The sequence below is a fragment of the Anolis sagrei genome, chromosome 7 (assembly GCF_037176765.1).
Source record: "Anolis sagrei isolate rAnoSag1 chromosome 7, rAnoSag1.mat, whole genome shotgun sequence".
NCBI classification, from domain to species: domain Eukaryota; kingdom Metazoa; phylum Chordata; class Lepidosauria; order Squamata; family Dactyloidae; genus Anolis; species Anolis sagrei.
This window is the reverse complement of record NC_090027.1, coordinates 42,258,165-42,783,029: the sequence shown is the minus strand read 5'-3', so window position 1 is coordinate 42,783,029 and position 524,865 is coordinate 42,258,165. Positions and strand designations below refer to the sequence as shown.

General features: G+C 45.4%; 12 protein-coding genes across 12 annotated transcripts; 4 read left to right on the top strand and 8 right to left on the bottom strand.

The window, feature by feature from the left end:
- Positions 1-5,677: 5,677 nt before the first annotated feature.
- On the bottom strand, positions 5,678-11,847 carry LOC132782794 (indolethylamine N-methyltransferase-like). The gene is made up of 3 exons (XM_060787724.2): positions 11,659-11,847; positions 8,946-9,153; positions 5,678-6,505 (listed from the first exon to the last, which is right to left on the bottom strand). Exons 1-3 carry the CDS (start codon positions 11,837-11,839, stop codon positions 6,076-6,078), a joined length of 819 nt encoding a protein of 272 aa, XP_060643707.2. The 5' UTR covers positions 11,840-11,847; the 3' UTR covers positions 5,678-6,075.
- Positions 11,848-17,239: 5,392 nt separating this feature from the next.
- On the bottom strand, positions 17,240-22,623 carry LOC132782697 (nicotinamide N-methyltransferase-like). The gene is made up of 3 exons (XM_060787580.2): positions 22,406-22,623; positions 20,027-20,234; positions 17,240-19,027 (listed from the first exon to the last, which is right to left on the bottom strand). The coding sequence occupies exons 1-3, from the start codon at positions 22,560-22,562 to the stop codon at positions 18,595-18,597; spliced, it is 798 nt and encodes a 265-aa protein (XP_060643563.2). The 5' UTR covers positions 22,563-22,623; the 3' UTR covers positions 17,240-18,594.
- A 4,810-nt stretch (positions 22,624-27,433) lies between these two features.
- LOC132782513 (nicotinamide N-methyltransferase-like) lies at positions 27,434-33,236 on the bottom strand. Its single transcript, XM_060787337.2, has 3 exons — positions 32,970-33,236; positions 31,127-31,334; positions 27,434-28,462 (listed from the first exon to the last, which is right to left on the bottom strand). Exons 1-3 carry the CDS (start codon positions 33,124-33,126, stop codon positions 28,030-28,032), a joined length of 798 nt encoding a protein of 265 aa, XP_060643320.2. The 5' UTR covers positions 33,127-33,236; the 3' UTR covers positions 27,434-28,029.
- Positions 33,237-40,155: 6,919 nt separating this feature from the next.
- Positions 40,156-42,797, top strand: LOC132782399 (nicotinamide N-methyltransferase-like). The gene is made up of 3 exons (XM_067470817.1): positions 40,156-40,412; positions 41,042-41,249; positions 41,770-42,797. Exons 1-3 carry the CDS (start codon positions 40,256-40,258, stop codon positions 42,191-42,193), a joined length of 789 nt encoding a protein of 262 aa, XP_067326918.1. The 5' UTR covers positions 40,156-40,255; the 3' UTR covers positions 42,194-42,797.
- Positions 42,798-44,809: 2,012 nt separating this feature from the next.
- LOC132782453 (nicotinamide N-methyltransferase-like) lies at positions 44,810-48,528 on the top strand. Its single transcript, XM_060787266.2, has 3 exons — positions 44,810-45,039; positions 46,276-46,483; positions 46,979-48,528. Exons 1-3 carry the CDS (start codon positions 44,883-44,885, stop codon positions 47,409-47,411), a joined length of 798 nt encoding a protein of 265 aa, XP_060643249.2. The 5' UTR covers positions 44,810-44,882; the 3' UTR covers positions 47,412-48,528.
- A 9,198-nt stretch (positions 48,529-57,726) lies between these two features.
- Positions 57,727-65,972, top strand: LOC132782593 (indolethylamine N-methyltransferase-like). Its single transcript, XM_060787424.2, has 3 exons — positions 57,727-57,929; positions 59,448-59,655; positions 65,000-65,972. The coding sequence occupies exons 1-3, from the start codon at positions 57,779-57,781 to the stop codon at positions 65,421-65,423; spliced, it is 783 nt and encodes a 260-aa protein (XP_060643407.2). The 5' UTR covers positions 57,727-57,778; the 3' UTR covers positions 65,424-65,972.
- Positions 65,973-68,804: 2,832 nt separating this feature from the next.
- On the bottom strand, positions 68,805-76,547 carry LOC132782476 (nicotinamide N-methyltransferase-like). The gene is made up of 3 exons (XM_060787299.2): positions 76,299-76,547; positions 71,127-71,334; positions 68,805-69,418 (listed from the first exon to the last, which is right to left on the bottom strand). The coding sequence occupies exons 1-3, from the start codon at positions 76,441-76,443 to the stop codon at positions 68,983-68,985; spliced, it is 789 nt and encodes a 262-aa protein (XP_060643282.2). The 5' UTR covers positions 76,444-76,547; the 3' UTR covers positions 68,805-68,982.
- A 2,012-nt stretch (positions 76,548-78,559) lies between these two features.
- Positions 78,560-83,330, bottom strand: LOC132782666 (nicotinamide N-methyltransferase-like). Its single transcript, XM_060787543.2, has 3 exons — positions 83,033-83,330; positions 81,219-81,426; positions 78,560-79,370 (listed from the first exon to the last, which is right to left on the bottom strand). The coding sequence occupies exons 1-3, from the start codon at positions 83,175-83,177 to the stop codon at positions 78,935-78,937; spliced, it is 789 nt and encodes a 262-aa protein (XP_060643526.2). The 5' UTR covers positions 83,178-83,330; the 3' UTR covers positions 78,560-78,934.
- Positions 83,331-88,344: 5,014 nt separating this feature from the next.
- Positions 88,345-98,783, bottom strand: LOC132782661 (NXPE family member 4-like). Its single transcript, XM_067470815.1, has 6 exons — positions 98,683-98,783; positions 95,174-95,270; positions 94,383-95,079; positions 92,903-92,964; positions 92,473-92,691; positions 88,345-89,739 (listed from the first exon to the last, which is right to left on the bottom strand). Exons 1-6 carry the CDS (start codon positions 98,776-98,778, stop codon positions 89,204-89,206), a joined length of 1,707 nt encoding a protein of 568 aa, XP_067326916.1. The 5' UTR covers positions 98,779-98,783; the 3' UTR covers positions 88,345-89,203.
- Positions 98,784-124,389: 25,606 nt separating this feature from the next.
- Positions 124,390-133,848, bottom strand: LOC132782620 (NXPE family member 4-like). Its single transcript, XM_060787461.2, has 4 exons — positions 133,184-133,848; positions 130,673-130,728; positions 128,009-128,227; positions 124,390-124,925 (listed from the first exon to the last, which is right to left on the bottom strand). Exons 1-4 carry the CDS (start codon positions 133,825-133,827, stop codon positions 124,390-124,392), a joined length of 1,455 nt encoding a protein of 484 aa, XP_060643444.2. The 5' UTR covers positions 133,828-133,848.
- A 51,294-nt stretch (positions 133,849-185,142) lies between these two features.
- On the top strand, positions 185,143-427,622 carry ZBTB16 (zinc finger and BTB domain containing 16). The gene is made up of 7 exons (XM_060787438.2): positions 185,143-185,365; positions 193,757-195,019; positions 285,344-285,441; positions 339,595-339,681; positions 406,255-406,425; positions 422,925-423,092; positions 425,614-427,622. Exons 2-7 carry the CDS (start codon positions 193,836-193,838, stop codon positions 425,841-425,843), a joined length of 1,938 nt encoding a protein of 645 aa, XP_060643421.2. The 5' UTR covers positions 185,143-185,365; positions 193,757-193,835; the 3' UTR covers positions 425,844-427,622.
- Positions 427,623-459,139: 31,517 nt separating this feature from the next.
- On the bottom strand, positions 459,140-488,613 carry LOC132782435 (5-hydroxytryptamine receptor 3A-like). Its single transcript, XM_060787234.2, has 9 exons — positions 488,229-488,613; positions 476,993-477,159; positions 472,422-472,466; positions 469,136-469,245; positions 464,808-464,977; positions 464,151-464,311; positions 461,786-461,996; positions 461,370-461,603; positions 459,140-459,762 (listed from the first exon to the last, which is right to left on the bottom strand). Exons 1-9 carry the CDS (start codon positions 488,293-488,295, stop codon positions 459,473-459,475), a joined length of 1,455 nt encoding a protein of 484 aa, XP_060643217.2. The 5' UTR covers positions 488,296-488,613; the 3' UTR covers positions 459,140-459,472.
- Between the last annotated feature and the right edge of the window lie 36,252 nt (positions 488,614-524,865).

Genomic DNA, 524,865 nt, shown 5'->3' with positions numbered 1-524,865 from the left:
GGCTCTTCGGCTTTGAAATGGAGATGAGCACCACACCCCAGAGTCAGACATGACTGGACTTAATGTCAGGAGACAACCTTTACCTTTAACCTAATCGAATGCCTGTTCGAACAGCCAGCTCTTCACTTTCCTCCAAAATGCCAATAGAGAGGGGGCCGATCTGATATCTGTAGGAAGGGCATTCCACAGCTGAGGGGCCACCACTGAGAAGACCCTGTCTCTCGTTCCCACCAGGCGCGCCTGTGATGCAGGCGGGACTGAGAACAGGGCCTCCCCAGATGATCTTAATGTCCTATAATGACCCTTCCTCTGGGATCATGTGCCTGCATTCAAGGAATCGCAAAGAGGGAGGCAGAGAACAGAGAAACTCATGGAGAAAAAGAACATTTGGGTACATTGTGGGCTCAGAGATACCATGGAGGGAGAATTCACAGGGAAAGAGGTTTCGAGCAAAGCTTTGGTACGAAAAACCATTTAAAGATGTATTTGTCTTTCGAGTCTAGTGACTTCCTGAACTGCAGTACTGCATTTGCTACCATCCTGGACAAACTCCACAAGGCATTTGGCCATGGTGAGTATTGGTTGATGGCCTCGCTCCCAACTTTGGTGCAGGGTTTTGTTTGGAACTGATCAGATTTTATGCCAATGCCGGGAATGCTTTCTTCCCAGTCCTGGGTTGGGATCAAAGTGGGAGGAATGGCAAGATGAATGTCAAGGGCCCAAGGGGTGGAAATGTGGGACAGGCCTGGACAGTGGGCTCTGCCAGAGTGGGCTTCAAAAGAGGAGAGCAACCACGGCCATCAGAAGCTGTGGGATCCACCATCATAGAATCATAGAGTTGGAGGAGTCCTCATGGGCCATCCAGTCCAACCCCATTCTTCCAAGAAGCAGGAAAATCACATTCAAAGCACCACTGACAGATGGTCATTCAGCCTCTGCTTAAAAGCCTCCAAACCAGTTAGGACATTAAGATCGTCTGGGGAGGCCCTGCTCTCGATCTCGCCGGCTTCACAAGCATGCCTGGCGGGGATGAGAGACAAGGCCTTCTCAGTGGTGGCCCCTCGGCTGTGGAACGCCCTTCCTGCAGATATTAGATTGACCCCCTCCTTGCTGGCATTCTGGAGGAAAGTAAAGACCTGGATGTTTGAACAGGCATTCGACTAAGCAGTGTGATTGATTGACTGATTATCGGAATACGGAATAATGGATAATGAGTTTGGATTCTGATTTCATTGACGAGACCTGATGAATTTGTTATATTGATGTACTGATGTATTGATGCTGATGTTTAATGATTTGTGATGCTATTGCTTTTAAATGCCTAATGATTTTGTATTGTGTATACCTAAACTGTTGTAAACCGCTCTGAGTCGCCTAAAGGCTGAGAAGAGCGGTACACAAATAAAGTAAAGAAAGAAAGAAAGAAAGAAAGAAAGAAAGAAAGAAGGAAGGAAGGAAGGAGCCAACACCACACTTTTGGAACAGAGAGAGTTCCACTGCTGAACAGCTCTCCTTACAAATCCACAATGTTCAGACAGTGGGCTCTGCCAGAGTGAGCTTCAAGGAGGGATAGCCAAAACGTCCATCAGAAGCTGACGGATCCAGCATCAGATTGCGGCTTTTGCAAAGTGCCAACAAGGAGACACCTCCCTAATTTGTGAGCAACAACAGCAATGGTGGGTCGAGAGCTACACAAAAAAGTTTCTGCTTTTTTATTTCCAAAGAAACTTGGGTCAGGGGAGGGCACCAGAATTCATGCCAGGGATGAATTAAATTCCTGTTTATTGTTAGTTACCATGAAGTTGTTTCTGACTTACGGTGACCCCAAGTGACCCAATCATGGGGTTTCATGGGGCTGAGGGTTTGTGGTTCACCCAAGGCCACTCAACGCTTTTCCATGGTTGAGTGAGAAACCCATTACTATGAGGAAATTTGTGAAAACTGTGGAGATTTTAAAGATTATTTGCAATTCAAGACTTATTCTGCACAGAGTCCACAGAAAATAACCTTTCCTTTCTGACTAAATATTAGTATCATGTCTTTGCAGAGAGAAATAAGTTGTTTCCAGGACAAAACAAGTCCATGAGAATTTTGCGTGAAATGAGTCCTGAGCAGCGAATATTGTATTCAACTCTGGGTTCTTCTTATCAAGCTTCTCAGCAGCCGAGAAACACTTTTGAAAAAATTTAAAAGTATTTCCACATATTCTTCCCTTTTCTAAGTCACATCCAATCACAATCCATTTCCCAGAATGAATCGTTTTTGAAAAATTGTTTTTAATTCAAATATTTGCTCTTTTGACAGCTCACAAATGATGCCCCCAAATCTATAGAATGGATGTATTTTCCAAAAGATCAAGAGCTACTTGAAAGAGCTAATTGAAGATAGATAGACAGATAGATAGATAGATAGATAGATAGATAGATAGATAGATAGATGAAAACACACACTTCTGTATCCCATAACCTGAAATCTGCTTTCCCTTCCTCTGTGATATGGCTTTTCTAATTGTTACAATTTCCAAAACCCCCAAGACAACATAGCCATTGGTATATTCTAAGAATTGTTGTCTCCAAAAAGCAATTGTTAGTATCGACTCCTATATCGATGGTCAGTGAATCCCTTCCAGGTTTTGGATAGTTTTAATGGAGCTCTCCAAGGTTCTGGAGTTACCAAGAAATAGGCTTCAGCACCAAGGATGTCTCCTTAGAACCCAGATTAAAACCTTGACTTAGTTCACCAGCTCACATGGGAGACCCACACCACCTTGGCACCAGGCCCGTAACCGGGGGGGGGGGGCTTGAGGGTCTTCAGCCCCCCCCCCCCAATTATCAGTGTGTCCGTGAGAAGGCCTTACTGGTACATTATTTAAACTGTTATGTTTATTCATCTCATGATCTGATCACCATGCTCAATATATCCCATATGCATGGGGGTATTGGGATAATGATACAAAAGGTTTGCTAGGTAGATCCTGAGCCCCCCCCCAATCAAACTCAGCGCCCCGAATCAAACTCAGCCCCTCAAAATCAAACTCAGCCGCCACCCCCAATCAAAATCCTGGCTGCGGGCCTGCTTGGCACTACCTGATATTTGCTTCTGACAGAGATCTGAAGAATTGGTTTCATTTATGGTTTACATTTGGTCAACTGCGTTCCTTTTTCACTAACTCACTAGGTCTCATTGGGCTTCTGGGCCACTAGGAACAATGTGCAGTTGACACCAAATTGGGAGGGAGAGCCAATACTCCAGAGGACAGGAGCAGGATTCAAAACGATCTTGGCAGATTAGAGAGATGATTGGCCAAAACTAACAAAATGAAGTTCAACAGGGACAAATGCAAGATACTCCACTTAGGCAGAAAAAAACGAAATGCAAAGATACAGAATGGGGGACGATGAGGCCTGGCTCGAGAGCAGTATGTGTGAAAAAGATCTTGGAGTCCTCATGGACAACAAGTTAATCATGAGCCAACAATGTGATGTGGCGGCAAAAAAAGCCAATGGGATTTTAGCCTGTATCAATAGGAGCCTAGTGTCTAGATCTAGGGAAGTCCTGCTCCCCATGCTCTATTCCACTTTGGTTAGACCACACCTGGAATATTGTGTCCAATTCTGGGCACCACAATTCAAGAGAGATATTGACAAGCTGGAATGTGTCCAGAGGAGGGCGACTAAAATGATCAAGGGTCTGGAGAACAAGCCCTATGAGGAGCGGCTTAGGGAACTGGGCATGTTTAGCCTGAAGAAGAGAAGGCTGAGAGGAGATATGATAGCCATGTATAAATATGTGAGAGGAAGCCACAGGGAGGAGGAGGGAGCAAGCTTGTTTTCTGCTTTTTTTGGAGACTAGGACATGTTCAGATAGAATCTCCTCTCTTGTAGTTTGAAGCCATTGTTTCGCGTCCTAGTCTCCAGGGATGCAGACTCCCTATTATCCAACATTTTTGCTTGTCCAACATTCTGCAGGCCTGTCTATGTTGGATAAGCGAGACTCTACTGTATCAGCCAACATGGAATACACGTACAGTATGTATCTCAGAAGCATAAGTGGAAGAACATAACAGACATAAAAACCTGGCACGGCCTAAGCATAGGATCCTAATACTAAAGGTCAATGACAAATTTCCTCTTTTTTAACCAGACAAGAACATTCTGAGTATTTTTTTTTCTTCCTGGTTTTCTACTGCAAGCACATATTGTACTTGCAGTGTTGTGCTTTGCTTTATGCTGATGCAAAATATTCCTATTGGAAAAACCTCAGGGCAGCAACAGCTCCTTGTTCTTGGATGACCAAAGGTAGCACCAAGCAAAGATGGGAACCAAGGGTGCAAGGTGAGCCTCCCAATGCCATGTTTTCATCTCTTGTTGCATCCTCAGTGACTTTTGAGTTGGTTTTTTTTTGGGGGGGGGGGGGCAAATTGTATTTTCAGGGATTTCAAATGGAGGGTTTTAAGCAACATTGAATTGTGATTCATGGCCGGAATCACTGGGTTGTTGTAGGTTTTTTTCAGGCTATATGGCCATGGTCTAGAGGCATTTTCTCCTGACGTTTCGCCTGCATCTACGGCAAGCACCCTCAGAGGTAGTGAGGTCTGTTGGAAGGCACTCCCAAGCAATCAAATGCTAATCAAGGTGATCAGTTAAAACATTCACACCTAGCTCCAGCAGACAAGAGTCCTTTGTTCCACTCTGGTCATTCCACAAATATATAAATCCTTCTTCCTAGTTCCAACAGACCTCACTACCTTTGAGGGTGCAGGCAAAACGTCAGGAGAGAATGCCTTTAGAACATGGCCATATAGCCTGAAAAAAACCTACAACAACCCAACCTTGTATTAGTGAAATATGAGCCTCGTTGCCTAATAAATGCAGCAGCAACCAGTGGTTTGTGAGAAATAGAATTGGTTATCCCTTAATATGAATGGACTGGGATCAGAGAAGAGTTAGCCTTCAGGGTGGCAAAACCATGAAGGAGAGATGAACAAAAATGGTTTGGTGTAACACCTTTGTGGACCTCAATCTTAATTTGTATTGCAAGCTGCTTTAGGTCCCATTTGAGCAAAAGAAGGGATGTAAATCAAATCAAAATAAAAGCTCAGAATCCCAACTTTCCATGTTAGCTTTGGGAGAGGAAGGATTCTGGGAGTAGTATTCCCCAAAAGCTGACATTTACAAACTTTCTCCAATTGTGTGGGTCAGATTTAGCTGTCACCACCTTGAAGTGTGAGAATGTGTCTTATCCTTTCAGGATTCCCTCAAAGGGTCACTCCTTCACTTTCCCAATGGCCACCTAGGCTTTGTTGCACTTTTGGGCTACCAGAAACAAAAAACCCTTGGCATCACTCAGTGCTGCTGGAAAATCCACGTTGAGGTTTTCAAAGCGTACAATATCAAAACCGGCCTCTTTCACAGCCACTTTGACCATTTCTGGAGTCAAGCAAAGGTCGGTGAACTTGCTTTGCCCAGCCATGTAGAAGGTGGCTCCCATTGGTATTACAAAGATCAGGTGGCCTCCAGGTTTGACCATGGAAGTGAAGTTCTTCAGGGCCGAGCGATAAGCAGGAACATCTTTGGAAGCTGCTTCCAGGCAACAAGTGGAAAGGACGCAATCAGCCGGAGGGACCACCAAAGGATCGAAAGGATTGGCCAAAGTCACGTCGCATTTCAGGACTTGCTTGATGGTCCTCCGGAGCTTCTCCTCCTTTTCCAGCCAGGTCTCCTTGCAAGGAATGAATGGGGGAATTTGGGACAGAACTAGCCATGTTGTCCGCAGCTAACAAAAAACAATGGTTCACCTTTAATAGTAATGAATCAGGGAAGCAAAAACTACAAAGTGGCAACTAACAAAAAGACTTGATGTAAAGCTTTTGTGGACTTCAACATGGATTTACAATGCAAATCAAAACAAAGGTCCATCATCCCCACTATCCATGTCATCTGGGAGGGGGAAAACAGTGGAAGTTGTTGTGCCCAAATGCTGGTGTTTACAAGCTTTGACTGTTTCAGTGACACTCTCAAATACCACTTTTGCCTTAGGAATCCATTAAAGGACAATTATGGAAATGATGGCCAGCTAGGCTTCTTGATGCTTTTGGGCTACTAGGAAGCCCACATTCTGGCCATTAGCATAGGTCATTGGCATATTGAAGTTGAGGATGTCAAAGTGCACAGTATCAAACCTGGCTTCTTTGATGGCCTCTTTGACCATCTCTGGTGTCAAGTAAATGCAAGAGAACTTGTGTGGCCCAACCATGTAGTAGGTTCCTCCAAGAGCCATCACTAAGACAAGGTGGCCCCCAGATTTGACCAAGGAACCTATCTTCCTTATGCCTGAACGGTAAGTATGAAGATCTTTGGAAGCCACTTCCAGGCAGTAAGTGGAGAGGACGCAGTCAGCCGGTGGGACCACCAAAGGATTGAAAGGGTTGGCCAGGTTCATGTCACATGGCAGAACTTGCTTGATGGTCCTCCTGAGCTTCTCCTCCTTTTCCATCCACCTCTCCCTGCAAGGAATGAAAGGGGAAAATTGGCACGGGACAATCATGGGAAAACCCTTCCTTTCCAAAGCTTGAAAGCAATGTGTTATTTATTTGTTTATTTATTTACTATATTTCTTCTCATCCTGAAGGGAACTCAGAGTAGCTTACAGCTACAGACAAGATAATGATTGTGCAGCACTTGAAAGTTGGGATTTTGCACAACACAAAATGTTCTGTCAGGAAATGCTTGCCATTTTGGTCAAAGATGACGGTGCTGTAGGGATTATGAGTGACATTCACTTGAATGGTTCAGTAAGTACCATTCAGGTAATGGATTAACCACAAGAAATGAGCCAACAGTCCCTCAACAGCCCCAAGGTCACAGTATGGTGTGGTGTATAACAGTGGGAATGATCTCTCTGTATGTTTTTGAAGAGGAGGTCATTACTGTGACAGTGATGTCCGTGTGCTACATTTCAATGTTACATGACTTTGTCCATCCCAGTATGATAAGATGTGGACTACTTGAAGGAATATGATTTGAACGGGATAGTGTGGAACAGCGCACACATGGCAACTCTGGTATCATTCCATATCAGGCATATGGCAAACCTGGCATCTATCCATTCCATTCCATTCTATTCCAGTCCAGGCATATAGCAACCCTGGCATATGTCCCATTGCATTGCATTCCAGGCCAGTCCAGTCTAGTCCATTCCATTCCATTCCATTCCATTCCATTCCATTCCAGGCATGTGGCAACCCTGGCATCTATCCATCCCATATCAGGCAACTCGGGCATCTATCCATTCCATTCCATTCCATTCCAGTCCAGTCCATTCCAGTCCAGTCCAGTCCAGTCCAAGCCTATGGAAACTCCATTCCATATGAGGCATATGGCAACTCAAGCATCTATCTATTCCATTCCAGTTCAGTCCAGTCCAGTCCAATCCAGACATATGGTAACCCTGGCATCTATCTATTCAATTCCATTCTATATCAGGCATATGGCAACCCTGGCATCTATTCCATCCCATCCCATTCCAGGGCAATCCATTCCATTCCATTCCATTCCAGGCATATGGCAACTCTGGTATCTATCCATTCTATTCCATATCTCTGCCTCCTTTCTCTCCATATAGGATAAATGCTAAAACTAAGGGCTTCTTCACATCCATCATTGGAATCATCCAGTATCGTGATAGATTGCGGTGGTTGAGGTGGTGCCCATCCAGGAAGCATGGGGACTTATTGCCCCATGCCCTGCACCGTCCCGCCCCTCTACCTTATCACAAGGGAGAAGCCTCGGTAAGCCTGCTCAACCCACCTTTCCAAATGGAAAGACAGGGAAACTCCCATTGACCACTGGTGGCAGTTTTTTTTGAGAGAACTTCCCCATGAAGCTACCAAGAAAAACTTCTTCAGGGTGTGGTAGGAGCCATTGGGCTCTGTGGCAGAACTGGTAATCAATTCCCAAGGGTTGGAAGCCTATCAAGGCATCCCTTGCTCTATAGATTGGAGATGAAATTCGTTTTAGATAAAAGAGCCTGAGGTGAGTTAGAGGCATTCTTTAGTGAACCAACTGATAACTAAACATTGCAGGCTTGTCCAGATAAAGATTCCAGATTTTGCATCTTTGAGCTTAAGGGGGAAAAGAGAAGCCTAAAGCAGTGGTTCCAAACCTTTTTTTGACCAGGGACCACTTTGACCGAGGACCATTTGACCCGGGACCACTTGACCAGGGGCCACTTGACCAGAAACTTCTTTGACCAGGGACTTCTTTGACTGGGGACCACTTGACCAGCGGTCACTTTACCAGGGACCACTTTGACCAGGGACCACTTTAACTGGGGACCTCTTTGACCGGGGACCACTTTGACCACTCGCTTTCATTGCTGCATGGTTTCAAGGCAATAATGTAGTAATGGTGAGGTCATGAACCATATTTTCATTCTTGTGGACCACTGATGGTCCCTGGACCACATATTGGGAAGTGTGATAACCCTGCATAAAGTCATTTTACTTTGTGTGTTCAGTCTTGTTGTGACATGAGAAGACACTATTCTTTCGAAACAGAGTAAACAGCCTGAAGACATTCTTCTGGGCTACAAGAGTCAGATCAGTGCTATTCAAGTGGAGTTGGGCAATTCTGGGAGCTGGAGTCCAAAGAAGTAACATTTCCAACCTCTGTTGGAATGCTGCTTGCAAAAGTAATGATGGACACATGGTGTCTCATTGTCATGGATGGAGGAACACATTTGGCAGGGCTTTCTAGGAGTAAGACGTTCCTTCCACTGAGACATGTATCTACAAGGTTGGACATTCCTTGGTGATGATATCACCAGTCTGGCTGATCCTAGGCAGCATTGCCAATGGTGGGGCATGCTGGGAACTGGAATCCAAAAACTCCCTGGTGAACCACAAGCTTCCCTTTCCTTTGATTAATGAAGCTATCTCTCTGTACCTGTTCCCCTCAATCTGGCAGACATATTTCACCATCGGAGTCCAGTTGAAGGCCTTCGGATCCTTCCTCAGCCATTTCTGCATCTCCTCCCGGTTCTTCTCAACTAAATCACTGGCAATGATCTCCTTGAAGGATTCACAGGCGGAGAGGAGCTGGTAGATGGAGGGACCGCTTCCAATGTCGATCAGGGTGTCTCCTCGGATGCCACCTGGGGTTGAGAAACACTGTGAGAATTCCCTGTCTCTTTGGATGAACTCTCCACTTCCTCCACTTTCTCACCCCTGACCCACACCATTTGGATGATGGTCTCTTTTGGACCAACCCATTCAATCTCTTTGGCATGAGGTAGGACTGGGATTATTAGCTCCTGGTTCTTTAATATGGATGGACAGCGGTCTTCCCAGAAGCAAAGTCCCACAATTCACTCTTTACTTTCAACACCCCACTTCCTCTCTTTCTTTCTGGTCTTTTGTATACATTTTAATTGTGGTATAATAAGAAAAATAAACACATGACATTTAAAATTCAACAGTTGAGATACACCTATTATTTAATCCAGCCCCACCCCCTCCCCATTCTTACACATGAACCTTGTGACACCACACCATATGGAATGAGGATCTAACAAAACTCTTTCCTTACCATTGCATTACTAAATTCCTTATGTGGCTATTTCAAAATCTATTTTTGTCTTCTTTTTTAAGTACTTTTTAAAGCATTGTGTCTAGATCTAAGGAAGTCCTGCTCCCCATGCTCTATTCCGCTTTGGTTAGACCACACCTGGAATATTGTGTCCAATTCTGGGCACCACAATTCAAGAGAGATATTGACTCTAAGCTGGAATGTGTCCAGAGGAGGGCGACTAAGATGATCAAGGGTCTGGAGAACAAGCCCTATGAGGAGTGGATTAAAGAGCTGGGCATGTTTAGCCTGAAGAAGAGAAGGCTGAGAGGAGATATGACAGCCATGTATAAATATGTGAGAGGAAGCCACAGGGTGGAGGGAGCAAGCTTGTTTTCTGCTTCCTTGGATACTAGGACACGAAACAATGGCTTCAAACTACAAGAGAGGAGATTCCATCTGAACATGAGGAAGAACTTCCTGACTGTGAGAGCCGTTCAGCAGTGGAACTCTCTGCCCCAGAGTGTGGTGGAGGCTCCTTCTTTGGAAGCTTTTAAACAGAGGCTGGATGGCCCTCTGTCAGGGGTGCTTTGAATGCAATATTCCTGCTTCTTGGCAGAATGGGGTTGGACTGGATGGCCCATGAGGTCTGTTCCCACTCTATGATTCTATGATTCTACCCAAAGGCAAGTCTCCCTTTTCTCACAATCTCTTCATCGTTTCTTTGGGATCAAACCTTTGGTGGGAACAAGGGACAGGGTCTTCTGAGTGGTGGCTGCTTGGCTATGGAGGTCGCTCTTCAGTGATATTAGATCAGCCCCTTCCCTCCTGACCTTCAGAAAGAGGGCAAAAATGTGACTTTGGGATCAAACCTTTGGTGGGAAGGAGAGACAGGGCCTTCTGAGTGGTGGCTGCGTGGCTATGGAAGTCCCTCTTCAATGATATTAGATCAGCCCCTTCCCTCCTGAGCTTCAGAAAGAGGGTGAAAATGTGGCTTTGGGATCAAGCCTTTGCTGGGAACGAGAGACAGGGACTTCTGAGTGGTGGCCCTTGGCTGTGGAACTCTGTCTCCAATGATATTAGATCAGCCCCTTCCCTCCTGATCTTCAGAAAAAGGGTGAAAATGTGGCTTTGGGATCAAGCCTTTGGTGGGAACGAGAGACAGGGATTCCTGAGTGGAACTCCATCTCCAATTATATTAGATCAGCCCCTTCGCTCCTGACCTTCAGAAAGAGGGTGAAAATGTGGCTTTGGGATCAAGCCTTTGCTGGGAACGAGAGACAGGGACTCCTGAGTGGTGGCCCTTGGCTGTGGAACTCCATCTTCAATTATATTAGATCAGCCCCTTCCCTCTTGACCTTCAGAAAGGGGGTGAAAATGTGGCTTTGGGATCAAGGCTTTGGTGGGAAGGAGAGACAGGGTCTTCTGAGTGGGATCAAACCTTTGGTGAATAATCCAGTGCAATCGATGGACTTGGAATTATGTGTAATGATTACCGGAATTGCCTAGACTATGATTGTGGATAACATGGCTTATAATTGTAATGTTTTAAATGTTTTGATGTTTTCTAATCTGGTTTTTAACTTTTCAATTGAAATGTATATTTAATTGTATATTGGATGTATATTGTTTTGAAGGCATTGAATTATTGCCTATACTATAGGGTCGAGAAAAGCAGGATATAAATATAGTAAATTAATAAAATAATTTTACAAAGGTCCACTGTTGGAGCTCAGTCAAAGTTTCTCCAAAGGCAAGAGATTCATCCCTTCCTCATTTTGATGAAATGCTGGGCTAAACCTAATGTGATTCCAGCTCCAGCTAGTCAACTCTTGACTCTTGCTAGTCAACCCTGAAATGCACCCTTTTGCTTTCAATGGACCTACTCAAAGGTAATACCAACATTAGATTTAGCCTCCATCCTCCTTTTGATTATTTGCATCTCATCCTCCTCCTCCACAGCACCATCCTTTGCTACCCTGGGTTGAGATGATGGCAAGGCTGAGCTACACCAGTTGAACTGACCATAACACTCACCAACCCAATGCAAATGCCACCCTGAGATAGTCTCAAGAAGCCCGGTCACACTCACCATGTGCAAATGTCTTGTGGAGATGCTCCAGAATGAAGCGCAGCCTCTCATCATTTCCTGGAGAGATTCCCAGGCCAAAGTTCTTGTACATATTGAAATACCCTTTGGGATCGAAATTCAGATGGTACGTCTCTTTCCCAGTGAAATCCCCTTCCATGGTGCCTTGGCGCCTGCAAAGCATCAAGTGGACTTTGGCTCATAGTTTGCCACTTTAGTGGGTTCATCCTTTTATACGGTTTCATAATTTTATGGCTTTGGCTGCCATATGCTTTGTTTCACAATATCTGGGGAGGAGAGTTCTTATGTAACCTTATTTCATGTGAGGGTTACATAAGGATGGTCCTCCCAAGAGCCTGGAGATCTGATCAATTATCCCACAAAACCCATAAATGTATTCCCTTTTCCAAGAAGGAAACTCTTGTTGAGTTGAACAATCATGGGGGACATTGTGTGCCAATGGGAGGACTTCTCAGAACAATAACAAACACACCCTACTTTGAAGATGTACCTCGAAGGTTGCTCACTTGAACATTATGCCTCACCTTTGGACCAGGCTGTGCCCAGAAGATCTTTGTGTTCTTGATTTCGGTTGGGCAACTTACAATGTCCTGAAATGTTGTTTGTTTGTGGGAACACAGCTACATTTCCCAGATGGAGAGGGATGCATTTTACTGTGACATAATGGCCCCTCCTCTGGGATCATGTTCCTGAATTCAGGGAATTGCAAAGAGGGAGGTAGAGAACAGAGAAACTAACAGAGCAAAAGAACATTTGGGTACATTTGGGCTCAGAGGTACCGTGGAAGGAGAAAGAGGTTTACGAGCAAAGCTTCGGTCCAAAAAACGATTTAAAGATATATTTGTCTTTCAAGTCTGGCAAGTTCCTGAACTGTGGTACTGCATTTGAATCCCCACCATGAAATAAAGAGTCAGACACAAGAAAATGGATCTAAAGGGCTATTTTCTGACCTTTTTATTGAAAGAACTTGTAATAAGCTGTAGAGGGAAAATCTGTAAAAATGCAAAATAGAAATCCTGGCTGAATGACCACCAAGTGAGCCCAGTCTCTGGGCCAGGTGTCACTCCCTCTGACCACCTCCAAGGACAAGTGTGCACCAAGGATCCCGAGGAGGGCCAAGCAAAATTCTTTGTCTGCACCTCTCGGCCGATCATAGTTGGAAGGCCATCATGTGGGCACTCCCTCCCAAACCTCAGAGTTTTTCAAGAGTGAGAACCCTCCATCCAGCCCCAAGGGGAGCTCCCATTTTATGAAAACTTATGGGGACTTTTGTGGGAGTCCACTCTTCACCCCCTAAGGCAGGGGTGCCACGGTGCCTATCATAACAATTTAGCCTTTAACATGCCTTGGAAACTTATTAATACTCAGGGAAACCTATTTAAATGACACCACCTCAAAGCCAATTACCACACCCATCTGAAACAGTATGGGGTAGGTGAAAAAAACCCCAATGCAAACTTGGGGGGAAAAAATTCCTACCCGGCCCATGTGCGGCCAGTCTATACTCACACTGTCATTAGGCCCGTCGCAAACTAGGTTTCTGCTGGAGAAATCCTTGCTAGCAAGTCCCTGACGTCATGAGCCTGCGCCTCTCTCCCCGCCCCTTTCTCCGCCCCTTTCTCTTTGCGAGCGTGGTTTTTCCTTTGCTAGGGCAGCATTGCCCGCATTTTCTCTCAGTTAAATTCAGCCAACTGAGAGAAAATGCGGGCAATGCTGCCCTAGCAAAGGAAAAACCACGCTCGCATGGAGAAAGGGGCAGAGAAAGGGGCGGGGAGAGAGGCGGAGTCTCGTGACGTCAGGGACATGCTAGCAAGGTTTTCTCTCGCAGGAACAGAGTTTGCGACGGCTCTTAGGGAGGGAGGGAGGGAGGGTGGGTCACACCGTCAAAGGGAAACTGAAAGAGAGGAACAGAGCAGCCTCACCCAACTTGCTGCTCTGCCCCTTCATAGAATCATAGAATCAAAGAGTTGGAAGAGACCTCCTGGGCCATCCAGTCCAACCCCCTGCCAAGAAGCAGGAATATTGCATTCAAATCACCCCTGACAGATGGCCATCCAGCCTCTGTTTCAAAGCTTCCAAGAAGGAGCCTCCACCACACTCCGGGGCAGAGAGTTCCACTGCTGAACGGCTCTCACAGTCAGGAAGTTCTTCCTCATGTTCAGATGGAATCTCCTCTCTTGTAGTTTGAAGCCATTGTTCCGCGTCCTAGTCTCCAGGGAAGCAGAAAACAAGCTTGCTCCCTCCTCCCTGTGGCTTCCTCTCACATATTTATTCATGGCTATCATATCTCCTCTCAGCCTTCTCTTCTTTAGGCTAAACATGCCCAGTTTCTTAAGCCGCTCCTCATAGGGCTTGTTCTCCAGACCCTTTATCATTTTAGTCGCTCTCCTCTGGACACATTCCAGCTTCTCAATATCTCTCTTGAATTGTGGTGCCCAGAAATGGACACAATATTCCAGGTGTGGTTCAACCAAAGCAGAATAGAGCATGGGGAGCATGACTTCCCTAGATCTAGATACTATGCTCCTTTTGATGCAGGCCAAAATCCCATTGGCTTTTTTTGCCACCAGATCACATTGTTGGCTCATGTTTAACTTGTTGTCCACGAGGACTCCAAGATCTTTTTCACATGTCCTGCTCTCAAGCCAGGCACCCCCATTCTGTATCTTTGCATTTCGTTTTTTCTGCCAAAGTGGAGTATCTTGCATTTGTCACTGTTGAACTTCATTTTGTGAGTTTTGGCCCATCCTCTCTCTAATCTGTCAAGATAGTTTTTGAATCCTGCTCCTGTCTTCTGGCGTCTTGGCTCTCCCTCCCAATTTGGTGTCGTCTGCAAACTTGATGATCCTGCCTTCTAACCCTTCATCTAAATCATTAATAAAGATGTTGAACAGGACTGGGAAAACTAGCTAGCCCAAACCAAGTCTGCCTCCTTCATGGGATAATTCAAAATGCCCTCCCGCATCTTAAGCTTTTCTTGGCTGCAGGTGGGGCTTGTTATCATCCTGGACAAGCTCCAAAAGGCATTTGGCCATGGTGAGTATTGGTCAACGGCCTCACTCCCAACTTTGGTGCAGGGTTTTGTTTGGAACTGATCGGATTTTATGCCAATGCCGGGAATGCTTCCTTCCCCGTCCTGGGGTGGGATCGAAGTAGGAGGAATTGCAAAATGAATGTCAAGGGCCCAAGGGGTGGAAATGTGGGACAGGCCTGGAAAATGGACTCTGCCAAAGTGAGCTTCAAGGGAGGAGAGCCACCGCATCCATCAGAAGCTGTGGGATCCATCATCATAGAATCGTAGAGTTGAAAGAGACCTCATGGGCCATCCAGTCCAACCCCATTCTGCCAAGAAGCAGGAAAATCACATTCAAAGCACCACTGACAGATGGTCCTCCAGCCTCTGCTTAAAAGCCTCCAAAGAAGGAGCCAACACCACACTTTGGAGCAGAGAGAACAGCTGAACAGCTCTCCTTACAAATCCACAATGTTCAGATTGTGGATTTTGCAAACGATGGATACACCTCCCTAATTTGGCAGCAACAGCAGCAATGGTGGGTTGAGGGATGCACCAAAGAGTGCCCACTTTTTATCATAGAATCCTAGAGTTGGAGGAGACCTCATGGGCCATCCAGTCCAACTCCATTCTGCCAGGAAACAGGAAAATCACATTCAAAGCACCACTGACAGATGGTCCTCCAGCCTCTGCTTAAAAGCCTCCAAAGAAGGGGCCAACATCACACTTTTGGAGCAGAGAGAGAGTTCCTCTGCTGAACAGCTCTCCTTACAAATCCACAATGTTCAGATTGTGGATTCTGCAAACGATGGAAACATCTCCCTAATTTGGCAGCAACAGCAGCAATGGTGGGTTGAGGGATGCACCAAAGAGTGCCCACTTTTTATTACCAAACAAGGTCAGGGGAGAGCACCAGAATGCATGCCATGGAGCTTAAATCCCAAGTTGTTGTTTATTGCCATGAAGTTGTTTTTGACCTATGGTGAACCTAAGTGACCCAACTATGGGGTTTCATGGGGCCAAGGGTTTGTGGTTCACCCAAGGTCATGCAATGCTTTTTAATGGCTTAGTGAGGAATCCATTACTATGATAAAGTTTCTGAAAACTGTGGAGTTGTTCACATAATTATTCCTCCAGCTCTGGAAAACCTCCCGGAGTTCAATTCCCTCAAGCAAGGAGTGAGGAATGTGATCCCACTTCCAAGACTCCAGGGCTGGATGTCGCAATGCCACAGAATGGCCCAGCTCTGTAATCTATTAAGGTCATTTTGAATTTGGATCCTGTCCTCTGGAGTATTGGCTCTTCCTCCCAATTAGTCTGCCATGACCTCTTATTTATTTCTTCATTTTATTGTAATTGTATAATGGGCTTGGCCTCATGTAAGCCACCCCGAGTCCCCTTTGTGGAGATGGTGGCGGGGTATAAATAAAAATTATTATTATTAGGTTCTTGTGGGGTTTTTTGGGCTATAGGGCCATGTTCTAGAGGCATTTCTCCTGACGTTTCTCCTGCATCTATGGCAAGCATCCTCAGAGGTAGTGAGGTCTGTTGGAATTAGGACAATGGGTTTATATATCTGTGGAATGGCTGGGGTGGGGCAAGGAGCTCTTCCCTGCTGCAGTTAGGTGTGGATGTTTCAGCTGATCACCTTCATTAGCATTTGAAGGCTTGCCTGAGCCTGGGAAAATCTCTTGCTGGGAGGTGTTAAGATGTGCCTGGTTGTTTCCTCTCTGCTGTTTTGCTGTTGTAATTTTAGAGTTTTTTAATACTGGTAGCCAGATTTTGTTCATTTTCATGGTCTCTTCCTTTCTGTTGAAATTGTCCACATGCTTGTGGATTTCAATGGCTTCCCAGGCTCAGGCAGGCCTTCTAATGCTAATGAAGGTGATCAGCTAAACATTTACACCTAACTCCAGGAGGGAAGAGCTCCTTGCCCCACCCCAGCCATCCCACAGAGAGATCAACCCATTGTCCTATTTCCTACAGACCTCACTACCTCTGAGGATGCTTGCCATAGGTGCAGGCGAAACGTCAGGAGAAATGCCTCTAGAACATGGCTCTATAGCCTGAAAAAACCCACAAGAACCTAGTGATTCCAGCCATGAAAGCCTTCGACAATACATTATTATTATTATTATTATTATTATTATTATTATTTAGAAATCTATGTTGATTTTTAATGATCACAGCATTGTTTTGCACAGAATATAGCATTTCCTGAGTAAATATTAGTATCATGCCTCTGCAGAGAAAAAAATATGTTGTTTTCAGAGCAAAACAAGCCTATGAGAATTTTGCGTGATATGAGTCCTGAATATTGTATTCAACTTTGGGTTCTTCTTATCAAGCTTCTCAGCAGCTGAGAAAAACTTTTGAAAGCCTTCTTTGAATATGTCCACATATTCTTCCCATTCTTAAGTCACATCCAGTCACAGTTCATTTCCCACAATAAATATTTCTGCAAAATTGCTTTTAATTCAAATATTTGCTCTTTTGACAGATCACAAATGATGTGCCCAAATGTATAGAATGTGTGTATTTTTGAAAAGACCAAGAAGGCATCTTTAACATTACATGCTTGCAAGAGCTAACTGAAGATAGAGAGATCAATAGATAGATGCCAACACACACAGACACATATTCCTTAACCTGAAATCTGTTTTCCTGTCCCCCTTGATATGGTTTTGGAAAATGGTTACTTTTCTAAGTGTTACAATTCCCAGAACCCCCAAGTCAACATAGCCATTGGTGTTTTCTAAAAATTGTCATCTCCAAAAAACAATTGGTAGTATCGACTCCCGTAATGGTGGTCAGTGAATCCCTTCCAGGTTTTGGATAGTTTTAATGGAGCTCTCCAAGGTTCTGGGGTTACTTAGGAATGAGCTTCAGCACCAGGGAGGCCTCATTAAAATGCAGATTAAAACCTTGACTTGATTCACCAACTCACAGACATGGGAGACCTAAGCCTCCTTGGTAATACCTGATATTTGCTTCTTTTTTTGGAAAGTTTTAAAATTATATATACATACATAGCAACATTCAATCTTCAAAATTCAACAATCAAAATACAAGTATTTTCCCCCCATCCCATCCCATCCCATCCCATCCCATCACCTTCCCATTCCCTTCTAAGAATCTCTACTCTTGACTTCTCAGTACATAATACAACGATACAGGAATACTATTGAATATATTTGATGCTTTTGAACTATAGTGTTGGAGGAAAGTTCTGAGAGTGCCTTGGACTGCGAGAAGATCCAACCAGTCCATCCTCCAGGAAAGAAAGCCCGACTGCTCATTGGAGGGAAGGAGACTAGAGACAAAGTTGAAGTCCTTTGGCCACATCCTGAGGAGACAGCAAAGCCTAGAGAAGGGAATGATGCTGGGGAAAGTGGAAGGCAAAAGGAAGAGGGGCCGACCAAGGGCAAGATGGATGGCATCCTTGAAGTGACTGGACTGACCTTGAGGGAGCTGGGGGTGGTGACGGCCGACAGGGAGCTCTGGCGTGGGCTGGTCCGTGAGGTCACAAAGAGTCAGAGATGACTGAACGAATGAACAACAACAACATATTTATACCTCAGTATGTTTGAATATTTAATCATTTTCCCCTGGTTACCATCCTATTCATAACCATCTGTCTAAGGTTGTCAAAGGTATTCATTTTGTTTTCTTTATCACCTGATTTTTGCTTCTGACACAGACCTGAAGAACGGGCTTCACTTATGGCAGTGGTTCTCAATCTGTGTGTTCCCAGGTGTTTTGGCCTACAACTCCCAGAGATCCCAGCAATTTTCCCAGCTGTTAGGATTTCTGGGAGTTGAAGGCCAAAACATCTGGGGATCCACAGGTTGAGAACCACTGACTTATGGCTTACATTTGGTCAGCTGCTTTCCTTTTTCACTAACTCACTGGGTCTCATGGGGCTTCTGGGCCACTAGGAACAATGTGCCTTTGACATCTGAGATAGGCAACATAATACCATGCAGGTGGACCTCAGAGGACACAATATCAAAGCCAGCCCCTTTCAGAACATCTCTAATCACTTCTGGTGTCAGGTAAAGGGAGGAGAACTTGTGTGGTCCCACCATGTAGAAGGTTTCTTCAAGAGCTACGGCCAAGATGAGGTGTCCCCCAGGTTTGACCAAGGAGCCCACATTCTTCATGGCTGAACGGTAAGTGTCGAGATCTTTACAAGCTGCTTCTATGCAGTAAGTGGAGAGGACACCGTCAGCCGGATGGACCTCCACCGGGTCAAAAGGGTTGGCCAAAGTCACGTCACATTTCAGGACTTGCTTGATGGCCTTCCTGAGCTTCTCCTCCTTTTCCACCCACTTCTCCCTGCAGGGAATGAAAGAGGGAGATTGTTGCAATCAAGTAGGAATCTTTTAAGTTTGCAATTAATTCATGAGTAGATGCAAAGTTATTTGCAATATCAGGAGGGAGGTAAACATAATGAACTTGCACCTGAGACATAATTTTGAGGAGAGAGGCAACAAAGGTCAAGAATGCTGCAAAATTTGTTCTGTTTTTTCATAAACTGGAAGCAGCTAAAGCTAAAGGAATTCATTGCTTTTTGAAGGGAGTGAAGGGAGCATAATGAACTCAAGCCAATATGATGTATAGATTTGAGTGTTCTTCTCAGTCTCTAGGAGTCGAGAGTTCAACTTGGTCACAGTTGCCAGTTTGTGGACCTTGGGCCAGTCTTACCCCCTCAGTCTCTGAAGAAGATATGGGTTACATCCTGTATAGACTACTGCAACACTCTCTACGTGGGGTTGCCTATGAAGACTGCCCAGAAGCTGCAACTAGTCCAAAGTTTGGCAGCCAGGCTATTAACAGGAGCGGGGTACAGGGAGCGTATAACTCCTCAATTAGCTTCTGAGCACTATTCAAAGTGCTGGTTTTAACCTACAAAACCTTATATGGTTCCGGCCCAGTTTATAATGGCGGAGACTGGCAATTGCCTAAAGTTATTGACCACATATGCAGACTGAGTTGGACAGGATTTTATCTTGATGAACTGGCATTTTATGTATTTTAGTCTGTACGTATTTTAATGTATTGTTTATGTACGATGTTTTAGATTGTATTGTTAGCATTGAACCCTTGCTGTTAGCCGGTCTGAGTCCCTCTGTGAAGGTAGAGAAGACAGGCATACAAAAGTTTTAAATAAATAAATATATAAATAAGACCATGGCAAACTTTGGGGAAGTTTGGGTGTCGAATTAAGACTGGACCTGTGTGCCAAACAATGATACATTAATCTTTTGAGGACCACAAACTCTAAGCTAAAACAATACACAACAAGCATCAGATGCCACCTCCATCTCTCCATACCTGTCTCCCTCCAGCTGGCAAACATATTTCAACACCGGAGCCCAGTCGAAAGTTTCCGGATCTTTTTTCAGCCACTTCTTCATCTCCTCTCGGTTCTGCTCAAGGAAATCACTGACGATGATCTCTTTGAAGGACTCACAGGCGGAGAGGAGATGGTGGATGGAGGGACCGCTGCCAATATCAATCAAGGTGTCTCCTCGGATGCCATCTGTGTTTCAAAGGAACCATGAAATTGCCCTTTCTCTTGATCCTGGATGCTTTATTCTATATCCACATCCTTGCTGATTTCCCATGCTGATGGGGATGATGGGACTGCCTGCCCATTCCATCGGAAGGATGGGTTCTATTTGGGGGATGTTAATGTTCCACTTTCACCTGTGGAATCACTATAACTCCCCCCTCCCATTTCGTTTGCACAGGGATCATGAGTTGGATGCCAGTGTCATTTAATAGTTTGTATCTTAAGTTTAATACTTGAAAACCAGGGTGACCTTGGGTGAGTTACAGACTCTCAGCCCCAGAAACCCTCAGGATAGGGGCCACCGAGGGTCACTATACATCAGAAACAACTTGAAGGCACACAGAGGCAGCCCTAGGTAATTTTCAATGGTAAGCAAACAGTATTTTGGCACCCCCCCCCCCACCAATCATTGATATATATTTTCTGTTTGTCGTGGGAGTTCTGTGTGCCATATTTGGTTCAATTCCATCATTGGTGGAGTTCAGAATGCTCTTTGATTATAGGTGAACTATACATCCCAGTAACTACACTTGCCGCACTTGCTCCCTTGCCTGGCCCGCTTTGGGTCCAGAGGCGTGCCTGAAGACCCCGGCGTGTGCACCAAAAGTCACCTCTTCTCCTGACTTTCTCCTCAGCCATTGGGACCAAGAGAGAGAGAGAGAGAGAGAGAGAGAGAGAGAGGTGGAAATGCCCACCTTTCCTGAAGGTAGGCGCAAAAACAAAGGAGGGAGTGGAGGTGGGAGATACATCCAGCCGGAGGGGCTCTCTCTCCCCCCCCCTCTCTCTCTCTTTGTCCCAATGGCTGAAGAGAAAATCAGGAGAAGAGGCGACTTTTGGTGCGCACACTGGGGTCTTCAGGCACGCCTCCGGACCCAAAGCGGGCCAGGCGTGGCGGCTCCGCCCTTTGGCTCACCCGCGGATTGGGGAGAGGAGAGGAGGCGGGTGGAGCCGGTCATGGGATCCGGTCATGGGGAAGGGATCGAACGCAGAGAACAATTGAGAGCCGGCTCTGCTCGCGCACCCGGTGGTCAGGTGGAGCAGGAACGAGAGGGGCTAGGCAGGACTCAAGGGCCCGGCCCCTTTGTGAAGAGGATTGCCCGGCAGCGAGGCAAGAAAGCCGAGGCTCCCCCCGGACTGCTAGGGCTGTTGTGAGCTGAGGGGGCACTCCTCAAGTAACGGTCGAGGGGCATTTACAGAGGCGCCTCTGCACCCCTGGCAAAAAAAAAGTGTTCTGTGACCGCTTACTTCGCGTAATGGAGGAACCGCCCCTGACCTAACAACCCTCCTGTGTTTGTGTGACACCATTGTTGTTGTTGCTGCCAATTGATGTTTAGGTTTATTTAGGCACTGCTTTTTCTCTTCCCAAAGGACCTTACATTAAAAGTATTTCAATACAACCTAAAAGGGGGGGGGGGTATCATTATCCACTGCACTTTGCATAAGCCACAATCCAATGCTAGAGCCTTCTGATGGAACAGATGAATCCTAGAATCAAAGAGTTGAAAGAGACCTCCTGGGCCATCATCCAGTCCAACCCCATTCTGCCAAGAAGCAGGAATATTGCATACAAATCACCCCTGACAGATGGCCATCCAGCCTGTTTAAAAGCTTCCAAAGAAAGAGCCTCCACCACACTCTGGGGCAGAGAGTTCCACTGCTGAATGGTTCTCACAATCAGGCAGTTCTTCCTCATGTTCAGATGGAATCGCCTTTCTTGTAGTTTGAAGCTATTGCTCCATTGTGTCCTAGTCTCCAGGGAAGCAGAACACAAACTTTCTCCCTCCTCCTCCCTGTGGCTTCCTCTCACATATTTATCCATGGCTATCATATCTCCTCTCATCCTTCTCTTCTTCGGGCTAAACATGCCCAGCTCCTTAAGCCGTTCCTCATAGGGCTAGTTCTCCAGACACTTGATTATTTTGGTCACCCTCTTTCTCTGGACACATTCCAGCTTGTCAATATCTCTCCCTCTTTGAAGCCACTTTTCTAGGCTGGTAGATCCCCTTTTCTAGGCTGGCCCCACATTTCCATCCCTTGGCCTCCTGTCCCCACTTCATCCCTCCCTGAACGGAGATACCTGCATTGGTATGAAATCCAATCTGTTGCAAACAACAGGGAGACAGTCCAGCCAGACTCACCTTTCATGAATACCTTGTGGAGCTTGTCCAGAATGATAGCGAATGCAGTTCCGCAATTCAGAGAGTCACCAGATTCAAAAGAGAAATACATGTTTAAATAATTTTTGGGGCAGAATTTCTGCTCGTAAACTTCTTTCCCTGTGAATTCTCCTGCCATGATGCCTCTGAGCCCACAATATACTCCAATGCCCTTCTGCTCCTGTAGCCTCTTGGTTCACAGCCACTGGATTCAGGCACATGATCCAAGAGGAGGGGCCGGTATCTAAATGGGAACTGTGTTCCTCCAGCTCTGGAAAACCACCCGGAGCTGCATTCCCTCAAACAAGGAGTCAGGAATGTGATCCCACTCCCAAGACTCTGGGGTGGGATGTTGCAATGTCACAGAATGGCTCAGCTCTGTCATCAATTAAGGTCACTTAGAATTCTGATTCTGACCTCCGGTGTTTTAGCTCTCACCTCCAATTTGGTGTCATCTGCAAGCCGGATAACTTATTTACTTACTTACTAGCACCCGCTCTAAAACTTCATCCAGGTCATTGATAAAGATGTTGTTCTGTGTTATGAATGATTCTATTGTAATTTCATATAGTTTGCTGTATTCTCGTGGTTTATATTTTATGTAATTTATTATGCTGTTGTTTGTGTTTTGTTTTCATTCACTGTATTATGTTGTATTATGCGGAGCCCCCGGTGGTGCAGTGGGTTAAAGCACTGAACTGCTGAGCTTGTTGATCGAAAGGTCGCAGGTTTGATTCCGGGGAGTGGCGTGAGCTTCCGCTGTCAGCCCTAGCTTCTGCTAACCTAGCAGTTCGAAAACATGCAAATGTGAGTAGATCAATAGGTACCGCTTCGGTGGGAAGGTAACGGCACTCCATGCAGTCATGCCGGCCACATGACCTTGGAAGTGTCTACGGACAACGCCGGCTCTTCGGCTTAGAAATGGAGATGAGCACCACACCCCAGAGTCAAACATGACTGGACTTAATGTCAGGGGACTACCTTTACCTTTACTATTATGTTGTCGGGCTTTGCCTCATGTGAGCCGCCTCGAGTCCCCATTGGGGAGATGGTGGCAGGGTACAAATAAAGATGATGATTTATTTATTTATTTATTTATTTATCATGTCATCAGCAACCAAACAGTTGTATTTCATTTTTAACAAACAAACAAACAAACAGACAGACAAAACACAGAATTTGCAAGCTTGGTAGTTGATTAAATGCCCTTTGACCAGTCTCTGGCCCCTTGGAGAGCCTCTGGTGTTGCTGCAAGAAGGTCCTCCATTGTGCATGTGGCAGGGCTCAGGCTGCATTGCAGCAGGTGGTCAGTGGTTTGCTCTTCTCCACACTCGCATGTCGTGGACTCCACTTTGTGGCCCCATTTCTTCAGGTTAGATTTGCATCTCGTGGTGCCAGAGCTCAGTCTGTTCAGCGCCTTCCAAGTCTCCCAGTTTACTGTCTGCCCAGGGGGGAGTCTCCCATTTGGTATCAGGTTCTGGGTTTGAGCCTGCCACTTTTGGACTCTCACTTGCTGGGGTGTTCCAGCAAGTGTCTCTGTAGATCTTAGAAAACTATTTCTTGATTTAAGTCATTGACGTGCTGGCTGATACCCAAACAGGGGATGAGCTGGAGATGTCTCTGCCTTGGTTCTTTCACTATTGGCTGCTACTTCCCAGTGGATGTCAGGTGCTGCAATACCGGCTAAGCAGTGTAATTTCTCCAGTGGTGTAGGGCGCATGCACCCCGTGATAATGTCTCATTAAGAGCCACACCCACTGTTTTAGCGTGGTGAGATGTGTTTCACACTGGGCATGCATACTCAGCAGCAGAGTAGCATAGCGCAAGGGCAGATGTCTTCACTGTGTCTGGTTGTGATCCCCAGGTTGTGCCAGTCAGCTTCCGTATGATATTGTTTCTAGCGCCCACTTTTTGCTTGATGTTCAGGCAGTGCTTCTCGTAGGTCAGAGCATGGTTCAGGGTGACTCCCAGGTATTTGGGTGTGCTGCAATGCTCCAGTGGGATTCCTTCCTACCCAGGTAATAGTCCTCAGAGCTCGGGATGCTTGTCTGTTCTTAAGGTGAAAGGCACATGTCTGTGTTTTAGATGGGTTGGGGATCAGCTGGTTTTCCCTGTAGTAGGCAGTAAGAGCACCTAGAGCTTTGGAGAGCTTCTGTTCTACCATCTCAAAGCTCCCTGCTTGAGCAGTGATGATGATGATGATGATGATTGAACAAAACTGGGCTCAGGATGAATCCTCTTCATGGCACTCCACTTGTCACTTCTTTCCAGGTTGAAGTGGAACCCTTGGAGAGAACCACCCTTTGCTTTTGGTCGCTTAACCTATTCCAGATCCACCTAATTACTATTGCCAACATTGGAGTAGTTTGCTTGCAAGAAGGTCATTGGGGACCTTGTTGAAGGCCTTGCTAATATCAAGATATGCCCCATCCAGAGATAAGATTAGTCTGGCATGACTTTGTTTTTGAGACACCTATGTTGACTTTTAGTGATCAAAGCAATCCTTTCTAAGTGATTGCAGACTGCTTCCTGAATGATCTTCCCTGGTCTTGATAGCAGGCTGACTGGATAGTCATTGTTTGGGACTGCCCTTTGTTCCCTGCCAGAAAAAGATTTCAGCTCATAATTCTTACTCCAAAGTTTGTGAGTTACCTAATTTCCTTCTTGATGGAAGTAGTGAATGATTGGCCATCTTTCAGGAGTGCTCTCATTGTAATTTCTTGCATGGCACAGAGTCTCTTCCAGCTCTCGGAGTCTATATATTTTCTCATTGCTGTGAGAAAGTTTTTGAAAGACCTCATGATCTTTGAGGATGCCTGCCACAGATGCAGGAGAAACATCAGGAGAGAATGCTTCTGAAACATGGCCAGATAGCCCAAAAAACCCTACAACAATCGAGTGATATTGGTCATGAAAGCCTTTGACAATACAGTTTTTGAAAACTGTAGTTTTTGGGGATTCTTCACGATTCAAGACTTATTCTGCACATAATCCACATGTGTTTGTTTTGCACAGAAAATAGCATTTCCTTTCTGGATAAATTTCTGCCAACCTAGCAGTTCGGAAACATGCAAATGTGAGTAGATCAATAGGTACCGCTCCGGTGGGAAGGAAACGGCACTCCATGCAGTCATGCCAATGGCCACATGACCTTGGAAGTGTCTACGAACAACACCGGCTCTTCTACTTAGAAATGGAGATGAGCACCACACCCCAGAGTCGGACACGACTGGACTTCATATCAGGGTATAACCTTTACCTTTTTTTCTGGCTAAATATCAGTATCATGTCCTTGCAGAGAAAAAAAATTGTTTTCAAGGCAAAGCAAGTCCCTGAGAATTTTGCGGGGTATGAGCCCTGAGCAACGAATATTGTATTCACCTCTGGGCTCATCTTATTGGGCGTCTCAGCAGCTGAGAAACACCTTTGAAAGCTTTCTTTGAATATTTCCACACATTATTCCCATTCCTAAGTCACATCTAATCACAGTTCATTTCCCACAATGACTTTTTTTTTTGCAAAATTGCTTTTAATTCAAATATTTGCTCTTTTTGCAAATCACAAATGATGCCCCCAAATCTATTGAATGTGTGTATTTTCCAAAAGACCAAGAAGGCATCTTTAACATTACATGCTTGCAAGAGCTAACAGAAGATAGATAGTAGGCTTGGGTAACCACGGAAAAATTTGGTTCTAAACCCGTTTCGTTTTTAGGGGGCCCTTGCATTTCGTTTTTTTAAAGAATTCTGAAATTTTCCTTTAAAAATGTTCGAAATATATGAAATTTTGTAAAATTACGAATCGATTCGTTAATGGCGGACGCGATTGCGCAATATGCTAAAAAACCCTCCAAATGGGACAGGGGGAACTTCTGAAGCTTCCCTCTCCCTCTGTTGTTGACTGTTGGTGTGATAATTTATTTTTTTATCACTGATAAAACAAACAACAACTATAAAACTTGCCCCAGACATACATAAATAATTACGAAACAATTTTGAAACAATTTCGAAACAATCTTGAAACAATTACGAAACAATACAAAATAAATTGAAAAAATTGTTTCAATTTTTAATTACTCCTCACAGTAGTCCTGCATGGCTCAATATTGGATCGTAAGCTAATTTAAATATGAATTAATAACGAATTACGAAATTAACGAACGAAATCGCCCAAGCCTAATAGATAGATAGATACGAGAGTGAGTGAGAGAGAGATGACAACACACACAAACATATATTCCATGACCTGAAATCTGTTTTCGTGTCCCCCTTGATATGGTTTTGGAAAATGGTTACTTTTCTAAGTGTTACAATTCCCAGAACCCCCAAGACAACATAGCCATTGGTATTTTCTAAAAATTGTTGCCTCCAAAAAACAATTGTTACTATTGACTCCCATATCGATGGTCAGTGAATCCCTTCCAGGTTTTGGATAGTTTTAATGGAGCTCTCCAAGGTTCTGGAGTTACCTAGAAATAGGCTTCAGCACCAGGGAGGCCTCATTAAAATGCAGATTAAAACCTTGACTTGATTTACCAACTCATAGACATGGTAATACCTGATATTTGCTTCTTTTTTGGAAAGTTTTAAAATTATATATACATACATAGTATTGCATCCCAGTTCAAGAAACGAGACCATAAGATTAAATCCACCACACTGGACTGTAGGAAAAGCAATCCTTGTTTATTGATGAAAAATTGGTTACAAAAGAAAGGTAAATGCAGAGTCAAAAAGCCACAGAAAAACACAGCAGTCAGTAGTATCTCTGAACTTGAGCAAAACTTCAAAAGCCACAAAACAATAACCAGGAGTCTGTTAGCCTTTTACTAACCATGAACTTGGAAACTAGAAGCCTCTGGGATTACTGGCCATGGAACACAGGAATTCTGCCAAGGCACAGCCACAGTCCCAAACGTTGCTTGATCTAAAGAGGCACCCGGCAGGAGGCCTCTTAAACCAAAGAAGCTATTCTTTGAAACGCCCCTTGACTTTGAAGCCTCGGCCTGTCTCTCCTGTAAACGATGTGACCTTCGTAGAAACTGGGAAATATTTCTGTCTCTAACTATCTGTTCTCTTCGGTCTTCATTAGAAACCCCAGGTGGAGAGATATCACGGCTAACTTCCAAAACATTTTTCTCCAGCTGTTGGGTTTCATTTTCATCTCCGCTGACCTCTGCATCAACAACAGATTCCACATTGTCAGGGTCAGGGAGAGCTTGCTCAGTTGGAAAAACTATCAGAGAATCCAGTTCACACAGATCAGGATCAGGCTGAACTCCAACACATAGCAACATTCAATCTTCGAAATTCAACAATCAAAATACAAGTATTTTCCCCCTATCCCATCACATCACCTTCCCATTCCCTTCCAAGAATCTCTATCCTTGACTTCTCAAGATACAGGGATACTATTGAATATATTTATACCTCAGTATGTTTGAGTATTTAATTATTTTCCCATCCTATTCATAACCATCTGTCTAAAGTTCTCAAAAGTATTCATTTTGTTTTCTTCATCACCTGATATTTGCTTCTGGCACAGACCTGAAGAATGGGCTACGTTTATGGCTTACATTTGGTCAGCTGCTTTCCTTCTTCACTAACTCACTGGGTCTCCTGGGGCTTCTGGGCCACTAGGAACAATGTGCTTTTGGAATCTGAGATAGACAAGTGAATATCATGCAGGTGGACCTCAGAGGACACAGTATCAAAGCCAGCCCCTTTCAGAACATCTCTAACCACTTCTGGTGTCAGGTAAAGGGAGGAGAACTTGTGTGGTCCCACCATGTAGAAGGTTTCTTCAAGAGCCACCACCAAGATGAGGTGTCCCCCAGGTTTGACCAAAGAGCCCACATTCTTCATGGCCGAATGGTAAGTGTCGAGATCTTTACAAGCTGCTTCTATGCAGTAAGTGGAGAGGACACCGTCAGCTGGATGGATCTCCACCGGGTCAAGAGGGTTGGCCAAAGTTACGTCACATTTCAGAACTTGCTTGATGGCCTTCCTGAGCTTCTCCTCTTTTTCCATCCACTTCTCCCTGCAGGGAATGAAAGAGGGAGATTGTTCCAAGCATGAAGGAAACTTCTAAGTTTGGAAGCAATGCACAAGATGATTCACGGTTATTTGCAATACCAGGAGGGAGGTAAACATAATGAACTTGCACCTGAGACATAATTTTGAGGAGAGAGGTAACAAAGGTCAAGAATGCTGCAAAATTTGTTGTGCTTTTTCATAAACTGGAAGTAGCATGTTAAAGCTAAAGCAATTCATTGCTTTTTGAAGGGAGTGAAGGGAGCATAATGAACTCAAGTCAATATGATGTATAGCTTTGAGTGTTCTTCCGAGTATCTAGGAGTCAAGAGTTCAATTTGGTCACAGAAGCCTATTTGTGGACCTTGGGCCAGTCTTCCTCCCTCAGTCTCTGAAGAAGATACGGGTTACATCCCGTATAGACTACTGCAACACTCTCTACGTGGGCCTATGAAGACTGCCCAGAAACTGCAACTAGTCCAACGCTTGGCAGCCAGGCTACTAACAGGAGTGGGGTACAGGGAGCGTACAACTCCTCTGTTACGCCATCTCCACTGGCTGCCAATTAGCTTCTGAGCACAATTCAAAGTGCTGGTTTTAACCTACAAAACCCTATATGGTTCCAGCCCAGTTTACCTATCGGAATGTACTCTCCCTTATGAACCATCAAGGTTGTTAAGATCTTCTGAAGGAGCCCTGCTGTCAGTCCCACCACCCTCGTAATCGCATCTGATGGGGACGAGAGACAGGGCCTTTTCTGTGGTGGCCCCCCAGCTATGGGACTCTTTCCCGACTGAGATCAGATCTGCCCCCTCCCTCCTGACCTTCAGGAAGCTAGTGAAATCCTGGCTATGGAACCAGGCATTCCCGAAATGATGGCGGAGACTGGCAATTGCCTAAAGTTATCGACCACATAACCTCTGTGCCAGAAGGGACAGAGAGTTTCATCTATGCTGATGATTGTGCCATTACTGCTCAAGCAGGGAGCTTTGAGATGGTACAACAGAAGCTTTCCGAAGCTCTAGGTGTTCTTACTGCTCTTACTACCTATTAAAGGGAAAACCAGCTGATCCCTAATCCATCTAAAACACAGACATGTGCCTTTCACCTTAAGAACAGACAAGCATCCCGAGCTCTGAGGATTATTACCTGGGAAGTAACCCACTGGAGCATTGCAGCGCACCCAAATACCTGGGAGTCACTCTGGACCATTCTCTGACCTACAAGAAGCACTGCCTGAACATCAAACTAGAAACAATATCATACAAAAGCTGACTGGCACAACCTGGGGATCACAACCAGATACAGTGAAGACATCTGGCCTTGCGCTGTGCTACTCTGCTGCTGAGTACGCATGCCCAGTGTGGAACACATCTCACCACACTAAAACAGTGGATGTGGCTCTTAATGAGACATGCCGCATTATCATGGGGTGCCTGCGCCCTACACCACTGGAGAAATCACACTGCTTAACCGGTATCGCACCACCTGACATCCGCCGGGAAGTAGCAGCCAATAGTGAAAGGACCAAGGCAGAGACATCTCCAGCTCATCCCTTGTTTGGGTATCAGCCAGCACGTCAACAACTTAAATCTAGACATAGTTTTCTAAGATCTACAAAGACACTCACTGGAACACCTCAGCAAGAGAGAGTCCAAAATTGGCAGGTTCAAACCCAGAACCTCAACCAATGGCTGATACCAAATGAGAGACTCCCCCCTGGGCACTCAGAGGACTGGACGACTTGGAAGGCGCTGAACAGACTGCGCTCTGGCACCACGAGATGCAGAACCAACTTTCAGAAATGGGGCCACACAGTGGAATCCACGACATGCGAGTGTGGAGAGGAGCAAACCACTGACCACCTGCTGCGATGCAACCTGAGCCCTGCCACATGCACCAGGGAGGACCTCCTTGCAGCAACACCAGAGGCACTCCAAGGGGCCAGAGACTGGTCAAAGGACATTTAATCCACTACCACACTCACAAATTTTGTATTTGTCTGTCTGTTTGCTTTGTTCTGTTAAAAATGTAATATAATTGACTGTTTGTCCTGACACGACAAATAAATAAATAAATCGACCACATATGCAGACTGAGTTGGACATGATTTTATCTTGATGAACTGGATTTTTGTGTATTTTAGTCTATATGTATTTTAATTTATTGTTGATGTACGATGTTTTAGATTGTATTGTTAGCATTGAACCCTTGCTGTTAGCCAGTCTGAGTCCCTCTACGGAGGTAGAGAAGACCGGGATACAAAAGTTATAAATAAATAAATAAGTGTATTGTTGAAGGCTTTCATGGCCGGAATCACTGGGTTGTTGTAGGTTTTTTTGGGCTATATGACCATGGTCTAGAGGCATTTTCTCCTGACGTTTTGCCTGCATCTATGGCAAGCATCCTCACTACCTCTGCGGATACTTGCCATAGATGCAGGTGAAACGTCAGGAGAGAATGCCTCTAGACCATGGTCATATAGCCCGAAAAAAACCCTACAACAACCCAGTAAATAAATAAGACCATGGCAAACTTTGGGGAAGTTTGGGTGTTGGATTAAGACTGGACCTGTGTGCCAAACAATGACGCATTAACCTTTTGAGGACCACAAACTCTCAACTAAAACGAGACACAGCAGGCATCAGATGCCACCTCCATCTCTCCATACCTGTCTCCCTCCAGCTGGCAAACATATTTCAACACCGGGGCCCAGTCGAATGTTTCCGGATCTTTTTTCAGCCACTTCTTCATCTCTGCTCGGTTCTGCTCAAGGAAATCACTGACGATGATCTCTTTGAAGGACTCACAGGCGGAGAGGAGTTGGTGGATGGAGGGACCGCTGCCAATATCGATCAAGGTGTCTCCTCGGATGCCACCTGTGTTTCAAAGAAACCACGAAATTGCCCTTTCTCTTGATCCTGGATGCTTTATTCTGTATCCACATCCTTGCTGATTTCCCATGCTGATGGGGATGATGGGACTGCCTGCCCATTCCATCGGAAGGGTGGGCTCTGTTTGCGGATGTTAACCTTCTACTTTCACCTATGGGATCGCTATAACTCCCCCCTCCCATTTCGTTTGCCCAGGGATAATGAGTTAGATGCCAGTGTCATTTAATATTTTGTATCTTAGCTTAATACTTGTAAACCTGGGTGACCTTGGGTGAGTTACAGACTCTCATCCCCAGAAACCCCCAGGATAGGGGCCACCGAGGGTCACCATACATCACAAACAACTTGAAGGGACATAACAACCCTCCTGTGTTTGACTCAGACCATTGCTGTTGTTCTTTCCAATTGATGTTTATGTTTATTTAGGCACTGCTTTTTCTCTTCCCAGAGGACCTTACATGAAAAGCATTTCAATACAACGTAAAAAGGGGGGGAGGGTACCATTATCCACGGCACTTTGCAGAAGCCACAATCCAAAGCTAGACCCTTCTGATGGAATAGATGAATCATAGAATCAAAGAGTTGGAAGAGACCTCCTGGGCCATCCAGTCCAACACAAAACAATCTATGTGTAATGTCAAAATATAATGTCAAAAGAGCATATAGTATGCTATTTAACAAAATCCCGAGTACATAGCTCAATTCAGTGGCCCAAAACAAAATCAAAAGGAGCAACCGCTCTCAAATGTAACAATTCCAGGTCTGAACAAGGGTACCACTGTATATAGGCTACAGGGATACATACAATGAGACAAATCATACACAAAGTAAGCATAGAGTCATGAGGCAATATGTATACTGAAGTCAATAATGAAGATGGAGCACCACTCTCAAAAATCTTCATAGAATAAATCCAAATCAAGTCCAGTGAAAATGGAGCACTGCTTCTCATAATACGTCTCTGTAGGAAAAGTCCAAATGGTATTCAACAGGGGTGCCCGGGTATTTTTGTACCCTGTAGTACATTCACACTGCAAGCAGAGTCACTTTTTGTAAATGCTATCTGGCATGATATAAGAGTCTAGAGTTGCTGATTACTTCAACTCCTGAAGAAGGGGATCTCTTTCCCCGAAACAGGGTACAAAAATACCCGGGCACCCCTGTTGAATACCATTTGGACTTTTCCTACAGAGACTTATTATGAGAAGCAGTGCTCCATTTTCACTGGGTTCATTCCATCCTAGTCTCCAAGGAAGCAGAACACAAGCTTGCTCCCTCCTCCCTGTGGCTTCCTCTCACATATTTATACATGGCTATCATATCTCCTCTCATCCTTCTCTTCTTCAGGCTAAACATGCCCAGCTCCTTAAACCGCTCCTCATAGGGCTTGTTCTCCAGACCCTTGATCATTTTGGTCGCCCTCCTCTGGACACATTCCAGCTTGTCAATCTCTCTCCCTCTTTGAAGCCAGCTTTGGTAGATCCCCTTTTCTAGGCTGGCCCCACATTTCCATCCCTTGGCCTCCTTTCCCCACTTCATCCCTCCCTGAACGGAGATACCTGCATTGGTACGAAATCCAATCTGTTGCAAACAACAGGGAGACAGTCCAGCCAGACTCACCTTTAGCGAATGCCTTGTGGAGCTTGTCCAGAATGATAGCGAATACAGTTCCACAGTTCAGAGAGTCACCAGATTCAAAAGATAGATACGTGTTTAAATAATTTTTGGGGCAGAATTTCTGCTTGTAAACTTCTTTCCCTGTGAATTCTCCTGCCATGATGCCTCTGAGCCCACAATATACTCAAATGCCCTTCTGCTCCTGTAGCCTCTTGGTTCACAGCCCCTCCCTTTGCGATCGCCTGGATTTAAGCACACGATCCCAGAGGAGGGGCCGGGATCTAAATGGGAACTGTATTCCTTCAGCTCTGGAAACCCACCCGGAACTGCATTCCCTCAAGCAAGGAGTCAGGAATGTGACCCCTTTCCCAAGACTCTGGGGTGGGATGTTGCAATGCCACAGAATGGCCCAGCTCTGTCATCTATTAAGGTCATTTAGAATTCTGATTCTGTGTGTTAGCTCTCACCTCCAATTTGGTGTCATCTGCAAGCCTGATCACTTACTTACTTACTTACTAGCACGCCCTCCAAAACTTCATCCAGGTCATTGAGAAAGATGTTGTTCTGTGTTACGAATGATTTTATGTAATTTTATATTGTTTGCTGCATTCTTGTGGTTTATGTATTATGTAATTTATTATGCTGTCATTTGTGTTTTGATTTCATTTACTGTATTATGTTGTCGCCTCGAGTCCCCATTGGGGAGAGGGTGGCAGGGTACAAATAAAGATGATGATGATGATGATCATAGAATCATAGAATCAAAGAGTTGGAAGAGACCTCATGGGCCATCATCCAGTCCAACCCCATTCAGCCAAGAAGCAGGAATATTGCATTCAAATCACCCCTGACAAATGGCCATCCAGCCTCTGCTTAAAAGCTTCCAAAGAAGGAGCCTCCACCACACTCTGGGGCAGAGAGTTCCACTACTGAACGGCTCTCACAGTCAGGAAGTTCTTCCTCATGTTCAGGTGGAATCTCCTCTCTTGTAGTTTGAAGCCATTGTTCCATTGCGTCCTAGTCTCCAGGGAAGCAGAAAACAAGCTTGCTCCCTCCTCCCTGTGGCTTCCTCTCACATATTTATACATGGCTGATACATGATGATGATGATTGAACAAAACCGGGCTCAGGATGACTCCTCTACATGGCACTCCACTTGTCACTTCTTTCCAGGTTGAAGTGGAACCCTTGGAGAGAACCACCCTTTGGGTTTGGTCGCTTAATCTATTCCAGATCCATCTAATTACTATTACAAAGTATTGTCGAAGGCTTTCATGGCTGGAATCACTGGGTTATTGTAGGTTTTTCCGGGCTATATGGCCATGTTCTAGAGGCATTTTCTCCTGACGTTTCGCCTGCATCTATGGCAAGCATCTTCACTACCTCTGAGGATGCTTGCCATAGATGCAGGTGAAACGTCAGGAGAGAATGCCTCTAGAACATGGCCTACAACAACCCTACAATTACAAACTACTGTTACAAACATTGGACTAGTTTGCTTGCAAGAAGGTCATTGGGGACCTTGTTGAAGGCCTTGCTAATATCAAGATATGCCCTATCCAGAGATAAGATTAGTCTGGTGTGACTTTGTTTTTGAGACACTTATGTTGACTTTTAGTGATCAAAGCAATCCTTTCTAAGTGATTGCAGACTGCTTCCTGCATGATCTTCTCCGGAATCTTCCCTGGTCTTGATAGCAGGCTGACTGGATAGTCATTGTTTGGGTCCTCCTTTTGTTCCCTGCCAGAAAAAGATTTCAGCTCATAATTCTTACTCCAAAGTTTGTGAGTTTCCTCATTTCCTAATTTCCTTCTTGATGGAAGTAGTGAATGACTGGCCATCTTTCAGGAGTGCTCTCATTGCAATTTCTTGCATGGCACAGAATCGGGCTGGATGGCCTTAGAGTCTCTTCCGGCTCTTGATGTCTATATATTTTCGCATTGCTGTGAGAAAGTTTTTGAAAGACTTCACAATTTTTGAGGATGCCTGCCACAGATGCAGGCGAAACATCAGGAGAGAATGCTTCTGGAACATGGCCAGATAGCCCAAAAAAACCTACAACAATCCAGTGATATTTTATTTATTTATTATTTATTTATTAGTACACTTGTATACCGCTAATATCTCAGCCTAAATCGGCGACTCATTGCGGTTTACAACATTTAAAAACAACAATATTCAGATTAAAAATATAAAACACATACATATACAATACACAGTATTGGGCCACCAATACAGACCAATGCATCTCTTAATTAAAATCATAATCCAATTTCGTTGTCTGTGATTGCCAGTCCATGATCAGAAACTTCATCGCATCGGATTAGCCGAATGCCTGTTCAAACATCCATGTCTTCAGTTTTTTTCGAAATACCATCAGCGAGGAGGCTGATCTTATCTCTACAGGGAGGGCATTCCAAAGCTGCGGGGCCACCACAGAAAAGGCCCTGTCTCTCGTTCCCGCCAGCCGCACCTGTGAAGAAGGCGGGATGGAGAGAAGGGCCTCTCCCGAAGATCTTAGGGTCCTGGTGGGCTGATAGGCCGAGATACGTTCGGATAGATATGTAGGGCCAGAACCGTTTAGGGCTTTAAAGGCCAATGCCAGCATTTTGAATTGGGCCCGGTAGCTAATCGGCAGCCAGTGGAGCTGGTACAGCAGGGGAGTTGTATGCTCCCTGCGCCCTGCTCCTGTTAACACCATGGCTGCCGCCCGTTGGACTAGTTGGAGCTTCCGAGCCGTCTTCAAAGGCAACCCCACGTAGAGAGCGTTGCAGTAGTCAAGGCGGGATGTAACCAGAGCGTGGACTACCATGGCCAAGTCAGACTTCCCAAGGTACGGTCGCAGTTGGCGCACGAGTCTTAACTGTGCGAATGCTCCCCTGGTCACCGCCGAAACCTGGGGATCCAGGCTCAGCTATGAGTCCAGGATCACACCCAAACTGCGAACCTGTGTCTTCAGGGGGAGTGCGACCCCGTCTAACACAGGCTGTAACCCTATACCCTGTTCGGCCCTGCGACTGACCAGGAGTACCTCTGTCTTGTCTGGATTCAGTTTCAATTTGTTCGCCCCCATCCAGACCGTCACAGCAGCCAAGCACCGGTTCAGGACTTCGACAGCCTCCTTAGTAGCAGGTGGGAAGGAGTGACAGAGCTGGACATCATCTGCGTACAGATGACACCGCACCCCGAAACTCCGGATGATCTCGCCCAGCGGCTTCATGTAGATGTTGAACAACATGGGGGACAGTATTGAACCCTGAGGAACCCCACAAGACAACGGTTGTGGGGTAGAACAGGAGTCCCCCAGTAACACCTTCTGAGACCGACCCTCGAGGAATGACCAGAGCCACTGCAAAGCAGTACCTCCGAGACCCATCCCCGCGAGGCGTCCCAGAAGGATACCGTGGTCGACGGTATCGAAGGCCGCTGAGAGGTCGAGTAGCACCAACAGGGACACACTCCCCCTGTCGAGCTCCCGACGGAGATCATCCACTAAGGCGACCAAGGCTGTCTCGGTACCATGCCCCGGCCTAAAGCCAGACTGTGCCGGGTCTAGATAATCCGTGTCTACCAAGAATGCCTGGAGTTGTGAGGCCACCACACGTTCCATGACTTTGCCCAAAAAGGGGAGATTGGAAACAGGCCGATAGTTGACAAATTGAGTGGGGTCCAGTGATGGTTTCTTCAACAGCGGTTTTATCACAGCTTGCTTTAAGCTGGCTGGAATTTTGCCCTCCCAAAGGGAGGCATTAACCACCACCTTAACCCACTCGGCCAATCCCCCTCTGGCCTCCTTTAGAAGCCAGGATGGGCAGGGGTCTAGGATGCATGTGGTAGCTCTCATTCCTCCAAGCACCTTGTCCACATCCTCGGTTTGAACCAATTGAAATGAATCCATCAAAATTGGACAAGCAGATGCTCGTGTTACATCCTCAGAGACTGCCGTTAATATGGTGTCCAGTCCAGAGCGGATCAAAGCGACTTTGTCTGCAAAGAACTGAGCAAAGGCTTCACAGTGAGCTGCCGAGTCATCAGGGCACCCATCCTGAATGGTGGGTTTTAACAGGCCTCTGACAACTTGGAACAGTTCAGCAGGACGGTTCTTTGCAGACGCAATAGTGGCCGCAAAGAAAGTTTTCTTTGCGGCTCTTATTGCCGCGGCATATGACCTTAAAAAGGACACAAACCGTGTTCGATTTGGCTCGCTCGGATCCGAACACCACACGCCCTCTAGTTCCCTCTTCTTTCGCTTCAACGCTGCCAGCTCCTCAGTGAACCAAGGGGCTGGTTTAGCTCGGCTACTTGAGAGGGGACATTCTGGAGCGATCATGTCTATTGCCCTAGTCATCTCCCCATTCCAGAGAGCGACCAGGGCATCAACAGGATCACCAACCGAGGTGGCGGGGAATTCCCCAAGAGCCGTCAGGAATCCCTCCGGATCCATAAGCCTCCTGGGGCGGACCAATTTAATAGGTCCTCCACCTCTGCGGAGGTTAGGGGGTGCAGTAAGTCTAAAACTGACCAGGTGGTGGTCGGTCCATGGCAATGGAGAGATGGATAACTCCTCAACACCGTCACCTTTCTCCCATCCCTGACAGAAAACCAAGTCCAATGTATGTCCAGCACTGTGGGTGGGGCCAGATACTTGTTGGGACAGCCCCATGGTCGCCATGGTAGACATGAAGTCCTGAGCCGCTCCCGTTAGGGCAGCCTCGGCATGGACATTGAAGTCCCCCAGCACAAGCAGCCGTTGGGACTCCAATGCCAGGTCCGAGACCACCCCCGCTAGCTCAGGTAGGGAGACTGTAGTGCAGCGAGGTGGGCGGTACACTAACAGAATCCCTAATCTGTCCCGGTCACCCACCCTCAGGTGGACGCATTCAAAATTTGTTGACTGCGGGATGGGGGCCCTGGTCAGAGGAATAGAATCTCTATAGACTACTGCAACCCCGCCTCCCCGCCCTCCGGATCTCGGTTGGTGCTGCACAGAGAACCCAGGTGGACAAAGCTGGGTCAAATTTACACCTCCCGCTTCGTCCAGCCAGGTCTCTGTGATGCACGCCAGATCTGCCCGTTCATCCAGGATTAAATCCTGGATGAAAGTTGTTTTACCATTGACAGATCTGGTGTTCAACAGCACCACTTTCAATCCAGAGGGACCGCCATCCTGGTTACGCCAACTTACCGTATCAGGAGATACGGTAAGTTGGTATTGGCCATGAAAGCCTTTGACAATACAATTTTTGAAAACTGTGTAGTTTTTGGAGATTCTTCACAATTCAAGACTTATTCTGCACAAAATCCACATGTGTTTGTTTCGCACAGAAAATACCATTTCCTTTCTGGATACATTTCTGCCAACCTAGCAGTTCGGAAACATGCAAATGTGAGTAGATCAATAGGTACCGCTCCGGTGGGAAGGAAACGGTGCTCCATGCAGTCATGCCAATGGCCACATGACCTTGGAAGTGTCTACGAACAACACCGGCTCTTCTGCTTAGAAATGGAGATGAACACCACACCCCAGAGTCGGACACGACTGGACTTCATATCAGGGTATAACCTTTACCTTTTTTCTGGCTAAATATCAGTATCATGTCCTCGCAGAGAGAAATAAAAAGTTGCTTTCAAGGCAAAACAAGTCCATGAGAATTTTGCGGGAAATGAGTCCTGAGCAACGAATGTTGTATTCACCTCTGGGCTCATCTTATTGGGCTTCTCGGCAGCTGAGAAACACCTTTGAAAGCTTTCTTTGAATATTTCCACACATTATTCCCATTCCTAAGTCACATCCAATCACAGTTCATTTCCCACAATCAATATAGTTTTTGCAAAATTGTTTTTAATTCAAATATTTGCTCTTTTTACAGATGACACCACTCTGATGGCCGAAAGCGAGGAGGAGCTGAGGAGCCTTCTAATCAAGGTGAAAGAAGAAAGTGCAAAAGCCAAGTTGCAGCTAAACATAAAAAAACCAAGATGATGGCAACAAGAATGATTGACACCTGGAAAATAGAGGGAGAAAACGTGGAGGCCGTGACAGACTTTGTATTTCTAGGTGCAAAGATGAGTGCAGATGCAGACTGTGGCCAGGAAATCAGAAGACGCTTCCTTCTTGGGAGGAGAGCAACGTCCAGTCTCGATCAAATAGTAAAGAGTAGAGACATCACACTGGCAACCAAGTTCCATTGCCTAGTCAAAGCCATGGTATTCCCTGTAGTCACCTACGGATGTGAGAGCTGGACCTTAGGGAAGGCTGAGCCAAGGAAGAGAGATGCTTTTGAGCTGTGGTGCTGGAGGAAAGTGCTGACAGTGCCTTGGACTGCGAGAAGATCCAACCAGTCCATCCTCCAGGAAATAAAGCCCAACTGCTCATTGGAGGGAAGGAGACTAGAGGGAAAGTGGAAGTCCTTTGGCCACATCATGAGGAGACAGCCAAGCCTAGAGAAGGGAATGATGCTGGGGAAAGTGGAAGGCAAAAGGAAGAGGGGCCGACCAAGGGCAAGATGGATGGATGGCATCCTTGAAGCGACAGGACTGACCTTGAGGGAGCTGGGGGTGGTGACGGCCGACAGGGAGCTCTGGCGTGGGCTGGTCCATGAGGTCACAAAGAGTCGGAGACGACTGAACGAATGAACAACAACACAGATCACAAATTATGCCCTCAAATCTATTGAATAGGTGTATTTTCCAAAAGACCAAGAAGGCATTTTTTATATCAGGCATGGACAAACTTTGGCTCTCCAGGTGTTTTGGACTTCAACTCCCACAATTCAACTCCCACAACCCTTTCGACCCGGGGGAGGTACATCCGGCCGACTGTGTCCTCTCCACTTACTGTCCTGAAAACAACATTTCTTTTTGCAAATATATGATTCCAATATTTGGCCAGAAAGGAAACACTATTTTCAATGCAAAACAATACTGTGATCACTACAAGTCAACACAAATTTCCAAAAGAACAAGTCATGCCAGACTAATTGGGAGGGAGAGCTAATACTCCAGAGGACAGGATCCGAATTCAAAGTGACCTTAATAGATTTCAGAGCTGGACCATTCTGTGGCATTGCAATATCCAGTTCTCGGAGACTTGGGAGTTCGATCACATTTCTCACTCCTTGTTTGAGGGAATGCAGCTCTTGGTGGTTTTCCAGAGCTGGAAGAATACAGTTCCTGTTTACATACAAGCCCCTCCTCTGAATACAGGCAATCACAAAGGGAGTGGCTGTTAACCAAGAAGCTACAGGAGCAAAAAAAGCATTTGTGTACATTGTGGGCTCAGAGGAATCATGGAAGGAGAATTCACGGGGAAAGAGGTTTACAAGCAAAAATTCTGTCCACAAAATTATTTAAACACGTATCTATCTTTTGAGTCCGAAGACTCATTGAATTACGGAAATGCATTCACTACCGTTCTGGACAAGCTCCACAAGGCATTCACGAAAGGTGAGTTTTGCAGGACTGTCTTCCTGTTGTTTGCAACAGATTGGGTTTCATACCAATGCGGCTAATGCTGTCCCCGTTTAGGAAGGGGTCAAGTGAGGACAGGAGTTCAAGGGATGGAAATGTGGGGTCAGCCTAGAAAAGGGGATCTATCAAAGCTAGCTTCAGAGTGGGAGAGTAATCCGTTCCATTAATATTATGAGTGTGCAATTCGGAAAATATTTGTCACATTTTGGGTCGGTTCTCATTCTGTTTTCAATGTGCATTTTGGCCAAATTAGTGTCCCTAAGTGACCCCTGTCCTGGGGGTTTCTGGGGCTGTGAGTCTGTAACTCACCCAAGGTCTCCCGGGGGGCAATTAAATCCTGATTTACAAGTATTAAACTAAGATGCACACTATTAAATGACACTGGGATCTAACTCCTCAGCCCTGTGCAAACCAACTGGGAGGGGGGAATTATAGTGATTCCACAAGTGAAAGTAGAAGGTTAACATCCTCCAAATAGGGCCCACCCACCCAATAGAATGGACAAGCAATCAACTATCAGAAGAGAATTGAGCAAGCATGTGGATATAGAAGAAGTCGTCAAGGATTAAGAGAAAGGGCAATTTCATGGTTCCTTTGAAACACAGATGGAATCCGAGGAGACACCTTGATCGATATTGGCAGCGGTCCGTCCATCCACCATCTCCTCTCTGCCTGTGAGTCCTTCAAAGAGATCATCGTCAGTGATTTCCTTGAGCAGAACCGAGAAGAGGTGAAGAAGTGGCTGAAAAAGGATAGCGAAACTTTCGACTGGGCTCCGGTGTTGAAGTATGTTTGTCAGCTGGAGGGGGACAGGTATGGAGAGATGGAGGTGGTGTCTGATGACTGTTGTGTATTGTTTTAGCTGAGAGTTTGTGATCCTCAAAAGATTAATGTGTCGTTGTTTGGCACACAGTTCCCATCTTAATCCAACACCCACACTTCCCCAAAGTTTGCCATGGTCTTCTTCAGAGACGGAGAGAGTAAGAATGGCCCAAGGTCCACAGATAGGCTTCTGTGACCAAGTTGAACCCTTGTCGCCTAGAAACTGAGAATAACATTCAAATCTATATATCATATTGGCTTGAGTTCATTATGCCCCCTTCATTCCTACTTTAGCTTTAACATGCTGCTTCCAGTTTATGAGAAAGCACAGCAATTTTTTCAGTATTCTTGACTTTTGTTGCCTCTCTCCTCAAAATTATGTCTCAGGTGCAAGTTCATTATGTTTACCTCCCTTCTAAAATTGCAAATAACTGCATCTTCTCATGCATTGCTTCCAAATTTAGAAGATTCCTACATTATTGCAACAATCTCCCCCTTTCATTCCTTGCAGGGAAAGGTGGATGGAAAAGGAGGAAAAGCTCAGGAAGGCCATCAAGCAAGTCCTGAAGTGTGACGTGACTTTGGCCAACCCTTTTGACCCCGTGGTGGTCCATCCAGCTGACTGTGTCCTCTCCACTTACTGCATAGAAGCAGCTTGTAAAGATCTCTCCATTTACCGTTCAGCCATGAAGAACTTGTTCTCCTTGGTCAAACCTGGGGGACGCCTCATCTTGGTGGTGGCTCTTGGAGCAACCTTCTACATGGTGGGGCCAAACAAGTTCTCCTCCCTTTACCTGACACCAGAAGTGGTTAGAGATGTTCTGAAAGGGGCTGGCTTTGATTCTGTGTCCTCCGAGGTTGTTGGGTTTACTTTCCCCCCAGGCATTTGTGATGCATATGACTCACTATTTGTAGTGGCCCGGAAGCCCAACTAAACCCAGTGAGTTAATGAAAAAGGATTGAAACTTATCATAGAAAAGCCACAAAGGATGACCATTCTCCAGGTCTTTGATCTCTAGATTAGAAACACACAAACATGTAGACCACGCCATGACAAAATAACTCTATGTTTTAACCCAGATCCTATAGGAGCTATCCAAGGTGCTGAACTCTATTCCCAAATAGCCCCCGTACCTTGGAGAGCTACATTCAAACAATCCAAAACCTGGAAGGAATTCACTGACCACATACCTGGGAGTCGATAGTAACAATCGCTTTTTGGAGGCGTCAGTTCTTAGAATATACCAACGGCTGTGTTATCTTGGGGGTTCTGGTATTTGTAGCACTTAAGAAGTTAAAGGTTTTCCAAAACCATATCAAGGGGGACAGGAAAGCAGATTTCAGGTTATGGGATATATATGTGTGTGTTAGCATCTATATATCTATCTGTCTGTCTATCTTCAGTTAGCTCTTGCAAGCATGTGATGTGAAAGGTGCCTTCTTGATCTTTTGGCAAATTTATCCATTCTATAGATGTGGGGGCATCATTTGTGATCTGTCAAAAGAGCAAATATTTGAATTAAAAACAATTTTGCAAAAGAGATACATCGTGGGAAGTGAACTGTGACAGGATGTGACTTAGGAATGGGAAGAATATGTGGAAAACTTCAAAGAAAGATTTCAAAAGTGTTTCTCAGCTGCCGAGAAGCCCAACAAGAAGAACCCAGAGCTGACTACAATATCACACAATGACTCATATCACACAAAATTCTCATGGATTTGTTTTCTACCGAGAACAACATTTTTTCTCCTTGTAAAGATATGATACCAATATTTGGCCAGAAAGGAAATATTATTTTTCATGTCAAACAATGCTGTTATCATCATCTATATATATATAAATGCTCTGTGCATAATGAGTACCTTAAAAACAAAAGAACCAATGAACGGAATCACACCAAATTTGGCAACAAAACATCTCACAACACAAGGACTGACCATTACTCAAAAAATTATGATTTTGTCATTTGGGAGTTGTAGTTGCTGGGATTTATAGTTCACCTACAATCAAAGAGCATTCTGAACTCCATCAATGATGGAATTGAACCAAACTTGGCACACAGGACACCCATGCCCAACAGAAAATAATGGAAGGGTTTAGTGGGCATTGACCTTGAGTTTGGGAGTTATAGTTCACCTACATCCAGAGAGCACTGTGGATTCAAACAATGATGGATCTGCACCAAACTTGGCACAAGCACTCAATACGCCCAAATATGAACACAGATGGATTTTGCGGGGAAATAGACCTTGACATTTGGGAGTTGTAGTCATTGGGATTCACAGTTCGCCTACAATCAAAGAGCATTCTGAACCCCACGAATGACAGAATCGGGGCAAACTTCCCACACAGAACCCTCATGAGCAACAGAAAATACTTAAGGCCATCCAGTCCAACTCCCTTCAGCAGAGCAAGAAAACATAATCAAAGCCCTCCTGACAGAGAGCCATCCAGCCAGAGATATAGATGGGTATATATATGATTCACACACACACACACACACACACACACGCACACACATGACAGATATAGTATCATAGATTTGAAAGGGACCCCTAAAGAGGGACAATTATATGTTGCATGTTCCAGAGTAGGCAAACCAGACATTCTCCACATCAACACTGACAAAGAAATACCATTTACCCATAAGCATAAACAAATTACATATATCAGAAAGCAACCCTTTCTCTTTATTTTTCAGATTACTAGACTGGGCCACAGTAACGCATGGCTGGGGACAGCAGTAGTTACAAGTAAACATAGATTTCTAAAATACAAGTAATGCCAGATAGGGAGGAGGGAGCAAGCTTGTTTTCTGCTTCCTTGGAGACTAGGACGTGGAACAATGGCTTCAAACTACAAGAGAGGAGATTCCATCTGAACACAAGGAAGACTGTGAGAGCCGTTCAGCAGTGGAACTCTCTGCCCCGGAGTGTGGTGGAGGCTCCTTCTTTGGAAGCTTTGAAACAGAGGCTGGGTGGCCATCTGTCAGGGGTGATTTGAAGGCAATATTCCTGCTTCTTGGCAGAATGGGGTTGGACTGGATGGCCCATGAGGTCTCTTCCAACTCTTTGATTCTATGATTCTATGACTAATTGGGAGGGAGAGCTAATACTCCAGAGGACAGGTTCAGAATTAAAAATGGCCTTAATTGATTACAGAGCTGGGCTATTCTGTGCCATCGGGTGTCTTGGGAATGGGATCATATTCCTGACTGTATTGTCAAAGACTTTCATGGCCAGAATCACCGGGTTGTTGGAGGTTTTTGGGCTGTATGGCCATGCTCTAGAAGCATTCTCTCCTGACGTTTCACCTGCATCTATGGCAGGCATCCTCAGAGGTTGTGAGGCTTTGACTCTTTGTTTGAGGGAATGCAGCTGGGCCATTCTGTGGCATTGCAACATCCAGCCCCAAAGTCTTGAGAGTGGGATCACATTCCTGACTCCTTGCTTGAGGGAAGGCAGCTCCAGGAGGTTTTCCGGAGCTGGAGGAACACAGTTCCCATTTAGATACCGGCCCCTCCTCTTGGATCATGTGCTTAAATACAGGCAATCGCAAAGGGAGTGGCTGTGAGGCTTCAGGAGCAGAAGGGCATTGGAGTATATTGTGGGCTCAGAGGCATCATGGCAGGAGAATTCACGGGGAAAGAAGTTTACGAGCAGAAATTCTGCCCCAAAAATTATTTAAACATGTATCTATCTTTCGAGTCTGGTGACTCTCTGAACAGCGGAACTGCATTTGCTACCATTCTGGACAAGCTTCACAAGGCATTCGCAAAGGGTGAGTTTTGAGGCACTGTCTCCCTGTTGCTTGCAGCAAATTGGATTTCATACCAATGTAGCTAATGCTGTCCCATTTAGGGAGGGGTGAAGTGTGGACAGGAGCCCAAGGGATGGAAATGTGGGGCCGGCCTAGAAAAGGGGATCTACCAAATCCAGTTTCAAAGGGGGGAGAGTCATCTGTTCCATCAGAAGTGGGTAATGGGACTCCCTCCCCTTTTAGGTTATATTGAAATGCTTTTAATTTAGGTTATATTGAAATGCTTTTAGGTCCTTTGGGAAGAGAAAAAGCATTGTCTAAGTAAACATAAACATCAATTGGCATCAACAACACCAATGGTCTCAGTCAAACAGAGGAGGGTTGTTATGTGCCTTCAAGTTGATTCTGATCTATGGTGAGCCTCAGTGACCCCTATCCTGGGGGTTTCTGGGGATGAGAGTCTGTAGCTCACCCAAGGTCACCCAGTGGGCAATTATTGAAGTATTAAACTAAGATGCAAATGACACTGGCATCCAACTCATTATCCCTGTGCAGGGGCAGCTCAACCATTACGCAAAGTAAGCATTCACAGTATAGTTGATTTTGCCCAGAGGCGCTCTTGAGGTGCTCTTGCGGGAAAATAGACCTTGACATATGCGAGTTGTAGCTCCTGGGATGTATAGTTCACCTACAATCAAAAAGCATTCTGAACTCCACCAATGATGGAATTGAACCAAATATGGCACACAGAACTCCCACGACATACAGAAAATATAGATCAGTGATTAGTTGGGGGGGGGGGGCACCAAAATACTATTTGCTTACCGTTGAAAATTACCTAGGGCTGCCTCTGTCCCTGTGCAAACAAACTGGGACGGGGGAAATTATAGCAGTTCCACAGGTTAAAGTGGAAGGTTAACACCCCCCAAATAGAGCCCACCCTCCTAATGGAATGGACAAGCAATTCTGTCATCCCACTTACTTACTTACTTACTTACTTAGGCGATCCCTCATTGTCCGAGTAAGATAATCCTCCAGGGTGGGTCCATAGGTGACTGTGGAGCCCTATTCTTGATCTGCATCTTCTCCTGTAGTGAGGGCATTGGTTTCCAGGTGGAAGGTGGTCCCGTCAGGGTTGGCTTGACGTGCCTTCCTCCGTCATCCCCCATCAGCATGAGAAATGAGCAAGCATGTGGATATAGAAAAAGGTGTCAAGGATCAAGAGGAGGGCAATTCCATTGTTTCTTTGAAACTCAGATGGCATCCGAGGAGACACCTTGATCGATATTGGCAGCGGTCCCTCCATCCACCAGCTCCTCTCTGCCTGCGAGTCCTTCAAAGAGATCATCGTCAGTGATTTCCTTGAGCAGAACCGAGAGGAGATGAAGAAGTGGCTGAAAAAAGATCCGGAAACTTTCAACTGGGCCCCGGTGTTGAAATATGTTTGCCAGCTGGAGGGAGACAGGTATGGAGAGATGGAGGTGGCATCTGATGCCTGCTGTGTATCGTTTTAGCTGAGAGTTTGTGATCCTCAAAAGATTATTGCGTCATTGTTTGGCACACAGTTCCCATCTTAATCCAACACCCACACTTCCCCAAAGTTTGCCATGGTCTTCTTCAGAGACTGAGAGAGTAAGACTGGCCAAAGGTCCACAGATAGTCTTCTGTGACCAAGTTGAACCCTTGACTCCTAAAGACTGAGAATAACATTCAAATCTATACATCATATTGGCTTGAGTTCATTATGCTTCCTTCATTCCTACCCTTCCAATTTAATGGAAATCAGGACAAAGTTTGTACCATTCACAACCTTTGTTGCCTCTTTCCTTAAAATTATGTCTCAGGTCTAAGTTCATTATGTTTTCCTCTCTTGTGATATTACAAATCTTCTCACTAATTAATTCTAAACTTAGAAGATTCCTTCATGATTGGAACAATCTCCCCCTTTCATTCCCTACAGGGAGAAGTGGATGGAAAAGGAGGAGAAGCTCAGGAAAGCCATCAAGCAAGTCCTGAAGTGTGACGTGACTATGGCTAACCCTTTTGACCCGGTGCAGGTGGATCCAGCCGACTGTGTCCTCTCCACTTACTGTGCAGAAGGAGCTTGTGGAGATCTTCCTTCCTATCAGTCAGCCATGAAGAACGTGGGCTCCTTGGTCAAACCTGGAGGACACCTCATCTTGGTGGTGGCTCTTGAAGAAACCTTTTACATGGTGGGGCCACACAAGTTCTCTTGCCTTTACCTGACACCAGAAATGGTTGAGGATGTTCTGAAAGGGGCTGGCTTTGATGTTGTGTCCTCTGAGGTTCTTGTCTTTGATTATCCGGCTGCCATCACTGATGCCAAGGCCACATTGTTCCTAGTGGCCCAAAAGCCCAAGGAATCCCAGTGAGTTTGTGAAAAAGGAAAGTGACTCATCATAGAGTCATAGAGCTGGAAGAGACCACAGGGGTCATCCAGTTCAACCCCTTCCATGCAAGAATAGCACCATCAAAGGCCCCCTCCCTGGACATATGGCCATCCAGCCTCTGTTTATAAGCCTCTAAAGAAGGAGTATCCACTGGAATCAGAGGCAAAGAGTTCCGCTGTTGACTAGCTCTTCTTTCAGTCAGTAAGTTCTTCCTCATGTTCAGGTGGAATCTCCTTTTCTGTCGTTTGAACCCATGGCTTTGTTCTTCTCCAGACCATCAGACACAAGCTTCATCATGACATCCTTTCACAAACTTAAACATGGTGATTATGTCACCTCCCACCTTTCTCTTCAGGAGGCTAAACAGACCCAGCTCTTTAAGCCACCCCTCATACTGATTACTCGTGGTCTCCAGACCATTGATCATTTCAGTCATCCTCCTCTGGACATCTTCCAGCTTAAATTGTGATGCCCATAATTGATAACAGGGTTACTATTCCAGGTAGTCTAACCAAAGCAGAAGATGGGAGAAGCATGACTTCCCTTGATCTAGACCAGTGGTTCTCAACCTGGGGTCTCCAGATGTTTTTGGCCTACAACTCCCAGAAATCCCAGCCGGTTTACCAGCTGTTAGGATTTCTGGGAGTTGAAGGCCAAAAACATCTGGGGACCCAGGTTGAGAACCACTGATCTAGACATTAGACTCCTTTTGATGCAGTTGAAAATCCCATTGGCTTTTTTAGCTGCTGCATCACATTGTTGGCTTATGTTCAACTTGTTCTCCACGAAGACTCCAAGATCTCATTCCCATGTTCTGTTACTGAGCCAGGCATCACCCATTCTATATCTTTGCATTTTATTTTATTTTTTTGCTTAAGTGTTGTATCTTGCATTTGTCCTTGTTGAAATTCATCCGTATCCTACATTTGTCCTTAATGAAATATGTTACTTTTGGTCATTCAGTTCTTATCCATGGAGGTCATTTTGGATCCTGATCCTGTCTTCTGGAGTATTAGTTATCCCTCCCAATATTGTCCCATCTGCAAACTTGATCAGCCTGCCCTCTAAACCAGCATTTCTCAACCTGGGGGTTGGGACCCCTGGGGGGGTTGCAAGGGGGTGTCAGAGGGGTCACCAAAGACCATCAGAAAACACGGTATTTTCTATTGGTCGTGGTGGTTCTCCATGGGAAGTTTGGCCCAATTCTATCGTTGGTGGGGTTCAGAGTGCTCTTTGATTGGAGGTGAGCTATACATCCCAGCAATGACAACTCTCAAATGTCAAGGTTTATTTTCCCCAAACTCCACCAGTGTTCATGTTTGGGCATGTGGAGTCTTCATGCCAAGTTTGGTCCAGATCCATCATTGTTTGAGTCCACAGTGCTGTCCGGATGTAGGTGAACTACAACTACAATGCCAAAACTCAAGGTCAATGCCCACCAAACCCTTCCATTATTTTCCGTTGGTCATGGGAGTTCTGTGTGCCAAGTTTGCTTCACTTCCATCATTGGTGGAGTTCGGAATGCTCTTTGATTGTAGGGGAACTATAATAGTAGAATGGGCCAAATTGCCCACACAGAATCCCATGACCATCAGAAAATACTGTGTTTTCTGATGGTCTTTGGTGACCCCTCTAACACCCCCTCACAATCCCCCCAGTGGTCCCAACCCCCAGGTTGAGAAATGCTGGTATAACCTATTGCTCCAGAGTTTAGTGACTCTGCTTGCTTTGGGATCCAAGGTATTGGAACACTTTTAAATAATCATATGGGGGGGGGGGGGGCACCATATTGTCGACCTTCTTTCCTTCCTTCCTTCCTTCCTTCCTTCCTTCCTTCTCTCCTTCCCTCCCCCCATTCCTTCATTCTTTCGTTCTTTTGTTCTTAACCTGGAGTGACCCAAGAAAGAAGGTTGTCTTCAATTTCACCCAGAACTATTCCTCCTTTGGCATCCCTTTAATAGTTATGATTCTCCCCTCCCCGTGAGGCCAGATGCTTGTGATCACAGATGCTTGGAGCAAGATATTTAGCAATACTCATTAGGACACTGTGTTATACATAAGCTTTAACAAATTTCTAAGAAAAAAATATAGGCTTGGGGATTTCTAGTAAACTACATAACAGTTCCCCACCTCTTTATCTCAGTCTTGTTCCTAACTAAATATTTTGTGCCTTCTAGAAAATAATGGAGAAAGGCAGGGAGTTTCAGAAAAACATCTACTTCTGCTTCATTGACTATTCTAAAGCCTTTGACTGTGTGGATCATAATAAATTGTGGCAAGTTCTTGGTGGGATGGGCATCCCAAGCCCCCTTCCCTCTCTCCTGAGGAATCTGTACAAGGACCAAGTAGCAACAGTCAGAACTGACCACGGAACAGGAGACTGGTTCAAGATTGGGAAAGGCGTACGGCAAGGCTGCATCCTCTCACCCAACCTTTTTAACTTGTATGCAGAACACATCATGCGAGGATGTGCGGGGCTTGAGGAATGCAAAGCTGGGGTGAAAATTGCTGGAAGAAACATTAACAACCTCAGATATGCAGATGACACCACTCTGATGGCCGAAAGCGAGGAGGAGCTGAGGAACCTTCTAATCAAGGTGAAAAAAGAAAGCGCAAAAGCCGGGTTGCAGCTAAACGTCAAAAAAACCAAGATTATGGCAACAAGAATGATTGACAACTGGAAAATAGAGGGAGAAACCGTGGAGGCCGTGACACACTTTGTATTTCTAGGTGCAAAGATTACTGCAGATGCGGACTGTGGCCAGGAAATCAGAAGACGCTTCCTTCTTGGGAGGAGAGCAATGTCCAGTCTCGATAAAATAGTGAAGAGTAGAGACATCAGACTGGCAACAAAGATCCGCCTAGTCAAAGCCATGGTATTCCCTGTAGCCACCTACGGATGTGAGAGCTGGACCTTAGGGAAGGCTGAGCGAAGGAAGATCGATGCTTTTGAGCTGTGGTGTTGGAGGAAAGTGCTGAGAGTGCCTTGGACTGCGAGAAGATCCAACCAGTCCATCCTCCAGGAAATAAAGCCCGACTGCTCACTGGAGGGAAAGATACTAGAGACAAAGCTGAAGTCCTTTGGCCACATCATGAGGAGACAGGAAAGCCTAGAGAAGACAATTATGCTGGGGAAAGTGGAAGGCAAAAGGAAGAGGGGCCGACCAAGGGCAAGATGGATGGATGGCATCCTTGAAGTGACTGGACTGACCTTGAGGGAGCTGGGGGTGGTAACGGCCGACAGGGAGCTCTGGCGTAGGCTGGTCCATGAGGTCACGAAGAGTCGGAGACGACTGAACGAATGAACAACAACAAAGAAAATAATAATCTTTGTGAATATTTTATTTCTCCTATACATACGTCATGAATAACTTTTCAATTACTTCAAAGCATAGGTTTTTGACTGCAATTTTCATCCAGGCTCCATCTCAGTTTCACGGCAGATGTTCATGATTGGTGTTAGCCTCGCGTTGACTTCCTTCTTAACATTGTAAACATTTCTCTTATCACTGTCACAGTTCTTATCACAGCTTACTTTTCAGTTCTCATTAGCAGGTTTTAATTACAGTCCTAGCGAGTAGATAGTTAGTCATTGCAGGCCTTAATATTTTAGAACGCTGTCTTCAAAATTATTAGCTTTCATTCATTCGTCTTTCATGCTTCCATTCAAACCATACATCATATTAAATCCACAGTTATCAAATCTGCATATTAAAGTTCTTATGACACATACATATATTATATGTACAACAGTCTCTCTCTCTTTCCTATCAATGTATAAGTCGCTGATAAGGCTGAAAAAGGCGGTATAGTAAATAAATAGTAAATCTATATAAATAAAAATGTAATGTTTGTTTGTGGGATTAACAGAACTCAAAAACCACTGGATGAATTGACACCAAATATGGACACAAGACACCTAACAACCCAATGTATGTCCTTCACTCAAAAAATTATGATTTTGTCATTTAGGAGTTGTAGTTGCTGGGATTTATAGTTCACCTACAATCACAGAGCATTCTGAATCCCACTAACGATGGAATTGAACCAAACTTGGCACACAGTTCTCCCATGGCCAACAGAAAATACTGGAAAGGTTTGGTGGGCATTGACCTTGAGTTTTGGAGTTGTAGTTCACCTACATCCAGAGAGCACTGTGGACCCAAGCAATAATGGATCTGGACCAAACTTGGCATGGATCCTCAGTGTGCCCAAATGTGAACACTGGTGGAGTTTGGGGAAAATAGAATCTTGAGATTTGGGAGTTGTAGATGCTGGGATTTGTAGTTCACTTACAATCAAAGAGCATTCTGAACCCCAATAACAGTAGAATGGGCCAAATTTCCCACACGGGATCCCATGACAAACAGAAAATACTGTGTTTTCTAATGGTCTTTGGTGACCCCTCTAACACCCCCTCACAATCCCCCCAGTGGTCCCGACCCCCAGGTTGAGAAATGCTGGTATAAACTATTGCTCCAGTGTGCCCAAATGTGAACAATGGTGGAGTGTGGGGAAAATAGAATCTTGAGATTTGGGAGTTGTAGATGCTGGGATTTGTAGTTCACTTACAATCACAGAGCATTCTGAACTCCACCAACGATAGAATTGGGCCAAAGCCGCCCATACAGAACCCCCATGTGGGCCACAGCAACGTGTGGCAGGGGACTGCTAGTAAATAATAAATAAGGCAGAAAGGCTGCATCATGTTTAAGATTCTGGAAGAGATAGTAAAGGTTGTCCCCTGGCATTAAGTCCATTCGTGTCTGACTCTGGGGTGTGGTGCTCATCTCCATTTCTAAGCCGAAGAGCCGTTGTTGTCCGTAGATACCTCCAAGGTCATGTGGCTGGCATGACTGCATGGAGCGCCGTTACTTTCCCTCCGGAGCAGTACCTATTGATCTACACACATTTGCATGTTTTCGAACTGCTAGGTTGGCAGAAGCTAGGACTGACAGCGGAAGCTCATGCTGCTCCCCGGAATCGAACCTGCGACCTTTAGGTCAACAATCTCAGCAGCTCAGCGCTTTAACCCACTGCACCACCGGGGTATATATAGTATACTAACTGTCCCCTGCCACGCATTGCTGTGGCCCAGTGTGTTGATCTGGAAAATAAAGGGAATGAGAAAGTGTTGGTTTCTAATATATGTAATTTCTTTATGGTTGTGGGTAAACAGTATTTCTTGCTGTTTGTCAGTGTTGATGTGGAGAGTGTCTGGTTTGCCCACCCTGTAACATGCAACATATCATTGTCCTTCTTTAAGGGTCCCTTTCAAATCTATGATACCATATCTCTGTGTGTGTGAATCGTATCTATCTATCTATCTATCTATCTATCTATCTATCTATCTATCCATCCATCCATCTATCTATATCTATGGCTGGGATGGCTCTTTGTCAGGAGGACTTCATTTACGTTTTCTTGCCCTGATGGCCTTAAGTATTTTCTGTTGGTCAAGGGAGTTCTGTGTGGGAAGTCTGCCATGATTCTGTCATTCGTGGGGTTCAGAATGCCCTTTGATTGTAGGTGAAGTGTGAATCCCAGTGACTACAACTCCCAAATGTTTCCCCCAAACTCCATCTGTGTTCATAGTTGGCATATTGAGTGCTTGTGCCAAGTTTGGTCCAGATCCATCATTGTTTGAGTCCACAGTGCTCTCTGGATGTAGGTGAACTACAACTCCCAAACTCAAGGTCAATGCCCACCAAACCCTTCCAGTGAACTTGGGGTATGAGGCATTAGAAGGCCAAATTTGGTGAGATTTGGTCCAGTAGTTTTTCCGTTTTTGAACCACTAAGGACGACGTTTACCTTTATATATATATAGATATGTAACACTTGTATGTAGTATTAGGTATATCTTCTTGATCTTTTGGAAAATATATCCATTCTGTAGAATTTGGAGCATAGCTCGTGATCTGTAATGAAAGCAAATATTTGAATTAAAAGCATTTTTGCATAAAATGTGCCAGAGTCCATTCTCAGAAGTTACAGACTTAAGCCATGTGTAAACAAGGATATGACCCATGGATTTGTTTTGTGCTTTTCAGTGAAACTATGAGCAAGTCATTGTCCTAATACTGGTGAGATTGGGAGTGAACTCGACTGGCAAAAGGTCTTCAATGCAGGTGGGAAAATTCCTTGTAGGAACATAGCTATGGGTGGATGTGACCTCAGAATGCAAGAACAATATTTTAAAACATTTAGAGAATAATATCAGAAAGTGTTTCCTGAATGTTGAGGAACTCTCATGAGAAGAACCTGGAACTGGCTAAAATATTCCCTGTTCAGGACTCACATTATGCAAAACTCATATATACATGGTTGACACAGAGGACAGTATGCTTCTCTGCCAAAATATGAAAGTAATTTCGGTGCATGAAAAGCCATACCCTGATGAGGCAAAAAGTTGCTAATATCTGTGCAAAACAAACTTGTCAGAATTTTGCGCAAAATTAGTCTCAAATTGCGAATTGTCACAATGAACTACAATTTTCAAAGAATGCTTTTACTTCTCAAGCTGAGCCCAAACCGAACGTTTGATCACATACAGGAGACTCTCAGTAAACTGGAACTCAAGCAACTGGAAGAAAAAAATAATCAAATAAATAATATATAATTGAATCAAAAAGTTGTTTCTATAATAAAATTGTTTTATGTTAAGTTACTATTGTGTTTACTGGACTTAACTTGTCTTTAATTGCTATATTCAGATATATAGTTTATGGGATGGTACAGTATGAGGTATTGTATTAGTCAAGCCAATGGGATTTTGGCCTGCATCAATAGGCACATAGTGTCTAGATCTAGGGAAGTCATGCTCCCCATGCTCTATTCCGCTTTGGTTAGACCACACCTGGAATATTGTGTCCAATTCTGGGCGCCACAATTCAAAAGAGATATTGACAAGCTGGAATGTGTCCAGAGGAGGGCGACTAAAATAATCAAGGGCCTGGAGAACAAGCCCTATGAGGAGCGGCTTAAGGAGCTGGGCATGTTTAGTCTGAAGAAGAGAAGGCTGAGAGGAGACATGATAGCCATGTATAAATATGTGAGAGGAAGCTACAGGGAGGAGGAGGGAGCAAGCTTCCTTTCTGCTTCCCTGGAGACTAGGACACAATGGAACAATGGCTTCAAACTACAAGAGAGGAGATTCCATCTGAACATGAGGAAGAACTTCCTGACTGTGAGAGCTGTTCAGCAGTGGAACTCTCTGTCCCATAGTGTGGTGCAGGCTCCTTCTTTGGAAGCTTTTAAACAGAGGCTGGATGGCCATCTGTCAGGGGTGATTTGAATGCAATATTCCTGCTTCTTGGCAGAATGGGGGTGGACTGGATGGCCCAGGAGGTCTCTTCCAATTTTTTGGTTCTATGATTCTATGATTCTAAGTCTATTTTTCATAGCAACTCTCAAGCAACAAGAAAGTACATTTATCCAGCAACTACCAATCCCTATGGGTGACCTTTTCCTGCAGATTCTACTATTTTACAATTTGAATTCATTTCAATGGTTTCTCACAAAGATTTGGCACAGATTTGACAAAAGAAGGCAAAAAAGGCAACTTGAAAAAATGTATCCTCACAACTTCTGAGGATGCCTGCCATAGATGTGGGTGAAACATCAGGAGAGAATGCTTCTGGAACATGGCCAGACAGTCTGGAAAACTCACAGCAACCCAGTCATTCCAGACACAAAAGCCTTCGACAACATACTATATCTTCCTTTCAAAGAATCCTGTGAAGCTAAAAAACATACATAGGTTCTTGTGGGTTTTTTTCAGGCTATAGAGCCATGTTCTAGAGGCATTTCTCCTGACATTTCGCCTGCATCTATGGCAAGCATCCTCAGAGGTAGTGAGGTCTGTTGGAACTAGGAAAAATGGGTTTATATATCTGTGGAATGACCAGGGTGGGGCAAAGAGCTCTTCCCTGCTGCAGTTAGGTGTGAATGTTTCAGCTGATCACCCTCATTAGCATTTCAAGGCCTGCCTGAGCCTGGGAAAATCTCTTGCTGGGAGGTGTTAATCTGTGCCTGGTTGTTTCCTCTCTGTTGTTTTGCTGTAGTAATTTTAGAAGTCAGCCATAGCAGAGCACCTGATGAACCAGCCTGGACACAGCATGTTATTTGAGAACACAGAAATGCTGGACCACACCAACAAACACCATGTCAGACTACACAGGGAAGCCATTGAAATCCACAAGCATGTGGACAATTTCAACAGAAAGGAAGAGACCATGAAAATGAACAAAATCTGGCTACCAGTATTAAAAAAAACCTCTAAAATTACTACAGCGAAACAACAGAGAGGAAACAACCAGGCACAGATTAACACCTCCCAGCAAGAGATTTTCCCAGGCTCAGGCAGGCCTTCAAATGCTAATGAGGGTGGTCAGTTGAAACATTCACACCTAACTGCAGCAGGGAAGAGCTCTTTGCCCCACCCCAGCCATTCCACAGATATATAAACCCATTGTCCTAATTCCAACAGACCTCACTACCTCTGAGGATGCTTGCCATAGATGCAGGCGAAACCTCAGGAGAAATGCCTCTAGAACATGGCCCTATACCCCGAAAAAACCCCCACAAGGACCTAGTGATTCCAGCCATGAAAGCCTTCGACAATACAAAAAACATACAAACAATCATGGGATCTTAGATGGAAAAAGAATAGCAAGCACTCCATACTCTGAGGATTTAACTTTGGCCTTTTTCCCTTGACTTTATGCCCAGACTGTGGGCCTAGTTATGTCTTGGTGGTCAGTGTTTCATTTCTGAGGGATTTTGCAATAAAAACCTGATTCCAGTGCATTGCAACATCCAGTCCTGCTGCCAAGGGGCTGGGACCACATTCCTGACTCCTTTGTTGAGCGAATGTAGCAACAGAGTGGTTTTCCAGATATGGATAAATATATATTTATCGTTACATAACCGCCCCTCCTCTGGGATCATATGTCTGGAATTGGGCAACTGCAACTGCCTTGAGTATGAACAGAGACGCTACAAAGGCCAGAAATAATTTGGGGACATTGCAGGCTCAGCGACTCATTGCAGGCTCAGGAAAGGAGATTCCACCTGAACATTCGGAAGAACTTCCTGACTCTAAGAAGAACTGTTCAACAGTGGAACTCTCTGCCTTGGAGTTCGGTAGAGACTCCTTCCTTGGAGGCTTTGAAACAGAGGCTGCATGGCCATCTGTCGGGGGTGCTTTGATTGTGCTTTTCTTGCAGGAAGGGAGAAAGGGGTTGGACTGTGTGGGGACTTTTCTGTCTCTAGGATTCTAGGATTCTGTGATTCTTGATCTTTTGGGAAATGTATGCATTCTGTAGAATTTTTGGCATCACTTGTGATTTGTAATAAGAGCTAGCATTTGAATTAAAAATCACCTCTCAACAAAAGTTTGCTCTAGGCACTGCCAAGCATTATATGCTAATCAAGGTGGTCAGTTGAAACATTCACACCTAGCTCCAGCAGACAAGAGTCCTTTGTCCCACCCTGGACATAATTCCACAGATAGATAAACCCATTTTTCCTAGTTCCAACAGACCTCACTACCTCTGAGGATGCTTGCCATTGATGCACGCAAAATGTCAGGAGAGAATGCCTCTAGACCATGGCCATATAGCCTGAAAAAACTGCAACAACCCAGAATTAAAAATAGTTTTACAGAAAAGGCAAGATTCCTTGTGGGAAAGGAGCTATGGGTGGATTTCAGCTAGGAATGGGAGGGATATGTGAAAACATAATATACTTTAATAATGGCACTCATCAACCAGAGGTTCCCAGAAGACATCACAGCTCTGTTTCACCATGGCCTCACCACCAGCTACTTTCAGTGGGACAATGAGTTCTATGAACAGAAAGATGGAGTAGCTATGGGGAGCCCTCTCAGCCCGGTCATAGCTAACTTCTACATGGAACACTTTGAAAAAGAAGCCCTGGAGACAGAAACCAAAAAGCCCACGAGATGGTTCAGAGGTGTGGATGACACCTTCACCATGATTCTATGATTGTATGAAATGGTAGAAACAGTAGGAACGATTTTCTTGCACATGTCTAATAACTGGATCCAAAGTCTGGGCAGAATGTTTAGAGTTTAGTTCTTAGAATAAGGTGCACCCCTTACTATTTTCAAACCTAAGAGGCCTGCCATTGATTCATTCCATATATCATGGTCATTTGGCCATTCAAGAGTTACTTAAATATAACTCTCTCTATATATATATTACACAACAGCCCCTCGTCTGGGATCATGTGTCTCAAACTGGGCAATTGCAAAGGAGGCGGATATAATTTAAGGCACTGCAGCAACCAGATCTCATTTGAGTACGTTGCAGGCTCAGAGGCACCATGGGGGAGAAGCTCAGAGAAGGTCTAAAGCAGAATTTCGTTGCCAAGGATTACTTAACGACATACGTGTCTGTTGGGTCTGGTGGCCCTCCAACCTGTGGCACGATCTACGCTTCTGCTGTGGACAAGCTTCACAAGACATTCAGTAAAGGTGAGTCTCTCCATAGTGGTGGACTATCCTCCAGATTGGTCTCCGTGTGTTCTTTGCAACCCCAAGGCAACCTTACCTTGAGGATTTCTGGATCTGAGATTATGTGACTCACCTAAGGTCACTCAATGGTTTTCCGTGGATCAACAGGGAATCAGGTCCTGGTCCCCAGAGACCTAGTCCAAGCTGCAAGATCTTACATCACTCTGGCTCTTAATTCCTTCACCAAGGAAGGAAAGGTGGTTTATTAATTACCGTGTCAGGAGCAACCAGACATTTGTATTACATTTTTAACAAAACAAACAAACAGACAAAAACACAAAGTTTGCAAGCTTGGTAGTTGATTAAATGTCCTTTGACCAGTATCTGGCCACTTGGAGTGCCTCTGGTGTTGCCGCAAGAAGGTCCTCCATCGTGCATGTGGCGGGGCTCAGGTTGCATTGCAGCAGGTGGTCAGTGGTTTGCTCTTCTCCGCACTCGCATGTCGTGGATTCCACTTTGTGGCCCCATTTCTTAAGGTTTGCTCTGCATCTTGTGGTGCCAGAGTGCGGTCTGTTCAGCACCTTCCAAGTCGCCCAGTCTTCTGTGTACCCAGGGAGGAGTCTCTCATTTGGTATCAGGTTCTGGGTTTGAGCCTGCCACTTTTGGACTCTCGCTTGCTGAGGTGTTCCAGCGAGTGTCTCTGTAGATCTTAGAAAACTATTTCTTGATTTAAGTCGTTGACGTGCTGGCTGATACCCAAACAGGGGATGAGTTGGAGATGTCTCTGCCTTGGTCCTTTCACTATTGGCTGCTACTTCCCGGTGGATGTCAGGTGGTGCAATACCGGCTAGACAGTGTAATTTCTTCAGTGGTGTAGGGCGCAGACACCCCGTGATAATGCGTCATGTCTCATTAGGAGCCACATCCACTGTTTTAGCATGGTGAGATGTGTTCTACACTGGATATACATACTCAGCAGCAGAGTAGCATAGCGCAAGGGCAGATGTCTTCACTGTGTCTGGTTGTGATCCCCAGGTTGTGCCAGTCAGCTTTCATATGATATTGTTTCTAGCACCCACTTTTTGCTTGATATTCAGGCAGTGCTTCTTGTAGGTCAGAGCACAGTCCAGAGTGACTCCCAGGTATTTGGGTGCACTGCAAGGAAAGGGCGTGAAATTGGCTGAAGAGTGGTAGAGATTCAACAGTGGAAGGTGGGAGATAGGCTTAACATCCCCCAGATGGTGCTCGCCTTCCAGATGGGATAGACAGGCAGAACTGTCTCCCTCAATCAGGCATGAATCCCAATCTGAGGTAAAGTTGGGATATAAAGAAACACATTGATGGATGGAAGATGCCCTTTGGGGATGGCTCTCATGGAATTTGGTACACGGCAAGAGCACGAAGTTCATTTGATGCCCATTGTATGTCAAATAGACATAGTCAAAAGAGCACTGACCAGGGGATAGATGGAGGACTTGAGGAGGGAAAAGGGTACCAGCGACAAGAGATGGGGGATTTCATGGTTTCTTTGAAATCTAGGTGGCATCCGAGGGGACACCCTGATTGACATTGGAAGTGGTCCTACCATCTACCAACATGTGTCCGCCTGCGAATATTTCAAAGAGATCATCGCCAGCGATTTCCTCGAGCAGAACCGGGAGGAGATTAAGAAGTGGCTGAACAAGGATCCGGATGCATATGACTGGTCCCTGGTACTGCAATATGTCTGCGAGCTGGAAGGAGACAGGTATATGGAGAAAGAGGGGGCATCTGATGGGAGCATTTACTATTTTAGCAACAGCTGTGAATATTGACGCAAAGCAACTCTCCTATTTGCTGCATTTGCTTTCCCAGGTTAGTTTGCTCACCCCTTTGCTTTGGATGCCCAAACTCTACCATATTTTTTTCAACTGTAATAGTCAACCCCCCCCCTTTTTTTTTTTTGAAAAAAAGAAGAGTTGGACTATTACATGAGGCAAAAACGTTTGTTCGAAAACAGTCACTTTTAAATAATAATAATAATAATAATAATAATAATAATAATATACTTTGGGTTGTTGTATGTTTTTCTGGGCTATATGGCCATGTTCTAGAGCAGGGGTTCTCAACCTTCCTAATGGCGTGACCCCTTAATACAGTCCCCCATGTTGTGGTGACCCCCAACCATAATATTGTTTTCGTTGCTACTTCATAACAGTCATTTTACTACTGTTATAAATCATAATGTAAATATCTGATATGCAGGATGCATTTTCATTCACTGGACCAAACTGGGCACAAATACCCAATACACCCAAATGTGAATGCTAGTGGGGTTGGGAGAGGATTGATTTTGTAATTTGGGATTTGTAGTTGCTGGGATTTATAGTTCACTTATAATCAAAGAGCACTCTGAACTCCACCAGCGATGGATTTGAACCAAACTTGGCTCCCATGACCAATGGAAAATACTGGAAGGGTTTGGTGGGCATTGACCTTGAGTTTGGCAGTTGTAGTTCACCTACATCCAGAGAGCACTGTGGACTCATGCAATGGTGGATCTGGACCAAACTTGGCATGGATACTCAATATGCCCAAATGTAAAGACTGGTGGAGTCTGTGGAAAATAGATCTTGACATTTGGGAGTTGTAGTTGCTGGGATTTATAGTTCATTACAATCAGAGAACATTCTGAACTCCACCAACAATAGAATTGGCTCAAACTTCCCACATGGAATCCCCATGACCATCGGAAAATACTGTGTTTTCTTATGGTCTTTGGTGACCCCTCTGACACCCCTTCGCGACCCCCTCAGGGGTCCCAACCCCCAGGTTGAGAAACACTGTTCTAGAGGCATTTTCTCCTGACGTTTCGCCTGCATCTATGGCAAGCATCCTCAGAGGTAGTGAGGTAGACCTGAGGATGCTTGCCATAGATGCAGGCGAAACATCAGGAGAAAATGCCTCTAGAACATAGCCATATAGTCAGGAAAAACCTACAACAACCCAGTGATTCCTGCCATGAAAGCCTTTGACAATATACACTTTATTTATATTCCACCTTATCTTCCTGAGAAGACTCAGAGCAGATTACAGAATTCACATATGGGAAACATTCAATTCCGTTATACAATGAACAAAGACAGACAATACATAGACAGAGGCAAAGGCTTCCCTCTTTTTCATTTCCGGCATCTGGAGGCTGTGCTCGACTCCAGCCACAGGGAGGTGCTGTTGTTTCATTTTACACACTGAGGAGCCTGTTGTCCGTGGACGCCTTCCTGATTGAATAACTGGCATGTCTTCGTAGGTGCCTTTTACCTCCCCAGAAAAGCAGTACCTATTGATCTACTCACATTGTTGTTGTTCATTCATTCAGTCATTTCTCAACTCTTCGTGACCTCATGGACCAGCCCACGCCAGAGCTCCCTGTCGGCTGTCACCGCCCCCAGCTCCTTCAGAGTCAAGCCAGTCACTTCAAGGATACCACCCATTCATTTTGCCCTTGGTTGCCCCTTCTTCCTTCTTATTTATTTATTTAATTTATTATTATTTACTTTGCTTATAGACCGCTGTTCTCAGCCCGGGGGCGACTCACAGCGGTGTACAACATAGGAAGAACAAGGTTCAAATTTCAAGACATAATATAAAATAATCCACAATCCAGCATTAAACAAAAAACATCATCATCAAAAACATCATCATTACTACGAAAGCCATTCCGCGTCGTCTCATCGTCCAAACCACAATCCAGTATCATTTTCTGTTGTTCCATTCCTATCGTCATTACCAATCATTGCACTTCTTGTTCGAATGCCTTCTTGAACAACCAAATTTTTAATTTCCTGCGGAATATCATCAGGGAAGGAGCCAGTCTGATGTCCACGGGAAGGGTGTTCCACAGCCGAGGAGCCACCACCGAGAAGGCCCTATCTCTCGTCCCTGCCAGCCGTGCTTGTGAAGCAGGCGGGATCCAGAGCAGGGCCTCCCCGGAAGATCTCAAAGTCCTGGTGGGCTCGTAGGTCGAGATGTGGTTGGAAAGGTATCTTAGGCCGGAACCGTTTAGAGCTTTATAGGCCAACGCCAGCACCTTGAATTGAGCCTGGTACAACAAGGGGGTTGTTTTCCTTCCATTTCCCCCAGTCTTCTCTAATCTTTCCTTTCTTCTCATGATGTGGCCAAAGTACTTCATCTTTGCCTCTACTCACATTACTGTTTTCAAACTGCTAGGTAGACAGAAGCTAGATCTGATGGTGGGAGCTCACCCTGACCTGTGGCTTTGAACTGCCAACCTTCTGGTCTGCAAGATTTTCTGCAGCTAGCAGTTTAACCCACTGTGCTACCACGGCCCCACAACAATGTTGAAAACTACTTGAGAACATATATAAGACTGTCCAAAAAGGCCAACTCACTTTTGTACTCACTCACTGAGATGCCCATCCATCTGCTTGAAGTGACATTTCCAGAAGGGAGTGAACAGCGGATGGGTGGGTGTCTAAGTGAGTATGTGGGTGGGTGAGAACCCACCCAAGCAGCCTTCCTGGAAGGGAGTGGGCAGTAGATGGATGGGCGTCTGAGTGAGTGAGTGAATGTGTGTGTGTGGGCAGGTGGGTCTTGGGTGGGTAAGGCAGATGGGTAGGCAAATGGGCTCCTTCTTTGGAGGCTTTTAAGCAGAGTCTGGATGGCCATCTGTCAGGGGTGCTTTGAATGCAATTTTCCTGCTTCTGGACAGAATGGGGTTGGACTGGATGCCCACGGGATCTCTCCCAACTTTAGGATTCTATAACTCTATGAATGAGTGAAGCAGGCAGGTGGGTCTTTGGGCAGGCGAGCAGATGGGCAGGCGAATGGGCTTTTATAGCGGGGAGGCTGCTTACTGATAAATCAAGGATGCTCCTATTATGCGAGGAATGTGTGGAACTCCCTTCCCAGTGAAATCAGATCAGTTTCCTCCCTCCTGACCTTTAGAAAGAAACTAAAAACTGGTTGTGAGACCAAGCTTTCAGAGAGTAATTGTAACAGGATTGGAATGGCTCCTGGATTATGGTTTCTGTTCTTGTGTGGTTTTAATAGTTAGTCTTAATGTATTTAGTGTATTGATTTTTAATTTTCACTTATTTTAATGTACATGTACAGTAGAAAGTATTTGTATGTTATGTGTACGTGGCATTGAATTATTGCCAATTTGGAGGCCGCTCAGGACCCAAAAATGGGAGTGTGTCTATTATGTAATGGCAACTATTATGCAATGAAATACCATTTTTCGAAATGTCCATCACACATTTACTAGAATGCTAACAATTTCACAACTGAAGGCAAATTTCATTGGGGAAGGGCAGAATTATTGGTTGGGCAACTTTCTCATGTTGCCTTCCTTTTGGATATTATCCACACCTTGACTGCCAGTCTAAGTGAGATCTCAGGAATAGACCTCGGGAACAAAAAAAAGTAACTCCTTCAAGATTTAGTCTGAAAGGATATCTGCGTAACCTTTATCTCCAGCCTTTGAACCTGGCTATTCCGTGATGGTCAATATTTGTATCCTTGTTTGTGGCCACGCATTTGGCAGCATCCTGAAAGGTCAAATTTTGGCACAAGAACCAGATTCTGTGACATTGTTGTCTTAAGATTAGGGTCACATTTCTGATGCCCTGTTTGAAGGAAGGCAGACACAGAAGAGTTTGCAGACATGAAGGAATGTTTTGATATAATGGCCCAACCTGTGGGATCATGCACCTGGAATCAGGCAATCGCCATGGGAGTGGATACGATCAGAGAAGCTACACGGGCCAAAGAACATTTGGATACATTATGAGATCAAAGGCCCATGACATTTTCCTCCCTCTTCCCTTTTAGCATTGCAAAGACCTTATTTACTTAGGCGATCCCTCATAGTCCAAGGATGATGTTCCTCCAAGTGTAGTGTCCTGGCGGTGGGTCCATAGGTGATTGTGGAGACCTATTCTTGATCTGCATCTTCTCCCGCAGTGAGGGCATCGGTTTCCAGGTGGAAGGCAGTCCTGGTCGGAGTTGGCTTGATGCACCTTCCTCTTGGGACATTTCTCTCTTTCACCCTCCATTCATGCCTCTCAAATTCTACAGCACTGCTGGTCACAGCTGACCTCCAGCTGGAGCACTCAAGGGCCAGGGCTTCCCAGTTCTCGGTGTCTATGCCACAGTTTTTAAGGTTGGCTTTGGGCCCATCTTTAAATCTCTTTTCCTGCCTGCCAACATTCTGTTTTCCGTTCTTGAGTTCAGAATAGAGCAACTGCTTTGGGAGATGGTGGTCGGGCATCCAGACAACGTGAGCAGTCCAGAGGAGTTGATGGCGGAGGACCATTGCTTCAATGCTGGTGGTCTTTGCTTCTTCCAGCATGCTGACATTTCCCCGCCTGTCTTCCCAAGAGATTTGCAGGATTTTCCGGAGGCAGCGCTGATGGAATCGTTCCAGGAGTTGCATGTGACGTCTGTAGTCTATCCACGTCTCGCAAGCGCATGTGAAGTCTGTAGTCTATCCACGTCTCGCAAGTTGGGAGGACAATAGCTTTACAAAAAAGCACCTTCTTATCCCTATGGTTCTCCCGGTCCTCAAACACTCTCTGCTTCAATAGAAAATATGCTGCACTCGCAGAGCTCAGGCGGTGTTGTATTTCGGTGTCGATGTTGACTTTGGTGGAGAGGTGGCTGCCAAGGTAGCGGAAATGGTCAACTTTTTCTAATGTTACACCAATAAGTTGTATTTCTGGCATTGGAGAGGGATTGGCTGATGACTGCTGGAAGAGCACTTTGGTTTTCCCAATGTTTAATGACAGGCTGAGCTTCTTTTATGCTTCTGCGAAGGTGTTTAGAGTGGGTTGTAGGTCTTCTTCTGAATGCGCACAGACGACGTTGTCATCAGCATAGTGGAGTTCTATAACAGTTGTTGTTGTAACCTTGGTTTTGGCTTTCAGTATCCTGAGGTTAAATAGCTTGCCACCCATTCATGCAAAGGTTAAATATCTTGATTGCCATCCATGCAAAGAACCCTATTCCATCTTTAACATATGCATTCCAAACTTTTGACATTCCTGCATGCTTGCTTTGTTCCAATCTCACTTTTTCGTTCCTTGTAGGGAGAAGTGGAGGGAAAGGGAAGAGAAGCTCAGGAAGACCATCAAGCAAGTCCTTCTGTGTGATGCCACCCTGACCAACCCTTTCGACCCGCTGGTGATCCCGCCAGCCGATTGCCTCCTCTCCACTTTCGCGCTGGAAGTGGCTTGCAAGGACCATTCTGTCTACCGCTCAGTTGTGAAGAATCTGGGTGCTTTGGTCAAACCTGGGGGTCACCTCATTTTTGCTGTGACTCTTGGAGTCAGCTTCTGGATGGTTGGCCCATGCAAGTTTGATTGCCTTGCCCTGACACCCGAGGTAGTTGAAGGTTCTGTGAAAGAGGCTGGCTTTGAAGTTCTGTCATGTGAGAGCCTTGGCCTTACTTTCCCCCCAGAAATCTGTGATGCATATGATGCACTATTTATAGTGGCCCGGAAGCCCAATTAAACCCAGTGAGTTAATGAGATAGAAACTCACCATAGAAAAGCCACAAAAAATGCCCATTCTCTTTGATCTCTAGATTAGAAACACACAAACAGGTAGACCAAGCCATGCCAAAGTAACTGGTGGATCCCATGTCTATGGAATGGGAACCAACTCTAGGTTTTAACCCAGATCCTAAAGGAACTATCCAAGGTACTGAACTCTATTCCTAAAATAGCCCCAGTACCTTGGAGAGCTCCTTTATAACCAGTCTAAACCTGGAAGGATTCACCCCTCTTTTGAATGGAAACCACAAGCCACACGTTAGTGTCAATTGCTATTTTGGGCACTACAACTCTCATAGTATGCCAGTGCTATGATGACTTGGGGAGTCAAGATATTGAAGCCTTTCTAAATGTAACACATTCCCAAAAACCATGTCAAGAGGGAGAAGAAAGCCCATTTCCTTTACCCAGAATGTCTGAAGAAGAAATCAAGCTCAACTCAAGCAACTACCACCCCATCAAAGAAATATTTGAAATAAAAATCAAAATAAAATCACAGAGCTGTTTAGTTATGTTTGTCTTTATTGATCCTAAATTGCTTTTAATTACTGTATTTTAATATTAATATCAAGTCACTATAGAGTTTAAGGTATGGTAAAATATGAGGCATAGTAGTACTTACGGCTATTTTTAAGAGTAACTCTCAAGCAACCCAAAAGTACAGTTATCCAGCATTTATGCTTAGATAAAAGTGAAATCAAATCCAATCTTTATTATGGTCACAGACTAGCATTTTTCATAGATGAGCATAAAAGTCTAATAAATTATTATTTCTAGAACAGTTCCTAGTTGTCGAAGGCTTTCATGTCCAGAATCACTGGGTTGCTGTGAGTTTTCCCAGCTGCCTGGCCATGTTCCAGAAGCATTCTCTCCTGACGTTTCACCCACATCTATGGCAGGCATCCTCAGAGGTTATGAGGTCTGTTGGATACTAGGAAACTAGGAAACCCCCTCCTCTGGGATCATGTGTCTCAAATTAGGCAATTGGGAAGGGGGAGGGTATGAATTGAGACGCTACATAAGACATAAGTCATTTGTGTACATTACAGGCTCAAAGGCACCATGGAGGGGGAATTCACTGGGAAAGATGCTTATAAACCCTCTTAGTTGGTGAAATCCTGCTTGGAGGGATTATGTGACCCTCTGTTGAAGATTATAAACAGCACCCTTGAGCAAGGAGTTTTTCCAGAGGGTTTAAAAGAGGCGGTGGTCTCTCCCCTTTTGAAAAAAACCAGACTTAGATTGTTCGGTTCCCTCCAGTTACCGCCCAGTTTCGAATCTCTCATTCCTGGGCAAGGTGATGGAGAGGGCAGCAGCGGAGCAGTTGCAGCAATTCCTAGACGACACAGCCAGACTAGATCCCTTCCAGTCCAGCTTCTGTGCGGGACACGGGACAGAGACTGTGCTGGTCTCCATCATGGATCTCCTTCGATGCCAGCTTGACCAGGGCGGGTCAGCGCTGCTTGTGTTATTGGATCTCACAGCAGCATTTGACACAGTCGACCACCATCTTTTGACCCACCGCCTTGCTGCTGTTGGAGTCAGGGGGGCAGCTTTAAATTGGCTGTCCTCCTTTCTTCACAACCGTGGACAGCGAGTGGAGAGGGGAGGCCTGGTCTCTGAGAGGTACCCTCTCTCTCTCTTGTGGGGTTCCTCAGGGGGCCATTCTCTCCCCTCTCTTGTTTAACATCTATATGCGACCACTTGCTCAGCTGGTTCGAGGTTTTGGGCTGGAGTGTGACCAGTACGCTGATGACACTCAGCTGGTGCTGAAGATGGAAGGCCGACCGGACTCTGTACCTGACTGTTTCCATCAGTGGCTCGGGGCCGTGACTGGATGGCCGCGTGCCAGCAGGTTGAGGGTGAATCCAGCAAAGACGGAGATCCTATGGCTGGGGACATCCAGCTGCCTACCCTGGATGGCGAGGCGCCATGCCCGTCATCATTGGTCAAGAGCCTGGGAGTCCTTTTGGACCCTCTGCTGATGATGGAAGCCCAAGTCTCCGCTGTGAGCAGAACCGCCTTCTTTCCCCTGCGGCAGGCTAGACGGCTGGCCCCCTCCCTGTCCAGGGACGACCTCGCTATGGTGATCCAGGCCATGGTCATCTCAAGACTGGACTCCTGTAACGCCCTCTACATTGGCCTTCCTCTGTCGGTGATCCGGAAGCTCAAGTTGGTACAAAATGCAGCTGCTCGGCTTCTTGAGGGAATTCCGATGAGATGCCACATCACCCCAATCTTACTACAGCTGCATTGGTTACCAATTGAGCACTGGATCACTTTCAAAGGGATAGTACTCACCTTTAAGGCCTTGCATGGTCTGGGGCCGATGTACCCGAGGGACCGCCTCACCCCCTACCAACCCCAAAGATCCCTCCATTCTGAGGACCAAGATTTGTTGGAAATTCTCAATGTCAAGACCTTGTGTCTAACAGCAACCTAACGCAGAGCCTTTACAGCAGTGGCACCATCACTCTGGAATACTGAAGACTTTCCGCAGGGCATGTAAGACATATCTGTTTCGACAGACCTTTGATCTTTGATATTGCTGTTTTTAAATTGTTTTAAATTGTTTTTAAATTGTGTTAGATTTTAGCCTATTCTTGTAAGCCGCTCCGAGCCCCAGGGGAGTGGCCGCATATAATTTCGAATAATAAATAAACAAATAAACAGAAATTCTTGACCAAAGATTATCTTTTGGAAAATGTATACATTCTGAAGAATTTGGGTTATGTTTTGATCTGCTTAAAGAACATATATTTAAATTAAAATGCCTAAGTATTAGGGCTGGGCGGTTTCGTTTCGTTAATTCGTAATTCGTTAAAAAATTCGTTAATTTTTCAATTACAAAACGATAACAAACCAGTCTGGAGCAATTTTTTTAAAAAACGAATTTTTAAATCATTTCGTAAATGTTTTGTATTTCGTTATTGTATTCGTTTGGTTATCGTTTTGAGGTCGTTTTGTTATTATTTCCGCATGTCTGGGGCAAGTTTTATAGTTGTTTTTGGTTTTCTAAGGGTTTTTATAGTTGTTTTTGGTTTAATTAAGCTTCAGAAGTTCCCCCTGTCCCATTTGGAGGTTTTTTAGCGTATTGCGCGGTCGCGTCCGCCATTAACGAATCGATTCGTTATTGTTTCGGAAATCGATTCGTTATTGTTTTGTAATTTTTTCACATTTACGAAATTTCGTAAATATCGAACTTTTTTAAAGGAAAATTTTGTAATTATTTTAAATAATGAAACCCCCAAAAACGAATCGATTTTAGAAACAATTTTTTCCGTTGTTACCCAGGCCTACTAAGTATCTATGAAGAAATGATGCATGTTTGGCAACATAATGGAACATCATAAGAAAAAGTTTATTATATCTTCTTTCCTCAACAGTTCTGCGAAATAGGTTGCCCGTGTTCAGCCAAATGATCATGGGATACATTAGGAATCAATGGCAGACTACTTGGAATGAAAAAGAATAACAAGCATAGGGTATTCATGGCTCTTCTATACTATCTGATGGCCTTAGGCCTCCTTCACTTTCTGAGCTATGATGAAATACAATGCAGCAAAATCACACAAATCCATCGTCATTTTATCAATCCTGGGTTGTGTTTTGAACTGGATAATGGTAAAGCCATTTTCCGCGAGGGCTTCCCTCTGGAATTTCTCCGTCAGGAACAAGATGGAGAACTTCCGGGAGCCCACCATGAGGAAAGTGGTCTCCGCAAGCCCACTGAGCACCAAATGGCCTCCAGGTTTCAGCAAGGAGCTAACGTTGCTCAAAGCAGCCCTGTAGCTGGCCTGGTCTTTGCAGGCGGATTCCAGGCATTCGGTGGAGAGGACACAGTCCACTGGGGGCAAACGGAGGGGGGCCATTGGGTTCTGGAGGGTGACGTCACACTTCAGGACCTGCTGGATGGCTCTTCGAAGCTTGGCCTCCTTCTCGGACCACTTGGCTCTGTAAGAAAGGGAGGGAAAAGAAACCAAGGAATTGCATGGAATCTAAAATCTCCTATCAAGTGGCCAATAGCCCTCAAGTCTCCCATGAAATGACCTAGCGCAGTGGTTCTCAACCTTCCAAATGCTGCAACCTCTTAATGTAGTTCCTCATGTTGTGGTGACCTCCAACCACAACATTATTTTTGTTGCCACTTCATAATTGTAATTTTGCTAATGTTATGAATCAGATATCTGATATGTAGGATGTATTTTCATTCACTGGACCAAGTTTGGCACAAATACCCAATACTGATGGGGTTGGAGCGGGGATTGATTTTGTCATTTGGGAGTTGTAGTTGCTGGGATTTATGGTTCCTTTAAATTAAAAGAGCATTCTGAACTCCACCAACGATGCAATTGAACCAGACTTGGCACACATAACTCTCATGACCAACAGAAAACAGTGGAAGGGTTTGGTGGGCTGTAGTTTGGGAGCTATAGTTCACCTACATCGAGAGAGCACTGTGAACTCAAACAATGATGTATCTGGACTAAACATGGCATGAATACTCAATATGCCGAAATGTAAACACTGGTAGAGTTTAGGAAAAACTAGACCTTGACACTTGGGAGTTGTAGTTGCTGGAATTTATAGTTCACCTGCAATCAAAGAGTATTCTGAAGCCCACCAATGATACAATTTGGCCAAACTTCCCACACAGAACCCCTATGACCAATAGAATATACTGTGTTTTCTGATAGTCTTTGGCAACCCCTCTGACACCCCCTCATGACCCCCCCAGGGGTCCCGACCCCCAGGTTGAGAAACACTGACCTAGAGTCTTTCCAAAAGTCCTTGGGTTGGGATGGGAATGTTCTTCTCATACAACTTAACCTTTGCTTCCAGCCTGTGGACCAGGCAATGCCACAAAGCTCAATGTTTATGTCCTTATTTACTGTTATGCATTTGACGCTCACCTAAAATGGACCGGGCCATGCCTCGAACTTGGAATGACTTTCCAATGTGCACAGAGTACACATTGTGCTAAATGGGCCTGGAATTTCAGATGCAGACAATGCCTGCATTCAAAGGCTCTCCAGAGCTCACAGAAAAGGCCAAAGAAAACATCATGAATGACAAGCCATGGAAAAGAACGATATATGGTTCTGTTGCTCATGAAGATGCAGAGTTAGTGTGAGGTTTTTTTGTACAGACAGACTTTGGGAAGGCAGATTCAGCCCCTAGAATCTTCAAGTAGGTTTAGGAAAGCATCTCTGGAAAACCTCTGCCAATAGTCAATGTATGGAGTAGATGGTGTACACAATGACTAAGCCTCCTGTATCCATGGGGAATACATTCCCAACCAGACTATGGCTATGTGAAACCACAGATATGACCAAGTGTCATTGAGTTACCTCATTTCAGGTCCCAGCATACCAAAGGAGAACCCAGAGCTTCCTAGGGAAGTATCCTCACATTCCCTCAGCTCTCTGTGTCCCTTCCTTCTCTGGTTCTTGGTCTATCATGATCTCTTGCTTTTTGTCAGCCAGCCTCTGGCTTCCACCCATTAGCCCTATATAAGCTGGCCCTTCTCTTTCCTCACATCAAGTTGTACTTCCCATTGTATCCCATCACCTACGTTCCATTAACCTCAATACATATGTATGACCTTCAAAAAGCCCAGTAGATGACAAGATTATCTTAAGGTAGGAAGCTGTTCCCTTACCTTTTTCCCTCCAGCTCACATACATACATCCCTATAGAACTCCAGTCAAAAGCTCCGGGTTCATTCTTCCGCCATTTTTCTATTTCCTGGAGGTTTTGGTCAAGGTAGTCAGAGGCAATGATGTTCTCAAAGGACTCACAAGCTGACATGAATTGGTAGATGCAGGGGCCACTGCCTAGATCGATCAAAGTGTCTCCTTTCAGGAAATCTGGAAGAAAAAGGGAGAAAGAGTCAATTGGATGGGGAACCAGGAACATGATCAACGGGAAGAGTCAACTGGAAGGGGAACCAGAAACATGGTCAACTGGAAGAGTCAACTGGAAGCGGAACCAGAAACATGGTCAACTGGAAGAGTCAACTGGATGGGGAACCAGAAACATGGTCAACTGGAAGAGTCAACTGGAAGAGGAACCAGGAATATGGTCAATGGGAAGTCAACTGGAAGGGGAACCAGAAACATGGTCAACAGGCAGAGTCAACTGGAAGGGAACCAGGAACATGGTCAACAGGAAGAGTCAACTGGAAGGGGAACCAGAAACATGGTCAACGGGAAGAGTCAACTGGAAGGGGAACCAGGAACATGGTCAACTGGAAGAGTCAACTGGATGGGGAACCAGGAACATGGTCAACGGAAAGTCAACTGGAAGGGGAACCAGGTACATGGTCAACGGGAAGAGTCAACTGGAAGGGGAACCACGAACATGGTCAACGGGAAGAGTCAACTGGAAGGGGAACCAGGAACCAGGAACATAGGGCTTCATAAACATAATGTCATGCAGACAGGGTTGGAAGGATAGACCCCAGAAAGGATTCTTGAGGCTTTACTTTGCTCAAGGAGGATAGCAGTCAGTGACATAACATATTTCTGAGCCATGTTTAGTTGAATCAGTGGATGCAGAACCGACCTATACATAAGGCGATTCTATCAGTATGCTTCATACCTAATGAAATTCTGCTTCTCTTCAATGTGCTACCATGTGCCCTTCCCTCCATTTTCATCCTTTCCAAGAGACTGCTCCCAACATGGAATGTGTCTACATGGCAGAATTGATGTGCTCACTCCATGTTAAGAGTTAAGGCTTTTCTTCACTTTCATTGCCATGGCTCTATGCTAGGGAACCCTGGGAGTTGTGGTTTTCCAAGGTCTTCTCTGCCAAGAAGTGCTGCTGCCTCACCAAACTACATTGCCCAGGATGCCATAATACTGAGTGATTGTAGCCAAAGCTCCTGAGCTCTGCGAGTGCAGCATTCTTCTGAATGAAGCAGAGATTGTTTGAAGACCGGGACATCTGTAGGGATACCCAAGGTGCTTGTTTATTAAGCTATTGTCCTCCCAACCCTGCTATACGCCTGTGAAACGTGGACTGTCTACAGACGTCATACGCAACTCCTGGAATGATTCCATCAGCATTGCCTCTGAAAAATCCTGCAAATCTCTTGGGAAGATAGGCAGAAAAATGTCAGTGTGCTGGAAGAAGGAAAGACCACCAGAATTGAAGCGATGGCCCTCCACCATTAATTCCGCTGGACTGAAGGCCATATTGTCCGGATGGCTGACCACCATCTCCCAAAGCAGTTACTATACTCCAAACTTAAGATGGAAAACGGAATGTTGGTGGACAGGAAAATAGATTTAAAGATGGGCTCAAAGCTCAAAAACTCTGGCATAGACACCGAAAACTGGCCCTTGAGTGCTCTAACTGGAGGTCAGCTGTGACCAGCAGTGCTGCAGAATTTGAATAGGCACCAATGGAGGGCAAAAGGGAGAAACATGCCAAGAGGAAAGCGCATCAAGCCAACCCAACTGGGACCACATTCCACATGGAAACCGATGTCCCCACCGTGGGAGAAAATGCAGGTCAAGAATAGGGCTTCACAGCCACCTACGAACCCACCACGAAGACACCACATCTGGAAGGCAATCTTCCTCGAGCTATGAGGAATTGCCTAAATAAGTAAGGTTTTGTAGTATAGATTAGGCATGGGCGAACTTGGGCCCTCCAGGTGTTTTGGACTTCAACTCCCACAATTCCTAACAGCCGGTAGGCTGTTAGGAATTGTGGGAGTTGAAGTCCAAAACACCTGGAGGGCCCAAGTTTGCCCGTACCTGTCATAGATACACCCATGGCTGTTCTGTTCCCAGATGGGACTCAAGGGTGTCCCTTGACCTGCTGATCCCAAAGGTCCAATGACAGTCCCCCAGACCCCATAAAGACCATGTGCCAAGGGGAACTTTTCAGTCCAAGGCGCTTGTCTCTTGTGTGCAGAGGTGGCCCTAGGTAATTTTCAACAGTAAGCAAACAGTATTTTGGCGCCCCCCCCCCCCCAATCAATCATTGATATATATTTTCTGTTTGTCGTGGGAGTTCTGTGTGCCATATTTGGTTCAATTCCATCATTGGTGGAGTTCAGAATGCTCTTTGATTGTAGGTGAACTATACATCCCAGCAACTACACTTGCCGCACTTGCTCCCTTGCCTGGCCCGCTTTGGGTCCGGAGGCGTGCCTGTAGACCCTGGCGTGTGCACCAAAAGTCACCTCTTCTCCTGACTTTCTCCTCAGCCATTGGGACCGAGAGAGAGAGAGAAAGAGACAGAGGTGGAGATGCCCACCTTTCCTGAAGGTAGGCGCAAAAACAAAGGAGGGAGCGGAGGTGGGAGATACCTTCAGCTGGAGGGGCTCTCTCTCTCTCTCTTGGTCCCAATGGCTGAAGAGAAAGTCAGGAGAAGAGGCGACTTTTGGTGTGCACGCTGGGGTCTTCAGACACACCTCTGGGCCTGAAGTGGGCCAGGCACGGCGGCTCCGCCCCTTGGCCCACCCACAGATTGGGGAGAGGAGAGGAGGCAAGTGGAGCGCCGGGGGATCAGGAAAGGGAGCCAGTCATAGGGAAGGGATCGAACGCGGAGAACGATTGAGCGCCGGCTCTGCTCGCGCACCCAGTGGCCAGGTGGAGCAGGAACGAGAGGGGCTAGGTGAGGCTCAAGGGCCCGGCCCCTTTGGGAAGAGGATCGCCCGGCAGCGAGGCAAGAAAGCCGAAGCTCCCCCCAGACTGCTAAGGCTGTTGTGAGCTGAGGGGGCGCTCCTCAAGTGGTGGTCCAGGGGCATTTACAGAGGTGCCTCTGCGCCCCTGGCAAAAAAAGTGTTCTATGACCGCTTACTTCGCGTAATGGATGAGCCGCCCCTGCTTGTGTGAGAGCTTTGGCTCAGCTCCACCTTCTCATCTTGGAGAGGTGCCTGGAATCTTTCCCATCCCTTGACTCTGCTTGTTCTTTGCCCCCTGTCTGGGTTGATAGACTCCTCCTCCTCCTCCATGATCCCAGATCTTTGCAAATTTGGGAGTTTGCTTGCTTGTTTTCAAACAAAATGTCACGGTATGATTTTATTTCCAGGAACTCCCATTTAAAGAAGGAGGAGAAGGAGAGAAAGAATAAGGAAAAGAAGAGAGATTATGCAAAATCTTTTTGGTAAGGGCCAGTGTGAAAGCACTCTTTCTCGTCGTGCAAATGGGCAGAGACTCTCTACACTAGAACGAATGCATTTTGGCACCACTTTACCTGCCAAAGCTCAAATCTTGGGAGTTGTAGCTTTCCCAGGAAAGTCATGCTACCCCTCTGTTCTGCCTTGGTTAGACCACACCTGGAATACTGTGTCCAATTCTGGGCACCACAATTGAAGAGAGATATTGACAAGCTGGAATGTGTCCAGAGGAAGGTGACTAAAATGCTCAAGGATCTGGAGAACAAGCCCTATGAGGAGCGGCTGAAAGACATGTTTAGCCTGAAGAAGAGAAGGCTGAGAGGATACATGGTAGCCATGTATAAGTATGTGAGAAGAAGTCATAGAGAGGAGGGAGCAAGCTTGTTTTCTGATGCCCCGGAGACTAGGACGCAATGGAACAATGGCTTCAAACTACAAGAGAGGAGATTCCATCTGATCATGAGGAAGAACTTCCTGACTGTGAGAGCCGTTCAGCAGTGGAACTCTCTGCCCCAGAGTGTGTTAGTGGCTCCTTCTTTGGAAGCTTTTAAACAGAGGCTGGATGGCCATTTGTCTGATTTGAATGCAATATTCCTGCTTCTTGGCAGAATGGGGTTGGACTGGATAGCCCAGGGGGTCTCTTCCAACTCTCTGATTCTATGATTCTGATTCTACAAGAAAGGAGATTCCATCTGAATATTGGTAAGAACTTCCTGACTGTGAGAGCCGTTCAGCAGTGGAACTCTCTGCCCTGGAGTGTGGTAGACGCTCCTTCTTTGGAAGCTTTTAAACAGAGGCTGGATGGCCATCTATTAGGGGTGCTTTGAATGCAATATTCCTGCTTCTTGGCAGAATGGGGTTGGACTGGATGGCCCATGAAGTCTCTTCCAACTCTTATTATTATTATTATTATTATTATTATTATTATTATCTTTATTTGTACCCTGCTACCATCTCCCCAAGGGACTCAGTGCGGCTTACATGAGGCCGAGCCCAACACAACAACAAAAGCAATAAAACATCAATTCAAGCAATTAAAAACATAGGCAATAGAAAACAACATTATCATAAAAGCAACACATAGTTAAAACAGTGGGGAGGCCAAATGTAGAGTTAAAATTGGAAATAATGCTGAGCCATGAACAAGAGGTGATACTAGTGTTTGTGGAGGGCATGCAAGCAGACTCAGGGAAATGTAAAGTGCTTTGGGATTCAGTTATTCCGGGAAGGCACACTGGAACAACCACGTCTTCAAGCTCCTCCTGAAGACTGTCTGATGTCTTTAGGAGTGAGTTCCAGAATCGAGGGGCCACCACCGAAAAGGCCCTCTCCCTCGTCCCCACCAAACGCACCTGTGATGCTGGTGGGATCGAGAGCAGGGCCTCTCTGGAAGATCGAAGAGATCGTGTGGGTTCGTATACAGAGATGCGATCACATAGGTAGGCGGGTCCCAAACCGTTCAAGGCTTTATAGGTAAGAACCTGAACCTTGAACCTGAACCTAGGATTCTACCAGATGTTTACCCTTCCTTGCTAAGGAATGCCTCTCCAAACTGCAGCTCCTGGCATTCCCTAGCGTTGAGCCCTAGCATTGAAAGTGGTGTCAAACTGCATTCATTCTACACCGAGCGGAAGACAGGTTAATTTCCACCCGAAAGATCTCCCAGAGGGTTGCCGCACGATGGGAAGATCCTACCTGGAGTGAAGGTCTTGCAAAAGCATTCCAGGTAAAAGGTAACGGCTTCGTTTCCCAAACTGTCGCTTCCCAAATCGAAATATTCCAGATAGGCCTGAGGGTCGAATTCTTTCTGGTAAACCTCTCCACTGGTGAATTCTTCCATGGTGTTTTCAGCGTTCCTGGGCAGCGGATGTGTTGTTTCCCTGCGCTGGGCCTCTAGTTCCTCATGCCTCTTTGAGGACAGTTCTTGGCAGCGAAATCTTCACTGGTTAGCTACAGCCCAGTAACCCTTTCCTCATTGGAGGAGCCGTAGATAAGATCTGCTCAAAGGTTAGTTTCTGCCTCTGATGTTCGGCCTCTCCAGATGCATGGTATGTGCAAAACAGAACAAGTTTGGCCACTCACTGTGTTTTTAATGGTGAAAAATGCTGGGATTTACCTTTAAGCAAAATCAAACTGATACACATAGCCAAGGGGAGAGTTTAGGGGTTTACTCATGAATTGTCGCTGGCTGACCAAATCTCCATGCCAAGTCTATGAGAAGCAAAAATTAGAGTCCCTCCAGAACTGCAAGCACTATCTCAACCAATTCACACTATAGCAATGTATTAAAAACCACAACCACCACTCACAAAGAGCTTTCTATATGCTGATGACCTTGGCCTAACAACACAAGCAAAAGACTTTGAAACAGTTGAAATCCAACTTACTAATGTCTTGAAAGATCTCTCCAGCTACTGCAAAGATCAGCACCTGAAGCCTAACCCTGCCAAGACACAAGTGTGTGCCTTCCACCTACGTAACCATGAAGCCAACAGGGAATTGAAAGTCACCTGGGAAGGACAAGAGGTTGAACATTGTTTTCATCCTAAATACGAGGGGTATTTTTTAAGTAAGGTCCGTTTTGTTCTAGACACTAGTAGTTCACACGCATACCGCAACGAGCGCATGCGTCGTGTACTGGCATGCCTCGGGAACAACTGTGCTCAGTTTCCACTCTGTAGCTCACCTGTACGGTTCTGTTCTGTGCTTTAAAAATGTTTAAGACTCTCAACTCACCCTCCACATGTGAGGTTCGCTCAGTGATACGGTTTTGGTCAGCAAGGAACCTTCCTGCTGCAGAAATTCATCGACAGATTTGTGAAGTGTACGGTGAGACTGTGATGAGTGAAAGCAAAGTGCGTAAGTGGGTACGACAATTCAAAGATGGCCGTGACAACGTCCATGATGAGGACCGCTCCGGTCGCCCTTCTTTTTGCTCTTGTTGTGAACCGTGTTGAGTCACCTACGGGCTGAGAAACTGCGATATACAAGCAAAGTAAATAAATGAATAAATAAATAAAGCTAGGACTGACAGCAGAAGCTCACGCTGCTCCCCGGAATCGAACCTGCGACCTTTCGATCAACAAGCTCAGCAACTCAGTGCTTTAACCCACTGCGCCAAACTAGGGACGGCTAGTTTGTAATAAAAGTGAATACTGTATTTGAATTAAAGCCTAGAATTAGCCTAAAATTAAAGCCCATTGAGGTAAGGTATTGCAAATATTTGCCAAAATAATGGAATTTAGGCAACTTCTATTGTTATTCCTCAAAGACTTTATGTCGTGACCCACAACACTTTATTGTATTTCCTTTTCCCATCAACACTGAGAAGTAGGTTGTATCTGGATAACATGGCATATATTACATACATACAAGATTTATTACGTTCAATCGCCAACATCAAAAAAATGTACAAATGTCAGGATAGGCACATATACATTTGGGTATTAGGAAATAATGTCAGTATTGAATAAGATAGTTAAAATGGTATTAAACATTTAGATTAGGCCTGGGCGGTTTCGTTTCGTTAATTCGTAATTCGTTAATAATTCGTTAATTTTTTCAATTACAAAACGATAACGAACCATTCTGGAGCAATCATTAAAAAAAACGAATTTTTAAACACGTTTTGTAAATGCTTCATATTTCGTTATTGTATTCGTTTCGTTATTGTTCTGAGGTCGTTTCGTTATTATTTCCGCATGTCTGGGCCAGTTTTATGGTTTAATTAGTGAAAAAAAATTATAATATCACACCAACAGTCAAGAACAGAGGGAGAGGGAAGCTTCAGAAGTTTTTGGAGGTTTTTTAGCGTATTTCGCGGTCGCGTCCGCCATTAACGAATCGATTCGTTATTGTTTCGGAAATCGATTCGTTAATGTTTTGTAATTTTTTTCACATTTACGAAATTTCGTAAATAACGAACTTTTTAAAAGGAAAATTTTGTAATTATTTTAAATAACGAAACGCAAAAACCCCCAAAAAACGAATCAATTTTAGAAACAAATTTTTCCGTTGTTACCCAGGCCTAACATATACATTTGGGTATTAGGAAATAATGTCATAGCAAAGTTAAAAACTCAGTATCGAATAAGATAGTTAACATGGTATTAAACATTTAGATGCTAAAATGACAATGTTAAAACTGAAATAAATATTAAAACTTTCTAAGACTGTGACAGCATCTTGTGCCGACAAGCTATTGCTGCTGCACAGAAGCGAGCAACATGGGATCCATTGTGAATCAGAGGCAGACTATGTGGAATGAAAAAGGATAAGAAACACGGCCTACTTTGAGGATATTCATGTGTCTTCCAAACTTTTTGATGGCCTTAGGCCTCCGTCCCTTTCTGGGCTACAATGAAATAAAATTCAGTTAAATCACACAAATCCAGCATCCCTTTATCCACTCGGGATTTTGTTTTGAACTGGACAATGTTAAAACCGCTTGCTGGGAGGGCTTCCTTCAGGAACTCCTCTGTTAGAAACAAGCTGGAGAACTTCCAGGTGCCCACCATATAGAAGGTGGTCTCCAAAACCCCACAAAGAACCAAATGGCCTCCAGGTTTCAGCAAGGAGCTGATGTTGCTCAAAGCGGCCCTGTAGCTGGCTTGGTCTTTGCAGGCGGCCTCCAGGCATTCGGTGGAGAGGACGCAGTCCGCTGGGGGCAAGTGGAGTGGAGCCATTGGGTTCTGGAGGTTGACGTCGCACTTCAGGACCCGTTGGATGGCCCTTCGGAGCTTGGCCTCCTTCTCGGGCCACTTAGTTCTGCAAGAAAGGGACAGAAGGGAAACCAAGGAATTATATGGAGTGTCAGATCTCCTATCAAATGGCCAATAGCTCTCAAGTCTCCAATCAAGTGACCAAGACTCCACAAGTCTCCTGTCAAGAGGCCAAGAACCCTCAAATCTCCTATGAAATGGACAAAAATCTTCAAGTCTCCAATCAAGTGGCCAAGAACCCTCAAGTCTCCAGTCAAGAGGCCAAGAACCCTCAAGTCTTCTATCAAATGGACACTAAACTTCAAGCCTCCAATCAAGTGGCAAAGAACCCTCTAGTCTCCTATCAAATGGACAAGAACCCTCAAGTCTCCAATCAAGATGCCTCATGTATCCAAACAAGTGACTAAGAATCCTCAAGTCTCCAATCAGGTAGCCAAGAACCCTCAAGTCCCCAATAAAGTCCTAAAAACCCTTAGGTCTCCTATCAAGCAGCCAAGAACCCTCGAGTCTCCAGTTAAGAAGCCAAGAACCCCCAAGTCTCCTGTCAAGAGGTCAAGAACCCTCAAATCTCCTATGAAATGGACACAAATTTCAAGTCTCCAATCAAGTGACCAAGAACCCACAAGTCTCCAATCAAGAGGCCAAGAACCCCCAAGTATTCTATCAAATGGACACTAAACTTCAAGCCTCCAATCAAGAGGCAAAGAACCCTCTAGTCTCCTATCAAATGGACAAGAACCCTCAAGTCTCCAATCAAGAGGCCAAGAAGCCTCAAATTTCTGATCAAGTGGCCAAGAACATGCTAGTCTCCTATCAAATGGATAAGAAGCCTCAAGTCTCCAATCAAGTGGCCAAGAACTCTCAAGTCTCCAATCAAGTGGCCAAGAACCCTCAAGTCTCCAATCAAGTGACCAATATCCACTGTCAAGACACTGTCAAGTCACCAATAGGTCTCACGCCTCCTATCAAATGGTCACAATCCCTACCAAAGCCCTTAGGCTCAATATAAAGAAGTCTGGATGGAAATGTTCTTCTCACACAAGATGATCTTTGCTTCCAGGCTATGGACCAGGCAATGCCGCAAGTTCAATGTTTATGTCCCTCTTTCCTGTTGTGCATTTGACACTGTCCTAGAATGGACTGGGTGATGGCACAAACATGGAATGACTCCAGTTTGCACAGAGTATGCATTGTGCTAATTGTGCCTGGAATTTTACATGCAGACAATGCTCACATTCAAAGGCTCTCCATGGCTCACAGAAAAGGTTGAAGAAAATATTGTGATTGACGAACCATGGAAAGAACGATAGATGTTTCTGTTCCTCATGCAGCTGCATATGTAGCATGAGCTTTGAGTACAGACAGACTTTGGGAAGGCGGGAGGCCTCGGCTTCAGTCCATAGAATCGCTAAATAGGCTTAGGAAAGTACCTCTGGAAAATTTCTGTCAATTTTGACAATATGGACTAGATGGTCTAAGGAAGACCTGTGTCTGCATGGGGGGTATATTCCCATCCAGACCACAGTTACGTGAAACCACAGATATGGCCATGCACAATTGAATGGAGGAGCTAAAGATTCCTAGAGAGGTGTCCTCTCATTTTTCCTTCTCTGATACTTGGTCAGCTCTGTCCTTTTGCTTTTCATCAGCCAGCCTCTGACCCCAACGTATTAGCCCTATATCAGCTGACCTTTCCCCTTCCTCGCATTCAGTTGTACTTCATGAACATTTCCTCATACCCCATCATCCACACATCCCATTGACCCAAAAGGTAATACATATTTATGGATTTCAGGAATCCGAATGAGTGGTGAAGTCTATAGGTAGGAAGTTGACAAAGAGCAATAGCAATTGGGGGGTGGGGATGGGTTTGCTTTCTGGAGTGTCCCCATACCTTTTCCCCTCCAGCTCGCATACATAAATCCCCACAGGGCTCCAATCAAAAGCTCCAGGTTCGTTCTTCCGCCATTTTTCTATTTCCTGGACGTTTTGGTCAAGGTAGTCAGAGGCAATGATGGTCTCAAAGGACTCGCAGGCCGACATGAGTTGGTAGATGGTGGGGCCACTGCCTATATCGATCAAGGTGTCTCCTCTCAGGGAACCTAGAAGCAAAAAAGAAGTGGAGGAAGAGTGGAGGGTCTTCATCAACTAGGAACCCAAAAAACATTTGGTCCGGTAGAACCAGGGACAAAGAGCTTCACAAATTTAGTGTCCTGCAGACAGAGTTGTAAGAAGGAGAACATGAGTGGTTTGCTTCAGGAGGGGAGACATCAATCATAGGGCTGGGCTTGGCACAGCAGGATAAACCGCTGTGCTGCAGAAAAATCCTGCCAACCGGAAGGTCAATAGTTTGAGCATGGGTTGGGATTGAACACTTGCCGTTAGCCCTAGCTCACCTGCCCACCTAGCAGGCCGTAAACAGAAATGCGAGTAGAGAAAAATAGGTATCGCTATCGTAACGGGAAGGTAATAAAGGCACCATTAAGGACATCGATCAGAGGAGTGTTCCTTGGCAGTATGTAATCGGCAATGAATATTTGTCATATGTATCTTCTGTAAAGCCATTCAGAATCCCCTTTGGGGTGAAAGGGGTGGGGTACAAAGTGAGCCCTGGTGAAAGTGAGCCCTGGTCAAGTGAGCCCTGGTGAAAGTGGGCCCTCATCAAATGGTCCCTGAACAAGGTGGTCCCTGCTCAAAGTGAGCCTTGGGGAAAATGAGCCTTGGTCAAGTGGGCCCTGGTCAAAGTAGGCCCTGGTCAAGTGGGCCCTGGTCAAAGGACAGCCTGGTCAAGTGAGCCCTGGTCAAAGTGGCCCCTGGTCAAGTGGGCCTGGGCCAAATGGGCCCTGGTCAAGAGGGCCCTGGTAAAAGTGAGCCCTGGTCAAAGAGAGCCCTGGTCAAGTGGGCCCTGGTCAAAGTGACCCCTGGTCAAGTGGGCCCTGGTCAAAGGACAGCCTGGTCAAGTGAGCCCTGGTCAAAGTGGCCCCTGGTCAAGTGGGCCTGGGCCAAATGGGCCCTGGTCAAAAGGACCCTGGTAAAAGTGAGCCCTGGTCAAAGAGAGCCCTGGTCAAGTGGGCCCTGGTCAAAGTGACCCCTGGTCAAGTGGGCCCTGGTCAAAGGACACCCTGGTCAAGTGAGCCCTGGTCAAAGTAGGCCCTGGTCAAGTGGGCCCTCATAAAAAAAGGCTTGGGACCGCTGTCTTAAATGTATGATCATGTTCCTTACCCTCCCTCTGCTTCTTTCCAAGTGACTTGCTCCTCAGTCAACAACATTCTGCTCCCAAGATGGTGTGCATCTACACTGCAGAACTAATGCACTTTCTCCACTTACTACCGGCTGTTAGGAATTGTGGGAGTTGAAGTCCAAAACACCTGGAGGGGCGAAGTTTGCCCATGCCCGCTGAACAGTGTGGAAGCCCTCCTTGCCTTTATACAGATGAGCAGAGACTCTCCACACTGCTGAATGAATGCATTTTGGCACCACTTTAATTGCCATGTCTCCGTGCTTTGAAAGCATAGGAGCTGTCGTTTTACGAGGCCTTTCCCTGCCAAAGAGTGTTGGCGCCTATACAACTCCTAGGATGTCATAGCATTGAGCCCTAGCAGTGAAAGGGGTGTCAGATTGCATTCATTCTACATTGAGAGGAAGACAGAGTAATTTGCAGCCCAAGGGTCACCTGAAGATGGTCACTACTCACTGGAAAGATCCTACCTGAAGCGAAAGTCTGGCAAAGGCATTCCAGGTAATAGGTGATGGACTCGTCCCCCAAAGTGTGACTTCCAAACTTGAAATATTCCAGATAGGCCTGAGGGTTGAACTCCTTCTGGTAAACGTCCCCGCCAGTGAATTCGTCCATGGTGTTTTCAGCTTTTCTGGAAAGCGAATGTGTCGTTTCCCTGCTCCAGGCCTCTTGTTCCCAATGCCTCTTTCAACTCACTCCTTGGCAGCTGAATCTCTGTGGACTGGCTTCAGGCCAGTAACCCTTTCCTCAGTTGAGAAAACCAGCTCAAAGGTTGGCATCTCCTTCCAATGTCCGGTTTCTTGGGATAAATGACATTTGCAAAACATATCCAGTCTGGTCACGCACAGCCCTCAGTGGCACAGGGGGTTAAACCTGTATGCCGACAGGACTGAAGACCAACAGGTCACAAGCTTGAATCCGGGAAGAGCACGGATGAGCTCCCTTTCTCAGCTCCAGCTCCCCATGTGGGGACATGAGAGAAGCCTCCCACAAGGATGATAAAACATCAAAACATTCGGGCAACGTCCCCCGAGCAACGCCCTTGCAGACAACCAATTCTCTCACACCAGAAGCGACTTGCAGTTTCTCAAGTCGCTCCTGACATGACAAAAAACAAACAAACTCACAGTGGTTTTAAAAGTGAACATTCAGGGGGTTTATCTCTTATTAAAATGGAAAATATACATTAGGACAGTAAAATTTGGATTTATACTGACCATATAATGCAAATCTCTTGGGAAGACAGGCAGACAAATATCAGCATGCTGGAAGAAACAAAGACCACCAGCATTGAAGCGATATGCTCCTATGCCATCAACTCTGCTGGACCAAATGTCAGGTTGTCCGAATGCCCAAACACCGTCTCCCAAAGCAGTTATTTTACTCCCAAATCAAAAATGGAAAACCTAGTGTTGGTGGATTGAAAGATGTGCTTAAAGCCAACCTCAAAAACTGTGCCATAGACATGGAGAACTGGGAAGCCCTGGCCCTTGAGTGCTCTAACTGGAGGTCAGCTGTGACCAGCAGTAGTGCGGAATTTGAAGAGGCATGAATGGAGGGCAAGAGAGAGAAATATGCCAAGAGGAAGAAGACGCACCAAGCCAACCTCAACCGGGGCCGCCTTCCATCTGGAAACCAATGTCCTCACTGTGGGAGAACATGCAGATCAAGAATAGGACTCCATGGCCACCTATGGACCCATTGCCAAGACACCACACCTGGAAGACAATCATCCTCAAGCTTCCCATATTTCATATAGAGACACATACATAAGGTTCAGGGGAGATACATAAGGGATAATGAAGCAAAAGGAATTTTATATACATCATCCCACCCACCAGAGTCCAAAGGAGAGAGAGTTCATAATCATGAAATCATATCATCCCGCAATCATGGAGTTCGGGACAAAGTTCCAAAAAGTTGTCAAAAGTTCTTAAAAGTTGAAGGAAGTTGATAAAAGTTGTAAAGTCCAAGAGAGGCAAGTTGGAAAAGGTGTCCCTGAGTCCACGGAGTTCTTATGAACCAGTGGCCAGCGTTAGAGATCAAGATCCACTGAAAGGACTACAGATCCCTCTGCTCCAAGGACCAAGGCGGCCCACTGACATCTTGAGGATCCTATGGGTTGACCGCAACAGTTTCCCAAGATCAGCAGGTTCCTTGGACATCCACAAAATTGTGGCAAAGAGGCAACGTCTTTGGAAAACAGCTGGGCTCCAGGTTGGGGTTTCAGAGACAAAAAAGGTTATTCTCAGGGCGGAGGGGGCAGCAGAGCAAAACTGAGATAGCCATTAGTCTTAGAATTCCCCCAGGAGAAGAATGACACAACTTTTGAAGTGATCCATGGACTTGCGGATACGGGCTCCCGAGGTGGTTTCCGTATCCGCGGTTTAAGGGAACGCCGTTTCGGCCTCCCCGGGACGCGAAAATCGCATCCCAGGAGGGCCAGCAGGCATCTGCAGCCCGGGAGAAGAAAGGTTTATGAAAAGAGAGGTTTGAGGCAATGAAAAGACACAAAGTAACACTATGGGGAGGAAAAAGGTTACAATTAATTGATACTTTTATTGGGGGGATTAGTTACAATGTTAGGAAGGGGGGGGGAAGCGAAGTAATGAGAAGGCCTCTGAGTTGCAGCTGCTGCTGTGTCCACGTTCATGCAGGTTGGCCCAAGCGTGGCAATGGAGAGTTGAGGAACTCCCTGCTGCAAGTCAGATCAGCTTGAAGGCAGGGAGTTCCAGGATCGGCCTCATCCGGACTCCTCAGGTGAAGCGTATGGATGGCCCTCCAGATATTGACCGCCCATTGGACAAAGAGATGGACGGGGGAGAGGCGGAAGTCCTGGCCCACCAAAATGATCACCACCGTGTCTTGGTTGCCAGCCATGCTGTTGATGTCACTTGTGATGTAGCTGTGGTTCTTCATTGTGTAGCCATACTTGCCAACGTAAGGGTGACTTCTAGACAAACCCATGGCCAGCAGTTTCTGAAGCTTTCCTTTTGGGTGGATGTCTAGAAATCAAAGTGGTATTCGGGGAAACAGGAACAGAGACTGTTAGAAGTGAGAAAGTATTAACACTCGCTCGTATATAGAGCCATTTGGGACAGAGGGAACCCTGTGGTGCAAAACTTATCTTGATTTCATGTAGCTCTGCTGCCACCCACCTGTCATATGACTCTCTGCAACTGAGACTCCATCCACATTTTTTTCTGAACAAAGTTCAGCCCAGATTAAAGACTGAAAGACACTTATTTGGTGCACAGAAAGGATTCTGGGTGTCTTGCACAGATGTGCAGCATAATTCCTTTTAACCCATTTTATTTGTTTTAGTAAAGAAAAGGAGGAGGATAAGGAGAAGGATAAGGACCAGGAGTAGAAACAGGAACAGGAGCAGGAGAAGGACCAGGAGTAGAAGCAGGAGAAGGAGAAGGAGAGGATGAAGGAGACGAAGAAGATATCAAGGAGGAGAAGGAGGAGAAGGAGAAGAAGGGGAAGGAGAAGGAGCAAGAGAAGGAGGAGAATCATAGAATCATAGATTCATAGAATCATAGAATCAAAGAGTTGGAAGAGACCTCATGGGCCATCCAGTCCAACCCCATTCTGCCAAGAAGCAGGAATATTGCATTCAAATCACCCCTGACAGATGGCCATCCAGCCTCTGTTTCAAAGCTTCCAAAGAAGGAGCCTCCACAACACTCCGGGGCAGAGAGTTCCACTGCTGAACGGCTCTCTCACAGTCAGGAAGTTCTTCCTCATGTTCAGATGGAATCTCCTCTCTTGTAGTTTGAAGCCATTGTTTCGTGTCCTAGTCTCCAGGGAAGCAGAAAACAAGCTTGCTCTCTCCTCCCTGTGGCTTCCTCTCACATATTTATACATGACTATCATATTTCCTCTCAGCCTTCTCTTCTTCAGGCTAAACATGCCCAGCTCCTTAAGCTGCTCCTCATAGGGCTTGTTCTCCAGATCCTTGATCAGGAGAAGGAGCAGGAGCAGGAGGAAAAGGAGCAGGAAGAAGAAGCAGGAGAAGGATTGTGGCGCAGCTGGCTGAGTGTCAGCTGCATTAAGATCACTCTGACCAAAAGGTCATGAGTTCGAAGCCAGCCCGGGCTGGAGTGGGTGTCCAGCCATTGTGTAGCCCGTTGTCGACCTTTGCAACCCGAAAGACAGTTGCATCTGTCAAGTAGGAAAATAAGGGACCACCTTGTGTGGGAGGCTAAATTTAACTAATTTATGAGGCCATAAAGAAAGAAGACTCCGGGGAATGTGGAATGCGGAAGAACTTCATCGGTGTCGTTGATGGACGATGAAAAGCAGCAGCTCCCCTGGCGGCCAGAAAAAAAAAAGAAGTTAAATAGCCTTTGTCTGTTAAATGTTGTTTGTCAAACTGGCATTGAATGTTTGCCATATATGTGTTTACTGTAATCCGCCCTGAGTCCCCTGCGGGGTGAGAAGGGCGGAATATAAGAACTGTAAATAAATAAATAAATAAATAAATAAATAAATAAGGAGCAACAGCAAGAGGAGTTGGAGGAGGAGCAACAGCAGGAGAAGGAGCAGGAGAAGCAGGAGAAGAAGGATCAGGAGAAGGAACAGGAGAAGGAGGAGGATCAGGAGCAGGAGAAAAAGCAGGAGAAGGAGCAGGAGAAGGAGCAGGAGAAGGAGGTGGAGCAGGAGAAGAAGCAGGAGAAGGAGCAAGCAGGAGAAGGAGCAAGAGCAGCAGGAGAAGGATCAGGAGAAGGAGCAGGAGGAGGAGGAGGAGCAGGAGAGGGGGAAGAAGTAGAAACAGGAGCAGGAGAAGGAGCAGGAGCAAGAGGAGGAGGAGGAGGAGAAGGAGCAACAGCAGAAGAAGGAGCAGGAGCAGGAGAAGGATGGCCTTCCAACTATCATCGGCCGAGAGGTGCAGCCAAAGAATTTTGGTTGGCCTTCGGGATCCTTGGTGCACGCATGTCCTTGGAGGTGGACAGAGGGAGTGACACCCGGCCGAGGGACTAGGCTCACTAGGTGGCCATTCACTCATGAGTTAACAACAACAACAACAACAACTTTAGTCTTATATCCTGCGTCCATCTCCCCGAAAGGACTCGGGGTGGCTTATATGGTGACCAAGCCCAATATAAACAAAGGTTACAAAGTAACACAATTAAAAACAGTAAAATTTATTAAAACAGTAAAACCAATAAAAGCAGAAACCAAACATCAAACAACCAGTAGCTGAGAAAACTGGGCATGTGCAGATTTGAGAAGAAAGGGGCAGGACAAGGGCTTGTGCAAATGCAAACTGTAGGGCCAGGGCTGGGAATAAAGTGCTAGAGATCCAACCAAAAGATTAGGGATAGGCAAACTTAATCAGTAGCTAGACCATTATTCATTGGAACATCCACATTGGAACATCCACGTCTTCAAGTCTTTCTGGAAGACCAACAGCTCCGACCATCAGGAAGTACTTCCTAGTGTTTAAGTGGGATCTCTTTTCTGGTTGTTTGAATCCATGGCTCCATTGTATCCCGGTCTCTAGAACAGCAGGAAACAAGGTTTCCCCTTCCTCAATGTGAACGAACTCATTTGGGAATATTTAAATAGGGCTCTCGTGTCCCCTTTTGCTCAGCCTTTTTTTCTCCAGACTAAACATACACAGGGTTGTTGTAGGTTTTTCCGGGCTATATGGCCATGTTCTGGAGGCAATTTTTCTCCTGACGTTTCGCCTGCATCTATGGCAAGCATCCTCAGAGGTAGTGAGGTCTGTTGGAAGTAGGAATATGGGTTTATATATCTGTGGAATGACCAGGGTGAGACAAAGGACTTTTGTCTGCTGGGGCTCGATGTGAATGTTTCAGCTGATCACCTTGATTAGCATTCAATGGCTTGGAAGTGCCTGGGGGGAATCTTTTGTTGAGAGTGATTTTATGTGCCTGTTTGTTTCCCCTCTGTTGTTTTGCTGTTGTAATTTTTGAGTTTTTTTAATACTGGTAGCCAGATTTTGTTCATTTTCATGGTTTCTCTGTGTAGTCTGACATGGTGGTTGTGAGAGCAGAGCACCTGATGAACCAACCTGGACACAGCATATTATTTGAGAACACAGAAGTGCTGGACCACTCTCACAACCACCATGTCAGACTACACAGAGAAGCCATTGAAATCCACAAAAAGCATGTGGACAATTTCAACAGAAAGGAGGAAACCATGAAAATGAACAAAATCTGGCTACCAGTATTAAAAAACTCAAAAATTACAACAGCAAAACAACAGAGGGGAAACAAACAGGCACATAAAATCACTCTCAACAAAAGATTCCCCCCAGGCACTTCCAAGCCATTGAATGCTAATCAAGGTGATCAGCTGAAACATTCACACCTAGCCCCAGCAGACAAGAGTCCTTTGTCTCACCCTGGTCATCATTCCACAGATATATAAACCCATTTTTCCTACTTCCAACAGACCTCACTACCTCTGAGGATGCTTGCCATAGATGCAGGAGAAACATCAGGAGAAAAATTGCCTCCAGAACATGGCCATATAGCCCGGAAAAACCTACAACAACCCAGTGATTCCAGCCATGAAAGCCTTCGACAATACATTAAACATACACAGCACCCTAAGTTTTCCTCAGAGGGGTTCAAGGCTTCCAGACCTAGAATCCCTCTGAGGTCTTAACATACATAATTCAAAAACATAAGAATCTCACTCCAGACCACAGAATCCGGAGGGTGAACTTTCTGAGTGTTGTACGCAACTGTCATGTCCCAGGCGTCAATGAAACCCACATTGAGATCTTGGAAAAGTTCTTTTGTGGCAAGGTTTTGGACGTAGCCATGGAAGTCGCTAAGCTTCTCCTGGTCGCCGTCCATCTCCCGGGTGTTCTCTCCCTTGATGAGGACCCTGGTGCCTGGGCTCCTCAGGAGTAAGCGCTGGATGGCTCGGCGGACATTGATGGCTCTTTGGATGAAGAGCTCCAGGGGGAAGGGGCGGAAGTGCTGGCCCAAGGAAATGACAAGCGCCGTGTCTCTGTCCCCAGCAATGGTGTCCATATCCCGAGCGATATAGGAGTGATCCTTGATGGAGTACTCACTGGTTCCAATGTAAGGGTGCCCGTGTTTTTTCCACTGGATCAGAATGTTCTTGGCAGTGTCGACAGCAATTAATTTCTGTGGCCTTCCACTATTATGGATATTAAGATAGACAAGGCCTAATGGAGAAGAGAAGAAAATTGAATTAGGTTTTCACCATCTAATCATAGCAACCTCTCAGGGAACCTTATGGTTTCAGGAACGCTGGCTGAGAAACCTTGGATTGTACGAGGAGTATTTTTTAAGTAAGGTCCGTTTTGTTGTAGACACTAGGCCTGGGTAACAACGGAAAATTTTGTTTCTAAAATCGATTCATTTTTTGGGGTTTTTTGCGTTTCGTTATTTAAAATAATTACAAAATTTTCCTTTTAAAAAGTTCGATATTTACGAAATTTCGTAAATGTGAAAAAAATTACAAAACATTAACGAATCGATTTCTGAAACAATAACGAATCGATTCGTTAATGGCGGACGCAACCGCGAAATACGCTAAAAAACCTCCAAAAACTTCTGAAGCTTCCCTCTCCCTCTGTTGTTGACTGTTGGTGTGATATTATAATTTTTTTTCACTAATTAAACAAAAAACTTGCCCCAGACATGCGGAAATAATAACGAAACGACCTCAGAACAATAACGAAACGAATACAATAACAAAATACGAAGCATTTACAAAACGTGTTTAAAAATTCGTTTTTTAAAAATTGCTCCAGAATGGTTCGTTATCGTTTTGTAATTGAAAAAATTAACGAATTATTAACGAATTACGAATTAACGAAACGAAACCACCCAGCCCTAGTAGACACTAGTCGTTCGCGTGCATACCGCAAGGAGTGCGTGCGTCGTGTACCGGCATGCCTCGGGAACAACTGTGCTCAGTTTCCGCTCTGTAGCTCACCTCCACGCTTCTGTTTATTTATTTATTTATTTACTTATTTACTTTATTTGTATACCGCACTATCTCAGCCCGCAGGCGACTCAGTGCGGTTTACAACAGGTCAATATACAAAGTGCACAGCATTAGCAGTAACATTTAAACAATAACTGAAGCAACGAAAACAATACAACAATACATCAGTAAATCAACATGACATCAATACATCCATATAACTAATCCAACACGTCTCATCAGTAAAGTCATAATCCAATCTCCTCGTCCATTATTCCAAGTTCCAAATTCCAAGTTCCAAACTCAGTCAATTGATTGCACTACTTAATTGAACGCCTGTTCAAAGAGCCAGGTCTTCACTCTTCTCCTGAACGCCAGCAGGGAGGGGGCCGATCTAACGTCTGCGGGAAGGGCGTTCCACAGCCGAGGGGCCACCACTGAGAAGGCCCTGTCTCTGGCGGGATCGAGAACAGGGACTCCCCGGACGATCTTAATGTCCTAACTGGTTCATAGGGGGTGATGCGTTCGGACAGATAGGTCGGGCCAGAACCGTTTAGGGCTTTAAAGGCTAAAGCCAGCACTTTGAATTGTGCCCGGTGGCACAATTGTTCTGTGCTTTAAAAATGTTTAAGACTATCAACTCACCCTCCACATGTGAGGTTCACTCAGTGATACGGTTTTGGTCAGCAAGGAACCTGCCTGCTGCAGAAATTCATCGACAGATTTGTGAAGTGTACGGTGACACTGTTCTGAGGGAAAGCAAAGTGCGTAAGTGGGTACGACAATTCAAAGATGGCCATGACAAGGTCCATGGTGAGGACCGCTCCGGTCACCCTTCTTTGATTACAGACAATTTGGTGGCTTCAGTTGAAGCGAGGATTCGTGAGAACAGGCGCTTCACAATAACAGGTCTCTCAAACGAATTTCCTGACGTGTCGGGATCAGTGCTTTACAACACTGTTTCTGAACACCTAAAGTTTAGGAAACTGTGCTCCCGTTGGGTCCCGAAACTCCTAACAGAGGACCACAAAAACTTAAGATTTGAGTGTGCGATCAAATCAAATTGTCTGTAATCAAAGAAGGGCGACCAGAGCGGTCCTCATCATGGACGTTGTCACGGCCATCTTTGAATTGTCGTACTCACTTACGCACTTTGCTTTCACTCATCACAGTCTCACCGTACACTTCACAAATCTGTTGATGGATTTCTGCAGCAGGCAGGTTCCTTGCTGACAAAAACCGTATCACTGAGCGAACCTCACATGCGGAGGGTGAGTTGAGAGTCTTAAACATTTTTAAAGCACAGAACAGAACCGTACAGGTGAGCTACAGAGTGGAAACTGAGCACAGTTGTTCCTGAGGCATGCCGGTACACGACGCACGCGCTCGTTGCGGTATGCGTGCGAACTACAACAGTGTCTACAACAAAATGGACCTTACTTAAAAAAATACTCCTTGTACTAAATCATAGAATCAAAGAGTTGGAAGAGACCTCATGGGCCATCCAGTCCAACCCCATTCTGCCAAGAAGCAGGAATATTGCATTCAAATCACCCCTGACAGATGGCCATCCAGCCTCTGCTTAAAAGCTTCCAAGGAAGGAGGCTCCACCACACTCCGTGGCAGAGAGTTCCACTGCTGAACAGCTCTCACAGTCAGGAAGTTCTTCCTCATGTTCAGATGGAATCTCCTCTCTTGTAGTTTGAAGCCATTGTTCCGCGTCCTAGTCTGCAAGGAAGCAGAAAACAAGCTTGCTCCCTCCTCCCTGTGGCTTCCTCTCACATATTTATACATGGCTATCATATCTCCTCTCAGCCTTCTCTTCTTCCGGCTAAACATGCCCAGTTCCCTAAGCCGCTCCTCTTAGGGCTTGTTCTCCAGACCCTTGATCATTTTAGTCGCCCTCCTCTGGACACATTCCAGCTTGTCAATATCTCAGGAAACAATGACCAAATAGAGAACCTACTGGTCAATCTTTTCTTGAGGTTCTCCATCCATTGGCGCACAGTTGAGTCTCCCATGAAATAGACCAGCTTGCCTTTCAAGCACGCCTGAATCTGCTCCAAAGTGTTGAAAGGGGACATGTTGCAAAAGAGAGGATACCACTGGTTTTGCCACAGGAAGCCACTGGGAAATTGGGGGCTCATCCCAAACTGACATTTCTCACTTGCCTTGGTCTGGTTCCCTGGAAAAAGGAAGCAAGGGTGAATAGGCTGAAAAGGGACTGCAGGAGGTCATAAAGGCCCTCACTGACAAAGAAGGTGTCTGTAGCCACCATCAGAATCCCAAAGCCCTCAGAAGCAAAGACTAGGACGTATACAACACCCCAGGAAAGAAAGAATGTCTATTGTTCATACAAATCCAGAGATCATCCAACATCAGGAAATGCCACTCACCTCCACATTGTAGCACATGAATTTCCTCAAACATGTGAGGGATCTCAACTCCAACGTTGGACCTTCAAGAAAAAGGAGAATGGCTATGGGGTGAAAGAAAGGATCAGGAACCCAACAAGAGCACTTTCATTAAAACCCAACCCTTGGGATTGCATGAGCCTATTTGGGAAATGGTGTTGACTTGAGTATATCTTGGCCAGCGCTGCCTCTGGAAAATCCTGAAAATCTCTTGGGAAGACATGCGGACAAATGTCAGCTTGCTGGAAGAAGCAAAGACCACCAGCATTGAAGCAATGGTCCTCCACCATCAACTCCACTGGACCAGCCACATTGTCCGGATGCCCGACCACCGTCTCCCAAAGCAGTTGCTCTACTCCGAACTCAAGAAAGGAAAATGGAATGTTGGTGGACAGGAAAAGAGATTTAAAGATGGGCTCAAAGCCAACCTTAAAATCTCTGGCATAGACACTGAGAACTGGGAAGCCCTGACCCTTGAGAGCTCCAGCTGGTGATCAGCTGTGACCAGCAGTGCTGCAGAATTTGAAGAGGCACGAATGGAGGGTGAAAGAGAGAAACGTGCCAAGAGGAAGGCGCATCAAGCCAACCCCAACCGAGACTGCCTTCCCCCTGGAAACCAATGCCCTCACTGCGGGAGAAGATGCGGATCAAGAATAGGGCTCCACAGTCACCTACGGACCCACAAGAATATTGTCTGAAGATCCCAGCGTGCGCACCAAAAGTCACCTCTTCTCTTGACTTTCTCTTCAGCCATTGGGACCAAGAGAGAGAGAGAGAGAGGTGGAGATGCCCACCTTTCCTGAAGGTAGGCGCAAAAACAAAGGAGGGAGCGGAGGTGGGAGATACCTCCAGCCAGAGGGGCTCTCTCTCTCTCTCTCTCTCTTGGTCCCAATGGCTGAAGAGAAAGTCAAGAGAAGAGGTGACTTTTGGTGCGCACGCTGGGGTCTTCAGACACGCCTCTGGACCCGAAGCGGGCCAGACGCGGTGGCTCCGCCCCTTGGCCCACCCGTGGATTGGGTAGAGGAGAGGAAGTGGGTGGAGTGCCGGGGGATCGGGAAAGGGAGCCGGTCATGGGGAAGGGATCGAACGCAGAGAACGAATGAGCAGCGGTTCTGCTTGCATACCCGGTGGCCAGGTGGAGCGGGAACGAGAGGGGCTAGGCGAGGCTCAAGGGCCCGGCCCCTTTGGGAAGAGGATCGCCCGGCAGTGAGGCAAGAAAGCCGAGGCTCCCCCCGGACTGCTAGGGCTGTTGTGAGCTGAGGGGGTGCTCCTCAAGTGGCGGTCGAGGGGCATTTACAGAGGAGCCTCTGCAAAAAAAAGTGTTCTGCGACCGCTTACTTTGCGTAATGGAAGAGCCGCCCCTGGCCACAGCAATGCATGGCGGGTACAGCTAGTATTAAAATAAAATATTGACTGAATTGATTACTAAAAATCAACAAGTTGATTATTAAAAAGTAAATACCTCTCCAAAAGACTCCGTTCCAAGTCTGTGAGATAGGAGATGGGTTTATCGTAGGATTTCAGTTGCACTAAAGCTGCACATGGGACATGCTTTGGTTTGAGGCAGAAGAAGGCTTCTTGGTCACGCTCATCTAGATACTCGCACAGTTCTGCTTTTCTGGTCATGTTAAATCCACATTCAGCAGTGACTTCAGATGTTCCATTCAAAAATTTTCCTGTGAAAGCAATTTTGTTGTAGCCTTTCTTCCTCGCTGCCCAGAGGGCGGAAACGCCTTCACTGGGGTGGATGAGCAAGAGGGAGACTCTGGTGTCCCCCTCCCAAAATAAGGTGAAATTGACCAGGAATGTCCCGTTCCCAAAGTCTGTGATGTTCCCAGACGCTCCAGCCTTGAGGCTCGAGGAATAGATCCTTGCTCTCAAGAAGTCTCCTCCATGTTTCTTCCTGTTTCCTGAACGATCGTACAAATCCAGCTGCACCATCAAGTCTTCTCCGACACAGTAAGAGTCCTTTGGGTTCAAGATGGTGGCTCTGCTGTTCTTAGCACTGGTGGTCTTATTAATATCACTAAAAGTCACATGGGGCATCAACTGGTCCAGCTTTGCCAGGATTTCTTCTCTTTCTGTCTTCTTTTTTATCCACCCCATTCTGATCTGGTTCAAGAGTCCATCTTGCAGGGGAAAATATCCACTACTGCCATCTTTGATTAAAAGGGTTTGAAAGAGATTATTTTAAAGAGAAAAAAAACCCCAACAACATGCAATCTAATGCAATTTGTTACCTGAAATACATACCTGAAACAGAGACTGGTTTGGTCTTGAAGCTTTGGGAGCACTTATGTATGTCTACAGCTTGCTGCTCAGTTGCTGCTTGACTTGTGATCCTTCCCATCTGGGACAAAGAGTGATGACATAATGACAAGGAAAGAGCATGACTCAATGGGGGGACCTATTGCCTTTCCCTGCATTGTCCCAGGTTCCAACCCTTGGCTGGTCATTTGTGTACACAAATGACCAGCCACTGCCAGAAGGAACAGAGAGTTTCATCTATGCTGATGATCGTGCCATTCCCGCTCAAGCAGGGAGCTTTGAGATGGTTAAACAGAAGCTCTCTGAAGCTCTAGGTGCTCTTACTGCCTATTACAGGGAAAACCAACTGATCCCTAATCCATCTAAAACACAGACATGTGCTTTTCACCTTAAGAACAGACAAGCATCCCAAGCTCTGAGGATTATTACCTGGGAAGGAATCCCACTGGAGCATTGCAGCGCACCCAAATACCTGGGAGGAGTCACTCTGGACCGTGCCCTGACCTACAAGAAGCACTGCCTGAACATCAAGCAAAAGGTGGGTGCTAGAAACAATATCATATGAAAGCTGACTGGCAAAACCTGGGGATCACAACCAGACACAGTGAAGACATCTGCCCTTGCTGCTCTGCTGCTGAGTACGCATACCCAGTGTGGAACACATCTCACCACGCTAAAACAGTGGGTGTGGCTCTTAATGAGACATGCAGCATTATCACGGGGTGTCTGTGCCCTACACCACTGTAGAAGTGACACTGCTTAGCCAGTATTGCACCACCTGACATCCGCCGGGAAGTTGCAGCCAATAGTGAAAGGACCAAGGCAGAGACATCTCCAGCTCATCCCTTGTTTGGGTATCAGCCAGCACATCAACGACTTAAATCTAGAAATAGTTTTCTTAGATCTACAGAGACACTCGCTGGAACACCCCAGCAAGCGAGAGTCCAAAAGTGGCAGGCTCAAACCCAGCACCACAATACATGGGTGATACCAGATGAGAGACTCCCCCCTGGGCACACAGAAGACTGGGCGGCTTGGAAGGCCCTGAACAGACTGCGCTCTGGCACCACGAGATGCGGAGCCACTCTTAAGAAATGGAGCCACAAAGTGGAATCCTCAACATGCGAGTGTGGAGAAGAGCAAACCACTGACCACCTGCTGCAATGCAACCTGAGCCCTGCCACATGCACAAGGGAGGACCTTCTTATAGTAACACCAGAGGCACTCCAAGTGGCCAGAGACTGGTCAAAGGACATTTAATCAACTACCAAGCTTGCAAACTTTGTGTTTTGTTTTATTTGTTTTCTTTGTTTGTTAAAAAATGCAATACAACTGTTTGGTTTGCTCCTGACACGATAAATAAATAAATATGAGGTCACAGAGTCAGAGGTGACTGAACGAATAAACAAGGGAATAGGAACTAGGGAAGACCAAGAGCTGAGTGTTCCTAGCAGAACTTGGAAGAGCTATATTTTGAGTTGTAACTTCCAGGATCCCCAAGCACAAGTCATTGTGGTTAGAGGATGGTGGGAGATGGGACCTGGTGTGGTATGGAGGAACTTCATACCACACAGTTCCGTTGTCATTGACCGATTACTACCTGGTCAGGAAGTCCTCTAGGACTTCAAATCTCTGCAGGGGTGGGAGACGGATTAAGATGTTTCGCCCCAAGAGGCTTATGGATTCGGATGGATTCCTAATGGCTTTTGGGGATTTTCCTGTCACCTTGGCATGAGTTTCTTTCAAAGTTCTGGCTGACGTCTGGAATGGGGAAATGTCTAAGGTGGTGGACACAAAGCCTCCTGAGTGTCCCTTCTTATGGAGTGGAGCCAAACTGGTTTTCCAAGGTGTTGGTGGTGAGGAAGCAATTGGGATGGGACTGGAGGGATGTACCCAGAAGGTGGTGCTGGGAAATTCCTCTTCAAACCCCTGACCATTGTCCTGTGGGATTCCTCAGGGCTCTGTCTTGTCCCTCATCATGCTGTTCAACATATACGAGGGGTATTTTTTAAGTAAGGTCCGTTTTGTTGTAAACACTAGTAGTTTGTGCGCATATTTTATTTATTTATTTATTTATAGCTTTTATCTTCCGCCCTTCTCACCCCGCAGGGATTACAGTGTACACATATATGGCAAACATTCAATGCTAATTTTTGACATACAAACATATACAGACATACACAGAGGATATTTAACTTTTTCTGGCCGCCGGGGAGCTGTCGCTTTCATCGTCCATCTGCGATGCTGATGAAGCACTTCCGCATTCCCCGCATGCTTCCCCGCTGGAATGCTTTGCTGGAATCTTCTTTATGGCCTCATAAATCAGTTAATTTAGCTTCCCCACACATTAAGGTGGTACCTAATTTTCCTACTTGACAGATGCAACTGTCTTTTGGGTTGCAAAGGTCGACAACAGGCTACATATAATTGGTTGGAAACCCACTCCAACCTGGGCTGGCTTCGAACTCATGACCTTTTAGTCAGAGGTCATGAGTTCGAAGTTCTTAATGCAGCTGACACTCAGTCTGCTGCGCCACAATCCTGGTGCAACGAGTGCGTGCGTCGTGTACCGGCATGCCTGGGGAACAACTGTGCTCAGTTTCCGCTCTGTAGCTCACCTGTATGGTTCTGTTCTGTGCTTTAAAAATGTTTAAGACTATCAACTCACCTGCCGCATGTGAGGTTCACTCAGTGATACGGTTTTTGTCAGCAAGGAACCTGCCTGCTGCAGAAATCCATCGACAGATTTGTGAAGTGTACGGTGATACTGTTATGAGTGAAAGCAAAGTGCGTAAGTGGGTACGACAATTCAAAGATGGCCGTGACAACGTCCATGGTGAGGACCGCTCCGGTCGCCCTTCTTTGATTACAGACGATTTGGTGGCTTCAGTTGAAGCAAGGATTCGTGAGAACAGGCGTTTCACAATAACAGGTCTCTCAAACGAATTTCCCGCCGTGTCGAGATCAGTGATACAGTTTTTGTCAGCAAGGAACCTGCCTGCTGCAGAAATTCATCGACAGATTTGTGAAGTGTACGGTGAGACTGTTATGAGTGAAAGCAAAGTGCGTAAGTGGGTACGACAATTCAAAGATGGCCGTGACAACGTCCATGATGAGGACCGCTCCGGTCGCCCTTCTTTGATTACAGACGATTTGATGGCTTCAGTTGAAGCGAGGATTCGTGAAGAGGGCATTTTAAAATTGGTTCAGAGGTATGATAAGTGTTTGAACAAACTTGGCAACTATGTCAAAAAAATAGAGTGAAGCATGTACTTTCTGAAAATAAATTTACTTGTTTGAAATAAACTTTCGTTGTGTACTTATGTTCAAACGGACCTTACTTAAAAAATACCCCTCGTACATGAAACTGCTGAGAGAGGTCAGTTGGAGTTTTGGAGTTCAGTGCCACCTATATGTGGATGACACCCAACTCTACTATTCCTTCTCACCTAAAGCCATGATGTTGTTATTGCCAACAGGGCATGGATTCCTACCTTGTAGCTGTTTCTGTATGGAATGTAGATGATGCCCATGGCTCCAACAAGAACAAAGACTATGAAAAGATGCTTCCAATTGGACATGGTAGGCATCAAAGCACCCAAAGCATCTCTCTGAAAACAAAACAAAACAAAACAGAGAGTCCAAAAGCATTCAGAATTTCCCTGCCAGTGGTTTTAATTGCAGTGGTTTTAACATCCAAGGTTGGGTGTTTTGGTATTTGTAATCCAAAGACAACCTTCCCAAAGGTTCTTGTGGGTTTTTTCGGGCTATAGAGCCATGTTCCAGAGGCATTTCTCCTGACGTTTCGCCTGCATCTATGGCAAGCATCCTCAGAGGTGTGAGGTCTGTTGGAAGTAGGAAAAATGGGTTTATATATCTGTGGAATGGCCACTGATCGCATAGGGAAGCTGATGAGGAAACACAACATACAAACAATCTACAAACCCACCAAGAAAATCCAACAAATGCTACGTTCAGCAAAGGACAAGAGGGATCCTCTCACCTCTGCAGGAGTCTACCATTGTATACCATGCAGCTGTGGACAAGTCTACAGAGGGACCACCAAACGCAGCATTGCCCAGACACGCATCAAGGAACATGAAAGGCACTGCAGACTACTTCAACCAGAGAAGTCAGCCATAGCAGAGCACCTGATGAACCAGCCTGGACACAGCATATTATTTGAGAACACAGAAATGCTGGACCACACCAACAACCACCATGTCAGACTACACAGAGAAGCCATTGAAATCCACAAGCATGTGGACAATTTCAACAGAAAGGAAGAGACCATGAAAATGAACAAAATCTGGCTACCAGTATTAAAAAACTCTAAAATTATAACAGCTAAACAACAGAGAGGAAACAACCAGGCACAGATTAACACCTCCCAGCAACAGATTTTCCCAGGCTCAGGCAAGCCTTCAAATGCAATGAAGGTGATCAGCTAAACATTCACACCTAACTGCAGCAGGGAAGAGCTCCTTGCCCCACCCCAGCCATTCCACAGATATATAAACCCATTTTTCCTACTTCCAACAGACCTCACACCTCTGAGGATGCTTGCCATAGATGCAGGCGAAACGTCAGGAGAAATGCCTCTAGAACATGGCTCTATAGCCCGAAAAAACCCACAAGAACCTAGTGATTCCAGCCATGAAAGCCTTCGACAATACAACCTTCCCAAAGCTTAGGACATGAAATGGGGTTGAAAGAAGCCAAACCATATATCAGAACATTTGCTTGTGCTCTGAAGTGGTGATGCAAGTGCAAGCTAAGAAAGGAACATTTCCCTCGGTGATCTTCTCAAAAGGAAATAATTACCACCTTCTTTTGGATCCATTTGTTGGGTCTGTTATTGATGGACATTCCTCGAATTTGGCCACTGCTTTCTGCGGTCACAAGATGTTCTCCAAGGAAGCTGCAATTCCAAAAATATGGGAATCACCAACCTTTATAATAATAATAATAATAATAATAATAATAATAATAATCCTTTATTTATACCCCGCTTCCATCTCCCGAAGGACTCGGTGCGGCTTACAAGAGGTCGAGCCCAAATACATCAGTAAAAACAGCAACAACAGCAATACAGGCAATACATAAACTCATAAACAAAGCAATAAACAGTAACAATAACACCACGACGCATTAAAAACCTATGACAGGGCCAAATGTAATAATAATTATTTTTTAGCTGGGCATGACAAGGTGACATATAACTAGGGTAGGTATTTGGAGAGAGAGGGAGCAAGCAGACAATCCTAGATCATTAGTAAAGTGCGATTAGGGACATGTTGCTTAGGGTTGCCTTATTCCGGGAAGGCACACTGGAACAACCACGTTTTCAGGCTCCTCTTAAAGACTGCCAGAGTTGGGGCATGCCTAATGTCCTTGGGGAGCGAGTTCCAGAGTCGAGGGGCCACCACCGAGAAGGCCCTGTCCCTCGTCCCCACCAATCGCGCTTGCGATGAAGATGGGATCGTGAGTAGGGTCTCTCCAGATGATCGAAGGGATCGTGTAGGTTCGTACACAGAGATGCGGTCACGCAGGTAGGTGGGTCCCAAACTGTTTAGGGCTTTGTAGGTAAGCACCTGCACCTTGAATTGGGACCGGAAAATGAACAGCAGCCAGTGGAGCTCCTTGAACAGGAGGGTTGACCTCTCCCTGTTAGGAGCACCAGTTAACAACCTGGCCACCGCCCATTGGACCAGTTGAAATTTCCGGGCTGTTTTCAATGGTAGCCCCATGTAGAGTGCATTACAGTAATCCAATCTGGAGGTGACTAAGGCATGGACCACCCTGGCCAGATCCGCCTTCACGAGGTACGATCACAGTTGGTGCATGAGTCTTAGTTGTGTGAAGGCCCTCCCAGCTACCGCTGACGCCTGAGCTTCAAGCGTAAGTGATGAGTCCAGGAGGACACCCAGACTGCGGACCTGTGACTTCAGGGGAAATGCAACCCCATCCAACACAGGTTGCCACCCTATACCCCGATCTGGTTTACGATCGACCAAGAGGACCTCTGTATTGTTGGGATTAATCTTCAGCTTGTTCGTCCTCATCCAGATAGACACAGCGGCCAGGCACTCGTCCAGCACCCGAGGGGCTTCCTCGGAGTTAGGTGGAAAGGAGTAGTAGAGTTCATGGTCATTTGTGCCCTCTCTCCATTTCCTGACCTTGGTATGGGGCACATCAAACTGTGCATCAAGCTTACTTCAGATCTACCAACCAATCCATCAATCAATTGGCTTGATTACCTGCAAATATTTTGATCCTCCAGGTCTCCTGCTTCCATCTACAACTGTCCTTTTGAACCCTTCTTTTCCCCACTACTTTCACAGATTATTGAGTACAGATTCTTTGCTCTTGGAAGATGCCCTGTGTTCTTCTCTAACCAGGAAGCCAAGCGATTCTGTAGATAAGGATCAGCTCCGTCTCAGTAAAAATAAATATCATCCATCCAATCATCATGCAGAAAAAACAGAGCAAAGGAAAGATAGTTTTGGTTTTGCAGGGGTCACGTGGATTAGAAAAATGCTGGAAAGTCCAAAAAACCCCCAGTCCAGAAAAATGCTAGATGTTCCCTAAATGTAGTGTCAAGTCTTTGGGACATAAAAGCAGCCATGGCTTTCAGAGCCTTCATTCACTTTTCCCAATGAGGACGAGGGATAGAGAGACTCTCTTTTCCTGGAACCCAGATCAGATAAGTGGATTCGCAGCAATCTTTAGCCACTAGGCATTCAAATCAAATCAAATCAAATCATTTATTTCGGTCATTGACCAGCACAGGAAATAGAGTCACATTTTCATACAAACTTGTTATGTTTGGTACATTAAAAATATAAATATAACTACTGAAGCTGGGGTGAAAATGGCTGGAAGAAACATTGACAACCTCAGATATGCAGATGACACCATTCTGATGGCCGAAAGCGAGGAGGAGCTGAGGAGCCTTCTCATCAAGGTGAAAGAAGAAAGCGCAAAAGCCGGGTTGCAGCTAAACATCAAAAACACCAAGATTATGGCAACAAGAATGATTGACAACAGAGAAATAGAGGGAGAAAATGTGGAGGCCGTGACAGACTTTGTATTTCTAGGCGCAAAGATGAGTGCAGATGCAGACTGTGGCCAGGACATCAGAAGACGCTTCCTTCTTGGGAGGAGAGCAATGTCCAGTCTCGATAAAATAGTGAAGAGTAGAGACATCACACTGGCAACCAAGATCCATTGCCTAGTCAAAGCCATGGTCTTCCCCATAGTAGTAACCTACGGATGTGAGAGCTGGACCTTCGGGAAGGCTGAGCCAAGGAAGAGAGATGCTTTTGAACTGTGGTGCTGGAGGAAAGTTCTGAGAGTGCCTTGGACTATGAGAAGATCCAACCAATCCATCCTCCAGGAAATAAAGCCCGACTGCTCATTGGAGGGAAGGATACTAGAGACAAAGTGGAAGTACTCTACTACTCTTTTCCACCTAATTCCAAGGAGGCCTCTCGGGTGCTGGACGAGTGCTTGGCCGCTGTGTCGATCTGGATGAAGAGGAACAAGCTGAAGATCAATCCCGACAAGACAGAGGTCCTCCTGGTCGATCGCAAACCGGATCGGGGTATAGGGTGGCAACCTGTGCTAGACGGGGTTACACTCCCCTTGAAAGCACAGGTCCGCAGTTTGGGAGTCCTCTTGGACTCATCGCTCACGCTTGAGGCTCAGGCGTCGGCGGTGTCCGGGAGGGCTTTTGCACAATTGAGACTCATGCGCCAACTGCGACCGTACCTCGCGAAGGCTGATCTGGCCGGGGTGGTCCATGCCTTAGTCACCTCTAGAGTGGATTACTGTAATGCGCTCTACGTGGGGCTGCCCCTGAAAACGGCTCGGAAATTCCAACTGGTCCAACGGGCAGCAGCCAGGATGCTAACTGGGGCTCCTTACAGAGAGAGGTCAACCCTCCTGTTCAAGGAGCTCCACTGGCTGCCATTTATTTTCCGAGCCCAATTCAAGGTGCAGGTGCTTACCTACAAAGCCCTAAACGGTTTGGGACCTGCCTACCTGAGTGACCGCATCTCCATTTATGAACCCACACGCTCACTTCGATCATCTGGTGAGGCCCTACTCGTGATTCCGCTTGCGTCACAAGCGCGACTGGTGGGGACACGAGACAGGGCCTTCTCAGTGGTGGCCCCCCGACTCTGGAACACCCTCCCAGATCTTAGACAGGCCCCTACATTGGCAGTCTTTAGAAAGAACTTGAAGACTTGGCTGTTCTGATGTGCCTTTCCAGAATAGGAAATCTCCATTAACAAATCCTCGAAGCACTTTAGTAGAACTAAGATGATTGCACACCGCACACTGCACTTGCCCTATAATCCTCGTATACCTCCTGCCACATCAGCACTTTTAATCTTGTACCCACTACTCTGGCCCGGCCCAGTTTTATTGTTTTATTGTTTTGATATGTTGTTCATTGCATGTCGTTATATTGCTTTAACTGTCTTTAATTTTGCTTTGGTGTTATATTGTTTATGTTGTGTTTTGTGGCCTTGGCCTTTGTAAGCCGCATCGAGTCCTTCGGGAGATGCTAGCGGGGTACAAATAAAGTTAATAATAATAATAATAATAATAATAATAATAATAAGTACTTTGGCCACATCATGAGGAGACAGCAAAGCCTGGAGAAGACAATTATGCTGGGAAAGTGGAAGGCAAAAGGAAGAGGGGCCGACCAAGGGCAAGGTGGGTGGATGGCATCCTTGAAGTGACTGGACTGACCTTGAAGGAGCTGGGGGTGGTGACGGCCGACAGGGAGTTCTGGCGAGGGCTGGTCCATGAGGTCACAAAGAGTCGGAGATGACTGAACGAATGAACAACAACAACAAAATTGTCCTGAATGGCCTGGGTGCTTGTCTATCAGAGGTAATATAAGCCTGGCATGGAGATCCCTGTAGAACGGGCACTGGAGGAGCACATGTTCTATTGTTTCTCCATGACCCGAGTCACAGGGGCAGAGTCTCTCTGGGAAAGGGATCTTCCGGTAGCGGCCTTCCTTCGAGTACAGCTGATGGGAGAGCGTGGCATCGAGCCAGCGTGAAAGCCCTTCGATGAATGGGAACCTCTAAGTTGGTTAAATATGCCATAGGGGAGGCAAGGTATCTGCTGTCTTCATTGATAAGGAAGGTTGGAACTGAGGCCAGATCTAGTTGACACTCTGTGTCTGTGATACGTTGTTTAATAAGTGCTTTGGCTTGATTGTAATCTATAGCGAGTAGTAGACCTGGAGAAAATCCCAGTGAGGAGATTTTGGATGCTACCGCCTGCTTCCATGTGGATTGGAAGTCATCCTCCATGGTTAGTAGGGCAAAACCAAAGGGTGCACGGGATAGTCTGAGCCAGAGGTTGAGCATGGCCACCCACACCCTGGCCTCCACTCTCATCAAGCCCGTCTCTAGTCGCAGGGTGGCATTAGAAACGCATTGAGGGACCTGCAAGGCCGATCTCAGGAACTTTGACTGAACCAGCTCTAATGGGGCAAAACTGGGGAAGGAGCCCAGCTGAGCACCATACAAGAGTTGGGCTAATGACTTGGCTTCAAACAGCTTGAGCGCTGCCGGTGTGAAGTGGCCTACTCTTGTCCTAAGATATTAAAGAATGGCAATTGATCTCCCCTGCGCGGTGTTGGATACTTGCAGGGCCGTAGCCAGAAAATTTTTTTCAGGGTGGGGTTTGAAATTTTCAGCGGGGGTTGAATTTTTTGCGGGGGGGGGGGGGTTGAAATTTTTGTGGTGGGAGGTTGAAATTTTCACGGGGGGGGGGTTGAAATTTTCACAGGGGGTTGAAATTTTTGCAGGGGGGGTTGAAATTTTTGCAGGGGGGGGGTTGAAATTTTTACCAGGGGGTTTGAAATTCTCACAGGGGGTTGAAATTTTCACGGGGGGGGGGGGGTTGAAATTCTCACAGGGGGTTGAAATTTTCACGGGGGGGGGGGGGTTGAAACCTGCCTCCTAGCTCACACTGAAGTGAAGAGCAAAGCAGGGAGCAGAGCAGCCTTCAATAGCCTGCAGCTCCGCCCCTGTCAACCACCTCCACCAAGTCTGGCCTCCTTAATGAGAGCATTCAACACACACACACCCAACTTGGTTGCTTCACTACATCGGCTATTGCTGCAAGTAATGACAGTGTGAATAAATTGTCAATATTTGCTTGAGATAGTGCTTGCAGTTCTGGAGGGACTCGAAATTTTTTGTATCTCATAGACTTAGCATGGGATTTGGTTAACCAGTTAAAATTCATGAGTAAACCAGTTTTTTTAAAAAAAATCTGAAACATTTCGGGGGGGGGGGGGGTGTTGAACCCCTAACCCTCCCCCCCTCGCTACAGGCCTGGATACTTGATCCCCATGAGCTCTTCTGCTACCATTAGATTGGAAAACTACACCTAGATATTTGAAGGATGTCGCTTGTTCAATTTTATGGCCATCTATGCTCCAAGAGTAAGTCCTGGGCCTATTAGCGAAAGCCATGATTTTGGTTTTATTGTAATTAAGTTGGAGCTGATCTAGGCATTCTTTCAGTTTGCATTTCAGGCAGGCAGTTGCATCTCTTTCCACGAACAAGACATCCAGCTCTCACTGTTGCCGCGGTTTGACTTCAAGACATTACTGCTCTATGGTGATCCCAAGGGGAACCTTCTTGAGAAGATTGGTTCAGAGCGGGCTTGCCTTTGCATCCCTCTGAGGCTGAGAGTGTGTGACTTGTCTAAAGGTACCCAGAGTGGGTTTCCCAGGCCAAGTGAGGATTCAAAACCTGGCCTCTAGCATTATAGTCTCATGCTCCAACTACTACACCACATTGGCTCTCAAAACATGTCAATTCTGCATTGTGTAATAGGTCTGAGGGTGGGGTGCCTCCAAGTTAAAACACTAAAACAAGAACAGCCACTGAAATCTATATAAATAAAAATGTCATGTTCGTTTGTGGGATTAACAGAACTCAAAAACCACTGGATGAATTGACACCAAATTTGGACACAAGACACCTAACAACCCAATGTATGTCCTTCACTCAAAAAGATTGATTTTGTCATTTGGGAGTTGTAGTTCTTGGGATGTATACTTCACCTACAATCAAAGAGCATTCTGAACCCCACCAACGATGGAATTGAACCAAACTTGGCCCACAGTTCTCCCATGACCAACAGAAAATACTGGAAGGTTTGGTGGGCAGTGTCCTTTGGTTTTGGAGTTGTAGTTCACCTACATCCAGAGATCACTGTGGACTCAAACAATGATGGATCTGGACCAAACTCTACAAGAATACTGGCTACCAGTATTAAAAAACTCTAAAATTACAACAGCAAAACAGCAGAGAGGAAACAACCAGGCACATCTTAACACCTCTCAACAAAAGATTTTCAAAGGCTCAGCCAGGCAATCAAATGCTAATGAAGGTGGTCAGTTGAAACATTCACACCTAGCTCCAGCAGAGAAGAGCTCTTTGCCCTACCCCAGTCATTCCACAGATATATAAACCCATTGTCCTATTTCCAACAGACCTCACTACCTCTGAGGATGCTTGCCATAGATGCAGGCGAAACGTCAGGAGAAATGCCTCTAGAACATGGCCCTATAGCCCGAAAAAAAACCCCACAAGAATCTATAAGAATACTCAATATGCCCAAATGTGAACACTGGTGGAGTTCGGGGAAAATAGAATCTTGACATTTGGGAGTTGTAGTTACTGGGATTTATAGTTTACCTACAATCACAGAGCATTCTGAACCCCACCAATGATAGAATTGGGCCAAACCTCCCACACAGAACCCGCATGTGGGCCACAGCAACACATGGTGGGGGACGGCTAGTAAGACTAATAATCCCTAAAATATGTACAGACAAGGTTAACTATTAAGACAAGGCCTTCAATTAAGTGCTATGCTTTGGAATGACCACCGGAATGGACTATGACTACGAGACTGATTATGACCCAAACAAGACGAAGCGGATTTTTAGCTTAATTAGCTTTATGTTAGTAAGATGTGTGTTATGTCCCTGAATTTACTGTAATTGTTGTCTTTATGTTCTATGTTCTGTACACCGCCACGAGTCGCCTTCGGGCTGAGAGTGGCGGTTAACAAATGCAAATAATAAATAAATAAATAAACTATGGGCCTAATATCGGTAGCAAAGAAAGGGTCTTAATACAGAGCCACATCTTTCCCTTGGCATCTCCAGTGGTGGCACCAAACGGGCTTCATTGGGAGCCATGGCTGAGAAAGCACCCCACTATTTCTCTCCGCAAAGGAGTCTCAAAATGGCTAGGAGAAACCCTCTTCTACCTTCTCCCATTTGCTGCTTTCGCCATCCCCAGCTGCTCCAAATAAAAGTTTCATCCAAGGTGTCAGTTGTTGCGGTTTATTAGTCTATACCAGTAGTTCTCAACCTTCCTAATGCCGCGACCCCTTAGGACAGGTCCTCATGTGGTGGTGACCCCCAACCATAACGTTATTTTCGTTGCTACTTCATAATTGTAATTTTGCTACTGTTATGAATTGTAATGTAAATATCTGATATGCAGGAGGTATTTTCAGTCACTGGACCAAATTTGGCACAAATACTCGATACGCCCAAAATTTGAATCCTGGTGGGGTTGGGGGTGATTGATTTTGTCATTTGGTAATCCTGGAGTTGCTGGGATTTATAGTTCACCTTAAATCAAAGAGCCTTCTGAACTCCATCAATGATGGAACTGAATCAAACATGGCACACAGAATTCCCATGACCAAGAGAAAACACTGGGAAGGTATGGTGGACATTGACCTTGAGTTTTTGGAGTTGTAGTTCACCTATATCCAGACTGTGGACACAAACAATAATGGATCTGGATCAAACTTGGCACAAGTACTCAATATGCCCAAATGAGAACACTGGTAGAGTTTGGAGATAATAGACCTTGCCATTTGGGAGTTGTAGTTGTTGGGATTTATAGTTCACCCACAATGAAATAGCATTCTGAACCCCACCAATGATAGAATTGGACCAAACTTTCCACACAGAATCCGCATGACCAACAGAAAATACTATGTATTGTCGAAGGCTTTCATGGCCGGGATCACTGGGTTGTTGTAGGTTTTTCCGGGCTATATGGCCATGTTCTGGAGGCAATTTTTTTCCTGACGTTTCGCCTGCATCTATGGCAAGCATCCTCAGAGGTAGTGAGGTCTGTTGGAAGTAGGAAGAATGGGTTTATATATCTGTGGAATGACCAGGGTGGGACAAAGGACTCTTGTCTGCTGGAGCTAGGTGTGAATGTTTCAGCTGATCACCTTGATTTGCATTCAATGGTCTGGAAGCGCCTGGGGGGATCTCTTGTTGAGAGTGAATTGATGTGCCTGATTGTTTACTCTCTGTTGTTTTGCTGTAGTAATTTTTGAGTTTTTTAATACTGGTAGCCAGAATTTGTTCATCTTCATGGTTTCCTCCTTTCTGTTGAAATTGTCCACATGCATGTGGATTTCAATGGCTTCTCTGTGTAGTCTGACATGGTGGTTGTGAGAGTGGTCCAGCACTTCTGTGTTCTCAAACAATCAGGCACATCAATTCACTCTCAACAAGAGATTCCCCCCAGGCGCTTCCAGGCCATTGAATGCAAATCAAGGTGATCAGCTGAAACATTACCCTGGTCATTCCACAGATATATAAACCCATTTTTCCTACTTCCAACAGACCTCACAACCTCTGAGGATGCTTGCCATAGATGCAGGCGAAACGTCAGGAGAAAAATTGCCTCTAGAACATGGCCATATAGCCCGGAAAAACCTACAACAACCCAGAAAATACTATGTTTTCTGATGGCCTTTGGTGACCCCTCTGACACACCCCACCCCCCGTGACCCCCACAGGGGTCCCAACCCCCAGGTTGAGAAACACTGGTCTATACGGAAGCTACCCAGCAGTCTTCCCAGCTCCAGCCCTTAAGTTGAATCACACAGAGTAGAAGGAAAAAAATAACTTTTACTCTTGAGTAGTCAAATATGCAGCTTTACAAAAAAAACACCAGCCTTGGAAATATACTTAGTCCATTTCAGCAAAATGACTTACAAAATCCAATGCGTTAAATTCATGCATTATCTGCTTCTTCCTTGGTAAATAGTCAGCAATTCTTGTCGTGTAGTCCCATCCGGTCTCTGATCATCTGATCAGACCCCCGTCCCTCTCACACAGCATCTCACTCACTGAACACAACAAGAAAGATTTCACCTGATATACACTAATCAGGGAGTGGCTCACACTTAATTGCTTCAGTGCCCAGGTGTTCTTCCTCAACACACACCCACATATGTGAGAGGAAGCCACAGGGAGGAGGAGGAGGGAGCAAGCTTGTTTTCTGCTTCCCTGGAGACTAGGACGCAATGGAACAATGGCTTCAAACTACAAGAGAGGAGATTCCATCTGAACACGAGGAAGAACTTCCTGACTGTGAGAGCCGTTCAGCAGTGGAACTCTCTGCCCCAGAGTGTTGTGGAGGCTCCTTCTTTGGAGGCTTTTAAGCAGAGGCTGGATGGCCATCTGTCAGGGGTGATTTGAATGCAATATTCCTGCTTCTTGGCAGAATGGGGTTGGACTGGATGGCCCAGGAGGTCTCTTCCAACTCTTTGATTCTAGGATTCTATGATTCTATTGTCAGTGGATGATGGGTTTATGTATCATCCTAGAAGGGTCAGTGTTTCTCAACCGCAAGCGGGGTTCAGAGGGGTCACCAAAGATCATCAGAAAACATATATTTCTGATGGTCTTAGGCAGGCCCATAGCGAGGGGGGGGGGTTAGGGGTTCAACCCCCCCTCCCCCCGGAAATGTTTCAGATTTTGTTTAAAAAACCTGGTTTACTCATGAATTTTAACTGGTTAACCCAATCCCCATGCTGCTAAGTCTATGAGATGCAAAAAATCATGAGTCCCTCCAGAACTGCAAGCACTATCTCAAGCAAATATTGACAATTTATTCACACTGTCATGACTTGCAGCAATAGCCGATGTAGTTGTTCTGGTACAGCTGTACCAGGAGCTCCAACTTGATTTGCTTTGTATTAAATGTTTGCTTGCAGTCCTAGGTTTCAGGGACTCTGCAGATAGGTGGCTTCTTTGGTTGCAGTCATAGGGCAAGTCACCTGTCCATCATTGCTAAGTTTTGGTTCCGCCCCTTGCTCAGGGCAATTGGGAAGGGAAGGGAGCCATTTTTAGTTAGTCTCAGCAAGGTAAGCTTATGTATAGGATGTGTGCAAGCTTCCCCTGTACAAAAGCTTCAACCCTTAAGACCTTCCGGGGGAGAAAGGTCTTAAGAGTCTCCAAAAAATTTCCAGGAAAACAGCCCTAAAGACCAAATAACTCCAGCTGGAGGACATCTACTGCCTTGCTGGTAGGTCCACTCGGCGTTCGAGACGCAGTTCGACCCGGTAGCGGAGCCCACATCAGTAAGGGTTAGATTACAGTCAGCCTGGGAGAAGTTAAAAAGGGGATTTTCCTTTAAAGAAGAAGTTATTGAAGACAGTTGCCTGTCCTTCGTGGGCAAGATTAGGAATTCACCAGTTGCCTAAAAGCTTGGAATCATTTGCTTAACTTTCTGAAGACAAGAGAAGTTTCTGTTTGATTGTTCATTAATAAAAGACTTTGTTGTGCTTCTCAAGCCATCTAAAGACTGTTTGTGGTGGAAACCTCTGAGAACTTCTCTTTAGGCCCCCTGGCTTCCCGCTGGGCAAAGGTTGCACATCCTGTTCTAAAGACAATTATTTACAGGCCCAGTGCACGACAGAACAGTAGTGAAGCAACTAAGTTGGGGGGGGGGGTGTGTTGAATGCTCTCATTAAGGAGGCCAGACTTGGTGGAGGTGGTTGACAAGGGCGGAGCTGCAGGCTATGGAAGGCTGCTCTGCCCCCTGCTGTGCTCTTTGCTTCAGCCTGAGCTAGGAGGCAGGTTTCAACCCCCCACCCCCGTGAAATTTTCAACCCCCCACCCCCGAAATTTCAACCCCTCCCGAATTTTTTTTCTGGCTACGGCCCTGGTCTTAGGAACCTCTTTGGTAGAGCAGGCTGACGATCTCTCCACCGATCCTTCTCTTCCTTTTTGGAAACAAAGCCTTCCTCCTGCTGTGATTGGCCAGCCTCTCAGCTAAGGGGAGGGCTGTTTCTGAGACTCCAAGCAGGGAGGGGAGAGCAGGCGTGCTCAGCACATGGTAGCGTGGTGCATATGTGCGGGCAAGGGAGAGCGTGCAAGGTTGGAGGTGCTCCTCGGGCTTCTCTCTCAAGGAGACCCCACTAAAAGCAGCTCGATATCAGAGGGAGGTTCGTGCCAGCGAGTATCTTCAAGGCATGGGAGTTCTGTTTGGGAAGTTTGGCCCAATTCTATCATTGGTGGGGTTCAGATTCTCTTTGATTGTAGGTGAACTGTAAATCCCAGCAACTACAACTCCCAAATGTCTATTTCCCCCAAACCCCACCAGCGTTCACATTTGGGCATATTGAGTATCTGAGCCATGTTCGGTTCAGATCCATCATTATTTGAGTCCACAGTGCTCTCTGGATGTAGCTGAACTACAACTCCAAAACTCAAGGTCAGTGCCCACCAAACCCTTCCAATATTTTATGTTGGACTTGGGAGTTCTGTTTGGGAAGTTTGGCCCAATTCTATCATTGGTGAGGTTCAGATTCTCTTTGATTGTAGGTGAACTGTAAATCCCAGCAACTACAACTTCCAAATGTCTATTTTCCCAAACCCCACCAGTGTTCACATTTGGGCATATTGAGTATTCATGCCAAGTTTGCTCCAGATCCATCATTTTTTGAGTCCACAGTGCTCTTTGGATGTAGGTGAACTACAACTCCAAAACTTAAGGTCAGTGCCCACCAAACCCTTCCAATATTTTCTGTTGGACTTGGGAGTTCTGTGTGCCAAGTTTGGTGCAATTCCATCATTGGTGGGGTTCAGAATGCTCTTTGATTGTAGGTGAACTGTAAATCCCAGCAACTACAACTCCCAAAGGTCTATTTCCCCTAAACCCCACCAGTTTTCACATTTGGGCATATTGAGTATCTGAACCGAGTTCGGTTCAGATCCATCATTATTTGAGTCCACAGTGTTCTTTGGATGTAGGTGAACTACAACTCCAAAACCTAAGGTCAGTGCCCACCAAACCCTTCCAGTATTTTCTGTTAGACTTGGGAGTTCTGTGTGCCAAGTTTGGCGCAATTCCATCGTTGGTGGGGTTCAGAGTGGTCTTTGATTGTAGGTGAACTATAAATCCCAGCAACTACATATCCCAAATGGCAAAATCAATCCCACCCAACTACACCAGTATTCAAATGTGGGTGAATCGGGTATTTGTGCCAAATTTGGTCCAGGGAATGAAAATACATTCTGCAGATCAGATATTTACATTGCGATTCAGTTCCATTGCTGGTGGAGTTCAGAGTGCTCTTTGATTGTAGGTGAACTATAAATCCCAGCCACTACATCTCCCAAATGTCAAAATCAACCCCCCCCCCCCCAACTCCAGCAGTATTCAAAGGTGGGCGTATTGGGTATTTGTGCCAAATTTGGGCCACGGAAAGAAAATACATTCTGCAGATCAGATATTTACATTAAGATTCATAACAGAAGCAAAATTACAGTTATGACGTAGCAACGAAAATAATTTTATGTTTGGGGGTCATCACAACATGAGGAAGTGTATTAAGAAGTTGTGGCATTAGGAAGGTTGAGAAACACTGCTCTCGGTCATCACTTGGAGAGTCCAGAAATTTCCCTTAGTCTCCAAAATACTCAATGAGGTCTCAGTCTCACAACTAGAACAAATGGGACAGTTTTCGGACTTGTTTGCTGAGGTCAGGATTGTAGGCTTGTGATTTTTGGAAATGTCCTGCAAGAAGGGTTTGAAATCCCTTGCGTTGAGCCACATTGAAACAGCCTTGCAGGATCGGAAGGCAACGTTTTTACACAAATAACACACACATACAGATGACAAATATGTCTCCCTCCCCTCTCTGACTCCAAATGTGTTTGCTCTGAAAAGAATGGAACTGGAACAAAACTTTTTCGGTAGTTTCATGTCACGGAAATGAGGAGCTCAACCACAGAGACGCCCTTCTGACTCTGAGCGATAAGTGAATGTGCGTACAAAGGGAAACCCGCTGACTATTTTCAGCTCCAGCCTCTGAGTTTTGGCTTTGGCATTTGAATAACTTTTGGAAGAAAGCGAATGTAGATAAAACAGTCCTTTTTTGAACTGCAGTTTCCAGAGTCCTCCAGCCTTCGGGGGATTCTTGTCCAAAAATAGCATGTTTACAAACCAAATTGATGGACGTGAGCTATGAAATTGTGGAGCAAAGTTACGCTGATATTTTTCATAGCTGGAAGTGACTCCCAGGACCATCTGTGAAGGGAAACACAACCCAAGCCCCCTCGACAGATGCCCATCTACCCCCTGTTTTAAACCCCCTAGAGATGGAGCACACTGTTAAACTGCTCTTACCACCAGGAACTTCTTGCTAATGCATATGAGAAGCTCGGCCTCTCATTGAATATCGAGAAAACCAAAGTGCTGTTCCAACAGTCACCAGCCTGTCCCTCTGCAATGCCAGAATTACAGCTTAATGGTGCAACATTAGAAAATGTGGACCATTTCCACTCCCTTGGCAACCACCTCTCCACCAAAGTCAACATTGACACTGAAATAAAACACCGCCTGACAGGCCCGTAGCCAGGATTTCGTTTCGGAGGGGGGGGGGGGCTGAATTTTTTTCAGGGGGGTTTCGGGGGGGGGGGGCTGAGTCTGAGTGAAAGAGGGTCTACCCTAGCAAACCTTTTGTATCATTACCCCAATACGCCATTGCATATGGGATATATTGAGTATGGTGATCAGATCATGATATGAATAAACATAACAGTTTAAGTAATGCAGCAGTAAGGCCTTTTCACGAACCACCATGAGAATTTCGGGGGGGGGGGGGGCTGGAGCCTCCCCCCCCCCCCCCCCCGCTACATGCCTGCAGCCTGAGCTCTGCGAGTGCAGCCTTTTTCTGAATGAAGCAGAGAGTGTTTGAGGACCGGGACATCCATAGGGAGCCCAAGGTGCTTGTTTATAAGCCTATTGTCCTCCCAACCCTGCTCTATGTCTGCAAGACGTGGACTGTCTACAGATGTCACATGCAACTCCTGGAACAATTCCATCAGCACTGCCTCTGTAAAATCCTGCAAATCTCTTGGGAAGACAAGCGGGGAAATGTCAGCATGCTGGAAGAAGCAAAGACCACCAGCATTGAAGGGATGGTCCTCCGCCATCAACTCCGCTGGACCAGCCACGTTGTCTGGATGCCCGACCACCGTCTCCCAAAGCAGTTGCTCTACTCTGAACTCAGGAATGGAAAACGGAATGTTGGAGGACAGGAAAAGACACTTAAAGATGGGTTCAAAGCCAACATTAAAATCTCTCGCATAGACACTGAGAACTGGGAAGCCCTGGCCCTTGAGTGCTCCAGCTGGAGGTCAGCTGTGAGGCATGAATAGAGGGCGAAAGAGAGAAACGTGACAAGAGGAAGAAGGCGCGCCAAGCCAACCCCGACTGGGACCGCCTTCTACCTGGAAACGGATGCCCTCACTGCGGGAGACGATGCAGATCAAGAATAGGGCTCCACAGCCATCTACGGACCCACCTCCAGTACACCGATCTTCGAAGACAATCCTACCCGGACTACAGGGGATCGCCTAAGTAAGTAAGTAAGTATGTAAGTAATTCCTTTTCCTATAGTTTGACTCAATTGCCCTGTGGTGTCCTGGCCAGAAAGCAAGCTGGCTTCCTCCTTAGTATGGCATTTTTTCAAATGACTTTCACATCCTCTCTGAACTTTCTCTTCTCCAAATTAAACATCCCAAGCTTTCTAAGCCACTCCTCCTAGGGCTTGACTTCTGGACCTTTGACCATTTTGGTCATCCTTCTCTGGAGATGTTGCAGCTTGCCAACATATCCTATTTGGCAGAATTAGACAATGGGTTCAGAGGCCCATTGTGACCCCAAACATCACCTCTTGCACAACTCTGGGTTAAAGCATGGAAACCACCCTATAAGTTATAGCACTGCAGCAAGTTAAAATGGCATTGGTGTAGCTGGAGGTTTAATTAGATGAATGACACAGCAGAAGATCTATCTATCTATCTATCTATCTATCTATCTATCTATCTATCTATCTATCTAATCTTCTGCTGTGTTATTCATCTAAATAAACCTCCAGCTGCACCAATGCCATATATGTTGTTGTTCATTCGTTCAGTCGTCTCCGACTCTTCGTGACCTCACGGACCAGCCCACGCCAGAGCTCCCTGTCGGCCGTCACCACCCCCAGCTCCTTCAAGGTCAGTCCAGTCACTTCAAAGATGCCATCCATCCATCTTGCCCTTGGTCGGCCCCTCTTCCTTTTGCCTTCCACTTTCCCCAGCATCATTGTCTTCTCTAGGCTTTGCTGTCTCCTCATGATGTGGCCAAAGGACTTCAGCTTTGTCTCTAGTCTCCTTCCCTCCAATGAGCAGTCGGGCTTTATTTCCTGGAGGATGGACTGGTTGGATCTTCTCGCAGTCCAAGGCACTCTCAGCACTTTCCTCCAACACCACAGCTCAAAAGCATCTCTCTTCCTTCGCTCAGCCTTCCCGAAGGTCCAGCTCTCACATCCGTAGGTGACTACAGGGAAGACCATGGCTTGGACTATGGATCTTTGTTGCCAGTGTGATGTCTTTACTCTTTACTATTTTATCGAGATTGGACATTGCTCTCCTCCCAAGAAGTAAGCGTCTAATGCCATATATATATCTTCCTAAATTGCAACACATTTGAGTGAGGAGATCAACCACACTTCCTTTCTGAAAAACCCCCGCAGAAGTGGCTGGGAAAGTCCGTTCTCCTCTTTGCCTTTTGAGATCTTTAACAAAAAATGAACCAAATCCCATGGAGTTATTCCAAATCCAACCAAAGCAGAATAGATTGAGATTATGATTTGTCTTGATCTCATGGATGAAGCCTAGAAACCTAGAATGGATTCATCAAAAACAAGTCATGCCAGACTCATCTGATCTCTTTTTTCGATAGTTACAAGCTGGGTATGAAGTCAATGGGAACTTTTGGAGGGCCGACTCCAAGGGGGTTGTTGTTGTTCATTCGTTCAGTCGTCTCCGACTCTTCGTGACCTCATGGACCAGCCTACGCCAGAGCTCCCTGTCGGCCGTCACCACCCTCAGCTCCCTCAAGGTCAGTCCAGTCACTTCAAGGATGCCATCCATCCATCTTGCCCTAGGCCGGCCCCTCTTCCTTTTGCCTTCCACTTTCCCCAGCACAATTGTCTTCTCTAGGCTTTCCTGTCTCCTCATGATGTGGCCAAAGTACTTCAACTTTGTCTCTAGTATCTTTCCCTCCAGTGAGCAGTCGGGCTTTATTTCCTGGAGGATGGACTGGTTGGATCTTCTCGCAGTCCAAGGCACTCTCAGCACTTTCCTCCAACACCACAGCTCAAAAGCAAGGGGGTAGATGTGGGGAATGCCATGGATGTAGCGTATCTGGATTTCAGTAAGGCCTTCGATAAGATCCCCCATGAGCTTCTGGCAAGGAAACTAGTCCAATGTGGGCGAGGCAAGACTACGGTGAGGTGGATCTGGAATTGGTTAAGTGGACGAACCCAGAGGGTGATTCTCCCCAAGGCTTCCTCCTCTTCATCCTGGAAAGAAGGGACAAGTGGAGTGCCAGAAGCAGGGTTCCGTCCTGGGCCCGGTCCTGATGAGGATCTTTATTAATGGCTTAGATGAAGGCTCAGAAGGCTGGATCAGGTCTGCAGTTGGACAGGGTTGCATTCCCCCTGAAGTCTCAGATCCGCAGTTGGACGGGGTTGCATTCCCCCTGAAGTCTCGGGTCTACAGTTTGGATATCCTCCTGGATTCATAACTTACATTTGAGGCTCAGGTGTCAGCGGTGGCCGTGAGGGCCTTTGCACAATTAAGACTTGTGCGCCAACTGCGACCATACCTCATGAAGGCGGATCTGGCCAGGGTGGTCCATGCCTTAGTCACCTCCAGACTGGACTACTGTCATGCACTCTACGTGGGACTGCCCTTGAAAACGCCTCGGAAATTTCAGATGGTCCAACGGGCGGCAACCAGGTTGTTAACCGGGGCTCCTTAAAGGGAGCGGTCAACCCTCCTGTTTTAGGCTGCCATTCATTTTCCGGACCCAATTCAAGGTCCAGGTGCTTACCTACAAAAAAAATACGAAAGCTGACTGGCACAACCTGGGGATCCCAACCAGACACAGTGAAGACATCTGCCCTTGCGCTATGCTACTCTGCTGCTGAGTATGCATGCCCAGTGTGGAACACATCTTACTGGAGGGGACGGGGTTTTAAAAAGGGAATTTTCAGAGATCTTCCCAATGCCCATAATTCATGATTTACTGCCATATTGGCCTATTTCTGCAGTAGGCCTGTGTTTACAGAAAATGCTGATTGTTTAAGAAAGATAAGAACAGATAAGGTACAGTCCTGGTCAGAGAACAATGGACTATAGTTATGTTATAGCTGTGCCATTGTTAGGATCCCACGTGTGCTATAATGTCAATCAAGATCATAAACAACTAATTAACAACTGTATAGCTAGCTTAGACCAATGAAATGATTTGTCTTTGGGAACCAATGAAAATGTATATTCCATTTAGTATAAAAACTCTGCAGCCCCATTGGGAGTTGCGACAAACGCTTTGATTGCATCCCTGTATGCTTGTTTGTCGTTATTGCTATGGCCACGCAATAATAAATAGTTTTTTGCAGTTTAAAAGACTCAACTTTTGTGGTGTCCATCCTTGCCCTCCTTATTGGAAAGGGTGCTTCTGCCTTTTTGGGAAATATTCTGGTTTCGTTGCCCCTATATCACCACACTAAAACAGTGGACGTGGCTCTTAATGAGACATGCCGCATTATCACAGGGTGTCTGTGCCTTACACCACTGGAGAAATTACACTGCTTAGCCGGTATTGCACCACCTGACATCTGCCGGGAAGTAGCAGCCGGTAGTGAAAGGACCAAGGCAGAGACATCTCCAGCTCATCCCCTGTTTGGGTATCAGCCAGCACGTCAACGACTTAAATCAAGACATAGTTTTCTTAGATCTACAGAGACATTCACTGGAACACCCCAGCAAGCGAGAGTCCAAAAGTGGCAGGCTCAAACCCAGAACCTCAACCAATAGCTGATACCAGATGAGAGACTCCCCCCCTGGGCACACAGAGGACTGGGCGACTTGGAAGGCGCTGAACAGACTGAACACCACGAGATGCAGAGCCAACCTCAAGAAATGGGGCCACAAAGTGGAATCCTCGACATGCGAGTGCGGAGAAGAGCAAACCACTGACCACCTGCTGCAATGCACCCTGAGCCCTGCCACATGATGCACAAGGGAGGACCTTCTTGCGGCAACACCAGAGGCACTCCAAGGGGCCAGAGACTGCTCAAAGGACATTTAATCCACTACCAAGCTTGCAAATTTTGTATTTTTGTCTGTTTGTTTGTTTTGTTCTGTTAGAAATGTAATATAATTGACTGGTTGCCCTGACACGACAAATAATATCCTGGGGGTGGGGGGTGGGGGGGGGGCTAACTGCCTGTTTGCTGCTCTAATTCTACCCTCGCTATTTTCCACACTTTCTGCCCCACAAACATTGATAGGACAGCCATCATTGATTTTGGGCCTAAGCACGTGGCCTAGAGAAAGCCTGCCTGGTAGTGTGGCAGCCATTATGTTTGCTTGGCAAGGTGGCCATTTTGTTTTGGGCCTAATCCCTGAAAAGCAGGGACCCTCTTTGTTAGTAGGGTGGCCATTTTGTGGTCTCTTTATGGAAGCCTGACCTTCTGGTAGCCAATTTGTTTCATCATTTCATCATGGACCGCATCTCCTTATATGAACCCACACGTTCCCTTCGATCATCTGGAGAGGCCCTGCTCAGGATCCCACCTGCGTTGCAAGCGCGTTTGGTGGGGACGAGGGACAGGGCCTTCTCTGTGGTGGCCCCCCGACTCTGGAACTCTCTCCCCAAAGACATCAGACAAACCCCAACGTTGGCAGTCTTTAGGAAGAGCCTGAAGACCTGGCTGTTCCAGTGTGCCTTTCCAGATTAGGAAACTCCTGGCATCATGTCCCAAATGCACTTTGTTAGAGACTAGGATTGTCTGCACTTTGCATCTACTTCCAAAAAACCTCTACATACTTCCTGTAAAGTTCAGTACATTTGGCCCGGCCTTTTAGATTTTAAATGCATCATGTGTCATTGTTTTTAGTGTTTTATTGTCCTTGCTTGATGTTTTATTATTTGCTTATGAGTTTTACTGTTATATTTGTATATTGTTGTTTGTTGCGGCCTTGGCCATTGTAAGACGCATCGAGTCCTTCGGGAGATTTTGCAGGGTATAAATAAAGATAATAATAATAATAATAATAATAATAATAATTACTATTTATTTATTTATTCACTAGCCGTCCCCTGCCATGCCTTGCTGTGACCCACTCTGGTGGTCATGGGGATTCTGTGTGGGAGTTTTGGCCCGATTCTATCGTTGGTGGGGTTCAGAATGCTCTTTGATTGTAGGTAAACTACAAATCCCAGCAACTACAACTCCCAAATGTCAAGATTCTATTTCCCCCAAACTCCACCAGTGTTCACACTTGGGCATATTGAGTATTTGTGTAGAGTTTGGTCCAGATCCATCATTGTTTGAGTCCACAGTGATCTCTGGATGTAGGTGAACTACAACTCCAAAACCAAAGGACACTGCCCACCAAACCCTTCCAGTATTTTCTGTTGGTCATGGGTGAACTGTGTGCCAAGTTTGGTTCAATTCCATCGTTGGTGGGGTTCAGAATGTTCTTTGATTGTAGGCGAACTATAAATCCCAGAAACTACAACTCCCAAATGTCAAGATTCTATTTTCCCCAAACTCCACCAGTGTTCACATTTGGGCATATTGAGTATTCGTGTAAAGTTTGGTCCAGATCCATCATTGTTTGAGTCCACAGTGATCTCTGGATGTAGGTGAACTACAACTCCAAAACCAAAAGACAATGCTCACCAAACCCTTCCATTATTTTCTGTTGGTCATGGGAGAACTGTGTGCCAAGTTTGGCCCTTTGTGGGGTTCAGAATGTTCTTTGATTGTAGGCGAACTATAAATCCCAGCAACTACAACTCCCAAATTACAAAATCATTGGGTTGTTAGGTGTCTTGTGTCCAAATTTGGTGTCAATTCCCCCAGTGGTTTTTGAGTTCTGTTAATCCCACAAACGAACATGACATGTATTTATATATATATATTTAGGAATATATATATATATATATATATATATATATATATTCCTAAATTGCAACACATTTGAGTGAGGAGATCAACCACACTTCCTTCCTGAAAAAGCCCCACCAAAGCGGCCGGGAAAGTTCATTCTCCTCTCTGCCTTTTGAGACCTTTAACCCAAAATGAACCCAATCCCATTGTGCCCAGAGCAAGGGAGGAAACCATCTCACTTCCAGTTCAACTGGAGAATATCTGTTTTTGCTTTCCAGTCCAAGGAGAAAGAGCTGTGTCTTTTAACTCCAAATTACATGGGTTGTTGTAGGTTTTTCTGGGCTATATGGCCATGTTCTAGAGGCATTTTCTCCTGACATTTCGCCTGCATCTATGGCAAGCATCCTCAGAGGTAGTGAGGTCTGTTGGAACTAGGAAAGTGGGTTTATATATCTGTGGAATGACCAGGGTGGGACTAGCGGAAGTCATTTCGGAACCATTGGCAACCATCTTTGAGAGTTCTTGGAGAACGGGAGAAGTTCCAGCAGATTGGAGGAGGGCCAATGTGGTCCCAATCTTCAAGAAGGGAAAAAAGGACGACCCAAACAATGACCGATGTCCGGTCAGCCTCACGTCGATACCGGGCAAGATTCTGGAAAAGATTGTTAAGGAAGCGGTCTGCAAACACTTAGAAACAAATGCAGTCATCGCTAATAGTCAACATGGATTTATCAAAAACAAGTCATGCCAGACTAATCTGATCTCTTTCTTCGATAGAGCTACAAGCTGGGTAGATGCGGGGAATGCCGTGGATGTAGCGTACCTGGATTTCAGTAAGGCCTTCTTGGACAAGGTCCCCCATGACCTTCTGGCAAGGAAACTAGTCCAATGTGGGCTAGGCAAAACTATGGTGAGGTGGATCTGGAATTGGTTAAATGGACGAACACAGAGAGTGCTCACTAATGCTTCCTCTTCATCTTGGAAGGAAGTGACGAGTGGAGTGCCGCAGGGTTCCGTCCTGGGCCCGGTCCTGTTCAACATCTTTATTAATGACTTAGATGAAGGGCTAGAAGGCAGGATCATCAAGTTTGCAGACGACACCAAATTGGGAGGGATAGCCAATAGTCCAGAGGACAGGAGCAGGATTCAAAACGATCTTGACAGATTAGAGAGATGGGCCAAAACTAACAAAATGAAGTTCAACAGTGACAAATGCAAGATACTCCACTTTGGCAGAAAAAATGAAATGCAAAGATACAGAATGGGGGATGATGAGGCCTGGCTCGAGAGCAGTACGTGTGAAAAAGATCTTGGAGTCCTCGTGGACAACAAGTTAAACATGAGCCAACAATGTGATGTGGCGGCAAAAAAAGCCAATGGGATTTTGGCCTGCATCAAGAGGAGCCTAGTGTCTAGATCTAAGGAAGTAATGCTACCCCTCTATTCTGCTTTGGTTAGACCACACCTGGAATATTGTGTCCAATTCTGGGCGCCACAATTCAAGAGAGATATTGACAAGCTGGAATGTGTCCAGAGGAGGGCGACTAAAATGATCAAGGGTCTGGAGAACAAGCCCTATGAGGACTGGCTTAAGGAGCTGGGCATGTTTAGCCTGAAGAAGAGAAGGCTGAGAGGAGATATGATAGCCATGTATAAATATGTGAGAGGAAGCCACAGGGAGGAGGAGGGAGCAAGCTTGTTTTCTGCTTCCTTGGAGACTAGGACGCAATGGAGCAATGGCTTCAAACTACAAGAGAGGAGATTCCATCTGAACATGAGGAAGAACTTCCTGACTGTGAGAGCCGTTCAGCAGTGGAACTCTCTGCCCCGGAGTGTGGTGGAGGCTCCTTCTTTGGAAGCTTTTAAGCAGAGGCTGGATGGCCATTTGTCAGGGGTGATTTGAATGCAATATTCCTGCTTCTTGGCAGAATGGGGTTGGACTGGATGGCCCATGAGGTCTCTTCCAACTCTTTGATTCTATGATTCTATGATTCTAGCTCCAGCAGACAAGAGTCCTTTGTCCCACCCTGGTCATTCCACAGATATGTAAACCCTTTTTCCTAGTTCCAACAGACCTCACTACCTCTGAGGATGCTTACCATATATGCAGGCGAAACGTCAGGAGAGAATGCCTCTAGAACATGGCCAAATAGCCCGAAAAAACCTACAACAACCCAGTGATTCCAGCCATGAAAGCCTTCGACAATACACTTGATATCCATACCCATCAATGAGGAGGACTGTCGTACCACCAAACATTGCCTTCATCAGTCATGCAAGCAAAATGGGTTTTTATAGCAAAGACTTTTAGCATTGATACAGTGATCAATGCTAGATGACCAAAACGAACCCAGAAAACGAAGGAGAAATACAATCTTTTCAGTCCCAGCTCTTCAACAGATCTTCAAAAGACAAGCATCCCGAGCTCTGAGGATTATTACCTGGGAAGGAATCCCACGGGAGCATTGCAGCACACCCAAATACCTGTGAGTCACTCTGGACCGTGCTCTGACCTACAAGAAGCACTGCCTGAACATCAAGCAAAAAGTGGGTGCTAGAAATAATATCATACGAAAGCTGACTGGCACAACCTGGGGATCACAACCAGACACAGTGAAGACATCTGCCCTTGCGCTGTGCTACTCTGCTGCTGAGTATACATATCCAGTGTGGAACACATCTCACCACGATGTGGCTCTTAAAGAGACACGCTGCATTATTACGGGGTGTCTGCGCCCTACACCACTGGAGAAATTACACTGCTTAGCCAGTATTGCACCACCTGACATCTGCCGGGAAGTAGTAGCCAATAGTGAAACGACCAAGGCAGAGACATCTCCAGCTCATCCCTTGTTTGGGTATCAGCCAGCACATCAACGACTTAAATCAAGACATAGTTTTCTTAGATCTACAGAGACACTCGCTGGAACACCTCAGCAAGTGAGAGTCCAAAAGTGGCAGGCTCAAACTCAGAACCTCAATCCATGGCTGATACCAAATGAGAGACTCCCCCCTGGGCACACAGAAGACTGGGCGACTTGGAAGGCGCTGAACAGACTGCGCTCTGTCACCACGAGATGCAGAGCCAACCTCAAGAAATGGGGCCACAAAGTGGAATCCTCGACATGCGAGTGCGGAGAAGAGCAAACCACTGACCACCTGCTGCAATGCAGCCTGAGCCCTGCCACATGCACAATGGAGGACCTTCTTATAGTAACACCAGAGGCACTCCAAGTGGCCAGATACTGGTCAAACGACAATTAATGAACTACCAAGCTTGCAAACTTTGTGGTTTGTTTGTTTGTTTGTTTGTTAAAAATGCAATACAACTGTTTGGTTTGCTCCTGACACGATAAATAAAAATAAACAGATCTGGGTTGTTGTAGGTTTTTCCGGGCTATATGGCCATGTTCTAGAGGCATTCTCTCCTGACGTTTCGCCTGCATCTATGGCAAGCATCCTCAGAGGTCGTGAGGTCTGTTGGAACTAGGAAAAAGGGTTTATATATCTGTGGAAGGACCAGGGTGGGACAAAGGACTCTTGTCTGCTGGAGCTAAGGGTGAATGTTTCAACTGACCACCTAATGGCCTGGGGGAATCTTTTGTTGAGAGGTGATTTGATGTGCCTGATTGTTTACTCTCTGTTGTTTTGCTGTTGTAATTTTTGAGTTTTTTTAATACTGGTAGCCAGATTTTGTTCCTCTAGAATGCCTCTAGAACATGTCCATATAGCCCGGAAAAACCTACAACAACCCTGTGATTCCGGCCATGAAAGCCTTCGACAATACAATAAACAGATCATTTTGGTGTGTACGATCCTTGGCCTTTCTTCAACTGAAGTATTCACTTTGTGTTAACGGCCTAACATATATAATTTAAAAACATTATAATTTCATTCCAAACCACGTTATCCGGTGGGTGGACGTTGTTCGTGGCGTAAGCAACAGTCATGTCCCACGCATCGACAAAAGCGACGTCAAGATCCCGAAAAATGTATTTCATGGCAAGGTTTTGGGCGTAGCCATGGAAGTTGCTGAATCTCTCCTGGTCGATGTCCAAGTCCCGGGTGTTCTCCCCCTTGATGAGGACCCGGGTGCCTGGGCTCCTCAGGAGTAAGCGCTGGATGGCTCGGCGGACGTTGACAACCCTTCGGATGAAGATCTCCATGGGGAAGGGGCGGAAGTGCTGGCCCAAGGTAAAGACTATTGCCGTGTCTTTGTCCCCAGCGATGCTGTCGATATCCCGACTGACGTAGGAGAAGTCCTTGAGTGTGTACTCCGTGAAGCCGATGTAAGGGTGCCCGTGTTTTTTCCACTGAATCTGAATGTTTTTGACATTGTCAACAGCAATGAATTTCAGTATCCTTCCAGTTAAGTGGAGATCGAGATAGGCAAGGCCTAATGGGGAATAAATTAGATTGTTTTTATTTTGAATTGTTTCCTGGCAAATAGTTTGTGGGGATTATCATATATACACAGTATTTTCTGCTGGTCATGGGAGTTCTGTGTGGGAAGTCTGGCCCAATTCTATTGTTGGCGGGGTTCAGAATGCTCTCTGATTGTAGGTGAACTATAAATCCCAGCAATTACAACTCCCAAATGTCAAGGTCTATTTTCCCCAAACTCCCACCATGTTCACCTTTGGGCTTATTGAATATTCGAGCCAAGTTTAGTCCAGATCTATCATTGTTTGAGTCCACAGTGCTTTCTGGAGATAGGCGAACTACAACTCTCAAGGCCAATGCTCACCTAACTCTTTCATTATTTTTTGCTGGTCATGGGCGTTCTGTGTGCCAAGTTTGGGTCAATTCCATCTCTGGTGGAGTTCAGAATGTTCTTTGATTGTAGGTGAACTATAAATCCCAGCAACTACAACTCCCAAGGTCCAGAGAATGAAAATACATCCTGCCTATCAGATATTTACATGACAATTCATAACAGTAGCAAAATTCCAGTTATGAAGTAGCAATGAAAATAATTTTAGGGTTGGGGGTCATCACAACATGAGGAACTATATAAAAGGGTCACGGCGTTAGGAAGGTTGAGAAGCACTGCTCCAGGCAGTATGTGGGAGAGAGGGTGGTCTAGAAATAAAGTATTATTATTACTAGGTTCTTGTGGGTTTTTTTGGGCTATAGGACCATGTTCTAGAGGCATTTCTCCTGACGTTTTGCCTGCATCTATGGCAAGCATCCTCAGAGGTGAGGTCTGTTGGAAATAGGACAATGGGTTTATATATTATTTGAGAACACAGAAATGCTGGACCACTCTCACAACCACCATGTCAGGATACACAGAGAAGCCATTGAAATCCACAAGCATGTGGACAATTTCAACAGAAAGGAAGAGACCATGAAAATGAACAAAATCTGGCTACCAGTATTAAAAAACTCTAAAATTACAACAGCAAAAACAGCAGAGAAGAAACAACAGGCACAGCTTAACACCTCTCAACAGGAGATTTTCCCAGGCTCAGGCAGGCCTTCAAATGCTAATGAAGGTTGAAACATTCACACCTAGCTCTAGCAAGGAAGAGCTCTTTGCCCCACCCCAGCGATTCCACAGATATATAAACCCATTGTCCTATTTCCAACAGACCTCACTACCTCTAAGGATGCTTGCCATAGATGCAGGCGAAATGTCAGGAGAAATGCCTCTAGAACATGGCCCTATAGCCCGAAAAACCCCACAAGAACCTAGTGATTCCAGCCATGAAAGCCTTCGACAATATATTATTATTACTATTATTATTCTGCAGCTGTGCAATTGCACAGTTTTAATACTTTTTGCACGGCTGTAATTGCATAACTGCAACCCAACACAGCAGCACAATGGTACAATTAAGTCAATTTTTAAAATTAGAAAAAAAATGGAGACTGGAGTAAAAATAATGTGATTTCTATACCCTACGATGTCCTTTTTGTCTGGACACCAGAACTGGAGTAACTTCAGAATATTTGGAGATATGGAAAAAGGAGAAGAGGAGAACCATTCCCACTCAACTACATGTCGGTCAGGATACTAGACTGAATGAATCAACACTCTAGAAATAATAAGTTGAAAACAAGCAATATACAGCCATTAATTGCGTCCAATTCTGGGCACCACAATTGAAGAGAGATATTGACAAGTTGGAATGTGTCCAGAGGAGGGCAACTAAAATGGTCAAGGGTCTGGTGAACAAGCCCTATGAGGAGCGGCTTAAAGAGCTGGGCATGTTTAGCCTGAAGAAGAGAAGGCTGAGAGGAGATATGATAGCCATGTATAAATACGTGAGAGGAAGCCACAGGGAGGAGGGAGCAAGCTTGCAATTGAAGAGAGATATTGACATGCTGGAGAGTGTCCAGAGGGGGGCGACTAAAATGATCAAGGGTCTGGTGAACAAGCCCTATGAGGAGCGGCTTAAAGAGCTGGGAATGTTTAGCCTGAAGAAGAGAAGGCTGAGAGGAGACATGATGACAGCCATGTATAAATATGCGAGGGGAAGTCATAGTGAGGAGGGAGCAAGCTTGCAATTGAAGAGAGATATTGACATGCTGGAGAGTGTCCAGAGGGGGGCGACTAAAATGATCAAGGGTCTGGTGAACAAGCCCTATGAGGAGCGGCTTAAAGAGCTGGGCATGTTTAGCCTGAAGAAGAGAAAACTGAGAGGAGACATGATAGCCATGTATAAATATGCGAGGGGAAGACAGAGAGAGGAGGGAGCAAGCTTGTTTTCTATTGTCCTGGAGACTAGGATGCAGAACAATGGCTTCAAACTATTTATTTATTATTTATTTAAAATATTGATATTATGCCCTTCTCACCCCGAAGGGAACCCAGGGTGGAGCACAGCATATATACGGCAAACATTCAATGCCAGGACACAAATTCTTATATACATACATAAACATTAAAAACATTATATGCTAATCAGGGTGGTCAGTTGACACCTTCACACCTAGCTCCAGCAGACAAGAGTCCTTTGTCCCTGGTCATTCCACAGATATATAAACCCTTTTTCTTAGTTCCAACAGACCTCACTACCTCTGAGGATGCTTGCCATAGATGCAGGCGAAACGTCAGGAGAGAATGCCTCTAGAACATGGCCATACAGCCCGGAAAAAAACCCTACAACAACCCATTAAAAACATTTATCAAAATATTAAAATACACTATTTAAAACCATCCTAGTCATCCGTGTCAAATCTAATCGGCCTGGTCATCTTTCCCATTGCTGCTTTATTGACCTGTCCCGAAAGGTTGTTCCCACAACCAAGTTTTGACCATCCTTCTAAAGGACAGGAGGGAGGGGGCTGACCTGATCTCTCCAGGAAGGGAGTTCCATAGCCGGGGAGCCATCACCGAGAAGGCCCTGTCTCTGTGATTGTGACAATGGCGGGATGGAAAGCAGGGCCTCCCTGGAGGATCTTAATCTCCATAGGCAGAGATGTGTTCAGACAGGTAATTTATTTATATAGATGAACAAGTACAGAACTTACTGGGCACTTTCATTTTGAAGTTCTCCAACCATTGGCGCATAGTTGAGTCTCCCATGAAATAGACTAGCTTGCCTTTCAAGCACGTCTCAATCTGCTCCAAAGTATTGAAAGGGGACACGTTGCAGAAGAGAGGATGCCACTGGTTTTGCCACACAAAGCCACTGGGAAATGGGAAGCTCATCCCAAACTGACATTTCTGACTTGCCTTGGTCGGGTTGCCTGGAAAAAGGAAGCAAGAGTCCATGGGAAGAGAGAGAACCGTATGAATACCAGGTCTTACTATAAAAGATGTCTTCAACCATCAATAAGAGTCTTAAAAACTCCAGAAGGTGTTAAGAAGTCCAACAAAACCAACACAGACACATGCATCAAGGTGACCAAAGCCATTTCACAATGAGAGCTCAGAACACAAATGGTGGCTTTCTCTTCTCCAAGGGTGATATGTATACAAAGCATCCCTACATGGCAATTTATTTATTATTATGTATTTATTTACAACATTTATATATGCCACCCTTCTCAACCCAAAGGGGACTCAGAGTGGCTTACAAGATATATATATATAAAGGTAAAGGTAGTCCCCTGAGATTAAGTCCAGTCATGCCTGACTCTAGGGTGTGGTGCTCATCTCCATTTCTAAGCCGAAGAGCCAGCGTTGTCCGTAGACACCTCCAAGGTCATGTGGCCGGCATGACTGCATGGAGTGCTGTTATTGTATGATATATATATATATATATATACATACAATATATTATACATTATTAAATGTATTATTAAATACATTATTATACATTATAATATATTAAATATATTATTAAATGTATTAAATGTTTTATTAAATGTATTATTAGGTAAAGGTAAAGGTTGTCCCATGACATTAAGTCCAGTCATGTCTGACTCTAGGGTGTGGTGCTCATGTCCATTTCTAAGCCGAAGAGCCAGCATTGTCCATAGACACCTCCAAGGTCATGTGGCCAGCATGACTGCATGGAGCGCTGTTACCTTTCCGCCGGAGCAGTACCTATTCATCTACTCACATTTGCATGTTTTCGAACTGCTAGGTTGGCAGAAGCTAGGGCTGACAGTGGAAGTTCACACCGCTCCCCGGAATCGAACCTGTGACCTTTCGGTCAACAAGCTCAGCAGCTCAGCGCTTTAACCCACTGCGCCACCGGAGGCTCCATTATATTATTTTATGATATTATTAGCATAATAATAATAATAATAATAATAATAATAGCATAATACAATGTCAGTCTTAATTATTACTATATTGTATTATACAATTATATGGAATATTATTAGTCATATTACATGTAATATAAATCTATTACATGTAATATATATATATATAAATTCAAAGTGCTGGCTTTAGCCTATAAAGCCCTAAACCAGTGGTTCTCAACCTGGGGTCCCCAGATGTTTTTGGCCTACAACTCCTGGAAATCCCTGCCAGTTTACAAGCTGTTAGGCTTTCTGGGAGTTGAAGGCTAAAAACATCTGGGGACCCCAGGTTGAGAACCACTGCCCTAAACGGTTCTGTCCCAACTTACCTGTCCGAATGTATCTCCCCTTACAAACCACTGAGGACTTTCAGATCATCTGGGGAGGCCCTGCTCTCGGTCCCGCCTTCGTCACAAGCATGTTTAGCGGGAACGAGAGGCAGAGCCTTCTCAGTGGTGGCCCCTTGGCTATGGAACGCCCTCCCTAGGGAAATCAGATCTGCTCCCTCCCTCTTGATGTTTCGGAGGCAAGTTACAACCTGGCTATTCGAGCAAGCTAATATAGGAAACTGAATGACCTGACAATGGAATTGGACAATGCTTGAGAATAATGCTGCTGGTGGCGCAGTGAGTTAAAGCACTGAGCTGTTGAGCTTGTTGATCGAAAGGTCGCAGGTTCGATTCCGGGGAGCGGTGTGAGCTTCCGCTGTCAGCCCTAGCTTCTGCCAACCTAGCAGTTCGAAAACATGCAAATGTGAGTAGATCAATAGGTACCGCTCTGGCGGGAAGGTAACGGCGCTCCATGCAATCATGCCAGTGGCCACATGACCTTGGAGGTGTCTACGGACAACGCTGGCTCTTCGGCTTAGAAATGGAGATGAGCACCACACCCCAGAGTCAGACATGACTGGACTTAATGTCAGGGGACTACCTTTACCTTTACCTTTTTTGAGAATAATGAGACGCTGATAATGTTGCTTTCATTGCTTTTGCGATGTCTTAGACTGTTTAATGTTTTTTATCTATATTGTGTTTTATGTATACTGATTTGTTGGAAACTGCCTTGGCTGAGAAAGGCGGTATACAAATAGAGTAAATAAAAAAATAAAAAAATATAATTATAATATCATATTATTATTATTATTATTATTATTAGTAGTAGTAGTAGTAGTATTATATTGCATTACATTATAATATTATAAATATTATATTTATATACAATATATTATATTATATTACATATTATTATATTATTAACATTGCACAGGAGACAAGGTGGAACTGCCCCCCTCCCCTCACTTATTTAGCTTCACAATTAAAGCTTATTCACAAAGCTAATTAAAACTCTTGTCTTTTCAAGTAAATATGGCATTTGTCTTGCTGGTTTGAGGGCTTGCCACACAAGTTGTAGCCAAAATGAGGAAGTCCAACTCACCCCCACATTGTGCCACATGAATTTCCCCAATCACATGAGGAATCTCCACTCCAAGATTGGACCTTCAAGAGAAAGACAAATAGGGTGAAAGAGTAGACCAGGACACACTAAGAGTGAAGAGGATGACATGTTGTAAGTATGAATGGTATAAGAATGATGTTTTATGAAAGCTAAAAAGGAAGATTGAGACAGGTGGGATGCGGGAATTATTGGAGGATTTGAGAAGAAGATCTAAGCTAGTGGTCCATGGACCACCAATGGTCCACAAGAATGAAAATATGGTTCACGGCCTCACCATTACGACACTGTTGCCTTGAAACCATGTGGCAACGAGAGCAACTGGTCTCGCGAAACCCTCTTCTAGTGCCAAGGCAACGGAGATGTCGGAAGGGGAGAGGCTGATACCCACAAAAGGTTACTACTACCACATCAGCTCTAGATGATTAAATATGGTTTTCTGTGGGCGAGCAGATGGTGACCCTGGGATGGCATATGTTCTGTATCAGAAACTAGAGCTGGTGTGGTCTATTCAATACAATTTTCTAAATCAGCATCCCAAATAACCAAACTGAATCTAAAGTTGACCAAACAGTGCTCTCTGGATGTAGGTGAACTACAACTCCCAAACTCTAGGTCAGTGTTTCTCAACCTGTGGGTCGGGACCCCTGGGAGGGTCATGAGGGGGTGTCAGAGGGGTCGCCAAAAAGCATCAGAAAGCACAGTATTATCTGTTGGTCATGGGGGTTCTGTGTGGGAAGTTTGGCCCAATTCTATCATTGGTGGGGTTCAGAAAACTACAAATCCCAGCAACTACAACTCTCCAATGTCAAAGCCTAGTTTCCTCAAACTCCACCAGTGTTCACATTTGGGCATATTGAGTATTTGTGCCATGTTTGCTCCAGATCCATCATTGTTTGAGTCCACAGTGCTTTTTGGATGTAGGTGAACTACAACTCCAGGTCAGTGCCCACCAAACCTTTCCAGTATTTTCTGTTGGTTATGGAGTTCTGTGATCCAAGTTTGGTTTGATACCATCATTGGTGGAATACAGAATGCTCTCTGATTTTAGGGGAACTATCAATCCCAGCAACTACAACTCCCCAGTGACAAAATTGAACCCCCCCCCCCAACCTCACTAGTATTCAAATGTGGGAGTATTGGGTATTTGTGCCAAATTTGGTCCAGTGAATGAAAATACACCCTGCATATTAGATATTTACATTCTGCTTCATAACAGTAGCAAAATTATAGTTGTGAAGTAGCAACAAAAATAATGTTATGGTTGGGGGTCACAACAACATGAGGGACTGTATTCAGGGGTCGCAGCATTAGAAAGGTTGAGAACCACTGCTCTAGGTCAATGCCCACCAAACCCTTCTAGTGTTTTCGGTTGGTCATGGGAGTCCTACCTGCCAAGTTTGGTTCAATTCCATCATTGGTGGAGTTCAAAATGCTCTTTGATTGCAGGTGAACTATAAATCCCAGCAACTACAACTCTCAAATGACAAACTCAATTTTTTGAGTGAAGGACATACATTGGATTGTTAGGTGTCTTGTGTCCAAATTTGGTGTCAATTCGTCCAGTGGTTTTTGAGTTCTGTTAATCCCACAAACGAATGTTACATTTTTATTTATATATAGATTTTACACCCAAGAGAAGGAAGACAGATGAAAACTACTGACAAATTGTATTGTCGAAGGCTTTCATGGCTGGAATCACTAGGTTCTTGTGGGTTTTTTCGGGCTATAGGGCCATGTTCTAGAGGCATTTTTCCTGACGTTTCGCCTGCATCTATGGCAAGCATCCTCAGAGGTAGTGAGGTCTGTTGGAATTAGGACAATGGGTTTATATATCTGTGGAAGGACCAGGGTGGGACAAAGGACTCTTGTCTGCTGGAGCTAGGTGTGAATGTTTCAACTGACCACCTTCATTAGCATTTGAAGGCCTGGCTGAGCCTGGGAAAATCTTATGTTGAGAGGTGTTAAGATGTGCCTGGTTGTTTCCTCTCTGCTGTTTTGCTGTTGTAATTTTAGAGTTTTTTTTTAATACTGGTAGCCAGATTTTGTTCATTTTCATCCACAAGCATGTGGACAATCTCAACAGAAAGGAAGAGACCATGAAAATGAACAAAATCTGGCTACCAGTATTAAAAAACTCTAAAATTACAACAGGAAAACAGCAGAGAGGAAACAACCAGGCACATCTTAACACCTCTCAACATAAGATTTTCCCAGGCTCAGCCAGGCTTTCAAATGCTAATGAAGGTGGTCAGTTGAAACATTCACACCTAGCTCCAGCAGAGAAGAGCTTTTTGCCCCACCCCAGCCATTCCACAGATATATAAACTCATTGTCCTAATTCCAACAGACCTAATTCCAACAGACCTCACTACCTCTGAAGATGCTTGCCATAGATGCAGGCGAAACGTCAGGAGAAATGCCTCCAGAACATGGCCCTATAGCCTGGAAAAACCCACAGGAACCTACTGACAGATTAGAAGGTAGAAAAGCAAGTACCTCTCGAAAAGACTCTTCTCCAAGACTGAGAGATAGGAGATGGGGTTGTTGTAGGGTCTCAGGCGAACTATAGCATCACATGGGACATGCTTTGGCTTGAGGCAGAAGAAGGCTTCTTGGTCGCGCTCATCTAGATACTCGCACAGTTCTGCGTTTCTGCTCAGGTGAAATCCACATTCAGCGGTGGCTTCAGATGTTCCATTCAAAAACTTACCCATGAAAGCAATTTTGTCAGAGCCTTTTTTCCTCGCTGCCCAAAGAGCAGAAACGCCTTCACTGGGGTGGATGAGCAAGAGGGAGACTCTGGCGTTCCCCTCCCAAAATAAGCTGAAATTGACCAGGTATGTCCCGTTTCCAAAGTCTTTGATGTTCCCAGACGCTCCGGCCTTGAGGCTCGAGGAATAGATCCTTGCTCTCAAGAAGTCTCCTCCATACTTCTTCCTATTTCCCGAGCGATCGTACAAATCCAGCTGCACCACCAAGTCTTCTCCAACGCAGTAAGAGTCCTTTGGGTTCAAGACGGTGGCTCTGCTGTTCTTAGCACTGGTGGTCGTACTAATATCACTAAAAGTCACATGGGGCATCAACTGGTCCAGCTTGGCCAGGATTTCTTCTATTTCCTGATTCCTTTTTGCGATCTCCATTTCAGACCGGCTTGGGATCACATTTTTGAGGGGTAAATTTCTGCTCCTTCCATCTTCAACTGAAGGATTTTTTATTTCAAATAAAGAGAGAGAGAGCAAACAATCCAAACGTTTTGAAATTAATCCAAGCAACAGTTAGAACCCAGTCAAAGTACAGTAGTCTTGCCTATACAACATCAACAGGATGGCAGAACATTGGATGAACCTTCTATAATGTAACCACGCTCTGGTTACATCCCACTTAGACTACTGCAACGCTTTCTACGTGGTGCTGCCCTTGAAGACTGCTCGGAAGCTTCAAATGGTCCAATGCTCGGCAGCCAGGTTGCTAACAGGAGCGGCACTCAGGGAGCACACCACTCCTTTGCTGCGCCAGCTCCACTGGCTGCCAATCTGCTACCGGGCACAATTCAAGGTGCTGGCTTTAGCCTATAAAGCCCTAAACGGTTCCGGCCCTACTTACCTCTCCGAACGCATCTCCACCTATGAACCGACTAGGACATTAAGATCGTCTGGGGAGGCCCTGCTCTCGGTCCTGCCCACATCACAGGCGCGTTTGGTGGGGATGAGGGACAGGGCCTTCTCGGTGGTGGCCCCTCGGCTGTGGAACGCCCTACCTGTAGACATCAGACAGGCCCCTTCGCTGCTGGCATTCCGGAGGAAGGTGAAGACTTGACTTTACAAACAAGCGTTTGGCTAAATAGTGCAATGGAATACAGGAAGATGGTACAACCGAACATAGGAAATGGTATAAAGGATTATGATTACGGATTCTGATTTTGATTTATTGCTGAGGCGCTACGATTATGATAATGATTGTTTTTTTGATCTTGTATGCCATGTATAATGTGTTTTAATTGCCTTTTTGATATTGTTGTGATAACTTGTATTATGTAAACTGCTTTGAGTCGCCATTTCGGCTGAGAAAAGTGGTATAGAAGTAAAGCAAATAAATAAATAAATAATAATAATAATAATAATAATAATAATCTTTATTTATAACCTGCTACCATCTCCCCAAAGGGGACTTGGTGCGGCTAAGCCCAAAATAATACAACATAATAAACATACAGTAACAAAATACACCATAACAAAATATAAAATAACAAAATCAACAATATAAAACAGCATATTGGAACCAGACACTGAGGGCGGGCCAAATGTGTGCGGTAAAATGTTAAAAAAGTTTAAACCCTGGGTGAGATAGGGATAAGAGTGCATTTGTAGGAAAGGAGCCCAACAGGGAGGAACCATGGGATTTAGCCATTTTAAGGGTGGGGGGGGGGGGGAGATGCTTTATTCTGAGGGCAGCTGTAGACTAAGACAACCAGATGGGCTGAATGGTCATTCTCCAAAAGCGCAACAGAAGAGCCAGGTTTTTAGGTCTTTCTTAAAACCAGCTAGGGTGGGGGCTTGCCTGATCTCCCTAGGCAGCGAATTCCAAAAGTGGGGGGCCACAGCAGAAAAGGCCCTCTCCCTGGTTCCCATAAGAGGAGTCTGTGATAGAGGAAGGGGCAAGAGAAGGGCCTCTTCAGTGGTTTGAAGAGATCGTGCAGGTTTGTGGAAGGAGATCTGGTCACAAAGGTAGGTGGGTCCCAAACCGTTCAGGGCTTTGTAGGTAATAACCTGCACCTCGAATTGGGACCGGAAAATGAACGGCAGCCAGTGGAGCTCCTTAAACAGGAGGGTTGACCGCTCTCTGTACTTCGCCCCAGTTAGAAGTCTGGCTGCCGAGCGTTGGACTAATTGAAGTTTCCAGGCCGTCTTCAAGGGCAGCCCCATGTAGAGTGCATTGCAATAGTTCAGTCTAGAGGGAACTAAGGTGTGGACCACCATGGTCAAGTCAGGTTTCGTGAGGTATGGTCGCAGCTGGTGCACGAGTTTTAATTGTGCAAAGGCCCTCCCGGCCACCGCTGACACCTGCTCATCAAGCGTCAGGGCTGAGTCCAGGAGGACCCCAAACTGCGGACCTGCACCTTCAGGGGGAGTGCGACCCCATCCAGCTCAGGTTGCCACCCAATACCCCGGTCAGGCATTCGACTGACCTGGAGGACCTCTGTCTTGTCGGGATTAATCTTCAGCTTAAATTCTAGGAATTTAAGATCATCTGGGGAGGCCCTGCCCTTGATCCCACCTGCCTCACAAGCATGTCTGGCTAATTTAACTAATTTACAATGCCATAAAACACTCCAGCAGCATGCAAAAGCATGAGGAAGTACTCCATCGATGTCACAAGTGGATAGTGAAGCGACAGCTCCCCCGGTGGCCGGAATTCGAAGCATACCCTCATGAAGCTGGAAAATTAAATAGCCTCTGTGTGTCTGTCTATTTATTTATTTATTTATTTAGACAATTTCTACCCCGCTCTTCTCACCCCTGAGGGGGGACTCAGGGCGGCTAACACAGGCAACTATTCAATGCCAACAGTATCAAAACAACAATATAAAACAGCAATATAAAATCCATCTATATATGTTGTGTGTCTATGGCATTGAATGTTTGCCATGTACATGTGCATTGTGATCCGTCCTGAGTCCCTTGAGGGGTGAGAAGGGCAAAATAGAAATACTGTAAATAAATAAATAAAAATAAATGTTGTGTTTCCTCCCATTAATTACCCAAAGTAATGCCACTGCCTAGTGCCATTGTGAAAATTATGAATCTCTTACCCGTTTCTGTGGCAATTTGCTCCTTTTCAGCTTGCCCCATGCGATATCTGAAGATGCTGACCTTGAACACGCAAGGAAAAATGGATAATTGTAAGGAAAGGCCACAATTCAATGGTGGAGCATGCAAGAGGCTCATAGGCTCCTCAAAGTTCTCAGGAAAGATCAACCATATGGAAAACCATTGCCAGTTCAGAACTACAGGATTTAGGACCTTTAGGACATTGTTCACATTTCATAGCAAGTATGGGGCGAAGCCTCAAGGACGGTGGTTCTCAACCTTCCTAATGCCGTGTCCCCTGAATACAGTCCCTCATGTTGTGGTGACCCCCAACCATAACATTGTTTTCGTTGCGGCTTCATAACAGTCATTTTACTACTGTTATAAATCATAATGTAAATATCGGATATGCAAGATGTATTTTCATTCACTGGACAAAACTGGGCACAAACACCCAATGCACCCACATGTAAATGCTAGTGGGGTTGGGGGAGAATTGATTTTGTCATTTGGGAGTTGTAGTTGCTGGGATTTATAGTTCACCTATAATCAAAGAGCATTCTGAACTCCACCAGCGATGGATTTGAACCTAATTTGCCACGCAGAACTCCCATGACCAATGGAAAACACCGAAAGGGTTTGGTGGGTATTGACCTCGAGTTTGGGAGTTGCTGTTCACCTATATCCAGAGAGCACTGTGGACTCATGCAATGGTGGATCTGGACCAAACTTGGCACAAATACTCAATATGCGCAAATGTGAACACTGGTGGAGCCTGGGGAAAATAGACCTTTACTTTTGAGCATTGTAGTTGGTGGGATGTATAGTTCATTACAATCAAAGAACATTCTGAACTCCACCAACGATAAAATTGGCTCAAACTTCCTACATGGAATCCCCATGACCATCAGAAAAAACTGTGTTTTCTGATGGTCTTTGGCAACCCCTTTGACACCCCTTTGCGGCCTGCTCAGGGGTCCCGACCCCCAGGTTGAAAAACACTGCTCAAGGAGTTCCCAGACTCTGGCCTTCCAGCTATTTTAGACATCCAGATGTTTTGGACCTTCCTTGACCATTGGCCAATCTAGGTGAGAATTTTGGGAATTTGAGTCTGAAAAATCTGGAGAATAGCATGTGAATCTCCTAACCACCTACAGCTAAGACAGAGATGTCTCATCCCTGCACTTGTTGGGAATCAGCCTATGTTTGTGTTCCAAGATCATGCTGCTTCTGATGTGGGAAATGATGGGGCCGAGGCCGAGGCTGAGTTGCAAGATGGAGGTGGTTTGGTCAATGATTTTCATACAGACAATGACAGAGAGACCCCAGTGCAAAGGGCAGTTTCTCATGAGAATATTCCTGCTGGGCCTAGGGATGATGGTTTACTCCCTCTTTCTGTGAGCTCTCAAGATTTGGGTTTGGAAAACAATCTGAAATTTTAATGAGCAGCCAGATAGGGAGTTGAAGAATAGGCGGCTGGAGATCAGCCAGGATCGACAGCAAACTCAGTGTTTACGTCGCTCTGAAAGGCTTTGTCTGATAAGGGGCAAGTGTGGGGGAAAGCAAAACCAGTTTCTGGGATTTGGGATATAAGGTTTGCTTCAAGAGAAAACCTGTTAGATCAGGCATCATTTGGAAATCAAGTTCTTGTGCCATGGAAATCCTGTTCAAGGGGTCTTGTTCCTGTGAAGATTTTCAGCCTTTTGGGTTGTTTTTGCATCCTGTTGATTTCTGTCTGGATAAACATTGTCTTGGATAGCTTTTATATCTCGTGTGCACATTGCTTTGTGTTGCTGCATTTTATTGACTTATTACTTTTTGGAACCTTCTTATTTTTCTTAGAAGCATTTATTTCTACTGGCTATTTTACTAAGCTTCAATAAAATAAGATTTGTTTCTTCACTCATCATGTGGTGTGTTTTAAAGTCAGAGGACTTTTTCCTGACCTGGAGTGCAACACAACTATCTACAGCTGTCCACATTGCTTCCCACACCGCCATTACCTGCTGTGTTTTTCACTTTTATTACCAGTAGAAGGTGTAGATTTCTACCTTGGATTCCTCTCTGTATAGACCATAGCCAAGGAGGAGGAGGACTCCAAGCAGAAGGAGCAGGAAGGCTAGTTTCCTCTGGGCAGGAGGAGGTGCCAGGGACATCATGGTCAAGACCTATGGAAGAGATCGGATTTTGGCACTGCCCCGGTGAAAGACACCAGGATAAACAAATGTCACCATTGTTGTGTGTCTTCAAGTCATGTCCAACTTATGGTGACCCTGAGATGAGGACTTTCTCACCAGTTAACATACAATTTAATCATTACAGTGAAATTATAAATACATTCATTCTCTTATTTACTTTCTTATTTATGCTATCTTTGGCTTGGCCAAACACTTCCATGGCTGATGAGGGTGAGTGCCTTTGGATTAAAGAACACTTACTTCAGAGTAGACATGTGTACTCTGAGCTTCAACATCCCCTCCACATAGTGATAATTCCTCCTCCCTCCCTCCCTTTCTCTCCATCTCTCTTCCTTTCCTTTCCTCCTCCTTCTTTTCCTCCCTCCTTTTTCCGTTCCTTCTTTTCCTCTTTCCTTCCTTCTTCTCTTTCTCATTCTCCTTAATTCTCTTTCCTTTCCCTCCCTCCCCTCCTTCTTTCCTTTCCTCCCTCATTTCCTCCTCCCTCTACTTCCTTTCCTTCCATTCTTCTCCTCCCTCATTTCTTACTTCCCTCCTTCTTTCCTTTCCTTCCTTTCTTCTTTCCTTCCTTTCTTCCTTTCCTCCCTCACTTCCTCCCTCCTCCCTTCCTCTCTGTCTCTTTTCCTTTCCTTCCCTCCTTCCTTCCGTTCTTCCTCCTTTTTTTCCATTCCTTCCTTTCCTCTCTCCCTCCTTCTTTCCTTTGTTCCCTCCCCCTTCTTTCCTTTCCTCCTTCACTCCTCCCTCTTCTTCCTTTCCCTCCATTCATCTCCCCCCTCCTTTCTTACTTCCCTCCTTCTTTCCTTTCCTTCCTTTCCTCTCTTTTTTCTTCTCTCCTTTCCTTTCCTTCTTTCCTTCCCTCCTTTTGTCCTTTTATTCCTCCTCCTTCCTTCTTTCCTTCCTTTCCTCCCTTCTTTCCATCCCTCCTCCTTTCCTTTCCGTCCTTCCTTCCCTCTTTCCTGCCTTTCTTTCTTTCTTTCTTTCCTCCTCCTTTTCCTCCCTCTCTCCCTTTCTCTTCATCTCTTTTCCTTTCCTTTCCTTTCCTTTCCTTTCCTTCCTTCCTTCCTTTCTTTCTTTCTTTCCACAAAGCCTCCTTAGTTAGGAAGATATGAGGAAAAACATGAAACCATTTCTGCCAAGTCAACCCTTCAAGACATTAAAGGGCTTTTGGAGGGGTCGGATCCTTTTCTAAGGCCCTTTCCACACAGCTGAATAAAATCCCACATGATCTTGTGGGATATTGTGGGATTTTCTGCCTTGATATTCTGGGTTATATGGCTCTGTGGAAGGGCCTAAGACAAATCCGCCCTCAACCAATCCACCCTTTACTCACCCAAGACATTTTCATGGGTTGCTTTCTGAACTTCTGTGTTCTCTGTGCTTTTTCCCTCCTTTTGATCTTGCCAGATTATTTTCCTCGTTGTCTGCAAGGAGAAGCACGCTGAAAGTCTTCCCAACAACAGCAGTATTTACCCAAGAAGTAGGCTGGGCCGAGGAAGCACATTAAATCATTTATTTTAAAACTTTTATTGTGGTCCACTGAACACATTACAAATGTTTAAAAAAGAGTATCTAAGAACAGTTTTAGTCCATCCTCCTAGATATATAGGACTGGGACCAGGTAGAGAAGGGAGAAATAATAGGTTGCATCTACTCTGTTGAATTAATGCACTTTGAAACCTCTTTAATGGCTATGGCCCAATGCAATGAAATCCTGGGGTGAGATACCACCAATCTTTAGGAGAGATGGTAAAAGACTTTGTCAAACTACGAAGTGGTGTCTAACTTCATTAATTTAGAGGTGTAAATGCACCTAAAAAGTATTTTTCTGCAAATTATTTACGCTAAAATGCTTAGCGTAAATATAATGTATGCTGTCATTGAGCACAAATCATTAACCCATCGCATGAATGAGGTGCAGGCATGCCTCATTTCATTTGCAAGAAGGAAATGGAAACAGAGCTCCAGTCCCAATCTAGGAGTGGTTATGTACATAGAACAGGTCATTATGCCCGCTGCAGGGACAATTTAGACTTTTTACGCCTGTTTTTCAGTTAGACATGCTTATAAAAAAGTAACAGTGGAAGCAGATCACACCTCTTTTTATGGGATCTTGTATTCAACCTGCAAGACTTCCCTTTGGAACTTGTTCAACCTGCCACAAAAGTCACTGTTGTCTTTTGTGATGGCTTGCACTAGATGGTGCTAAAGGATAAGCTCTGATTGGAGTATATTTGAAACAGCTAGAAAGCAAACTGTAGCAGGTCGGCTGATGTCCAAGTGGCAGGTAGAGATGACAAACCGGCCCTGGGATTTCAGGTATAGTTGTGGTGGGACCCATACCTAAAAGAAAAGTGTGTCCAGATTCCCTTTGGTTGTAGACTTGACTCACTTGCAAAGGCTACTTATTTAGAGACCAAGAAAAGAGCCCAATCTGACACTGAAGGACATTAAGAAAAGTTCTTCCAGGTCAAGCAATAGCTTCTAGAAGTCCTCCAAAACAATGGCTGGGCATTTGGTAACCTAACACCAGAGAACATTAAGGAAACATCTTTTAGATCAAGCAATAGCTTCTGGAAGTCCTCTAAAGCAGTGGTCCCCAGATGTTTTTGGCCTTCAACTCCCAGAAATCCTAACAGCTAGTAAACTGACTGGGATTTCTGGGAGTTGTAGGCCAAAAACATCTGGGGACTCCAGGTTGAGAACCACTGCTCTAAAGCAATAGATGATGATCTGGCACCAAAGGACATTCAAAAATGTTCTCCCAGGTCAAGCAATAGCTTCCAGAAGTCCTCCAAAACAATGGCTGGGAAAGTGGCGATTTAACACTAGAGAAAACTAAGGAAACATCTTTTAGATCAAACAATAGCTTCCAGAAGTCCTCTAATACAATAGATGGACAAGTGGTGATCTGGCACCAAGGGACATTCAGGAAAGTTCTCCTAAATCAAACAATAGATTCTGGAAGTCCTTCCAAAGCAATGGCTGGACAAGTGGTGACCTGACATCAGAGGACATCAAGGAAACATCTTTTAGATCAAGCAACAGCTTCCAGAAGTCCTCTAAAGCAATAGATGGACAAGTTGTGATCTGGCACCAAGTCAAGCAATAGCTTCTGGAAATCCTTCCAAAGCAATGGCTGGACAAGTGGTGACTTGTCACCAGAGGACATTAAGGAAAGTTCTCCCAGGTCAATCCTCAGAAGTTCTCCAAAGCAATGGCTAGACAATGAGCTACCAAGTGATTGTAGTTCTCCAAACACTTTTTTTGGGAAAATGGAATGTAAGTCAAGTCAGTTTGCCAAGCAATCCTATATATTAGGGTCAGAAACATCTTGCTGAACTGCAGCTCCAACCTTTCTGCATACCACTTGCCATCTGAACCTCCAACCATTCCTTTGGGCCATTCTAAATCCTTCCCATCTTTCTAAAACTCGACTGGAAAATGGCGGGATATGAAAGAACAACAACAACAACAGGATTTTGGACTCAGACTCCATCATCCAGAATCCCCAAGAGACTTTGTGTCCACTGGTCGTGTTTGCAGAAGAGGAGTTTCTTGTTGTTGTTGTTCATTTGTTCAGTTGTCTCTGACTCTTCATGACCTCATGGACCAGCCCACGCCAGAGCTCCCTGTCGGCCGTCACCACCCCCAGCTCCTTCAAGGTCAGTCCAGTCACTTCAAGAATGCCATCCATCCATCTTGCCCTTGGTCGGCCCCTCTTCCTTAGTTCCTTAGTTCCCACAAAGTAATCTTTCCAAGCTCTGGTCCAAACCAAAGCTAAGTTATGCGATGTGGTTGGGAGAAACCACCTTCTGCATCTTAGCTGAAGTGCAGAAGAATTAAATGTGGTCTTGAGTTATTAATACTCATAAAGTGTAGCTAAAAGTTTCTTTAAAATCCATCGTTTTCCATTAATTTCACCTTGGGGAGAAAGAGGAGGCGAGCGGCTCCCGAGTCGAGTATTCATGCTTCACTCGCTAAAAAAATAAAATGAGACAATGGAGCTTTTAAGGGCTGAAATCCACTTTATTTTCTCTCGAATTCTTCCTCGGGGATTTGACAAAAGCCTGTGGGTATCTAATGATAGGACCTGGCGGAGAGCTGCGTGCATCCCTTTACTGTTTGCAGCGAGATACCAACGGCATCTTTTTTTAAAAACGGAAGACTAAGTTGGAAATTCAAGTACTGGGCAACAATACCGAAAAATGCCAAAGATGTAATGTGTAATTCAAGTGGTGGGCCCCATGGATGTGATGCATTTCAGTAAACATAGTCATGCACATTAAAAAATAAATACATCTAAACTAAAGTTGCCGGCACTGAATTTGTAGCCTGTCTATTTTTTGTCTCCACGATTTAGCTTTTCAAAGAGGAGAAGGAGAGAAAAAAAAAGAGATCAAGAAGAAAAAGAGAAGAAGTGAGGGTGGAGGAGGAGGAAAGGAAAAAGGAAGAGGAGGAGAAAAGGAAGAGAATGAGGAAGAAGAGTATAAAGGTTGGAAGGAGGAGCAGGAGAGAAAGAAGAAAAGGTAGAAGAGGAAAAGAAGTTATTGTTGTTGTTGTTGTTATTATTATTATTGACACAAAAGCACAGTATGTCACAGCAAATGGGATCTATATGCTGGATTTCATATCACAAAATCACAAGTCGAACCCTTCCCAAGCGTCTAGGACTATATGATGTATTTTTGAATGATGCGCGCAGATCCAAGTCAGGTGGCCTTTTGCAGTTGACAGATCGTGATTTTGTTGATGTTTATTGTTTCCAAATGCCGGCTGAGATCTTTTGGCACGACAGAGAGAACGTACGCAGGGCCTCAGAAGTTGTGGGCCTGAGTGTTGGTGAGGACCCAGGCATTGTTATGTGTGTGAAGGCCTCTATATAATAATAATAATAATAATAATAATAATAATAATAATAATAATAATGGGTTGTTCTAGGTTTTTTTGGGGCTATATGGCCATGTTCTAGAGGCATTCTCTCCTGACGTTTCGCCTGCATCTATGGCAAGCATCCTCAGAGGTAGTGAGGTTCTAGAGGCATTCTCTCCTGACGTTTCGCCTGCATCTATGGCAAGCATCCTCAGAGGTAGTGAGGTTCTAGAGGCATTCTCTCCTGACGTTTCGCCTGCATCTATGGCAAGCATGCTCAGAGGTTGTGAGGTCTGTTGGAACTAGGAAAAAGGGTTTATATATCTGTGGAATGACCAGGGTGGGACAAAGGACTCTTGTCTGTTGGAGCAAGGGGTGAGTGTTTCAACTGACCACCTTGATTAGCATATAATGGCCTGACAGTGCCTGGAGCAAACTTCAGGACATCTAATCACCTCTCAACAGAAGTTTGCTCCAGGCACTGTCAGGCCATTATATGCTAATCAAGGTGGCCAGCTGAAACATAAATAAATAAATAAATGAGGAAAGATTTCATTGCACAACCATAAAGTCAAGTGCGTCTAAGGACATTTTGTCCAAAGAGTGCTCAGGGAGAATCTTTCATTCAATCACTGAAGGCACATTGGAATAAACCAGGTTTTCAAATTCCTCCTGAAGATTGCCAGGGTGGGGGCTTGTCTAATGTCTCTGGGAAGTGAGTTCCAGAGCCGGGGGGCCACCGCAGAGAAGGCCCTCTCTCTCGTCCCTGCAAGTCACACTTGCGATGCGGGCGGGAGCGAAAGAAGTGTATGACCCTTCCCTGCCAGTGTCCCTGGCCCCTTCCACACCGCTGAACAAAATCATAGGATCATAGAACCAAAGAATTGGAAGAGACCTGCTGTGCCATCATCCAGTCCAACCCCATTCTGCCAAGAAGCAGGAATACTGCATTCAAATCACCCCCGACAGATGGCCATCCAGCCTCTGTTTAAAAGCTTCCAAAGAAGGAGTCTCCACCACACTTCGGGGCAGAGAGTTCCACTGCTGAACGGCTCTCACAGTCAGGAAGTTCTTAGAATCATAGAATCCTAGAGTTGGAAGAGACCTCCTGGGCCATCCAGTCCAACCCCATTCAGCCAAGAAGCAGGAATATTGCATTCAAATCACCCCTGACAGATGGCCATCCAGCCTCTGTTTAAAAGCTTCCAAAGAAGGAGCCTCCACCACACTCCGGGGCAGAGAGTTCCACTGCTGAACGGCTCTCACAGTCAGGAAGTTCTTCCTCGTGTTCAGATGGAATCTCCTCTCTTGTAGTTTGAAGCCATTGTTCCATTGCGTCCTAGTCTCCAGGGAAGCAGAAAACAAGCTTGCTCCCTCCTCCCTGTGGCTCCCTCTCACATATTTATACATGGCTATCATATCTCCTCTCAGCCTTCTCTTCTTCAGGCTAAACATGCCCAGCTCCTTAAGCCACTCCTCATAGGGCTTGTTCTCCAGACCCTTGATCATTTAGTCAGCCTCCCTATGACATATTCCCTTCTCATATTTATACATGGCCCTCATCATATCTCCTCTCAGCCTTCTCTTCTTCAGGCTAAACATGCCCAGCTCCTTAAGCCGCTCCTCATAGGGCTTGTTCTCCAGACCCTTGATCGTTTTTAGTCGCCCTTTCTCTGGACACATTCCAGCTTAGAGTCAATATCTCTCTTGAATTGTGGTGCCCAGAATTGGACACAATATTCCAGGTAAAGTGGTCTAACCAAATAAATTCCCTCGCCACAAAGGAAGGAAACCCCAGAACGTAAAGGTCCCCTTTCATCCCATTTCTGTCCAAAAGAAGCACATCTTTAGGTGTGTGTATGTCGCCCTGCATTTCAAAAAGCAGTGTGTTTCCCTTCCCTCCTCCCTGGTGCTCATTTCTCCCAACTTACCAGAGCCTTCAACTGAAGTAGGCCCGAAGCCTTTGCCTCTCTTCCTCCTCCTCCTCCTTGGGGGATCCAAGGGGGGCTTTGGGGCAGGAACCCCCTTCCCTCCCCTGCCCAAAGGCTTCTTTCGCTCTTCCAAAGGAGTGGCTGGGAAGGAAGGAAGGAAGGAAGAAAGGCTTTCGGCCTGGTCGGAGGAGTCTTCTCCTGGTAAGTCAGGTATGGGCAAACCCAGGCCCGTGGACCAGGTGTGCCCCCTTGGCCTCTTTTCTCAGGCCCTCCTCTCTTACTCCATCATCCTCTCCTATCCTTCCTTCTCTCTTTACTTCCTCCTTCCTTCCCTCTCTTCCTTACCATCCTCTTTCCCCCTTTCCCCTTCCTTCCCTTCCAGCCTTTCGTACTTCCTTCCTTCGCTCTTTCCTTCCTCCTTCCCTCTTTCTCCTTCCTTCCCTTTTGTCTTTCCTTCCTTCTTCTTTCCCTCCCTCTTTCCCCCTCCTTCCATTCCCTTCCACCCTTTCTTCCTTCCTTCCTTCCTTCCTTCCTTCCTTCCTTCCCTCCTTCTCTCTTTCCTTTCTCATTTTCCCACTCCCTCCCTTCCCTTCCAGCCTTTCATCATTCCTTCCTTCGCTCTTTCCTTCCTCCTTCCCTCTTTCTCCTTCCTTCCTTCCCTTTTGTCTTTCCTTCCTTCTCATTTCCCTCCCTCTTTCCCCCTCCTTCCATTCCCTTCCACCCTTCTTCCTTCCTTCTTTCCTTTCTCATTCCTCCCCTCCCTCCCTTACCTCCCTCTTTCTCCCTCTTCCATTCCTTCCCTTCCAGCCTTTCATCATTCCTTCCTTCCCTCTTTCCTGTCTCCTACCTTTTTCTCCTTCCTTCCTTCCTTCCTTCCTTCCTTCCTTCCTTCCTTCCTTCCCTTTTGTCTTTCCTTCCTTCTCTTTTCTCTCCCTCTTCCTCCCTCCATTCTCTTCCACCCTTTCATCCCTCCTTCCTTCTCTCTTTCCTTCCTCCTTCCCTTCCCCCCTTCCTCCATTTCTTCCTTCTCTTTTTCCTTCCTCCTTCACTTCCTCCCTTCCATCCACCCTTCCTCCATTTCTTCCTTCTCTTTTTCCTTCCTACTTCCTTTTGTCTTTCCTTCCTTCTCTCTTCTTCCTCCCTCCCTTCCCTTCCTCCCTCTTTCCGCCTCCCTCCATTCCCTTCCACCCTTCCTTCCTTCCTTCTCTCTTTCCTTCCTCCTTCCCTCTCTCCCTTACCTCCCTCTTTCTCCCTCTCCCCTTCCTTCCCTTCCAGCCTTTTGTCCTTCCTTTCTTCTTTTCCTCTTTCCTCCCTCCTTCCCTCTTCCTCCTTCCTTCCTTCCCTTTTGTCTTTCCTTCCTTCTCCTTTCCCTCCCTCTTTCTCCCTCCCTCCATTCTCTTCCACCCTTTCATCCCTCCTTCCTTCTCTCTCTCCTTCCTCCTTCCCTTTTCTCTTTCCATCCGTCCCTTCCCCCCTTTCATCCTTCCTTCCCTTGTCTTTCCTTCCTTCTGTCTTCTTCCTTCCTCCCTTCCCTTCCTCCCTTTTCCCCCCTCCCTCCATTCCCTTCCACCCTTCCTTCCTTCTCTCTTTCCTTCCTTCCTCCTTCCCTCCCTCCCTTACCTCCCTCTTTCTCCCTCTCCCCTTCCTTCCTTTCCAGCCTTTCGTCCTTCCTTCATAATTAAAAACAAGTCCAGGAATCGATGGAAAGTAAGTGATGATATGCATGTCGTTTTGGACAATAATATTAACCCCAGGAGTACTCTCAATTCATGTTATCATTAGGTTTAACAAATATATAAAAAGCTTTAATGAAAGTTTATTTTTAGATTACCACAGTTTATTATTCTTGAACCTAGTGGTCCCTGCTAACAACAACAACAACAACAACAACAACAACAACAACAACAACAAATCAAAGTAGTCTCTAATCAAGAAAAGGTTGGGAACTACTAATATAAAATGACCATTGCATTTCAGATACAGTGTTCTGTCTGGCTTTGCTTCCCTCCTCTCCTCTCATCCTCCTGAGGCATTACTGTTTTTCAAATCCGTCTCTGCAGTAACAATAAACTAATAGTTCACTCTCCAGAGATGGGGTTTTTACTACGGCACAGAAGGAACCTTTTACCCACTCTGTTTCCAATCCCCCTTTTCTCCCTTTTATTCCTAGTTTTCAGGAGTATAAAACTTTACCACATTTGCTGCAAACCTCCCTACTTTGCTGTGGTGTTTACGACTCCCACAGCAGATATCGCTTACACAAAAACTAGCGTTTCGTCTCTCAAGTGGCTCGGAGCAGTTTTGTGCAGAGAACCACGCACATAAATTCTTCTGCCAGTCATATCATATCTCAGGGTTTGTAAGATCTAGGCAATGGAAGATGCTGGGAAAGAACTGGAAAAGGAAAGTCAATTAATGGATACTAGGTAAGTGTTGGGGCTCAGCAGCAAGACTCAGGGGATGAAGGGGATGATGGGTTTCTGTGTGCAATCGAAGTGATTTGGAGGCCTTAGAGCAGAGAGAAGTGCTGGAGACGGGTTGTTTGGGATTCCAATGTCCATTCGGTTTCTCATGGAAATCGGCCTTCAGAAGAAGATTCAGGAGATGGGGAGGTTTCCCGTGATATCAGATTAGGCCTCTGCATGGAGGGAGTGAAGGATAGATTAATTCGGCATTCAGAAAGACTCCATGAGAAATCCTAGAAATGCAGGTGGCAAAGGGATGACCTCATGGCGTCTTAAATTAAGTGTTGTTTACTTGGTGTCTCCAGAGCAGACAGTGTTGCCATAGAATCAAGTTCCTGTTCTCATGGAAATTGGCCTTCAGAAGATGATCCAGCAGATGGGGAGGTTTCCCGTGATATCAGATTAGACCTTTGCATGGAGGGAGTGCAGGATAGATTAATTCGGCATTCAGAAAGACTCCGTGAGAAATCCTTGAAATGCAGGTGGCAAAGAGATGACCTCTTAAATTAAGTGTTGTTTACTTGGTGTCTCCAGAGCAGACAGTGTTGCCATAGAATCAAGTTCCTGTTCTCATGGAAATCGGCCTTCAGAAGAAGATTCAGCAGATGAGGAGGTTTCCCGTGATATCAGATTAGGCCTCTGCATAGAGGGAGTGAAGGATAGATTAATTCGGCATTCAGAAAGACTCAGTGAGAAATCCTTGAAATGCAGGTGACAAAGGGATGACCTCATGGCGTTTTAAATTAAGTGTTGTTTATTTATTTATTTACAGCATTTATATTCCGCCCTTCTCACCCCGCAGGGGACTCAGGGCAGATTACAATGTACACATATATGGCAAACATTCAATGCCAATTACACATACAACATACATAGATATACACATATAACTTTTTCTGGCTGCCAGGGGAGCTGTCGCTTTCATTGTCCATCTGCGACACTGATGAAGTACTTCCGCATTCCCCGCATACTTTGCTGGAGTGCTTTTTGCTGGAGTCTTTTTATGGCCTCATAAATTAGTTAATTAGCCTCCCCACACATAGGTGGTACCTAATTTTCCTGCTTGACAGATGCAACTGTCTTTTGGGTTGCAAAGGTTGACAACAAGCTACACAAAATTGGCCAGAAGCTCACTCCGACCTGGGCTGATCTTAATTCAGCTGACACTCATCCAGCTGCATCACAATCACGGTTTGCTTGGTGTCTCCAGAGCAGACAGTGTTGCCAGCTCTCAAGTTCATGAATCAAGTCTTCTGTGTTTACCTATGTTCCTATTAGAGTTTTGCCTCAGAAAAGTTCCTGTTTTCATGCTTATGGATTTACAAGAAAGGAGATTCTATGTGAACATGAGGAAGAACTTCCTGACTGTGAGAACCGTTCAGCAGTGGAACTCTTTGCCCCGGAGGGAGTGTGGTGGAGGCTCCTTCTTTGGAAGCTTTTAAGCAGAGGCTGGATGGCCATCTGTCAGGGGTGATTTGAATGCAATATTCCTGCTTCTTGGCAGAATGGGGTTGGACTGGATGATGGCCCAGGAGGCCTCTTCCAACTCTTTGATTCTATGATTCTATGATTCTATGATTATGCTTATGCTCTTGACTTTCTGGATTTCATGTACCTTGCTATTTTGGACTTTTGATCTTTGTATATATGGAGTACTGCTATTTCATCGTTCCCTTTCCACTGCTTTCTGTAAATAAACTGCTGTAGTTAGTTACTATTGGACTCTGTGTGGTGCTTAGGGCTGGGCAACCACGGAAAAATTTGTTTCTAAACTCAATTCGTTTTTTGGGTTTTTTTGCGTTTCGATTTTTAAAAGAATTCCGAAATTTTCCTTTAAAAAAGTTCGATATTTACGAAATTTCGGAAATTACGAAACAATTACGAATCGATTCGTTAATGGCGGACGCGACCGCGCAATACGCTAAAAAACCTCCAAATGGGACAGGGGGAACTTCTGAAGCTTCCCTCTCCCTCTGTTGTTGACTGTTGGTTTGATATTTATAATTTTTTTTCACTGATTAAACAAACAACAACTGTAAAACTTGCCCCAGACATGCGGAAATAATAACGAAACGATTTCGAAACAATAACGAAACGAATACGAAACGAATATGAAACAATTACGAAACGAATTGAAAAATTCGTTTTGATTTTTAGTTGCTCCTGAATGGTTCGTTATCGCTTCGTTATCAAAAAAAATAACGAATGTTTAACGAATTACGAAATTACGAAACGAAACCGCCCAGCCCTAGTGGTGCTGGTTGACAAGGTATTCCAAGGCTTGAGTGCAACACTAGGGTTGACTGGTCTCTGGGTGCTGCCCAAGAGCTGACAAAACTGCTCTACTTTGCTGGGCATAGACCCCATACTGGGCCACCCTAAGACCGTCCTACCACTAAGCTTGGAAGCTGAGCCCAATGGTGGGACAACATTGGACTGGCAAAACTATGCAGTTGAGCCTGCTCATGAATAATCCATCAGAAGAGCCCTAAATGATCCAGCACTAATGGTAAGTCAGCCGCTGTTGCAGAGCCCTCCCAGGAATAATTAAACACTGACTGCAATCTATCCCTTCACATTTACTGGGAAATAAGTGATACTGAACAATGTAAGCATTCACGAAGCCTGTGAGAGTCTTCACATTGAAGGACATTGCCTATCTCCGACTGATAGGCAACGTCTGCTGATGATAGCCAATTAAAACCAGTTTTGGCCTTCTTGTCTATGAGCGTCTAGTGGGCAGGTAAATTGCAGGGTAACCAGAAGTGGAGAATATTTATATTTTTGGCATGTGGGGTGACTATAAACCAGGCATGGGCAAACTTTGGCCCTTCAAGTGTTTTGGACTTCAACTCCCACAATTCTTAACAGCCAGTCATTCCTGCTATAAAGTCCTAAATGGTTCTGGCCCAGTTTATCTATCCAAATGCACCTTTCCCTATGAATTCTCTAGGACATTGGTTCTCAACCTGTGGGTCCCCAGGTGTTTTGGCCTACAACTCCCAGAAGTCCCAGCCAGTTTACCAGCTGTTGGGATTTCAGGGAGTTGAAAGCCAAAACACCTGGGGACCCACAGGTTGAGAACCACTGCTCTAGAAGGTTGAGATCATCTGGGGAAGCCCTGCTCTCGCTCCTGCCTGCTTCACAGGCACGTCTGGCGGGATCAAGAGACAGGGCCTTCTCTGTGGTAGTCCCTTGGCTGTGGAACTTCCTGCCTAGGGATATTAGATCGGCCCCCTCCCTCCTGACCTTTAGGAAAAGAGTGAAAACTGGCTCTTTGAGCAAGCGTTTGGAACTTCAGCATGACCGGATAAACTCAAACTGGAATATGAACAAGTAACGGCGATGATGTGGGAAACGGTTGAGGAATTGAACAAGAAGACATAGTTTTATAATTTCTGTTTGTATTGCTTTTGTGGTTTTAAAATGTATTATGATGTGATTTTTGCTTGCTTTTAACCAATGTATGTATTTTTATATGGCATCTAATTGTTGCTGATTGTACGCCGCCCTGAGTCGCCTTTGGGCTGTAATGGGCGGGATAAAAGTGATGTAAATAAATAAATAAATAAATAAAATAAGCTTTAGACACTTATTTCTGTCCATTGCGAGCTATTCAGAGTCAGAATTGTCATTTGTGCCAATTCTTTTGGCACAATGTGTAACTGTGTAGAGAGTGTGTCCTCAAGTCACTGGGTTTTCTTAGGCAAGGCATCCTCAGAGGGGTTCTTAACAGCCCTTCCTCTGAAAGAAAGAAACCATGAAAATGAACAAAATCTGGCTACCAGTATTAAAAAACTCAAAAATTACAACAGCAAAACAACAGAGGGGAAACAAAGAGGCACATAAAATCACTCTCAACAAAAGATTCCCCCCAGGCACTTCCAAGCCATTGAATGCTAATCAAGGTGATCAGCTGTAACATTCACACTTAGCCCCAGCAGACAAAAATCCTTTGTCCCACCCTGGTCATTCCACAGATATATAAACCCATTTTTCCTACTTCCAACAGACCTCACTACCTCTGAGGATGCTTGCCATTGATGCAGGCGAAACGTCAGGAGAAAAATTGCCTCCAGAACATGGCCATATAGCCCGGAAAAACCTACAACAACCCAGAGCTTGGGGTTCTTTGGAAGTCCTTCCAGGCTTTCCCATGTGCCAAATTTACTGGGACAATTGCATTTCCAGACGCAACTGGAGAATGTGCAGGACCTGCCCCCTAGTATCAGATCCCTGTCCTTGAAATCTCAGGGAATGGGATGCTGCTGACCTAGCCACTTTTGCCACAAGTTGGGATGAGCAAAGCCAGGAAGAGGGCAACCTCTTTTCCCTTCCCTTGTGCATGCATTCAGGGATATAAATGTTTGGGTTGCCATTTTTTTTGGGTTGTTGTAGGTTTTTCCGGGCTATATGGCCATGTTCTAGAGGCATTTTCTCCTGACGTTTTGCCTGCATCTATGGCAAGCATCCTCAGAGGTAGTGAGGTCTATATATTGTCGAAAGCTTTCATGGCTGGAATCACTAGGTTCTTGTGGGTTTTTTTCGGGCTATAAGGCCATGTTCTAGAGGCATTTCTCCTGACGTTTCGCCTGCATCTATGGCAAGCATCCTCAGAGGTAGTGAGGTCTGTTGGAACTAGGAAAATGGGTTTATATATCTGTGGAATGACCAGGGTAGGACAAAGGACTCTTGTCTGCTGCAGCTAGGTGTGAATATTTCAACTGACCACCTTGATTAGCATTTAATGGCTTGGAAGTGCCTGGGGGAATCTTTTGTTGAGAGTGATTTGACGTCCCATATTGTTTACTCTCTGTTGTTTTGCTGTTGTAATTTTTGAGTTTTTTAATACTGGTAGCCAGATTTTGTTCATTTTCATGGTTTCTTCCTTTCTGTTGAAATTGTCCACATGCTTGTGGATTTCAATGGCTTCTCTGTGTAGTCTGACATGGTGGTTGTTGGTGTGGTCCAGCATTTCTGTGTTCTCAAATAGTATGCTGTGTCCAGGCTGGTTCATCAGGTGCTCTGCTATGGCTGACTTCTCTGGTTGAAATAGTCTGCAGTGCCTTTCATGTTTCTTTGGTTTTAACCATGCTAAGAAAGCCCATAGAGTGCTACCTCACTACTTTGTGGTTCGCTTTACGCGGACTCAATGTTTTGCGGATTTTTAAAATAATTATTAGTGTAAAATATTTACATTACAATGGGCCCCAGAAAGGGAGGCTGGTGTGCAGTCCCTCACGTCCAGTTGCTTTTTTCTTTTCTTTTTTTGCTCATTCCTTTGGTGGCTCGGGCTGTGAACGGACGTGCTTTGTCCTGCAAGTTCTAGGCAGAGATGCCATCCCAACAATACCCAGGCCTGCCTTCCTGGCCTCCGCGGACCCCGGCAGAGCAACGGCCTGAGGTGCGGTGGGGCTCTGGAGGCAGGTAAGGAAGCGCGAGGGTTAGACTGCGCATGGAAATGGTTTATGGACAAGCTTAATGGAGACTACAATTACAGAACTCGACGGGACGACGGCCACTAGACTGGGTCCCTTTTTAATAGACTAGGACGTGGAACAATGGCTTCAAACTACAAGAGAGGAGACTCCATCTGAACATGAGGAAGAACTTCCTGACTGTGAGAACCGTTCAGCAGTGGAACTCTCTGCCCTGGAGTGTGATGGAGGCTCCTTCTTTGGAAGCTTTTAAACAGATGCTGGATGGCCATCTGTCAGGGGTGATTTGAATGCAATATTTCTGCTTCATGGCAGGGGGTTGAACTGGATGGCCCATGAGGTCTCTTCCAACTCTTTGATTCTATGATTCTATGTGTGCTTCTTATACATCTGCTAAAATAATGTATAAATATTACAATAAATATGGTGTCCTTACTTCACAGGTTTTCACTTATCACGGGTGGTCTTGGAACGTAACCCCTGTGATAAGTGAGGGAACCCTGTATCCTTTCTTTGCAAGCCAAGTCTCTTTTACTCCTTATCTAATATTTGTCACCAACTCAACGGTGTTGAGTGTGGCATTCAAAGAGCTGTATTCCCTCCCCACAAAAAAAGAGAAAGTTCTCACTTTACCCATAGTTTGGAAAGTAGAGTGGGGAATGAGCTTTTGGGACTTCCAGTCCCATTCAGCCAAGTCTTTGATGGGAACATCTATTTTCTTTTCAGCCCTTTGGGCATGAGGACTTGGACACCCTCCCATGGCTGCCAATGTCCTTCCTTTGCAAAGTGTGCTGCTCAGCGGACATGTTCCAAAGACATTCTTCATTTACAGTGTTTACAGCAGAGTATTGAGTTATAAGGCTGTGCTCATCCAACTGTGCGAGGAGTAAGAACAGGTTGCACACCTACCTTTTCACTTAAAGCCTCCTGACACGGCCTTCTGGAAGGCGTCTCAACACGCTCTCGGCTTTGTTTACCAAGAGCCAGCTTCACTTCCCTCTCGCTTGGCAGAAGAAGTCAATACAAATTCCTACGGCTGCCTGATCCCAGGATAGAGCTGTTCACCTTGTTGCAACACAACTGGAGTCCTGAAAGCTGGGCAGCACTCTGACTCTCCCGTTTCTCTCCCACACACGATGGAAAGACGTTGGCACAATGACGGAGCGTTCACCAAGTGGAACGGGGATCCAGAAGAAAGAAGGAAGCACCCAGTCCATGAAGAGTTTCCTCCAGTTTGATCTAGATTGAGGGATGTCACAGTTCCATTCTATTCTGCTCTGGTCAGACCTCACCTGAAGTAACACTGTGTTCTCTTTGGGGCACCACAATTCGAAAAGATGGACAAAATAATAGACTCGTAGAAACATGGAGTAGAAATTCAGAGCGGATTACAGTACATATAAGGCAAACAACACATACAATACACATATAGGTGATGGAAATAGCAACCTTCCAAGCCTCCACTAACTGTTTGTTAATGTATATACAATTGTTAGCCTGCATTCTCTGGTTGCTTCTGGAGAATGCAGGCTAACAATTGTATATAGTGGGTGCTAGAAACAACATCATACGAAAGCTGACTGGCACAACCTGGGGATCACAACCAGACACAGTGAAGACATCTGCCCTTGCGCTATGCTACTCTGCTGCTGAGTATGCATGCCCAGTGTGGAACACATCTCACTACACTAAAACAGTGGATGTGGCTCTTAATGAGACATGCCGCATTATCACAGGTTGTCTGCGCCCCACACCACTGGAGAAATTACCCTGCTTAGCCGGTATTGCACCACCTGACATCCGCTGGGAAGTAGCAGTCAATAGTGAAAGGACCAAGGCAGAAACATCTCCAGCTCATCCCCTGTTTGGGTATCAGCCAGCACGTCAATGACTTAAATCAAGACATAGTTTTCTAAGATCTACAGAGACACTCGCTGGAACACCCCAGCAAGTGAAAGTCCAAAAGTGGCAGGCCCAAACCCAGCACCTCAATCCATGGCTGATACCAGATGAGAGACTCCCCCCTGGGCACACAGAAGACTGGGAGACTTGGAAGGCACTGAACAGACTGCGCTCTGGCACCACGAGATGCAGAGCCAATCTTAAGAAATGGGGCTACAGGATGGAATCCTCGGCATGCGAGTGCGGAAAAGAACAAACCACTGACCACCTGCTGCAATGCACCCTGAGCCGTGCCACATGCACAATGGAGGACCTTCTTGTGGCAACATCAGAGGCACTCCAAGTGGCCAGATACTGCTCAAAGGACATTTAACCAACTACCAAGTTGCAAAATCTGTGTGTTTTTTTTCTTTTTCTTTTTAATCTGTGTGTTTGTTTTGTTCTGTTAGAATTGTAACACAATGGTATGGTTGCTGATGACACGATAAATAAATAAAGCCTGCATTCTATGTGTATGTTGATTTGCCAGATTGACTTACCTCTTTGATGTGGGAGGAGTTATAGATGTGATTGTATTTAGAAAGAAATTAAAAACGTGGAGGTGGGACCAGGACTTTGGGTAATATTGCAGACTTGACGATCATAATGACAACAATGGTACCGAGACAGCCCTTGGTCGCCTTAGTGGATGATCTTCGCCGGGAACTGGACAGGGGGAGTGTGTCCTTGTTGGTTCTGCTGGACCTCTCATCGGCCTTTGATACCGTCAACCATGGTATCCTCCTGGGACACCTCGCAGGAATGGGCCTCGGGGGTACTGCTTTGCAGTGGCTCCAGTCCTTCCTCGAGGGTCGCTCCCAAAGTTGTTGCTAGGGGAGTCCTGCTCAACTCCGTGGCCTTTGTTCTGTGGGGTCCCGCAAGGTTCAGTACTGTCCCCTATGTTGTTTAACATATACATGAAGCTGTTAGGAGAGATCATCCGGAGTTTCGGAGTCCGATGTCATCTGTACGCAGATGATGTCCAACTCTGTCACTCCTTCCCACCTGCTACTAAGGAGGCTGTCCAGGTCCTGAACTGGTGCTTGGCCGCTGTGACGGTCTGGATGAGGGCGAACAAATTGAAATTGAATCCAGACAAGACAGAGGTACTCCTGGTCAGTCGCAAGGCCGAACAGGGTATAGGGTTACAGCCTGTGTTGGATGGGGTTAAACTCCCCCTGAAGACATGGGTTCGCAGCTTGGGTGTGATCCTGGACTCATTGCTGAGCCTGGAATATCAGGTCTCAGCGGTGACCAGGGGAGCATTTGCATAGTTAAAACTTGTGCGCCAGCTGCGCCCGTACCTTGGGAAGTCTGACTTGGCCACGGTAGTCCACGCTCTGGTTACATCCCATATAGACTACTGCAACACTCTCTACGTGGGGTTGCCTTTGAAGACTGCCCAGAAGCTTCAACTAGTCCAACTATTGGCAGCCAGGTTGTTAACAGGAGCGATGCTCAGGGAGCATACAACCCCCTTGTTGCGCCAGCTCCACTGGCTGCCAATTTGTTACCGGGCCCAATTCAAAGTGCTGGCTTTGGCCTATAAAGCCCTAAGCGGTTCTGGCCCAACTTACCTGAACGTATCCGAACGTATCTCCCCTTACGAACCACTGAGGACTTTAAGATCATCTGGGGAGGCCCTGCTCTCAGTCCCGCCTTCGTCACAAGCACGTTTGGAGAGGACGAGAGACAGGGCCTTCTCAGTGGTGGCCCCTCAGCTATGGAATGCCCTCCCCAGGGAAATCAGATCTGCTCCCTCCCTCTTGACATTTCGGAGGCAAGTTAAAACGTGGCTATTCGAGCAAGCGTTTACAAATACAGAGTAGCTAATATAGGAAATCGAGTGACCTGACCATGGAATTGGACAATGCTTGAGAATAATGAGATGCTGATGATGTTGCTTTTATTGTCTTTATGATATTTTATACTGTTAATGTTTTTTTTATCTATTATGTTTTCTGTATACTGATTTGTTGGAAACCGCCTTGAGTCACCAATTGGCTGAGAAGGGCGGTATAAAAATACAGTAAATAAATAACTAATAATTAAGCGGCTGAGGTGGGAGGGGAAAGGAAGGGGACTGAGGCTGTTAGGAATTGTGGGAGTTGAAGTCCAAAGCACTTGGAGAGCCCAACTTGGCCCATGCCTGTTCTAAACTTTGGAGTATACAAGATCCAGGGTTATGGGGTGAGATGTGGGGAGAAGACACCCCTCTCTGGAAATTGCCTTGCTGCAAATATGAACCGTTCTGGCAAATGGGGTCCCAGGAAGATAAAACTCCAGCAGCCGGGATGTTGCCCAATGATCTTGCACAGATGGTGGAGAGATAAATGGTGCCGTCTTTTTACTGGAGAGCTTGAGCCATAATTCGCACCAGACATTTATTAGGCGCACTCTTCTCCCTCCCTCCCTCCTTCCTTCCTTCCTTCCCTCCATCCCTGCTTTTTCGTGCACTTTTCTCTCTCTGCAGAAAGAGAGAGAGAGGTAGGAAGTGGGACCCCGCGATAATAGCGTGGCCCCGCACTTTGGCCCCTCTCCATTTCTCTCCTCCATTTCTCTCCGGCGGCAATTTATAGGTCGGTTTGATGCTCGAAGAGCTGGGCCTGTTTGGGTAATATGTATTCTCTGTAAGTATTCCCTGCTGTGGCGAATCCTAAGAGAACTCCATCAAATAATTATCTCTCCCCTCCGCCTTTTTTTTTTTTATTCACAGCCTTTTCACTTGATCTGCATCGCTATAAAATATTTCAATGGTCGCTCCCTCCTCCCTCTTGCAACGGCTCTGTCGTTGCGCATAGCCTCCCTCTGATTGTAAAGAGTATTTATGTGCAATGTTAAACCCACCCAATGCCATCCTTTATCTTGGCTCTTTCGGCCCGGCGATGCTTCAGCCGATGTGAGGCCTTCTTGGCTGTCTTCCATCTCAGCGGCAATGCTCAGCATGCTTAGCGCATGGGCATCACACATCTGGCTTCACAAACACCCGAGTCCCAAGTTTGTACTATTTTGGGGAGTGAAAAGGGATTACAGCAGTGTTTTTCAAGCTGAGGGTTGGCACCATTGGGGGGGGGGGCACAAGGGGTTTCAGAGGGTTCACCAAAGACCACTATTTATCTATCTGTCTATCTATCTATCTATCTGTCTATCTCTATCTATCTATCTATCTATCATCTATCTATCTATCGTGTCATCAGCAACCATACCATTGTATTACATTTCTAACAGAACAAAACAAACACAGAGATTTTTTTAAAAAATCACACACAGATTTTGCAAACTTGGCAGTTGGTTAAATGTCCTTTGACCAGTATCTGGCCCATTGGAGTGCCTCTGGTGTTGCCGCAAGAAGGTCCTCCATTGTGCATGTGGCAGGGCACAGGGTGCATTGCAGCAGGTGGTCAGTGGTTTGCTCTTCTCCACACTCGCATGCCGTGGATTCCACCCTGTAGCCCCGTTTCTTAAGGTTGGCTCTGCATTTCGTGGTGCCAGAGCACAGTCTGTTCAGCGCCTTCCAAGTCGCCCAGTCTTCTGTGAGCCCAGGAGGGAGTCTCTCATTTGGTATCACCCACGGATTGAGGTGCTGGGTTTGGGCCTGCCACTTTTGGACTCTCGCTTGCTGAGGTGTTCCAGCGAGTGTCTCTGCAGATCTAAGAAAACTATGTCTTGATTTAAGTCATTGACGTGCTGGCTGATACCCAAACAAGGGATGAGCTGGAGATGTCTCTGCCTTGTCCTTTCACTATTGGCTGCTACTTCCCGGCAGATATCGGGTGGTGCAATACCGGCTAAGCAGTGTAATTTCTCCAGTGGTGTGGGGCGCAGACACCCTGTGATAATGTGGCATGTCTCATTAAGAGCCACATCTACTGTTTTAGTGTGGTGAGATGTGTTCCACACTGGGCATGCGTACTCAGCAGCAGAGTAGCATAGCGCAAGGGCAGATGTCTTCACTGTGTCTGGTTGTGATCCCCAGGTTGTGCCAGTCAGCTTTCGTATGATGTTGTTTCTAGCGCCCACTTTTTGCTTGATGTTCAGGCAAGGCTTCTTGTGGGTCAGAGCACGGTCTGGTATTTCTGGTATTTCTGGTGGTTTTAGGAAGGCTGAAGATCTCTCCGCCTGTCTTTCTCTTAATTTTTGGAAATCCTCCCACCAAAAGCCCTCCTCCGCTGTGATTGGAGGAACAGTCCTCCACGGGGAGAGCTGTTTCTGAGATTCCAAGTGGGGAGGGGAGAGCAGGTGTGCTTGGTGCATGGCAGTGTGGTGTGCATGTGTGGGTGAGGGAGAGTGTGCAAAGCTGGAGGGAGGCTCACGCGAGTGAGTCCCTTCAATGTGTGGGGGTTCTGTGTGGGAAGTTTGGCCCTATTCTACTGTTGGTGTGGTTCAGAATACTCTTTGATTATAGGTGAACTATAAATCCCAGCAACTACAACTCCCAAATGTCAAGGCCTATTTCCCCCCAAACTCCAACAGTGTTCATATTTGGACATATTGAGTATTCATGCCAAGTTTGGTCCAGATCCATCATTGTTTGAGTCCACAGTGCTCTCTGGATGGAGATGAACTACAACTCCAAAACTCAAGGTCAATGCTCACCAAACCCTTCCAGTATTTTCTGTTGGTCATGGGAATTCTGTGTGCCAAGTTTGGTTCATTTCCATTGTTGGGAGTTCAGAATGCTCTTTGATTGTAGGTGGACTATAAATCCCAGCAACTACAACTTTCAAATGTCAAGGCCTATTTCCCCCCAAAGTCCACCAGTGTTCACATTTGGGCATATTGAGTATTCGTGCCAAGTTTGGTCCAGATCCATCATTGTTAGAGTCCACAGTGATCTCCGGATGGAGATGAACTACAACTCCAAAATTCAAGGTCAATGTCCATCAAACCCTTCCAGTATTTTCTGTTGGTCATGGGAGTTCTGTGTGCCAAGTTTGGTTCAATTCCATTGTTGGAGTTCAGAATGCTCTTTGATTGTAGGTGAACTATAAATCCCAGCAACCACAACTTCCAAATTGTATTTTCTGCAAACTCCAACAGTATTCACATTTGGGCATATTGAGTATTCGTGCCAAGTTTGGTCCAGATCCATCATTGTTTGAGTCCACAGTGCTCTCTGTATGGAGGCGAACTATAACTTCAAAACTCAAGATCAATGCCCATCAAACACTTCCAGTATTTTCTGTTGGTTATGGGAGTTCTGTGTGCTAAGTTTGGTTCAATTCCAGTGTTGGTGGGGTTCAGAATGCTCTTTGATTGTAGATGAACTATAAATCCCAGCAACTACAGCTCTCAAATGACAAAGTCAACCCCTTCCCAACCCTATCAGTATTCAAATTTGGGTGTATTGGTTATTTGAGCCAAATTTGGTCCAGTGAATGGAAATGCATCCTGCATATCAGATATTTACTTGACGATTCATAACAGTAGCAAAATTACAGTTATGAGGTAGCAACGGAAATAATGTTATGGTTGGTGGTCACCACAACATGAGGAACTGTATTCAGGGGCCGCGGAATTAGGGAGACTGAGAGACACTGGGTTACACTTATATTTTCACGAATGTTTTCATCCCATAGTTTGTTGGTGGTACCTGTTGTCAGGTCAGGACTATCCAAGGTCCAAAAATCTGAAATTTTAGGACCATCCTTTGTGATGTTGCGAGGTGGGACCCTCACAAAGGAAGGTCTAAATTGAGTCCATTGTGATGTGATGACATACTTTTCAACTGTTGACTAATTCAGTCTACTCAAGTTGAAAGTAACCAACAGGACGCCAACTTCTAGAGATGTCATTGAGGAGCATACACTAGAAGTATCAACCACCACTGAATTTGAACAGAGATAAATGTAAGGTACTACATTTAAGCAGGGAGAATGGAAATGGACAAATAATGGACACCAGGAATAAAAGCAACACCTGTAAAAAGGACATAGAGGTCTTAGTAGACCATAAGCTGAACACAATTCAACAGTAGCCTAAAAAGCCAATGCGATTCTGGTGCGTATCAAGAGACATATGATGCCCAGATTGAGGGAAGTTAGTGCTGCCCGTATGTTCAGCTTTGGTCAGATCTCACCTGGAGTAATGTTGTGCCTATTTATGAGCATTGCAATTCAAGAGAAATATTAAACAGCTGGAAAATGTCCATAGAAAAGTGACCAAGATGGTCAAAATCCTAGAAACCAAGTTTTGTGAGGAACAACAAGAGAGTTAAAGAAGATGGAGAAGATGGACCAAGGTTGCGTTCTTCTGATCCGGAGGCCCAAAAATGTACCGCAGGGTTCAAATTACAAGAAAAGGGATTCCACTGAAGCATTAGGAAGATTTTTTAAATAGATTGTCTCAGAGGGTTGTGGACTTTCCACCTTTCAAAGCTTGGATGGGCATCTGGGCATCTTTCAGGGGCGCTGTGTTTGTGTCTTCCCGAATAGTAGGAAGGGTTGGGTCTACATGGCCCTTGAAGACCCTTCCAATGCTGAGATTTGGAGATCTTTCAGCAAAGCTTGGATGGGCATCTGGGCATCTTTCGGGGATGCTGTGCTTGTGCCTTCCTGAATGGCAGGAAGGGTTGGGTCTACATGGCCCTTGAAGTCCCTTCCAATGCTGAGATTTTGGATGACTTTCAACAAAGCTTGGATAGGCATCGGGGGGAATGGAAATCGCATCTTTCAGGGATGTCATGTTTGTGTCCTCCTGAATGGCAGGAAGGGTTGGGTCTACACGGCCCTTGAGGTCCCTTCGAATGCTGATATATGGAGGTCTTTCAACAAAGCTTGGATAAGCATCTGGACATCTTTCGGGGATGCTGTGTTTGTGCCTTCCTGAATGGCAGGAAGGGTTGGGTCTACATGGCCCTTGAAGTCCCTTCCAATGCTGAGATTTTGGATGACTTTCAACAAAGCTTGGATAGGCATCGGGGGGAATGGAAATGGCATCTTTCAGGGATGCTGTGTTTGTGTCCTCCTGAATGGAAGGGTTGGATCTACATGGCCCTTGAAGTCTCTTCCAATGTTGAGATTTTGGAGGTCTTTCAACAAAGCTTGGATGGGCATCTGGGCATCTTTTGGGGATGCTGTGTTTGTGTCCTCCTGAATGGCAGGAAGGGTTGGGTCTACATGGCCCTTGAAGTCCCTTCCAATGTTGAGATTTTGGAGGTCTTTCAACAAAGCTTGGATGGGCATCTGGGCATTGTTTGGGGATGCTGTGTGTGTGTGTGTCTTCCTGAATGGCGGGAAGGGTTGGGTCTACATGGCAAATGAGGTCCCTTTGAATGCTGAGATTTGGAAGTCTTTCAACAAAGCTTGGATGGGCATCTGAGCATCTTTCAGGGATGCTATGTTTGTGTCTTCCAGAATGGCATGAAGGTTTGGGTCTACATAGTCCTTGAAGTCCCTTCCAGTGCTGAGATTCTATCACTCCAACCAGTCATTGAAGCCACCTTTTGCCACCAGAACAGAAGAACATCACTTGCTTTGGCGACTTGTCTTTGAGTCTGAGGTTGAGATTTGTGGGGCGATGAAATAAACACCCAATTCACCCCTGCGGAGAAGGCTCTAGCAAAGGGTTAACCGTGTGTATAAAATGGATTGCAATTTTTTAGTGATTCAGTATAATCACAGCCTAGCAGCAGGTTGCTTTTCCAGCAGGAGGGTTTGGAATTATTTTCTGGAGTTTGCAATATAGAACTTAAATTAAGCCTCAGAAGTCAGGGGAGCGCCGGCGCATCCCTGATGTGGTGCTAAATTCTCAGCGGCGCGGGGCTTTTGTGTTAAAGCCTTTCGCTGGCAATTAGGTTCATTAACTATCACAATACTTTATTTATGGCTCCGCGTGCCATATGGTTCCCCAGCTAAAGAATGGCACCCGCTCTAGCGCAGACCATTTGGCGTCATAAAAATGTGAACAAATAACGTTGCAGCGCTCTCTTGCTCTGGGGTTTGGGGGTGGGGGCGGGGGAAGAGTCAAAAGGGCTCCCCAGGTTGGGGGTCAGGATCAAGGGGAAAGCAGAGGGAGACATTTCCCCACTTCTTTTCCATCTTCTTCTAAGGAGGACTCAGAGAGCTTCTCCAATGGGTGGGCAACAGTAGTAGGTGACTATAATGGACCTAAATATCCCAAAGGCAAGATGGATGGATGGATGGCATCCTTGAAGTGACTGGACTGACCTTGAAGGAGTTGGGGGTGGTGATGGCCAACAGGGAGCTCTGGCGTGGGCTGGTCCATGAGGTCACGAAGAGTTGGAGACAACTGAACAAATGAACAACAACATCCCAAAGGCACCAATGGTTTGAAGACTTTGGCAAGGTCAAGGGCCACCAAAATGGTTTCAGACATCACATAGGACCTCAACTCCACACTCTGACCATCCTAAGAGTAGTGGATGACTCCCTTCCTTGCCAGCTCCTTTTGTGGCCTACCCAAGTTGGTCTCCACGAGTACATCGTCTGCAATTGCAGCATTTTAGAATGAAGCAGACTGAGACATTTGTAGGGATATCAAGATGCTTAGAATCATAGAATCATAGAGTTGGAATCATCCCGTCCAACCACTGCCAAGAAGCAGGAAAATCACATTCAAAGCATCCCTGACAGATGGCCATCCAGCTTTGAAATTAAAAGCCTCCAAAGAAGGAACCTCCACCACACTCCGGGGCAGAGAGTTCCACTGCTGAACAGCTCTCACAGGAAGTTCTTCCTCATGTTTAGGTGGAATCTTCTTTCCTGTAGTTTGAAGCCATTGCTCCGCATCCTAGTCTCTAGGGCAGCAAAAAACAAGCTTGCTCCCTTCTCCTATGACTTCTCCTCACATATTTATACATGGCCCTCATCATGTCTCCTCTCAGCCTTCTCTTCTTCAGGATAAACATACCCAGCTCTTTAATCTGCTCCTCATAGGGCTTGTTCTCCAGAACTTTGATCATTTTAGTCGCCCTCCTCTGGACACATTCCAGCTTGTCAATATCTCCCTTCAATTGTGGCGCTTGTTTATAAAGCTGTTGCCCTTTCAAGTTTATTGTATGAAACATGGATCCTTTGCAACCATCACTCTTGACTTCTGGAATGAGTCCTTCAGTGTTGCCTTCAAAAAATCTTGCAAATCTCTTGGGAAGAAGACAGTTGGATGAACATTAGCATCCTGGAAGAAGAAGCAAAGATCACCAGCACTGAAGTGATGATCCTTCACCATCCATTTTGCTGGACCAAATGCCACGTTGTCTCCCAAAATAGTTACTTTACTCTCAGCGCAACGGAATGTCAGTGGACAGCAAAAGAGAACTGAAGGTCAGCTGTGATCAAGAGTGCTGTGGATTTTGAAGAGGACAAATAGAGGGTGGAAGGGATGAACAGGCAATGAGGAAGAAAACCCTTGTCAGGACTGCCTTCTATCTGGAAATCTATGCTCACATTGTGATAGACGGAAACAGAAGAATGGCCTGCCTCAGGGGAGCGTGCTCGCTCCATCCATGTTCAACATCTACACAAATGACCAGCCACTGCCAGAAGGGACAGAGAGTTTCATCTATGCTGATGATCGTGCCATTACCACTCAAGCAGGGAGCTTTGAGATGGTTGAACAGAAGCTCTCCGAAGCTCTAGGTGCTCTTACTGCCTACTACAGGGAAAACCAGCTGATCCCTAATCCATCTAAAACACAGACATGTGCCTTTCACCTTAAGAACAGACAAGCATCCCAAGCTCTGAGGATTATCTGGGAAGGAATCCCACTGGAGCATTGCAGCACACCCAAATACCTTGGAGTCACTTTGGACCATTCTCTGACCTACAAGAAGCACTGCCTGAACATCAAACAAAAAGTGGGCGCTAGAAATAATATCATACGAAAGCTGATTGGCACAACCTGGGGATCACAAGCAGATACAGTGAAGACATCTGCCCTTGCGCTATGCTACTCTGCTGCTGAGTTCGCATGCCCGGTGTGGAACACATCTCACTACACTAAAACAGTGGATGTGGCTCTTAATGAGACATGCCGCATTATCACAGGGTGTCTGCGCCCTACACCACTGGAGAAATTACACTGCTTAGCCAGTATTGCACCACCTGACATCCGCCGGGAAGTAGCGGCCAATAGTGAAAGGACCAAGGCAGAGACATCTCCAGCTCATCCCTTGTTTGGGTATCAGCCAGCACGTCACTGACTTAAATCAAGACATAGTTTTCTTAGATCTACAGAGACACTCGCTGGAACACCTCAGCAAGCGAGAGTTCAAAAGTGGCAGGCTCAAACCCAGCACCTCAATCCGTGGGTGATACCAGATGAGAGACTCCCCCCTGGGCACACAGAAGACGGGGCGACTTGGAAGGCGCTGAACAGACTGCGCTCTGGCACCACGAGATGCAGAGCCAATCTTAAGAAATAGGGCTACAGGGTGGAATCCATGGCATGCGAGTGCAGAGAAGAGCCAACCACTGACCCCCTGCTGCAATGCACCCTGAGCCCAGCCACATGCACGATGGAGGACCTTCTTGCGGCAACACCAGAGGCACTCCAAGTGGCCAGATACTGGTCAAAGGACATTTAATCAGCTACCAAGTTTGCAAAATTTGTGTTTTTTGTGTTTTTTTTTAATCTGTTTGTTTGTTTTGTTCTGTTAGAAATGTAACACAATGTTCTGGTTGCGGATGACACGATAAATAAATAAATTGGAATAGACCATAATATGGATCCAGAAGAGAAGACACTTATAGACCCACCGCCAAGACTCTGCTTCTGGAAGACAATCAAACTAGTCCACAGGTGATAGCCTATGATGTGTGCATTAAAGGTTTGGTCATCAAAAAGGTGTTCTATTCTTTGGTGTATAACCCAAAGAAGCCCTTGAGCAGTGGTTCTCAACCTGGGGTCCCCAGATGTTTTTGGCCTACAACTCCCAGAAATCCCAGCCAGTTTGCCAGCTGTTAGGATTTCTGGGAGTTGAAGGCCAAAAACATCTGGGGACCCCAGGTTGAGAACCACTGCCCTTGAGGAAGCCAGGAGAAGGAAGTCTCCATGCCCCAAAGAGGTTGACCATCAAACGTAACATGTGGTCCTCCTAAGTTCTCCAGAGGGACCACTAGAGGTCAGCAATGGCCGTGTTGAAGGGAGCCTCAGAGAGCAAGAAGCACAGTCCTGATCCTGGCGAGGTCTCACACTCCAGAATGTTTCTCTTTGTTCTGTGCCTAATTTGGCATTTGGAAACTACAGGTTTCTTCGCCTTGGCAAAGAGCCTCATGTGCAACTAGAGCTTTAGGCAGGAGTCCAAAAGGAATGGAGGGAAATGAGCTGCTGTTGCTTTTTTGGGGGTAAAGCTGGGTTTAAAAATAAAAGGACCCGTCCTTCCACTTCCCTTCGAGTTTAAAAATAAGCAGCTGTTGGAAAGTCAAAACAGTTCCATTTGCAAAAAGGGGGCAGAAGCAAGAAGTATAGGGCCCATCCTGGGGTTTAAAGGCATGAACCAAGGTCAATTGAGATCACAGCAACAGAAGCCAACTGGGGGATGACCCAGGCTGGGTTTATTTATTATTTATTTATCTAGAACTTTTATATACCGGTCTTCTCACCTCCAGCGAAGGACTCAGGCCGGTTTACAGCAAGGAATTCATACACAATAGTTTAAAAACATCACATCCAATAATACACTAATATAAACACATTAAAGTACTATCATATAATTATATAAGGCCAAATCGTTAACATAAAATCACTATTCATCCCTATTCATCCCCATCCGTCCGCATGGTGAAGAGTTATTGCTTCACTCATCAAATGCCAAATTCCAGAGCCAGGTTTTGACCAACTTTCTAAAGGTCAGGAGGGAAGGGGCAGTTCTAATCTCCAATGGCAGAGAGTTCCAGAGCCGAGGCGCCACCACCGAGAAGGCCCTGTCCCTCGTCCCCACCAAACGTGATTGCGAGGGTGGTGGGACTGAGAGCAGGGCCCCTCCAGACAGGCATGTAGCTGAGGGGGGGGGGGGCTTGAGGGGCTTCAGCCCCCCCCCCGAAATTCTCAAGGTGGTTCGCGAAAAGGCCTTACTGGTGCATTATTTAAACTGTTATGTTTATTCATATCATGATCTGATCACCATACTCAATATATCCCATATGCATGGGGGTATTGGGGTAACGATACAAAAGGTTTGCTAGGCTACACCCTCTTTCACTCAGACTCAGCCCCCCCCCCCCCCCGAAATTCAGCCCCCCCCCGAAATCCCCCTGAAAATCCCCCCCCCCCCCCGAAACGAAATCCTGGCTACGGGCCTGCCTCCAGACGATCTTAACAACCTTGATGGTTCATAGGGGAGAATCCGTTCGGACAGGTAAACTGGGCCGGAGTCGTTTAGGGATTTAAAGGTCAACACCAGCACTTTGAATTGTGCTCGGAAGCTAATTGGCAGCCAGTGACGCTGACGCAGCAGAGGAGTAGTATGCTCCCTGTACCCCGCTCCTGTTAGTAATTTGGCCGCTGCACGTTGGACTGGTTGCAGCTTCTGGGCAGTCTTCAGAGGCAACCCCACATAGAGAGTATTGCAGTAGTCTATACAGGATGTAACCAGAGCATGGACCACTGTGGCCAAGTCAGACTTCCCAAGGTACGGGCACAGTTGGTGCACAAGCTTTGATTGTGCAAAAGCTCCCCTGACCACCGCCGAAACCTGGGGTTCCAGGCTCAGAGATGAGTCCAGGATCGATCCCAAACTGCGAACCTGCACCTTCAGGGTTGCGTTCCTTCCATTCATCCCTCCATCTTTCTGGCTGCCACCTTAAATGGGTGGAAGGAGTTGCTCAGTGGCACCATGTGCTGGTGCGGCTGTACCAGGAGCTCCAACTTCTTTTCCTTTCTATTGAGTGTTTGCATGTATTCCAAAGTTCCATGCGTTTTGCAATAAGGTGGCTTCTCTTGGGTTGCAATCATAGGGCCAATGACCCATCAATTATCAATATGTTCTTTCGTTCCGCCCCTTTTTCTGGGCTAAGGAGGGAAAAAGGGGACCTCTAGTTCAGTTCACACAGAGAAGCCTTTTGTACAGGACGTGAATCAGTTCCACCTGTAGAAAGCTTCGTCTTTTACAGCTTTGCTGGGGGGATCCAGTTCCACAACTCTACAGAGAACTACAGCAGTGTTTCTCAACCTGGGGTTTGGGGCCCTTGGAGGGGTCACGAGGGGGTGTCAGAGGGGTCACCAAAGACCATCAGAAAACACAGTATTTCCTGTTGGTCATGGGGTTTCTGTGTGGGAAGTTTGGCCCAGTTCTGTCACTGGTGGGGTTCAGAATGCTCTTTGATTGTAGGTGAACTATACATTCCAGTAACTACAACTGACAAGTGTCAATGTCTATCTTCCCCAAACTCCACCACTGTTCACATTTGGGCATATTGAGAATCCATGCCAAGTTTGGTTCAGATCCATCATTGTTTAAGTCCACAATGCCCTACCTGGATGTAGGTGAACTACAACTCCCAAACTCAAGGTCCCACCAAAGTGTTTCCTGTTGGTCATGGGAGTTCTGTGTGCCAAGTTTGGTTCAAATCCATCATTGGTGGAGTTCAAAAGGCTCTTTGATTGTAGGTGAACTATAAATCCCAGCAACTACAACTCCCCAATGACAAAATCAATCCCCCCCCCCCTAAACCCCACTAGTATTCAAACTTGGGTGTACTGAGTATTTGTGCCAAATTAGGTCGAGTAAATGAAAATACATCAGATATTTACATTACAATTGATATCAGTAGCAAAATGACAGTTATGAAGTAGCAATTAAAATGATTTTATGGTTGGGGGGTCACCACAACAGGAGGAACTCTATTAAGGGGTCGTGGCAATAGGAAGGTTGAGAACCACTGAACTACAGCATAGCCTTTGTTGGGGAATTTAGTTCCACAGCTCTACAGCGAGCTCTTTTCTGGAGAAATACAGCTCTGCGGTTTTTCAGCCAGCCTTTGCTGGGAAACAATGGACTTCTTTCCTCTTGGAAAGCTACACAGAGACTTTGGCCTGGTAAGGACCTCTCGCAGCAGCCATAATGCAAATTGGAACCGGGTGTAGGGGCCCCACGCCAGCAAAGCCTAAATACAGATTGCCCAAGGAGGGGTCAAGGATTTCCCTTATAGAAGGAAGAAACAGTTTATGAAGAAAGTTGCCTGTCCCTTGTGGACAAGATTTAAGCAAGCTGATTCAAAGCCTTGAAGTACTTGTTTGATTTATTAAAGAATTAAGCAACAATAAAAACTTGTTTCTTTTGTTAAAAATGTAATACAAATGTTTGGTTGCTCCTGACACGATAAATAAATAAATTGTAGATGTACTATAAATCCCAGCAACTACAACTCCCAAATGTCAAGGTCTATTTTCCCAAACTCCATCAGTGTTCACATTTGGGTATATTGAGTATTCATGCTAAGGTTGGTTCAGGTCCACAGTGCTCTTGGGATGGAGGTGAATTAGGTACCGCTTATGCGGGGAGGCTAATTTAACTAACTTACGATGCCATAAAACTCTCCAGCAGCATGCAAAAGAATGAGGAAGTACTCCTTTGGTGTCACAAGTGGATAGTGAAGCGACAGCTCCCCTGGTGGCCGGAATTCAAAAAGCATACCCTCACAAAGCTGGAAATTTAAATAGCCTCTGTGTGTCTGTCTATATATGTTGTGTGTCTACGGCATTGAATGTTTGCCATGTATATATGCATTGTGATCCACCCTGAGTCTCCTGAGGGGTGAGAAGGGCGGAATATAAATACTGTAAATGAATAATAAATAATTTCTGTGATTGGAATACTTTTTATATGTTTGCAAATTTTGTACTGCAAACGGATAGACGTTTGTCATGTGTAATATTTATATTACATGTAATATTACTAATAATACTACAATATAATAGTATAGTACAATTTAGTAATATATAATACTGATATTGTACAATGCTAATAATATAATATATTGTATGTAAATGCAGCATTTTTCCGAATGAAGCAGAGAGTGTTTGAAGACCGGGACATCCGTAGGGAGACCAAGGGGCTTGTCTATAAAGCTATTCTCCTCCCAACCCTGCTATATGCCTGCGAGACGTGGACAATCTACAGACGTCACATGCAACTCCTGGAAGAATTCCATCAGTGCTGCCTCCGGAAAATCCTGCAAATCTCTTGGGAAGACAAGCAGACATATGTCCGCATGCTGGAAGAAGAAGCAAAGACCACCAGCACTGAACCAATGGTCCTCCGCCATCAGCTCCGCTAGACCGGCCACATTGTCCGGATGCCCGACCACCATCTCCCAAAGCAGTTGCTCTACTCTGAACTCAAGAACGGAAAATGGAATGTTGGTGGGCAGGAAAAGAGATTGAAAGATGGCCTCAAAGCCAACCTTAAAAACTCTGGCATTGACACCGAGAACTGGGAAGCCCTGGCCCCTGAGAGCTCCAGATGGAGGTCAGCTGTGACCAGCAGTGCTGCAGAATTTGAAGAGGCACGAATGGAGGGTGAAAGAGAGAAACGTGCCAAGAGGAAGGTGCGTCATGCCAACCCCGTCAGAGACTGCCTTCCACCTGGAAACCAATGTCCTCACTGTGGGAGAGCATGCAGGTCAAGAATAGGGCTCCAAGAGTTTGGTGGGCATTGACGTTAAGTTTGGGAGTTGTAGTTCACCTACATCCAGAGATCACTGTGGGCTCAAAAAATGACGGATCTGGACCAAACTCTACAAGAATGCTCAATATGCCCAAATGTGAACACTGGTGGAATTTGGGGGAAATAAAATCTTGACATTTGGGAGTTGTAGTTGCTGGGATTTATAGTTCACCTACAATCACAGAGCATGCTGAACCCTACCGATGATAGAATTGGGCCAAACTTGGCACACAGTACTCCCATGACGAACAGAAAATACTGGAAGGGTTTGGTGGGCAGTGTCCTTTGGTTTTGGAGTTGTAGTTCACCTACATCCAGAGATCACTGTGTACTCAAACAATGATGGATCTGGACCAAACTCTACACGAATACTCAATATGCCCAAATGTGAACACTGGTGGAGTTTGGGGAAAATAGAATCTTGACATTTGGGATTGTAGTTGCTGGGATTTATAGTTCACCTACAATCACAGAGCATTCTGAACCCCACCAACGATAGAATTGGGCCAAACCTCCCACACAGAACCCGCATGTGGGCCACAGCAACGCATGGCAGGGGACGGCTAGTAAATAAATAAACAAATTCTGTGATTGGAATGCTTTTTGTATTTTTGCACATTTTGTACTGCAGATGGATAGACGTTTGTCATGTGTGAATTGTGGTGCCCAGAATTGGACACAATATTCCAGATGTGGTCTAACCAAAGCGGAATAGAGGGGTAGCATTACTTCCTTAGATCTAGACACTATGCTCCTATTGATTTTGGCCTGCATCAATAGAAGCATAGTGTCTAGATCTAAGGAAGTAATGCTACCCATGCTCTATTCTGCTTTGGTTAGACCACATCTGGAATATTGTGTCCAATTCTGGGCACCACAATTCAAGAGAGATATTGACAAGCTGGAATGTGTCCAGAGGAGGGCCACTAAAATGATCAAGGGTCTGGAGAACAAGCCCTATGAGGAGCGGCTTAAGGAGCTGGGCATGTTTAGCCTGAAGAAGAGAAGGCTGAGAGGAGATATGATAGCCATGTATAAATATGTGAGAGGAAGCCACAGGGAGGAGGGAGCAAGCTTGTTTTCTGCTTCCTTGGAGACTAGGACGTGGAACAATGGCTTCAAACTACAAGAGAGGAGATTCCATCTGAACATTAGGAAGAACTTCCTGACTGTGAGAGCCATTCAGCAGTGGAACTCTCTGCCCCAGAGTGTGGTGGAGGCTCCTTCTTTGGAAGCTTTTAAGCAGAGGCTGGATGGCCATCTGTCAGGGGTGATTTGAATGCAATATTCCTGCTTCTTGGCAGAATGGGGTTGGACTGGATGGCCCATGAGGTCTCTTCCAACTCTTTGATTCTACGATTCTATGATTCTATGTGTGCGTCGTTACAATTCCTTATCTAGGAAGCAACGCAAAACTCTGTGAGCATCAAGCTATGCTCCATTGCCTTGGTGCAACAACTCAGCCAGTGTTACGTAACAGAAGCTTAGGGTTTTTGGGGGCAGCAATGAAGGAGGAGGAGGAGAACTTGTGCTTCAGGCAGCATGAATCCAAGTCTCAGGACATCCCATTTCCATAAATAAGCTGTTGGATGGTCAGGCACCTAGGAAAAGCTTTGCGGCCCCAAGCCCGTAAGCTGTGAGAAGCCGAGGCTTGGCTCACTTTAGCATTCAAGGCCATCCGCCCTGCATTCCAGGACTTTATTTCATCCTCGGCTCAGGAGAAGAAAAATAAGAAATATTATCCGCAGTGACTCAGCGGCAGAATGGGCATCCGGGCAGGGAGCTGTCATGTTTTGTTCTCCCTCGGCTTCTCCTTGGCCCTGACAAGGCATGCTTGGGTCCTGTAATTGCATTAAAACGTCTCCTCTCACCGTTTGTGATCTAATAATCTCCACGGCGCCTATATTTAGACCCTCTCTCTTCTCCGACTCTGGAGCGCTTGATGTCTTAATGAACACAAGGAACACATACACACTCTCTCTGGGTGTTTGTGCATCTGTTGTTGGCCCGATCGCCTGCCCAACTATTTATTTTTCCCACCTCTCCTTCCTTTATTTTCTCCTTTCTTAAAAGGTTGGCTGCTCTTGCCAAGCAAGGGACTGCGGACCGGATTCGGCCTCCATCTCACCTACGTTTTGGGGCAGCTTCCAATTTTAGGCGGTAAGAGGAGACGGCCGGCCTCGCGCGAAGTTGGCAGGGGAAAGTGGCATCAATTAGAAGTGCAAGGATACATTAATTCAATTAAAAATAGCTCAGAGGCAGGGAGAAAGGAGGCGAGAAGGAGGGAGAAGAGACTCTCCTGGGATATATGTTGGTGGGCAGGAAAAGAGATTGAAAGATGGGCTCAAAGCCAACCTTAAAGACTTTGGCATAGACACTGAGAACTGGGAAGCCCTGGCCCTTGAGAGCTCCAGCTGGAGGTCAGCTGTGACCAGCAGTGATGTAGAATTTGAAGAGGCATGAATAGAGGGTGAAAGAGAGAAATGTGCCAAGAGGAAGGCGGGTCAAGCCCGACCGAGACCGCCTTCCACCTGGAAACCAATGTTCTCACTGCGGGAGAAGATGCAGCTCAAGAATAGGGCTCCACAGTCACCTACATACCCACCATTCTGCCAAGAAGCAGGAAAAACTGCATTCAAAGCACCCCCAACAGATGGCCATCCAGCCTCTGTTTAGAAGAATGAAGAGAAGCAGGAGGAGGCAAAAGAGGAGAGGAGGAGGAGAAGGAAGAAGAGACAAAGCAGAACAAGAAGAGGAGGAGGAAGAAGGAAAGGAGGAGGAAGATGAGAAGGAGAGAAGCAAGAGGAGGAGGGATAAAAAGAAGAGGAAAAGGGAGAAGGAGAACAGGAAGAAGAGGAGAACAGAAGGAAGACAAAAGTAAATTACAAACTAAAGCATAACACTCCTGAATAACCAGTCTTCATCAGTGTGGGCAACAATTTAGTCCATTTACACCCCAGTTTCTCTAAAAGGAGTGGTTTTCCCTTCACAACTCCTCTCTAGGGTAGGACAGGTTGACAAGTAGGATCATTTCACACCCAAGCTAGTCATCAACCACTCAGGCCTTGCCAACTCAGGACCATCAGTTCCTTCCTTGAATGAACGCACCTTCCCATTTTCCTGCTCATGACACGTCCAAGCTATGACCGCCTCAACTTACCCATCTTGATTTCTAGAGAGATGTCCAACTTCCTTTGTTCCAGAGCCCATTGATTTGTCTCTTTGGCAGTCCAGGATCACTATTGCCACAGAACTCTATTCCAATCCTGAACTTCATTTTGTTAGTTTTGGCCCATCTCTCTAATCTGTCAAGATCGTTTTGAATCCTGCTCCTGTCCTCTGGACTATTGGCTATCCCTCCCAATGTGGTCCCGTCTTCAAACTTGATGATCCTGCCTTCTAGCCCTTCATCTAAGTCATTAATGAAGATCTTGATCAGGACCGGGCCCAGGACAGAACCCTGCGGATCGCACTCCGCTCGTCACTTCTTTCCAGGATGAAGAGGAGGAAACCTTGGGGAGAATCACCCTCTGAGTTCGTCCATTTAACCAATTCCAGATCCACCTCACCATAGTTTTGCCTGGCCCACATTGGGCTAGTTTCCTTGCCAGAAGGTCGTGGGGGCCTTCCTGAAATCCAGGTACGCTCCATCCATGGCATTCCCCGCATCTACTCAGCTTGTAACTCTATCGAAAAAAGAGATCAGATGAGTCTGGCATGACTTGTTTTTGATAAATCCATGTTGACTATTAGCGATGATCGCATTTGTTTCTAAGTGTTTGCAGACCACTTCCTTGAAAATCTTTTCCAGAATCTTGCCTGGTATCGACGTGAGGCTGACCGGACATTGGTAATTGTTTGGGTCCTTCTTTTTTCCATTCTTGAAGATTGGGAACACATTGACCCTCCTCCAGTCTGCTGGAACTTCTCCCGTTCTCCCAGAACTCTCAAAGATGGTTGCCAATGGTTCCGAGATGACTTCTGCTCGTTCCTTCAATACTCTTGGTGTAGTTGATCTGGCCCTGAAAGGGGACTTGAACTCATTGAGAGCGGCCAGGGATTCCTGGACGACTTGTTTCCCAATTTGGGGTTGGATGTCCTCTAATCCCTCATCCACTCCATCTTGCTGAGGTTGAAGATGACTTTCTTTTTGTGAGAAGACTGAGGCAAAGAAGGCATTAAGTAGTTCTGCCTTTTCCCTATCATCCCCTGTCAGCATTGCCCCATCTTCTCCTCGAAGAGGCACTATCACCTCCTTGTTTTCCCTTTTTTCTACTGACATAAGAAAAGAAGCCCTTTTTATTGTTTTTATTGTCCATGGCAAGCTCGTCAACTCATGACATGTCCAAACTATGACCACCTCAACTTATCCATCTTGATTTCTAGAGAGATATCCAACTTCCTTTGTTCCAGGGCCCATTGATTTGTCTCTTTGGCAGTCCAGGATCACAATTTCCACAGAACTCTATTCCAACACCATTTCAAATGAGTCCATCGCCTTCCTATATGCATTCTTCACCTTTCACGATTATACATTGAAATCAGAACCAGGTAAAACGGGGGTCAGATTGCACTTTCTTTGTGGCTGATTCCTCAATCTGTTCATTGGCCACAGGAGCCAAGGGCCAGGATTTTGATGGCGATCTAATAGCCGCTCCTTCCAGCTGAATGAAAGTCATTATCATTTGGTCCCTGAATACATTAAACCCCATTATAATTATCTGCGCGCTTTCCCTCCGCGGATTATACTCGCCCCGGCGTCAGGCCCTGGGGCGGCTCTCTCCTTACCCAGTTCCCAAGATTTCAAAAAGAAATAATATTGGGCTCATTTGGAGCTTGCAAACGACAAAGCGGAGAAGAGCTGAGCCATTTTCCTGCAGGGAGACTCCTCTGCCGCCATTTGTAGACCTTCCTTTTTGAGATATTGACAAGCTGGAATGTGTCCAGAGGAGGGTGAATAAAATGATCAAGGGTCTGGAGAACAAGCCCTATGAGGAGCGGCTTAAGGAGCTGGGCATGTTTAGCCTGAAGAAGAGAAGGCTGAGAGGAGATATGATAATGGCCATGTATAAATATGTGAGAGGAAGCCGCAGGGAGGAAGAGGGAGCAAGCTTCCTTTCTGCTTCCATGGAGACTAGGACGCAATGGAACAATGGCTTCAAACTACAAGAGAGGAGATTCCATCTGAACATGAGGAAGTAATTCCTAACTGTGAGAGCCGTTCAGCAGTGGAACTCTCTGCCCCGGAGTGTGGTGGAGGCTCCTTCTTTGGAAGCTTTTAAACAGAGGCTGGATGGTCATCTCTCAGGGGTGATTTGAATGCAATATTCCTGCTTCTTGGCAGAATGGGATTGGACTGGGTGGCCCAGGAGGTCTCTTCCAACTCTACGATTCTATGATTCTATGTTGGCCACCACCCCAATCCCACCCAGGTCTTCCTTTTCAGTGGATATTGGAGATTTATTTGTCACCTGCTCTGCATTTTAGTCTGAACTTGAAAGGATCTCTGCAAAGTACTGAGCTCTCAAAAACTCCAATATACATTCAGCAACTTAAGTTGTATCTATCTACACAGTAGAAATAACGCAGTTTGATACTGCTTTACTTACTGTATATACTCGACTATAAGCCTAGTTTTTCAGCCCTTTTTTTTAGGCTGAAAACGTCCCCCTCGGCTTAAACTTGAGTCAAGGTTATTTATTATTTTACTCTATTATTATCTATATATATAAAAATGCTCTGTGCATAATGAGTTCCTTAAAAACAAAAGAATCAATGAACGAAATCACACCAAACTTGGCAACAAAACATCTCACAACACAAGGAGTGACCGTCACTCAAAAATTTATGATTTTGTCATTTGGGAGTTGTAGTTGCTGGGATTTATAGTTCACCTACAATCAAAGGGCATTCTGAACTCCATCAACGATGGCATTGAACCAAACTTAGCACACAGAACTCCCATGACCAGCAGATAATACTGGAAGGGTTTGATGGGCATTGACCTTGAGTTTGGGAGTTATAGTTCACCTACATCCAGAGAGCACTGTGGACTCAAACAGTGATGGAGCTGGACCAAACTTGGCACAAGCACCTAATACGCCCAAATATGAACACAGACATTTGGGAGTTGTAGTCACTGGGGGACATGAGAGAAGCCTCCTTGCATGATTGCAAGACATCCGGGCATCCCCTGGGCAATGTCTTTGTAGACGGCCGATTCTCTCGATCCAGAAGCAACCAGAGATGACTTGCAGCATGCAAACAAGCAAGCAAAACAACCAACGGTCCTTTTCAGGACCAACCATGCTGTGTGTTTGTTTTGTTCTGTTAGAATTGTAATACAATGGTATGGTTGCTGATGACACGATGACACGACATAGTTCACCCACAATCAAAGAGCATTCTGAACCCCACGAACAACAGAATCAGGACAAACTTCCCACACAGAACCCTCATGACCAACAGAAAATACTTAAGGCCATCCAGTCCAATGCCCTTCATCAGTGCAAGTCCTCCTGACAAAGAGCCATCCAGCCATAGATATAGATAGATAGATAGATAGATAGATAGATAGATAGATAGATATGATTCACACACAGAGCGATATAGTATCATAGATTTGAAAGGGACCCCTAAAGAAGGACAATTATATGTTGCATGTTCCAGGGTGGGCAGACTGGACACTCTCCACATTAACACTGACAAAAAAAACCAACAAGAAATACTGTTTACCCACAAGCATCACATATATTAGAAACCAACAATTCCTCATTACTTTATTTCCCAGATCAACAGACTGGGCCACAGCAACACGTGGCAGGGGACAGCTAGTTATTATTATTATTATTATTATTATTATTATTATTATTATTATTATTATTTCATTTATTATTTTATTCTATTTATTATTATTACATTTATCATTTTACTCTATTATTATATATTTATTATTTTACTGCATAATTGTTGTTATTGCTACATTATTTTCCTTTTTTATTATTGTTGTTATTATTTCATTTATGTTACTCTATTATTATTGGAAGGATACGTAAGCACATTTACTTTGAAGAAGGTAAATATTTATTTATTTATTTATTTATTTGCTTTATTTTTATACCGCATTTTTCAGCCTAAATCGGCGACTCAATGCGGTTTACAATGCAATTTATATAACAATAACAATTAGATTAAAACACAACATACACGACAGACAATACAAGACAAAACAACGTGGTCATCAACGCCTCAGTAAAATCAGATTCCGTTCTCATAATCCTTCTACCATTCCTTTGTTCATTTATACCGTCTTCATGAGTTCAGTTGCCATTTAATCATTTAATCAGAGTTGGACAGTCTTATCTTAAATTACCATTTTTGTAAATATTCAAAAATATATAACCTACTGATTCCTCAATTAATGTAATATAAGTAATGTAATTTAATTCGTATCTATTCTTATTTACCAGTAGCTGCTGCATTTCCCACCCTCGGCTTATACTCGAGTCAATCCGTTTTCTCAGTTTTTTGTGGTAAATTTAGGTGCCTCGGCGTATATTTGGGTTGGCTTATACTCGAGTATATACGGTACTTACTTAGGCAATCCCTCATTGTCGAAGTAGGATAGTCTTCCAGGATCAGTATTCTGGTGGGTCCGTAGATGACTGTGGAGCCCTCTTCTTGACCTGCATCTTCTTCCGCAGTGAGGGCATTGGTTTCCAGGTGGAAGGCATTCTCGGTCGGGGTTGGTTTGACATGCCTTCCTCTTGGAACATTTATCTCTTTCGCCCTCCATTCGTGCCCCTTCAAATTCTACAGCACTGCTGGTCACAGCTGACCTCCAGCTGGAGCGCTCAAGGGCCAGGGCTTCCCAGTTCTCAGTGTCTATGCCAGAGTTTTTAAGGTTGGCTTTGAGCCCATCTTTCAATCTCTTTTCCTGCCCTCCAACATTCTATTTTCCGTTCTTGAGTTTGGAGTAGAGTAACTGCTTTGGGAGACGGTGGTCGGGCATCCGGACAACATGGCCAGTCCAGTGGAGCTGATGGCAGAGGACCATTGCTTCAATGCTGGTGGTCTTTGCTTCTTCCAGCACACTGACGTTTGTCCGCCTGTCTTCCCAAGAGATTTGCAGGATTTTCTGGAGGCAGCACTGATGGAATTGTTCCAGGATTTGCATGTGACGTCTGTAGACAGTCCACGTCTCACAGGCATAGAGCAGGGTTGGGAGGACAATAGCTTTATCAGCAAGCCCTTTGGAATCCTGATGGAAACACTCTCTGCTTCATTCGGAAAAATGCTGCGCTCGCAGAGCTCAAGCGGTGTTGTATTTCGGTGTTAATGTTGACTTTGGTGGAGAGATGGCTGCCAAGGTAGCGGAAATGGTCCACATTTTCTAGTGTTACACCATTAAGCTGTATCTCTGGCATTGGAGAGGGATTGGCCGGTGACTGCTGGAAAAGCACTTTGGGTTTCTTGATGTTCAACTGCTTTAACTACGACAGCTCAATGCCATGGAGCTATGGGATTTGTAGTTTTGCCAGGCCTTCCCTGTCCATGCTTTCTGGTGCCTCACCGAGCTACAACTCTCAGGACTCCATTGCATTGAGTCGTGGCAGTTAAAGCAGTATCAAACTGCATTATTTCTACTGTGTAGATAGATGCAACTTAAGTTGCTGAACGTATATTGGAGAAATGCCCTGGTGGCGCAATGGGCTAAACCCTTGCGCCAGCAGGACTGAAGACTGACAGGTCGCTGGTTCGAATCCGGGGAGAGCGTGGATGAGCTCCCTCTGTCAGCTCCAGCTCCCCATGCAGGGACATGAGAGAAGCCTCCCACAAGGATGCAAAAAACATCAAAATATCCGGACTTCTCCTGGGCAACATCCATGCAGATGGCTAATTCTCTCACACCAGAAGCGACTTGCAGTTACTCAAATCCTGAGGAAAAAAATAGGGATCTCTCCCTCACTCTCTTTCTTTCCTTCTCTTTCTCTCTCTTTCTATCCCTCCCTCATTTTTCTTTTCTTCTGCCTTTCTCTTGCTCATTCTCTCTTTTGCTCCCTCCTTTCTTTCACTTTGTCCTTTTCTCTCTTCCTCCCTCCTTCATTCTGTTTGTCTTTCCTTCTTTCTTTCTTTTGCTGTCTCCCTTTCTCTTTTTCTCACTCTTCTTCCCTCTTTCACAGTCTTCTTCCTTCCTTCCTTCCTTCCTTCCTTCCTTCCTTCCTTCCTTCCTTCTCTCCCTTTTGCTCTTTCTCCATTTCTCTCTCTTTCTTCCTCCTTTCCCCCTTTTTTCTTCTCTTTCTCTTTCCATCCCTCCCTCTTTTTTCTTCTCTTCTTTTCTCTTGCTCTTTCTCTTCCGCTCCATTTCTTTCACTTTCTTCTTTTCTCTCTTCCTCCCTCCTTCATTGTTTGTCTTTCCTTCTTTCTCTATTTTGTGCTTTCTCTTTCTCCTTTTCTCTCTCTTCCCCTCCTTCATTCCCTCCCTTTTTTTCTTTCCTTCTCTTTCTGTCTTTCCCTCTCCCTTTCTCCTTCTTGTCAGCCTTTCCCTCACACTCTTTTTCCACCTCCTCTCTCTTTCTTACCTTCTCTTTCTGTCTTTCCATCCCTCCCAGTTTTTCTTCTTATTCCTTTCTTTTCCTCAATGTCTTTTACCTTTTCCCTTTCTCTCTCCTTCATTCCGATCATTCCCTTTCTCTCTTTTGCTCTCTCCATTTCTCCTTCTTTTTCTGTCTTCCTCCCTTCTTTATTTCATCTCTTTCCTTCTTTCTCTCTTTCCATCCCCCTTCTCTTTCTCCTTCTGTTCTGCCTTTCCCCATTTCTCTTTCTTTTCCCACCCTTCCTTCTTTCAGTCCCTCACTCTCTTTCTCCTCTTTCTCTCTTTCCATCCCTCCCTGCTCTTTTTCTTCTTTCTCTTGCTCTTTCTCTTTCACTTTCTCCATTTCTCTCAGCTTCTCCTTTTCTCTCTTCCTCCCTCCTTCATTCTGTTTGTCTTTCCTTCTTTCTTTTGCTCTTTCCCTTTCTTTCTGCTTTTCTTTTTCTCTCTCTTCTCCCCTCCTTCATTCCCTCTCCTTCCTTCTTTCGTTTTCTTTCTCTCTTTCAATGCCGTCTCTTTCTCCTTCTCTTCTGCCTTTCCCTCTTTTTGTTTTTCTCTCTCTTCCTCACTCCTTCATTCCTTCTCTTTCTTGTTTCTTTCTCTCTCTCTCTCTATCCTTTTTCTTTCTCATTATCTCCTGCCTTTCCCTGTCTTTCTCTCTTCCTCCCTCCCTCCATTCATTTTCTTTCTTTCCCTTTCTCTCTTTCCATCCCCTTTTCTCTTCCTCATTCTCTTCTGCCTTTCCCGCTCTTTCTCTTTTCTCTCTCTTCCTCCCTCCTTCATTCCTTCCCTTTCTTTTTCTTTCTATCCATTTTTCTCTTTCTCGTTCTCTTCTGCCTTTTCCTCTCTTTCTCTCTCTTTCTCCCTCCCTCCATTCCTTCTCTTTGTTTTTTCTTTCTCTTTCTCTCTTTCCATCCCCTTTTCTCTTTCTCCTTCTCTTCTCCTTTCTCCCATTCTCTCTCTTCCTCTCTCATTCCCTTTCTCTTTTTTCTTTCTCTTTCAATCCTCTAGTCTTTCTCCTTCTCTTCTGCCTTTCTCTCTCTCTCTCTTCCTCCCTCCTTCATTCCCTTTCTTTCTTTCTCTCTTTCTCTTTCTCTCTTTCTATCCCCCTTTCTCCTTCTCTTCTGCCTTTCCCTCTCTCTTTCTCTTTCCACTCCCTCATTCTTTCTTTCCTCCTCTTTCCCTCTCTTGCCACCCCTCCTTTCCTCTTTCTCTCTTTCCAACCTCCTTTCTCTTTCTCCTTCTCTTTTCTCTCTCCCTCCTTCATTCCCTTCCTTCCTTTCTTTTTTCCTTCTCCTTCCATCCCCTCTTTCTCCTTCTCTTCTGCCTATCCTTCTCTTTTTCTTTCCACTCCCTCACTCTCTTTCTTTCCTCCTCTTTCCCTCTCTTGCCATCCCTCCCTTCCTCTTTCTCTCTTTCCACCCCCCTTTTCTTTCTCCTTCTCTCTTCTCTTTCTCTCTCCCTTCCTCCCTCTTTCATTCCCTCCCTCCCTCCCTTTCTTTCCATCCCCTCTTTCTCTTTCTCCTTTTGTCTTTCCCTCTCCCTTTCTCTTTCTTTCCTCCTCTTCCCCTCCCTTGCCATCCCTCTCTCCCTCCTTCTCTTTCTCTCCTTTCTTCTCTTTCTTTCTTCCTTCCCCCCTTCTCTCTCTCCCTCCCTCCTTCTCGGCGTGCCAATCCACCCGCGTGGGGGCGCCCACGAGCCCTGGCCAAGCAGGGGACTCCACTCCTCCTCCGCTTCCACACACGCAGACACGTGCCTTGGAGAGAGAATCCCGCGTGGGCTCCTGTCCTGGGGTCGGGAGTGGAGAAGGAGCCTTTGTCTCCCTTGGGAAGGGTCCCTGCCTTGGGGAGGGGTCTCTCTCTCTCTCTCTTTCTTGGGTGAGTTTGGGGCAGAAGCAGCAGGTGCCTGATGGGGGCGGGGCTGAGGGAGGAGGGGGCGTGGCTGAGGGAGGAGGGGGCGTGGCTTTCCCACCCTCCCTCCTATCAGGCGAAGCCACCACCGCTTCCATGTTGGATCCGGGCAAAAGCCAGAAAGCGCTGTCCAGCAGGAGCAGGAAAGTCCCCACTCAAGTAGACCCACTGACCACGATCATGATCCAAGACCTGGAAACCTTGCATCATCCCCCTGAGGAGCGGCTTAAGGACCTGGAGATGCTTATCCTACAAGAGGGAAGGGTGAGAGGAGACATCAGGGCCATATTCCAATATTGGAAAGGAGGTCACAAGGAACCCATTCACCACTATCATGAACCAAGACCTGGAGACCATGCATCATCCCCCTGAGGAGCGGCTTAAAGACCTGGAGATGCGTATTATCCTGCAGGAGGGAAGGGTGAGAGGAGACATCAGGGCCATGTTCCAATATTGGAAAGGAGGTCACAAGGAAGATGAGGAAGAGCTTTCTGGCCATAAGGAGAGCTGTTCAACAGTGGAACTCTCTGCCTCGAAGTGAAGTGGAGGCTCCTCCTATGGAAGTGTTGGAGTTGTGCCTTCCTTTATAGAATCATGGAATAATAGAGTTGGAAGAGACCACTATCATGAACCAAGACCTGGAGACCTTGCATCATCCCTCTGAGGAGCGGCTTAAGGACCTGGAGATTCTTATCCTGGAAACATCAGGGCCATATTCCAATATTGGAAAGGAGGTCACAAGGAAGAGGGAGCAGCTGAAGATGAGAAAGAGCTTCCTGGCCATAAGGAGAGCTGTTAAACAGGGGAACTCTCTGCCTCAGAGTGAAGTGGAGGCTCCTTCTTTGGAAGTGTTTGAGTTGTGCCTTCCTTTATAGAATCATGGAATAATAGAGTTGGAAGAGAGCCCATGGGCCATCTAGTCCAACCCCACTCTGCCATGCAGGAAAAGAACAATCAAAGCACACCTGATAGATAGCCATCCAGCCTCAATAATAATGATAATAATAGTAGGGTTGGAAGATAGTCCACGTGCCATCTAGTGCAACCTATTCTGCCATGGAGGAAAATAACAATCAAAACAACCCTGACAGATGGTCATCCAGGCTCAGTAGTAATAGTACTAGGAGTAGGAATAATAATAATAATAATAATAATAATAATAACAATAGGGTGGGAAGAGACCCCCATGGGCCATCTAGTCCAACCCCCTTCTGCCATGCAGGAAAGGCACAATCAAAGCATCCCCAACAGATGGCCATCCAGCCTTAATAGTATTAGTAGTAGTAGTAATAATAATAATAATAGAGTTAGAAGAGACTCCATGGGCCATCTAGTCCAACCCCTTTTGCCATGCAGAAAAGCACCATCAACGCACCCTTGACAGATGGCCATCCAGCCCCAATAATATTATTATTAATAATTATAATAATAAATGGAGTTGGAAGAGACCCCAAGGGCCATCTAGTCCAACCCCTTTTGCAATGCAGAAAAGCACCATCAAAGCACCCTTGACAGATGGCCATCCAGCCTCAATAATCATAGAAATCATCGAATCCTAGAGTTGGAAGATACCTTGTGGGCCATCCAGTCCAACCTCATTCTGCCAAGAAGCAGGAAAATCTCCTTCAAAGCACCCCTGACAGATGGCCCTCCAGTCTCAATAGCAACAACATTAATAACAGTAATAATAATAGAGTTGGAAGGGACCCCATGGGCCATCTAGTCCAACCCTACTCTGTCATGAAGGAAAAGCACCATCAAAGCACCCTTGACAGATGGCCATCCAGCCTCAATAATAATAATAATAATAATAATAATAATAATAGAGTTGAAAGAGACCCCCAAGGGCCATCTAGTCCAACCCCCCTTCTGCCATGCAGGAAAAGCACCATCAAAAGTACTCCAGACAGATGGCCATCCAGCCTCAATAATAACAACAACAACAACAACAACAATAATAATAGAGTTGGAGGGGACCCCATGAGCCATCTGAAGGAAAAGCACCATCAAAGCACCCTTGACAGATGGCCATCCAACCTCAATAATAATAATAATAATAATAATAATAATAATAATAATAATAATAATAGAGTTGAAGGAGACCCCAAGGGCCATCTAGTCCAACCCCATTCTTCCATGCAGGAAAAGCACCATCAAAGTACTCCTGACAGATGGCCATCCAGCCTCAATAATAATAATAGAGTTGGAAGGGACCCTCTGGGCCATCTGAAGGAAAAGCACCATCAAAGCACCCTTGACAGATGGTCATCCATCCTCTCTTTGAAAGTCTCCAAGGAAGGACTCTGAGGCAGAGAGTTCCACTGTTGAAGAGCTCTTCAATGTGTCAGGTGGTTTTTCCTCATGTTCAGGTGGCAGAAGGGAGTTGGGATGGATGACCCTCGAGGGAGAGCCCCCTGACTGCGAGAAAGCACCCAGAGTCTGGATGGCCTTCTGTCGGGAGGGCTTAGATTGTGAAAAGAAAAAAGCTGGAATGGCCACGGAGGTCCTTTCCAAACTCTGTGCCGCCTTCCTTCCCTTTGCCTGGGTGCCCAAAGTGAGGTGCCAGGAGCCAAGATGGAGCCTGGTCGGTGGAGGGAGGGAGGGGAGGGGGCGGGAGTGGGCGTGGCGAGGGGGGCGTGTCCTCGGAGGGGGCGTTTTCCCTCGGGTCCGCTCCTCAGCGGCGCCTGCTTGCCCTCCTCGCTCGCCTCGCCGCCCGGCCAGAGAGAGAGACGCGCGGAGCCGGCGCTGCCAACTCGCGGGCGATGCTGCTCCTCCGCCCGCCGCCGCGTCTTCCTCTTCCTCTTCTTCCTCCTCCTTTTCCTCTTCCTCCATCCTCTTCCTCCGGCCCTTCCGAGACCCTCTCCAGCCTCCTTTGCCCGGGGGAAAGAAGCCCCCCAAACCGGTGAGTCTCCGCCGAACCCAACTCTTTCGTGGGGCGCAATGCCGAACCCAACTCTTTCTTCTCCTCTCGGTGCGTAATTACGCACGAGGACGAGCTCTCCCTTTGGTCTCCTAATTCCAAGGACCTGTTTGGTCCCCTTTCCTTCCAAAACTGGCTCGAGTCCTTGCTTGGGTCCTTCCCTTCCTTTCTGGGGGCAGTTTTGCAGGTTGCGTCCCAGGGAAAGAGGGCAAAGAGCATGTGCAGAAGGCGAACCGGGGCGCAAAATATGTATTCTTTCTCCTTTTGGTGCGTAATTAAGCACGAGGACGAGCTCTCCTTTTGGGCACCTCGTTCCAAGGACCTGTTTGGTTCCTTTTCCTTCCAAAGCCGGCTCGAGTCCTTCCATGGGTTCTCCTCTTCCCTTCTGGGGGCAGTTTTGCAGGTTGCGTCCCAGGGAAAGAGGGCAAAGAGCATGTGCAGAAGGCGAACCGAGGCGCAAAATAGGAAAGCATGGAGACCGAGCGACGGAGAGGAAAGAGAACCTGAAGAGCACCTTTGGAGGAGCAGAAGAGCATCCATAGCTCTTCGGAGTAGCAATAATAAGGAAGGGGAGGATAGTCAGGAGTCGGAGGAGTAGCAATACTAAGGACTGGGAGGAGAGTAAACACTCGGAGGAGTAGCAAGCAACAATAAAGAGAGTAAATATGGTCAGGAGAGGAATGGCTCTTCTTGGACAGAGGTGGAAGGAGAGAGAGAGAGGGTGCCCCCGTTTGTTTGGCCCCTCTTCTCTCCCAAATACTTACTTACTCTTCTCTCCCAAATAGTAAGGACGGTAAAGAGAAGGATCACAATGACAATAGCTCTCAGGATGGTCAAGATATCAAGGATTGTAAGGATGGGATTCGGGATAATAATAATAATAATAATAATAATAATAAGAATAGTCAGGGTGTGTTGTGGAAGGCTTTTTAATGGGTTGCTGGAGAAGAGAAGGCTTTGTTTGTTTTTCATGACTTGAGAAATTGCAAGTCGCTTCTGCTGGGAGAGAATTGCCCGTCTGCAAGGATGTTTTGATGTTTTACCATCCTGGTGGGAGGCTTCTCTCATGTACCCTTTGTACGAGGAGCTGGAGCTGATGGAGGGAGCTCATCCGCACTCTCCCCGGATTCAAACCTCCAACTTGTTGGCCTTCAGTCTTACTGGCGCAAGGGTCTGCTTTACCATCCTTGTGGGAGGCTTCTCTCATGTCCCCTTTGCATGGGGAGCTGGAGCTGACGGAGGGAGCTCATCTGCGCTCTCTCCAGATTCTAACCTCCAACCTGTCAGTCTTCAGTCCTGTCATCAAAAGGGTTTGCTTTACCATCCTTGTGGGACACTTCTCTCCTGTCCCTACATAGGGAGCTGAAGCTGACAGAGGGAGCTCATCTGTGCTCTCCCCGTATTCATACCTCCAACCTGTTGGTCTTCAGTCTTGCCGGCACAAGGGTTTGGTTTACCATCCTAGTGGGAGGCTTTTCTTATGTCCCTGCATGGGGAACTGGAGCTGACGAAGGGAGCTCATCCATGCTCTCCTCAGATTCAAACCTCCAACCTGTGGGTCTTCAGGCCTGCCAGCACAAGGGTCTGCCAGCACAAGGGTTTGGAGCTAGAGCTGACGGAGGGAGCTCATCCACGCTCCCCCCAGATTTGAACCTCTAGCTTGTTGGTCTTCAGTTTTGCTGGCACAAGGGTCTGCTTTACCATCCTGGTGGGAGGCTTCTCTCATGTCCCCACATGGGGAGCTGGAGCTGATGGAGGGAGCTCATCCGCACTCTCCCCAGATTTGAGCCTCAAATCTGTAAGTCTTCAGTCTTACTGGCACAAGGGTCTGCCGGCACAAGGGTTTGCTTTACCATCCTGGTGAGAGGCTTCTCTTATGTCCCCACATGGGGAGCTGGAGCTGACGGAGGGAACTCATCCACACTCTCCGACTTGTCGGTCTTCAGTCTTGCTGGCACAATGGTCTGCCAGTTCAAGGGTCTGCTTTACCATCCTTGTGGGAGGCTTGCCTTATGTCCCCGCATGGGAAGCTGGAGCTGATGGAGGGAGCTCAGCTGTGCTCTCCCCAGATTCGAACCTCCAACCTGTTGGTCTTCAGTCTTGCTGGCACAATGGTCTGCCAGTTCAAGGGTTTGCTTTACCATCCTTGTGGGAGGCTTCTCTCATGTCCCCGCATGGGGAGCTGGAGCTGACAGAGGGAGCTCAGCTGTGCTCTCTCCAGATTTGAACCTCCAACCTGTCAGTCTTCAGTCTTGCTGGCACAAGGGTCTGCCAGCACAAGGGTTTGCTTTGCCATCCTTGTGGGAGGCTTCTCTCATGTCCCCACATGGGGAGCTGGGGCTGATGGAGGGAGCTCATCCGCGCTCTCCCCAGATTAGAACCTCTAACCTGTCAGTCTTCAGTCCTGCTGGCACAAAGGTTTAACCCATTGCACCACGGGGGCTCCTTAGAAGACTGAGAGGAGGCGTGATGAGGGCCATGTATCAAGAGGTGAGGGGAAGTCAAAGCAAGGAGAGAGCTGCCCTGAAGCAACAGAGCAATGGCTTCAAACTACAGGAAAGGGGATTCCACCTGAACATTAGGAAGAACTTCCTAACTGTGTGAGAGAGCTGTTCATCAGTGGAACTCTCTGCCCCAGAGTGTGGTGGAGGCTCCTTCTTTGGAGACTTTGAAACAGGTGGTCATCTGTCAGGAGTGATTTCAATGCGATTTTCTTATAACTTGGTAGAATGGGGTGGACTGGGTGGCCCACAAGGTTGCTTCCAACTCTAGGATTCTATGATTCTGGGCTGTCTGGCCATGTTCCAGCAGCATTCTCTCCTGACATTTCGCCCACATCTATGGCAGGCATCCTCAGAGGTTGTGAGTACTGTTGGAAACTAGGCAGGTGGGGTTTATATATCTGTGGAATGATGTCCAGGTGGGAGAAAGAACTTTTGTCTGTTGGAGGCAAGTGTGGACGCTGCAATTGGCTAGTTTGATTGGCATTGAATGGACTTGTAGCTTCAAAGCCTGACTGCTTCCTGCCTGGGGGAATCCTTTGTTGGGAGGTGGGAGAAAGAACTGTCCATTGGAGGCAAGTGTGAATGCTGCAGCTGGCCAGCTTTGATTAGCATTGAATGGACTTGTAGCTTCAAAGCCTGGCTGCTTCCTGCCTGGGGGAATCCTTTGTTGGGAGGTGGGAGAAAGAACTCTTGTCTGTTGGAGGCAGGTATGACTGCTGCAGTTAGCCAGCTTGATTAGCATTGAATGGACCTGTAGCTTCAAAGCCTGGTTGCTTCCTACCTGGGGGAATCCTTTGTTGGGAGGTGGGAGAAAGAACTCTTGTCTGTTGGAGGCAAGTGTAAATGCTGCAGTTGGCCAGCTTTGATTAGCATTGAATGGACTTGTCGCTTTGAAGCCTGGTTGCTTCCTGCCTGGGGGAATCCTTTGTTGGGAGGTGTTAGCTGGCCCTGATTGTTTCTGTCTGGAATTCTCCAGTTTTCTGAGTGTTGCTCTTTATTTACTGTCCTGATTTTAGAGTTTTTCTAAAGGATGATCAATGGCAACATTTCACATTTGCCTCCAACAGACAAGAGTTCTTTCTTGTTCCCACCCTGGACTTTCCACAGATATATAAACCCCCTTTGCCTAGTTTCCAACAGACCTCATACCTTTGAGGATACCTGCCATAGATGGAGGTGAAACATCAGGACAGAATGCTTCTGAAACATGGCCAGACAGCATGGAAAACTCACAGCAACCCAATAGTAAGGAAGCTGGGTTTGTTGGGGAGAGCTTTGGGCAGTGGCGGACCTGACTGTTGTACGCTCTGTGTGTCACTTTGGAAAATGCCGAGAAGGGTGGCCAAACCATCAGCCATATTTCCTAAATATTCAGGAGTTGGAAGGAAGAATAGAGAAGGAAAGAATACATAGGTAGTTGTAGGTTTTTTCGGGCTATATGGCCATGGTCTAGAGGCATTCTCTTCTGACGTTTCGCCTGCAAAGAATACGTATTTTGGCTTGGTTCAATGCAAAAGAAAGCGTGGTTGCAGCCAGGCACAAAATCCGACTTGTCGAGTATGAAGCATCGAAGTCGGTGATGGGGCAGAGGTTTGGATTCAGGGGGACCTCGGGGTTTTTTTGAGGGGTTCTAAAGATGGAAGGGAATGAAGAGGGGAGGTCTCCGCTTTCCTCCTTGCCCCTTTCCCCCCTCTCTTTGCACCTTGGGGCTCTTTGGAGAGCTTCTCCCTTTGCGTCCCTGGAGGAGTGTCTCGGCCTTGGGGTCCCTTTTCGGAGAGGTTCGGAAAGTCAACAATAATCGCCTGGTGTAAGGTCTCCCTTGGACTCTTTGGCACCGAGAACCAAGCAACTTTCGAGCTTCAACAAGGGAAAGAAAGGATCCAAGGAAACCTTTCTTTTCTGACTCAAACTCAGTTGAGGAGAAAGAGTTGGGCTCGGAAAAGAGAAGGGAGAGAAGCATGAGCTAGATGTAAATATCAGATGTAAATATTGAGAGGTGTCTTGGTTTGCTTTCTGGCTAGAGGTGCCACTTTCCCCAAAGCAACAGAAGAGTATATAGAACAGGCATAGGCAAATTTTGGCCTTCCCTCCAGGTGTTTTGGACTTCAACTCCCACCATTCCTAACAGCCTCAGGCCCTTTCCTTTCCCCTCTCAGCCGCTTAAGGCTTTTCATGGGTTGTTGAAGAAGAGAAGGCTTTGTTTGTTTTTCATGACTTGAGAAACTGCAAGTTGCTTCTGTTGTGAGAGAATTGGCTGTCTGCAAGGATGTTGTTGCCCGGATGTTTTGATGTTTTACCATCCTGGTGGGAGGCTTCTCTCGTGTCCCCGCATGGGGAGCTGGAGCTGACGGAGGGAGCTCATCCACACTCTCTCCAGATTCGAACCTCCAACCTGTCAGTCTTTAGTCTTGCTGGCACAAGGGTCTGCTTTACCATTCTTGTGGGAGGCTTCTCTTATGTCCTTGCATGGGGAGCTGGAGCTGATGGAGGGAGCTCATCTGTGCTCTCCCCAGATTCGAACCTCCTACCTGTCGGTCTTCAGTCTTGCTGGCACAAGGGTCCTCTTTACCATCCTTGTGGGAGGCTTCTCTTATGTCCTCGCATGGGGAGCTGGAGCTGATGGAGGGAGCTCATCCACGCTCCCTCCAGATTTGAACCTCCAACCTGTCGGTCTTCAGTCTTGCTGGCACAAGGGTCTGCTTTACCATCCTTATGGGAGGCTTCTCTTATGTCCTCGCATGGGGAGCTGGAGCTGATGGAGGGAGCTCATCCATGCTCTCCCCAGATTCGAACCTCCTACCTGTTGGTCTTCAGACTTGCTGGCACAAGGGTCTGCTTTACCATCCTTGTGGGAGGCTTCTCTTATGTCCCCACATGGGGAGCTAGAGCTGACAGAGGGAGCTCATCCGCGCTCTCCCCAGATTCGAACCTCCAATCTGTCAGTCTTCAGTCTTGCTGGCACAAGGGTCTGCTTTACCATCCTGGTGGGAGGCTTCTCTTATGTCCCCGCATGGGGAGCTGGAGCTGATGGAGGGAGCTCATCCGCACTCTCTCCAGGTTCGAACCTCCAACCTGTCAGTATTCAGTCTTGCTGGCACAAGGGTCTGCTTTACCATCCTGGTGGGAGGCTTCTCTTATGTCCCCGCATGGGGAGCTGGAGCTGACGGAGGGAGCTCATCCACACTCTCTCTAGATTTGAACCTCCAACCTGTCAGTCTTCAGTCTTGCTGGCACAAGGGTCTGCTTTACCTTCCTTGTGGGAGGCTTCTCTTATGTCCCCGCACGGGGAGCTGGAGCTGACGTAGGGAGCTCCTAATCTGTTGTGATTGTTTCTAAGTATTGCTTTGTTGGAAGAGGCACATCTAGCCAGAAAGCAACCCAAGACAACTCCCAATATTTAGGAATGACTGGCAAAGTGTGCTCTGGGGGTTTAGTTTTTGGGGGAACCAGATCTGAGGAATGACCGGAGCTTGAAGCTTCTCGATGCTTGGCTCCAACTCAAGTGGTGGCTTTCTCCCTGCTCAATGCACACAAAGGCGGAAGGAACTAACTTCTCTTCGGCGTGTGCATGGGAATACTTCAAACCCCGCTTATGCTGCCTACCCTGCGCTCTATATACTAATAACAGAGTAAAATAATAAATAACCTTGATTCGAGTATAAGCCGAGGGGAGCTTTTTGAGCCTAAAAAAGGGGCTGAAAAACGAGGCTTATACTCGAGTATATACAGTAATTGTATTTGAAGGGAACCCAAAAAAATAAACAGTGGGGTAGGCTTTTGGTTTAGGATGAGGGAAAGTGCATCATAGGGGCAACACTATAGACGGAGCAAGCATAAATGGGATAAATGGTCACTCTCCAAAGGCACATTGGAGCCAAATTTCAATCATTTCATTATCTTGGGTTTTTAGAAGAGGAAAAAGCAGAATTTGTTGGATAATTCTCCCAGTTGAGTGTTTCCGTGCCATTTTGTTTGGCTTGCGAAAAGCAGCTGTTTTGTTTCATGGATAGTTGGTGTTTCTTCCAGGATTGGGACCCAAGGCGGCTCACCAAATCGACACAAACTCTAGCAAAAGTGATTAAGAAGCAACAGCACGAGTGAAATGAAATGCAAAATAGTTGGGAAGGGTTTCAAACAGAGCAGTGGGGATGGAAGTGCGGCAACCTTCCTTATTCAAAGACTCTTTGGCAACAGGGAGTGTATTGCTGAAAGCCTTTCCTAAATACGTAATAATAAAACGTTTCTGGTGATGGAATCAGCCGGTTATATCAGCCTAGAAGGTGGTTATTCACGAAGATATGGAGACTAGGACGTGGAACAGTGGCTTCAAACTACAAGAAAGGAGATTCCACCTGAACATTAGGAAGAACTTCCTGATTGTGAGAGCTGTTCAGCAGTGGAACTCTCTGCCCCGGAGTGTGGTGGAGGCTCCTTCTTTTATTTTATTTTATTTAGCAGTTTTGTATCCCGGTCTTCTCACCTCCGTTCGAGGGACTCAGCCTGGTTTCCAACATCAATATTACAGACAGTCATTAAAACATCATATTCTAAATCACACTAAAACATTAAAATAGCAAAATACAATCATATAATTACAGTGGTCAGTCGTCATCAAAAATCATTATTCGTCGTCATCCATCCATATCACAGGATCATGGCTCATTCATCGAATGCCAATCCCCAAAGCCAAGTTTTCACCTGTTTCCTGAACGTTAAGATCGAAGGGGCAGTTCTGATCTCCAGTGGAAGGGAGTTCCAGAGTCGAGGGGCCACCACCGAGAAGGCCCTGTCTCTCGTCCCCACCAGCCGTACCTGTGAGGCCGGTGGGATTGAGAGCAGGGCCCCTCCAGACGATCTTAGCAATCTTGATGGTTCATAGGGGAGGATACGTTCGGACAGGTAAATTGGAAGCTTTTAAACAGAGACTGGATGGCCATCTGTCAGGGGTGATTTGAATGCAATTTTCCTGCTTCTTGGCAGAATGGGGTTGGACTGGATGGCCCACGAGGTCTCTTCCAACTCTAGGATTCCATGATTCTATATTGAGTGAGAGAACTTCTTGGTTTTGTAAAGTTGGTGCACAATATCCCAACCAATGGACAACCCTATCAGGAGATTCCTTCAGAGGGGCTTTGCCATTACCTTCTGAGGCTGAGAGAGTGTGACTCCCCAAAGCCAGTAGTGGGTTTCCATGGCTGAGCAGGGATTGAAAACCTGGTCTCCAGAGTCATAGTCTAATGCTCAAATGGCTACACCATTCTGTCCCTCGACAATGTTGCTTAACTGACAATGTTCCTGGTTCTTGTGGGTTTTTTCGGGCTATTGGGCCATGTTCTAGAGGCATTTCTCCTGACGTTTCGCCTGCATCTATGGCAAGCATCTTCAGAGGTAGTGAGGTCTGTTGGAATTAGGACAATGGGTTTATATATCTGTGGAATGGCTGGGGTGGGGCAAAGAGCTCTTTTCTGCTGGAGCTAGGTGTGAATGTTTCAACTGACCACCTTCATTAGCATTTGAAGGCCTGCCTGAGCTTGGGAAAATCTTTTGTTGAGAGGTGTCACACCTAGCTCTAGCAGAGAAGAGTCCTTTGTCCCACCCTGGTCCTTCCACAGATATATAAACCCATTGTCCTATTTCCAACAGACCTCACTACCTCTGAGGATGCTTGCCATAGATGCAGGTGAAACGTCAGGAGAAATGCCTCTAGAACATGGCCCTAGAGCCCCCAAAAAACCCACAAGAACCTAGTGATTCCAGCCATGAAAGCCTTCGACAATACAATGTTCCTGGTGCTTAACGTGTGTATGAGTATATTCCTTAAGCCAACCAACCATCAAAGACCTAATCTCTCTTTCCTTGTTTTGGACAGAGACCTGGTCCACGAAGACACTGGTTCTGTGTGGTGCACCGGACAGTCTCCCTGATGCCTGCTAGACCTTGGGAGCGTTATGGATTTGACTAAAATGGGGACAATCCAGCTCCAGAACCCCAGCCATGCCACGGGGCTCCTGCAGAAGGCCAACCAGATGCGGCTGGCCGGGACCTTGTGCGACGTGGTCATCCTGGTGGACAGCCAGGAGTTCCACGCCCACCGGACCGTCTTGGCTTGCACCAGCAAGATGTTCGAGATCCTCTTCCACCGCAGCAGCCAGCATTACACCTTGGACTTCCTCTCGCCAAAGACCTTCCAGCAGATCCTGGAGTATGCCTACACGGCCACCTTGCAGGCGAAAGTGGAAGACTTGGATGACCTCCTCTACGCCGCCGAGATCCTGGAGATCGAGTACTTAGAGGAGCAGTGCTTGAAGATCCTGGAGACCATCCAGGCTTCAGAGGACAATGACGGAAGTGCTGCGGAAGACGAAGAAGACCGGAAGGCCAAATACGCGAAAAATATCCTCATCTCCAAGCATTCCAGCGAAGAGAGCGGCTACTCCAGCCTGGCTGGACCTTTGGTGGAGCAAAGCCCTTCTGTCTCCACCTCCTTTGGCCTCTCCGCCATGAGTCCCACCAAGGCTGCGGTGGACAGCCTGATGACGATTGGCCAGTCGCTGCTCCAAGGAGCCTTGCAGCACGGCATTTCTGAGGACTTGCAAGTTGGTGGCCACCACTCTTGTTCCTCGGAGGTCAAAACGGAGGCCATGCAAGTGGAGGAGTCCTCCAGCCATGAAAGCCCCCGAGCCTCCGATTCTGGTGGGGACCGAGCCGAGGACAAAGGCAAGCAAGGACCCGGCACCCCGACACGCAACAGCGTCATCACCAGCGCCCGGGAGCTCCATTATCCCCGCGACGACAACCCCGACCAGCCCTCCGAGGTGGGCCACGGCACGCCGCCATCCACGGGGGGCTCGGAGAAGCTGATGGGGGTCTATTCCATGCTGCCGAACCACAAGGCCGAGTCCATGCTGGGTCTGCCCTCCGGCATGGCTCCCTCCTTGCAGGTGCAGCCGGCCCTGGCCGTCTCCATGGACTTTGGGGCCTACGGGGGTCTCCTCCCGCAGGGCTTCATCCAGAGGGAGCTCTTCAGCAAACTCGGGGAACTGGCTGTGGGGATCAAAAGCGAGAGCCGGTCCGAACAGTGCAGCGTCTGTGGGGCCGAGCTGCTGGACAACGAAGCGGTAGAGCAGCACCGGTAAGCAAGAGCGGAAGCTCCCTCTTCCTTTGGTCTATAGGGGCTTCACAACCTGTCTGTTCCTTCTTTCATACTAAGCCAGGCATGGGCCGACTTTGGCCCTCCCTCCAGGTGTTTTGGACTTCAACTCCTACAATTCCTAGCATCCAAAACACCTGGAGGGAAGGCCCAAGTTGGCCCATGACTGGCCTAAGCATTTGGAGTACCTTGCACCTGCTTGAATTGCCATGGAGTCCTGGAATTGTGTTTCCATGTTGTGGCAGAGAGTTCTCAAATGTCAGACAGAGATGTTATGGGAAACTACAACTTCCACAATCTCATAGCCTTGAGCAACAGCACTGTGAAACTGAATTAACTTCACTGTATAGATCAGGCATGGACAAACTCTGGCCGCCCAGGTGTTTTGGACTTCAACTCCTACAATTCCTAGCATCCAAAACACCTGGAGGGAGGGCCCAAGTTGGCCCATGCCTGGCCTAAGCATTTGGAGTACCTTGCAGCTGCTTGAATTGCCATGGAGTCCTGGAATTGTGTTTCCATGTTGTGGCGGAGAGTTCTCAAATGTCAGACAGAGATGTAATGGGAAACTACAACTTTCATGACTTCATAGCCGTGAGCAACAGCAGTTCAAGCGGTGTGAAACTGAGTTAACTTCACTGTATAGATCAGGCATGGGCAAACTCTGGCTGTCCAGGTGTTTTGGACTTCAACTCCTACAATTCCTAGCATCCAAAACACCTGGAGGGAGGGCCCAAGTTGGCCCATGCCTGGCCTAAGCATTTGGAGTACCTTGCACCTGCTTGAATTGCCATGGAGTCCTGGAATTGAGTTTCCACCAATTCTCTCACACTAGAAGCGACTTGCAGTTTCTCAAGTCGCTCCTGACATGACCAAAAAAAAAAAAAAAAGTATCTGGCCACTTGGAGTGCCTCTGGCGTTGCTATAAGAAGGTCCTCCATTGTGCATGTGGCAGGGCTCAGGCTGCATTGTAGTAAGTGGTCTGTGGTTTGCTCTTCTCCACACTCACATGTCGTGGACTCCACTTTGTGGCCCCATTTCTTAAGGTTGGCTCTGCATCTCGTGGTGTCTGTTCAGTGCCTTCCAAGTCACCCAGTTTTCTGTGTGCCCAGGAAGGAGGCTCTCATTCAGTATCAGCCATGGCTTGAGGTCCTGGGTTTGAACCTGCCACTTTTGGACTCTCGCTTGTGGAATTATGGGAACTGAAGTCCAAAACACTTGGAAGTCCAAAACACCTGGAATTGTGGGAACTGAAGTCCAAAACACTTGGAAGTCCAAAACACCTGGAATTGTGGAAATCAAAGTCCAAGAGATTTGGAAGTCCAAAACACCAGCAAGTGTCTCTGTAGATCTTAAAAAACTATTTCTTGATTTAAGCTGTTGGCATGCTGACTGATATCCAAACGGGATGGGATGGAGATGTCACGGTTCTGGCCCAGCTTACTTGTCCGAACGCATCTCCCTCTGCATCCCACCTCGCAGTTTAAGATCATCTGGGGAAGCCCTGCTCTCGCTTCCGCCAGCATCACGAGTACGTCTGGTGGAATGAGAGACAGGGCCTTTTCAGCTGTGGCCCCTTGCCTGTGGAACTTTCTTCCCGCTGAAGTAAGATCGGCTCTGTCCCTCCTGTCATTTAGGAAGAAATTGAAGTCGTGGTTTTGGGATCAGGCTTTTGGACAACAGGCGTAGATAGCACTTTGGACATGGAATTGGATATGGGATTGACTGGAATGATGTTATGGCTATTAATACTGTTTTAATGAATGTTTTACTTATTGTTTTAATTGTTATTATATTGCTCTGTTATATGTAGTGGCATCCAATTGCTGCCAAATGTAAGCTGTGCTGAGTCCCCCTTCGGAGTTTGAGAAGGAACAGAATAGAAATACTGGAAATAAATGTCACTGCCTTGGTCCTTTCGCTACTGGTTACTCGTTTCCGGAGGATGTTGGGTGGTGCGATACTGGCTAAACACTGTAATTTCTCCAGCGGTGTGGGGCACAGACACCCCGTGATAATGCGCCATGTCTCATTAAGAGCCACATCCATTGTTTGAGTGTGGTGAGATGTGTTCCACGCTGGGAATGCGTATTCCGCAGCAGAGTAGCCAAGCAAAAGTAGAAAGGTTGTCATTTGCGTCTGGAGTGAAACGATCGCATTTGGTCTGATCCATGCCGTCATGGGCACAGATACCAATACCGTAATGGTCAGAACGGCAAAAGACCCAATGATTTGGGTGGAGCTTTTTTCTCCATAGGACTGTATGGTCAGTTATTCCTAGGCTTTGGCCAGTATAGTGACCAAACTCTTGTTGTCTCTTCTTTCTTTTCCAAAATCCACTTCTCTGCCTTGCGGAGTCCCTACTGATGCCGGTGATTTCCTTGTGTCTCTCCAATGGGTTTATCTCCAACATCCTAGGGCTTTGTGGGTCATGTTTGCGTAGTAATTATTATTTTTGGCAGCTGGCCATTTTGTAATTGAAATGCGGCCGTTCACATGTGCGGGAGTCGGATTTCTTTATTATTATTGTTTGTTTGCTTATTCTAAGCGGCTTTCGGCCGACGGAGGGGGATTTCGTGCCGTTTGCCTTTTGATAAGAACGGGAGAAAATTCACATTCTCCGGACTCATATCCGAATCCCGTTGCATGTGTCTGCACAGAAATCCTCAGGGCTATAGTTGGTTGGTGGCGCTTTTCGGAATTTCGGCATAGTTTTGCTGCTTTTAACAATTCATATTTAGATAGGTTCAATTCTATGTCGACATTAATAGTCTTTAAGTTTTCATTTAGATGTTGTAATGTTCTGACCACTATTTTGAGTCTAAGACTGTGTTTCTCAACCTTCCTAACGCCACGAACCCTTAATACAATTCCCAATGTTGTGGTGACCAACGACAGAAAATTATTTTTGTTGCTACTTCACAACTGTAATTTTGCCGCTGTTATGAATCATAATGTAAATATCTGATATGCAGGGACTAAATATGGACTAAATTTGGCACAAATACACAACATTTGAATACTGGTGGGGTTGGGTGGGGCATTGAGTTTGTCATTTGGGAGTTGTAGTTGCTGGGATGGATCTGGACCAAACTTGGCATGGATACTCAATATGCCCTAATGTGAACACTGGTGGAGTTTGGGGGAAGATAGGCATTGATATTTGGGAGTTGTAGTTGCTGGGATTTATAGTTCCCCTACAATCAAAGAGCGTTCTGAACTCCACCAGCAATGGAACTGAACCAAACTTATCACACAGAACTCTCATGACCAAGAGAAAATACTGGAAGGGTTTGGTGGGCATTGACCTTGAGTTTGGGAGTTGTAGTTCATCTCCATCCAGAGAGTATTGTAGATTCAAACAATGATGGACCTGGACCAAACTTGGCTTGGATACTCAATATGCCCAAATGTGACCAGTGGTGGAGTTTGGGGAAGATAGTCATTGACACTTGGGAGTTGTAGTTACTGGAATGTATAGTTCACCTAAAATCAAAGAGCATTCTGAACCCCACCAGCGACAGAACTGGGCCAAACTTCCCACACAGAAACCCCATGACCAACAGAAAACACTTTAGTGGTACCTTGAGTTTGGGAGTTGTAGTTCACCTACATCCAGGTAGGGCACTGTGGACGTAAACAATGATGTATCTGAACCAAACTTGGCATGGATACTCAATATGTCCAAATGTGACCAGTGGTGGAGTTTGGGGAACATAGACATTGACACTTGTGAGTTCTAGTTACTGGGATGTATAGTTCACCTAAAATCAAAGAGCATTCTGAACCCCACCAGTGACAGAACTGGGCCAAACTTCCCACACAGAAACCCCATGATCAACAGAAAATAGTGTGTTTTCTGATGGTCTTTGGCAACCCCTCTGACACCCCCTCATGACCCCTCCAGGGGTCCCGACCCCCAGGTTGAGAAACACTGGTATATATAATCTTGGGGTGTGGAAGAAAGGCAGAAAAATGAATGAAAACAGTAACTAAGTTGTATACAAAGGGAAACATGACCTGCAAAAATTAAATCTATGTAAACTTCCATAGAAAACCTATATTCTTGGAAAGCGAAATGTACACAAAAGAGTAACAGATTTCCATGCAGATCTTACAAAACCGATAATGTAGAAGAAATAGGTGAAATAAATGGGAAATAAGGAGGTTGGGCCAAATCTGGATGCAGGCCACTAAAAAACCCAATTAAAAACAGGACTTCTGCTGCTCCCTTGTGTTGTCTCCTGGCTTACGAATCCATTGTCTTTTCTGGACCTGTTGATTGCTTCTTTTTCCTCCGGTTGCTGTTCCTTCCAAAGAGATTAGTGCATTAAAAGTGCATTGAATTGTTAAGCATTTCAGGGCTGCCATTGGAGAGAGGTGGAAATGAGTGGAAATACAATGATCTGGGTTGCTGTGAGTTTTCCGGACTTTCTGGCCATGTTCCAGAAGCATTCTCTCCTGACGTTTTGTCCACATCTATGGCAGGCATCCTCAGAGATTGTGAGGTCTGTTGGAAACTAGGCAAGTGGGGTTTAAGCGGTTGAGCGGGAAAAGGAAGGGGCCCGAGGCTGTTAGGAATTATAGGAATTGAAGCCCAAAACACTTGGAATTATGGGAACTGAAGTCCAAAACACTTGGAAGTCCAAAACACCTGGAATTGTGGGAACTGAAGTTCAAAACACTTGGAAGTCCAAAACACCTGGAATTATGGGAACTGAAGTCCAAAACACTTGGAAGTCCAAAACACTTGGAATTATGGGAACTGAAGTCCAAAACACTTGGAAGTCCAAAACACCTGGAATTGTGGGAACTGAAGTTCAAAACACTTGGAAATCCAAAACACCTGGAATTGTGGGAATCGAAGTCCAAGACATTTGGAAGTCCAAAACACCTGGAATTATGGGAACTGAATTCCAAAACACTTGGAAGTCCAAAACACCTGGATTTGTGGGAATCAAAGTCCAAAACACCTGAGATTGTGGGAATTGAAGTCCAAAACACCTTGAAGTCCCAAACACCTGGAATTGTAGGAATTGTAGTCCAAAACACTTTGAAGTTCAAAACACCTGGAATTGTGGGAATCGAAGTCCAAGACATTTGGAAGTCCAAAACACCTGGAATTATGGGAACTGAATTCCAAAACACTTGGAAGTCCAAAACACCTGGATTTGTGGGAATCAAAGTCCAAAACACCTGAGATTGTGGGAATTGAAGTCCAAAACACCTTGAAGTCCCAAACACCTGGAATTGTAGGAATTGTAGTCCAAAACACTTTGAAGTTCAAAACACCTGGAATTGTGGGAATCGAAGTCCAAGACATTTGGAAGTCCAAAACACCTGGAATTATGGGAACTGAATTCCAAAACACTTGGAAGTCCAAAACACCTGGATTTGTGGGAATCAAAGTCCAAAACACCTGAGATTGTGGGAATTGAAGTCCAAAACACCTTGAAGTCCCAAACACCTGGAATTGTAGGAATTGTAGTCCAAAACACTTTGAAGTTCAAAACACCTGGAATTGTGGGAATCGAAGTCCAAGACATTTGGAAGTCCAAAACACCTGGAATTATGGGAACTGAATTCCAAAACACTTGGAAGTCCAAAACACCTGGATTTGTGGGAATCAAAGTCCAAAACACCTGAGATTGTGGGAATTGAAGTCCAAAACACCTTGAAGTCCCAAACACCTGGAATTGTAGGAATTGTAGTCCAAAACACTTTGAAGTTCAAAACACCTGGAATTGTGGGAATCGAAGTCCAAAACACCTGGAATTGTGGGAATCGAAGTCCAAAACACCTGGAATTGTGGGAATCAAAGTCCAAAACACCTGAGTTTATGGGAATTGAAGTCCAAAACACCTTGAAGTCCCAAACACCTGAAATTGTGGGAATGGAAGTCCAAAACACATGGAATTGTAGGAATTGTAATCCAAAACACTTTGAAGTTCAAAACACCTGGAATTGTGGGAATCAAAATCCAAAACGCCTGAGATTATGGGAATGGAAGTCCAAAACACTTTGGAGTCCCAAACACCTGGAATTGTGGGAATGGAAGTCCCAAACACCTGGAATTGTGGGAATTGACGTCCCAAACACCTGGAATTATGGGAATGGAAGTCCAAAATATTTTAGAGTCCAAAATACCTGGAATTATGGAAATTGAAGTCCGAAACACCTGGAAGGAAGGCCAAAGTTTGCCTGTGCCTTCTGTAAAGTGTAGATGTTGCCTTCGGGTGGATCTGGCCCTTCTTCACACTATTTAAGAAGCGGTTGCGTCTCTCTGCCTGATGTGTCTTTTTTTGCCAGGAAACCCACCCAGGCTCTGTTAAGAGCTTCATGAATAAATAATCCTGACAGCTACAGTTGTTCCTCCGATTACGTTGAGAAGAACACAGAAGAGAGAGCTTTTTACCCAAAATTGAGGAGGAAGGGAGGCTCTTGAAGGCTGGAAATAGCACCCCTTCCCTCCTAATGTTCACTCGTTCACGTTGAGTTTGGAGAAACAAAGAAAATCTTGCCCGTAATGGTGAGGGGAAAGACAATCTCTTTATTCCTGGACAGTTTTTGCCAAACTCTGCCAGCTCCACGACTCTGTTCTCCAAACGGCCAACTTTGCCAAGTCCCTAAGACAGGGCACTCCACTCGAGTCAAGGTAAATAAAAAGCTCTTTAAGCGAAAGGAAAGGGAATAGAGACAAGGCGAGATGCTCCTTAGCAACAAAGAGGAAGAGATAGAGCTGCCATTAACATTCCAAGGGAGGTTCACAGCCTCACCTCTCCCAAAGAGACTTTCTGCTTTAGAGCACAAATGGGGCTCCTCATCCTTTCCAGCACATTTTTAACCCATGCTTTGGCATTGTTTCTCTCACCCAAAGAGAGAAGCTGGTTTGGTATTTCCATTTCCACACTTCAACAACTGGGTCCAAGGTGAATCCAGATGTTGCCGGGCCCTAAACACACATCCTGTTAGTCCAGGGATGGGCAAACCCAGGGCCAGTGGCCGGATGTGGCCCCTTGGGCTCTTTTCTCAGGCCCTTCTCTCTCTCACTATCCTATCCTTCCTTTCCTTTTTCCTTCCTCCTTCCCTCCCTCTCCCTTACTCTTTCCCTTCAACCCTTTCCTCCTTCTTTCCTTCGTTCCTTCGTTCCTTCCTTCCTCTCTTCCCTCCCTCTTTTCCTTCCTTCCTTCCTTCCTTCCTTCCTTCCTTCCTTCCTTCCTTCCTTCCTTCCTTTCTCTACCTCTCTCTTTCTCCCTCCTCTTTCCTTCCCTTCCACCCTTTTGTCCTTCCTTCCTTCCGTCTCTCCCTTTCTCTTCCTCTCTTCCTCCCTCACTTTTTTCTTCCTTCTCTCTTTCCTCCCTTCCCTCCCTCTTTCTCCCTCCATTCTTCCTTCCTCTCTCCTCCCTCCCTCCCTCCCTCCCTCCCTCCCTCCCTTCCCCTTTGTCTTTTCTTCCTTCTCTCTTTCCTTTATTCTTCCTTTTCTCCATCCTTCCCTTCTTTCCTTCCATCCATCCTTCTCTTTCTCCCTTTCATCCTTCCTTCTTTCTCTCTTTCCATCATCCTTCCCTCCCTCTTTCTCCTTCGCTTCCACCTTTTCCTCCTTCCTTCCCTTCTTCCATTACATCTCTCCTTCTCTTCCTCCCTTTCATCCTTCCTTCCTTCTCTCTTTCCATCCTCCTTCCCTCCCTCTTTCTTCTTCCCTTCAACCCTTTCCTCCTTCCTTCCCTCCCTCCTTCCCTTTTTCCTTTCTTCTCTCTTTTCTCCCTTCACTCCCTCTTTCTCCCTCCATTCCCTCCCTCCCTCTCTCCCTTCCTTCCCTTTTGTTTTTTCTTCCTTCTCTCTTTCCTTTATTCTTCCTTTCTCCATCCTTCCTTTCTTTCCTTCCATCCATCCTTCTCTTTCTCCCTTTCATCCTTCCTTCTTTCTCTCTTTCCATCATCCTTCCCTCCCTCTTTCTCCTTCGCTTCCACCCTTTCCTCCTTCCTTCCTTCCTTCCTTCCTTCCTTCCTTCCTTCCTTCCCTTTTGTCTTTGCTTCCTTCTGTCTTTCCTTTATTCATCCCTTTCTCCATCCTTCCCTTCTTTCCTTACATCCCTCCTTCTCTTCCCCCCTTTCATCCTTCCTTCCTTCTCTCTTTCCATCCTCCTTCCCTCCCTCTTTCTTCTTCCCTTCAACCCTTTCCTCCTTCCTTCCCTCTAACTATTCTTGGACTTTATGGCCTCCTTCCCTTTTTCCTTTCTTCTCTCTTTTCTCCCTTCCTTCCCTCTTTCTCCCTCCATTCCCTCCCCCCCTCTCTCCCTTCCTTCCCTTTTGCCTTTTCTTCCTTCTCTCTTTCCTTTATTCTTCCCTTTCTCCATCCTTCCCTTCTTTCCTTACATCAATTCTTCTCTTCCTCCCTTTCATCCTTCCTTCTCTCTTTCCGTCCTCCTTCTCTCCCTCTTTCTCCTTCCCTTCCACCCTTTCCTCCTCCTCCCTCCCTCCCTCTTCCCTTCTTTACCTCTGTTTTTCTCTCCCCTCCTTCCTTCCCTTTCACCCTTTGGTCCTTCCTTCAATCTCTCCCTTTCTCCTCCTGCTATCCAAGAATAGTTAGAGAAGGAAGAATGAGGAGAAAGGGGAAGGGAAAGAAAAGGGGGGAAAGGAAGAGAAGAGGAAGAGAAGGAAGGAAAGAAGGAGAGAAGGAAAGAAAAAAGAAGGAAGGAAGGAAAGAGGGAAGGAAGAAAGGAGAGAACGAAAGGAGAGAAAGAGGGAGGGAAGGTTGGTCACAGCAACGTGTGGTGGGTACAGCTAGGAAGAAGGAGAAGAAGGAGAAGGAGAAGGAGAGAAGGAAAGAAAATAAAGGAAGGAAGGAAGGAGAGAAAGAAAGGAGGAGAGAAAGAGGGAGGGAAGGTTGGTCACAGCGTGTGGTGGGTACAGCTAGGAAGAAGGAGAAGAAGGAGAAGGAGAAGAAGGAGAGAAGGAAAGAAAATAAAGGAAGGAAGGGAAGAGGGAAGGAAGGAAGGAGAGAAAGAAAGGAGGAGAGAAAGAGGGAGGGAAGGTTGGTGACAGCAACGTGTGGTGGGTACAGCTAGGAAGAAGGAGAAGAAGAAGGAGAAAAAGGAGAGAAGGAAAGAAAATAAAGGAAGGAAAGAGGGAAGGAAGGAAGGCGAGAAAGAAAGGAGGAGAGAAAGAGGGAGGGAAGGTTGGTCATAGCAATGTGTGGTGGGTACAGCTAGGAAGAAGGAGAAGAAGAAGAAGGAGAAGAAGGAAAGAAAATAAAGGAAGGAAGGAAGGAAAGAGGGAAGGAAGGAAGGAGAGAAAGAAAGGAGGAGAGAAAGAGGGAGGGAAGGTTGGTCACAGCAATGTGTGGTGGGTGCAGCTAGGAAGAAGGAGAAGAAGAAGGAGAAAAAGGAGAGAAGGAAAGAAAATAAAGGAAGGAAGGAAGGAAAGAGGGAAGGAAGAAAGGAGAGAAAGAAAGGAGGAGAGAAAGAGGGAGGGAAGGTTGGTCACAGCAACGTGTGGTGGGTACAGCTAGGAAGAAGGAGAAGAAGAAGGAGGAGAAGAAGGAGAGAAGGAATGAAAATAAAGGAAGGAAGGAAGGAAAGAGGGAAGGAAGGAAGGAGAGAAAGAAAGGAGGAGAGAAAGAGGGAGGGAAGGTTGGTCACAGCAACATGTGGTGGGTACAGCTAGGAAGAAGGAGAAGAAGAAGAAGAAGGAGAAGAAAGAAAGAAAATAAAGGAAGGAAGGAAGGAAAGAGGGAGGGAAGGAAGGAGAGAAAGAAAGGAGGGGAGAAAGAGGGAGGGAAGGTTGGTCACAGCAATGTGTGGTGGGTACAGCTAGGAAGAAGGAGAAGAAGGAGAAGAAGGAGGAGGAGGAAGAAGCGGAGGAGAAGAAGGAGAGAAGGAAAGAAAATAAAGGAAGGAAGGAAGGAAAGAGGGAAGGAAGGAAGGAGAGAAAGAAAGGAGGAGAGAAAGGGAGGGAAGGTTGGTCATAGCAACGTGTGGTTGGTACAGCTAGGAAGAAGGAGAAGAAGAAGGAGGAGGAGAAGGAGGAGGAGGAAGAAGCGGAGGAGGAGAAGAAGAAGAAGAAGGAGAAGAAGGAGAAGGAGGAAGAAGCGGAAGAGGAAGAAGAGAAAAAGAAGTAGTAGTAGTAGTGGTAGTAATAGTAGTGGTGGTGGTGGATATGTGAAAGTGTGGATCAAAGTGCACGCCATTCTTTCCCGTAAGACCAAAGCTGACCCGTGGCAGGATCCCACCCAAGACACGCATTCCTTGCTGTTTCAAACTTTGAGCTGAACTCTGAAGTGGGGGGGGGGGAGCGATGAGCAGCCCCTTTGGGGCCTGATTGCTTCCAGAGCCTGCCGCCTGCTTCTTCTTTTTTTGGGGAGGGGGCTTATTAGTGGCACCTGGCATCGTAACCCGCTAATGGGAACCAGGCTCTCCGGGTGACAAGTCGCCCTGGCCGAGCCGGGGAAGTCCTGATTAGCTTTATGGCCCCCTTCCCTCCCAAATCCAGGAAATGAAGGCTGCCGAGAAGGTTGCCGGCCCTGACCCCAATCGGGTAACCTGTGGGACCCCTCCTCAGGAAGTGTGGCGGCCGAAAGGCCCTCTCTGGTTCTTGTCACCGGGGAGAAAGAAAGAGGGAGCGCATTGTGGAGAGGGGAGGGTGCCTTGGACCTTTGGGGTTGACACTTGCCCCCCCCCATGTGTGTTCGGGGAGGGGGGCTTTAACCCTTTTGGCGCCTGGGACCACTTTGGGATGCAGGGAAGAGGTTTTGCCATTTTGGGGAGGGGGAATTGGGGTGAGAATGCAAACCCTTTCCAGCGGGGTTGACCTCTTGGCCAATAGCAGAGCGTCAGTGGCATCTTTAAGGCCAATGGATTTATTGCTGCGTGGGATTTCATGGACAACGAGAAGCCCCCCCCCCCCACACCCCCATTCTCCCCAGCCTTCAGAAATGAATTACCTGATTAATTAAAAAGGGAGCAAACCCAGCCTGGATCTAGGCTACCATTCAATGCAATTTGGACCCATACAATGCAGTTCGAAGAAGCTAAGCCACATTGTATAACTGTACAATTTGGACTCTCTCTTTAGGTCAGTTTCTCAACCTGGGGGTCAGGACCCCTGGGAGGGGGTTGTAAGGGGGTGTCAGGGGGCTCGCCAGAGACCATCAGAATACAGTGTTTTCTTTTGGCCATGGGGGTTCTGTGTGCCAAGATTGGTTCGGTTCCATCATCAGTGACCTTCAGAATACTCTTTGATTGTAGGTGAACTATAAATCCCAGCAACTCCCAAATGCAAAGGTCTATTTTCCCCAAACTTCACCAGTGTTCACAATTGGGTATATTGAGTATTCGTGCCAAGTTTGGTCCAGATCCATCATTATTTGAATCCACAGTGATCTCTGAATGAAGGTGAACTACAACTCCCAAACTCAAGGTCAATGCCTACCAAACCCTTCCAGTATTTTCTCTTGGTCATGAGAGTTCTGTGTGCCAAGTTGGGTTCAATTCCATCACTGATGGAGTTCAGAATGCTCTTTGATTGTAGGTGAACTATAAATCTGAGTAACTACAACTCCCAAATGTCAATGTCTATTTTCCCCAAACTCCGCCAATGTTCACAGTAGGGCATATTGAGTATTCATGCCAAGTTTGGTCCAGATCCATCATTATTTGAGTCCACAGTGCTGCCTGGCTGTAGGTGAACTACAACTCCAAATGCTCTTTGATTGTAGGTGAACTATAAATCCCAGCAACTACAACTCCCAAATGCCAAGGTCTGTTTTTCCCCAACTCTGCCAGTGTTCACATTTGGAGAGATTGAGTATTTATGCCAAGTTTGGTCCAGATCCATCATTGTCTGGATATAGGTGAACTACAACTCCAAAATGCAAGGTCCATGCCCACCAAACCCTTCTAGTACTTTCTGTTGGTCATGGGAGTTCTGTGTGACAAGTTTGGCCCAATTCCATCCTTGGTGGAGTTGAGAATGTTCCTTGATTGTAGGTGAACTATAAATCCCAGCAACTACAACTCCCAAATGACAAAATCAATCCTATTCCCAACCCCACCAGTATTGCCCACGTTGGCACACCTGAAGAAGGTAGTCATTGCTCACGATTGCCCATCAATCCATCACAATGTGCGTGCATTTCGTTTCGGCGTTGCCTGCTTCTGAATGATTATATATATATATATATATATATATATATATCTGTTTGCAGTTAATTTTAGTGGCACGCCGATCATGTTAACGGTCCGTAATTGCTTCCAGACCCGGCTGAGGTTTTTGTGTGTCGGGATGAAGGGTCTGGTAAGTGCCGACTTCCTGTGTAAATTAGCTTGTCCCATTTAGGCCAACCAGACCTGGATTGTGTCACGGTTGTCACAATTGCGCTCTCAAGGCTCGGATTCCTCTTTTTCTATTTTGCTGTGCAATGTGTGCATTCTTGGGCATCCATTGTGCAAATCCGGCTTCTGGTTTTGCGAGTGGCCAGGGCTAGATGATCTCTTGGGACCCCATATAGATATTTCCTAATAATAATAATAATAATAGGTTTTATTTGGTACCCAAATGTGTGCATTCTTGTGTATTCGTTGTGCAAATCCAGCTTCTGGTTTTGTGGGTGGCCAGGGCTAATCCAGCTTTTAGTTTTCTGGGTGGTCAGGGCTAGATGATCTCTGGGGAGCCCCATTTAGATTTTTCCTAATAATAATAATAATAATAGGTTTTATTTGTTACCCAAATATGTGCATTCTTGTGTATCCGTTGTGCAAATCCAGCTTCTGGTTTTGTGTATGGCCAGGGCTAGATGATCTCTTGGGAACCCCGTATAGATATTTCCTTATTATTATTATTATTATTAAATAATAATAATAGGTTTTATTTGTTACCCAGATGTGTGCATTCTTGTGTATCCGTTGTGCAAATCCAGCTTCTGGTTTTGTGGGTGGCCAGGGCTAGATGATCTCTGGGGACCCCCATTTAGATGTTTCCTAATAATAATGATGATGATGATAATAATAAGTTTTATTTGTTACCCAAATGTGTGCATTCTTATGTATCCGTTGTGCAAATCCGGCTTCTGGTTTTGTGTATGGCCAGGGCTAGATGATCTCTGGGGATCCCCATTTAGATATTTCCTAATAATAATAATAGGTTTTATTTGTTACCCACATGTGTGCATTCTTGTGTATCCATTGTGCAAATCCAGCTTTTAGTTTTGTGGGTGGTCAGGGCTAGATGATCTCTGGGGACCCCCATTTAGATATTTCCTAATAATAATAATAATAAAAAAATAGGTTTTATTTGTTACCCAAATGTGTGCATTCTTGTGCATCCATTGTGCAAATCCAGCTTCTGGATTTGTGGGTGGCCAGGGCTAGATGATCTCTGGGGCCCCCATTTAGATATTTCCTAATAATAATAATAATAATAATAATAATAATAGGTTTTATTTGTTACCCAAATGTGTGCATTCTTGTGTATCTGTTGTGCAAATCCGGCTTCTGGTTTTGTGGGTGGCCAGGGCTAGATGATCTCTGGGGACCCCCATTTAGATATTTCCTAATAATAATAATAATAATAATAATAATAATAATAATAATAATAATATAATGTATAATAATAATAATAATAATAATAATAATAATAGGTTTTATTTGTTACCCAAATGTGTGCATTCTTGTGTATCCATTGTGCAAATCCGGCTTCTGGTTTTGTGGGTGGCCAGAGCTAGATGATCTCTGGGGACCCCCATTTAGATATTTCCTAATAATAATGATGATGATGATAATAATAGGTTTTATTTGTTACCCAAATGTGTGCATTCTTATGTATCCGTTGTGCAAATCCGGCTTCTGGTTTTGTGTATGGCCAGGGCTAGATGATCTCTGGGGATCCCCATTTAGATATTTCCTAATAATAATAATAGGTTTTATTTGTTACACAAATGTGTGCATTCTTGTGTATCCGTTGTGCAAATCCAGCTTTTGGTTTTGTGGATGGTCAGGGCTAGATGATCTCTTGAGAACCCCATATAGATATTTCCTTATTATTATTATTATTATTATTAGGAAATAATAATAATAATAATAATAATAATAGGTTTTATTACCCAAATGTGTGCATTCTTGTGTATCCGTTGTGCAAATCCAGCTTTTGGTTTTGTGGGTGGCCATGGCTAGATGATCTCTGGGGACCCCCATTTAGATATTTAATAATAATAATAATAATAATAATAATAATAATAGGTTGTATTTGTTACCCAAATGTGTGCATTCTTGTGTATCCGTTGTGCAAATCCGGCTTCTGGTTTTGTGGGTGGCCAGGGCTAGATGATCTCTTGGGAACCCCATATAGATATTTCCTTATTATTATTATTATTATTATTTCCTAATAATAATAATAATAATAATAATAATAATAATAGGTTTTATTACCCAAATGTGTGCATTCTTGTGTATCCATTGTGCAAATCCAGCTTTTGGTTTTGTGGGTGGCCAGGGCTAGATGATCTCTGGGGACCCCCATTTAGATGTTTAATAATAATAATAATAATAATAATAATAATAGGTTTTATTTGTTACCCAAATGCGTGCATTCTTGTGTATCCGTTGTGCAAATCCGGCTTCTGGTTTTGTGGGTGGCCAGGGCTAGATGATCTCTGGGGACCCCCATTTAGATATATTATTATTATTATTATTATTATTATTATTATTTGTTTCCCACTTCTCCTCAACTTGGGCTATACTAGGGACCACTCTTCAACATTAGTACCAAAAGTGTTACCAATGAGTTTTTGGTGAACTTTGGATTTGGTTTGGTTATTTAGGTTGCTGATTCAGAAAACTGCATTGGATAGACCACATCAGCTCTAGTTTCTGATACAGAACATATACCATCCAGTAGTCGCCATCTGCTCGCCCACAGAGAAGCCTATTTAATACGTCTTGGCACTCAAAGAGGGTTTTGCAAGACCAGACTCTCTTGTTGCAACGGTGTAGTATCAATGAGGCCGCAGACCATGTTTTAGTTCTTGCGGACCACTGGTGGTCCACGTACCACAGGTTGGGAACTGATTCTCTAGATGCACCTCTTCTTTTGCTTCTCCCAAGCATTTTCCTGTTTTCCAGAGAATATTTGGCTTATGTTCAGCTGGGATGTTTAGGGCGGGGGTTAGAGAGACGTAGCGCTCTTCCTGGATAGTGTGTCGCTACACGCGGTTGCTGTTTTTATCGGCGTCTATCTCAGTTGGACTGATAACCTTGCGGTCTGTTTAGCGATGCATGAGAAGCCGGTTATCTCTTTCCAAAACTTCTGATACACGGAGGCGAGGCATCGGGCGGAGGCAGGGTTAGATCTCAGATAAAGAAAAATACCTGCAGATCGGCAGAACGGGAAGGAATTGGGCAAAACTTACTCAAAACGGGGATGGTCTGCCTAATGAATACATGCATGCTCAATATAGGCAAGCGTCCTGTGCGTGACTTAGGGGAGCATGGACACACTTTCTAATTTAGGGGCCACATGTTAGCATTCCCTTCTAAAAAAGACTGGCTGCCCAGTGATGGAAGGAAGGAAGGGAATGAGGAGGAAAAGAGAGAAGGAAGGAAGAAAGGGAGGAAGAGAAAGATGGATGGAAGGAAGGGAAGGATGAAGGAAAGGGAGAAGAAAGGAAAGAGAAAAGGGAAAGAAGGAAGGAGAGAGAGGGAGGGAGAAAAGAGGCAAGGAAGGAAGCACGAAAAGGTGGAAGGGAAGGAAGGAAGGAGAAAGGAGTGAGGGATGGAGGGAATAAAGAGAGAAAGTGGTAAGGACAAAAGGAAAGGAAGGAAGGCAAAAGAGGGAGGAAAGAGGCAAGGAAGGATGGATGAAAAGGAGGAAGGGAAGGGAGGAAGGGAGGGAGGGAGGGAGGAAGGAAGGAACGCAGGAAGGAGAAAGAGGGACAGAGGGTAGGAGGGAGGAAAGAGAGGAGGAAGGAAGGACAAAAGGGAAAAAGGAAGGAGAAAGGGAGGAAAGAGGCAAGGAAGGAAGGATGAAAAGGGGGAAGGGAAGGGAAGGGAAGGGAAGGGAGGGAGGGAGGAAGGAAGGAAGGAAGGAAGGAAGGAAGGAAGGAAGGAAGGAAGGAGAAAGAGGGACAGAGGGTAGGAGGGAGGAAAGAGAGGAGGAAGGAAGGACAAAAGGGAAGGAAGGAGAAAGAGGGAGAGAGGGAGGAAAGAGGCAAGGAAGGAAGGATGAAAAGGGGGAAGGGAAGGAAGGAAGGGAGGAAGGAAGGCAGGAAGGAGAAAGAGGGAGAGAGGGTAGGAGGGAGGAAAGAGAGGAGGAAGGAAGGACAAAAGGGAAAAAGGAAGGAGAAAGAGGGAAGAAAGAGGCAAGGAAGGAAGGATGAAAAGAGGGAAGGGAAGGGAGGGAGGGAGGGAGGGAGGGAGGGAGGGAGGGAGGAAGGAAGGAAGGAAGGAAGGAAGGAAGGAAGGAAGGAGAAAGTGGGAGGGAACGGGGGAGGAAAGAGAGAAGGAGGGAAGGACAAAAGGGAAGGAAGGAGAAAGAGGGAGAGAGGGAGGAAAGAGGCAAGGAAGGAAGGATGAAAAGGGGGAAGGGAAGGGAGGAAGGAAGGCAGGAAGGAGAAAGAGGGAGAGAGGGTAGGAGGGAGGAAAGAGAGGAGGAAGGAAGGACAAAATGGTAGGAAGAAGAAAGAGGGAGGAAAGAGGCAAGGAAGGAAGGATGAAAAGAGGGAAGGGAAGGGAGGGGGAAGGAAGGAAGGAAGGAAGGAAGGAAGGAAGGAAGGAAGGAAGGAAGGAGGGAAGGAAGGAAGGAAGGAGAAAGTGGGAGTGAGGGAAGGGGGAGAAAAGGAGGGAAGAACAAAAGGGAAGGAAGGGAAGGAAGGCTAAAGAGGGAGAGAGGGAGGAAAGAGGAAAGGAAGGAAGGATGAAAAGCTGGAAGGGAAGGAAGGAAGGAAGGAAGGAAGGAAGGAGAAAAAGAGAGAGAGGGAGGAAAGAGGCAAGGAAGGAAGGATGAAAAGGTAGAAGAGAAGGACAAAAGGGTGGAAGGAAAAGATGGAAAGTAGGAAGGAAAGGCAAAAGGGAGGGAAGGGAGAAAGGGTGGAAGGAAAAAGAAGGAAGGGAGAAAGGAAAGTAGAGAAGGATGGATGGAAGGAAGGAAAGGAAAGATGAAGGAAGGTAAGGATAAAGGAAGGAGAGAAAGAAGGCAGGACAAAAGGGAAGGAAAGACGGAGAAAGAGGGGAGAGAGGGAGGAAAGAGGCAAGGAAGGAAGAAAAGGTGGAAGGTTGAAAGGGTGGAAGGATGGAAGGAAGGAAAGGAGGAAGGAAAGACAAAAGGGAGGGATGAATGGAGGGAGAAAGGGTAGGATGGATGGTTGGATGGATTGATGAGAGAAGAATGAAAGGGTGGAAGGGAATGGAGGGATGGAGAAAGAGGGAGGGGAGGGAGGAAAGAGAGAGGGAAGGAAAGACAAAACGGATGGAAAGAAGGAAGGAGAAAGAGGGAGAGAGGGAAGGAAGGACAAAAGGGTGGAAGGGAAGGAAGGAGGGAGGGAGGGAGGGAGGGAGGGAGGGAGGGAGGGAGGGAGAAAGAGGGAGGTAAGGAAGGGACGAAAAAGGAAAGAGAGGAAGGAACAAAAGGACAAAAGAGTGGAAGGGAAGGAGAAGGAGGGAGGGAAAGAGGAAGAAAAGAGGGAAAAAAGGAAGGATAGGATGGTGAGAAAGAGGAGGGCCTGAGAAAAGAGCCCAAGGGGCCGCATACAACCCCCATGTTTGGATTTGCCCATACCTGATCTGTCTTGTGGAATTAATGCTGTTCGACAGCACTTGAACTGCCCTGGGAGCTGTAGTTTTACAGGATTGTGAGCCTTCTCTGCCAAAGAGGGCTGGTGCCTCCGTGCACTACAAATCCCAGGATTCCATAGCATTGGGCCAGAGCAATTCAATTGTGTATATTTATAGTAGAATACGTAACATACCTAAGGCGTAGCGTAGTGTGTGTATAGATAGATAGATCGATAGATACATATAGTACGTACATATTCTGCAGTCGGTTTCTGTGATGCTTTTGGTGAGTATTTCCTTTGGGTCTCGTAGACGGTGGCTTTACTCTTCCATATTTACAGAACTTAGCCAGCTATTTAAAGAACTCTTCGGTATCTCCTTCGGGGCTTTATTGTACCGGGAAGCAAACAAGAAGTGATACAAAGTCCAGGCTTTTGTTTGTAGTTGTCCCAAATGCAAGAAAAGCGATGGTGGTTTTGCGTGGTCTTTTGGGTGTTTTCAGTGAGAGATTATCCAAACTGTATTTCTGACCTCCAGATCTCGGAAAAGAGCCATCGCCTTGGTGTTTTTCAGCAGCTGGGCACTTTGTGTCGCAATTGAGAGATAAACATTGGAAATAATAATGACTAGCGGTCCCCTGCCACGCGTTGCTGTGGCCCAGTCTGGTGATCTGGAAATGAAGTAATGAGAATGTGTTGGTTTCTAATAGATGTAATTTCTTTCTGCTTGTGGGTAAACAGTATTTCTGGTCGTTTCTTTGCCAGTGTTGATGTGGAGATTGTCTGGTTTGCCTCCTCTGGAACATGCAACATACCATTGTCCTTCTTTAGGGGTCCCTTTGAAATCTTTGATACTGCATCTGTCATATACATATAGGTGTGTGTGTGAATGACTGGATGGCCCTTTGTCAGGAGGGCTTTGTTTTGTTGCCCTGGTGAAGGGAGCTGGACTGGATGGCCTTAAGGCAGCATTTCCCAACCTGGGAAGTCAATACACTAGAGGGGGGGTCTCCGGGGGGGGGGGTGTCAGAAGGGTCACCAAAGACCACCAGGAAACACAGTATTTCCTGTTGGTCATGGGAGTTTTGTGTGGGATGTTTGGCTCAATTCCATTGTTGGTGAGGTTTGGAATGCTCCTTGATTGTAGGTGAACTATAAATCCCAGTAACTACAACTCCCAAATGTCAAGGTCTATTTCCCCCAAACTCCATCTGTGTTTATATTTGGGCATATTGAATATTCATGCCAAATTTGGTCCAGATCCATCATTGTTAGAGTCCACAGTGCTCTCTGGATATAGGTGAACTACAACTCCCAAACTCAAGGTCAATGCCCTCCAAACCTTTCCAGTATTTTCTCTTGGTCATGGGAGTTCTGTGTGCCAAGTTTGGTTCAATTCCATCATTGGTGGAGTTCAGAATGCTCTTTGAATGTAGGTGAGCTATAAATCCCAGCAACTACAACCCCCAAATGACAAAATCATAATTTTTTGAGTGATGGTCACTCCTTGTGTAGTGAGACATTTTGTTGCCAAATTTGGTGTGATTTCGCTCATTGGTTCTTTTGTTTTTAAGGTACTCATTATGCACAGAGCGTTTATATATATATATAATAATAGTAATAATAATAATAATTATTATTATTAATTGCACATCAATAGGTAGACTCCCAATGGTCGATGGGGAGAAGAACCTGAGCTTTAAGTGACCCATCTCATGTTCAAGACCCATTTTGGGGGGCATCTACTCTTGTTTTTCTCCAATTGCTGCCTTCAAAGAGTGCTTGAAAGCACCTCCTAAGGAGGCTGGGGATGATGGGACTTCTGGTTGAGCCTATCGATCGGCACTCGTTTGCCCCTCAGGTCCAGGTGCCTTTCCAGGCTTCCCTTTTATGACTGTTTTTATAGTAAATCATCAAAAAGGAAGAGCATCAAAGAAGAGGATGAATCACCTTTCTTGTAACCGTCAATGACAAAAAAGAAAGCCAAGCTACTTATGATTGTGCTATGTGGGTTCTTTTGGCCTTTTTAAGGACTGTTTTTGCTAATTTGGGAGTGCGAAAGTGGAAATTTGTGAAATGGAAAGTACTGAAAGAAGGAAACTGATTATAACCAGTGTGCATTTTATAGTTTAGTAATAATTCAACCCACCACCTTTTCTTGGAAGTATGTAGATATGGTAAAATGGACATGTGAGTCCTTGTGGACAACAAGTTAAACATGAGCCAACAATGTGATGTGGCGGCAAAAAAAGCCAATGGGATTTTGGCCTGCATCAAGAGGAGCCTAGTGTCTAGATCTAGGGAAGTCATGCTCCCCATGCTCTATTCCGCTTTGGTTAGACCACGCCTGGAATATTGTCTCTCCAATTCTGGGCACCACAATTCAAGAGAGATATTGACAAGCTGGAATGTGTCCAGAGGAGGGTGACTAAAATGATCAAGGGTCTGGAGAACAAGCCCTATGAGGAGCGGCTTAAGGAGCTGGGCATGTTTAGCCTGAAGAAGAGAAGGCTGAGAGGGGATATGATAGCCATGTATAAATATGTGAGAGGAAGCCACAGGGAGGAGAAGGGAGCAAGCTTGTTTTCTGCTTCCCTGGAGACTAGGACGCAATGAAACAATGGCTTCAAACTACAAGAGAGGAGATTCCATCTGAACATGAGGAAGAACTTCCTGACTGTGAGAGCCGTTCAGCAGTGGAACTCTCTGCCCCGGAGTGTGGTGGAGGCTCCTTCTTTGGAAGCTTTTAAACAGAGGCTGGATGGCCATCTGTCAGGAGTGCTTTGAATGCAATATTCCTGCTTCTTGGCAGAATGGGGTTGGACTGGATGGCCCAGGAGGTCTCTTCCAACTCTAGGATTCTATGATTCTATGAAAGGACAAAATCTTCACTAAGGATGACATCTACACTGTAAAATCAATGCTGTTTGACACCACTTTACTGTTAGAATGGTGCCAAACTGCATTAATCCTATAGTGTAGATGCATCTCTCATTGTGTTAGGCTGGATATATATTTTAAGCATTCATAGCTGCTATCTAGAAGTGGGATTTGTAGTATGAACTGCTTACAGGTGAAGTTAAGGGATGCAATTCTTCACTAAGGCCCCATCTACACTGCCATATAATATATGAAAGCAAATAATCCACATTCTCCGTGTGTAATCGGATTATATGAGTCTAAATTGCCATATAATCCAGTTCAAAGTATATGAAACAAAAATAAATAATCTGGATTGCATCTGGCAGTGTAGATGGGGCCAAAGATTCTTCTCAAAGGAAGCCATGAGTAATTTTAATTTAAACCCACAGTGAGAAAGTCTTCGAAAACCACATCGTTTTTGGGGCCTCTTCTCAATATGACACTCCTCCCGTGCAAAATTTGCATGTGGTGGCTTTACACAGATAACAGTGCTTGTCTTTTGGGCAGGAAACAGCATTTTCGGTACAGAAAATAGTATTCCTACAAAGAAATAGTATTTCCTGGGCAGAAAATGTTGTTTGCTGTGCAAATCAGCCACACGTGATTTTGTACCAAACCAATCCTCAGTTACAAAATTGTATTTTCTCATTATTTTCTGCTAAGGAAATATATCTTAATAGAAATGTTATTTTATGTGGGGGAAATGCTCTTTTATGTGAAAACCTGTTGTTTTCTGCACAGGAGATATTGTTTTCTGTCTAAAAGAATCCTGAGCGAATTTTGCACTAACTCCGTCTAAAAGTGTGAAAATGTTCAAGTTTTTCAACCATATTCCAATTGCTTTCAAATATCGTTGCTGCCTCCCTGAGTGAAGTTCTGGGCCAGAGTGAAGAGAGGGGAGGCCAGCGGACAGTTCCATCTTGTCTCCTGTGCTATTCCAATAATATAATATAATATAATATAATATATATACATATATTTATAATATTATAATGTAATGCAATATAATAAGAATTTATATTACATGTAATATTACTAATAATATTATGATATAGTGGTATATTATGATATAGTGGTATGGTGCAATATAGCAGTGTTTAATGCTGATATTGTATTATGCTAAAAATATAATATATTGTATGTATATATACCTCGCAAGCCACTCTGAGTCTCCTTCGTGGTGAGTAGTAGTTGTTGTTCATTCGTTCAGTCGTCTCCGACTCTTCGTGACCTCATGGACCAGCCCACGCCAGAGCTCCCTGTCGGCCGTCACCACCCCCAGCTCCTTCAAGGTCAGTCCAGTCACTTCAAGGATGTTTAAATAAAATTTAAACATCAAAATAACATCACAATAAAATAAATAAACCAATCAAGTCAAATAAACAGTACAAAATAACATAATGGAAAACCAAACACGGTGGGCGGGCCAAATGCAATAACCTCGTCTCTCCAATGGAACATTTCTGTTGATGTTTGGTTTAAGAAGAAATGCAGCCCAACCCCAAATGCATCAATCCAAAGATGTGTTTGACCTTATCACCAAAAAGAGACTGGTACTGACCTCCAAGGAGAGGGCTTTCCACAAGTGTTGTTGTTGTTCATTCGTTCAGTCGTCTCCGACTCTTTGTGACCCCATGGACCAGCCCATGCCAGAGCTCCCTGTCGGCCGTCACCACCCCCAGCTCCTTCAAGGTCAGTTCAGTCACTTCAAGGATGCCATCCATCCATCTTGCCCTTGGTCGGCCCCTCTTCCTTTTGCCTTCCACCTTCCCCAACATAATTGTCTTCTCTAGGCTTTCCTGTCTCCTCATGATGTGGCCAAAGGACTTCCACTTTCCCTCTAGTCTCCTTCCCTCCAATGAGCAGCCGGGCTTTCTTTCCTGGAGGATGGACTGGTTGGATCTTCTATCAGTCCAAGGCACTCTCAGGACTTTCCTCCAACACCACAGCTCAAAAGCATCTCTCTTCCTTCGCTCAGCCTTCCCTAAGGTCCAGCTCTCACCTCCGTAGGTGACTACAGGGAATACCATGGCTTTGACTAGGCAATGGATCTTGGTTGCCAGTCTGATGTCTCTACTCTTGACTATTTTATCGAGATTGGACATTGCTCTCCTCCCAAGAAGGAAGCATCTTCTGATTTCCTGGCCACAGTCTGCATCTGCAGTCATCTTTGCACCTAGAAGTACAAAGTCTGTCACGGCCTCCACATTTTCTCCCTCTATTTCCCAGTTGTCAGTCCTTCTTGTTGCCATAATCTTGGTTTTTTTTTATGTTTAGCTGCAACCCAGCTTTTGCGCTTTCTTCTTTCACCTGGATTAGAAGGCTCCTCAGCTCCTCCTCGCTTTCGGCCATCAGAGTGGTGTCATCTGCATATCTGAGGTTGTTAATGTTTCTTCCAGCAATCTTAACTCCAGCCTTGCATTCATCAAGCCCCATATATCGCATGATGTGTTCTGCATACAAGTTAAAAAGGTTGAGTAGGGTGGCATATAAATGCCACTGCATTAAGATCATGGGCGTGAGTTCGAAGCCAGCCCGGGTTGAAGTGAGCTTCCAACCAATTTGTGTAGCTTGCTGTCGACCTTTGCAGCCCGAAAGACAGTTGCATTTGTCAAGTAGGAAATTTAGGTACCACTTATGTGGGGAGGCTAATTTAACTAATTTACGAGCCCATAAAAATCTCCAGCAAGCCTGCAAAGAATGAGAAAGTACTTCATCAGTGTTACAAATGACGGTGAAGCAACAGCTCCCCTGGTGGCCAGAATACCCTCATGAAAAAAAAGCTGGGGTGTTAAATAGCCTCTGTGTGTCTGTCTATATATGTTGTGTGTCTATGGCATTGAATGTTTGCCGTGTATATGTACATTGTAAACTGCCCTGAGTCCCCTGCGGGGTGAGAAGGGCGGAATATAAATACTGTAAATAAATAAATAAATAACAAATAAATATTTGTGGAAATTAACCAGGATTCCCTAGCACAGAGCCATGAAAGTTAAAGTAGTGTCAAACAGCAACAATTCTACAGTGTAGATGCAGCCTTTGTCACCTCTTCATACATTTATTTAACCACGTTCCATGAGATGGTTGAAATGTACTGTCGCTTGGCATTTGGTACCGAACCACAAGAGCAGAGAGGCATGGTTGAGGGAAACTCTGGTCAAGGATCTCTTGAAGCAATGGGGATGAGGCGGTTGCTTCAGGTTGAGCCACTTTGATAGAAACCCATAGGAGAAAGAGCGCATTCAGAAGAAGATCTGTGCGCATTCGTCTGTGCGCATTCAGAAGATCTACAAGCCACTCTAAACAGCTTCACAGAAGCATACACGAAGCTTGGCCTGTCACTGAACATCAAGAAAACCAAAGTGCTGTTCCAGCAGTCACCAGCCAATCCCTCTCCAACGCCAGTAATACAGCTTAATGGTGTAGCATTAGAAAATGTTGACCATTTCCACTCCCTTGGCAGCCACCTCTCCACCAAAGTCAACATCGACGCCGAAATACAACACCGCCTGAGCTCTGCAAGTGCAGCATTTTCCAGAGAGTGTTTGAAGACCGGGACATCCGTAGGGAGACCAAGGTGCTTGTCTATAAAGCTATTGTCCTCCCAACCCTGCTCTATGCCTGTGAGACGTGGACTGTCTACAGACATCACATGCAGCTCCTGGAATGATTCCATCAGCGCTGCCTCCGGAAAATCCTGCAAATCTCCTGGGAAGACAAGCGGACAAACATCAGTGTGCTGGAAGAAGCAAAGACCACCAGCATTGAAGCGATGGTCCTCCAACATCAACTCCGCTGGGCCGGCCATGTTGTCCGGATGCCTGACCACCGTCTCCCAAAGCAGTTGCTCTACTCCGAACTTAAGAACGGAAAACGGAACGTTGGTGGACAGGAAAAGAGATTTAAAGATGGGCTCAAAGCCAACCTTAAAAACTCTGACATAGACACTGAGAACTGGGAAGCTCTGGCCCTTGAGCGCTCCAGCTGGAGATCAGCTGTGACCAGCACTGCTGCAGAATTCGAGGCGGCACGAGTGGAGGATGAAAGAGAGAAATGTGCCAGGAGGAAGGCGCGTCAAGCCAACCCCAACTGGGACCGCCTCCCACCTGGAAACCAATGCCCTCACTGCGGAAGAAGATGCAGAGCAAGAATAGGGCTCCACAGCCACATCCGGACCCACAGGGAAATCCATGATGGTAGACCATCTTACTCGTCCAACGAGGGATCGCCTAAGTAAGTAAGGAGAAAGAGCAGCAAACGGCTGTTGAGGCATCAGAACAGCATCAGAACGACACACCTCTCAGCCTTATCTCACCTCTGCAAGAGTAGTCTCTGCATCTTGCAAGAAGAATGTTACAACCACAAAACACAGAAGCCAGATAAGGTGTTGCCGGCATCCAGAAACCGGTGATCTCAACTCCCCAACAGTCAATCCTCTCAGAGAAGAGGAAACCTTGAATGTATAATTACGATGACAATGCGATCACCAGTTCCATTGGTTGTCTTCCTTCCTTGGTGCCAAATTGCTAAGATGAATACTTTGGGTGCATCTACACTGTAGAATCAATGCTGTTTGGCTCCACTTTCTTGCCTGAGCCAGGCCTGGATTTCCATCGTAAACGGAGCTGATGAATTGGTAAATCTGGCTGTGGAACGGGGCCGTTCTGATTTAAAGGATTCTGATCCCGTTCGGCGTATCGATTTGGAGCTTATCTGGCCCTTTAGCTGGAGGCGGCTCTTCTCTCAAAGTGTCTAACCAGATGTAACTTAAAGCAACAGAGAAATGTATATCATCCTTCTCCTCACATTCATTAGGGCCTGCAAATGCATTATTTAGAGGGGTGAAAACCGCAGCAGCCTCCCCCCGGAGATAATTTAGAGACGGGAGGCTGGTACGTGCTGCCCGCCGCCCGGGTGGCAGGAACCGCATGGAGGGCTGGTGGGTCGCGTGCCAAACGCAAGCGGGGAGGAGAAGCACGCTGAACATCAAACGAGTATCCGACACTTAGCTTGGACAGAGATTGCCAGCAAATATTGGATGTTGTCATTGGCTCTATTTTGGAAGAATGAGCTGGCAAAACCATTTATGAGGGCTTTGGGAATGGGGCTTTTGGAGAGATACTTTGGGAACATTCACCAAATGGTGTTTTGTTTCCTTAGACAAAGAGAAAGGGCGAGGCTTGGAGATGTCTTATAATTTCCCATGTTACGAATTGGAAACATCTATGTGTTTATGTGTCTAGAAGTCACCTGTAGACTTATGGGGACCCCATGGATTTAATAGGATCTTCTCAGCCAAGGAATGCTCAGAGGTAGTTTTGCCAGCTCCTTCCTCTGAAATACAGCCTCCAACACCCAAGATTTGTTGGAAGTCTCCCATCCAAGTACTGAGTAGGACTCACCTTGCTTAACTTCCAAGACTAGATAGGATTTGATGCCCTATGTATTTCCTTCAAGTCACCTTTTGATTTATTATTATTATTTGAAACACAATAAGATGAGTCCACAGCAGATATTCTACTGGCCTAAAGACCTTGTGCCTAAAGACCTTGGCCTGCACTTAAACACAATCGGCGCTGCCAAAATGACCACCTGCCAGCTGCAGAAGGCCACCCTACTGGGATCTACACGCATTATTCGCCAATAAATCACACAGTCCTAGACACTTGGGATCTACAGACTATGTGTGATCCAATGCAACAGCCAGCAGAGTGATCTTGTCTGTTGTGGACTCATCTTGTTGTGTTTCAAATAATAATAATAATACTTTATTTATACTTCGCCACCATCTCCCCGAAGGCACTCAGGGTAGCTGACATGAGGTCAAGCCCAACAATTACAATAAAACAAAGGAATACAAACATACAATCATACAATAATACATTGAATAAAGTATAATAAAATATATCAAAGGAAAATAATACAAAATAAACACATAATATAACTTCACTATAAATACAAAGAATAGACGTGCTCCAATGTTGGCAGTCTTTAGGAGGAGCCTGAAAACGTGGTTGTTCCAGTGTGCCTTCCCAGAATAAGGAAACTCCCAGCAATATGTCCCCTAAACACACTTTAGTAGTGATCTAGGAGTGTCTGCATGCTCTATCCCTCTCCTAATTTCTATCCTGTTTATAAGTCACCTGGTTTTTTGTTGTGTCAGGAGTCGCTCCTGTTGTGAGAGAATTGGCCGTCTGCAAGGACGTTGCCCAAGGGACGCCCAGATGATTTGATGTTTTTATCATCCTTGTGGGAGGCTTCTTTCATGTCCCCGCATGAGGAGCTGGAGCTGATAGAGGGAGCTCATCCGCCTCTCCCCGGATTCGAACCTGCGACCTGTCAGTCTTCAATCCTCCCGGCACAGGGGTTTAACCCACTGCGCCACCGGGGGCTCCTTGTATTATTTTTAAATTTTTATTTAAAAATTTAAATAATTATATTATTTAATTGCATTATTTTTAAATTTTTAATTAGTACATTTGGCCCTGCCATGGGTTTTTAAACATCGTGGTGTTATTGTTAATGTTTATTGCTACTTTCTGTTTATGAGTTTTATTTATTGTTGTATTATTGTTGCTATTGTTTTATTGTTGTATTGTGGGCTCAGCCTCATGTAAGCCGCACCGAGTCCCTTGAGGAGATGGTAGCGGGATACAAATAAAGTTTAATAATAATAATAGGATTTAAATCCCTGGGTGAGATGGATGAGGATGGTAAAGTATCTGGTGAGGGTTCAGATTGGACAGACAATGGGGTTTGATTGGGATTTTGTGCCTTTAGGACATCTAGGCAATGATGAAGGTGTACGGAATGTCAAATAGAGAGAGGCATCTGTCAACTGATGGGACAGAATCAAGTCTCTCTTACTGTGGCTCGGACGTGGGCAAGCAAATGTTGACCTTTGGTGGACACCTTCCATCTTGTCCATTGTCTTGGATTGCTTTGCCCAGAACTTGACCCAGGATTATTCCAAGTGAGGTCTGACCAAAGCAGGACTTTGACTTTCCTCAATCTGGACACTGCTATGTTACCCGCAATGATATTTTCTGTTGGTTTTGGGGGTTCTGTTTGGGAAGTTTGGTCCAATTCTATCATTAATGCAGTTCAGAATCTGCTTTCATTGTAGGTGAACTATAAATCCCAGCAACTACAACTCCCAAATATCAAGGTCTTTTCCCCCCATTTTGCACAAATACATATTGAATATTTGTGCCAAATTTGGTCCAGATCCACCCTAGCTTGAGTTTCTGTAGTTGAACTGCAACTCCAAAACTCAAGATCAATGCCCACCAAACCCTCCCAGTATTTTCTGTTGGTTATGGGAGTTCTGTGTGCCAAATTTGGTTCAATTCCATCGTTGATGGAGTTCAGAATGCTCTTTGATTGTAGGTGGATTATAAATCCCAGCAACTACAACTCTCAAATGACAAAAGCAACCCCCCCCCCCAAAAAAAAAAACCTTCACCAGTATTCAAATTTAGGCATATTGGGTATTTGTGCCCAATTTGGTCCAGTGAATGAAAATACATCCTGCATATCAGATATTTACATTACGATTCATAACAGTAGCAAATTTACAGTTATGAAAGAGTAGCGAAAATAATTTTATCTTTGGGGGTCACCACAACATTGGGAACGGTATTGAGGGGTTGCAGCATTAGAAAGGTTGAGAAACACTGGTCTACAGAATGTCAAACAGAAGGAGGCATCTGCCAACGGATGGGAGAGAATCAAGTCTCTCTTAGTTTGGCTTGGAGGTGGGCAAGCAGATGTTGACCTTTGATGGACACCTTCCATCTTGTCCATTGTCTTGAATTGCTTTGCCCAGAACTGGACCCAGGATTATTCCAAGTGAGGTCTGACCAAAGCCGGACTTTGACTTTCCTCAATTTGGACACTCCTATGTTATCGGCAATTGGTGGTTCTCTCCTCCCAAACGCAAGGCTCGTCCGTGGCCCTCCCCTCTTCCTCTGGAGGTGCCTCTGAAGGAGCCCTTTGTCCGGAGTCAGGCTCTGTTACAGTAGGCTGGAAGCGAAGGGTCAGGGCGGGAGACAATGCGGCGGGTCAGGAGGGCCCCTTTTATTTACAGTAGCCCCTTTCATTGGCCTGGGGGGACGGGGACTCCCCAGAGGCCATCTTGAAAGGCCCACTGTGTCTGCTCAGTCAGGCCTGCCCAGGGCCGGAGAGGACAGGGCACAAAGGTTGGTTGGGGGGAAGGAGGAGGACGCGGCCCCAAGAAAACCCACACGGAGAGCAAAGGCAGCCCTATTGTCCACGCAACTGGCTTCTTCTGCCGAAAAGGGGTGGCAGCTTGAGAAGGTTGGGGTGGCGCGATTGTTGCTCTTGGGTTGACTTTGCAGATCTTTCGGGCTTTGCTGCATTTAATTTATGGGCTTGTTGATGAATTTTGGGGATTTATTTATTTATTTATTTATTTCAGTTACTTCTACCCCACCCTTCTCACCCCCAAGGGGGGGGGGGACTCAGGGCGGCTTACAAAGGAAGGCACAATTCGATGCCTATGTCAAAAATACATACCTACATAAAAGCAGTTAAACAGTTAACAGATTAAAAACATCAATACATAACACAATAGTAAGCAATCTCATGGTCAGTGTTCAGAGTTCCATAAATCCATTCCGTTACGTCAATACCTGGCCATTATCAAGGTCTTTCCTTTAGCTGCCAGAATGTCCAAAAGCCTGGTCCCATATCCAGGTCTTCAATTTTTTTCTGAATGAGAAAAGGGAAGTCGCTGATCTAATCTCCCCGGGGAGTGAGTTCCACAGGTGAGGGGCCACTACCGAGAAGGCCCTGCTCCTCGTCCCCGCCAGCCTCACTTCTTATAGAGGTGGGGTCGAGAGCAGGACCTCCCCAGAAGATCTTAGGCTCCGGGGTGGGACGTAGAGGGAGATCCGTTCGGACAGATACGCTGGGCCGGAACCATATAGGGTTTTGTAGGTCAAAACCAGCACTTTGAATTGTGCTCTTGGAGTGGTCTCACGTAAACACACACACCCTTCCCTCCACCAAACACTTTTCAAAAGGAAGCAGAATGAACGACATTGAAAGTATCCTTATGTTGCTGAGCTGACGTTGGGTTTTGCATCTGTTGGACTTGCTCTGGTCCATTTTGGAAACCAAAAGGCAAGACTTTGAATTGTGTTGCTGGGATTTAAAGCACCGTCTTCCCTGCTCTCTTTTCAGCCCTTGGTCCTTATCAACATGGTACGATTGCGGTCAGTTCTGTGATAACCCCAAGTCCGTACGTGTTGTTGCTCACAGATGCAAGGAGATGGTCGCTTGAATGGAAGGGGTTCTGGGGCTGCAATCCTCTTTGCATCTAAGGCTGCGTCTACACCATTCAATGAATTCAGTTTGACACTATTAATGCTTCAAGGCTGTGAAATCTTGGGAACTGAGAGCCCTCCTACAAAGCCATATAACCCAGAATATTAAGGCAGAAAATCCCACAATATCTGTTTTGAACTGGGTTAGCTGAGTCCACACTGCCATATATTCCAGTTCAAAGCAGATGTGGGATTATATTTAGCTGTGTGGAAGGGTCCTGAGCCTTGTCTACCAAAGTGTGTTGGTGCTTGGCCAACTACAACTCCCAGAATTCTGGATTCATAGTTTGGTGAGAGATGTGCCTTTCTGTGTCAGAGAGCTACAAACTACAAATCTCAGGATTCCATAGCATGGTGCAAAACTGTATTAATTGAACAGTATGGATGGTCTTGTAGAGGACCTGGAGAAGCTCCTGTGGGACCATACATAGCTTTTGATGGAGCCTTGGCTGCTAAAGTGGTGCCAAACGGCATTAATTCTGCAGTACGGATGGTCTGTAGAGCATGAAGCTCATGTGGGACAATATGGATCTCCTTCCGAGGAGTCATGATGGCAGCTAAAGCGGTGTCAAACTGGGTTAATTCTGTAGTGTGGATGGTCTTGAAGATCATTAATCTCATATGGGATGATATGGAACTCCTTCCAAAGTCATCATGACAGCTGTGGTCAAACTGGATTAATTCTGAAGTGTCGATGGTCTTGAAATGCATTAAACTTATCTGTGATGATATGGAACTCCTTCCAAGGAGTTACCATGGCAGCTAAAGCGGTGACAAACTAGGTTAATTCTGTAGCATGGATGGTCTTGAAGAGCATTAAACTCATCTGGGATGACATGGAACTCCTTCCAAGGAGTCATCATGGCAGCTGAAGTGGTGTCAAACTGGGTTAATTCTGTAGTGTGGATGGTCTTGAAGAGCATTAAATTCATCTGGGATGACATGGAACTCCTTTCAAGGAGTCATCATGGCAGCTAAAGCAGTCAAACTGGGTTAATTGTGTAGTATGGGTGGTCTTGAAGAGCATTAAACTTATCTGGGATGATATGGAACTCCTTTCAAGGAGTCATGGCAACTAAAGAGTTGTTAAACTGGGTTAATTTTGTAGTGTAGATGGTCTTAGAGCATTAACCTCATATGGGATGGTATGGAGCTCCTTCCAAGGAGTCCTGGCAGCTGGAGAGTTGTCAAACTGGGTCAGTTCTGCGGTGTGGATGGCCTTGGAGAAGCTCCAGTGAAAAGATATGGACCTGGACTTACGCCATGCCTTCTGCTGGGAAGATCAGGCAGCCTTAAAGGGATCGGCCGGCTTACAGCCCTGCGGCTCCCGGCCACCTGCCTTGGCATTGCGGCGTGTTTTCCGTGCAGCCTTGATAAGATTACGCCGCACATGCGTGATGCCGCAATCGCGAACAATTTTCACTTAACGAATTACCGCCCTGGCGAAATCCATTTAACTTCCCGACGTCCCGTCCCCTCCTAAGCGTTCCTAGTATATTTGCACTGATAGGTTACCTTTTCCTCCTCCCCTCCTCTTTCCTCATTCCCCTGCAGGCTATAATTAGTGTCCCTTACACGGAATTGGCTTAGAATTGGATTTGAAGGAGATAAGAATCAAATTACCAGTATTTATCTTGTAAATTCCAAAAGATCTACTTAAGATGCTGTATACATATATATATATATATATATATATATATATATTTATATAAAGGATGTCAGAGAGCACGGAAAAGAACGTTCACATGATGGAAATGTAAACTCTTAATGGCTTGGAACATCTGATAGAAATTGTAATGTTAGGCTGCTATTATGGGAGCAAAAGGGGAGATTATCCCAAACTTTTTGTTTCTTGAATAATGTCTATATCTATCAATCATTCATTTCTATATTGGGCTAAATTTGTTGCTGTCGTCCCCCTTGCTTCGCATCCGGTGAAAGATAGAAAAACACTTTGCACATTCTCAGAGGAACCCCTTTTCTTTCCTGATTAATTCAAATACATTTGTGGGCAGCTTTGGGAAAATAGAAGCATCAAGGCATAGAACAGCATTTCTCAACCTGGGGGTTGGGACTCCTTGGGCGGGTCACGAAGGACTTTCAAAAGGGTCTCCAAAGCCCATCTGAAAACACATATTTCTGGTGGCGTTTGGCAGCGAAGGCTGAAGATCTCTCGCCTGTCCTTCTCTTCCTTTTTGGAAACAGACGGGCAAATCCACCCACCAAAAACCTGCTTCCTGATGTGATTGCAACTCCCAAACTCAAGGTCAATGTCCACCAAACCCTTCCAGTATTTCCTGTTGGTCATGGGGTTCTGTGTGCCAAGTTTGGTTCAATTCCATCGTTGGAGTTCAGAATGCTCTTTGATTGTAGGTGAACTATAAATCCCAGCAACTCCACCTCCCAAATGTCAAGGTCTATTTCCCCCAAACTCCACCAGTGTTCACAATATGGGCATATTGCATATTTCTCCAATGTTTGGTCCAGATCTATCATTGTTTGAGTCCACAGTTTTCTCTGGGTGTAGGTGAACTGCAACTCCGAAACTCAAGGTCAGTGCACACCAAACCTTTCCAGTATTTTCTGTTGGTCATGGGAGTTCTGTGTGCCAAGACTGGTTCAATTCCATCACTGGCTATGCCCCATGCAACTGTCTTAGGTCAAAACCTAACATTTCAATGTTAATAATATATTTTGAAAGATGACCTATAAATCCCAGCCACTCCAACTCCCAAATGTCAAGGTCTATTTCCCCCAAACTTCACCAGTATTCACATTTGGGTATATTGAGGATTTGTGCCAAGTTTGGTCCAGATTTATCATTGTTTGAGTCCACAATGCTCTCTGGATGTAGGTGAACTACAACTCCCAAACTCAAGGTCAATGCAAACACCAAACCTTTCCAGTATTTTCTGTTGGTCATGGGAGTTCTGTGTGCCAAGACTGGTTCAATTCCATCGCTGGAAGAGTTCAGAATGCTCTTTGATTGTAGGTGAACTATAAATACCAGCAACCACAACTCCCAAATGTCAAGGTCTATTTTTCCCAAACTCCACCAGTGCTCACATTTGGGAATGTTGAGTATTCATGCCAAGTTTGGTCCAGATCCATCATTGTTTGAGTCCACAATGCTCTCTGGATGTAGGCTAACTACAACTCCAAAACTCAAGATCAATGCGCAAAGTATTTCTGTTCCAGTATTTTCTGTGGGTCATGGGAGTTCTGTGTGCCAAGACTGGTTCAGTTCCATGGTTGATGGAGTCCACAGTGTTCTCTGATTGTAGGTGAACTATAAATCCCAGCAACTACAACTTCCAAATGACAAAACCAATCCCCCTCCAACCCCAACAGTATTCAAATTTGGGCATATTGGGTATTTGTGCCAAATTTAGCCCAGTAAATGAAAAGACATCCTGCATGTCAGTTATGAATCATGACGATTCATAACAGGCACAAAATGACAGTTATGATGTAGCAATTGTGAACTATAAATCCCAGCAACTACAACTTCCAAATGACAAAATCAATCCCCTCCCAACCCCACCAGTATTCAAATTTGGGCATATCGGGTATTTGTGCCAAATTTAGTCTAGTAAATGAAAATACATCCTGCATGTCAGTTATGAATCATGATGATTCATAACAGGCACAAAATGACAGTTATGACGTAGCAATGGTGAACTATAAATCCCATCAACTACAACTCCCAAATGACAAATTCAATCCCCTCTCAACCCCACCAGTATTCAAATTTGGGCATATTGGGTATTTGTGCCAAATTTAGTCGAGTGAATAAAAATCCATTGTGCATATCAGATATTTACATGATGATGCATAACAGGCGCAAAATGACATTATGACGTAGCAACAGTGAACTATAAATCCCAGCAACTACAACTCCCAAATGACAAAACCAATCCCCCTCTAACCCCAACAGTATTCAAATTTGGGCATATCGGGTATTTGTGCCAAATTTAGTCGAGTGAATAAAAATCCATCGTGCATATCAGATATTTACATGACGATGCATAACAGGCGCAAAGCGACAGTTATGACGTAGCAACCAAAATCATGTTATGGTTGGGGGTCACCACCAATGAGGAACTGTATTAAGGGGTCACTCATTAGGAAGGTTGAGAAGCACTGGCACAGAAAGACTGCTTTGGTTTTTTGAATGGGAATTGTTTCCAACGTCCGCTATAGAAACCATAAACCATGTGGTGTATGTTTTTTATTGCGAGTCTAAATAATCGCTCCGTTTCAAAGCCCTGCGAGGCCCAAATGCTCGTTTATCGCCTTCTAATCCGTGTGGATTCCTGGAGCGCCCGCAATGCAACTCTTCTCCCTCTTCTTTTCTTCCGACTCTGCCTCCTCCGAGCGCATTATGCTCCGGCGGCGAGCGCGGCCGAGTCTTGTAACACTTTGGCCTCATAAAGGGCTCTGCTTGGTTAAAACATTAATTTCCCCATTAAACTGTTCGGCAAGATTTACCATACGCTACGAATCATTTATTACCGCACGCTTCCGAGGTTGAACTCCAGTGAACCGTCGGCTCCGAGGAGGGATTTCCAGCCCCTGGCAGCTCCAGCCACAGATTTCTCTCTAACTAGTTATGGTGATGACTTTGGTGTCGTTTCCAGAATGAAGGCATTGGAAGGGGGCCATCAAGGCTCTCTAGTCCAACCCTCTTCTGACCAGGCATGGGCAAACTTGGGCCTTCTAGATATTTTGGACTTCTACCATTCCTAACAGCCTCAGGCCCTTTCCTTTTCCCCCTCAGCCGCTTAAGCGGCTGAGGGGGAAAAGGAAAGGGCCTGAGGCAGTTAGAAATGATGGGAGTTGAAGTCCAAAATATCTGGATAGAAGGCCCAAGTTTGCCCATGCCTGGTGTAGATGCACTGTAGATGCCTCCAGTGAGATTCTGTGGTCAACCTTCTCCAGAAGGTCTGCCAGATGTTGAACAGAGAATGATTCTAGTTTAATAAGTTCTCACCAAACTACAAATCCCACAATTCTATAGAAGGGCGGAAATCTTCCCAGAAAGGTGCGGGATCTCCTTTAATTGCATAGAGGACTATACAGCTAGAGTAAAGACTTAAAATCAATTTGATTTGCCCAAAGTTGCATCTATACCAGTGGTTCTCAACCTTTTTTTGACCAGGGACAACTTTGACCAGGAGCACTTGAACAGGGACCACTTGGACTAGGGACTACTTTGACCAGGGGCCACTTGGACTAGAGGCCACTTGGACCAGGGACCACTTGGACCAGGGACCACTTTGACCAGGAGCCACTTGGACTAGAGGCCACTTGGACCAGGGACCACTTGGACCAGGGACCACTTTGACCAGGGGCCACTTGAACTAAAGGCCACTTTGACCAAGGACCACTTGAACAGAGACCACTTTGACCAGGAACCACTTTGACCAGGGACTGCTTTGACCAGGGACCACTTTGACTAGGGACCACTTTGACTAGGGGCCATTTTGACTAGGGACCACTTTGACCAGGACCACTTTGACCAGGGACCACTTTGACCAGGGACCACTTTGACCAGGGACCACTTTGACCAGGGACCACTCTGACCAGGAACCACTTTGACCAGGGACCACTTTGACCAGGACCACTTGGACCAGGGCCCACTTGGACCAGGGACAACTCTGACCAGGAACAATTTTGACCAGGAACAGGGACCAATTGACCAGGTACTACTTGACCAGGGACCACTTGCACTCCCTATTAGACCCCAAATCCAAATCCATAGCAGAGCAATGGGTTCAAATTACAGGCAAGGAAATTCCACCTGAACATGAGGAAGAACTTCCTGATGGTATGGAGAGCTGTTCAACAGTGGAACTATGTGCTTCAGATTGTGGTGAAAGCCCCTTCTTGGGATTCTGATAGTCATCCATCGGGAATACTTTGATTGTGCTTTTCCTGCATGGGAGGAGGTTGGACTAGATGTGTTCTCTTCCAACTCTAGGATTCTATGAAGCCAATGCTCATCTTGTTGCTTCATCCACTCCGGCATTGTCTATTCTGACCGGCGGAGGTGCGTTGTCATGTACTATTTGTTTACATTCGAATTACTTATATAAAGTTGGCTTAGAAGATGAAAAGAAGATGACATCACCAGTGCAATCTAACATGTCAACATGCCATAAGACATTTGCACATGGAGATACACCACACCAATGTGATGCAGCCCCTCTCCAGATTGCACAACGTGTGCCAAGGTCAGGGTTTTGTGCAATGCACACTGCATCGACATAACGAACAGCGGCTCAATATCCGCAATATCTTCCTTAAGAACCTGTTTAGGAGACAATGAATGAAATCACAGCTTGTTGTCAGGTCCTGGGTATAATATGTGTATTTCTTCCTCCTATTGGACCCCAAATTCTATTTCTTACTGCACCCATTAATGTACCCCAAATTCTCCTGTGCCCCAAATCCTGTTGCTCCTATTGCACCCCCTATTGCACCCCATATCCTACTGGACTCCAAATCCTGTCACTCCTGTTGCACCTTGTGCAGTCTCCTCCCCAGCAGGGAGCCAAAGAGAGAAGCCAGACCCCTCCGATGACGCCAAGACACCCCTCTTGCGAGAACGTAATGCCATACTTAGGAAAGGGGGAGAAATCAATACCCGTTGCACCTTTTCCCGGTTAAGATCATGACTCCGTTTTCGAAGGAGGAGGAGGCATCCTTTCCGAACGGGAGCCTTAACAAACAGAGCGTGTGCATTCGGTGGTTCGAGCCTTGGAGAGGCGAGTGTCATAAACAAGCAGGCACATGGCAAACATATTGATTGCCTCAACCTTATCTCGCAGCAAGCACTGCTCAGTTACCAAGCTACTTTAATATGTAATTTACTGCCAGGCGAGAGGACGGGGAGGAGGGTGTTGGAAATATTTACTGTAGGAACCAGGGAGGGAAGGGGAGGAAGCAGAGCTGTCGACTTGTGGCCAACGCCATCGCAAACATCCCACCTGTACAATCCCAAAATAACAAGCAGGTGTATCCTGAATGTACTGCTTTGGAGCAATACTCACACCTTTCACACTCCATAGAGGAGCCAAGAAAGGGGAGACCATGGCTATAGGGTGCTAACTGTTGAATCAACTGTTGGATGTTAGGTCAACACATTGGTCAATCCCATTGATTCGGTGCTTTGGCTACACATTTTGGCCCTCTACTTGTGGAAAGCCCTCTCCTTGGAGCTCAGTATCAGTCTCTTTTTGGTGCTAAGGTCAAACACATCTTTGGATTGATGCATTTGGGGTTGGGCTGCATTTCTTCTTAAACCAAACATCAACAGAAATGCTCCATTGGAGAGACGAGGTTATTGCATTTGGCCCGCCCACCGTGTTTGGTTTTCCATTATGTTATTTTGTACTGTTTATTTGACTCGATTGGTTTATTTATGTTATTGTGATGTTATTTTGATGTTTATATTTTAGGTGGCTGTAATGTATCACTGGGCTTGGACTCATGTAAGTTGCTCCGGGTCACCTTTGGGGAGATGGTGGCGGAATATAAATAAATATTATTATTATTATTATTATTATTATTATTATTATTATTGACACAAAAGCACAATATATCACAACAAATGAGATCTATATGGTGGATTTCGTATCACAAAATCACAAGTTGAACACTTCATAGAATCATAGAATCATAGAATCATAGAATCAAAGAGTTGGAAGAGACCTCCTGGGCCATCCAGTCCAACCCCATTCTGCCAAGAAGCAGGAATATTGCATTCAAATCACCCCTGACAGATGGCCATCCAGCCTCTGCTTAAAAGCTTCCAAAGAAGGAGCCTCCACCACACTCCGGGGCAGAGAGTTCCACTGCTGAACGGCTCTCACAGTCAGGAAATTCTTCCTAATGTTCAGATGGAATCTCCTCTCTTGTAGTTTGAAGAGAGGAGCGTCTAGGACTGTGTTTTCAAATGATGCACGCAGATCCAAGTACGGTGGCCTTTTGTAGTTGACAGATGGTGATTTTGTCAATGTTTATTGTTTCCAAAGGCCAGGATTTGGGGTACAATAAGATTTGGGGTCCAATAGGTGTGAAACAGGCAATATTTGGGGTCCAATAGGATTCGGGGTCCAATGGGGGTGCAATAGGAGTGACAGAATTTGGGATTCTATAGGATATCCGATCTAATAGGAGGTGCAACTGGAGTGACAGGATTTGGGGTCAAATAGGATTTGGAGTGAAATAGAAGGTGAAACAGGAGTGAAAGGATTTGGGATTCATGCATTAGACTTGAAGAGAGGTAGAACATGAGCAAAGAGATCCAGTTGTATACAGCCTGGATTCATCATCGCAGCCATCAATCTATAGCTTGCCTTTGCCTCTCAACTATCAACACAGAACCTCTGTGCCTGGCTTTGATTCCTTCTCATCTCCCCGACCTCTCTTTCTTTCCAAATGTAGTGTATTATGGGATGGGTCTACAAGTTGGGTAGGGAGCCTTTGGCCTTCAGTTCAGTGAGTCAGTGCTGGAGGTTGGGAATGCCGCAAAGGCCGTTGTAAATACCAGGAGAAACAACATTACCATGACGGATTAGGCTGAAGGTCCATTGGTCCACTTCTTTATTTGCAAAACCAACACTTGGGACACATGGATCGTATATCTGAGGGTGGCGAGTCACAATGTAGGGCTGGCTTTGCTTGATCTACAATTGTGGCTGAGGTCTTCTTGGAAAGCTTGTTCTCTGAAGCATCTGAGGGTACTTTTGGGGCCATTGAGCAACAGCTGTGTTCGCTACGAGGTGGTGTAAGCAGAGCTCCCCATGTTTGGCCATTGCACAAGCCAAAGTATGTTCTTGGACTTGTTTGTTTACCAAGATTGTAGTAACGGCTGGTATGCAACCCACAGCACACAATAGAACAATAAGCCAGCATGATGGCAGATAGGCAATCGGTTGCAGAGCTGTGTAGGACAACCATTGTGTAACTCCATGCGTTTTTATATATACTCCCTGAGAACAATGGAGGATCTTGAGCCATGGCTGCTCATGGCTGGTCACTTGACCATTCTTCCCAGTTTGTAACTTTGCATCTTGACTATATTCAGGTGTTGTTTGGTCGTATATCTTCGTCTCTGAAATATTGGAGTCCATGGGAGGCAACACCATTGGAGGAAGTCCCAAGGATTTGGATTTCCCTACTCTTGTGCATGGCTCTTGAAGGTTCATTTGCTTCCTTCCTAAGCATCTCAGCTCAGAAGAGATGCAAGATTTCCATCCAGTGTACAGTGTTCTCTCACTTATCGTGGTTGTTCCGTTCCATGACCACACACGATAAATGAAAATCCTTGAAGTAGGGACACTATATTTAATTTAATACTAGCCGTCCCCTGCCACACGTTGCTGTGGCCCACATGGGGGTTCTGTGTGGGAGGTTTGACCCAATTCTATCGCTGGTGGGGTTCAGAATGCTCTTTGACTGTAGGTGAACTATAAATCCCAGTAACTACAACTCCCAAATGTCAAGATTCTATTTTCCCCAAACTCCACCAGTGTTCACATTTGGGCATATTGAGTATTCGTGTAGAGTTTGGTCCAGAACCATCATTGTTTGAGTCCACAGTCATCTTTGGATGTAGGCGAACTACAACTCCAGAACCTAAGGACACTGCCCACCAAACCCAGTATTTTCTGTTGGTCATGGAAGAACTGTGTGCCAAGTTTGGTTCAATTCCATTGTTGGTGGGGTTCAGAATGTTCTTTGATTGTAGGTGAACTATAAATCTCAGCAACTGCAACTCCCAAATGACAAAATCATTTTTTTTTAAAGTGAAGAACATACATTGGGTTGTTAGGTGTCTTGTGTTCAAACTTGGTGTCAATTCGTCCAGTGGTTTTTGAGTTCTGTTAATTCCACAAACGAACATTACATTTTTATTTATATAGATTTAATATTTACAGTACATTATTTGACATTATTTTAGTATTCTTGGGAAAACCTTTTCCTTTACCTTATAAACAAAAAGCACTCCACTACTCCAGCAGATAGAACCAGAATCAGGCGCTATGTTGCTTGTTCTTCTCCGCGGAGCACACCACCGCGATGGAGGACACCGAGAGCAAGGCCCCTGGAGCCGAGTCCCCACCACATCCACACTGAACCATCAAGAGCCCACCCTTCACCATCACCACCATGTGCTCCTCAGGTTTTCCTAAGATGTCAGCTGCCACATGGCTCAGCTTGGCAGGGAGGTCCTTGGGGAGGGCCTGGGCGGCCAGGTTGGTCTTGAGCTCCATGAAGGCCATGGCAGTGGTGGTGGGCCCTTCCAGAGGTTGGCCTCCTTCTCCTGAAACAACAAGGCCCGACTGAATTGATTGAAGTTCAACCAGCCTCCCTTTCTGAGACCCATTGGCCGCCAGGCGGAGCCACTCACCACCCACCACCACATAAATATTTATTTAAAATAAAATTAATATTTATTTCAAATCCACGAAACAGCGAGTCCTCAGAAAGCGAACTGCGGAATAGTGAGGAAACAGTCTAATGAGGAGTTCATGTTGGTGAGCATGTACAATGCCATGCTACTGATGTGCTGTTGATGGTTGGTGTGTGGCTACTTGTTTTCCTCCTGCTTTCCTCTCCCTTTCTCTGTTCAACTGTCGCAACCTGAAATGCATGAGCTTTCTCTCTCCCCCATTTCCCTAACTCATCTGCCTCCCCTTTGAAGGCCAAATGTGGAATATTTGGGGCCGTCTAAACATTCATGCTTTGCACATCTATCATTAATCCAGGCTGAAAGGTTTCACCCCTTTGGGGAAAGACTCGGGATGGCTTAATCAGTTGCACTTTCGGTAATTCATGAATCAGCCCCGGCAAAGTGAACTCAGAGATGCCCAAAACGCCTTGGAGAGATCCCTGCTAATTGTGTCCAAGTTCTTTTGTTGCAGAGGCGAATTTCCTTAAAATTCCCTGCATAACATTCTCTGTGTCTGCAATTGTCTTAAGGTAAAATATGGAGGCCCAAATATGGCAGGTACATAGTCAACCAGAAGCGACGGGGGTTCAGATAAATGCAAGACCAAGCCACCATCTAAAACATTTAGGTGGACATCAAGGATAACTCCAATCCATACACTGATGCTAGTAAAACCTATCCCCATCTCAAATGGCGATGGGAAGGAATTGTAATCACTCTATTCTGCTTTGGCCAGAAAATTTGGAATATGGGCAAGTTGGAAAGTATCCAGAGAAGGGCGACCAAAGAGGTCAATGATCTGGAAACCACAAATCCTTCTGAAGAGTGGCTTAGGGAACTGGAGAAGAAAGACAAAGTGAAGAGGACACTTGGTAGCCATGTTTAAATATGTGGAAGGAAGTCATCTGGAAGATGGAGGCAGCTTGGTTTCTGTATTGTCGAAGGCTTTCAAGGCTGGAATGACTGGGCTGTTGGAGGTTTTTCGGTTTATATGTCCATGTCCTAGAAGGATTTGCTCTTGACGTTTTGCCTGCATCTATGGCAAGCATCCTCAGAAGACCTCACAACCTCTGAGGATGCTTGCCATAGATGCAGGCAAAACTTCAGGAGAGAATGCTTCTAAAACATGGCCATATAGCCCAAAAAACCTACAACAACCCAGTTTTTTTTCCTGCTTCTCCAGAGAATAGGATTCAAGCAGCAGGGAAAGTGATTCTACCTAAACATTAGGAAGACCACGAGGAAGAGCTGTGGTGGCATCTCCTTCTTTGGAGGTCTTTAGAGGCTGGATGGACATCTGGATTGCGTTGGTGTGGTCCCTTTCATATATTTCAATTTAGCTATCGTTCCCCTCTTTGAACTTTCTCTTCTTCAGGCTCAACCCTTCCAACTTCCTTGCAAGGCTTGGTTTCCAGATTGTTGATTATTTTGATATCTTCCAAATCTTGGATTCTGGGATTCAGCTATTCCAATAGACCCCAAAGAAGTCCAACTTTCTCAGTTGTTCCTTGCAAGGCTTGGTTTCCAGATCATTGATTATTTTGATATCTTCCAAATCTTGGATTCTGGGATTCAGCTATTCCAATAGACCCCAAAGAAATTCAACTTCCTCAGTTGTTCCTTGCAAGGCTTGGTTTCCAGAGCATTGATTATTTTGATCTCTTCCAACTCTTGGATTCTGGGATTCGGTTATTCCAGTAGGCTCTGAAGAAGTCCAAGCACTGTTTCTAGAGCAAAGGTGACATAACACGCAACCTCATGTCCTGCCAGATAAGGAATCAGAAGAGACAATATTAGTGTTGATCACCTTGGTTGATGCAACAAAAGCAATCCAGATAGTCTAAATCTTGACAGATTCCTTTGGATCCCATTCTAGGGATGGGTGCTTGAAGTTCTGACCACCCAAGGCCAATTGTTCCTGTGCAACCAAAGAAAGGCTGCTGTGGAAACCTCAGATAAGGCGAGAAAACATTGTGTTCCCCTCCCATGAGACTCGGATAGGGCCATGCCATAAACCCAAAGGCGATAAGGCCATGTAAGGAAGTCATACTACCTTTTGAATGACTCACGCTCCACGGTCTCTCCAAAAGGATTCCTCTTCATTGAGTGTCAATCATTAACCTAAGGAATATTTTTCGAAGTTCTTTGAAGGCACAGTTTTTTGGTTCTAAAGCAAGAGTTCTGTGTCTTAAGAGTTGGGCAAGGATTCTGGGAGACCAGGGTTGGAAACCCTGCTCAGCCATGGAAACCCAAAATCACAGTACACTCTCTCAGCCTCAGAAGATGGCAACCCTTCTCAGGTGAAACCCTGCAAAGGAGAAAATGGAATGAACTTGGAGATAGGAAAATCAAGCAGTTGGGTTGCAATAGAAGAGCTTTTGAATACTATAAAACAGGCATGGGCAAACTTTGGCCCTCCAGGTGTTTTGGACTCCAACTCCCACAATTCCTAACAGCCGGTAGGCTGTTAGGAATTGTGGGAGTTGGAGTCCAAAACACCTGGAGGGCCAAAGTTTGCCCATGCCTGCTATAAAGTCTGCTGAGATGATACTAAGTTCTGGCTAGCGTCCCATATTGAGTAAGTGTTGGCAATGTAATCTTCCACCATTTGGAGCATTTAGTTACAATTAACTCAAGAGCAATCTGCAAAGCTCTCATTGACTCTGGATTTTTTTTTAAAAAAAATCATTAAGGATCGAGAGGTGGAGCCAAATCGAACCGAAGGACTCTTAATCTCATTAACGCTGATTACCCAAAAACGCGGCATCCGGCAGGATTGATCCTTTTGGGCCCCTTCCAAATACGAAGTTGGCGAGTGAATGGGTGTCCTCTTTTGCAAAACACGCTTGACCTCTTAACAAGACCACACTGGCCAGATAATAGTAATTATGGGCAGATTATTGAATGGCCAATCAATACTGAACTTTACCTCTTCCTCCGACCAGGGGTCACGTTTTATTGGGTTAAGATAACAGGCGATGGTTTCTTGCGGCCTTCGGTGGAATGTGGACGGGGCAGCGCTTTACAGTATTTGTTGACATTGCGATAGGTGCCCATCTTCTGGTCGTTACTGAGATAAATGAGTGAAAAGTAGGCTTTCCCCCACCTCTTTCTTCTGAAGATGGATTGGAAAGCGATCAGATTGCACGAGACTTCTGGAAATATGCATCAAGGTGTGGGGACCCAACAGAATAAGAGATCCGGGATGGGAATGAAATGCCATTCTAGTTTCTTAAAAGCAGGTGCATGTCTCTACAGCAGCGTTTCTCAACCTGGGGGTTGGGACCCCTGGGGGGGGGGGGTTGCAAGGGTGTTTCAGAGGGGTCACCAAAGACCTTCAGAAAACATATATTTCTGGTGGTCTTAGGAACCCCTTTGGAAGAGAAGGCTGAAGATATCTCCGCCTATCCTTCTCTTCCTTTTTTTGAAACAGACGGCGAATTCCCCACCAAAAGCTCTCTTCTGTTATGATTGCCTGGCTTCTCAGCCAAGGAGAAGGCTGAGACTCCAAATGGAGAGGAGAAAGAAGGCATGCTTGGCTCATGGCAGTGTGGTGCGCATGTGCAGGCAAGGGAGAGCATGCAAGGCTGGAGGGAGGTTTGCACCAGTGAGTTACTTTGAGGCAAGGTGGTTCTGTGTGGGAAGTTTGGGCAAATTTTATCATTGGTGGAGTTCAGAATGCTCTTTGATTGTAGGTGAACTGTAAATCCTAGCAACGACAACTCCAAAATGTCAAGGTTTATTTTCCCCAGACTCTACCAGTGTTAACATTTGGGCATATTGAGGATTGGTGCCAAGTTTGGTCCAGATCCATCATTGTTTGAGTCCACAGTTCTCTCTGAGTGTAGGTGAACTACAACTCCAAAACTCAATGTCAATGCCCACCAAACTTTTCCAGTATTTTCTGTTGGTCATGGGAGTTCTGTGTGCCAAGTTTGGTACAGTTCCATTGTTGGAGTTCAGAATGAGCTTTGAAGGTAGGGGAACTATAAATCCCAGCAACTACAGCTCCCAAATGTCAAAGTCTATTTTCCTCAAACTCCACTGGATATTGGTGAACTGCAAATCCCAAACTCAAGGTCAATGTCCACCAAACTTTTCCAGTATTTTATGTTGGTCATGGGAGTTCTGCGTGCCAAGTTTGGTTCAATTCCATTGTTGGAGTTCAGAATGCTCTTTGATTGTAGGTGAACTGTAAATCCCAGCAACTACATCTCCCAAACATCAAGGTTTATTTTCCCCAGACTCTACCAGTATTCACATTTGGGCATACTGAGTATTGGTGCCAAGTTTGGTCCATATCCATTATTATTTGAGTCCACAGCGCTCTCTGTATATAGGTGAACTGCAACTCCCAAACTCAAGGTCAATGCCCACCAAACCCTTTCAGTATTTTCTGTTGGTTATGGGAGTTCTGTGTGCCATGTTTGGTTCAATTCCATCACTGGTGGAGCTCAGAATGGTCTTAGATTGTAGGTGAACTATAAATCCCAGCAACTACAGCTCCCAAATGTCAAGGTCTATTTCCCCCAAACTCCACCAGTGTTCACATTTGGGTATATTGAGTATTGGTGCCAAGTTTGGTCCAGATCCATCATTGTTTGAGTCCACAGTTCTCCCTGGGTACAGGTGAACTGCAACTCCCAAACTCAAGGTCAATGCCCACTAAACATTTTCTGTTGGTCATGGGAGTTCTGCGTGCCAAGTTTGGTTCAAATCCATCATTGAAGTTCAGAATGCTCTTTGATTGTAGGTGAACTATAAATACCAGCAACTACAATTCCCAAATGTCAAGGTCTGTTTTCCCCAAACTCCATCAGTGTTCACATTTGGGCGTATTGGGTATTTGTGCCCAATTTAGTCCAATGAATTAAAATACATCCTGCATATCAGATATTTACATGACAAATCATAACAGGAGCAAAATTAGAGTTATGAAGTAGTAGCAAAAATAATGTTATGGCCAGGGGTCACCACAACATGTTTACTTACTTAGGCGATCCCTCGTAGTCTGAGATGGTCCTCCAAGTTCGGTGTCCTGGTGGTGGGTTCGTAAGTGACTGTGGAGCCTATTCTTGATCTACATCTTCTTCTGCAGTGAGGGCATTGGTTTCCAGGTGGAAGGCGGTCTCGGTTGGGGTTAGCTTGAGGCGCCTTCTCCTTGGCACGTTTCTCTCTTTCACCCTCCATTTGTGCCTCTTCAAATTCTGCAGCACTGCTGGTCACAGCTGATCTCCAGCTGGAGCACTCAAGGGCCAGGGCTTCCTACAACATGAAGAGCTGTATGAAGGGGTCACGGCATTAGGAAGGGTGAGAAACACCGCTCTTCAAACTGCATCCCTTTTGAGCCCAAATTCAGAGAAATGCAACCCAAGAGGAATGGGGAGAAAATGGTGAAGCATCGTTTTCATCTTGCTGCTTTGTGGGGCCAGTGGACAACAGGTTTTGTGGTCAGCTGAGAGAGACCTGGAGGTTTCACAGCCAGCGCTTACTCGGTATTGTGCACACAGAGGGGAAATCCCTTTTACTCTTTTCAAAACTTCGGTTCCATTTCCTGTTTTCTCTCTCATCCCTCCATTGCTGCTGATTGTGTGAAACAATTCCTTCAGGTGCATCGACATCATTGCAATGATGCACTTTGGCACCACTTGAACTGCCATGGCATCCTGGGAGTTGCAGTTTAGTGAGACTAAATCATAGAATCTCACAGTTGGAAGAGACCCCAAAGGCCATCCAGTCTCACCCCTTCTGTCAGGCAGGGAAAGCAGAATCAAAGCCTTCCTAACAGAGAGCCACCCAGCCTCTGTTTAAAAGTCTCCAAAGATGAAGCCTCCTCTGGAGTCTGAGGCAGAGAGTTCCACTGTTGAACAGCTCTTCTTATGCTCAGGAAGGTCTTCCTAATGTTGAGCTGGAATCTCCTTTCCTGCCATTTGAACGCATGGCTCCATCCTCCCCAAAGCCCGCTTGTATCCAAAGTTGGCCATGTTGGGTCTGTGTTTGGTCCAGATCCGATGTTGGCTGGGTTCAGTGCTCTCTGGATAAGGGTGAACTACAACTCCCAGATCCTAGGTCAATTACCCCCCCTCCCACCCAAAGCGGGCCTGTATGTTCAGTTGGACATGTTGGGTGTGTCTGCCAAGCTCGGTACAAATCTGAAGTCAGATGGGTTCAGTGCCCTCTGGATAAGGGTGAACAACAACTACCACATCCTAGGTCAGTTACCCCCCCCCCCCACCCAAAGTGAGCCTGTATGTTCAGTTGGCCATGTTGGGTGTGTGTGCCAAGTTCAGTCCAGATCCGAAGTCGGATGGGTTCGGTTTCCTCTGTATAAGGGTTTCCTCTGTATAAGGGTGAACTACAACTCCCAGATCCTAGGTCAATTACCTCCCACCCCCCACCCAAAGTGGGCCTGTATGTTCAGTTGGCCATGTTGGGTGTGTGTGCCAAGGTTGGTCCAGATCTGAAGTCGGATGGGTTCAGTGCCCTCTGGATAAGGGTGAACTAAAACTCCCATATCCTAGGTCAATCCCCCTCCCCCAAAGTGGGCCTGTATGTTAAGTTGGCCATGTTGGGCGTGTGCGCCAAGTTCGGTCCAGATCCGAAGTCGGTTGGGTTCAGTACCCTCTGGATAAGGGTGAACTACAACTCCCAGATCCTAAGTCAATTTCACACACACCCCCTCCCCACCCAAAGTGGGCCTATATGTTCAGTTGGCCATGTTGGGCATGTGTGCCAAGTTCGGTCCAGATCCAAAGTCGGTTGGGTTCAATACCCTCTGGATAAGGGTGAACTACAACTCCCAGATCCTAAGTCAATTTCACACCCCCTCCCCACCCAAAGTGGGCCTGTATGTTCAATTGGACATGTTGGGTGTGTGTGCCAAGTTCGGTCCAGATCTGAAGTCGGATGGGTTCAGTGCTATCTGGATAAGGGTGAACTACAACTCCCAGAGCTAAGGGCAATCACCCCCAATCCCCTGTGCACCTGTATGCACAGTATGTACAGCGTGCCATGTTGGGCAATATATATATATATATATATATATATATTGCGGTTTTCTGTTGATGGTACTGAAATGCATGTGCATCTTACAATCAGCGGCATCTTTGGATCAAGGAAATGTGATGATAGTAAATAATAATAATAATAATAATAATAATAATAATAGAAAATGGGTATCGTTGTGTACTATGGCTCTACTCCAGGTCCTGCTGGCTGGCTCTTCTCTGCCTGAGTAAGTCTGTTTTTGCCGCATCTTCTCTCCCAGGTAAATTTGGAGAGGCAATCGCTCCCTTTGCAACAATTAAAGTCCCCGTTTGGGCCGCCATTGCGCCGCGGAGTCCTGCGCGCCAGCCTGGAAGCCAATGGGAAACGTTGGCGCCGCCTCCCTCCGAAGCCACTTCTCCTTCTCTCTTTCGCTTTTAATTGCTTTCGCTCACTTTTTATGTGTAAAAGATTGTCCATTTAATTAACTCCACGAATGCAATTTCAAAACACGCTAACGTTTTTACACATGATGGCTCTTAAAATAAAAGTAGCGCTTCTAATACGGCGCGCGGCTTTGCCTCGTGCGCCGCATTAACCTTTAGTTGGCAATTTTGGAGACGGCAAACAGGCGCAAGGGAGGAGGCTGCCGTTCTCTGCTCAACCGGTGGAGAATTCGGGGTTTTCATGGCAGTTCTTCTCCCAGTTGGAAAGAGTTTGTTTCTCCTCCCTCCCTGAGCTCTTAAAAAGTCCTATAAAATTGGCTTCCGTTCCCTCCTGTGTTAGGAAAAGTTGGATGCGGTACCCAAAGAATCCCTCTTGTGTCTTTTCCATTCCACAGGAATGGAAGCAAAGGCTTCTTGGTTCATCATGGTCCTCTTTGAAGTCCCACTATGTACTGGGCAGCAAATGGGAAAGTTTTTTTTTGTGGGTCAGGAACGACTTGAGAAACTGCAAATCGCTTCTGGTGTGAGAGAATCAGCCGTCTGCAAGGACGTTGCCCAGAGGATGTTGTCCGGATGTTTTGATGTTTGACCATCCTTGTGGAATGCTTCTGTCATTTTCCTCCATGAGTTACTAGAAAAGTAACTATTGGAAAAGTAACTACCTGTCAGTTACCCATGGTGGCACTAAAGGGTCAATGGTTGGACCATTCGTGGAGTTAGTTAATTGGGACTACAACTCCCAACATCCCCTACTCAGATCTTCTTTCTCACTGGAGCTTGTTTTGGAGACGGGATGGGGGACTATGGAAATTGGGGCCTATAAAGTAACTTTTTCAAGCTTTGACCATGGATGGATACTGACTATCCAGTGTTCCTTAGAAGTTTTATGCTTTGTCTACTGCAGGCATGGGCAAAATTGGATCCTCCAGGTGTTTTGGACTTCAATTCCCACAATTCCTAACACCTGGAGGGCCCAAGTTTGTGGGAGTTGAAGTCCAAAACACCTGGAGGTCCCAAGTTTGTGGGAATCAAAGTCCAAAACACCCACTTTTTGTATTTTTAGTAGGAAAAGATTGGATGCAGACAGGGAAAAATGCAACATTTCAGAGTTAAAGGATTGCCTTTGGGTGCGTGGATGATAGGGAAAGGGGCTCCAAAGAGAGCTGTAAAATGCTCCATTGGAGAAGGAATTGAGCCAGATTTTGGAGACCAACAAAATTTTGTGCTGGAAGAGTTGGAAGAGATGGAATCACTTCAGCACTTTGGAGAGCTCCTAGGGACATCCAAAGTTGCACCAGAAAAGTCCAAAGACCCTGCATGAGGTTTCCTATGGATGGGGATTCTAGGAGTGATAGTCCAAGTCAACTCTTGGTTCATCCAGGGCATCATTGCCTACATGGACTTGCAACAGTGTTCTGGAGCTTTTTCACTCCTTTGGGGGATTCTTTGGGCAGCTAAAAACATTGGCGGGGAAGAGAGACGGGGCCTTCTCAGTAGTGCCCCCCCCCCCCCCGGCTATGGAACTCCCTCCCCAGGGATATTAGGTCACCCCCCTCCCTTCTGACTTTCCGACAAACAATTGGATACATTTTTGCCAACGATGAACAAGTTTTCTGAAGCTGTCACAGAAGAAGTCAGCACTCTGTTTCCGCAACCCATCGTACACATATCTTCCGATAGCCAAGAAAAGCAATAATGTGACCCACATGTTCTTGTAAAATGCCGATTATGGTTGAAATTTCTCTCTGAGTGATACGACAATTGCCCTGAATCAATCTGGCAACCTTTTGCTTGTGAAACTCAGTGGTAGCTGTCACAGGACATTCAACTCTTTGTTTGTCATGCAAGTCAGATTTCCCACCTCAACCTCTTTAGACTTTCTCACCCAACGACGCACAGTACTCACATCAAAACAGTCACCATCACAGCTTGCATTCTCTGATGAATCTCCATCCTTTGGGGTGACACCTTCTGCTGTCAAGAATTCAATGACTGCACGTTTCTTAAGTTGCATTGACTGACTGACTGTCTGCGCAGGGTTCCACACTTTGCACTTTAACAACACAACCGTTCAATGCTAAGGCTTCCCGCCAAAACTGAACTGTAGAGAGGAGTCTACTGAACAAACCAGTACCTGCGACATACGTTGCTTAAGTTGCATAGACCAACTGTCTGTGCAGGGTTCCATACTTTGCACTTTAACAACACAACCGTTCAATGCTAAGGCTTCCCACCAAAACTGAACTGTAGAGGAGAGTCTACAGATCAAGCCAGTACTACCATCTGTTGAGGAGTTACAAAGGTGGAGGCATTACTTTTCATTCAACTCTTCGAAATATTTATAAGTTACTTTTCAAATCATCAGACAGATTGGACTATTATGTTTATTTACATGAGTGTGGACATTTATCCATGATAGAGATAGGTTGTTCCTCTATATTGTATATATAAATAATAAACCTATTTATTGTCGAAGGCTTTCATGGCCGTAATCACTGGGTTGTTGTAGGTTTTTTCGGGCTATATGGCCATAGTCTAGAGGCATTCTCTCCTGACGTTTCGCCTGCATCTATGGCAAGCATCCTCAGAGGTAGTGAGTACTGACGTTAGCCTACAAAGCCCTAAATGGTTCCTGCCCAGCTTACCTGTCCAAACGTATCTCTCCTTACGAACCATCTAGGACTTTAAGATCGTATGGGGAGGCCCTGCTCTTGGTCCATCCTGCATTGCAAGTGCGATTGGCGGGTAAGAGAGACAGGGCCTTCTCAGTGGTGGCCCCTCGGCTATGGAACTCCCTCCCCGGGGATATTAAATTGACCCCCTCCGTTCTGACTTTCTGACAGACAATTGGACACATTTCTGCCAATGATGAACAAGTTTTCCGAAGCTGTCACAGAGGAAGTCAGCACCTCCTCACTATCTTTGAGGATGCTTGCCATAGATGCAGGCGAAACGTCAGGAGAGAATGCCTCTAGACCATGGCCATATAGCCCGAAAAAAACCTACAACCAGCCAATAAACCTATTGTACAGTAACATATTCCAAGCTTCAACAACAATCACATAATACTTTGTGTACCTGTCTTCTGCTAGGCATTAAGGACTGGACCATTCATGATGTAACTTCTGTCCAAAAATCTCTACATTTTGTGGGAACTTTGCCTTCTTGTTTGTACTCTTCTCTTCATACGTGTGTGTGTGAAACCCGTCTCGCTTTCTCCTTCTCATACCTTGGGGATACCGGGTCTCCCTTTCTCCCCCTCTCTCTCCGCCACGTACTTTGCCACGGCAGAAGGCCGGGGAGGGGTCTGCTTGAATGCCGCATCTGAGTTTGGGCAGCTGAGTGGGACCATACGGCCGCGTCCTTCATTAATTCCCGGGCCCATTCATCCTTCTATTTAAACGCCTCTGTAAAGACGGGAGCTACAGATGGTCTTTTGGTGCAGCCGGGAGACCCTGGCGCTGACAAAGGGGCTACAGAGGGAGCAGCGGAGTGTACAAAATATTTTCCAGCCATTAGGGAAACCCGGGTCTCCTTTGCCAATTGCTCCCAACACGGGAGGTGAATGCAGAATGGGCTTTGCGGGATACTTTAAGGACGGCTAATGGGATAACCATTGCAAAAGTCTTTGCAAAGTTTGCAATCCAAACACCAGATTGGCACAGAAGTTGGTTTCTGGCAAATGTGGCTGTTTATGTATTTACAAGTATTTATTGATTACTCTTCTAGGACAGGCATGGACAAACTTTGGCCTTCCCTCTTGATGTTTTGGACTTCAACTCCCACCATTCCTAACAGCCTCAGGCCCTTTCCTTTTGCCCCTCAGCCGCTTAAGCGGTATCGTGTGTTCAAGTGCATCTAAACTGTTGAATGAATGCAGTTTGGTACCACTTAAACTCCCATTGCACAATGCTATGGGATTCTGGAGTTTTGTGAAAACCCATCATTCCTTGGTTAAAGATCTTGTGAAACTACAACTTCGTTGGAGTTGCTAATCTATATGAATAAAAGCGTAATGTTTGTTTGTGGGATTAACATAACTTAAAAACCACTGGACGAATTGTCAACAAATTTGACCACAAGACATCCATCAGGCCAAGTGACCGTCTTACTTACTTACTCAGGCAATCCCTCGTAGTCCGAGGATGATGGTCCTCCAAGTTCGGTGTCCTGGCGGTGGGTTCGTAGGTGGCTGTGGAGCCCTATTCTTGACCTGCATCTTCTCCCACAGTGAGGGCATCAGTTTCTAGGTGGGACGTGGTCGCGGTCGGGGTTGGCTTGATGTGCCTTCCTCTTGGCACGTTTCTCTCTTTCACCCTCCATTTGTGCCTCTTCAAATTCTGCAGCACTGCTGGTCACAGCTGACCTCCAGCTGGAGCGCTCAAGGGCCAGGGCTTCCCAGTTCTCAGTGTCTATGCCAGAGTTTTTAAGGTTGGCTTTGAGCCCATCTTTAAATCTCTTTTCCTGCCCACCAACATTCCGTTTTCCATTCTTGATTTCGGAGTAGAGCCACTGCTTTGGGAGACGGTTTTTGGGCATCCGGACAACGTGGCCAGTCCAGTGGAGTTGATTGCGGAGGACCATTGCTTCGATGCTGGTGGTCTTTGCTTCTTCCAACACCCTGACGTTTGTCTGCCTGTCTCCCTAAGAGATTTGTAGGATTTTCCGGAGGCAGCGCTGATGGAATCGTTCCAGGAGTTGCATGTGACGTCTGTAGATAGTCCACGTCTCACAGGCATATAGCAAGGTTGGGAGGACAATAGCTTTATAGACAAGCACCTTGGTCTCCCTATGGATGTCCTGGTCCTGAAACACTCTCTGCTTCATTCGGAAAAATGCTGCACTTGCAGAGCTCAGGCGGTGTTGTATTTTGGTGTCGATGTTGATTTTGGTGGAGAGGTTGCTGCCAAAGTAGCAGAAATTATCACTCATACAAACAAACAAACAAACAAAGAAAACACTGGAAAGGACTTAAAAAAACCCCAAAACTGAAAAAACATTACAGCGCATGCGCAAAAATGACTCCCGGGCTCCACCCACCTCCATTTCTACTTGAGCCAAGTGTGAATGCTGCAATTGTCCACTGGATTACATTTGAATAGCCTAGCACCTTAAAAGCCTGGTTTCTACCAGCCAACAGGAAACCTTTGGTGGGAGGAGTTCCCTAGCCCAGATTGTTTCATGTCTGGAAATCTTCTGTTTTCTGAGGGCCACAGCAACACGTAGCCAGGTATAGTTGGTAATTAATATAGCTTGGCACCACTTGAACTGTCATGGATCAATGCTACGGGATCCTGGAGGTTGTAGTTTGTGGAGCACTCTAGGGCTGAGAAGGCAGAAGGCATTGTAATAGTATAACCCCCATGATTCTGCAACATTCAGCCATGTCAGTGAAGGTGGTATTCATTCTCTAGTATAGAAGCATCCTTAGGAAGCTTGTATGTTGTTTCTGCTTGGTGGTATACTTTGGAGTTGTCTGAATAGCAAAGGCCAATGGCTCCATTCAGATAAAAGTTGACTTGAATTGATGAATGCTACAGATATATATATTCAAAATATTCAAAACCAGATTGGAAACCAATTTGGACAAACTAAAGTCCTTTATCGATGCTCAACTGGACGCTTGACCCATTGGGAGCTCAACTGAGCCAGAGCCATGTTTGACTTCCATTGGGATGGACCTCCATAACTGATGTTTCTTGAAGGCTTTGGAGGCTCCTAAGAGATGGAGAGATGCACAACCAGATGCTTGCTAAACATCTCCATTTTGTTGGGAAGGAATCCTTAAAACAAACAAACAAAAAATAACTTTGAAGGGAGATTTAGTTGGAAAAGGGCCCCACTGACTTTGCAAGACCTGAGAATGGATATGCGGGGAATGCCAGAAACAACGTCCCTTAGTAATGCTGCGGAGCCAACGTTGCTAAATGTCTCGCAAAGCCCTGGATTTGGAGATGTCTTATTGTACAATCCGATTCCCAGCGTCTGAGTAAATGACCTCAAGGGCTTAGCTCTGGCAAAGAGAGGGGGAAGGGTTTCTCTCTTCGTCACTCGGACTGAAGGGACGGGCCCTTCTTCGCGGCGTTTCTCTCCCCCATCCTTCCCACATCGGACAAAAGGCAAACGAGTCCTCTTACTGCAACGGTGACAGGGAAATAATGGCATTTTAGCAAGAGGCACAGCTTTCCCTCCCACTCCAAAACCTGTTTCCTCCTTTGCCAGGGAATGCACATTGTAAATATCCAAATGGCAATGTGTTGCTGTTGTTGTTGTGTGCTTTCGAGTCATTTTCTAACTTATGGCGCTCCTACGGTGAAGCTGTCCTGGGGTTTTCTGGGGATGAGAGTTTGTAACTGGCGCAAGGACACGCAATGGGTTTCCATGCTTTACTGGAGAGCATTTGCTTGGAGAGATAGAGGAAAGCTATCCATACTAGAATTTAAGGCCCCTTGGGCTCTTTTCTCATGCCCTCCTGTCTCTCACCATTCTATCCTTCCTTCTCTCTTTCCTTCTTTCTTCCCTCCCTTCCTTACCTCTCTCTTTTCCCTCCCTCCTTTCCACCCTTTCATCCTTCCTTCCTTCCCTTTTTCCTTCATCCGTCTCTCTCTCTCTCTTCCTCTTTCTCCTTCCTTCCTTGCTTCCTTCCTTCCTTCCTCCCTCCCTCCCTCCCTCCCTTCCTCCCTCCCTCCCTCCCTCCCTTCCCATTCGTCTTTCCTCCCTTCTCTTTCCTCCCGCCCTTCCTTCCCTCCTTTCCTCTTTTCCCCTCCCTCCATTCTCTTCCACTCTTTCATCCTTCCTTCTTTCTCTCTTTTTTCCTCCCTTCCATCCTTCTCTTCCTCCCTTTCTTCCTCTCTTCTCTTTTTTTTCTTCCTCCTTCCCTTCCTTGCCTCCATCCTTCCCTCCCTCCCTCCCTCCCTCCCTTCCTCCCTTTTATTTTTTCTTCCTTCTCTCTTTTCTTCCTTCCTTCCTTTGCCTTTTCCTTCCATCCTTCCTTTCCACCCTTTCATCCATTCATCCTTCCCTCCCTTTTATTTTTCTCCCTTCTCTCTTTTCTTCCTCCCTTCCATCTTTCCTTCCCTTCCTTCCGTCCCTCCTTGCTTGCTTGCTTCTCCTTTTCCTTCCTCCTTCCCTTCATTTCTTCCATCCTTCCCTTCCACCATTTCATCCTTCCTTCCCCTTTGTCTTTCCTTCCTCCTTACTTCCCTTCCTTACCTTCTTCTCCTTCCATCCATCCATCCTTCCCTTCTTCCCTTTCATCCTTCCTTCCTTCTCTCTTTCTTTCCTCCTTCTCTCTCTTCCCTTTTCTCCTTCCTTCCTTCCTTCCTTCCTTCCTTCCTTCCTTCTTTCCTTCCTTATTTTCTCCATATCCATGGAGTCAACAACTTTGATGTAGGATCCAATGGAACCTTAACTTTTTTAACACTCCTGAATGAATCACTAACTATTTCAGGGAACTCCCAAGCAAACAATTCACATTTCTGACTTGAGATGTATTGTTAGTCTTCTTGAATCACTACTAGGATTGCATCCACACGGTCAAATTAATGCAGTTTGGGGCCACTTTGACTGCTTTGGCTCAATGCTGTGGAATCTTGGGAGTTGCAAATTCTTTTTCCTTCCTTGACAAGGAGTGCTGGTTCATCACCAAACTACAACTCCCGCGATTCCATGACACCCAGTTAAATCGGTGTCAGATTGCATTCTTTTGACAGTGTGGCTGCATCTTGAAATTGCTGGATCGAAGGAACAGGGGAAGTTAATGCATGAAGATTCAGTTTACCAAAAAGAGAAATTAAAACTCCATTACCTGATGGAGAGGGAGATGAAGGGGAAGCCACACTCAGGCGGAGCTTCAAACGCATTTGATTTTGGTTTTCCTTTTAAGAGAAGGCTAAAAGTTTCTTTCTTTCCCCCTCCCTCCTTCGTTGGGGGAAAAACCATATCCTTGGATTCTGTGATCTTGTCTTTGCACACGCTGTGTTTAAATATTAACACCAATTGAGCAAATTGCCTTTTAACTGCTTTTATTTGCTTTCATTAACAGTATAATTTAAAAGCTCAGGCATTTGCATGGAACCTGTTGTGATGGGGGGTTGGGTGCCCGCAGACGCCCACAATGGGACTTCATAAAGTCATTAATTTTAGCCTGGGTGGAAGAAATGGCATTGGTGATGAATGGTTAAGGTTGGTCCCAAGGCAGGTCTTTCAGTAGGAGCCGTCACAAGGTGGTGGAGAGCTTGGAGCCATGGAAGGAGGAGATCAACCAAAGAAAGTTGGGTTGGTGGTTGCAGCAAAAGTGGACAACTTGGTTGACCAGAGGAAAAGGATCTCCTGGACCTTGGATGGTTGGGACCTTTCATTTGAAAACATAAGAAGAACTATGGTGGATCAACCCAAAGGTCTTTTTAGTCCACTATTCATTTCCTGCAATAGGCAACCATGTACTTATGGACTGAAAGCTTGCTCCATGTCTTCAGTAACTTCTGTCATTAGAAAATGTTGACCATTTCCGCTACCTTGGCAGCCACCTCTCCACCAAAGTCAACATCAACACCGAAATACAACACCGCCGAGCGCAGCATTTTTCCGAATGAAACAGAGTGTTTGAGGACCGGGACATCCGTAGGGAGAACAAGGTGCTTGTTTATAGAGCTATTGTCCTCCCAACCCTGCTATATGCCTGTGAGACGTGGACTGTCTACAGACGTCACATGCAACTCCTGGAACGATTCCATTAGCGCTGCCTCCGGAAAATCCTGCAAATCTCTTGGGAAGACAGGCGGACAAACGTCAGCGTGTTGGAAGAAGCAAAGACCACCAGCATTGAAGCGATGGTCCTCCATCAACTCCGCTGGACCGGCCATGTTGTCCAGATGCCCGACCACCGTCTCCCAAAGCAGTTGCTCTACTCCGAACTCAAGAACGGAAAACGGAACGTTGGTGGACAGGAAAAGAGATTGAAAGATGGGCTCAAAGCCAACCTTAAAAACTCTGGCATAGACACTGAGAACTGGAAAGCCCTGGCCCTTGACCGCTCCAGCTGGAGGTCAGCTGTGACCAGCAGTGCTGCAGAATTTGAAGAGGCACGAATGGAGGGCGAAAGGGAGAAGTGTGCCAAGAGGAAGGCACGTCAAGCCAACCCCGACTGAGACCGCCTTCCACCTGGAAACCAATGCCCTCACTGCGGAAGAAGATGCAGAGCAAGAATAGGGCTCCACAGCCACATACGGACCCACAAGAACACTGGAAGACAATCATCCTCGGAAAGCAAGGGATCGCCTAATGATGAATGAATGAATGAATGAACTTCTGACATCATAAGACCATGAATATCTCATAACCATTGAATTAGGTCAAACAAGCAATGTTGGGTGACAACTCAGTTGACCAGAGGAAGAGACTATTTCCAGACCTAGGACAGCAGAGACTTTCCATTTGAGAACATCAGAAGAACCATGGTGGGAGGATCATCCCAAAGGTCTTTCCAATCCACCATTCATTTCCTGCAATGGACAACCTTCTACTTATGCAATAAAAGCTTGCTCCATGTCTTCACTGACTTCATGTCATCACAAACTTGTGGAGATCTTGGAGCCATGGAAGGAGAAGGTCAACCAGGCAATGTTGGAGTATTGGTTGTGGCAAAGGTGGGTCAACCCAAAGGTCTGCCTAATCCACCATTCGCTTCCTGAAATGGACAACCTGCATTTATGGAAAGAATATTACAAAACAGGTGGGGGAAAATGGTTGGGAGATGTACTTCTGGAGTATCGAGAGATCCCAATGAGAAGAAATCTGGTCACGGAGACCACTGATGGTGGTGCACCATCGAAAACTCTACAGGGATAGGCTTTTCACGTCTTAGCTTCTGGTTTTATGGCCCTTTTTGTTTGTGTTTAGGAGTGGAAATAGGAAACCCATATCTCACTTCAGAGACTTGCAAATGACTTCTACTCAAACTTGAACCCAAGAAAGCTGTCCAAACTCCCATGGCGGTTGTATATGTGGATCTTGTTTGAAAGGAAGGGCATTTTGAGAAACTTGTTTACACTGTGTGTAAGCAATTTGTTTCTCACTCTCTCTCTCTTTCTCGTTGCAATCCAAGAACTTTGAGGACAGAAAGAGAGAGGGACGGAGACTCTTGCATCATGAAACGGGTGCTGCCAAGGGCCTCTGTTGTTCAGGGCCAATTTCCTTCTCCTTGTTTACTTGCTCGAGTGAGTGACCTGGTTTCGTACATCCAACCCTTTTGAAAACTTTGAGTCAAGGCCTTTGAGTTGCATTTGGGGAGCCAATGCCCCATAAGATCCTTCAACAAGGAGGGAAACAGTACATTTTTGCTCACCAGCTTGAGCAACAGTTGTGCAATGGCATCTCCTTAGTGAACTTCTGCGAGGCTTGAGCTTCCCTTTAGTCTTGATCCAAATCCTGGGAAATCTTGACCAGCTCTTTGGGGCCTATCTTTGCCTCGGCAGACAGTCCGAAAGGCTTCCTAAAGACTGAGTATTAAGGTTTCATTAATCAAAGACACTTCCAGTGGCCCTTTACAGAAACACAACTGCTTGGGCTGTCTCTGCCTGACAGCTTGTTCATTTATCTTCCCGGGGAGGAGAACGCAGGAAGGAAAAGACTTGTCTTTGCACCACTCCGGCTGCACAAACTTCACCCGCTGCTGAAGTTTTCCCCGGATGGATTGAACTGGTATTGTTTCGTGCCCTGCAAAAGATAGGATTCAACACAACCCATGAATATCATTGAAACCAATAACTATTATTATTATTAAGGTAAAGGTTGTCCCCTGACATTAAGTCCAGTCGTGTCCGACTCTGGGGTGTGGTGCTCATCTCCATTTCTAAGCCGAAGAGCCAGCGTTGTCCTTAGACATCTCCAAGGTCATGTGGCCAGCTTGACTGCATGGAACACCGTTGGTTGTTCCCTGACATTAAGTCCAGTCGTGTCCGACTCTGGGGTGTGGTGCTCATCTCCATTTCTAAGCCGAATAGCTGGCGTTGTCCTTAGACATCTCCAAGGTCATGTGGCCAGCGTGACTGCATGGAACTCCATTACCTTCCTGCCAGAGCGGTACCTATTGATCTACTCACATTTGCATGTTTTCGAACTGCTAGGTTGGCAGAAGCTGGGGCTGACAGCGGAAGCTCACGCTGCTCCCTGGAATCGAACCTGCAACCTTTCAGTCAACAAGGGCTTTCACTATTGGTTGCTACTTCCTGGCGGATGTCAGGTGGTGCAATACCAGCTAAACGGTGTAATTTCTCCATAGGTGTAGGGCTCAGACACCCCGTGATAATGTGGCATGTCTCATTAAGAGCCACATCCACTGTTTTGGCATGGTGAGATGTGTTCCACACTGGGCATGCATACTCAGCAGCAGAGTAGCACAGAGCAAGGGCAGATGTCTTCACTGTGTCTGGTTGTGATCCCCAGGTTGTGCCAGTCAGCTTTCGTATGATATTGTTTCTAGCACCCACTTTTTGCTTGATGTTCAGGCAGTGCTTCTTGTAGGTCAGAGCATGGTCCAAAGTGACTCCCAGGGATTTGAGTGCGCTGCAATGCTCCAGTGGGATTCCTTCCCAGGTAATAATCCTCAGAGCTCGGGATGCTTGTCTGTTCTTAAGGTGAAAGGCACGTGTCTGTGTTTTAGATAGATTAGGGATCAGTTGGTTTTCCCTGTAATAGGCAGTTAGAGCACCTAGAGCTTCGGAGAGCTTCTGTTCTACCATCTCAAAGCTCCCTGCTTGAGTGGTGATGGCACGATCATCAGCATAGATGAAGCTCTCTGTCCCTTCTGGCAGTGGCTGGTCATTTGTGTAGATGTTGAACATGGATGGAGCGAGCACGCTCCCCTGACATAGGCCGTTCTTCTGTTTCCGCCATCTGCTTCTCTGGCCCTGGAACTCAACAAAAAAGCTCCTGTTTTGTAGGTGGTTTCCTATGAGGCAGGTGAGGTGGTCGTCCTTTGTGATACTATACATTTTTCTCAGGAGGAGGCGGTGGTTCACAGTATCATAGGCTGCTGACGGGTCTATGAAGACAGCTTCTGTGATCTGCTGCTTTTCAAAGCCATCTTCTATGTGCTGAGTCAGGTTCAGCACTTGCGATGTGCAGCTTTTGCCTTTCCTGAAGCCAGTTTGCTGTGGGATCAGACAGGGGTCTATTTTTTTTTTTTGGTAATTCTATGCAAAATAAGTCTCTCCAGAACTTTGTAGAGGTGGCACAACAGGGAGATTGGTCTGTAGCTTTTTGGGTCATTGCGGTCTTTGCCTGGCTTCAAGATGGCGAAGCCAGGCAGCTGGCCTGGATGATCTACGGATGGAACAAATCAAGAACTTTGGCCCAAAAGCAAGGCGCTGGCTGCTGGAGCTGATGAACAACTGCACTGCATTCTGTCAGATCCCCAAAATCTGGAGGAAAGCAAGAGTCATCGCCATCTTGAAGCCAAGTCCAAGTGGTGCCAAGCTATATTAAGTTTTAGCGACTCCAACAAAGTTGTAGTTTCACAAGGTCTTTAGCCAAGGAATGCCAGGTTCTCACCAAACCCTAGAATCCCATGGCATAAGTGGTACCAAACTGCATTCATTCAACAGTGTAGATGCACTTGAACACTAATGTTGATACTGCGCCGTTCATTATTTTGCTGCTCCTAGAGCAGACATGGGCAAACTTTGGCCTTCCCTCCGGGTGTTTTGGACTTCAACTCCCACAATTCCTGGCCTCAGGTCCTTTCCTTTCCCCCCTCAGCCGCTTAAGCGGCTGAGGGGGAAAAGGAAGGGGCCTGAGGCCAGGAATTGTGGGAGTTGAAGTCCAAAACACCTCGAGGGCCGGAACGTAGAAGTACCAATATTGTTTTTGCAGTCGCTTTTGAAGAAGCAAACCTTTGATATTGAAGCCGGAAAGGCATTCGTCGAAAACATCTTGTTGGGATGGATTTGGCCGCGATGCTCTTTGGATACACAAACCCCTTAAACCCTCTTTCGTTTTTGCTTCCCTTTGAACCCCTTTTTTAGCCAACGCCAAAGGATCCGAGCGAGATGCCGAAATCTCCCTTTGGTAAACAATGCACGGTTTGAACCTTTGAATCGCGGGCCGGGGAGGGCCGCGTTGGCATCAAAGCCTTGCCCTGTGCGCTCCGGCATCTGCGGAGCGCAGATAGATACGCATTTCCTCCCCTTTTCTCCGGTGAAGACCGTACTTTCAACCCAGGAGTTCTTCCCTCGTTGTTAATTAATCCTTTGTAGTTCGGCGACTGATGGAAATCATAGCTGTATGAATTTTTAATCCGCGCGATGCGGCTGACGTTATCGGGAGGCCCCAGGTGGGAGCCCAGAAATGGCCCGGCGGAAATGGCTTGCGCTTCTCTAAGCGGGCAAGTGCGCATGGAGCATTGGGATCTGGGCTGCATAGAGTCATAGAATGATATAGAGTTGGGAGAGACCTCCTGGGCCATCCAGTCCAACCCCATTCTGCCAAGAAGCAGGAAAATCGCATTCAAAGCACCCCCGACAGATGGCCATCCAGCCTCTGCTTAAAAGCCTCCAAAGAAGGAGCCACCATCACACTCCTGGGCAGAGCGTTCCACTGCTGAACAGCTCTCACAGTCATAGAATCATAGAATCCTAGAGTTGGAAGATACCTCATGGGCCATCCAGTCCAAACCCATTCTGCCAAGAAGCAGGAAAATCGCATTCAAAGCACCCCCGACAGATGGCCATCCAGCCTCTGCTTAAAAGCCTCCAAAGAAGGAGCCTTCACCACACTCCTGGGCAGAGAGTTCCACTGCTGAACAGCTCTCACAGTCATAGAATTATAGACGCCCTAGAGTTGGAAGAGACCTCATGGGCCATCCAGTCCAACCCCATTCTGGCAAGAAGCAGGAAAATTGCATTCAAAACACCCCCGACAGATGGCCATCCAGCCTCTGTCTAAAAGCCTCCAAAGAAGGAGTCTTCACCACACTCCTGGGCAGAGAGTTCCACTGCTGAACGGCTCTCACAGTCAGGAAGTTTTTCCTAATGTTCAGATGGAGTGTCCTTTCTTGTCGTTTGAAACCATTGTTCCATGTCCTAGTCTCCAGGGCAGCAGAAAACAAGCTTGCTCCCTCCTCCATATGACTTCCTCTCACTTATTTATACATGGCCTTCATCATGTCTCCTATCAGCCTCCTCTTCTTCAGGCTAAACATGCCCAGCTCTTTAAGCCGCTCCTCATAGGGGTTGTTCTCCAGACCCTTGATCATTTTAGTTGCAAGAACCATGAAGAAGGAAAGGGAAGAGAAGGGAAGAAAGAAGAGATGAAGACAAGGAAGGAAGGAAGGAAGGAAGGGAGGGAGGGAGGGAGAGAAAGGGGGGAAGAAAAGGTATCAGGGGAGAAGGAGAGAATGATGAAGAAGAGAAGGAAAGGGAAGAAAGAAGAGATGAAGACGTAGAAGGAAGAAAAAGAAGGGAAAAGGAAGGAAGGAAGGAAGGAAGGAAGGAAGGAAGGAAAAGAAGGGAAGAGGAAGGAAGGAAGGAAGAGAAAGGGGGAAAAGAAATGGTATCAGGGGAGAAGGAGAGAATGAGGAAGAAGGGAAGGGAAGAAATAAGAGATGAAGACATGGAAAGAAAGAAGAAAAAGGAGGGAAGAGGAAGGTAGGAAGGAAGGAAGGAAGACAAAGGGGGTGGAAGAAAAGGTATCAGGGGAGAAGGAGAGAATGAGGAAGAAGAGAAGGGAAGGGAAGAAAGAAGTGATGAAGACATGGAAGGAAGAAAAAGAAGGAAAGAGGAAGGGAGGGAGGGAGGGAAAGGGAAAAAAGGTATCAGTGGAGAAGGAGAGAATGAGGAAGAAGAGAAGGGAAGGGAAGAAAGAAGAAGTGAAGACATGGAAGGAAGGAAGAAAAAGAAGAGAAGAGGAAGGAAGGAAGGAAGGAAGGAAGGAAGGAAGGAAGGAAAGAAGGAAGAGAAAGGGGGGAAAGAAAAGATATCGGGGAGAAGGAGAAAACAAAGGTGAGGAGAAGGAAGAAAGAAGCGATAACATGGAAGGAAAGAAGGAAGGAAGGAAGGAAGGAAGGAAGAGAAGGGAAGAGGAAAGAAGAGAGGAAGAGAAAGGGGGAAAAGAAATGGTATCAGTGGAGAAGGAGAGAATGAGGAAGAAGGGAAGGGAAGAAAGAAGAGATGAATACATGGAAGGAAGGAAGAAAAAGGGTAGAGGAAGGAAGGAAGGAAGAGAAGGGAGGAAGAAAAGGTATCAGCGGAGAAGGAGAGAATGAGGAAGAAGAGATGGGAAGGGAAGAAAGAAGAGATGAAGACATGGAAGAAAAACAAGGGAAGAGGAAGGAAGGGAACAACAAACAGAATGGGGGGGAGATGTATGAGGGAAAGCAAGGGAAGAAAAAAAGAAAGGAAGGAAGGAAGAAAAGAGAGGGGTGAAGGTGTATAAGGGAAACTCAAGAAAGAAAGAAAGAAAGAAAGAAAGAAAGAAAGAAAGAAAGAGAAAGAAAGAACGAAAGAAAAAAAGAAAGAAAGAAAGAAAGAAAAGAAAGAAAGAAAGAAAGAAAGAAAGAAAGAAAATGCATATTTGGGCAATGCGGGATATATACACTATCTATCTATCTATCTATCTATCTATCTATCTATCTATCTATCTATCTATCTATCTAGTATTCCAAGGCAACTTGCAATATAGATTGACGTACCTTTCCCAAAGGGACTAAATATCCTAAAGGCACTAGATGCCATCTGAACTTGAAAGCTAAGCAGGTTTGCCCCTGGCTGGTGCTTGAATGGGAAGCCACTGATAAACCCTGTTGGCTCCCTTTCATAGGAACGAACTAGCAAAACAACAACAAGGAGGATGTCTCTCCGACCCTTTGAGGCCGAAGTGAAGGAGGAAAAGGCGGTGAGAAAGGAGAGGGATAACAGGACATCTCTAGTAACCGCAACACAAATCCAGGCTTAGCCAGATAAGAAGGCGTTGGTGTGGTTGTGCGCACGTGTGTGTATTTCTCTATCTGCCGCAGCCTGGAAGAGTTGTCTCTCTCCTTGCAAACCTGAAAGCAATTATTTACTACCAAACAGTGACATCAGCTATCAGGCGACCGAAATAGCTCCGGCTGTGTATCAAATATAATTTGTAACTGCCCCGTCACTGTTGCTTTCTCGCCTCTAAAGATAGACGATTAAATATAGAGATGCAGGAAAAATAGAGCAGCCGGGGAAAAAAGACAAGGCAGGCCAAATCGGGGAAACCGAAGCCAATCCTGTGGGTTTCTCCTGTGGGGCTGCCGTGGGGCATGCCTTTGAGCTTGGTCAAGAGGTAAATGCTTGTTATAAATACAATGCTTGTTAACTTTATAGCTGAACATGGACAATATCCAAGAGTAGGGATATTGCCATATTCGTAGTACGGTAAATCCACTCCGTGTTTTGGTCAGAACTGTATATAAGAGTCTGAATATTCATCACCAAATGGGTTCAGGACCCCGGACAGTTCAGACTAAAATTCAGACTGACTTATCAAGCAAAAAGTGGGTACTAGAAACAATACGAAAGCGGACTGGCACAACCTGGGGATCACAATCAGACACAGTGAAGGCATCTACCCTTGTGCTTTGCTACTCTGTTGCTGAGTACGCATGCCCAGTGTGAAATACATCTCACTACACTAAAACAGTGGATGTGGCTCTTAATGAGACATGCCACATTATCACAGGATGTGTACACCCAACACTGCTGGAGAAATAAATAAATATATCATCTGTTGATCTATCAATCTATTGATCTACCTATCTCACATTATCTATACAGGCATCTCAGGACCCTCTGTCTGTCTGCCTATCTATCTATCAGCTATCTATCTACCTACCTATCTACCCATCTATGTACTTACCTACCTACCTACCAACCAGCCACACATAATCTATAAAGGCATCTCAGGACCCTCTATCTGTCTTTCTCTCTACCTACTTACCTACCTACCTTTCTACCTACCTACTTACCTATCACACATTATCTATAAAGGCATCTATCTATCTATCTATCTATCTATCTAATCTATCTATCTATCTATCGACCTACCTACCTACCTACCTACCTACCTACCTACCAACCACACATTATCTATAAAGACATCTCAAGACCCTCTGTCTACCTGTCTACCTTCCTGCCTACCTACCTACCTACCTACTTACCTATCACACATTATCTATAAAGGCATCTCAGGACCCTCTGTCTATCTATATGTCTACCTATCTACCTACCTACCAACCGCACATTATCTATAAAGTCATCTCAGGACCCTCTGTCTGTCTGTCTGTCTGCCTTCCTGCCTACCTACCTACCTACCTACTTACCTATCACACATTATCTATAAAGTCATCTATCTATATGTCTACCTACCTACTTACCTATCTATCTAGCGACCTACCTACCTACCAACCAACCACACATTATCTATAAAGGCATCTCAGGACCCTCTGTCTGTCTGTCTACCTTCCTGCCTACCTACCTACCTATCTACCTACCTACCTACCTACTTACCTATCACACATTATCTACAAAGGCATCTCAGGACCCTCTATTTGTCTTTCTGTCTACCTACCTACCTACTCAAGTACCTACCTACTTAATTACCACACATTATCTATAAAGTCATCTCAGGACCCTCTGCCTATCTGTCTGTCTACCTTCCTGCCTATCTACCTATCTACCAACCTACTTACCTATCACACATTATCTATAAAGGCATCTCAGGACCCCCTGTCTATCTATATGTCTACCTACCTACCTATCTACCTTCCTACCTTCCTATCTACCTACCTACCAACCAATCACACATTATCTATAAAGGCATCTCAGGACCCCCTGTCTACTATCTATCTATCTATCTATCTATCTATCTATCTACCTACTCACCTATGTACGTACCTACCTACCTACTTACCTACCTCACATTATCTATAAAGTCATCTCAGGACCCTCTGTCTATCTGTCTGTCTGTCTATCTTCCTACCTACCTACCTATCTACCCACCTACTCCACCTACCTACGTACTGACTTACCTATCACACATTATCTATAAAGGTATCAGGACCCTCTGTCTATCCATCTATCCATCTATCTGTCTACCTACCTACCTATCCACCTATCTACCTACCTATCTACCCACCTACCTACCTACCTACCTATCATACATTATCTATAAAGACTCCTCAGGACCCTCTGTCTATCTGTCTGTCTGTATTTCTGCCTCTCTCTCTCTCTCTATCTGTGGATGGCACTTTATATGTAAAGTTGGCACCCACACTGGCACTGCTTGGATCTCCCTGCTCCTAATATATTCTAATGCCCAGGTTCCAAAACAAATTTCTTTGTTCAATATTCATTAATTGCTCAGTTGCCTTGAAATGAGAATTTTTGGAGAGCCTGGAGGAACGCATTAAAAGGCCAAATCAACGGGGAACGGAAAAGAAAAAGGAAAATCTTTGCTGCTATAAAGGGAATTTAAAAAGGGGGAAATTAGAAGCCCCTCAAGTCCTTCATGCCACTTCTCCATGCTGCCTCTGTTTACTGATTCAAACCCCAAATGGATGAGTACATTGGTCCTGCGCATGAAACGAGGCATGCGCTTCATGCGCAGGAAGTGATGTGCAAAGGGGTGGGACTAAAATCTTCTTAATGCATTCCCCCATAAAAAGAAAACCTTTCAATTTCCTCCTTTCCATTTCTCTCCTCTTTCCCTGTATTCTTTTGATTTGCAAGCAGTCTATCCATTTTTGTTTATTCTATTTATAATTTATAATTTATTTTTTGTTTATTTTTATTTATTTTATTTTATTTATTTTATTTAGATATATAATTTTTGTGTTTATTTTAATTTTATTTATTTTAATTTATTTTTATATATAATTTATTATTTATTATTTATTTTGTTTATGTATTCTTTTGATTTGCAAGCAGTCTATCTTTTTGGTTTATTCTATTTATAATTTATAATTTTTTATTTTACTTTATTTTATTTATTTTTATTTATCTATTTATATAATTTATAATTTATTTTTTGTTTATTTTTATTTTATTTATTTTTATTTATATATATTATTTATTATTTATTATTTATTTTAATGTATGTACATATATAATTTATAATTTATTATTTATTTTGTTTATTTAATTTATTTATTTAATTTATTATTTATTATTTATTTTTTATTTTATTTATATATATAATTTATAATTTATAATTTATTTTTATTTTATTTTATTTTTATTTATTTATTGTTTATTCTGTTCACGAAAAAAATCATTTTTGTTTATTCTGACTTTGGGTTTCAGCAGTATCCCTGCCATTAATGAGAGATGGCATCACAGCATGTGTTTTGCTGAAACATATCAGCGGATGAACTGATTTTCATATTGATTTACTGGAGTATGGAGCAATGAGAGGCAAACGAAATCCCTTTTGTGGCATAGTGTAGATCAGGTATGGGCCAACTTTGGCCCTCCATCTAGGTGTTTTGGACTTCAACTCCCACAATTCCTGGCCTCAGGCCCTTTCCTTTTCCCCCTCAGCCGCTTAAGCGGCTGAGGGGGAAAAGGAAAGGGCCTGAGGCCAGGAATTGTGGGAGTTGAAGTCCAAAACACCTAGATGGAGGGCCAAAGTTGGCCCATACCTGGTGTTTATACACTTCAGAGAGGTATGATCTCACCAACCACTTTTCTCCTAATGTCCTAAACCTAGTACAGAATGCATTGTCTTCTCTCATCCATGGATCCTCAACCACAGCTCAGATATGGAATCCCATCAGCCAGTTTAGGGATACAGAAACTCAAAAGTTTCTTTTGGGGCTATTAATGGATTAAGTTGGCTTTTCCGGCTCTTCTCTGGATTCCCAGCTTTCTGAACACAATAGGCATGGAGTGCGATCCAGTTCACTAAAGGGTTGAGTGTCTCAAAAGGTCTCCCTTCAAGGATGGACACCACATCCTACCTTGTCTTAAGCGTCTTGTTACAAAACATCTCAAGACTTCCGAATACAACTCAGGCAGACATCAATCAGAAGGTTGGAATGGTATTTATGGAGAACCGGCATGGAGGGACTCCATGAGACAAGGCTTTGAATCCTCGTTTGGACATTGAAAGACAAGTCCTACCCTCAACCAAAGGCAATATTAGAAATACAAACTCTGTGAGAAGTTCATCAAAAGAGATTTGAAGGCACATATCAACAGGGAATGACATGCATGTGTATATCCATGTGTCACGTTGAGGTTAACAAATCCCTTCCTCCACTGATGATAAGAACTGGTTCATAACTCTGGAGGCTCCTTCTTTGGAGGCTTTTAAGCAGTGGCTGAGTGGACATCTGTTGGGGGTGCTTTGAATGCGATTTTACTGCTTCTTGGCAGAATGTGGTTGGACTGGATGGCCCAGGAGGTCTCTTCCAACTCTAGGATTCTATGATTCTAGCCAAGTCCCACTCTCAACCAAAGGCAATATTAGAAATACAAACTCTGTGAGAAGTTCATCAAAAGTATGAGAGATTCAAAGACACACGCCAACAGGAATGACATGCATGTGTGTATCCATCCATGTGTCACATTGAGGTTAACAAATCCCTTCCTCCACTGACATTCTGATGATAAGAACTGGTTCATAACTCTATGGAGGCTCCTTCTTTTGAGGCTTTTAAGCAGAGCCCGGATGGCCATCTGTCTGGGGTGCTTTGAATGTGATTTTCCTGCTTCTTAGCAGAATGGGGTTGAACTGGATGGCCCATGAGGTCTCTTCCAATTCTAGGATTCTATGATTCTAATATTCTAATAAATAGGAAGGAAGGAAGGAAGGAAGGAAGGAAGGAAGGAAGGAAGGAAGAAAGGAAGGAGAACTTTGGAGGTGTTGCCATAAAAATCTGATCATTGGAATCTAAATTGGAGGCAAACTCAGGGGACAAATGTGTCTTACCAAGGACAAGGACAAATAGGTTCAAATGACATGGAAGGAGATTCCACCTGAACATTAGGAAGAACTTCCTGACCACATGAGCTGTTCAGCAGTGGAACTCTCTGCCTCAGATGTGGTGGAGGCTCCTTCTTTGGAGGCTTTTAAGCAGAGGCTGGTTGGCCATCTGTCTGTCGTGCTTTTAATGTGATTTTCTTGCTTCTTGGCAGAATGTAGTTGGACTGGAAGGCCCACCAGGTCTCTTCCAACTCTGTGATTCTATGATTCTAATACATGGATGGAAGGAAGGAAGGAAGGAAGGAAGGTGGGAAGGAGAACTTTGGAGGCATTGCCATAAAAATCTGATCATTGGAATCTAAATTGGAGGCAAACTCAGGGGACAAGGGTGTCTTACCAAGGACAAATAGGTTCAAATGACATGGAAGGAGATCCCACCTGAACATTAGAAATAACTTCCTGACCACAGGAGCTGTTCAGCAGTGGAACTCTCTGCCTCAGATGTGGTGGAGTCTCCTTCTTTGGAGGCTTTTAAGCAGAGGCTGGTTGGCCATCTGTCTGTGGTGCTTTGAATGCAATTTTCCTGCTTCTTGGCAGAATGTGGTTGGACTGGATGGCCCACCAGGTCTCTTTCAACTCTGTGATTCTATGATTCTATGATTCTAATACATAGGAAGGAAGGAAGGAAGGAAGGAAGGAAGGAAGGAAGGAAGGAAGGAAGGAAGGAAGGAGGACTTTGGAGGCGTTGCCATAAAAATCTGGTTGGACTGGAAGGCCCACCAGGTCTCTTCCAACTCTGTGATTCTATGATTCTAATACATAGGAAGGAAGGAAGGAAGGAAGGAAGGAAGGAAGGAAGGAAGGAGAACTTTGGAGGCATTGCCATAAAAATCTGGTTGGACTGGATGGCTCATCAGGTCTCTTCCAACTCTATGATTCTATGACTGTCACAGATTGGATAGAAGTCCATTTACAGGGAGGAGAAGAGTCCAGAATAGATCCTGATGTTGACGTTTGGATGAACCCTCAGAGTCACCGCATGTAACCCAGCCCTCAAGGCCACCTTCAGGTTGGAGCCCATCGGCATGTTATGAATAGCAGAGTGGTAGTTGAGAAGGGCTGACCTTTTCGCTGAATCTTGGCACATTGGCCCTGAGAGCGATGTCGCAATGCAACAAACTGTGTGTGACTGACTCATCACATCCTGGGTCAACACAACCAGTGGGAAAATAACCGTTCAAGGTTTGGAAAAATCTAGAAAACTTGGACAGGAAAGAGGAAGGAGCCAATGGCAGCACAGTGTCACTTTTCTACCTGTGGAATGTATACTACTGTTGTCTTATTTAATACCTCCTGGACTTACTCTTGAAATATCTCATGGTCATTTTGTGGCTGGAGGAGAAAGTGGGGAAATGGGACAAGGATCTGGCCATGTCATAGAATCCTAGAGTTGGAAGAGACCTCATGGGCCATCCAGTCCAACCCCTTTCTGCCAAGAAGCAGGAAAATCACATTCAATTGCATTCTTCTTCGTTGTTGTTGCTGTTGAGTGCCTTCAAGCCATTTCCAACTTACAACAACCCTAAGGAGAAGTCATCATAGGCTTTTCTTGGCCTCAGTAGACCATTTCTTAGAATCCTAGAGTTGGAAGAGACTTCGAGGGCCATCCAGTCTAACCCTCTGCAATGCAGGAAAACACAATTGAAGTACCCCCGATAGATGGCCATCTAACCATGTTCTAGAACACCAGAAGAGATGGCACATTATTCCTGGACCCGTTTTGACCCAATTTTGGGTTGTCTGGTTTTTAAGACACGGGGGGCATTAGGATGGAGAGCACACCACCACATTTGTGACTAGTTGTCAGTCAGGTGAAGAATAACTCTCAAATGGGTGTTGTTGTTTTTTCTAATAATTGGAGTGTGGGAGTTTTGGGGTCTATAGAAAAGTATAGGAGGGCTACTTTGGACTATGCCGTGGATGTAGCGTACCTGGATTTCAGTAAGGCCTTCGACAAGGTCCCCCATGACCTTCTGGCAAGGAAACTAGTCCAATGTGGGCTAGGCAAAACTACGGTGAGGTGGATCTGTAATTGGTTAAGTGGACGAACCCAGAGGGTGCTCACTAATGCTTCCTCTTCATCCTGGAAAGAAGTGACGAGCGGAGTGCCGCAGGGTTCCGTCCTGGGCCCGTTCCTGTTCAACATCTTTATTAATGACTTAGATGAAGGGTTAGAAGGCAGGATCATCAAGTTTGCAGACGACACCAAATTGGGAGGGATAGCCAATACTCCAGAGGACAAGGGGATTCAAAACGATCTTGACAGATTAGAGAGATGATGGGCCAAAGCTAACAAAATGAAGTTCAACAGTGACAAATGCAAGATACTCCACTTTGGCAGGATAAACTAAATGCAAAGATACAGAATGGGTGACGCCTGGCTCAAGAGCAGTACGTGTGAAAAAGATCTTGGAGTCCTCGTGGACAACAAGTTAAACATGAGCCAACAATGTGATGTGGCGGCAAAAAAAGCCAATGGGATTTTGGCCTGCATCAATAGGAGCATAGTATCTAGATCTAAGGAAGTAATGCTACCCATCTATTCTGCTTTGGGCACCACAATTCAAGAGAGATATTGACAAGCTGGAATGTGTCCAGAGGAGAGCGACTAAAATGATAAAGGGTCTGGAGAACAAGCCCTATGAGGAGCGGCTTAGGGAACTGGGCATGTTTAGCCTGAAGAAGAGAAGGCTGAGAGGAGATATGATAGCCATGTATAAATATGTGAGAGGAAGCCACAGAGAGGAGGAGGGAGCAAGCTTGTTTTCTGCTTCCCTGGAAACTAGGACGCGGAACAACGGCTTCAAACTACAAGAGAGGAGATTCCATCTGAACATGAGGAAGAATTTCCTGACTGTGAGAGCCGTTCAGCAGTGGAACTCTTTGCCCCGGAGTGTGGTGGAGGCTCCTTCTTTGGAAGCTTTTAAGCAGAGGCTGGATGGCCATCTGTCAGGGGTGATTTGAATGCAATATTCCTGCTTCTTGGCAGGGGGTTGGACTGGATGGCCCATGAAGTCTCTTCCAACTCTTTGATTCTATGATTCTACCTGTTGACCATGCTGTACCCACAACTAATACTGGGCATCCCAAATGCAAGTGGATAGGAGACATCCCAGTGAGACTTGTCATTGCTAGTGTTCGGTAAAGAGTTGTACAAAGTCTACTCTATGGAGAATCAGCCACCTCCAAATGCAATGTTGCTAGGAATTGGACTCATTTCACCTTCTTATACCCAATTCAGTGAGTAAATGCCACTTTCCTCAGCAGACCCAGGAAGATGCTCATAGGTCTTTGCAAAGGGAGTAGCTCAAGGGGGAAAAGGGTGAGATGTTCCTGCTCAACAGGAAGCCAGATTTCAAGGGGAGGATGGGGGGGGGTGTTCTTTGAAAAGGGGAGAGAAGGTTAAAGAGGGGAGGCTGGTGGGGAGGGAGGGAGGGAGAATTGCCGCCCGCCTTGCCTTCCGAACAGGCCACTGGAAAGAACAAATAATCAAAAGCCGGACTGGGCTGTGTAGGCCTCCCTGGCAAGCTGTGGGTAATTAAAACGGCCTGTAAAATCTCTGGCAGAAAGCACTTCAAAGCGGGAGCCCTTTCCAGCGCGGACCGGTCGCAGGACGATGCGGTGTAAAAATTATGAGTTCTCTCCACGGGGTGCTTTCTGTGAAAGAGAGGAGGGATTGGTGGCAAACGATTTCGGCACCGTTTGGGGAGAATTGGGGGTTTGTGTGCATACAATGGAGTGTGCAGAAGGCATTTGTCAAGGCAGTTTGAGTCCCTGGCGCAGAGGAAGGAGGGGGAGAAAGCCAGCCTCACTCGGGCACCCAGGCCCCTCTCAAGGGGGTCTTTGTTCCAAAGGAGCCAAAGGCCTGAGCAAGAAGTCACAGCTCCAGAAGGGAGGCCATGAATTTACCTTGTTGGATCAGGACCCCAAAGTCCACCTAATCTAACCCTAGGTCCACCTAATCTAGCCCAAGGTCAGCTGTGACCAGCAGTGTTGCAGAATTCGAAGAGACACGAATGGAGGGTGAAAGGGAGAAACGTACCAAGAGGAAAGCGCGTCAAGCCAACCCAACCGGGACCGCCTTCGACCTGGAAATTGGTGTCCTCACTTCAGGAGAACATGTGGATCAAGAATAGGGCTCCACAGCCACCTACGAACCCACAAGACTTGGACACACTAGACTTGGAGGACCATCACCCTCGGGCTGTGAGGGATCGCCTAAGGAAGTCCACCTAATACATTGTCCAGCCTAGAACTTGGATGGAATTATCTTCATGAGCTACAACTTCAGTTACAACCCCAACTACTACAACTACAATCCCAATGACAGTGGGAATCTGGGAGCTGGGTTACTTTCATCAAACTTTCATCAACTACATGTTGACTCAGGAAAGAACAAGACCAAGCCTGGAGGTGGTTGCTGAGTGCCTTCAGGTCATTTCTGACTTATGGTGACTCTTAGGGGAACTCATCATGAAGTGGCTTTTTGTGGCTGAGCAACAAGTTAAGCCAGCCCTGGTCTCCAGAGTTGTAATCCAACCTCAGATCTTCTGCTGCAACATGGGTCTTCAAAGATGTAGGACTGCTCTTCATGCAGGGCCCACTTCCTACAGCCCTCTGTAGACCTCTCCTCTATGAATCCCAAATGCGAAAATGCACTAATATCCTCAATCCAATAATCTCTTTATTTCAATGGTGACAATCATGTGAGTGTCGTGACTTCTACTCCCGTTGTCCAGTTTGCTTCTGCCCAAATTATCACTGTTTTCCTCCTCTGGGCCAAAGCTTTGTTTTGTCCAATGAGTTCCCATACAGAAGTCTTTCTCCCTCTTTCCTAACCTTCAAAAAAGGGGTAGAAATCTGGGATCGATACATCTTGGTAGTAGTTTGAGCCATACTTGTGTGTGTGTTTTAAGTCATTTGATGACCCAATGGATGTCACTCATGGACATCAAAAAGGGATCAATGAGTCATGACTAACTTATCTCAACTGGCCTTCACCTATCTGTACTAAACAAGACTAAGTCTTGATCTAAACCCTAAAAAGACCATTGAGCAAAAGAAACCCAGGCAGTTTGGCCACGGAGTTCTCCAGAAACCCAACATCATAATCTACCATCTTGGAGATTAAGATCTTCTGGGGAAGCCCTGTTCTCAGTTCCCACCAGGTGCAACTGGTGGGAACGAGAGGCAGGGCCTTCTCAGTGGTGGTTGTGGAACTCCCTCTCCCGCAATGATAGATCACCCCCCTCCCTTCTGACCTTCAGAAAGAGAGTGAGGATGTGCCTATGGAATCCAGCCTTCAGAGAAGAACCATAGTGCAATAAATGAACTGGAATTACAGTGTTCCCTCACTTATTGTGGGGATTCCGTTCTAGGACGCCCCTCCCTGCAATAAGTGAAAATCCGTGAAGTAGGAACGCAATATTAATTTTAATATTTATATATAACTAGCTGTCCCCTGCCACGTGTTGCTGTGGCCCACATGGAGGTTCTGTTTGGGAGGTTTGGCCCAATTCTATCGTTGATGGGGTTCAGAATGCTCTGTGATTATAGGTGAACTATAAATCCCAGTAACTACAACTCCCAAATGTCAAGATTCTATTTTCCCCAAACTCCACCATTGTTCACATTTGAGTATATTGAGTATTCGTGTAGAGTTTGGTCCAGATCCATCATTGTTTGAGTCCACAGTGATCTCTGGATGTAGGTGAACTACAACTCCAAAACCAAAAGGACACTGCCCACCAAACCCTTCCAGTATTTTCTGTTGGTCATGGGAGAACTGTGTGCCAAGTTTGGTTCACAGTTGGTGGGGTTCAGAGTGCTCTTTGATTGTAGGTGAACTATAAATCCCAGCAACTACAACTCCCAAATGATAAAATTGGTTTTTTGAGTGAAGGACATACATTGGGTTGTTAGGTGTCTTGTGTCCAAATTTGGTTTCAATTCCCCTAGTGGTTTTTGAGTTCTGTGAATACCACAGACAACAAATTTGGACACAAGACCCCTCTCAGGCCAACAAGGGACCATCAAGGGACTTAAAAAGCCAAAAAACCAAAAAAATACATTACAACGCTTACACAAAACCACATATATAAACACAAACACACACATATACACACATATATGCATATACACACACAAAACACATACACAGGAAGGAAGGAGAGAAGGAGGGAGAGAAGAAGGGAAAGAAGGAGGGGAGGAGAGAAAGAAGGAAAGAAAGGTAGAGAAGGAAGGAGAGAAAGAGGGAAGGAAAGGAGGAAGGAAAGAAAGATGGGTAGAGAAGGAGATAAAGTAGAGAAGGAAGGAAGGAAGGAAGGAAGGAAGGAAGGAGAGAAAGAGGGAAGGAAAGAAAGATGGGTAGAGAAGGAGATAAAGTAGAGAAGGAAGGAAGGAGAGAAAGAGGGAAGGAAAGGAGGAAGGAAAGAAAGATGGGTAGAGAAGGAGATAAAGTAGAGAAGGAAGGAAGGAAGGAAGGAGAGAAAGAGGGAAGGAAAGAAAGATGGGTAGAGAAGGAGATAAAGTAGAGAAGGAAGGAAGGAGAGAAAGAGGGAAGGAAAGGAGGAAGGAAAGAAAGATGGGTAGAGAAGGAGATAAAGTAGAGAAGGAAGGAAGGAAGGAAGGAAGGAAGGAGAGAAAGAGGGAAGGAAAGAAAGATGGGTAGAGAAGGAGATAAAGTAGAGAAGGAAGGAAGGAGAGAAAGAGGGAAGGAAAGGAGGAAGGAAAGAAAGATGGGTAGAGAAGGAGATAAAGTAGAGAAGGAAGGAAGGAAGGAGAGAAAGAGGGAAGGAAAGAAAGATGGGTAGAGAAGGAGATAAAGTAGAGAAGGAAGGAAGGAGAGAAAGAGGGAAGGAAAGGAGGAAGGAAAGAAAGATGGGTAGAGAAGGAGATAAAGTAGAAAAGGAAGGAAGGAGAGAAAGAGGGAAGGAAAGGAGGAAGGAAAGAAAGATGGGTAGAGAAGGAGATAAAGTAGAGAAGGAAGGAAGGAGAGAAAGAGGGGGAGAAAGAGGGAAAGGAGAGGAGAAGGAAATAAAGTGAAAGAGGGAAGGAAGGAGAGGAGGAATGAAAGTGAGAAAGAGGGAGGGAAGGAAGGAAAGAGACAAGAAAGAATGGAACCAAAGAGCAAATGAAGCGAGAAAAGAAACAGGTAGAGAAGGAAGAAAGAAGAAGGGAAAGAAAAAGAGGGAAGGAAGAAAGAGGGAGGGAAGGTTGACCACAGCAATGCGTGGTGGGTCCAGCTAGTACTAGTAGTAAATCTATATATATAAAAATGCTTTGTGCATTAAAACGAAATCACACCAAATTTGGCAACAAAACGTCTCACAACACAAGAAGTGACCATCACTCAAAAAATTATGATTTTGTCATTTGGGAGTTGTAGTTGCTGGGATTTATAGTTCACTTATAATCAAAGAGCATTCTGAACTCCACCAACAATGGAATTGAACCAAACGTGGCACACAGGACTCCCCTGACCAACAGAAAACTCTGGAAGGGTTTGGTGGGCATTGACCTTGAGTTTGGGAGTCGTAGTTCACCTACATTCAGAGAGCACTGTGGACTCAAACAATGATGGATCTGGACCAAACTTGGCAAGAATACTCAGTATGCCCAAATATGAGCACTGAAGGAGTTTGGGGGAAATAGACCTTGACATTTGCGAGTTGTAGTTACTGGGATTTATAGTTCACCTACAATCAGAGCATTCTGAACCCTACCAACGACAGAATTGGGGCAAACTTCCCATACAGAACCCCCATGACCATCAGAAAATACTTAAGGCCATCCAGTCCAACTCACTTCACCAGGGCAAGAAAACGTAATCAAAGCCCTCCTGACAAAGAGCCATCCAGCCATGGATATATATAGATAGATCAATATGATTCATGCACATGGAGATATAGTATCATAGATTTGTAAGGGACCCTTAAAGAAGGACAATCATATGTTGCATGTTCCAGAGTAGGCAAACCAGACAATCACATCAACACTGACAAAGAAACAGCAAGAAATACTGTTTACCCACAAGCAGAAAGACATTGCCTATATTAGAAACCAACACTTTCTCATTACTTTATTTTCCATCTCTCGAGACTGGGCCACAGCAACGCGTGGCAGGGGACCGCGAGTAAATAATAAATAAATACTGGAACTGATGTTCTCCTTCCAGGTTTATGGACCGGGTCTCCGTGTGCTTCTCCTCCTTCCTTTGTCCTCTTCCAATCCCCTCTTTTGCCCTTCAAAATAGGGTCACCACACCACCCCAGCCATATGTAGGAACCTGGTGAAAGTTTTATCCCACTGTAAATTAAACTGAACGTCTTTGCAGCCCCCCAAGCTCTAAATCTCCTGCTTAAAACCCACCCATAAAACTTCTTTTTATAGTATATTTATTTAATGAGCCCCCCTTTTCACCCCTCCCTCCGTTCCCGGTTTAATGAGGAAGAAAAGGGTTTTCTGCAGAGAATATGGTTGGGAGGATTGAGAGAAGAGAGTACGCCGCTTAAGGCAAACGTTTTGCACACAAATAGGACTGAACGTCTAGATAGTTTTTATTTAGGACATTTGCAGTATTATTTTTTTCTTTTCCAAGGAAGCACGTGCATAATTCCGCTCGCAGCTCCTCAAATAGACTGAATACAATGGTTAGGAAATTTGACAGAAAACTATTCCCGGTCATTTATTGCCTTAATACGCACCTTTGTCCAACAGGCAGTTTTGACAAGAGCAATAAATTCCAAATTTATGTCAACAGAGCATATGTTGAACACCTCATTTCTGAGCTAAAACGGCATGCCGCCCCATAAATCACCGTTCTGTTTGAAATGAAAGTAGATTACAGGCCTGGGTTATTGAGCAGTTAGAGCTACAGTCATATAAATCAGAACTTTTAACTTTGGGCGATCCGTGGCGCAATTAACTAAAGGGTGCTTTGTCATTTCGAGGCTCGAGGAAAGAAGGAGAGAGGGAGAGAAAGAAAAAGAAAGAAAGAACGAAAGAGGGGGAAAGCAGTTTTGGGAAAGCGTGGATTTGGAGCTCGGCTGTTTTGCTAAATTCGTATTAAACCAGCTAATTTTACGGCAGACCAACTACTGCAGTGGTTCTCAACCCTCCTAATGCCGCGACCCCTTCATACAGCCCCTCATGTTGTGGTGACCCCCAACCATAACATTATTTTTGTTGCTACTTCACAACTGTAATTTTGCTGCTGTCATGAATCGTCACATAAGTATCTGATATGCAGGATGTATTTTCATTCACTGGACCAAATTCGACACAAATGCCTGATACGCCCAAATTTGAATTCTAGTGGGATTGAAGGGGAGATTGATGCTGTCATTTGGGAATTGTAGTTGCTGAGATTCATAGTTCACATACAATCAAAGGACATTCCGAACTCCACCAACGACTGAATTGAACCAGTCTTGGCACACAGAACTATGACCAACAGTAAATACTGGAAGGGTTTGATAGGCATTGACCTTGAGTTTTGGAGTTGCAGTTCACCTTTATCTAGAGAGCACCGTGGACTCAAAACAGTGACGGATCTGGACCAAACTTGGCACAAATACTCCATATGCCCAAATGTGATCACTGGTAGAGTTTGGGGAAAATAGATCTTGACCTTTGGTATTTGTAATTACTGGAATTTGTAGTTCAGGTACAATTAAAGAGTTTTCTGAACTCCACCAATGATAGAATTGGGCCAAACTTGACACACGGAGCCCCCTTGACCAACAGAAAACACTGTGTTTTCTGGTGGTCTTTGGCGACCCCTCTGATATCCCCTCGTGACCTCACCAGGGGTCCCGACCCCCAGGTTGAGAAACGCTGAACTACTGCTTTCCAACAATTGCCATTGCAGATGGAAGATGGGCGGTAGAAGGGAGAAGTGGGTTGCGATTGTGAACCTTGCAGTTGATATCAGGACAATCGAGATATGCAAGAAATCTCTAGGATTGCCTGGGAAGAAAGAAGAAGGAGAAAGGAAGGGCAGAAGGAGGAGGGAAGAGAAGGAGGAGGAGGAGGAGGCATCCATGAGGTTTATTTATTTATTTACATTATTTCTATCCCGTCCATTTCAGTCCAAAGGCGACTCAGGGCGGTATACACAGTCGGCACAATCTGATGCCGAAATAAAATACATACATTGATAAAGCAAAAACATCAAGTGCAATTAAACATAAATGATAGTGTATCTATGTATTGTCGAAGGCTTTCATGGCTGGAATCACTAGGTTCTTGTGGGTCTTTTCGGGCTATATGGCCATGTTCTAGAGGCATTCTCTCCTGACGTTTCGCCTGCATCTGTGGCAAGCATCCTCAGAGGTTGTGAGGTCTGTTGGAAATAGGACAATGGGTTTATATATCTGTGGAATGGCTGGGGTGGGGCAAAGAGCTCTTCTCTGCTGGAGCTAGGTGTGAATGTTTCAACTGCCCACCTTCATTAGCATTTGAAGGCCTGCCTGAGCCTGGGAAAATCTTATGTTGAGAGGTGTTAAGATGTGCCTGGTTGTTTCCTCTCTGCTGTTTTGCTGTTGTAATTTTAGAGTTTTTTTAATACTGGTAGCCAGATTTTGTTCATTTTCATGGTCTGTTGAAATTGTCACAGCATATTATTTGAGAACACAGAAATGCTGGACCATGTCAGGCTACACAGAGAAGCCATTGAAATCCACAAGCATGTGGACAATTCGATGCCTACATTACTGTGTAGGCATCGAATTGTGCCTTTTGTAAGCCGCCCTGAGTCCCCCCTTGGGGGTTGAGAAGGGCGGGGTAGAAGTGCCCGAAATAAATAAATAAACAATTTAAAAAGGGACTATGTCCTCTCGCTCAAATCCTCATCCGTTCCATTGTCTTGGCCGTTCCTAGGTCAATTTCCAACTCTAGTTTGTCTGTTTACTCCGGGGTTCCGAATGCTTGCTCGAAGAGTCAAGTTTTTACTCTCTTCCGGAAAGTCAGAAGGGAGGGGGCTGATCTAATATCCCTATGAGGGAGTTCCACAGCCGGGGGGCCATCACAGAGAAGGCTCTGTCTCTCGTCCCCGCCAGACGTGCCTGCGAAGCAGGCGGGATCGAGAGCAGGGCCTCCCCAGACGATCTTAAGTTCCTGGGGCAGTTCGTAGGAAGAGATGTGTTCAGATAGGTAGACTGAGCCAGAACCGTTTAGGGCTTTATAGGCTAAAGCCAGCACTTTGAATTGAGCCCAGTAGCAGACTGGCATCCAGTGGAGCTGATTCAACAGAGGAGTTGTATGCTCCCTGGGTGTCACTCCTGTTAGCAACCTGGCTGCCACACGCCGGACCATTTGAAGCTTCCAAGCCGTCTTCAAAGGTAACCCCACATAGAGCGCATTGCAGTAATCTATACGGGATGTAACCAGAGCGTGGACCACCGTAGCCAAGTCAGACTTCCCAAGGTGCTTATTTTATTCTTGCATGGAGGGACAGATGCTTTCAAAGTTTTGCTCCTCCATTTAGGGAGAGCATATGCAGTTCTGCACGTTTTCTGAATTTTGTCATATTTTGGAGATTTTACGTGAAAAATTCATTTGGGCCCCAAAAGGGTTTGTGCACAAAATTTATTTATTTCAAACATTTGTACCCCGCCTTCTCAACTCAGGGTGTCTTACAGCCGACAACAGTTTGATGCCCCCACATACAAAACATACTAAAACACAACAATTACATAATAAGTAAAAACATTAGATTAAATTAAATCACAAGTCCATTTAAAATAGCATCATTAACTGTTGGCCATATCTAAATCTGAATTCTGCGACCAATGACTCAGTCCAAAGCCTGCCCATAGTCCATTCTCCATAACATTGTCGTCATTGTCAGCCTGCTATCTGAATGCTCGGTCCCACAACCATGTTTTCAACTTCTTCCTGAAGGAAAGGAGGGATGCAGATGATCAATTTTCACTGGGGAGTGAGTTCCACAGGTGGGGGGCCATCACCAAGAAGGCCCTGTCACTCTTTCCCACCAAGCACGTTTGCGACAGAGGTGGGATTGAGAGCAGGGCCTCCTCAGAAGATCTTAAGCTCCGAGGCGGGATGTAGAGGGTGTTGGGGTTTTGTTTTTTGTATGTGAAGGTAGATTTCTACAGCAAAACTTTCCCCCTAAGAAGTCATGGACTTATTTTCTGGGTGAATAATTGTCGCCTGGCATTTTCACAATTAGGAACTAGTTTGGTTCAGTCATTCAGGCAATACAAGTCCAGAGAACAAGGTTCAAATCCCCTCTGGGTCATGAAAACCCACTGGGTGATCTTAGCCAAGTCACATACTCTTCGTTTCAGAAAACCCTCTGATAAGTTTGCCTTGGGATGGCCATGAGTCAGAAATGACTCAAAGGCACACAACAGCAACAGAACCCATGCAATTGTCCACTCCAGTTTGAATAAGATACATCTTGACCCGTGGTGTCCAACCCATGTGTTTGGGGCTCCAACTCCTAGATGCCTTGGTGAGTTGTCTAATGGTTAGGAATTCTGGGAACTGAAGTCCAACAATATACCCAAAATGCCAAAAGTTGGAATCTACTGATCTAGACCATTCTTTCCATTGAGATTCTTGCAAACCATGTGCTATAGACTTGCAAATCTCAGCCCACTTGGAAATGGCTTCTGTTGAGATGCGGAACATACAATTTTGGCATCCAATGGAGAAGGCATCTAATGAATATTGCCAGGAGATTTATTATTATTTATTTACTTACTTTATTTATATACCGCCTTTCTCAGCCCTCAGGCGACTCAAAGCGATGAACAACATCGATACAAAACATCACGAGACAAGTATAGGGCAATTAAAAACAATTCTAACATAAATCATTAAACATCCATATATCAATCATTAGAGCCTCAACAGTAAAATCAGAATCCAGTCTCGTCATCCATTATTCCGTATTCCTATGTTCAATTACACTGTTTAATCAAATGCTTGTTCGAACAGCCAGGTCTTCACTTTCCTCCGAAACTCCAGCAGGGAGGGGGCCGATCTGATATCTGCAGGCAGGGCGTTCCACAGCCGAGGGGCCACCACTGGGAAGGCCCTGTCTCTCATCTCTGCCAAGCGCGCCTGTGATTCAGGCGGGACAGAGAGCAGGGCCTCCCCATCTTAGTGCCCTAGTTGATTCATAGGAGGAGATGCGGAGAGGTAAGTAGGGCCAGAAGCGTTGAGGGCTTTATAGGCTAATGGCAGCACTTTAAATTGTGCCCAGTAGCAAACTGGCAGCCAGTGGAGCTGGCACAACAGAGGAGTAGTATGCTCCCAGAGTGCCGCTCCTGTTAGCAACCTGGCTGCCGAACGCTGGACCATTTGAAGCTTTTGAGCAGTCTTCAAAGGCAACCCCATGTAGAGAGCATTGCAGTAGTCTATACGGGATGTAACCAGAGCATGGAGTACCGTGGCCAAGTCAGACTTCCGAAGGCGCACAAGTTTGAACTGTGCGAATGCTCCCCTGGTCACCGCCGAAACCTGGCGTTCCAGGCTCAACGACGAGTCCAAGATCACACCCAAGCTCATGGTTCTGTTGGTCCAACGCTTCAATGGCCAGCCAGAAGGAGATCTTACCTTCCCCACCCCTTTGCCACCAATTCCTTAATAAAGTTTCCTGCCAGATCTTTGACACTCCAGCTGTCATTGCTACCAGACTTCCATCTCCTGGAAAAAGTTCTTGGCCACCATTGGCTCTGTGCACCGTTTGAACACTGAACTATTGGCTGCAACCATAATAGGATCAAAGCCATAATAGAGGAGCAAGGAGGAAGATTTGGAAGCCAAAGGGAAATGTTGCTTAAAGAGATCAAGAATACACACAAGGATCCATGGAGAAGATGCAGAAAGTCCATCAGTGTTTTAACAGAGCGTTTGTTATTGCGCTGCCAGAGTGCGATCTGGAAGGTTACCAGCCACAGGAATGGGAGCACTATAAAAAGATTCAGACGCTAAGTATTTCCTTCCCTATAAAATATTCATTGCAGTACACGAAAAGCAAAGGAGCTGGCATCTCGAGCCCTTTTTCGAACTCAGTGCTGCAGCAATAACAGCGTTTTATAGGGACCTTCTGATTTTATTTATATCGGGCTATAAATATGCTGTTCTATCGGAGATGCTCCATAGCTCTGCAGGGGGTGGGGGATGTGTACCCAAGTGGGGAAATGAGCAGGAATTATGCGCGCTGGCTTCGAATTTGGATTGGGAGATGAATAAATCAGGACAATCATTTGCAAAATGAAAGATTAAATCCCTGGTCCTTTTCGTTTTTATTGCTATCCTTTTGTGATATAAGACGCAAACAACCGGTTCTTTGCTTAAGCTTAGTTCTGTCCTGATAAAAGTTAAATGGAGAGACCGGTTAGACTTCTGGACTGTGTGGACATTTAAGAACATCTCTTTCACACCTGGGCTCCAGAAAGAAGTCCAGGTTGTTAGAAATGGTGGGAGTTGGAGTCCAAAACACCTGGAGAGAAAGCCCAAGTCTGCCCATGCCTTTGTCCTCTTGGCACTGGACACTTCAGTCAACCAAGGGATCGTCTGCATACCCATGTTGTGGGAGTTGAAGTCCAAAACACCTGGAGAGAAAGCCCAAGTTTACCCATGCCTTTGTCCTCTTGGAACTGGACACTTTAGTCAACCAAGGAATCATCTGCATACCCATGTTGTGGGGGCTGAAGTCCAAAACACCTGGAGTGAAGACCCAAGTTGGCCCATGCCTTTGTCCTCTTGGAACTAGACACTTCAGTCAACCAAGGGATCATCTGCATACCCATGTTGTGGGAGTTGAAATCCAAAACACCTGGAGAGAAAGCCCAAGTTTATCCATGCCTTTGTCCTCTTGGAACTGGACACTTTAGTCAACCAAGGAATCATCTGCATACCCATGTTGTGGGAGTTGAAGTCCCAAACACCTGGAGGGAAGGCCCAAGTTGGCCCATGCCTTAGTCCTCTTGGAACTGGACACTTCAGTCAATCAAGGGATCATCTGCATACCCATGTTGTGGGAGTTGAAGTTCAAAACACCTGGAGGGAAGGCCCAAGTTGGCCCATGCCTTTGTCCTCTTGGAACTGGACACTTCAGTCAACCAAGGGATCATCTGCATACCCATGTTGTGGGGGCTGAAGTCCAAAACACCTTACAGGCCCAAGTTTGCCCATGCCTGAGCTAGAAGAGGGTGTTGAACTCATTTTCATAAAGGGACCACAATCTGATGTTGTTTGGTCCTATCTGTCCTAGTTCTCATCCGTGAAACATTGCAAGCTATTCTTTTGTGTCTTTAATTTCCTGGTGGGCATGCTCTCTCCTTTTTGTAACAATTCGTGAGGCATTCGGAATTATGTGGTTGATATACCGAATATGAAAGTACAGTCCATCTTTCCGCGGCCTGCATTTGGGAGGAATATAATGGCGGATCGATCGCAATGTTCTTCCAATGTCCTCCCCTCCCTTTTTCTCAAAAGCACAACTTTCGTGAAAAACGCCCGGCTTGTCTATTGATCTTTCTCTTTCAGATCTTAACACGGCGAGCGGCTATAATACCTTGCTTACATCTGCGAGGGTTTCTCCCCCCCTCTTTCTGCCCTTCTCCCTCCACCTCCCCGAACATTGCCTTAATCCAGTGAGCATAAATAGAACATTTCAATCATATTTTGCTACCAGGAGCTTGGGAGATAAAGTGCTTTAAGACCTTGCTGAAAGAGACGGTCGGCGATTGGTAGCCGATAAGATCATCCCATAAGCAGGTGCCAAATGGAAAACTTTTGTTCCCGCTGAAATTTGTTGATAGAGATATTTCAAATAAATTACTTGCTCAAAGCCTCTGCGTTGTTATTTCTTCTTGAAAGGAAAGGAGAGAGAAAAAAACAATGGCTTGGTTATGTAACGGAGGGAAATGTTGAGGCTGTTGCAATTTGATGTAGATGTAGATCGGTAGGTGAGCTGTTGGGTACGCGGAGATTAATGTCTTCCTTTGCCAAATCTGACACCTATTTGAGTGCTTGCTTATGAGGTGGGATGGAGATGGGAAGAAAGTGACATTGGAGGGCCAATCATCTTTTTCAGAAACTGAGGTTGGCTTTATTGCCCCCTTTTCTCCCATGGGGTTTTTGCTATTGTTTGCCACCAAGTCAACATTGCCTTATGGCAACCGTATGAATGAGAAGCCTTCAAGACCTCTATTATTGCAACAAAAGTCTATACATGATATCTCTGATGATGTTGTTGCTATTATTTGCCATCAAGTTGACTTCAACTTATGACAGCCGTATGAATGAAAGACTTCCACAATCCCTCATCTTCCAAAAATTGTGTAGACTATATCTCCAATTGTGTTGTTGCTGTTGTTTTCCATCATGTTGACTTCAATTTATGGAAACCCTATGTATGAGACACCTCTCAAGATCCCTAGTCTTCAAAAAGGTCTATATACTATATTGCTGATGGTGTCATTGTTGTTGTTTGCTGTTAAGTTAGGCGTATGGTGATGCTATGAATGAGAGACCTCCAAGTTCTCCAGCCTTTCAAAAAATTGTGTAGGCCAGTGGTTCTCATCCTGTGGGTCTTCAGAAGTTTTGGCCTTCAACTCCCAGAAATCCTAACAGCTGGTAAAGTGGCTGGGATTTCTGGGAGTTGTAGGCCAAAACATCTGGGGACCCACAGGTTGAGAACCACTCGTGTAGGCTATATCTCTGATAGCATTGTTATTATTATTTGCCATCAATTTGACTTCAACTTGTGATGATCCTATGAATAGGAGACCTCCAAGATCTCTAGCTTTGCCAAAAAAAGTTACACACTATGTCTCTAATGTTGTTGCTATTATTTGCCATCATGTCAACATTGACTTATAGTGACTGAATGAGAGGGAAATGTTGAAATCTCTATTCTTGCAACAAAAACATCTATACAGAATATCTCTGATTATGTTGTTGCTATTATTTGACATTAAGCTGACTTCAACTTATGGCAGCTATATGAATGAGAGACTTCCACGATTCATAGTCTTCCAAAAATTGTGTAGACTGTATCTTAAGGGTGTGGTTGCAGTTGTTTTCCATCATGTTGACTTCAATTTATGGCAACCCTATGAATGAGACACCTCCAAGATCTGTAGTTTTCAGAAAGGTGTGTAGGCTGTATCTCTGATAGCATTGTTACCATTATTTGCCATCAATTTGACTTCAACTTATGATGACCCTATGAATGAGAGACCTCCAAGTTCGCTAGTTTTGTTAAGAAAGTATACACTATGTCTCTAATGGTGTTGTTGCTGTTGTTTTCCATCATGTTGACTTCAATTTATGGAAGCCCTATGAATGAGACCCCTCTGAGATCCCTAGTCTTCAGAAAGGTCTATACACTATATCTCTGATGTTGCCATTGCTGTTGTTTGTCATCAAGTTGACTTAGACATATGGCGACGTTATGAATGGGAGACCTCCAAGATCTCTAGCCTTGCCAAAAAAGGTATACACTATATCTCTAATGGTGCTGTTGTCCTTGTTTGCTCTCATGTTGACTTCAATTTATGGCAATCCTATGAATGAGAGGCCTCCAAGTTTCCTAGTCTTGCAAACTCAGTGGATCTATGGACTTATTGACTGTAAGAAATTATAGTATTTTCCAATGAGCCACATCATGATGTGTCCAAAGTACAACAGCCTCAATACAGGACACGACACTTGCTTGTTTTGCTGAAGTAAATGCATGTGTGTGTGTGTGAGAGAGAGAGAGCCTTATTTTCTAGTCCTAGTCCAATATTAAGATCACATTATTTCAGCCTACCCTTATGTGCATCTGCACTGTAGAATCAATGTCGTTTGAGATCACTTGATCTGCCATAGCTGAATGCAGTGGAGTCCTGGGAGTTGTGGTTTGGCGAGGCACTCTGTAGTTTCACAATCACTCTTCAGCAGTTGTGAAACTACAGATCCCATGATGCCCTAGTACTGGACTGTGGTAGTTAAAGTGGTGCCATTCTACCATGTAGATGTGCCCATTGGGAAATGTAGGGTGGGTGGAAGGAAGGTGTGGGCAGTTGAAGAGCAGCAAATGTGGAAGGATGAGAACGAAGTGACGTGAGGATGATGGGATGTCAGGGCTTCATGGCTGGATCTCCTTGTCAGAGATGGGAAAGACGGTGCCTGGAAGGTGGTTGCAATTTCCCCTGCTCCTTTCTCTCCCAGGGAGTTCTTCTTCTCCGACTGCTTTTTCTCCATTAGCCAAATGCGCTGGTCTCAAATTATACATTCGCGCCGCACACGCTCTTCTGTCTACATAATTACAAGACACTTCAGGATTTCAACCTGTTTGACTTTCCACTCCTGGCGCTCTGTTTGTTTTGCTCGGAGCTGGAAGGTATTAAGGGAAAGTTACAAAGACGCACCATATCTTTTTTCGCCTCCCTCTTTGGGGTAGAGCTTTGCAATCTGATGGGAATGGAAACGGTGATTGCTCTGGCTTTTCCTGGAAGGATGCTTTAATATATCTGTAAGTAGGGAGGGAGATGGAGGGTCCATCTGACGCCGGACGATGGGGTGTCCGCACTGGCATCAATATGGTGGCCCGTACAGGGAGCCGGGGGCCACCAGGTTGCATCCGGTGTCACATCTAGAGCAAGCATGGGCCAACTTGGTTCTTTCCTCCAGATGTTTTGGACTTCAACTCCCACCATTCCTAACAGCCTCAGGAAAGGGCCTGAGGCTGTTAGGAATGGTGGGAGTTGAAGTCCAAAGCACCTTAATGGAAGGTTCAAGTTGGCCGATGCTTTTGTCCTCTTGGAACTGGACACTTCAGTCAACCAAGGGATCATCTGCATACCCACGTTGTGGGGTCTGAAGTTCAAAACACCTGAAGGGAAGGCCCAAGTTGGCCCATGCCTTTGTCCTCTTGGAACTGGACACTACAGTCAATCAAGGGATCATCTGCATACCCACTCTGTGGGAGCTGAAGTCCAAAACACCTGGAGGAAAGGCCCAACTTGGCCCATGCCTGATCTACAATGTGCAGTTTGACACCTGATGAAACTACAACTCTGGGATTCCATAGCATTGAACCATGGCAGTTCAAGTGGCATCAAACTGTATTAGTTTGACAATGTAGATTCACCTTAGTTGTGACACAGTAGATGATTTGATCATCTTAATGTAGAATATATTTTGCAATTTGATACCCCTTTAATTGAAGGACGCCTAAGATGCCTGATGTAGTCGTTAGGATGTTAGGGAGCTCTAGTGTGTTCCTTTGAACTACAGTTTCCCAGAGAAGAGGGGTTTAGGTTTTAATCCCACAAACTTTGATAAATCTGACAAATGTCCAAGAATACCTCCAATTAATGACTCAATTTCACCCTCTCTTGCATCATTTACCAATGCATTCCGATGGCTCTTTTAGTAACCAAGGCTTGCTGAACTATGGCCAGAAGAAAGTAGAAATTAATTGAAGGACTTTAGAGGATTTCGTTGTATTTGAGCCAAAAAGCACTTAATGGTTTCTGACATTTTGCAGTGGTCTCATAAAATGATAGCAAAGACAACTAACCATAATGCAAATGGTGAGATTTACATAGACACGTATACGGTGCGTTTTTATAGTCCTGAATATTTACTAGCAAAAGTGCTTCAAAAGACAAATGTAAAATGTTCATAATGAGCAATTGGGGTGGAAAGAATTCCCATGTTTTTTTCTTCTCTGAGATACTTTGTTCAGAAAATGTTGAATAACTATGAAATTTTTCATAGTGATGAAAAAAATTCGTAGTGATTAAAAAAGGTTTTGAAATTTTTCATAGTGATGAAAAAAATTTCATAGTGATTAAAAAGGTTTTGAAATTTTTCATAGTAATGAATTTTTTTTCATAGGGATTAAAAAGGTTTTGAAATTTTTCATAGTGAGGAAAACAGTTTTTGAAATTTTTAATAGTGATAAAAAATCATAGTGATTAAAAGGGTTTTGAAATTTTTAATAGTGATGAAAAAAAATCATAGTGATTAAAAAAGGTTTTGAAATTTTTCATAGTGATGAATTTTTTTCATAATGATTAAAAAGGTTTTGAAATTTTTCATAGTGATTAAACAGGTTTTGAAATTTTTCATAGTGATTAAAAAGGTTTTGAATTTTTCCATAGTGATGAACATTTTTTCATAGTGATTAAAAAAGGTTTTGAAATTTTTCATAGTGATGAATAAAGTTTTTGAAATTTTTCATAGTGATGAAAATTTTTTCATAGTGTTGCTTTTTTGTCCTTTTCTGGTGTAGAAGCAGCATGATGTTGTAGGACAACATGTTGTAGGACAACATTTCTCCTCAGGAAAGAGTGCATTTGGACAAAATAGGCACTCTGCGCAATTTTGGGGGGTTTTTTTGGTGAATGAATATTTCGCACAAAAAGTCTCAAAATGTAAAAAATTCGCAGAAATGATTGAAAACTTCCAGAATGTCACCTAGGAAAGACAGAATAAAAGGGTTGATTATTAAATGTGAAAAATAACATTTCTAAACTCTCGTTCACTTGAAGGAGAGGAACTCTTCCTGACAGAGCTTGGAAAAGTTACTTTCCCAGAAACCCAACTTGTTGAGCCAACGTCCATTGTTGTAGGTCTTGTGATCATCCGAACCCTCTGAGGTTTAGCCAGGGCGATAATGTGGCTGCTGTTTCATGTCACTCTGGCCTTGAAAGGAATTAGGGGTGATAGGGTTGGGTATATTTCTCTCTGCCCATCTTGGAGTATGGCTCGAAGTCTGCTAAATATCATGTGAGCCTGACAAATGGCTCTGGACCTCCCCAATTCACTCTCTGGGAATGAGCTGCCTTATGAAAGAGACAGCTGTCTCCTCCCAACCCAACAGACCCCAGACTTTCATCACTTGGCTTGAGAAGTGTCTGGATTCACAGCCCCGGGTTAGTGGCAGAGAGGGAAGGAGGGAAATAAATCTCTCAAGGTGTTGATTCAGGGTCTCTTTCTCTCTTCAGTTTCCTCCCATTTTCTGACAATCGTTTGGTTTGTACCACTGCCCATCCTGAGCTCGTATATCTATATCTATAGAGAGAGAGATAGACACACACAGAGATAGGTATATACCGTAAAGAGTTGGTGGAGAATTTCTTTTCCTTTCACTTGTCATGACTTCCTTTGTTTTGGGAAAACAAAGTTTGTGAGATTCTACACTGAGCTTGTATAGAGTGCCTCTATGTAAGCTCACAGATTCAATGGGATTTACACGCGTGTTACGTGCATGGGACTCTTCTGCATGTTAGATCCAGTGCCTGGACGTTGATATTTTTGGAATGTTCTCTCCAAACTACACAAACTGGGGCTAGCTTTTTTCCTCCCTAATTTTCGTGCTTTCCCTTTTCTTTAGGAAACTGCACAGTGGGATGAAGACGTACGGGTGCGAATTATGCGGGAAGCGGTTCCTGGACAGCCTACGTCTCCGGATGCACTTATTGGCTCATTCAGGTAAGTTTGGGGAGGCACTAGCCTCTGTCTTACATGGCTTAAGACGTTTGTGCTCATGCCAGATTTTAAAAGGGGGGAAATGACCATTCATTATTGCATCTTACGGTTGTTGGAAGGCCAAATTGGAACCTTGCTTGTAACTTTTCCACTACTTTATTTATATTGTCTGGAACCCTATTGATTTGTAAGCCTAGGGGTGAGGTTTGGGGAAAAAGCCATGCCCCCTGGGCAAAGAAAGGCCCCGCCCACCAGCCCTAGGAAAATGAGCAATAGAATCATAGAATCAAAGAGTTGGAAGAGACCTCATGGGCCATCCAGTCCAACCCCATTCTGCCAAGAAGCAGGAATATTGCATTCAAGTCACCCCTGACAGATGGCCATCCAGCCAAAGCTTCCAAAGAAGGAGCCTCCACCACACTCTGGGGCAGAGAGTTCCACTGCTGAATGGCTCTCACAGTCAGGAAGTTCTTCCTAATGTTCAGATGGAATCTCCTCTCTTGTAGTTTGAAGCCATTGTTTCGCGTCCTAGTCTCCATGGAAGCAGTAAACAAGCTTGCTCCCTCCTCCCTGTGGCTTCCTCTCACATATTTATTCATGGCTATCATATCTCCTCTCAGCCTTCTCTTCTTCAGGCTAAACATGCCCAGCTCCTTAAGCCGCTCCTCATAGGGCTTGTTCTCCAGGTGATGAAAGGGCCTGGGGTGGGGTTTTGGAGAAGCCCCACCCCTGAGCAGGACAAGGCCCCGCCCAATGCCCCAAACTTGGATACTGTCTGGGGACAGCTGTTGAAAAAATATTGCCTTATTTATTAATCTTATTAAAATATTGCTAATAATATATTATTATAATATAATGATAATATATTATATTATAATAATATATTGTTATTATGCTGTGGATGATGAGATGGATAATGTTTTTAATTAGGAGATGCAAATGGATTATGCTTTTATTACGCTTGTTATGGTTTTATACTATGTATTAATGTTTTGAATGTTTTATGATGTTCTTGGGCATTGAATTGTTGCCTCTGTAAACCGCTTAGAGTCACCTAAGGGCTGAGAAGAGCAATATACAAATATTGTCGAAGACTTTCATGGCCGGAATCACTGGGTTGTTGTAGGTTTTTTTGGGCTGTATGGCCATGGTCTAGAGGCATTCTCTCCTGACGTTTCGCCTGCATCTATGGCAAGCATGTATGGCCATGGTCTAGAGGCATTCTCTCCTGACGTTTCGCCTGCATCTATGGCAAGCATCCTCAGGATGCTTGCCATAGATGCAGGCGAAACGTCAGGAGAGAATGCCTCTAGACCATGGCCATACAGCCCAAAAAAACCTACAACAACCCAATATACAAATATAGTAAATAAAATAAATAAATAAATAAATAAATAAATGTGTCACAACTGATGTAGGGATCGGTAAACCACATAAGCCAGTGGTTCTCAACCTTTCTGATGCTTTGACCCCTTAATACAGTTCTAAATGTTGTGCTGACCCCCAACCATGAAATTATTTTCATTGCTACTTCATAACTGCAATTCCGTTACTGTTAGGAATCATCATGTAAATAATTGATATGCAAGAAGTATTTTAATACAGTAGATCAAATTTGGCACAAATACTCGATACGCCCACATTTGAATACTGTTGGAGTGGGGTGGGGGGGGACGGACTGATTTTGTCATTCGGGAGTTGTAGTTGGTGGAATTTATAGTTCACCTACAATCAAAGAGTATTCTGAACTCCACCAGGAATGGAATTGAACCAAATTTGGCACACAGAACTCCCATGCCCAACAGAAAATATTAGAAGGATTTGGTGGGCATTGACCTTGAGTTTGGGAGTTGTAGTTCACCTACATCCAGAGAGCACTGTGGACTCAAACAATAATAGATCTGGACCAAACTTCACACAAATACTCAATATGCCCCAATGTGAACACTGGTGGAGTTTGGGGAAATTAAAGCTTTGTATTTGGGAGTTGTAGTTGCTGAGATTTATAGTTCACCTACATTCAAAGAGTCCCTTGAACCCCACCAATGATAGAATTCGTCCAAACTTCCAACACAGAACCCCCCATGACCAACAGAATGTCCTGGAGGGATTTGGGATGAATTGACAGTGATTTAGGGGAGATGTAGTACACCTTCCACCTTTCTGATGGGTCTTTGGCGACTCCTCTGACACCCCCTCGCGGCTCCCCCCCAGGGGTCCCGATCTCCAGGTTGAGAAACGCTGACATAAGCCATATCTCAATGAACACATATTCAAGTAAGCTGAGCTAGCCAGAAGAAGAGTCATGGAGTTGGAAAGGATTGTAATGTCCATCAAGTTTAACCATCTGCCATAAATGTACACACAATTGAAGCAATTCTGAAAGACACCTCTCCAAACTCTATTCAAACATCTCCAGAAAGCCATATCTCAATGAACCCATATTCAAGTAAGCTGAGCTAGCCAGAAGAAGAGTCATGGAGTTGGAAAGGATTTTAATGTCCATCAAGTTCAACCATCTGCCATAAATGTACACACAATTGAAGCAATTCTGAAAGATACCTCTCCAAACTCTATTCAAACATCTCCAGAAATAGGGAGTCCTCCATAATCCAAGGCAGTCCATTTCACTGTCAAGTTGTTCTTTCTGGTGGGACTCCTTTCTTGTAACTGGAATCCATTTGGTCGTGTTGTAGTCTCTGGAGCAGCAGAAAACAAGCTGACTCCTTCTTCTACATAACGTCTTTTCAGATGGTCAACAGATTATTATTCCTTTTCTTGTTCTCCAAAATAGACATCTAGTTTGTTCTCGAAGCTAAACATCTCCAGCTCCTGAAGCTATCCTTCATAGAGCTTGATCTCCAGACCTTTGGCCATCTTGGTCTCCATCATCTGGAGAACTTCCAATTTGGTGTCCAGAACAAGACACAATATTCTCAAATGATGACCCATTTTCCAGCTCATAAATCTGTTAGGTTGCCCATTTCTGGATGTCTGGAAGTCTTCCAATCAAAGGTTGTCGTTGTCTCCTTGTCGCAGATTTTGAATTCCATGCACCTCGTTACCGTTTCGACCCTGTCTACCTCTTTAGAAATGGGTAGGCATTTCTTCATTCTCCCTGCACCACCTTCGTTGACAACAGCATGTTTTGCATTTCCATATTTAAATACCTGATTCGCCATGTTTGAGCATCAAGTGAAGTTTCATTAGTAAAACTCCTGCCGAATTAGGCATTTGCTACCTTTAATGAATCCCACTATTGGGTTCAAATTATGCAGACCCATTTTAATTAAATGTCTGTCGATGGGCTGGAATGCTAAGCTAGGGAGAGAATGAGACACACCGCAAGCTTATTTCGTGCCAAGCTTCCTTCCACATGGGACTCCGGTTTCTTACCTGCCTTAGATCAATAGATCTGGTAGAAACTGATCAAAAGTATGTCCGAATTAAGGTATGTTTATGAACGCCGGACAGTAAAGAAAGAGGATAGGAAAAGACTCAGGTTTCATGTCATATCCATATTACTTACCGAGACGATCCCTCATTGTCTGAGTAAGTTTGGAGTCCTGGAAGTGGGTCCATAGGTGACTGTGGACCCCAATTCTGGACCTGCATCTTCTTCCGCAGTGAGGGCATTGGTTTCCAGTTGTTCGGTGGTCCCGGTTGGGGTTGGCTTGATGCGCCTTCCTCTTGGCACGTTTCTCTCTTTCTCCCTCCATTCATGCCTCTTCAAATTCTACAGCACTGCTGGTCACAGCTGACCTCCAACTGGAGTGCTCAAGGGCCAGGGCTTCCCAGTTTTCTGTGTCTATGCCAGAGTTTTTAAGGTTGGCTTTGAGCCCATCTTTCAATCTCTTTTCCTGCCCAACAACATTCCATTTCCCATTTTTGAGTTCGGAATAGAGCAACTGCTTTGGGAGATGGTGGTCAGGCATCCGGACAACGTGGCCTTCAGTCCAGCAGAGTTGATGGTGGAGGACCATTGCTTCAGTGCTGGTGGTCTTTACTTCCAGTACGCTGACATTTGTCTTCTTGTCTTCCCAAGAGATTTTCCGGATTTTCTGGAGGCAGCACTGATGGAATCGTTCCAAGAGTTGCATGTGACATCTGTAGACAGTCCATGTTTCGCAGGCATAGAACAGGGTTGGGAGGACAATAGCTTTATAAACAAGCACTTTGGTATCCCTACAGATGACCCGTCCATTGAGGGGGGGCACAACATTATAGTAGTTGGACGAGGAGAGACTGTGGACTAAGGAAGGCAAACTACAGGGTCGACCAATGGCAAAGCTCCTCTGAAAACCATACAATAAGGGTCATGGCATTACTTACTTACTTAGACTATCCCTTGTATCCTGAAGATGATGGTCCTCCAAGTGCAGTATCTTGGCAGTGGGTCTGTAGGTGGTTGTGGAGCCCTATTCTTGATCCACATGTTCTCCTGTAGTGAGGGCATCGATTTCCAGGTGGAAGGCGGTCCTGGACAGGGTTGCCTTGACACGCCTTCCTCTTGGCATGTTTCTCTCTTTCATCCTCCATTCGTGCCTCTTCAAATTCTGCAGCACTGCTGGTCACAGTTGACCTCCAACTGGAGCGCTCAAGGGCCACGGCTTCCCAGTTTTCTATGTCTATGCCAGAGTTTTGAAGGTTGTCTTTGAACCCATCTTTCAATCTCTTTTTCTCCCCACTGTCATATAATGCAGTTTCAAAATTCAGATTATCTGTATTGAACCCAATTATATGGCAGAGTAGACTCATATAATCCAGTTCAATGCAGTTCAGTCTACATTACATGACTCTACACTGGTCATTATAATGCATAGGAGCCCCCGGTGGCACAGTGGGTTAAACCCCTGTGCCAGCAGGACTGAAGACCGACAGGTCACAGGTTCGAATCCGGGGAGAGGCGGATGAGCTCCCTCTATCAGCTCCAGCTCCTCATGCGGGGACATGAGAGAAGCCTCCCACAAGGATGATACAAACATCAAATCATCTGGGCGTCCCCTGGGCAATGTCCTTGCAGACGGCCAATTCTCTCACACCAGAAACGACTTGCAGTTTCTCAAGTCACTCCTGACACGACAAAAAAAAATATTATAATGCATTATGTGACAGTGTAGATGGGGCTTTGGATCATTTGAAATGTGTGCTATGCTTTTTGGAGTGCCAGAAAGAGACAAATAAATAGCTCCAAGAACAAATCAAGGCTGAGTTTTCCTTAGAAACCAAAGCAGAAGTTTTCATAGATTCAGGGTGCATCTACACCGTGGTATGAATGCAGTTTGGCATCACTTTAACTGTCACAGCTCAATGCTATGGGATCCTGGGAGTTGTAGCTTGGTTAGGTGGAAGCACCCCTGAGCAGGGAAGGCAAAAACCCTTGTGGAACTACACCTCCAATTACTACATATAGCATTGAGCTATAGTAGTTAATGCAGTGTCAACATGTACTATTGCTACAGTACAGACGAACCCTAATTCTACTTTCTCGGACACATTTTATAAGCTACTAGCTGTAGCTGCCATGCATTGCTATGGCACACCTTCCATCCCTCTTTCTCTCCTTCTTTCTTTCTCTCCTTCCTTCCTTCTTCTTCGAATGCAATATTCCTGCTTCTTGGCAGGGAGTTGGACTGGATGGCCCATGAGGTCTCTTCCAACTCTATGATTCTACGATTCCATCCCTCACCCATCTTTTCTTTCCCTTCCATTTTCTCCCCATTCTTCCTTCTCTACCTATTCTTGGACTGCAACTCCCAGCAGTGCTTTCGATTGATCTACTCACCTGCCTACCTATCTCTATCCAATTTATCTATCTGGAGGATTGCTGGGAATTGCAGTCCAGGAATAGGAAATTGGAAATATGCAGGGATTGGGATGCTCTCAAACAGAGGCTAGATGACCATCTGTTGAAGGTACTTTGATGGTTCTTTTCCAGCATGGCAGGAGGTTGGACTAGATGACCCATGTGGTCTCTTCCAACTTTATTATTCTACTAGCTTTACCTGCCACGCATTGCTTTCTCTCCTTCCTTCCCTCCCACCTATTCATCTACTCACATTTGCATGTTTTCGAACTGCTTGGTTGGCAGAAGCTGGGGCTGACAGCGGAAGCTCACGCCATTCCCCGGAATCGAACGTGCAACCTTTCAGTCAACAAGCTCAGCAACTCAGCGCTTTAACTCATTGTACCACCGGGGGCTCCATAGGTTGGCAGAAGCTGGGGCTAACAACAGGAGCTCATCCTGCTCCCCGGATTCAAACTGCCGATCTTTTGGTCAGCAAGTCCTGCAGCTCCGTGGTTTAAACCGCTGTGCCACCATGAGCTCCAAGGCAATCTATATTCATGTGCAAGAGTTGTAATAATTCTGTGCGTGAAGCTAAGTATGTGCACCTTGAACCAGGAAAACCCAAGACATTTCTCTCTCAGCCACTCAGGTGGAGAATTCCAGTTGTTTGGGAGCATTTCTGGATAAGGGAGGCTCGACTTGCATAAGCCAGCTGTGCTCAGTAGAGAATTTTGAAGAAAAACATGATGTGATGTGCGTAGCAGAGAGTGAGAGGGTGCAGAAAAGGGACCCGTGTCAGAGAGTGTCTTCCTAACCACGTTTTTGCCACTGGGCCTCTCCAAAAAGCCACCCGTGGTCCTGTCCATGTTTGTATCCCTGGCCCAGGGGGATCAAAGGGTGCCTGCATCCCAGCCGCGGTGTGTTTTGCCCTCCTCTCCCTGCCCTCCCTTCTTCTCTCGTTCGCTGGCGCACGCTGCCTCTGTTTGTTGTTGTAGTTTTGGCCCGGTGCCATCCGCACGCCTGGCTGCCTGCCTGCGTTGCGGGTACAGTATGTACAGTCAACGCCGAGCCAAGTTTGTCATCATGAAAGATTAATATATTTTTTCTCCTTCCCTCTCTCTCTCTCCCTTCCTGCCTGCCTGCCTGGGAGAGAGGAGCGGCTCCGATGCTCAAAAACAGCCGCTTCGGATTCCAGCCGCTTTGGTCTTCTGTACGAAAACAACCCTCTCCTCCTGACACCTCCTCTGCAGACCTTTGGGTGTTATTGCTCTTCCCTTCCTTCCCCGTGGGCTTTGAAGCCCACAAACATCTATCCTCTCAGCTGAGCATGGATTGGAGTCCATGTATGAAATAAGAGCATTGCCTGCCAAATAGGAACGTCTTCTCCCATGTCCAAATTCCTAGTGTTGCATACACATGCCCATACCTATATCCATACCCATACCTATATCCATACCCATACTCATACCCATACCTGTATCCATACCCATACCTATATCCAAAGCCATATCCATAACTATACCCATACCCATATTCATATACTTATACCCATACCTATATTCATACTCATATCCATACCCATATCCATACTCATATTCATACCTATACCCATACCCATATCCATACCCATATCCATACCTATATCCATACCCATACTCATACCTATATCCATACCCATATCCATACCCATACTCATATACTTATACCCATACCTATATTCATACCCATACCTATATCCATACCTATATCCATACCCATATCCATACCCATACTCATATACTTATACCCATACCTATATTCATACCCATACCTATATCCATACCTATATCCATACCCATATCCATACCCTTACCCATACCCATACCTATATCCATATCCATACCCATACCCATAGCTATATCCATACCCATACCTATATCCATACTCATATACTTATACCTATACCTATATCCATACTCATACCCATATCAATACCCATACTCATATTCATACCCATACCTATATCCATACCCATACTCATACCCATACCTGTATCCATACCCATACCCATACCTATATCCATACCCATACCCATACCTATATCCATACCCATACTCATATACTTATACCTATACCTATATCCATACTCATACCCATATCAATACCCATACTCATATTCATACTCATACCTATATCCATACCATAACTATATCCATACCCATATCTATATCCATACCCATACCTATAACCATGCCCATGTTTATATCCATACCTATACCCATACCCATACCTATAGCCATACCCATACCCTAACCCATACCCATATCTATACTCATACCCATACCTATATCCATACCCATATTCATACCTATATCTGTACCCATATCCATATCTAAATATCTACATACTTAACATGACCAACTTTGAATACTGTATGGGGAGGAATTGACTCACAATGCTGGGAGTTGTAGTTCTCCCACATCCTTATGCATTTTCTAAACAGTGGGAAGCATTTTGTTTTCCTTTTTTTTAGAAACACATCGGCACATTAAGTGTTTACAAGTGATACTTGATGGCAAAGATATATTTTCATGTATGTGCCTTCAAGTTGCCTGCAGACCTATGGGGACCCCATGAATTCAATATGGTTTTCTTCAGCGAGGAATCTCCAGAGATGGTTCTGCCAGTTCCTTCCCCTGAAATAGAGCCTACAGCATCTGGGATTCATTGGGGGGTCTCCCACCTGAGTACTAACCGGGGCTGACCCTGCTTAGCAGCACAGACCCGATGGGATCTGCTGGCTTTGGAGTATTTAGGGCCCTCTTTCCATGTATACCCAGACCAATTAAAGGAAAGGATTGATCAGGGCAGCTCATGTGCTATTGAGGTCAGCGTACTATCATTAGAAGTGTGTGTAGGGTGTGTGCGCATCGGGAGGGGCTGTGTGCGTGTGGGAGGAGAGCCGGATCGATGCTTGTCTTTGTAATGTGCAGTTGAGCACTCTGATCCATGTCGCAAGCCTTCTTCTCCTGATACTTCAGATACCACCTCCATGGGATGAAGCACACCAGCCGCGAGACTTTGTATTGGCATTGGTGCCATTTCCAACCAGGATTACGAAGACACCTCCGAGGAACAACCTGTTCAGTGTTCCCTTTGGAAGAATATTTGGTTCTTTCTTGTGTTTGGAATCTTCTTTCCAGCTCCTCCAGCTGGTCTGTTGAGGCTGTCAGTTTTCAAATAAACAAAGAGTAATGCAGACATGGGGAAAACGGTGGCCTGTGTTATTTCTGTCTCCATAAAATAAGTCAGGGACCAAACTCCAGAAGATGTCCACAGTTTGATCTTTCAAGTAATATACTAGAACAGAAGCCCACAACAGGTCTTCTCTTGACAACGAGAGACCTCCACGACTTCCTGTGATCTATAGTTTAGCCCAGATCTTGCAAACTCAGAGCAATTGTAACTTACTTGAGTTCAGTCACTCCACCTGTCCAGAGGTCTTCTTCCTTGTCTCCATTTTTCATGCCTTCCAAATAGTCCTGATGTCCCAAAACTCTGCTGACTCACTATGACTTCTTGAGGAGGTTCAAGCTTGGTTCAGGACCCATGGATCACCTAAAAGATAAAAACTGAGAGTTTCTACAGCTACCATGGACCACCAAAAAGATGATGGAGAGTCCCTACAGATACCATGGACCACCAAAATGATGATGGAGAGTCCTCACAGATACCATGGACCACCAAAAAGATGAAGATGGAGAGTCCGTACAGATACCATGGACCACCAAATAGATGGAGATGGAGAGTCCGTACAGATACCATGGAACACCAAAAAGATGAAGATGGAGAGTCCTCACAGATACCATGGACCACCAAAAAGATGATGGAGAGTCTGTACAGATACCATGGACCACCAAATAGATGGAGATGGAGAGTCCGTACAGATACCATGGAACACCAAAAAGATGAAGATGGAGAGTCCTCACAGATACCATGGACCACCAAATAGATGGAGATGGAGAGTCCATACAGCTACCATGGACCATGAAAAAGATGATGGAGAGCCCCTACAGATACCATGGACCACCAAAAAGATGATGGAGAGTCCGTACAGATACCATGGAACACCAAAAAGATGAAGATGGAGAGTCCTCACAGATACCATGGACCACCAAAAAGATGATGGAGAGTCCGTACAGATACCATGGACCACCAAATAGATGGAGATGGAGAGTCCGTACAGATACCATGGAACACCAAAAAGATGAAGATGGAGAGTCCTCACAGATACCATGGACCACCAAATAGATGGAGATGGAGAGTCCATACAGCTACCATGGACCATGAAAAAGATGATGGGGAGTCCCTACAGATACCATGACTATGAAAAAGATGATGGAGAGCCCCTACAGATACCATGGACCACCAAAAAGATGATGGAGAGTCCCTACAGATACCATGGACCACCAAAAAGATGAAGATGGAGAGTCCCTACAGCTACCATGGACCACCAAAAAGATGATGGAGAGTCCCTACAGATACCATGGAACACCAAAAAGATGGAGAGGGAGAGTCCTCACAGATACCATAGACCACCAAAAAGATGAAGATGGAGAGTCCCTACAGCTACCATGGACCACAAAAAAGATGAAGATGGAGAGTTCCTACAGATTCCATGGACCACCAAAAAGATGGAGATGGAAAGTCCCTACAGATACCATGGACCACCAAAAAGATGGAGATGGAAAGTCCCTACAGATACCATGGACCACCAAAAGATGAAGATGGAGAGTTCCTACAGCTACCATGGGCCACCAAAAAGATCTTTTTGGTGGTCCATAGTAGCTATAGGAACTCGCCACCAACACAACTGAGACACCTTGATGGAATAACACTACTGGGCAACATTCATAGTATTCAAACACAGTAATAGTGACCCTTAGGTAGCTCTTATTAGCACTGTATGGAAGACAGCACCATTAAACCACTTCTGAACGACTTTTCCCATGGAGACCCAATGAAGAGCCATGCTTGTACTCGCCATAGAACCAATTTCCACGGTCTGCCTTCCACTCCGCATGTCACCTGCCTATCTCCTGCTTCTCTTTTCAATGCACATGGCTGCATTTCAGAGCAGGAAAGTGTCCAGAAAGACATCTCTTTCCCCCCAGGAATGTGCGTGTGTCTTGTTTCCTCCCAAGAAAAGCAAATAACTTAAAAAATGAGTCCCTCTTTCTTGGCACTTTTGGAGCAATGTGCTCCAAGCATGGTTCTGACTTCTTTGTTTTTTGGAAGGCTTGGCTAGGGATCATGCGTTCTTTGGGCATGGCACCGAGCGTGGAAACTATCTTGGGCAATGGGCTATGGAATGAGTGGAGAAATGCCTTCGAGTGCTGCCGCTCTCCAATAACCTCCTTGCATTCTTGTCTTTGCATCTCCAGTTTGCGTAGGCGTGTTTGTAGTGGTGGTTTCGTGTACGCGCAGAATAATTACAGCCGTCCAACACACATGCTCCCAGGCGCATGTTTGTTTATGAACCTGTGCACATGGCATATGGACTACCCTTCTTGGAAAGAATAGATTGCTTGTGGAGCCAAATCTGGCCATGTGTCTTGGCTGAAAACTCACCTGTGAACTTCTAATGAGAAGATAGGACCCTTTGACCCTAAACAAGGGGACTTTGGGCTTCTGGGTCAATTGTGGACCTCTTGGGATTCCAGTTTGCCCTTTTTGGGTTTTACTAGGTGGACATCCCACCTTGGATGATTAAAATGCCCCTTCAAAAGCTCAGGGTGCATCTATACTGTAGAATGAATGCAGTTCGATACCACTTTAATTGCCATAGCTCAAAGGTATGGAATCCTTGGAGTTGGAGTTAGCATCACATGGCAGAGAAGGCTCAAGATCTTGTGAAACTACAACTCCCATGGTTCCAGTATGTTGAATCCCAGCACTTCAAGTGGTGCTGAACTCCATTAAGTCTACAGTGATGATACACGCTAGACCTCCAAGTGCATTTCTGCCCAAGTATAGGGTTCATTTTTATCCACAGTTTCAGGTATCCACAATGTCTTGGAAGATCTTCGCCTATGTCTATCAGGATTGTACTGTATTCTATTCAATCATCCCCTTTTATTTATATAATTAATGCTGTAAATATTTTTCTCCATGGTGCATCACTTTGGCAATAGAGCAGTGCTGTACATAAGGAAACTCCTGTTTTACCATTGTCCTGAGAGGGTCATGGAATGAATGCAGTTTGACAGTAGCTGCTATGGAAATGTGAGAGTTGTAGTTGGTACTTCTTCAGCAGACAGGGCTGAAGACCTCGTCAAACTAGAGCTGTCAGGATCCCATCCCATTGAGCTGTGGGATCAAAGTGCATCCACTCCTCAATATAGATCAGAGCATTGACCTTGAGTTTTGGAGTTGTAGTTCACCTCCATCCTGAGAGCACTATGGACTCAAAAAATGATGGATCTGGACTAAACTTGGCATGGATGATCAATATGCCCAAAAGTGAACACTGGTGAAGTTTGGGGAAAATAGACCTTGACATTTGGGAGTTGTAATTGCTGGGATTTATAGTTCACCTACTATCAAAGAGCATTCTGAACTCCACCAATGATAGAATTGGGCCAAACTTCCCACACAGGAACCCCCAAGACCAACAGAAAATACTGTGTTTCCTGATGGTCTTTGGTGACCTCTTGGACACCCCCTCATGGTCCCAAAACTCAGGTTGAGAAACACTGCAGTGGAGCAATTATGTACATAAGGATGCTCCTATGTTACCATTGTCCTCAGAGGGTCATGGAATGAATGCAGTTTGACAGTAGCTGCTATGGAATCATGAGAGTTGTAGTTTGCACTTCTTCAGCAGAGAGGGCTGAAGACCTTGTCCAAAGTAGAGCTGCCAGAATCCAATCCCATTGAGCTGTGGGGACAAAGTGCATCCATTCCACAATGTAGATGCACCCCAGAGGTTGATTTGGATCAAGGAAGATACAAAATGGGGGACAATGCCTGGAACGAATGCAGTACGTGTGAAAAAGATCTTGGAGTCCTTGTGAACAACAAGTTAAACATGAGCCAACAATGTGATGTGGCGGCAAAAAAAGCCAATGGGATTCTGGCCTGCATCAATAGGAGCATAGTGTCTAGGTCCAGGGAAGTCATGCTCCCCATGCTCTATTTCGCTTTGGTTAGACCACTTTACCTGGAATATTGTGTCCAATTCTGGGCACCACAATTCAAGAGAGATATTGACAAGCTGGAATGTGTCCAAAGGAGGGCAACTAAAATGATCAAGGGTCTGGAGAACAAGCCCTATGAGGAGCGGCTTAAGGAGCTGGGCATGTTTAGTCTGAAGAAGAGAAGGCTGAGAGGAGATATGATAGCCATGTATAAATATGTGAGAGGAAGCCACAGGGAGGAGGAGGGAGCAAGCTTGTTTTCTGCTTCCTTGGAGACTAGGACGCAATGGAACAATGGCTTCAAACTACAAGAGAGGAGATTCCATCTGAACACGAGGAAGAACTTCCTGACTGTCAGAGTTTTATGCTATTTAGATCATTTCTTAAGTGAAAAATGGATAAGTGGTTGCGGGAATAATGTCCAGTCATTGTGTGGCCAGCAACAGTCAAGCCACCTGTGAGAGCTTAGCTACTACAAATTGAGAGACTGAGAATGTAGAGAGTAGAGAAGAGTAGAGTAGAGCATGAGCAGAGAATGCTGTTGGTGAGACTGTGAAGAAAGCAAGAGCTAGAGGAAGAGGAATAGATTCCTGTAAAAGCTCAAGGAAGGTTTGCTGGAATATTGGGATCAATGGATTGAAACTTTTATTTGTGACTATTGCATAAACATTTACTTTATTGGAAGAAAGTTTGTCTTCTGTGGATTGTATTATTTTCTCAACGGGGCGCAGCTTCCGAGAAGGGGGTTTGAATGTTAGAAAACAACCCCAACTATAAAGCAGCAACACCATAGCTGCGACACTGACTGTGAGAGCCGTTCAGCAGTGGAACTCTCTGCCCTGGAGTGTGGTGGAGGCTCCTTCTTTGGAAGCTTTTAAACAGAGGCTGGATGGCCATCTGTCAGGGGTGCTTTGAATGCAATATTCCTGCTTCTTGGCAGAATGGGGTTGGACTGGATGATGGCCCAGGAGGTCTCTTCCAACTCTTTGATTCTATGATCCTTTGAGGGTGGGCTGCTAGTCCTTCACTTTGCCATTTTTGCAAACATGTCTGTGTTGATGTTGCCTCTTCTGTTTCTGGTTAAAAGAGGAAAAGGAAGTGTGCGCTGGCTATTTAGGGGCCTCCTCCTCCTCCTCCCCCCCCCCCCCGCTGCTTCTCTCTCTCTCTGTTGCGTTGGCCCCCGTCCCGACTTTATTCCCCGAGTGATGTCATGGGCTTGCTGGCGGGTCTGGATGTTCTGCCAGCATTCCAGAGAGTTTATGATCACTGGCAGATGCGCATCCAAGAACACACTGTACCCAGAGCAGAAATTAATGCAGGCTTGAGCGCCGGCCAAGCCTCCAACACGGCCGAGGAGGCAAAGGGAAGGAAAACACAAACTGTTTAATGCTGTTTATAAATTATACACTTGCCGGGGGAGAAGAAAAAAATACATTTCTTTCGCCTCTCCCCTCCCGCCCCCTCTCTCTGTTTTTTCCTGCCCAGCCTGCCTTGAGAGTTTAAACTGGAATAATATGGTTTTGCTCTTAGCTCCTGTTCTGGATCAGGTCCATCTTCAGGATGTTTCTCTTCTCTCCTCAGCCTTTGCATGGGCTTTGCTGGAGAGAATGTATTTAATTCCTCTGTCACAGTTTGGGAGGGGGATTGATTTCCTTCTCCTTTTGGAAACATATCCTAGGTACTTCTGATTTTATGTTTCTGGCTGCTCCCAAAGATTCAGGTTCTCTTGACACCAATCCTTAGGTGCATCTACAGCAGGCATGGGCAAACTTTGGCCCTCTATAGTGTTTTGGACTCCAACTCCCACCATTCCTAACAGCCTCAGGCCCCTTCCGTTCCCCCCTCAGCCACTTAATGATCATCTGCATATGACCAAGGGATCATCTGCATATCCACGTTGTGGGAGTTGCAGTCCAAAACACCTGGAGGGAAGGCCCAAGTTTGCCCATGCCTTTGTCCTCTTGGAATTGGACACTTCAATCAAGGGATCATCTGCATACCCATGTTTTGGGAGTTTCAGTCCAAAACACCTGGAGGGAAGGCCCAAGTTGGCTCATGCCTTTGTCCTCTTGGTACTGGACACTTCAGTCCGTCAATGGATCATCTGCATACCCACATTGTGGGGTCTGAAGTTCAAAACACCTGAAAGGAAGGTCCAAGTTGGCCCATGCCTTTGTCCTCTTGGAATTGGACACTTCAGTCAATCAAGGGATCATCTGTATACCCACGTTGTGGGAGCTGAATTCCAAAACACCTGGGGGCCCCAAGTTTGCCCATGCTTTTGTCCTCTTGGAACTGGACACTTCAGTCAATCAAGGGATCATCTGCATACCCACGTTGTGGGAGTTTCAGTCCAAAACACCTGGAGGGAAGGCCCAAGTTGGCTCATGCCATTGTCCTCTTGGAACCGGACACTTCTGTCGGTCCAGGGATCATCTGCATACCCACGTTGTGGGGTCTGAAGTTCAAAACACCTGAAAGGAAGGCCCAACTTGGTCCATGCCTTTGTCCTCTTGGAATTGGACACTTCAATCAAGGGATCATCTGCATACCCATGTTTTGGGAGTTTCAGTCCAAAACACCTGGAGGGAAGGCCCAAGTTGGCTCATGCCTTTGTCCTCTTGGTACTGGACACTTCAGTCCGTCAATGGATCATCTGCATACCCACATTGTGGGGTCTGAAGTTCAAAACACCTGAAAGGAAGGTCCAAGTTGGCCCATGCCTTTGTCCTCTTGGAATTGGACACTTCAGTCAATCAAGGGATCATCTGTATACCCACGTTGTGGGAGCTGAATTCCAAAACACCTGGGGGCCCCAAGTTTGCCCATGCTTTTGTCCTCTTGGAACTGGACACTTCAGTCAATCAAGGGATCATCTGCATACCCACGTTGTGGGAGTTTCAGTCCAAAACACCTGGAGGGAAGGCCCAAGTTGGCTCATGCCATTGTCCTCTTGGAACCAGACACTTCTGTCGGTCCAGGGATCATCTGCATACCCACGTTGTGGGGTCTGAAGTTCAAAACACCTGAAAGGAAGGCCCAACTTGGTCCATGCCTTTGTCCTCTTGGAACTGGACACTTCAGTCAATCAAGGGATCATCTGAATACTCTTGTTGTGGGAGTTGAAGTCCAGAACACCTGGAGGGAAGGCCCAAGTTTGCCCATTCCTTTGTCCTCTTGGAACTGGACGCTTCAGTCAACCAAGGGATCATCTGCATACCCACATCGTGGAAGTAGAAGTCCCAAACACCTAGAGGGCTGAAGTTTGCCCATGGCTGATCTCCACTGTATGATCCATGCAGTTTGATACCTCTTTTAACTCAATGCTTTGAAATTCTAGGAGTTGCAATCTGCACTCACTGGCAGAGGAGGTTAAAAGTCATGTCAAACTGCAACTCTTAGGGTTCCATAGCATTGAGCCATGGCAGTTAAAATTGTGCCAAACTGTGTAAATTCTACCGTGTAGATGCACCCTTTGTGGGGTCCAAGTGCATCCGCTCCACAATATAGATCAGAGTTTCTCAACCTTCCTAATGCTGTGACCTCTTAATCCAGTTCCTCATGTTGTGGTGACCCCCCAACCATAACATCATTTTTGTTGCTACTTCGTAACTGTAATTTTGCTCCTGTTCTGAATCCTCATGTAAATATATAATATGCAGGATATATTTTCATTCACTGGACCAAATGTGGTACAAATACCCAATACTCCCAAATTTGAATACTGATGGGGTTGGGGGAAGATTGATTTTGTCATTTGGGAGTTATAGTTGCTCGGATTTATAGTTCACCTACAATCAGAGAGCACTCTGGAACTCCACTAATGATGGAATTGAATCAAACTTGGCACTCAGAACTCTCATGATGAACCGAAAATACTGGGAGGGTTTGGTAGGTATTGACCTTGAGTTTGGGAGTTATAGTTCATTTCCATCCAGAGAGCACTGTGGACTCAAACAATGATGGATCTGGACCAAACTCGGTATGGATAATCAATATGCCCAAATGTGGACAGTGGTGGAGTTTGGGGAAAATAGACCTTGACTTTTGGAAGTCGTAGTTGCTTGGATTTGTAGTTCATCTACAATCAAAGAGCATTCTAAACCCCACCAATGATAGAATATTTAGCTGATCACCTGATCACACCTAAGTGCAGCAGGGAAGAGCTCCTTGCCCCACCCCAGCCATTCCACAGATATATAAACCCATTTTTCCTACTTCCAACAGACCTCACACCTCTGAGGATGCTTGCCATAGATGCAGGCAAAACGTCAGGAGAAATGCCTCTAGAACATGGCTCTATAGCCCGAAAAAACCCACAAGAACCTAGAAAATACTGTGTTTCCTGATGGTCTTTGGCGACCTGTTTGACCCTCAATTGTGGCCCGACCCCCAGGTTGAGAAACACATGTAGATGCACCTGAAGATTCATATTCATCATTGAACCCTGGACTCAAGAACATGACCAATTAGAGACAATAGAATTCAGCTGTTTTTGTGACGATGAGCTGATTTATTCCAAAACTCTGCTTTGCCTTCTCTCTTCCAAACCCAGATCACAATGCCAATTTTTCAGCCTTGTTTTGCATAGCCTTTCCCCTCTCTTCCGAACACTCAAATCACGCCATTGCAATGTCCATTTCCAATGGCCTTTTTTTTTGCATAGCCTTTGCATCTCCCACCCAACATAGAGAACATGGAATAAAATCCAACCGAATGTCGACCCCTCCTCTTTCTCCACTCCCCCCCCCCCCCCGCTAATGTTTATCATTTGCCCAACAGGCTCGACAGATTTCAGATTTCCTGCATCCCGTGGCTGCTGCACCGCTGCCGCTGTGCCTGGGCTCCAAAGCCCCCTCGTTGCTAAGTAGCAACCTCCCCGCTACTGTAATGGGCTGCTTGTGTATTCCGTTCAGCGCCGGATCTTATTTTTGTATGCAAGGCAAAGTGTTTTGATGGAGGACGATTGCAGGAGTGTCTGGAGGCTGTTTGGGAGTTTTATAGGCCGTACAGTACACCGTGTGCCTTCCGAAACGGAACGCCGGGCTGTTGGGTTTCGGAGAGAGGGTTTGTCATTTTTTCCCCTCTGAGCTCAAGCTGTCGAAAGAGAACATTACTTGGAAGAAGGGAAGCGGGGAGGGTTATGTAATGGCTTTGCTTCTCTCCCCCCCCCCCTCCCTCCCATCCCTCGCTTTTTTGATTATTGTTATTTTTACGCGCCACCAAAAATAATACACTGCACCCGAAATAGATCTTCTTCACTCTCGGTTGGGTTTTTGGGCCTCCTCAGAGTCTGATCCTGTGCAACACAACATGGAAGGTGTCCACACTGTGGACATTGGGATCCCCTTGGTGCCTCACATGGGAGGTGTCCATACTGTGGGCATTGGGATCCCCTTTGTACCTCACTTTAAACTCCACAAGCTGGTCTTCCTCTTTTGTGGCGTGACTTCCTTGCCTCCCATTTTGGCTGTTTCTTTGGTTTGGTTGCTGAAGAATGTGATCCATGGGATCTGGTCACAGTTTGGATCGCCTTTGCTCCTTGCTTCCAACTCCAAAAGCTCATTCCGTTCTTTTGTGCCATGGCTTCCTAATTTTCAGGTGTCTTTGTTGAGAGATGCTCTCTCTGTGTTGTTGTGAGTACTACTTACTTAGTTAAGTGATCCCTCGTAGCTTGAGGATGATTGTCTTCCAGATGTGGTGTCTTGGAGGTAGGTCCATAGGTGACTGTGGAGCCCTAGTCTTGATCCGCACCTTCTTCCACAGTGAGGACATTGGTTTCCAGATGGAAGGTGGTCCCAGTGATCCCTCGTAGCTTGAGGATGATTGTCTTCCAGATGTGGTGTCTTGGAGGTGGGTCCATAGGTGGCTGTGGAGCCCTAGTCTTGATCTGCATCTTCTCCCACAGTGAGGACATCAGTTTCCAGATGGAAGGTAGTCCCAGTCAGGGTTGGCTTGAGGTGCCTTCCTCTTGGCACATTTCTCCCTTCCGCTGTCCATTCCTGTCTCTTCAGATTCTGCAGCACTGCTGGTCACAGCTGGCCTCCAGCTAGAGCACTCAAGGGCCAGGGCTTCCCAGTTCTTGTATCTATGCTGCCGTTTTTGAGGTTGGCTTTGAGTCCATCTTTATTTATTTATTTTATTTACTACATTTGTATATCGCCTCTCTCAGCCTGCAGGCGACTTGAGGCGGTTCACAAGACAAAAATTCAATGCCAACAACATCATAAAAACATTAAAACACTTAAAAGCATCAACTTATCAAGTAAGACCATAACAACAACAACAACATCAACAACAATCTCTTTAATCTCTTTTCCTATCCTCCAACATTCAGTTTTCCATTCTTGAGTTCAGAATAGAATAACTGCTTTGGGAGAGGGTGAGTATATGCACCTAAGGTCCCTTCCACATAGCTGTACAACCCAGAATATCAAGGCCGATAATCCACAATATCTTCTTTGAATTGGGTTATCTGAATCCACACTGACATATAGTCCAGTTCAATGTGGATTTTATACCGCTGTGTGGAAGGGGCCTCAGACTCCTCTCCGTCCACTTCAAGGAAATCAAGGGGCAGAATTGATGTCTCCATGGCATAACAGAGAAGCTCTCCACTTCCCTCCTTGACTGCTGAGAGAATGGAAAGGAGGACAAGAGTTAGAAGCCATATTATCAGCATTCATCTTCCATAGGTTCATTCGTGACTCCATCACAAGTAGGCTGGAGCACACCATCACAGCCATGGAGCAAAGCTGCTCCAGAGAAGAACCATCAAGGTTGACCATCCAAGGTACATATTCCAGTGGCTCCTAGTCTTTAGCTTGAGGCAGAAAAGCCTTGGATCTTACCCCAGTTGTACCATGAGGTCACCAAGCGAAGGTGGGTTGCCATTGTGCCATTGTAGCCTCCAACCCTTCCAAGTTAGCATTCTAAAGCAATGTCCAAAGCAATTGTCTTGACAATATCTAGAGGAAGGAGATATTGTTACATGTCCAAGCCACCCATCCACTGACATAATAAGAATGGGAACTGTGCAAGAACATGGAGAACAAGGAATATATCTAGCTGGCTTTGTATGCAGTCCAAACTATTGATCCATATATCACAATATGGGCAGTTGTTCTGCATGATATATTTCCATGAAGACCTCCAATGAACCCATTTCTGCAGTTTCATTTTCTTTTGCTTACAGATAAGTCATCTCTTTACACCACTTGTTTTAAACTCAAGGCCCATGGGCCAAATACGCCCTTCCGTGTCTTCTTATGTGTCCCTCCAGATGCTGGACCACAAGCCCTGTATCCCTCATCATTAGACATCATGACTAGAGCTGATGGGATTTAGGATACAGGAACACCAGTATTGATTGTTGAGTCACTGTTGATCCTTCTAGAACTATAAAAGCAATTTGAAGACTTGCCATTTGACTATAAAAGGATTGTAGCCATCCTTCATCCTGTTACCATAATAATGTAACTTTGGTATTGCAGAAAGGGAAATTCACCCCAAGTAATGTATTATTTGTAAGTAGATACTTCCATGCTTTGTGTTTCCAAGCTTTGATTCTCCAGGTGCTTTGGACTCCAACTCGCAGAAGTGTAGCTAATAACTAGGAATTATGGGAGCTGAAATCTAAACCATCCATTGGACTAAGGTTTGGGGGCTAGTGCTCTTGAGATTAGAGTAATCCAATGTGTTTTGTATGGTTGATCTGAAATATGGTGTTGTACCAGAGAAGTGGACATTGATAGCAACACTCCATGAAAGTTGGGTAGATTGCATGGCTGATCCTAGATAAGTTATCCTACCAGAGAGGTGGACATTGATAGTAGCACTCCATGAAAGTTGGGTAGATTGCATGGCTGATCCTAGGTAAGTTGTCCTACCCAAGAAGTGGACATGGATAGCAGCACTCCATGAAAGTTGGGTAGATATGTCCTTCAAGGTTGCAAGCCCTAAAAGGAAATAATATGCCTTTAATGATCCATTGTGTTTTGCATGGTTGATCCTAGGTAAGTTGCCCTACCCAAAAGGTTGGGTATTGATAGCAATGCTTTTTGGAAGATAAGTAGATAGGTCCTTCAAGGTTGCAAGCCCAAGAAGGGAAATAATATGCTTTTAATAGATCATTGTGTTGTTCATGGTTGATCCTAGGTAAGTTGCCCTACCCTAAAGATTGGGCATTGATAGCAATGCTTCTTGGAAGATAGGTAGATAGGCTCTTCAAGGTTCCAATCCCAAGAAGGGAAATAATATGTCTTTACTGGTCTGTTGTAATTTGTGTGGTTGATCCTAGGTAAGTTGCCCTACCCAAGAGATTGGACATTGTTAGCAATGCTTCTTGGAAGATAGGTAGATAGATCCTTCAAGGTTCCAAGCAAGGAGGGAATTAATAGGCCTTTAATGGTACAATGTGTTTTGCATGGTTGATCCTAGATACGTTGTCTTACCCAATAGATGGACTTTAATTGGAGGATTGGTAGATATGTCCTTCAAGGTTGCAAGCCAAGGAGGGGAGATAATATATCTTTAATGATCCAAGGTGGATCATTGTGTATTTCATGATTCATCCTAGATAAATTGAATTGCCCAAGAGATGGACATTGATAATGACACTTCTTGGAAACTAGGTAGATAGATTGCAAGCCCAGGAGGGGGAAATTTGCCTTCAGTGGTCCATAGTGGTCCGTTTTCAAATATAGTCCCAGGTGAAAAACTCCCTCTCCCTTTGCTCAGATTTAGGGTCTTCTCGGTCAACCATACAACTCAACAACATCCATCCCTATAATGTCCTTTTGATGCCCACTTTCAGGAGGACCAGGATTAGGATCTTCGAGGTGTTGAACTGTAAGCAAAACTAAAAAAAGAAGAAGCTCCTTTTATCTTGGGCGAAACAATTGGGATGCGAAGCCGAGGGTCTGCCAAAGAGGCAGAGAACAAACCCAGCTCAACCCAGTGGCTTTTTCTGGGCAGGAGAAGAAAACGAGGGAATGGGGGTAGAGAACAGGCTAAATTTAAAATTGTAATTGGCTGACTTCCACAAGCTTGCGGGTGTTTTAATGACTCATAATAACTTCATTTAAAACCAGCTGAGCAGAAAATAGATTGGAGAGGAGCCTCGGGCCATTATGGATTTCTGTGGGTTTTTTTCCCTTTTGCTTTCCTCCTCCTCCTCCTCCCCCTTTTTCTTCTTCTTCTTTTCTGTTTTTTTGACATGCCGTTTTCGGCAGCAGCCGGCAAAAAGCGCTCCGAAGACTTGGCCGGTTCTCTCCTTTCGGGTTGGTGGTCTGACCGAGAGAGAGATTTGTATAGAATCCAGGGTTTTGTGTGTGTATGTGTGTGTGTATATTCCTTTTTTTTTTGCACAAAAAACCCCCCACTGATTAAAAATAGATGCCTTGAGGTATTATTTTAGCATCAGCATGTGGGGAGAAGAGGGTTTTTTTGTGTTGTTGTGTTTTTTTTTTTGCTCTCTGTCTCTCTCTTCCTTTGCACTTTTGATGTGGTAAATGGAACATAAATAAAATTGTTTTTGAAATGACTGAATTAATTAGGTAGTAAAGTGACGGCAATGCATAAATTTGCTTTGCCACGTCGTTCTCGGCTTATTTTTCTTCTCTCTCTCTTTCTCTCTCTCTCTCTTTTTTTTTGCAAATCCATATTTGTTCTCGCCTCCCCCCTTTCTCCCTCCTTTTCTCTGTTATTTCTCATCAGCTTCAACGCTCCTCATGATCCAAATCACATTTCAAGAATTTCTATTTTAATGGGAGGCACATGGTTCCCTCTGACTCGCGGGGAAGAGGAATATGGGGATTGTAACGTCAGAAAATATGCCAGTTATGAAACCGCGGCCGGGGAGAGGGATCGGGCTTGGCGTCTTTGCCGCCTGTGACTCGGCAACGGAGAGCCGGTGCCAAAAACGTGACTCTTCGGTTCCATGTAAACAGGCTAAATATATTGGGGAAAGAGGAGAGAAGAAGGAGAGGGTGCATTCGGACAAGACCTTCGCTTCCTATCTGTTCCACGGCGAGGTCTACATTTCCCAAACACTTGTTGACATAATGAATAAGAGAAGAACAATATGTGAACGCAGAAGAGGGTGGTCATCAAAATGAGGGCATCCAATTTGGGTTTTAGTCTGAACTATAGAGAAGCTGTATTGTTGAAGGTTTTCATGGCCGGAATCACTGGGTTGTTGTAGGTTTTTTCAGACTATATGGCCATGTTCTAGAGGCATTCTCTCCTGACGTTTTGCCTGCATCTATGGCAAGCATCCCCAAAGGTAGTGAGGTTGAAAAGCTGTCCAAGGTACCAAAGATAGTAGACATCCTTGATAACTCTTTTAGAGTTCAGACTAAGCAATAGGCCTGGACCCTGCTCTTAGTCCCAGCTTACTTAGTACTTAGGCGATCCCTAGTAGTCCGAGGATGATGGTCCTCCAAGTGTGATGTCCTGACAGTGTGTACGTAGGTGACTGTGGAGCCCCATTCTCGACCCACATGTTCTCCTGCAGTGAGAACATCGATTTACAGGTGGAAGGCGGTCCCGGTCAGGGTTGGTTTGATGTGCCTTCCTCTTGGCATATTTCTCCCTTCCGCCCTCCATTAGTGCCACTTCAAATTCTACAGCACTGCTGATCACAGCTGACCTCCAGCTGGAGTTCTCAAGGGCCAGGGCTTCCCAGTTCTCGGTGTCTATGTCACAGTTTTTAAGGTTGGCTTTGAGCCCATCTTTAATCTCTTTTCCTGCCCACCAACATTCATTTTTACATTCTTGAATTTGGAGTAGAGTAACTGCTTTGGAAGATGGTGATTGAGCATTCGGACAACGTGTCCAGTCCAGCAGAGTTGATGTTGGAGGACCATCACTTCAGTGCCGGTGGTCTTTGCCTCTTCTTCTAGCACAATGACATTTCCCCACCTGTCTTCCCAAGAGATTTGCAGGATTTTTTGGCAGCAACACTGATGGAATAGTTCCATGAGTTGCATGTGATGTCTGTAGATAGTCCACATTTAGCAGGCATATAGCAGGATGGGGAGGACAATAGCTTTATAAACAAGCCCCTTGGTCTCCCTATGAATGTCCCGGTCCTCAAACACTCTCTGCTTTATTCAGAAAAATCCTACACTCGCAGAGCTCAGGCGGTGTTGTATTTCAGTGACAATTGTGACTTTTGTGGAGAGGTGGTTGCTAAGGTAGTGGAAATGGTCAACAGCTAGAGCCAATGAATCAATAGGATTTACCTCTCTGTTGACTTGCTGTTATGTGCCTTCAAATCATTTCCAACCCTAAGACAAATGTATCATGGGTTTTTCTTGGCAAGATTTCTTTGTTGGCTTCCTCTGAGTGTGACTTGCCCAAGGTCATCAAGTGTCAAAGCAGAAGGAGTTCATACCCACATTAGAATCATAGACTTTGTCCTCCTCAACTAGATTGGGTTGCTGTCGTTCTTGCAGAGATCCAGAGTCAAAAGCTGGAGGACTGTGGGTGGGACTGTCTTCTTCTCCTTTCTTTCTCCATCCTCTCTTTGTGTTTATGCATCTCTTGCTGGAAGGCCTTGTCCAGGAAAGTCGTCGTCTCATCATGATCTCTCAGCAAGCTTTACCAAGGAAAAGAGCTTGGGTCAACTATGTTCCCTAAAATAATAATAATAATAATAATAATAATAATAATAATAATAATAATAATAATGAACTATAGTTGGACCATTCAGTTCATCCCCTTCTTTCTGTCAGGCAGGACAAGCATAATCAGAAGACTCCCAACAGATGCCCACCCAGCCTCTGTTTAAAAGCCTCCAAAGTAGGATCCTCCACTGGACTCCAAGGCAGAGAGTTCCACTTCTGAACAACTCTCTCTCATGGTCAGAAAGTTCTTCCTAGTGTTCATGTGGAATCTACTTTCTTGTCATTTGAACCCACGACTCCATTGAATCCTAGTCTCCAGAGCAGCAGAAAGGAAGCTAAGATTTAAACATAGCCATCATATCTCTTCATGGTTGGTCAGTTGATCAGTCCACTCAAGCTAGGAAAGGAGCAAGTCTGCTTGAATGAGGAAGAACAGCCTTGAGGCGGTGGCTCTCCTAGGACTTCCTTTGATGTATCAGTCTGGTGTCACCTCAGTTAGGAATTGTGGCTTTTCCTTGTATTCTAGGAAGTTGCAAAGGCCGGAAAGATGAATCAGCTGTGGTACTTTTGAATCACATCAGGGCATAGCTTTGGGTGACTTTCAAACAAACATAATGATTACACAGGCAGACATTGATACAGTTGAAAGATTTCTTATATTTTGGCCTCATTATTGATCCAAATGAGGATCAATGATGAGGCCAGCAATGAGCAACTCAGAAGAAGGCTAAGACTTTGAGGGACAGCTATGAATGAACAAGATAAGCATAAAGATATGCCACTGAATACCAAAGTCAGGCGCACCCATGCCATAGTATTTCTGATATCTATCTATGGTTGTGAAAGTTGGATAATGAAGATAACTGATAGAAAGAGATTGAGCTCATGTGAAATGTGCTGCTGGAAGAGAGTTCCATGGAACTATCAAAAGGAGAAATAAATGGGTCAGAGAGCAAACAAAGCCTGAGTTCTCCCTAGAAGACATTGAACATTGGATGATGGAGACATCTTGAGATGGTATGACTCATAGACATTAATGCTCAGGTGGAAAAAAGGAGGGCCACGTGATTGATGGATTGGCTCCATCAGAGAAGCCATGGGTTTGCAAGACCTAAGCTGGGTGGCCAATGACCAAGTTTATAGATATCTTTCATTTGGAGGATCACTAGAAGTTTGTGTACCAATAATGACAGATGTCTTGATAGGATCCTACTGTTCTGTGTAGGAGGTTAATACGTGTTTATCTCATTCCTGAAACACAAAGTGTACAGCTTCCAGGTGTAGAGGAATACGGTCTTCTCTCCATGCAAATGCACCTGCTATTGACTTTTCCTAAAACCAGAGTGGATGGGATTCTCAGCTTTGGTCCAAACCGGCACTCCTTTCTTTGAAGGCTCCTGTCATTCCTCCTTCCCCTTCCTTCTCTTTATTCCCCCGTTTTCCACCCCTTTACCCACCCGCCTCCTCATAAAACTTTACCACCGTTTGCAACACTTCAATGGGCACAGGGAAACCAGCTCTGACCGAATTGTAAAATGAGTAGGTTTGGAAAGTTAATGGGCCACGTCTTATCTCGAAAGAACTGGGAAAGAACTGGTTTATGGAGGGCGTTTGTACACTCTTGCAAAGGGTAGAAACAGCACCGTGTTCGGATAGATGTCCTTTGATGGTTTTCTTGATCACACCATAACTTAGGCTTGAGTCCTTTTTCCAAAAGGTAGCAAAGCTCTGGTGATGCTGTGGTGTGTCCTGTGGATTGACGTTGGGTTGACGTTTGACTCCTTTGCTCAAATCGTACCACAAACCCATTGCACATGCTTGAATCATGCCTTGACAACACTTCTGATGGGTGGATCAAGCCCCTTCTCTTCCCAAACCCAGCTTTCAAATCCAAACCGTTATATGGAAGCTAATCACCGGGTGTGCGCTCAAATATTAGCCATTTCCAGTGCCTCTATTACAGTCCAAATCGTTCCACTCGCACAAGTGGCAATTTGGATGTCATTTTTTAAGTTGTCAGGCACGGCTTAATAATGCTTAGGTAATAACATAGCAAAAGTCGTCGAGCACACAGCCTTCCGGCACGGCATAAAACCAAAGTTGGGAACACGTTAAAGAAAACCTGGACGTGCCAGAGCCTCTGACGTTTCCATTTTTGACTGGTGAACGTGGGTATTTTTTCCCCAAAATGTAATGCCTCTGTTTCAGAGAAGTTGGAATCAAAGCAAGGAGGGAAACCATCATCTTCCTTTACATCCAAGAGCCTTCACTGGGGGCAATTAAGGTCTCAGACACACCAAAGGCAATTCAGCGAGTGTCATTTTTAGCCAGTTAGAACATTTTTACTACTTCCTCACATCAGAAGCGCCACAAACTCGAAAGCCCCCGTCCTTCTCCCCAATAAAGCCATTAAGCTGAATGGAGAGAGCGGAGCCCTGTTTGGTGTCTACAAATAGCAACGCTGTGTTGTTGTGTCTTTTTAGGGGAGGCTTAGACACAAGCCTCTGGATTGCTTCCCGGCTTGGTGCCATATTTACACAGGATCTTGGCCATATTTCGCACCCCGTGGTGTGCTTTGCTGAAGAGATATTCAAGGCTCAGCCCTGAGTCTTTTTCCGAAGGGGTTGACATAGACAGCTGGGAAGCTGATCAATGGTTTTCAGCAAGTTTCAGGGGAAAAGCCCAAGGGAAGCAGAAAAGAAGCCATACCCTTCACCCCACTTTAAACGCATGCAAAACAGGGAAGAGTTTGCAGAAGGATTTGTGGGTGTCCAGGTGCTAACCTTTTTTCCTAGGGAAGAAGTGGCAGATGGAGTTCGGTGGGTTGAGATTCAAAATTAAACGATCCTTCTGATTTAAAATTGGAAGAACGTATCCCCCTTCACACACAGATAGAGTATAGTACCTCATTGTAGTTATTTATTTATTCCGAATATTTGTACCCGGCCCTTCTCAACCCTTTTGCGGGGGGGGGGGGGGGGACTCAGGGCAGCTTCCAATCGACAGCAATCCAATGCCTCAATTTATACATAATAAAAACAAACAGTCAATAATTATAAATAGTTAAAAACATTAAAACAATACAATTAAAATCTACTAAGAATTACCACCCTGGTGGCCATTATTAGCCAAAAACTGTGGTTGAATGCTCCATCAAATTTATCCATAATCCATTTCCAATTCATTGAAAACATTGTTCTTGTCATCGTCAGCTAAATTACCCGAAGGCCTAGTCCAGTGGTTCTCAACCTCCCTAATGCTGCGACCCCTTAATGCAGTTCCTCATGTCGTGGTGACCCCAAACCATAAAATAATTTTCATTGCTATTCATAACTGTAATTTTGCCACTGTTACGAATCGTAATGTAAATATCTGATATGCAAGATGTATTTTCATTCACTGGACCACATCTGGCACAAATACCCGATACACTCAAATTTGAATACTGGTGGGATTGGGGGGTTTGGTTTTGTCATTTGGGAGTTGCAGTTGTTGGGATTTATAGTTCATCTACAATCAAAAGCATTCTGAACTCCACCAACGATAGATTTGAACCAAGTTTGGCACACAGAACTCCAATGATCAACAGAAAATACTGGAAGCGTTTGGTGGGCATTGACCTTGAGAATTGAAGTTGTAGATCACCTACATCCAGAGAGCACTGTGGACTCAAACAATGATGTATCTAGGCCAAACTTGGCAGATACTCAATATGGCCAAATGTGACTCCCATCGTTTTCAGCCCCTTCTATTTAGGGTTGATGGCTGTTGGTGGTTTGACACATCCAGAAGGCAGTGGGTTGGAGGAAAAGGGTGAACGAGAGGCAAGCAAATCAGTGAGGTGCGGAAAGGGGGAATGCGACCACATCACAGCAACAACACTTGCTGTTAAAGTTTGTAAGATGTGGTTGGAACGGTGAGGTTGCATCTCGTGATGTTCCCCATCGTTGTTCCGCTGTTGTGGAGCACATTCTGCCTTGGAGGCTCACCGGAGGTTAAAACTCATGCGTAATGTGACAAGACAGGTTCAACCAAGCTTGCATCTCTCTTGGTTTTGGATGGGAACTGTGGAGAACACCTTTTCAAGCTACAAAAATGAAAAAGAGAGAATATTTCGTAGGAGAGCTAAAGCCCCAATAGATAGCGATGACAGGTATTATGTGACATCTCAATGGCATACTCTTTGGTCCTTTTGGCAGAGAAGGTTAAAAACCTTGAAATGCCACAGCTCCAAGGATTCCATAGCATTGAGCCATGACAAGTGGTATTAAACTGCCATAATTCAACAGTGCAGATGCATCCCTAAGACTCTTGAGCATCTCTCATTCTTGGGTCAACATACCTTGACATCAGTTGGATAATAAGTCATGCCAGACTCATCTTATCTCTTTTTTGATAGAGTTACAAGCTTGGTAGATGCAGGGAATGCTGTGGATGGAGCAGACCTGGATTTCAGGAAGGCCTTTCACAAAGTCCCCCATGACCTTCTTGCAAGCAAGGATCCGTAATTGGTTAAGGGACCGAACCCAAAGGATGCTTCTCCCAAATGGTTCTTCTTCCTGGAACTAGTGGAGTGCCATAAATAGGGTTCGGTCCTGGGCCCTGTTCTGTTCAGGGTCTTTATAAATAGCTTGGATGAAGATTTAGAGGGTGTTCGTATCAAGTTTGCAGATGACACCGAATTAGAAGAAAGAGTTAATTCTCCAGAGGACAGGATCAGGATCCATAATGACCTTAACAGATTAGAGAGCTGATGGGCCAAAAGTAAAAACATGAATTTCAACAATCCCAGCAAATGTCAAAGTCTATTTCCCCCTAACTCCAATTATGTTCATGTTTGGGCATGTTGAATATTCATGCCAAGTTTGGTCCTGATCCATCATTGTTTGAGTCCACAGTGCTCTCTGGATGTAGGTGAACTACAATTCCCAAACTCAAGATCAAGGCCCACCAAACCCAATATTTTCTGTTGGTCATGGGAGTTCTGTGTGCCAAGTTTGGTTCAATTCCAACATTGATGGAGTTCAGAATGCTCTTTGATTGTACGTGAACTATAAATCCCAGCAACTACAACTCACAGATGTCAAGGTCTATTTCCTCCAGACTCCAACTTTGTTAATATTTGGGCATATGGAATATTCATGCCAAGTTTGGTGCAAATCCATCATTGTTTGAGTCCACAGTGCTCTCTGGATGTAGGTGAATGACAAATCCCAAACTCAAGGTCAAAGCCCACCAAACCCAATATTTTCTGTTGGTCATGGGAGTTCTGTGTGTCACGTTTGATTCAACTGCAATTGTGTTCATATTTGGGCATGTCGAGTATTCATGCCAAGTTTGGTGCAGATCCATCATTGTTTGAGTCCACAGTGCTCTCTGGATGTAGGTGATCTACAGCTCCCAAACTCAAGGTCAAGGCCCACCAAACCCTTCTAGTGTTTTCTGTTGGACATGGGAGTTCTGTGTGTCACATTTGGTTCAACTCCAATTGTGTTCATATTTGGGCATGTTGAGTATTCATGCCAAGTTTGGTGCAGATCCATCATTGTTTGAGCCCACAGTGCTCTCTGGATGTAGATGAACTACAAATCCCAAACTCAAGATCAAGGCCCACCAAACCCAATATTTTCTGTTGGTCATGGGAGTTCTGTGTGTCATGTTTGGTTCAACTCCAATTGTGTTCATATTTGGGCATGTTGAGTATTCATGCCAAGTTTGGTGCAGATCCATCATTGTTTGAGTCCACAGTGCTCTCTGGATGTAGGTGAACTACAACTCCCAAACTCAAGATCAATGCCCACCAAACCTTCTAGTGTTTTCTATTGATCCTGTGTGCCAAGTTTGGTTCAATTCCATCATTGGTGGAGTTCAGAGTACTCTTTGATTGTAAGTAAACCATAAATCCCAGCAACTACAACTCCCAAATGACAAAACCAACTTTTTTGAGTGAAGGACATACATTGGCTTGTTAGGTGTCTTGTGTCCAAGTTTGGTGTCAATTCGTCCAGTGCTTTTTGAGTTCTGTTAGGGGTGAAAAGGGTTCCTGGTCTTTTGGACCTGCGGGCCAAGGCAGAAGGGATTTGGAGAGGAGGCAAACTGGATCTCCTTTCCCAGGAGGAGCGTCAGTGACTCTGCAGAAACCTCGCATGCCTTTGGGAGCGGCCACTGCCTGTTTTGTTCCAGCCAAATTGAGCAAGTGTCTTTATTAAGCCCCCAAATGTTCTTGTGCAAACTCGGGCGGAGGAGCCGTGCCAAGGATGAGGCATGTTTTCGGCCGGACGGCGTGAATCTTGGCAGCACACCGGGTCCCATCCGTCCCCGGTCAACTGAGATATCTTTATACTGTAAGCGAGTCGAAACAAACTCGCTAAAAATACTTCTTGTTGTGTATTTTTTTGCTCTTGCCTCCATTACTTACCTAACGGCCTCAGGCCCTTTCCTTTTCCCCCTCAGCCGCTTAAGCGGCTGAGGGGGAAAAGGAAGGGGCCTGAGGCAAAGAATTATGGGAACTTAAGCTCAATTTTGTCATTTGGGAGTTGTAGTTGCTGGGATTTATTGTCCACCTACAATCATAGAGTTGGAAGAGACCTCTTGGGCCATCCAGTCCAACCCCCTTCTGCCAAGAAGCAGGAATATTGCATTCAAATCACCCCTGACTGATGACCATCCAGCCTCTGTTTAAAAGTTTCCAAAGGAGGAGCCTCCACCACACTCCGGGGCAGAGAGTTCCACTGCTGAACGGCTCTCACAGTCAGGAAGTTCTTCCTCATGTTCAAATGGAATCTCCTCTCTTGTAGTTTGAAGCCATTGCTCCATTGCGTCCTGGTCTCCAGGGAAGCAGAAAACAAGCTTGCTCCCTCCTCCTCCCTACGACTTTCTCTCACATATTTATTCATGGCTATCATATCTCCTCTCAGCCTTCTCTTCTTCAGGCTAAACATGCCCAGCTCCTTAAGCCGCTCGTCATAGGGCTTGTTCTCCAGACCCTTGGTCATTTTAGTCACCCTCCTCTGGACACATTCCAGCTTGTCAATATCTCTCTTCAATTGTGGTGCCCAATCAAAGCGCATTCTGAACTCCACCAAGGATGGAATTGAACCAAACATGGCACACAGAACTCCCATCACCAAGAGCAAATACTGGAAGGGTTTGGTGGGCATTGACTTTGAGTTTGGGAATTGTAGTTCACCTCCATCCAGAGAGTGCTGAGGACTCAAACAATGATGGACCTGGACCAAACTTTGCATGAATACTCAATATGGCCAAATGTGAACACTGGTGGAGTTTGGGGAAAATAGACCTTGACATTTGGGAGTTATAGTTGCTGGGATTTATAGTCCACCTACAATCAAAGCACATTCTGAACTCCACCAAGGATGGAATTGAACCAAACGTGGCACACAGAACTTCCATCACCAAGAGAAAATACTGGAAGGGTTTTGTGTGCATTGTCCTTGAGTTTTGGAGTTGTAGTTCACCTATATCCAGAGAGCACTGTTGAATCAAACAATGATAGATCTGTCAAAGGCTTTCATGGCCGGAATCACTGGGTTGTTGGTAGGTTTTTCGGGCTATATGGCCATGTTCTAGAGGCATTCTCTCCTGACATTTCGCCTGCATCTATGGCAAGCATCCTCAGAGGTAGTGAGGTCTGTTGGAACTAGGAAAAAGGGTTTATATATCTGTGGAATGACCAGGATGGTACAAAGGACTCTTGTCTGCTGGAACTCCTGTGTTTTCTTGAATTCCTGTTTCCTTGTCTCCTGTGTTTTCTTGAATTTCAATTTAATGACAGCACTGGTGCGTCCACACTGTAGAATCAGCACAGTTTGGTACCACCTTGACTGTCATGTTGCAATGCCATGCAATCCCGGGAGTTGTAGTTTGACAAGGTCTTTCACTGCTGTCTGTTGAACTACTTGAAGCTTCTGCACAATCTTCAAAGGCAACCTTATATAGAGTTGAAAATCTCCCGTGTTTCCTTGAATTCCAATTTAATGACAACCCTGATGCATCCACACTGTAGAATTAACACAGTTTGGTACCACCTTGACTGTCATGTTGCAATGCTATGCAATCCTGGCAGCTGTAGTTTGACAAGGTCTTTCACTGCCGCCTGTTGAACTACTTGAAGCTTCTGCACAATCTTCAAAGGCAACCCTACACAGAGCTGAAAGTCTCGTGAATTCTAATTTAATGACAACACTGGTGCATCCACACTGTAGAATTAATACAATTTGGTATCACTTTGACTGTCACGTTGCAATGCTATGCAGTCCTGGGAGTTGTAGTTTGACAAGGTCTTTTGCTGCTGCCCATTGAGTTACTTGAAGCTTCTGCACAATCTTCAAAGGGAACCCCACATAGAGCTGAAAGTCTCTTGAATTCCAATTTAATTACAACACTGTAGAATTATCACAGATTGGTACCACTTTGACTGTCATGTTGCAATGCTATGCAATCCTGGGAGTTGTAGTTTGACAAGGTCTTTTACTACCACCCGTTGAGCTACTTGAAGCTTCTGCACAATCTTCAAAGGCAACCCCATGTAGAACAGAAAGTCTCTTGAATTCCAATTTAATGACAACACTGTAAAAAAAATAGCACAGTTTGGTACCACTTTGACTCTCATGTTGCAGTGCTATGCAATCCTGGGAGTTGTAGTTTGACAAGGTCTTTCGCTGCTGCCTGTTGAACTACTTGAAGCTTCTGCACAATCTTCAAAGGCAACCTTATATAGAGTTGAAAATCTCCTGTGTTTCCTTGAATTCCAATTTAATGACAATCCTGGTGCATCCACACTGTAGAATTAACACAGTTTGATACCACCTTGACTGTCATGTTGCAATACTATGCAATCCTGGGAGTTGTAGTTTGACAAGGTCTTTCACCGCCTCTGCCAGAGAGGGTTGGTCCCCTACCAAACTACAAATCCCAGTATCCTATAAGCAGAAGAAGTGGCACCAAACCGCGTGCGGCATTCCTCCCGAACATCCGAGCATTGCTCTTTGTGTGTTTCCATTTCCCCCCGCGATAAGTGTTGATGCCGCCTGACAATTCTTCCCAGTGACTCACATAGTAAAATTAACCTTGAACTATTTGCATGTTCAGTTCAGTCCTTAGCTTTTCGAACACATCCTACGCCGACACAGAAAAAATATAAAATCCTTTTCCTCCATTTGCATGGTTTCCACTCTCTCTCTCTCTCTTTTGGCTGTTTAGGATGACTTCACTGAGCAAGAGGAGGGAGGAAAACAATAATAATACTAATAATACTACTACTCAAGGCCTGGCACCCGCTTCCACTTCTGAGCGAGCGAAAGAACAGCCAGTCCTGTCCTTTGGAAATTGGCAAGCAGCGCACTGTTCCCTGACTGATAAGAGCTACTGTAAATAAAACTGTACGGCCGCCCTCCTCCTCCTCCTCCTCCTCCTCCTCCTCTTGCCGTAAGATGCTGCCGCCCCGTGTCTCGGCTCTCATTGTTCTGACAGCTTTCGCTATTTTTTCCTCCCTCCCCTTTTGCTTTTTTGCCGGTCGGCTGTTTTCGGTACACGCTGTACTTCCCTTATGTAACCAAGCATGCGTATCTCTCTCCCTCGGAACAGTCAAGATGTTTATTTTAACGTCTCCAATGCGCCTCCCCTCCTCCTTTCTTATGATTTCTTCACAAATACATGATGGCCAAAGGACGGCTTGTTTTGCAAAATGTTTCAGGGCCCTTTCCAAGCTCTTGTCGCCGTTCTTTGCTCGGTTCGTGGTGTATGTAGATGACCCCATCTGAACCCACATCTACACCAGGCATGGGCCAACGTGGGCCTTTCCTCCAGGTGTTTTGGACTCCAACTCCCACAAAATGAGTATGTAGATGACCCCATCCGAACCCACATCTACACCAGGCATGGGCCAACTTGGACCTTCCCTCCAGGTGTTTTGGACTCCAACTCCCACATCATGTGTATGTAGATGACCCCATCTGAACCCAGGCATGGGCCAACTTGGGCCTTTCCTCCAGGTGTTTTGGACTCCAACTACCACAACATGTGTATGTAGATGACCCCATCTGAACCCACATCTACACCAGGAATGGGCCAACTTGGGCCTTTCCTCCAGATGGTTTGGACTCCAACTCCCACAACATGTGTATGCAGATGGTCCCTTGATTGACTGAAGTGTCCAGTCCCAAGAGGACAAAGGCATGGGCCAACTTGGGCCTTCCCTCCAGGTGTTTTGAACTCCAACTCCTACAGCAGGTGTATGTAGATGACCCCATCTGAACCCACATCTACACCAGGCATGGGCCAACTTGGGGCTTTCCTCCAGGTGGTTTGGACTCCAACTCCCACAACATGTGTATGTAGATGACCCCATCCGAACCCACATCTACACCAGGCATGGGCCAATTTGGGGCTTTCCTCCAGGTGTTTTGGACTCCCAACTCCCACAACATGTGTATGTAGATGACCCCATCTGAACCCACATCTACACCAGGAATGGGCCAACTTGGGCCTTCCCTCCAGGTGTTTTGGACTCCCAACTCCCACAACATGTGTATGTAGATGACCCCATCTGAACCCACATCTACACCAGGAATGGGCCAACTTGGGCCTTCCCTCCAGGTGTTTTGGACTCCAACTCCCACAACATGTGTATGTAGATGACCCCATCCGAACCCACATCTACACCAGGCATGGGCCAACATGGGCCTTTCCTCCAGGTGGTTTGGACTCCCAACTCCCACAACATGTGTATGTAGATGACCCCATCCTAACCCACATCTACACCAGGCATGGGCCACCTTGGACCTTCCCTCCTGGTGCTTTGGACTCCCAACTTCCACAACATGTGTATGTAGATGACCCCATCCAAACCCACTTCTACACCAGGCATGGGCCACCTTGGACCTTCCCTCCTGGTGCTTTGGACTCCCAACTTCCACAACATGTGTATGTAGATGACCCCATCTGAACCCACATCTACACCAGGCATGGGCCAACTTGGGCCTTTCCTCCAGGTGTTTTGGACTCCAACTCCCACAAAATGCGTATGTAGATGACCCCATCTGAACCCACATCTACACCAGGAATGGGCCAACTTGGGCCTTCCCTCCAGGTGTTTTGGACTCCAACTCCCACAACATGTGTATGTAGATGACCCCATCTGAACCCACTTCTACACCAGGAATGGGCCAACTTGGGCCTTCCCTCCAGGTGTTTTGAACTCCAACTCCCACAACATGTGTATGCAGATGATCCCTTGATTGACTGAAGTGTCCAGTTCCAAAAGGACAAAGGCATGGGCCAACTTGGGCCTTCCCTCCAGGTGTTTTGGACTCCAACTCCCACAACATGTGTATGTAGATGACCCCATCTGAACCCACATCTACACTAGGCATGGGCCTTCCCTTCAGGTGTTTTGGACTTCAGTTCCCACAACATAGGTATGCAGATGATTCCTTGATTGACTGGAGTGTCCAGTCCCAAGAGGACAAAGGCATGGGTCAACTTGGGCCTTCCCTCCAGGTGTTTAGGACTCTGACTCCCACAACATGTGTATGCAGATGATCCCTTGATTGACTGAAGTGTCCAGTTCAAAGAGGACAAAGGCATGGGCCAACTTGGGCATTCCCTCCAGATTTTTTGGACTCCAACTCCCACAATTCCTAACAGCCTCAGGAAGGGGGCTGAAGTTGAAGTCCAAAACACCTGATCTACACTGTACAATGAATGCCCTTTGGCACAGCTTGAACAACCAAGCCTCAAAACAGTGGAATGATGGGAGCTGTAGTTTGATACAGCCTTGAGCCATCTCTGTGGGAGGCTCAGCAAACTACAAATCCCAGGATTTGATTGCATGGAGCCAGGAGTTTTGGGATGTCGGAAGTCATCACTGACTTCTCGGATATGCAGTCCTCTCCCAACTTCAGCCGGTGTCGACAGTGTTTGGGGATGCTGGGATTTGTAGTCCAACCACGTAGATAAGGCTATGCTGTGACCTTCAGGCTATGCAAAGCCACCCCAACACAAGAGACCAACTTGATCCCGAAAGTTGCTATCCAAAAATGTGACTTTTCCCAAGTCCTCCTCATTGGGTGGCAAACCGAAGTACTCTCTCTTTTGTAATCTTAGAGTTAATTTCTGAGGCTGTGACAATCCCCACTGCCCATGTGCAGAGTGCCTTTTCTCTGTGTTGTTGAAGACCGAATCACTGGGTTGCTATGAGTTTTCCGGGCTGCATGGCCATGTTCCAGAAGCATTCTCTCCTGACATTTTACCCACATCTATGGCAGGCATCCTCAGAGGTTGTGAATGTTGAAAACTAGGCAAGTGAGGTTTATATTTCTGTGGAAGGATGTCCAGGGTGGGAGAAAGAACTCTTGCCTGTTAGAGGCTAGTGTGAATGGTGCAATTGATCACCTTGATTAGCATTGAAAAGGCTTTCAGCTTCAAAGCCTGGCTGCTTCCTCCCTGGGGGAATCCTTTGTTGGGAGTTGATTAGGTGGGCCTGATTGTTTCTTGTCTGGAATTCCCTGTTTTTGGAGTGTTGCTCTTTCTTTATTGTTTAGAGTTTCTTTTTGAATACTGGTAGCCAGAGTTCATTCCTTTCATGCCTTTTCTCTTCTCACTGCAGAGTCAAATATTGTTGCCTGCTGGAACACCAAAACCTCTCCTGGTTTGGGCCTTTTCGGCCCCTGTTTTTGTCTCCAAAACGGCCCACGAATGGCAAGACAGGACAGCCCTCTTCCCTTCTTCTACCCAGACTCTTTCTACTGAGGCTGGCCTTTTAGGTCAATGATTCTGGAACAAAACATTCCCCGAGCAGCTTCTGGCATGACAGAGCCGTAATGGTTCTCAAATAGAACTGACCTTTCTAATTATGTGGGTAATAAAGCCCTGTTTATTATTTAAGCGGAGCTTGGTTGTGGGAAGGACAAGGCGGGGGGGGGGGGGGAGGAAGGCAAGGGGACGAGCCATTCGCCCTCTCGCCTGTCTCTCCTCCAGCAGAAGGGCCAAGGCAGTGAAATCCTTTCAGGTTTGAGAGAGGATGCTGGGAGCATTGGGTTCAAATCCTTGCTCAACCCTGGAAACGCACTGGGTGGCCTTCAGCAAGTCCTGTTTGCTGGACTGAAGAAGGAAAAGTACAGGGTCAACCAATGGCAAAGTTCCTCTGAAAACCCTATGATAAGGGTCACAACGTTATCCTTCCTCCTCCTCCTTAGGCAATCCCTCATTGTCCAAGTAGGATAGTCTTCCAGGGTGGGTCCGTAAGTGACTGTGGAGCCCTATTCTTGACCTGCATCTTCTCCCGCAGTGAGGGCATTGGTTTCCAGGTGAAAGGTGGTCCTGGTTAGGGTTGGCTTGACGCCCCTTCCTCTTGGCACATTTTTCTCTTTCTCCCTCCATTTGTACCTCTTCAAATTCTGCAGCACTGCTGGTCACAGCTGACCTCCAGCTGGAGCACTCACAGGCCAGGGCTTCCTGATTCTCACTTTTTAAGGTTGGCTTTGAGCCCATCTTTCAATCTCTTTTCCTGTCCACCAACATTCCGCTTTCCGTTCTTGAGTTCAGAGTAGAGCAACTGCTTTGGGAGACGGTGGTCAGGCATCCGGACAACGCGGACAGTCCAGTGGAGTTGATGGAGGAGGACCATCACTTCAGTGCTGGTGGTCTTTGCTTCTTCCAGAACGCTGATGTTTGTCCGCCTGTCTTCCCAAGAGATTTGCAGGATTTTTCAGAGGCAACGCTGATGGAATCGTTACAGGAGTTGCATGTGACGTCTGTAGACAGTCCATGTTTCGCAGGCATATAGCAGGGTTGGGAGGACAATAGCTTTATAAACAAGCACCTTGGTCTCCCTACGGATAACCCATCCATTGAGGGAGGCGCAACGTTATAGTAGTTGGAAGAGGAGAGTGTGGACTGAGGAAGGCAAACTACAGGGTCGACTCATGGCAAAGCTCCTCTGAAAACCATACAATAAGGGTCATGGCATTACTTACTTACTTAGCCTATCCAATGTAGCCTGAAAATGATGGTCCTCTAAGTGCAGTGTCTTGGCAGTGGGTCTGTAGGTGGTTGTGGAGCCCTATTCTTGATCCGCATGTTCTCCCGCAGCAAGGACATCAGTTTCCAGATGGAAGGTGGTCCTGGATAGGGTTGGCTTGATGTGCCTTCCTCTTGGCATGTTTCTCCCTTTCACCCATCATTCGTGCCTCTTCGTATTCTGCAGCACTGATGTTCACAGCTGACCTCCAGTTAAAGGGCCAGGGCATCGCAGTTCTCTCTTGGTGTCTATGCCACAGTTTTTAAGGTTGGCTTTAAGCCTATCTTTCAATCTCTTTTCCTGTCCACCAACATGTTTCCTGTTCTTGAGTTGGGAGTAGACATTGAGAACTGGGAATCCCTGGCTCTTGAGTGCTCCAGCTGGAGGTCAGCTGTGACGAGCAGTGCAGCAGAATTTGAAGAGGCATGAATGGAGGGTGAAAGAGAGAAATGTGCCAAGAGGAAGGCGCGTCAAGCCAATCCCAACCAAGACCACCTTCCACCTGGAAACCAATGCCCTCACTGTGGGAGAACGTGCAGGTCAAGAATAGGGCTCCACAGTCACCTACAGACCCACCAGAACACTCATCCTGGAAGACTATCCTACTCGGCCAACGAGGGATCACCTAAGTAAGTAAGTAAGTTGGGAGTAGAGCAACTGCTTAAGGAGATGGTGATCTTTTGGCATTCGGACAACATGGCCAGTCCAGAGGAGTTGATGGTTAAGTTGATGGCGCATCCAGAAGAAGACCTACAACCCTAACTCTAAACACCTTTGCAGAAGCTTATGAGAATCAGAGAGTGTTTGAAGACCAGGACATCCGAAGGGACACCAAGGTGCTTGTTTATAAAGCTATTGTCCTCCCAACCCTGCAAAACGTGGACTGTCTACAGACGTGACACTCAACTCCTCTAATGATTCCATCAGCGTTGCCTCCAAAAACTCCTGCGAATCTCTTGGGAAGAAGACAGGTGGGGATAAGTCAGTGTGCTGGAAGAAGCAAAGACCACCGGCATTGAAGCGATGCTCCTACGCCATCAACTTCATGGCATTATAGTAGTTGAATGAGGAGAGAACGTATGTTTGTGGGCTTCCAGGTCACTTGTTCCTTTTGGTGACCCATGGATTTTAGAAGGAAAGCATTTGGCCAGTACCTTCCTCCGAAATACAGCCTACTAACCTTATATTGCTTCGTGGTCTCCCGTCCAAGTCCTAACCAAGGCTGACCCTACTTAGCTTCCAGATCAGACAAACTGAAATCTCTGTTCGCTGATAGCAACCCACTGGTTGTATTTTTTTTTGTCACTTCTGTTGTGAGAGAATTGGCCGTCTACAAAGACGTTGCCCAGGGGACGCCCAGATGTTTTGATGTTTTATCATCCTTATGGGAGGCTTCTCTCATGTCCCCGCATGTGGAGCTGGAGCTGATAGAGGGAGCTCATCTGGGCTCAAGCCACTGGGTGACCAGCCACATCCTCTTGGCCTCAGAGGGAGGCAATGATGGTAAATCTCCATGGAATAAACATTGCTAAGATAAGTAAGGGGAGAAGTAACCATTAGGCAGAGACCATGGGAAGGACAACTACACTTTTCTGCTTCCTTTGTGCTTTGTTCTTTTCCCCTTTCTGGGAGTTATGGGTGGGCTTCGTATCATTCCCTCCTTTCTGCTTGCTTGATTCCATGTTCTACAAAATCCCCGCAATGTACAGCATGAACTATCTGCATGTGATCCAAGGAAACATGGATACATGGCCCATCTTCTCGAATATATCAGCCTGGTTTGTGATGTTGTTACTCAGCCTCTTTTCTCTCTCTAGGACACCCCTCCTCCTCCTCCTCCTCCTCCTCCTCCTCCTCCTCCTCCTCCTCCTCCTCCTCTGTTTTCTCTTCTTTTTTTCCGGGGTTTGGCCATTTGGTTTAGGCACACTTGAGTTGTTTTGAATGCAAACTTGACATCGGCCCCGAAAGCAGCCGCGGACGGCGTATGCACAGTAAACAGGCAGACTGTCTTATTGATTAACAGATGAGACCTCTATTATCGATCAAAGACTGGCGAGGAAAATTTATCACTTTTAATTTCAGCGCTGCCAAATATTTCTGCCTCTGAGCCAGCCGTTAGTGAGACGATTTAAAGGCAGAAGGAGTCTTGGGGAAAGCGCGGCGGGGGCCAGGAGGGGAGCAGGACCAAAGCATCTCCTGCTGTGGGTCCAAGACATGCCATGGGGCAGAGCTGAGAGAGGGCATGGGATACTTTGGGGGAGAAATCATGTAGAAGCAGAAAAATAGCAGTTGAGGGACAGCTTGAAGATACCATGGACAAATTGGGTTGCACCTTAAATATGCTATGGGCACCTTGGGACCTTGAAGTGTTAGAATATATGAGGCTCTCTAGTTCTCCATGTTGGGTCTTCATACAATTGATGCCCATGGCGTCTTTAAGGTGTTCCTCAACTGCTTCTCTTCTGCTTCCACACAATTGTGAAGGTGGAAATGAAACACTATTGAGGAGGAATCATGTGGAAGCAGAAGAGTAGCAGTTGAGGGACAGCTTGAAGATGCCATGGACACATTGGGTTGCACCTTGAAGATGCTAGGGCACCTTGGGACCTTGAAGTATTAGGATATATAAGGTTCTCTTAGCTTTCCATGTTGAGTCTTCATAGAGTTGATGCCCATGGCTTCTTTAAAATGTTCCTTGACTGCTTCACTTCTGCTTCTAAACAGTTGTGAAGATGGGAATAAAATACTGTTGAGGTGAAATCATGTGGAAGCAGAAGAATAGCAGTTGAGGGATACCTTGGAGATGCCATGGACATGTGGGATAGAGGAGGCAAGGGGCCTTGAAATGTTGGAATATATGAGTTTTTCTTAGTCCTTCATGTTGGTTTTTCATAGGGTTAGGTCAACCCAACATGTCCACAGCATCTTCAAGGTGTCCCTCAACTTCTTCTCTTCTGCTTCCACACAATTGTGCAGCAGTTGAGGGACAGCTTGAAGATGTCATGGACACATTGGGTTGCACCTTGAGGCTGCCATGGACATGTTGGAACAGTTGGGTAAAGAAACCTTGATATATGGGGGTACATTAGGCTCCTTTAGCCCCGCCTGTTGCTTTTTTTGTGGGGTTCCCTCAAAATACTTTTTGGAGAAAATTGTGTGTAAATGGAAGGGCAGCCCTTGGAGATGCCGTGGATATATTGGATTGCACCATGCAGATTCCATGGACACATTGGGAAGAAAGGATTAAGGGGGGCTGATATATGGAGATACGTCAGGCTCCCTTGGACCTCCTTGTTTGCCTTTCATAGAGTTCCTCCAAAATGTTTTGAGGGGAAAATTGTGTTAAAGCAGAAGAGCAAGAGTTGAGGAACAGCTTGAAGACACCATGACCATGTTGGGACAAAGGGGTCAGTGAATCTTCATATATAGGGATACATCAGACTCCATTGACTCTCCACATTGGTTTTTCTTGGCTTGCCCTTAAATACTTTGGAAGCAGAAGAGAAGTTGGGGGATTCCTTGAAGATGCCATGGACATTTTGGGTTACGCCCACCATTTCCCTTCTGCTAGAGCAGTGGTTCTCAACGTTCCTAATGCGGTGGCCCCCAGCCATTAAATTATTTTCATTGCTACTTCATAATTGTAATTTTGCTACTGTTATTAATTTTTATGTAAATATCTGATATGCAGGATGTATTCTCATTCACTGGACCAAATTTGGCACAAATACCCAATATGCCCACATTTGAATACTGATGGGGTTGGGATAGGAGATACTGTCTGTGAGGGTCTTTGGCGACCCCTCTGACACCCCCTTGCAACCCCTCTAGGGGTCCCGACCCCCAGGTTGAGAACCACTGTGCTAGAGGAAAGATTTGGGATGAGAGTAGCTTTCCTTTCCACCACAACAGCTTATGAGGATTGAAATTGATACAGAAGACTCAGGGGGGCCTTGATGTGTGGGATGCATCAGGCTCCCTTGACCCTCTTTGTTGGCTTTTCTTGGGGTTCCTATAGGAAAGAATGGGGGAAAGGCATGCTTTTGCTGTTCTGGTTGGCCATAGCACTGATCTAGATCCAGTGTTTTGACTTTGGCTTAAGATTGGCAAAGAGAGCTTCATATCCTGGGCTTGATCAGGCTCACTGGGCTTCCTGAGATGCCCTTTGTAGACATTGGTTTTGCAGATAGGGTGTGTTGGACATTCCAGTCTACCTCCTTGTTTGCTTCCATGAGGTTCCTCCAAAATTGTGTTAAAGCAGTAGAGCAAGAGTTGAGGAACTGCTTGAAGATGCCATGGACATGTTGGGACAAAGGGGTCAAGGGATCTTCATATATACATCAGACTCTTCGCATTGGTTTTTCTTTACTTCCCCCTAAATACTTTTAGAAGCAGATAGGTGGTGATGGGCATTGCAGTCCACCCCTTGCAGATCCCAATCTCCAAAACAACTCTCCAAATCCTCTTCCTTCCCTTCAGACCATATTGACTCGTTGTGTTTTTCTCTCCCTCTCCTATTTTCCTCTTCCCTCGCTCTCTCCTTCCTCAGAGGACATTCAAGGTGACTTTCAATCCCCCCGCTTTTCACAGTTTCTTGGAACAGATGAATCAAACTTCCGAAATCTTAACAATTCCGTTCGCAGCTTTGGCCTAACAGCATATGCTCAGAAGACGGTGTTGCGGGGTCTATTTTTATCTCGCCAAGCAACTTATCTGCTGTTTAGACATCCGGTGCAACACGCTTGTTTCCCTCATTATAACCGGAGCCTGTGACCCCACAGACGCCAAAGTTTTCTAAGAAATGCCACAAATACCACATTGCTGCAAGCCTCTTGCTGCCGTTCCTGTCCCCTTTTTCTTATCTGATGGTGTCATCGTCCTCCCATGTTTCTTCTTTGGCACAGAGACGGGTGGAGATGACAATTAGCGGAACGTGTTGCGGTGGGGTGGGAGGCAATTAAATGGAGATTCGTTATCACTCCGATAAGGCTCCGGCACTATCGCTCACGCCTTTTAAAAAAATAATAATAAACTGTATTGTCAAAGGCTTTCATGGCCGGAATCACTGGATTGTTGTAGGTTTTTTCGGGCTATATGGCCATGGTCTAGAGGCATTCTCTCCTGATGTTTCGCCTGCATCTATGGCAAGCATCCTCACTACCTCTGATTTTGTTTTTGGAACGCAACCTTCATTTGTAGTCTTATAGAAACAAGACTGATCTGTTCACACCTTTTGCAATTTTGCAGAAACTCCTGTTTCTCTCCAAAGTGAGTGAAGGAATGCCTTTAGTTACCTTTGAGAAATAGGATTTTATTTTTCAAGGTAAATGTGGCATTTGCCCATTTGAAGGGCTTTTGTGCTGGGATGGATTACCTTTTCAAAGTGACCTCGCAAGCTCTGTTTCTGAAGGACCCATTTGCTCGAAGGAAGAAGGCACTTTTGTCCCATGCACAACATCTGCAGCATGCATGAAGTCAGAGTACCCATGTGCATTTGATGATGCCTTTGGTTGTGCATCTGATTTCTTGTTGCACAACGTTGCCTTTCAACACAAGCGTTGGGTTGCAAAATGAACACTTAATTCCACGTGCAGTAGCACAAACAATGCAGCCAAAATATGGGATGCCAGCCAATACAATTCCATTGGGTACTTAAGTATCACTTGCCTTGTGCATGTTAGAACCATGAGTGGCTTCCACCTTGTCGTGTTTCCTTATTGTTGACTTTGGGCTCCTCTAGACAAGTGTTATATCCCAGGATGTGATCCCAGGTTTTCTGTTTTAAACTGGATTATATGAGTCTCCACAGCCAGATAATATGGGATAAACAGAAAACCTGATATCATATCATGGGATATAGGACCTGTCTGGAAGGGCCATTTAACTCATAGCAACCCTATGAGTGGAAGATCTCCAAGTCCCTCTATCCTCCACAGCCTCGCTCAGGACTCTGAATCATGTGACTTCCTTGGTTAACTCCATCTTTCTGGAGTGTGGTCTTCATCTTTTCCTGTTGCTGTCCACCTTGTTAAGCCTTGCTGTCTGTTTTAGAGAGTCATCTCATGATATGCCCAAAGTATGACAGCCTCAGTTTCATCATCTAGGTTTCTAAGGACCTCATAAGACACAGGGTGCCCCTCTCTCCATTTCTACACACTTTAGAAGCAGTTTAAAGATGGAGTCCCACAGAACCCATCATACAATGCAAAACTACTTCCAGCCATTCCCCATTTTTGTCCTTAGCCTTGCTGTCTGTTTTAGAGAGTCGTCTCATGATATGCCCAAAGTATGACAGCCTCAGTTTCATCATCTAGGTCTCTAAGGACCTCATAAAACACAGGATACCTCCTTCCCCATTTCTACACAGTTTGAAAGCAGTTTAAAGATGGAGTCTCACAGATCCCATCATACGACGTAAAACTACTTCCAGCCATTCCCCATTTGCTGTCCTTAGCCTTGCTGTCTGTTTTAGAGAGTCATCTCATGATATGCCCAAAGTATGACAGCCTCAGTTTCATCATCTAGGTCTCTAAGGACGTCATAAGACACAAGATGCCTCCTTCCCCATCTCTACACACTTTGAAAGCAGTTTAAAGATGGAGTCTCACAGATCCCATCATTCAACACAAAACTACTTCCAGCCATTCCATATTTACTTTCCTTAGCCTTGCTGTCTGTTCTAGAGAGTCATCTCATAATATGCCCAAAATATGACAGCCTCAGTTTCATCATCTAGGTCTCTAAGGACCTCATAAAACACAGGACACCTCCTTCCCCATTTCTACACACTTTGAAAGCAGTTTAAAGATGGAGTTCCACAGATCCCCTCATACGACGTAAAGTTACTTTCAGCCATTCCCCATGGGAATCCATGTTTACAACATGGAGACTGCAGCCAGGAAATCAGAAGATGCTTCCTTCTTGGGAGGAGAGCAATGACCAATCTTGATAAAACAGTGAAGTGTAGAGACATCACTCTGGCAATGAAGCTCTGCATAGTTAAAGCAATGGTATTCCCCATCGTAACCTATGGATGTGAGAGCTGGACCATAGGGAAGGTTGAGCGAAGGAAGAGAGACGCTTTTGGACTGTGGTGCTGGGGGAAAATTCTGAGAGTGCCTTGGACCTCAACAAAATACAACCAGTCCATACGTCAGGAAATAAAGCCCGACTGCTCACTGGAGGAAGGATATTAGAGGCAAAGATGAAGTACTTTAGCCACATAATGAGAAGACAGAAAGGAAAGCATAGAGAAGAGGAGGATGCTGGGGAAAGTGGAAGGAAAAAGAAAGAGGGGCCAACCAAGGGTATGAGGTGGATGGATGGTATCCTTGAAGGGACTGCCTTGACTTTGAAGGAGCTGGGGGTGGTGACGGCTGAGAGGGAGCTCTGGCGTAGGCTGGTCCAGGAGGGCACCAAGAGTCTGAAGCGGCTGAATAAATAAACAACAACAAACTTAGAGTAGAACAAAACGATATAGTAAGAAGACAATTCCCTCTGGTTTTCCCCTCTCATGGGATGGTTCAGTCTTGATTTGCTCTTGGGCCCATCTTGGGTTGGTTATTTTTTTAGCATTTCAGCTTTCTTCATTATCCAGCATTCACATAGAAATGGAATCTATGCTGGCATGGACCATCCTAACCTTGGTACTTAATGATCTATCTTGAGTCTTCAGTGTCTTCATAGCTATGTTTTCAAGTTCTTGTCTTCTTCTGATCTCCAACTACCCACCTAAATTAGGACAAAACCTTTCTATTTGGGATGTATCCCTCCATTGACCGATCTCCGTCTCCTTCCAGTGACCCCCATTTCTGAGCTATATTATTATCCAATTTGGGCCCACTTTTGCTTTCTGGAGGAATCCATGCTCCATATCGAAGGGATGTTTTCTTGGCCACCAGTGACATCAGCTGCCAACATACGCTATAGCTCCCCAATTCCCTTGGGTTGGAGTCAACTTTTTCTTCTTCTCCTTCTGTGCGCTTCCAAAAAAAAAGGCATCCTTTTCCTTTGAACATCTGCGCGATGGCCCCTTAATTGCCAGAAAACCTCACAGCAATCATCCAAATTAGTTTCTGAATCCTTTGACGCTTTCTCTCTCTTTTTTGTAAGCTGCAGAGCTATAGTTTAGAGATTTCTCAAGTTGGCCGTTGTATTAATTAATAGGCTATTCGTGGAGAGACGTTTCTTGGGCTGAATACTAACCATGTTTAAGAAAGGTATGGGCTTTTTTATGTATGAAAAGGAAAGAGAGGGATTCGGAAAGTTATCCTTCGGACCTCAGAAGAGTTCTGAAAGGCAGGAGCAAGAGTTGCTTTGCGTCTCCAGAAAGCAAGGAAGAATTATGATGATGGTGGTGTTGATTACATTTAACTCAATGGTTCCCAACCTGTAGTCCGTGGACCACCAGTGGACTGCAAGACTGAAAATATGGTCCGTGGCCTCATCATTACTACACTGTTGCCTTGAAACACAACAAGAGCGATGGGTCTCGCAAAACCCTCATACACTGCTGAGGCAATGGGGATGTTGGGAGGGGAGAGACTGAGTAAACCATGAAAGATTACTCCTACCACATCAGCTCTAGATCATTAAATACTAGCCGTCCACTGCCACGCGTTGCTGTAGCCCACATGGGGGTTCTGTTTGGGAGGTTTGGCCCAATTCTATCATTGGTGGGGTTCAGAATGCTCTGTGATTGTAGGTGAACTATAAATCCCAGCAATTACAACTCCCAAATGTCAAGATTCTATTTTCCCCAAACTCCACCAGTGTTCACATTTGGGCATATTGAGTATTCGTATAGAGTTTGGTCCAGATCCATCATTGTTTGAGTCCACAGTGATCTCTGGATGTAGGTGAACTACAACTCCAAAACCAAAGTACAGTTCCCACCAAACCCTTCCAGTACTTTCTGTTGGTTGTGGGAGTCCTGTGTGCCAAGTTTGGTTCAATTCCATCGTTGGTGGGGTTCAGAATGCTCTGTGATTGTAGCTGAACTATAAATCCCAGCAACTACAACTCCCAAATGACAAAATCAATGTTTTTGAGTGGACATCCATTGGGTTGTTAGGTGTCTTGTGTCCAAATTTGGTGTCAATTTGTCCAGTGGTTTTTGAGTTCTGTTAATCCCACAAAGGACCATAACATTTTTATTTATATAGATGGTTTTCTGTGGGCAATATATTCTGTATCAGAAACTAGAGCTGATGTGGTCTGTCCAATGCAGTTTTCTGAATCAGCACCCCAAATAACCTAACTGGATCTAAAGTTGATTAAAAACTGATTCATAACCCTTTTGGTACGAATGTTGGAGAGGGGTCCCTGGTCAAAGTGGTCCCTGGTCAAAAAAAAGTTGGAAACCATTGATTTCTTTCTTTACAAAACCTATTGAATGTATTGTCGAAGGCTTTCATGGCTGGAATCACTAGGTTCTTGTGGATTTTGGGGGGCTATAGAGCCATGTTCTAGAGGCATTTCTCCTGACGTTTCGCCTGCATCTATGGCAAGCATCCTCAGAGGGAGTGAGGTCTGTTGGAACTAGGACAATGGGTTTATATATCTGTGGAATGGCTGGGGTGGGGCAAAGAGCTCTTCTCTGCTGGAGCTAGGTGTGAATGTTTCAACTGACCACCTTCATTAGCATTTGAAGGCCTGCCTGAGCCTGGGAAAATCTCTTGTTGAGAGGTGTTAAGATGTGCCTGGTTGTTTCCTCTCTGCTGTTTTGCTGTTGTAATTTTAGAGTTTTTTTAATACTGGTAGCCAGATTTTGTTCATTTTCATGGTCTCTTCCTTTCTGTGGAAATTGTCCACATGCTTGTGGATTTCAATGGCTTCTCTGTGTAGTCTGACATGGTGGTTGTTGGTGTGGTCCAGAACATGGTGGTTGTTGGTGTGGTCACATCAACTTCCATAAAGTTCACTACCAGTTTAGTCCCATACTGCCCACCTCCCACCACCCAAGGAATGCTTTCATTCAGGGAAAATTTCATCCTCGATTTTACATGTTTCCTCCACCACAGACATCCCAGTTCTTTCTTACTCACTCTCCATTGGTGAGGAATTTGCATGACCCTGCCCACTGACTCTCCCTTAACCCTTTCCTGAATATGGAACCCAGGAAAGAATGGACATGGAACGGCTTAGACAACGTTTTTGGGAAATGAGTTAATAGGAAGTCACTGATGATTATGTGTTTTACAATTTTTACATTGTTTTTATAATGTGCGCTCAATGTTTTTAATTATGTTTTATGACTATTGTGACATCGAATTGTGTCAGTTGTAAGTCACATCCAGGCTGAGAAAGGTGGCATAGAAATGCTGAAAATAAATAAATAAATACATAAATAAGGGATCTAACTGGGAAAAAGTGCCAAGAATTATTTCATTTTAGACGATCCTTGCAAGACAGCGTGAGTTTCCAACTGCTGTTTCCACCTCTTGGTTTCTCTAATAATCGTTCCCAGTTATCTTTATCGATTTTTATTGTTTTAACTGGCTTCTATTGATTCTGCTCAGACAATGCTCCCAGACCTTTTGACATAGAGCAAGACACACATATTTGAATACATGGATGAATGCATGAAATGATGGGATGGGTGAGACCTTCTCTCTGCTGCAAGAATGGTTTCAGAAATCTCATTTTTCAGAGAGGAAAATTGATGAAATGATGCATTTTAGATGTAGGAATAGGTCCGTAAGCTCTCCATAGAATGATTTACACTTTGTTGTTGTAGGTTTTTCCGGGCTATATGGCCATGTTCTAGAGCAGTGGTTCTCAACCTTCCTATTGCCACGACCCCTTAGTAGAGTTCCTCATGTTGTGGTGACCCCCAACCATAAAGTCATTTTCATTGCTACTTCATAACTGTCATTTTGCTACTGATATGAATTGTAATGTAAATATCGGATGTATTTTCATTTACTGGACCAAATTTGGCACAAATACTCAATACACCCAAGTTTGAATACTGGTGGGGTTTGGGAGGGGGGATTGATTTTGTCATTTGGGAGTTGTAGTTGCTGGGATTTATAGTTCACCTACAATCAAAGAGCATTCTGAACTCCACCAACGAAGAAATTGAACCAGTCTTGGCACACAGAACTGCCATGACCAACAGAAAATTCTGGAAGGGTTTGGTGGGCATTGACCTTGAGTTTGGGAGTTGTGGTTCACCTCCATCCAGAGAGCACTGTGGACTCAAACAATGATGGATCTGGTCCAAACTTGGCACAGATACTGAATATGCCCAAATGTGGACACTGGTGGAGTTTGGGGAAGATAAACATTGACACTTGTGAGTTGTAGTTACTGGGATTTATAGTTCGCTTACAATCGAAGAGCATTCTGAACCCCACCAATGACAGAATTGTGTATAAAAATCTATACACATAATAAAAGTGAAAATATGTATGTGTCTGGGGTGCCCACTTCCACAAACATCTTTAACCCACAGTGCTGAGGAGCCACCAAAAGCTCTCCCTCCAATGACATTATATGTCATAGTGTACACCATGAACATGTAGTCCAAGCCCTGCCAATGTCTTCCCCAAACACTACAACACACCACCCAAGGAATACTTTCATTCAGGAACCATTTAATCCTAGATTTTACGTGTTTCCTCCACCACAGACATGCCAGTTCTTTCTTACTCTCTCCATTGGTGTGGATTTACATGTCCCACCCACTTCCTCTCCCTTAACCCTTTCCTACCCTTTTCGACTCTGTCTGCACAACAATCAGAGCAGAACTGAGCAGCAACTAAACATACTGGAGGAGTTTGCGGGATTGATTCCACATGGTGGAAATTGTAGTTCACCCTGCCTCAAGTCAGAGCACTATGACTCCCAATGACAATGGGCCTGGACCACATTTGTCACACAGAACCTCAAGGACCAAAGAAAAATGGTGGAGAGTTTTGGGGGGAATTCACCTTGATTTATAGCCATTGTAAATACTGGGATGTATAGTTCACCTGCAATCAAAGAGCACTCTGGACCCCACCTACAATGGCCCTGGACCTAACTTAGAACACAGAACCTCCATGACCAACAAAAAATGCAAGAGGGCTTTGGGGGAAATTCACCTTGATTTATAGGAGTTATAGTTCACCTACATCCAGAGAGCACTGTGAATGCAAACAACAATGGATCTGCAGCAAATTTGGCATGCATACGCAATATGCCAACATTTGAATACTGGTGGGTTTTGGGGGCAATTGACCTCAACATTTGTTAGTTGTACGTACTGGGATTTATCGTTCACCTGCAATCAATCAAAGAGCACTCTGGACCTGCCAATGATGGCCCTGTACCTAACTTAGAACACAGAACCCCCATGACCAACAAAAAATGCAGGAGGGCTTTGGGGAAATTCACCTTGATTTATAGGAATTATAGTTCACCTACATCCAGAGGGGAAAATTCACCTTGATTTATAGGAATTGTAGTTCACCTACATCCAGAGAGCAATGTGAATGCAAACAACAATGGATCTGCAGAAAATTTGGGACGCATACACAATATGCCAGCATTTGAATACTGGTGGGTTTTGGGGGAAATTGACCTCAACATTTGTTAGTTGTAGGTACTGGGATTTATAGTTCACCTGCAATCCAAGAGCACTCTGGAGCTCATCAGCGATGGCCCTGTACCTAACTTGGCACACAGAACCCTCATGACCAACAAAAAATGCAGGAGGGCTTTGGGGAAAATTCACCTTTATTTATAGGAATTATAGTTCACCTACATCCAGAGAGCACTGTGAATGCAAACAACTGGATCTGCAGCAAATTTGGCACACATACGCAATATGCCAACATTTGAATACTGGTTTTGGGGGGAATTGACCTCACCATTTTTAGTTGTAGGTACTGGGATTTATATGTAGGTACTGGGATTTATAGTTCACCTGCAATCAAAGAGCACTCTGGACCCCACCAACGATGGCCCTGGACCTAACTTAGAACACAGAACCCCCATGACCAACAAAAAACGCAGGAGGGCTTTGGGGAAAATTCACCTTGATTTATAGGAATTATAGTTCACCTACATCCAGAGAGCACTGTGAATGCAAACAACAATAGATCTGCAGCAAATTAGGCATGCATACGCAAAATGCCAAAATTTGAATACTGGTGGATTTTGGGGGGAATTGACCTCGACATTTGTTAGTTGTAGGTACTGGGATGTATAGTTCACCTGCAATCAAAGAGCAGGTCCAGGTCCTTAGATGATGGACCTGGACCTAATTTGACACACAGAACCCCCATGTCCAACAGAACGTGCTGGAGGGATGTGACGGGACTGACCTACCATGGTGGGAGTTGTAGTTCATCCTTCAGCTAGAGATCATACTGAACCCCAATGGTGATGCATCTAGAGCAAACTTGCCCAACATGACAAACTTTAACTACTGATGGAGTTTCAGGGGGTTAACCTGGCATGATGTGAGTTGTAGTACACCCACAATCTTATGCATTTCATAAAATAAAAAAAAAGGCTGGAGGGATTTGATGGGACTGACCCACCATGGGACTGACCCACCATGGTGGGAGTTGTAGTTCATCCTTCAGCTAGAGATCATACTGAACCCACCGATGATGCATCTAGAGCAAACTCGCCCAACATGACAAATGTTAACTACTGATGGAGTTTCAGGGGGTTAACCTGGAATGATGTGAGTTGTAGTACAGCCACAATCTAATGCATTTCGTACAATAAATAAATGACTTCTTCTAATCATTCAAGCTAGTTGGCAATAAAGCCCTACCATTACTTGCTCAATCCCAAATCAGTTGAACATATGAGATGGGAACGTCCAAAGTGCAATCCTTGCATCAGCCGTATTCTCCCTTGGGCCACTTCATATCTCCTTTGGACCACCCCAAACGAATTAAGGGGAAGATCGGTGCCAAAAACTTCCCTACGAGGAGCTCGTAAAGCCTTCCGGAAAGTGTGCGAAGTGCTTTGAACGTTCCCTGGCATTATATAACCGCTAATTAAAAGTATGATGATTGGGAAATGTTAAAGAGAAGCGATTGCCTCTTTGCTAATTGCTTCATCTTGAAAAGGCTTCAACCCTCAACTGTCGCTTTGCAAATAAGGGCCTCTTGCTTGTGCAAAGGGAGACATCGGAGGAGAGCATGCCTTCCCCCGTGGAGGGTGTCTACACTGTACAAATAATGCAGTTGGACACCACTTCAACCACTACGTGTTCTTGGGAGTTTCAGTTTTGCAAGGTCTTGAGCTTTGTTTTGTCGAAGGCTTTCATGGCCGGAATCACTGGGTTGTTGTAGTTTTTTTCAGGCTATATGGCCATGTTCTAGAGGCATTCTCTCCTGACGTTTCACCTGCATCTATGGCAAGCATCCTCAGAGGTAGTGAGGTCTGTTGGAACTAGGAAAAAGGGTTTATATATCTGTGGAAAGACCAGGATGGGACAAAGGACTCTTGTCTGCTGGAGCTGGGTGTGAATGTTTCAACTGACCACCTTGATTAGCATATAATGGCTTGACATTGCCTAGAGCAAACTTTTGTTGAGAGGTGATTAGATGTCCTTGTTTGTTTCCTCTCTGTTGTTGTGCTCTTGTAATTTTAGAGTTTTTTAATACTGGTAGCCAGATTTTGTTCATTTTCATGGTTTCCTCCTTTCTGTTGAAATTGTCCACATGCTTCTTGTGGATTTCAATGGCTTCTCTGTGTAGCCTGACATGGTGGTTGTGAGAGTAGTCCAGCATTTCTGTGTTCTCAGATAATATTCTGTGTCCAGGTTGGTTCTGTGTTCTCCAATAATAAAATGCTGTGTCCAGGTTGGTTCATCAGGTGCTCTGCTATGGCTGACTTCTCTGGTTGAAGTAGTCTGCAGTGCCTTCCATGTTCCATGATGCATGTCTGGGCAATGCTGCTGCGTTTGGTGGTCCCTCTGTAGACTTGTCCACAGCTGCATGGTATCTGGTAGACTCCTGCAGAGGTGAGAGGATCCCTCTTGTCCTTTTGCTGAGTGTAGCATTTGTTGGATTTTCTTGGTGGGTCTGTAGGTAGTTTGTATGTTGTGTTTCCTCATCAGCTTCCCTCTGCGGTCAGTGGTTCCCTTGATGTCTAGCAAGAACACTTTTCCTCTGGATGGATCTTCGTCTTGACTCTTGTGGATTCTTCTCTGTGGTCTTGCAGCTCTTCTGATGTCTGAGGTGGAGTCTCCCTTGGCCTGGAGAGCCCAGTTGAGGTGGTTCAGTTCATCTTGGAGGAGGTGGGCTTCCCAGATTCTCTTTGCACGGTCTGCCAAGGCTTTAATGGTGCTTCTTTTTTGACTTGGGTGATGGTTGGAGTTTTGATGTAGATATCTATCTGTGTGTGGATTTTCTGTAAATGGTCTTGAGCTTTCTTTGCCAAAGAGTCCTGGTGCCTCACCAAACTACGCATCCCAGGATTCCATGGTAGTATTCTTGCAAAGAGAGTAAAGGTTTTACTCTCCTTGGCCTAACTATATTCTCTCTGTGTCTCTCTCTGTTTCTCCAGCGGGTGCCAAAGCCTACGTCTGTGATCACTGTGGTGCACAGTTCTCTAAAGAAGACGCCCTTGAAACTCACCGGCAGACACACACTGGTAATTATTATTATTGCTGTTGTTGTTGTTGTTGTTATATATGTCCCACTTTGAGCCCCCGGTGGCGCAGTGGGTTAAAGCACTGAGCTGCTGAGCTTGTTGATCGAAAGGTCGCAGGTTCGATTCCGGGGAGCAGCGTGAGCTTCCGCTGTCAGCCCTAGCTTCTGTCAACCTAGCAGTTCGAAAACATGCAAATGTGAGTAGATCAATAGGTACCGCTCCGGCGGGAAGGTAACGGCGCTCCATGCAGTCATGCCGGCCACATGACCTTGGAGGTGTCTACGGACAACACTGGCTCTCCGGCTTAGAAATGGAGATGAGCACCACACCCCAGAGTCAGACATGACTGGACTTAATGTCAGGGGACAACCTTTAACCTTTCTCTTTACAAAGGAGACTCAAAGTAGCTTCTTTCCATTGGATCTTCATCCTTATTTCTCAAAACAATGTCCTATTCCTACAGGAAAAAGTGGCATTCAAGGACCTCAGGGGACGTTGGTTTTGATGTTGTGGACTGCTCCTCAAACTCTGTTATTAGTGGCTATAAATCAACGGCATTATAAGTTTCAGCCATGAAGTCCATCTGAAAGGAAGAGGTCTTGGAGAGGTCTCCAGTCTTCCAAATGCCTCCTCCTTGTCCTCATCTCCAGAACGTTCCTTCGCAGACCTTCTCCTGCATTAGATTGGAGAAGGTCTAATGCAGGCCTGGGCAAACCTGGGCCCTCCAGGTGTTTTGGACTTCAACTCTCACAATTCCTAACAGCCTCAGGCTTGAGGCTGTTAGGAATTGTGGGAGTTGAAGTCCAAAACACCTGGAGAGCCCAAGTTTGCCCAGACCTGGTTCAATGACCATTTTCATGCACTGAGCAGGTTGTCTCTTGTGGCCTTGAGCAAAACTGTGTCGGAGCCAAATAGGACAATGCAAGGATGCTGAAATAAACCTTGGCATTGTTGTCTCTTGATTGAGAGCTGGGCCTCTAATGCTCACGTGTGGCTTGTATATATGTCAAAGGGTGGGACTTCTGATAAAGACTTTGCTCAATGCCTCTTGCTCAAGGCAGTTGCTCAATTTCTGATGCCAACCTTGATCGATCGGATGATCTAATCACACTCCCTGAGTTCCCACAATGTTCCCACCAGCTGGAGGCTTGGTTTGAGTTGCTTCACATCAGAGTCAGAGAGGATGGAAGGAAGACTCACCCTCCATGTACCATCCCTTGAGAATGGGCTCTCCTTGTTTGATGGTATCATCATTATCCTTTGAGCAGGCCATTGTGGAAATGCAGTTATGGATGGTGCAAATGTGTTAGTGCGGTCTGCACTGTAGTGAACTTATCCCCAAGGCCACCTGATCTTCTCAAGCAATGGATGGAGAACCTCAACCAATGTGGCTAAATCAGACCCTCCTGGGTTTCCAAACTTTGGCTCATTGTTTTACTTCAAAGAGTAGCCTTTTTCTGCTGTGAGAGTTTTCATAGTATACTTACTTAGTTATTTGCTTGTTTTATATCCCACCGATTGTGAATGGCCATTGGTGGCTTCCATCCCAATGTAGGACTGAATGTGCTCCGAGTTGGAGTGTGAACTTTGAAGCTGAACTCCTATCTTCTCTTTTTGGAGATAGGATTTCAGCACCTCAAACGGCTCCTTTAAAGTTTGAGCTAGAACCAAAATCTGGTTGTTCTTGCCTTGACGACATGGAAGCCAGTCAACACCATGGATACTTCAAGGGGATCTTGAATGTTTTCCTGGCCTCCAGCTTCCTTTTCCTACTCGCAAGGCAGCAAAGAGCGGCCAAGGAATGAATGAGGTAGTTCCCTCCTGCACTACATTAGGCCAAGCAAATCTCTTTAGTACTGATGAACCAATAAATGTCATTAAGGATGGAGGGTATGCATCTGCAGGTTGAAATTTAACACACTGGATGCTATCTCTGCTTTCGAGTGTTCAGCGACTGTCTCGATGCTGGAGGATCTGAAGGTCACTTGTGTACATGCGTACAATGGATATTCGTGGCACTATTTGAACCGGTGGGCAAAAGGGCAGTTGATAAATTGGGGAAAGAGTTGCCACTTTCCTTCTCTTGAGCCACTTAAGACCCGGAGCAGATAAAATGGCTTATTATTAACATAAGTGGTAGTGCTTTGGTGAAGAGGAAGGTCTCTTGCCATTATGGGAGACTGCAAGGGATTAGTCCAATGACAGAGTCTATGAGTTGTATGAAAACCCCTTCCAGATTTCAGTCTAAAGCAGTGGTTCTCAACCTGTGGTCAAATCAAATCATTTATTTCGGTCATTGACCAGCACAGGAAATAGTCACATTTTCATACAAACTTGGTATGTTTGGTACATTAAAAATATAAATATAACTACTGAAGCACAATTTGGATGAGGGAGCAGAAGGGGAAACAGAGTAAAAACATACAATGCCCAGATTTCAGTCTAAAGCAGTGATTCTCAACCTGTGGTGTTTTGGCCTACAACTCCCAGAAATCCCAGCCAGTTTACCATATGTTAGGATATCTGGGAATTTAAGGCCAAAACATCTGGGGACCCACAGGTTGAGAACCACTGGTGTAAAGCATCTTCCATTAAAAAATGACCTGGTGGTAGATGATGTGGAAGTCCTCTTTCCTTGTTCTTCTGGAGCCCATTGAGAACCTCTGCCAGCTGAGTAAACATTGTATTGTCGAAGGCTTTCATGGCCGGAATCACTGGGTTGTTGTAGGTTTTTTCGGGCTATATGGCCATGGTCTAGAGGCATTCTCTCCTGACGTTTTGCCTGCATCTATGGCAAGCATCCTCAGAGGAGAATGCCTCTAGACCATGGCCATATAGCCCGAAAAAACCTACAACAACCCTGAGTAAACATTATTTATCTAGATGGACAAATAGGTTCAGCTAATGCCTTTGTGCTCCTAGTCAAGAGCTCATGAAGACGACATTGACATCTTGACAGAAGGAGCAAAATTCAAAACGAACTTAACAGATCAGAGAGATGATTGGCCAAAACTAACAAAATGAAGTTCAACAGCGAGAAATGCAAGATACTCCACTTAGGCAGAAAAAAATGAAATGGACAGAAACAGAATGGGTGATGATGCCTGGCTTGAAAGCAGTACGTGTGAAATAGATCTTGGGGTCCTCGTGGACAACAAGTTAAACATGAGCCAACAATGTGATGCGGCGGCAAAAAAAGCCAATGGGATTTTGGCCTGCATCAATAGGAGCCTAGTGTCTAGATCCAGGGAAGTCATGCTATCCATGCTCTATTCTGCCTTGGTTAGACCACACCTGGAATACTGTGTCCAATTCTGGGCACCACAATTGAAGGGAGATGTTGACAAGCTGGAATGTGTCCAGAGGAGGATGACTAAAATGATCCAGGGTCTGGAGAACAAGCCCTATGAGGAATGGCTTAAAGAGCTAGACATGTTTAGCTTGCAGAAGAGAAGGTGGAGAGGAGACATGATGAGGGCCATGGATAAATATGTGAAGGGAAGTCAAAGGGAGGAGGGAGCAAGTTTGTTTTCTGTTGCCCTGGAGACTAGGACGTGGAGCAATGGCTTCAAACTACAAGAAAGGAGATTCCATCTGAACATGAGGAAGAACTTCCTGAGAGTGAGAGCTGTTCAGCAGAGGAACTCTCTGCCCCGGAGTGTGGTGGAGGCTCCTTCTTTGGAGGCTTTGAAGCAGAGCCTGGATGGCCATCTGTCAGGGGTGTTTTGAATGATTTTCCTGCTTCTTGACAGAATGGGGTTGGACTGGATGGCCCATGAGGTCTCTTCCAACTCTATGATTCTAAGTATCTATCAAGTGAGGAGGCTGCCCATTACTTCAGGGCAAATTAGCACAGTCTTGGGTTCCTCCATATTGGACACTGGTCTCAGGAGCAATGGCACATTTGCACAGGAATACCATGGCGTGTTGAGTGTGGAGAGAGGAATGGTCTTGGGCAAATGTGAAAGAGACCCGATTGAGCCGAGCATCCCTTCAGGAATTTCTCCCCATTGATGCTGAAGGAGGGATCAAAAGGGAAAGAAGCCACCTGTGAAATGTTGTGCGTTTGTATCATTCAGCAAGGACTCGGCTCCTGGAAACAAAGTTGGAGAGCGTTCCTAGTTATTGGGTTTCAATGATGACCTTGGTTGGCAGGAGTTGGGAGGACGGCAGGTCAGGTGGGACCCCTGAGACAGATTAAGTATGTTTTGATTTAAAACTTTGGGACAGGAATGCCATCCGCCTGCCAAGAGGGCCGTGCCGGTGCCAGAGCTCCAAGGGTGACAGGAAAACGCCGGAATGGAGGGACCAAAATAGGCGGCTCTGGGTCAGCCTGACCCAAACGGAGCAGGTTTATCATTGCCTCCCTGAGTTGTAAACAAGGGCTTCTCAGTTTACATGTCATAAGAGTGTTGGATGGCCAAAACGGGCCTCCCACTTGCCAAGAAATGGATAGCTTCCTCTGGCTGAGCGGGACTGGAAATAGCCAAGAACAGCAAAGTAAAGGAAGGAGATCTAGGCTTGCAGGCATTTGGGATGAAATGCACCTGAAAGAAAACATCAGAGACCATGAGAATGCCATCTCCATATTTTGGATTTGTTTGGCTCAACAATTCTTTTGTTGGAATTGTAACTTGTTGACAGATCAGACCAAGAGAATGCTCAGCAATGGCTCCTCTTCATACTGGGAGGAGTGTCTAGTGGCATAGTCTTGTTGGGCATCTTTATAAATGGCTTGGATGATGGGATGGAAGGCATTTCAATATGACACCAGATTAGGAAGGGGTTGTCCATACACCATAAAGCCTAAATATCCTAAATATCCTAAAAGCACCAGATTCTCTTTGATCTTTGAAGCTCATCATGGTCTGGTTAGTCCTTGGATGAGAGACCACCAACTAATACCAGGTGATGTTTCAGAGGAGACACTGGCAAAACCACCCCTGAGGTTTCCCTATCAAGGAGAACCCTATGAAATCCATGGGGTCACCATAAGTCAAGGTCGAAATGCACCAGAGCTCATATGTTCTTGGAAGTCAAGCAAAGTCATTCCAGGTTAGCTCTTGGATAGGAGACCACCAATGGATACCAGATGCTGTAGGTTGAATTTCAGAGGAAGGAACTCACAAAACTACCTCTGAGAGGGTTGTTGTAGGTTTTTCGGACTGTGTAGCAATGCTCTAGAATTTATTTTATTTATTTATTTACAGTATTTATATACCGCCTTTAATAATAATATAATAATAAAACTTTATTTGTACCCCGCTACCATCTCCCCAAGGGACTCAGTGCGGCTTACATGAGGCCAAGCCCACAACACAGCATTAACAAAGCAAAAACAACAATAATACAAGCAATAAATAAAACTCATAACAACAAATAAGCAATAAACATTAACAATAGCACAACGACAATTAAAAACTTATGGCTGGCCAAATATCATAATTAAAATTTTAAAATATGTTGGACATGGCAGGTAAAATATGATTACGGTGGATTTTCAGGAAGTGATGGGCGTGCAAAAAACAATCCTAGGTCATTAATAAAGTGCATTTAAGGACAGATTGTTGGGAGTTTCTTATTCTGGGAAGGCACATTGGAATAACCACGTTTTCAGAAGCCTCCTAAAGACTGCCAAAGTTGGGACATGCCTAATGTCCTTAGGAAGTGAATTCCAGAGACGAGGGGCCACCACCAAGAAGGCCCTCTCCCTCGTCCCCACCAGTCGCACCTGCGACAGAGGTGGGAGCACGAGCAGGGCCTCTCTCACCCCTAGGGGTGACTCAAAGGAGAGAAGCATTCTCTCCTGACGTTTCACCTGCATCTATGACAGGCATCCTCAGAGGTTGTGAAGTCTCACAACCAGGCCTCAAAATCAGATGCTTACCATAGATGCAGGCAAAACATCAGGAGAGAATGCTTCTGGAACATGGCCATACAGCCCCAAAACCCTACAACAACCCAGTGATTCTGACCGTGAAAGTATTCGACAGCTACCTCTGAGTCTTCCTTGTCAACTCTATAACATTGATAGTGCATTGATAGACAATCTGAAGGCACATTAGCTACTCCAGAGAATATGATCAGAATTTGAGATGTTCTTGGCTGATTGGAGCATGAGTCAAGAGTCAACTTTGAAAGCCAATTACGTTTTGCTACTTTAAGCCACCTCCCTAATGTTTAGGAGACAGTTTTGACTCTGTAGGGTCCACGCTGGTTGGCTTGGCTTTTCTATTACTGAGAAGAGAGCTTTGGCACCCTACCTTGCCTGGAGTGGTAAAGGAAGGAGGAAAAAAAGAGAATGTATTATTTTCAAATTAAAAAGCAATGAATTCTGTCACTGCCAGTTGCTGGAAGTGTGCCTTTTGGTACTGCATTTATGCAGAAGTCGTATGTGCTAGTTCCTTTCTCTGCCTTCCCCCCCTTTTCTGTAATAGCTGTTGACTTTCTTAAAAAATATCAGAGGTGATTGGTGTAGGATTTCCTTGGCCGGGCCAAAGTATTTCACATGAGCCGGTGACTTATAGCAGAATGCTGCGTAAGGCCAGCCCCTCTCCCTTCTCCGCCACTGTGCGCTTCTGTTTGTACAGTCAATACCCTGGCATGGATTTGCTCCTGACCTAATTTCACTCTCTGCTACGGCAGGGGCATGTGGGACGCCTAATATAGAGTTTATTTTCTTAGCCCATGGCTTCCTTGCCATGACACAGTTTGATTAGGAGGCTGAGCAGCACTCCTTGTCATGGAATGGATTGACAGTCCGCTTTGTGGATCAGGGCAAGTGGTTCTGAGACAGATTTAGTGAAGGCCAGCGAAGGGGATGGACATCATATGGAGCAGAACGTGGTATCAGAAGAGGCACAAGTTGGTCACCTTAAGGTCCATCCACTTCTACCATTTAATAAAGACTCAAACTGACCAGCATACTCACATCTACTCATGTATAAGTTGACCTCATATATGTCATCCTCATGACTTAGAAGTCAAGGGCCAGGTCGACTTATCCATGAGTCATTGTAACTACTGTACATTTAGTCTTAAGGGCGTTAAGAAAGGGACAGAATGCAACTGTCCCTTTCTCTGAGTTGGAGGCAAAAGTCAAAAGCTCAATCTGTCCTGGGAGAGCCCCCACCCTCTGTACTTTCCACACCACAATTCCCCTTTAGACCTTTTTGAATACCTGGCCAGGGAATTGGTGGTGGCCAGGGACAGTATAAACATGTTTTAGCTTGCTGATCAAAGGAAAGCAAGGATGAGCTCCTTCTGGCCTTCCCAAGGAAGGAATGCCAATGTCTGGGAGCAGTCCCTGAGAAGGCCCCACTTTCTTTCTTTCCACCAAATAAGCCAGAGAGGAATAGAGAAGAGATTCTTATAGAACTTCAAGGAACTCATAAAGTTCTCATGAAGTAGGATGTGTTCGTTCAAATAGCCTGGACTAAAGCCATCTTGGGTTTTACAGGCCACCCTAAGGTCTTTGAAGGAGCTCTCCAAGGTACTGAACCTCCTTCCGCATTTAGATCCAGCACCTTGGACATCTCATTTGAAATCTGGACTCATGTATAACTATGCACACAGATGAGAGATAGAAGAATGCAATATTATAGTAGAACATTCAGGTGATCTCTCCCAAAAAGACCAAAAAAGACCAAAGTTGAGGTTGATAATATTGACACAACCTCAACTTTGGTCAGTTTTGCTCTTTTTTGTAAAGATCACCTGCATGTTCCATTATTATGGTGTCTTCTTCCATCTTTCATCTGTGTGTATAGTTACACATGAGTCCAGACTTCAAATGAGATGTCCAAGGTGCTGGATCTAAATGTGGAAGGAGGTTCAACATCTTTGAGAGCTCCTTCAAAGAGCTTAGGGTGGCCTATAAAATCCAAGATGGCTTGAGTCCAAGCTATGTGAAGAACTGTATGAGTTCCTTGACGTTCTATGACCATCTCTCCTCTGTTCTTCTCTGGCTTATTTGGTGGAAAGAAGGAAAGTGGGGCTTTCAAATGAGAAGTCCAAGGTGCTGGATCTAAATGTGGAAGGAGGTCTAAATGCTGGATCTAAATGTGTCGAGTATTAACCTCAACTTTGATCTTTTTTGGGAAGGAACCATCTGCATGATCTTGTTCCGCCTTTCACCGCATCTTTACGGAACATATTTAAGCATCACAGTCCTGGAAATGCGAGGGCAACTCTGTGTTGTCTCTTTCTTTTGGCCCTCTGAAGCATTCATCAGAGCCATTTGACTTCCTTCTGGTCTCCTAACTGCACCCAACCAGCAGAGCGAACTTAATAAAAGCAATGTGTAACTGCGACATGAAAAGCTATCAATTGTCTTCTGTTTCGCCCTCCCCTCCTCCTCCTCCTGCGGCCCCTCCCCTCCTTTCCTCGGATGTTGGTCGCGTTTTGATTTAAGAGTTGGCCAAACACAAGGGTCTATTTTATCCAGCGTTTACAGGCCTCGGGGCTGTTATTCTTCCAAATTTAATAGCATTGAAATTGCAGGGTTTGTGATAATTTGCTCATCACTTTCGGCGCTCCCATTGATGTTTATTGTCAGCGGGATGGAATCTCGATCGGATTCACTTAGATAACATGTCTGTTAAACATTTAGATAATTGTGGCATCATTAAGTTGTCACATTATTTTAGAGATTCAAAACAGTATTGTGGTAAGTGGAGGTAAAGGGAGGGGAAAGCCACCGGAGGAGGGGGAGGAAGGAGGAGAGGGAAAGAGTCCTGCATCAATGCTCCATTCGCTGGGGAGGAGAAAGGTGGACCTTCTCCTCCATGGCTTCCAGCTTGGCTTTCATTTACTCTAGAGCAGGCATGGGCAAACCTTGGCCCTCCAGATATTTTGGACTTCAGCTCCCACAATTCTTAACAGCCTACTGACTTTTAGGAATTGTGAAAGTTGAAGTCCTTATTATTGTGCTGTTTGCTGGAGAGGAGAAAAATGGACCTTCTCTTCCAAGGCTTTCAGGTTGGCTTTCATTTACTCTAGAGCAGGCATGGGCACACTTTGGCCCTCCAGATATTTTGGACTTCAGCTCCCACAATTTGTAATAGCCTACTGGCTTTTAGGAATTGTGGAAGTTGAATTCCTTCATCAATGTGATGTTTGCTGGAGAGGAAAAAGGTGGATCTTCTCTTCCAAGGCTTTCAAGGTTGGCTTTCATTTACTTTAGAGCAGGCATGGACACACTTTGGCCCTCCAGATATTTTGGACTTCAGCTCCCACAATTCTTAACAGCCTACTGGCCTTTAGGAATTGTGGAAGTTGAAGTCCTTCATCATTGTGCTGTTTGCCGGAGAGGAGAAAGGTGGACCTTCTCTTCCAATGCTTTCAGCTTGGCTTTCATTTCCTCTAGAGCAGGCATGGTCAAACTTTGGCCCTCCAGATATTTTGGACTTTAGCTCCCACAATTTGTAACAGCCTACTGGCTTTTAGGAATTGTGGAAGTTGAATTCCTTCATCAACGTGATGTTTGCTGGAGAGGAGAAAGGTGGACCTTTTCTTCCAAGGCTTTCAGTTTGGCTTTCATTTACTCTAGAGCAGACATGGGCCAACCTTGGCCCTCCAGATATTTTGGACTTCAGCTCCCACAATTTGTAATAGCCTACGGGCTTTTAGGAATTGTGGAAGTTGAATTCCTTCATCAACGTGATGTTTGCTGGAGAGAAGAAAGGTGGACCTTCTCCTCCATGGCTTTCCTTTACTGTAGAGCAGGCAAGGGCAAACTTTGGCCCTCCAGATATTTTTGGACTTCAGCTCCCACAATTCGTAATAGCCTACTGGCTTTTAGGAATTGTGGAAGTTGAATTCCTTCATCAATGTGATGTTTACTGGAGGGAAGAAAGGTGGACCTTCTCCTCCATGGCTTTCATCTTGGTTTTCACTTACTGTAGAGCAGGCACGGGCAAACAGTGGCCCTCCAGGTGTTTTGGACTTCAACTCCCACAATTCCTGGCCTTAGGCCCCTTCCTTTCCCCCCTCAGCCTCTTCTGTTGAGAAAAGGTAACTTTTGCAGCTGCTTTTCCTTTATTTGGAGTGGGGGGAGGAAAACCAAAAGGACATCCCAGCCTCCACATCCTGCTGGAGCTAATTCCATATTTTAATGATGTGTTGCGTGAAGACACATTTCCTCTCCATCTGCCTTGAATCTCCCGAGGTTCCAATCGGCCACAGAATTGTGGCAGAAAAAGGGAAAACTTCTCACTCGGGCCACTTTCTCCACAAAATGTCCAGCTTGAAAGGCTTCTGCTTTGTTTCTGCCCCACTGCAATACCTCACCATTGCCCCTGGTTTGTCTTTTCTCAAATTAATACATATTAAAGGAACCCCTGCTGGTGTCAGGATTGCTGACCGAAAGGCCAGTGCTTCAAATCCAGGGAGCAGAGTGAGCTCCTGTCTGTCAGCTCCAGCTTCCCATGCAGGGACATGAGAGAAGCCTCCCACAGGATGGTAAAACATCTGGGTGTTCTCTGCGCAACGTCCTTGCAGATGGCCAATTCTCTCATACCAGAAGTAATTTGCAATTTCTCAAGTTGCTCCTGACAAGAAAAAAAATTAAACGTGAGAAACAGGTTTCCTGATATCTATGATCCATTTGGAAAGATAACAGACTAATGAGAATTTTGCACAAATTGCAGAGGAATTATTCTGTGACTTGCTTTTTGGGAAGCAATCTCTCCCTGTTTTCTGTGCAAGAAACCTGTTTTTTCACAGAAAATAGGATAGTCATAGCCATAGTATTAATTGTTGTGTTGTTGTTGTTGTTGTTGTTGTTGTTGTTGTTATTTCTGGCCTGCCTCTTCTTAAGGCTCACAATAGGGTAACCATAGTTAAAATACATAAAAACATATATATTAAAAGACAAACGATGTAAACAAAAGCACACATGTATTTTTCTGAAGGTTAACTCCTTCGCAGCCCTTTGGGGTGTTCAAATGCAGGGGGAATATTGTGAGTGAAGACCCATTTTCCCTTTGCATGTGGAATGAAATAGCCCAAGATTCGCACACATATCCATGGACAAGTTTCCCCAGCCCTTGGTATCAACATTCGGTTTCAATTTGTTGAAGTGGGTTGTTTCCTCTGGATACACAGGAACATTAATGGGGAAGCGAAAAGCAGTTGCAACTGGTGGGTTTTCTGCTCTGGCATTTCATCTGATCTGTACTGGATTTCCAAAATGCAGAGGTTTCCAACATGGGAAATCCAATAGGTTCAGCACCTTGGAGAGTTCCAATAAGGTTCATACTGAAATCCAGAGTTGATTCACCATCCTACTATAAACAAATGCAAAAGATTCCCAAAATACTGAGATTTCCAACATGTTGTACCCTACCCATCCAACTCAATAGGATCAGCACCTTGGAGAGTTCCAATAAGTTTCATACTATAACCCGAAGCAGATTATTCTCCGGAGCATATTCACTGGCGTATTATAAACAGCTTCAAAGGATTCCCAAACTACTGAGATTTCCTACATACTCAACCCTATCCATCCAACTCAATAGGTTCAGCACTTTGGAGAGTTCCAATAATGTTCGTACTAAAACCCAAAGCAGATTTTTCTCTGGAGTATATTCACTGTCATATTATAAGCAACTGCAAAGAATTCCCAAAATACTGAGATTTCCTACATGCTCAACCTTATCCATTCTATTCAACAGATTCAACACTTTGGAGAGTTCCAATAAGGTTCATACTAAAACCCAAAGCAGATTACTCTCTGGAGTATATTTACTGTTGTATTATAAGCAACTGCAAAGGATTCCCAAAATATTGAGATTTCCTACATACTCAACCTTATCCCTCCAACTCAATAGGTTCAGCACCTTGGAGAGTTGCAATAAGGTTTGTACTAAAACCCGAAGCAGATTTTTCTCTGGCGTGTATTCACCATTGTATTATAAGCAACTGCAAAGAATTCCCAAAATACTAAGATTTCCTACATGCTCAACCCTATCAATCCTATTCAATAGATTCAACACTTTGGAGAGTTCCAATAAGGTTCATACTAAAACCCAAAGAAGATTACTCTCCGGAGTATATTCACTGTTGTATAATAAGCAACGCAAAGGATTCCCAAAATATTGAGATTTCCTACATACTCAACCCTATCCATCCAACTCAATAGGTTCTGCACCTTGGAGAGTTGCAATAAGATTCGTATTAAAACCCGAAGCAGATTATTCTCTGGAGTATATTCATCATCGTATTATAAGCAACTGCAAAGGATTCCCAAAATATTAAGATTTCCAACATGCTCAATCCTATCCATCCAACTCAATAGCTCCAGCACCTTGGAGAGTTCCAATAAGGTTCGTACTAAAACCCAAAGATTTTTTTCTGGAGTGTATTTACCATTGTATTATAAGCAACTGCAAAGGATTCCCAAAATATTGAGATTTCCTACATACTCAACCCTATCCATCCAACTCAGTATGTTCAGCACCTTGGAGAGTTGCAATAAGGTTCGTACTAAAACCCAAAGCAGATTATTCTCCGGAGTATATTCATCATCGTATTATAAGCAACTGCAAAGGATTCCCAAAATATTGAGATTTCCAACATGCTCAACCCTATCCATTCAACTCAATAGCTCCAGCACCTTGGAGAGTTCCAATGAGGTTCGTACTAAAACCCAAAGCAGATTATTCTCCTTCTCTCTCTTCTCCTTCTCTCTTTATTCCTCTCTCTCCAACCAGCCTCCTCACCCAAACACAACAAACGGCAATTCCCTTCCCCAAAGCGACCTCCGACTTTCTATTACAGCTTCACAGGGCTCTGGAGAGTTTTAAGATAGCAGCTTGATTAAGCTTGTGGGGAAAATACTATCAGCATGCAACTCCACAGACAGAGATAATGTACTGTTGGCATTAAGTATGTTTAAGGGTAATTATCGCTCTCTCTATTCATACCAGTGGCAGGGAAAGGGAAGGGGGTCGGTGTTGGGGATGCGGGGCTTTGCTGATCCTACAGAGTGAAGGAAGAAAAGGTTGGGAATCCAGAGTGAGAGGCAGGAAGAAGCGTCCTACTCTGTCCATCTCGCATCTCCTAGTTATCTTTGGGATGTAGGAGCTCGCTCTATATATGGATGACCCGAGCCTTGGCCATCCTTTTATTTTCCTTCAAGAGGGTACAGTGTCAACCCAGCCGCCTTGTAACAGAACCTTCCCGACATACTTGAACTTGGGCCATCGATGTGTTTACCGAGGAACAGAAAGTACCCGAGTGAGTGTCTCTTTTTGGAAAGCCTCCGTTCCATAATCGGAACCGTATGACTTGCCGCTGAAATATGTTGCTGTGTGTTTTGGCTGGGGCTCGGGAAGCGGAATGCTTTGCGAGCTTTTCTCCTCCGGCGCAAGAAAACACAGCCCTTCGGATAAAAGGCCAAAACGGCCCGCTGGCGTCTCTTGCCTGTCAGCCTCAAGTGCCAAATTCCAGGCCTTCCATTTGCGGCTTGAAAGCTTCCTGAAGCTTCCTGGGGAAAGTGGAGTGGGGTCCTCTCTGAAGCTGGTGGGGCACAACGCTCCACCTCCATGGGTTGAGAAGCCAGCACCAAGCAAAGGGGTTCTAGGCTCCATATTAACATCATGGCCAAATGTAAACAGTTACCCATTGGCATTAGTAGAGTTATGTTGGGTTCAAAAACCCCTGAATCCCAACCTCCGTGCCCAACTGGAACGCAATGGGAAGAATATAACACCCCTTTGGCTGAATAATAATAATAATAATAATAATAATAATAATAATAATTTTTATTTATACCCCGTTACCATGGGGCACAACGCTCCACCTCCATGGGTTGTGATGCCAGCACCAAGCAAAGGGGTTCTAGGCTCCATATTAACATCATAGCCAAATGTAAACAGTTACCCATTGGCATTAGAAGGGTTATGTTGGGTTCAAAAACCCCTGAATCCCAACCTCCGTGCCCAACTGGAACGCAATGGGAAGAATATAACACCCCTTTGGCTGAATAATAATAATAATAATAATAATAATAATAATAATAATAATAATAAATTTTATTTATACCCCGCTACCATGGGACACAACGCTCCACCTCCATAGGTTGAGATGCCAGCGCCAAGCAAAGGGGTTCTAGGCTCCATATTAACATCATAGCCAAATGTAAACAGTTACCCATTGACCTAAGTAGGGTTATGTTGGGTTCAAAAACCCCTGAATCCCAACCTCCGTGCCCAACTGGAATGCAATGGGAAGAATATAACACCCCTTTGGCTGATTAATAATAATAATAATAATAATTTTTATTTATACCCCGCTACCATGGGACACAACGCTCCACCTCCATAGGTTGAGATGCCAGCACCAAGCAAAGGGGTTCTAGGCTCCATATTAACGTCATGGCCAAATGTAAACAGCTACCCATTGGCATTAGTAGGGTTATGTTGGGTTCAAAAACCCCTAAATCCCAACCTCTGTGCCCAACTGGAATGCAATGGGAAGAATATAACACTCCTTTGGCTGATTAATAATCTATATAAATAAAAATGTAATGTTCGTTTGTGGGATTAACAGAACTCAAAAACCATTGGACGAATTGACACCAAATTTGGACACAAGACACCTAACAACCCAATGTATGTCCTTCACTCAAAAAAATAGATTTTGTCATTTGGGAGTCGTAGTTGCTGGGATTTATAGTATACCTACAATTAAAGAGCATTCTGAACACCACCAATGATGGAATAGAACCAAACTTGGCACACAGGACTCCCCTGACCAACAGAAAACACTAGAAGGGTTTGGTGGGCATTGACCTTGAATTTGGGAGTTGTAGTTCATCTACACCCAGAGAGCACTATGGACTCAAACAATGATGGTTCTGGATCAAACTTGGCACGAATACTCAATATGCCCAAATGTGAACACGATTGAGTCTGGGGAAAATAGACTGTGACACTTGGGAGTTGTAGTTGGTGAGATTTATAGTTCACCTACACTCAGAGAGCATTCTGAACCCCACAAACGACAGAATTGGGGCAAACTTCCCACACAGAACCCCCGTGATCAACAGAAAATACTTAAGGCCGTCGAGTCCAATTCACTTCACCAGGGCAAGACAACGTAATCAAAGCCCTTCTGACAAATAGCCGTCCAGCCATAGATATAAATAGATATACATGATTCACACACAGATATAATATCGTAGATTTGAAAGGGACACCTAAAGAAGGACAATATATGTTGTATGTTCCAGAGTAGGCAAACTAGACAATCTCTACATCAACACTGACAAGGAAACAACAAGAAATACTTTTAACGCACAAGCATTACATATATTAGAAACCAACACTTTCTCATTACTTTATTTTCCAGCTCATAAGATGGGCCACAGCAACGCCTGGCAGGGGATGGCTAGTAATAATAACAAAAATAAACTTTATTTATACCCTGCTACCATCTCTCCAAGGGGACTCGGTGTGGCTTACATGAGGCCAAGCCCAGCAATACAAAAACAATATACCACAGAACACAGCAAAATGAATGAAATGAAATGAAATACAAACCCACATTACACATATCAGAAATTGATCACACTGGGCGGGCCGATTTAAATAGATTAAAGTTTCTTTCGGAATTGGGAGGACTACATTTGAGGATGTTGGGAAGCATCGGCCAAAAGCCTGTGTTGCTTTCTTCTGCTGGAGAACATCAATCCATCTTGTCTAGTAGCAGCGATGGTCTGTTTTCCATACTAAATCAAGTCCTGGGCAAACCTGGAGCTACAAATCCAATCGAAATAAGGAAGAGGCCTTTTGGAGAGGCCGGCCTTTGGTTTGTTTAGCTCAATGGTTACGAACTTGTGGTCCATGGACCACCAGTGGTCCACAAGAACTAAAATATGGTCTTCAGACCTCACTGTTGCAACGAGAGCAACTGGTCTCGCGAAACTCTCTTTAGTGCCAAGGCTAATTAAATATGGTTTTCTATGGGTGAGCAACAAGAGTGAATGGTCTCACAAAACCCTCTTATAGTGCCACGGCTTATTAAATATGGTTTTCTATGGGTGAGCAGATGCCGATTACTGGATGGCATATGTTATGTATCAGAAACTATTATGAATCAGCACCCTAAATAACAAAATCAAATCTAAAGATTACCAAAAACAGATTTGTAACCCTTTTGGTACTAATGTTGGAGAGTATTAGGACGTGGAACAGTGGCTTCAAACTACAAGAGAGGAGATTCGATCTGAACATGAGGAAGAACTTCCTGACTGTGAGAGCTGTTCATTAGTGGAACTCTCTGCCCTGGAGTGTGGTGAAGGCTCCTTCTTTGGTGACCTTTAAGCAGAGGCTGGATGGCCATCTGTCAGGGGTGCTTTGAATGCAATTTTCCTGCTTCTTGGCAGAATGGGGTTGGACTGGATGGCCCAGGAGGGCTCTTCCAACTCTATGACTCTATGCGTGGTCCCTGGTCAAAGTGGTATCTGGTCAAATAAAGGTTGGGAACCACTGTTTTAGATTATTATCTCCACTAAACAGTCAGATGTCAAATGTAGGGGCTTTCTCATCCCCAGATACAATAAATCCACTATAGCCGTGTTTCTCAACCTGGGGGTCGGGACCCCTGGGGGGGTCGCGAGAGGGTGCCCGAGGGGTCGCCAAAGACCATCAGAAAACACAGTATTTTCTCTTGGTCATCTGGGTTACGTGTGGAAAGTTAGGTCCAATTCTATTGTTGGTGGGGTTCAGAATGCTCTTTGATTGTAGGTGAACTATAAATCCCAGCAACTACAACTCCCAAATGCCAAGGTCTATTTCCCCCAAACTCCACTAGTTTTCACATTTGGGCATATTGAGTACTTGTGCCAAATTTGGTCCTGATCCATTATTGTTTGAGTCCACAGATGTAGGTGAGCTACAACTCCCAAACTCAAGATCCATGGCCACCAAACCCTGCTAGTGTTTTCTGTTGGTCATGGGAGTTCTGTGTGCCAAGATTGATTCGGTTCCATCATTGGTGGAGATCAGAATGCTCTTTGATTGTAGATGAACTATAAATCCCAGCAAGTACAACTCTCAAATGATAAAACCAGTCCCTCCCCCAACCCCATTAGCATCCAAATTTGGGCATATTGGGTATTTGTGACAAATTTGGTCCAGTGAATGAAAATACATCCTGCATATTGGATATTTACATTACGATTGGTAGGGGGTTGGACTGGATGGCCCATGAGGTCTCTTCCAACTCTTTGATTCTATGATTCTATGATTCATAACAGTAGCAAAATTACATTTATGAAGTAACAATGAAAATAATTTTATGGTTGGGGGTCACCACAACATGAGGAACTATATTAAGGGGTCGCGGCATTAGGAAGGCTGAGAACCACTGCACTATGGATTTCATTCCAGAATTGAAATGATCTATCCAAGGTGCTGATCCCTCTTCCCAAGGTAGGATCAGTCCTTGGATAGCTGTTTTACAATCTGGACCAGAGCAAAATCATAATTTAGTGATTTTTCCCTCCTTAGTCCTATTTGGGACCACAAAAGTTGTGGTTAGGGCCCTCTGCAAGACGTTGTGTCCTCTCCAGAATGAAAAAAAGTTGCATTTGGGACTCCAACGCCCAGCATCCCGCAGCCACTATGGCCATTCCAAAGACTAGCTCTCAGCTTCCATTGATTCCACGGTTATGGAGTCTAAGGACAAAACCTGTGGGCACAAGAGAAAATAGTATGACCCATCAATCAATTATATTTATATCCCTCCTGTCTCCCAGGATGGGCCCCAAAGTAGCTTACGGTACAGGATTAAAACAAAATGCATTTGGAACAATGTGTTGTTTGAAAGTTAAAAGCCATGAAGTACACAATGGCATTAAAATATTTCAAACGGTTTTAAATGCATATGAAACATGAGATCAAGGTAAAGCACATCCTCTTAAGAGACTCAATTAAAGACTGAGTGCATGTTTGAATTAAAAGAGGTCTTAAAGATCAAACAAAGCTGTTCGGAACTGTGTTGCCGAGTCTATTTTAGGATGATTCCAATTGTATTGACATGACTAAGATACCCAATTGCCAAAACGTTTCACCACCATCAACATATGGCTACCTTGACTTTCCAACCCATTGAGGAGGTGATCATGGGAAATGTGGGTGTATTCTTGCTGGGAACGGGTGCATCTACACCAGGCATGGGCAAACATTGGCCCTCCAGGTGTTTTGGACTCCAACTCCCACAATTACTAACTGCCTTTTCCTAAATCCCAACAACTACAACTCCCAAGTGTCAAGGTCTATTTTCCCCAAACTCCACCAGTGTTCATATTTGGGCATATTGAGCTTGGCCCAATTCTATAGTTGGTGGGGTTCAGAATGCTCTTTGATTGCAGGTTAACTACAAATCCCAGCAACTACAACTCCCAAATGTCAAGGTCTATTTTCCCCGAGCTCCATCGGTGTTCACATTTGGGCATATTGAGTATCTGTGCCAAATTTGGTCTTGATCTATCATTGTTTGAGTCCACAGTGCTCTCTGGATGGAGGTGAACTACAACTTCCAAACTCAAGGTCAATGCCCACCGAACCCTTCCAGTATTTTCTGTTGGTCATGGGAGTTCTGTGTGCCAAGATAGGTTCGATTCCATCATTGGTGGAGTTCGGAATGCTCTTTGATTGCAGGTGAACTACAAATCCCAGCAACTATAACTCCCAAATGTCAAGATCTATTTTCCCCGAGCTCCATCGGTGTTCACATTTGGGCATATTGAGTATCTGTGCCAAATTTGGTCTTGATCTATCATTGTTTGAGTCCACTGTCCTCTCTGGATGTAGGTGAACTACAACTTCAAAACTCAAGGTCAGTTCCCACCAAACCCTTCCAGTATTTTCTGTTGGTCATGGGAATTCTGTGAGCCAAGTCTGGTTCAATTCTGAAATGTCAAGGTCTATTTTCCCCAATCTCCACCAGTGTTGAACATGTTGAGTATTCATGCCAAGTTTGGTCCAGATCCATTATTGTTTGAGTCCACAGTGCTCTCTAGATGTAGGTGAACTACAACTCCAAAACTCAAGGTCAATGCCCACCAAATCCTTCCAGTATTTTCTGTTGGTCTTCGAAATTCTGTATGCCAAGATAGGTTCGATTCCATCATTGGTGGAGTTCAGAATGCTCTTTGATTGCAGGTGAACTATAAATCCCAGCAACTACAACTCCCAAATGTCAAGGTCTATTTCCCCCAAACTCTACAAGTTTTCACATTTGGGCATCTTGAGTATTCATGCCAAGTTTCGTCCAGATCCATCATTGTTTGAGTCCACAGTGCTCTCTGGGTGTAGGCGAACTACAACTCCAAAACTCAAGGTCAATGCCCACCAAACCCTTCCAGTATTTGCTGTTGGTCATGGGAGTCGCTTTTGGGCTGATATGGGCGGGATAGAAATAGTGTATATGGGAGTTCTGTGTGCCAAGATAGGTTCGATTTCATCATTGGTGGAGTTCAAAATGGTCTTTGATTGCAGGTGAACTATAAATCCTAGCAATTACAATTCTCCCTCCAACCCCAGCAGTATTCAAATGTGGGCGTATCAGGTATTTGTGCCACATTTGGTCCAGTGAATGAGAATACATCCTGCATATCAGATAGTTACATGACGATTCAGAACAGTAGCAAAATCACAGTTGTGAAGCAGCAACGAAAATAATGTTATGGTTGGGGGTCACCACAACATGAGGAACTAGATCAAGGGGTTGCGGCATTTGGAAGGTTGAGAAACACTGTCGAATTAGCACAGTTTGACCTTATTTTAACAGCCATAACCTCAATGCTTTGAGTTATGGCATCTAAATGAATTGTGGGAGTTGTAGTTGTAGTGGAGGGACTCAGGCCAGTTTCCAACAATAATAACACAAGCAATCATTTAAAAACATCACATTCCATAATACACTAACACATTAAAATACCAGAAATACAATCATATAATTACAATGGCCAAGTCGTCACAATAAAATTTTTGTTCATCACCATCCATCCGTATAGCCACGAGTTATTGACTCACTCATCAAATGCCTGTTTCCAGAGCCAGGTTTTCACCTGTTTTCTAAAAGTCAGGAGAGAAGGGGCAGTTCTAATCTCTAGTGGGAGGGAGTTCCAGAGCCCAGGGGCCACCACCGAGAAGGCCCTGTCCCTCGTCCCCACCAGGCATGCTTGCGGGGGTGGTGGGACCGAGAGCGAGCCAGGTTTTCACCTGTTTTCTAAAAGTCAGAAGAGAAGGGGCAGTTCTAATCTCCAGTGGGAGGGAGTTCCAGAGCTGAGGGGCCACCACCGAGAAAGCCCTGTCCCTCGTCCCCACCAGGCATGCTTGCGAGGGTGGTAGGACCGAGAGCGAGCCAGGTTTTCACCTGTTTTCTAAAAGTCAGGAGAGAAGGGGCAGTTCTAATCTCCAGTGGGAGGGAGTTCCAGAGCCGAGGGGCCACCACCGAGAAGGCCCTGTCCCTCGTCCCCACCAGGCATGCTTGCGAGGGTGGTGGGACCGAGAGCGAGCCAGGTTTTCACCTGTTTTCTAAAGGTCAGGAGAGAAGGGGCAGTTCTAATCTCCAGTGGGAGGGAGTTCCAGAGCCGAGGGGCCACCACCGAGAAGGCCCTGTCCCTCGTCCCCACCAGGCACGCTTGCGAGGGTGGTGGGACCGAGAGCAGGGCCCCTCCAGATGATCTTAACAATCTTTGTAAATGTGTTTATTTGGATTATTTACTCTTAGAGAAGTGTGTTAGTGCAAAGAGACAATACAGACAGACGTACAAGCGAATAGACGAACATATAAACAAATACGATACTTAAACGTAACAACCACAACATTTACCAATACCAACATATATTCCCCACAGTGAGTTTTAAAATGCTTCCAGGATTTGCTGGTCAGGCACCGGGGAGTAAACTATACTAGTATCCCCTTTTCTTTTCCCTTATCTAAATTGGTAATCACACCATCGCCAGTTTCATGCTGCAATACCTCCAAGTTTCTTTAATGTGGAGAACTGATATATATTTCCTTATATAGCCCTTTTATGTATTCTAGAAAACTCTCCCAGTTGGTCTTCGGAGGTTTAGCTATGCTCTGTGACATTTTTTGAGTTAAGATATCCATGTTCATAATATCCCATATTTTCAGTAGCCATTGCTCCACTTAACAACCTTGATGGTTCATAGGGGAGAATCCGTTCAGACAGGTAAACTGGGCCATAGTTTTAGTTTTTAGGGTTGTAGTTTTAGTCTTGCTCTTTGGCAGAGAAAGCAGAAGGAAGCGAAATTTCTCTGATCTGGTAGCATTGAGTCATGGCAGGTAAAGCAGTGTCATACTGCATCTAATCTACAGTGCAGATGAGTTCTAGGTCTCTTCAGGTTTCGTAGGAAATGCCACATTTTTGCTCCTCTCCATCTTTGGGAGCCTTTGGCCATTTTCCGCCATCAGCGGCGTCTCCGGAGCAAGTTGGCTCTCTCTCAAGCTGTGTTTGCGTTGCGCCGGGGTGAGTTAAGGTTAGCCCTTCCATCCCTGAGCATTTCTTGGCTCTCGTGGGTTTCAAAGCATCCTCTGCCGCCACCGCCGCTGCCGCACCGACCCCCTCCTCCCCAATTCCAGGATATCTAAACACAGAGTTCCTTTGTGTGACTGTAATGTTGTGTGACAGCATTTGAAATCTGAATCCGAGCACACATTCCCAAAACGGTGGAATCTCCCCGAGAAAGAAGGGCAGAGCAAGAGAGAGAGAGAGAAACACAGCAACCTTATACATTTTTTAAAGTTAGCAGCGCTGCTTCCAAGACCTCATGTTTCAGGGCTCGGAGAAGCGTGGGATTGCATGTTTTTCCTTGCAAAATAAATAAGAGGAGGGAAAAAATGTGCAAGATCTCCGAATCTATATTTAAAACACACACACACCAACCCAGGGCTCGGGCTTAATTTCCCCTTTTGCAAATACTATTTCGACGGCGAGGAGAAAAGCCCTCTCGCGCTAAGCTACAGAAAACCTTTCTTGTCCTTTAATTCTAGATGAAGGGGATTAGTGTGAACATATTTAGCCTCTGACCTTCAGACAAAGGCATTATCAAATTTAGTGGCCAAGTGGGTCTCCATTTAACTGAACCGGTTCAGGATCTCGGCATACTTTTTCTTCCCAGTTTTCTGAAGGGTGGGGGCAAAGTTCAGAAATCCATTGTTGGAACGGGAGGCCTCTCTTCAGATTTAGGATCAGATTGGAAATGGCTGTCGAGGGTTTTGAGGAGGGGGGAACGACACATCATTGGGGGGAAAGAGGATTTTTTTTGACAGAGTCTAAGTGCCAAGAATCCTAAGATTTGGGGAAACAAGCAAGTCCAGCTAAACCGACTCATTGTGGCCTTCTGAGAACAGCGTTTCTCAACCTGGGGGTCGGGATCCCTGGGGTCACCAAAGACCATGGGGAAACACGGTATTTTCTCTTGGTCATGGGGGTTCTGTGTGGGAAATTTGGCCCAATTCTATCGTTGGTGGGGTACAGAATGTTCCTTTGATTGTAGGTGAACTAGAATGTCCACCGAACCCTTCCAGTATTTTCTCTTGGTCATGGGGGTTCTGTGTGGGAAATTTGGCCCAATTCTATCGTTGGTGGGGTTCAGAATATTCCTTGATTGTAGGTGAACTAGAATGTCCACCAAACCCTTCCAGTATTTTCTGTTGGTCATGGGGGTTCTGTGTGGGAAATTTGGCCCAATTCCATCATTGGAGTTCAGAATGCTCTTTAATTGTAGCTGAACTATAAATCCCAGCAACTACAACTCCCAAATGTCAAGGTCTATTTTTCCCCAAACTCCTTTGCTTGTAGGTGAATGATAAATGTCTGCAACTACAAATCCCAAATGAGAAAATCAATCCCTCCCAATCCCACCAGTATTTACATTTGGGCATATTGAGTGTTCATGCCAAGTTTGGTCCAGATCTATCATTGTTTGAGTCCACAGTGCTCTCTGAATGTGGGTGAACTGCAACTCCCAAGCTCAATGCCCACTAAATCCTTCCAGTATTTTCTGTTGGTTATGAGAGTTCTATGTGCCAAGTTTGGTTCAATTCCATCGCTGGTGGAGTTCAGAATGCCCTTTGATTGTAGGTGAACTATAAATCCCAACAACTAGAACTCCCAAATGACAAAACCAATCCCTCCCAACTCCACCAGTATTCACATTTGGGCATGTTGAGTATTTGTGCCAAGTTTGGTCCAGTTCCATCATTGTTTGAGTCCATAGTGCTCTACCTGGATGTAGGTGAACTACAACTCCAAAACTCAAGGTCAATGCCCACTACACCCTTCCAGTATTTTCTGTTGGTCATGGGAGTTCTGTGTGCCAAGTTTGGCTCAATTCTATCATTGGTGGAGTTCAGAATTCTCTTTGATTGTAGGTGAACTATAAATCCCAGCAACTAGAACTCCGAAATGACAAAATCAGTCCTTCCTCCCAACCCCACCAATATTCAAATTTGGGTATATTGGGTATTTGTGCCAAATTTGGTCAATTGAGCGAAAATACATCTTGTATATCAGATATTTACATGACAATTCATAACAGGAGCAAAATGACAAGTTACGAAGTAGCAATGAAAATAATTTCAGGGTTGGGTGTCACCACAGCATGAGGAATTGGATTAAGGGTTTGCAACATTTGGAAGGTTGGATCTTCTCCCCCATAATGCACCTTTTATTTGTCAATATGATTCCGCCATTGCAGTTGTGCCTCCTCACATTTATTCTAGGCATCATGATTTGAGCCATCCAAGTGGAAGCAAGGAATTGGCAGTGTAGCACCATATCGCAATTGTGCTCATAGTGTAGCCAATACACAAGAGCATAGTTAATATGTGATGTGACATCTTCATTGATGAAATATTGGGCTCACGTGACTCAGCTCAAGAGCATAACCATCATTCACTGTGCCATCTGGGCCAAGATTTAGCCAATGTTTCCGGGCTTTATTAGCACACTTTTACCAAATTCTTTGGTCCACCTTTGAGTTTTCTTCTTGGCTTCTTGACATTACCAAAACACTACAGTCACATTGTAGAAAGAGGCACAGCACAATTGAGCTATGGTGCTATTGTGCTCTTAGTGCATCCAACCGGCAAGAGTAGAGCAACCTTCCGCTGCCCTAAGACATATCCCATCCTTTGGGGGACTTTCCTAGCTAGGAAAGTCCCCCAAAGCTGTGGATCCCCAGATGTTTTGGCCTTCAACTCCCAGAAATCCTAGCAGCTGGTAAACTCGCAGAGATTTCTGGGAATTGTAGACCAAAACACCTGGGGACCCACAGGTTGAGAACCACTGCTGTAGTTTTGCTTTCAGGTGAGAGCAGCATAGCTCCAGAACACAACTGCACTCATAGCGTATCCAACCTGCAAGAGCTTACCCACCATGTTCTTTGCCACCTGGGTTAAGACATATCCAGTCCTTCAGAGACTTTATTAGCTCACTTTTATCCAATTCTTTGTATTATCTGTTTTTTTCTGAGTGAGCGTAGTGCAGTGCCACAATGCAATTGCACTCTTAGTGTATCTGATCTACAGAAGCTTAGCCAACCTGTGCTTTGCCATCTGGGCCGAGAGATGCCCAATCCTTTGTGTGGCTTTATTAGCTCGCTTTTTGCAAATTGTTTGGACCGTCTTTTGCTTCCTTCTAGCTAAAACTCCAGGATCACAATACAGTTGTGTTAAGAATGTATGTATGTATTTATAATTTATTTAGAGCTTTTATAACCCGGTCTTCTCGACCTCTGAAGAGGGACTCAGGCCGGCTAACAGGAGAAAATTCAACACAAATTTAGTAAACATAATAGCATCATAATACATTAATACAAAATACATTAAAATACAGATCATACAATATCATACAATTACAAAAGCCAGGTCGTCAGAATAAAATCACAAATTCATCACTATCCGCCAATGTGGTCTAATATCTAATCTATAAGGGCAAAGCCAAGATGGGCTTTGTTATCTGGACCAAGCCGTATCCACTCCTTCAGGAGTTTAGTTAGCAAACGCTTTGGACCACGCATGGGCAAACTTTGGCCCTCCAGGTGTTTTGGACGTCAACTTTTAGAAACTGTGGGAGTTGATGTCCAAAACACCTGGAGGGCTGAAGTTTGCCCATGCCTGCTTTGGACCATTTTTTTTGAAAGCGGTATAGCACTATAATGCAGTTGTGTCCTTAGTGTATCCAGTCCAGATGAGCATAGCCACCATGTGCTGTGCCATCTGGGCCAAGAGATATCCAGTTCTTTGAGGTTTTCATTATGTCATAAGTTACCAAACCCTTTGGATCACGTTTTGCTTCCTTCTTTGCTTCTTTAGTTTACTTTGAGCCAACTCTTTGGACTGTTGTTTTGAAAGTGACATAGAACTATAATGCACTTATGTCCTTAATGTATCCAGTCCAGATGAGCATAGCCACCATGCACTGTGCCATCTGGGCCAAGAGATATCCAGTTCTTTGAGGTCTTTATTGTCTCATAAGTTACCAAACTCTTTGGATTATGTTTTTCTTCCTTCTTTAATTTACCTTTAGCCAACTCTTTGGACCACTGCTTTGAAAGTGACATAGAACTATAATGCAGTTATGTTCTTAATGTATCCAGTCCAGAAGAACATAGCGACCATGCACTGTGCCATCTGGGCCAAGAGATATCTAGTTTTTTGAGGTCTTTATTATCCATTTGGACCATGTTTTGCTTCCTTCTTGGCTTCTTTAATTTACCTTTTAGCCAACTCTTTGGATCATCTCTTTGAAAGCGGTATAGCGCTATAACTCAATTGTGTGCTTAGTGTATCCAGCCCAGAAGAGCATAGCTACCATGTGCTGTGCCATCTGGGCCAAAAGATACCAAGTTCTTAGAGGTCTTTATCATCTCATATGTTACCAAACCCTTTGGATCATGGTTTGCTTCCTTCTTGGATTCTTTAGTTTACTTTTAGCCAACTCATTGGACCATTTCTTTGAAAGCAGTATAGCACTATAACTCAATTGTGTTCTTAGTATATCCAGTCCAGAAGAGCATAGCTACCATGAGCTGTGCCATCTGGGCCAAGGGATATCCAGTTCTTCAAGGTCTTTATTGTCTCATAAGTTACCAAACCCTTTGGATTATATTTTTCTTGCTTCTTTAATTTTCTTTTTGCATACTGTTTGGGCCACGTTTTTCTTCCTTCTTGCTGAAACACTTGGGGAGGGAAGGGGCTGCAAGACTCACCCAGCACGCCTTTGGAGACCAAAGCCGGCCTCTCTATAGAAAGGAGTGGTGAGAAATAGGCGCTGGTCAAGGGCCCCTCTCCCTCCTCGGCCATTCTTTCTTCCTCCCCCTCTCCCTCCATCGTCCATCCGTCCATCCATCGTAAACTATTCCAGCGAGCCAAGCGCCTGGCCACTGGAATGCCCGAAAGGGGCCTCTCTTAAGCCGGTGTCCACTTACAGTTCATCTCGCACAAACCCCAACCGCGGGGCCAAAGGCAGCCAGCTCCGGCCTCCTGGTATGTGATTGATTATCTGGTATTTATGCCATTGAGGAGTTTTCAGCGGCTGAAGGTCAAAGGGTCATCTCGTGTGTCCTGCTGCAAATCCGCTTCCTTTTGTACAGTGAGGGCTGGGTGAGCAGGCATACAAAAACCACCTTTTTTCTCCTCCTTGGGAAAACGGGGAGGGGGACGACGGGGGCCGTGTCAATGATTTTCTTCTTTTTCTCCCCCCCCCCACCCAAGCCCTCCTTGAATGGCGTCCTTTTAAAACAACCTCAAGAACTTTTAATTAAAAGTAGCAGGTTCGGCTTACCTTTGCTGGGACTCAACCGTCCCCAGACCCTTGAAACTTAAGTTTCTGGGTGTGTTTTAATTTTTCTTCTCCAACCCATCTCTTCCATAATGAACGAGTTTGGTTTTAATTAAAGCTCGGCCTCAAACGTATATCTATGGAAGTATACAGCTGGAAGCATTTAAAGGAAGGTGGGGAAACATGGGAAGCATCCCATAAGAAGGGCTTTGTAGCCATGGCATCTCTTGGTTTCAACCAAGTTGTTGCACATTTCCATTCATAAAATGTAAAATATCTATCTATCTATCTATCTATCTATCTATCTATCTATCTGGTTACTCCAATATAAAGCAAGCTTGCATGGAGAAGATGGTGTTTCTGCTGTAGTGTTCAGCATCTGGATTGTAAACCGTTCTTCCAAACATATATAAACCACCAGCCGTCCCCTACCACGCATTGGTGTGGCCCAGTCTGTGTATATGTGTTTTGTATGTGTATATATTTGTGTGTGTGTGTATATATGTCTGTATGTGTGAATATATATATATATATATATATATATATATATATACACACACACACACACACACACACACACACACATATACTAGCCGTCCCCTGCCATGTGTTGCTGTGGTTCACATGGGGGTTCTCTGTGGGAGGTTTGGCCCAATACTATCATTGGCGGGGTTCAGAATGCTCTGTGAACTATAAATCCCAGTGACTATAACTCCCAAATGTCAAGATTCTATTTCCCCCAAACTCTACCAGTGTTCACATTTGGGCATATTGAGTATTTGTGTAGAGTTTGGTCCAGATCCATCATTGTTTGAGTCCACAGTGATCTCTGGATGTAGGTGAACTACAACTCCAAAACCAAAGGACACAGATTCCACCAAACCCTTCCAGTATTTTCTATTGGTCATGGGAGAATTGTGTGCCAAGTTTGGTTCAATTCCATCGTTGGTGGGGTTCAGAATGCTCTTTGATTGTAGGTGAACTATAAATCCCAAGAACTACAGCTCCCAAATGACAAAATCATTTTTTTTTTTTTGCGTGAAGGACATACATTGGATTGTTAGGTGTATGCTGTCCAAATTTGGTGTCAATTCCCCCAGTGGTTTTGGAGTTCTGTTAATCCCACAAATGAACAATACATACATACATATATACATACACATACATACACACACACACACACACACACATATATATCTGTGTGTGTGTGTGTGTGTATTTGTGTGTTTATATGTGTACATGCCCCTGGTGTTGCAGTGGGTTAAAGTGCTGAACTGCTGAGCTTGTTGACCGAAAGGTCGCAGGTTCCAATCCGGGGAGCGGCGTGAGCTTCTGCTGTCAGCCCCAGCTTCTGCCAACCTAGCAGTTCGAAAACATGGAAATGTGAGTAGATCAATAGGTACCACTGCAGTAGGAAGGTCATTACCTCGCTCCATGCAGTCATAATGGCCACATGACCTTGGAGGTGTCTACGGACAATGCCAGCTCTTTGGCATAGAAATGGAGATGAGCACCACACCCCAGAGTCGGACACGACTGGACTTAATGTCAGGGGAAAACCTTTACCTTTACCTATGTGTACATGCATATTGTGTATATGTGTGTGCTTGACTATATGCATATTTGTGTGTATATTAGGGTTGGGCGGTTTCGTTCGTTAATTTCGTAATTCGTTATTAATTCGTATTTAAATTAGCTTACGATCCGATATTGAGCCATGCAGGGGTAATTAAAAATCGAAACGAATTTTTCCAATTTATTTCGTAATTGATTCGTAATTGATTCGTAATTGTTTCGTAATTATTTCCGTATGTCTGGTGCAAGTTTTAGGGTTGTTGTTTGTTTTATCAGTGATAAAAAATATAATTATCACACCAACAGTCAACAACAGAGGGAGAGGGAAGCTTCAGAAGTTCCCCCGGTCCCATTTGGAGGGTTTCTTAGCATATTGCGCAATCGCGTCCGCCATTAACGAATCGATTCGTAACTGTTTCATAATCGATTCATAATTTTACGAAATTTCGTATATTTCGAACTTTTTAAAAGAAAAAATTCGGAATTCTTTTAAAAAACGAAACGCAAAAACTCCCTGAAAACGAAACGAGTTTAGAAACAAATATTTCCGTTGTTACCCAGCCCTAGTGTATATATGTGTGTATGTATATATTTGTGTGTGTTTGTGCATATATATACGAATGTGTGCATGTGTATATGTATATATGGCCCACAATTCTCTCTAAATCAAGGGTGTGTCTACACCAGGCATGGGTAAACTCTGGCCCTCCAGGTGTTTTGGACTTCAACTCCCACAATTCCTGGCCTCAGGCCCCTTCCTTTTCCGCCTCAGCTGCTTAAGCGGCTGAGGGGGGGGGGGGAAAGGAAGGGCCCTGAGGCCAGGAATTGTGGGAGTTGAAGTCCAAAACACCTGGAGGGCCAGAGTTTACCCATGCCTGGTCTAGAATAAGTGAAAGCCATAGAAAAGAAGAGCTGGAAGGCTGATAGGAATTGTGCGAGTTGAAGTCCAAAACACCTGGAGGGCCCAAGTTGGCCCATGCATGGTCTACACTGTAGAATGGATGCCATTGGATCCCACTTTGGGATCGTGCGAGATTCTAGGATCTGTAGTTTGGCGAGGCACAATTACGTCGAAGTCCTTGAGAAACTACAACTCCCAGGGTCCCGTAGCTGGTTTAATAGTAGAGCCGTAGACGCCTCTAAGACGAAAAGCCCCCTTCCGTTCCCCCCTCCCTTCAAGGTCAAGCTCAGACCTTTTCAAATCAACACATATCAAAGGCTCATTAGCAAAGCATGGCTGTTAAATTGAGATATTAACTTCTGTCAAGCGCACACACTTCTTCCTTCGGGGGGGGGGGTGGTCGGTCGGATGCGTGGATGCTCTCCAACGCTCTTCCCCTGTTTTTATTGTTATTATTATTATTATTGAGGCCCAAGGCGGCTGCATCTGCCTGCCGTAGAGACTGTAAAAATTAAAAAGCAACACAAATCACGGGGAGGGAAGAGCCGTAAATCCGGCAATAAGAATTTAAAATTAAAATGTTTTCGGGGGTCTTTTTATATTCCGCCGAACATGAAAGGAGCTTGTTTGCGGGCCGGCTGCAATAAAGCTCCTGCTCCTAATCGCCTCTCCGTTCTCTTTTCCCTCTCTTTCCGACTCCTTCTTCGGCATAATCGTTCTTCCTGGGGCGATGGCCCCCAAAAAGCACAATAAAGCATCAGTAAACCGATGATCGGAGTCAACAATGGCAGAAGAGGCTTATGGGAAGACAATGTGCCACTCGGAGAGAATAAATGGGAGTTTGGGTACTTTAAACAGTGGACTTCCTTAGCTCCAACTTTGTGATAGATTTGCTTTTGGTTTTGGTCCGAACTCCAAAAAAGCTCTCCAGGGTCCTGAGCGAGTTTAGGAGATCACCGTTCAGACGTTTTTATCCAATGGACAATATCTCAATTCCATTCAAGAAGCGACGTTCTGGATCTGTTGTGTGTGCAGGTGCCCACTGAATTTTGCATTCAATAAGTCACCCTGTCATGCATTTGTCTGCACATATGAGTCACATCCTAGTTATTGGATGCAAGGATTAATTCATTTTTGCAAAGGAAAAAGCAGGCACAAGCAAACTTGGACACTTCAGGTGTTTTAGACTTCAACTCCCACAATTCCTAACAGCTGGTAAGGAAGGGGAAGGAAAGAAGCATGAAAGGGTGGAAAGGGAAGGAGGGAAGGAGGAAGGAAAGACAAAAGGAAGGGAGGGAGGGAGGGAAGGGAAGACAAAAGGGTAGAAGGGAAGGATGGATGGATCGATTGATCGAAGGAAGGAAAGAGGAAAGAAAGAGAGAAGGAAGGAAGGACAAAAGGGTGAAAGGGAATGGAGGGAGGGAGGGAGGAAAGAGAAGGAAGGAAGGAAGGAAGGAAGGAAGGAAGGAAGGAAGGAAGGAAGGAAGGAAGGAAGGAAGGAAGGAAGGAGAAGGAGGGAGGTAGGGAAGGAAGGAAGGATGAAAGGGTGGAAGGGAAGGAAGGAGGGAGAAAGAGGGAAGGAAGGATGAAAAGGAAAGATGGAAAGACGAAAGGATGGATGGATGGATGGATGGAGGAAGGAAAGAATGACAAAAGGGTGGAAGGGAATGGAGGGAGGGAGGAAGGAAAGAGTGAAGGAAGGAAGGAGAAAGAGGGAGGGAGGGAAGGAGGGATGAAAGGGTTGAAGGGAAGGAAGGAGGGAATGAGAAAGAGGGAGGGAGGGAAGGAAGGAAAGAAGGATGAAAGGGTGAAAGGGAAGGAAGGAGGGAGGGAGAAAGACGGAAGGGAGAAAGAAGGAAGGAAAGAGGAAGGAAGAAAGGGTGGAAGGGAAGGAGAAAGAGGGAGGGAAGGAGGAAAGAAAGAGAAGGAAAGATAGAACTGTGTGTGAGAGTAGGGCCTGAGAAAAGAGCGCAGAGGACCGCATCTGCCCTCGGGCCTGGGTTTGCCCATACCTGGTGTAGATGCCCCCTCAGGTAGGCCTAAGACCCCAAAATAGGAGCCCAGGCCTGGAGTTTTTGGGAAGGAGAGAAGAGCCCAGGCTGGGAACTTGCCGAGTCCCTTTGGAGGAGCCAACTGGGCTGGCTCTAATCCCATATGTCATTTTTATGTCTCCCTGATGAGCGGAGAGGAGGCCGTGTCCCTTTGTCCGCCTCCTCCGCCTGGCGCTTGGGCAGCCCTCGGAGAGGTGAGAAAGGGGTCCGGCCCTTTTGCCGGGGCTCAAAGGCTGCGCCGAAGATTAGGGACGCAGAGGTCGAGGGAAGAGAGTGTGACTAACGCGGGCGGTCATTCAGATACGGGACCACATTGTTCCCCAAAGTCCAGATGGCCCTTAGAATAAATCAGCCGAGACAGAAACAGCCGTCCGGTTGGGGAGAATGTTTGTTCAAGCGCCTTCGGAGAAAGACATAACCCAGGGCCCGGCTTTGAGTAATGACCATCAGCCTGGGTTCAGGAGAGACGCTTCTCTTTCCCCCCTTCATCCCTCTTCCCCTGTTTGAAGTGTCACCGGGATCCTTCCTGAGATGCTTTGCAAGGAGCATCACACTTTCAGAAAGGAAAGATCCCCAAAGAAGATCTTTGGTTGGAATTATGGGCCCGATTTCGCTTCTCCGATTAACAGATGCGCTTCCCTCTGGCTGTTTGAATGCTCTCAGATATCTCTGAGAAAATCATCCTCATCAAACAAATCTGTATTGCTTCCCAGACGCTAATTGCTGCCCGGATCAATGGTACCTTTTGGAAAGAGCCTTTGAAGCCGGGATGGACAGACTGGCAAGTCCAAGAAAAGACGAGACAAATGGTGGATTCATTAGTCTTGGGTGAATCCTGCTAATTTTTCATGCTGCTCCCCTTCACTCGCTCTTTCACGGATCCCACTCCAATTACTCTGCAGATCCATAACTCTCCAGCGTTTTGGAGGGTGAGTCTACACCAGGTATGGGCAAACTTGGGCCTCCTTCCAGATGTTTTGGACTTCAAGTCCCACCATTCCTAACAGCCTCGGGTCGTTTCCTTTTCCCCCTCAGCCGCTTAAGCATCCCGAGCTCTGAGGGTGACCTGGGAAGGAATCCCACGGGAGCATTGCAGCGCACCCAAATCCCTGGGAGTCACTCTGGATATAAGACGCAAACAACCGGTTCTTTGCTTAAGCTCAGTTCTGTCCTGAAAAAAGTTAAATGGAGAGGCCGATTAGACTTCTGAACTGTGTGGACATTTAAGAACATCTCTTTCACACCTGGGCTCCAGAAAGAATGGACAAAAAGGGAATGTGTGGACAGTTATGGCCACAAATTCTTTTGTTTTGGTTCAATTTGGGCTATTTTACTTCTTAGTTAATTGTCTGTAAAGAAAGAAGCACAACTGAACAACACAAGTGTTTTTTGTTGTCAAGAGAAGTTTTGAATGTTTTTCTAATAGATAGTATCAAACACACATACATGTAACAGAACGTGGTATTGAGGGAGTCCTGATCTACCTCATGGCCAGTGGGCTGTGGGGTCCCACAGGCCTCATCTTCATCCCTGTGCCTTTCATCTTAAGAACAGGCAAGCATCCTGAGCTCTGAGGATGATTACCTGGGAAGGAATCCCACTGGAGCATTGCAGCGCACCCAAAGACCTGGGCGTCACTCTGGACCGTGCTCTGACCTACAAGAAGCACCGCCTGAACATCAAGCAAAAAGTGGGCGCTAGAAACAACGTCATACGAAAGCTGACTGGCACAACCTGGGGATCACAACCAGACACAGTGAAGACATCTGCCCTTGTGCTATGCTACTCTGCTGCTGAGTATGCATGCCCAGTGTGGAACACATCCCACCACGCTAAAACAGTAGATGTGGCTCTTAATGAGACATGCTGCATTATCACGGGGTGTCTGTGCCCTGCACCACTGGAGAAACTACAGTCTAGCCGGTATTGCACCACCTGACATCCGCCGGGAAGTAGCAACCAATAGTGAAAGGACCAAGGCAGTGACATCTCCAGCTCATCCCTTGTTTGGGTATCAGCCAGCACGTCAACGACTTAAATCAAGAAATAGTTTTCTAAGATCTACAGAGACATTCGCTGGAACACCTCAGCAAGCGAGAGTCCAAAAGTGGCAGGCTCAAACCCAGAACCTGATACCCAATGAGAGACTCCCCCTGGGCACACAGAAGACTGGGCGACTTGGAAGGCGCTGAACAGACTGCGCTCTGGCACCACGAGATGCAGAGCCAACCTTCAGAAATGGGGCCACAAAGTGGAATCCTCGACATGCGAGTGTGGAGAAGAGCAAACCACTGACCACCTGCTGCAATGCAGCCTGAGCCCTGCCACATGCAAAAGGGAGGAGCTCCTTGCGGCAACACCAGAGGCTCTCCAAGGGGCCAGATACTGGTCAAAGGACAGTTAATCAACTACCAAGCTTACAAACTTTGTGTTTTGTCTGTTTCTTAAAAATTTGTTAAAAATGTAATACAATTGTCTGGGTGATACTGACACGATAAATAAATAAATATGTAGGATCATAGCCAGGTCTTTGCTACACAATATGAGGTGAGAGTTGCCCAAGGATGCCCAGGAAGCCAGTGGCAGAAAATCCCACCGGCCTTGAATTTCACAGATCCTCTCTTTTTACAATGGCAGAAACCCCGAAATCATCTCCTTTTTGTCATTAGCAGCAGTACTACGCATATCAACTTGTGTGTGTGTGTGTGTTTTGGGGCGGGGGGGGGGGGGGGTAAACCACACATTTTACCATACAATGCGGCATTTGAAAGCCTTGCTGTCTTCCCCGTTCCCTTTGGAGAGACTCTTTAAATACAGTATCGCTTCTAAAAGTGTGCTTTTAGCATTCCGGGGCCGCTGTATGAAGAACAGCAAACAGCAATCATCGCTCAATAGCGTCATTGTTTCATGCCGACGCGGAGCAGCCGAGTGACATGAGATGGGAGGAAATGTGTGTGTGTGTGTGTGTGTTTTAAAAAAGGATGTTTTTCCCCCTTTTTTGCCAGAGCTGCAACAACGACATTGACGATGGGTGGCATTGTGTGCGTGCGGGTGAGGGTGCGTGTGTTTGCACATACTTTAGGGAGGCCTTGAAAGAGTCTTCGGAAAACAGCAATTACCCAAGGTTTCCTTTCCGGGGTTGGCTTGGGTGGTGCCACACAAGGGATGGGGCGCGTGTGCGCCTTTGCGGTGGATGAGAGCGCATAAGCGCAGCCCTGAAACCAGGTTAATCTGCTTACGTGTAACCGGGCACGATCACTGCCTTTGCGGGGTGGCGTCAAGACCCTTTTTTGATGGCGAGACGGGCTCAAGAAAGCCACCAAGTTGGAAAGACTTTCATAGAATCATAGAAACCTAGAATCCTAGAGTTGGAAGAGACCTCCTGGGCCATCCAGTCCACCCCCATTCTGCCAAGAAGCAGGAATATTGCATTCAAATCACCCCTGACAGATCATAGAATCATAGAATCAAAGAATTGGGAGAGACCTCCTGGGCCATCCAGTCCAACCCCATTCTGCCAAGAAGCAGGAATATTGCATTCAAATCACCCCTCACAGATGGCCATCCAGCCTCTGTTTAAAAGCTTCCAAAGAAGGAGCCTCCACCACACTCTGGGACAGAGAGTTCCACTGCTGAACGGCTCTCACAGCCAGGAAGTTCTTCCTCATGTTCAGTGGAATCTCCTTTCTTGTAGTTTGAAGCCATTGTTCCGTTGCATCCTAGTCTCCAGGGAAGCAGAAAACAAGCTTGCTCCCTCCTCCTCCCTGTGGCTTCCTCTCATATATTTATACATGGCTATCATATCTCCTCTCAGCCTTCTCTTCTTCAGGCTAAACATGCCCAGCTCTTTCAGCCGCTCCTCATAGGGTTTGTTCTCCAGACCCTTGGTCATTTTAGTCGCCCTTCTTTGGATACATTCCAGCTTGTCAATATCTCTCTTGAATTGTGATGGCCAGAATTGGACACAATATTCCAGGTGTGGTCTAACCAAAGCAGAATAGAGCATGGGGAGCAGGACTTCCCTGGATCTAGACAGTAGGCTTGGGCGGTTTTGTTCGTTAATTTTGTAATTCGTTATTAATTCGTATTTAAATTAGCTTACGATCCAATATTGAGCCATGCAGGACTACTGTGAGGACTAATTAAAAATCGAAACAATTTTTCCAATTTATTTCGTATTGTTTCGTAATTGTTTCGTAATTGGTTCAAAATTGTTTCGAAATTGTTTCGTAATTATTTCCGTATGTCTGGTGCAAGTTTTATAGTTGTTGTTTGTTTTATCACACCAACAGTCAACAACAGAGGGAGAGGGAAGCTTCAGAAGTTCCCCCTGTCCCATTTGGAGGGTTTTTTAGCATATTGGGCAATCGCGTCCGCCATTAACAAATCAATTCATAATTTTACGAAATTTCATATATTTCGAACTTTTTTAAAGGAAAATTTCGGAATTCTTTTAAAAAACGAAACGCAAGGGCCCCCTAAAAACAAAACGAGTTTAGAACCAAATTTTTCCGTGGTTACCCAGGCCTACTAGACAGTATGCTCTTTCTTATCGAGGCCTTCTTCTATCCTACTTTGGGAGAAGAAGTCCCTTTTTTAATGTATTGTCGAAGACTTTCATGGCCAGAATCACTGGGTTGTTGTCGGTTTTTCAGGCTGTATGGCCATGTTCTAGAAGCATTCTCTCCTGACATTTTGCCTGCATCTATGACAGGCATCCAGTTTTTTAGGTTGGCTTTAAGTCCATTTTTAAATCTCTAACATTCCTTTTTCCATTCTTGAGTTCGGAGTAGAACAACTGCTTTGGGAGACGGTGGTCGGGTATTAGGACAACGTGGCCTTCAGTCCAGCGGAGTTGATGGCGGAGGACCATCGCTTCAGTGCTGGAGGTCTTTGCTTTTCTGTGTGCCCAGGGGGGAGTCTCTCATTTATTATTATTATTATATTATTATTATTATTATTATTATTAACTTTATTTGTACCCTGCTAGCATCTCCCGAAGGACTCGATGCGGCTTACAAAGGCCAAGGCCATTTGGTATCAGGTTCTGGGTTTGAGCCTGCCACTTTTGGACTCACGCTTGCTGAGGTGTTCCAGCGAATGTCTCTGTAACTCTTAAAAAACTATTTATAGATTTAAGTCGTTGATGTGCTGGCTGATACCTAAACAAGGGATGAGCTGGAGATGTCTCTGCCTTGGCCCTTTCACTATTGGCTGCTACTTCCCGGCGGATGTGAGATGGTGTGATACCGGCTAAACAGTGTAATTTCTCCAGTGGTGTAAGGCACAGACACCCCGTGATAATGCGGCATGTTGCATTAAGAGCCACATCCACTGTTTTAGCGTGGTGAGATGTGTTCCACACTGGGCATGCATACTCAGCAGCAGAGTAGCACAGCGCAAGGGCAGATGTCTTCACTGTGTCTGGTTGTGATCCCCAGGTTGTGCCAGTCAGCTTTCGTATGATATTGTTTCTAGCACCCACTTTTTGCTTGATATTCAGGCAGTGCTTCTTGTAGGTGACACTATGTGAATTTTACCAGCATAATTCCTTAACAGAACTATGCTCACTAAACCCAACATACCAGTGTGATGACACTCGTAATGCACCATTTGACTATTTATTAGCATTGCGTTCACTAGTGGAACTAGATAGCAGAATGTGCACTCTGTGCATTACACTGGCACAATGAAATGAAACAGTATTGTATGTGCTACACTTTGTAACTGTGTGGTGGTACAAAACATGTAGTGCACTAGTATGTGATATTATGGGCACTATACTTGTGTAACTATCTTTTAACACTGTGTCCATTCTAACTGTGCAATATAACACTATTTCACATTAATATCTGGCAGCACTATGTCCACTGTACCTATGTCATAAGGTATGATTGTGCAATACCCCAGAGTGACAATGTGGCAGTACTGTTTTCACTGTAACTACGTGGTACAGCACTATTGTGCTCTACACTAGTTCAACTATTTGGCAGCACTGTGTCCACTATATGTGATATCGCACTACGTGTACTTAGAGCAGAGTAAGTAATTGGCATCACTATGTGCACTTTAGCTATGTGGTTGCACTGTTGTACACTATGTAAGCATACCTACATGGCAACATTATGTGTGTTGCACAAGTGTAGCTGTGTGGTGGCACTACACCAACTGCCTGGCAGTGTTATGGGCACCACTCAGTGCAGGCCACTAAGTATATGTGACATTATGTACAGCTATACTATGGCATTTGGGCCTTTCAGTGTCATCACCAACACCTTGAATCCAGACTAGAAGCAACACAGTTCCTTTGAGGTCATTTATTTATTTACAGTATTTATATTCCGCCCTTCTCACCCCACAGCAGGGGACTCAGGGTGGATCACAATGCACATATACATGGCAAACATTCAATGCCATAGACACACAACATATATAGACAGAGACACAGAGGCTATCTAACTTTCCAGCTTCATGAGGGTATGCTTTTTCAATTCCGGCCACCGGGGGAGCTGTCACTTCACCATCCACTTGTGACAACAATGGAGTACTTCCTCATTCTTTTGCACACTGCTGGAGGGTTTTATGGCGTCGTAAATTAGTTAAATTAGCCTCCCTGCATAAGTGGTACCTAAATTTCCTACTTTACAAATGCAACTGTCTTTCGGGCTGCAAAGGTCATCAGCAAGCTAGACAAATGATCCGAAGCTCACTCAGACCCAGGTTGGCTTCGAACTCATGACCTCTCAGTCAGCAGTGATTTTAATGCAGTCATCTGGATGGTATCCTGTCTGGCAATCTTCCTGCAGAATTTTGCAGTAGTTGTAGTACAAGGGCGGTCCCACAAATAGCACATTGCAGTAGTCTAATTACTCAGGGCTAAGTTATTGAAAAATTAGTGCATGGTTCCATGGATTTGAAGATATTCTTCTCCTGAATGTAAGCTCAGCCAGAGGTTGCAAAACCATTTTGGAAGGAATCATTCTGCTGTTTTCTGTACTGTATAATCTTCACAGACCCTCTCTTCCCAAGACCGAAGATGGCATCCTTGTTTAATGGGGGCTCCTTGCCGTTCGGAGTGGAAACAAAGCTCAGTCCCATTAACCTCCAGGCGGTGCCCAAACTGTGAAACCCAATGGGCCCTGAACCCGCAGAGGGTCTTTCCAAATTGCCCTTTAAGCAAGAGCCGCTCTGCACATAGATTCGCTTACATTTGCCGCACTCTCCGGAAAGGGAGCCAGCCTGAAACTCCCAGGAATCAGATGTTTAAGCCTCCTAATCTCCAACTGCTATTGTTAATTTGGTGGAGCGTTTTCTATGTTAATTCGTTCTGCATCGTACCATTAAGAGCCAACCACCCCGTGCTTTGCTACTATGGGAAACCACCATCCCAGCCTGTGCATGAGCCAACGTTCGAATGTGCAATGCAAAACTCATCAGGGCCCTGGGTGGTTCAAAGGTATTTCAGGAAAACACACACCAAATTCATGCAGAAACTAGACCTTTCACTCCAACCTTTCTGTTGAAGAGCAAAGTATATTGATTGGCCGTGTGTTTCTACATTGATAACCTGAGCTACAAACATGTTGAGGAAATGCCACCTTGGTCTTTGCAAAGACACACTCGATACTCAGTGTCCAGATTCCCCCAATCTGTGGTTTGGCTAAGAGTAATGGGAGATGTAGTCCTGCAACTCTACAGCTTTCACATTGGAATGGAGAAAGTCCCAGCGTCAATCTCTCTTATTTCCAATTATGGCTGGAAATAAACTCTCCACTCCCTGAAATCCTGGAAGGCCACCATTAGGTTCTCCAGATCTTCCCAATGTAGTTGTGGAATGGCTTCATCTTTAACGTAGACTACCTTTCACATAGAAAGTCCATAATCAATGCGTTGTAGGGCTGGGAAGGTCTGAGATAACAAAACATGAATCCTCAACCATGGTTGGTGTTGATGCTACCAACCTAAATAGAGTGGTCTAGTTTGGTTTCTGTCCATTTCCTCCAAGTAATTATGACTTAAGTGTTGAGCAAATCTGCTTTGAGCATCTTCTTGAACTCCCTTCCAAGCCAGGGATGGGTTTTGAGGGATCAAGGAAAGTGGCTTCATGTGAAAGGTGGATCTGGAAGCAAGAGAGGAAAATTGCCATGTTGCTAGGAGAACATTGGGTGGAATTGTTGCAGAACTTTCTGCTATCTTGGGTGAGGTTCCAACCTACTAAAGGAGAAATATCAGAAAAAGGAGGAAAGAGGAGGATATACCCTTTGGCTCTTGCACTTCCATCCAGGCAAAGGATGAGTGTTGAAGGACCAAGTCAAGTGTCTTCATTGAGAAGGTTGGGTTGGAAGACAGCCATGTTGCAAGGAGAACATTGGGCAGTATTTCCTTGGAATGAGAAGGGTTAAAAAGAGGGAAAGTGGGACAATCTCTAGGATTATGGAAGGCTCTTACATGTCCTTCAAGACCAGGGATGAGTGTTGAGGGACCAAGTCAAGTGTCTTCATGGAGAAGATTGGGTTGGAAGACAGCCATGTTGCAAGGAGAACGTTGGGCAGGATTTCCTTGGAACGAGAAAGTTCAGAAAAAGGACAGAAGATGGGGCAATCTCTAGAATTTGGAAGGTCCTTACACTTTCTTCCAGACCAGGGATGAGTGTTGAGGGACCAAGTCAAGTGTCTTCATGGAGAAGGTTGGACTGGAAGACAGCCATGTTGCAAGGAGAATGTTGGGTGGGATTTCCTTGGAATGAAAAGGGTTAAAAAGAGGGAAAGTGGGGCAATCTCTAGGATTATGGAAGGTGCTTACACGTCCTTCAAGACCAGAGATGAGTGTTGAGGGACCAAGCCAAGTGATTTCATGGAAACAGTTGAGTTGGAAGCAAGAAAGGAAGATGTCAAGGAGAACGTTGGGCAGGATTTCCTTGGAACGAGAAAGTTCAGAAAAAGGACAGAAGATGGGGCAATCTCTAGAATTTGGAAGGTCCTTACACTTTCTTCCAGACCAGGGATGAGTGTTGAGGGACCAAGTCAAGTGTCTTCATGGAGAAGGTTGGACTGGAAGACAGCCATGTTGCAAGGAGAATGTTGGGTGGGATTTCCTTGGAATGAAAAGGGTTAAAAAGAGGGAAAGTGGGGCAATCTCTAGGATTATGGAAGGTGCTTACACGTCCTTCAAGACCAGAGATGAGTGTTGAGGGACCAAGCCAAGTGATTTCATGGAAACAGTTGAGTTGGAAGCAAGAAAGGAAGATGTCAAGGAGAACATTTGGGCAGGGTTTTCTGCTATCTTGGAATGAGAAGGGTCAGGATAGGAGGAAAGGAGAGGCAGTCTCCAGACCTATGTTCCTATGAAGATAACCTTTGATGGACGCCCATCACTGAAGTCCTCCCATCCCTCCCATACATATCTCCCCCCCCCCCAAACACACGTCTGTAGTATATATAGACATACAGTTGTATGTCTGTGTGTATAGATGTGTTTTTCCAGGAGGCACAAGAAGCCTTGAAGTCAAATGTCTCAAAGTCAGATCCCTTTTTAGTATGAATTTGCTGTATCTCATTCCGAGCACTAATTCCAATTTAATTGCAAGTGGCCCGAAGCCTCTTCAATAGGAGTAACAAATGGTTTGATTTTGTAAACTTCATCAGACTGCATTTTAAATGCGACACAGTCGCCTGGCTCGAATGCCAATGAAGCACTGAAGGAGCTCCTCTGTTTACTAATTATCCGTTTTTACTTCTAGCCACGCTGGCTGGCTTGTCTGATTACATCGGATTTGTGGGATACAGAGCCGCTCGCCGCGTTTTCTCCATAGTAAACGAGATTGGAACTATGGAGCGCCTGGCTGCACACTGTAAATTATATTTCCTTTTAAAGGGGACGTGTCTCTTTTATGCCTTTGCCCTGCCTGCTGCATATTAAACATGACGGCAAGGCCGCGCTCCGGTCTGGCATCACTTTTAAGGGGGGGTGCGTCGCCCAGATGTATTTATGCCGTGCGGGCCCCATTCACACAGACACTCACTAAAACCCAGGAAGGGCATGGTTTGGGGAAAGGAAGCCATTGTGAATGGATATGGATGGATGGAAGGATGGAGAGAGAGAGAGAGGAAGGGAAGGAGGGAGGGATGGATAGATAGATAGAGGGGGGGATAGATTAATGGAGCAAATGAGAGAGAGAGATACATACATACATAGATAGATGATGGAAATTGATATGAATGGTGGGATATATATATATATATATAGAGAGAGAGAGAGAGAGAGAATGATGGATATGATAGATAGATAGATAGATAGATAGATAGATAGAGAGTGAGATAGAGAGCAAGATAGTGAGAGAGATGAGAGACATGGATGGACAGATGATAGAAGAGACACAAGAGAGAGAGAGAGAGATACGTACATGCATACATACACAGATGATGAGATCAATATGGGTGGTAGGGTAGATAGAGGGAGGGAGAGAATGGTAGATATGATAGATGGATGGATGGATGGATGGATGGATGGATGGATGGATGGATGGATAGATAGATAGATAGATAGATAGATAGATAGATAGATAGATAGATAGGAGAGACTTGGATGGATAGATGATAGAAGAGATATGAGAGAGAGAGTGAGAAAGAGAGAGAGAGAGATACATGCATACATACATACATAGATGACAGAGATCAATATGGGTGGTGGGGTAGATAGAGGGAGGGAGAGAATGGTAGATATGATATATATATATATATATATATATAGAGAGAGAGAGAGAGAGAGAGAGAGAGAGAGAGAGATGAGAGACATGGATGGATAGATGATAGAAGAGATATGAGAGAGAGAGAGAGATGCATACCTACATGCATACATACATACATAGTTGATAGAGATCAGTATGGATGGTGGGGTAGAGAGAGAGAAGAGAGGGAGAGAATGGTGGATATGATAGATAGATGATAGATAGATAGATAGATAGATAGATAGGATAGAGAACGAGATAGAGAGAGATAAGAGACATGGATGAATAGATGATAGAAGAGAGATGAGAGAGATATATAGATAGATAGATACATGTATGCATACATAGATAATAGCAATCGATATGGATAGCGGGATAGATAAAGAGAGGGAGGGAAGGAGGGAGGGACAGGGAGAGAATGATGGATATGATATGATATGATATGATATGATATGATATGATATGATAGATATATAGATAGATAGTGCTTTGCTACTAGATAGGTAGGTAGGTAGGTAGGTAGGTAGGTAGATAGATAGATAGAGATAGAGAGCAAGATAGAGAGATGAGAGACATGGATGGCTAGATGATAGAAGAGGAATGAGATTGAGAGAGAGAGAGAAACAGACAGACAGACATAGATATAGAAATGGTTGAGATAGATAGATGGATAGATCACTTGCTCCGTACCTCATCTCTCTGCTTTCCCAAAGCTTGCAAGAGTTGGAGAAAAATATCCTGAACTCCATCTTTTTAACCTCTAAAAACCCCAAATAAATTGATTTGAGTTTGCAAGGGAACGAAAGGGAGGAACTGCTAGAGTCAGTCTTTGCCCTCTTCCAACTCCTTCCTACTTTACAGCTTTCTTACATCAACTCAGACTGCCTCTTCACTGCAGAATTAACACAGTTTGGCACCACTTTACCTGTCTCATCTCAATGCTGTGGGATTCTGAGAGCTGTAGTTTGGTGAAACAATGGCACTCTTTAGCAGAGAAGGCTCAAGACCTGCTAGAACTCCCATGAATGCACAGCATTGAGCCAGGGCAGATGAACGGGTGCCAAACGGCATTCATTCTGCAGCGTTGGTGCACCCACCGTCCTGTTTAAGGCAATAATGTTTTTGCTGGGCATTTCCCCGTAATGCAAACACTGCTTTCTCTTACTCTTTCCGCCTTGTATACACTTAATATTCCATCCAGACGTTTCATCTACGAAAGCGAGAAGGAAAAGTCAAGCTGGGAGGCCATCCTTAAACCTTTCCTATTGCTAAGGATTTCATTTTGCAGGCTTGACCCATCCTGGCCCTTTTCCCTCCATTTCTTATTGTTGTGCCCCATATATTTAGACACACACACACACACACTTTTGAGTCTCCTGCGAAATTAATGGCATGCTTTTGGCCATTGTGCCGTTCGGCATACTGTACAGGCCCCTTGGTGTTTTCCGATAGCGCCGTTTCCGTGGAAATGAATGGCCGCAACTCTTTTTTCTCTCTCTTCCCCCCTTCCGACCGTATTCTCCCCTTTTAATTGTTGACAGTCAAAAGCATTTAAATGCTGCTTAATTTGTAATCATCTGCTGGAGGAGCAAAAGGCGAGAGGGAGAAACGCCATTAAAACGTCAACGTAATGAATACGTCCACTTCTCTTTCTCATATTTGTGTGCCCCCTTTTTCCCCTTTCCCTTTTCTCGTTTTTGATCCATCCCTTCGGGGGTATTTCCAATTGTTCGGCAGCTTTTCGTTCTGTCTCTTCTTCCCTTTGCTAATTTCTCTCTCAACATGCAAATGTCTAAATGAGAAGATTCATTTGTTGGGCGCTTCCACAAGAAACCGAATCCCTTCGGTGAAGAAGGGGCAACAAGAAAGATGGTTTGGTTACTCATAGTTAATGGTTAGTTAATGGTTGGTTTTAGAGAAGGATGGACATATTATCTCTTTGGGTTGGGTTGCTTCATCCCAAATCAGGCATGGAATGCTGCAACCAAAATAGAGCCACTTTTCCATTGCTGTTTCAACCTCCACTCTTCAGGAATGGTGCAGCTTTCCACAATGTGTCGGACTGCAACGCCCATGCGTCATCATGGTAACACACAGAGCTCACAAGAGTTCAAGACTGGAAATGGGGAAGACCTCAAGAACTTGTTGGACTGGAACTCTCCGTATCCCTCACTAATGGATCCACCTTTCTTAGAGAAGGTTCAGAACCAATGACTGGTAGGGCTTTCAGTATCCCTCACTGATGGATCCACCTTTCATAGAGAAGGTCCAGAACCAATGACTAGTAGACCACTCAGTATCCCTCACCAATGGATGTGCCTTTCACAGAGAAGGTCCAGAACCAATGATTGGTAGGGCTCCCAGTATCCCTCACCAATCGATCCATAGAGAAGGTCCAGAAACAGTGACTGGTAGGGCTCTTAGTATCCCTCACCAATCGATCCATAGAGAAGGTCCAGAAACAATGACTGGTAGGGCTCTTAGTATCCCTCACCAATGGATGTGCCTTTCACAGAGAAGGTCCAGAACCAATGATTGGTAGGGCTCTCAGTATCCCTCATGGATGGATCCACCTTTAATAGAGAAGGTCCAGAACCAATTACTAGTAGGGCTTTCAATATCCCTCACCGATGGATCCATAGAGAAGGGCCAGAACCAATGAGTGGTAGGGCTCCTAGTATCCCTCACCAATGGATCCACCTTTCATAGAGAAGGTCCAGAACCAATGACTGGTAAGGCTCTCAGTATCCCTCACTGCTGAATTCACCTTTCATACAGAAGGTCCAGAACCAATGACTGGTAGGGCTCCCGGTATCCCTCACCGATGGATCCACCTTTCACAGAGAAGGTTCAGAATCATTGATTGGCAGCGCTCTCAGTATCCCTCACCATTGGATCCATCTTTCATAGAGAAGGTCCAGAACCAATGACTGGTAGGGCTCTCAGTATCCCTCAAGAATGGATCCATAGAGAAGATCCAGAGCCAATGACTGGTAGGGCTCCCAGTATCCTTCACCAATGGATCCACCTTTCATAGAGAAGGTACAGAACCAATGACTGGTAGGACTCTCAGTATCCCTCACCGATGGATCCACCTTTCACAGAGAAGGTACAAAACCAATGACTGGTAGGGCTCTCAGTATCCCTCACTGATGGATCCATAGAGAAGGTCCAGAACCAATGAGTGGTAGGGCTCTCAGTATCCCTCACCATTGGATCCATCTTTATGAAAGGTCCAGAACCAATGACTGGTAGGGCTGGGAAGGTGGATCTATTGGTGATGGATACTGAGAGCCTTAGCAGTCATTGAGTCTTAGAGTCTGGACCTCCTCTGTGAAAAGTAGATCCATTGGTGAAGGATATTGAGAGTTCCAGTCCAATAAGACCTTGAGGTCTTCATCATTCCCAGTCTTGAACTCTTGTGAGCTCTACGTGTTACTGTGATGACACCTTGTTGGTGCATTTCAACTGACTGATATCAATATAATCATGTCATGTTCATTTTTTGGTTTCATTCCTTTGTTTTGCTGAAAGAGTGGAGATATTTATAGCTCTGTGGAGAGCCCATTTGAGGGCTTTGTCTCCATGATTAAGAATTGGTCTCCCCTGCAGAAATCCCTTTTGGTCCCCAAATGTCTAGCATTGCAGTAATCCAAAACATCAATTGAATTTACATAACTCATAGCATGCCAGCCTTTAGTTGTCTTCTTCCATAAGTTGTGGAATTGTTGGGAAATCAAGAAATGACCATGACATGCTTATATTGATTTTGAGAAAGTTATAAATTATGGAAGAAGTTGGGAATTGTCATCCAGTTGCTAAATCACCGTCTTTAGGTTATGGAAATGGAGTTGCACAAACAGGACCGTCGTTATGGGATGTGTTGTTGCGTATTGCAGTGCAGCCTAACAAGTTGGCATGACATCACTCTGCTAATGTAAAGTTGCACTTGGGGTGCATCTACACTGTCGAATAAATGCAGTTTGATGCCACTTTTTAATGCCGTGGTTCAATAGTATGGAATCGTGGGAATTTGTGGCTCAGTGAGCACTCATTGGCTGAGAAGCCGAAAGATTGTGTACCGTTGTGACTGCCAGGATTCCGTAGCAATGAACTATGGTGTCAAAGTGGGTTAATTCTGCAGTGTAGATGCTCCCAGTGCCTCTTGACCATCATGGACGTTGCCTCTTCCATCACAGAGTTTGAGACCATCGGTTCCTCTCCCAAAGAGAGATGCATTGCATATGGTGGGATGACTCCTATTGCTGGAATGTAGACATGGAGGGCTATAACCTCTTTCACAGAAACCAAACAAAGGGGAGAGGAGGCGGAGTAGCCTTATATGTCAAAAACTGTTATGCTGCAGAAGAGATGCAAGAGAGCAATCCGGGAAACCAGCTTGAAAGCATCTGGATAAAAATCAAGGGAACTGGGACTCAAAAAGATGTCGTTGTAGGCATCTACTACAGACCTCCAAGCCAAGAGGAAGAACTTGATGAAGTCTTCTGCCAACAGTTGACCAAACAGGCACAGAGAAGAGATGTAGTAGTCATGGGCGATTTCAACTATCCCAACATTTGCTGGAAAACAAACTCGGCCAAGAGTACAAAGTCCAACAAATTCCTTGCTTGTCTTGCAGACAGTTTCATGGTCCAGAGGGTAGAAGAGGCAACAAGGGGGTTGACTACTCTTGATCTCATCCTAACAAATGTGGACAACCTGATCGATGTGGTTGAAGTGGGCAAGTGACCATGTGCTCCTGTAATTTGAGGTACAAAGGAAGGCCGAAACTAAGACAAGTCAAACCTGCATTTTGGACTTTAGGAGAGCTGATTTCCGAAAAATGAAGGAAACACTGATCAGCATTCCGTGGACACAGATACTAAAAGAGAACAAGCCCTATGAGGAGCGGCTTAAGGAGCTGGGCATGTTTAGCCTGAAGAAGAGAAGGCTGAGAGGAGATATGATAGCCATCTATAAATATGTGAGAGGAAGCCACAGGGAGGAGGGAGCAAGCTTGTTTTCTTCTTCCCTGAAGACTAGGACGCAATGGAAGAATGGCTTCAAACTACAAGAAAGGAGATTCCACCTGAACATGAAGAAGAACTTCCTGACTGTGAGAGCCATTCAGCAGTGGAACTCCCTGCCCCGGGGTGTGGTGGAAGCTCCTTCTTTGGAAGCTTTTAAACAGAGGCTGGATGGCCATCTGTCAGGGGTGATTTGAATGCAATATTCCTGCTTCTTAGTAGGAAGTTGGACTGGATGGCCCAGGAGGTCTCTTCCAACTCTATGATTCTATGATTCTGTGGTCACAATGGTTGCAGTTGTCTCCTCTTTCTTTCTTTCTTTCTTTCTTTCTTTCTTTCTTTCTTTCGTCTTTCGAATACGCTCAGGTTGGTGTGGGTTAACCAAAAGCTCCCCTTGATGCCACGTGGCGGCTCTAGTGTCTGCTCCAGGGGACGATGCCACCCAGGGCACGGTGCCAGCTGCTGGAAAGGCTGCGAAAGTCTAGACAAACCATCTTGGCGGTTGCCATGAATTGGGTCAAGCCCCCGCGCCACCTCCGCCTGGCTTCGCTCGAGAAAGAAAGAGGAGAAAAAAAGAGAAGGCTTTTTAGTTCCTGGAGGGATGCCAGCCAGACCCTCCAGACCTCTCTCTCTCTCGCTTTGAGCCGAGCTGAGCATCTGCCAAAAGCTGGGCCAGGGGAGCCAAGCGGGGAGAGGATGCCGCCTCCTTTGTTCCTTCCACAATATCCTCCCAATTTGAAAAGGAAAGGCCTTTTATTTACTTGCTCCCTTCTTCCTTCCCTCCTGCTCCATGAGACCTAGAAACTTAGCAGAACCAAAATTCAGAGAATCTAATATAAATAAAAATGAAATGTTTATTTGTGTATAGTGGTATAGTACAATATAGTAATATATATTACTAACATTGTGCTATGTTATAATCTATATAAATAAAAATGTAATGTTCTTTTGTGGGATTAACAGAACTCAAAAACCACTGGATGAATTGACATCGAATTTGGACACAAGACACCTCACAACCCAATGTATGTCCTTCACTCATAAACACACTGAAAAACACAACAGAAGAGGCTTAAAAGGTCAAAAAATTACAACACGTGTGCAAAACCACATATATACGCAAACACACATATATACACAAATATATACACATACACATATATACACACACAAAACACATATACACAGAATGGGCCACAGCAACGCATGGCAGGGGACAGCTAGTCCATAATGAGAAACTGCAAGTCGCTCCTGTTGTGAGAGAGTTGGCCGTCTGAAAGGACGTTGCCCAGGGGACGCCCAGATGATTTGATCTTTTTATTAGGGCTGTCCAACCATGGAAAAATTTGTTTCTAAACTCGATTCGTTTTTAGGGGTTTTTTGCGTTTCGTTATTTAAAAGAATTCCGAAATTTTTCTTTTAAAAAGTTCAATATTTACGAAATTTCGGAAATTACGAAACAATTTCGAAACAATAACGAATCGATTCGTTAATGGCGGACGTGATTGCGCAATACACTAAAAAACCTCCAAATGGGACAGGGGGGACTTCTGAAGCTTCCCTCTCCCTCTGTTGTTGACTGTTGGTGTAATAATTTTTTTTATCACTGATAAAACAAACAACGACTATAAAACTTGCACCAGACATACGGAAATAATAACGAAACAATTACGAAACAATTTTGAAACAATTACGAAACGAATTGGAAAAATTCGTTTCGTTTTTTAGTTGCTCCTGCATGGTTCAATATCGCTTCGTTATCAAAAAAAATAACGAATTAATAACGAATTACGAAATTAACGAACGAAACCGCCCAGCCCTACTTTTTATCATCCTTGTGGGAGGCTTCTCTCATGTCCCCGCATGAGGAGCTGGAGCTGATAGAGGGAGCTCATCCGCCTCTCCCAGGATTCGAACCTGTGACCTGTCGGTCTTCAGTCCTGCCAGCACAGGGTTTAACCCACTGCACCACCGGGGGCGCCATCGAATTGGTTGAGAGTCGATAAGATATTCATAGCAAAATATGCTGCAGGATGTCTCAAAAAAAGAAGAAGTTAGGAATTGTGGGAGTTGAAGTCCAAAACACCTGGAGGGCCGAAGTTTGCCCAGGCCTGCTCAAGAGGATATGCTTCTCGTGGGGCTCTGCAAGAGACCTTCTTCTTCTGCCCCAGGGAGATCCATCTGCTTAAATGGAACGGAGCGCGCTCTTTAATTTATACCAAGACACGCCGCCAGTTTGTCTTTTCAGCCCCTGGTTTTCTGGTGACAGTGAAAAACTACGCCAACAGAAAACAAAGTGTTCTCTCTCGGAAAAGGAGCAAAACACTTTGGTTTTTTGTGAGTGAGCATAACGTGGCCAGAAATGAAGAGCAGTCCAGGGAGGAAAAGGCGCGATGGGTGGAGAAGGCCACCTTACTGGGATCTGCATGCATTATTCACCAATACTTCACCCAGCGTATCTGTCCGAACGCATCTCCCTCTACGTCCCACCTCGGAGTCTGAGATCCTCTGGGGAGGCCCTGCTCTCGGCCCCGCCTCTGTCACAAGTGAGATTGGCGGGGATGAGGAGCAGGGCCTTCTCAGTGGTGGCTCCTCACCTATGGAATTCACTCCCCAGGGAAATGAGATCAGCAACATCCCCTCCTTTCCTTCAGAAAGAAATTAAAAACATGGATGTGGGACCAGGCGTTTGGGCAATCTGGCAGATGAATAAAGGACTGTGACGACGGATAGGAATAGACAATGTGGAACGAAGTATGGACTCTGAGTTGGCGAACGCTGTGTCTGAGATTGGCTATCGATTGTGAGATATACTGTTGTTTTAATTGTTGACCATTTAATTGCAGTTTTTATATGTTATTGTATTTGTGTGGGCACCAAGATGTGCCTTTTTGTAAGCCGCCCTGAGTCCCCCCTCGGGGGTGGAGAAGGGCGGGGTAGAAGTATACGAAATAAAATAAATAAATAAATATTCCAAGAAGAAGGTGGCACCTTTTGGTGCAATCCTGGGAGTGGTGGTTCCACAAGGCATTCAGCCTTCTCGGCCAAAGAGGGTTGGCACCTTGCCAAACTACATCTCCCAGGATCCCATGAAAGATGTCAAATTGCATTGATTCTACAGTGTTGGCGTCTCTTGGCTTGCTGGGGTGATCCAGGTCCCAGATATGGAATTCTGGGTTTTGTAGTATCGTGAAGCACTTAGAGTTGTCCACCAGTGAGCTCTGGTTCCTGACCAAGTACAAATCCCAGGCTCCCCAAGAATGGAGCCATGGCATCTCAAGTAGAATTCAATCTAAAATGGAGTAGCATAAAAGAGCCTCAAGTGACACCAGTTAGGTTATTATGGTCTTCTTGGGAAAGGGATGGCTCAACATGAGTCCCCAGACCTCAGAGACTGGGACACAATGGAGCAATGGAGTCAGACTGCAGGAGAAGAGATTCCACCTCAACATTAGGAAGAACTTCCTACCACAGTAAGAGCTACTCAACAGAAGAACATGTTGCTTTGGATTGTGGTGGAGTCTGCTTCTCTGAAGGTTTCTAAGCAGAGGCTGGGTGGCCATCTGTTGGGAGATCTTTGGTTGTGTGTTCTTGCATGGCAGGGGATTGGACTGGGTCACCCTTGGGGTCACTTCCATCTCTGTGAGTCTACCATTCTACAATCCTGTGGTTCCCAAACTTGGTTTTCAGTATGTTTTGGACCTTGGAATCCCTGGTCTGGGTTGTTATAGGTTTTTTGGGCTGTATGGCCATGTTCTAGAAGCATTCTTTCCTGATGTTTCACCTGCATCTGTGGCAAGCATCCTCAGAGGTTGCAAGGTCTTTTGGGTTTATATCTCTGTGGAAAGTCCAGGGTGGGAGAAAAAACTTTTATCTGCTGAAGCTAGGTGCAAATGTTTCAATTGGCCACCTTGCTTAACATTTGGACTGACAGTTTCTAGGTGTGACTTGTTACTGTCTTGGAAATTCCTTTGTTAAGAGGTGACCAGGTGTTTGTGGACTTCAGTGGCTTCTCTGTGTAGCCTGACATGGTGGTTGTTAGAGTGGTCCAGCATTTCTGTCTCCAATAATCTGCTGTGTCCAGGTTGGTTCATCAGATGCTCTGCTATGGCTGACTTTTCTAGTTGAATGAGTCTGCCGTGCCTTTCATATTCCTTGATTCGTGTTTGGGTAATGCTGTGTTTGGTGGTCCCTGTGTAGACTTGTCCACAGATGCATGGTATACGGTAGACTCCTACAGAGGTGAGAAGATCCCTCTTGTCCTTTGATGAACGGAGCATTTGTTGGATTTTCTTGGTGGGTCTGTGGATAGTTTGTATGTTGTGTTTCCTCATCGGCTTCCCTCTGCGGTCAGTGGTTCCCTTGATGTATGGCAAGAACACTTTTCCTCTGGGTGGATTTTTGTCTTGACTCTTGTGCTTGTTCTCGGTCTTGCAGCTCTTCTGATGTCTGAGGTGGAGTCTCCATTGGCCTGGAGAGCCCAGTTTAGGTGGTTCAGTTCATCTTGGAGGAGGTGGGGTTCGCAGATTCTGGTTGCTACTCAAGGCAGTTGAGACTGTTGGTAGTTGAAGTCCAAAACACCTGGAAGACTAGACTTTGGGGATCATTGTGGTTGATGGAGGGCACAAAGTGGAATGGAAGCATAAACCCTTTGGAGATGACGCCATCCTTTGCACCTATCTCCTTATCTCCAAAACGAATAGCAATGGTACTTGTGCGTCCTTTTTGTGACTTGCTTTTGGGTTGCTTTTCCTGCTTTCTGGACACTTGAAATGAGTCCGGTTTGCGTGCTCCTCTCCTTCCATCTCCCCCCATGCCTTTTCAATCGGGGGGCCAATTAGTTTCACAAATGAGGGCCCCGCGGTGCCAGGGTGGATTTGTTCCGGGCCTGCGGTCCAGCCGAGGGGCATTGTCCCTTTCCTCCCCTCCTGCTGACCACCTTTCTTCTCAGCCGCAGCGGGGGCGACTTAAGGGAGACTTCGGTGCCCACTCCCCAGCTGGCCCGGGGGCAGCCGAGGCCTCAGACCCCTGACCTTTGCCCTGATCCTGCTGGCGTTTTGAAAGTTACAGACCAGAGGGTTGCATACCGTGCGGGATTTGCCTCCCTTTGTGGGCAGGGACACTTTTGTTGCCGGCAGGTTTTGGGAACCGGGGAGAGTTGGACATCGGTGGGCTTGGCGGGGGGAGCGCGGCTTTTTTTTGTTCCCACCAAAACGGAGAATGAGATAAGAAGAGACTCTGCATTGAGAGCAGGGCTTGCATCTCTCAATGTGTGTCTCTCATTCTTCGGTCATTCTTCCAGGAGGGTTATCTCGGCCTCCCTTTTCCACCCACCGATCGGAGGATGCGTCCCATTTTGTTGCGTTCATCTCTCCAACAATGAATCTCCTCCTTTCATTGGAAGGACCCCACCTTGTTGATTATTCACTTTCACTCTGGATTTTGGGGGAAGGAGGGAGAGCACCCAGACCCCATTTTTTGTTCTGATATTTTATCCTTACATTTTGGGGAGAAGAGAACTGGGACCCCCCCCCCCCCAATTTCCCTTAGACTGTGTCCTTATTTTGGGGAGTTGGAGAGAACTGCAACTTTTTCGGAGACTTCATCTTTACTCTTTTGGGGAAAGAACTGGAGCCCTAGATTTTTCAGAGATCTTATTCTTAAATTTTAGGGAGAAGAGAGCAAGGACACCAAGTGATTCAGAGACCTTTTCCATACGTTTTGGGAAAAACTGGGGCCCCAAATTTCCCTTAAATCAGCCTTTCTCAATCTTGGGGTCAGGACCCCTGGGGAGGTCGTGAGGGGGTGTCAGAGGGATTGCCAAAGACTATCAGAAAACACAGTATTTTATTTTGGTCCTGGGGGTTCTGTGTGGGGAGTTTGGCCCAATTCTATCATTGGTGAAGTTTCTATTGTTTGGCCCAATTCTATCATTGGTGGAGTTGGTGGAGGGCGACTAAAATGATCAAGGGTCTGGAGAACAAGCCCTATGAGGAGCGGCTTAAGGAGCCGGGCATGTTTAGCCTGAAGAAGAGAAGGCTGAGAGGAGACATAATAGCCATGTATAAATATGTGAGAGGAAGCCACAGGGAGGAGGGAGCAAGCTTATTTTCTGCTTCCTTGGAGACTAGGACGCAATGGAACAATGGCTTCAAACTACAAGAGAGGAGATTCCATCTGAACATGAGGAAGAACTTCCTGACTGTGAGAGCCGTTCAGCAGTGGAACTCTCTGCCCTGGAGTGTGGTGGAGGCTCCTTCTTTGGAAGCTTTTAAACAGAGGTTGGATGGCCATCTGTCAAGGGTGATTTGAATGCAATATTCCTGCTTCTTGGCAGAATGGGGTTGGACTGGATGGCCCAGGAGGTCTGTTGTGCCAGTCAGCTTTCGTATGATATTGTTTCTAGCACCCACTTTTTGCTTGATGTTCAGGCAGTGCTTCTTGTAGGTCAGAGCATGGTCCAGAGTGACTCCAGGTATTTGGGTGTGTTGCAGTGCTCCAGTGGGATTCCTTCCCAGGTAATAATCCTCAGAGCTCAGGATGCTTGTCTGTTCTTGAGATGAAAAGCACCTGTCTGTGTTTTAGATGGGTTGGGGATCAGCTGGTTTTCCCTGTAATAGGCAGTAAGAGCACCTAGAGCTTTGGAGAGCTTCTGTTCAACCATCTCAAAGCTCCCTGCCTGGGCGGTGATGGCACGATCATCAGCACAGATGAAACTCTCTGTCCCTTCTGGCAGTGGCTGGTCATTTGTGTAGATGTTGAACATGGATGGAGCAAGCACGCTCCCCTGAGGCAGGCCGTTCTTCTGTTTCCGCCATCTGCTTCTCTGGCCCTGGAACTCAACAAAAAAGCTCCTGTTTTGTAGCAGGTTTCCTATGAGGCGGGTGAGGTGGTAGTCCTTTGTGATATTATACATTTTCCTCAGGAGGAGGCGGTGATTCACAGTATCATAGGCTGCTGACAGGTCTATGAAGACAGCTCCTGTGATCTGCTGCCTTTCAAAGCCATCTTCTATGCGCTGAGTCAGGTTCAGCACTTGCGATGTGCAGCTTTTGCCTTTCCTGAAGCCAGCTTGCTGTGGGATCAGACATGGGTCTATTTTTTCCGCAATTCTATGCAAAATAAGTCTCTCCAGAACTTTGTAGAGGTGGCACAACAGGGAGATTGGTTCTGACACAATAAATACATAAATAAATAATCCTTATTATTTGGGGGAGAAGAGAACTGGGACCCCCACATTTTTCTTCTTCTCCTGCTGCTTGTTTCGCATTTCATTCCCAGTCACAAGTCTCTCCTCGGAAACTTTATTTCCCTCTGCCTTCTTTCCAATTGATTGACAAAATTAGCAAATCCATTCATGTTCTTTTCATTATACGACTCCCAATAAATCCCACCCTGGACAGAGGCAGGGAGGGGAGAGAAAGGGGGGAATGAGTAAGAGAGGGAGAGAGAGAGAAAGAGAGAGAGAGCATGGAGCTTAATGAGCAAGTGAGCTGACAAATTTGTTTACTGTAGGTGGAGACGCTCTATAACGAAATGCATTTGCGTCTGCTCCATACAAAGCAACCCTGGGGCTTTTCTCTCTCTTTATTTTTAGGGGGGGGGGAGCACGGAGTGGGATATAAATTGAACCGGAGAAGTAAGCAGAGCTGACAGCTGAGGAGCACCATTCCCTCCTCCTCGCTCCCAACTTTGGTCGTTAAAACTCTTCGTTCCATAATGATTTTGTGCAAAAGTAAATTTTTAATCCGGTTCATCCGAAGTGCAAGAACTCTTCCGACTTCTCTGTTTTGCTTTTTTGCAAACAGCTTTTCATAGAATCATAGAGTCCTTGAGTTGGAAGAGACCTTGTTGCCCATCCAGTCCAACCCCATTCAGCCAAAAAGCAGGAATATTGCATTCAAAGCATCCCAACAGATGGCCATCCAGCCTCTGTTTAAAAGCCTCCAAAGAAAGAGCCTCCGCCACACTCCAGGGCAGAGAGTTCCACTGCTGAACAGCTCTCACAGTCAGGAAGTTCTAGATCACACAGGAAGATGGTTCTAGATCACACTTGCTTAGAATCACAGAATCATAGTGTTCAAGGGGATCCCAAGGACCATCTAGTCCAACCCTTTGCCATGCAGAAAGACACATTGGAAGCACTTCAAGGAGATGTCCACCCAACTTCCAAAGATGGAAAGCCCACCTCTCTCTGAGATGTCCATTCCACTGTCCACAGCTCTTACACTCAAGGCATTCCTGCTAATCATAGAATCCTAGAGTTGGAAGAGACCTTGTTGCCCAATGAGTCCAACCCCATTCTGCCAAAAAGCAGGAATATTGCATTCAAAGCACCCCCAACAGATGGCCATCCAGCCTCTGTTTCAAAGCTTCCAAAGAAGGAGCCTCCACCACACTCCAGGGCAGAGAGTTCCACTGCTGAACAGCTCTCACAGTCAGGAAGTTCTTTCTCATGTTCAGATGGAATCTCCTCTCTTGTAGTTTGAAGCCACTGTTCCACGTCCTAGGCAGGACAGCAGAAAATAAGTTCGCTCCCTCCTCCCTATGACTTCCTCTCACATACTTATACATTTCTATCATGTATCATATCAGCCTTCTCTTCTGCAGGCTAAACATGAGGGCAACTAAAATGATTAAGGGTCTGGAGAACAAGCCCTATGAGGATTGGCTTAAGGAGCTGGGCATGTTTAGCCTGAAGAAGAGAAGGCTGAGAGGAGACATGATAGCCATGTGTAAATATGTGAGAGGAAGCCACAGGGAGGAGGGAGCAAGCGTGTTTACTGCTTCCATGGAGATTAGGACAAGGAACAATGGCTTCAAACTACAAGAAAGGAGATTCCACCTGAACATGAGGAAGAACTTCCTGACTGTGAGAGCCGTTCAGCAGTGGAACTCTCTGCCCTGGAGTGTGGTGGAGGCTCCTTCTTTGGAAGCTTTGAAACAGAGGCTGGATGGCCATCTGTCAGGGGTGATTTGAATGCAATATTCCTGCTTCTTGGCAGAATGGGGTTGGACTGGATGGCCCAGGAGGTCTCTTCCAATTCTTCGATTCTATGATTCTATGATTCTATGCCCAGCTCTTTAAGCCACTCCTCATAGGGCTTGTTTTCCAGACCATGGATCATTTGAGTCGCCCTCCTCTGGACATATTCCATCTTGTCAACATCTCCCTTCAATTGTGGTGCCCAGAATTGGACACAGTGTGATTCCACCTGTGATCTAACCAAGACAGAAGAAAGCATGAGTAGCATAACTTCCCTAGATCTAGACACTAGACTCCTATCGATGCAGGCCAAAATCTCATTGGCTTTGTTTGGCAGTGCATCACATTGTGGAACCTGCAAGTATATTGGCTTTTGTGTTGGTGTAGGTTTTTTCGGGCTATATGTCCATGTTCTTGAGGCATTCTCTACTGATGTTTCACCTGCCTCTGTGGCAAGCATCCTCAGAGGTAGTGAGCCCAAAAAAACCCCAACAACAACCCAGTGATTCCGGCCATGAAAGCCTTCAACAATATATTGGGTTTTGCATGACTTTTTGTGAAATGTTGTATTCTTAGATAAACCATAATACTCAGCTTGCTTTCTGAAAGGCATCATGTGTTAGTACTTAAAGAGAATTGATTGTATGTCAGTTGTCAACCATGGACATGCCCCTATATCAAGCAGGGGCAAACTACAGCCTTCCAGGTGTTTTGGACTTCAACTCCCACCATTCCTAACAGCCTCGGGCCCCTTCCTTCTCTTAAGCGGCTGAGGGGGGGAAGGAAATAGCCTGAGGCTGTTAGGAATTGTAGGAGTTGAAGTCCAAAACACCTGGAGGGAAGGCCCAAGTTTGCCCATGCCTGCCCTATATGCTGTTGGGCGAGTTCTATATAAGCAGGTGTGCCTGTAGCTTAGAAGGTTTCAGTGCTAGTTCACCTCAGTCTGAGGTAAACCTCAGTGGGAGAAAGGTCTCAGTCTGTCAGAAGGCCTCATAGTGTGAGGTAGTCCTTAATCTGAGAGAGAAGGCCTCACAGTGTGAGGTGGACCCTCCTTATAAACATATAGCAGAGTAACCTATTAGCATCAGCGTGACCCAGCACCAGTAGCCCAAAGTGATAAAAAGAACAAAAACACAAAGACCAATGTTATCTCTTCCTTAGGAGGCTTTTCTTTATAGCAGAACAATATGGTTGAAATATTTACAAGAACAAGGTTTCCATAACACAAAAAAGTTCTTTATACTTCCTTTTTTGCTTCCACGCTGGGCTTCTTTCTTGTGCAAACAGCTTCACTCTCACAGAGCCTCTTCTCACACTGAACTTACACAGGAGCTTCACAAAGTAGCTTTACACATGAGGCCTTCAGCCTGGGGCTTCTCTCACTGAAGCTTCTCACATTCTGAGACCTTTTCACAGACTAAGGCCTACCTCACACAGAGGCTTCTCTCACAGACTAAGGCCTACCTCACACAGAAGCCTTCTCACACAGACGAAGGTCTAACTCACACTGTGAGGCTTGCTGTCACAGACTAAGGCCTACCTCACACAGAAGCCTTCTCACACAGACGAAGGTCTAACTCACACTGTGAGGCCTGCTGTCACAGACTAAGGCCTACCTCACACAGAAGCCTTCTTACACAGACGAAGGTCTAACTCACACTGTGAGGCCTGCTGTCACAGACTAAGGCCTGCCTCACACAGAGGCTTCTCTCACAGTTGAAGTCCTAGCTCACTTAGATACTTCCCCACACAGACTAAGGCCTATCTCACACAGAGGCATCTCTCACAGACTAAGTCCTAGCTCACATAGATACCTCCCCACGCAGACTAAGGCCTACCTCACACTGTGAGGCCTCCTCACAGACTGGGACCTTTTCCCACTGAGATTTACCTCAGACTGAGTAGAACTAACACTGAGACCTGCGCACCTACTTATATAGAACCTGTGCTAAATCAGTGCATCCATTTAACCCTTTCAGTGGGTTACATTTTTGTAATGCAAAATATCTAGTTAATTTTAAATATTTCTGACATGTGCATATTTATATTTATATTTATTTCATAACACCAGTGGATTGGGGAGTTGAAATTAGTGGCATTGAGTCCCAAAATGTCCTTACAGGACCCATACCCATGGAATATGCATCTAGACTTCATATGGATACACAAAACTACAAATAATACCAAACCTTATTGAAATGAAGGACTTCTGGCCCAAGAATACAATAGAGGACCTAGAAAATGCCTAGGGATGGACTATTTCGTTAGGCCTGGATAAATGAAAACACGGATAAATGAGCCCTATTGAAATGAAGAACCTAAGAATACCACAGCATAGAGTGATATGAGAAGACTAAGAAAGTGCTTAGAGAGATGGACTTTGTTGAATGTGGATCAATGAACCCATATATACCGGTCCCATGCATTCAGGGGGTTGTACTGTATATGAGGTGGGTTGTTTCCAAAAAGGGAAGGATGGAGATATGAACAAGCACCAAATGCACACCAGAAAGATAAAGCTGCGCGGTACATTGTGCAATCAACCCAATGCCTTTTGCATCCTCTTAAGATGCAGACAGAGACCTGTCTCCCACGGAGATGCTGCCGTGCTGCAGGGTTTTGCATCAGGAGAGAAGGAGGCAGGCGCTTCTTGAATGAAAAAAGAGGGTTGTTTTTTTATCAGAAAAAAACAAATGCATTGGCAGTCTCTGAGATACAAGAAAGCTGCTTGCATTAATGAGAATGCCTCTATACAAAGATATTGGTTGGATTGGTTCAGGGCCCACTGTTCACAGTGTAAAGTTGAACTTTCCTATACTGGAGACTCAGAGGCTCATCCGTTCAGGGCTCATCTCCATTGTGGGTCCATCTGATGGGGGAGGTAACCATTCTGGACTTCCCCAGAGCCAATGGTTTTATCCTTGGAGAGCTTTCAAGGAGCTCTCAAAGGTACTGGATGTGTTAAGGAACAGGCTTCAAACCTTGGAGAGCTCCTTTCAGGCTTGGACTGAAACCTGGAATGGAGTCCCCTCCATGCTGACATTTATGTCAGCATGGAGGTGAACTCACTCCAGGTTTCAATCCAAGCCTGAAATGAACTCTCCAAGGTTTGAAACCTGTTCCCTAACATATCCAGTACCTAGGAGAGCAACTTTACTGCTGGGAGAAAACCTGGGATGGATCCACTGGCCCAATGGCATGAACTCCCAACAGCCACAACTATTCAATTGTGACCTGCTCCAAAATCCTAAAGGGAAGGTCGATGTCCATTTGTGGATACCAGGTCAATAGTTTCCCAAAGTTACTGACTGACGGAGGCGGATTTGGGTCAGAGTCTTGTTCATTTGTATCATGTCAAGGGGTTTGTTTTCTTCTGATGTGGAGAGAGGTGGGTCTCCATGACCAAGCCAGGACTCAAACTTTGGTCTGCAAAGAGAGGTGGGTCCTCATGACCAAGCCAGGATTCAAATTTTGGTCTGCAAAGAGAGATGGGTCTCCATGACTAAGCCAGGATTCAAACTTTGGTCTGCAAAGAGAGGTGGGTCTACATGACCAAGCCAGGATTCAAACTTTGGTCTGCAAAGAGCGGTGGGTCTCCATGACCAAAGCAGGATTCAATCTTTGGTCTGCAAAGAGAGGTGGGTCTCCATGACCAAGCCAGGACTCAAACTTTGGTCTGCAAAGAGATGTGGGTCTCCATGACCAAGCCAAAATTCAAACTTTGGTCTGTAAAATTGTGGTCCAGTGCTCACACGATGCTGGCTCTCAGATCTTACTATCCTACCTTAAATTTCTTTACTGATCCATCTGTTGTTCTCCTTGATTTTTCCTCCCTGTTTAAGTGTTTCAGGGAAGCTCTGGTGGCCACCACCAAAGCCCTTCAGGAACCAGCATGTGTCCCATTCATCCTTGGAGACACATTATACCAGGCATAGTCAAGGTAGCCCATACGTGTGTTATCCCATCTTGAATGGAGACTGCTGTTCTGTTGCTCCCAACAGCAAGAGAGAAAGCAGCCCAGATGGGCTTCTCTTGACTTGCTTGGTATGATCCAGTGCACAAATGTCTCCTGGGTGTGGTAGTTTCATGAAATCAGAGAGCTCTGTCGCTTGGATTCCTTAGAATGGAGAAGTAGAATCCAAGAGCTGTAACGGATTAGGATGGACAAGATCCAAGTGACGCCGGTCATCGTGGTCCAAAGTCTTCTTGGGAATGGAGAGACTCAACTTGCCTCCCCATTGCCCAGAATCCTCTATGTCTTGCAAAAATGAGGCCAGTGGATGATATTAGACATAGAACCCAGTTCCATATTGCAGTCAATAGACACCACAAAGCAGAGTGGAGTCAGATGCTACAAATCCCTTGGAGATTATGTCCTTCATTGTGTCAATCTCCTTGGCCAGCAACCACCATGTCAGACTACACAGAGAAGCCATTGAAATCCACAAGCATGTGGACAATTTCAACAGAAAGGAGGAGACCATGAAAATGAACAAAATCTGACTACCAGTATTAAAAAACTCTAAAATTACAACAGCAAAACAGCAGAGAGGAAACAACCAGGCACATCTTAACACCTCTCAACAAAAGATTTTCCCAGGCTCAGCCAGGCCTTTAAATGCTAATGAAGGTGGTCAGTTGAAACATTCACACCTAACTGCAGCAGAGAAGAGCTCTTTGCCCCACCCCAGCCATTCCACAGATATCTAAACCCATTGTCCTAATTCCAACAGACCTCACTACCTCTGAGGATGCTTGCCATAGATGCAGGCGAAACATCAGGAGAAAATGCCTCTAAAACATGGCCATATCGCCCGAAAAACCCCACAAGAACCTAATCTCCTTGGCATTGCAATGCATCTATCTGCTTGACTCCATGCTCCAGATTTTGCAACAGCTCGATGTCTTCTGTTTTTTGCAAGGCTCCCAGGATCCAAAGCAGAAATGTGCTCCCCAAAACTGGCATTTGGATGCCCTCCTGCAGAAACCCACATTGAACATTGGCCAAACTTGGGCTTTTGTGGCGGCAGCCTTGGCAATGCTCCCAGCGCCTTGCAGACATCTTCCATTTCTGGCAGGCAAACGTAGAGCGAATTGCATGTGGTTTCATTTCTTTTTGCACCCCCTTAAGAGCCCAACGGGTCCCATGATTGCCTTGGAGGAGCTAATAAATCGCTAATATAATTTTCTCAATTATTTTATGCCCCCCTTTCCTATGTTTGAAAAGGAGGGAGTCTGTTGTGTTTTTGTTTTTATTAAGCCTCATGTTCCGCTCACTTTAATCTTCCCAGGGCTAATGCAATTTGTACTGACTCATAACATTTTTTTCCAGAGCAATCAAGAATGCATAAACAAAAGCAAATTGTTTAATGGCGCAAAGGTCACCGGCTATTTGTTATTGACGACGTGTAAATATTGGGTTCGAGATGGAAAGGGGGAGATTTACCGCCTCCATTGGTCGTTCCCTGGGTTTTTGCAAAGGGAGGACAAGATGAGTGCATTGCCACCCTCGAATAAAAAGTCTTCTTACCCATAAGATGTCCGAAACCCCCAAGTTTCTAAAATTGCAGGAAATTAAAGCTTCAGTTGAGTATTTTGACACTTTGGGCACCCCAAACAAATAATAATAATAATAATAATAATAATAATAATAATAATAGGAAGTGTCCGATGTGTCATCCAATACAACAGCCAGCAGAGTGATCTTGTTTGCTGTGGACTCATTTTGTTGTGTTTCAAATAATAATAATAACAATAATAATAATAATAATAATAATTTATTTATAAGCCGCCACCATCTCCCCAAGGGGACTCGGGGTGGCTTACATGACGCCAAGCACAACAATTACATCAAAGCATACATAAAACATAAAATATTAGATCAATAATATATTATAAAAATAAAAAATAAAATAAAAGCAATGCAAGATAAGCACACAATGCAAAATAAAATCACAATAGTCGATCATGATGGGCAGGGCCAAGGGAAAGCAAAGCTATTGCAGTTTCAAAATGCATGATACAACAGAGTAAACAACAACAACACCTCTAATATCCTAGGCCCTTGGGAAGAGCCCGATATTCAGAGACGAATCCCAGACACTTGGACCTAATCTGCGTGTGTGCTGTGTTGTTATGTACATAGAAAATAATAATAATAATAATAATAATAATAATAATATATCTCTAATGATAATCATAATACCTCTAATATCCTAGGCCCTTGGGAAGAGCCTGATATTAAGGGATGAATCCCAGACACTTGGACCTCATGTGCACGTGTGCTGTGATCCTATGTGCATGTACTAAATGATGATGATAATAATAATAATAATACTGCAAAGACTCTGGCACAAGCCAATAAAGGTGGTCCCACTAGTAATCGGCACACTGGGCGCAGTGCCTAAAGACCTTGGCCTGCACTTAAAAACAATCAGCACTGACAAACCACCTGTCAGCTGCAAAAAGGCACCCTACTGTGATCTGCATGCATTATTTGCTGATACATCCCACAGTCAAAGGCACTTGGGAAGTGTCTGACATGTGATCCAATACAAAAGTCAGCAGAGTGATCTTGTTTGCTGTGGACTCATCTTGTTGTGTTTCAAATAATAATAATATATATCTAATAATAATAATAATAATAATAATAATAATAATAATACCATAGTCCCTTGGAAAGAGCCTGATATTCAGAGACAAATCCCAGACACTTGGACCTAATATGCATGTATGTGCATTCTTATGTACATAAAAAATAATAATATTTAGTCTGTGCTGACCTTCCACAGATAGATAGATAGATAGATAGATAGATAAGATAGATAGATAGATAGATAGATAGATAGATAGATAGATAGATAGGTTGGTAGATAGGTTGGTAGATAGGTTGGTAGATAGATAGGTAGGTAGATAGATAGGTAGGTAGGTGACATCCAGCCTTTTGTATTATTATTATTATTATTATTATTATTGTCATTATTATTAATTATTATTATTAATTATTATTATTATTAATTATTGTTATTATTTTTGTCATTATTATTATTATTAATAATAATAATAATAATAATAATAATAGCAGAAACCCAAGGGGTCATCACGGAGGCCCTCAGTATGCTTCACAGAGGCCCAAGGGCTGGATGGCCATCTGTCAGGGGTGCTTTGATTGTGCTTTTCCTGCATGGCAGAAAGGGGTTGGACTAGATGGCCTATGTGGTCTCTTCCATCTCTGTTATTCTATGATTCTATCATGAGGTTAAAACACATTAAAATAATTATTTTCAGTAAAACATAGGCCTAAATTCGAGTCTGAAAATGACCTGCTGGAAGAGATCGGTCTTAACTGCTGTTGTTAATTCCTCCTCAAGATAAAACTGGAGTCAGTGGTTTTTTAATTCACTCCTCCGCAATCATTAATATTTTTTATTTTGCCTATATATTAGAAAGATATTTTGCAAATACCTTAGTGGATTTTTTCCCCAATTTAAACTGACGAAGGTTAAGTGCCGCCGTCGCGCTCGCGTCGAAATGCTTCTCCCTTTTGCTCTAAACTCGCCATCTCCTCTTTTAATTTGCCTCTTATATTATTTTATTCTAATTTCCTCCTTAACTGCGACGGTTTGGGTTTCATTAGCAAAGGAAACGCTTGGCTAATATGGCCTTTTTGGCATAACTGCTTTTTGATATTACTCTCCGTCTTCAAAGTCTCCGCATTAGCACCTATTCCTTGGATGAGGGGCCCATTTTGCCGATTGAAAGGGGAAAATGCAGCAATCTGAATAAAACGCAGCAATTAAGCTCAGATTTGCTTTTTGCAGAATTCCCTCTTTGGCTGGAAATCGTACCTAGAAAGAGCTAAGTTAGGATTTGAGGAGTTAATTGATGAACAGTGCTCTCCGTTTGATGTTTTGGAGATACTATTTCATAATATGTGCTTTTTTCCCCGAGTTACTCATCCCTTTGGCCACAATAATAGCAATCTCAAAAAGGCACAAAAGGACTGGGATAAAAATTTCGGATTGTGAAAGGAGAATTTGTCTCCATTCTGCTTCAGACTCTCAATAATTGGTCAAACCAAATGCAGTGCAGCTCAAAATGCTGCAATAAATTTGTACAGGTTGCAAAATGTTGATCCACATTTCTTTAACACTGGTTCTGGGTGCATCTACGCTGCCGAGTTAATCCAGTTTGATACCCCATTAGCTTCCATGGTTCAATGTTATGGAATGGTGGGAGTTGTAGATTTGCAATGTATTTAGCCTTCTCTGACTTCCAGGATTCCATAACACGAAGCCGAAATTCCTGCCAAGCCCTGATCTCTGCTGTCATATAATGCCTGCAGTTTGAACTACATTGAGCAATGGTCTACACCAGACATGAGCAAACTTTGGTCCTCCAGTAAGTGGCTGGGGGGGGGGGGGGGGAGGAAGGGACCTGAGCCTGTTAGGAATGGTGGGAGTTGACATCCAAAATACTTGGAGGACCAAAGTTTGCCCGTGCCCGATTTACACTGTCTATATAATGCAATTTCAAACTGCATTGTGTGGTAGTATAGATCCAGCTCAAGCTGATCTTCCACTCCTAGTTCCACTTTTGTCCTTCAACTGGAAATGTGGCTTGTTCTGGAGTGTGCAGAGGAGCCGTCATAATAATAATAATAATAATATTGTCGAAGGCTTTCATGGCTGGAATCACTAGGTTCTTGTGGGTTTTTTCGGGCTATAGAGCCATGTTCTAGAGGCATTTCTCCTGACGTTTCGCCTGCATCTATGGCAAGCATCCTCAGAGGTTGAGAAGGTCTGTTGGAAGTAGGAAAAATGGGTTTATATATCTGTGGAATGGCTGGGGTGGGGCAAGGAGCTCTTCCCTGCTGCAGTTAGGTGTGAATGTTTAGCTGATCACCTTCATTAGCATTTGAAGGCCTGCCTGAGTCTGGGAAAATCTGTTGCTGGGAGGTGTTCATCTGTGCCTGGTTGTTTCCTCTCTGTTGTTTAGCTGTTATAATTTTAGAGTTTTTTAATACTGGTAGCCAGATTTTGTTCATTTTCATGTTTCTTCCTTTCTGTTGAAATTGTCCACATGCTTGTGGATTTCAATGGCTTCTCTGTGTAGTCTGAAATGGTGGTTGTTGGTGTGGTCCAGCATCTCTGTGTTCTCAAATAATATGCTGTGTCCAGGCTGGTTCATCGGGTGCTCTGCTATGGCTGACTTCTCTGGTTGAAGGAGTCTGCAGTGCCTTTCATGTTCCTTGATGCGTGTCTGGGCAATGCTGCGTTTGGTGGTCCCTCTGTAGACTTGTCCACAGCTGCATGGTATACGGTAGACTCCTGCAGAGGTGAGAGGATCCCTCTTGTCCTTTGCTGAACGTAGCATTTGTTGGATTTTCTTGGTGGGTTTGTAGATTGTTTGTAATAATAATAATAACACAATAATAATAATAATATAATAATATAATAATAATATAATAATATAATAATAATAATAATACAATAACAACACTTGGGAAGTGACCAACATGTGATCCAATACAACAGCCAGCAGAGTGATCTTGTCTGCTGTGGACTCATCTTGTTGTGTTCCAAATAATCATCATCATCATCATCATCTGATGAAACCATCGATCATCTCCTCAGCTGTTGCAAGAAAATCACGCAGACGGACTACAAACAGAGGCACAACTCTGTGGCCCAAATGATTCATTGGAACTTATGTCACAAGTACCACCTGCCAGTAGTAAAGAACTGGTAAGGGGATCATAAACCTGCAAAGGAAGTGGAAAATGAACACGCAAAAATACTGTGGGACTTTCAAATCCAGACTGACAAAGTTTTGGAACACAATACACTAGACATCACAATTGCGGAAAAGAAAATTTTTTGATTATTGATGTTGCCATACCAGGTGAGTTACATTGATGAAAAACAACAGGAAAAACTCAGCCGTTATCAAGACCTCAAAATCGAACTGCAAAGGCTCTGGCATAAATCAGCACAGGTGGTCCCAGTGGTCATCGGCACACTGGGTGCCGTACCAAAAGATCTCAGCTGGCGTTTAGAAACAATAAACAAAGACAAAATCACAATGTGTCAACTGCAAAAGACCACCTGACTTGGATCTGCATGCATCATTCGATAATAATAATAATAATAATAATAATAATAATAATAATAATAATAAACTTTATTTCTACCCCGCCAATACATCACACAGTCCTAGACGCTTGGGAAGTGTTTGACTTGTGATTTTGTGATACGAAATCCAGCATATAGATCTCGTTTGCTGTGACATACTGTGCTTTTGTGTCATTAAAATGATAGTAGTAGTAATAATAATAATAGTAATAAGTAGTAGTGGTAGTTGTATAGTTTTGTTTGTTACCCTCTCCTCCTCAAGGCTCAATGGGGAGTACAGACAGAGATGCTGCTTAGGAGACTCAGGATCCTATGTCTGATGGCAACCCTTCCTCTTGTTTCAGGCTCCGACATGGCGGTCTTCTGCCTTCTCTGCGGGAAACGCTTCCAGACTCAGACGGCCTTGCAGCAGCACATGGAGGTGCACGCCGGAGTGCGCAGCTACATTTGCAGCGAGTGCAACCGCACTTTCCCCAGCCACACCGCTCTCAAGAGGCACCTGCGCTCCCATACAGGTAAGATGGCAGAAGCAGAAGTGAGGGGAAGTTGGGGGCATACATCACCCAGGAATGGGCCCTGTTTGGGGTAGTTAACATTGGGGAGAAGAGCGAATGGGAAGCAATTTGGATGAGGAAGGAACCAAGTGGCCTTGGCTGCAAGAGGGACCAAGCAAGAGTGTGTTTACAAAGGGGGCATGACCTCTTCTTCCTTCTCCTTGGAGCCCAGACCAGCTGCATTTACATTATTTTGCAGCTGCTGGGATGGAAGGCTTTGGATAAGGCCTTCCCCCATCCAAAGTCATTTTTAATGTGCATCCTGATAGGATAATAATAATAGTACTTTACTTACTTAGGCGATCCCTCGCTTTTCGAGGATGATTGTCTTCCAGTGTTCTTGTGGGTCCGTATGTGACTGTGGAGCCCTATTCTTGCTCTGCATCTTCTTCCGCAGTGAGGGCATTGGTTTCCAAGTGGAAGGCAGTCTCGGTCGGGGTTGGCTTGATGCACCTTCCTCTTGGCACGCTTCTCCCTTTCGCCCTCCATTCGTGCCTCTTCAAATTCTGCAGCACTGCTGGTCACAGCTGACCTCCAGCAGGAGCAGTCAAGGGCCAGGGCTTCCCAGTTCTCAGTGTCTATGCCAGAGTTTTTAAGGTTGACTTTGAGGCCATCTTTCAATCTCTTTTCCTGTCCACCAACATTCCGTTTTCCATTCTTAAGTTTGGAGTAGAGCAACTGCTTTGGGAGACGGTGGTCAGGCATCCGGACAACGTGGCCGGTCCAGCGGAGTTGATGGTGGAGGACCATCACTTCAATGCTGGTGGTCTTTGCTTCTTCCAGCACACTGACGTTTGTCCGCTTGTCTTCCCAAGAGATTTGCGGGATTTTCTGGAGGCAGCGCTGATGGAATCGTTCCAGGAGTTGCATGTGACGCCTGTAGACAGTCCACGTCTCACAGGCATAGAGCAGGGTTGGGAGGACAATAGCTTTATAAACAAGCCCCTTGGTATCCCTATGGATGTCCCGGTCCTCAAACACTCTCTGCTTCATTCAGAAAAATGCTGCGCTTGCAGAGCTCAGGCGGTGTTTTATTTCGGTATCAATGTTGACTTTAATAATAATAAAACTTTATTTGTATACTGCTCTATCTCCCCGAGGGGACTCAGAGTGGTTCCCAGGTAAAAATCACAAAACATACAAAGTAAAAACAACATAACCATAAGATTAACAAAACAAAATATGCATAAAAATTGTCACCATAACACACATATATTAAAAGGATATTAAAAGGATGGCATCCCTCAACTTCCTACAAAAAGTAGATAGTGGTACCAGTTTTATCATGGCGCTTTTGGTGACTAGGGCATGTTGTCCATGATGGAAAACATCCTTTCTCTCCCTCTTTCTCTGCAACATTCAGTATTTCTCATACTTAGTAATGTTTTGCTTTAGCTGAGTTTTCCATCGATGTCAGTTGGAATGGCAAACCCATTCCAGGTATTAGCCCAGTTTGTAAAGGAGCTAGCCAAGGTGCTGAATCCTTCCTTCCATGTGTTCAGCACCTTGGACAGCTGTTTAGAGCAGTGTTTCTCAACCTGGGGGTCGGGACCCCCGTGGGGGTTGTGAGGGGGTATCAGAGGGGTCGCCAAAGACCATCAGAAACATAGTATTTTCCGTTGGTCATGGGGGTTCTGTGTGGAAAGTTTGGTCCAATTCTATCGGTGGGGTTCAGAATACTATTTCATTGTGGGTGAACTATAAATCCCAACAATTACAACTCCCAAATGGCAAGGTCTGTTTTCTCCAAACTCTACCATTGTTCACATTTGGGCATATTGAGTACTTGTGCCAAGTTTGATCCAGATCCATCATTGCTTGAGTCCACAGTGTTATCTGGGTGTAGGTGAACTACAACTCCAAAAAAACTCAAGGTCAATGTCCACCAGACCTTCCCAGTATTTTCTCTTGGTCATGGGAATTCTGTGTGCCCAGTTTGATTCAATTCCATCACTGGTGGAGTTCAGAAGGCTCTGTGATTTTAGGTGAAGTATAAATTCCAGCAACTCCAGCATTACCAAATGACAAAATCAATCACACCCAACTCCACCAGGATTCAAATTTGGGCGTATTGGGTATTTGTGCCAAATGTGTTCCAGTGACTGAAAATACATCCTGCATATCAGATATTTAGATTACGAATCATAACAGTAGCAAAATTACAGTTGTGAAGTAGCAACGAAAATAACATGGTTGGGGGTGACCACAACATGAGGACCTGTACTAAGGGGTCGCGGCATTAGGAATTTTGAGAACCACTGGTTTAGAGGAACATTTGGCTCATTCCCAGTGACTCCCATTTGAATGGGCTGGAGAAATCATGATAAGCATTAGCCTGGTTTTAGTGACAGCTTGCCAAGGTATTCAACTCTCTCCCTTAAGAGGTTTTAGAAACTTTGAGTATTCCTTTAAAAGCCAGGACAAAACTTAAAGAACATTTGCTATCCCGCTAATGTGGGTCCCACCAGCTACTCCAAGTGTTGGTCCTTTGCACACAGTGCAAAAGATATGCTCTGAATGTTGGCTTCCAAAAGATACACTTAGGGCTGGGCGGTTTCGTTTCGTAATTTCATAATTCGTTAAAAATTCGTTATTTTTTTTGATAACGAAGTGATATTGAACCATTCAGGAGCAACTAAAAAACGAAACGAATTTTTCCAATTCGTTTCGTAATTGTTTCGGAATTGTTTCGGAATTGTTTCGTTATTGATTCGTTATTGATTAGTAAATGTTTCGTTATTATTTCCGCATGTCTGGTGCAAGTTTTAGGGTTGCTGTTTGTTTTCTCAGTGAAAAAAAAATATAATTATCACACCAACAGTCAACAACAGAGGGAGAGGGAAGCTTCAGAAGTTTTTTTAGCGTATTGCGCGATCGCGACCGCCATTAACGAATCGATTCGTAATTGATTCGTAATTGTTTCGTAATTGTTTTATGATTTCTGAAATTTCGTAAATATTGAACTTTTTTTAAGGAAAATTTCGGAATTCTTTTAAATAACGAAACGCAAAAAACCCCTAAAAACGAATCGAGTTTAGAAACAAATTTTTCCGTGTTTGGACAGCCCTAGATACACTCCGTATGTCGGCTTCCATAGCTTCATCTTCCCTTGATCTCCAGCCAGATGAGAGGCAGAGAGATTAGGACAAGTAGGTCCATCTCGAACGTGTCTCAAACTGGCTCATAAAGAATCCAAAGTCACCCCAATCTGGGATGCAGAATTCTCCAAATTCCTTGTCCACCAAAGAGGAGAACTCTGAATCCAAGGATGCTTGTGGGATGTGTTTTCTTAGTCTCATTATTTGGAGATGTAACTTAATTCCTCCTTGAAAAATTGGGGGCGGAAGGGAGGCTTTGCGAGGTGCTCCGTCATATGACCTTAATAAGTGGCCATGCGGTTGCAATTCATCTGCTTAAAGTATGGGTTGCCAGGCCAGGTCCTGCACACCCCGGTGCCTCCCACCCTCCTGGCCGCCTTTAATGGGATTACACCAACTTGTGTGCTACATGTGTGCGGGATTAAGATTGCAGAAGGAAGGCGGCATGTGATGAAGGGCGGAGGGCTAATGCTGGCACGTCTGCCTTCCCTCGCCCCTCCTTCAAGTACCAGATGATCAGAGCCTGGGAAAGTTGGTGTGTGGGTAGGGTGTGCGTGTGACTGTCCAATCCCATCATCCCCTAACATACTCCTGGGAGATTGGAAATAATAATAATAATAATAATAATAATAATAATAATAATAATGTATTGTCGAAGGCTTTCATGGCTGGAATCACTAGGTTCTTGTGGGTTTTTTCGGGCTATAGAGCCATGTTCTAGAGGCATTTCTCCTGACGTTTCGCCTGCATCTATGGCAAGCATCCTCAGAGGTTGAGAAGGTCTGTTGGAAGTAGGAAAAATGGGTTTATATATCTGTGGAATGGCTGGGGTGGGGCAAGGAGCTCTTCCCTGCTGCAGTTAGGTGTGAATGTTTAGCTGATCACCTTCATTAGCATTTGAAGGCCTGCCTGAGCCTGGGAAAATCTGTTGCTGTGAGGTGTTAATCTGTTCCTGGTTTTTTCCTCTCTGTTGTTTAGCTGTTATAATTTTAGAGTTTTTTTAATACTGGTAGCCAGAGAAGCCATTGAAATCCACAAGCATGTGGACAATTTCAACAGAAAGGAAGAGACCATGAAAATGAACAAAATCTGGCTACCAGTATTAAAAAACTCTAAAATTATAACAGCTAAACAACAGAGAGGAAAAAACCAGGAACAGATTAACACCTCCCAGCAACAGATTTTCCCAGGCTCAGGCAGGCCTTCAAATGCTAATGAAGGTGATCAGCTAAACATTCACACCTAACTGCAGCAGGGAAGAGCTCCTTGCCCTACCCCAGCCATTCCACAGATATATAAACCCATTTTTCCTACTTCCAACAGACCTCGCACCTCTGAGGATGCTTGCCATAGATGCAGGCGAAATGTCAGGAGAAATGCCTCTAGAACATGGCTCTATAGCCCGAAAAAACCCACAAGAACCTAATAATAATAATGCTTTATTTACCTCCCCGAGGGGACTCAGGATGGCCTACAACAAAGTAAAACATATTGGTAAACATTCAATGCCAAAGGTACAAATCACAAATCAAAAACAGTTTATATAAATAAGATGTAATAAATTCACATTATTCACGTATTAGATCATTAAAACACTTAAAATTTGACTAAAAATATTGGGGCTATGATATACAACAGGTTAATGAAGGTAGATGTTCAGCAAACCATGGATATATAATCTAAACCAGGGGTTCTCAAACTTTTTTTTGCTGTGGAGCCCTTTTTGAAGCAAAGGTTTCTCATGGAGCCCCAATAAATGTTTACATTTCGGCCACATGACCTTGGAGGTGTCTATGGACAATGCCGGCTTTTCGGCTTAGAAATGGAGATGAGCACCACACCCCAGAGTTGGACACGACTGGACTTAATGTCAGGGGAAAACCTTTACCTTTACCTATTATATATAATATGTGTGTGTGTATCAGGCATGGGCATACTTTTTGAACAACATAAACTTAAGTCAGTGGAAGACCCCAAGCGCCATCCAGTCCAACCCCCTTCTGTCATGCAGGAAAAGCACAATCAAAGCATCCCCAACAGATGGCCATCCAGCCTTTTAATTATTATTGTTATTGTTATTATTAGAAACACAACAAGATGAGTCCACAGCAGACAAGATCACTCTGCTGACTGTTGTATTGGATCACACATCGGACACTTCCCAAGTGTCTAGGACTGTGTGATGTATCGGCGAATAATGCGTGCAGATCCCAGTAAGGTGGCCTTCTGCAGATGGCAGGTGGGGATTTTGTCATTGCTGATTGTGTTTAAGTGCAGGCCAAGGTCTTGAGGCACTGTATCCAGTGTGCCGATCACCACTGGGACCACCTTGACTGGTTTGGTTGTTGTTGTTGTTATTATTATTATTATTATTATTATTATTATTATTATTAATAGCAGAAACCCAAGGGGTCATCACAGAGCCCCTCAGTATGCTTCGTGGAGCATCAAGGGCTCCCCATAGCACACTTTGAGAACTGCTGGTCTAAACCCTCTGGATAAAACAAGGTTGAGAAAGCCTGAACTTTCATCTGTGTTATCTGTCTGTCTGTCTCTATTTCTATCTCTATTCGAGTGGCTCCCTCTAAAATCTTACCATCTTTCTCTACTATCTATCTATCTATCTATCTATCTATCTATCTATCTATCTATCATCTATCTATCATTATCTTAGTGATTCTCTGAAATACTCCTTCCTCTAAAATCTCAAATTCTCTGTCTATATCCTTTATTTCTCTCTCTCTACCTCTATGGTATCTCTATATTATCTGTCAATCAGTCAGTCAGTCAGTCTGTCTGTCTATCTATCTATCTGCCTATTTATCCATTTCTCTTTTTCTATGCAAGTGGCTCCCTCTAACATTTCACCATCTCTACTATCTCTGTCTTTCTTTCTTTCTTTCTTTCCCTGAAATATTCCACTAAAATATCAATTTCTTTGTGTATATCCTTTCTCTCTGTCTCTCCCTCTATCTGTATCTCTATATCATCTATCTATCTATCTATCTATCTATCTATCTATCTATCTATCTATCTATCTATCTATCTTTATCTGAGTGACTCCATCTATCCATCTATCCATCTATCCATCCATCCATCCATCCATCCATCCATCCATCCATCCATCTATCTATCTATCTATCTATCTATCTATCTATCTATCTATCTATCTTTTATCTGTGACTCCCTGAAATATTCCTTCCACTAAAATATCAATTTCTTTTTCTATATCCTCTCTCTCTGTCTCTCCCTACCTGTATCTCTATATCATCTATCCATCCATCCAACTATCTATCTATCCATCTATCCATTTCTCTCTCTCTCTCTTTCTCTCATTATGTATCTTTCTATCCAACTATAAACTTGCTATATATCTGGCTCCCTATCTGGCTAGCTATCATCTATCTTCTATCTGAGTATATGCTCTGAAATATTCCTTCCTCTAAAATATTGTCTATTCCTTGATCCCACAACTTGTGCTTGCATTTCTTGGATGTGAGTTAGATCACTTTGGTCTATTCTGAGTGCAGAGATACTGGCCTTCCAACATAACTGGCCATATACAAATTCATGAAGATTAGCCTGGATAACAACATTGGCCTTGCTTAGAGGAGCCTCCTTGCCCGTTCGCAGTCTACCCCTGGATCTTGGGGGCTCAGGAGAAGCAAGCAAGGGAGATGCGTTGCCTCGGTGCCCTCTTTCTTTGAGCTCCTCAGGGGTATCTTGCTTCACTGGGAGATTAACCTTTGAGCCGATCCAGCAAAGATCTTCTTATGTGCTTATAACTTAATGCCACAATATTCCTCTCAGTTCTGGGTGGCACACTGTAGCCTTGTGAAGTTGCCGTCACCAAAAGACTACAGGCAGCTGAGCCAGTGAGAACTGGTCTCCGAAAAGGCAGCTTTTCCAAGTGGAGAGTTGGAACCCTAGTAGCTTTATATGATCTAGTTTACTTGAAATGTTTCTGTGCCATCCAGCTGGCAAGTAGCGCTGGTGCCATTTGCAAATATCTATCTATTTATCTATGATCTACCTGACTCAAATGCTAAATGCATCAGATCCATGAAACCATTCCAGGCAGAAAGCGTAGAAAAGAAAAGTGCCATATGGGTGCATCTACACAAGTGTTTCTCAACCTGGGGGTCAGGACCCCTGAGAGGGTCATGAGGGGGAATCGCGAGGGGTCGCCAAAGACTATCAAAAACACAGTATTTTCTGCTGGTCGTGGGGGTTCTGTGTGGGAAGTTTGGCCCAATTCTATCATTGGTGGGGTTCAGAATGCTCCTGGATTGTAGGTGAACTATACATCCCCGCAACTACAACTCCCAAATGTCAAGGTCTATTTTCCCCAAACTCCGCCAGTGTTCACATTTGGGCATACTGAGTGTTCGTGCCAAGTTTGGTCCAGATCCATCATTGTTTGAATCCACAGTGCTCTCTGGATTGTACGTGAACTACAACTCCAAAATTCAAGGTCAATGTCCACCAAATCCTTCCAGTATTTTCTGTTGGTCATGGCAGTAATTGGTTCACTTCCACCGTTGGTGGAGTTCAGAATGCTCTTTGATTGTAGTTGAACTATACATCCCCGCAACTACAACTCCCAAATGCTAAGGTCTATTTCCCCCAAACTCTGCCAGTGTTCACATTTGGGCATATTGAGTATTCGTGCAGAGTTTGGTCCAGATTCATCATTGTTTGAGTCCACAGTGCTCTGTGGATTGTAGGTGAACTATAACTCCAAAACTCAAGGTCAATGTCCACCAAACCCTTCCAGTATTTTCTGTTGGTCATGGCGGTGATTGGTTCAATTCTACCGTTGGTGGAGTTCAGAATGCTCTTTGATTGTAGGTGAACTATACATCCCCGCAACTACAACTCCCAAATGCCAAAGTCTATTTTCCCCAACTCAAAACTCAAGGTCAATGTCCACCAAACCCTACCAGTATTTTCTCTTGGTTGTGGGAGTTCTGTGAGCCAAGTTTGGTTCAATTCCACCATTGCTGGAGTTCAGAATGATCCTTGATTGTAGGTGAACTATAAATCCCAGCAACTCCCAAATGACAAAATCAACCCCCTGAACCCCAACAATATTCAAATTTGGGTGTATCAGGTATTTGTGCCAAATTTGGTCCTGTGAATGAAAATACCTCCTGCATATCAGATATTTACATGACGATTCATAACAGGAGAAAAATGGCAGTTGTGAAGTCGCAACGAAAATAATATTATGATTGGGGGTCACCACAACATGAGGAACTGTATCAAGGGGGTCGCAGCATTAGGAAGGTTGAGAACCACTGATCTACACTAAGTTTGACCTTATTTTAACTGCCATGATTCAATCCACTTTGGCAGAAAAGCTGAAATGCAAAGAGACAGAATGGGGGACAATGCCTGGCTCGAGAGCAGGAAGTGTGAAAAAGATCTTGGAGTCCTCGTGGACAACAAGTTAAACATGAGCCAGGAATGTGATGTGGCGGCAAAAAAAGCCAATGGGATTTTGGCCTGCATCAAGAGGAGCATAGTGTCTAGATCTAGGGAAGTCATGCTCCCCATGCTCTATTCCGCCTTGGTTAGACCACACCTGGAATATTGTGTCCAATTCTGGGCACCACAATTCAAGAGAGATCTTGACAAGCTGGAATGTGTCCAGAGGAGGGCGACTCAAAGGATCAAGGGTCTGGAGAACAAGCCCTATGAGGAGCGGCTTAGGGAACTGGGCATGTTTAGCCTGAAGAAGAGAAGGCTGAGAGGAGATATGATAGCCATGTATAAATATGTGAGAGGAAGCCACAGGGAGGAGGAGGGAGCACGCTTCCTTTCTGCTTCCATGGAGACTAGGACGCAAGGGAACAATGGCTTCAAACTACAAGAGAGAAGATTCCATCTGAACATGAGGAAGAACTTCCTGACTGTGAGAGCCGTTCAGCAGTGGAACTCTCTGCCCCGGAGTGTGGTGGAGGCTCCTTCTTTGGAAGCCTTTAAACAGAGGTGCATTGCAGTAATCTATTCGGGATGTAACCCTGAGCAGGGTCTGCCTTGGTTGATATTGGGATGGGATGCCACCAATCCATACCAAGTGCTGTAGTCATATTACAGAGGAAGGGACTAGCAAAGCCAACCCTGAGGATTCCTTGTCTAAGAAACCCTTATTTAGGGAAGGCCTAAGTACCCTAAAGGCACCCATTCTTGTCTGATTTGGGGATCTAATTTGGATGGGGATTTGGATGGGAGACCACCAATGAATCCCGTGCACTGTAGACTCTATTTCAGCAGAAAGGAGTGGCAACACCACCTCTGAGTATCCCTTCCTTAAGAAAACCCTATGAGATTCAGTGATGGCTTCAAACTACAAGAAAGGAGATTCCATCTGAACATGAGGAAGAACTTCCTGACTGTGAGAGCCGTTCAGCAGTGGAACTCTCTGCCCCGGAGTGTGGTGAAGGCTCCTTCTTTGGAAGCTTTGAAACAGAGGCTGGATGGCCATCTGTCAGGGGTGATTTGGATGCAATATTCCTGCTTCTTGGCAGAATGGGGTTGGACTGGATGGCCCACCAGGTCTCTTCCAACTCTTTGATTCTATGATTCTATTATTCTATGGTAGCCAAATGAATTGTGGGAGTTATGGTTCTACAAAGTCTTGAGCCTTCTCTGCCAAAGAGTGCTGAGATACAACTCAAATAGCATTGACCATTAAAGTGGTGTTAAACTGCATTATTTCTACAGTATAGGTGTACTCCCAAATAAACATTGGAAACACCCCAATTTTTTTTGAACTATCCTCATGTTTATTCCAGGGCCACCTGTATCCCAGTGAGTTTGCACTGTTTCCAGTGGCTTGCATCAATCCCTCCTATGCGCATGGACTTCTCAGTTCCGCCTCATTAATATTCCATCGTTTCGGAGCCCCGTTTCCATCCAAAGCCGCGTGTTTAGCCTCCGCAGCTGCCGAGTGGCTGGCAATAATGGGACCCCGATTTACTCGATCGGGTGGCTTGGCGGCCTTTGGATTGGTCGCTGCGCTGCCTAACGAAGGCGCTAGGTAACGATAGGCTGGGTCACAGGTGCTGGCGAGTGTTAATTAGTCCCGTTTGTCCTAGACTTAATGTCAACCTCATTAAGAGGCTTTGCAAAGTGAATCAACGGGCTGTAAACTGGATGCGTGCATTGTGTGTTTTTAAGGGCCTGGCAGCTGGGTTTGGTGCACCGAGAAAAATAGCCTCTCCAATTTGGTTGTCCGGCTCGGCCTTAACAAGTGGGTGGAGTTGGTGCACCTTTCTGAGGATCTTGGAGATGGTGCCCTTTGGCACTACAGAGTCCTCTTTGACTTGCATGGTCCCATCCTATGGTGTCCTAGGGTGGTCTGAGGACTGTAGTCCTAAATGGGTTGGCTTCAGTGTACGGCTACCTCTTAGTGCCCTGGTGACCAGGAGAACATCTCAAGTCTTGTATTGTCAAAGGCTTTCATGGCTGGAATCACTAGGTTCTTGTGGGTTTTTTCAGGCTATAGGGCCATGTTCTAGAGGCATTTCTCCTGACGTTTTGCCTGCATCTATGGCAAGCATCCTCAGAGGTAGTGAGGTCTGTTGGAATTAGGACAATGGGTTTATATATCTGTGGAATGGCTGGGGTGGGGCAAAGAGCTATTCTCTGTTGGAGCTAGGTGTTAATGTTTCAACTGACCACCTTCATTAGCATTTGAAGGCCTGGCTGAGCCTGGGAAAATCTTTTGTTGAGAGGTGTTAAGATGTGCCTGGTTGTTTCCTCTCTGTTGTTGTGCTGTTGTAATTTTAGAGTTTTTTTAATACTGGTAGCCAGATTTTGTTCATTTTCATGGTCTCTTCCTTTCTGTTGAAATTGTCCACATGCTTGTGGATTTCAATGGCTTCTCTGTGTAGTCTGACATGGTGGTTGTTGGAGTGGTCCAGCATTTCTGTGTTCTCAAATAATATGCTGTGTCCAGGCTGGTTCCTCAGGTGCTCTGCTATGGCTGACTTCTCTGGTTGAAGGAGTCTGCAGTGCCTTTCATGTTCCTTGATGCATGTCTGGGCGCTGCGTTTGGTGGTCCCTATGTAGACTTGTCCACAGCTGCATGGTATACGGTAGACTCCTGCAGAGGTGAGAGGTTTGCAAGACTTGAGGATATCTCAAGTCTTGCAAACCCTTCCTCAATTGAATCCGTCCTAATGCAGTCACCTGTTTTTCCTACTGTCTTCCACCTTATGGTTTCTTCCAGTGAGACATTGCATATCTGAGTCCAAACTACAACAGTCTTCACTTGAAGAGTCCTCTCTTAACCGCATTCCCCAAAGGACACATTCAGATGCATCTGCTGGTAGAGTGGCTTTTGTGCATGGAAGAGAGCCCAGTAGCATCTTGTATGATGCTTCAGAGAGCACAATCTCTCAGACCAGCTGTGCACATTGCATCGTTACATATTGGCCCTCAAAGGTGACTACTAGCCTTCCCGTCCTCATCAACTGCATGGTAGGGAGTTGGTCTGGGCAAACTTGGGCCCTCCAGGTGTTTTGGACTTCAACTTCTACCATTCCTAACAGCCTTGGGTCCCCTCCTATCCTTAAGCAGCTAAGGTGGGAAAGGAAAGGGCCTGAGGCTGTTAGGAATGGTGGGAGTTGAAGTCCAAAACTCATGGAGGGAGGGCCCAAGTTTGCCCATGCCTGCCCTATATGGGCGAGTTCTATATAAGCAAGTATGCCTGTAGCTTAGTAGGTCTCAGTGTTAGTTCACCTCAGTCTGAGGTAAACCTCAGTGGGAGAAAGGTCTCAGTCTGTGACAAGGCCTCACAGTGTGAGGTAGGCCTTAGTCTGTGAGAGAAGGCCTTACAGTGTGAAGTAGACCCTCCTTATAAACATATAGCAGAGTAATTTATTAGCATCAGCATTACCCAGCAACATGGACATTCCCCAATATCAGGCATGGGCAAACTTGGGCCCTCCAGGTGTGTTGAACTTCCAACTCCCACCATTCCTAACAGCCTCGGGCCCCTTCCTTTCCTTAAGCAGTTGAAGGGGTAAAGGAAAGAGCCTGAGGCTGTTAGGAATGATGAGGGTTGGAACCCAAAAAACTTGGAAGTCCCAAGTTTGCCCATAGATGGCCCATGTTGTCTCTTCCAACTCTAGGATTCCATGATTCTACTGAGGTTAGCCATCAAATTGAGTAAAGTGTCGAGGGATCAACTCTCTTCCAGTGCCCCACATCCTTTCTAGTTCGTAGGCATAAGCTCTGTTATTATGCAATGGTGACTCTACTACCAGATTGAAGATTTTGAGTCCTCCACATACTTATGGGATAAACTTCCATTGTGAATATATTGGGAACGGATTTCAGTGTTTAGACAGCTCCGATAACATCCAGAGCCACTTTGGAGGAGGAGACCTTGAAAACCGAGGTGTCTCTACTCCAAGTTAGAAGTTTTTGAGTCCTCCAGGTGTTTATGGGATGACCTTCCATTGGGAATATCTTAGGAATGGGTATCAGTGATTAGACAGCTCTGACAACATCTAGAGTAGCTTTGGAGGAGGAGACCATGAAAACCAAGGTGACGCTACTCCCAGATTGAAGTTTGAGTCCTCCAGATGTTTGTGGGATGAACTTCCATTGGGAATATCTTGGGAATGGGTATCAGTGTTTAGACAGCTCCGACAACACCCAGAGTTGCTTTGGAGGAGGAGACCATGAAAACCAAAGTGATTCTACTCTGAGATTGAAGTTTTTGAGTCCTCCAGATATTTATGGGATGAATTTCCATTGGGAATATATTGGGAATGGGTATCAGTGTTTAGACAGCTTCGACAACACCCAGAGTAGCTTTGGAGGAGGAGACAATGAAACCCGAGGAGACTCTACTCCCAGATTGAAGTTTTTGAGTTCTCCAGGTGTTTGTGGGATGAACTTCCATTGGGAATATCTTGGGAATGGGTATCAGTGTTTAGACAGCTCCGACAACACCCAGAGTTGCTTTGGAGGAGGAGACCATGAAAACCAAAGTGATTCTACTCTGAGATTGAAGTTTTTGAGTCCTCCAGATATTTATGGGATGAATTTCCATTGGGAATATATTGGGAACGGGTATCAGTGTTTAGACAGCTTCGACAACACCCAGAGTAGCTTTGGAGGAGGGGACAATGAAACCCGAGGAGACTCTACTCCCAGATTGAAGTTTTTGAGTCCTCCAGGTGTTTGTGGGATGAACTTCCATTGGGAATATCTTGGGAATGGGTATCAGTGTTTAGACAGCTCCGACAACACCCAGAGTAGCTTTGGGGGAGGAGACCATGAAAACCAAGGTGACTCTACTTTCAGATTTAAGATTTTGAGTCCTCCATATGTTTATGGGAACTATCCAGTCTTGGAACTTCCATGGGGATATCTTGGGAATGGGTATCAATGTTTGGACAGCTCCATTAACACCCAGTGTAGCTTTGGAGGAGGAGACCACGAAAACCAAGGCTGGTGTCCCTGCCTTTCCATAACAATTCCTCTCACTTGGCCTCCTGAAAGTGCTTCTGTGTTGCTACAGGGTCCAAGTAAGATCCTCTTTGTGTAGGTGCCCCTGATCTCTATTGAGTTGTGTTGGAAAGGCAATAAGCCTGGGGCAAAACTCCAGCTCTTTTGGACCATCATCTTTGGTTGGTCTCCAAGCCTGGCTGAAATAGATGAGTCAAGATCCTCTTATCGGGGTTGTGCAGCCTCAGTCTCTGCATCGTGAATTACTCATTCATTGTGCAGCATGAGCCTTGTGTCGAAAGGCACTAAATGTGCAATCGAAGGAGCAACCAAAGATACTTATGCGCCGAGATGTGCATGAATTCACAGTTTGCATTGTTGCAACATCTACAGCTCTCCTTTCCATAGCCTTGAATTGAATACACAAAAATATCCAGCTGTTTTGATGTGGGATTGACTCATGTGTAAGACAACAATCCATCTCCCAACATGGATTCCACCATCCCAGCCCTTCTGATTGCTGTCCCCATCTCTGAAGCCAAAGATGTATGATGTGTGCAAATGTAGTGCTGTATTTTTGTAAAAAATCAGGAAAAATGTGCCACGGGATTGAAAGTGAAGTGTTGCGGTGCCTCAATTTAGGAAGGAGGGAGGGAGGGAGGCTTCCTGCCCGAGAGAAGGGAGGAATGAAACCGTGGGGGGCCGAGAGGAGAGAAACACGAGAGTAAAAATATCATTGTGAAAAAGGAAGTGGAGGCGGCAGGCTGCGAGTCTATAACAAGAGGAACAATTTATGCTCAGGCACGAGTTGGGTTTGACATGGGGATAATGAAAAAGCGTAGGTCATTGTGGATGACTTAAGCCTTCAGCAGCTGAGGAAAATGTATGAAATGCGAGCGGCATTACACGCTTGGCGGCTCCGCACATCTGCAACGGGACAAGTGAAATACAGTGGGGCCATTCTTTACCATAAACTTGCGGCCGGCGGATCCGCCGAGCCCGGAGAAGATTGTAATTACACTGACAAGACAAATCAGCGATATTTAAATATTCATGAACAAAGTCTTGGGCGATCAATCTATCTTTATTGTCCTTCCATTCAGCTCCTGTAATAAATATAAAAAAAGAGGGGGTGCAGAGCTGAAAGGCCCTCGCATCCTGCCTGTCCCCCTCTTTCCCGCTGCCCTTCAAGGAAATGCTGCCCTTTGGGGGCAAAGGCTAAAACAAAGGGAGGTTGGCGGAGACAATTGTCAACCTTGCCGTTGGCATGCTCCAGTTGAAAGCTTGTGTTTTGCTAGCCCTGTTAACATGAAAGAGACAGGTATGATGTCACCTGGTGCCTCGGTTTCACCGCTCGTGAAATGGCAACTGTGCAAACTAAGCTTTGCAGGAGTGGGCAGGCAGAGGCAGTGCTGAGATCTTATTGGATAGTCCCAGCTACAGTAGATCTTTATGGGAGGAACTTCCATGGGGAATATTTTGGGAGTCACTTTGGAGGAGGAGACCATGAAGACCAAGGTGACTCTACTCCCACACTGAAGTTTTTGAGTCCTCCAGATGTTTATAGGATGAACTTCCATTGGGGATATCTTGGGAATGGGTATCAGTGGTTAGACAGTTCCGACAACACCTAGAGTAGTTTTGGAGAAGGAGGCCATGAAACCCAAGGTGACTCTACTCCCAGATGGAAGTTTTTGAGTCCTCCAGATGTTTATGAGATGAACTTCCATTGGGAATATCTTGGGAATGGGTATCAGTGGTTAGACAGCTCCAATAACACCCAAAGTAGCTTTGAAGGAGATCATGAAAACCAAGGTGACTCTACTCCCAGATTGAAGTTTTTGAGTCTTCCAGATGTTTTTGGGATGAACTTCCATTGGGAATATATTGGGAATGGGTATCAGTTTAGACAGCTCCAATATCACCCGAAGTAGCTTTGAAGGAGGAGACCTTGAAAACAAAGGTGTATTTACTCCAAGTTTGAAGTTTTTGAGTCCTCCAAGTTTTTATGGGATGAACTTCCATTGGGAATATATTGGGAATGGGTATCAGTGGTTAGACAGCTCCGACAACACCTAGAGTAGCTTTGGAGGAGGAGACCATGAAAACCAAGATGACTCTACTCTCAGATTTAAGATTTTGGAATCCTCCAGATGTTTATGGGAGCTACCCAGTTTTAGAACTTCTATTGGGCATATCCTGAGAATGGATAATAATAATAATAATAATAATAATAATAATAATAATAATAATAATCCTTTATTTGTACCCCGCTACCATCTCCCGAAGGACTTGGTGCGGCTTACAAGAGGCCAAGCCCAAATACAATAGTAGAAACAATAAGAACAACAACAGCAAAATAACTCAAAAACGAAGCAATAACATTAACAAAACTGGTGTCTTCATCTGTGAAATTCATGAGGTCAGCATATGTTGATAGGTTGTGCAAAATCACATGGAGGAAACTTATGTATCATGGCAGGCTGTGCCCCTAGAGAGCTTTCCCTTGCATTGGGTGGCAATGGGCGTCACTTGAACCTTCAGAGCCAGGTTTCTCTCTATGGGAAGCTTGAGTGCCTGAAGAGTGTGCTCATCAGAGCAACATCTCAGCTTGGTGCTCTCCAAGGTCCTGCAAGTATGTCATTAGTACTTTGCACACCATGGGTGAGTGAAGTGTAGTCCTTCAGATGTTGTAGGTTGGAATACTCATCAGCCATAATGGCCGGTGGTGAATAAGCTGGGTCATTTCAGTCCAAGCATTTCTGCAGGATTGTGTTTCACTTGCTGTGGTCATAAGCTCTCTCTTGTGCTCTAGGATAAACCTGTATTTGTGTTTGCATTGCTATATATTATATATCCGATGTGCCTCTGATTGTGGCGTCTCCCTTGCAGGGGACCACCCATACGAGTGTGAGTTTTGTGGCAGCTGCTTCCGGGACGAGAGCACTTTGAAAGGCCACAAGCGCATCCACACTGGAGAGAAGCCCTACGAATGCAATGGCTGTGGCAAGAAGTTCAGCCTCAAGCATCAGCTGGAGACTCACTATAGGGTCCACACAGGTAAGGAAGGGGGATCCATTGACCTTTTGGCCTCCTCTTCCCTTGAATCTTGATCTGAGAGAGTTTTGAGGACTCAGACAGCTGCTTTAAGTCCACATTGAGAAGAAGGTTGGAGACTTTGCATGAATTGGCAAAGTGGTGGAAATAGTCATGAAGGACTTCTGGCCCAAGAATACAATTGAGTCACACTGAAAATACCTAAATTTTGTCAGACATGGGCAAATGAAACCATGCAAAATTGTAGGACATTGTTGCCATGTTTTGACTCGCTTTTAGTTCCAGGAGAAGGCTTGATCTTCAAATCCCAATATGAAAATTTTGAGGGAACACCACCTTGCCTAATCCACATTGATGGATGGTGGCTTCCATATCAATGAGTTGATGAATCCACTAAAGGTTGTCTTCTGAGCTTCAACAGAACTATCAAAGAGGCTCGATCCTAGTCCCAGAACAGGTCCAGAAATTTGGATAACTCCACAATTGAAATGGCATCTTAGAACTCCCCAGAAACTGAAGCCAAGGATGGCAATGAACTATATCTGCCATGGGTTGTGGAGAGTCCTCTTTGTAGGACTCTCCACAACCCACAGTGTTTTTCAGAGGGTTGCTGTTGGAGTCTTCATGCTGGGAGCATTTGGGGAAATTCATTGCAAGTTGAAGATGGAGATCGGTCTTGGTCCCTCGCGGCCTCCAGGTTTTTCTCCGGCAACGGGTGAATCCCTGGGTGCATCAGCTCCTGGCATGCAACTATTGTAAATAGTCAGGTCGATATTTAGATCACTTTTGCTGTTCATTACTTCATTATTCGCTCTGCCTGTGCACAGAGCAGGTATCAATATTGCAAAGAGCGAGGCAGTTAATTACAACGTCGAAACAAACCCCCTTGGCTTTCGGCCACGGCTGCTGTGTACAGTATCAAAAATCATTCTCCGGGAGAGCTGGTTCACTCGGGGGAAGGTCACGGCTAGCAGGCGAATGTGCTGGAGAAACTGAACTCAGGAGGAGGACAGAATGACTCCAAGGCCAGGCGGCACAATATTGGCCGTTTTTGCAGGACTCTTTCAGTTGCATTTCAACCAAGGCTGCCTCTGCACTCTAGGATTAGTGCAGTTCGATAGCACTTTAACCATGTTGGCTCAATGCTATGGGATCCTGGGATTGATAGTTTGGTGAGACATCAGTATTCCATACCACCTGTGATTCCATAGCATTGAGACACAGTAATTCAAGTGGTGTCAAACTGCATTCATTGCACAGTGTAGATCAGGCATGGGCAAACTTCAGCCTACCAGGTGTTTTGGACTCTTCCTTTCCCCCCTCAGCTGCTTAAGCCTGAGGCTGTTAGGAATTGTGGGAGTTAGAGTCCAAAACACCTGGTGGGCTGAAGTTTGCCCATGCCTCGTGTAGATGCATCCCTAGTGTGCTATCAGGAGTAGTTTGAGTCAGCACAGTAGCCTCAATGGAGGTGTAGATGCTCCTCTACTGTGCTACCAGGAGTAGTTTGAGTCAACACAGTAGCCTCAATGGAGGTGTAGATGTACACCTAGTGTGCTATCAGGAGTAGTTTGAGTCCACACAGTAGCCTCAATGGAGGTGTAGATGTACACCTAATGTGCTATCAGGAGCAGTTTAAGTCAACACAGTAGCCTCAATGGAGGTGTAGATGTACACCTAGTGTGCTATCAGGAATAGTTTGAGTCAACACAGTAGCCTCAATGGAGGTGTAGATGTACACTTAATGTGCTATCAGGAGTGGTTTGAGTCAACACAGTAGCCTCAATGGAGGTGTACATAGATGTACACCTAGTGTGCTATCAGGAGTAGTTTGAGTCAACATAGTAGTCTCAGTGGAGGTATAGGTGTACACCTAGTGTGCTATCAGGAGTAGTTTGAGTCAACACAGTAGTTTCAATGGAGGTGTAGATGTACACCTAATGTGCTATCAGGAGTGGTTTGAGTCAACACAGTAGCCTTAATGGAGGTGTACATAGATGTACACTTAGTGTGCTATCAGGAGTAGCTTGTGTCTACACAGTAGCCTCAATTGATGTGTAGGTGCACCCCTAGTGTGCTACCAGGAGTTGTTTAAGTCAACACAGTAGCCTCAGTGGAGGTGTAGGTGCATCCCTAATGCTCTATCAAAAGTAATCTGAGTCAACACAGTAGCCTCAATGGAGTTGTAGATGCACCCCAAGTGTGCTATCAGGAGTAGTTTGAGTCAACACTTTAGCCTCAGTGGAGTTCAATTGAAATAACCTCAAGTTACTTTTTTAAAGTTACTAATCTTCCTGGCTCAGCTCTACCTTTCAAGGATCTCCTTTCAGAATCCCAGATCTTGGCAGTAGGAGAAATACATTTTCATTAGGACAGAGCAGGCAGTGGTTTGAACACATGGAAACCACCATCCATGGATGGATCCAAGCACTTGTCCTCAACGTTGGTGTTTAGTCTCATTCCTGCTCTTGCTCGCCTTGCTAACGCTCTTGCTTTGCTCCTTCCTCGATCTCCCCATCCTTTGCAGGCGAGAAGCCCTTTGAGTGCAAGCTCTGCCACCAGCGCTCCCGCGATTACTCGGCCATGATCAAGCATCTCAGAACCCACAACGGCGCTTCCCCTTACCAATGCACCATCTGCCTGGAGTACTGCCCCAGTCTTTCCGCCATGCAGAAACACATGAAGGGCCACAAGCCGGAGGAAATCCCCACTGACTGGAGGATAGAGAAGACCTACCTGTACCTTTGCTATGTCTGAAAGGGACAAACGGAGGGATCGAGGGATGCAGGCAGGAAGGAAAGAAGGAAGGATTGGGCAAAAAGACCCCAATATCCCTGAAATTGTCCTTAGCTTCTCTCCTCTCCTTCTTCTCCCTTCCTTTTTTCCCTTCTCCCTGTTCCTTGTGCTCTTCCTATCCATTATAATTTGCCCATTGAGAGCAGCAGGAGCAAGAGAGGGCAGCAGGAAACTCTTGATGAGGTCTCCAGCCAAGACCCAACAAAGGGAAACATGGAAATAAATCAGTATTCAGACTGAGCCATAAATGTTCATGTCTCCATGGGGTTAAGGGTCGATACATTCTTTTGGGGTGGCCAGATTTTAAGGCAGGATATTCCATGTTGTGCTCCTGTTTTGTTCTCTTGGTCCCCAACCATCCCCATCCCGAAAGGAACCTTAGGAACTGTAGTGTTACCAAACCCATGGTATTCTCTGCTAGATGTATCCGGTCCTCATTCATATTATGGATTGGTGAAAATCATAATTTTTTTGTACATTTAACAGATTTCTATGTACAAAGTTCACAATCCTGCATCACTTCTCCTTGGATCTGCTGATTGAGAACCATTCCCTTTGAGCATTTGGGGGAAAGGATTGAGTACTAAGGAAGCATTGATTGCCCAAGAGATGATAGAGTCTGTTGGGAGGACATCTCAGATGTCTTCCTCTTGAAATGTGATTCCTAAGAGGCAGAATATTCGGAGCCAAACATGGCCATAGAAGGAGAGAAGCAGGTGTATGGAGGCATCTCTGCCACATCATTGTTCCCTTTTCCTTGAGGGAACCTAGAAGAAGGTTTGAAGCCTTCATCCACAGAGTTCTTATGCTTCATCAGACTACCAACTCTAGAAATGTGTAGGGTGTATCCATGAAGGTTCAGACAGATGCAGCTCCAACGTTGGCATCTCTGAGAAGATGAGCTCATTGGTGGTGATCAGCACTAACGTTTAGGTGGGTTGTCTCAAGAGGGATGGCTCCTTTTTCTTCAAGGAGAGAGGAGGAGAACTGTCATGGACACAACTACCAAGACTTAGGTTGGTTTCTCTCTCACCCGCACGATCTCAGGACCTTATCACATTTGGAAATACTCCGTTTTAGTCCATATGCATCCTACACCTTTTGGGACTGGATGTATACTGTATTTAGATGGGATGCATACTGACCCACATCACACTTGATTACTACGACTATTACATTTTGAAAATACTGTGCTTTGACTCATCATACCACAGTAGGTTGGCTTCTCCCAATCCGTTTGAATGCCTACCCACATAAGTATTTTTAAAATTGTAATATGGCACAGTGAAGTCTCAAACTACCATTCTCATGAGATTTTAGTCTGTGTTTTTTGTTTACTACAGATCCTTCAGCAATTCAACTCCCACAACTCCTTCAGTACATGAACAACATGCTCATAGTACAGGCATGGGCCAACTTGGGGCCCTCCAGGTGTTTTGGACTTCAACACCCACAATTCCTTTAGTACATGGATGACATGCTCATAGCACAGGCATGGGCCAACTTGGGGCCTTCCAGATGTTTTGGACTTCAACTCTCACAATTCCTTCAGTACATGAGATGGCATGCACATAGCACAGGTATGGGCCAACTTGGGGCCCTCTGGGTGTTTTGGACTTCAACTCCCACAATTCCTTCAGTATGTCAAAGACATACACATAGCACAGGCATTGGCCAACTTGGAGCCCTCCAGGAGTTTTGGACTTCAACTCCCACAATTCCTTCAGTACATGGACGACATGCTCATAGCACAGGCATGAGCCAACTTGGAGCCCTCCAGGAGTTTTGGACTTCCACTCCCACAATTCCTTTAGTACATGGATAACATGATCATAGCACAGGCATGGGCCAACTTGGGGCCCTCCAGGAGTTTTGGACTTCAACTCCCACAATTCCTTCAGTACGTGGACAACATGCTCATAGCATAGGCATGGGCCAACTTGGGTCCCTCCCAGTGTTTTGGTGTTCAACTCCCACAATTCCTTCAGTACATGGGATGACATGCTCACAGCACAGGCATGGGCCAACGTGGGGCTCTCCAGGAGTTTGGACTTCAACTCCCACAATTCCTTCCATATATGGATGACATGCTCGAAGCTTAAGCGGCTGAGGGAGAAAAGGAAGGGACCCAAGGCTGTTAGGAATGGTGGGAGTTGAAGTCCAAACACCTGAAGGGCCCAAGTTTGCCCATAGGAATCATTTTCAGGACAGTACAGTATGCCTTTATTGCAGTCAACAAACCATAAGGCAATCCAATAGTTACATACATCTTAAACACATATAAAAGAGGTGCGCACACCGCACACTCTATCGGGAAGCATAACAAAGAGTCTCAGAAACTGAGTGTTTCCCAATGTGATCAGGTCCTCAATCTCAGTCTCTTATTCACATCCCTTTCAGCTCACTCCTCCCTTGACCCCCTTGATGCTCTTTCCTTCTCTGTTGCCCCATCCATCCCTTAAATATGGGGCCCGTCCTACCCATAGGAAGAGGCCATTACCCTCCAAAAGAAGAGAAGCTTCCGTCTTCTCCTCGGCCTCTTTGGACCCAACTCTTCCGCCCAGGACTCTGTCTCCGCGATGGAGCCGAACGATAAGAGACACCCTTCCTTTGGCTTTGCTTTCTTAATTGTATGTTTCTTTATTTGTATTATTTTTGTTCTTTTGCGTTTAGCACATTGTACTTGAAATTACCTCGGTTTCTTGTGACCTCATGAGCTTGTTTGCATACTGTTTTGGGGTGGGGAAAGGGGAGGGGGGGTTAAGATGGCGGGAAAGGCTGCTGGAGAGGAAGAGCGTGTCTTGGGTCTGCGGCCCAAACGCCACAACAGCAGCAGCACCGAAGACCCACCGGCTCCGGGTTCCCATTCGTCGGCCTTATCACTTTGGTTTGCATCGTGCATTATTCTTACCAAAATGGGTGTTTTTGTTTTTCGTGGCCCAACTCTCCCTTGAGGGAAACTGGGTCACAATATTATCTTGAAAGCTACCTCTTTTTTAAGTTGGGTTTTGGGGCGGGAGGTGGGGGGGGGGGCGGGCGGGTACGTTGTGTTGGTTTGTTTTGCAGTTACACAAGCACAGTTTTGCAATATGTGTCGGTGGGAGGAGGGAGGGCGGTCCTTTCTTTTGTGTTCGCTTTGTGATGTTCATTTCAAGATTTTCATCTCATGCTTTATATTTGCCAATGTTTTAAAAAATATTTTTTTTATTTCGTAATTGAGCTGCATCTCTATATGGGGGGAAAGTGGGGGATGCGAATGTTTTTAGGGAAGCCTTGTGTCTAGACCAGGCATGCGCAAACTTCGGCCCTCCAGGTGTTTTGGACTTCAACTCCCACAATTCCTAACAGCCGGTAGTAGATGTTTTGGACTTCAACTCCCACAATTCCTAACAGCCATTAGGTGTTTTGGACTTCCACAATTCCTAATGAACAATCTACAGACCCACGGAAAAAAATCCAACTCATGGTCCATTCAGCAAAGGTCAAGAGGGATCCTCTCACCTCTGCAGAAGTCTCCTGTTCTACCATGAAGCTGTGGACATCAAGTCTACATAGGGACCCCCAAACGCAGCATGAATCAAGGAACATGAAAGGCACGGCACACTACTTCAACCAGAGAAGTCAGCCATAGCAGAACATCTGATGAACCACCATGGACATAGCATATTATTTGAGAACACAGAAATACAGGAACACTCTCACAACCACCATGTCAGGCTACAGAGAGAAGGCATTGAAATCCACAAGAAGCAGGTGGACAGTTTCAACAGAAAGGAGGAAACCATGAAAATGAACAAAATCTGGCTGCCAGTATTAAACAAAACTCTGGAATCAGGACAGTAAATAAAGAGCAACACAAAAAATTCCAGACAGGAAACAATCAGGGCCAGCTAACACCTCCCAACAAAGGATTCCCCCAGGCAGGAAGCAGCCAGGTTTTGAAGCTGCAAGGCTTTCCAATGCTAATCAAGATGGCCCATTACAACATTCACACTTGCCTCAAACAGACAAGAATTCTTTCTCCCACCCTGGACATCATTCCACAGATATATAAACCAGTCAGGAAGCAGCCAGGCTTTAAAGCTGCAAGGCTTTCTAATGCTAATCAAGGTGGCCCATTGCAACATTCATACTTGCCTCAAACAGACAAGAGTTCTTTCTCCCACCCTGGACATCATTCCACAGATATATAAACCTATCAGGAAGCAGCCAGGCTTTAAAGCTGCAAGGCCATTCAGTGCTAATCAAGGTGGTCCATTGCAACATTCACACTTGCCTCAAACAGACAAGAGTTCTTTCTCCCACCCTGGACATTATTCCACAGATATATAAACCTCATTTTCCTAATGTCCAACAGACTTCACAACCTCTGAGGATGCCTGCCACAGATGCAGGTGAAACTTCAGGAGATAATGCTTCTGGAACATGATTATACCGCCCAGAAAATTGACAGCAACCCAATGATTCTGGCCATGAAAGGCTTTGACAACACTGCAGGTAGGCTGTTAGGAATTTTGGGAGTTGAAGTCCAAAACACCTGGAGGGCCCAAGTTTGCCCATTCCTGGTCTAGATGGAGGAAAAGGGAATTTTGTTTAAAAGGAGGGTGTCTCTGTACTGCTGTCTAATCTCCCCGTTCCTCGACTTGCACCCCAAAATCCCACTTGGATCCCGTTGCAAAATCCTGGAAGGCCTTAAACTTGCCAGAAATGAGAAGGAGAGAGGGGAGTATATATATATGTGTGTGTCAGTATAGCCATGGAGTGCTTTTTAAGTGGGTGAAAAAGGAAAAAAAAACACAGTTAAACTTGAATATGTGGATTGCTATGGAGAGTTTTGTTCATAATGTGAAAAACCAACGGTGGTCACGGAAAGAGAAATATGCAGTAAACGTCCCAATGTCGTGTTGGCCACAGCAGACCTTCGGGTCGCCGCTTGTGCTCCCAAATGTTGGTGGGGTTTGTGATTGTCGATTGTTCGTTGTCTCCTTGAAGGGCCTTCCTTTCCCCGGTCCCATCCCATTCGCCAACCGTTCATCAAACGCAAAAGTCCCATCCCATTCGCCAATCATTCATCAGTGTTGGACTGATAAATTATTTGCAAAGTGTGATATTTTTGTAACATTCGTTAGTCCCGTGTTTGTGTTTGTTGACAAGACGTGATCCCCTTTCCTTTGGTAACATGGATGAGAATCTACTTGTGAGAGAGGGAGAAAGAGAGAGAGAGAGAGATAGTATTAAATAAGTCATACAGTATTGCCAGAAACCAGTGTTGGATAGTGGAAAGCATACTGGGACATGCATTGGATCTACTGGTGTGTGTGTGTTAGCCTTTCCATTTGCAGGGGTTGTATTATTTTATATATATATTGCAAATTAGCACCAGATAGGAAGCATTCCTTGTGGAGTCATATGTCTATGGGTGTATGCAACAGGCATGGGCAAACTTGGGTCTTTCCTCCAGGTGTTTTGGACTCCAACTCCCACCATTCCTAACAGCCTCAGGCCCTTTCCTTTGGATTTCCAGCTCCCACAATGTGGGTATGCAGATGATCCCTTGATTGACTGAAGTGTCCAGTTAAAAGAGGACAAAGGCATGGGCCAACTTGGGTCTTTCCTCCAGGTGTTTTGGACTCCAACTCCCACCATCCTTAACAGCCTCAGGCCCTTTCCTTTGGACTTCCAGCTCCCACAACGTGGGTATGCAGATGATCCCTTGATTGACTGAAGTGTCCAGTTCCAAGAGGACAAAGGCATGGGCCAACTTGGGTCTTTCCTCCAGATGTTTTGGACTCCAACTCCCACCATCCCTAACAGCCTCAGGCCCTTTCCTTTGGACTTCCAGCTCCCACAACATGGGTATGCAGATGATCCCTTGATCGACTGAAGTGTCCAGTTCCAAGAGGAGAAAGGCATGGGCCAGCTTGGGCCCTCCAGGTGTTTTGGACTCCAATTCCCACCAGGAAAGGGCCTGAGGCTGTTAGGAATGGTGGGAGTTGAAGTCCAAAACATCTGGAGGAAAGACATGTCAGAGAAATTTGGGGGTATATGCGCAGCGGAAGAGGTTGCTTGATCAACAGACACAGGGCTTCAAAAATCAGGACTCTGCAGTCTTGCAGTTGCAAAATAACACAAAGTTTACTAAGCACATCTACACACGTCCATTCTTAGCGGGCTATAATCAGGAACTACAACACACAACACAAACAGTCTCAGAACATCTGCTTATCAGACCTCTGGCTGTAACCGGATCCTCCTTCTACTTCCCACAGCCAGAGAAAATGTTATGTCACTTCTGTTTGCCCATGCCTGATCTATACTGTTGAGTAATTTTAGTATCCCCTAAGACTAGTGTTTCTCAACCAGGGGGTCAGGACCCCTGGGTGGGTCGTGAGGGGGCGTCAGAGGGGTCACCAAAAACCATCAGAAAGCACAGCATTTTCTGTTGGTCATGGGAAGTTTGGCACAATTCTATCATTGCTGGGGTTCATAATGCTCTTTGATTGTAGGTGAACTATAAATCCCAGCAGCTACAACTCCCAAATGTCAAGGTCTATTTTCCCCAAACTCCACCAGTGTTCACATTTGGGCATATTGAGTATTCATGCCAAGTTTTGTCCAGATCCATCATTGTTTGAGTCCACAATGCTCTCTGGATGTAGGCAAACTACAACTCCCAAACTCAAGGTCAATGCCCACCAAACCCTTCCAGGGTTTTCTGTTGGTCATGGGAGTTCTGTGTGCCAAGTTGGGTCAATTCTATCATTGGTGGAGTTCAGAATGCTCTTTGATTGTAGGCTAACTATACATTCCAGCAACTACAATTCCCAAATGACAGATTCAATCCCCCCCACAACCCCACTAGTATTCAAATGTGGGCGTATTGGGTATTTGGGCCAAATTTGGTCCAGTGAATGAAAATCCATCCTGCATATCAGATATTTACATGACGATTCACAACAGTAGCAAAATTCCAGTTATGAAGTAGCAACGGAAACAATTTTATGGTTGGGGGTCACCACAACATGGGGAACTGTATTAAGGGGTCACGGCAGGAGGAAGGTTGAGAAACCCTTCCCTAAGACCGTGGGTCCGGAGCCTGGCACGCTATGTTGTATCAATGGTCAAATCAGGATACGAACTGTGTGGAAAGCAAAAAGAGCTGAGGTTTATTCTTTCATGCCTGAAAGGATGTCAGAATAGAGTCTATGCTATTCTGCACTTAAGCGGCTGAAGGGGGAAAGTAAGGGACCTGAGGCTGTTAGGAATTATGGGATTTGCAGTCCAAAACACCTGGAGGGAGGGCCCAAGTTTGCCCATGCCTGATCTATACTGTTGAGTGATTTTAGTACCCTCTCTGACCATGGGTCTGGAGCCTAGCACGCTATGTTGTATCAATAGTCAAATCAGGATACGAACTGCATGGAAAGCAAAAACAACAGAGGTTAATTCCTTCAAGCCCGAAAGGATGTCAGAATAGAGTCTATGCTATTTTGTGCATAAGCGACTGAAGGGGGAAAGTAAGGGATGTGAGACTGTTAGGAATTATGGGAGTTGTAGTCCAAAACATCTGGAGGGAGGGCCCAAGTTTGCCCATGCCTGATCTGATCTGTAGAATTGGTGCAATTTGATTCCGCTTTAACTGTCATGGTTTAGTGCTATAGAATCCTGGGAATTGTCATTGGCACTTTTGGGCAGAGCGGGCTCAAAAAACTTCAACTCCAATAGATTCCATGGCATTGCATCATAGCAGTCCAAGAAAGTGACACCAAACTGCATTTATTCCCAGATTGTCAATACACCCTATGTTGCCAATGTGGCTTCAGCCAAAGGATGTTGTTCTTCTCTGACAGAAAATGTTATCATTTTTTTTAGGAATGGGGTTTGCTTGAAAGGAATCTCCTTATCACGTTATGAACGTTGGCAACGTTGACAGGTTCTTTGCATGTGATCTGGTGAACATGTTGAGATTGTAAGAGGGAGCGCATAGTTTGGCTGTCAAGTTGTGACGGTGCAAAGTAGATTTTAAGTGTAGACGCATCACCAGAAAGTCTCCCGTTTGTTTCATTCAGTCCCCACAAATCAACCCATTCTTTCCATGCCACCCTTCTGAGTGTTTGTGGTTCAAATGCCTTACCGGATTATAGTCAGATCCACATACACATGTTCTGCCCTTATGGGCATATATATCCCAGGCTGATTGCAATTGCGTTGGGAATAAACTTCAGAATCCAAAAGGCACTAAGATGTATGTAAACATATGCATGCAAGTGTGGTCGACATGTGTCTGTGCGAGGAAGAGAGGGAAAAACTACTTTTGTTTTCCTTTTGCTGCTTTTGGGGTGAGACAGGCACTGTTTTCATACCTTGGGAAAGTGGTTTGTTGGACGCTTTGTGCTTGAAGAAAAAGGGGAGAAGGATTTGTATGCATTTGGGTTTTGGACATTTGAAAAAGGAAGGAAATAGTGTTATCATTCTTAGTCAATTATTTGGTACCATGGGCGGAATGGTTTGGACTTTCCTGCTGAAGGATGTCATGGTATGCTGCAAAGATGATTGGCAAAGGTCTTCCAGTTCAAAACTTCCGGTTTTCTGCAGGTTTTGCAGCAAGAGGGGTAAAATCACAGCAAATGTAGTGCAATGAGTCCTCCTTTGCTGCCATAATTCTGGAGTCATTTGTCTATGGTGCATCTACACTGGAATTCATGGAGTTTGAGGCCACTTAAACAGCCATGGCTCAATACTGTTGAGTGATTGTGGTATCCTCTAAGATTGTGGGCCCAGGGCCCAGTGCACTATGCTATATCAATGATCAAATCAGGACTCAAACTGAGTGGAAGGCAAAAAGAACTGAGGTTTATTCTTTCATGCCCGAAAGGATGTCAGAATAGAGTCTGTGCTGTGCCCCCAAAGATCTGACATGCTTCTGTCAGAAATACAGAGAATGCTTATTATTGATAGCCATTTGGAATACCCTTGTGAAATGAAATATACAAACAAAACAAACAAATCTTCAGGCAGGGGAGTCTTTTATTTCATCATCCCACCGCTTGCCACCATTTGAAATGAAAGCACAGAGAGATCTCTAACTGGGAGATTGAGAGAGAGAGGCCTTCCCACAACTTGTGCGCTGACTCTCATCAGTGGATATCAATGGAAAGATGGGGGGAAACCCTCAATGACAGTAGAAAACATGTCGATGAAAGGGGGCTTTTTCAATAGGAGGGGGTTTGACATAATGGAGTTAATATGGACCTCATCTATGTGAATGGGGAGGGCTGTGTGTGTGTACCATGAGTGCTTCCACCTTCCGCACCTCTGTCCTATTGTGACAAGGTTAGGTAAATTGAATATACACATCCAAGTGTGGCTAAATGGATATTTCAGGAATTCATGGAGTTTTAGTTTGGGGAGGTGCCAGTACTCTTTGCCAGAGAAAGCTGAAAACCTTGTTAAAGTCCAAGTTCCATAATTCCACAGCATTGAGCCATTGTGGTTCAAGTGGGGTCAAACAGTTTGAACTCCGCATCCCTCCTTGGCCATGACTTGCCATCCCCCAGCCCTTGGTTGCCCATTGAGTTTGGCAGAAAAAGCCAAAGACCTTGTCAAACTCCAAGTCCCATGATTCCATAGCATTGAGCCATGGTGGGTCAAGTAGGGTCAAATGGTGTCAACTCCTCATCTCTCGTTGGCCATGCCATGACATCCCCCAGACCTTGGTTGCCCATTGAATTTGGCAGAGAAAGCAAAAGACCTTGCCAGACTCCAAGTCCCATGATTCCACAGTATCGAGCCATAGCGGTTCAAGTAGGGTCAAACAGTATGAACTCCACATCCCTCCCTGGCCATGCCATGGCATCCCCCAGCCCTTGGTTGCCCATTGAGTTTGACAGAGAAAGCCAAATACCTTATCAAATTCCAAGTCCCATGATTCCACAGCATTAAGCCATGGCAGGTCAAGTAGGGTCAAAGGACATCAACTCCTCATCTCTCGTTGGCCATGCCATGACATCCCCCAGCCCTTGGTTGCCCACTGAATTTGGCAGAGAAAGCCGAAGACCTTGCCAGATTCCAAATCCCATGATTCCACAGCATTGAGCCATGGCAGATCAAGTAGGATCAACTCCTCATCTCTCGTTGGAGTTGGCCATGCCATGACATCCCCCAGACCTTGGTTGCCCATTGAATTTGGCAGAGAAAGCTGAAGGCCTTGTCAAATGGTATCAACTCCTCATCTCTCGTTGGCCATGCCATGACATCCTCCAGCCCTTGGTTGCCCACTGAATTTGGCAGAGAAAGCCGAAGACCTTGCCAGATTCCAAATCCCATGATTCCACAGCATTGAGCCATGGCAGATCAAGTAGGATCAACTCCTCATCTCTCGTTGGAGTTGGCCATGCCATGACATCCCCCAGACCTTGGTTGCCCATTGAATTTGGCAGAGAAAGCTGAAGGCCTTGTCAAATGGTATCAACTCCTCATCTCTCGTTGGCCATGCCATGACATCCTCCAGCCCTTGGTTGCCCATTGAGTTTGGCAGAGAAAGCCGAAGACCTTGTCAGACTCCAAGTCCCATGATTCCACAGCTTGAGCCATGGCTGGTCATGTAGGGTCAAACGGCATCAACTCCTCATCTCTCGTTGTCCATGCCATGACATCCTCCAGCCCTTGGTTGCCCATTGAGTTTGGCAGAGAAAGCCAAAGACCTTGTCAGACTCCAAGTCCCATGATTCCACAGCTTGAGCCATGGCTGGTCACATAGGGTCAAACGGCATCAACTCCTCATCTCTCGTTGGCCATGCCATGACATCCTCCAGCTCTTGGTTGCCCATTGAGTTGCCGTCGGCGTCTCCGGATCCGGTTTTGCCTAGTATTTGAGAATAGCGCGTGGCCTCTATATTCCGAGAAGCGTTGTTCCGTTTCCGTGTTACGTCCCTATAAATGAACTTTAAAAGTATATATAAATATAGAGAGTTATATCTAATAGCACTGAGGACCAATTTTGTCGTCCTTCCAAGGACCAAGCGGAATTTAAAAGCTTACGGTTGCATTTGTTTCTATTGTTTCGCGTTTTCGCTCGTCTCTTAATGTCGTGACAGCACAAGTGCCGGTTTGATCGCTATGTATTATATATATATGAAAAGTTTTAAAAATAGTGGTTTTAATTGCTGTCCTGGCTCAGTCTACCTCAGCACCTCCTCTTAGCCTGATTTTAGAAGGTGCCCGTTCTCTTTTTTGGGGGGTTGGGGAGGGGGAGAATTATTTTTATTATTTGACTTTATTATTTTCGAGTATCTCCATGACGTCGTTCTCTTCTTGTATAAAGATGATATTCTGCTCTGGGTTGTTTTGTTTTCTTATATATTTTTTCCTCCTTTTTTGCTGTGCTGCTTGTGAGTCTTGTTGTGTGTCCCTCTAGAATCACAGGTGCAGTTAGCGTAAAGAAATACAAGAAAATACACAAACTTACACGCAAAACACACGTAATACACATGTTCCGATTTCCTACCCTTCCACCCTTCCAAGACAATAATAAAAATTGAAAGTTGTGACGTTTCTCTTTTTCTTCTTCTTCCTCTTCTTCCTCTTCTTCTTCTCGTCGCTGTTCTCCAGTTCTGCATCTGTTCTATGTTTGGGTGCAGGTGAAGTCCTTTGTAAACTTTCAGTGTTTCTGGCGAGGAATTGAAAAAAAAAGTTTTTTTTAAAAAAAATAAATAATAAATAATAATAATAAGAAAGAAAGAAAGAATTTTACTGCTGCAGGTTTTTTTTCTCTCCATTTGTCACGAAGTGAAGTTTGTGCCTTCTATAGCAAAGAGAATATTTTTTACATCCTACTAACAGTAGATTTTTTTGTAGTCGACATTTTTTGTATTTTTATTTATAAGTCTCATAAGGGAAAAAAAATAATAGCAAATGTTCAGTTGTATACCTTGAATCTGCAGTTAGGAAAATAAAAAAATGGAAAATTAAATAAAGTTAATTCAGTCGTTGACGCCCCTCGTGTCCCTGTTGCATTTCTTTCTCGTCCGGGATTATTTGGGGAAAAAATGAATTGCCTTTCTCGTCATGACGTTGAAAACTGCTGGAGGAGAGGTGCAAAATATTGGTGGGAATGAGTTCTCCGTATTTCAATAGGTTTTTAATGGCTTTAATTATGTATTTATAACAATCTCAGGTTTAATTCCCTTTTAGTGTTTATGTGCTTTAGGTTTTCAATTGTTTGTCGTATTGTTTATAGCATTCGCTGCCACTTTGATTCTCCTCTGGGAGAGAAAAAACATATTATTATTTTTAATAATAGCAGCTTGGGAGTGATCCTGGACTCATCACTGAGCCTGGAACCCCAGGTCTCGGTGGTGGCCGGGAGAGCTTTTGCGCAATTAAACCTTGGGAAGTCTGATCTGGCCACGGTGGTCCACGCTCTTGTTACATCCCGAATAGACTACTGCAATGCGCTCTACGTGGGGTTGCCCTTGAAGACTGTTCGGAAACTTCAACTAGTCCAGCGAGCGGCAGCCAGATTGCTCACCGGAGCGACATACAGGGCGCATACCATCCCCCTGCTGTGCCAGCTCCACTGGCTGCCGATTCAGTTCCGAGCACAATTCAAGGTGCTGGTTTTGACCTACAAAACCCTGTACGGTTCCGGTCCAGTGTATCTGTCCGAACGTATCTCCCTCTACATCCCACCTCGGAGTCTGAGATCATCTGGGGAGGCCCTGCTATCGACCCCACCACTGTCTCAAGTGAGGCTGGTGGGGACGAGGAGTAGGGCCTTCTCAGTGGTGGCCCCTCACCTGTGGAACTCACTCCCGGGGGAAATCAGGGCATCATCATCCCTCCTCGCCTTTAGGAGGAGGGTGAAAACATGGTTATGGGACCAGGCCTTTGGGCACTCCGGCAATTAAATCAGACAACCAGGCAAGTAAGACCAGCAGGATTGATGAAGTGGAACGTAAAACTAGATCTATGAGTAGCGAACGCTGACCATGTAAGAGGAGAAACTGGGTTTGTATTTGGTTTTATTGATTTTATGGTTATAATGTAGACCGGGACATGGTACCGAGACGGTCTTGGTCGCCTTAGTGGATGATCTGCGCCGGGAGCTAGACAGGGGGAGTGTGTCCCTGTTGGTGCTCCTGGACCTCTCAGCGGCCTTCGATACCGTCGACCACGGTATCCTTCTGGGGCGCCTTGCGGAAATGGGTCTTGGGGGCATTGCTTTGCAGTGGCTCCAGTCATTTCTGGAGGGCCGTACCCAGAAGGTGTTATTGGGGGACTCCCGTTCAAGACCACAGCCTTTGACCTGTGGGGTTCCTCAGGGCTCTATACTGTCCCCCATGCTGTTTAATATCTACATGAAGCCGCTGGGAGAGATCATCCGGAGTTTCGGGGTGCGGTGTCATCTGTACGCGGATGATGTCCAACTCTGTCACTCCTTCCCACCTGCTACTAAGGAGGCTGTCGAGGTCCTGAACCGGTGCCTGGCCGCTGTAATGGTCTGGATGAGGGCGAACAAATAGAAATTGAATCCAGACAAGACAGAGGTACTCCTGGTCAGTCGCAAGGCCGAACAGGGTATAGGGTTACAGCCTGTGCTGGACGGGGTCGCACTCCCCTTGAAAGCACAGGTTCGCAGCTTGGGTGTGACCCTGGACTCATCGTTGAGCCTGGATCCCCAGGTTTCAGCGGTGACCAGGGGAGCATTTGCACAGCTTAGGCTCGTGCGTCAGCTGCGCCCGTACCTCGGGAAGTCTGACTTGGCCACGGTGGTACACGCTCTGGTCACATCCCGCCTTGACTACTGCAACGCTCTCTACGTGGGGCTGCCCTTGAAGACGGCCCGGAAGCTTCAGCTAGTCCAGCGCGCGGCAGCCATGTTACTAACAGGAGCGGGACGCAGGGAGCATACAACGCTCTTGTTGTTCCAGCTCCACTGGCTGCCGATCTGCTACCGGGCCCAATTTAAGGTGCTGGTGTTGGCCTACAAAGCCCTAAACGGTTCCGGCCCAAAATACCTTTCGGACCGCATCTCGGCCTATGAGCCCACGAGGACCTTCAGATCGTCTGGGGAGGCCCTTCTCTCGATCCCGCCTGCTTCACAGGCACGCCTGGCGGGGACGAGAGAGAGAGCCTTCTCGGTGGTGGCCCCCTGGCTGTGGAACACCCTCCCTGTAGACATCAGACAGGCGCCCTCCATTATGTCTTTCCGTAAGAGCCTAAAGACATGGCTATTTGAGAAGGCATTTAACTAAGTGCTACAATAATTTGGTAAAGACGACTGGAACGGAATATGGATTATGAGATTGGTTATGATTCTACGACGAGACAGAGCGGATTATTTAGTGTAACTATATTATTGTTGTATTATTGATATGTTGATATTTCGTTATTGCTTTTTGTAAATTGTCTTTTATATGTTGTACACCGCGGTGAGTCGCCCTAGGGCTGAGAACGGCAGTCAACAAATGCAGCAAATAAATAAATAATAAATAAATAAACTGTGTATTGATATAATTTTGTGTTTGATTGTTTTTATGATGCAGGCATCAAATTGTGCCTTGCTTTTGTAAGCCGCCCTGAGTCCCCTTCGGGCTGAGAAGGGCGGGGTAAAAGAACCCCAAATAAATAATAAATAAATAAATAATAATACCAGTGGTAATAATAGTTTTAGGCTTGGGCATTTTGGGTGGATCGCTATCTGTTTCTGCTTGCTAAATACCGGAAAAATCCCATATCCGTTTTCCAGCACTTTCCGAAGTGGGCATTTTTGTTCCGCATCCGAAAGTAGATATTGTGGATTATCTGCCATGATATTCTGGGTTATATGGCTATGTGGAAGGGCCTGAAATGGATTGCACATTGGAGAGGTTCTAGTGGAAACATCTTTTGTGTTTTTGTGTTATATTGTGTTTTCTGTATTGATGGGCATGGCCTCATGTAAGCGGCCCCGATTCTGCAGTGCAGCTGCAAGCTGCTCACCCAACTTTGCAGTTTGAACCCCAACATTTTTCCCCAGCGTTGTGCTTCCCATAAACCGTTGCCATATGCCCCTCCCAACACACTCTGGACAAAGTCTTTGGGGTTTTCCTCCTACCCCCCCCCCCTTTCCACCCCTTCTTTGCCTCGACCAAACTGTTCCTTGCATGAATGACTTCCATCCAAGCTTCCCTTGGAGCATAATCTGGAAAACAACATTTAATTGCCGTTTTCTGCCCAAGGACATCAAAAGGTAGGGGCTTAGGCTTGGAGCGGAGAAGGGGGAGCGTCAACAACAACAGGGCGAAATCACGTGTCCCTGGCCTTTGGGGTCAGGAGTGCCCATGAATAGGGGCCGGGGCTGAATAGGCCTTCTATGGCAGGGGGGCTTCCCCAGCTTCTGTGCTCTTTGACCCAGATATGATCTAATGGATAGAAAGGGGACCCTGACAATGCCAGCTCCGAGGAGCTTTGTGGTGCCTTGAAATCCTGTATTTATAGAGAAGGCTCAGCTGCCTTGTTTGTCTCCGTTGCAGAAGGAACTGGCCCTTCCTCACCATGGGGCAAATGGACCCCAATGTTGGATGGACCCACAATCCCTTGCAACTTGGAGCATTCCATAAGATCCTTAAAAATATGTCATTAGTTCCAAAAAGGTTTTGCTTATGACAAGTTGAGTATACACCAATATATACACACATATACACACACAAAACACATATACACAGACTGAGCCACACCAACACGTGACAGGGAATGGCTAGTGGTGTAATAAAAGTGTTCATTGTTATGATGCTCAGTTGTGTGGTGCATTCACAAAGCAACAACAACAGCATATAATTTTACACTCAACAACTCTGGATCTTGGCCAAAGTTAGTCTGATATTGCATTCAAACAGTGAGGAACTGCCCAAAACATAAGGAAATGCTTAGTGACCCAAATGCTCTATTTGCATGTGCCCCAAATGCTTAGTTCCCCAAATGCTCTATTAGCATGTATGTGCATGAATTTGCAGATATGAGCCAACTCTAAACCTAAAATACATTGATTTTTCATATGCAATGTGTACACAAAGACTGAAGGATTGGGAATCCTACAGCCCTCCAACTGTAGTTGAACTGCCGTTCCCATTAGCCCTCACCAATGGGGACGAAGCTACGAGTTGTAATCCAACCACACATAGAGGTCTACACAAGTTCCTACATGTCCAGGTTCTTAGTCTTTGGACCTCCACAAGGTCTGGACCTCCACAAGAACAGAATTCTTGACCAGTGGCCAACCCGTTTTGAGCTCCTGGGAGTCCAAAATATCTGGAGAAGAAACTCTGTGGCAGATCTTTGCATCAACTGTAAGACATGGAAGAACTTCTACAGGTTTGAGTTGGTGAAGTTGAGTCACATAACATTGAGAAGGAACTGCAACTGCAACTTGGAGCATTCCATAAGATACAAGTTGAGTATTCCTTACCTGAAATGCTTAGGACCAGAAATGCTCTCTTTGCATGTATGTGCATGAATTTGCAGATGTGAGCCAACAATAAACCTAAAATTCATTCATGTTTCATATACAATGTGTACACAAAGGCTGAAGGATTGGGAATCCAACAACCCTCTAACTAAGTGTGGACTGCCGTTCCCATCAGCCCTTACCGATGGGGAGGAAGCTAGAAGTTGTCATCCAACCACACATAGAGGTCCACACAAGTTCCTACATGTCCAGGTTCTTAGTCTTTGGACCTCCACAAGGTCTGGACCTCCACAAGGACAGAATTCTTGACCAATGGCCAATCTGTTTTGAGCTCCTGGGAATCCAAAATATCCTGAGAAGAAATAGTGTGGCAGATATTTCTAAGACATGGAAGAACTTCTACAGGTTTGAGTAGATGAAGTTGAGTCACATAACATTGAAAAGGAACTGAGATTGAAAGAGTTTCACAGCAAGTGAAGCAAAAGATCCTCTAAAATCCCATTGTTGACATATTCTGGTCTGGTGATTGCACTCTGGTGAACGGCATTACACAAGGGTTGTATCCACAGAAGAGGACCTCCACTCAAATGTTGCAAACATTGGTTGCATTTATTTATTTATTCACAGCATTTATATTCTGCCCTTCTCATCCCGCAGGGGACTCAGAGCGGATTACAATGTACACATATATGGCAAATATTCAATGCCAATTAGACATACAACGCATATAGACATACACAGAGGCTATTTAACTTTTTCTGGCCACCAGGGGAGCTGTCGCTTTCATTGTCCATCTGCGACACTTCCGCATTCCCCGCATGTTTTGCTGGAGTGCTTTTTGCTGGAGTCTTTTTATGGCCTCATAAATTAGTTAATTAGCCTCCGCACACATAGGTGGTACCTAATTTTCCTACTTGACAGATGCAACTGTCTTTCGGGTTGCAAAGGTCAACAACAAGCAACCCGACACTCACTCCAACCCGGGATGGCTTCGAACTCATGACCTTCTGGTCAGAGTGATCTTAATGCAGCTGACACTCAGCCAGCTGCGCTCAATGCACCACCATGAATGTTTTATGGAGAATCAGGACTATTAACCAGAATCATTGGGTTGGAAGAGACCACAGGGGCCATCCAATCCAATCTATATAAATAAAAATGTAATGTTTGTTTGTGGGATTGACATAACTAAAAAACCACTGGACGAATTGACACCAAATTTGGACACAAGACACCTCTCAGGCCAACAAGTGACCATCACTCATAAAACACTGAAAAACACAGTGGAAGGGATGTAAAAAGCCAAAAAAACAAAAATTACATTACACCGCATGCGCACCGCACCCCCCCATATATATACATGCAAAAACTCATATACATAGACTGGGCCACAGCAACGCGTGGCAGGGGGTGGCTGTACAGATATATAAATGTAATATTTGTTTGTGGGATTGACATAACTCAGAAACCACTGGATGAATTGACATCAAATTTGGACACTATACACCTATCAGGCCAACGAGGGACCATCACTCATAAAAACACTGAAAAACACAGCTGAAGGGACTTAAAAAGCCAAAAAACCCAAAAATTGCATTACAACGCATGAGCAAAACCACACACACACATATATACACAAACACACATATACACAAATATAGACGCACACATATACACACACAAAACACATATACACAGACTGGGCCACAGCAACATGTGGCAGGGGATGGCTAGTACAGATATATAAAACCACATATATATATACACAAACACACATATACACAAATATATACACACCCATATACACATATACACAGACTGAGCCACAACAACTCATGGCAGGAGACTGCTAGTGGTGTAATAAAAGTGTACATAGGTATGATGCTCAGTTGTGTGGTGCATCCACAAAGTAACAACAACAGCATATAATTTTACACTCAACAACTCCAGATCTTGGCCAAAGTTAGCCTGGTGTTGCATTCCAAACAGCGAGGAACCGCCCAAAACACAAGGATACTAGAGCTTCAGATTCTGCTTTGGATGAATTATCACCCACTTTGGAGAGGAACTGGGACCAAAGAAGATTGGATCTGGGTTCCAGAGGCGAAGGAGGTGGTTCGATGGGCCTGCGGCTGTTCTGTGTTGTCGCTGGCTCTCTTTGGGTAAGGCTGTGTGTTGGATTTTTTTCTTTTTTTGGTTGTTGTTGCTCTACTCCCCGGAGAGCTGAGCAAGTTTGCCTCAATGAAAGTGAACTCGTTCATTTAAACCTGACTATAGGCTGCTCCGGCCCCCCGCTGGGTTAATTATCCTGTAGTTCTAAACTGATTGCTGTACACTAAGCTTAAGCCCTCCTTTATTTATTTACTGACTACATTAACAGCAGCGCCGGGGCGGCTTGGCTTCCAGGGCAGACTGTACGCAGAGCGGGATGGAGGGATGGCCAAGATGGGATCCTGTAGGACCCCCATCATCATCATCATCATCATCATCACCACCACTGTCTTCACCATCACCACCATCATCATTGCCTCCTCCTTTTTCCTCCTCCTCCTTTTCCCCACCTTTCCTTCTCTTTCCTTTCACACGCCTCCTTCCTCTCTTCCTCTTCCTCTCCTCTTCCCTTTTTCTTCCTTTTCCTCTCCTGATTCCTCCTCCTTTTCCTCATAATCTTCCTTTTCTTCTTACTCACTCTCTTTCTCTTCCGCTTCCTTTTTTTCCTTCATTCTCTATCTCCTTTCCCCACCTCCTTCTTCCTTTTCCTCCTTGAATGAATAATTTAGTATGATCAACAGGAGAAGGAAGGAAGGAAGGAAGGAAAGAAGGAGACAGATGGAAGGAACGAAAAGGAAGGAAAAGGAAGGAAGGAGACAGATGAAAGGAAGAAAAAAGAAGGGAAAGGAAGCAAGCAAGCAAGCAAGGAAGGAAGGAAGGAAGGAAGGAAGGAAGGAAGGAAGGAAATGGAAGGAAGGAGATGGATGAAAGGAAGAAAAAGGAAGGAAGGAAAAGAAAGGAAGGAAAGAAATGGAAGGAAGGAGACGGATGAAAGGAAGAAAAAGGAAGGAAGGAAGGAAAGAAATGGATAGAAGGAAGGAAGGAAGGAAGGAAGGAGACGGATGAAAGGAAGGAAAAGGAAGGAAGGAAAAGGAAGGAAAGAAATGGATAGAAGGAAGGAAGGAAGGAAGGAAGGAAGGAAGGAAGGAAGGAAGGAAGGAAGGAAGGAAGGAAGGAGATGGATGAAAGGAAGGAAAAGGAAGGAAATAAATGGAAGGAAGGAAGGAAGGAAGGAAGGAAGGAAGGAAGGAAGGAAGGAAGGAGAAGGATGGAAGGAAGGAAAAAGAAGGAAGGAACTTAGAAAACACTACGGAAAGGTCTTGGAACCAAACCAGAGTATATATCGAAGACCCACAAAGTATGATGGTTTAGTTAATGTCACTTTTTGGGAAGAGTTTGGCCTTGATCTGCGCTCAGATCCATTCATTTGCCTTTTTTGGTGTCTCTGGCATCTCTTGTGTTTCTCTGGCAAATCGGTTTGTGCCAATCCTTCCAATGTAATAGGGACATTCCCAATTAACTCCCCATCATCCCACTTGTTCACACATTTAGTGTTCCAGTTCATCAAGATGAAGAAGGAAAGGAGAAAGCGTTCGTTCAGGCCAAAGCAAGCTGCTTTAACCTCTCCTAGCTTGTCTGCACATTCCCATTAATAACTTTTTTGCCATGTCCTGATGTTGCCTCACTAGCTTCCATCTTCAAAATGTTCGTAATTAGGTGTTTTGAGGACCAGATCCTTGAAAGCAGAATGGGACCATTCCTTGCTGTTAGTGTTCCTCCATGAAGGAAGGAAGGGCTTTGGAATAATATTTGCTTTGCTTGGGTCGAGGGGAGGGTGGGCAGGAGGAGTCACCACGGAGGTCTGAATAATCCCATAAAAATTAAAAAGCACTTAAATGTTAATTTTCGTGGAATCTGTGGGAGTAATTAGTGTCACTTAATGTAAGTGTTGTTTGCACTCCACATTATTGATGAGTGGGGATGGAGCCATGATCTGCTGCTGCGTCCAAGGAAGAAGTGAGAGGAAACAAAGGCCAAAAAGAAACCTTGGGCTCCACATGAGAACTCCCCAAGGTCTTTGCTGAATTGCCAAAGAAAAGAAAGGAAGGAAGGAAGGAAGGAAGGAAGGAAGGAGAAGAAAAGAAGGGAAAGAAAGAAAGGAAAGGGGAAGGAAGGAAACAAGGAAGGAAGGAAAGGAGAAGAAAGCAAGCAAGCAAGCAAGGAAAAGGAAGCAAAGAAGGAAGAAAGGACAAGGAAGGAATGAGATGGAAAGGGAGGGAGGAGAAGGAAGGAAGGAAAAGGAAGAAATGAAAAGGGAAGGAAGGAAGGAAGGAAGGAAGGAAGGAAGGAAGGAAGGAAGGAAGGAAGGAAGGAGAAAGAAGGAATGAGATGGAAAGAAGGAAGGAAGGGAGAGAGGGAAGAGAAGGAAGGAAGGAAAAGGAAGAAAGGAAAGGGGAAGGAAGGAAGCAAGGAAGAAAAAGGAAGGAAGCAAGGAAGGAATAAAAAGGATGGATAGATGGATTGAAGGAAGGAGAAGGAAGGAAGAAAAAGGGAGGAATGAAGGAACGAAGGATGGAAGGAAGGAGAAGTAGAGAGGGAGGGAGAAGGAAGGAAAAGGATGGATGCATGTAAAGAAGGAAGGAGAAGGAAGGAAAAGGAAGGAGTTAGAATAAAGGAAGGAAGTAAAAAAGGAAAAGGAAAGAAGGAAGGATGTATGGAAGGGGAAGGGACTCAGGAAACACTTTTTATTTTAATATTATTTATTTTGACAGCATGGATTTAGCTTCGTTGCTGTAATACTGGCTTGCTCTTTGACCTCACCTTTGCTTGCTCTTCTTCTCAATGGTCTTTATGTGAACGCAAGAGTCAGGGTCTCACAATCTCAGTAGCTTCACTACTTTGTAGCGTGCCTTCAAGCCATTTCCAACTTATGGTGAACCTCAGGTGAATCCATCATGACAAGATTTATTCCGGCCTTTCTCTGAGGCGGAGCGGGTCTGACTTAGCCAAGGGTGCTCATAGGCTCCCATGGGTGAGTGGGGATTCGGAATCTGGTCTCCAAGTCTGAGCTGAAGCACTACAACACACTGGCTTTCTCCTCTCATCTCCCACCTTTCCCCTTCCTTCTCTGGGGTGGACATGTGAGAAGAACCCGCTGTGAGAAATCCTTGGACTGGATTGACTTGCATGGCAGGGAACCTCTGGGCGACACTGCCATCGTGTGGACAGTCCATGCTCACATCAAGGAACCATTCACTCAGGGACTTCTTCAGAGCTTCTCTCTTGGCAAGAACAGATTGGGTTTTGCTCTTTCACGTCCCCTTCTCTCAACCTTCCCTCCTCCATGCTCAACCTACCCAACTCCTTGAATGGTTCCTCAGTGGGAGCCATCATTTCCAGACAATTTTGGTCACCCTTCTCTGGGCAGTTTTAGCTTTTTAGGATACAGAAATATCTGAGCTACAGTTTTGCTGTGCAGCATCCAAGGAAGTTGTGTCGAAGTGGATCTCAACATACCCATCCACTCCTTTCTTCCAAGGCTGAAGACCTTCAAACTGGCAAAGAGGATTAGGTTTGACATAAATCTGAAGAAAATAAATTAGATACTTCCATCTTGGAGTCCTCGTGGACAACAAGTTAAACATGAGCCAACAATGTGATGTGGCGGCAAAAAAAGCCAATGGGATTTTGGCCTGCATCAATAGGAGCATAGTGTCTAGATCTAAGGAAGTCATGCTACCCCTCTATTCTGCTTTGGTTAGACCACACCTGGAATATTGTGTCCAATTCTGGGCACCACAATTCAAGAGAGATATTGACAAGCTGGAATGTGTCCAGAGGAGGGCGACTAAAATGATCAAAGGTCTGGAGAACAAGCCCTATGAGGAGCAGCTTAAGGAGCTGGGCATGTTTAGCCTGAAGAAGAGAAGGCTGAGAGGAGATATGATAGCCATGTATAAATACGTGAGAGGAAGCCACAGGGAGGAGGGAGCAAGCTTGTTTTCTGCTTCCCTGGAGACTAGGATGAGGAACAATGGCTTCCAAGTACAAGAAAGGAGATTCCATCTGAACATGACTATGAGAGCTGTTCAGCAGTGGAACTCTCTGCCCTGGGGTGTGGTGGAGGCTCCTTCTTTGGAAGCTTTTAAACAGAGGCTGGATGGCCATCTGTCAGGGGTGATTTGAATGCAATATTCCTGCTTCTTGGCAGAATAGGGTTGGACTGGATGGCTCACCAGGTCTCTTCCAACTCTTTGATTCTATGATTCTATGAAATGGCTTGGCCCAACTTCCATCAAGGAAGACTCTGAAAACAGAAGTGTGAAATGTAATTGTATCCCCCTCCATTCCTTCCTTCAGTCACAGAGAACAAATTTGCATCCTAAGTGACACATACCTGCCTACCTGTGAAGGTAACCCCAGACGCGCACCTTGTCACAGCAACAAGGAGGGCCGGATCGATGCGCCGATTGGATTTGTCTGTTGAAGCATTTGATGTTACATGAAGGCAGCTCATTCCAGCGGTTGTTAATTGCCCATCGCAGTGATCAGGTCTGTAGCGCCATCGATTCCGCTCGGATCAATGGGGCTGATTTAGTGTCTTACTAACTCTTTAGCCGGACACCTCATCAATAGCCGGCCACTTACAGATCATCAGATGCGTTATCGCAAGGCCGTCCGGACAAGATCCGCAATGCCACTGTCCCCTTTCCCGGCTGCCACTCGTTCCTAATTTTTCCTGTTCCTTATTGCAAACCGAGTCTCAACAGCTTCAGAAAGGACTTGGGACTTCCTACTTCAATGGATCGATGGAACGCATTGACTCTTGTAAATGTTACTCTTTTGAACAAATTCATCTCAGTTGGGTGCCATACCACACCATTAAACTCCACTAATCCTCTTGTAGCGAAGCAAAAGCTCAGTTGAAAGCAGGTGGTGAAGCCAACACAAGTAATAATAATAATAATTAATTAATAATATTAATAATAACACTTTATTTATATCCCTGGCTTCAGGAAGGGCAAAAGCTGCACATCGCAAGTGCTGAACCTGACTCAGCACATAGAAGATGGCTTTGAAAGGCAGCAGATCACAGGAGCTGTCTTCATAGACCTGTCAGCAGCCTATGACACTGTGAACCACCACTGCCTCCTCCTGAGAAAAATGTATAGTATCACAAAGGACGACCACCTCACCCGCCTCATAGGAAACCTGCTACAAAACAGGAGCTTTTTTGTTGAGTCCCAGGGCCAGAGAAGCAGATGGCGGAAACAGAAGAATGGCCTGCCTCAGGGGAGTGTGCTTGCTCCATCCATGTTCAACATCTACACAAATGACCAGCCACTGCCAGAAGGGACAGAGAGCTTCATCTATGCTGATGATCGTGCCATCACCGCTCAAGCAGGGAGCTTTGAGATGGTAGAACAGAAGCTCTCCGAAGCTCAAGGTGCTCTTACTGCCAATTAAAGGGAAAACCAGCTGATCCCTTACCCATCTAAAACACAAACATGTGCCTTTCACCTTAAGAACAGACAAGCATCTCGAGCTCTGAGGATTATTACCTGGGAAGGAATCCCACTGGAGCATTGCAGCGCACCCAAAGACCTGGGAGTCACTCTGGACCGTGCTCTGACCTACAAGAAGCACTGCCTGAATATCAAGCAAAAAGTGGGTGCCAGATATAATATCATACAAAAGCTGACTGGCACAACCTGGGGATCACAACCAGACACAGTGAAGACATCTGCCCTTGCGCAATGCTACTCTGCTGCTGAGTTGGCATGCCCAGTGTGGAACACATCTCACCATGCTAAAATAGTGGATGTGGCTCTTAATGACGCATGCCGCCTTATCACGGGGTGTCTATGCCCTACACCACTGGAGAAATTACACTGCTTAGCCGGAATTGCACCACCTGACATCTGCCTGGAAATAGCAGCCAATAGTGAACGGACCAAGGCAGAGACACCTCCAGCTCATCCCTTGTTTGGGTATCAGCCAGCACGTCAACGACTTAAATCAAGAAATAGATCTACAGAGACACTAGCTGGAACACCTCAGGAAGCGAGAGTCCAAAAGTGGCAGGCTCAAACCCAGAACCTCAATCAATGGCTGATACCAAATGAGAGACTCCCAGCTGGGCACACAGAGGACTGGGCGACTTGGAAGGCGCTGAACAGACTGCGCTCTGGCACCACGAGATGCAGAGCCAACCTCAAGAAATGGGGCCACAAAGTGGAATCCTTGACATGCGAGTGTGGAGAAGAGCAAACCACTGACTACCTGCTGCAATGCAACCTGAGCCCTGCCACATGATGCACAAGGGAGGACCTTCTTGCGGCAACACCAGAAGCACTCCAAGTGGCCAGCTACTGGTCCAAGGACATTTAATCAACTACCAAGCTTGCAAACTTTGTATTTCGTCTGTTTGTTTGTTTGTTAAAAAATGCAATGCAACTGTTCAGTCTGCCCCTGACACGATAAATAAAATTTATATTCCGCCCTTCTCACACCGAAGGGGATTCAGGGCAGATCACAGTACATATACACGGCAAACATTCAGTGCCGCTTTGTATAGACAATACGCAGACAGACAGAACAGGAGGTGGTTTGTTTCAACTGTTTTTTGTGCCATGGAAGGTTGGGCTCAAGTCCAAGGGCTGCTGTTGTTCCATCCTCTATGACAAAAAGCCATCAGGACTTCCTCCTTTCTTTTGGTCGCCCAGCATTTTCTAATCTTTCTTTATGGCATCGTAAAACACCTCCTCTGCTTTTAGCAGTACCTAATTTCTCTAAGCACGGGTAAAGCGGTTTTCGAATTGCTTAGGTAAACAATGAGCTAGGCTGACAGTTGGCAGCTCATGCCAACCCAGGGTTTTGAACTTATAATTGGTAGTGATTTACCAGCTGTGCTAAACCTCCGGCACATTTCTTAGGACGAATTAGTAGACATTAGTAGACATTTCTTAGCATGAATTAGTTCTACTTAAGAATGTATTACCCTTGTGTAAGTTTTATACTGTTTTACATTGTTTTATACTGTTTATACTGTTTTATATTATTATTATATTGCCATTAAATTGTGTATCTATGTTTTGATGTGGGTGCCATGGGGTGCAGATTTCTTAGCCGTCCTGAGTCCCTCTGCAGAGGTTGAGATAGGACGGGATATAAAAGCCCAAAATAAATAAATAATAAATATATTCTGTGGCGGGATGAAAATCCTGCGTAGTTCACGTTTTACCAGTCCACATACTGTCTCGCCAGAGAAAGAAGATATACCATGCAAGTAAAGACCAGTAAAGAACAAGAAGTTTACTAGTTGTAATGCAGAGCAACATATATACAATCGCATGATGTCTTTTTAGAGATTCAAATGGTCCTTGAGTATCCATGTGAGAGATATTCTTCCACCAGCCAAAAAGCAAAAATATAAACTGGCTCTCTCTGTCCTGAACAGCAAACTCAAACATGTAACGGTTGTCAAAACTCCCAGGCTCAGCTAGCCTCTGGGCGTGTCCCAACCAATCAGCTTCGTGTTTTGCATTTTTCAGTTAACACACTCACTAACTAATTCTTTACGTGCCTCAACAGTTACTCCTTAGAAAGGGCATCTGTGTTCATTCATGGATTGCACAAGTAAGGCTATGCACAAAGTGCCTTTTGAGCATGGATGTGCATGTCTCATAGGCTCATGTGCGTTTGGCTGTGCATTCAGGAGCACATTGGGTGCCTTGGTCAGCATTGGGCAGTGTTACTATTCAAACCATGGATTCCATGAGTAGCTCCACATGTCGGAATTTAAGACCCACAACTGGGATGTAAGCCCTTGGTCAAAATCTGTGGACTGAAGAAGCCAAAAGACCACTTGGACCAAAACCTGGGGACAGATTTCCTTTGCCTCTGTATTGTGAAGCTATCAGTATCTAGATTTCCCCTTCTCCAGCTTTGTATTTGGAAAATAAGAGCCATTATGCCATTTTATGGCCAACTCCAGTATGTTGATGACAACGTTGTCTGTGCGCATTCAGAAGAAGATCTACAAGCCACTCTAAACACCTTCGCAGGAGCATACGAAAATCTCGGCCTGTCATTGAACATCGAGAAAACCAAAGTGCTGTTCCATCAGACACCAACCAATCCCTCTCCAATGCCAGAGATATAGCTTAATGTTGACCATTTCCGCTACCTTGGCAGCCACCTCTCCACCAAAGTCAACATCGACACCAAAATGCAACACCTTCTGAGCTCTGCAAGTGCAGCATTTTTCCGAATGAAGCAGAGAGCGTTTGAGGACCGGGACATCCGTAGGGAGATCAAGGTGCTTGTCTATAAAGTTATTGTCTTGTTAACCCTGCTCTATGCCTGCGAAACGTGGACTGTCTTCAGACGTCACATGCAACTCCTGGAACAATTCCATCAGCACTGCCTCCAGAAATTCCTTCAAATCTCTTGGGAAAACAGGCGGGGAAACATCACCGTGCTGGAAGAAGAAGCAAAGACCACCAGCATCGAAGCAATGGTCCTCTGCCATCAACTCCACTGGACCGGCCACGTTGTCCGAATGCTCGATCACCGTCTCCCAAAGCAGTTGCTCTATTCTGAACTCAAGAACAGAAAACGGAATGTTGGAGGACAGGAAAAGAGATTGAAAGATGGGCTCAAAGCCAACCTTAAAAACTCTGGCATAGACACTGAGAACTGGGAAGCCCTGGCCCTCGAGCACTCCGGTTGGAGGTCCGCTGTGACCAGCAGTGCTGCAGAATTTGAAGAAGCACGAATGGAAGGTGAAAGAGAGAAACGTACCAAGAGGAAGGCACGTCAAGCCAACCCCGACCGAGACCGCCTCCCACCTGGAAACCAATGCCCTCACTGTGGGAGAAGATGCAGGTCAAGAAGAGGGCTCCACATTCACCTATGAACCCACCCCCAGGACACCGAACTTGGAGGACCATCATCCTCAGACTATGAGGGATCGCCTAAGTAAGGAAAGTAAGTACTCCTTAATATCCTCATCATGTCACATCCATCTCTCCCAGAAACATTTAGTCCAAAATCTGGAAGACTTGTCCATATTCATCTCTTATGCCAACAGCCAAGTCAGTGTCCCATGCTCATGGGACATAGACCATGTCTCATATGCACCCAACTTGGACCCAAATTGCAGCCACCTTTTAGTATCTGGCCAGGTTTTTTCTGTGAATTTTGGGCAGTGTATCTCTCACATTTTGCGGTTCAGAGAAACCAAACACGCTCTGCTTTGAATGATTTACGAGGGCTCCTAAATTGGCGCTGGTACCAAAAGGAGGAAGGACATAAATCCAGAAAACCAGCTCTTGCAAACAACAGGTGAATGTGATCAGCATATCTTTCTTTGAAGCTCAAATATCTGGCTTTATATGGCCGTTCCCTGCCATGCATTGCTGTGGCCCAGTCTGTGTATATGTGTTTTGTGTGTGTGTGTATCTATATATATAAAATGCTCTGTGCATATTGAGTACCTTAAAAACAAAAGAACCAATGAACGAAATCACACCAAATTTGGCAACAAAATGTCTCACAGCACAAAGAGTGACCATCACTCAAAAAATTATGATTTTGTAATTTGGGAGTTGTAGTTGCTGGGATTTATACTTCACCTACAATCAAAGAGCACTCTGAACTCCACCAACGATGGAATTGAACCAAACTTGGCACACAGAACTCCCCTGACCAACAGAAAATACTGGAAGGGTTTGGTGGGCATTGACCCTGAGTTTAGGAGTTTTAGTTAAACAAGAAATACTGTTTACCCACAAGCATAAAGAAATTACCAACACTTTCTTACTTTATTTTCCAAATCACCAGACTGGGCCACAGCGACGCATGGCAGGGGACGGCTAGTCTATATACATCAAAATGTCATGTTCGTTTGTGGGATTAACATAATTCAAAAACCTCTGGACGAATTGACACCAAATTTGGACACAATATACCTATCAGGCCAGTGAGTGACCATCACTCATAAAAATACCAACAAAAAAAAAACAGTGGAAGATACTTAAGATGCCCCCCCCCCCCCAAAAAAATTACAATGCATTCACAAAATCGCATATATAAACAAACATACTAGCTGTCCTCTGCCACACGTTGCTGTGGCTCAGTCTGTTGATCTGGAAAATAAAGTAATGAGAAAGTGTTGGTTTCAAAAATATGTCATGTCTTTCTGCTTGTGGGTAAACAGTATTTCTTGCTGTTTCTTTGTTAGTGTTGATGTGGAGAGTGTCTGGTTTGTCCACCCTGGAACATGCATTGTCCTTCTTTAAGGGTCCCTTTCAAATCTATGATACTATATCTCTCTGTGTGTAAATCATATCTATCTATCTATCTATCTATCTCTATCTATCATCTATCTATCTATCTATCTATCTATCTATCTATCTATCTATCTACCTACCTACCTACCTACCTACCTACCTACCTACCTACCTATCTATCTATCTATCTATCTATCTATCTATCTATCTGTATCTATGGCTGGATGCCTCTTTGTCAGGAGGACTTTGATTACGTTTTCTTGCCCTGATGAAGGGAGTTGGACTGGGTGGCCTTGAGTATTTTCTGTTGGTCATGGGGTTCTGTGTGGGAAGTTTGCCTCTATTCTGTCATTCATGGGGTTCAGAATGCTCTTTGATTGTAGGTGAACTGTGAATCCCAGTGACTACAACTCCCAAATGTCAAGGTCTATTTCCCCCAAATTCCATCTGTGTTCATATTTGGGCATATGGAATATTCGTCCTGAGTTTGGTCCAGATCCATCATTGTTTGAATCCACAGTGCTCTCTGGATGTCAGTGAACTACAACTCCCAAAGTCAAGGTCAATGCCCACCAAACCCTTCCAGTGTTTTTTATTGGTCTTGGGAGTCCTGTGTGCCAAGTTTGGTTCAATCCCATCGTTGCTGGAGTTCAGAATGCTCTTTGATTGTAGGTGAACTACAAACCTCAGTAACTACAACTCTGAAATGTCAAGGTCTATTTCCCCCAAACTCCCATCTGTGTTCATATTTGGGTATATGGAGTATTTGTGCCAGGTTTGGTATAGATCCTTTATTGTTTGAGTCCAGAGCATTCTCTGGATGTCCATGAACTACAACTCCCAAACTCAAGGTCAATGCCCGCCAAACCCTTCCAGTGTTTTCTGTTCGTCTTGGGAGTCCTGTGTGCCAAGTTTGGTTCAGTCCCATCATTGCTGGAGTTCAGTATGCTCTTTGATTGTAGGTGAACTATAAATCCCAAGAACTACAATTCCCAAATGACAAAATAAAAAAAATTGAGTGAAGGACATACATTGGGTGTATGTTTACTTGCTCAGCTGAAGTCCAAAACAACACTTGGATACCACTGGTTTAGAGCCTTGATCGCCTCTTTTAATGTTCGTACCTAAACCCAGAGTGGATTCTCCATCCTTGCTGGGATCGGAGGGCCTCTCCAATGCTGGGGTTGATTAATGAACTTTCCAGAGCAGATGACAGAACTGTGTCCCCTTCCTCCTTCTTGTCACAGCAATCAGTTGGGGATGGGATCCTTTCCGTCGCACGAGAGACGGAGAGAGACGTAAGCTGGGTAAGATAAATCCTGCCAAAGTACTTGCCAAGCAACAGATGGACAGGAGCGTAGGTGGGGAGGACTAATTGACATCCGTTACTGCACTGGGTTTTTTTTTTCCCTTCCCCATCCCAGGATGACACGCATGTTTTCCTGTTTTTCGTTCCTTGAGAGCTTTGTTGGGGTTTCAGGCTGTTCCCCCTTCCTCCTGCCTAGCAATGTGAGGGGAAGGAACAGAGGCGGCCCTAGGTAATTTTCAACGGTAAGCAAACAGTATTTTGATGCGCCCCCCCCCCCCCATCATTGATATATATTTTCTGTTTGTCGTGGGAGTTCTGTGTGCCATATTTGGTTCAATTCCATCATTGGTGGAGTTCAGAATGCTCTTTGATTGTAGGTGAACTATACATCCCAGTAACTACACTTGCCGCATTTGCTCTCTTGCCTGGCCTGCTTTGGGTCCGGAGGCGTGCCTGAAGACCCCTTCTCCTGACTTTCTCCTCAGCCATTGGGACCAAGAGAGAGAGAAACAGAGAGAGAGGTGGAGATGCCCACCTTTCCTGAAGGTAGGCGCAACAACAAAGGAGGGAGCGGAGGTGGGAGATACCTCCAGCCGGAGGGGCTCTCTCTCTCTCTCTCTCTCTCTCTCTCTCTTGCTTGGTCCCAATGGCCTAAGACAAAGTCAGAACAGGCAACTTTTGGTGTGCATGCTGGGGTCTTCAGACACGCCTCCTCTCCTCTCCCCAATCCACGGGTGGGCCAAGGGGCAGAACCACCGCCCCTGGCCCGCATTGGGTCCGGAGGCGTGTCTGAAGACCCCAACGTGCACACCAAAAGTCGCCTGTTTTCCTGACTTTGTCTTCAGCCATTGGGACCGAGAGAGAGAGAGAGAGAGAGAGAGACAGAGAGCCCGTCTGGCTGGAGGTATCTCCCACCTCTGCTCCCTCCTTTGTTTTTGCGCCTTCTTTAGGAAAGGTGAGCATCTCCACCTCTCTCTCTCTCTCTCTCTCTCTCTCTCTCTTGGTCCCAATGGCTGAAGAGAAAGTCAGGAGAAGAGGCGACTTTTGGTGTGCACGCTGGGGTCTTCAGACACGCCTCCGGACCCGAAGCGGGCCAGGCATGGCGGCTCCGCCCCTTGGCCCACCCACGGATTGGGGAGAGGAGAGGAGGTGGGTGGAGCGCCGGGGGATTGGGAAATGGAGCCGGTCATGGGGAAGGGATTGAACGCAGAGAACAATTGAGCGCTGGCTCTGCTGGCGCACCCGGTGGCCAGGTGGAGCAGGAACGGGAGGGGCTAGGCAAGGCTCAAGGGCCCGGCCCCTTTGGGAAGAGGATCGCCTGGCAGTGAGGCAAGAAAGCCGAGGCTCCCCCCAGACTGCTCGGGCTGTTGTGAGCTGAGGGGGCGCTCCTCAAGTGGCGGTCGAGGGGCATTTACAGAGGCGCCTCTGCGCCCCTGGCAAAAAAAAAGTATTCTGCGACCGCTTACTTCGCGTAATGGACGAGCCACCCCTGGGAAGGAAACATGTCTAAACACCCTGCCCAGCATTTGAGCAAAAAAGGGGGAAAGAAAGAATGGGTCGGTTTAGCATACAAAGTACATACTCATAGGGAAGCCATGGGTGCTCTCTCCATGGTGCTGAAACCTAGGTTTCTCCAGCACCTCAAGAATACAAAGGGGGAAAGAAGTGGTGAAGCAACTTTTTACATAAATTGCATTCATTTCCTGCCCTGTAAGGTGATATTTCCAAGAAAGGAACTGGCCAAACCATCTCTGAGGATTTTTGGCCCAAGAGAAGCCCAGAAAAGTCACGGGGTTGCCATGAATCAACAGATTTGAAGGCCCATGCCTTCAAAAAAGGTAGATAACCTTAGGTGCACACAGAGAGAACATATATTATTATTATCTTTATTAAACCCACAAAGCTTTGGAGAATTTGCCTGTATTTGCTCGAACAGTGTAGCTACTAATGCAGCTTGGCACTACTTTGAACTTTTTTTGTGTGTGTCAGACACGACTTGAGAAACTGCAAGTCACTTCTGGTGTGAGAGAATTGGCCATCTGCAGGGATGTTACCCAGGGGATGCCCAGACGTGTTACCATCCTGTGGGAGGCTTCTCTTATGTCCTTGCATGGGAAGCTAGAGCTGACAGATGGGAGCTCACCCCATCTTGTAGATTCGAACCGTCAACCTTCAGGTACTTTAATTTGCCCTGGCTCAATGCTATATGATCCTGAGATTTGTAGTTTGGTGAGGCACCAGCAGCCCTTAGCAGAGGAGGCTAAAGACCGTGCAAAACTACAACTCCCATGTTTCCGGCTCAATACTATGCGATCCTGAGATTTGTAGTTTGGTGAGGCACCAGCAGCCCTTGGCAGAGGAGGCTAAAGACCCTGCAAAACTGCAACTCCCAGGTTTCCGGCTCAATGCTATGTGATCCTGAGATTTGTAGTTTGGTGAGGCACCAGCAGCCCTTAGCAGAGGAGGCTAAAGACCCTGCAAAACTACAACTCCCAGGTTTCTGGCTCAATGCTATGCGATCCTGAGATTTGTAGTTTGGTGAGGCACCAGCAGCCCTTGGCAGAGGAGGCTAAAGACCCTGCAAAACTACAACTCCCAGGTTTCCGGCTCAATGCTATGCGATCCTGAGATTTGTAGTTTGGTGAGGCACCAGCAGCCCTTGGCAGAGGAGGCTAAAGACCCTGCAAAACTGCAACTCCCAGGTTTCCGGCTCAATGCTATGCGATCCTGAGATTTGTAGTTTGGTGAGGCACCAGCAGCCCTTGGCAGAGGAGGCTAAAGACCCTGCAAAACTACAACTCTCAGGTTTCCAGCTCAATGCTATGCGATCCTGAGGTTTGTAGTTTGGTGAGGCACCAGCAGCCCTTGGCAGAGGAGGCTAAAGACCCTGCAAAACTACAACTCCCAGGCTTCCATAGCATTCAGCCAAGGGAGTAAAAGTGGTTTTAAAGTGCATTGATTCTATAGTATAGATACACTGAAAATGGTACTTTGAACCTGATTGTGGGCGATGCAAATGCAGAATTGGGGCAAAGGGAAGGAAATTGAATTCAGGGTCTGGCAACAGATCCATCCCATGCAATTGCCATATCAAGTTTGGAGCTTTAATATACAACCCACCCTCCTCATCCTCATCGTCTTATTTCTCCTTCTTTGATTGGCAGGCATTATATGACAACCATGTTAAAGGTTTGCACAAAGGTCACTTCAGAGCTAGGGCACATGCCTATGTTTATTCATAGCTAAGGTGGGCAACTGAAGGCGGAATACACAACTCCATCAGGCAAGTATTGCACCTTGATAATAGCACAGAGACACATTAACCAGTCTTGGGAGACACTTAGGGCCACCAGGGTTACAAGTCAAGGCTAGGAAGAGCAGATGGACGTCAGATCCCAGGCCGCTGCAATTGAAAGACAAGTCTCAAGAAGATTCACTGGACAGAACGGCTTGCCTGGCCCATCTATGGGGCAAGTCCCTGTGTCTTTCAGGCGTACTGCCAGATGGACCAGAGAGTGCCCAAGGTGAGGCTGTAAGCCAAGACGGCAACCAGGTAGGCCCGGAAGAGGAGCACATCCAGAACGTAGCCTACTTGCAGCCACTCGCGGGCAATGTCACGGAATTCGTCGCGCTTCTCCAGGAACTGGCGGATGGAGGCAATCTCTTGGAGGATGTTCTCCACCACCAGTGAACTCTCCCCTTGAGGCGAGGCTGGAGCCCCACTTGCACTTCCTTCATAATCACGGATGTTCTCGCAGTTGTAGTGGTTCAGTTTGGCTAGAAGAAGCAGAGGGAGGCAAATAGGCTTGTGAGTAAACAAAGAACAACTATGGAGGAAGTGCTTGAAATCAAAGGCTCCAGTTAAGTCCTGGAGCCAATGGTTGGTTCATGGCTAAAATCCCATTGATATACGGTTCTGGCCCAGCTTACTTGTCCGAATGCATCTCCCAATATGTCCTGCCTTGCAATTTAAGATCATCCGGGGAGGCTCTGCTCTCGCTCCCGCCAGCGTCACAAATACAGCTGACAGGTACAAGAGACAGGGCCTTCTTGGCTGTGGCCCCCCGCCTATGGAACTTGCTTCCCACTGAGGTAAGATCGGCTTCATCCCTCTTGTCTTTTAGGAAGTAATAGAAGTCGTAGTTCTGGGACCAGGCTTTTGGACAGCAGGCATAATAGCACTTTGGATATGGAATTCGAATGGAATGATGATATAGCAGTTAATACTGTTTTTATTGTTTTTAATTCATGTTCTATTTATTGCTTTAATTGTTATTATATTGTTTTGTTATGTAGCGGCATCGAATTGCTGCCAAATGTAAGCTGTCCCTTTGGGGGTTGAGATTGCAGCTCCAGAAATACTGGAAATAAATAATAATAAAATAATAATGTGCATAAGTTTCCCTTACACATACAACTGTGCTTTCTTTTTCTGCTCATGGCATAGCATGCATATTCAGTTCACTTTTGTTTAAGTGGGATGCCACAAAATTACAACTGCACGTTTTGAGATAGTGCATTAATGTTTTCCCAGTGCCTTCAATGTACCATTTGATTCTCTAGGATTACAGCTCCAGATATAGTCATTTCCAACTCCAAGGTGGTGATGGTAGTGGTGGTGATGGTAGTGGTGGTGGTGATGGTGGTGGTGATGGTGATGGTGGTTGTGGTGGGGGTGGTGGTGATGGTGGTGGTGGTGGTGGTGATGGTGGTGGTGGTGGTGGTGATGGTGGTGGTGGTGGTGGTGGTGATAGTGATGGTGGTGGTGGAGGTGGTGGATGTGGAGATGGTGATGGTGGTGGTGATCATGATGTTTCCAAAACATTGAGCAAGGAAACTGGTGATGGTGATGGTGGTGATGGTGGTGGTGGTGGTGTGATGGTGGTGGTGGTGGCGATGGTGGTGGTGATGGTGATGGTGGTGGTGGAGGTGGTGGAGATGGTCATGGTGGTGGTGGAGGTGGTGGAGATGGTGATGATGATGGTGGTGGTGATCATGATGTTTCCAAAACATTGAGCAAGGAAACTGGAGAGAAGCGGCTGGAGAATAACAACAATAACAAGAGAATCTAGGGGCATGTCTTTGCAAACGCACCACTAGATTATCTTGTGAATCTTTTGAAAAATACACACTTATTATATTCTCTCCTTATCCTTTTGCAAAACTCACAGGCTTTGTTCAATGTTTACATTCAATGCATCTGCACACAAAGAACCATCACCTTTTTGTGCCGATGGTTTTGAAGAAATCATGAACTATCCCATGTCACCCAGTGGGGACAAAGCTTTGGATATGGTTTCTATTTGCATGTAAACATCAACTAACAATGATCCCCCTTCCCCTTGGAATGGCACAATCATTTGGGGCTCTGGGGTTGCTCTGACCTGTGCTGTCGTTGTTCTCCATGTTCCTGGAGATGTCGGAGCTCTGCGTGCGGACAGGGCGGAAGGCATGCCTATCTCGGATGCAGAGCAAGATGGTGGCCCGCTCCAGAACCCAGCGCTTGACCCATTCGGGGACGTGGGGCTGAAGGTCCTGCTTGTGCACCAGTCGCACGATGAGGATCGTCTCGGTCAAGCTGATGACCAGCAGGGCCATACAGACCACAAAGTAGACCCCTGTAGAAGGAAAGCAAAGGGCCTTCAGCAAAGCCTAGACAAAACCACAGAGAAACAGAACCAACACATCCCTTCTTCCTACCCACCCCACATGATCAGAATCTCCCTTTTGAGTGTGCCAAGGGCCTCCAGGGTGGACTGGCAGAGTTCTGTCAAAACCCACCCTCATTTTTCCAGGTTACCTATGAGAGGCGTCCCAATGGCAGTGGCTGGAAGAGTGTCAGACACAATGATGAGGAAGACCGAATAGCCCAGGAGAAGAGTGATCTTGAAGGAGACCCTCTCCCCGCTATCTGGGGGCAGATAGAACCCCACAATGTCCATGACCATCAAGAAGATGCTGGGCATCAGCAGGCTGACGGCGTAAAAGAGCGGGCGCCTCCGGATGACCACCTGCCAGGATACAAAGAGGCACACTGAGACTTGGCAGGCAAGGGAGCTACCTAGGGACGCTCCCTAATGGCTGGCTGGCTCTCCGTCAAGACCATTAAGGCTCAATGAATGCTTCTCCTGCTGGGCTCAAGCGAGACGAGCCAAGAGCTCCATTGATGCCTGGCTAAGTTGCTTCCTGGCTTCCTTTGCAGTGGATGTTACTACACACTCTCTGTTTATGTCCTCTGGTTTCTGAGCTACCATAGTCAGGGCTAAGAAAAACTTAATAGAACTTTCGGGGTGTGGTGTCACCTGTACGCAGATGACGTCCAAGTCTGTCACTCCTTCTCACCTGCTACAAAGGAGGCTGTTCAGGTCCTGAACCGGTGCTTGGCAGCTGTTACGGACTGGATGAGAGCAAACAAATTGAAATTGAATCCAGACAAGACAGATACTCCTGGTCAGTTGCAAGGCTGAACAGGGTATAGGGTTACAGCCTGTGTTGGATTGGGTCGCACTCCCCTGAAGACGCAGGTTCGCAGCTTGGGAGTGATCCTGGATTCATAGCTGAGCCTGGAACCCCAGGTCTCAGTGGTGACCAGGGAAGCATTTGCACAGTTAAAACTTGGGCGCTAGCTGCAGCCATACATTGGGAAGTCTGACTTGGCCACAGTAGTCCCGTATAGACTACTGCAATGCACTCTACATGGGGTTGCCCTTGAAGACTGTTCAGAAGCTTCAAATGGTCCAGCATGTGGCAGCCAGGTTGTTAATGGGAGCAACGCTCAGGGAGCACACCATTCCTCTGTTGGGTTAGCTTCATTGGCTGCCAGTTTGCTACTGAGCACAATTCAAAGTGCTGGCTTTAGCCTATAAAGCCCTAAACTGTTCCATGCCAGCTTACCTGTCCAAATGTATCTCTCCTTATGAACCATCTAGGACTCTAAGATCTTTTGGGGAGGCCCTGATCTCGGTCTCGCCTCCTTTGCAGACGCGTTTGGCAGGGACGAGAGACAGGGCCTTCTCAGTGGTGGCCCCTCGGCTGTGGAATGCCCTCCCCATGGCTATAAGATCAGCCCCCTCCCTTCTGATATTCTGTAAAAAAAAAATTAAAACCTGGCTCTCAGAGCAAGCTTTCGCTAATACAGCGTAATCAGGTAATGATGAAATTACTGAATGACTTGACGATGCAATTGGATAACGATTTTAGTAAGGAGAGGCTGATGATTATGTTTTTATGGCTTTGTATGGTTTTATATTATATGCTCAGTGTTTTAATTGTATTTATAATCTGTTTTAATTGTATTTTATAATTGTGGAGGCATCAAATTGTTGCCGACTGTGAACCGCCCTGAGTCGCTGTGGTAAATAATAAATAAATAAATAAATAAATAAGTTCCTTTTTTGGAAGAGAACTGGTTCTTTTGGAAGATGACAGGATGCTTTTGTAGTTTCCATCCTCCTTGTCTATTTTTATGTCCAGGTAGAATGCCTGATGGTAATGATGGTGGTGGTGATGGTGGTGATGGTGGTGGTAGTGATGGTGATGGTGATGGTGGTGGTGATGGTGATGGTGATGATGATGGTGATGGTGATGGAGGTGGTGATGGTGATGGTGGTGATGGTGGTAGTGGAGGTGGAGGTGGAGGTGTTGCTGGTGATGGTGGAGGAGGTGGTGATGATGGTGGTGGTGGTGATGGTGATGGTGATGGTGTTGATGGTGATGGTGGTGGTGATGGTGATGATGATGGTGATGGTGATGGAGGTGGTGATGGTGATGGTGGTGGTGATGGTGATGGTGATGCTGCCGATGGTGATGGTGGTGGTGATGGTGGTGGAGATAGTGGTGGAGATGGTGATGGTGGTAATGATGGTGATGTGGTTGTGATGGTGATGGTGGTGATGGTGGGTGGTGATGGTGGTGGTGATGGAGGTGGAGGTGGAGATGGTAATGGTGATGCTGGTGGTGGTAATGTTTCCAAAACATTGAGCAAGGAAATTGATGAAATTTAGAAGTTCTAAGAAATCCTTTACCATGATTGGAATATCCAACTCTACGTCATACTCCCATGTCCATCCTCCTTCCTCTCATCCCTTGCCCCCATGTTGAATTTTCTGTTCCCTAGTTCCAACCTTAGCTTATTTCTCCGTCCACCCATGGCAACCATGACTTACAAAGAATTTCATCTCAGCGTAGGAATCGCTGTCCCCAACACTGAATTCTCTGAACTGGCTGAGCACGTGGAGGAGTTCCCATTCTCCTTGGTTCATGAAGACGCTCTTGTCGTGTTTCACTTCTTCTGGGCTCCGCCACAAAGAGATGTTGATGTCTCGGACTGAGGAGAGATAGACATCGAGAACAGATGGCTAAGAGGACTAAAGGGGGTGCCGTGGCGCATCTGAGCAACTAGCTGCAATCTCTGAATGCAGTTTGGCACCACTTGAAAGGCCATAGCACAATGTTATGGAATCCTGAGAGCTGTAGCATTGCAAGGTCTTCAGCCATTTCTGCCAAAGAGTGCTGGTGCAATTCTCTGCAACTCTTGGGATTCCATAAAATTGATCCATGGCAGTTGAAATTGGGCCAAACTGCATTCATTATACAGTGTAGATGCACCCCAAAATGGGAACTGCAACTTCAGTAGACCCCCTTGAATCCAGTTTTGAGTTATGACTCAACATATGCAAATTCCATGGATCCAATGGGCTTACTTTCATTGGGGGCTACTAATAGGATCCCATTTATATTTATAGATCGGGTTTCCTTCTCTCGTTTCCTCCCGCAACCTGTAAGAGGGCTACAAGGTGAAGCCAACCAAAGTCATCCCATACTGTTATGGAGCCAGCTGGTGAAGGTCAAGGAGCAGTTCTGGACATCGAAGGGGAAGTTGTAGATGTCCAGGCTGCAGGCCGTGACCACCTGGACCGGCTTGAGGTTCCGTACTTCTCCATCGTGGAGGATGTAAACGTAGGGGATGTCGGGGGACTTGCCCACATCCACACTGCAGAAGGGAAAAGGTGGAGAAACACAAAGACCAGAAGAAGCCCGTTATAGTACTTCATCACACTAGAGCATGAAGCCACTTTAAATCTGGTTTCTATAGACCATCAGGGTAAACAAAGGACCAAAGTTCTCCTCTCCAGAATCCACCTCTGAGGATACAACTTGGCATCTCTTGGCAAAGATGAGTCTTGGGAAAGGTACCTTTTGATAACGGTTTTGAGGATCTATCAACAACCAGCTCCTCAAAAGGATCTATCACAACCACCAGGAACCCCCAGTAGCTCAGTGGATTAAACCACTGAGCTGCTAAACTTGTTGACTGAAAGGCTGCAGGTTTGAATCTGGGGAGTGATGTGAGCTTCCACTGTTAGCCCCAGCTTCTCCCAACCTAGCAGTTCAAAATCATGCAAATGTGAGTAGATCAATAGGTACCGCTCCAGCGGGAAGGTAACTGTGCTCCATGCAGTCATGCTGGCCACATGACCTTGGAGGTGTCTATGGACAACTCTGGCTCTTAGACATGGAGATGAGCACCAGAGTCCCAGAGTCGGACACGATTGGACTTAATGTCAAGGAAAAACCTTTATTTTTACGACAACCAGCACCATCATCAGTTGGTGGATTCTAGGTATTGTAGTCCAAAAGCAATGTCCTCCTTGAAAGCCCTTTCAACATCACCAAAATAAATATTTTGGTGTCTTATTGTAACAGAGCATTATTTCTTACTAAATGCCATTAGTGAAGCAGCAGGTTAAACTGCTGAGCTGCTGATCTTGCTGACCAAAAGGTCGGTGGTTTGAATCGGGAGAGTGAACTCCTGCTGTTAGGGCTGGCTTCTGCCAACCTAGCAGTTTGAAAACATGCAAAAGTGAGTAGATCAATAGGTACTGCCTTGGAAGTGGGATGAGCTCCCACCGTTGCTGGTTTTTATAGACCATCAGTGTGAACAAAGGACCAAAGAAGCCCCAGCTTCTGCCAACCTTGCATTACAAAAACATGCAAATGTGAGTAGATTAATAGGTACTGCCTTGGGAATGGAGTGAGCTCCCACCATTAGCCCCAGCTTCTGCCAACCTAGCAGTACAAAAACATGCAAATGTGAGTCGATCAATAGGTACTGCCTTGGAAATGGGATGAGCTCCCACCGTTACCCCCCATCTTCTGCAAACATGCAAAAGTGAGTAGATCAATAGGTACCGCCTTGGGAATTGGGGGAGCTCCCACCGTTAGCCCCAGCTTCTGCCAAACTAGCAGTTCGAAAACATGCAAAAGTGAGTAGATCAATAGGTACTGCCTTGGGAATGGGGTGAGCTCCTGTTGTTAGCTCCAGCTTCTGCCAACCTAGCAGTTCGAAAACATGCAAAAGTAAGTAGATCAATAGGTGCTGCTTGGGAATGGGGTGAGCTTCCGCTGTTAGCCCCAGATTCTGCCAACCTAGCAGTATGAAAACATGCAAATGTGAGTAGATCAATAGGTATTGCCTTGGGAATGGGGTGAGCTCCCACTGTTAGCCCCAGATTCTGCCAACCTTGCAGTTTGAAAACATGCAAAAGCGGGTAGATCAATAGGTACTGCCTTGGGAATGGGGTGAACTCCTGCCATTAGCCCCAGCTTCTGCCAACTTTGCAGTTCGAAAACATGCAAATGTGAGTAGATCAATAGGTACTGCCTTGGGAATGGGGTGAGCTCCCACTATTAGCCCCAGATTCTGCCAACCTAGCAGTACAAAAACATGCAAATGTGAGTAGATCAATAGGTACTGCCTTGGGAATGGGGTGAGCTCCCACTATTAGCCCCAGATTCTGCCAACCTAGCAGTATGAAAACATGCAAATGTGAGTAGATCAATAGGTACTGCCTTGGGAATGGGGTGAGCTCCCACTATTAGCCCCAGATTCTGCCAACCTTGCAGTTCGAAAACATGCAAATGTGAGTAGATCAATAGGTACTGCCTTGGGAATGGGGTGAGCTCCACTATTAGCCCCAGATTCTGCCAACCTAGCAGTATGAAAACATGCAAATGTGAGTAGATCAATAGGTACTGCCTTGGGAATGGGGTGAGCTCCCACTATTAGCCCCAGATTCTGCCAACCTAGCAGTATGAAAACATGCAAATGTGAGTAGATCAATAGGTACTGCCTTGGGAATGGGGTGAGCTCCCACTATTAGCCCCAGATTCTGCCAACCTAGCAGTACAAAAACATGCAAATGTGAGTAGATCAATAGGTACTGCCTTGGGAATGGGGTGAGCTCCCACTATTAGCCCCAGATTCTGCCAACCTAGCAGTATGAAAACATGCAAATGTGAGTAGATCAATAGGTACTGCCTTGGGAATGGGGTGAGCTCCCACTATTAGCCCCAGATTCTGCCAACCTAGCAGTATGAAAACATGCAAATGTGAGTAGATCAATAGGTACTGCCTTGGGAATGGGGTGAGCTCCCACTATTAGCCCCAGATTCTGCCAACCTTGCAGTTCGAAAACATGCAAATGTGAGTAGATCAATAGGTACTGCCTTGGGAATGGGGTGAGCTCCACTATTAGCCCCAGATTCTGCCAACCTAGCAGTATGAAAACATGCAAATGTGAGTAGACCAATAGGTACTGTCTTGGGAATGGGGTGAGCTCCCGCTGTTAGTCCCAGCTTCTGCCAACCTTGCTGTTCGAAAACATGCAAAAGTGAGTAGATCAATAGGTACTGCCTTGGGAATGGGGTGAGCTCCTGCTGTTAGCTCCAGCTTCTGCCAACTTAGCAGCTTGAAAACATGCAAACGTGAATAGATCAATAGGGAAGATAACAGTGCTCCATGCAGTCATGCCAGTGGCCACATGACCTTGGAGATGTCTATGGACAACGCCGGCTCTTTGGCTCACAAATGGAGATGAGCAACATCCCCCAGAGTCGGACACGACTGGACTTAATGTCAGGGGCAAACCTTTACCTTTACTACTACCATTTTAAACCACACTTGATATGCTGATTTGGAAAGGCCAATGATTCCTTTTAACTTAAGGAAACTGATATATGTGCAGGGATCCATCTTCCCCAACCATGGGGTGTGGTGGGGGGCTTTCTAGTATTTGCTAAGTCCAATAAATGGTAGCAACCAGAGGCTAGTTTGCAACAATACATCCAACCTCCAGCTTTGGGTGTTATTCTGCCTTCCAAGTTGATGTGTTTGCAGCTGCCCCTCCATTATCGTCCTTCCTCCCTCGCTCCCTCTTTCTCTCCTTCCCAAACAAAGACTTCCTCCGAACAGTTGGATCCCACGCCAAATACAACCAAGGTAATTATGAGTGTTTATAGTTTCCCACTACTGGAACCGTCCCAATTTCTCAGCCTTCTCCCCATCTGCAGCGTACAGTTACACAGAAGACCGAGCCAGCTTTGAGCCAGAGCATTGCCAGGAATACGAAATGGGAGAAGACAAGGGGACGGCGGAGAAGGAGAGGGAATCATAGAATCATAGAATCAAAGAGTTGGAAGAGACCTCATGGGCCATCCAGTCCAACCCCATTCTGCCAAGAAGCAGGAATATTGCATTCAAATCACCCCTGACAAATGGCCATCCAGCCTCTGCTTAAAAGCTTCCAAAGAAGGAGCCTCCACCACACTCCGGGGCAGAGAGTTCCACTGCTGAACGGCTCTCACAGTCAGGAAGTTCTTCCTAATGTTCAGATGGAATCTCCTCTCTTGTAGTTTGAAGCCATTGTTCCATTGCGTCCTAGTCTCCAAGGAAGCAGAAAACAAGCTTGCTCCCTCCTCCCTGTGGCTTCCTCTCACATATTTATACATGGCTATCATATCTCCTCTCAGCCTTCTCTTCTTCAGGCTAAACATGCCCAGTTCCCTAAGCCGCTCCTCATAGGGCTTGTTCTCCAGACCCTTGATCATTTTAGTCGCCCTCCTCTGGACACATTCCAGCTTGTCAATATCTCTCTTGAATTGTGGTGCCCAGAATTGGACACAATATTCCAGATGTGGTCTAACCAAAGCAGAATAGAGGGGTAGCATTACCCCTCTATTCTGATTTGGTTAGACCACATCTGGAAGGAGGCCACATCCTCCTCCTCCTCTTTCTCCCAACTCCTGCAACATTATAGAGGAAAGGGGACCTCTCATGCCTCCACCACCCCCCATAAAGAACCCCACTTACAACTCATTGATCAGAATATCAGGCACCCAGATGGCATCGGTGGGAACAGACATCTGGGTGATGTTGTCAAATTCTTCGGGTTTCCATTGCAGAAACTCATCGATCCATTGCTGCAAAAAAGAGGAGAGGAAGGGTATCCATCAGGGCCAAATCAAGAGATAGAAGTGGGATAATATCATCATCTTACTTACTTAGGCAATCCCTTGTGGGCCGAGTAGGATATTCATAGAATCATAGAGTCATAGAGTTGGAAGAGATCTGTTGGGCCATCTAGTCCAACCCCATTCTGCCAAGAAGTAGGAATATTGCATTCAAAGCACCCCTGACAGATTGCCATCCAGCCTCTGTTTAAAAGCTTCCAAAGAAGGAGACTCCACCACACTCCAGGGCAGAGAGTTCCACTGCTGAACAGCTCTCAGGATCAGTGTTCTGGTGGGTCCATAGGTGACTGTGGAGCCCTATTCTTGATCTGCATCTTCTCCCACAGTGAGGGCATTGGTTTCCAGGTGGAAGGCACTCTCGTTTGGTAGTCCTTCATGAGATTGTTCCCGCTTCAGGAAGGCTGGGTTCTTTTCTTTCCCTTTCTTTCTTACTTACATAGGCGACCCCTCATAGTCCAAGGATGATGGTCCTCCAAGTGTAGTGTCGTGGCAGTGGGTCCATAGGTGACTGTGGAGCCCTCTTCTTGATCTGCATTTTCTCCCACAGTGAGGACATCGGTTTCCAGGTGGAAGGCAGTCTCGTTCAGGGTTGGCTTGACGCACCTTCTTCTTGGCATGTTTCTCTCTTTCGCCCTCCATTTGTGCCTCTTCAAATTCTACAGCACTGCTGGTCACAGCTGACTTCCAGCTGGAGCACTCAAGGGCCAGGGCTTCCCAGTTCTCAGTGTCTATGCCACAGTTTTTAAGGTTTGAGCCCATCTTTCAGTCTCTTTTCCTGTCCTCCATCATTCCGTTTTCCATTCTTGAGTTCGGAGTAGAGCAACTGCTCTGGGAGACGGTGGTCAGGCATCCGGACAACGTGGCCGGTCCAGCGGAGTTGATGGCAGAGGACCATCGCTTCAATGTAGGTGGTCTTTGCTTCTTCCAGCATGCTGACGTTGATCTGCTTGTCTTCCTAAGAGATTTGCAGGATTTTCCGGAGGCAGTACTGATGGAATCGTTCCAGGAGTTGCATGTGATGTCTGTAGACAGTCCACGTTACGCAGGCATAGAGCAGGATTGGGAGGACAATAGCTTTATAAACAAGCCCCCTGGTCCCCCTACGGATGTCCCGGTCCTCAAACACTCTTGCTTCATTTGGAAAAATGCTGCACTTGCAGAGCTCAGGCGGTGTTGTATTTTGGTGTCGATGTTGACTTTTGTGGAGAGGTAGCTACCAAGGTAGCGGAAATGGTCAACATATTCTAATGTTACACCATTAAGCTGTATCTCTGGCATCAGGGCCAAATCAAGAGATAGAAGTGGGATAATATCATCATCATCATCGAAGGAAGACACCCTGCTCCACCACTCATCATCATTATTGTGGAAAGACACCATGTTCCATCAATCATGCCTTCTTCTCTTCCATTGACCGACAGAAATACAACTTCCTGTTCTCTCTCATGTTCTCTATCCTTCTCATCCAACACCTCCCCAGAGCGAGGAGAAAGTTACTTTTGAAAGCAATCGATGGTAGGATTTTAAGAAATAGCTCAGTGGCCATTCTGGATGAGGGCATTTTGGACATTTTTGAACCAAATAGTCACTTTTCCAAACTTTGCTCCAGTTAGTGATGCTCTAAATGTCCATCAAGCCAGGAATATGCTCTCTCATTTTGTGCATGGCTGCCGCTTTGTGGTGCTGTTTTTTCCAGCTCAGAAGGACAAAAATTAAGAACCATCGAGCTCATTGTATTGTCAAAGGCTTTCATGGCTGGAATCACTGGGTTGGCAAGCTTGCCATAGATGCAGGTGAAACATCAGGAGAGAGTGCTTCTAGAACATGGCCATATAGCCCAAAAAACATACAACAACCCATCATAGATCTCGTCCATCTTATATTGAGAAATGTAAGGAAAACACATAATGTGTTGTCAAAGGCTTTCATAGCCAGAATCACTGGGTTGTTATGAGTCTTTTGGGCTGTCTGGCCATGTTCCAGAAGCATTCTCTCCTGACGTTTCACCCACATCTATGGCAGGCATCCTCAGAGGTTGTGAGGTCTGTTGGAAACTAGGAAAATTGGGTTTATATATCTGTGGAATAATGTCCAGGGTGAGAGAAAGAACTCTTGTCTGCTCGAGGCAAGTGTGAATGTTGTGATTGACCGCTTGATTAGCTTTGAAAAATCTTGAATAGCCAAGCATGTGGATGATTTCAACAGAAAGGAGGAAACCATAAAAATGAACAAAAACTGGCTACCAGTATTAAAAAAAGCTCTAAAATCAGGACAGTAAATAAAGAGGAACACTCAAACAACAGGGGAATTCATGACATGAAACAATCAGGGCCAGCTCACACTTTCCAACAAAGGATTTCCCCCAGGCAGGAAGCAGACAGGCTTTGAAGCTACCAGGCTATTCAATGCTACTCAAGCTGGCTAATTGCATCATTCACAGACAAGGATTCTTTCTCCCACCCTGGACATTATTCCACAGATATATAAACCTCACTTGCCTCGTTTCCAACAGACTCCTATGCAGATACTCTCACTGATTGATTTTGCAAACTTCATGGCTACTCAATGCTAATTCCTGACATGAAACAATCAGGGCCAGCTCACACCTTCCAACAAAGGATTCCCCCAGGCAGGAAGTAGCCAGGCTTTGAAGCTACCAGGCTATTTAGTGTTAATCAAGGTGGCTAATTGCAACATTCCCACTTGCCTCAAAGAGACAAGAGTTATTTCTCCCACTCTGGACATCATTCCACGGATATATAAACCCTACTTGCCTAGTTTCCAACCTCTGAGGATGTGGTGAAACATCAGGAGAGAATGCTTCTGGAACATGGTCAGACAGCCTGGAAAACTCACAGCAACCCAAAACCCATAATGCCCAGTGACTGAAGTAACTGAGAATACAGCTGGACTTCCAGGGGAAACCTAGCCATGGGAAAGGTATGGTGAAACCAAATGAAAAGAATGGTATGCAAAAGGTACCATGGAAGCAATGTATTGAGACTATCAGGTAGATGTAGATCAAATGCCAGGGATCCAAAGGATGACATAGACAACTGCAGAGGGACAAGATGAAGAGGAAAAATAGATACCCCATAAATAAAATGGAGACATCATCTTCTTACCTGTCTGTACCAGATATACGTGGTCAAGACTTGGTTCTTTTCATCCTGGTGAAAACAAAAACAGAGATTAGGTCGGTGAAATGCAAGGTCTGCTTCCTTCATTATAGAATCATAGAATCATAGAATCAAAGAGTTGGAAGAGACCTCCTGGGCCCTCATCCAGTCCAACCCCATTCTGCCAAGAAGCAGGAATATTGCATTCAAATCACCCCTGACAGATGGCCATCCAGACTCTGCTTAAAAGCTTCCAAAGAAGGAGCCTCCACCACACTCCGGGGCAGAGAGTTCCACTGCTGAACATAGAATCCTAGATTTGGAAGAGACCTCATGGGCCATCCAGTCCAACCCCATTCTGCCAAGAAGCAGGAATATTGCATTCAAATCACCCCTGACAGATGGCCATCCAGCCTCTGCTTAAAAGCTTCCAAAGAAGGAGCCTCCACCACACTCCGGGGCAGAGAGTTCCACTGCTGAACGGCTCTCACAGTCAGGAAGTTCTTCCTAATGTTCAGATGGAATCTCCTCTCTTGTAGTTTGAAGCCATTGTTCCGCGTCCTAGTCTCCAAGGAAGCAGAAAACAAGCTTGCTCCTTCCTCCCTGTGGCTTCCTCTCACATATTTATACATGGCTATCATATCTCCTCTCAGCCTTCTCTTCTTCAGGGTAAACATGCCCAGTTCCCTAAGCCGCTCCTCATAGGGCTTGTTCTCCAGACCCTTGATCATTTTAGTCGCCCTCCTCTGGACACATTCCAGCTTGTCAATATCTCTCTTGAATTGTGGCGCCCAGAATTGGACACAATATTCCAGATGTGGTCTAACCAAAGCAGAATAGAGGGGTAGCATTACTTCCTTAGATCTAGACACTATGCTCCTATTGATGCAGGCCAAAATCCCATTGGCTTTTTTTGCCGCCACATTAACCTTCTTGCATTGTGGTGAGAGGAATGAGATGGCCAAGTCAAGGAACATTGGAAAGGGTCATCTCCATGGTTTTGTGATAGACCTCATGCTTTGAGCACAGAAGGCACCAGCATTCGTTCCTGCCTTTGAATCAATGAGATTCTCCATGTCAGGATCTCAGTGACAAGACTTGAGGTGCTAAACCCTATCAGAGAACTTGGAGAGCGGTTGCCGGTTATCCAATAATAATAATAATTGACAAAAACATATAATAATAATAATAATAATAATAATAATAATACTTTATTTGTACCCCGCTACCATCTCCCCAAGGGACTCGGTGCGGCTTAAATGAGGCCAAATACAACAATACAAGCAATAATAACAATACAAGCAATTAAAATAAAAACATAGACAATAAGGAGTCCCCGGTGGCGCAGTGGGTTAAAGCACTGAGCTGCTGAGCTTGTTGATCGAAAGGTCGCAGGTTCGAATCCGGGGAGCGGCGTGAGCTTCCGCTGTCAGCCTTAGCTTCTGCCAACCTAGCAGTTCGAAAACATGCAAATGTGAGTAGATCAATAGGTACTGCTCCGGCGGGAAGGTAACGGCGCTCCATGCAGTCATGCCGGCCACATGACCTTGGAGGCGTCTACGGACAACGCTGGCTCTTCGGCTTAGAAATGGAGATGAGCACCACACCCCAGAGTCAGACACGACTGGACTTAATGTCAGGGGACTACCTTTACCTTTACTAGACAATAAAATATGCAACAATTAACAATAAGACAACACACAATTAAAACTGTGGGTAGGCCAAATGTAAAGTTAAAATTGGAAGTAATGCCGGGACATGGGCAAAAAGGTGAAAGTGGCGTTTGTGGAAAACATACAAGCAGACCTCATATGTAAAGTGCTTTGGAGGACAAAGTGCTATGGGAACATTATTCTGGGAAGGCACACTGGAACAACCACATCTTCAAACTCCTCCTAAAGACTGCCAAAGTTGGGGCCTGCCTGATGTCCTTAGGGAGTGAGTTCCAGAGTCGAAAGGGCCACCACCGAAAAGGCCCTCTCTCTTGTCCCCACCAATCGTGCCTGCGATGCAGGTGGGATCGAGAGCAGGGCATCTCCAGATGATCGAAGAGATCATGTGGGTTTGTATACAGGATGCGGTCACGCAGGTAGGCGGGTCCCAAACCGTTCAGGGCTTTGTAGGTGAGAACCTGCACCTTGAATTGGGACTGGAAAATGAATGGCAACCAGTGGAGCTCCTTGAACAGGAGGGTTGACCGCTCCCTGTAAGGAGCCCTGGTTAACAACCTGGCTGCTGCCCATTGGACCATCTGGAATTTCTGAGCCATTTTCAAGGGCAGCCCCATGTAGAGTGCATTGCAGTAATCCAGTCTAGAGTAGACTAAGGGGTGGACCACCTTGGCCAGATCCGCCTTGAAAAGGCATTGCAGTGGAGCAATCAACTGCTGAAGAACTTGAGAAGGTGGACATCCCAGTTCGGTTTAATAGCCTTCAAAGAAGGAGAAGTCTACAGACAACACTGAGCTAGCAGACCAACAATTTGCTTTCTTATAAGGCAACTGTGTAGTCCTATAAACACAAATACAGGCACAGAAGGCCCATCCCAATCACTAGTCTCCATTAAAGTAGACCTCGAAAATCAATGGAAATTGCATAAGCGTTGTCTTAATAACTTCCCATTGATTCCATGGATCCACTATAGAGCTGTGTTTAAGCCACTGAGTATATACTATACATAACACTCGGACAAGAAGGGAGGTGAACCCTATTGACTTAAATCACATTTCTTCATAGGGAAAAGGAGTTTGTGAATTTTTCACAAAAGAATACACCTTGGGAGGCTAATCATTGCAAAATGTTCTGCGTCTCCCATCGCCTCACCCAGCAGGGAGAAAGCTTTTAGCAAATTTTTGAAATATAATGAAATGCATGAGGTTGTCTTCCCTAATTCTTGTATCCTTTTAGTCATCCCGTTTATGGTGCGATCCTTTTTATTTGGGGGCAAAATAAGATGATTTCCTCCCCAAACAAAAATCCTGTTCCTCCATGATATTTTCCGTCAGTGCCCAAGTTTCTAGCATTGCAGAGAAAGAAAGAGACTAAATTGGCTCATACAGTAGAGTCTCACTTATCCAACATAAACAGGCCAGCAGAACATTGGATAAAGGAAAATGTTGGATAATACGGAGTATCCTCCCATTACCTGTCCGACGAGGTGCTAGACATCTAGAATACTAATGACAGGGACTCAAAGGGTTAAGGCAAGGCAATGCAAGAACGGCCTAGCAGGAAGTGCCCGGATGCGGAAGAAGAGCATGGAAATCTCAGAGGGAAGGAGGGAGGATGCTTCTGCTTCAAGTCCAGCCTCTTTCTCCCCTCTTTCTCCCCTCTTTCTCCTCCTCCTCCTCCTTGTCTTGCCTTTTCCATATATTGGGAATGGAGAGAGTTGGGAGTGCTCCTTTAATTGAAGGAGAAATGCTGGAGGAAAAGGAGGGCATCAGATAAGAGCATCGGATAAGACGGAATATCAGATAAGCGAAGGTCAGATAAATGAGGGTTGGATAAGTGAGACTCTACTGTATTGGGAATGGATAGAGAGTTGGAGAAATGCTGGAGGAAAAGGAAGGCATCAGATAAGAGCATCGGATAAGATGGAATGTCGGATAAGTGAAGGTCGGATAAGCAAGACTCTACTGTATTGGGAATGGAGACAGAGTTGGGGTGCGTGCCTTTAATTGAAGAGGAAATGCTGGAGGAAAAGGAGGGTGTCTGATGAGAACATTGGGTAAGACAGAATGTCAGATAAGTGAATGTCGGATAAGCGAGACTCCACTGTATTGGGAATGGAGAGAGAGTTGGGGAGCACTCCCTTAATTGTAGGGGAAATGATGGAGGGAAAGGTGGGCATCGGATAAGAGCGTTGGATAAGCGAAGGTTGGATAAGTGAAGATCGGATAAGCAAAATCCTACTGTATTGGGAATGGAGAGAGAGTTGGGAGCGCTCCTTTAATTGAAGGGGAAATGCTGGAGGAAAGGGGGGGCGTCAGATAAGAGCATCGGATAAGACGGTATGTCGGATAAGTGAAGGTTGGATAAGCGAGACTCTACTGTACTTTTTAAAAGTCTTTGATTTGTTGCACCCGTATTCCCTTGTTCACTATCGGCCCCTTTTGTCTGGATTCCTAAATTCTGCTTACGTTCTGTGGAAGTGACTTCAGTGCTGGAAATTTGGGGACTGAAGGAAAAGTTCATGGGGAAGAAGTATTCTCATTCTTTAAAGAAAAGGAACTCTTTCAGTCTCTGCATCTCAATGTCCTAATGGGCCGAAGTGACGCTTGACAACCAAACTGATGGTGCCTTGCAACTAACAACTGACAGCTCTTCAAAATGGAAAAAGGAGGACTTTGGAGAGATGCTGAGCTAAAACCTCAGAACAAAAGCAAAAAACCAGCAAATGAGCCTGTTCTGTTGTGGCAATCTCTATGGAGACCAACGTCTCCAAAAGCCAAGGAAGCAAGAAAACGAGGCGACTCCCCCACAAAACTGGAGAGATGTATTCCAATCCTTGTGGATCCTGTCGATCCACACTGATCCATCAAAGCCAAAGAATTTGGGAGTGAGGAAGAAGACACCTACCACGCTCAGAATGGCATAGATCATGAGGTCGATGGCCACGTTGGTGGTCTTCCTCCAGTTCCGGACGGGCCGCACCCCTTTCTTGTAGCCGGTGAATAAATAGTCGGAGAGCATGCGCAGAGCAGGTTTGCTCACATTGGTGATCTTGCTGGGAATTTTTGGAGGCACTGCAAAGCAAAAAGATACCTGTCATATAGGGAAGATTCACTTCTCATGAAGGTGAATTCCTCCCTGAAGCAAACCAGCATCCCCATCTCATAACACAGTGGTTCCCAAGCTTTGAGCCTCCAGTTGTTTTGGACTTCAACTCCCAGAAATCCCAGCCAGCTTATCACATGTTTGGAACTGTGGGAGCTGAAGTCCAAAACACCTGGAGGCCCAAAGGTTGGGAACCACTGTCCTCTGAGCATTGAATTACTGTGTTGCGAAATGATGCCTGTCAAAAATGGTGTGCCACCCACATGTAATGTTTGGAGAGCACTGATCTACACTGTAGGATGCATGCAGTTTGACCCCACTTTAATTACCAAGGCTCAATACAATGTGACTCCAAATCATGTCTCCAAGCATGGCATTGTGAATGAGCGCTGATTAGGCCTGAAGTGTCCAAGTCTGAATTCTGTTCACAGAGGAAGCTCATTCTGAACAGCCTTGAGGTAGTTACTTTAAGGATGCATCTACACTGGAGAATGAATGCAGCTTGGCATAGCTTTAACAGCCAAGGCTCAAGGCTACGGAATCATGAGAGTTGCGGTTCAGTGAGGTACAGAGAAAGCCAAAGACCTTGCAAATACATGACATAGCATAGTGAACGTGGGACCAAACTGCATTCATTGTACAGCGTAGATCAGGCATGGGCAAACTTGGGCCCTCCATGGTTTTTGGACTGCAACTCCCACAATTCCGAACAGCCTCAGGCTGTTAGGTTGGTGTGTGTTCGCCTTCCCATTTGCAGGAGTTGTACTTTTTATATATATGTTGCAAATTAGCACCACATATGAAGCATTCCTTGTGGCGTCACATGTCTATGGGTGTCAAATCAGGATACGAACTGCACAGAAAGCAAAAAGAACAGAGGTTTATTATTTCATGCCTGAAGGGATGTCAGAATAGAGTCTATGCTGTACTGCGCTTAAGCAGCTGAGGGGGGAAAGTAAGGAGCCTGTGGCTGTTAGGAATTCTGGGAGTTGCAGTCCAAAATACCTGGAGGGCCCAAGTTTGCCCATGCCTGGTGTAGATGCACCCATGGCCAAAGAAGAAACTCTTCCAAGCTCTCAAGTATGTGTTATTTCAAATTTGTGTTATGGTGTATATTTTGTTATTTTGTATTCTATCTAAGTTGTATTATTTTGGGCTTGGCCTCATGTTAGCCACCCCGAGTCCCCTCTGTGGAGATGGTGGCAGGTTATAAATAAAGATGATGATGATGATGATGATTATTATTATTATTATTATTTGAAACACCACAAGATGAGTCCACAGCAGACACTCTGCTGGCTGTTGTATTGGATCACACGCCGGACACTTCTCAAGTGTCTAGGACTGTGTGATGTATCAGCGAATAATGCGTGCACATCCCAGGAAGGTGGCCTTCTACAACTGGAAGATGGTAATTTGGTCAGTGCCAATTGTTTTTAAGTGCAGGCTAAGATCTTTAGGCACTGCACCCAGTGTGCCGATCACCACTGGGATTCCTTGACGGGCTTGTGCCAGAGTCTTTGCAGTTCGATCTTTAAATCCTCATATTATGTCAGGTTTTCCAGTTGTTTCTTTTCAATCCTGCTGTCACCTGGGATTGCAACATCAACGATCCACACTTTGTTTTTTAACATGATTGTGAGTTCAGGAGTATTATACTCCAAAACTCTGTCAGTCTGAATCCAGAAGTCCCAGAGGAGTTCGGCGTGTTCATTCTCTGTAACTTTTTCCAGCTTGTGATCCCACCACAGATGGTGTTTGTGGCACAAGTTCCAATGAATCATCTGAGCAAGGGTGTTGTGCCTCTGCTTGTAGTCTGTCTGCGCGATCTTCTTGCAGCAGCTCAGGATGGGATCTATTATTTCACCTGGCCTTATGTAATTGTATGATTTGTATTTTAATGTATTTTATGTATTAATGTATTATGATGTTGCTATGTTATGTTTTTTATACTAATTGTGTATGAACCTTATGCTGTGAACCGGCCTGAGTCGCTCTTCGGAGGTCGAGAAGACCAGGTTATAAAAACTCTAAATAAATAAATAATAAATAAATCTGCTTCCTTGCAGAGTCTACACTTGGGATCTGTTGTCAACTTTTCAATTCTGGCTTTGATGGCCTTGGTTCGAATGGCTTGTTCTTGGGCTGCCAGAATCAGGCCCTCCTTTGTCTCCTTTTTCTATTTGTGAGCCACAGCCATGTTTTTTCTTTATCAATTTGGCTCTCAGTTTTTCCCAGGAACTGTCCATGGAGAGCCTTCTTTGGCCAGTTTTCTATTTTATTATTATTATTATTATTATTATTATTATTATTATTATTATTTCAGGATTGACGTTTAGTGCCACTTTGCAAGTAATTCTTGGCATTTGAAGAAACACTTCCAAGTCCCAAGACGAGCTCCTCTGCTACTGCTGCTGCTTTGCCTGCCACGTGTCTCTCCCTGTTCATGACTCCTTCACCCTGGGGCACAATTCTCTCTCCCCAAGCCAGCCCTAATTGGCATAGATCTGCCCAGGCTTGGGGGGCCTGGAGCTCAGAGGAGTCTTTCCACGCAGACCCCTCTGCCTTTTTCGCTCTGCCTCGTAATTCCTCCAAGTTGGCTGGGCTCACGAGCGCCAGGCAGCAGGAGAGAGAGGAGACGGAGAAGGGCAGAGGAGAAGGAGGAAAAACAAATTAGAGGAGTCGGCAGAAAGCAGGCCGGCTTCATCGGCCGCACGGCAGGCTCTGCTTTTGTCTTTTCCCAAATGGACAACTGCCATGTGCCAAGGGCTACATCTGCTGGGCCACCGGCTCCAGGCAGATGGGTTCTGGAGTCTTGATGGCATCTTACTTTTTTACTTACTTAGGCGATCCCTCATTGGACGAGTAAGATGGTCTTCCTTGATGACTATTTTTGTGGGTTTGTAGGTGGCTGTGGTGCCCTATTCTTGACCCGCATCTTCTCCCACAGTGAAGGCATTGGTTTCCAGGTGGAAGGCGGTCCCGGTCGGGGTTGGCTTGACGTGCCTTCCTCCTGGCATGTTTCTCTCTTTCACCCTCCACTCGTGCCTCCTCAAATTCTGCAGCACTGCTGGTCGCAGCTGACCTCCAGCTGGACCGCTCAAGGGCCAGGGCTTCCCAGTTCTCAGTGTCTATGCCAGAGTTTTTAAGGCTGGCTTTGAGCCCATCTTTCAATCTCTTTTTCTGTCCTCCAACATTCTGTTTTCCGTTCTTGAGTTCGGAGTAGAGCAACTGCTTTGGGAGACGGTGGTTGGGCATCCAGACAACGTGGCTGGTCCAGTGGAGTTGATGGCAGAGGACCATCGCTTCAATGCTGGTGGTCTTTGCCTCTTCCAGCACGCTGACGTTTATCTGCTTGTCTTCCCAAAATATTTGCAAGATTTTCCAGAGGCAGCGCTGATGGAATCGTTCCAGGAGTTGCATGTGACATCTGTAGACAGTCCACGTTTCGCAGGCATAGAGCAGGGTTGGGAAGACAATAGCTTCATAGACAAGCCCCTTGGTATCCCTACGGATGTCCCGGTCCTCAAACACTCTCTGCTTCATTTGGGAAAATGCTGCACTCGCAGAGCTCAGTCGGTGTTGTATTTCGGTGTCGATGTTCACTTTGGTGGAGAGGTGGCTGCCAAAGTAGCGGAAATGGTCAACATTTTCTAATGTTACACCATTAAGTTGTATCTCTGGCATTGAGGAGGAGATGGCATCATTGCCAACTGTTGAACACCATTGGCACAGAAAGGGTTGTTTCGTGCAAGGCCAACCTAAATCCCTTGAAGCAATGTTTTTCAACCTTCCTAATGCCACAACCCCTTAATACAATTCCTCATATTGTGCTCACCTCCAACCATAACATTATTTTTGTTATGGTTGATTCACAACTGTCATTTTGCTACTGTTCTGAATCATCATCTAAATATCCAATATGCAGGATGTATTCACTGGCACAAATATTCAATACATCCAAATTTGAATACGGGTGGGGGTGGAGGGGGATTGATTGATTTTGTCATTTGAGAGTTGTATTTGCTGGGATTTATAGTTCACCTACAATCAAAGAGCATCCTGAACTCCACCGACGATGGAATTGAACCAAACTTGGCACACGGAACTCCCATGACCAACAGAAAATACTGGAAGGGTTTGGTGGGCATTGATCTTGATTTTTGGAGTTGTAGTTCATCTACATCCAGGAGCCCCCAGTGGCGCAGTGGGTTAAACCCCTGTGCCGGCAGGACTGAAGACCAACAGGTCGCAGGTTCAAATCTGGGGAGAGGCGGATGAGCTCCCTCTATCAGCTCCAGCTCCTCATACGGAGACATGAGAGAAGCCTCCTACAAGGATGATCAAAACATCAATTCATCCAGGCGTTCCCTGGGCAACGTCCTTGCAGATGGCCAATTCTCTCACACCAGAAGCGACTTGCAGTTTCTCAAGTCGTTCCTGACACGACAAAAAAAAATCTACATCCAGAAAGCACTGTGGACTCAAAGAATTATGGATCTGGACCAAACATGGTACGAATACTCAAAATGCCCAAATGTGAACATTGGTGGAGTTTTGGGGAAAATAGATCTTGACATTTGGGAGTTGTAGTTTCCAGGATTTATAGTTCACCTACACTCAAAGAGCATTCTGAACCCCACCAACGATAGAATTGGGCCAAACTTCCCACACAGAACCTCCATGACCAACAGAAAATACTGCATTTTCTGCTGGTCTTTAATGACCTCTCTGACACCCCTTCATGACCCTCTCAGGGGTCCCGACCCCCAGGTTGAGAAATGCTGCCCTAAAGGTAATGGATCCCACCTGATCTTGGAAGCCAAACAGGGTCAGCCTCGATTGGTACTTGAATAGGAGGAGACCATCAATCAATACCAAGATTATGTTTCCAAGGAAGGAACTGGCAAAACCAACTCTGAGGATTCCTTGTTGAGGAGATACCTATTTAGGGCAGGCTTAAATACTCTAAAGCAGTGGTTCTCAACCTGGGGTCCCCAGATGTTTTGGCCTTCAACTCCCAGAAATCCTAACAGCTGTTAAACTGGCTGGGATTTCTGGGAGTTGTAGGCCAAAAACATATGGGGACCCCAGGTTGAGAACCACTGCTCTAAAGGCACTTGATCCTAGTTTATCTAGGAAGGTGAGCAGGGACTGCCTTGGTTGATATTGGGATGGGATGCCACCAATCCATACCAAGTGCTGTAGTCATATTACAGAGGAAGGGACTAGCAAAGCCAACCCTGAGGATTCCTTGTCTAAGAAAACCTTATTTAGGGAAGACCTAAGTACCTAAAGGCACATGTTCCTGTCTGGTTTGGGGAGCTAATTTGGATGGGGATTTGGATGGGAGACCACCAATGAATCCCATGCACTGTAGACTCTATTTCAGCAGAAAGGAGTGGCAACACCACCTCTCAGTAATCATAGAATCATAGAATCAAAGAGTTGGAAGAGACCTCCTGGGCCATCTAGTCCAACCCCATTCTGCCAAGAAGCAGGAATATTGCATTCAAATCACCCCTGACAGATGGCCATCCAGACTCTGTTTAAAAGCTTCCAAAGAAGGAGCCTCCACCACACTCTGGGGCAGAGAGTTCCACTGCTGAACGGCTCTCACAGTCAGGAAGTTCTTCCTCAGGTTCAGATGGAATCTCCTCTCTTGTAGATTGAAGCCATTGTTCTGCGTCCTAATCTCCAAGGAAGCAGAAAACAAGCTTGCTCCTTCTTCCCTGTGGCTTCCTCTCACATATTTATACATGGCCCTCATCATATCTCCTCTCAGCCTTCTCTTCTTCAGGCTAAACATGCCCAGCTCCCTAAGCCGCTCCTCATAGGGCTTGTTCTCCAGACCCTTGATCATTTGAGTTGCCCTCCTCTGGACACATTCCAGCTTGTCAATATCTCTCTTCAATTGTGGTGCCCAGAACTGGACACAATATTCCAGGTAAAGTGGTCTAACCAAAGCGGAATAGAGCATGGGGAGCATGACTTCCCTAGATCTAGACACTAGGCTCCTATTGATGCAGGCCAAAATCCCATTGGCTTTTTTTGCCACCACATGACATTCCTGGCTCATGTTCAACTTCCTGTTCACAAGGACTCCAAGATCTTTTTCACACGTCCTGCTCTCGAGCCAGGTGTCCCCCATTCTGTCTCTTTGCATTTCGTTTTTCCTGCTAAAGTGGAGTAGCTTGCATTTGTCACTGTTGAACTTCATTTTGTTACAAGGTTCTTGTAGGTTTTTTTGGGCTATAGGGCCATCTATGGCAAGCAAAACGTCAGGAGAAATACCTCTAGAACATGGCCCTATAGCCCGAAAAAACCTACAAGAACCTTGTGATTCCAGCCATGAAAGCCTTCGACAATACATTCATTTTGTTAGTTTTGGCCATTCATCTCTCTAATCTGTCAAGATGGTTTTGAATCCTGCTTCTGTCCTCTGGAGTATTGGCTCTCCCTCCCAATTTGGTGTCGTCTGCAAACTTGATGATCCTGCCTTCTAGCCCTTCATCTAAGTCATTAATGAAGATGTTGAACAGGACCGGGCTTCTTCATTCCAAGATGAAGAGGAAGCATTAGTGAGCACTCTCTGTGTTCGTCCACTTAACCAATTACAGATCCACCTCACCGTAGTTTTGCCTAGCCCACATTGGACTAGTTTCCTTGCCAGAAGGTCATGGGGGACCTTGTCGAAGGCCTTCCTGAAATCCAGGTACGCCACATCCATGGCATTCCCTGTCCAGCTTGTAATCCCTTCCATAAGACAGCCTTATGAGATTCATTGGTTTCCAGAAATGATCTGAAAGCACAGTTCCCTGAAATGTCAAGACTGCGACCCAAGTAGGTATGTGTTTCCTTGCTAACATTGTTCACAAAGGAAGCAATGAATAATTGTATCAATTCTCATCCTGCATAATTTTCCTAGACTATTCCCAGGTCAGGACTTACTATGGGCAAAATGTGTTGCATGGCATTGTTTTGCTCCACAAATGCTCTTCTTCAACCACCTTGCGTTGCTGCGTTGCTTCGACTACTTTGAAACTCTCTCATCTCAACAAGTCCAATTGATATACTTCCAGTCAATGTGAATTATTCAATTAGTGTTTCAAAATGAGTTGATTTTAACAGCTGGCTGGAGAAGGAGGCGGAGGAGAGGGGCATCTCTTCAATGCCAAACACTGACCTCCCCTTTCCAAAACACTACATCTCCCAGAAGGGAAATGAATCCTTCCCTCTCTTCCACCCCCAGAGTTTCTGCATGCAACAGATGGGAGTGGGATCTCAGGGAAAAAAATGAGGTTTGTTAGTTTTCCTACATAACAAAGAATGTTGTTTTTCGCTGAGAAAGGGCAAAGAGACAGATCATGCGGCTGTTGGAGAAGCTCTGGACTGAGTCATGGTGAAAGGGAGCTGGAACCGAGCTGAAGGCCAGGAATCCCAATGAACTCGACTCCCCCAAAATGAGGTCCACTCTTGTTTGAGCATCGAGGATGGGCTGGAATGTGTCCAAAGGTAGACAACTGGAAGACAATCCCTAAGAGGAACGGATAGAGTTGTCATTGACCATCTAAAAGGATGCCATGTAGAAGGTGAAAGAGAACTTCTTTTTGGCTGTTCCAGGACCAAAGCATTAAAAATACAAGTAAGAAGCTTAGGGTGGATCAAGTTGTTCCACCTGAACACCTGCCCTTGATCACCTAAAATGATCAAGGGTCTGGAGAAGAAGACCTATGAGGAGCGGCTTAAAGAGCTGGGCATGTTTAGCCTGAAAAAGAGAAGGCTGAGAGAAAACATGATAGCCATGTATAAATAGGTGAGAGGAAGTCATAGGGAGGAGGGAGAGAACTTGTTTTCTGCTGCCCTGGAGACTAGGAAGCAATGGAACAATGGCTTCAAACTACAAGAAATGAGATTCCACCTGAACATGAGGAAGAACTTCCTGACTGTGAGAGCTGTTCAGCAGTGGAACTCTCTGCCCCGGAGTGTGGTGGAGGCTCCTTCTTTGGAAGCTTTTAAACAGAGGCTGGATGGCCATCTGTCAGGGGTGATTTGAATGCAATTTTCCTGTTTCTTGGCAGAATGGGGTTGGACTGGATGGCCAACTCTAGGATTTATGATTAGCAGGAGTGCCTTGAATGTAAGAGCTGTGGACAGTGGAATGGGCATCTCAGAGAGAGGTGGACTTTCATCTTAGGAAGTTGGGTGGACGTCTTCTTGAAGTGCTTCCGATGTGTCTTTCTGCATGGTAAAGGATTGGACTAGATGGTCCTTGGGATCCCCTTGAACACCATAATTCTGTGATTCTAAGCAAGTTTGATCTAGAATCATCTTCTCTGATCTGGAATTATATCTCCTGCTCTTTGGTCAGATAGGAACTGTAGCCCAACCGATGTAGATGGTATCCCATTGGGAAAGGGCTGCTTGAAGGTCCCTCTCTCTGCGGGTGATCAGATTCTTCATTTATGGTTTTGCTTTATGTGTTTATATATTATGTGTGTAAGTGAGTGAGTGAGTTAGTATGAACTCATATTCTCCAGGGGAACGTAATATGGAGTCACATGGAAAGAGAGAAGAGCTGTGTGTGGAGGAAGTGGGAGAGAAGGGTCTCCCCTGGAGATTCTAGCAGGAGTATGACTATGTTTACCTGCAGGGTGGGAGGTTGGACTGGATGGCTCTTGGAGTCCCTTCCAACACTATGATTCTATCATTCAATGGAACCTTTGGGACAATGACAGCTCAACTGATGAAGAGCCATTGGGGAACAACCCAGCCTCCCTAGATCAAAAGCCAGCAGCAAATACTCTACAGCCTTTGACAACAACGTCAATCACCTATGCCACAAGAAACCATCCAGGCCATTTCAGGTCCACTGTTCCACCAAAGTGGGATCGAAGGGCCACTTGGGTGCCACAAGTTGCTCTGTCTCCCCTCCCGCCATTCAGCATTGAGATGGTTAACTCATCTCAACAACATTGGAGAAGTTAAATCCAAATGCTTGATCTTCTCCATGGTGTTGGAATACATTCCTTACAAGGAAACTCTAAAGAGTGTTTGGGAATGGTTGTGCTGTTCTTTGTGGGCAGCAAAGGGTCATGGGTGGAAGTTTGTACAATTACATACAAAGTGGAGAAAGTGGACAAGATGCATCCTTCACTCCTAATGTCAGAACTCAGGGTCATCCAATTTAATTCACTGGCAGCACTTCAGGAGAGATAAGGAAATACTTCATTTGGACATGCAATTAATTTATGGATTTCTCTGCTAGAAGATGTGGACATGGCTGAGAAGCTTTAGAAAAGTGGCGAATCTCTCAATGATCGCTCATCATGATGTCCATATTCAACATCTAACGTTTAGCGTCATGTCCAGTTGTGAATCTCAGCTCAGTGGGAAAGATTGTCCCTTAGTTGACCCATTTGCAAGCTTCCTTGGTGGACCTTAGTTTGTTGTTTTAGGCAAAAGGAAACTAGACCTGATGGACCTTTGATTCTTCTGAGGCTCTCATGGATGGCTGCATTCTCAATCCTTTTGGATTCAATGGAAATACATCACACTCAAGTGCCATGGAAGAAATATGGTGTCTAACTACCAATTGCTCCAAAAGAAGACATGGAGAAGAAACTCATGAAGCAGAACTTGAAAAAGTTACTTTTTAAAGACAAGAAAGCCAATGGACAAGTTAGTTGAGGAAACTGCTCAAGGTCTTCTTCATGATATTGTCTGTTACCTACCAGAGAGGGGTTCATCTTGGCCAATTGTCATCCATATTTTGCATCATTGATGACTCGGTTCTTCATTCAGGGGATTTGCCGTCTGAGAGTGGCCTCCAAATGAAAGGCATGCTCAAAATGTGTCTTCAGAAGACCATCCTCTGTACTCTCACCTGTCAGGAGCTTCACAAACCTGTTCCCACCACTTTGCAATTGGAATATTGCCTGATTAACAGATGATCATTAGATAGGAATGTCTTGCGCTACCAGGAACAAGCTGTTCCTGACACCTCCAATGTTTTCCAAGAATTCTGGTCCACCGCCCTTCTGAGGAACTAAATACACAAGGCTGGGTCTCCCACATTTTAGATTGATAGCCTTTGCTTCTCGATTCCAACTGAGTTTGATATTACAAAGGCTGACAATGAATGTTCTCCACTAAATATGCAGTATGGGACATGATAGTCCACTAGGTTCATCATGTCCCATTTCAAGGGGTTGCAATTCCATTGATTGATTGATTGATTTACTCCTTTATTTCAATATTGATATCTCATCTTCTGCCCCGGTGGCGCAGTGGGTTAAAGCACTGAGCTGCTGAGCTTGTTGATCGAAAGGTCGCAGGTTTGATTCCAGGGAGCGGCGTGAGCTTCCGCTGTCAGCCCTAGCTTCTGCCAACCTAGCAGTTCGAAAACATGCAAATGTGAGTAGATCAATAGGTACCACTTCGGCGGAAAGGTAACAGCGCTCCATGCAGTCATGCCGGCCACATGACCTTGGAGGTGTCTATGGACAACGCTGGCTCTTCGGCTTAGAAATGGAGATGAGCACCACATCCCAGAGTCAGACATGACTGGACTTAATGTCAGGGGACTACCTTTGCCTTTACCTATCTCATCTTCTGCCTGAAGATCTCAGGGCAGCATGCAGTGGAACCAACACCATCCGAGTGAAACAATATCAAAACTAAGAATGATTGCACAAGGCTAACAAAATATTGAACAGTTTAACATTTTATGTCAAGCATAGGTTTTGGTGCTGTGTGCCTTCCAGTCATTTTGGAGTCACAATGCCCCTAAGACCATAAATCATGGCAAGATGTATTCAGAAGAGGCTTGCCATTGCTTTCCTCTGAGGATGAGAGAGTGTGACTCATCGAAGTGGGTTTCCATGGCTGATCCATGGTCTCCAGAGTCATAACCCAATGTGCAAACCACAATGCCGTTAAAAGCAGTGGCAACATTGGAAAACAAATGCAAGCCAAGACACGGAATGACTTCCAATCAGAATTCCCTCCAAACTTTCCCCCAAGTTTCCCTCCTTACCTTTGCTTTGCAGCCGAGGAGCGAAAAGGAGCAGCAAGAGGGAAATCCACAGTGTGGAGGGAGCCATGGAGGATTTGGAAGAAGAGGAGAAGAATCCACCAAATTCCTGAGTCCGTCTGATCCAAGCAATGCCCTGCGATGGTTCTCTGGCACCCTTTCCTCCTCCCTTGCCTTTGCTTCTGCGGAGAAATGAAACACAATTAAGGACAGAGCGAAAAACAGAGAGACTTTGCTCCCCTCCTTTCCTTGTTTTTTCCCCAAACTGTTGGATATTCTTTTTTTTTTCAGAAATGCATAATTAATGTTGCCGTCTCTGCCTCTCAATCTCTCAATCTCTCTCTGCTGCCTCAAGTTTCACGTCGAGAGAAAGGTTCACCCACCCACCCATCCATCCAAGCTGATGTCATGGAAAAACGATCGGGGATTAATACACATATCTTTCGAATCATCGCTCTGAAATTGGGAAGAGAAAATGGGGAGATGGCCAAAGGGGTCACCTGTGTCGTGCTCAAGATGAGAGGCTGGTTGTCACCTGAAACCCATCGTCTCTACAAATTGATGGGTTGCTTTAGTGCGATCATTGGTGCATTAAGCCATCCAGTATTATGATTAGGATAAGATACATTGGGTACATTTACAGTGTAGAATTAATGCAGTTTGACCCCACTTTCACTGCCATGGCTCAACGAGAGGGATCATGGAAGTTGCAGTTTTACAAGGCTTTCGGATGTCTTTATCAAAGAGTGCTGGCAACAAACTACAACTCCTAGGACCATAGCAGGGAGCCATGGCCCATAAGGTCATCTCCAAACCACAAGTGTAGATGCATCCAGGGTCTTCTCAATTATAGAACACCCTCCCAAGGAAAACTTGCCTGGTTCCATCCCTTACAAAGAAACTATAGTGTTCCTTCTGTCCCTTCACCAGGGCCCACTTTGACCAGGGAACACTTTGACCAGGGAACACTTTGATGAGGGACCATTTTGACCAGGAACCATTTTGACCAGGGACCACTTTGACCAGGGAATGCTTTGATGAAGGACCATTCTGACCAGGAACCATTTTGACCAGGGAATACTATGATGAGGGACCACTTTGACCAAGGACCACTTTGACCAGGAACCATTTTGACCAGGAACCACTTTGACCAGAGCCCACTTTGACCAGGGAACACTATGATGAGGGACCACTTTGACCAGGGACCACTCTGACCAGGAACCATTTTGACCAGGGCCCACTTTGACCAGTGAACACTATGATGAGGGACCACTTTGACCAGGGACCACTTTGACCAAGGCCCACTTTGACCAGGGAACACTTTGATGAGGGACCACTTTGTCCAGGGACCACTTTGACCAGGGAACACTTTGACCAGGGCACACTACAACCAGGGACCACTTTGACCAGGGCCCACTTTGACCAGGAACCATTTTGACCAGGACCCACTTTGACCAGGGCCCACTTTGACCAGGAAACATCTTGAGCAGGACCCACTTTGACCAGTAAACATCTTGACCAGGGCCCACTTTGACCAGGACCCACTTTGACCAGGGAACACTTTGACCAGGGAACACTATGATAAGGGACCACTTTGACCAGGGCCCACTTTGACCAGGAAACATCTTGACCAGGACCCACTTTGACCAGGAAACATCTTGACCAGGACCCACTTTGACCAGTAAACATCTTGACCAGGGCCCACTTTGACCAGGACCCACTTTGACCAGGGAACACTATGATAAGGGACCACTTTGACCAGGGCCCACTTTGACCAGGACCCACTTTGACCAAGACCCACTTTGACCAGGGAACACTTTGACCAGGGAACACTATGATGAGGGACCACTTTGACCAGGGCCTACTTTGATCAGGACCACTTTGACCAGCTCTAGTTTCTGATACAGAACACATGCCATGGTCAGCAACTGGGAAGGAGTGGCAGGTGGCATGAAAGTAGGAGAAATAAAATAAATAAAGAGGAAGAAGGCTCACAGACCATATTTTTGTCCTCACGGTCCACTGCTGGTCCATGGCCTACAGGTTAAGAACCACTGCTCTAATACAAGCCCTGCCAAAGAAACAATGGAAAAGGAGCAAAGCATCTAAGATTTAGACCCAAATGGTTCAGCAGATTTCCCTGGTTGGCCTACTCATTTCATGCACAAGATGCGCTCTGTAAGTATGGTGTGGTGTTTGGAGGAGAAGTTGGAGGTCAAGGTGGTCATCATAAACTTGGTGCATTGGTTGCTAAACCATTTGTGCAATGGGAAAATGCAATTGAAGTCTTCAATGGACACAAAAAAACCAGAGTCTCATCAAAACAACTTGTGCTGGGCTGAAAAGTTCTTGCTAATTCACAATGCAAAACCTTTTGATGATAAAGGAAATAAGAAGAAAACAGAACGAAACTTCTCCCAGTTGTGGAAACTATTATTTATTTATTATTTTATTTATTTGGTACTCTTGTATACCGCTAATATCTCAGCCTATACGGCGACTCATTGCGGTTTACAACATATTTAAAACTACAATATTCCAATTTAAAATATAAAATAAAATATAAAATACATACATATACATACATAGTATTGGGCCACCAATACAGACCGGAACATCTCATAATTAAAGTCACAATCCAATTCGTTGTCCGTGATTGCTAGTCCATGATCAAAACATCATCACATCGGATTAGCCGAAAACTTGCTCGAACATCCAAGTTTTCAGTTTTTTCCGAAATGCCATTAGCGAGGTGGCTGATCTTATTTCAGTAGGGAGGGCATTCCAAAGCCGCGGGGCCACCACAGAAAAGGCCCTATCTCTCGTTCCCGCCAGCCGCACCTGTGAAGCAGGCGGGATGGAGAGAAGGGCTTCTCCCGAAGATCTTAGGGTCCTGGTGGGCTGATCGGCCGAGATGCGTTCGGATAGGTATGTAGGGCCAGAACAGTTTAGAGCTTTAAAGGTCAAAGCCAGCACTTTGAATTGGGCTCGGTAGCTAATCGGTAGCCAGTGGAGCTGGTACAGCAGAGGAGTTGTATGCTCTCTGCGCCCTGCTCCTGTTAATACCATGGCTGCCGCCCGTTGGACTAGTTGGAGCTTCCGGGCTGTCTTCAAAGGCAACCCCACGTTTGTGGCTGACAAGAACTTGCTTTAAGAGGGAGCCGTTCAGCAGTGGAACTCTCTGCCCCGGAGTGTGGTGGAGGCTCCTTCTTTGGAAGCTTTTAAGCAGAGGCTGGATGGCCATCTGTCAGGGGTGATTTGAATGCAATATTCCTGCTTCTTGGCAGAATGGGGTTGCACTGGATGATGGCCCATGAGGTCTCTTCCAACTCTTTGATTCTATGATTCTATGATTCAGGATCTATTACCTCTGAAGAACCTTTGCATAATGATAGTAATTTCAGAGCCTTGTTGAGATCTTTTGCCAGATCAGGAGACACTGGCCTCAAAAGTCGTTTGGAGAAGTGGGGAGAATTTCAACCCCTTCCAAATTTTATTCTGGGTCTGTTTTTCTGGGTTGCTTTTCAAAGGTAGCTTCTCAAATCATGTATAGTTATTTTCCCATATTTATTTTAATGCACATCCCTTTGGAGTCCCTGGTGGGCAGGACTGGAGGAGCCTTTGAAATGAATTATAATGGTAGCCATAATAATAACAAGCATTAAATCATCATACATTGTGCAGGCTGTCATTTCTCAGAACTGCAGTTGCAAAAGATTGTTAGAGATGACATACTGCAGTTGAGTTTTTCGGAGTGTATTTTTAGCCCCGGAGCATTGCAATCCCACCTGACTTTTCAAAGGGTTGCAGAGGCAATGCTAGAGGAAGTGGCTTAGATCCAGGATCTGGGCACAAAGAAAGATCCACTTGCAGAAGGAGATTCCACCTGAACATGAGGAAGAACTTCCTAGCTGTGTGAGCCATTCAGCAATGGAACTCTCTGCTGCAGACTATGGTGGAGGCTCCTTCTTTGGAGGCGTTTAAATAGGCTGGATGACCATCTGTTGGGGGTGCTTTGAGTGAGGTTTTTCTGATTCTTGGCAGAATGGGGTTGGACTGGATGGTCCATCAGGTCTCTTCCAACTCAGAATTCTATTTATTTATTTATTTTGTCAGGGGCAACCAGATAATTGTATTACATTTATAACAGAACAAAACAAACAAACAAGCAAACAAACAGACAAACAGACAGACAAAACACAAAATTTGCAAGCTTGGTAGTTGATTAAATGTCCTTTGACCAGTAGCTGGCCACTTGGTGTGCCTCTAGTGTGGCCGCAAGAAGGTCCTCCCTTGTGCATGTGGCAGGGCTCAGGGTGCATTGCACCAGGTGGTCTGTGGTTGCTCTTGACTCCACACTCTCATGTCATGGATTCCACTTTGTGGCCCCATTTCTTGTGGTTGGCTTTGCATCTCGTGGTGCCAGAGCGCAGTCTGTTCAGCACCTTCCAAGTCGCCCAGTCCTCTGTGTGCCCAGGGGGGAGTCTCTCATTTGGTATCAGCCACTGGTTGAGGTTCTGGGCTTGAGCCTGCCACTTTTGGACTCTCGCTTGCTGAGGTGTTCCAGCAAGTGTCTCTGTAGATCTTAGAAAACTATTTCTTGATTTAAGTCGTTGATGTGCTGGCTGATACCCAAACAAGGGATGAGCTGGAGATGTTGCTGCCTTGGTCCTTTCACTATTGGCTGCTACTTCCCGGCGGATGTCAGGTGGTCAGAATTCTATGATGACCCAATATCTGAGGGTCTTTCCCATTACTCCATAAGCCACATTTCAGTCTCTTTTGCAAGGTCTTCTAAATTATGGTGCCAAATATTTGTTGGTGACAATGGTGGCATCATCATGAACAAATGTTGGCATGCCATAGGGACATATACATGGAAGATTCCCTTATGCCTCTATCCTTTTTGGGGATCCTGCAGAAGTTTTCTTTTTTGCATCGTCCGAGGCTCTCCACCCAACTTACTTATTCCTTCTCCTTTATATATTCAAAGAGCCAAACTTGAAGATTCCATCAATGTTGACAGGATCAGCCTGTCACTCCTTAAAAGGAGTCTGTTTCCCCTTGTTTTGGGTATCTAATTAGCCCCTCGGACTAATGTTGTGTCGCATTACCTTTGTGCCCGTGCCCCATCCATTTGGAGCTGTTAACAGGACGGAGCCCTTCTTTGTGGCCCATCGCCGATAAACTGGCAGCCTCCCGATCAGATTTCCTTTCCGAAAATGGCATAATGGGATTTTATTAGCTCGCTAATCTGCTGTTCAGTAATTGGTTTTCGGGGAAATCAAAGGAACTAGAGACAGGCAATCTGAGGAGGAAGAAAAGGAGGCCTCCATGGACCACGGCCTTTTGGAGCAAAACAAGCCCATTGCCAAAGTTCGGGTGCATCTACACTGTGGAATGAATGCAGTTTGGCACCACTATAACTGCTATGGCATCATGGAATTTGTAGTTTGGCGAGGCACTAGCCCTCTTTGGCAGGGAAGGTTCAAGACTTTGTAAAACTACAGCTCCCATGGTCCCATTGTGTTAGAGCATGTAAACAATCAGTTAGTGTATATGTTAGGGCTGGTCAATTCGTTTCGTTAATTAGTAATTCGTTAAAAAATTCGTTATTTTTTGAATTACGAAACGATTACAAAACTTTTTTTTTAACCTGGAAGTGTTTTTAAATATCGAAACGGCAGGCGCCAAAAAATTTTGTATTTCCGTCCATTTCGGAAATACGTAAGATGGCCGCCTGCCGATGCTTGCTGGGAGCTCTCCTCTCTGAGTTGTAGGTTTTTTCAGGCTATATGGCCATGGCCTAGAGGCATTTTCTCCTGACTTTTCGCCTGCATCTATGGCGAGCAAGAGGGGCGAGCGAGCGGCGAGCGAGCGGGGCGAGCGAGAGGGGCGAGCGAGCGGCGAGCGAGAGGGGCGAGCGAGGCATTCTCTCCTGACGTTTTGCCTGCATCTATGGCAAGCATCCTCAGAGGTAGTGAGGTCTATATTTATAAGGGTTTATATTTATGTGGAATAATGACCAGGGTGGGACAAAGGACTCTTGTCTGCTGGAGCGAGGTGTGAATGTTTCAACTGACCACCTTGATTAGCATTTGATGGCCTGGCAGTGCCTGGAGAAATCTTTTGTTGAGAGGTGATTAGATGTCCCTGATTGGGTTGTTGTAGGTTTTTTCAGGCCATATGGCCAAGGCCTAGAGGCATTTTCTCCTGACTTTTCGCCTGCATCTATGGCGAGTGAGAGGGGCGAGCGAGCGGCGAGCGAGAGGGGCGAGCGAGGCATTCTCTCCTGACGTTTTGCCTGCATCTATGGCAAGCATCCTCAGAGGTAGTGAGGTCTATATTTAAGGGTTTATATTTATGTGGAATAATGACCAGGGTGGGACAAAGGACTCTTGTCTGCTGGAGCGAGGTGTGAATGTTTCAACTGACCACCTTGATTAGAGGGCCCGCCAGAGTGAGTGCCTGCCTTCCCTCCTTAATAATAATTTTAATTTCTCCTCCCTATTCTACTAAATTAATAATTAAATTTAAAAAATATTTAAAAAATATTGAAAAAAAGGGCGCCATCTTTACAAAATGTTTTGTAAATATTTACGAAATTTCGTAAATACCGAACTTTTTTTTTGGAAAATTTTGTAATTATTTTAAATATCGAAACAAAATAAACCCCCAATTACAAAACGATTTTCGAAACAAATTTTTGCGTTGTTACCCAGGCCTAGTATATGTGTCAACTGTAAAATAAGACGCATGAAGCTGATTGGTCGGGCTATGCCCCGGGAGATGGCTGAGCCTGGGACTTTTGGATACTGCAACACTTATCAGGCTTGAGCTATGCAGGTGTTCAGAGAGAAGCAGAGAGAAGGAGAGAGAGGCAGAGTTTTGGACCGTGCTTTTCTTTAGGAGCTGCTGAAGGAAGATTTCCCACATGGACAAAGAAAGACCATTTTTAATCTCTCATAAAAGGACATTATGTGAATTAGTGTGACTGGCTACATAATTGTAAATATGTTCTTCTGAACTACGAAAAGTAACCTACTTGTTCTTTACTGTTCATCTGCACAGCATATTTTCTTTCTCTGGCAAGGCAGTGTGTGGACTGATCAAACATGAACTATGCATGATTTTCATTTCATAGAATCATAGGCTCATAGAATCAAAGAGTTGGAAGAGACCTCATGGGCCATCATCCAGTCCAACCCCATTCTGCCAAGAAGCAGGAATATTGCATTCAAATCACCCCTGACAGATTACCATCCAGCCTCTGCTTAAAAGCTTCCAAAGAAGGAGCCTCCACCACACTCCGGGGCAGAGAGTTGCACTGCTGAACGGCTCTCACAGTCAGGAAGTTCTTCCTCGTGTTCAGGTGGAATCTCCTCTCTTGTAGTTTGAAGCCATTGTTCCGTGTCCTAGTCTCCAGGGAAGCAGAAAACAAGCTTGCTCCCTCCTCCCTGTGACTTCCTCTCACATATTTATACACGGCTATCATATCTCCTCTCAGCCTTCTCTTCTTCAGGCTAAACATGCCCAGCTCCTTAAGCCACTCCTCATAGGGCTTGTTCTCCAGACCCTTGATCATTTTAGTCGCTCTCCTCTGGACACATTCCAGTTTGTCAATATCTCTCTTGAATTGTGGTGCCCAGAACTGGACACAATAGTCCAGGTAAAGTGGTCTAACCAAAGCAGAATAGAGGGGTAGCATTACTTCCTTAGATCTAGACACTAGGCTCCTCTTGATGCCTGAGGCCAAAATCCCATTGGCTTTTTTTGCCGCCACATCACATTGTTGGCTCATGTTTAACTTCCTGTCCACGAGGACTCCAAGATCTTTTTCACACGTCCTGCGCTCGAGCCAGGCCTCATCGTCCCCCCGTTCTGTATCTTTGCATTTCGTTTTTTCTGCCTAAGTGGAGTATCTTCCATTTGTTTATGTTTATGTTTCTGTTTACTTATACTCAGCTCTTTCCCTCCACAAAGGAGACTCAAAGTGGGTACGTGATGTTGATAGTTTGGAAACGCTCAAGTATTCCTGGTTCTGATCAACACCTTGGGTTTCCTTTCCCCCCACACACCCCATTTATTTTCCCAGCTGTATTTCACTCCTTTTAAAAGCTCCTTCGACAGCCACTCTGTCCATTATCTCCTGGATCCGCTTCCCAGTCCTAAGCTGTTGGTTCTCAAAGGTTGCTTTGGAGAGGATCATTCGCTGCATCTCCTGCAAAGCGCAAGCCCAAGGCTCTGCGGATGTCCACAAAATTGAAGGCCTCCAGGCCCAACATTTTCTCTCCTGTTGGAAATCCTTCAAAAACCCATTAGCCTTTATGGCCGGCTTGTCTCCATCAAGGAAAGGAATCACTTGCCAGGATGCTGTTTACCAAACGTGGGTCGACGCAGTGCCATCCCACCACTACAGGGACGTGATGAATGCGGAGAACACATTCCTCCTCTTTATTCGTTGCTTTCAAAGCTCCAAAACATTGTGTTATTTTAAAGGAAGCATTTCCAAACTCTACAGCAGGGTTTCTCCTCCTTCCTAATGCCGTGACCCCTTAACACAGCTCCTCAAGTTGTGGTGACCCCCAACCAGAACATTATCTTCGTTGCTACTTCAGAACTGGAATTCTGCTACTGTTATGAACCATCATGTGAATATCTGATATGAAGGATATATTTTCATTCAGTGGACCACATTTGGCACAAATACCCAATACATCCAAAATTGGTGGGGTTGTGGGCAGGGTTGATTTTGCCATTTGGAAGTTGTAGTTGCTAGGATTTAGAGTTCACCTACAATCAAAGAGCATTCTGAACTCCACCAATGATGCAATTGAACCAAACTTGGCACACAGAACTCCCATGACCCACAGAAAATACTAGAAGGGTTTGGTGGGTTTGGGAGTTGTAGTTCACCCACATCCAGAGAGCCCTGTGGACTCAAACAACGATGGATCTGGATCAAACTTGGCACGAATACTTAATATGCCCAAATGTGAACACTGGTGGAGTTTGGGGGAAATAGACTTTGTCGTTTGGTAGTTGTAGTTGCTGGGATTTATAGTTCACCTACGATCAAAGAGCATTCTGAACTCCACCAATGATGCAATTGAACCAAACTTGGCACACAGAACTCCCATGACCCACAGAAAATACTGGAAGGGTTTGGTGGGTTTGGGAGTTATAGTTCACCCACATCCAGAGAGCCCTGTGGACTCAAACAACGATGGATCTGGATCAAACTTGGCACGAATACTCAATATGCCCAAATGTGAACACTGGTGGAGTTTGGGGGAAATAGACTTTGTCGTTTGGTAGTTGTAGTTGCTGGGATTTATAGTTCACCTACGATCAAAGAGCATTCTGAACTCCACCAATGATGCAATTGAACCAAACTTGGCACACAGAACTCCCATGACCCACAGAAAATACTGGAAGGGTTTGGTGGGTTTGGGAGTTATAGTTCACCCACATCCAGAGAGCCCTGTGGACTCAAACAACGATGGATCTGGATCAAACTTGGCACAAATACTCAATATGCCCAAATGTGAACACTGGTGGAGTTTGGGGGAAATAGACTTTGTCGTTTGGTAGTTGTAGTTGCTGGGATTTATAGTTCACCTACGATCAAAGAGCATTCTGAACTCCACCAATGATGCAATTGAACCAAACTTGGCACACAGAACTCCCATGACCCACAGAAAATACTGGAAGGGTTTGGTGGGTTTGGGAGTTATAGTTCACCCACATCCAGAGAGCCCTGTGGACTCAAACAACGATGGATCTGGATCAAACTTGGCACGAATACTCAATATGCCCAAATGTGAACACTGGTGGAGTTTGGGGGAAATAGACTTTGTCGTTTGGTAGTTGTAGTTGCTGGGATTTATAGTTCACCTCCTGTTCAAAAGCCAATTGTTATAGGCCCAGCGCACGACAGCACAAAGACCATTAAGATTTCTAGTCCCCCTTGTCTCTGAGGCAGCATTAACCATCATAGAGAGCTTTAGTGCTGCTTCCATGCTTCTCAATCCTTCTCCATCTCTTTCCCTGTTGAGGCCTCTTCCATGATGTGCTTCTTATTTGGGGAAGGAGGGAGATATCTCTCCATGCGCCATTATTGTGGCATTGTGGTATAGGCACATTGAGGCAGCAAGCTTCCAAATTTGGATGCCATGAGGGACTTCTCCTCTTCCTTTTGGTGGGCATTCAGTTTGGTCATGCTGCCAAAACCAAACATCAGTGTAAGGATCCCCATGGTTTTCACTCCTTGCAAAACCGTGGGTCCTTTGCAGCACGAGGCTGAGCCAGGCCCGGAAAGGGACCACGAGAGAACGGCTCTAATCTAATCGCTGTCATGGGTCATTTCAGAAGCTGATGGGTTTTTTGCTCCTTCGCCAAGAGGCAATCTGTGGCCCGACGTCTCCGCCGTTGCGCTGTCTTGCTAATTATGAAGCTATAAATGTCTCTTTAAGTAACTAACTCACCGTAAATAGAGCTGGATGGAGAGGGGGCAGCCCGAGGAGAGCAGAGGCACATCTACACACTTGCATTAATGCAGTTTGACACCATTTAAAACTTGACGGCGCAATGCTGTGGAATCCTGGGAGCAGTAGTTTGGGGAGGCACCAGCGCTTTTTGGCAAAGAAGGCTAAAGATCCTGCAAAACTACAACTCCCATGACTCCATAGCATTGGACCCTGGGATTTGTAGTCTAAGGAGGCACCAGCACTTTTGGACAGAAAAGGCTAAAGATCCTGTAAAACTACAACTTCATAATTCCATGGCTTTCGACCCTGGGATTTGTAGTTTAGGGAGGTACTAGCACTCTTTGGCAGAGAAGGCTAAAGATCCTGCAAAACTACAACTCCCATAAGTCCATGGCATTGAACCCTCGGATTTGTAGTTTAGGGAGGCACCAGTGTTTTTTGGCAGAGAAGGTTTAAGATACTGCAAAACTACCACTCCCATGACTGTGCAGCATTGGACTCTGGGATTTGTAGTTTGGGGAGGCACCAACCTTATTTGGCAAAGAAGGTTAAAGATCCTGCAAAACTACAACTCCCATGACTCCATAGCATTGGACCCTGGGATTTGTAGTTTGGGGCGGCACTAATACTCTTTTGTAGAGAAGGCTAAAGATGCCATAAAACTACAGCTCCCATGACTCAGTACATTAGGCCATGCGATTTGTAGTTTGGGAAGGTGACAGCACTTTTTGGCATAGACGAATAAAAATCCTGTAAAACTACAACTCCCATGACTCCATAGCATTGGGCCATGGGATTTGTAGTTTGGGGAGGCACCAACCTTCTTTGGCAGAGAAGGCTAAAGATCCTGTAAAACTACAACTCCCATGACTCAATAGCATTGCATCCTGGGATTTTTAGTTTGGCGAGGCACCAGCACATTTTGGCATAGAAGGCTAAAGATCCTGTAAAACAGTGGTTCTCAACCTGGGGTCCCCAGATGTTTTTGGCCTACAATTCCCAAAAATCCTAACAGTTGGTAAACTGGCTGAGGTTTCTGGGAGTTGTAGGCCAAAAACATCTGGGGACCCAAGGTTGAGAAGCACTGCTGTAAAACTACAACTCCCACGACTCCACAGCATTGAATCCTGGGATTTGCAGTTTAGGAAGGCACCAGCACTGTTTGGTAGAGAATGCCAAAGATCTTGTTAAATTACAACTCCCATGACTCTGTAGCATTGAACACTGGGAGGTGTAGTTTGGTGAAGGACCAGCACTCTTGGGCAGGAAATGCAAGGGAACTTGCAAAACTATCACTCCCTTAAATCTATAGCACTGAGCCATTTCAATTCAAATGGTATGGAAGTGCATTTGTTCTACAGTGTAGATGCGCCTATGAGAAATTATGGGCCGGAGTCCATAGAAATGACATTTCCAAGTCCAAAATGCCAAGGACATTGGATTATTTCCCTTTCCCTTTTGTCACCTGATTGGAATTGAGCAGACCCATGTGTTTTGCTGTGATTTCCCCCCTCTTCCTGTAATTTCCTCTTGCTCCCTTTGGTTTTTACGAGAGAGGCCAACGGAGAAGAGATGTACGTAATGGCTTCCGGATTTATTTCCCCGACTCCTTGGGAATCGGGATTTACGATCGCGATAAGAAAACTTCCCCAAGTTGTCTTTCCCTGCTTAATAATAAAAGTGAACAAGGCCAGTAAATCTCCGCTTGGAGGAAGGCGAGGCGCAGAGTCCAGGCTTCTTTCTACTGTATTTCATGGTTTAATTATCCGTTGCGGGGATTGCGGGCAACTGAGTCCTCATTCCCTTCCAAACCAAACAGTGACCTGGATCGAGATGAGCCTCAGCCCTTCAGTGCAATCAAGCATCCCATTTTGGATTTGAGGGAGTGGATTTGGGTTTTTTTCATCCGCTTTGGGTTTTAGTCCAGACTTTTTAAAAAAGTTACTCAATGCAGTGGACAAATGAGAAGACATTCCGCCGTTGCAAGGAAAAGGCCATAAAGTGTTGCCTTTGGACAGAATTATTCTCTCAAAGTCGTGGTTTTCTTTTGGTGAGCAGTGAATCTGCTCTGGGTTTTAGTCCAAACTTTAAACGGAATCAGAGAATGTCAAAGTTGGAAGGAATTCCAAAGGCTATTGAGTCCAACTTCCCTGCAGGGAGTAAACAACTGATGTTCACCCAACCTCTATTGTCCTCTTTTTAGTGGAAAGGATGGCTTGAAAATGCTGAGCCGTGGATAGAAATATAGACTCTGAAAGATGGTAGGGTTCACAAAGACCATCTAGTCCAGGCATCCTCAAACTGTGGCCCTCCAGCTGTTTTGGCCTCCAACTCCCAGAAGCCTTTGCCAGCTTGTTCAATGGCCAGGAATTCTGGGAGTTGGAGGCTGAAACAGCTGGAGGGCACAGTTTGAGGATGCCTGATCTAGTCCAACCCCGTTGACCCAGGCAAGAAGACACAGCTAAGGTAGGCCTGAACGATAATAAATGGTTCCCAGGTTAAGCCTTCAGCTTCAAAGAGCTTTCAAGGTGCTCAAATCCATCTCCCCAGAAGGTCCAGCAGCTCAGGTGGCCTCTTTGGAGCTCAAAGTAAGACCAGAGTGGATTCACTTGTCCATCATCATTGTCATATTTATATCCTGCTTTATCTCTCCTGAAGGAGACGTAAACATGGGCACCATTACCCATTGTTGAACACCACTGAGCCAAGCAGGAAGACACAGCCAAGGTAGACCTGAACGAAAACCAATGGTTCCCAGGTTTAAACCTCAGCTTCAAGGAGCTTTCCAAGGTTCTCAAACCCATCTCCCCAGAAGGTCCAGCAGCTCAGGTGGCCTATTTGAATCTTAAAGTATGACCAGAGCAGATTTATTTGCCCATCATCATAATCATATTTATATCCTGCTATATCTCTCCTGAAGGAGACTCCAAATGGCTTGAGGCAGATGTAAACATGGGCACCACTAGCTGTTGTTGAACACCATTGAGCAAAGCAGGAAGCCACAGCTAAGGTAGGCCTGAACAACAATCAATGGTTTCCAGGTTTATCCCTCAGCTTCAAAGAGGTTTCCAAGGTGCTTAAACCCATCTCCCCAGAAGGTCCAGCAGCTCAGATGGCCTCTTTGAAGCTCAAGGTAAGACCAGAGTGGATTCACTTGCCCATCATCATCATCATCATCGTCGTCATATTTATATCCTGCTTTATCTCTCCCGAAGGAGATTCCAAGTGGCTTGAAGGAGACATAAACATGGGCACCACTATCCATTGCTGAATACCATTGAGCCAAGCAGGAAGACACAGCTAAGGTAGGCCTGAACGACAACCAATGGTTCCCAGGCTTGACCTTCTGCTTCAAAGAGCTTTCCAAGGTGCTCAAGCCCATCTCCCCAGAAGGTCCAGAAGCTCAGGTGGCCTCTTTTGAAGCTCAAGGGAAAACCAGATTGGATTCACTTGCCCATCATCATCATCATCATCATCATCATCGTCATATTTATATCCTGCTTTATCTCTCCTGAAGGAGACTCCAAGTGGCATGAAGGAGATGTAAACATGGGTACCACTAACTATTGTTGAACACCATTAAGCCAAGCAGGAAGACACAGGTAAGGTAGGCCTGAATAACAATCAATGGTTGCCAGGTTTAACCCTCAGCTTCAAGGAGATTTCCAAGGTGCTCAAACCCATCTCCCCAGAAGGTCCAGCAGCTCAGGTGGCCTCTTTGAAGCTCAAAGTAAGACCAGAGTGGATTCACTTGCCCATCATCATCATATTTATATCCTGCTCTATCTCTCCTGAAGGACACTCCAAATGGCTTGAAGGAGACGTAAACATGGACACCACCAGCTGTTGCTGACCCCTTTAACACTCCATCACCATTTTTTGTCAGCAATCTTTCTTCTTCTTCTTACGAGGCATCTAACCTTAGTCTCTCCCAATATGGTCAGTGCCCCAGATGGAGCATAACCAACCTCATTTCCAGCTCTTGTTTCACTTAGGCCAGAAGGGATCCATGCAAATCCATTTGGGATGATGGAAAACCCTCTTTGGGGCCTCTTCAAGACAATTAGAGGAGGAACCACAACAGAACAAGAGGATGGACGGCTTCTGCTGGCCCCCATTTCCTGGCAGAGAGAGCTTACATCGTAGCTTTCATGTCTGTGATGGTGAGCTCATACTTTATCCCAGTCTTTAAAGGCTATATTTCAGACAATTAATGCTATCATTAAAATGGGTGAAGCATTTTAGATAGCTCCTCTCAAAACCAGATGAAAACCTGGTTAGACCCACCATCCAGCTGATACCCAAAAGGAAAACCTGGTTAGACTCACCATCCAACTGATACCCTCCTGCACATGAGGGTGGCCAGGACCTCTGAAAAGGATGTCAAAAGCAGCCAGACTCATTTGGGAGAATATAGTCCTTCTGATAACCTGGATCTGAGCTCTATGGGGCTTTAACATAGTTAGCTAGTTAGTAGCCAGCTGCATTAAATCACTACTGACCAACAGGTCATGAATTGAACCCAGCCTGGGTCAGAGTGAGCTCCCGACCATTAATAGTCTAGCTTGCTGTTGACCTATGCACCCCAAAAGACAGTTGCATCTGTCAAGTAGGAAATTTAGGTGCTGCTTTATGCAGGGAGATGGAGCCCCCGGTGGCACAGAGGGTTAAAGCGCTGAACTGCTGAGCTTGTTGACCGAAAGGTCGCAGGTTCGAATCCAGGGAGCGGTGTGAGCTTTTGCTGTCAGCCCCAGCTTCTGCCAACTTAGCAGTTCGAAAACATGCAAATGTGAGTAGATCAATAGGTACCACTCTGGCAAGAAGTTAAGGGTGCTCCATGCAGTCATGTTGGCCACATGACCTTGGAGGTGCCTGCGGACAACACCAGCTCTTCGGCTTAGAAATGGAGATGAGCACCACACTCCAGAGTTGGACACGACTGGACATCATGTCAGGGGAAAACCTTATGCAGGGAAGGTAATTTACCTAATTTACAACACTATAATACCTTCCAGTAGCATGCGTAAGAATGAGGAAGTACACCATCAAAGTTTGCCCATGCCTGATCTACACTATAGATTCTATAGTGATCTACACTATAGAATCAATTCTATAGTGTAGATCACTATAGAATCAATGCTATCAATGCTATCAATGCAACGATCAATGGGTGAATTTGCAGCAGCGAAACATGAAAGACTATCCTCATTTGGAAGACAATGTGATCCCAGTCCTTGTTATATGGACAACCGAGTGGTAGCTCATGTTAGCAAGGAGATGAATCTCCTCCAGAGCTTGAAGAGGAGGCTCAAGGTGCTACTCCTCAAAGAGATGTAGTGCCTCTAAAGTTCAAATTAAATTCAAGGCAGACTCCATTGATAGAGGGTCGAGCGGTGGCCCACACCTGCTGAAGATGGGAGGGAAATCAGTCCATGTTGCATTGACTGTATCCTCCAAGTCTGATGGAGAAGCTCCCTCCCTTTATCCATTCTGCAAAAGAGCCGGTCCAGGGAGAGTCTCCTCTTACCTGATGCTGCCGCCGTCATTGTCATTGCCGGCACTTAGGGCTAATTGCCCGTGAAACGCTCCTGCCGCCGCTAATGAAACAGCCAGCATCCAGCAGCTCTCCAACGGCCTCCTCCAAAAAGCTCCCTCTCCCAGTGCTTTGACCTCTTCAGGATCTGGAAAAAGAGGCAAGGGATGCACTGCAGTGACCCTGTCCGTCATTCTATGCCCTCCGTCACTCCATCTGTCTAAGCACAATCTCTGCGACACCTCAATACCCAAAGTACCCAGGTTGTAAGTGATGCTGAAATTATATTTGTCTCTTTCTTTCCCCATTTTGACCAACTTGTATTTGAAGTATTTCTCCCCTGCATGAATATTTTCTGCAGAATGTAATATTTCACAGAAATTTCAGATGGTGGAGAATGTCAGTAAATAGACCTGCTGTTGTCTGAGTTATGCACATGTTTACTATCTCAATGGAAGACGATTGGACGTTTTGGTCCAGAATGTCTGCATTCAGTTAAAGCAGTGCTTCTCAAGCTTCCTCATGCCACAAACCCTTAATACAGTTCCTCGCGTTGTGGTGACCCCCAACCATAAAATTATTTTAATTGCTATTTCGTAACTGTGGGCTGTTAGGAATGATGGGAGTTGAAAAAATCCTGCAAATTTCTTGGGAAGCCACCTCTCCACAAAAGTCAACATTGACACAGAAATTCAACACCGCCTGAGCTCTGTGAGTGCAGCATTCTTCCAAATGAAGCAGAGAGTGTTTGAGGACCAGGACATCCGTAGGGATACCAAGGTGCTGTTTATAAAGCCATTGTCCTCTCAACCCTGCTATACACCTGTGAGACGTGGACTGTCTACAGACGTCACATGCAACTTCTAGAATGATTCCATCAGCACTGCCTCCGGAAAATCCTGCAAATCTCTTGGGAAGACAGGCGGACAAACGTCAGCGTGCTGGAAGAAGCAAAGACCACCAGCATTGAAGCGATGCTCCTCCACCATCAACTCCGCTGGACTGGACACGTTGTCCGGAGGCCCGGCCACCGCCACCCAAAGCAGTTGCTCTACTCTGAGCTCAAGAACGGAAAATGGAATGTTGGAGGGCAGGAAAAGAGATGTAAAGATGGGCTCAAAGCCAATCTCAAAAACTCTGGCATAGACGCTGAGAACTGAGAAGCCCTGGCCCTTGAGCACTGCAGCTGGAGGTCAGCTGTGACCAGTAGTGCTGCAGAGTTTGAAGAGGCACAAATGGAGGGAAAAAGAGAGAAACGTACCAAGAGGAAGGCGCGTCAAGCCAACCCTGACCGGGACCGCCTTCCACCTGGAAACCAATGCCCTCACTGTAGGAAGATGCAAATCAAAAACACAGCTCCACAGACACCTACGGACCTGTACTCGGAGGACCATCATCCTCGGACTACGAAGGATCACTTATTAGTAAGGTGGGAGATAAAGTCCAAAACACTTGGAGGGCCGAAGTTTGCCCAAGCCTGGTGTAGATGCACCTTTAGATAAAGCTTCTTTTGATCCATAATGAGCACTTCTCTTACATGCAGATACTGGTTTGGGATGTCCTGCAGAGGAAGCATAAACCATAGAATCAAACAATTAGAAGAGACCCCAGGGCCATCCAGTCCAATTCCCTTCTGCCATGTGGGAAAAGCACAATGAAAGTAATGTGAAGGCAATCAAAATGATGGCCATGTTTATGACAGTGTCCCAAAGCTTCCCACTGAGTTTTCCCCAGAAAAGGGACCCCAGGAATTAACTTCTAATCCATAGGTCTGAACTTTAAAGCTTCTGAACCTCATCCCAACCCATATTAGGTTCAGCACCTTGGACAGCTCCTTTAATGCTCTGGCTATGGGCCAGATGGACTTCAAGCTAGTCATAACACAAAGACAAACTGGCCAGAACTGAAAAGGAATTGCTGGGGAGGACAAGTTCCTCCATCCTTCTGCCTTTTCCGTAGTATCACTTTGTGGGTCCTGACCCTCTCAGGTGCCTGGCTCCATCTGATGCTCTCGGCAGCCAATTACCATGGAAGGAAGGCATGTGGCCAGGACTCAGCGTTGTGAACAAATTGCCTGTGTCTCTCGCTCACACTCTTTCTCCCTCTCGTCCACATTAATTAGTTGCTCTGACATTAATCAGGTTGCGAAGAATAATGCATATTCTCTGGCTCTGAAAAGACAACAGAGTTGTGTAACCGAGCGACGTTCACAGTCGCAAAAGCCAATGTTTGGAAAGTGATTGCAAGATAAGTTTACATACCCTAAATGCACCGGGTTGTGTCTTATCTTTGGATCTAAGCAGGGTCTATCCTGGTTAGGATCATCTGGAGGGGCCTTGCTCTTGATCCCACCGGCCTCACAAGTGCGGCTGGTGGGGACAAGGGACAGGGCCTTCTCGGTGGTGGCCCCGCGAGTCTGGAACTCTCTCCTGCCTGAGGTCAGAACCGCCCCAACAATCCTGACATTCAGGAAACAGGTGAAGTCATGGTTGTGGAGACAGGCTTTTGAAGAATGAGACAACGATCTGGATGGAAGATGGTGTATATTCGATTTTAGAATGATGACTGACCACTGTAGTTTTTAAATATATGTGCTTTTCCAGTGTTTTATTGTAATTATGTATTTTGATATTTTACCAATTGTATGTGTTTTTATGGTTGGAAACCGGGCTGAGTCCCTCTAATGAGGTGAGAAGCTCGGTATATAAAACTTTGGAATAAATAAATAAATAAATAGGACCTGGATGGGAGACTGCCAATGAATACCAAATGCTCTAAGTGGCAAAATCACATCTAACGATTCCTGCCCTGGATTAGAAGTTGAGATTCCTTACGTCAACAGGCAACATCAAGGCATATATAGATAGGTGAAGAAAATGGTGTTCTTAAAGATTAGATTTTCACCAATAATTAGAGCACCATTGCAAAAACCATGTGAAACCGGGCTTCGAATTAGACCCTGATTCTTGCTTGGTTGTCTGTCTACAACAATGTTTCTCAACCTTCCTAGTGCCACGACCCCTTCATACAGTTCCTCGTGTTGTGGTGACCCACAACCATAACATTATTTTTGTTGCTACTTCACAACTGTAATTTTATGATATCGACATTATGAATCATAATGTCGATATCTGATATGCAGCATGTATTTTATTCACTGGACCAAATTTGGCACAAATACCCCATACCCCATACGCCCAAATTTGAATACTGGGAGGATTGGGAAGGGGGGTTGATTTTGTCATTTGGGAGTTGTAGTTGCTGGGATTTATAGTTCACTTACAATCAAAGAGCATTCCGAACTCCACCAATGGTGGAATTGAACCAAACTTGGCATCCAAAACTCCTATGACCAACAGAAAATACTGGAAGGATTTGGTGGGCATTGACCTTGAGTTTGGGAGTTGTAGTTCACCTCCATCCAGAGAGCACTGTGGACTCAAACAATGATAGATCTGGATCAAATTTGGCATGAACACTCATTTGGCATGCCCAAATGTGAGTACTGATGGAGTTTGGGGGAAATAGATCTTGACATTTGGAAGTTGTAGTTGCTGGGATTTATAGTTCACTTACAATCAAAGAACATTCCGAATTCCACCAACGATGGAATTGAACCAAACTTGGCACACAGAACCCCTATGACCAACAGAAAATACTGGAAGTGTTTGGTGGGCATTGACCTTGAGTTTGAGAGTTGTAGTTCACCTACATCCAGAGAGCACTGTGGAGTCAAGCAATGATGGATCTGGACCATACTTGGCACAGATACTCTATATGCCCAAATGTGAGTACTGGTGGAGTTTGGGGAAAATAGACCTTGACATTTGGAAGTTGTAGTTGCTGGGATTTATAGTTCACCTACAATCAAAGTGCATTCTGTACTCTACCAATGATAGAATTGGGCCAAACTTCCCACACAGAACCCTCTGGACCAACAGAAAATACTATTTTCTGATGGTCTTTGGTGACCCCTCTGACACCCCCTCACGACCTCCCCCCCAGGGGTCCTGACCCCCAAGTTGAAGGAGACCCCTTGGAGACCCCTTTCTTTCTCTCTCTCTTTCTTTCTTTCTTTCTTTTTCCCAGAACCTTCCTCTGCTTCCCCTTATTTCCTCAGAATCAGAGACAGGAGGAAAAGAAACTCGTGAAACTTGAATGCTTTCTTTTGGCGTGCCTTCCTTTGCCAGCTGGCCAATATAATTCCGCCTTCTCCCGATCCCCTTCCATCTTGCTTGTTAAAAGCCATGGATATTTGGGAGAATGGGGAATTCATTAGTCTCCCTCACATAGGAAGCCTACTTAGCCTGAAATTGGTGGTTTGGAAACATCCAGATAATTCCTTCGCTGTTCTTGTTTATCTCCGCTTCGGCATCCGGTCGGAACAGATGCCTCGGCGTCTGTCTGGGAGGCACAAAGCCGGCGGAGTGGAAGGCAAAGGTACCAGGAACTTGGGTGTCGACGAAACTCAATCTAAACAAATTGGAGCACTTTCGCCGTCGACGAGATTAATCCGTCTAATCAGATTTCCCCAAGGTCCCCCTAATAAGTGGAGATGCTCCGACGGCTCCCGGCTTTTATGTGCGGGGAACAGGAGGCGAAAGATCAGCAAAAGGAGTCGGAGGCGAGGCAAGGGTTTGCACCATGTGCCTCAATGGCGGCGGAATGGCTCCTCTATTAAGTGCGCACACCTGCCATGGCTTCGTCATGTGCCATCTCTCTCTTTTTTAGTGCCTCCGGCTTCTGACAACAGCCATTCGGCAGCCCCAAATTTCTCCCCCAATCGCTGCACAAATTGGTTTGCTTTCGGCGGAAATTATCTAAGTCAAAAGTGTGTGTGTAAGTTTGTTTGCCTGACTATTTGTATCACAAAAGCTTCTCCTAGGTGAAGTGGCCCTCTGTGATGTCAATGCACTCTGGTGGAGTGGCACTGGGGTGTCCAGCAGGCCTACTTGGTCAATGTATTGTCGAAGGCTTTCATGGCCGGAATCACTCAGTTCTTGTGGGTTTTTTCGGGCTATATGGCCATGTTCTAGAGGCATTTCTCCTGACGTTTCGCCTGCATCTATGGCAAGCATCCTCAGAGGTGAGGTCTGCTGGAACTGGGGAAAAAGGGGTTTATATATCTGTGGAAAGACCAGGGTGGGACAAAGGGCTTTTTGTAAGTTGGACTAGGTGTGAATCTTTCAAACGACCACCTTGATTAGCATACAATGGGCTGACTGTGCCTGGAGCAAACTCTTCTTAAAGGGTGATTAGATGTCCCTGCCTGTTTTTCTCTCTGCTGTTTTTGCAGAGAAAATCCAGCAAATGCTCCATTCAGCAAAGGACAAGAGGGATCCTCTCACCTCTGCAGGAGTCTACCGTATACCATGCAGCTGTGGACAAGTCTACAGAGGGACCACCAAACGCAGCATTGCCCAAACAAGAATCCAGGAACATGAAAGGCACTGCAGACTACTCCAACCAGGGAAGTCAGCCATAGCAGAGCACCTGATGAACCAACCTAGATACAGCTTATTATTTGAGAACACAAAAATGCTGGACCACTCTCACAACCACCATGCCAGGCAACACAGAGAAGCCATTGAAATCCACAAACATGTGGACAATTTCAACAGAAAGGAAGAAACCATGAAAATGAACAAAATCTGGCTACCAATATTAAAAAATTCTAAAATTGCAACAGCAAAAACAGCAGAGAGAAAAACAGGAAGGGACATCTAATCACCCTTTAAGAAGAGTTTGCTCCAGGCACAGTCAGCCCATTGTATGCTATTCAAGGTGGTCGTTTGAAAGATTCACACCTAGCCCAACTTACAAAAGCCTTTTGTCTCACCCTGGTCATTCCACAGATATATAAACCCCCTTTTTTCCCAGCTCCAGCAGACCTCACCTCTGAGGATGCTTGCCATAGATGCAGGCGAAACGTCAGGAGAAAATATGCCTCTAGAACATGGCCATATAGCCCGAAAAAACCCACAAGAACTACTTGGTCAATGTTTTGTCAAAGGTTTTCATGTCCGGAATCACTGTGTTGTTGTAGTTTTTCGGGCTGTATGGCCATGTTCCAGAAGCATTCTCTTCTGATATTTCATCTGCATCTATGGTAGGCATCCTCAGAGGTTGTGAGACCTCAAGCCCTAAACGGTCCCAGCCCAATTTACCTGTCTGAACGCATCTCCCCCTATGAACCATTGCAGAGATTAAGATCCTCCGGGGAGGCCCTGCTTTCTGTCCCACCATTGTCAGAGGAACAATAGGTGGGAACGAGAGACAGGGCCTTCTCGGTGATTGCTCCCCAGCTATGGAATTCCCTTCCTGGTGAGATCAGGTCAGCCCCCTCCCTCCTGTCCTTTAGAAGGATGGTCAAAACTTGGCTGTGGGACCAAGCTTTCGGGACAGGGCAATAAAGCAGCAATAGGAAAGATTACCAGGCCAATTAGATTTGACGTGGATGACTATGACGGTTTTAAATGGTGTATTTTAATATTGAAATCAATGTTTTTAATGTTTATGTATTGTATATGAATCTGTGTCCTGGCATTGAATGTTTGCCGTGTATATGCTGTGCTCCGCCCTGAGTCCCCTTTGGGGGTGAGAAGGGCGGAATATCAATGTTTTAAATAAATCAATAAATAATAAAAGAAATTTGCAAATATTTTCACTGGACAGACAAACAAAGGTTGCCCCTGGGGACACCATTGCCTCTTTTCCAATGGCAACTTCTCCGCTGTCTACTGTGATGCCTCCGATACACCTCTTTCCCCAAAAAACTCTTAATTTTGGGGATAATAGACTCCTGTTTCCTGCTAATGGGCTTTTTCAGCGCTGTCTCCAGCAGATCTCATTCAAGAATCTCCACCAAGAAAAGTGAGTGCGGAATGGGAATTAGTGAACCCAAAAACCCATGCAGTTTGAAAACTAATGAGATTTTTGACTGATGCATTCCCGTACGTTCTCTCCTCTTTCATATGAAGTCACTCCTTTTGAAAAAAAAATCAGTTTGCATGGGAGAAAAGTGTATAAGAAAGGAAGGGAAAGACACAGGAATGCAGAATATTTGGGTAAAAGGGAGGGAAGGCGATATGAGGAGGCGAAATTGCAAGTGACACCTTCCTGAGCATCCCCTTTGCAAATGCAAAAGAGATGTGCTTCTTCTCCCGTTCCGGCCGGTCCTCAGGGACTTTGGTCTCCTGGACTCATTGGGCTGAAGCAAATTGCCAATGTGTGCGAGCGCAATCTCATCTCGCCGCCTCCGGACGCCGCCTCCGATAGTTGTTTTGATGAGCTGCCGAAGCTGCAAGGGCTGCAGCAGGGACGTGGAAATGAGATGTCTTCTCTCGGCTGGTTCGGTCCATCTGTGGCCGGTTTCTAGGGAGGAGATTGGTTAAGGAGCCTTGCCCATCTTGGCCAAAAAAAGGCTGAGAAGCCTGGCTTGTGGCAATATATTGCATACATCTATCTATCTCTTTGTATTTCTAGGTGCAAAGATTACTGCAGATGCAGACTGTGGCCAGGAAATCAGAAGACGCTTCCTTCTTGGGAGGAGAGCAATGTCCAGTCTCGATAAAATAGTGAAGAGTAGAGACATCACACTGGCAACAAAGATCCGGATATTCAAAGCCATGGTCTTCCCTGTAGTAACCTACGGATGTGAGAGCTGGACCTTAGGGAAGGCTGAGCGAAGGAAGAGAGAGGCTTTTGAGCTGTGGTGTTGGAGGAAAGTTCTGAGAGTGCCTTGGACTGCGAGAAGATCCAACCAGTCCATCCTCCAGGAAATAAAGCCCGACTGCTCACTGGAGGGAAGGATACTAGAGACAAAGTGGAAGTCCTTTGGCCACATCATAAGGAGACAGCAAAGCCTAGAGAACACAATGATGCTGGGGAAAGTGGAAGGCAAAAGGAAGAGGGGCCGACCAAGGGCAAGATGGATGGATGGCATCCTTGAAGTGACTGGACTGACCTTGAAGGAGCTGGGGGTGGTGACGGCCGACAGGGAGCTCTGGTGTGGGCTGGTCCATGAGGTCATGAAGAGTCGGAGACGACTGAGCAAATGAACAACAACATCTATCTCTTATGGCTGAGGGGGAATAGGAAGGGGCCTGAGGCTGTTAGGAATGGTGGGAGTTGAAGTCCAAAACACCTGGAGGCTGTTTGCCCAATCCTGATCTATCTAGTCAAAATATGTATGCTGCTTGGACATGGCTATCCCCCATCTCCTTCAAGATCAAGCCAGTCCCTTCAAGGATACCATCTTGCCCTTGGTCAGCCCCTCTTCCTTTTTCCTTCCATTTTCCCCAGCATCACTAACTTCTCCAAGCTTTCCTGTCTTCTCATGATGCGGCCAAAGGACTTCGTCTTTCCCTCTAGTCTCCTTCCCTCCAATGAGCAGCTGGGCTTTATTTCCTGGAGGATGGACTGGTTGGATCTTCTCGTGGTCCAAGGCACTCTCAGAACTTTCCTCCAACACCACAGCTCCAAAGCATCTCTCTTCCTTCGCTCAGCCTTCCCTATCGTCCAGCTCTCACATCCATAGGTTACTACGGGGAATACCATGGCTTTGACTATGCAAATCTTCGTTGCTAGTTTGATGTCTCTGTTGTTGTTGTTGTTTATTTGTTCAGTCGCTTCCAACTCTTAGTGACCTCCTGGACCAGCCCAGGCCACAGCTCCCTGTCGGCTGTCACCACCCCCAGAGTCTCCTTCAGAGTCAATCCAGTCGCTTTAAGGATGCCATCCATCCATCTTGCCCTTGGTTGGCCCCTCTTCCTTTTACCTTCCACTTCCCCCAGCATCATTGTCTTCTCCAAGCTTTCCTGTCTTCTCATGATGTGGAAGGACGTCATCTATGCCTCTAATCTCCTTCCCTCCAATGAGCAGTCGGGATTTATTTCCTGAAGTATGGACTTGTTGGATCTTCTCCAAGGTTCAAGGCACTCTCAGGATTTTCCTCCAGCACTACAGTTCAAAAGCATCTATATTCCTTCACTCAGCCTTCCTTCTGGTCCAGCTCTCACATCCGTAGGTGACTATGGGAAATACCATGTCTTTAACTATGCGGATCTTTGTTTCCAGTGTGATGTCTCCACTCTTCACTTTTTTTTATCGAGGTTGTTCCTTGCTCTCCTCCCAAGAAGTAAGTGTCTCCTGATTTCCTGGCTGCACTCTGCGTCTGCAGTAATCTTTGCACCTAGAAATACAAACCCTGTCGCTGCCTCCACGTTTTCTCCCTCTATTTCCCAGTTGTCAATCAGTCCGGTGGCCATCATCTTGGTTTTTTTTATGTTCAGCTGCAACTCAGCTTTTGCCCTTTCTTCTTTCACCTTGATTAGGCAGGTCCTCAGCTCCTCCTTGCTTTCGGCCATCAAAGTGGTATCACCTGCATCTCTAAGGTTAATGGTTCTTCCAGCAATTTTAATTCCAACCTTGGATTTGTCAAGCCCCGCATGCACATCGCATGATGAGTTCTGCATACAAGTTGAATACAACCCTGCTGTACTCCTTTCCCAATCTTGAACCCATCTGTTGTTCCATGGTCAGTTCTGACTGTTGCTACTTGGTCCTTGTACAGATTCCTCAGGAGAGAGATAAGGCGATTTCGTATGCCCATCCCACCAAGAACTTGCCACAATTTATTATGATCCACACAGTCAAAGGCTTTAGAAGAGTCAATAAATCAGAAATAGATGTTTTTCTGAAACTCCCGGCCTTTCTCCATTATCCAGCTCCGGATATTGGCAATCTGGTCTCTTGTTCCTCTGCCTTTTCTGAACCCAGCTTGCACATCTGGCAACTCTTGCTCCATGTCTTGGTGGAGTCTTCCTTGCAGGATCTTGAGCATTCCCTTCCTGGCATGACAAATAAGGGCCACTGTACAAAAGTTTGGGCAGTCTTTAGTGTTCCCCTTTTTTGGTATGGGGATATAAGTTGATTTTTTCCAGTCTGATGGCCATTCTTGTGTTTTCCATATTTGCTGGCATATGGCATGCATCACCTTGACAGCATCCTCTTTCAAGATTTTAAACAGTTCGGCTGGGATCCCGTCGTCTCCTGCTGCCTTGTTAGCAATGCTTCTTATGGCCCATTCAACCTCACTCCTCAGGATGTCTGGTTCTAATTCACTCACCACACTGTCAAAACTATCCTCGATATTATTATCCTTTCTATACAGATCTTCTGAATAGTCTCTTGATCTCTTCAGCTTCTGTTAGGTCCCTGCCATCTTTGTTTTTAAGGCCCATTCAACCTCACTCCTCAGGATGTCTGGTTCTAATTCACTCACCACACTGTCAAAACTATCCTCGATATTATTATCCTTTCTATACAGATCTTCTGAATAGTCTCTTGATCTCTTCAGCTTCTGTTAGGTCCCTGCCATCTTTGTTTTTAAGGCCCATTCAACCTCACTCCTCAGGATGTCTGGTTCTAATTCACTCACCACACTGTCAAAACTATCCCTCTTCCTGTACAGATCTTTTGTATAGTCTCACCACCTTCTCTTCTGTTAGGTCCCTGCCATCTTTGTTTTTGACCATGCCCATTTTTGCCTGAAATCTACTTCCGATGTTTCTAATTTTCTGGAAGAGGTCTCTGGTCCTTCCTATTCTGTTGTCTTCTTCCACTTCCATGCATTGCTTGCTTAAAATAGTTCCTTATCTCTTCTGGCAAATCTCTGGAATTGTGCATTCAATTGGGCATATCTCCCCCTATCACTGTTTCCTTTTGCTTTCCTTCTTTCTTGGGATACTTCCAGTGTCTCGGCAGACAACCATTTTGCCTTCTTGGTTTTCTTTTCCTTTGTGATATTATTTTAAAACCATAACTTTTCAACTGATTCCATTTTCTGACACTGGTCCAATCCCAAATCCATCAAATCAATGGGTTTGGTGTTGTTTTTTTAAAGTCTCGCTGCAAACAACCCACTAGAACCCACTTCAGTCCTCCCCAAAAAGAGAACAAAACAGTCAGACTTCCACCTGCTGCTCAGAACCAGAAAGTCGGAATTGTTTTTGGACGTTTCCATGGGGACAGGAGATTGCTTTAAAGGGGGGAGTTAATGACGGGTCTAAAAATAAGCCTAATAACGATCCATTGTCGGACGGGGGAGAATAGGATTCCAGGCTCGGTGCCCACCTGTCCCCATTGCGGCTGCCATTGAGGAAAGCGATGCTCAGCCTGGGCTGCCGTCCAGCAAGAAATGTGGCAGATCCTCCTTAGGAACCTCTTCAGGTCCGTGGAAAACAAGACTCTGGCGGCTCAACAAATAGACCTTCCTTAAATAGGACACCTTTCCCAGGTAATCGTGGCAGAAATGGGAAAGTCAGATTCCACATCTTTGAGTCTCTGTTTCTTGTGTCGAACATACATTAAGAAATGCCAGAATAATCCCTTCCTATTTTGGCCACAATTTGGATGGAGTATTTCAGCGCAACGCAGCTGCGGGTTGTCATGGAGAAGCATCATGCGTGGTGAATGAAACATCGTGCATCGAAAGGCAGCTAATGATATATGCTTTTATTGATCTTGTTATGGTTTTATATTCTACTAGCCGTCCCCTGCCACACATCGCTGTGGCCCAGTCTGGTGATCTGGAAAATAAAGTGTTGGTTTCTAATATATGTAATTTCTTTATGCTTGTGGGTAAATAGTATTTCCCTTTCAGATCTAGGATACTATATCTCTCTGTGTGTGTGAATCATATTATCTACCTATCTATATTTATGACTGGATGGCTCTTTGTCAGGAGGGCTTTGATTACATTTTCTTGCCCTGGTGAAGAAGGGAGTTGGACTGGGTGGCCTTCAGTATGGGGGTTCTGTGTGGGAAGTTTGCCCCAATTCTGTCATTGGTGGGGTTCAGAATGCTTTTTGATTGTAGGTGAACTATAAATCCCAGTAACTACAATTCCCAAATGTCAAGGTCTATTTCCTCCAAACCCATGTGACAGCAACCACCCAGTTTCACAAGCAAAAGGTTCACAAGAACGTGTGGTTCACATTATTGCTTTGCTTGGTTATCGGAAGATCTGTGCACGATGGGTACCCTGGATGCTGATGCCTGAAATGAAAACGCACAGACTTGAAACTTCGGAAACTGGATCTCACCACCATATGACATCATACAGTCCAGATTTAGCACTGTCCGACCATCTATTCCCGATAATGAAAGAAGATCTGCTAGGACATCATTATGCTTCTGTTGAAGATGTTGAGAGAACTGTGAGACGCCGGTTGTGGAAACAGAGTGTCGACTTCTTCCGTGACGGCTTCAGAAAACTTGTTCATTGTTGGCAGAAATGTATCCAATTGTCTAGTGATTATGTGGAAAAGCTAATAGTGGAAGTTAAAGAGCACATTCTAAGAATTATTTCTGCTGTGATTTTGTCCTGCATCAATAGGAGCATAGTGTCTAGATCTAGAGAAGTCCTGCTCCCCATGGTCTATTCCGCTTTGGTTAGACCACACCTGGGATATTGTGCCCAATTCTGGGCACCACAATTGAAGGGAGATATTGACAAGCTGGAATGTGTCCAGAGGAGGGCGACTCATATGATCAAGGGTCTGGAGAACAAGCCCTATGAGGAGCGGCTTAAGGAGCTGGGCATGTTTAACCTGAAGAAGAGAAGGATGAGAGGAGATATGATAGCCATGGATAAATATGTGAGAGGAAGCAAGCTTGTTTTCTACTTCTTTGGAGACTAGGACACAATGGAACAATGGCTTCAAACTACAAGAGAGGAGATTCCATCTGAACATGAGGAAGAACTTCCTGACTGTGAGAGCCGTTCAGCAGTGGAACTCTCTGCTCCGGAGTGTGGTGGAGGCTCCTTCTTTGGAGGCTTTTAAACAGAGGCTGGATGGCCATCTGTCAGGAGTGATTTGAATGCAATATTCCTGCTTCTTGGCAAGGGGATGGATGGCCCATGAGGTCTCTTCCAACTCTTTCATTCTATGATTCTATGATTTATTAAAATATTCCCATCCAAACCCAAGTAACGAAGGTGGAGGCATTACTTTTCATTCAACCCTCTTATACTGTGGGATTCATGCAGTTTGACACCACTTTAGCTGCCACGGCAAAACTGGGAGTTGTAGATTCCCAAGGTCTTGTAGTTTCTCTGGCCAAGAGTGCCAGAGCCTCACCAAACTGTACTTCCTAGGACTTCAAAGTGGTATCAAACTGCATTAATTCTCCAGTGTAGATGCCCCCTAAGAGATGGATGGGGAGGCTCTTTTCCCATCTGCTTCTCAAACTTTTATATCCCATTACGGATCGGAAATGGAGGCATTTCTCCCTTTTATTTTTGCTCTTTCCCCCCCTTTTCCCACTTGCGTTCGCTTCTATGGGAAAGCATCAATCCCGGGACGGCCGCTGGAATTTATCGAGACGGTGAAAGGTTTATTATGCAAACATAATAAACGTAATAAGGGAACGTGTTTATTATGCAAACAGCGACTGAGTTATGTGTCCTTTAAGACTACTAAATAGTTTTTAATTACTGCTATATCAGTAAACCCCATAAATATGCAAATGCAATTAGTTCGCAAAATAGGCCCTAAATATCTTCATTCCTCTCCAACAAAGTTCTTTGAAGTTAATCGCCGGCTCCCTTTGTGCGCGGAGCCGAGCACGGATCGGAATTAGGACAGATGTACACATTTAGGTGGGAAGGGGAGGGGGGAGGAAAAGGCACATTTCCCTGCCTTCATCCCAATCCCACATCTGGACAACGCACATGCCCCCCCCAACCTCCCCCCCCAAAAAAAACCTTGCTCTATTATTATTATTATTATTATGCTTCGCCTTGCAAAGTGCTCCGAGTTCTGCATGACAAACATATCAAGGCATTTGCAACAACAAGAATGGGAGGCAAATATGTTAGACTCCGTTCCAGCGCCATCCCAAGTTTTCCCGTTATGATAAGGCGGGATAGAAATAAAGATAATTATCATCATAATCATCATAATATCACCTTTCTCCTCATAAGGAGAACAAAATCTGGCTACTAAGTACTAAAAAAACTCTAAAATTGTAGCAAAACTCAAACACAGGGGAACGCCAGACAAGAAACAATCAGGGACAGCTAATCATCTCTCAACAAAGGATTCCCCCAGGCAGTAATAAGCCACACCTCAAAACTGTCATTTCATCAAATGATAATCAAGGGAGAACAAAATCAGGCTACCAGTACTAAAAAAAAAAAAACTCTAAAATTATAATAGTAAATAAATAATCAGGGACAGCTAATCATCTCTCAACAAAGGATTCCCCCAGGTAGTAATAAGCCACACCTCAAAACTGTCAGGTCATCAAATGATAATCAAGGGAGAACAAAATCTAGCTACCGGTACTAAAAAAAAAAAAAAACAACTCTAAAATTATAATAGTAAATAAATAATCAGGGACAGCTAATCATCTCTCAACAAAGGATTCCCCCAGGTAGTAATAAGCCACACCTCAAAACTGTCAGGTCATCAAATGCTAATCAAGGGAGAACAAAATCTGGCTACCAGTACTAAAAAAACCTCTAAAATTATAATAGTAAATAAATAATCAGGGACAGCTAATCATCTTTCAACAAAGGATTCGCCCAGGCGGTAACAAGCCACATCTAAAAACTGTCAGGTCACCAAATGCTAATCAAGGGAGAACAAAATCTGGCTACCAGTATTAAAAAAACCTCTAAAATTATAACAGTAAATAAACAAAACTCAAACACAGGTGAACTCCAGACAAGAAACAATAAGGGACAGCTAATCACCTCTCAACAAAGGATTCCCTCAGGTAGTAATAAGCTACACCTAAAAACTGTCAGGTCACCAAATGCTAATCAAGGGAGAACAAAATCTGGCTACCAGTACTAAAAAAACCTCTAAAATTATAACAGTAAATAAACAAAACTCAAACACAGGAAAACTCCAGACAAGAAATAATCAGGGACAACTAATCATCTCTCGAAAAAGGATTCCCCCAGGTAGTAATAAGTCACACCTAAAAACTGTCAGGTTATCAAATGCTAATCAAGGGAGAACAAAATCTGGCTACCAGTACTAAAAAAAAAAAAAACGACTCTAAAATTATAATAGTAAATAAACAAAACTCAAACACAGGGGAACTCCAGACAAGAAATAATCGGGGATAACTAATGATCTCTCAACAATGGATTCCCCCAGGCAGTAATAAGCCACACCTAAAAACTGTCAGGTCATCAACTGCTAATCAAGGGAGAACAAAATCTGGCAACCAGTACTAAAAAAAAGCTCTAAAATTATAACACAGGGGAACTCCAGACAAGAAACAATCAGGTACAGTTAATCACCTCTCAACAAAGGATTCCCCCAAGCAGTAATAAGCCATAACTAAAGAATGTTACTATTAGTAGTATTATTACCAATACTGCTGTCATGATTACTATTAGTAGTATTACTATCATTACTATTATCACTATTACTATTAGTAGTAGTGTTGCTATCATTACTATTAGTATTTCTATTTCTACTATTGTCACTGTTAGTAGTATTACTACTAATAGTATTACTACTATTAATGTTACTATTATTTCTACTATCATTACTACTATTATCATTACTAGAATATATAGTTTTGCAAATGGATTCCAGGTTGCGCATTCTAAATCAAGAATTTGAAACTCTAAAATGCTCCAAAGCCCAAAATTGCTTATGAAAACTTTCCGAAATCTCTTTTATCCTCAGTCAAGAAGCAACCTGAAGGCCCGCAGAGCTCTCTCCTGCGCATTTTATAGAGTTAGAGCACCATCTGGAGGCAACTGAATTCTTTTTTCCAAATGTAAAGCAGAGCAAAATATAAATAAACACTAAAAGGGAAACCAGGAAGACTTGTTTTAGTTCTTTGTTTATTATTATTATTATTTATTAACTTTATTTGTACCCCGCTAGCATCTCCAGGAGGACTCGATGCGGCTTACACAGGCCGAAGCCTCAAAACACAATACAGTAAAACATAACACGACAGTAGAAAACACAGCAAATCAATAGTTAAGCAAGCAACAACGACAATAACAATACATCATGACACTTTAAAACTGGGCCGGCCAGCGCAATGGGGTACATGGTTAAAAGTGCTCGAGTGCAGGAGGAGCATAGGAATAAAATAGTACGGTGTGCAGTAATGTTAATTGTACTAAAGTGCTTCTAGGACTTGGGATGGGGGATTCCTAATCTGAGAAGGCACATCAGAACAGCCAAGTTTTTAGGTTCTTTCTGAAAGCTGCTAAAGTAGGGGCCTGGCGAAGATCTTTTGGAAGGGCATTCCAAAGTCGGGGGGCCGCCACAGAAAAGGCCCTGTCTCGTGTCCCCACCAAGCGCGCTTGCAACGTGGGTGGGATCACGAGCAGGGCCTCCCCAGATGACCGGAGCGAGCGTGTGGGTTCGTAGATGGAGATGCGGTCACGCATGTAGGGTGGTCCCAAACCGTTCAGGGCTTTGTAGGTGAGCACCTGCACCTTGAATTGGGCTCGGAAAATAAATGGCAGCCAGTGGAGCTCCTTAAACAGAGGGGTAGACCTCTCTTGATAATGAGCCCCAGTTAGCATCCTGGCTGCTGCCCGCTGGACCAGTTGGAGTTTCCGAGCCATCTTCAAGGGCAGCCCCACGTAGAGCGCATTGCAGTAATCCATTCTAGAGGTGACCAAGGCATGGACCACCCCGGCCAGATCAGCCTTCGCGAGGTACGGTCGCAGCTGGCGCACAAGTCTCAATTGTGCAAAGGCCCTCCCGGATACCGCCGACACCTGAGCCTCAAGTGTAAGTGACGAGTCCAGGAGGACACTCAAACTGCGGACCTGTGGCTTCAGGGGGAGTGTAACCCCATCCAACACAGGTTGCCACCCTATACCCCGATCCGGTTTACGATCGACCAGGAGGACCTCTGTCTTGTCAGGACTGATTTTCAGCCTGTTCTTCCTCATCCAGATAGACACAGCGGCCAGGCACTCGTCCAGCACCCGGGAGGCCTCCTTGGCATTAGGTGGAAAGGAGTAGTAGAGTTGTGTGTCATCCGCATAGAGATAGCACCCAACTCCAAAACTCCGGATGACCTCTCCCAGCGGTTTCATGTAGATGTTAAAAAGCATGGGCGACAGAATAGAGCCTTGCGGGACCCCACAGGTCAAAGGCCAGGGGTCCGAGCAGGTGTCTCCCAGCTTCACCATCTGGGTTCGTCCCTCCAGGAAGGACCGGAGCCACGACAGAACCGCGCCTCTGAGGCCCATCCCAGAGAGACGACCCAGAAGGATACCATGGTCGATGGTATCGAAAGCCGCTGAGATGTCCAAGAGAACCAACAGAGTCACACTCCCCCTGTCCAGTTCTCTGCGGAGGTCATCCACCAAGGCGACCAAGGCCGTCTCGGTGCCATGACCAGGCCTTGTTGTTGTTATTGGGTGCATCTACACCACAGAATTAACCCGCTTCGATACCACTCTAGCTCCCATGGTTCAATTTAGGGGATTGTTGTAGTTGGTAGAAAATAACAACTACCACAATTCCATCGCATTGACTGAGCAGTTAAAGTGGTGCCAAACGGCCTTCATGCTGTTGTGTCCATCCATCAGTGACCACTCATGTCCGAGTAGGATGGCTTTCCAAGATGTGAATGTGGAGACCTATTCTTGAGCCACATGTGAGAACATAGGTTTCCAGGAAGAAGATGGTCCCGCTCAGGATTGGCTTGAGGCTGGATGGCCATCTGTCAGGGGTGATTTGAATGCAATATTCCTGCTTCTTGGCAGAATGGGGTTGGACTGGATGGCCCAGGAGGTCTCTTCCAACTCTTTGATTCTAGGATTCTATGAGGCGCCTCCTTCCTCTTGATGCATTTCTTCCTTTCGTCCTCCATTCGTGCCTCTTCGAATTCCACAGCACTGCTGGTCAAAGCTGACCTCCATCTGGAGCGCGCAAGGGCCAGGGCTTCCCAGGTCTCTCTCATTGCCTGTGCCACCGTTTAATAATAATTATGATGTTGTTGTACTTACTTACACAGGCGATCCCTTGTTGTCCGGGTAAGATTGTCCTCCAAGTTTGGTGTCCTGGGGGTGGGTCCGTAGGTGGCTGTGGAGCCCTATTCTTGACCTGCATATTCTCCTGCAGTGAGAGCATTGGTTTCCAGGTGGAAGGCGGTTCCGGTCAGGGTTGGCTTGACACACCTTCCTCTTGACATGTTTCTCCCTTTCACCCTCCATTCACACCTCTTCGAATTCCACAGCACTGCTGGTCACAGCTGACCTCCAGCTGAAGCGCGCAAGTGCCAGGGCTTCCCAGGTCTCCTTCAGTGCCTATGCCACCATTTAATAATAATCATGATGTTGTTGTACTTACTGACATAGGGGATCCCTTGTTGTCGGAGTAAGATTGTTCTCCAAGTTTGGTGTCCTGGCAGTGGGTCCGTAGGTGGCTGTGGAGCCCTATTCTTCACCTGCATGTTCTCCCGCGGTGAGGACATCAGTTTCCAGGTGGAAGGCGGTCCTGGTCGGGGTTGGCTTGACGCACCTTCCTCTTGGCATGTTTCTCCCTTTCACCCTCCAAGAAAATCCCAGCAGATTTCTAGGATGCCACCATCATCACCCTCTTCAAAAAGGGGGAAACTATCGAGGTAAACTATCTCCCTCCTAACCTCCGCTGGGAAAATCCTCGCAAGAATCCTTGCAAACCTCCTTCTGCCCCTCTCAGAAGACACCCTCCCAGAATCCCAGAACGGCTTCCGCCCCTCCAGAGGAACCGTGGACATGATCTTCACTGCACGACAGCGCCAAGAAAAATGCAGAGAACAAAACCAACCCCTGTACCTGGCATTCATTGACCTTGCAAAGGCATTCGACACAGTGAATCGCAGCGTTCTCTGGACCATCCTCCAAAAAAAGTCAGGTGACCTGACAAATTTGTGAGCATCCTGCATCTCCTCCATGATGACATGATGGCAACATCTTGGACAGCAATGGCTCCCAAAGTGACCCATTTACGGTGGAATCCGGTGTCAAACAGGGATGTGTGATTGCCCCAACTTTATTTTCCATCTTCATTGCTATGATACTTCACCTTGTTGACGGGAAGCTTCCCGCCGGAGTGGAAGTCATCTATCGGAGAGATGGCAAGCTATTCAACCTCAGCAGACTGAAAGCCAAAACCAAGGTTACAACAACATCTGTTATTGAACTCCAGTATGCTGATGACAACATCATCTGTGCACATTCAGAAGAAGACTTACAAGCCACTCTAAACACTTTCACAGAAGCATACGAGAAGCTCGGCCTGTCATTAAACATCGAGAAAACCAAAGTGCTCTTCCAGCAGGCACCAGCCAATCCCTCTCCAATGCCAGAGAGACAGCTTAATGGTGTAACATTAGAAAATGTTGATCATTTCCACTCCCTTGGCAGCCACCTCTCCACCAAAGTCAACATCGACACCGAAATACAACACCGCCTGAGCTCTGCGTGTGCAGCATTTTTCCAAATGAAGCAGAGAGTGTTTGAGAACCGGGACATCCATAGGGATACCAAGGTGCTTGTCTATAAAGCTATTGTCCTCCCAACCCTGCTATACGCCTGCGAAACATGGACTGTCTACAGACGTCACATGCAACTCCTGGAACGATTCCATCAGCACTGCCTCCAGAAAATCCTGCAAATCTCTTGGAAAGACAGGCGGGGAAGTGTCAGTGTGTTGGAATAAGCAAAACCAGCAGCATTGAAGCGATTGTCCACCATCAACTTCGTTGGACCAGCCACGTTGTCCAGATACCCAAAGATCACCGTCTCCCAAAGCAGTTGCTCTACTCCGAACTCAAGAATGGAAAACGTAATGTTGGAGGACAGGAAAAAGAGATTGAAAGATGGACTCCACGCCAACCTTAAAAACTTTGGCATAGACACTGAGAACTGGGAAGCACTGGCCCTTGAGCGCTCCAGCTGTAGGTCAGCTGTGACCAGCAGTGCTGCAGAATTTGAAGAGGTACGAATAGAGGGCGAAGGAGAGAAACATGCCAAGAGGAAGGCGCGTCAAGCCAACTCTGACCGGGACCGCCTTCCACATGGAAACCAATGTCCTCACTATGGGAGAAGATGCGGGTCAAGAATAGGGCTCCACAGTCACCTACAGACCCACCAGAATACTGATCCTGGAAGACTATCCTAATCGTCCAACGAGTAAGTAAGATAGATAGATAGATAGAGAACAGAATATAGATATAGATATATAGATATAGAATATATAGATATAGATAGTAAGTAAGATAGATAGATAGATAGATATAGTAAGTAAGTAAGATAGATAGATAGATAGAGAATAGAATATAGAAATAGATATATAGATATAGAATATATAGATATAGATAGAGATAAATATAACTATAAAGAGAGAGAGATTAGATATAGATAGAATAGAATTTAGATATAGATATAGCTATACAGATAGATAGATAGATAGATAGATAGATAGATAGATAGAGAGATAGAGAGAGATTAGATATAGATAGAATAGAATTTAGATATATAGTTATACATAGATAGATAGATATAGATAGAGATAGGGTAGAATATAGATATAGATGGATATAGCTATAGATAGAAGAATGGAAT

Coding starts and splice junctions, on each gene's coding strand:
- LOC132782620 (XM_060787461.2), bottom strand. CDS start 133,827: ATGGAGATCGCAAAAAGGAATCAGGAAATAGAAGAAATCCTGGCCAAG. Junction 128,228..130,672: donor GGAAATTCATGTGGCACAAT/GTGGGGGTGAGT, acceptor TCCTTTTTCCAG/GCAACCCGACCAAGGCAAGT. Junction 124,926..128,008: donor CTTCAAAATGAAAGTGCCCA/GTAAGTTCTGTA, acceptor ATTCCCCATTAG/GCCTTGCCTATCTCGATCTC.
- LOC132782435 (XM_060787234.2), bottom strand. CDS start 488,295: ATGGCTCCCTCCACACTGTGGATTTCCCTCTTGCTGCTCCTTTTCGCT. Junction 464,312..464,807: donor CACCAGCTGGCTCCATAACA/GTATGGGATGAC, acceptor ATCTCTCCTCAG/TCCGAGACATCAACATCTCT. Junction 461,997..464,150: donor ACGCTGAGATGAAATTCTTT/GTAAGTCATGGT, acceptor GTATCCTGGCAG/GTGGTCATCCGGAGGCGCCC.
- LOC132782794 (XM_060787724.2), bottom strand. CDS start 11,839: ATGCTTTGCAGGCGCCAAGGCACCATGGAAGGGGATTTCACTGGGAAA. Junction 9,154..11,658: donor CCACAAGACATTTGCACATG/GTGAGTGTGACC, acceptor TCTCAACCCCAG/GTGGCATCCGAGGAGACACC. Junction 6,506..8,945: donor TGCCAGATTGAGGGGAACAG/GTACAGAGAGAT, acceptor CATTCCTTGCAG/GGAGAGGTGGATGGAAAAGG.
- LOC132782453 (XM_060787266.2), top strand. CDS start 44,883: ATGGCAGGAGAATTCACGGGGAAAGAAGTTTACGAGCAGAAATTCTGC. Junction 45,040..46,275: donor TCACAAGGCATTCGCAAAGG/GTGAGTTTTGAG, acceptor TTTGAAACTCAG/ATGGCATCCGAGGAGACACC. Junction 46,484..46,978: donor TGCCAGCTGGAGGGAGACAG/GTATGGAGAGAT, acceptor CATTCCCTACAG/GGAGAAGTGGATGGAAAAGG.
- LOC132782593 (XM_060787424.2), top strand. CDS start 57,779: ATGGGGGAGAAGCTCAGAGAAGGTCTAAAGCAGAATTTCGTTGCCAAG. Junction 57,930..59,447: donor TCACAAGACATTCAGTAAAG/GTGAGTCTCTCC, acceptor TTTGAAATCTAG/GTGGCATCCGAGGGGACACC. Junction 59,656..64,999: donor TGCGAGCTGGAAGGAGACAG/GTATATGGAGAA, acceptor CGTTCCTTGTAG/GGAGAAGTGGAGGGAAAGGG.
- LOC132782697 (XM_060787580.2), bottom strand. CDS start 22,562: ATGGCAGGAGAATTCACAGGGAAAGAAGTTTACGAGCAGAAATTCTGC. Junction 20,235..22,405: donor CCACAAGGTATTCATGAAAG/GTGAGTCTGGCT, acceptor TTTGAAACACAG/ATGGCATCCGAGGAGACACC. Junction 19,028..20,026: donor TGCCAGCTGGAGGGAGACAG/GTATGGAGAGAT, acceptor CATTCCCTGCAG/GGAGAAGTGGGTGGAAAAGG.
- LOC132782513 (XM_060787337.2), bottom strand. CDS start 33,126: ATGGCAGGAGAATTCACAGGGAAAGAAGTTTACAAGCAGAAATTCTGC. Junction 31,335..32,969: donor CCACAAGGCATTCGCTAAAG/GTGAGTCTGGCT, acceptor TTTGAAACACAG/GTGGCATCCGAGGAGACACC. Junction 28,463..31,126: donor TGCCAGCTGGAGGGAGACAG/GTATGGAGAGAT, acceptor CATTCCCTGCAG/GGAGAAGTGGATGGAAAAAG.
- LOC132782476 (XM_060787299.2), bottom strand. CDS start 76,443: ATGGAAGAATTCACCAGTGGAGAGGTTTACCAGAAAGAATTCGACCCT. Junction 71,335..76,298: donor TTGCAAGACCTTCACTCCAG/GTAGGATCTTCC, acceptor TTTTTCTTCCAG/ATTTCCTGAAAGGAGACACT. Junction 69,419..71,126: donor TGTGAGCTGGAGGGAAAAAG/GTAAGGGAACAG, acceptor CCTTTCTTACAG/AGCCAAGTGGTCCGAGAAGG.
- LOC132782399 (XM_067470817.1), top strand. CDS start 40,256: ATGGAAGGAGAATTCACGGGGAAAGAGGTTTACAAGCAAAAATTCTGT. Junction 40,413..41,041: donor CCACAAGGCATTCACGAAAG/GTGAGTTTTGCA, acceptor TTTGAAACACAG/ATGGAATCCGAGGAGACACC. Junction 41,250..41,769: donor TGTCAGCTGGAGGGGGACAG/GTATGGAGAGAT, acceptor CATTCCTTGCAG/GGAAAGGTGGATGGAAAAGG.
- LOC132782666 (XM_060787543.2), bottom strand. CDS start 83,177: ATGGACGAATTCACTGGCGGGGACGTTTACCAGAAGGAGTTCAACCCT. Junction 81,427..83,032: donor TTGCCAGACTTTCGCTTCAG/GTAGGATCTTTC, acceptor TTTTGCTTCTAG/GTTCCCTGAGAGGAGACACC. Junction 79,371..81,218: donor TGCGAGCTGGAGGGGAAAAG/GTATGGGGACAC, acceptor CCTTTCTTGCAG/AACTAAGTGGCCCGAGAAGG.
- ZBTB16 (XM_060787438.2), top strand. CDS start 193,836: ATGGATTTGACTAAAATGGGGACAATCCAGCTCCAGAACCCCAGCCAT. Junction 285,442..339,594: donor GCACTTATTGGCTCATTCAG/GTAAGTTTGGGG, acceptor CTGTTTCTCCAG/CGGGTGCCAAAGCCTACGTC. Junction 339,682..406,254: donor TCACCGGCAGACACACACTG/GTAATTATTATT, acceptor CTCTTGTTTCAG/GCTCCGACATGGCGGTCTTC.
- LOC132782661 (XM_067470815.1), bottom strand. CDS start 98,778: ATGCCTACCATGTCCAATTGGAAGCATCTTTTCATAGTCTTTGTTCTT. Junction 95,080..95,173: donor CAAACCAGTCTCTGTTTCAG/GTATGTATTTCA, acceptor TTTTAATCAAAG/ATGGCAGTAGTGGATATTTT. Junction 89,740..92,472: donor CCTCAAGAAAAGATTGACCA/GTAGGTTCTCTA, acceptor CTTCTCCATTAG/GCCTTGTCTATCTTAATATC.